The sequence below is a fragment of the Ceratotherium simum genome, chromosome 5 (genome assembly GCF_057802395.1).
Source record: "Ceratotherium simum simum isolate JZ-2026a chromosome 5, ASM5780239v1, whole genome shotgun sequence".
In the NCBI taxonomy this organism is placed as follows: Eukaryota; Metazoa; Chordata; class Mammalia; order Perissodactyla; family Rhinocerotidae; genus Ceratotherium; species Ceratotherium simum.
The window spans coordinates 86900707-87477422 of NC_141904.1; the positions used below are offsets into that span (position 1 = coordinate 86900707).

The window sequence follows — 576716 nt, forward strand, 5'->3', positions numbered from 1 at the left end:
CCCTGGTCCTCCCACCTGTCCCTGCGAGCTGGCCTGGTGGGGAGGCATTTTGCTAGTGTAGGTTGTGGAAATCTAGCTTAATATTTGTGTGTGTGTGTTGGGGTGGGGCTGGAGGAGCCGGGAGAATGATGCGATTGGTGTAGATTGTTGTTTAGGGAAACTAGAAAATCACAGTAATCTCGTGAAGCAAGGTGTTTTAGTGAAAACATGTCACGCAAGCCTAGTATTGATCTCCTGTTGCTGTGTTTAATAAATCCCGGGCTGCGTTTATATATTCATGCCTAGTATAGGTAGGTTTGCCCAGTGATGGGAGTGGAAATATTAGTCCTTTTTTACCCTCAATTTAACCGGCTTCTTTCTCTACCACGTTTCTAACTGCCACATTCTCCCTAACTCTGAAAGCTCACTGCTTGGTGCCAGTTTTGCCCAGTTGTGAGCATTTTCCCTGCGGTCCGTTGTATTCTGCTTCTATTTGGTCACTATCAGCAGTTAAGCTTCCCTGAGCTTGAACGTGGGGTGCAGCCTAAGACACTTGACCCCTCACCCCCACCCCTTGCCTGCTCCATGCCTCTCCGCACATGGTTCAGGGTTGTTCCTGAAAACCAGAATACAGGAACAGGCCCTGCGCCCAGCCTGGGTCTCCTAGGTCACAGGCGTGTCTGAGGACAGCACTGCGGTCTTTGCAGGGGACCCATGTTTCATTGTCTTCTTCCCAAAAATAACCGTCCTTACCTTAAAAAGATGAGGATTTATCTCTCTGCTTCCAGTATGATCTGCAGTAGGTTTTTATGGGATGTGTAATCAATGTAAACACACCATTTCTTGTTTGTTATTCACTTAACATTATTTCTAAAACAGAGCTTCTCAGTTATATTTAATTGCTGCCTGATAGTTCATCAAGCTGACACACACCGTTGTTAAACACCTCCTCAGTTGTTGGCTGTCTGAGCATTATTTCACTATTATGAGTGAAGTGGTTATAAGTATCTTTTTGTTTGGCTTAACCAACATTGATCTTTATCCGAGTACCTTCCCTTCCCCTGTTTAAACCATCCCCTTGGGCATTACTTTGAGAGGTGAGATCACTTGGTCAACGGAATGATCATTTTTATGGTTCTTGATAGGTCTTGCCAGGAGACCTGCCTTAATAAGGGCCCTGGGTGCCGCAGTAAATCTCCCTGGTGGAGAGTGCAGGTGGCTTGCATATGAACTCTGCTGCAGGACGAGCGGTGACCATGAGGTTCCAGGCTCGCGGAAACCTTACTTGGGAGCGGGCAGTTCAGCCTGATCAGATGCGCATGGCCCCACCTCTGCTTACTCTGAAATCCGCTTCTCTCTGTAGCTCTGCCCTTCTTTCTTCCTCTCATCTGCTGAGAGAATTCAAGCATCTGCCCAGGACATGCTTTATATACTGAATAGAGAGGACAATGTCTATTCGTTTTCCTAGTCCCATCTCCACTTCTTTCCTGCCTCGTGAGGGCTCATTCTCCTGCCTGTCCTAGCCTGAAGCTGTACTGCTCACAGATTGCAGTCACGCGGTTACATCTGGACTGCTCACTGTCCTTATCAAAGCGTTTCTGATTAAAACCAGACAGAGCCAGAAACTGGAGAAAATAGCGAAGAACGCCAGGACCAGATAACCTGAGGGAGCGAAGTTTAATTTTGTTTTCAAGTGTACAGCTGTGTATGTTCCTACCCAAAAATGTATTCTTGGATCTGTGCCAGTAAAGGGAAGGAGGGATGCCCTTTTCTCTTACATCTGTACCCGAATTTCCCCCTCAGCTTCGTTCTAGTCGAGTGCACTTGGTTTTCCCAAAGCCTGTTGAGAACTTTTCCCCTTTTCACCCCTCTTCTGCTTGTGCCCCACTGTGTAGCTCTGGCAGTCTGCTGTGTCTGTGCCTTTTAAGTACCTTTCCAGGTGCACCCAGGACTGGAAATCCCCTTTTACTGTGGGCAGAAATCAGGGTGCCCTGGGTGCAGCTCCCCTCTTTGGCTCATCCCTGTGGTAGCTGTACATCTCACACACTCCTCCCCACCACACTGCCGGCCCCTGGGAGGAGCACCCTAAATACAGACGCCGCCTTTGCAGTCCTTCGAGGCTCTGCTGTCACCTGCAAGATGAAGTCCAGGCTCAGCGTTTTACACACGCTCCCCTCCGCTGGCCCTGCACACCCCTCCACGCACACCCTTACCCCATCCACACTAGCGTGTGGCGTCATCTGGTTACCTGCAGTTCCCCAGACCTACCAAGCTGGTTAAAGCCTCCAGCCTGGACGAGCGCTGTGCCCGTCGCCTGGAATGCGCTTCCTTCCTTGTTCGCTAGTCAGCTTCCACCTCCGAGCAGTTTCTGTCTTTTCGGTTGTGCAGCCTCCTTTGACCACTTCAAATAGTTACTTTTCTACTTAACCTTCATTGAGCACTCACCTCTGTGCCAGGCGTGCCAACCCTTAGCACGCATCTTCTCACTCAACCCTCGTGGTCCTGGGAGGTGGGCACTAGTGTCCACACAGGGCCCTTGAGAACATCACGTGGACTGAGTGCCAGGCTCAAGGTCACGTAGCCTGAGCTCTTAGCCGCCCGGTGACACTGCCTTCTCTGGGCTTCCCTTCTTGTGGTCTTGTCGTTGTAGCCTTGTGTGAGTGCCTCTGCCTTTGTCTCTGTCCTGCCCCTAGCCTGGAGCAGAGGAGACGGGCAGCGGATTGTTGGATGGAGAAGGCGTTGGGGCTGTGCTCGTCTTTTACGTGCTGCATAAACTTCTTATCCAATCTTTTCATTTCTTTGTGGGAGCTGTTTCTTGAGACTTTGTTTACAGCCATCTGCGTGGGTGTTTTAGGCTAACTGTGGGAATTCAGTGCCACAAAATCTTTTTCAGTTTCTGGCCCATGGCAGCACTGTACGTAGTATTGTGAGTACTGTAAAAGGGAAGACAGACATGGTCCCGGCCCTCCATCTGCAGAGATGAGACTCACCACATGGGATGCAACTAGCAATTAAAGACAGTACATTTGTGTGTTTGTATTGAGTATGTGATTACATAACATGCAGATTCTTCAGCATGACGTACAAGGCCCTTCCCAATCTGACTGTAGACCCCTTTCCCAGCTTCACCCGCTCCTCTCCCAGAGGCCCCTAGACCCCAGCCATACTGACATGTTGTGCAGCTCTCTGAACTCACCATGCTCAAATGTCTCTGTTCCTTTGTACATCCTGTTCCTTTTGCCAAGAATGCCTTCTCCTTCCTGTCTGCCTGGCAACTTGGTACTCATCTTTTATGACAACCTTCAGTGCTGCTTCCTTTAGACCTTTTTCTTTGGGTTTTCATGGCCTTTGCACGTTTTTCTGTAGTGTGACCTCATCATATATACTAAAAGTTAATTTTGTAAGGCTGTTCTGCCTTTTCAGTGTTGAGCTACTCGTGGGCAAGGCCTTGTCTCTCAGTGATGGAAAATTGAATGAATGACAGGATAAAAACTGGATGAATGGCGAGGAGGGAGTGATGATGTTCCACCATGGCTGGCTGTCAGTCAGGAATCACACTGGAGCGCAAGACTAGACATCCGAATAAAGTGGCTTGAAGGGAGGAGGGTTCATTCGCTCACGTGACACAAGTGTGGAGGTAGGTGGCTAAGTGCTGGTGTGGGCGTGCCATGCATGGTGTCATCAGGAGCCAGGCTCTGTCACTCTGCTTGGCCACCTTCAGTGCGTGGGCTTCCTTCCGCAGGGTAACGCCACGGCTCCAAGTGACTGCTGGAGCACAGCCATCTCGCCTAGTCCAGACGGGAAGGCAGAGAAGGGCTGTGAGTAAAGGAAACGCTGCTTTTTCGCAGAGGCAGCCTCCTTTAGAAAGATTTCTCGGGGTCCCATCAGCTCCACCCTCGTCTCAGGCCAGAATGCAGCACATGGTCACCTCCCGCTGGATTTTGAAGAGAGAAATATATAGTAATAGATACAGGTTCTTTGTGCATTTAACTTAAAATGACATTTCTTAAAAAAAAAAACAGCTCTTAGATCTGAATAGACATTTCTCCAAAGAAGATATAAAGTGGCCAATAAGCACGTGGGAGGATGCTCAGCATCATTAGTCATTAGGGAAATGTAAATCAAAACCACACTGAGATACCACGTCACGCCTTCTAGGATGGCACTGGAATCAAAAAGACATAATAACGTGTTGACAAGGACATGGAGAAATTAGAAACCTCACGCGTTGCTGGTGGGAATGTAAAGTGGTTCAGCACTTTGGAAACCAGCCTGGCAGTTCCTCAAAATGTTAAACATTGAGTTACCATATGACCCAGCAATTCCTCTCCTAGATACATATCCAAGAGAAATGAAACACCTGTCCACACAAAAACTTGTACGTGAAATGTTCACAGAAGCACTGTTCATAATAGCCAAAAAGTGGAAACAAGCAAAATGTCCACCAAATAATTGATCAACAAAATGTGATACATCCATGTAATGGAATGTTATTCTGCTATAAAAATGAAGTACCGATACCTGCTATAACATGGATGCACCTCGAAAACATTATGCTAAGTGAAAGAAGCCAGTCAAAAAAAGCCACACATTATGTGATTCCATTTGTATGAAACGTCCAGAACAGGTGAATCTATAGAGACAGAAACCAGATGAGTGGTTGCCTAGGGGTGAGAGGGAGTGGAGAGTGACCGCTAATGGGTCTCTTTTTAGGGTGATGCAGATGTTCTAAAATTAGTGGTGTTGGTTGCACAACTTTGAATATACTAAAGATCACTGTACACTTTAGACAGGATTTAAAAGAATTATATGATATGTGAATATCTCAAAAAAGCTGTTCTAAAAATCACCTTTTATCTGTTTGTAAGACATATCTTCAAAATTAACTTCAAAAGAAAGAAACTAGGGGGCAGGCGGGTCGGGAAAATTTCTTCAAACCAGTTAACATGTCAAGGATTGAGCCCTGGCTTGTTAAGATCAGATTCTTCTGGCTGGTTGCCCAGACGGCCAAGATTCTGAGTGGTTTCTTTGTTCTGTAGACTTATCATCTCAAAAATGAACCTATTTTTTCGAGTCTCCATAGCTGAGGAATAGAGATGCCAGGGGGTCAGCAAACAGACATAGGAAGCCACTTGATCTGCAAACCAGCGGGCTGTCAGGAGGGCTTGCTCTGTGGGATTCTTGCTCCCTGGAGACTTGGTTGCTGATGGAGGGGCAGGGGCAGCTTGAAGGCTGTGGGGAGGTAGTGTCAGGTTTGGAAAAGCCTCTGTGCCAGGAGTCTGCAGACAGGTGACTCCTGACCAAGAGCTCTGTCTCTCTGAGAGCCTCTGAGCCCTCATCAGTGAAACCGGGGAGAGAAGAGCCTTCTCACCCCACGATGGTCACACTAGATCACGGCCATGAACCTGCTCTGTGAACGACGAGAGTGTGCATCAGGACGTCGTCCTGGAGCCTGGAATGGCTAACTTCAAGTGGCTCCAGAGGACGGACTTTTTATTTTTTTTATTTTTTTAATTTTTATTTATTTTTGTGAGGAGGACCAGCCCTGAGCTAACATCCAATGCCAATCCTCCTCTTTTTTGCTGAGGAAGACTGGCCCTGGGCTAACATCTATGCCCTTCTTCCTCTACTTTATATGGGATGCCGCCACAGCATGGCTTAACAAGCAGGCGACAGTGCACACCCAGGATCCGACCTGGCGAACCCTGGGCCGCCACAGTGGAGCACATGCACTGAACCGCTTGTGCCCTGACAGACGGGGTTTGAAAGGGAAAGAATGAGGACTGTCTGGCAGGAGAAGAGCCCTTGGATGTGGTGGGGAGTGGCTGTCAGGATGGAAGGTGGTAGAATTGATGGGTGGAAGGCTGTGGTAACAAGGATTGTCGAAGGCGCTGGCCAGCGGTCCTTCCTCTGCTCTCAGGGCTGACATTACGAGCAAGTGTGCGGGTTGGGGCCATTTAAGCCAGACAGCAGGGACAGCTGCTGACACGGCATGGAAATGCGAAGGTGGTCGGAGGGGCCCCCACCCCTCTGCTTGAAGCTTCCCTTAGATCCCTCTTTCCCATGTGTTCTGGATTCTTGAGAGTCTTTTATTTTTATTTTTTAAAGATTTTATTTATTTATTTTTTTCCCCCAAAGCCCCAGTAGGTAGTTGTATGTCATAGCTGCACATCCTTCTAGTTGCTGTATGTGGGACGCAGCCTCAGCATGGCCAGAGAAGCGGTGCGTCGGTGTGCGCCCGGGATCCGAACCCGGGCCGCCAGTAGTGGAGCGCGAGCACTCAACCGCTAAACCACAGGGCCAGCCCTTGAGTGTCTTTTACAGAGGCTTGTGTTCTCACAAAGCCCCTCAGGAGTTAAAAGAAATAAATCAGCATCGTTGTGTAGTGTAAGATCAGGAAGTGACCTTATGTTTCTGTAAATGTATTTTAAGATTTTATTTATTTATTTATTTTTCCCCCCAAAGCCCCAGTAGATAGCCGTATGTCATAGCCGTATGTCATAGCTGCACATCCTTCCAGCCGCTGTACGTGGGACACGGCCCCAGCACGGCCAGAGAAGCGGTGCGCCGGTGAGCACCCCGGACCCGAACCCGGGCCGCCAGCATCGGAGCACGCGCACTCAACCACTAAGCCACGGGGCCGGCCCTGTAAATGTATTTTAGATTGATACATTACTCAAGAGTGGCCTTAGGGGGTTCATTTTGATCAGATGACTGAAACTTTCAGATCCGATTACAAAACCCTGGAAGTCTATTTGCAGATTTTTCTAGCCATGTTTGTGTTCATCAAATCGTCCTTCACACTCCCTCCTCTCCTCAACCAGTGGTCTGTTTTTGGTATACATTAAGAAAGTAAGAACAAAGTACAATTGAGAAGTACATCAGGCTAAAACCACCATAGCTGACCCAGACACGAGTACGCTGATCTGCTAACCTCACAGCCACATATATCCACTTGGTGAGCACTCAGGGCCCTCAAGACATTGTGTTCAAGTGGGAAACTATATTCATTATAGTTTATTAATTTCAAGGTATGCATTTTTCCCCTTGTAACATCTCTGAAGTTGTGATACATCTTACAGTCAATGACACCTTACATTCATTTTCTTTCTTGCAAAATGGTGCATCTAACCACCAATTACATCAAATCTAAGATTTGATGAGATGTGGCAAATGATACTAGTCATTGAATTAAGGAAATTCATTCTCCTCATTCTTTCCTGTCTGCCCTTGGATATACATGTGGAATAATTCCACGCCCATCCTATCGCTGCAACCGGGAGCTTCCACATCACCTGCCTCTGGAGAGAGCCAATGAAACATCTTTTGTTTTTGAGGTTTTCATTAACAGACCACAAGCAGATCTCCCACCCACAGATCTCCAGCTGCGAAAGGTGTGGTGGAACCTTTCTCCCTTCCCATTCTCCCAGGCCCCCAGGGTCCCTCTGTAGGTACTCAGTTAGTGTGACTGTCCCTGGAACCGTTTCTGGAACCGGCTCATCCCCCAGCCCTTCCCAAAGCGACTCACTGATGTGAGTCTATCTGACGGTGTCACTGGGAAGAAAGAAGAGGAGGGGCATCCCTCTGCCCTACTGTGGGGAGAGTGACCAGTTACTTCCTTATCCTTCCTGGAGAGGACCTGCTGTTCTGTCCATCTCTAAGGCTTCACCTGAGGTGAGAACTTTCGCGCTCATTCACCTCTCAAGGTGCCCTGACTCTTTACAGCTGAAAGTCCCTCCTGTCGGACATGGACAGTGTTACCCAACAGTGTGCCTGCTCTAGCAACACGAGCGACATCAAGAGGAACCGAGAACTGGGCCAGCAGTACACAGCCATGGCCCCTGAGCTGCTGGCCCACCTCTCCAAACTGCTTGTCGTTTCCCGGAAGGCAGGTACTGCCGTGCCTAAGGGCCTGTCCAAACTGCTCATCATTTGCCGGAAGGCAGGCACTGCTGTGCCTAAGGGCATCAGAAACATCTCCAAGTTCACTTGGTAGGAGCTCATCACTGACCCTATGGTACCTACCCCATCCAACATCCCTGGCCTAGAGATCAGCAGTGGAGCCCCGGCCCCCGTGGTGCTTGTGGAGTAGACCCCCATGCCGGCCCCCGTCTGGTTGTCTCTACCCCTAGTACCACTGCTGCCGATGCTGCCCACATCCGCTAGGCCAGCCAAGTTCTCCACCCACTCCCCCACCCATGGCCATCTGGTGCCCTTTGCCCATGAGGCCTTGCACAAGCCCCAGCAGCAGTCCATCCACCTGCTGCCAGAGATTATGAACCTGAAGGTGACGGTCACTGAGAAGTCTATGTCTGGTAAGGCTGGCTTGCCAGATCCTTCTCCATTTTTGGGGGGGCCTAGAAGGGTCTGGCCTAGATAAATATGTGTGTGTCCACTGCACCCACCCCAGATAGGTATATAAGAATGCACTGGGAGTAGGTGGCAGCCATGAGTCTGCTGTAGAAATTGAACTCCTTCCCACAACTACTCCCAAGAATCATCCTCTCACCCCGCTCTGTTCTCCACTTTTTCCTCCCATCCCCCCACTTTGCTGAGCCCAGATTGGAAGGTTGGCTGTGGAGAACAGTGAGAGGTCAGAGGTACTGAAGGATAGAGTTTGTGGAAATGATGGTGGAGAGAGGCAGCACCCAGGAGGAGGGGGCGAGTTGGGAGGGCCAATCGGTGGGCAGCAAGAGAGAGCTCAGTAGGCTGGGACCTAGATCCGCATCAGTAATCCAGTCTTCTAGAAGCTACATTATTTTAAATACCAACAGCATCCGTACCCAGGCCTATGAGTAGGAAGAGAGCAGAGTAAGGGGGGTGGAGAGCAAAGTGCCACCTGACAGGTCTTGAGAGCTCGAGACCCTCCCATTAGGAGCCCCCTCACGCTTCCTTGCCCTAGGAGTAGATCTTCACTCCACCCTTATTTCCTGACCCATTTGCGGATGTCCTCTTCTGGAAGCATTAGCCTCACGCCTGCAGAAAAATGAGTTGCCTTCGATGATTTCTTTAGTAGGCGCCAACCCTCTGGACATCACGAGGTGCCTTGTGGATGAGATCAACGCCAAGGAGATGGCTCTCAGCTGTCTGATTGGCGCAGTCAGGAGAAGTGGCTATGGTGTTGGACAGATGGAGAAAGGTGGGTACCCAAGCTTCAGCCCTTACGTGAAAGTTCAAACAATAGCAACAAGAGTACAGTGGAAAGGTCAAATCCCCGGTTTAAACATTTGATGTTTCCAAGAGTTGAGGTAAAGGTAGAGCAACAGGAAGTCTCAAACACTGCAGGCGAGTGTGTCAATTGGTGCAGTTCCTGTGGAGAGCAGTTTGGTGGCATCAGTGAGGTGGGAGATGCTCTAGTGTCTTACAACCCAGGAGTTTCTCTCCTAGGTCATTCCCTAGAGCTGTGCTACTCAAACTATCTGTGGTGAAGGGCCAATCTGTAAAATTTCCAATCTGTTGGGAACCAACCCTTTTAAAAATATGATAAAGATGTCACAGCAATATCAAATTGCTAGAAAGTTTTCTAAGTGTTTATTCTCAAATTTTGTACTCACCTGGTCTGGCCTGGTGTGAATTCATACCAATCCACAGGCCACACTTGAGAGTCACACTGCCCTAGAGAAGCTCACACACATGTGAAAGAAGTTGTATCAGAATGTTTATTGCAGAATTGTTTGGAATAACAAAAAAAAAGTAAACAACCTAGATGTCCTAAACGGGAGAAAAATAAATAAATTATAGTCTAGACAATGGAACATAATGAAAAGTGAAAATGAATCAAACACTAAAGCACACATAACAATACAGAAAATCTCAAAAACATAGTGTTAAGCCAAAAAAAAAAAAAAACCAAGTTATAGAAAGATACATTTGTTATGATACTATTTAAAGTTTAAAAGAATGCAAAATAATAATATATTGCTTACGGGTACGTTATAGAAAGTGCAAGTGTAAAAACATGAAGGGGAATGATAGATGCAAAGCTGGAGGAAATAATCTCTGGAGGCGGGAGGAAATGGGATCTGGAAGACACCTATGAAATCTGTCCCCATTTAGCATCTCTCTCTGTCCACTGAATGTCAGGCTTCCCTTGATGGTCAGAGGTTAAAACATCTAATAATAATACACACATATAGTGCAACTAAATTGCATAGTAAAATTGCAAACCTTGGGAAAAAAATGTAGGATTTTATGAAGTTAGTGAAAGTGACATTGGAAAGCTGCTTGATTCCCGTGCGAAGCCACTGATGAGTGCTATGACGGGGCAGAATGAGGTACCCACTGACGAAGGGAAAGTCGTCTAGTGTAATGATTCCGTGGAGAAAGGATGATCTGTGTAGCAAAGGGTTAACAATAAAAATTGATAAAGCCCTTGGATATTTTTGCAAAAGGCCAACATGAAGGGACATGTGTCATTGCTATCACACAACCATTTAGGAAAAAGAAAATCACGTGGACTCAAAAAAAAATCCACAGATTTTTATTTCTTATAAGAATTAGCATGTGCTTACTGTATCAACAAATTTTGGTTAAATACAAGATAAAGGAGGTTATTTTTGATAAATTTTGGTTTACTTTTCTAAGATAAAATTCCAATCAAACATATCCCTCCCACTATTGACCATGAAATGGAGATCTCCGTTTTGAGGGAATTTACTCTGTGCTGGTTCTGTTCGGGATCAGCTAAACCGTGATAAGGCAGGTCTTCGGATCATTCGGTAATTTTTTATGCAGGTGGTTACCAGCGTACACGGAGTTTGGCACCTTGTGTTCCATATAGGGCTTCGAGCTCCACCTCACTTGTGGGGACAGCTGCTGGATGGTCTGTTGTATGGGGAGGAGAGTCCCCCGGGGAGATGTCCTGGTAGCCCTGGCCCAACCACCCACCCTCAGACCTGCCCATGGCGCTCTACCTGAACCTTATGTTTCCTTGCCTTGGAAAGGAAACGATGGTCACCTTTAGCAGTCCACCGCATAAGGGGTTTAAGCGTTCTTGCAGGATCACAAGCTTTCACCCGGGATGCAGTGGCTTCCACATCCCTTGCGCCTTGTGGTTAACCTAGTGGAGGAGAATTCGCAGAGCTGAGCTGAACTCTGGAGAGCTGTTGGGTGATTTCTGCATCCTGCTGCATCAGCAGAGTGCTGAGAAGGCCATCCCTCCATCACTCCCCAGGAAATCTCTCTCGCTTGTTGGCACTTGGTTCTGAGTTTGAAAAAAATATATAAATAACAAAATATAAATGAAGTAGTGATCCATTTCTTTTGGAAAAGCATTCGTCCTAGAAGGACTTGAATTAGATAGCTCTCTCAGGGCATTAAAAAGAAGATACAAACTCTGTCGATTTATTTTGCCTGAATTTTGCTTTTATGGACCATCTTATTGCATGAGGTAGACCAAAGCTGTAACTGAGTCTGGAGTATTTGTCCCTTAAAGCTGTAGCCAGAATATACCCCTTGCTAAAGGAATATTTTCATAGCAATAAGACTGCTTCCAGCCTTTTCTCCTGTCCTAATACCCACTAGTCCTGGCTTGTCATGAAAGAAAACTGGACTGCTCCTTCATTTTTAGTTGATGGCAACATCATTAAATAAAACATAACAACAACAACAAAATCTTGCCATCTTTGCATAATAGCTATTTTTCACTTTTACAGTTCACTTTTTCTGTCTATCTGTCTCTCTCTGTATTTTTAACAATACCACAATTTTTCTGTTTCTCAGTTTCCTTTACTTGACAGACACAAATGTTTTCCAACATGGCTATATACTTTTAATAATTGTCATTTTGAGTGGGTGTAGACTCCTTCTAATGTTCATGTTCCATAATTAACCAAATGCTTAGGTTTCCAGGGTTTTGTGTGTTTGTGTGTGTGAGGAGGACTAGCCCTGAGCTAATATCTGATGCCAATCCTCCCCTTTTTTCTTGAGGAAGACTGGCCCTGGGCTAACATCCATGCCCATCCTCCTCTACTTTATATGGGACGCCGCCACAGCATGGCTTAGCAAGCTGTGCGTCAGTGGGTGCCCGGGGTCCGAACCTGCGAACCCTGGGCCGCTGCAGCAGAGCGTGAGCACTTAACCACCGCGCCACTGGGCCGGCCCCCAAGATTATTTGTTGTTAGTATAATATGCATTATAGTCTGCAAGTTTATGTACATCACTTCTTATTTCTGTTGTATTGGTTATTAAGATTGATTTCCCAAGAGAGGGATTATTGAGGCAGAGAGTCTTAGTATGTGTATAGCTCTTCCTAAATATTGCTTTGTCGGTGGATTTACTCTACACCAGCTGGGTTGACTAATTTTGTTCCATCTTTACCAGCATTGCTATTGTTAGTTCTTTTCATTTCTGCTCAGTTAGAAGGTACTGAAAGTTGGTCTAATTCCAACTTTTGGATCACTAGCAAAGGTGATTGTTCACGTGTTTGCATCACGCAGTGTGCAGTCTCTGATTATAATCTTTGTCTACTTGTGAGGTCTGGTTTGCCATTTTCTTTATGAATTTGAATGAGCCATGTCAACGAATAAATTGCTTAACATTTCCTAACAATTTCATGCCTAACCAGTGAAATGACCATATTTGGGGGAACAATAAGCAAAGATTTGATGAAGTTTATATAAGAATGATTGAGATTTTCCACCAGTAACGGGGGTGCTAAATTTTAATTCTTACGTTGTCAGATATGAAATGATTCTACACAAGACAGTGTGATTCTGCAAGAGACTAAAATATTGTTGAAGAAGCATCTGATTCCTATGGCTGGGATAAGGGGAAATAGATGCCTGTAAATTTCCTTCTAGCTGGCCCAATGTTTGTTCTCTTGACCTAGCACAACAGTTATGTCTGCCTTTGCCCTTAGGGTGACATCGCTTTGTGTGCTTGCTTGCTGCTCCCTGCTCTGCTGTCATTTCACTCTTGAGAGATATTGGAGGGGGAGTGCTGTAGAGAGGAACCTTCAAGATTTCCCTTAATTACTCTGAGCCTGCTCATGCGTTAAAAAGTCTTTTTCTTCTAAGATCTGGTTGTTTCGTAACAACAGGGCACTTTAGAATATCTGGTTTACTATACTGCTAGAACAAAAAATCCATATTACATTTTTGGTTAAAAAAATAAAATTAAAAAATTGAAGGAAGAATCCCTCTCTCTTCCACTCCAGAGTTCCCCGTGGACATCTTAGCCATGGACGTGAACTCGCTTTACCACCTTACCTACAACTCCTCTACTCACTGTCTGACCTTTTCCCTCTTGACTGGAAGGGAAGTCAAGAAGAAAAAAGGTAACAGTGGTTTCCAGCAAGACCTCTTGACCCATCTCTGGGGGTGGAGATAGGGGTGGGCAGAGGGATAGAAGATTCCCTGAGTAGGTTGGTGGGATGGTTTGATTTGGTTTTCTGATAGGAAGGATATATAGCTGCCCTGGCTGGAGACTCAGCAGCTATTGACACAGATTTTTTCCCATAAAAGTTGATGCATCACAACCCAGTCATTCCATAGTGCAGTCTCATCGTTTGAATGTTTATGTTCTCCATTCCTGGTGATGTGGTTCCCCTCACCTGGGACAATACCCCTATTAAACCCACATTGCCCACCTCCTACAGTATCCCAAATACACCCTCTCTGCTCAGAGAGAGATCTGTGTTGCCCGTTCTCACATACCAAGTGGGGGAACCAGTATCTGAAGAGAGGTATTTGGACACCAAACCTAATAGCGTGTCCCACACTAGGCCAGTTCATGCAGGCAGAAAACAAAGACATACAAGGCATTCCTGTTCTATTGGGGAAGACATGCAACAGAGGGAAAGGCTTAAAGGAAAGAACAGGTGGCAGATGAGACCAGACAGTGTAGCAACAACCATGCAGCCAGAAGCTCAGGGGAGAGATAAATTGGAGCTGGAGAGGGCAGGGTAAGGCCTCATGGAACTCCCAGGGCCCTCTGGGCTATGATGGCAGAGTGGTGGAATGGGGTAGGTAGAGGAGGATTGCATTTGCAAAGAGGTGGTGGGAGGATCGACATAAGGCGGGAATGCTCAAAGACCGTCCAGCTGATTCCCACAGACACTGGAGCTAAGGCTGGAAGTTGAGAAGTTTGGATTTTATTCCTGCCCCTGCCCCTGATTGGCTGTGTGATTTGCCTTCCTCCAGGCCTCACCCTCTGTATCAAGCTGATCCTATATCCTTTCAGTCAGTGAACCAATGTTTATTGAGCAATAGCTAGTTGTCAGTCAGTGTCCTAAATGCTGGGGGCACACATGTGGACTCTAAGACAAAGAATGCCTTCCCTAATGGCGCTGACATCCTCAGCTTCCCGCATGGAGTAGATTCAACTGCCCCCTCTCGTCGCCCTGGTTCCTTTACATCTGTGATGTGTTTTCTCTCATTGTGTTTCAATAACCCACAGCATCATTTCTGGTATCCCACTTTATGTGCTTCTGGTTTTATCTCCCCTCTTGAGCTGGCCCTAAATGGACACAGTCCCTTTGAGGGAAAACAAAGTATCCTCAAGACACAGTGATTTCATGATTTTTCTTCCTAATGACCTTGAGGGTGATGCCTTGAGTGAGGTTGTTCCAAAGCAAAAGTTATATATGTCTGTTGGTCTCTGTGTCTATGTGGCTGTTTTCCTCTGCTACCCCACTAAGATGTAATTTGTTATGATGTTGCATCATTCTCACTAGGATGTATGTTCAATGATGCTGCATTTATTATAGGTTCTTCTTACGTTTCAGAATTATTCTCACACATGTGTGCTAGGACGGGTGGTTAACCTTCCCTAATAGTTTATAAGTAACTATATGTCCTGTCTTGCCCAGGAATGTCCAAGTTTATGCTTATCATCCTGACATAACTATTAATTATGCTCACTCTCACTCTAAGAACTTCCCCAGTTTGGACAATATATTGTAGAGTTGTTCTAGTTTTCAGTCACTTTGGGTTTGGGACCTCCACTATCTGTTCCATACACATGTGCTGTCACACCTCACCAGCTGGCCCCCTTTGCAGTTCTAGGGTAAGGCAGACTTGGAGCAGATAGGCTCCAGGAGGTGGGCCCACCATGAGGGTCCCCCATGAGGGGACAACAGCTATTTATGGAAAGTAGCCCAGTGTTACAGGAAGAGAACTGAGAAAAGTGTGGTTACTGGTTGGAACAAGAGGCTGTCACCCCTGAGGATGCAGGGCAGCCAGGGGCATGCCAGACATGGATGCTCAGGCTAGTAGATGTTTCAGGAGGTCAGCCAGCTGGTAGCTGGGCCTTAGGGTCAAGTCTCTCATCTATGGTGGCAGGAGGAGTGGGGGAAGGGATCGGCAACCACTCAGGTGGCACATAACAGAGATGGTATTCAAGCACAAGCCAGAAACCCCCAGGCTTGGCTGACAGTGGGAAGACTCCATTCTGAGGCCCTCAGGGCTCAGTTGGAGCCTAAGCAATGCCTCTGGCCTGAAGCCAGGTTTCATTCTTGAGACCAAGGTGAAGTTGAGCCTGCATCTATCGAGGGAGAGCATGTGGCTCCAGCTGGGTGGGCAGCAGAGGCTCAGAAGCAGGCAGGACCTGAATAGATGCCTTTGGAACTTCAGTCTTGGAGGATCACCTCCACGATTTTGTGTCACCAAATCCTCATGCCGCCTAACACTTGCCATGAGAGATAACTGTGAAAATAAGTGCGATAAACACAAAACATTGCCATCCACAGGTTTGAGCAGGCAGAAGCAAGAACCAGTGAACTTGAAGATAGGACAATGGAAGTTATTGAATCTGTAGAAGACAAAGAAAAGATTGAAAAAAGATGAGCAGGGCCTAAGGGACACCATCAAGGGGAATAACAGAGGCCTTGTGGGAGTCCCAGAAGGAGAAGAGCGAGGGAAAGGGACAGAGAATATGTGAAGAAATAATGGCTAAAAAATTCCCAAATTTGATGAAAGACATGAATATAAACATCAAAGAAGCTTAACAAACTCTAAGTAAGATGAGCTTAAAGAGACCCACACCAAGACACATTATAATCAAACTTTTAATAGACAAAAAGAGAATCTTGAAAGCAGCAAGAGAAAAGCAAATTATTACATACAAGGAATCCTCAGTAAGATTATCAGCAGATTTCTCCTCAGAAACTTTGGAGACCAGAAGGCACTGGGCTGACACACAGTCATGTGCTGCATAATGATGTTTTGGTCGATGACAGACCGCATATGTGATGGTGGTCCCATAAGATTAGTACCATATAGCCTAGGTGTGTGGTAGGCTGTACCATCTAGGTTTGTGTAAGTACACTCTATGATGTTTACACAACAACAAAATCGCCTAATGACGCATTTCTCAGAACTAACCCCGTTATTAAGCAAAGCATGACTGTATTCAAAGTGCTAAAAGAAAAAACTGTCAACCAAACATCCTATATCCAGCAAAACTATCCTTAAAAAGTGAGAGAGATATTAAAACATTCCCAGATAAACAACACCTGAGGATGTTCTTGACCACTAGACTTACCTTGCAAGAAATGCTCAAGGGTGTCCTGCACGGTGAAATGAAAGGACACTAGACAGTATCTCAAAGCCATAGGGAGAAATAAAGATCTCAATAAAAGTAAATACATGGGCAGTTATTAAAGCTGGTGCTATTGTAACAATGGTTTGTAACTGCACTTTTTGTTTTCTACATGATTTAAAAGACTAATACATTTAAAGAAAAGAATATTAGTGTAAAAGCTAGGATTATTGTAACTTTCATTTGTAACTCCAAATCTCGTTTTCTACATAATTTAAGAGACTAGTGCATTTAAAAGAATTATTAGTGTATGTTAGTGGGCACATAACACATGAAGATATAATTTTGTGACATCAACAACTGAAAAGAGTGGGAACAAAGCTGTAAAGGAGGAGAATTTTTGTATGTTATTGAAGTTAAGTTGGTAAAAATTCATATTAGAGTGTTATAACTTTAGGATGTTAAATGTAATTCCCATGGTAACCACAAAGAAAATAGCTATATACAAAGAAGAAAATGAGAAAGAAATTTAAACATTTCATGACAAAACATCAACTCAACACAAAGAAGACAGCAATGCAGGAAGTGAGGGACAAAAAGCTGTAAGGCATGTAGAAAACAAACAACACAATGACAGAAGTCCCTCCTTATCAGTAATTACTTTAAATGCAAATGGATTAAACTCTGCAATCAAAGACAGAAATTGGCAGAATGGATAAAAACACATTATCCAACTATATGCTGTGTACAAGAGATTCGCTTGAGGTCCAAACACATGAACAGGTTGAAAGTGAAAGGATGGAAAAAGATATTCCATGCAAACAGTAACCAAAAGAGGGCAGGTGTGGCTATGCTAATATCAGACAAAATGACTTTAAATCAAAAAAGGTTACAAGAGAAAAAGAAAGACATTATATATTAATTAAAGCTTCAATCCAGCAAGAAGATATAACAATTGCAAACATTTATGCACCTAATGACAGACCAGGAAAATATATGAAGCAAAAACTGACAGATTAAAGACAGAAATAGTTCTACAGTAATAGTTGGAAACTTCAATACCCACTCAAAATAATGGAAAAAACAACCGGAGAGAAAATAAATAAGGAAATAGAGTACTTAAGTAACAATAAACCCACTAGATCTAACAGACATATACAGAACACAAACAACGAAAACAGAATACACTTGAGAAGACTCAAGTGCACGTGGGACATTTTCCAGGATAGGCCATATGTTAGGCCACAAATTAAGTCTCAATAGATTAAAATACATAGATACCATACAAAGTATCTTCTCTGACCACAATGGGATGAAGTTAGAAGTCAATAACAGAAGAAAAACTGGAAAATTCATAAAATTGTGGAAACTAAATAACACATTTTTTTTTCAGTCATTTCATTGAGGTCATAATGGTTTATAACTGTGTAATTTCAGGTGTACATTATTATTTATCAGTTTCTGTATAGACTGATTCATGCTCACCACAAATAGTCTAATTTTTATCCATCACCATATATATGTGCCCCTTTACCCTTTTGCACACCCCCCAGGCCCCTTCCCCTCTGGTAACCACTCTTCTGTTCTCTTTATCCATGTGTTTGTTTATCTTCCATATATGAATGAAATCATGCAGTATTTGTCTTTCTTTGTCTGGCTTATTTTGCTTAACATCATACCCTCAAGCTCTATCTATGTTGTTGCAAATGGGATGAATTTGTCTTTTTTTATGGCTAAGTAGTATTCCCCATTGTGTATATATATACCACATCTTCTTTATCCATTCATCAGTTGCAGTGCACTTGGGTTGCTTCCATGTCTTGGCTATTGTGAATAATGTTGCAGTGAATGCAGGGGTGCAGAAATCTCTTTGAATTGTTGATTTCATGTTCTTTGGATAAATACCCAGTAGTCCGATAGCTGGATCATATGGTATTTCTATTTTTAATTTTTTGAGAAATCTCCATACTGTTTTCCATAATAGCTGCACCAGTTTGCATTCCCACCAGCAGTGTATGAGGGTTCCCTTTCCTCCACATTCTCTCCAATGTTTGTTATTTTTTGTCTTGGTTATTATAGGCATTATGACAGGTGTAAGATGATACCTTATTGTAGTTTTGATTTGCATTTCCCTAATAATTAGTGATGTTGAACATCTTTTCATGTACCTGTTAGGCATCTCGATATGTTCTTTGGAAAAAAATGTCTGTTCCTATCCTCTGCCCATTTTTTGTTTGAGTTGTTTGTTTTTTTGTTGTTGAGTTATATGAGTTCTTTATATATTTTGGAAATTAATCCCTTGTCAGATATATGATTTGCAAATATTTTCTACCACTTGATGGGTTGTCTCTCTGTTTTGTTCCTGGTTTCCTTTGGCTTGCAAAAGCTCTTTAGTCTGATATAGTCCCATTTATTTATTTTTTCTTTTGTTTCCCTTGCCTGAGTAAACATGGTATTTGAAAGGATGCTGCTAAGACCATTGTCAAAGAGTGTACTGCCTATATTTTCTTCTAAGAGTTTTATGGTTTCAGGTCTTACATTCAATTCTTTAATCCATTTGAGTTAATTTTTCTGTATGGTGTAAGATAATGGTCCACTTTCATTCTTTTGCATGTGGCTGTCCCAGTTTACCCATCACCATTTATTGAAGAGACTTTCTTTTTTCTATTGTATGTTCTTGGCTCCTGTGTTGAAGATTAACTGTCCATAGATGTGTGGTTTTATTTCTAGGCTTTCAATTCTGTTCCATTGATCTGTGTGTCTGTTTTTGTGCCAGTGCCATGCTGTTTTGATTAGTATAGCTTTGTAGTATATTTTGAAGTCAGGGGTTGTGATGCCTCCAAGCTTTGTTCTTTTTTCTCAGGATTGCTTTGACCATAATGGGGTCTTTTGTTGTTCCATATAAATTTTGGGATTCTTTCTTCTATTTCTGTTAAGAGTGTCATTGGGATTCTGATTGGGATTGCATTGAATCTGTAGATTGCTTTAGGTAGTATGGACATTTTAACTATGTTTATTCTTCCAATCCATGAGCATGGAATATCTTTCCATTTCTTTATATCTTCTTCAATTTCTTTCAATAATATCTTATTGTATAATTCATTGTATAGGTCTTTCACCTCCTTGGTTAAATTTATTCCTAGATATTTTATTCTTTTTGTTGCAATTGTAAATGGGATTGTATTCTTGAGTTCTCTGTTAGTTTGTAATTAGTGTAGAGAAATGCAACTGATTTTTGTAAGTTGATTTTGTACCCTACAACTTTGCTGTAGTTGTTGATTCTTTGTCATAGTTTTATGATGGATTCTTTGGGGTTTTCTTTTTTTTTTTTTCTTTTTTCTCCCCAAAGCCCCAGTACATAGTTGTGTATCATACTTGTAGAGTTGTAGCTCTTCTATGTGGGCTGCCACCTCAGCATGGCTTGATGAGTGGTGAGTAGGTCCGCGCCCAGGATCCAAACCAGCGAACCCTGGCCCACCGAAGCAGAATGCACGAACTTAACTGCTACGCCACTGGGCTGGCCCCTCTTTAGGGTTTTCTATATGTAGAATCATGTCATCTGCAATTAGCGAGTTTCACTTCTTCCTTTCCAATTTGATTATCTTTTATTTCTTTTTCTTGCCTAATTGCTCTAGCCAAAACCTCCAGTACTATGTTGAATAGGAGTGGTGAGAGTGGGCACCCTTGTCTTTTTCCTGTTCTCAGAGGGGTGGATTTTAGTTTTTCACCATTGAGTATGATGGTGGTTGTGGGTTTGTCATATATGGCCTTTATTATGTTGAGGTACTTTCCTTCTATACTCATTTTATTGAAAGTTTTTGCCATGAATGGATGTTGGATCTCGTCAGATGCTTTCTGTGCATCTATTGAGATGATCATGTGATTTTTATGTCTCATTTTGTTAATGTGGTGTATCACATTGATTGATTTGCAGTTGTTGAACCATTCCTCCATCCCTGGTGTAAATCCCACTTGATCATGGTGTATGATCCTTTTGATGTATTACTGTATTTGGTTTGCCAATATTTTGTTGAGGATTTTTGCATCTGTATTCGTCAGGGATGTTGGCCTGTAATTTTACTTCTTTGTGTTGTCCTTTCCTGATTTTGGTATTGGGGTAATGTTGGCCTCATAGAATGAGTAAGGAATCATTCCGTCTTCTTCAATTTTTTGGAATAGTTTGAGACGGATAGGTACTAAATCTTCTTTGAATGCCTGGTAGAATTCTCCAGAGAAGCCATCTGGGCCTGGACTTTTGTTTTTTGGGAGGTTTTTGATTACTGTTTCAATCTCTTGTCATTGGTCTATTCAGATTCTCTGTTTCTTGATTCAGTTTTGGGAGGTTATATGAGTCTAAGAATTTATCCATGTCTTCTAGGTTATCCAAATTGTTGGCATATAGTGTTTCATAGTGTTCTCTTATAATCCTTCATATTTCTGCAGTATCCATTGTAATTTCTCTTCTTTCATTTCTAATTTTATTTATTTGGGCCTTCTCTCTTTTTTTCTTAGTGAGTCTGGCTAAGAGTTTGTCAATTTTGTTTATCTTCTCAAATAACCAGCTCTTAGTTTCATTAATCCTTTCAACTGTGTTTTTAGTCTCTGTTTCATTTATTTCTGCTCTAATTTTTTTTTTTTTTTTTTTGGTGAGGAAGATTTGCCCTGAGCTAACATCTGTGCCAGTCTTCCTCTACTTTGTATGTGGGTCACCACCACAGCATGGCTGATGAGTAGTGTAGGTCCGTGCCTGGGATCTGAACCCACAAATCAAGGCCACCAAAGCAAAGCTTGCTGAACTTAATCACTACGCCACAGGGCCAGCCCCTGTGCTATAATTTTTATTATTCCCTCCTTCTCCTTGGGCTTTGTTTGTTCTTTTCCTTGTTCTGTTAGGTGTAGTTTAAGACCACTTATTTGAGATTTTTCTTGTTTGTTGAGGTGGGCCCGTATTGCTGTGAATTTTCCTCTTATAACTGCTTTTGCTGTACACCATAAGATTTTGTATGTTGTATTTTCATTTGTCTCCAGGTGTTTTTTAATTTCTCCTTTGATTTCTTCATTGATCCAATGGTTATTCAGTAGCATGTTATTTAGTCTCCACATATTTCTGGCTTTCCCAGCTTTTTTCTTGTAGTTGATTTCTAGTTTCATAGTATTATGGTCAGAAGAGATGCTTTATATCATCTCAGTCTTCTTAAATTTATGGAGGCTTGCTTTGTTTCACAACATATGGTCTGTCTTTGAGAATGTTCCTTGTGCACTTTGGATGGAATGATCTATATGTGTATCTATTAAGTCCATCTGATCAAGTGTTTCATTTAAATTCACTATTTCCTTGTTGATTTTCTGTCTGGATGATCTATCCCTTGATGTAAGTGGGGTGTTGAGATCCCCAACTATTATTGTGTTGCTGTTAATTTCTCCTTTAGGTCTGTTCATAGTTGGTTTATATACTTTGGTGCTCCTGTGCTGGGAGCATATATATATTCATAAGTGCATATATATATTTATAAGTGTTATGTCCTCTTGGTGGAAAGTCCCTTTTATCATTATATACTGCCCCTCTTTGTCTCTCATTGTCATTTCTATCTTGAAGTCTGCTTTGTCTGATATGAGTATGGCAACACCTACTTTCTTTTATTTGCAATTTGCTTGGAGTATCATCTTCCATCCTTTCACTCTAAGCCTATGTTTCTCTTTAGAGCTGAGATCTGTTTCTGGAGGCAGCATATTGTTGGGTTTTGTCTTTTAATCCATCCATCTACTCTATGTCTTTTGATTGGGGAATTCAATCCATTTACATTTAGAGTGATTATTGATATATGAGGGCTTAATACTGCCACTTTATCTCTTGTTTCGAGTTGTTCTATATTTCCATTGTTTTTCTTCCCTTGTATTTCTGACTGCCATTTCAGGTTGGTGGTTTTCTGTGATCGTTTTCTCTTTATTTATGAATTGTGGCTCTGCTCTGATTTCTTGTTTAGGGGTTACCGTGAGGTTTTTATAAGAGATCTTGTAGATGAGATAGTCCATTTATAATAGCCTCTTCTCTCCATTAGCCTAAGCAGGATCCATCCCTTTCCTCCTCCCCTTCTGAGTTATTGTTGTCACAAATTATTCTGTTTTGTGGTGTGAGTTTGTGACTAAATTCAAGTGTTTAGAATTGTTTTTGGTTCCTTCCTTCCCTTTATCTTTTATGTTATAGTTAAGTGTTTGCTAACCTGTTGTGATATAGAGCTGTAGTTTTCTGATTTTGTCTATTTACTCCTTGCTCAAAGCTTTGTAGACTTTTGCCTTTTTGTTTCAGATAGGAGAGATCCTTTATCATTTCTCGTAAGGGAGGTCTAGTGGCAATGAGCTCCCTCAGCTTTTGTTTATCTGAGAAAGCTTTTATTTCTCCATCGTAACTGAAGGATAGTTTCACTGGATGGAAGATTCTTGGCTGAAAGTTTCTGTCTTTCAGTATTTTGAATATATCATTCCATTCTCTCCTAGCCTGTAAGGTTTCTGCTGAGAGACCCACCGAAAACCTGAGGGGGGTTCCTTTGTAGATTATTGTCTTCTGCCTTGCTACCCTTAATATTTTTTCTTTGTCATTGATTTTTGACAGTTTTACTAATGTATGCCTTGGAGAAGATGTTTTTGCATTGATGTAATTAGGAGTTCTATTGGATTCATGTATTTTTAAGTCCAGTTCCTTGCCCAGGTTTGGGAAGTTCTCAGCTATAATCTCTTTGAACAAGCTCTCTGCTCCTTTCTCCCTCTCTTCTCCCTCTGGAATACCTATGATCCTTATGTTGCTTCTCCTAATTGAGTCAGATATTTTTCAAAAAATTCCTTCATTTAAAAAAAAACTTAGTTCTTTCTCCTCCTCCACCTGAAGCATTTCTATATTTCTATCCTCTAAATCACTAATTCAGTCCTCCATAGTGTAAGCTCTATTTTTTAAGGATTCTAGATTATTTATTATCTCATTAATTGTGTTCTTCATATCCAGAATACCTGTTTGGTATTTTTTTAATACTTTCAGTATCTTTGGTGAAGTATTCCTTCTTCTCATTAATTTTATTCCTCATTGAATAATTGAAAAGTCTTTGAACATTCATGTCTTTGAGTTCATTGAAATGTCTTTCTGAGTTTTCTTGTAACTCATTGAGTTTCTTTATGACAGCTATTTTGAATTCTCTGTCATTTAGATTGTAAACTTCTGTGACTTCAGGGTTGGTTTCTGGATACTTGTCATTTTCCTTCTGCTCTGAATTGTTCCTGTAGTTTTTCTTGGCGTTTGATGAACTAATCCTTTGCTGGCACATTTGTCGTAGTATCAGGTCAAAGGTTCCACCTGCTACCACTGGGGGGAAGCAGGAGCTGTCTTTCTGATCTCACCCCATCTGCTGGAAGTTGTGTGGGTATGGTGGGTGCTCCAGCAAGCTAGGATAGCGTTTGCACATGTGCTGGGCTGCCACCACCTCCACTTATAGTCACGCTGGCTGCTGTGCTTGGTGGGCGGGGCTTCTTCACAGAGTCTGATCCAGGGTCATGTGTTGGGGCCATGGTGGTATGGTGGGCCTTCCCACAGGCCAGGATATCATTTGTGCTTGTGCAAGACTGCCACACCTCTTCATACAGTTGCTCTGGGGTACATTCCCACTCGTGGGGCTGTGATGGCGTGGTGGGCACTCCCACTGTCTGGGAAAGTATTCACGTGTGCCCACAGGGCTGCTGCCACCTTTTCTTACAGCTGCACGGAGGCACATTCCCACTGGTGGTGCCGTGGTGGCATGGTGGGCGTTCCCACAGGCCAGGAAAGCACACGCGTGCATGCAGGGCTGCCACTGCATTTTCTTACAGTTGTGCTGAGGTGTGTTCCTACTGGTGAGGCTATGGCACCTCGATGTGTGTTCCTGTGGGCCAGGATAGCATTAACCTGCAGTCTTGTCTGTCCCCACCTCCTCAGAGTAGCTCTGGGCCCTGTGAGAGGACCCAGGACCTGGCTCACTGCTGCTGGGGAGGGGAAGGGGAGTGCTCGCCTATCTTCACTGCTTCCCAGTGACCCAGTCCATCCATCTTCAGATATATAGCTTCCTGGGTCTCTCAGGCATCCGGTTGTACTGTGTGAGTATCCTCTGTTGGTCAACAAATGTCCATGTAGTTGTAAATCAGAGGAGGAGAGACAAAGGGAAGAGCTCACTCCGCCATGTTGTTAACAAACAATAACACACTCTTAAACAACCAACAGATCAAAGAAGAAATCAAAAGGAGAGATAGAAAATACTTACAGTTGAATGAAAATGAAAACACAACATCAAAACTTATGGCATGCAGGGAAAGTGGTACTAAAGGAGAAATTTATAGTTATAAATGCTTACATTAAAAGTCAAGAGAGATCTCAAATAAACAGCCTGACTTTACAACTTAAGGGACTAGAAAAAGAAGAAGAAACTAAACCCAAAGCTATAAGGAGGGAAATAATAAAGATTAGAGCAGAGATAAATGACATAGAGAATAGACAAAACAATAGAGAAAATAAATGAAACCAAGAGTCAATTCTTCAAAAAGATCAGCACAATTGACAAACCTTTAGCTAGGTCAACTAAGAAAAAAAGAGAGAAGACTCAAATTATTAAAATGAATTGAAAGTGGGGATACTACTTCTGATTCTACAGAAATAAAAACGATTATAAGAGGGTACTGTGAACAGTTGTACACCTACACATTGGATAACCTACATGAAATGGACAGATTCCTAGAAACACAAAACCTACCAAGACTAAATCATAAAGAAATAGATATTTGAGTAGACCTATAAATAGTAGGGAGATTGAATCAGTAATCTAAAATTTCTCAGCAAAGGAAAGCCCTGGACCTGAATGAATTCCACCAAACATTTAAAGAAGAACTAGTGCCAGTCATTCTCAAACTTTTCCAAAAATTGAAGAGAGAACATTTCCCAACTCATTCCGTGAGGCCAGCATTATCCTGATACCAGAACTAGACAAATACACTACAAGAAAAGAAAACTACAGATCAATAGCCCTTATGAACATTGATGCAAAAATCCTCAACAAAATACTAGCAGACAGAATTCAGCAGCATATTAAAAGGATTATACACCATGACACTAAGTGGGGTTTATTCTTGAAATGCAAGGATGGTTCAACATACAAAACTCAGTCAATGTAATACAATAATAAACACTATAAAGGAAAAAAACCCACATGATCATCTCAATTGACACAGAAAAAGCATCTGACAATTCAAAACCCTTTCATGATAAAAACACTCAAGAAGCTAAAAATAGAAGGAAATTATCTTTACATAGTGAGTCATACATGAAAGCCCACAGTAAACATCATACTCAATGGTGAAAGACTGAAAGCTTTTCCTCTAAGATCAGGAACAAGGCAAAGATGCCTGCTTTCGCCATTTCTATTCAACATAATACCGGAAGTTCCTGCCAGAGAAATTAGATAAGAAAAGAATTAAATGCATCCAAATTGGAAAGGAAGAATTAAAATTATCTCTGTTTGCAGAAGATATGATCTTATATGTAGAACCTAACACCATATACAAAAAATAACTCAGAATGGATCAAGAACTTAAGTATAAGAACTAAAACAATAAAACTCTTAGGAGAAAACATAGGAGAAAAGCTTCATAACATTGGATTTGGCAGTGGTTTCTTGGATATGACACCAAAGGTACAGTCAACACAAAAAAAATAGACAAAAAATAGACTTCATGAAAATTTTAAAAATTTGTGCATCAAAAGACACTGTCCACAGAGTAGAAAGGCAGCCCACAAAATGGGAGAGAATATTTGCAAATCATATATCTGATAAAGGATTGATATCCAGAATATATAGAGAATTTCTAAAACTCAACAACAACAAAACAAACAACCTGATTCAAAAATGGTCAAAGGACTTGAATAGACACATCTCAAAGATTTACAAATGGCCAATAAGCACACAAAAGGATGCTAAACATGGCTAATCATTAGGGAAAGACAAATCAAAACTACAATGAGATACTACCTCACCCCCAGTAGGATGTATACTATCAAAAAAACAGAAAACAACACGAGTTGGAGGGGCTGTAGAGAAATTGGAACCCTTGTACACTGCTCGTGGGAAAGTAAAATGGTGCAGCCACTGTGGAATACTCTGTGGCAGTTCCTCAAAAAATTTAAAATGGAATTACCATAAGATCCAGCAATTCCACTTCTGGGTGTATACTCAAAAGAATTTAAAGCATAGTCACAAAGAGATATTTGCACACCCATGTTCATAGCAGCATTATTCACAATAGCTAAAATGTGGAAGCCATCCAAGTGTCCATCAATGGACGAATGGATCAAGAAAATGTGGTCTATACATACAATGGAATATTATTAGCCTTAAAAAGGAAGGGAATTCTGACGCACACTACAACATGGATGAAACTTGAGGACATTATTCTACATGAAATAGGCCAGTTAAAAAAAAGACAAATACTCTATGATTCTACTTAGAGTAGTCAAAATTCTAAAGACCAAAGGTAGAATAGTGGTTGCTGCCTGGGGATGGGGGGAGTGGAGAATGGAGAGTTATTGTTAAGGAGTACAGAGTTTTAATTTTACAAGCTGAAAAGAGTTATAGAGATGGATGGTGGTACTGGTTGCACAACAACGTGAGTGTATTTAATATCACTGAACTGTACACTTAAAAATGATTAATTTGGGGGCCGTCCTGGTGGTGTAGGGGGTAAGTTCGCATCCTCTGCTTCTGTGGCCTGGGGTTCACAGGTTTGGGTCCCAGGCACGGGCCTACATACTGCTCATCAAGCCATGCTGCGGTGGCATCCCGCATACAAAGTAGAGGAGGATGGGCACAGATGTTAGCTCAGGGCCAGTCTTCCTCACCAAAAAAAAAAAAAGATTAAGATGGTAAATTTTAGTTATGTATATTTTACCACAGTTATAAAAAAAAATTGCGGTCTAAGTCTCTGCCCTCTGCAGAAGGCCTGAGATTAGCCAACGTCAGAGAAGTGTTGAAGCCAATTGTTGAAGCCAATTGAGACTTTTTGTCTTTAATCAGAGGTATCAGAAAGGGAAGCACTTCAGCGTCCATGGCAGCCACATCTGTGCTCTGCCCACCTACAACTAGTCGGCCCTTGGGGAAACACAGCTGGATTCATCACTCTATACCGTCTATTCCTGGACACACGCTTAGTGATGTCTCTGTTTTATAAGTGACCTGCCAGGGATTCCTGTCCCTGGGAAGCACAAACAATTATTTTGAGTCTCAGGGGATGCTGCTCTCCTACTCTCCCCAGCCCCTCACCCCCAAGTGAAAACGACGTCTGGAGAAACCATTTTCTAAAACCCCTCCCTAACCTCTTCATCTCCAATTACAGGGAAATCAAAAACTTTAGAAGAGGTAACCACACCGTCCCTCCAACAAGGAGCTGGAACCTCGACCTCTGACAGCACTGAGTTCAGCGACCCCTGCCCCGAAGTCTGGAGGAAGCTGCAGGAATTGCGTGGCTATGCGTGAGCACCTCAGTGGGTGGGGGTGGATGGGAGAGGAGGGCACGGCCGCCAGTTGCCTGTGTGTGCATGAAGGGGAAATCACAGAAGTGTCTGAGCAGGAAGTGTCGGCTACCCAGTGCCCCCAATGACAGTGACAGGATGATCGCCGTCCCTTACACGCACGCATGTCCCCAGTCCTTTCCCACTCACAGTCCTTTTCAGTCCTCACTACAACCTTATGAGGAAGATGGGATTCATGCCCATTTTGCTGATGAGGAGACTGAGGCAACCCGAGAAGGAGGGTGAGGCATTGCCTGGGGTCCCACAGCTTGGTGGGCCTGACACCAGGTCCTCGATCTTTGCCTCCTCACCAGTGATACCCCTTTGCGGGGCTTTTTACAGTTTACAGCCTTTGTGCCCTGAATGTTTATTTCTTAACATAGTTTGTCAGATATTCTCCTACAAAAAGAGAAACACCTCTTAAAACAAACAAAAAACATTGGCATGGGTGATAAATGATGTTGATGATTTTGTGTGTTCCAAAGTCCTAGCAAGTTAGTATACATTTCTGTGAAGGCCCAGACTGTGGGCCATAAAGGATTGAAAACTTAGTCACATCTAAGCCATGTATGTCTTGGGCTCCCTGGGCCGTTGAGCATTTTTGCAGCCACAGAACATGGGGAGAGGGCAGCCACCCCATTTGCCCCTTACTGTGACATTCCGGAAGAAAGCTCTCTTTCCTTGTAACCTCAGGACTGGGGGCTGAGCAAAGCCTCCAGCCCCCCCAGGCCCTCTTTCTGCACACAGTCCCACTCCATAGGTCCTCACCCAGCACTAAAGGTGGAAATCGGGTGAGGACTGGTCTCAGAGGGGTCCCAGGGCCTTCCCACTGCTTCCTAAAAATACTACCTTTAAGGATGAGAGAGGATGGGCTGGGGACAGGTACTTTTGGGACAGGGAAATGAGATGGGAGTCTTGGGAGCAGAGGAGGGGCTGTAGAGCGCCTCCCTGGTGAGTGGGAGCCAAATGGCTAGAAGATATGTTGGTCGCCTTCCCTGCAGAGAAGCCTAAAGGGCCTCATGGAAAGAGAGGAATATCTCCTTCTGCAACTACAGGGCAAAATTACCCTCTCACCCAATGACGGCTCCGAAAGGAGACGTTCAAACCCTGAGCTCCCATCACTCTCACCCTCTTGGAGCTCAGGCTTCTGCTCCCACCCCTCACCAGTCTCCCTCCCACCAGCTGCACTTCAGCCAGCATTCACAGGAGTGGAGGTTACCCAAGAAGGCCAGGAAGTTGCATTACACCTTCTATGATAAGTCCTCCTTCATTTAGAATCCTTTTCTTTGGTGCCACCCTTTCTCCCCAGCAACTCAGCCCTAGAGAACTCCCAGGCTTGAAAAAGCCTCAGTATTTACTTTGGCTTTTCAATTGACTAGAAAAGCTTGGTGACGGGTCCTCCAGGGTATTAAGAGTTTGTCCAGGTCAGAGAAGGCTGCCTTTGGAGAATGTTGGGGTGGGAAGCAACTGATCGGGAAGTCACCTTGGACCCCTCTGTTCCTTGCAGGGGTCCTGTTGCCCACTCCCCAGCATGCTCGAGAGCTGGACCAGACTCCAGATGTCCCAACCCGTTTGGCAGCAAGGCTCTGAGGCCAGAGAGAGTGAAGCACTTATTCTACGTTCTGTAGTCTGAGTTGGACGAGATGTCCAAGAGGGAAGGACACTAAACCATTCATTCCTGTCGCTTTGTTGTAGGAATGGGTGGTGTGACTCATTCAGTGTCACAAAAGGAATTTGGTGGCAGAATTTGGGTTCAGGGCCACCTCACCTCCGTTTAGGGCCCCCTCTCTCTGGCGCCCTTTTACGCCTTTCAGGCTTGTTTCCTCCAGCAGAGAGCAGGATGGGGGGATGCAGGGGGCCTCATTTAATAATGAAACCACTGAGCACTGAGTGTTCCCTATCTTTGGGGGAGAGGGCAGTCTCTGAGCTGTCAAAGAGGCTGCCCAGCCAGGACTGCCCGGCAACAGCCCCTCTTACCTCATTTGGCTTCCTCGCCACTGAACTGGGAGTTCAGAACCGAAGCGCCTTGTCAAAGGAGTCCTCTTGTTTCTCTGGCTGTAAATGAATCCACTCATCACACTCTGCTCAGCCCCGCTTCCACAGAGCCTGTGATGTTGAACACAGCAAGCTCCTTCCAGGGCGGCTGCTGCTCGCTATGGGTCATGGGGCTCCCCCTCCCCCTTTTCTGACTCTTCACTGCATTGAATAGGATCGTCTCCCTGAGCTCCTTGTGAAGCTGTGTCTGAATTAGGTTGCTGTTGGCAGGACCAGAGAGGTGGTGGGCTGGTGTGTGATCTTTGTTCTCTCACCTGTCGCAGAATTCCGAGGTCCGCCTGGATGGGACCACCCCAAATCTGCAGGCCGTGCTGCCAGCATGATTGCTTCATACCCCGACAATGGCATACCCCACACCCTGGCAATTAATGCATTTCCTCTTTGGGAGTCCCAAGAGGCCTGGGTTCTAGGCCCAGTTCTTCTTGGTGACCCTGCACAAGTCTTCATCTCTGTGGGCCGCACTTCCTTCCATTGTAACATGAAGAAGCTGCACCCAGTGATCTTGAAGGAGAAATTCTGTCTTACTGTGTTCACGTGGCCAAAACACATGTGCAGCTATTGGATCCCTCTCGAGTAGAGAAAATGTTTGGAGGACACTTCCCTCACCTCATGGCTTCCACGGAACCCCAGGCTCAGCAGTGGATTCTGTTTTCACCGAGATTGCTGGGCAAAGCTCTCAGGTAGAAAGGGTGTATCTGCCCTTAGGATGCCAAAGAGCTCCGAGCCCTGATTGGTTTGCACTTGTCCACAACCATCCAGGATTCATTTCATCTGGGTTATCAGCATCTCCTGGATGTCTTCCCTCAATCGCTGATTCTCCCGTCAAACTTCCCTCAAAGCCTCTTTTCATATGAAGATACAAACTCATCACCTCGATAGCAAACCTTAATCACCGTGTGCCGGCACTGTTCCTTTAGGGATTTGTTGATCACTCAGAACCACTCTGTGAGGTAAGCATTTTTTTTAATATGGTAAAATGCAATTAACGTAAAATTTACCCATTTTAACGATTTTAAAGTGTACAGTTCAATGGCATTAAGTACGTTCACCGTGTTTTACAACTATCACCACTATCTAGTTCCAGGATTTTTTCATCTCCCCAAAAGGAAACCCCATACCTATTAATCAGTCACTCCTCATTTCTCCCACCCCTATAGTTCCTGGCAACTGCTAATCTGCTTTTTGCCTCTATGTATTCCAGATATATCATATAAATGGAATCATATAGTATATGGCCTTTTGTATCTGGCTTCTTTCACTTAGCATGTTTTCAAGTTTCATCCATGTTGTAGTATGCATCAAGACTTCATTCCTTTTTTTAAATTTGGGCTGAAATTCATATAACATAAAATCAATCCTTTTAATTTGTACAATTCAGTGACATTTAGTGCATTTACAATGTTGTGCAACCACCACCTCTATCAAGTTCCGAAGCCTTTTCATGATCACCCCAAGAAAAACCGTACATTCATTATGCAATCACTTCCTGTTTCCCTCTACCCTCAGCCCTGGCAACCACCAGTCTGCTTTCTGTCCCTATGGATTTGCCTATTCGGGACATCTCATGTAAGTGTCATCCCACAACATGTGGCCTTTTGTGTCTGGCTTCTTTCACTTAGCATAATTAGTTCTCAAGCTTCATACGTGTTGTAGCAGGTGTCAGTACTTCATTCCTTTTTGTGGCTGAATAATATTCTATTGTATGGATACGTATGCCACTTTTTTTTTTTATCCGTTCATTTGTTTGTGGACATTAGAGTTTCTACCAGTTGGCCATTGTGGATAATGCTGCTATGAACATTCTTGTAGAAGTTTTGGTTTGCACATCTGTTTTCAGTTCTTTTGGGTCTGTATACCTAGGAGTAGAATTACTGGGTCATACGGTAATTCTATGTTTAATTTTTGAGGAGCCTCCAAAATGTTTTCTGCGGTGGCCGCACCATTTTATATTCACACCAGCAATGTGTGAAGGTTCCAGTTTCTCCGCATCCTTGACTACACTTGATATTTTCCAATTTTTAATTCCAGCCATTTTAGTGGGTGTGAGGTAATATCTTGTTGTGGTTTTGACTTGCATTTCCCTAATAACTAATGATTTTGAGTATCTTCACATGCCTTCTTTGTATATCTTCTTTGTAGAAGTGTGTGTTCAAGTTTGCTCATTTATGATTGTCCTTTTCTTGTTGAGTTGTAAAAGTTCTTTATATATTGTGGATATATCAGATGTGTGACTTGCAAATATTTTTTTCTAGACAGTGGTGTGTCTTTTCACCCTCTTGGTAGCGTCCTTTGATGTACAAAAGTTTTTAATGTTGATGAAGTCCAATTTTTCTATTTTTTCTTTTGTTCCTTGTGCTTGGAGTTTCATAACTAAGAAACAATTGTTTACCCCTATGTTTCTTCTAAGAGTTTTGTAGTTATAGCTCTTACATTTAGGTCTTTGATCCATTTTGAGTTGATTTTTGCATATAGTGTGAGATAAGGGTCCAACTTAATTCTTTTGTATGTGACACCAATTGTCCCGGCACCGTTTGTTAGAGAGACTATTCTTTCCTCCATTGGACAGTCTTGGCACCCTTGTTGAAAATCAATTGACCATAGATGTCTGGGTTTAATTTTGGACTCACAGTTCTATTCCATTGATCTACCTGTCTATTATTGTGCTAGTACCACAAGTTTCAATTATTGTAGCTTTATTGTAGTAAGTGTTGAAATGACAAAGTGTGAGTCCTTCAACTATGTTCTTTTTTCAAGACTATTTTGGTTATTTGGGGTCCCTTGGAATTCCATATGAATTTTAGGATCAAGTTTTCCATTTCTTCAAAAAAGATCAATGGGATTTTGATAGGGATTGCACTGAAGCTGTAGGTCACTTTGGAGAGCATTACCATTAACAACATTAGGTCTTCCAATCCATGAATACCAACAACAGATTATCTGAGATGCTACATGAGCAACAATAATAAAAATACAATGAAGAAAGGGAAATGATGCCATTTACAATAGCATCAAAAAGGATAGAATACTTTGTAACAGAGGATGTGTAAGACTTGTACATTGAAAACTACAAAATATTATTGAAATAAATTAAAGAAGACTGAAGGGAATGGAAAGACATCCCATGTTTATGAGGGACAACTGATTTTTGTGTGTTGATCTTGTATCCTGCGGTTTTGCTTTATGTGTTTATAGGAATTTGTCCTTTTCCACTAGGTTATCTAACTTGTAGATGTACAATTGTTCATATAGTTCTCTAATGATCTTTTTCCATTTCTGTAAGGTCAGAAGTAACATCTCTGCTTTCATTTCTGATTTTAGGAATTTGAATCTTCCTTTTTTTGTCAGTCAGTCTAACTAAAAGGTTTGTCAATGTTGATCTTTTCAAAGAACCAACTTTCGGTTTTGTTGGTTGTCTCGATTGTCTTTCTATTCTCTATTTTGTTTTTTTATGCTCTGATCTTTACTATTTCCTTCCTTCTGCTAGCTTTAGCTTTAATTTGCTCTTCTTTTTATAATTCACTAAGGTAGAAGTTTGGGTTATTGATTTGAGATCTTTCTTTTAATATGGGTATTTATAGCTATAAATTTCTCTCTGAGTACTGCTTTCACTTTGTCCCATAGGTTTTGGTATGTTGGGTTTTTGTTTTCATTTATCTCAAAGTATTTTCTGATTTCCCTTATGATTTCTTCGTTAGCAATTGGTTGTTTTAAGAGTGTGCTGTTTAATTTCCACTTATTTGTGAATTGTCCAACTTTCCTCCTGCCAATGATTTCTAGTTTCTTTCTGTTTTCAAAAGATATTTTCTCTGTGGTTCCAATCTTTCAAAATTTATTAGACTTGTTTTGTGGCCTAAAATATTGTACATACCAGAGATTGATCCATGTGAACTTGAAAAGAATGTATATTCTGCTATTGTTGGGTGGGGTATTCTGTAGTTAGATCTAGTTGGTGTATAGTGTTGTTCATGTCCTCTGTTTCTTTATTGTTCTTTTGTTTAGTTATATCCTTTTTGAATGTGAGGTAGTGATGTCTCTGACTGTTATTGTAGAACTATTTCTTCCTTTAATTCTGTCAGTTTTTGATTTATATATTTTGGGGCTCTGTTGTTAGGTGTGTAGATGTCTATAATTGTTATATCTTCTTGAGGTATTGACTCTTTTGCCTCCTGTGAAAAAATTTTACTTAAAGTCTACTTTGTCTGATGTCAGTGTATCCACCTCTGCTCTCTTTTGGTTACTATTTGCATAGAATATCTTTTTCCCTCCTGTTACTTTCAACCTAATTGTATCCTTGGATCTAAAGTGACTCTCATGTAGACAGCATATAGTCAGATCATGTTTTGTTTGTTTGTTTGTTTTATTTTATTGTGGTTGTAATAGTTTATAACATTGTGACATTTCAGTTGTACATTATTATTTGTCAGTCATCATATATATTTGCCCCTTTACCTCTTATGCCCAACCCCAACCCCCTTCCCCTCTGGTAACCACTAATCTGTTCTCTTTGCCCATGAATTTGTTTATCTTCCACATATATGTGAAATCATATGGTGTTCATCTTTGTCTGTCTGGCTTATTTTGCTTAACATCATACCCTCAAGGTCCATCCATGTTGTTGTGAATGGGACAATTTTGTCATTTTTTATGGCTGAGTAGTATTCCGTTGTATATATATACCACATCTTCTTTATCCATTCATCGGTCACCGGACACTCGGGTTGCTTCCATGTCTGGGCTATTGTGAATAATGTTGCAGTGAACATAGGAGTGTGTAAGTCTCTTTGAATTGTTGATTTCCTGTTCTTTGGATAAATACCCAGTAGTGGGATAGCTGGGTGGTATGATACTTCTATTTTTAAGTTTTTGAGGAATCTCCATAGTGTTTTCCACAGTGGCTGCACCAGTTTGCATTCCCACAGTGTCCGTTTTCTCCACATCCTCCCCAACATTTGTTGTTTTTTGTCTTGGTAATTATAGGCATTATGACAGGTATAGGGTGATATCTCATTGTAGTTTTGATTTGCATTTCCCTGATGATCAGTGGTGTTAAACATCTTTTCATGTGCCTCTTGGCCATCCACATATCTTCTTTGGAAAAATGTCTGTTCATATCCTCTGCCCATTTTTTGATCGTGTTGTTTGTTTTTTTCTTGTTGAGTTGTATGAATTCTTTATATATTTTTGAGATTAATCCCTTGTCAGATATATGATTTGCAAATATTTTCTCCAAATTGCTGGGTTGTCTTTTCATTTTGATCCTGGTTTCCTTTGCCTTGCAGAAGCTCTTCAGGCTGATGAAGTCCCATTTGTTTATTTTTTCTTTGTTTCCCTTGCCCAAGTAGATATGGTATTTGAAAAGATCCTTCTAAGACTGATGTCAAAGAATGTACTGCCTGTATTTTCTTCTAGGAGTTTTATGGTTTCACATCTTACCTTCAAGTCTTTAATCCATTTTGAGTTAATTTTTGTGTATGGTGTAGGATAATGGTTCACTTTCATTCTTTTGCATGTGGCTGTCCAGTTTTCCAAACACCTTTATTGAAGACATTTTCCTTTCTCTATTGTATGTTCTTGGCTCCTTTGTTGAAGATTAACTGTCCATAGATGTGTGGTTTTATTTCTAGGCTTTCAATTCTGTTCCATTGATCTATGTGTCTGTTTTTGTGCCAGTACCGTGCTCTTTTGATTACTACAGCTTTGTAGTATATTTTGAATTCAGGGAGTGTGATACCTCCAACGTTGTTCTTTTTTCTCAGGATTGTTTTGGCTATATGCGATCTTTTGTTGTTCCATATGAATTTTGGGATTCTTTCTTCTATTTCTGTTAAGAGTATCATTGGGATTCTGATTGGGATTGCATTGAACCTGTAGATTGCTTTAGGTAGTATGGACATTTTAACTATGTTTATCCTTCCAATCCATGTGCCTGGAATATCTTTCCATTTCTTTATGTCATCACTGATTTCTTTCAATAATGTCTTAGAGGGCCGGCCCCATGGCTTAGCGGTTAAGTGCGTGCGCTCCGCTGCTGGCGGCCCGGGTTCGGATCCCGGGTGCGCACCGAGGCACCACTCCTCCAGCCATGCTGAGGCCGCGTCCCACATACAGCAACTAGAAGGATGTGCAGCTATGACAGACAACTATGTACTGGGGCTTTGGGGGAAAAATAAATAAATAAAATCTTAAAAAAAAAATAATAATGTCTTAGAGTTTTCATTTTATAGGTCTTTCACCTCCTTGGTTAAATTTATTCCTAGATATTTTATTCTTTTCGTTGTGGTTGTAAATGGATTGTATTCTTGAATTCTCTTTCTGTTAGTTCATTATTTGAGTGTAGAAATGCAACTGATTTTTGTAAGTTGATTTTGTACCCTCCAACTTTGCTGTAGTTGTTGATTCTTTCCAATAGCTTTCCAATGATTCTTTAGGGTTTTCTATATATAAAATCATGTTGTCTGCAAAGAGTGAGAGTTTCACTTCCTCCTTGCCAATTTGGATACCTTTTATTTCTTTTTCTTGCCTAATTGCTCTGGCCAAAACCTCTGGTACTATGTTGAATAAGAGTGGTGAGTGGGCATGCTTGTCTTGTTCCTGTTCTCAGAGGGATGGCTTTCAGCTTTTCCCCATTGAGTATGATGATGGCCATGGGTTTGTCATATATGGCTTTTATTATGTTGAGGTACTTTCCTTCTATACCCATTTTATTGAGAGTTTTTGTCGTAAATGGATATGGGATCTTGTCAAATCAAATGCTTTCTCTGCGTCTATTGACATGATCATGTGGTTTTTATTCCTCCTTTTGTTAATGTGGTGATCACATTGATTGATTTGCGGATGTTGAACCATCCCTCTGTCCCTGGTATAAATCCCACTTGATCATGATGTATGATCCTTTTGATGTATTGCTGTGTTCAGTTTGCCAATATTTTGTTAGGGATTTTTGCATCTACATTCATCAGCAATGTTGGACTGTAGTTTTCCTTCTTTGTGTGTATGGCTTTGGGATCATGGTGCTATTGGCCTTGTAAAATGTGTTAGGAAGTGTTCATCTTCCTCATTTTTTTTGAGTAGTTTGAGAAGGATAGGTACTAAATCTCCTTTGAATGTTTGCTAGAATTCTCCAAAGAAGCCATCTGGTCCTGGACTTTTATTTTTGGGGAGATTTTTGATTACTGTTTCAGTCTCTTTACTTGTGATTGGTCTATTCAGATTCTCTATTTCTTCTTGATTCAGTTTTGGGAGGTTGTATGAGTCTAAGAATTTATCCATTTCTTCTAGATTGTCCAATTTGTTGACATATAGTTTTTCATAGTATTCTCTTATAATCCTTTGTATTTCTGTGCTATCTGCTGTAATTTCTCCTCTTTCATTTCTAATTTTATTTATTTGAGCCTTCTCTCTTTTTTTCTTCATGAATCTGGCTAAGGGTTTGTCAATTTTGTTGATCTTCTCAAAGAACCAGCTCTTAGTTTCATTGATTCTTATTGCTTTTTTTTGGTTTCAATTTCATTTATTTATGCTCTAATTTTTATTATTTCTCTCCTTCTTCAGACTTTGGGCTTTGTTTGTTCTTTTCCTAGTTCTGTTAGGTGTAATTTAAGATTGCTTATTTGAGATTTTTCTGGTTTGTTAAGGTGGACCTGTATTGCTATGAATTTCCATCTTAGAACCACTTTTGCTGCATCCCATATGAGTTGGTGTGGTCTATTTTCATTTTTCGTTTGTCTCCAGATATTTTTTTATTTCTCCTTTAATTTAGTGAATGAGCCATTTGTTGTTCAATGGCGTGTTGTTTAGTCTCCACATGTTTGTCATTTTCCCAGCTTTTTTCTTGGAGTTGATTTCTTGTTTCATAGCATTATGGTTGGAAAACATGCTTGATATGATTTCAATCTTCTTAAATTCGTTGAGGCTTGCCTTGTTTCCCAACATATGGTGTATCTTTGAGAATGTTCCATGTGCACTTGAGAAGAATGTATTCTGCTGATTTTGGATGGAGTGTTCTATATATATCTAGTAAGTCCATCTGGTCTAGTTTTTCATTTAGTTCCATTATTTCATTGTTCACTTTCTGTCCAGTTGATTTATTCATTGATGAAAGTGGGGTGTTAAGGTCCCCTACTATTATTGTGTTGCTGTTAATGTCTCCTTTTAGGTCAATTAATAGTTGCTTTATGTACTTTGGTGCTCCTGTGTTAGGTGCATGTATATTTATAAGTGTTATGTCCTCTTAGTGGGGTATCCGTTTTATGATTATATACTGCCCCCCTTTCTCATTGCATTTTTTATCTTGAAATCTATTTTGTGTGATATAGGTATGGCAACACCTGCTTTCTTTTGTTTGCCATTAGTTTGGAGTATTGTCTTCCATCCCTTCACTCTAAGCCTGTGTTTGTCTTTAGAGCTGAGATGTGTTTCCTGGAGGCAGCATATTGTTGGGTCTTGTTTTTTAATCCTTCCAACCACTCTGTCTCTTTTGATTGTAGAATTCAATCCATTTACATTTAGAGTGATTATTGATAAGTGAGGGCTTAATGCTACCATTTTATCACTTGTTTTACTGTTGTTCTGTATTTCCCTTGTTTCTCGTCCCCTGTATTTCAGACTACCTGTTCAGTTTGGTGGGTCTCTGTGATGGTTTTATCAGTTTCCTCTTTATTTATCATTTGTGTCTTTGTTCTGATTTTTTGTTTAGTGGTTACTGTAAGGTTTGTGTAAAAGATCTTGTAGATGAGATAGTCCATTTTATGATAGCCTCTTATTCCTTTGGTCTAAGCAGGTTCTATCCCTTCCCTCTTCCCCATCTAAGTTGTTGTTGTCACAACTTATTCCATTTTGTGTTGTGAGTTTGTGGTTAAATGAAGTGATTTTATTTATTTTTCATGTTTTCCTTCTCTTTATCTTTAAAGTTATAATTAAGTGTTTGCTAATCTGTTCTGAAAGAGAGCTGCAATTTTCTGATTTTGTTTGCCTATTTATCTCCTTGCTCAATCATAAACCCTTTCTTTTTTTTTTTTTCAGGTATGAGGGCTTTCTTGAGCATTTCTTGTAGGGAGGTCTTATGGTGATGAACTCCCTCAGCTTTTGTTTATCTGGGAAAGTTTTTATTTCTCCATCATATCTGAAGGATATTTTTGCTGGGTAGAGTATTCTTGGCTAAAGGTTTTTGTCTTTCAGAATTTTGAATATATCATTCCACTCTCTCCTAGCCTGTAGGGTTTCTGCTGAGAAATCTGCTGAAAACCTCATAATGGTTCTTTTGTAGGTTATTTTCTTCTGCCTTGCTGCCCTTAATATTTTTTCTTTGTCATTGATTTTTGCCAGTTTTACTACTATATGCCTTGGAGAAGGTCTTTTTACATCTGTTAGCTTCTTTTAATTCCAGCTCCTGCCCCAGGTTTGGGAAGTTCTCAGCTATTATTTCCTTTTTTTTTTTTTTTTTTTTTTTTTTTTAAAGATTTTATTTATTCATTTTTCCCCCCAAAGCCCCAGCAGATAGTTGTATGTCATAGGTTCACATCCTTCTAGTTGCTGTACGTGGGACTCGGCCTCGCGCTGGACGGAGAAGTGGTGCCTTGGGGCGCGCCCGGGATCCAAACCCGGGCCGCCAGCATCAGAGCGTGCGCACTTAACCGCTAAGCCACGGAGCCGGCCCTCAGCTATTATTTCTTTGAACAAGCTCTCTGCTCCTTTCTCTCTCTGTTCTCCCTCTGCAATACCTATAATCCTTATGTTGCATTTCCTAGTTGTGTCGCATATTTCTTGGAGAACTTCTTCATTTCTTTTTAGTCTTATTTCTCTTTCCTCCTCTATCTGAAGCATTTCTATAGTTCTATCCTCTAAATTGATATTTCTGTTCTCCATAATATCAGCTCTGTTATTTAAGGACTCCAGATTTTTCTTTATCTCATTCATTATCTTTTTTTATCTCCAACATTTCTGATTGGTTTTTCTTTATAGTTTCAATCTCTTTTGTGAAGAATTCCCTTTGTTCATTAAGTTATTCCAGATTTCATTGAACTGTCTTTCTAAGTTCTGTTGTAACTCATTGAGTTTTTTTGTGATAGCTATTTTGAATTCTCTGTCATTTAAATTGTAAATTTCTGTGCCTTCAGGATTGATTTCTGGGTTTGTCTTTTTCCTTCTGGTCTGGAATATTAATATACCTCTTCACGCTATTTGATGGGGTGAATTTGTGACTTTGCATAGTGATAATATCTGGTTGCAGATTCCACCTGCCACCACTGGGGGAGGGGAGGAGCTGTGTCCAAGCCTGGGCCATTCCTTGGGACCACAGTGGTCCTGTGGGCTATCCCACTGAATGGGAAAGCAATCACACAGGGGCTCAGGGCTGCTGCTGCCTTCTCCCACAGTCCTACTGAGATGTGCTTCCCCATTCAGGGTTGTAATGGTACTGTGGGCATTTGAAGCACCAGGGAAATCATTGATTTGGGTATGCAGATCCGCTGTTGTCTCCTCCTAGGTCACACCAGCCGTTGTGCTTGATGGATGGGGTGTCCACACTGGGTCCGAGCCTGGGCCACTCCTTGGGGGCCATGGCAGCTCTGTGGGCTCTCCCACTGGACAGGAAAGTGATCACACAGGGGCTCAGGGCTACTGCTGCCTGCACCCACAGTCCTGCCAAGATGCGCTCCCCACTTCAGGGCCACAGCGTTACTATGGGTGTTCACAGCAGCTGGGAACTTATTCAGCTGGGTGTGCAGTACTGCCGCTATCTCCTCCTAGGTCACACCACCCATTGTGCTTGGTGGGTGGGGCCTCCCCACTGGGTCTGAGCCTGGGCCACTCCCTGGGGACCATGGTGGCACTGTGGGTTCTCCCATTGGACAGGAAAGCAATCACACAGGGGCTCAGAGCTGCTGTCACCTGTTCCTACAGTCATGCTGAGGCATGCTTCTACCCTCGAGGCCTCAGCAGTGCTATGAGTGCTCCAGCTGGGAGAGTGATTGCACGTGTGTCACAGGGCTGCTGGGGGGCCAGAGAGTGCTCACCTATCTCCATCACCTCCCTAGGGGTAGTCCATCCACCATCAGATGTATAGTTATGCAGTTCTCTCAGGCATCCTATTGTGGTGTGTGGGTATCCTCCATTGATCAATGAATGTCCATTTAGTTGTAGTTTGAAGGGGGAGAGATGAGAGGAACAGCTCACTCTGCCATGTTGCTGATGTCACTCTGTTTGTTTTTTGTGAAATCCGTCTGTCAGTCTCTGCCCTTTGATTGGAAAGTTTAATCCATTTGTATTTAAAGTGATTGCTGATATGGAAAGCTTTACTTCTGCCATTTTGCTATTTGTATTCTATGTGTCTATATCTTTTTTGTACCTCAATTTCTCCATTACTACTTTCTTTTGTGTTTAATTGATTTTTTGTAGCATGCCATTTTGATTCCCTTCTCATTCTCTTTTCTCCATATTTTTTAGTTATTTTCTTAGTGGCTACCTTGTATAGTGGGTTGAATAGTGTCTCCCCAAAATGTATATTCATCTGGAACCTCAGAATGTGACCATTTTTGGAAATAGTGTCTTTGCAGATATAATTATTAAGTTAAGATGTGGTCATATTGGATTAGGGTGGGCCCTAATCCAATGACTAGTGTCCTTATAAGAAAACTGAGACACACACAGAGGGAAGAAGGCTATGTGATGACTGAGGCAGAGACTATAATGATGCATATATAAACCAAGGCATGCCAAAGGTTTTTGGCAATGACCAGAAACTAGGAAGAGGCAAGGAAGGAGTCTTCCCTAGAGCCTCCAAGAGTATGGCCCTGTCAACACCTTGATTTCAGATTTGTAGCCTCCAGAACCACGAAAGAATAAATTTCTGCTGTTCAAGTCACCCAGTTTGTGGTACTTAGTTATGGCAGCCCCAAAAGACTGATACACTTGAGTATTACACTTGACAACAAACTAGTTTGAATTAATGCCAATTTAGCCTCAATAGTACACAAAACTCTACTCCTATATAGCGCCATTCCTCCTCCTTTATGTTGGTATTATCAGAAATAACATCTTTATATATACATTGTGTGCCATTAACATAGATATACAATTATTATTTTATGCATTTTTTTCAATTCATATAGGAAAAAAAGAGGAATTATAAACCAAAAATACAATAATAGTGGCTTTTATACTTATTTATATAGTTACCTTTACTGGTGTTCTTTTTTTAGTTTGTATAGCTTTGAATTGCTGTCTAGTGCCCTTTCATTTCAGCCTGAAGGACTCCCTTTATCATTTCTTGTAGAGCAGGTCTGCTAGTGGTGAACTTCCTCATCTTTTGTTTATGTGGAAAGTCTTAATTTCTCCATTTTTGAAGGATGGTTCTGCTCAATATAGAATTCTTGGTTAACAGCTTTTTTCTTTCAGCTCTTTACATATTTCATCCCAGTGTCCTCTGGTCTCCGTTGTTTCTGATGAGAAATTGGCCATTAATCTTATTAAGGATCCCTTGTACATGATGAATCTCTTTTCTCTTCCTGCTTTCAAGATTCTCTCTTTGTCTTTTGGCAGTTTGATAATAATGTGTCTCAGTGTGGCTTTCTTTGAATTTATCCTATTTGTAGTTTGTTGAGCTTCTTGAATGTGTAGATTCATGTCTTTCATAAAATTTGGGGAGTTTTCAGCCATTATTTCTTCAAATATTCTTTCTGCTCCCTTCTCTCTGTTCTCTCCTTCTGGGACTCTTCTTATACATATGTTGGTTTGCTTGATGGTCTCTCACAGGTCTCTTAGGCTCTGTTCATTTCTCTTCATTCTTTTTTCTTTCTGCTCCTCAGACTGGATAATTTCAATTGCTCTATCTTCAAGCTCACTGATTCTTTCTTCTACTGCTCTAATCTGATGCTAAACCCATCTAGTGAATTTTTCATTTCATTTATTATACTATTCAGTTCCAGAATTTCTATTTAGTTACTTTTTACAAATTCTATCTGTTAATTTCTTTTTAATCAGTTGGTAGGAAATAATTAAGCGTGTACACCCCAGTGCCACCACTGAAATTCTTCTGTCTGGGGTACTTCTGAAACTCCTGCACACAGGATGGTAGCTGCCCATACCATGTCCCTCTTAGTCAAGACGAATGCTTTTTGGGGCTTCCTTAGGAGGCAATGAGCAAGGATACATTGCCTGCTTTCCTAGATTAGTCAAAAGGGGAGGCAGCCTGACAGAATTAGAAATATCACTGGCCTCAGAGTTCAGATCCTGGCTCTGCCACTTCCCTGTGAGGAATATCATTTCTCTGCACCTTGTATTCCTCATCTGTAGGGTGACCAACTTATCCTGGTTTGCCTGAGACTTTCCTGGTTTTGGCATTGAAAGTCCTGCATCCCAGGAAACCTCAGATGCAGGGAAACCCTACTCATCTATGAGATGGAGATAATATTAATACTAAAGGATGGTTGTGAGGAACAGAAAGAAGATACAGGAAAGCACCCAGGGCATGGTTGGGTTCTATAGTCATTTAATTGTTACTTATGCAAAGTGCAGGGAGGGTCTTTGAAGACTGGGAATGATGCACCAAATAGCTAACACTTCGACATATAGACTTGCTTTCCATAGGGCACCTGAAAGCAGAACCTGGAGAATTTTCTGTTAGTTCTACTTGACCATTTCTGCCAGCTATCCCTCCGGAAAGATCACCATGTGTCAGATCCCTACATGCTGCAAAGGGAGAACCATCACCTACCTCTTTGATGACACACCCAACTTCTCCTTCCTGGCTCTGTTCAATGCTGAAAGCCAGGGCTAGGTTAACTACAACGTGAAGGACTGGTGAGTGGGTTGGGGGAATCTTTCCCCTGTGGAAGTATCTCTGGGGGTAACAAAGGGGGGCACTGAAGTGACAGTCTCTGGGAAAAGGAGAGGCCAACAGTGTCCAGAGGTCTAGGAAGGCAGTGAGGCAGGGGTGAGGCCAGGCCTGCAGGGATGTGGGTACTTTGAGGCCTGGCCCTCACTTCCTGGATCCATGTCATAGGCAATGAGAGGGGCAACTCCCCAAGTCCTGCTCCCAGAGCACTAAGATCTTAATTGTTGGCTGGACTCATGGAAGAATTCTTTGGTGGAGAAAAGTGTTTTATACCAGGAGAGAGTGAAGGAGAGGCCTTGGGCACCACTTCCGTGGGGTCTTTTAAGAGAAGCCCTTATTCTTGTCAACAAAAAGTTGATTTTTGTCTGGCCTTTCATAAGGTAATGTTCTCGGAAGGAATGACTTACTCGCATGTTACAGATGTTCTAGTTCCCATTTTTGTGCCTGAGATCTTATATGCTCAGGCTCCTGGGCACCAGGGCACACGATCCATTTCTTCCCCTGTTGGGTTTGGCCTGAGCCTCTGTCATCTCCCTCAGACCCGCCCTTCCTGACAGACTCCCTAGTAGTGTCACCAGGTGAAGGGGCCTCAGGCTATATTAGATGGAGGAAGTGAGGCTGCCTGCAGGACTTCATGGTTCCTCCAGCCTGGGACTGAGTCTCAAGGCCCTGCCTGCCTGTGGCCTGAGGTGAGGTGGGCTGCCTTCAGGGGCCTGGTGGCAGATCCTCACCTCTGTCTCTCTCCCAGCTGCCCATTTGTCTTGGTCTTGGATGCAGAAGGTGGGACCACCTACGACTACAAGGGCTGTGTAGTCCACAAGTGGAGCTAGACCTCCAAGACAGAGACTTTGCTCTCCCTGGAATATAAGGTATGGGTGGGCAGCACAGGTGGGGTGGCCTCAGCAGCCTTTCCCAGGCTGCCCAGCATTAAGAGCTGGAGAGCTGCCTGTGAGACAGGAGCCCTCCCCCCCGAGGAACTTGTGTTCTCACTTGGATGTTCCCAAGTTGGTGGGTGGTGGTGGTCCAGGGTTGACTGAAGTGAACTGTTCACCAGCCTACAGCAACTGTTGGCTGCTGTACTGACCTTTCTTGGTGATAGCCTTCCTATTTTATTATTATTATTACATTTTGATAGTTAAAATGTCCTTTCTTTTAGAAAGTAACTGTTATAGTAGTTGATAGTTTTATTTTTAACGTCTTTATGTGGCAATAAGAAAATTCTATGTTGGTCTGCCCAGTTTTTGTTTTTATAACTTTAATTATCTGTTAAATAAAAAAATCTGGGAGTCAAAGGTGGCTGATAGACACAAACCCTTTTCTCATTCATTTGGTTTTTCAGACAGCCATTCATCAAAGACTTATTAAATATTAAATCAATGTTGAATTACTAATATTAAATAGTAACTTAATACATTTAATTTACTAATAAAGTAATTAGGTGTGCTTGTCACTTTATCTAAGGCAGAGTTTCTCATCCTTGGCAATACTGACATTTGGAGATGGGTAATTCTTTGTTATAACTTTGCATTGTAGGATATTTAGCAGCATCCCACTAGATGCCAGTAGTACCCCCTCCCCCAGTTGTGACAACAAAAATATCTGCAGACATTGCCAAATGTCCTCTGGGGGCAAAATTGCCCCTGATTGAGAATCACCAATCTAGGGGATAGAAAGATAAGAAAGGCCCCTCAAGGGACTCAAAAGTCCCAGGGAGTAATAAGAATGTAGGGTAGAGAAAGATAAGGCCATGAAAGAGGTACAAGCTCATAGGGTTGGGGTTCAGAGAAAGATCACAGAACATAGAATCCACTTAAGGTGGCCTGAGATTAAGAGCCCCAAGCTAACGTCATGGACAGAAGCACTCTTGGAGTGCATGGTGGGGCTCAGGCACCCTACCCCTAGCCTCATGTCTCCTGCCCTTCTTGTTCATCCTCTACATTGGCCACTGGATTATCATTCTTATATCCCAGTTTCTATAGATCACACTTCTGCTCAGAACCATTCAATCCCTTAAACATGTCTTACCTTTCCTATCTCCTTGGCCTGAAATACGTCCCCTCCTCTCGCTGCCAATCCACATTTTCCCTCCTTCATAGCCCTGCTCAGATTTCCCCTCCTTCGTGGAACCCCAGCCCACATCCATTTCTCTCTTCTCACAGAGCCCACAGTCTGGGTTAGTTATTTGACAATTAGTCATGCAATGCAGAGATTCTCAGCTCTGGTCACATATCAGAATCACCTATGGGACTTTAAAAAAGTGCAGATCCTCAGGCTCAGCCCCAGAGAGATTCTGACTCAGTTGGTCTGTTATGAGTTTGAGCTTTCTGTAGTTTTCACAAAGATTTCTGATTCTTGGCTAGGTCCAAGACGCCCAATCAATCTAGGGGTGTGTTGAGTTGTCTTAATATAAAACTTTTTGTAGCTGTATGAAAAGTTTACAATCCAAGAATATTATGAATCGGTTGCAGGCAGGCATGATATGTTATGTGTCAGTGTGGCCAAGTGGACAAAGAACTGGGATGAGAGTCTGAGGAGCCAAGTACTTGTGCAAGCTTTGCTAGACTCTGGCGGTGCAGCTTTGTGAAAATGACTTTGAGTCTCATCAATGCAAGGTGGGTCACCAGACCTGCCCTCCTGCCTCCTGCTGCTTTGTGAAAACTAAATGAAATAATAGTGGTGAAGGTGCTTTGACATCACTCAAGTGTTTTAGTTCATTGTTCTGTTGCCTGGAGCTGCATACGTAAATGCACAGCAGGGGCTGGTGCAGCCAGGAGTGGCCTGGAAGACAAGGTGACCCTTGAGTTGGAACATCAGTGTGTGTGCATGTGATTCAGAGGTAGAGGGAGTAGCATCTCTAAAGGCTTGGAGTTGAGACTCAGTGTGTCTTCTTTACAAGTTCACAAGTGCTTCTTGTGAAGGAAGGGGAGCAGGAGGTGTACGTGTTCTGGGGAGGGGGTGAGAGGTGTTGGGTGTCAGGCTGAGGCGTTTGCATGTTGTCTTGGAGGCTGCAGTGGCCAGTTTGTTTTTACCCAGATATTTACCATTTCCAGTGTTTTTCCTTCCTCTCTGAAAATCAAAATTTCCCTCTGTATCATTTCTCTTCAGCCTGAAGAACTTCCTTTAGCATTTCTTGAAGTGCAGATCTGCTGGCAGCAAATTCTCTTGTTTCTTCCGTGTGAAAAATGTCTTTATGAAAGGATGCTTTTGCTGGATGTGGAATTCTGAGTTGACTGCTTTTCTGGGTTTTTTTTCTTCCAACATTTTAAAGATGTTGTTCCACTGTGTCTGTCTTCCATGGTGTATGATGAGGAGTCTGTAGTTATTCAAACCATTGTTTGTTTTCTTTAGCTGCTTTCAAGATTTTCTCTTTTCCTTGGTTTTCTAAGTTTGACTATGATGTGTCTGGGTGTGGTAGTCTTCATATTTATTCTGTTAGGGGTTTCCTGAGCTTCTTGAATCTTTAAATTCATGCCTTTTACCAAATTTGATAAGTCTTCTGCCATTATTTTAGAGATAAAAAAGTGCTCCAATTTCTGTCCTTTTCTCCTGAGACTCCAATTACATGCATTTAAAGGCTTTTAGTATTACCCCAAAGGTCCCTGAGGCTCTGTTCTTTTTTTTGTGTTCAAATGTTTTCTCTTCTCAGATAGGATAATTTCTGTGGATCTGTCTCCAAGTTCACTGACGTCATTCTGTCATCTCCATTCTGGTATTATGCTAATTCTGTGAAATTTTTTTATTTCAAATATATATTTTTAGTTCTAGAATTTCCATTTAGTTCTTTTTATATTTTCTGTTTCTCTGCTGAGGTTTCCTATTTTTTCATTCATTACAAGTATATTTTCCTTTGCCTCATCAAGTATGGTTAAATTAGCTGCTTTAAATTCCTTGTCTGATAATTTCAACATCTGGAACGTATCAGACGGGAATGGATATCTGTTGCCTTGAGAACGGCTCACACGTCACTGGTTCTTCACGTGTTGAGTAATTTTAGATTGCTGACAATGTGACTGTTATGTTGTGGAGTCTCTGAATTCTGATGTATTACTCTGAAGAGTGTTGATAGTTATGTTTTAACAGGCAATGAACTTGATTAGATTCACACCACAAACTTTGTCTCACCTGCAGTGGGCAGCAGCTCAAATCTCACTTCCATTTTTTTGTTTTCCCAGCTGTAAGCTGTCTTGAATTTGCCCTGCTCATGCATGGTTCAAGGATCAGGCAGAGATGTGGACAGTTTATACATAGAATTTGGAGCTCTATTTCTCTGGCTCTGTCCCTTCTGGAATTCTCTCCTTACTTTTCTGTAATTAGAGTTGCCCTAGGTTGTGTCCTTCAGTTCTTTGAGCTAGAAAGGTGGTGGTATTTTGCCCATGGCTATGGCCTGCATTCAGGCTAAAGCTGTAAAATGGAAACTCTTCCCATGCTGGTCCTGTCTTTTAAGTTTTGACTTTTCAAAATCTGCCTGCTTTGGTTTACTCTTCAGAGCCTTTGGGTTTTTTTTTTTTTTCAAGTTCTGTGGGAGGGTCAGCCTGTTAGGAGCTGACTCAGCTATGTTGGAAGCATAACTAGCTGGTTAGTTTTTAAGCTGGGGGCTGGCGTGCTTGGTCCAGCATTTGTGTGGAAGGTCAACTAGAGAGGGAAAGATCAGTGGATGGGCTAGTAGAAAGAATAGCTAGGGAGTTACTAGCCAGACCTCACATGATGAAGGGTGGTAACAATATTTTTTAAAGGAGCCTTTTCAGTAAAAGAATTCGATGGCATTCAGGCATGGGCTATAGCAGATAAATGAGAGGAGAAGGGAATTATAAATGACTCCTCAATGGAATGTGTGTCTGAATAGACATAGAGAAGTTTCTGAGAGGGTCGGAGATCAATGTGGTTTTACACATGCTGATTGGGCACAGTGGCCATATCTCTCTGGGCTGTTGTGACATAATCCTCACCTAGGATGAGAGATTGAGATGATGGATATATGTGACTGGGCTGGCTCATGAGCTCCCAAGAAGATGAGCAGTGACTGACTTTGTAGAGCACTGTTATTTTGGGCAGTGGGGAGGGGAAGAGAAACCACCCAGGGAGCAGGGATAATAAAAATAGCTGCACCATGCTAAGCCCTTGGCATGATTTATCCCATGAAATCTGCTCAACACCCTAGGAGAAGGATTCTATTCCTGTCCCCAGGCTCAGAGAAGCTAATTAACTTGCCTAAAATTGCCCAACTGATAAGTGGCAACACTGGGATTTGAACCCTGTCCAACTGCAGGACTTGAGCTCCCAACCTCTATACTACCCTCTCTAGAAGGAGAACTGGAGAGGGTAGGGTTTCTCTTAAGTGAGAGTGATCTACAAGTTGTGAAGATGTCAAAAAACTTGGCAAGAAGACAGTTATGGATCAGATGTTTTCAGGGTGCTGGAGGGGACAAGCTTCCAGACTGTAGAATGTAAGGAAGGGGCTCAGTGGTGAGGAAGCTGAGTGTTGATCTTTGGGCCAGCAAGTGGGGTAGTAGAAAGAAATGGAGAGAGCAGAATGGAGAGTGTCTTCTTAGTTCAGAGGAGTCCCGGGGTGCGTGTATGGCCAGGGATTTTGAAGACAGAAGGAAGAATGCCACGCAGCAGTGTAGGGCTGTAGACTCCTAGGCCCTTGAGTAGGGCCACTGTGCATAAATAACTCTCTACACACATGAACCACCCAGGGGCCTTATGTGTGAGTTGCTCTGCCACGTCCTGACAATATCTGCTCATGTTTGGTATGGGCCTTTATGGCTTCAAAGCCACTTCCATAGTATTGATCTCATTTGACCCTAATACTAGCCTTTCAACTATTTCATATTGAAGAACTTGAGCTTCAGAGAGTCTCAATGGCTTGCTAACAGGAGAAAGAACTGGGACTTACCCCTAGACCACACAGTTCTCAGTACAGAATGAGTTGCTACAAGGGCATCTCGCCATCTCCATGTTCCTATCTGGGGCTGCTACATAGGAAATCCCCACCCTTTTGAAGTGGTAACAAAAGGTGGCTCCTTTGGGCCCTCCTCAGAGGAAGAGTAGTGAAAGAGTAGTGACGATTTGGTGACTGTATGGGAGGAGACTGAACATGTGTGGCTTGGCCCCTGCTGCGTTCCCTTTTGCCATCTGCCCACCCATCTGCAGAGGGGTGTGTTCTGGAACCCCCTGCCATGTGGTCAGCTTCCCAAGGCAGTTCTGTGGCCTGTAGAGCAAGGCTCATAGTCAGACCTGGTGCCTGGGTGGACACATCATCTGATTCAGGGATAGTGTTGGCTTATGATCCAGGTTGCCTCTCCGTCCAGCTCTCCCAGAACTGAAGCTGATTCACCCGCCAGACTCCTGGATCTCTTTCACAGTTGGTTCCTAGCTTGGGTTGGAAAGGGATGGGGCAGGGGTAAGAAGGCATCAGTTACTTTTTTCTGCTAATCCCCCAAAGAGAGACTGGAATTCTTCTGTTTTCTCCATGAAAGCTAAATTCCAACATAAGAAGTGGAAAGCCAAGCCCCGAACCCAGAAAGGTTTTGTTCTTTGTGGTGGATCAGGAAGGGGTGGGTGAGACAATAGAAACAGGCGTCCGCTGATTACTGGTTTCTTCACCTGCAGGTGAATGAGCAAATGAAGCTAACGGTGCTGGGGCAGGATTCCATCATGGTTACCTTCACCTCCACGAAGGAAAGAGTTATACTAAGTGTGTCCGCCAACAACTGTCCCCACAGGATACCACATTATAAAAAGGTACAGCAGAGCAGATCAGGCACCCATGCCTGACCCCTGGGCATCTCAATGTGGGTTTCCACTCCACATCTCAATGCCTTTGCTCCTCTTACCTTCCCACCTCATGCAAGGCCCTGCCTCTTTCTCTGCCTAATGGATTCCTACTCATCATTCACTGTCTGACCTTAGCACCACCTTCTCTGTGAAACTTCTATCCATGAGTAGTCTTTCAGTTGTGCCAGAATCCAATGCAGACTGGCTTAAGCATGAAAAGAGTCTGTATTGGCTCAGTACACTGAAAAGTCTGTCAATAGGCAGCTTCCGGCATGACTGGATCCAGGCCCTCAAATGATTCCATCACATCTTCCCATCTCTTGGCTCTGCTTTGCTCTTTGTTGACTTTATTCTCGGGGAGTTTCTCTCCTTAGGCTGACAAGATGGTCATGAGCATCTCTGAGCACATTATTCTACCAGCTTTGGTTTCCCCAGGAGAAAGAGGGCTTCTCTTTCCTGAGTGTTACAGTAGAAGTGCCAACACCAACATCATTGACTCTGTTGGCTGCACCTGCTTGAAATGTTTCCTGTAGCTAGGAGAGTGTGTTGCTCTCACTGGTGAGGCTGAGTGTCATGTCCTTCCTGGAAGCGAGCAGGTACAATCAGCCCCAGGTGTACCAGCTGGGCAAAGGATGAGGCAGGAGTGTTTTCCCAAAGGAAAATCATAGTGCTGTCACCAGAAGAGGGAGAGATGATACTGGACAGAATAACTACCAATGGGTGTTGACGACCCTCCCACCACCCCCTTTCCCATCCTGGGTAGAGGCCACCTCTCCCTCTGCTCGGTGCTCCCAGCCATGACTCACCTCTGTTCTAGCACTAATTTACTTACAAGCCAGTCTTCTCCACCAAATTGGGAATTCCCTGTGATTCCTACTGATGTCTGTTGCCCCAGGCACACCACAAAGACTGCTTCTAATTAAGTCCTTACTAAATATTTGTTGGGCAGGTGAGAAAACTGTGGGGACTGGGAACTCAATTCTTCCGTTCACTGGATCCTACTGTATGCCTGGTCTCGACTCAGCATCATGGAGAGAGATGGAGAGGATGAAGGGGACACAGTCCCTGATCTTTGAGGAGTTTATAGTCTAGAAGAGAGCAGTTAACATACACCATGAAACTGGGGTGACCAAGGCCTCATGGATGGAGTAGGCCACTTGCACTGCACACAGGGTGCTTGGCTGGGATTGGCTCACTCTAGAAGGCTCCATGAAGTAGGAGCAGGGGGACCACACCTCCTAGTTTGCCCAGGGCCAGTTCTGGTGTATAGCTGTCAGCCTGGAGGAATTGTTAACAGCATCCCTTTTTGCTCTCAAAAGTGTCCCGGTTTTGATGATCAATTATATGGTCGTCCTGAGCAAGAGGCTCTCGTGCCGAGGGAGCATTTGCCGCCACATGCCACAGGTTCACAGACTCACAGAGCTCCCCTAAGGAGCAGTCAGCCCAACGTCCTCACTTTACAGAGGGACACGGGCGACAGGCATTTGTTAGGGATCCGAGTTATCTGAACAAGACCCAGAGAACACCTTTGTTTCTCCTGGAGGAAAGCATTGCACCTGTTTTTTCCACCACATTTTCATTTCAGCAGCATTTCAACTTCATTAATTCATTAACTAATTCAATAAACATGTATTAGCACCTGCAGTGTGCCAAGATGGCTGCTGGGGATGTAGAAATGAAAGAAGTCTCTCCCTGTAGTCTCTGAAGTACTCTCAGTCTCGTGGAAGGGGCAAAAGCATCAGCACCAGTTGTAATCCAGCTAGATTGGTGTGGTGCACCAGAGAGGGCACTGTGGGGGCTGCTGGGCTGCAGGGACAGAGAGTGTTTGTGAAAGGGGTCTCTTAGGAGCACCCAGGACACCCAGATGCCTGTGACGTCAGCCTGCACTCACTCATTACTTCAAAGAGCAAAATCATCCCAGGATTTTGAGCCCATCTGGGCTGAGCTGAATGATCACACTTCTTGATGAGTCCATCCTGTCCATTTGGTTCCATACTCTTGCTCTATAAGCCATTGTTAAGTGACTAAGTATGTAGGAGGTCACATGTCTATGTGTCTTAAAAACCTTTTTCAGACTGTGTAAAAAAATGTGTTTACTTTTCTTATCAAAGGCAATCAATATTAGAAAATTATTTGTTCCCATAAAATTGCAGTAATGCTGTATTTTCTTGGCAGCCTCTAATCTGTCATCGCTGAAGTTTGGAACACAGCTAAGAATCAGGACATAAGCAATTAAAGACCCTCGTGAACAGCCAAGAGAAACTGCTCTGAGTCCCTGTACCAAACCTGCCCTCTAGGCCTAGGAAAGCCCCTCAGTAATTCAAGTTTTATTTTTTCTTACCTAAACGCAACCTTAGCAAGCTAGAGCTAGAAGCGCAGAGCTGTGCTGTCCAGTGTGGTAGCCACAAGTCGCAAATGGCCATTGAGCACTTGTATTGTGACAAGTCGGAATGGAGAGGGCAGAAAGTGAAAATACATACTGCAGTTCAAAGACTCAGTAGAAAAGAGGATGTAAAATTTCCCATTAATCGTTTATTTTGATTCTATGTTGAAATAATCATATTTTGATATATTGGGTTAGATAAACGTTATTAGAATTAATTCCACCTTTTAAGGAGGTTGGTTTTTTTTTTTTAATTGATGTTTTAATGGTTTCTAACATTGTGAAATTTTGGGTTGTACATTTTTGTTTGTCCATCACCATATATATGACTCCCTTCACCCCTTGTGCCCACCCCCCACCCCCACTGCCCCTGGTAACCACAGTCCAGTTTTCTCTGTCCATGTGTTGGTTGATATTCCACATATGAGTGAGATCATACAGTGTTTGTCTTTCTCTTTCTGGCTTATTTCACTTAACATAATACGCTCCAGGCCCATCCATGTTGTTGCAAATGGGACGATTTTGTCTTTTTTTATGGCTGAGTAGTATTCCATTGTATATATATACCACATTTTCTTAATCCAATCGTCAGTCGAGGGACACTTAGGTTGCTTCCACTTCTTGGCTATGGTGAATAATGCTGCAATGAACATAGGGGTGCATAAGCCTCTTTGGATTGTTGATTTCAGGTTCATTGGATAGATTCCCAGTAGTGGGATAGCTGGATCATAGGGCATCTCTATTTTTAATTCTTTGAGGAATCTCCATACCGTTTTCCATAGAGGCTGCACCAATTTGCATTCCCACCAGCTGTATATGAGGGTTCCTGTTTCTCCACATCCTCTCCAACATTTGTTGTTTTTTGTCTTGGTGATTATAGCCATTCTAACGGGCGTGAGGTGGTATCTTAGTGTTGTTTTGATTTGCATTCCCCAAAGCCCCAGTAGATAGTTGTACATCATAGTTGCACATCCTTCTAGTTGCTGTATGTGGGACGCGGCCTCAGCATGGCCAGAGAAACGGCGCGTCGGTGCACGCCTGGGATCCGAACCCGGGCCGCCAGCAGCAGAGCGTGCGCACTTAACCGCTAAGCCACGGAGCCAGCCCTAAGGAGGTTTTTCATTGTGGCTGCAGGAACGTTTAAAACTATGAATGTAGCTTGCATTATATTTCTGCTGGACAGTGCGGGTCTAGAAGGTGGAGTCTCCATAAGGGGAGCTTCCAGAGGCAGTCTGACAGTGTGGTGGGTAGAGGTTGGAAAGTTATTTCTTTAAAAGGACATCATAACTCAAAAAGCATAACTGTCTTGGGGACATTTAGCATAGGGATAAACAGACCCATACTTTAAAACAGCTTCTGAACGCAATATTGCATTCTAGATGATAGTTGTTGATGTTGACCAAGAAGACTGGCCAAAAAACATCAAGGTCATAACCCCTTCTGTTTGAGAATGCAGGGAGGTGTAATGTATATTACAACTTTCTAACTAGATTAACAACAAATTAAGAAAGATCAGATTTATTGTAGGTAACAGGATTTCCGAAAGTTAGCTGCCAGGTTAAGCCTCTCAAGGCTCAGGGAATTGGCTCATTTTAGAGTCTTGGACCATGAGAGCTACAAGGAGCTCCCGAGAAAATTTGCTGAGTGTAGGGCCTGGCAGAGAGCCTAGGCTAGGAAGAGGCCACAGGGCCTTGGGCTAGTCTCTTTCCTTTCTGGGCCTCAGTTTCCCCATCCATAGAGTGATGTGTAAGGGCCCAACCCAGCTTTCACACGCTCCCCTCCTGGGACTTGCACAGTCTGCTTCACGTCATCCTGTGTTTGTGTTCAGGGCTGGTTATCACTCATGGCAGTCTAGGAAAGCTGAGGATGGCGGGTAGGGTGGCTTCCTCCCTCAAAGTCCCTGTCACTGGGAAGCTTGTTAAATGGCTTCCCCAGACACCCATCACCCTGGACGGAGCCACACATCAGAGCGACACGCAGAATGGCTGTCCCAGCTTTTATGGTCCTGCGGCCAGGCTCCTCGCTGTATATTTCTATCAAGGCAGCACTGTGGAAGGGAGGTGACACCTCAGTTTAAATGCTTTATTAGCTCAGAGTGCTGCCTCAAATCCTTTTTGGAAGCAGGTTGGGTACAAAATACAAATAAATAAATAAAATTAGCCCAGAAGCAGCAGCGGGGGCCAACAGTTGGAAGGTGGTTGAGGCTTCACGATTAACTGGGGCGTCCTTTACAGAAGTCCTGCCTGTGGGCCGGGAAGGACACGTGGCCACCTGCATTGTTGTTTAGAAAATCTGTCCACCATCCACCCCATTCTCTCTCCACCTGAGGCTTCAATTCCACAGAAGAAACATTTTTTCACCCCTCCTCTGTGTTAACTGGGAGATAGAGAAAGCATGGTTCCTGCCTTCAAGGGGCTAACCAAGTTTAGAGATAAAGTAAAAAATGACCAGGACCCAGGGCAGAAAGGACAGAAATGGGCCGACGCTCAAGTTTTAGCACACGCAGCGATGGGTGCTAGCTGGGGAAATGAGTGAGGGCTTCCTGGAGAAGTCAGACCTTGACTGCAGTTAACCCTGGGATCTGAGCCTGGTTCTACAGGACCATTGACATGCTCCAACAGAGGGAGGGGTTGAACTGCAGGAACTGCCGTCCCACAAGGAGCGCCAGAGCCAGAGTGCCCTTCAGAGTAACCCCAAATTGAGGCGGGAGGCCTGGGCCTTGTGCCCCACAGGGGTCACTCACTCTGTGTAACCTTGTCTGAGGGTGGTTTCTCAGCTGAGATTCTCTGGCAGCTGGAGGGATGAAGGCGATTCTGGAGGATGCGTACAGAGGGGGAGTGGCAGCAACGGCTCTGGAGAGGCCTTTGTCCGTCCAGTTATTCGTTCATGCAACAAGCATTTATTGAGCACCTTCTGAGGGCATGACAGGCCCTCAGACACAGAGGAGACCGAGACCCGGTCCCAGTCCTCTAGGAGCTTAGTCTAGCTGGGGAGACAGGCTCAAATGCCTGCATTTCGTTCATCAAGGACAAACTTCTGTCTTCAGGCTGTGTAGAGAGCATGATGGGGGTCCAAGGCAAGGAACAGCTCTGCCCAGCAGCATCAGGGAAGACCCCCAAGGAGGGGACGTTTGCGTCAGTTTGGGCCGGTGTGCAGGCATTCGCTGGGCTGAGGGGGGGGAGGTGTGTGCCAGGCGGAAGGGACAGCACAGCCTCCAAACTGGAGCAAGACCCGGTTGTCACTGGGCTGGGCAGACAGCCCCTGGCAGGGCAGGTGACCATGCCCTCCTTCCCCTTGGCATCTCCCCAGGTGAAGCACAGAATCAACAGAGGAAGGGTCTAGGCTGAGCCAGGCCGTGGTGGAGATCAAGTGGCGGTTTCAGAAGACAGTGTCTCTGTTCATAAATTCTCTCTTTCTGGCAGCGGGTAAAGGGACAGAAAGATGGGTGATGGCCTGGCCGATGGCTTCCCAAATCCTGGGTCTCCTACAAGTGGCCTCCAAGGACAGCTCTTGACCACCCCAGGGAGGTGGGCATGGCAGGATGATTTCCCCGTTGGTAGATGGGACGATGAGGCTCAGAGTGCTAAAGGGACTTGCTCGAGGCCACGCAGCTAATAACAGCGACCTTGACCAAGTTCCATGTCTGAGTGCTCTCCCGTGTGTCTTCAATGTCTCCATGTGATGGTCCTGTTTTCCTGGGCCTCTCATCATCTTTCATATCTCTCTCTGTCCCTCCCCCCACACCTAAGTCTCCTTTCAGCTCCGTCTCCCGTACTGTCCCATCAGCTGTTTGCAGCCCCCATTCCTCTCCTTGTTGTGGAAGATCTCAGCAGAAGAGAAAAAAGTAGCCACCTCACCAGGCTGTCTCTGTTAGGCCCACAGAGCACCCCCCGGGGCTCGTGTGGGTGGCCTCGGGACCCCCTCCTCCCCGCATATCTGGGCTTTCTTCCTCACTGCTGATGGGCCTGGAGACAAAGGATCATTGATCCCCACTCCATGCCACCCCCTGGCTGGGCATGGAGAGGCTGTGCTCCCCCCATGGCCTCCCTGGGGGTTTCTCCACATCCCTAGAAGACTTGGTTCAACTGTGCCCTTCTTCCCAGAAGCCTTCCCTGATTCCCCCAGCAGGAAGTGTCACACTCTCCTCTGGGCTCCCACAGCACTTTATATGTGCTCTAATTATAAATCTTACTACCTCGTGTGGTATTTCTTTGTTTGCCCATCCCCCCTGTACCCCCACTAGGAGTTCCCAGAGGCAGGAAACCCTGTTTTGGGTCATCTCTGTATGCCCAGCACCCAGCATTCAATAAATGTTTGGTAAGTGAATGAAGGAATAAGAGGTCCCTGGCCTCAGAAGTTTTCTAGTCTAGTAGGGAAAGCCAAACAAGAATATAAATAAATACAACAAAGAAAGTAGATGAAAATGGCTTAAATTTGGAGACAAAGGGAACAGCATTCTCAGGGAAAGGAACAGCATGGATGCATTGTGTACCCAGCCTCTACATTGAGTGCTATGGAGGACACAAAACTGAATGAAACACAGGCCTTTTGGGAGAGGAGGAATCTAAGCTGGGTCTTGAGGAATGAATAGAAATGAGATTGACTTGTTCTTACATTCAGGTAGCATTTACTGATCACTAACTGTACTAGGGTTGGAGCACTGTGCCAGATAACAGAGGGGAGGCAGCCTGGCAGGAAAATCTGAACAAGTCCAGGAGTGGAGAGGGAGATGAGCAGAAGGGGGGCCAATGTGCAGAGCCTCACAGCAAGGCAGGGAAGGCCAGGCCATGAGGTAGGGTGACAGCAGTGTCTTCTGTTAACAAGCCTGTTAACCATCGAATATAGTGTAAAGGGAAAGACAGAAATCAGCCGACCCAGGACAAAATCGGGGCCCTTTCTCAAGCAGGGCGCCAAGCTAAGTTTACCCTCAGAAGCCCTTTTATTAAAATCTTGTTCAACCCAACGCAAAGCCTCGGCTTTGAGGGAAGAGCCTGAGTCTGCTCTTGTGAGGCCCACTGAAAGGAAGACCAAGATTGAAGCCAAAGCCGCGGTCACACACAGGTGGGCTTGCCCCTTCATTTCTTCCAGCTTCCCCATGTCAGACTCTGTAATGGGGAGTAGACACCCAATGGTGACCAAAACAGCTGAGGCCTCTCCCTCTTGGAGCCGAAATTCTAGGGGTGGGGAAAGAGAGAAGAGAAACACACGAACAACTGAATCATTTTAGAGAGTGACGAGGGCTGGGAAAAAAATGCATTGGGGTAACGGGGTAGAGCAGAGGTTGGCAAACTGCAGCCAAGGGCTAAAATCTGGCCCCGCTGCCTGCCTTCTTTATGGGCAGGCTAAGGATGGTTTTTGCTTTTTTCAACATTTGGGGAGGAAAAAAATCAAAAGAAGAATTTTTCTTGACAATGTGAAATGATATGAAATTCAGATGTCAGGATCCATAAGTAAGGTTTTATTGGAACAGCCACACCCACTCATTTACATATTGTCTATGGCTGCTCTCCTGCTAGGATGGGAATGTCGAGTGGTTGTGACCAAGACCTTCTGGCCTGCAAAGATGAGAATATTCACTCTCTGGCCCTTTATAGGAAATGTTGACCAACCCCAGGGAGGGAGAGTGACTGGGAAGAGCAGTGGGATGTGCTGCATTAAGGGACGGGCCGGGGAAGCAGTTCTGAGGAGATGGCAGATTACTGGAGACCTGAAGCATGAGAAATAGGCAGCCGCAAAGACGGATGGGGAGGGAACACAGACAGAGGGCAGAGCAAGTACCAAGGCCCTGAAACAAGAACAAGTTCGGTACGTGTGAGGGAAAGTAAGACCGTGTGGCCAGAGCATCGTGAAGGGGGAGAAGGATGCACACTGAGGACAGGGAGGTAGTCAGGAGCCGGATCAAGTGGGCTTGTTAGTGTCACAGGAAGCCATTCCGTAACTGCAAGACAGGAAGTGACATCATCTGATTTATGGGGTTTTATTTTAAACTTTTTAAAATAGATAAAATATGTATCTTTTGTATTTTAACTTTAAATATATGTATAAAATACACACAGAAAAATGAACAAATCCTAAGTGGATAGCTCAATGGGTGGCACAAGGTGATATACCCGTATAGGGTATGGTGGTTATAGGTGTCATACCCTGTAACCAACTCAAGAAGTGGACCCTTACCAGCTCCTTAGGTGTGCCCTCTTGTCCCCTCCCCACCCCGCACCCCCGCCCCCTCCCCAAAGGGAAGATTTCTAATGTCATAGATGAGTTATTCTTTTTAACTTTATTTGAGTGGAACTATTCGGTGTGTATTCTTTGGTGCCCAGCTTCTCTTGCTCGACGTTATAGTTGTGAGATTTATCCATGGTGTTGCTTATAATAGCAGATTGCTCATTTTCATTGCTCTATGATAATCTATTGTATGAGTACACTAAAAATTGTACATTCTAACATTAAGGGATGTTTGGGTGTTTACAGTGTGGGTAATGAAAAACTGCGCTGCTGTTAGCAGATGTCTTCTTTCTGGTTGATGTAGGACTGGGTGTGGAACTGCTGTCATGGAGTGTGTGCACGTTCAGCTCCTAGTCGAGACTGTCCATTTTCCCACACAGTGGTGTCAAGTTCCACTCCCACCAGCAGTGCACATGGGTTCCAGTGGCTCCACATCCTCACCAGTGCTCGACATTGTCGGTCATTTGAATATAGCCATTCTATGACGACGAAATGGTGTTTCATTAGCATTTTCCTGGTGACTACGGAGGTTGAGCACCCTTTCAACTGTTCGTTGACCGTTTTGGATATGCTCTCTGGCAAAATGCCTGCTCAGTTCTCCTGTCCATTTTTCTTCTGTTTGTTTGCCTTTTCTTGATTTATATTCTGGAGTTCTTTATATATCGTGGATACAAGACTTTTGTCATTAACACATGTTGCAAATGATTCTCCCACTTCTTGTCTGGTGATGGTGTTTATTGATGAATAGAAGTTGTTAAATTTAATATCTTATTTTCAATCTTTTTCTTTATAATTAGCTTTTTCTATCCTGTTTAAGAACTTTCCTGTCTATGAATGTTTCAAACAACATGATGATGTTTCCCTAAGTTGCATTCTAGTAGTTTTTTTCACTTTTACATTTATAGCTATCCTCCACTTGGAAATGATTTCTGTGTACAAGGTGAAATAGGGGCCAAGTTTTATTTTTATGTATATATTTTATATATTTTTAAAATTTATACATATTTATTTATTTAATATTTTTATTAATTTATATTATTATGTATATATGTATGTAATATATGTATATTTGATCCAGTGTCACCTATTGAAAAGACTGTAATTTTCCCTCAGCTCTTTGGTGCAAATTCTGCCATAAATCAAGGGGCCCTATATTATTATTATTTGTGTGTGTGTGTGAGGAAGACTGGCTCTGAGCTAACATCCATTGCCAATCCTCCTCTTTTTGCTGAGGAAGATTAGCCCTGAGCTAACATCTGTGCCCATCTTCCTCTACTTTATATGTGGGATGCCTGCCACAGCATGGCTTGATAAGTGGTATGTAGGTCCATGCCCGGGATCTGAACCTGTGAACCCCGGGCTGCCAAAGCAGGGTGTACGAACTTAACCACTATGCCACTGGGCTGGCAAGGGGCCCTATATTATAAATCAAGGGTCTTTTATTTTCTGGACTCTCTATGTCGTGTCCTATTTGTCCAACCTTTTACCAACACAAAACTCTGTTAGTTATTATAGCTTTATCATAAGTGTTGATATACAGCAGAGTAAGTACTCAGACTTTGTTGTTCTAAATTGTTTTGCTGTTCTTGGCCCTTTACATTTCCATATAATTTTAGAATCATCCTGTCAATTTAAAAAAATGTCCTGAGATTTCAATTGGATTGTTAATGTCTTTGTGATATTGGAGTATTTCAATCCATGAACATGGTATGTCTTTTTATTTATTTATTTGTCTTCTATAATCTCTTTTATAATATTTTGTAGTTTTCAGCATAGAGGGTCTTGTTTGTCTTTCATTAGATTTATTATGGGGTATTTAATAGTTTTTGGTGCTATTATAAATATATTTTTAGTTTAATTTTCTATTTGTTGTTGGTATATAGAAAGGCAATTGATTTTACCTCAGTTTAAATTTATTTTTAATTTACTTACAGTAAATTTTACTCTCTTTTGTGTAAAAGTCTATGAGTTTTGACAAATGCATAAAGTTGTATAACCACCACCATAGTCAGGATACAGCTGTTTCATAACCTCTCCCCCCTCAAAAAAAGAAGTTCCCTCATGCTACCCCTTTGTAGTCAGTCTTCCCTCACCCTTAATCCCTAACAACCACTGACCTGTTCTTTGCAGCTATAGTTTTGCATTTTCCAGAATGTCATATAAATGGAATTATACTGTATAAAGCCTTTTGAGTCTTATATAGCTTCTTTAACTTAGCATAATGCGTGCAAGATTCATCTATGTTGTTGTTGCATGTATCAATACTTTATTTCTTTTTATTACCGAGTAGTCTGTTTCAGGGGGCCCCAACACCACCCCACATTCAGAGATTTACTAGTACTCACGGGATTTAGCATATAGTCAGACTCACAGGTAAAATTTATTACAGTGAAATGATACATGATAAGATCAGCAAGGGACAAAGACACAGGTAGAATCTGGAGAAACCCATATACAGATTTCGTTATACTCTCTCCTTGCTGTGAGGGGAAACATCAAGCATACTCCTTTCTCTAGCACTGAAAAATGCAGTAACATATGTGCAATGTTTCTGCCCAGGGATGCTCATTAGTGACTCAGAGCCCAAGGTTTTTGTTGGGTGCTAGTTACATAGGCACTCTCTGCCTAGCAAATATCAAAATTCCAGACTGCCAGAAGGAAAGCAGTTGTTCGGCATAAATCACATTGTTTACACAAACAGTCTAGGCATAGTGTAAAATATGGTTGAAGTGCCCAATTCCCAGACACCAGCCAAGGGCCAACCTTGTAAGCAGGTTCTTCTAAAGACAGCAGCCTCAGGCTTTCTATGTTAACTCTTTTCTGCACATATTATATGGCATAGATGGGCAAAATTTTATTTATCCATTCACCCATTGAAACAGATTTAGATTGTTTTCAGTTTTTGGTGATTATGAATAAAACCGATGTAAATACTCAAGAACAGGTTTTTATGTGAGCATACGTTTTCATTTCACTTGGGTAAATACTTATGAGTTGGATTGCTGGGTCATATGTAAATATGTTTTTAACTTTATGAGAAACTAAATGAGAAACTGCCAAACTGTCTTCCCAAGTGGCTGTACTATTATACATTCTCATCAGCAATATATGAGGGTCCCACTTGCTCTGAATCTTTGTTGGTACTTGGTATTGTCAGCTTTTCTTAAATTTTAGCCATTCTAATAGATGTGTAGTGATATCTTGTTATCATTCTGATTTGCGTGTCTCTAATAACTAATGATATTGTGCATCTTTTCACAGGCTTATTTACCATTCGTATATCTTCTTTGGTGAAGTGTCTGTTCAAATCTTTTGCACATTTTAAAATTGGATTATTTGTATTATTATTGTTGTTGTGATAGTTCTTTATTATGTGTATATGTCCTTTATCAGAAATGTGACTCAGGGCCAGCCCCGTGGCTTAGTGGTTAAGTGCACACGCTCTGCTACGGGTGGCCCGGGTTCGGATCCTGGGCACGCACCGACGCACCGCTTCTCTGGCCATGCTGAGGCTGCGTCCCACATACAGCAACTAGAAGGATGTGCAACTATGACATACAACTATCTACTGGGCCTTTGGGGAAAAAAAAGGAGGAGGATTGGCAATAGATGTTAGCTCAGAGCCGGTCTTCCTCAGCAAAAAGAGGAGGATTAGCATGGATGTTAGCTCAGGGCTGATCTTCCTCACAAAAAAAAAAAAAAAAGAAATGTGACTTAAATATTTTCTCCCAGTCTGTGGCTTGGTTTTTCATTTTATCAGTATTTTTTTGCAGAGCAAAATTTATTTTGATGCAGCCCAATTTACCATTTTTTTTTCTTTTCTGGATTGTGCTTTTGGTGTCACGTCTAAAAACTTTTTGCCTAATCCAGTGGTTCTCAACAAAAGGTGATTTTGATCCCCAGCGTACATTTGGCAATGTTTAAAGACATATTTTTTAATTGTCAAGACTGGGGAGGAGGTGCTACTTCTATCTAGTGGGTAGTGGTCAGAGAGGCCATTAAACATCCTACAATGCACAAACAAACCCCTATAAGAAAGGTTTATACAATTCAAAATGTCAGTAGTGCCGGTTGAGAAACCCTGGCCCAACCCAATGTCACAAAGGTTTTCTTCTAAAAGTTTTATAGTTGTATGGTTTGCATTTAGATCTATGATCCATTTTGATTTAATTTTTGTATAAGGTACAAAGTATGGGTTGAGGTTTATTTATTTATTTTGCGTATGGATATCCAGTTGTTCCAGCAGTATTTTTTGAAATGATATCCTTTTCTCCACTAAGTTGCCTTTGCACTTTTGTAAAAAGTCAATTGGACATATATGTGTGGTTCTCTTTCTGGACTCTGTTATGTTAATATGGTGAATTATATTGATTTCAAATGTTGAACCGGCCTTGCATTCCTGGGATAAACTCCACGTGGTCATAACGTATTATTCTTTTTCTCTGTTGCTGGATTCAATTTGCTAATATTTTGTTGTTATGAAAGTTATTGGTCTGTAGTCTTCTTATAGTGTTTTTGTCTGGATCATCAGGGTAATGTTGGCCTAAAAAATCAGTTGGGAAGTATTCTCTCCTCTTCTATTTTGTGTTGAATTTGTATGAATTTTTTCCTTAAATGTGTGGTAGAATTCACCAAAGAAACCATCTTACTGGGAGTTTCCTTTGGTGGAAAGCTTTTAAAAACCGACTTAATTACTTTAATAACTATAGGGCTATTCAGGTCATTTGTTTTTCTGAGTGAATTTTGGTAGTTTGTGTCTTTAAAGGAATTGACCCATTTCATCTAAATTGAATTTATATGCATAGAATTATTTGTAGTATTACCTTATCATCTTTTTAACATCTGTAGAGTCTTTAGTGATATCCTCTATTTTATTTCTGATATTGGCAATTTGTGTCTTCTCTTTTTTATCTTGGTCAGTCTGGCTACAGTTTTATTGATCTTTCAAAGAATCAGCTTTTGATTTCATTGGGTTTTTTTCTATTGTATTTTATATTTTCAATTTGATTGATTTCTATTCTTTATTTTTACCTTCCTTCTGCTTGTTTTAGGTTTAATTTGCTCTTTTTCTAGTTTCTTAAGTTGTAAGCTTAGATTATTGGTTTGAGGCCTTATTTTCTAATACATAAGTATTTAATTCTGTAAATTTTCCTCTAAGCACTACTCTTCCTGTGTCCCACAAATTTTGATATGTTAGATTTTCATTTTTACTCAGTTTAAAATATTTTCTAATTTTCCTTGTTTAATCTTTGAACCATGGGTTATTTAGAAGTCTGATGTTTAATTTACAAATATTTGAGGATTTTCCTGATTTCTTTCTGTTATTGATTTTTAGTTTATTTCTGGTATAGTCTGAGAACATACTTTGTATGATTTCTATTCCTTTAAATTTTGTAAGGTTTGTTCTATGACACCAGAATATGGGCTACCTTGGTGAATGCTACATATACACTTGAAAAGAATGTGTATTCTATTCTTGATGGGTGGAGTCTTCAACAAATGACAATGAGGTCAAGTTGGTTGATAGTGTTGTTAAGGTCTTCTACATCCTTGTTGATTTCCTGTCTTGTTCTGTTGATTACTGGGAGTGGAGTATTGATGTCTCCAAATATGGTTGTGGATTTGCCTATTTTACCTTCAAATTCTATCTTTTTTTTTTTTTTTGATTTATACATCTGGGAGCTATGTTGTTAGGTACAGCGCATTTGGCTCTTTTTTCGTTATGTAATGTTTCTCTTGATACCTGATAATTTTTCTTGTTTTGAAGTCTACTTTGTCTAATAATAATATACTCTACTTTGTCTAATAATCATAATATACTTCAGCTTTCTTTTGATTAGTGTTTGCTTGGTATAACTTTTCCATCCTTTTACTTTTAATCTATGTCATTATATTTAAGGTGAATTTCTTATAAACAGCATATAGTTAGGTATTGTATTGTTATCCAGTCTGACACTCTGTCTTTTAATTGGTATATTTAGACCATTTACATTTAATATAATTATTGATTTGATTGGATTAAGTCTACCATTTTATTATTTTTCTGTTTGTATCCTCTGCTTTTTTGTTCCTCTCTTTCCCCTTTCCTGCCTTCTTTTTTTTTTTATAATTTTTATTTATTTATTTTTCCCCCCAAAACCCCAGTAGATAGTTGTATGTCATAGCTGCACATCCTTCCAGTTGCTGTATATGGGACGCAGCCCCAGCATGGCCAGAGAAGTGGTGCGTCGGTGTGCGCCCGGGATCTGAACCCCGGGCCGCCAGCAGCGGAGCACACGCACTTAACTGCTAAGCCACGGGGCCGGCCCCACCTTCTTTTGGATTGTTTGAATTTTTTTTAGTATTCCATTTTAACTTATCTATTGGCTTTTTGGCTATATCTCCGTGTTTTTCTTTTAGTGTTTGCCTTAGGATTTACACTATACATCCCTTACCTCAAACAGTCTATTTAGGTTTAATATTTACCATCTCAAGGGAAATGTAGAAATCTTACAACTATGTATGTCTTTCTATTCTCCCCTCCCCTTTATATTATAGTTTGTCATATGTATTACATCTACATATATTGAAACCCCTCAACAATGTTATAATATTTGCTTCCAACAGTCATACATATTTTTTTCCCCCAAAGCCCCAGTAGATAGTTGTATGTCATAGCTGAACATCCTTCTAGTTGCTGTATGTGGGACGCGGCCTCAGCATGGCTGGACAAGCGGTGCATCAGTGCGCACCCGGGATCCGAACCCAGGCCGCCAGCAGCGGAGTGCGCACACTTAACCGCTAAACCACAGGGCCGGCCCAACAGTCATACATATTTTAAAGAACTTAAGAAAAAGTATATAGTCTTATATTTACTCAGTTACTTAGCATTTCTGTTGTCCTTTAATTCCTGAAGTTCTGTATTTTCCTCTGGGATCATTCCTCTTTGGCCTGAGGAATTTCTTTTAGTGCAGATCTGCTGGTGATAAATTCTCTTTGTTTTCCTTAAACTGAAGATGTCCTTATTTTGCCTTAATTCCTGGAGGATATTTTGGCTGGATATAGAATTCTGGTTTGACAGACTTTTTTCTTCTTTCAGTGCCTTAAAGACACTGTTCCCCTGTCTCATGACCTCCATGGTTTCTGATGATAAATCCCATCATTTGAATCATTGTTTTTCTATATATGTGGTGTCAGTTTTTTTCTGGCCCCTTTCAAGATTTTTTCTTTATCTTTGGATTCTAGCAGCTTAACTTTGGTGTATCTGGATGTGCTTTTATTTTATTTTATCCTATCGAGTTTGTGAGCCTCTTGGATTTGTAAATTCATGTATTTCACCAATATTTGGGAAGTTTTCAGTCAGTATTTCTTCAAAATAAAAATTTTTTTGCACGAACCTCTTTCCCTTCTACTTCACGGACTCCAGTAGCGTGAGTGTTTTTATATTGTCTCAACAGTTCACTGAGGCTCTGTTCATTCTTTGAAATCTGTTTTCTCTCTCTTCTTCAGATTGGATAAATACTATTGCTCCATCTTTGAGTTTGCTGACTCTTTCCTGAGTCTTCTCCATTCCCATTGGATGGGCTCATCCATGGAGCCCATCCAATGAATTTTTGTATTTCAGATATTGATATCAGTTCTAAAACTTCCATTTGATTCTTTTTTACATTTTACATAGAAGAGAGGTTCTATCTTTCCATTCATTTCATGGAGGATAGTTGTAACAGCTACCTTGAAGTCTTTAACAATTCCAACGTCTGGGCCATTTCAGGATTGGCATCTGTCTTTTGTCTTTGATAGATTATCCTGGTTAGGGTATGTCAAGCAATTTTGCTTTGCATCCTGAACATTTTGTATATTATGTTGTCAGACTCTAGATTGTTTTAAAATCCTCTGGAAAATGTTTATTTTGTTTGTTTTGGCAAGCAATCAACCTTGTTAGGTTCAGACTGCAAGTTCTGTCTTGCTTTCTGGGTGTAGAGTTCCAATATCTGTTCAATTTTCAAAGTCTTTACAATGCTGTTTAGGTCTGGCCCTTACATGCATACTCAGGGGTTACTCTTGAACTAGGGTAGTAGTTTAAATGGTAGTTAAGTTCTTAAAGCTTTTGCTGTGCTTTTCTGGGAATGTTCTATGTATGCACAACTTGGGTGTGAGCCCAGAACTTATGTCAGTTCAGACATGGAAATAGGGGATCCCTTTCTCCTGCCCTCTCCTCTGCAGGATTTCCCCATGCTCTCCAGCTCCCAGGAGCCTCACTTTCGGATGTTCTGAGTAAAAATCCAGCAATTACTCAGAGTTGTAGCTATTAGAACTCTCACATAGTTCTTTATAACTGGGCCTTTCCTTTGGGTGAAATGTCAAGAGAAGAAAGATTTTTAAAATATTAGGGCCTCCACCCACACTCTGCACACGAGGGGCCCCTTTTCCTGGTTCCTCTATCCAGAAGGACAAATTTTCCCTCAGAGTCTTTAGATGCCCTTGCCATTGCTGCTACTGTCACAGCAGTGCAATTGTGTTGTTGGAACTGGCCTTGTGGCAGAGCCAGGGGAGATAAAAAGAGGGAATAAAGAGAGAATTCTCTCCCCACTCACAGGATCACAGGGACCTCTTTTCCTAGTCCCTTGGCTAGAAAGGTCTTTCCTTGGAGTTTTTATTAACCACATCCACTGTCCAGTTCTCCAGATTCAGTTCACCCTCAAGTCCAAGCTGGGATATATAAGAAGAAAAAAAAAGGTAAGACCGGGAGACTCCTTACTACCATACTGATCTTCCCTCAAGGTTTTGACTTCTTGCTTCCTCCCCCCACAATCCACCAGCTATTGTTTACCTTTCAAAGTCATCAAGTAGTTTAAAAAATATTCTGTCCAGAGTTTTTAGTTGTAATCAGTGGGAGAGATAAACTGTAGTGTGCTTACTCCATCTTGGTCAAAACTGGAAGCCACAATTGAATTCTACATATTGACTTTTTACCCAATGATCTTGCTCAATTCATTTATTAATAGTTTTTCAGTAGATTATTTGAATTTCCTACATACACAGACTTGTTCTCTGCAAGATTAATTTCTTCTCTTCCAAATATTATACCTTTTTATTTCTTTTCTTGCCTAACTGCACTGGTTAGATCCTCCAAGGCAATGTTCAATAGAAGTGGTAATAATAGGCATTCTTGCCTCATTCTCATCTTAGAGGAAAAATTTTTAGTATTTTTCCCATTATGCTGTAGGTGTTTTATAGAGACCCTTTATTAGATTAAAGAAGTATCCTTTTAGTCCTAGTTTGCTGAGAGTTTCTATCATAAACAGATATGAAATTTTATCAAATACCTTTTCTGCATCTATTGAGATGATGATTTTTTTTTACTTTATTCTATTATTGTGGTGAATTTTATTGATTGGATTTCAAATGGCCAACCAATCTTATATTCCCAACATAAATCTAACTTGGTTTTAATATATTCCCTTTTTATATATTGTTTGATTTGGTTTGCTAATATTTTATCTAGGAGTTTGGTACTTGTGTGTATGAAAGAGACAGGCCAGTAATTTTTCCTTTTTTGTCATAAGGAAAGACTGGTAAGGCTGGCCTCTTAAAACAATCTGGGAAGTATTTTTTATTTTTCTGTTATGTGCTAGTGTTTGTGTACACGTAGGTTATTTCTTCCTTAAATATTTGGTGGAGTTTACCAGTGAAGCCATCTGCCCTGGAATTTTCTTTCAGTGGAAGTTTTAATTAAAACTTGTATTTTTAATACATAGAGGACTATTCAGATTTGCTATTTCTTTTTCTGTCTGTTTTGGTAAGTTGGATTTTTCTAGGAATTTACCCATTTCATCTAAATATTTAAATATATTGAAATAAAGTTTTTCAAAATGTCCTCTTGTGATATTTTAAATGACTGTAGAATGTATAGTGATATCTGCTTTTACATTAACTAATATTTATTTGTGCCTTCTATCTTTTTTCTCTATGCTTCCATTTTAGGATCATTTTTCTTCTGCCTGAAGAACTGCCTTTAGAATTCCTTTAGTATGTCTGCTGGCGCTTCCCCTCCACCCCCCTTAATGTTTCTTTATTTCACTTTCATTTTTGAGTGATCTTGTCTATGATGGGCAATTATTCTTTTTCAGCACTTTAAAGGTGTCTTTCTGCTGTTTTCTGGCTTCTGTCATTTTTATTTTGAAGTCAGCTCTCAGTCTTATTGTTGCTCCTCTGAAGGTAAAGTGTCTTTTTTCGCTGGCTTTTTTTTCTCTCCACCTTTAGTTAGTGGCCCTTCTTTAGTTCGCAGCTTTTCTGTGATGTCCCTAGATGTGATTCTCATTGTATTTATCCTGTTTGTAGCACTTCTTGATCTATGGCCTTCCTTGATTTTGGAAAATTCTCAGCCGTTATTTCATTAGATATTCACTCTCTCCTTCTCTCCCTCTCTGCCTTCCTCCTTTCTGCCTCTTCCTCTTCCTTTCCTGCTCCTCTCTGTCTGAGACTCCACGTATATCCAAGTTACACCTTTTCACTGAGTTCCATGCATCTTTTTTTTCTCTATTCTATATTTTCCATCCTTTTCTTTCCTTTGTACTTCAATCTAGGTATTTTCTACTGACCTGTCTTCCAATTTACTAATGCTCTTAAACTGTGTCTAATCTGCTTTAACTATGTCTGCTAATCTAAAACTTCATCTTGTCTCCTATTTTCTTGTACATATTAATCATGGCTACTTTAACATCTGTGTCAGATATCTCCACTATCTGTATCCCGGTGGATTTGCTTCTCATGGTTTTCAGTCAATTCTTGACTTGTTGTATACCTGACATTTTTTGTACGCCAGACATTGTGTATGAAAAAATGTAGAGATAATTTGAGGCTCTGGAGGATGTCATGCTCCTTCAGAGAGGATTTAACTTTGCTTTCATCTGTCAACTTGGCTAGGGCCAGATCACCCTCATCTAGATAGGGATTGAAGCTGTGTTTCGATCTTTGTGAGGGCTTGTCTATTTCTGTTTTACCTTTACTCTTCAGGTATAGCCTTCAGGTCCTCAACCAAAAGCCAGGATCGTTTATCAGGGCCATCTTCTTTGGTGGGCCCTGAACTCCCATTTTTCCCCCTGCAATGCATGAACATGTCAGGAGCTCTGCTCAGCTTCTCAGACTGTCATCCCCAGGTTTCACTTTCCAAGTCGATATTTGCCTTCAGGGGTAAAGCTGTCCTAAAGGTCACACTCATCTTTCTTGGTTTCTCTCTTCTTCCAGATCCTGATCCCAGAAATTCTCACTGACTTGTGAAATCTCTTAAGGCATTTTAACAGATTTTTGAAATATATGCTGTTGAACTTTTCTCATTTTTTTCAGGAGAGTTGGTCTAAAACACCCAGTCAGCCACTGTTGGAAGTGGAACATCTCTGATTGCTCTGTGGGAAAATGATTTTAGGGTGGAAAGAGTGGAATCAAAGTAGTTAGGAGACTATTTTAGTAATCCAGGTGACACTGATGATGTGCTGTCAAGGACAATAGCAGGGCAAAGGAGAAACTTAGACATAATTGTAATCCATTTTGGAAGTAGAGCTAACAAAACTGATAGATGTGGAGTAAGGAAATAAGAAGTATCACCGATGACTTTTAGGTTTTGGGTTTAAATAACTGAATGATGATGGTGTCATTAACTTGGATAGAAAAGAGTGAGGGAAAAGTAGGTTTATGAGGGGTTAGAATACATGTGCAAATTACAAATATACTCACTTCAGTATGCATTTGCCCCTGTGTGAACAGGGATCCTGGCCCAGATGGAGAGAACTCAGGAGTCATTCAGAGCCATTGTTAGGAATTCATAGGGCTGTTCAATGGGCCTCTGCATCCTTTTCTCCTTGATCCTAAAGCTCAGACTCCTCATGTCATAGAGGAGGTTATAGGAATTGACTAAGTTCACACGGCTCTGTAGGAGAAGTCTTTCTGGTCTAAGTAACTCAAACTCTTGAAACCTCAGTTTCCTCGTTTGCACAAACGTATCTGTAAATAAATTTCTAAAGATGACATTGTTAGGCCAAGTGTCACATGCCTTTGTAATTTTAAGAGATAGTGCCAATTTAATATCTGTAAAGATTATACCAATATACATTCTCATCAGTAGCATATATTCCCTTAGTATAGTCTTAATTTGTATTTATTTTATTATATGTGAAGTTGAGCGTCTTATAATATCTCTTTCAATTTTTTTATTGTGGTAAAATATGCACATAACATAAAATTTACCATCCTAACCATTTTTAACTGTAAAGTTTAGAGGTATTAAATACATACATAATGTTATGCAGCCATCACCACCATCCATCTCCACAACTTTTCATCTTGTAAAACTGAAACTCTGTACTCATTAAACAATAATTTTCTATTCCCCTTTTGCCCCAGCCCCTGTCAACTACCATTCTACTTTCTGTCTCTATGCTTTTGACTAGTCTATGTATCTCATATAAGTGGAATCATACAGTAGTTACCTTTTTGTGACTGACTTATTTCACTTATCATAATGTTCTCAAGGTTCATCCATGTTGTAGCATATTGCAGAAATTCTTTTCTTTTAAAGTCATACGTATATACCACATTTTGCTTATCCATTCGTCTGATGATGGACACTTGGGTTGTTTGTCCATTCATCATTGATGGACACTTCAGGTTTTAGCCATTGTAAATAATGCTACTATGAACATGGATGTACAAATATCTCTTTGATACCCTGCATTCAGTTCTTTTGGGTATATACCCATAGTGGAATTGCTGGATTATGTGGTAATTCTGTTTTTTTAATTTTTAAAGGAACCGCTATAACAGTTTTCCACAATGGCTACATTCCCACCAACAGTGCACAAGGGTTCCAGTTTCTTCATATCCTCACCAATACTTGGCTGTTTTCTGTTTTTTTGATAGTAGACATCCAATGGGTGTAAGGTGGTATCTCATTGTAGTTTTGATTTCCATTTCCCTGATGATTAGTGATATTGAGCATCTTTTCATGTGCTATTGGCCATCTGTATATCTTCTTTGGAGAAGTGTCTATTCAAGTCCTTTGCCCATTTTTGAATCAGGTTGTTTGCTATTGTGTTGTTGAGTTTTAGATGTTCTCTATATGTTCAGGATATTAATCCCTTATCAGATATATGATTTGCAAATATTTTCTCCCATTCTGTGGGTTGCTTTTTTACTTTGTTGGTAGTGTCTTTTGATGTAAAAAATTTTAAATCTTTCATGAAGTCCAATTTGTCTATTTTTTCTTTTGTTGCCTGAAATCACTGCCAAATTCAGCATCATGACACTTTTGTCCTGTTTTCTTGTAAGAATTCTATTGTTTTAAGTCTTACATTTAGGTCTTTGATACATTTTGAGTTAATTTTTATATATGGTGTTAGGTCAGTGTCCACTTCATTCTTTTGCATGTAGATATCCAGTTTTCCCAGCACCATTTGTTGAAAACACTGTCCTTTCCCCATTGAATGGTCTTGGAACCACTGTCAAAAATCATTTAGCCGTATGTGTGCGAGTTTATTTCTGGGGTCTCTATTCTATTCCATTGGTCTATATGTCTGTCATTATGCCAATATGACACCTTTTTGGTAACTGTAGTTTTGCAGTAAGTTTTGAAATCAGGAAGTGTGAGGCTTCCAGTTTTGTTCTTTTTCAAGATTGTTTGAAGATTGAGATTCCATATGAATTTTAGGATGAGTTTTGCTATTTCTGCAAAAAATGTCTGTGGGATTTTGATAGGGATTGCATTAAATCTGTAGATCACTTTGGGTAGTATTGACATTTTAACAATATTAAGTCTTCCAATCCATGACCGTGGAATATGTTTTCATTTATTTATGTCTTCTTTAATTTCTTTCAGCAATGTTTTGTAGTTTTTATTGTACAAGTCTTTTACCTCCTTGGTTAAGTTAATTCCTAAGTATTTTATTCTTTGTAGTACTATTATAAGTGAAATTATTTTCTTAATTTCCTTTTCGGTTTGTTCATTGCTATTGTATAGAAATATAACTGATTTTTGCATGTTAATCTTTTATCCTGAAATTTTGCTGAATTTATTAGCTCTAATAGTGTGTGTGTGTTCTTTAGGATTTGCCACACATAAATTATATAATCCATGAGTGGAAATAGTTTTATTTCTTCCTTTCCAATTCAGATGGCTTTTATTTCTTTTTCTTGCCTAATTGCTCTGGCTGGAACTTCCTGTACAGTGCTGAACAGAAATGGTGAAAGTGGACATCCTTTTCTTGTTCCTGATTACTAAGGGGTAAAGCTTTCAGTCTTTTACCATTGAATATGACTTAGCTGTGTTTCATAATTGCCCTTTATCATATTGAGGAAGTTCTCTTTTAATCCTAGTTTGTCGAGTGTTTTTATCATAAAACGGTGTTAGACTTTGTCAAATGCTTTTTCTCCATCGACTGAGATGATTGTGTGTCTTTTTTCCCTTTATTGTATTAATGTGATGTATTACACTGATTGCTTTTCATATGTTGAACCACTCTTACATTCCTTAGACAGACCCCTCTTACTGATAGTGGATAATCCTTTTAATATGCTGCTGGATTCAGTTTGCTAGTATTTCATTGAGAATTTTTACATCTATATTCATAAGGGTTATTGATCTATATTTTTCTTTTCTTATAGTATCTTTGTCTGGCTTTGGTATCAGAGTAATGCTGGCCTCATAGAATGAGTTAGGAAGTGTTCCCTCCTGTTCTTTTTTTCAGGTGAGTTTGAGAACAATTGGTATTAGTTCTTTAAGTGTTTGGTAGAATTCACAAGTAAAATTATCTGGTCCTGGCCTTTTCTTTGTTGGAGGGTATTTTGAATACTGATTCAATCTTTTTACTTGTTAGAGGCTTATTCAGATTTTGTATTTCCTCTTGAATCAGTTTTAGAGTTAGGGTTTTTCTAGGAATTTGTCCATTTCATTTAGATTATCTAATTTGTTGGTATACAGTTCACAATATCCTCTTATAATCCTTTTTAGTTCTGTAAGGCCAGTAGTAATGTCCCACTTTCATTTTTGGTTTTAGTACTTTGAGTCTTCTCTCTTTCTACTTAGTTGGTCTAGCCAAAGATTAGTTGATTTTGTTGGACTTTTTAGAGAACCAGCATTTGTTTCACTGTTTCTCTATATTGTTTTTGCATTCCCTATTTTCTTTATCTTGATTCTAATCATTATTATTTCCTTCCCTCTGCTAGCTTTGGGCTTAGTTTGCTTTTGTTTTTCTAATGTAAGCTCAGGTTAGGTTGGGTTATTGATTTCTTCTCTTTTAATGTAGGTGTTTACAGCCGTACACTTCTCTCTGAGTACTGCTCTCAGTGCATCCCATAAGTTTTGGTATGTTGTGTTTTTGTTTCATTCATGTCAAAATATTTTTAAATTTCCCTTGTGATTCCTTCTTTGATCCACTGGTTGTTTAAGAATGTGTTGCTTAATTTCCACATATTTGTGAATTTTCTAAATTTCCTTCTGTTATTGAGTTCTAATTTCATTCCATTGTGGATGGAGAAGACATTTTGTATGATTTCTTTTTAAATTTTTTGAGACTTATTTTGTGGCCAAATATATGGTCTATCTTGGAGAATGTTCCATGTGCACTTGAGAAGGATGTATTACACTGTAGTTGATTTAATTGGTCTATATATGTCTCTTAGGTCTATTTGGTTTATAGTTTTCTTCAAATTGTCTATTTCCTTGTTTCTCTTTTGTCTATTTGTCCTGTCCATTATTGAAAGCAAAGTCTTGAATCTCCAACTATTATTGTAGAATTGTCTATTTTTTCCTTCAATTCTCTCAGTTTTTGCCTCATTTATTTAGGGGTTCTGTTGATATGTACATACACGTTCATAATTGTTGTATTTCTAGAGGGAGTGACCCTTTTCTCAATATATGCTGCTTTGTCTCCTGTAATAATTCTTGTCTTAAAGTCGTATTTTTGTCTAATATTAATGTTGCCACCTCTGCTCCTTTTTGATTACCATTTGCTTGGATTGTTTGTTTCTATCCTTTCGCTTGCAACCTGGTTGTGCCTTTAATCTAAAATGAGCTTCCTGTGTAGAGTAAATAGTTGGATCGCTTTTTTTTCCATTCTGCCAATCTCTGGCTTTTGTTGAAGATATTAATGCATTTACAGTTAAAAGTAATTACCACAAAGGAAGGACTTACTTCTGCCATTTTGCTATTGGTTTTCTTTAAATCTTACATCGTTTTTATTCCTCATTTCCTTCTTTGTTGACTTTTGTGTTTGAGTTTTTTTTTAGTGTATGGTATGCTGTTACTTTTATGTGTCAGCTTGACTGGGCTAAGTGATGACTGGGCTAAGGGTAAAACATTTTTTCTGGGTGTGTATGTGAGGGTGTTTCTGGAAGAGATTAGCATTTGATCAATACACTGAGTAAAGAGATCCACACCCACCAATGTGGGCAGGCATCATCTAATCCATTGAGAGATTCATTGAATCATGAATTAAACAAAAAAGCAAAGGAAGGGCAAATTCCTTCTTTCACTTCTTGAGCTGGGAAGTCCATGTTTTCCTGCCTTCAGACAGTGGAGCTCCTGCTTCTTGGGCCTTTGGCCTTGGACTGAGAATTACACCATTGGCTCCCCTGCTCCTCACGCCTTCAGACTCAGAGTGAATTATACCACTGGCTTTCCTGGTTCTCCAGCTTGCAGACAGCAGATTGTGGGACTTCTTGTCCTCTGTAACTGCATGAACCAATTCCTATAATAAATTTCCTCATACATAGATAGATATGTAGATCGATAGACAGACAGACAGATATAGATATCTATCTATCTATATATGAGGAAATTTGTTATGGAAAGAAAGAAAGGAAGGAAGGAAAGAAGGAAGAAAGGAAAGAAGAAAAGAAATATATATATATATATATATATCTCATATTGGTTCTGTTTCTCTGGAGATCCCTGACTAATAAATGTGGTTTGGATTTCCTTCTCATTTCCTTTGCTGTATATTTTTATATGATTTTCTTAGTGGTTACTCTGGGGAGTACAACAACAGTGTAGTTTGAATTACTACTAACTTAGCTTCAATAGTATACAAAATCTCTGCTCCTATACACCTCCATCCCTCTCCCCTTTATATTCTTCTTGTCACAGATTACATGTGTATGCATTGTGTGCCCAATTAACATAGATTTATAATTGTTGTTTTATATATTTGTCTTTTAAATCATATAGGAAAAAATAGAGGAGTTTCACACTGAAACTGTAATAATATGGGTTTTATATTTACTTATGTAGTTACCTGTACCAGTGTTCTTTATGTCTTCATATAGTTTCAAATTACTGTCTAGTATTCTTCTATTTCAATCTAAGGGACTCTCTTTAGCATTTCGTTTTTTTTTTTTTAATAAGTTTATTTATTTTTCCCCCAAAGCCCCAGTGGATAGTTGTATGTCATAGCTGCACATCCTTCTAGTTGCTGTATGTGGGATGCGGCCCCAGCATGGCCAGAGAAGCGGTGCATCGGTGCGCGCCCGGGATCCGAACCCGGGCCGCCAGTAGCGGAGCGTGCGCACTTAACCACTAAGCCACGGGGCCCGTCCTCTTTAGCATTTCTTGTGGGGCAGGCCTAGTAACAAACTAGTGACAAACTCCCTCAGTTTTGTTAATCTATGATGTCTTAATTTCTCCTTCATTTTTGAAGGATAGTTTTGCTCGGTATAGAATTCTTGGCTGACAGGGGCTTTTTTTCTTTCAGCACTTTAAATATGTCATCCCACTGCCTTCTGGCCTCCATGATTTTTGGATGAGAAATTGGCAGTTAATCTTATTGAAGATCTCTTGTATGTGATGAGTCTCTTCTCTCTGGTTGCTTTCAAGATTCTCTCTTTGTCTTTGTCTCTCAATGATTTTATTATAATGTGTCTCAGTGTGGGTCTCTGCATTTATCCAAAATGGAGTTTGTTGAGCTTCTCGGATGTGTAGATTCATGTCTTTCATCACATTTGGAGAGTTTTTGGCAATTGTGTCATCGAATATTCTTTCTGCTCCTCTCTCTTCTCCCTCTGGAACTCTCATTATGTGTATGTTGTCCCACAGGTATCTTAGGCTCTATTAATTTTTCTTCATTCTTTTTTCTTTCCATTCCTCAGACTGGATAATCTCAGTTGGCCTGTCTTCAGGTTCATTGATTCTTTTTTGCGCCTGTTCAGATCTGCTGTTGAACTTTTCATTTCAGTTATTATACCTTTCAATTCTAGAGTTTCTGGTTGCTTCCCTTTTAGAATTTCTATCTCTTTATTGATATTCTCAATTTATGAGACTTTGTTCTCCAGGTTTCCTTTAGTTATGTGTCCATAGTTCTCTTAATACTTGGAGCGTATTTAATATAGTTGATTTAAAATCTTTGTCTAGTAAGTCCAATATCTTGGTTTCCTCAGGGACAGTTTCTATTAATTTCTTTTTTCCTGCGAATGAGCCATACTTTCTTGTTTCGTTGCCTGCCTTACCATTTTTTTGTTGAAAACTGAACATTTTGAATATTATAATGTGGTAACTCTGGAAATCAAATTCTCTCCTCTCCCCAGGGGTGGTGGTTGTTGCTTATTGCAGTTTGTGGTTATTTGTTTGTTGAGTGACTTTTCCAAACTATTTTTGTAAAGACTGTCTTCTTGGTCATGTGTGGTCACTGAAGTCTCTGTTTGGTTAGCTTAGTGGTCAGCTAGTGATTTGACAGAGACTTCCCCTGGAGCCAAAAGAAAAAATACTCTCCCATTCTTTGCGGATTGACTGTGTTGGGGTACTTCATCGGTGCTTTTAGCCAGGCTGTTTACAACTCTGCTTTAGCCTTTACTTCTCACTTGCACAGAGCCCAGAGGTCAGCCAGAGGTGAAAGCTTGGGGTGTTTTGAGGCCTTTTCTAACCACGGTTGCAATCCTGGGCATCCCTGTGCTGCTTTAGATTCCCTGGTATACATGGAAACTTTCAAAGCCTTTATTCCTCCATGTATTTTTTTCCATAGCCTCTTTCTTCCCACACATTTTTCTCTGCCTACTGCGTGCACTCTCTTTTATCCCTGCCACTTGGAGGTTGTGTCTGATATATTTGCCTTTAAATGCTTTTGATAAATGCTGCCCGGGAGGCTGCTACATCTCTAAAAAGGTTCCAAGGTGGGCCAAACAAAGGCAAGCCGCTTAGCCAGTCCCTCAGGGAACCTCCAGACAGGTCAAACCACACAGCCACAATTCCTTGAAGGCAAAGTCCAGATTGCTCTCTCTGGTACCAGCAAGCCACACCAGCAACATGGGCTGCCAGCCTGCTGGATGCTATTAAGCCGGTGAGTCGGGGATGGTAGGTAAGTAACTTAAAACACCACAACACATTCTTACCAAAATGTAGCGGTTTCTTTCTTCATGAAGCATTTCCCTGATTGTTGTTTTTAAATTAGTTTCCAGAGCTCTGATAAAGTTAATTCTGACAGTTTTTACCAGCTTAATTGTCAATTCAGTGAAGGGAAATAGCTTTGGAGTGCCCTATTCTGTCGTTTTTGACAACATCACTCCTATCTTTTTATAGTGAAAAAATCATTTCTATATAATTTTCTCTGAATTGTGTATTCACTTCCTTTCTCCATGTTTTATGAGTTACTAATTTTTTCTAATTCATTTAAAGTTCTTTACATAGTAGGGAAACTAGCCACTTGTCTGTGATAGCAGTTTCGTATATGTTTCCCAGTTTGTCATTTGTCTTTTGTCTTTGCTAGTGATGGTTTCAGTACTCAGGGTGTTTTGGTTTTTTCCTTTTGTGTAGTTGAATTCATCAGTCTTTTTCTATCATGACTTCTGGACTTTTGAATCATAATTAGGAAAGGCCTTCCCTGCTCCAACATTATTAAATGCTTCTCTCATATATTCTACTAGAACTTTTATGGCTTAATTTCTCCACGTTTAAATCCTTGATCTATTTTGGATTTATACTGGTGTAACTTATGCTTAATAGATCCAACCTTTTCCCCTCCAGATATGCAGGTTCTTGAACAAGAGATATTCTTTAGTTTGTTTAGCAAGTATTTATTAGTATCAAATAGCGTCTGAAAAATTATGAGTAGTAAATTACTTGCATTACTCTCGTTGGGATGACCTGGTTTCTAATCCTAGGCCTTGCCACTTAATTACTATATGAACTTGGGCAACCCGTTCGCCTTCTGTTTTCTGACCTGTAAACAGTGATAATAGTTTCTGCCCAGCCTATTATACAGGTTATTACAAAACTAACCAAGACAATCTCTATGCCAAGGGCTGTGGATGCTGTAAAATGCTAACCATGATGTCAGGCGGTAGGAATGATGAGAATAAAGTCATAGCAGCGCTTTATACTTGGATGGTGCTTATTCTCCTCTAAATACAGCAACCCTCACGGTCCTGCAGCAACCCAGTATAGTGTCTGACACATAGTAGGTGCTTGATTAGTGTTTGCTTGAGTAGTTATTGAGTCTCTATTGAATCTTTCCTATTTGACAAGGGTTAATGTTTACTCCACTGAGCAAAACACTCCAAACTCATGAACTCATGGAACTTACGTTCTAGTGGGAGAGAGAAGTACGATAGCCAAAATAAATAAGCAAAATCAATAGTATGTTAGATAGTGAGCAATGCTAAGGAGGAAAATAGGCAGGGAAGGGGAAGGAGTGTTGGAAGTAGAGGCACACAATTCTGAACAGGACGGTCAGAGAAAGTCTCACTGAGAAGGTGACATTTGCATAAAGATGTAAAGGAGGTGAGAAAGTGAGTTGTGTGGCTCTCTGAAAGAAGAGCCAAGCAGGCAGAAGGAACAGCGAGAGCAAAGGCCCTGAGGTTGGAGGATAAGCAGAGTCCAGAGTGGCTGAGGCCAGTGAGCAAATGTGAGGGTGCTGGAGAAGAAGAAGAGGCCAAGGGGATGAGGAAGGGGGCCAGATCATATACAGCCTTGAAGGGCATTGTAGGGCCCTTGGCTTTCATTCTCTGAAAGGTGGAAAGCCACTGGAAGGTCTGGAAGAGAGTAGTGACATGACGTAACTTGGGTTCTAGCAGGATCCCTCCGTCTGCTGTGGGGAGAACAGACTGAAGAGGGGCCAGAGGAGAAAGCAGAAGACCATTAGGAAGCACTGGGAGGCATCCAGGCAAGAAACGCTGGAGGCCTGGCCCATGTTAATAGGAGTAGAGGGCAGGAAAGTGGTCGGGGTCTGCATCTGTCTTGAAGGTAGAGTGGACAGGCTTGCTGGTAGACTGGATGGGAGGATGGGACACGAGGTGTAAGAGAAAGAGGAGTTCAGGATGACTCCGTAGCTTTTGTGGGATGGATGAACACGTCACTTGTTAATCTTGTTCTGTACCTGAGCAAGCCGAGGCCCAGAGAGGTGAGGGGACCCATCCAATGCGGTGCTGCAGGTCGGTGGTGAAGGCCAGGCTAGAACCACCTGGAGCCTGAGCTCTGCAGCAGCAGGGCCTTTGTCCGTCTAGAGCCGGGGGCTGGGGGGCTGGGGGCGGAGGTCTGCGCCCCGCCCACTGAGCGCCTGCCCTCTTGCCCCTCCTTGCAGAGGGAAGGCGGGAGAGGGAGAGGTGCACAGCCTCACCGTGTGGAAGGCCTCGCCCTCCAACTGCCCACTGCTGCTGCAGAAGCTCCTGCAAAAGCAAGACATCGGCCGCGGCTGCAGGTGCTTTGTAAAGCCACCCCAGGTGTGTGACCTGGAGCTGGCGCAGTTCCTCTCGGCGCCCCGTCACCCCACCCAGGTGCTGCTGTTCGGGACAGTGTTGGGCCAGAGCCCCACCAGCATGGCGGTGGAGCTGGACTAGCTGCTAAACACACTCCACAATCACCAGCAGCAGCGTCGTGGATCACCCTGCATCCAGGTTGGTCCAGGCTCCAGCTGAGCTGTCGCCGAGGTCTGGGGGTTGGGAGGCGGGCAGGGGAAGACCCCCACGGGGCCAGGACTGACTGCACAGCTGACTGAGAGGCTGCCCCTGGGCCTCAGCACAGCAGCCCTTCTTGCACTTCCTTCTCTCCTCCTGGCCTTTGCACACAATCCTCCGACTGTCTGCTCCCTCCCTCTTGTCTCTCTCCCGCTCACCCTCCTGTTCCAGGGTGAATGTCACCACGGCAAGGCGGGTGCCTTTTCTGAGCCTTGAGACAAGGTCAGGCACTGTCGTGTTCTCCCGGAGCACTCACGCACGGGGTGCTTCTTTACTGTGAGAGAATTCAGAACAGAGCCACGTCAGCACCGCATCCCCAGGGCTCAGGAACGTGTGCAGACAATGCCGGAGTACCTCCTGTGCACGCGTCCTGTGCAGGACCCCAGAGGGGCTCCCAGCCTGCTGGGGCAGTGACCACAGCGGGCCCCAAGGAGGGCCATGAGAGGACAGCTCTGGGCGTGCGGGAGCCGGGAACAGGGCCTGCCGCCTCCTGACGGTCAGGGATGGTTTCCCGGGCCGAGGGGGTTTTCGCAGGCAGGTGAGGGTTCCTGGCAGAGGGAGCGTCTTGTGCCAAGGTGGATGGGGGAAGAGGGCTGCTTTAGGTCCCGGTTCGTTGTGGTGGAAGTCCCAAGGGTTGGCCGGTCAGGGGAGCATGTGACCACCCCCACCTACTTGCTGCAGAGTTGTCCGTAAGTCTCATCATCATCCTGAGTTAGCAGCCATTCCTGGCAGGGTTAGCACAGTTCAAGGGGTGGCCCCACCCCCAGACCGGCTGGAGCAGAGAGCTTCATGTCCACGTGGTGCCTTCCTTCGAGCCCTCTTTGCCCTGGTGCCCTCTCGAATCCGTTGTCTCTGCCCTGTCTCCCTTTGGCCGCAGCCCCGAGTGCTAAGTGTTTGTGTATGCCCTGGGGACACCTTCTCCAGCCCTCCTGCCAGGAGAACCGCCTCCCTGACCCCTGCGGCCTACCCTCGGGCCTGCACTCCAGCCTGTGCCAGGAGCCTGGTGTTGGAACCCTTCTGGTCCGACACCAGGAGGCTAATTTTTACTAGTCTCGTACGTCAAAGCCACAGGTGTGTTCTGGAGTCCATTCCAATTCAGTCAGATTCAGTGAACACTTAGTGAGACCTGCTCTGGCCCATCTGTGTACAGACGGATGTCATCCCTGCCCATGGGGGAACTCAGGGTTGACTTTGGTGTAGCTGGCGGCTATTAACTGTCCTCTTATAATTGTTCTTAAGCAGAGAACGCACAGTGGTGCAGCCCAGCCATGAGCAGCGTGAATGGGGACAGGGCCTGGCCTGAGGTGGCTGAAGCTGATGGAGGAGTGGGCAGCGGGATTTGAGGGGTGCAGAGGTCAGACCTGGAGGGTGTCCGATTTCAGAGACTCTGGTTCCACCATTCCGGTGTCTTTGGTTAAGGCACAAACGTTCCCTCACTCCTCTTGCTCTGACAGCTAGAACACCGGGTGCAGGTCTGAGTTTCACGTCTTAAACTGAAAGGTCAGGCAGGACAGCTGGAGGCACCTGGAGTAAAAGGCAGATAAAACCAGAAAACATCACATCACACATTAGCCATATTAATGGACCCGTAGCATCTGGAAAAAGGAGGGGAAGGAGACCAGCTTTACTTTGGATTGACCAGGCCCCGCTTGGAGGTGTAGGTTCAATTCAGGTCCCGGCGCTGGATTTAATGACTGGGAGGTGTCCAGAGGGGCAGCCCTAGGGGAGTAAGGGGTGGAGGAATCCTGGAAACGGGTACACCAGGAACATGGTACACCTTCAAACCTCCGCAGGGCTTCTCCCAGGCAGCGGGAACAGTCAAGTCCTGCAGACCCCAGAGGGCCAGGCTAGCGGATGTCACATGCTGGGGGCAATCATCTCCATGACAGCCTTCAGCAGTAGAGGGCCCTAAATGGATCCAGGGCCATCTTCTGGGGATGGTCAGGGGAGGTGCGCACGCAGGGGCTGAATGCCCCGTTGGGGCAATGCAGGAGTTGGGAAGGGTGCTGTCCGGGGCTCCAGGACTCAGCGGGAACCGGGCCTGGCTGAGATGCGGGAATCTGAGTGCGTCCTCTTGGCAGGGGGTGATGGGCACGTCCTTCTCTGTTGGCAGTGCTGGCGTGACCCCTACCGCCTGCTGCGGTATGACCTGGACAGCCCCCTGCAGGAGGACCCGCCTCTGCTGGTGAAGAACAATGCTGTGGTGCAGGGCATGGTCCTGGTGAGTCGGGGTCCAGGAGGGGATTCGTCGCCGACTGCCTGCCACCCTGGTCGCCTGCAGCCCCTGCCCTTGTGGAATCACAGATGTGGGAGGGGGGAGGAGAGGGGGTCCATGGGATCCTCTCGCCGCCCAGGCGGAGGCCCAGAGTGCAGAAGGAGTGACCGAGAGGCAAGCAGCACATAGAGCCCGTGCGTCTCCCATCCCAGGAGATGAAAGGGACAGGTGACATTTAACCCGGAGGACCAAATTCTCTTCATCTGTTTGTTTTTAAATCACTTTTACTAAAAAGTGGAGCATAGAAACATGTATATTCATTGTAGAAAATTTGGAAAGTACAGTTTAGAAACTCGTTGCCTCGTGCTAGGATTCCTGTGTTCCCAGCGGGCCAGGTCCCCGCGGGCCCATGCCTCGTCTGTTCACGCAGCTCCCGGGAGCCCGGGGCTCACCCTGCTGGCGTTTTGCTGTCTGGCCTTTCCGTCTTTCTTCTGCCTTTGAGGTCCTGCTTTGTGAAGTATGATTTTGAACTGCCGTGTAGCAGCCTGTCGTGTCGTTTCTCTAGCTGTGCTCCTTTTGTCTGCTGTTGAGGTTATTTCCTATTTTGTTTTTTTTTTGTTTTGTTGCCATAACAAATAGCACTGTAATGGATGTCCCTGCACAGAAATCTTTGGACAGCTCTCAGCTTGTTGGAGACTGACACGTGGAGGGTGGGCTTCAGAGAGCAGTGGGACAAGCTCCCTGCCCTCACAGGGCTCCCATCCCGCAGGGCCAGCTGGTTGTTGATGCGGATGAGCGAGTTAGAGGCGGCTGGGGTCGGGGCCCTTGAGCAGGGAGACGCCCTCTGTCCTGTGGCCCTGGGAGGGCTTGGTGTGAAGTGGCATTTGAGCTGGTTGGGCTGGCAGGGCCAAGGCTGGGATGGGCAGTTGCCCTCTGACTTGGGGGACCTGGACGGGGGACAGGCTCAGCCACACCTCACTGGGCGACTAGGGGAGGGCAACGCCCCTTGCCCGTCCACGGAAGAAAGGCCTGGGTCCTGGCACAAGCTCTGAGAGCCCTGGCCTGTCCTGAGAGTCAGGGCTGACGTGCTGAGGGCCTCTGCCACTGTCTCCTTCCTGTGTGTCAGCAGATGTTTGCTGCGGGGAAGCTCCTTGTTCCTGGGGGCTTCCTTTGGCCCCGCTTAAGCAGGGAGAATCTGCTGAGCTGGATCGACCAGGCTCGACACAACTACGAGGGAGGCTGCTACCTGTGGGCGGACTACAAATTTAGGTAAAACAGAAACAGGCGGATGAGGGGCGGGCCCAGGGCAGGGTGGAGGGGAGGGAGGAGTGGGCCCTGGACGGTGGAGGCTGGCGAGGTGCCCACGCAGGTGGGGGTCAGGCAGGAGAGCTGGCGGTGAGGGGTGAACAGGCCGTGCTGTTGGCGTCTCTGGGAACTTGGGGAAGAGGCCCTCTTGGAGACAGGGACACAGGATCGTTTGCGAGGCACCGGGTTCTGTGGGGGAAATCATGAAGACGGGTTTGGGTGGGCCCCTAGCAAGACCCCTGCCGTTTGTCCCACCGCACCCACCCCATCCTCTGTGGATCCCAGTCCCGTTTCAACTTTGTTTCCCAGCAGGGCCACATAGACAAGGGTCGCTCATGGGGTGAGCTCAGTGCTGGCCCCAGCCTGCCTCTCGGCCTCTGAGCGCCGGCTTTTCAGCCAGGTGATGCCCATCAGCTGAGCGCCACCCGGGCCTGGCTTGGGTGAGCTGAGCAAAGGTAGTTCTCTCACTGGTCCAGGGACAGAGCCTGGGGTTTATGCCATTGCTGCAGGCTATGTTAGGAGATAGGAGCGGGTTCTAGAATGCCTGGGCAGTGGGGTGCAGTGAAAAACCTACTGGGTCAGGGGTCCCAGGATGAGGCTGGAGCTTCCACTCTGCTCCTTACGAGCCGGGTCACCGTGAACTCATCCATTTGCCTCCCTAATCCTCACTCTTCTCACCTTTAAAATGAGGGTAATAATGCCCGCCTCAAAGCATTGTTGCGAGATCTTTGAAAGCGTGTTTGCTGAAGTGTTTTATAAACTGTAAAGTGATGAGCAAATGCGTGTAAAAAGCAGTACCCGCCTGCAGCTGCGGCTTGCCTGTGATTGCGCCCCGACTGCACTGAGTGCGGGCAGCCCCCGCTCCCACCAGGCCCCTCAGCTTTCTAGGAGCCTTGACGCCAGCCTCTCCCCAGTGCACTGAGTTTGCACCTAGTCAGAATGTCTTCCTGACCCTCAGGAGGTCCGGGGGAAACCCACCCCTGGAGGAACCGTGGGGCTCATGCTGTGACCCCAGCACCCGGACACTTGCTCGAGAAGCAGGATCCAGAGGAAGTGGTGGACGTCAGGAAGGGCAGATACTGACAGGTGCAGGGCGAAGAGTCACTGAGACCTCAAGGCCTGAGACCCAAAGAGGGAGGGCTTGGAGGTCCTTGAAGACCAGTTCCTCGACAGTGCCAGGGAGAAGGGAAGATGAGGCAGTGGGGCTGCTCAGGTTTGAGTAAGAAACACACCAAAGACCAAAGGGCTGGGGAGGACACCATCAGGAAGGCCCTGATGATGTAGATCAGCAGAGGCCAAAGATGACAAGCAAAGGCATTTTCAGAGACACTCAGAAGGCTGGCCCACCACTTAGGGGTGTGGCAGATGGGGCGTGGAGGATGCCAAGAGCCAGTTACAAAAACTAGTTACAAAAGGACACAGCTCTTATTTGGCTTCCGCTGTCCTCAAAAGGAGGATGACCTTTAATGGGAAAGGGCAGCCTATACCTAAGATAGGCAAGGGGGCAGGAAAAAGGAGTCTGGCCACCTTTAGTAGCTCTGTGACCTGGGCAAACTGCTTACCCTCTCTGTGCCTCAGCAAGAATAAGCATAGTTTTCACTGGACTGGGTTCTGAGGATTGGTTGAGTCAATACACGTGAATTGCTGGCATCACTAACATTTACTGAGAGGTTACAAATTACAGTTGTCAGTGCTATTATTATTCTTACTAAAATGAGTTCTGGGCTCCTAATTTGTTATATCCAGCGGTTCTAAAAGGACTTAATAGTATGCTTACAACAGTTTTCAACAATTTTTGAGGAATGGTGGGAAAGAATGAGAAAACTATACAGACACATAGGTGGTTTAGGTTCTTGAAAGTGGAAAGGGGCAGATTCCTGAGACTGTAAGGACTCTTCCTAATTCTAGAATGTCCTATTAGCTTGACAGTTTGAAAACACTTAGGGAAGAAAGGGAATGGAATCTCGACAAGAAAGTGTTGCCACAACAACAGTGGTGTTGTCTGTACCTGTGCAACTAACTACCCAAGCTTGGTGGTGCAGAACAACACAGTCATTTATTGTTAGTGTCTTGATGGCCCAGAGGCTGACTGGGCTCAGCTCGGTGGCTCTTGCATGCTGTTGCCATCAGAAGTTAGGGCCTGGCATCATCTCAAAGGCTTGCTCCCTCACACGCCTGGTGGTCAGTGCAGGCTGTCAGCCAGAACACTTACACATGGCCGCTCCATGTGGTCTGGGCTTCCTCACAATATGGCGGTTCAGTTCCAAAAGAGAGTGTCCTGAGAGAGCTGGGTGGGAGCTGTGTTGCCTTTTATGACTTGGCCTCTGAAGTCCTGTAGCATTACGTTCACTGTGTGAGTCCCCGGGGCCAGCCCACATTCAAGGGGGGGGAATGAGACTCCACCTCTTGACGGGAGGACTCTTGAAGAATTTGTGGACATGTTTGAAAACCACCCACTGAGCCCAGTTCCTCTTCCAGCAGGGTGACTAGATCAGTAGTGAGAGACGTGCCTTAGGCCTAGAATATCCAGATTCCAGGAAGACACTGGGTGAAATCTCTTGTCCTCATGGACAAGGTGGATAGATGTGGCTCAGGTAGCAGCTTGCTCGGCCACACCCCGTGAGCAGTGATGAGCCTGAAGGGCAGACCTTGTGCTTGGCCTGGTCACTTCTTCCCTAAATATGCAGCTTGGCTGAGGACATGGGAGACTTGCCGAGCAGTTGTGCCCTAGACGGGGAGAGATGACCGAATCGAGGTTTGCAGCATGCTCAGCCGCCAAGAAGTGTTTGGGAGGAAGAAGAACAAACGTTCCCCTTGAGGTTTGGAAGGTTTACAGTCAGTGGGTGTGGATGTCGCAGCATAGTGGACTATTATGCTGAAAAGAGATCTCAGCAGTCAGAAGCGTCAGGGTGCGGATCAAGGTGTAGTGCCTGGATGCTAACGTTTCATCTCCGGGTCCTCTGTTACAAGAGGGACAGTGGCAGACAGCTTTGCATTCAGAGCTCTGGGAGGAGGGCCTCACCATCCCTTGGTGGGAATCATGTCTTGCTTAGCCAGAGCAGACTTTAAATCTGCTGGGTTTGTACAGCTGTAGTGGGAGGATTCAAGGTAGGCGGGTGGGAGGAGAAGAGACAGGTCAGCAGAGTAAACGCAGAGGCGGGGAGAGCCGGGAGCCAGATCCGGACAGGCTGCGCTGGTCACTGGGCTAGGGGCACTTCAGCCTTCTCTTTTCTAAGAGGAGCCAGGTGCAGGGACAGTCCTCAGTCTGGGCCTGGGGTCTGAGGCCATCGTGGAGAAGCAAGGGCTGTGAGCAGGAGGAGGAGCCAGGTCTCTCCTCAGCCAGCAAAGGCGCTCAGCTCCCCAGGGAGGCAGGGCTCCCTCCGGAGCCCCAGCCGAGACTGGGGTGGGCTCCTGCCTAGCGAGTAGGCTGGTTGTGACTGACAGAGCAGAAGGGAGGGGGCAGACCAGGCCAAGGACAACTGGGAGGAGACTGAGACCACTGTGTGGGCCCCAGGCTCACGCTGGCCTGAGGGGCTGGTGCTGCCTGGGGACAGCCCTGCCTGAGGGGCCGGCAGTGGGTGGGAAGGGGCTGCAGATCTCTCTGCGTGTGTGAAGCCGTGCCAGCCCAGAGGGCTGGGTGGCCTGTGTCACATGCCCTGGACATCCCACCTCCCTGCCTTTGTGTCGTGCACTTGTCCCGGGGCCCAGCACACAGGATGCCCTTGGGAAATGTCTGCTGGATGATGACTTGGCGCTGAGTGTACCCCAGGGAGGCAGAGGTCAGGCGAGAACGAGGAAGGGCTAATTGACAGAGTGCCCACTGATAACTGGCTGCCGTGGTTATCTGGCTGCCCCTCCGTGCCTCCAGTGACGGGGGCCTCCTCGCTCCAGGAGTGGCTCCTCTTTCACCCTAAACGTCATGCCACTCCTTCAGTTTTGGAGCGGTTGCTACATGCCCAGCTTCACACTCGGCACTGGAGATCTGGAGGCAAACAAGACCTCGACCTGCCTCACCTTTGCTGAACCAAGGACCTGGAAAGTGAGGTGGACAAGAGTGAAGGGCACTAATCATTAGAGAAATGCAAGGCAAAGCCACAGTGAGATACCACCTCCTACCCATTAGGATGGCTCTGTCAAAAGAACAAAACCAACCAATAAATAGCAAGTGTTGGAGAGGATGTGGAGACATTGGAACCTTGTGCACTGCTGGTGGGAATGTAAAAGGGTGCAGCTGCTGTGGAAAACAGTGTGGTGGTTCCTCAAAAAATTAAAACTGGAATTATCATATGGTCCAGGAATTCCACTTCTGGGTATTAAACCCAAAAGAATTGAAAGCAGGATCTCAAAGAAATATTTGTACACCCATGTTCATAGCTGCGTTCTTCACAACATCCAAGAAGTGGAAGCCATCCAAGTGTCCATCGGTGAATGAAGCGATAAAGAAAATCTGGTCTGTATACACAACAGAATATTATTCAGCTTCAAAAAGGAAGGAAATTCTAACATATACTGCAACATAGATGAACCTTGAGGACATTAAGCTAGTGAAATTAGCCGGTCACAAAAAGACAAATACTGTATGATCCCACTTACATGAGGTCCCTAGACAAGTCATAATTAGAGACAGAAAGTAGAATGGTGGTTACCAGGGTCTAGGGGGAAGGGAGAAGGGGGAGTTGTTGTTTCATGGGTACAGAGTTTCAGTTTTATAAGATGAAAAGAGTTATGGGGATATTGGTGATGGTTGCACAACAGTGTGAATGTATTTAATATCACTGAACTGTAGACTTAAAAACGCTTCAGATATCAAATTTCATGTTGTGTTTATTTTACCTTAAAAAAAAAAACCTTGCAGCAAATAACTTTTATTATTGGAGACCCTTTAAATGCATTCTCTGTAAAGTAAGGAACAAGACAAGGATACTACTGTCAACACCACGATCCACAATATATTGGAAATCCTTAACACTGTATGGAAAAAAACAGAAAAAAGAGTATTTTAGTTCAGGCTGCTATTACAAAATACAATGGACTGGGCGGCTTAAACAGCCGTTCTTTCTCACCGTCTGGAGCCTGGAAGTCCAAGGTCGGGGTGCCAACATGGTCGGGTTCTTGGTAAGGGCCCCTTCCTGGGCAGGGCTTCCTTGGTGTGTGCTTGCAGAGGGGCGTCTCCTGTCTCTCCCTCTTGTTGTAAGGGCACTAATGTCATCATGGCGGCTCCACCCTCGTGACCCCGTCTAGACCTAATTACCTCCCAAAGGCCTCTCCTCCAGACACCATTGCACTGGGGGCTAGGGCTCCAACAGATGAATTTGGGAGGGACCCAAACACATGAATGCTCAGTCCACAGCAAAGAGATAGAAGGCTGTGAAAAGAAATGACAAAATTGTCACTGTTTGCTGTGAATTAATCGTCTACCTAGAAAAACCAACCAAGAATCAGTAGGCAAACGATTAGAATTAATGTGGATTTGCCACGGTGCTGGACACACGAACACCGCATGGAGTCAGCTTCCCACGGTGAGAAGCGGTGGGCCAGGCTGCAGGCACACGACCCAGTGTGAGCGGAGGAGAAGCAGAAGGAGATCCGTACCAGTGGTGCCTGGAGGGGACGGAGGCTGGAGAAAGACAGAGTGCTGGCCCGAGAGAGGACGGGACCTCTGCTGAGAGCCCAGGAGGTCTCAGGAAGATGCAGATCAATCCGAGGCCCCCAGTTGCTGAGGCCCCTGACATCCCTCACCCAGAACCTGCAAGCATCTCCCCTTCAAAACACAATGCCTGCTTCTGCCTGTGCTCCTCCTCCCACCCAAGCCTTGAGACTGGGGGTGAGCTCCTTTGGTCTCCGGGCCTCCGCTTCCTCATCTTAAAGTGGGGTGTTCACAGTGACAACCTTCCAGGGCTGTGGGTGGATTAAGTACGATAATGGGGGGGAAAGACTTAGCTCATACTTGGAAACGTGGATGAGAGGAACTCTTTCTTAATAACCTGATTGAAGAGCCCCCACCCCAGTGCCAACCTCCCACAGTCCAGGGGGAGGCCTGCCTGCTGGCCGCCTCCCAGGCTCCAGCTCCCTCAAGGGTTAAGGAGCGTGGCTGCCTGCTGAGGAGCAGGACTCAAGGACCAGCCCCCACAGCAGCATCTGCCTATCTGTGAGCAGTCTCCTCCCGCCCCCCAGCTCAGGCCTTCAGCAATGAAAGCCCCTCTAGGCTGAAGCTCCTCCACTGGCTGCCTGGTAATGACTTTCCCTGAACAGCGAGATTGGGATGGGCCCTCCCCCGCCCCCTCCGCTCTCTCTCTTCCCAGGTCTAGGGGCTGCGGGGACCCTGGAGCTGTCAGCTCGCATGTGGGAGGGAGATTGGGTCTCTCCAGCCCCCAGCCCCGTGGGGCTGAAGGAAGGGGAAGTGGGGTGGGAGGGTGCTGGGAGGGTGTCCTGGAGCTGGGGGTGCTGACAGGTTGGGGAGCACCCAGTCGGTGTGCCCCAGGCCCTCTAGGTCTCAGAGGACCAACCCATCGTGCTGCGGGTCTGCAGATCATGACCCATTAGTGACTTATGAAATCCATTTAGTGGGTCATGATCTGCATTTTTAAAAAGAGAACTGGAGTAGAAAATAGCGTACATTGCATATAATAAAGCGACAAGCTTTATTTCGGTCACCGTGAGTGCAGTGGCTAAAAACAGAGACCGTGGAGCCCGCCCGCTGGGCCATGTGACCTCAGATACATTATTTAACCTCCTGTGCCTCGGATTCCTTCTCTGTCGGTGGGGAGAAGATTCACATAACGTGGATTATGTGAGGAACCAAGGAGTGACACAGCAGAGCTCAGGGAGCATGGAAGCGCCGTGAGTGCTGGCACTTTCTTTTTGTCCTCAGGGGTAAAACGTATTTCTTCCCCAGGAGAGTAGTCACAAGAGCTTGAAAGTCACTGGCTGCAGGATTGGCTGCAAGGCCTGCTTACAGCGAGATTTCAGGGTGCAGCCTTGGGCAGGGGGCTGTTCGTAGCAAATTAGAAGAGGGGCCTGAGAGGAAAAGCCCGAGTCCCCAGAGGCAGGTCTGCGTGTGCACAGCCCTCCACAGTTTACCCCGCCTGCTGGCCCCCTCACCCGACAGGTGGGCGGGTGGCTGCGGCTTTGGGATCACTGTGTCCGTTTCGCAGGTGAGTGGAGGCTCCAGGTGAAGCGCATTCTTCACGTGGTCACTGGTGGCTGCAGGCCTGACTGTGGACACTGAACTGTGCTGCCCCTCACACCCAACAGGGTCTCTGTTTTGGGGTTGGGGGATATGGAAGTGATAAAAATTCCCTTAATTTCCCAACAAACTGGCACCACAAGGGATAAAATAAACTTGAAAAAATCCCGTGGCCGCCCTCTCTTTTGCAGTTGCCCATCCTCTGGCACAGCGTCTGCAGAGAAGAAACCACCACAGGAAGGACTTGATTCCAATGTAGTTCCCCAAACGGCATTCCTGTGTCCCCCAAGCCCACCAGGAGCCCACCAGGAGCCCGCCAGGGACCCACATTTCAGCAGAGCACCAGACTTGACCAGGAGCAGTGATAGCTCGGAAACTCCACAGATGGGACCTCTGCTGTGGTCGGGATGGTGGGGCAGGGAGGAAGGGACCCTGACTGCGGCTGAGCTTGTCCCAGGACCCTCATGATGGCACTTGAACCTCTTGAGTGGCTGTAATGTACATCTGTTCATCTAATCCTCCACACAACTCTGTCATGCCCATTTTACAGGTGGGTAAGCTGAGGCTCAGAGGCAGAGGCAGCACTGGAATGCAGGCTCTAGAGCCTGTGGGTGTAAGAACTGGGCTCCACAGCCTCATGTACACAATTGATCCTCACTAGGATCCTGGGAGGTAGGTATTATAACCCCCTCCTGGTCATCCAGTCGACTGATTTTTAATGAGCAGCTGCTACATGCCAGGCCTTGGCAATTTAATGGTGAAAGGACAGGCGGAGCCTGACCCTCACTGAGTGTACGAATGAGGAAGTAATCATTTCTTGTCCTCCTCCTGTGGGTCAGGTGCTGCATTCACCTGTGTTAGCTGGTTTGATGCCCACCCCAATGCCTCCCACACTCGTAACCCCATTTTCAAATGGGAAGCTGCAGCTGGGAGTGGGACAAGGCCTGGCCCGTGACCCCACAGCCAGTCTGCAGTGGAGCAGGATCTGACCCAGGACTCCATGCCCTGGTGACTGTCCCGCTGCCCTCAAATCCCCCCTGAGCTACTGAAGCCCTGGCTCCTCCCTGCCCAGCTGAAGCACAGAAGAGCCCATCTCACACCCTCTGCCTCCAACCACAGCCTCCCTCTTCTCTCCCCATCATGGTGCCCTTCTTTCCACCCTTTAAGCATGCCACCTCAGGGCCTTTGCATGGCCATTTCCTCTGCCTGGAAGGCTCATTCCCTGGATCTCCATATGGTCAGCAACTTACTATTGGTCAGTCTCAGCTCCTCAGAGGGGTGCCTGCCCTCTCCATTCATGTCGTCCTCCACCTCCATGCCCAGGCCCTCGCCAGCACATCGCCTATTTTATTTTCCTCTTGGTGCCTATTACTACCTGGTGTTTGTTCAGTTGTATTGTCTGTCTCCCTAATGGAATGCAAGGTTCAGGGTTCAGGTTCTAGTTGTATCTCAACAAAGCAGAGTGACCTTGGGTAAGTCACTTCCTTTCTGTCAACCTTAGTTTCCTCATCTGTAAAATGGGGATACTGACACCTGTCTCAGCATATTGGCGAGGGTGCAATGTGACAATGGCATGATGCCCAGCACACAGTAGGTGCATATCACACAGTAGGTGGTGTAATAAAAGTGCACATGACCAGTAACCCCCTTAAGAAATGGCAAGGCAGCTGAATAGACATTTCTCCAAAGAAGAAATGTGAATGGCCACTAAACACATGAAAGATGCTTGATATCACTAGCCACTAGGGAAACACAAATGAAAACCATGAATACCACTCCACGCCCACTAGAGTGGCTATCATAAGAAAGACAGACAATAATGAGTGTTGGTGAGGATGTGGAGAGACTGGAACCTTCTTAGACTGCTGGTGGGACTGTAAAATGGTGCAGCCGTTTACCAGATGGTGTAAAACAGTCTGGCACTTCCTCAAACAGTTAAACATGGAGTCACCGTGTGACCCAGCAACTCCCCTCCTGGGTATGTACCCAAGAGAAGTGAAAACACATGTCCACGCAAACACTTGTTCAGGAATGTTCACAGTAGCATTATTCACAATAGTCAAAAGGTGAAAACAACTCAAATGTATACCAACTGATGAATGGATAAACAAAATGTGTTCTATCTATGCAATGGAATATTATTCAGCCATAAACAAGGAAGGAAGTACTTATGCATGCTATAACATGGATGGACTTTGAAGATATAAGTGAAAGAAGCCATCACAAAATCATACATACTGTATGATAGCATTTATATGAAATGGCAAATCTATAAAGACAGAAACCAGATTAGTGGTTGACTAGGGCTGGGAGGTGGGGAAGAGATGGAGAATGACTGCTCAGAAGTACAGGGTTTCTTTTTGTGGTGATGAAAATGTTCTAAAATTGATTGTGGCAATGGCGTACAACTCTGTGGTACTAACAACCGCTGAACTGGACAGTTTACAAGAGAGAATTGTAACTTATGTTACAAAAGTCACCCCATGAGGTAAGGTCTCTTGTTAGTACCATTTTACAGACAGCTGACTTGAGGCATAGAGAGATGAGTTCAGTGGCCCAAGATCACACAGTCAGTGGCAGGGCTGAGACTAGAAGCCAGGCAGTTGGCCCCAGAGCCCATGTTCTGAGCTACTTTTCTGTCTGACACCGAGACAAGTGTTAGAATTCCTGGAAGGTAAGCTCTTGTAGCCTCTGACAACCTGACAGGAAGAGCTGCGGTCTGTTAGACGGCTGCCTCATCAAGCCGTCCTTCCTCTGAGATCAGCCCGCTCACTCACCCCCGTTTGTCAGACGCGGACAGGCTCAGGGAGGCTCCAGCAACTTGGCCAGGGCCAGTTGACAGCGAGGCTTGGATGCAAGTTCTCCCGTCTGACAGGCGAACCTTTGCTCTTTCTGCTCCTTGCAGCTGCCTCCTGGAAAGTGCAGCAAGGGCTCATGGAACCTGGCACTTCCTTTACAGGTGGGGAAATTGAGGCTCAGAGCAGGCAAGTGCTTGCCCATGGCTAGGCAGCCCTTGGGCCTCAGCTTCCCCCAGTGGGCGGATACCCCCTCCAAGGTTCAGTGCTGCTTTACTGGGGGGTTGATGCTGTGATTCTAAACGTTTCACCCCCAACCAGACGTGTCTGCCCAAACAAGACTTATTAAAAAGAAAAGAGAGAGAGAGAGAGCGAAGTCAAGATGGCAGCGTAGGCAGACTCTGAACTCACCTCCTCCCGCGGACACAGCCAATTTACAACTACTCGTGGAAAAATTACCCCTGAGACAGAACTGAAAACTGGATAAGAGGAACTCCTGCAACAACGGACAATCCTAACTGGGGTGGAGGAGGCAGAGACTCCCTTCTGGAGAGGAAAAACGCCACCTTCACAAGCCGCAGCGCCTCACGGCCGCCCGGGAGCAGCCCACAGGTCCACAGCCTCCCTGGAGGCGCGGGGCCCTGAGCTGGGAGCACCCCCGCTGTGGGCATTTTGTGGACCCAGCACAATTGAGACGAGTGGCATAATATCTGACTTTGCCTGCTACTAAAATATTGGGGAGTACCCCCAGAAAAGCTGGTGCACAAAGAAATTAAAACCGGCTCTGAAAGGGCCCGCGTGCAAACGCACCTGGTTCAGAAAGTAACCTAAAATCACCAGAAAGAAAGGTGCACAGTGCTTTGGTGAAAAGAGACTCACCTAATAGGCCCTGAGTGCATCTCGGTGAGAGGTGAGACCTCTCCAGGGACTGAGACATTGGCGACAGCCATTGTTGTGGCCTGGTGTGAGCGTGCTGACACAGACGCCATTGGAGTTCTCCCTGAGGCCTTCTAGCCCAGGGTCTGCCCCACCCTCTAGAGCACCGATTTAATCCAGCTCAGCCAGGGCAGGCAGCCCACCCTAGAGACTAGCCCCACCCAACAACAAGCCCTCAGGCAACTTGTGGGCCTGCTAAGAGTGGTGACTGGATTCTCTGCAGCCTGGCAACTGAGCCAACTTCAGTGGGGCAGGGCATGCACAAGGAGCAGGTGGAGAGTGTGGGGCGGTGGTGGAGTGTGTGGGGCTCCTGCCGTTGAGAGACTGGGTCCGCATTGGGAGGTCAGGGCGCTCACATGGGGCAGGACTGTGTTGACTGTGTGTGTGGGCCTGTGGGTGGCAGGGCTTGTCAGCTGCAGAAGATTTGTGCTTCTCAAAGACCCACATAGGGGGTTTGCCCCACCTTCCAAAGCCTGAAACAATTGGGTGATCCCGTGCCTGAGGCCAGCCCCACCCAGCTGCAATCCTCAGAGAGCTGACAAGAGACCTAATAGGCTAGAGGCTTACAGCAATTGTAAGGCCCTGAGCCTAACAACCTGGCACGCTGGGGGCCTACTCACTTAAAAGAAATACTGCAACACAAATGTGGTATTAGAACTTGCAGCCAACTGTGCTGGGGCTCCCCACACCTGATAAAGAGACTGAAGGGCCCACAACAACTACAAGCAGCTGAGCATTACAACAGCTGGCCAGGAGCATAACTCGGCCTCCCTGGGCACCTACAGAGCAAAGAGGCCACAACAGAAGAACACACGTAGCCCACATAGGGGTCACCCCTGAAACGTTGAGAACTGAGGAAAGCACACTGCAGGTCTCCTAAGGCATCACTTACATAAGATCACCTATCCAAGAGCAGGAGACGTAGCTGACCTACCTAATACGTGGACACAAGCACAGGGAAAGAGGCAAAATGAGGAGGCAAAGGAATACGTTCCAAGTAAGGGAACAGGACAAAACCCCAGAAAAGGAACTAAGTGAAACAGAAATAAGCAACCTACCCGACAGAGAGTTCAAACTAAGAGTGTTAAGGATGCTCACTGATCTGGGGAGAAGAATAGATGAACTCAGTGAGAATGTCAACAAAGAAATGGAAGAGATAAAAAAGAACCAATCAGAAATGAAGAATACAATACTGGAAAATGAAAAATTCACTAGAGGGACTCAAAAGCAGAGTCGAGGATACAGAAGAACGGATCTGTGAGCTGGACAAAAGACTAGAAGAAATTACCCAAGCTGAACAGGTAAAAGAGAAAGGAATTAAAAAGAGTGAGGACAGTCTAAGGGACCTCTGGGACAACATCAAGCACGCTAACATCCGTGTTATAGGTGTCCTGAAAGGAGAAGAGCAAGACAAAGGGGCAGAGAATCTATTTCAAGAAATAATAGATGAAAACTTCCCTAACCTAAGAAAGGAAACAGACATCCAGGTACAGGAAGCACAGAGAGCCCCAAACAAGATAAACCCAAAGAGGCCCACACCAAGACACATCATAATCAAAATGTCCAGAATTAAAGAGAGAATCCTAAAAGCCGCAAGAGAAAGTCAAGTTACACACAAAGGAAACGCCATAAGACTATCAGCTGACTTCTCAGCAGAAACCTTACAGGCTAGAAGAGAGTGGCACGATATATTTAAAATGCCAAAAGGAAAAAATCTTACAGCCAAGGATACTCTACCCAGCAAGGTTATCATTCAAAATGGAAGGAGAGATCAAAAATTTCTGAGACAAGCAAAAATTAAAGGAGTTTGTCACCAAGAAACCAGTGCTACAAGAAATGTTAAAGGGACTGACTTAAGGGGAAAAGAGAAGACCACAAATAGGAAAAATTATCTATTTCCATGATAAGAGGGTAATGGATACAAATGCACAAAAAAGAGGTTAGATATGATATCAAAAACATAAAAGGAGGGAGGAGGGGAGTTAAACAGTAGAGTTTTCAGACACAGGTCAAACTAAAGAGACCATCAATTCTGTATAGAAGAAGAAAGGAACAGAGAAGGACTACTAAAACACTGAGAAAAAAGAAGTTAAAAAATGGCAGTAAGTACATACTTATCAAAAGCTACTTTAAATGTCAGTGGACTAAATGCTCCAATTAAAAGGCATAGGGTGGCTGATTGGATAAAAAAACAAGACCCGTATATATGCTGCATACAAGAGACACACTTCAGACCTAAAGACACTCAAACTGAAAGTGAAGGGATGGAAAAAGATACTCCACGCAAATGGCAATGAAAAGAAAGCTGGGGTAGCAGTACTCATATCAGACAAAATAGACTTTAAAACAAAAACTGTAAAAAGAGACAAGGGCATTACATAATGATCAAGGGAACAATCCAACAAGAGGATATAACACTTGTAAATATCTACGCACCCAATGTAGGTGCACCTAAATATATAAAGCAATTATTAACAGATATAAAAACAGAAATAGACAGTAACACAATAATAGTAGGGGACTTTAACACTCCACTTACACCAACAGATAGATCATCCAAACAGAAGATCAATAAGGAAACATTGGCCTTAAATGACACACTACAACAGATGGACTTAGTAGATATATACAGAGCATTCCATCCAAAAACCGAAGAATACACGTTCTTTTCAAATGCACATGGAACATTCTCCAGGATTGATCACATATTAGGCCACAAAACAAGTCTCCATAAATTTAAGAAGATTGAAATAATACCAAGCATCTTTTCTGACCACAATGGTATGAAACTAGAAATCAACTATAGGAAGAAAATCAGAAAAGCCACAAATACGTGGAGATTAAACAAAATGCTACTGAACAACAACTGGGTCAATGAAGAAATCAAAGAAGAAATCAAAAAATACCTGGAGACAAATGAAAATGAAAATACGACATGCCAGAATTTATGGGATACAGCAAAAGCGGTTCTAAGAGGAAAGTTTATAGCAATACAGGCCTATCTCAACAAACAAGAAAAATCTCAAATAAACAATCTAACAATGCACCTAAAGGAACTGGAAAAAGAAGAACAAACAAAGCCCAAAATCAGTAGAAGAAGGGAAATAATAAAAATCAGAGCAGAAATAAATGAAATAGAGACCAAAAAAACAATAGAAAAAATTAATAAAACCAAGAGCTGATTCTTTGAAAAGATAAAGAAAATTGACAAACCTTTAGCTAGATTCACCAAGAAAACAGAGAGAAGGCACAAATAAGTAAAATCAGAAATGAAAGAGGAGAAATTACAACAGACACCTCAGAAATATAAAAGATTATAAGAGAATACTATGAAATACGCCAACCAATTCGACAATCTGGAAGAAATGGATAAATTCTTAGAATCATACAACCTTCCAAAACTGGATCAAGAAGAAGTAGAGAATTTGATAGACCAATCACCAGTAAGGAGATCGAAACAGTAATTACAAACCTCCCCAAAAATAAAAGTCCAGGACCAGACGGCTTCCCTGGTGAATTCTACCAAACATTTAAAGAAGACTTTATACCTATCTTTCTCAAACTCTTCCAAAAAATCGAGCGGGGGGGGAAGCTCCCTAACTCATTCTACAAAGCCGACATTACCCTGATACCAAAACCAGACAAGGACAACACAAAAAAAGAAAATTACAGGCCAATATCACTGATGAACATCAATGCAAAAATCCTCAACAAAATACTAGCAAATCGCATACAACAATACATTAAAAAGATTATACACCATGATCATGTGGGATTTATTCCAGGTATGCAGGGACGGTTTAACATTCGCAAATCAATCAACGTAATACACCACATTAATAAAATGAAGAACAAAAATCACATGATTATCTCAATAGATGCAGAGAAAGCATTTGACAAGATACAGCATCCATTTATGATAAAAACTCTGAATAAAATGGGTATAGAAGGAAAGTGCCTCAACATAATAAAGGCCATATATGAGAAACCCACAGCTAATATCATCCTCAGTGGTGAAAAACTGAAAGCTATCCCTCTGAGAACAGGAACCAGACAAGGATGCCCACTGTCACCACTCCTATTTAACATAGTACTGGAAGTCCTAGCCAGAGCAATCAGGCAAGAGAAAGAAATAAAAGGGATCCAAATTGGAAAGGAAGAAGTGAAACTGTCACTATTTGCAGATGACATGATTTTATATATAGAAAACCCTAAAGAATCCACCAGAAAACTTTTAGAAGTAATAAACGGATATGGTAAAGTTGCAGGATACAAAGTCAACATACAAAAATCAGTTGCATTTCTGTACACTAACAACGAAGTAGCAGAAAGAGAAGAATACAATCCCATTTACAATTGCAACAAAAAGAATAAAATACCTAGGAATAAACTTAACCAAAGAGGTGAAAGATCTGTACACTGAAAACTATAAAACATTGCTGAAAGAAATTGAAGAAGACACAAAGAAATGGAAAGATATTCCGTGCTCTTGGATTGGAAGAATTAACATAGTTAAGATGTCCATACTTCCTAAAGCAATCTATAGATTCAATGCAATCCCTATCAAAGTTCCAACAACATTTTTCACAGAAATAGAACAAAGAATCCTAAAATTTATATGGAACAACAGAAGACCCTGAATAGCTAAAGGAATCCTGAGAAAAAAGAACAAAGCTGGAGGTATCACACTCCCTGATTTCAAAATATACTACAAAGCTATAGTAACCAAAACAGCATGGTACTGGCACAAAAACAGATACACAGATCAATGGAATAGAATCAAAAGCCCAGAAATAAACCCACACATCTATGGACAGCTAATCTTTGACAAAGGAGCCAAGAACATACAATGGAGAAAAGAAAGTCTCTTCAACAAATGGTGTTGGGAAAACTGGATAGCCACATGCAAAAAAATGAAAGTAGACCCTTACCTTACACCATACACAAAAATTAACTCCAAATGGATTAAAGACTTGAATGTAAGACCTGAAACTATGAAACTTCTAGAAGAAAACATAGGCAGTACGCTCTTTGACATCGGTCTTAGCAACATATTTTCAAGCACCATGTCTGACCGGGCAAGAGAAACAATAGCAAAAATAAAAAAACGGGACTACGTCAAACTAAAAAGCTTCTGCACAGCAAAGGAAACTATCAACAAAACAAAAAGACAACCTAACAATTGGGAGAAGATATTTGCAAACCATACATCTGATAAGGGCTTAATCTCCAAAATATATAAAGAACTCATGCATCTCAACAACAAAAAAACTACCAACCCAATTAAAAAATGGGCAAAGGACCTGAACAGACATTTCTCCAAAGAAGATATACAGATGGCCAACAGACACATGAAAAGATGTTCAAAATCATTAACTATCAGAGAAATGCAAATCAAAACTACAATGAGATATCACCTCATGCCCATCAGAATGGCTATAATTAACAAGACAGGAAACAACATGTGTTGGAGAGGATGTGGAGAGAAGGGAACTCTCATACACTGCTGGTGGGAGTGCAAACTGGTGCAGCCACTATGGAAAACAGTATGGAGATTCCTCAAAAAATCAAGGATAGAACTACCATATGATCCAGCTATTCCACTGCTGGGTATTTATCCAAAGAACTTGAAAACACCAATTTGTACAGGTACATGCACCCATGTGTTCATTGCAGCGTTATTCACAATAGCCAAGACTTGGAAGCAACCTAAGTGCCCATCAAGGGACGAATGGATAAAGAAGCTGTGGTATATATACACAATGGAATACTACTCAGCCATAAGAAACGATGAAATCCAGCCATTTGTGACAACATGGATGGACATTGAGGGTATAATGCAAAGTGAAATAAGTCAGAGGGAGAAGGTCAAATACCGTATGATTTCCTTCATTAAGTAGTAGATAATAACAACAATAAACAAACACATAGGGACAGAGATTGGATTGGTGGTTACCAGAGGGGAAGGGGGGAGGGAGGAGGGCGAAAGGGATAATTTGGCACGTGTGTGTGGTGATGGGCTGTAATTAGTATTTGGGTGGTGAACATGATGTAGTCTTTGCAGAAATAGAAGTATAATGATGTACACCTGAAATTTACACAATGTTATAAACCAGTGTTATTGCAATAAACAAAAAATTTAAAAATAAATAAATAAAAATAAATTAGTTTCAGAAAAAAAAAAGAGAGAAATGAAAACTTTCCTTGGTTTTCAGTCTGTGGGCGTCACAGGAAGAGCTGGTAACAATAAAGCAGGAGGCAACCGGCCACAGGGCAGTGGGTGAAGCCCCTAAGTGAGTTCTTCCCAGAGCAGATGGGCCGAAAGTCTTTTCTCAGTGCAGGAAGGAGGAAGGAAGAGAGTGTTCTTGGCATCCTTGGGCCAGCTGTCCTGAGCACGTACTCAGCTCTGGGACCTGGAGCAGGCATATTTAGAGACATTGCCTTCTTTAATCCTTATAATGTGTGCTGTTAGCTGTTAGCTCTCCCTGTCTCAGATGGGGAAACTGAGGCCAGGGGACATGTCTCAAGGCCAAAGCCAGAGACGTGCCCAGGTTGGCAGGAACCATGTCCCAGGGATGGCCAGGAAGATGGTGAGGAGGGCTGGGCCGAGGGGGAGACAGATGGAGCCTGCAGGGGCTTCTTGCAGGGGCATCACTGCTCCCTCCATTGGGGTGGTGTTTACTGACCTGAAATCGGGGGACTGAGCTGGGGGGGTCGAATAGGGATGCAGGGACTGTGACAGGAGGGCCTGGGGAGCCATCGCCACACCTGTCTTCTGTCTCTCTCCCCCACTCTGCAGGCTGCTCTGCCCCACTGGCGTCCTTTCCAGGCTGTCTCTTCCTCTCCACCTGCCCCCCATCTCTCTTGGAATGGGTGTGTAACTGTACAAATTCCAAAGAGGCTCTGCCTCAGCGTGGCTTTCTGCCTCGGTATCTCTCTGCTATCTCTCGCTCTCTCTCTCTCCGTGTCTCTCTCTCTCTCCCTCTCTTTGTCTCTCTGTCTCTCTCAGCATTTCCACTGCCTTTTTAGCTCCCTCCCTCCTGTGGTCCCCTTTTGGACAGAAATTCCTTCTAGACAAGCTACCCCCTCCCACCCCATGCCCATCCTCTCCTAAAAGCAGGAAGGTTTCTATGGATGGGGACAGCGGCCAGCTGGGCAGGGCCTGGGAAGACCACCCAGGCTTCCTCCTCCTCCTCTGGCACCAGCAGTGAGCTGGGTGCTGTCTTCAAGCCACAAGCTCAGCACAGGGAGTAGACCATGGCAGCTGTAGTTTTTCTCTGCCCAGTGGGTTTTCCCATCCCCCTTCTCCAGGTGACAAACTCTGACTTTCCCACCTGGCGGGAGGCCTGTGGCCCAGCCTGGCCAAGCATAGTTGTCTGTCTGCCTGGCAACAGTGACTTGTCCAGGGGGTAGCCAATCAGAGTCCTTCCCTGAAATGGACTTAGAGTTGCTGAGAGCAGTCACTCCTTTCTTTGGAGCTAAGCTGGGAGTTTCCTCATCTGTACAAATGAGGTTGAGGGCAGGGAAAGGGAGGAGTCTCGAGTGACTCCTCCTCCTCAAACCTGCAGAGTCTCATTGTGCTGCTTTTGCTGTTTTGTCAGAGGTCAGTTGATACTTTTGTGGGTCTATTTCTGGGCTCTATTCTGTTCCACGGATCTATGTGTCTATTCTGTCACCAATACCGCACTGCCTCGATTACTGTCGCTTTATGGTGAGTCTTGAAGTCGAGGAGTGTCAGTCCTCTGGCCTCGTTCTTCTGTCCTCTCCATTTTTCAGAGGTGGGAATTGAGACATCAAGAAGTTAAGTAACTTGCCCAAAGTTGCACAGTAAACAGCAGAGCCAGGATTTGAACTCAAGTCTTGAGTACAAAGCTTGTGCTTAGGACAGAGATTAAAACACAGAAAATGGGAAAAGAGAGGAGGGAGAAAGAGAAAAAAGGGAGAAGGAGAGGAGAATGTCAGAAAAACTAAAAGCAACAATTTTCCCCAGAAATACAAACATGGGTGTCTCCTGCTCCAGAGCCGTGAGGAGGTGGGGAGGGAGTCGGGGAGAGTGGCCAGGCAGAGGGGGAGCAGAGGGAGGGCACGCAGGTGGCGTGCACGGCTGGACAAAGGCTCGGAGGCAGGCAGTCCTGTGGAGCATTGGGTGCGAAGCTCAGGTCCCTGGAAGCGAGCCGTGGAAGACGTGGTGGAGAGTGGACTGCGGCCAAAGGGCCTCAAAAGCTGAAGCGGGGCTCCTGACTCCTGAGGACCCCGCTCCCCGCTCTCCACAGCGCAGGCTCCAGGGGGCTTGGGGCGGAGAGAGGAGGAGTGGGAGGAGCCGCAGCCCGGAATCGTGTCCCCTCCCTGGCGTCTAGGTGGCCTGTGCTGGGAGTCTCCCACTGGCACTGCGGTGTCCTCGGTTCTTGGAGCTGATGCTCCCCACCTATGTGCTCTGGCCCAGGCATTGGGGCCAGGAAGGTTCCGGGCCAGGGATACTTGGCCACAGTGTGGACTTGGGGGTCCAGCATCGCCCTGACCAGGAGAAGGGAGTAGGCCTCCCCCACAGCCCTCCTGGCCAGCCCCCTTCTATCATCCCTCCCGCCCCTGCCCTGGCCCAGACCCCCATCAGAGCTCCTCCGGGTGACCAGTCACCTGCTCTCTGCTTCCTCCTGGCCCCTTACAAGTGACCTTGTTGTGGCACAATCTGGCCCCGGCACTCCCTGCTCAAAACCCTTCCATGGCTTCCATTGCCTTTGCAAATACTGCTTCCCATATCTTGTTTCTCCCTGTGCCTTTACCTAGTTTATTTTTGCTTTGGGTTCAGGTCTCAGAGATCACCTCTTCCAGGAAGGCTTCTGCAAGCCTGGTGGGGTTCCATGTCTGTTCCGTGCTTCCACAGCCCCCCTCCTTCCATCTCTCATAGTCATTCATGCCTGTCTGCATCAGCCTCTCCCACAGACTCTGGGCTTCTCCAGGCAGGACCTGAGTCTCATCTTTCACTGATCCCCCTGCTCCTGCCAGGGGCTGGCACAGAGAGAGTCCTCAGGGAGTGTTTGTTGAATGACTATGTGACCAACCAAGTGAGTGTTGGAAGGAAGGGAGGCAGGCTGGGAGGGAGGGTGGGAGAGGGAGACTGCCACGGGGCCTTTGGCTTTGATCAGCCCTGACGTAGGAGCAGACCTGCATGCCCCAGAGAGGCCCCCAATATACCCAACAAAGCTCCCTCCTTCTCCCCTTGTCCCCACCTGAGCTCCAGTGCACTCACTCCCTGGCTCATCTCTCACCCTCTGCCTCAGTTTAGAAGCAGCACAAGGCCCCTTTCCAAAATAGTTCTCCCTCCTGGACTGCACTGTGCCTGAAATCCCTCAGGAGAGTCTCTCCCAACAAGAGGTCCCCGAAGGCTGGCACGACTTTGACTCAGGGCCAGGCGGTGTTCTGATCACCCCACGTGGCCCACGGCATTTAAACCTCCCGGAGGCGCTCCCATGGGACCATTTTAGAGGGGGTGTGCAGAGCGTCCAGGTGAGGAACTTGGTTATCTATGTGAGAAGTTTGGAATCAGGAGACATGGGTCCAGTCCTGCATCCGTGACAAATTTGCTTATGGACACAAGTGGGGTCAGTGGCCCCCTGCGGGCCCTGGAGCCACCGCGGCCCACTCCTGATGCGCACTGGACTGATGGGCGAGGACCCAAGGCCAGGCTGCTCTGCAGAGTGTCGAGTCCAGCCCAGAGGCCACCCAGCTCTCTGAGCACTTGAGGGCCGCTAGCCCCAAGCTGGACATGACAGGCTCCACTCTGACCCATGAGCCTGCGGCTGGAGCTGCTCATGGGGTGGTGCTGGGCTGGCCACGGCGATGGCAGCTAATGCCCCCAGGGCAGCAGGAGTCCCTCTCCCCACATGTCAATCATGTGTTCAACACATCAACGAATACGTGTTGGCCTCTAGCACGTGGCACCCGCCAGGCTACAGCAGTGAACACAACAGGCAAAACCCCTCTCTTTCCAGGGAGGGGAGAGACAGACACCAAACACTCAGTGTGTCCCACGGTGATGAGCGCTATGGGGAAGTAAAGCAGGGAGGGGCTCACGGAGGAGGTGACCTTTGAACAGAGGCCTAAAGGAGGTGAGGGATTAGCCATGTGGATGTCTGAAGGAAGAGCTTTGCAAGCAAAGGCCCTGGGTCAGGATTGCTTAGTGTTGAGAACACTCAGCAAGAGCTGGGTGAGGCCTGAGTAGAGGAGCTGAGGGACAGTTGGGGAGGAGGTGAGGACAGAGAAGTAACAGTTGGGAGGGGACACCTTGTGGACCACTGGAAGGGCTTTGGCTTTTACCCTGAGTGAGGTGGGAGCCATGGAGGATATGGCACAGAGGAGGGAGGGACCTGATTTGGTTTCAACAGGATCCCCCTGGCTGTCGGGGAAGAACAGTCTGTCTGCGGGCAAGGTGGAGGCAAGCAGAGTGTAGATATGTTTTGAAGATCAAACCATAGGATTTCCTGACAGATCAGATTGGGGGCGGGGGAGAAGAGAGGTGGCAGGCATGACTCCAGTGTTCTGGAAGGATGGGTGCTGTTCCCGAGTTGGGGAGGCCGCAAGAGGAGCTGGCTTGGGGAGGGACATTAGGAACTGGGCTGGTGTGTGTTAATTAGAGATGCCCACCAGGCATTCACGCAGAGGGGGCTGATGCCATCTTCTTCAGGTCCCAGTCTAGTGTGTCACCTCTGCAGGTGAAAGAGGAAGGGAGGGGCTTTCTGGGCAAGTGAGACACTGCAGGGGCTGCCAGCTGTAACGGAGGTACCAGAAAGGATCACACCTGCTGAGAGCTGGGGTGTGGCGGATCCTGGGGTTCCCCAACCTGAAATCCAGGATGTTCCCCCAAGCTGGCCTGGGGCTCGTGCAGGGAGGGCGGCCCGGGGTGACTCCCGGAGGGTGGCTGGAATTCTCACCTCGTTAGCACTTTCAAGGGACGCTTTTCAGCTGTGTCAGTAGCTGTAAGCAATTTGTTTCAGGTGGAAGCAGACAGAGCACAGAGTGAATGGGCTTCTCTCCATCCTCCCGTTGCATCGGGAGGAAAGTCTCAGGTGGATGCCACCCCATCTCTGACACCTCTGACACCTGCTGATTTCCCTTCTTCACCAAGGGGAGCAGGTCTCGAGCTCAGAGCCTCTGCAGCCAACAGTGTGGCTAGAATTGAGCAATGTAGCTTACGTCCAGTCTATTTACAGTACCCTTGTGTTTATGGCCAATCATGGCAGTGATCAGAAGTTTCTTTTAAATACATCTAAGTTGAAAATGTGAATGGATTTAATGAAAGATTTAGTAAATAAATGTGGCAAATGTCACGGGGGTGAGGCATAAATACCCACATTTGGGAAACACTCCCTTGATGAACATGTTTGTAGGGAGCTGGGGGGTGGCATGGGTCAGTCCTTTGGTTTGGGGTACTTGCTGTGTCTGTCCCCTCTCTGTGGTGTTTTGCTCCCTCTTCTTTCCTGTCCTCTCGTCTTTTCCTCCAGGAAGTAGGAATGGGTGAGATCCAGCCTTTGCCCCGCCCGCCCTGGCCAGGCTCTGGAACATTTAAGAACCTTTCTGTGGAGCTGAGTCCGCCTCCTTGTTGGCTCCCAGTCCCCTGGGGGGACATCTCCACACTGGCCGGGTCTGCCCACACTTGCACGGTCTGCATCACTGACCTCACACCTTCCACCTGGGGCCTGGGGCTTCGGAGCAGCACAAGTTTCGCTTTCTGTCTACCAGGGCTTTCCACGTTGTGGTTCCCCTGCTCTCTGTGCACCATCTTTTCTACACCTCTCCCTCTCTGCAGCCCTGGGAAGTGGGGACAGGCACTGAGAAGAGACCAGGCTGATGAGCCGCTGATCTAGGATGACCCAATGATAGTGGATGCTGGGCTGGGCCCCCGTGCTCCAGGAAAGAGCCCCCTGGGAAGGGGGAGCAGGGATGAGCAGAGGGAGGGGCCCTAGGACTGTGCCTCTTCCCAAATGCATGGGCTCAGCCATGTGGCCAGTGGCCGCCCTGCCACAGCCCAGCCTGTTAGGGACAAGACCAGGTCCCCCAGACATTGAGGATTTCCTCCTCCCTTGGTGGGGCTTAAATCTGACCTCCAAAGAGGGCAATACTAACACAAAACACTGCCATTTCTGACATATGGAAGATGGCTCCTCCTCAGAATCCCTGGATGATGATAATATAATTTTATCATATTTACCCTGTGCCAGGTGCTATTCTGAACACTTTACTGGTGTTAACTTGCTTGCTTCTAAACACCCTATGATGTAGGTGCTTTTATTATTCCCATTTTGAAGATGGGGACATTGAGGCACAGAGGTAAAAAGATTTGCATAAGGTCACACAGCAGGTCAGTGGCAGAGCCGGAAGTCAAGGCCAGAGAATTTGGTGTCACACTTGCCAGAAGCCACAGACCAGGACTGCGTGGGCAGAGGGGGCAAAGCTGTGGTCTCCGTTCCCTCTGGGACCTCCAAGGCTGCTGGTGCAGAAGGGCCAGCCCCTCCTCACTGGCCTGGGTCAAGGCCAGAGCCACAGAACCCTGGAAGGGCCCTTGGGCAGCTGCCTTCCACCTGGCACTCTTAGCCCTTGACAGCTTCCCTGGCAGGTGGGCATGCCACCTCTGCTTGCACACCCCCAGTGATGAGGGGTTCACGTCCTCCTGGCTGCCTGTGGCCTCCCTGCTCTGCTCTGCCTGAGAGAAACCTCCTCTTCCTCGTCTTGTGAACCCAATGCCCGGAGGGGTCTGGCTCTGCCCTGTGGCCTTCCAGACTTCCCTGCTCCCCCTGCTCTGGCACAGCGCCTGGGGCCCCTCTGACTCCTACAGACCCAGTAGGCTTTTCTGAACTCTGGAGACTATGACTGTGGCCCCAGGGGCTCTTCTAAGGGCAGTTTGGGGAATTAAAATGAAGACCGGGCTGCAGGCACCCATGTATAAGAGTGTGTGTCGGGGCTGGTGGGGAGGTGGTGGCTTCGGGGCTCTGCTTCCACCCAGCCCCCCACCTTTGCCCCCACAGTGAGGCCAGCCCAGTGCACTGTTTCCAGGGCCTGGCCCGTTTAAATTTAGCTGCAGGAAAAAGCAGTTTGTGCAGGCCTGGAACGCGGAGACAATCAGCAACAGGAAAAAGTCACCCGAGGGGAGTTTTCACTGAATTATGGAGGCGTTGTTCCTGCGCCCGAGGAGCCAGGGCTGCTGGTCCAGGCCTCACGGACCCAGCCCAGGCCTCTGGGGCCACACCCCGCCTGGAGCTGCGTCAGGAGGCACAGTGTGGCCGTCTGAAGGCCAAAAGAAAAGCAGAGGAAGAAAGATACTGGGAATTCCCTGTGTCCCAGCGATGCAAGAGCCTTTCTTGAAAATCAACAGCAAGAGAAAGGCTGCTGCCCGCCCAGGCGGGGGGCCTCGGGAGCAGGAGGAAGCCACAAGCGATATTTTCAGTGTGGTGTGATGCCGGTTGATTTTCCAAAACTTGAGGGCCTCATGCTGGGGGAGAGTTGAGGTTGGACCGGGGCTGACCGGGGGTGGGGCCGGGGCTCAGGATGGGCCAGGACGAGGACATAAACAGAGGCTGACCCGGTTGGAGTGCTCTGCCCCTCACAGCACTGGGAGGCACAGGGCGTCTCCTGTTGATCCAAAGGGCCTCCCGGACTTCACCTTGATGAGAGGACCGCAGATGAATACTGGGATCTCCTGCCCAGAAAGCCTGCTAGGTGGCTAGGCAGATTTTGCTTGCTCGCCTCTCCTGATGGAGGGCTCACTACCTGTTGGTCAGCCCATCACATTTCTGCACAGCTCAGACTGGGAGAAACAAGGATGATGCTTCTGGAGGGGACACAGTAGTGAGATCAAAATTTCTGTGCTCACGGAGCTGACATTCTAGTGAGGAGACACAGACAGTACACAAAGTTATAGCATGTTAGAAACAGCAAGCACTATGAGAAGATAAACCAGGGAAAGGAGGAGGAAGTGCTTGGGATACAGTCTAAAAATGGGGGTTAAAGAGAAAATCCCTTCTCACTCTCAGCCGGGACCCAGCTCCTTGGGCTGTCTCCTGAGCCCGTAGTCTTCCCCCTGGGCCCGTAGCCCATCTGCTCCCCATGTCCTGGGACAGCCCTGCTCTGTTCAAGGCTGAGCAGGGCCAGCTACTCACCGCAAAGGGGCTTCAGCCCCCTCCTCATTCTTCTCAGCAGCTCAGAGCTGAACGCCTTTCCCAGAAGTGGGCAGAGCATTTTAAACCCTCTATGAACGCACCTGAGGTCCCAATTGAGCTGTTCTAGCAGCTGTATCCCACTGTTAGCGCCTATTGAGCTCCTTGACCTCTGCAGCCCTGTGCCTACGACAAGCCCCGCCTCCTCCACCCACGGGCAGCGCCACCCAAGAGGGAGAATGTGCGTTTATTCCTGTTGTTTCCTCTTGTGGAATTCTGTCCTTGTGGCTTGCAGACGTCTTTTTGGCACAGAGGTGGACCACATACGAGACAGACAAAGAGTTGATATTAACATACAAAGAGTGCCTAAAAAGCTATAAGAAAAATACACAACAAAAATAAAGAAACTTGGGCAAAGAATATGATCAGGCGATTCACTGCAGAAATGCAAATGGCCAATAAACAAATGAAAAGATGCTCAACCTCTCAGGCAGTTGTGGAAATGCAAATTAAAAGAACAATGAGATGCCATTTTTCTCCCATCAGATTGGAAAAAACTAATAAATATTGATGACATCCAGTGCCAGCAAGGAGGGGGCAGTCAAGCAGCTTTGACACTGCTGGTGGGAGTGTGAGCTGCCACTATCGTTTGGGACAGTAATCTGCAGTTTCCATTAAAGTTTAAAATGCATATGCACTTTGATCCAGCAATTCCACTTGGGAGAATTTATCCTGCAAAACCGTATAGATACATAACCGTGATACATACAACGGTGTTGGTTGCAAAAAATAAAGAGTGTACTAAATGTTGATCCATAAGGCAGTGATTGAATGAATCCTGGGACATTCACTCTATAAAATCTTAGGTAGCTGAGAAAAATAATTAGATTGGCATGTATGTACATACATATGTATGGACCTGGAACCATGTTTATATTATTAGACAGAAAACAAGTTGCAAAATCAGGTATGTGGAATGATCACATTTTTGTAAATATGTTTGGAAGAGCAAAGAGTAAAGTGGAAAGAAATATTCACCAAACTGCTAGCATTGGTTACCCCAGGGCAAGAGAATCACTAGGAGCAAGAGGATTATATTTTTTATGTCACCTCTGTATTGTTTGACTTGCACAGTAAGTTTTATAGCTCTAATAATTTAGGTAGTAAATACTTTCTTAAAAGTCACTTGGAAGTGTTTCTTATGGAGACCTGCCCATCCTGTCAACCTCACAAAGGGCAGCAGTGTCGAAGGCTGTCCTCTCCCTGCCGAGCCGGGGGGTCCAGCTCACTGCAGACCCCCTTCCTGGGCCTTCCAAGGGGTATCTAAGTGTCCACTCCTCTTCTCACCCTCACACTAGCAGGAACCCCATCGCTCACTGAGCCGCATGGATTTTCCCTGCCTCATTTTCCCATATCTGCCTCTCCCATGCCTCATCTTACCTCTCCTGTCCTGTGAATGGTACTGGTTCCAGAAACCATGTGGAAGGGACTGGGCTGGGTTTCCTGATCTTGGTCAGAGATTTGGGGGTGCAGGACTAGGACCAGGACAACAGCCAGTTTCCATCTTGTCTGCCAGCTCTGAACAGTGGCAGAGGCTGCTATGCAGGAAGGGATTCTGAGGCGGTTTCCAGGCTCCACTGGCAAGAGTTCTGTGATTGATTAGCAGTGTCTGCTCTTGGCAGAGGACTGGTGAACCCGAGCACCAAAGTTACTTACCGGCCATGCTTGGTTTAGGCCAGCGATTCCCAGACTGAAACAGGCACAAAAATCACGGGGCATCTTATTCACATACAGATTCAGGTCCAGCAGGTCTGGGGCCTGGCCCAAGATTCTGCATTTCTAGCAAGCCCCCAGGAGATTCCAATGCTGCTGGTCCAAGGACCACCCTTTGAGGAGCAAAGGGCAAGGATCCTTGAGATCTCCGTTCACAGCCACCTTCGCTTCTCCCTCAACTTTCCACACACTTGCAAACAGAACTGATCAACCCCTCCCCACTGTCCAGCACTATGTGTACGCGTCACATCTTTGACTCTTGGAACAGCCCAGGTTATTATTATCTTCCTTGACAGATGAGGAACTGGAGGTCCAAGAAGGGAAAGAACTCATGCAGGGTCCTCCAGCCTCTGGCGGCAGAGGTGGGCCTGATGGCAGATCGATCACCAAGCTCCCTAAGCCCCAACCGTCTCCTTTCTGGAGCCAGAAGCTGCCAGACAGACCCTGCGGCTCCCCGAAAGCACTGCATTCAGTGCCATAAATAAGGCCTCGCCAGTCAGGTCCCTCCTCCTCCCTTGGCAGCATCTCACAGCAGGCTGGGTCTACGGCAGCCGCGGAGGGAAGGGGGGCTTGCCGACAGCGTGAGTTATGGGCTCCAGGAAACCCATTAGTCACCAAAGCGAGAGAAGTTAACTCGAGCTTATTAACTCTAAACGTTTATTATTCACATTGGTCACCGAGGCAGACAGCACCGCCACCCCACCCCCCGGAGCCAGCTGGCGCATTCTGATCACAGGATGGCGATGTGGGCTGGAGGAGCTCCTGCACCCAGAGTCCCCAGGAAACGCACGCAGGACACAGCCAGCTCAGCTGCCCCTTCCAAGACGCCAAGAAGGGTTTCTCATCCTGTCAGTGGCACTCATCCGCTCCCCACACATCTGCCAGCCCCTGTTCTGCCGGGTCCTAAGGCAGGAGCTGGGAAGCCCTCATGCACACTCCGACACCATGTCCATCATGAGGGCTGCCCGTGAGGCGAGGGAGGTGGGCAGCCTGGCGGTCAAGAGCGCAACCTCCCGACTGCCACTCAGCAGCCGGTGACCTTGCCTACAATCCCGTGACTTTTCAGAGATTCCGTTTTGTCATCTTTAAAGTGGGGCCATGTTCGTTCATTTGACAAATGATTGTTGAGCACCTGCAGTAAAGAACAGGAAAGCTCACTGTCCTCACGGAATTTATACTCTGGATGGAGACAGACATAAAGCAACTGAAGAAAATAAATGGAGTGATTTCAGATAGCGGCGAGTGCAAGGAGGAAAATAATCCCGAGTTTCGCGGACAAGAGCGCCCAGGGGCTTGGGGCGGTATTAGTGGCAGTGCCCAGGGACAGCCTCTCCAAGGAGGTGGCGTTTGAGCTGAGACCTGAATGATGGGAAGGAGCCAGAGAGAGATCAGGGCCAAGCGGAGTCCAGGAGAAGGGAGCAAACAGCAAGGACGAAGACTGCGGGTCAGGCAGAGTTTGGCAAGCAAGCATGGTGACCGGAAAGGAGGCCAGGGCGCTGCGAGTTAAGTGAGATGAGGGAGGAGAGAAACGGGGGCCAGCGGCTATTGTAAGGACTTCAGATTTTATTCTCAGTACAGTGGGGGGCCACTGGGTGGTGGTAGGTTAACAAGGTCATTAGGGACATAATCATACTTGACCTCCCTCCACAGCCATTATGAAGTGGAGTCGAGTCTGGGGGCCCCGCCCTGATCCCCGTTATAGGACAGTGCTCCTGTCCCCCAGCTGCAGTGATGTTTGGTGGTCACTGCTGACAGCTGCCCCTCTCTCCTGAGCATGGGCCCTGGCTTCCACCCTTCTCCAGCGTGGGCCCCTGCCCCTCAAACTCTGCGGGGCTCTTTGCGCTCCAGAGCCCCCCCGGGGGCCAGGCCGAGGCCTGTCTCCAGCAGGGACCACAGCTCTGCCTGGAGCTTTTCTCTTGCCCTCCTCACATCCCTCACCCCCGGCCGAGGGTGCTTCTTCAATAATTCACGTGCACCTAGATCCCTGACTCAGGCTCTGCTTCTGGGGGCCCTGACCCAAGACATAAGGACTAGATCAAATGTGACTACTAAGTCTGAACCCAAGGCCTGCCACACGGGGGTATCTTAAGGTGATCAACTTGTCCTGGTTTGCCCAAGATGTTCATGGTTTTCACACTGAAAGTCCTGTGTCCCAGAAAACTCCTCCGTCCTGGGTAAGCCAGGATGGTTGGCCACTGGTAACTGCTTGATAAGATTCATTCATTCATTCACTCATTCGTTTGTTCATTCATTCAGCAAACACCTCCTGATGTCTCCCTGTGCCAGGCTCTGTCAGTAGAACCAGGACAGGGTCCTGTCCTCACGGAGCTCAGAGTCCAGTTGCAGGAGGCAGGCCATATCATCAGATGCTTATCAGGCCTGCAAGTCAGGAGAGCAGTCCTGGGCTGGTGAGGCCGGGCTGCCTTTCAAGGAGGAGGAGTTGCTGCCCAGGGAATGGGGAGGGGTGTTCTGGGCAAAGCACCCACCCTGGCGAGCTGATAATCAGGAAAGCCCTGAGCTTCAGGTCTGCGAATGCAGAGAGATGCTATGAGAAGCAGATTCTGGGGTCCTACCAGCCATGCCTTCAGCTGCTCCAAGCCTCAGTTCCCCCATCTGGGAAGGCCCCTCCAGATCCAGCAGGAAGCCCAGAATGTCTGCAAAGGAAAGCTCTCTTTGGGAGGAGCCCTCTGAGGCCACCAAGGCCCATAGGCCTTCAGTCAAGATGGTTACAACAAGACAGGGAACCTCCTCTGAGCCAGCAGGCACCATGCTGGTCCCTGAAGTCCCCTGACAACTCAGAGTCTACAGGTCTATAGACCTATAAGTAGGTCTATTATCTCCATTTTACAGACAGGGAAACTGAGGCTTAAAGAGGAGTAATGACTTGCCCAAAGTCATGCAGCCAGGGAGTGGTGGAGCTGGGGTGGGGCCCCAGGGCTCTCAGGCTCCCCAGCCACTGAGCCACCTCATCAATTCAAGAAGATAAGGAAGGCATTGTTGCCTACATTTGATTCATTCCTTTATGCACTTCCCTTTTATCTGCTTTCTGACATAGAGTGGGGTGGATGAAAGCGCATGTTCCATAGCCAGCCTGCCTGCATTCAGAGCCCAGCTCCACTGGGCAGAAGCTGTGCACTGAAGGCAAATGACGTACCCTCTCTGTGCCCCGACTTCCTCATCTCTCAAAGAGGAGATCACAATAGCACCTCCCTTGAAGGGTTGTTGTGAAGATTAAACCAGTTAATATATGGAAAGCACTTAGAACAGAGCCTGGAACATCATCTCAGCTATTATTGCTTTTTTTATTACTATGACTTAGTACAGTGCATGTCATAATAATAAAACATTGGAAACAACCTAAGTGTTCAGCAATAGGGGAGTTATTAAGCCAACCATGATTTATTGATTTCAGTGGACACAATAGTAATTAAGACAGGTGATCTTGGCGCAAAGATAGACAAAGACTAAGGGAACAGGATAGAAAGTCCAGAACTAGACCAACGTGTGTAGAATCACCAGATTTATGGCAACGAGATGCTACAGTGGGAAAAGGATGACGTTTTGAATAAACGGAGCTGGTTCAGCTGGATATGCACTTGGGGGAGAAGAGTCTTGACCCCTACCTCACACCATACACCCATATGTGTTTCAGTGAACTCTAAGCAGCCATTCACCTTGACCAGAACGTTGGCTGTGTGTATGTTTACCCAGTCCTGCACTTTGCAAAAGGTGAACTTGGGATAATAAAGCACTTCAAATGTGTGCACAGACTCTGATGAGGAAGCCAAGGTGAATTTCAGTGGTGTCAATGGCTTCACATGAACGAAAATTTTGGTCGTGATAGTTGTCCTTTCAGTAAAACGAAGGACAGTCCTTTATTTTGAAGTTCAATCACACAACTCACCCATTCCAAGATAATCACAGGAGAAGGAAGATGAATTTTAGGCAACAAGTAGTCAATAAGAAAGTTCCGATTTCCTTTGGAGAAAAAGGAAAACATGTTTTGTTGTCCCCCGACAGTGAGATGGAAAAAAATAAAATAACCAAGGGAAAAGTCACCCCACGCTTTCCTCGCGGCCCGTGGGCCCCCACCACTGTGGCACCATGAGGAAGTCGAATGTTGAGCGAGCAAAACATGTTTTCCTTCGGCAGGACGTCTGTAGGAACTGTTGCAATCAATTATTGAAAAACACAAAAATAAAATAAAGTTCAGCCCGTGGTAAACACTACCACCCTCTCTGGGATCAGGAAAACAAAGGCCAGGGTTGGGGTCAGCATGGAACAGTGGGCAAGCACGCCAGGCAGGAGGCAGGGACCTGGACTTTGGTGAGGCCGTGTGAGGCGGGAGCCTTTCTGAGCCTCAGTTTACCCATCTGCAAATTCACAATTCTGCGTCCATCTCACAGACCTCGGGGTGAATGTGCCATTTCAGTCACTCGATAAATGTGTATTTAGCTCCTACTCCATGCCAGGCTGTGAGCTGGGGGCTGAACTCCCCGAGATGTCGCTTTCCTAGCACTGCTGTGCTCTAGGCCAGCTTCATGGGCGTGCGACCAGTGCTGTCACACAGGGACCCACACTAGGAGGGCCTCGTGCTTGGTTTAAATCCCCATGCTCTGCTGTCAGCATCTTGAAATTCTTAATTTTTGAACAAGAGGTACTGCCTTGTCATTTTGCACTGGGCCCCACAAATTATGGAGCTGGTCCTGGGTGTGAGGCAAGAACCAATGATGCTTTGTGACTGCTCACTAAGTGGGGTTGAAGTGAACAGGAGAGGAGAAGCCAGGGGTTACGAGTACTGTTCTACCACCTGCCCTACGTGTGCCCTGGCCACAGGAACCTGTAAAGCCCTCATAAGTGCTGCGGCTGCCACTGTTTCAGGGAAAATTATCTCTATTGTGGTTGGGAAGTTCTTGAGTTAAATGCAGTGGGAAAAATGCCAGCTTTGTGGTTACAACAGACCTGGGACCCCAACCTTCTGCTGCTGGCTGCCTGTGTCTCCCTGGGCAAGTCTCTCAGCCTCAGTTTCCTCGTCTGTACAATGGGTATAATAACGCCTGACATACAGAGTGCCTGTGAGGAGTAAACAGATACTGTTTAAAGTGCCACAGCTCTACCAGTTTGGGGAGACACAAGCCCACATCCGTAGGTGGGGGGTATCTGGATCTGCAGGGAGGTGTTCACAGCTAGAGGCAAATCCTTCTCTGGCTTTAAAATTAAAAATTTGACTAGACCCTGGGACACTCTCCCTGGAGAGCAAGGGCTGATGCTGCTACCTGTTCATAAGTGAAATGCAAACAAATTTTATTTATAAATAGTTAAAAATTAGTTAACCAAACTGTCAAGTCAGTGAGAAATGGCGTGTGCATCAGACCTCCACAAAACACAAGCAAATGTCTGCCTGTTAAAAGACATCAGATCCTAACCCATCGCCCACTTGGTGCCAGGTACTTCTTCATCAGTGACAGTAAGTAATAGTATCTAACAGTTATCAAGAAGTTACTGTGTGCCAGGCACTGGGCTGAGCGCTTCCGGGTCATTATCTTAGTTCATCTTCCTAATAGGCATGTGTGGAAGGTGCTGGAAATGCCCCATTTCACAGGTGAGGGCACACAGAAGGGAAAGGACTTGCCCGGGGCTCAGAGCTGGGAAGAGGTGGGACTGGGGCTCAAACCCCAGCGTGTCATCCACACCCTCTTCCCCTCCCCACACCCGCCATTCCCTACTCCCTGAACAGGAGAGGGTCAGGCTCCAGCCTGTGGCCCCCTGCCGGAAGGCGGCGTGGCGGCAGCTCCCATAGGGAACCATGCATGTTGACCACAGCCTCTTTTTAGAAGGAAGGAGGACAGTGGCCATGGGGCGATGGACCAGCGCCCAGAGCGCCAAGTGTTTTAATGGTGTTCCCGGGCTGGGCCTGATTCATTTCTCTAAGTGTCTGGGGTCCAGGTGGGGAGAGGCTCACCCCAGCAGCTGATGGTGCCCATGACAGGGGTCACATTGCCTCCCGGGTCCCTCTCTGCGCACAACTGCTGAGGTGCACACGTGCTTAGTAAGCTAATTAATATGGTCTTTTGAGAGCCCTTGTCTCCCTCACCCTCTGCCCTGGGGCTGACAAAGAAACACATCTCCATTCTGGGTCTCCATGGGGAAAATAAATCAGCAGTCAGGCATTGCGGCTCATCGAAATGCCTCTTTTTAAACCTCCGCCCTTCCTGGTGCCTCGGGGAAGGTGACATTGCCACCCTCATTCTGCAAAGCTATCCCACAAGGGAAGGATGGCCCTGAGAGGACGTGAGCTCTCTGTCACTGGGGGAGCTCAAGTGCAGGTGGCTGTCAGAGGTAGGAAGTTGGAATCCATCGCTCAGCAGGGCCTTCCGGGGCTGCCCCGGCTCCCGGCTCAGCTCGGGGGCAGGGTGTGGACACGCGCTGCCCCTTTGGACATTACTACACGCTCGGTGGATTACTAGCGGTCGGGTTCTTGTCTGATGACCCAGCTGGAACTTCGGTCCTTTGGCTGGAAAGGGGCCCCTGTCCCCCTCCCACCCCAGGCTCCTCTTGCCTTTTAATGGGGCCCCCAAAGCCTTAACCCCATGTTTCCCAAAACAAAGAATCTTGATCCCAGCCCCAGGGAATCTTAACTCATTGGACCTGGGACAAGGCTTTGGAATTCATATTTTAACCAGCCTAGAAGAGTCTTCAGATCGGGAGGTTTGAGTTCCCCTGTGTTAACCCAAAGATGTGTTAACCCACGGCCGGTGGCACTGACCTTGTCGAAACCTTGGAGGAGACTTTTCAGAAAGTCAGTCACCCTTTTTCCCTTCTCCATCCTGCACGAGGCCCCTTTCAGCTTGGTGGGAGGAGAGGTGAAAGGCACAGGCTCCCCATCATCAGTCCTGAGTCCCCTCAGCTCCGCCACTTCCCAGCCATGGGGTTTCGGGCACGAGACTTGACTTCTCTGAGCCTCAGTGTTCTCATCTGGAAAATGGGGATAATGCCACATCCCTCCCAGTGCAGTAGCCGCGAACACAGCTCTTGGGGGTTGTAACACAGTGAACAAACATCAGTGTGTTCATTGGTGAACAAACGTTAGTCCCTCTCTAGGGCAGATATTTAATCCTCGCTCCCCTCATCCACTAACTCCTCTTGAGAACTGCCTTCCTGGCAGAGAGACCACCAGTCCCTTCAAACTGAGGGGGTGAGCGGGAGTCTGGTGACAAGCCCCGGGAACGGGTGTCTCTGTCACTCTCCGTTCACTCGGTGCGGCAGATACTGCAGTGAGCTCTCACTGTGGGCCAGGCTCTGTTCCAGGTGCTGGGAGAGAGCAGCCGACAACGGAGACCCAGCCCTGCCCCTCAGAGCTGGCTTTCTAGGTGCAGACAGACAGCACACGGTAAACAGATAAACAGGAGGACCTCAGATATGGGTAAGTGCTGGTGCAGAGGAGACATGGGGTGATGAGATGGTGAGGGACTGGGGTGGGCGGTGGGCGGGGACACCTCTGTGAAGAGGTGACATCTGAGACCTGACTGATGAGGGGAGCTGGCCCAGCCATGTGAAAATTTCGGAAGGTGTTTTCCAGAGAGCAGTGGATGGCAGATGCAAAGTCCCTGGGGCTGGAGGGAGCTAGGCAGGGTCAGGGATGGAGGGGAAGGCCAATGTGGCTGGAGAGGAGGGAAAAGGCGGTAGGTGGTGGGGGCCGAGGGGGGCGGGGGCATACTGAGGTGGGAGTGCCGAGTCTTGGAGGCTGGGGCGAGGACAGGAGATGTTATTCCCAAAGCAGCTGTTGAGCAGCTGCTGCGTGTGACATGACGCTGGGAGCCGTGTCCATGGCCTCCTCACAGCAGCCCTTGGGCACCCAGAGAGAGAGGGAGGGAGGGGTGTGTCCTGGTGGGAGGTCACGGAAAAGGCTGGGCTCCTGAACGGCAGCTCACCAGGTCCTGCCCTGCCCCACCCCCCAAAACAACAACGAAGGGCTGCCTCTCCCCAGGACTCAGGCCTCTCCGGGATCACAGGGCAAGGTCCCCAGGAAACACACCGTTCCGAGTCCCGAGTCCCTGTCACGCTGCGCTGCATCCCGTCGGCAGCCACAGCCAGGGGCGCCTGCTTCACCACGTGGCTCTGCCTTGTTCTGAGAGTATAGCCGAAAGCTTGAGGACCAGCCTCCTTCGCCTTCTCCCCGCCTCGCCCACTCTGTTCCTGGGGTGGCCCAGCCCTTCCCCACCTCTGGGCCTTTCTCCTGCTGGCCCCTCTGCCTGAATGCTCCCCTCAGTGTGCTCGCCTCTTGGGGGCCGCCACGCTGCAGAGGCCTGTCTACTCCCTGCCCCATGCTTGCTCACAGCACCATCACTCTCTGAACGTCTCTCGTGTGCACTGATTCGTGGACTTCTTCCCTGCCCGCCTCCCCCAACCACGACACTCGCCCACGGGGCAGGACTGTTCGTCAGTGTCCTTGTCACTGCCATGTCCTTGGGGCCTGCTACAGCTCACACAACACCAGTGAGGATGTGCTGGATGAGTGAGCAACCTCATAGATGCTCACGACAGCCCCTGAGGCCAGTGCTCTAATCATTCCATTTCACAAGTAGAGAAACTGATGATGCGGAAGTTAAACCACACGGCTGGCAGGGAGCCAAGACTTTGATGGAGACAGCCCAGCTTTGGACCCCACACTTGTGCCCTGCTGCCCTGGACTGACTGTGTGCCACGCCTTCACCATCTGAGTCAACCTCAGCATTGTCATCCATACAATGGGTATAAAGTCCCAGCTCTGCCTTTCCCTAGGAACGGTGGTGAGACTTGGAGGACGTCGCTGAAGCCGACCCTGGTCACCTGTACAGTGCCACAGCCACAAGGGGTTAGTAAGAAGGGCTCTCAGCCAGGCCTGCCCTCGGAAGGGTTAACGTGGCCTCTTTGTCCCCTGGTTGCCATGGGGACAGTTCCTGTCCTTCAGGAAGCAGGGAGAGCAGTTTCCTGTTTTGAAGAAGGCTTGAGGGCTGTTTCCCTCCAATCAGCCTGCCCAAAGAGGGGCAGGAAGCCTAGGGCCGGGCCGCCCCTGCTGCTGGGTGTGTGGTGGAGCCAGGCCCACACCCAGCCAGCCAGGAGGGGCCGGTGTGGAAACGCGGCCTCAGGAAAAAGCCAAACTAGCCAGCAGAAGGAAAAAAAATGGCTGGCCGGAAGAGGGTGGTCACTTCCTCCACAGACCTTGGATCCCACCCAGTGGTGATAACTCTGAGCTGGCCCTGCCCAGCCCTAGACTCCCCTCCCTCAGAGCTCAGCCCTTCCTTGGGGAGCTGAAGGCCTGCTGGACAAAGGCCTTCGAGGCCCCTGCCTGCCTCTCTCACCTAAACGCACCCCACCCCGCACAGTGGACACGTCAGCCTAACTGGGCCACTGGCCGCCAGTTCCCACCCCAGTCCCTGCCTGGCATGCCCGTTCCTGCTCCCCTCTACTTGTGTGATTCCTTCAGGGTGCAGAGCAAAACCTGACTCCTGCTGGAAGCCTTCCCAGCATGCATTTGAGCCCCTACAACTGTGGGTCAGGAACATTAATGACTTCAGGCCTAATCTCTCTTGGGGCCCCTGCCCCAGCCTCCTCAGGTCATCCCACCTCCAGGCTCGTCCCTCCCACTCCCCTCCCACTTCAGCTACCACGCAGGTCTGACCATGTCACTCCCTCCCCCAGGAACACTCTGTGGCTCCCCATCACCTGTGGGGTCAAGTCCAAACTCTTCGGCCTGCCATTGGAATTGGAGAGCTTTCCCCACCCCCACCCTGTGCTGTGACCACATCACACTTCTCGCCTTGCCCCAACCCTGCCTTCCTCTTGCACCCGACAGGCACTTGCTCAGGCTGTTCCCCTGCCTGGAATGGCAACCCTACTCCTCCACCTGGAAAATGCCACCTGACCTTGAAAGCCCAGCCCAAATGTTACCTCCCTTCCTCCAGCCCCTCAGCTCAACTCAAGCACTTCTCGAAACCATACTGTGAGCTCTTCAAGGACAGGAAAGTGAGGAGAGACAGGAACCAGCCTTCCTTTAATCCTCACCACGACCCCAGAGAAAGGTCTCATTATTCCCATTTTACAGAGGGGGAAATTGAGGTGCAGAGAGGGGAAGTGTCTTGCCCAAGGCCACAGAGCCAGGCCCCCAGCTCCTCTCTCTCTCCACGCCTGGCCCGGTTGTGTGCAGTGGGGATGGAGACGCCTGAGCTGCCATTCCCCGCACCCATCTCTGGGGCCCAGGAAGGGAAGGGCGGCCTTGTGAAGACTCCATCCACCCGGCAGGTGTCTGGCTCAGATTTGCCTGCTCCTGGACCCAGGAAGGCAACTCAGTTACTCTCCAGGGGAAGACAAGGCCTGGACGCTGATGCTGTTGCAGCCCTGGCGCTGCGGGGTGAGCAGTCCAAGGCTGCGGGAACCTGCGGGTCAGCAGCCGCAGAGGCTGTGGGGCCAGGGTCACCTTCTTGCTAATAACATGCCCTTATCCCTGTAGACAACAGGTATCCTGCTCCTTGCGGAAAACGGGAAACCCAGGGGCGCTCTGCCAAAGGAGCGGGACGGGAGGGTGGCCGGCGTTGGGCCCCAGCTTCCTGGAAGAGCCCCAGCCCGGTGGGAAAGCAAACCTGATTGTCACGCCCTCTGGGCTGGGGCAGGAGCAGAACCCAGGCTGTCTCCCCAAGCTCCCGTGGGGTTCCCACATCGCCCCCTCTCACTCATCCCAGCATACGGTGGCTGCTCCATAACTGCTCTCTCCCGTCCCTCTCCTGCTCTGATTGGGGGGTCTGCGTGCCCCAGTTCCTGGTGTACTTTGTTTGTAAACCTTTCTTAAGCACCAGCTATGTACTAGACATTTAAATGATAATGATCGTTTATGGAGCACCTCCCGTGTCCCTCTTTCCCCTCCTGAATGCTTTAGATGACTTATCTCCTTTAATGAGCAGACATCATTATCACGTCCACTTGATGGGGGGCAGTGTGCTGAAGTGGGTAGAAAAGCCGGCCCCAGAGCCAGGGCGGGGTCCCCACTTCTTGCTAGCTGGGTATCCCTGGGTGAGTGCCTCAGCCTCTCTGTGCTGTGGTAGCCTCATCTGGAGTATGGGGGTAACAACAGTGCCTACTTCATAGGTTTGTTGAGAGGATTAAGTGAGTTAATAATATATGCAAAACACTTACTGAGTGCACAGAATAAACACTCAGCGAATACTTGCTGTTATATTTGCTAGTGGGGTAACTGAGGCTAGGACTTGCCCCCTGCCCCCCCCCCCGGGTCACACCCAGGTCCCTGCGGCTCCTGACCGCCGAGTTCTGCTGCCTTTCTGGTGGACTCGGCCACGCCGCCTTCACATGCTTGCAGAGCCAGGCGCTGTTTCCGGAGGACATGGCCCCATCCAGCTCCCACGCTGGCGCAGCTCTCTGCGAGGCTTCAGGCAGGAACAGGAGCTGGATTCCCGTGGTTTTGACCTAAGGTCACCTAAGCTGTGTGCAGGGAGGTAATGAGCCCCAGATGGTCTAAGGGTAACAAAAAGATGGGAGACATTTGCTCACTTGAGAACCTGATCGTTTATGCCACATTATGCCTGTGTATGAGAGCTGTGAGGGAGGGGGCTTCAGTGGGGAGGGGCCTGGGGGTCTTAAAGGGTCCAGTGAGGGGTGACTTTGATTTCACAGGGCCCCAGGGAAACTGTCGGCCCCACAGCAGGGATTTAAGACACCTGAGGGGAGTCAGGAGGTCTGTGTTCCCGCATCAGTGCTCTCATCAAACTGACGGGTGATTTGCCGTTGGGTGGCCTGCCTCCCCAGCTGGCCTGGGAGCACTAGACGGCACAGAGGGAGTCTGTTTACTCGGTACCTGGCCCAGTGCCTGGCACAGAGTAGGCACTCAGTGCATTTTTGGAGAAGGAAGGAAGGGAGAGAGGGAGGGAGGGAGGGAGGGAGGAAGGAAGGAAGGAAGGAAGGAAGGAAGGAAGGAAGGCAGGCAGGCAGGCAGGCCACCTAGGATGGTGGTCCTGATTCTGGCACTGTGACCTGGGACAAATGTGGTATAATGTGAACAGCACAGGCCTTGGGGACAGACAGACCTAGCTTTAGTCCCAGCACCACTGCTAGCTCTGAGTCTTGAGTAAGTCGCTCACCTCTCTGCCCTCGGTGTTCTCATCTGTAAAATGGAGACTAATAAAAATCACATTTTCACAAGAAGCACGTAAAGGGTTTAGCACCATGTGCTCTCAGTATCCGTTAGTATTATCAGTGTTATCACTGCCTGCTGTTACTGCCACAGCCTCCTCATCTGGCAATGCACTAGTCCCCCAAGTTCCTTTCACCCCAAGTTCCTCAGGCTCTGAGCCTCCCACCTGGCTGTTCCTTGGACATATCAGAACCACAGTGTTGGCCCCTTGACTGCCCCTTCCAAGGCTCCTGCAGACGTGGGCTGGCTCATCACTGTGAAGCTGGGAGCGGCTGGGCATTCTGACCATCCAAGGCAGAGGGAGAGAAGGAAGGGAGGAAAAGGAAGAGGGAGAGAGAAGGACGGCCTGCTCAGGGAGGCCAGGCTCCTGGGGGGATCTGCCTTAAAGGGGTCACACCCCACCCTGCCAGGCTCCTTCAGCAAAGCAGGGAGGGGCTCCTGCCCTCAAAAGGCAAAGCAAGAGCCTGCAGCCACTTGAGGAGAAGGTGCATGGTTTCAGCGGCCACATGATTCCAACTTGGGCCTGGATGGCAGGAGGTGTGGATTCCAGCACTGGCCATTCCCCTAAGTTCACTGTGTGATCCGAGGCCAGTTATCTTCCCCTCCAGGCCTCAGCGTCCCAAACTGTCAAGTGGGCATAACATCTACCCTGGGCAGCTCAGTTTGCTGAGAGGAACAACTAAGACAGTGAGAACGATTTGGAAAATGTGAAAATCTCGGCAGACTTTTTGCCCATCACAGAGAAAACAGTGTAGCCTGGTAGTTAAGAACTCAGACCATGTTCCCAGAGTGAATGGGGTGTGAGTCCTGGCTGGGCTGTAAGGGCAAGCCACTTGCCCTGTCTGGGCCTCAGTTTTCCCATGTGTGAAATGGGGAAATAATAATCCCTGTATAGGGTTCTTGGGAAGAGTACATGTGCAAAAGGCTTGATGATGGTCATTACCCCGACATGGTCGTGTTCTTTGTGGGTATTTTCAGCCATCCCCTGAGCTCAGTGAGTGGTTATGGCTCAGTTCCATAAGGACTAAGCAAGTCCAACCACCAGTATTAGCCCCGGGTGTTTGTAAAGCCTTATGGTCTTTCACATCCATTTTCTCTTATTAGGAAAAGCAAACAAAGGAATAAGCGTTTCAACTTCACAGCCCATCACTCCAGCAATGTGTGGTTTCAGCTAAACAAGTTCAGACCTGTGTCTCTTCCCAACTGTCATTGGTACTATGATCTTTTTAAGTAGACTTTGCTTAACCTCAAATCCCCAATTCAACAGTCGTGGAAACGGCTTAGCAAAGACTGAGGTCTCTTCCTGCCCTCCCTTCTTCTTTGTGCAGGCCCTACAGTGAAGGGTAACATTGCCCATTGATTGGATTATCTGAGCCTCCCTCTCCTGCTCTGCCCTGGGGTCCTAGGTTACTTGGGTTTTACTACTAATTCCCAGAAACAAGCTCAATTTTTAAAACATATATTCTTTTTGCAGCAAATACTGAAGTGATGTATCCACTCACTCATTTGTACCCATGTTCAAACAGACACCCCCAATCTCCTCTACCACCATCTCCATTCCCTCCACCACCTCCATCACCTGACTCACCTCCACCATCTCCATCCCCTCCATTACCTTGACCAACTGCACCTCCTCCATCACCTCACTCACCTCCACCATCTCCATTCCCTCACCACCTTGACCAACTGCACCCCTCCATCACCTGACTCACCTCCACCATCTCCATCCCCTCCACCACCTCCCCACCTTGACCAACTCCACCCCTCCATCACCTCACTCACCTCCACCATCTCCATCCCTCCATTACCTTGAACAACTCCACCACCTCCATCACCTCACTCACCTCCACCATCTCCATCCCCTCCATTACCTTGACCAACTACACCCCCTCCATCACCTCACTCACCTCCACCATCTCCATCCCCTCCACCACCTTGACCAACTCCACCCCTCCATCACCTCACTCACCATCTCCATCCCCTCCATTACCTTGAGCAACTCTGCCCCCTCCATCACCGCCTCCAAATGCATCTCCACCACATCTATCAATTCCACTACCTCCACCCCCCCCACCACCAACCACCCCACGCCTGCCATCTTCACCGTGACTTCCACAGCTGCTTCTCCCACCTCCTCCACCTCCACCACTTCTGTCCCCTCACCACCTCTGCCTCCTCCACCTCCTTCACCTCCAACACCACCTCTCCCACCTCCACCTCACCTCCACCATCAGCACCTCCATCACCATCTCTACCATCTCTGTGCAGGGACTCATACGGTTTAAGAGCCCAAGTAACACAGATTCTGCTGTAGAGTTTCTATTCCAGAGGCACAAGTATTTCTCCACAAAGGGCTTGAGGCTTAAAAACTCTGTGGTGGCTCAGAGAGGAAAAGGTCATTTGAAAGGATCAAATTCAATTCCCGATTTGGGGAAACTCAGATCCTTGCCTGAAAGTGTGCATGATCTAATTCTATACCATGGGCATTAAAATACAAAAACAAAACCAAACCTGTTAGGTGTATGAAAGTGTTTGGTGAGTGCAAAAACACTACACAAGATTTTTCATAATGACAAGAAGAAAAGAGTTTAACCTCCCAGAGCCTTTCCACATTACCTAACTGAAGTGCGTTCATTCCTATCTTCAGTATGTGTGCGTTGGACACGTTGTGTGTGCCAGGCACCAACTGGCTCACGTACCAATTCAAATCAGACCTTCATGCGTGTCATGTGTTTTTAGTGAGCACCTAATATGCACCAGGAGTTCTGGCCCCCAGATATCTGGAAACTACCAACCTTCCCATCATGTATCAATAAAGAGACAGAGGTCAGGGGATTACGTTCTCACCGCAGTGAGAAACCGGGGAAACTCTGAGGTCTTTTCTCTACTTCTGCATACTTTGGCAGCACATCTGGCCACAGAGAAATGGGATGGACTGTCTGGGGCAGTGTGTCTCCAACTGTGATGTGTATGCAGAGCACCTGGAGGCCTTGTGGAAATGCAGATTCTGGTTTAGCAGGGCTGGGGTGGGGCCTGAGGTTCTGCGTGTCTAAGAAGCACCCAGCGCTGCTGCTGCTCCATGGACCAGGCTTAGAGCAGGAAGGCGTTTCATCTGTGCAGTGAAGACATCTGGTTACCTGGACCACCGGGACCAAAGGCTGGACCAAAGGTCTCCGGGTTCAGGGAGACACAGCAAGGCTGTGAGGTGCGTTGTGTCCATGTGGAATTCTGCCTCCTCTCAAGGTCCCAGCACAGCTGGTCAAGGCACAAAAATTCTAGCCTCTGCCACCTTCAATCCCAGAAAACCAAAGTGATCCTGAACAATAGTCTGAACCTCTGTCCTGGGCCTTTATTCTTGTGGGCAACACATATTATTTGAAGACCTACTAAGTGCTGGGTTCTATGTTCAGATGCCAGGGCTGCAGTAGTGAGCACGGCAGACACAGCCTCTGCCCTGGAGCCATCACCCCGGGAAGGGGTCATTTCTGGGCCTCTCGTACCCACTTGATGGGACAGGAAGGGATGGTGGTGGTAGTGGGGGGGTATGTCCCATGGTCCTCCCCCAACTTCCACACAGCAGACACCTTGGCTAAACTGCCAAAGTGAATTGAGACATCCCCCCTCCCCGCTCTTCCCACAGAGTGCTGGAATTGCTGAAAGCCCACACCCTGGACCATAGTAGACTCACAACCAAACTGCTAAATGACCAAGCCACACCTTGAGATGGGTTCTGGAGATGCAGCAAAGGCAAGAACAGAGCCGGGAAGTCTGGTTCTAACACTTAGTTTACTCAGTTCCCTCAAATGTAAAATGGGAAGAATTTTGATACCAGCTTCATAGGATTGTGGTGGGGCTTAAACGGGTCAACATGCATGTACAGAGCTCAGCAGCGTGCCAGGCACACAATGGCGCTCCATAAATGTTAGCTGCCAGATATATGAAAGACATGATCCTTGCTCTCAGCTTCCAAAGACTGAGGGAAGGAAACCCCCATACGGCATTTTAAGCACCTGTCACCCTGGCCCTTCTGTACCTCCTACTGGGAGCTTCCACCCTCTGTGTCCCTGCCAAGCCAAACCCCTCACAGCCTCCTCCAACAGGCCATGCCCTTTCACACCTCTAAGTCTGCCCCAGCTATTCCCTCTCTCTGAAAGGCCTTTCTTTTGCTTGAACTCTCTCCACTTGGGGGCCACCTCTGAGTTCCCACAAGCTCCTATGCACTTCTGTCCCCATCCCAGCACTTGTCCGGGGAAGCAGAACTATCTGCCTATGTTTGGTGGCCAATCACACAAAGAGCTCAAGGGCAAAGGCTTGGTCTGAGTCATCCACGTCACCCAGCACCCGCCTGGTCCCAGGGAGGTGCTGGCCAGCCAGTGTGCGCTGAGCAAACAAAGAAAGGCTCCCTTCAACCGGGTCTCCCTTTCAGCGTCCCCTCCTCAGGGAGGCCTTCCTTGATCACCCATTCTCTAGTCAAGTGGTTCTCAAACTTTAGCTTGCATCAGCAAGACCTGAAGGGTTTGTTAAAGAGGGGATTTCTGAATCAGTAAGTCTTGGGAGGGTCCCGAGAATTTGCATTTCTAACAATTCTGATGCTGGTCGGCACACTTTGAGAGTCACTGCTCCCCCCCATTACCCTGGTTTACCTCCCTCAAGGCACTTATCACTCTCTGAAAGGATATTTATTGCTTATTTGTCTTGCGTCTCCACTGACGTTCTCCCATCTTAGCTCCACGAGGACAAGAATCCCGGGCTGTCTCAGTCCACGCTCAGCACAGAACTTGGCTGAAGAAATGCCCGGGCTCGAAATTAAAGAGATGGATGGTCTGCTCGGCGAAGGGACCGGGAAGTCCCCAGAAGCCCAACTCGCCGGCTTCCTCTCGCCCCCCCGCCGGGATCCTAGTCCCTTGAACCTCGCGCGGTTCCCCGGGACCTCAGGCCACGGCCCCTTTAAATGCGCGCGGGGACGCCTCGCCCCTCGGCTCCCTCGATCCCTGACAGAGCAGAAAGGGAAAAAAAAGCCTTCCTCTTCGGGAGCGGGAGGAAACGTCTAGGAGGGGGGAGACGCGGCGCCCAGAGCGCAGCGCGCCGGGTGCGGAGCCCGGAGCCGACACGACGCCGCGCGCGGCCCCGGCCGCCACGCCCCCCCCCCCCCGCCCCGCCCCGGAGCCCCGCGCCCTGCTCGCCCCGCGCTCCGCGCCCAATCCCGGGTGAACTCGGCGCTGCCGCTGCCCCGGCCGCCGCCCCCGCGCCCCGCGCCCGCGCCCTCCCCGCCCCTCCCGGCCCCGCCCAGCCGCGATCCTCCCGCCCTGCGCCCCCACTTGCCCTGCGCGCCGCGCGGAGGCCGGCGCGCGCCGGGGGGCGGGGCGGGCGCGGAAGGTGCGGGCCCCGCGGCGCGGCCATGGAGTGAGGCGGCGCGGACTCGCGCTCGGACCGACGGACGCACGCGCGGACCGACGGGCGGCCGGGCTCCGCGCGCTGGAAGATGAACAGAGCAGGTAGGAGGCTCCGCGCGCCCTCGGGCGTGGAGGGACGCGCTCCCAGTCGGGGCCCGCGGGGCGCCGGCAGCGAGCGGCCGAGGTTCCTCGACCCTCCCGCTCTGCTCCGCCTCGGCCGAGCTGCGGGCGAGTCCGGAGTCCCCTCGCCGGGGAGGCTGAGAATCACCGGGGCCCCTGTCCCGGACGCCCGCCTCAGGGACGCCCCGCCGGGCTCGGCGAGGCCGCACCCGGCCACGTCCGCCCTGTCCCACTCCCGCCGCGGACGCCAGAGTGAGGGTCCCCTCGCAGCCGAGAAAGACTCGCTCTTCGCAAAGGCGTCTTGGTCGTACCCCTAAATCCTCACTCCTGCTCCTCGGGGTCCCCGCCAGGCCCTCGCTGGCCCCTCCTGGCCCACGGGATCCGTCCGGAGCCCTTCCCCACCCAGGCGCTGTTCCTGGTCCCTCAGTACCCGGCGGCGCACCCTTAAGGGAATTCCTGTTTCCTTCTCTTTCCTAGACCCCGAGACTTGGAGCTCAGTCTCCAGATGAGCATTAAAAGGTCTAAATTACCCCCACCCCCCGCAGCGCCCCCCTCCCGCGCAGCGCGCTGGCCCGGGGTCCTCGTTGTGTCTCCCACAGGGGACCGAACGTCCAGGGGACGGTCCTCGCCGAGGCTGAGCTGCCTGCAGGCGTTCCCTCCCATCTCGCGTCTCTGCCCTGTGAAGCCCACGGCCAGTTCAGGGATTCCGGAAACCCAGGATGCGTTTGACAGTATATATTAGCGATTCCTCCAGAGGGGTGCCATTTAACAGATTGAGTAACTGAGTCTCAGAGATGGGCGGTGCCTGGAACCCAGTTCTCGGGATTCCTGACTCCATCCACGGGAAGCGCAGAAAGTTCCCTCAAAGAGGCGAGTTTGCAAGGCAGCAATGCCAGCTGACTTCGTTTGCCTGCCAAGGAGCAATCGTCACTCTTTCCTCTTCTCTTAGAATTTAGTAGAAGGCAGCCCTGTCCCCGACCAACACCCTTGTCGAAATACTCCAAACACACATACTCCAAAACACACATCCCTAAAGAAACAGGAAGCCACCATTTTGTTTCTTAGAACCATATCCTGCTGCCGTGTGTGTGTGTGTGTGTGTGTGTGTGTGTGTGTGTTGTGGGTTTTTTTCTTTTGTAAATCTTTTTAATGAAAAAAGTCATTGTCTTAGGAGTGAGGTGCAGACGGGAGACGTTTGGCTGGACTAATCTGACAAGGGAGACACTCAGGGACTTGGAAGCGTGGCAGCCACCTCCCTGCGTCCAGGCCCTGTTGTTGCTGGGCCTGTGGACACCTGGCCAGTGAGCGAGTGTGGGTCACAAAATGGGGGGGCGGGGTGGAGCAGGGGTGCCACTTTGTGGGAGTGGAAAAGGCTGGGGCAGGGTCCTGGTGCCCACCAGCTGCTCCTGGAGGAAGGAGGTCGCCTCCTGCCTGTTCTGGCACAGCCCGGACAGAGTCAGGCTAGCTTTTTCCCGGACTCCTAATAAAACGCGCTTTCAGACAATGGTGAGAGCGCTTCCAGTTTTCCCACGTTTCCCTGCATGAGGCTTGGGCAGGCCCTCCCTTCTGTTTGGATCTGGGGTATGGAGTGAGCCGGCATAAACCTAGAGACAGTTTGGTCCCAGGACGTCTTGGCAGTTGCCACTCTTGGGCTCAGCCATCCTGTAATTCACCTCCAGCATGAACCTGGTTACTCCCTCAGGTGATGGCGGTGATGGAAACTTCACAGAATGACGTCTGTGTGCCATGCTCTGAACGTCCTGATCATGTGTCACGGTAGTTCAGAGACTCCTTGGGACTGAATCTCAGAACCAGCACATAGTTATGTGACCTTGAGTGGGTTACTTAACCCCTCTGTGCCTCAGTTTCTTCATCTGAAAGATGAGCATCGTAAGATCTTTTTCCTTGGGTTCCCATGATTACATAAAGCTTGTAAGGTGCTTGGAGCAGTGTCTGTCACATTATAAGTGACCAGTAAATATGAGCTAATATTTATTGGGTACTTACTTACTATGAACCAGGTACTGCTTTTCAGTGTTTTACTTGTATCAATTCACTTTTCACAGTAACCTCATGAGGTGAGTACTCTTGCTGTTCCCATTTTATAGGTGGAAAAACTGAGCTGCAGGGATTTTATGGTCACTGGCTTACTGAGAAGCCAAGACAGGATTGAAACACAGACTGTTAGCCTGAGAGCCTGCTTTTTTATCCAGTGCCTGACACATAGCAGGTACACAGGAAGTGTTTGCCCATTGACTTAAGTGTCTTATGATGTCTGTTTCCCTTGAACTTCTCATCAGCCTTATGAAGAAAGGGGGTATTTCTTCCATTTCACCAAGCAAGAAACTGAGGCCCAGAGAGGCAAAGTGGCATGCCCAAGATCACCAGAGAGGCAAAGTGGCATGCCCAAGATCACGTAGCTGATGTGTGGCAGAGCTGGGATTGGAGCCCAGGTCTGTCTGAGCCTGGCCCATGCTCGTCCCACTCTGTCCCAGGCTGTCTTCCCAGTAACTGGCCTGTCGTGGGTCACTAGACTAGCTTAACAGCCGCCTAATTAGAAATCATCAGGCTTGGCTTGGACATTCCAGCAGGCACCCAGGCGTGAAAGTGAAATTAAGATGCAACAGGAAGGTGAAACTGGAAGAGAGTTACTCTTGGAACATATGGTTATGAGAGTTCCAGGGGGAGTATAGTGACTTGCAGTTGAAACAGACTCGGGACGAGATGGGGATAGCAGGGGACATCATAACACGAGCCGTGAGTTTAGTAGACTGTAGTCGGCCAGAGCAGAAGGCACTTTCTGACTGTTTGGTGCAGTCCCCTCACTCTACAGGTGGGGAAACAGGCTCAGAGAGGGGAAGGGACTTGCCCAAGGTCACACCTCCAGTTAGTAGCAGAGCCAGGAGTGGAGATCAGAGTTCCTGACTCCCAATCCAGTGCTCCTTCCAATACCCCTTCTAATTTAACCTCTACATAGCTGACGAGGGAGCAGCAGCATGAATCTGTGAGTGAGAGATATTTAGTTAAAATAGAGAGAGAAAATATAAATTGGTACCAGGGGGCTGGCTGGGGATGATTTCTATCACCAGAAGCTGTTAAAAATCTCTTCCTCCTGTCACTGTGGTTTCCCCACCCCCCAGTTGACTCTTGGCATCTTGGCTGGAACGGTGTTCTGCATTCGAGTCATCCTCAGGCACAGCAAATTGCCATGAGGTCCTGGGTGTTAGTAACTCAGGGTGGGGAGGGTGTGACTCCCAGGCTCTGTGATAACAGGAAGAGAGAAGGTTCATGCAGCAGCCAGAAGGAATCTGGAAGCAGCAGAGGGTCTGCCAGCTCCATCCATGCTGGGTTCTGGACCGTCAGAAAGTTAAGCTTAATCCAGAGGAGGAAATCCCAGCTCTGATTTATCCTGTAGTCCTCCATCCCTGCCATACTCTAAAGCTCAGCCAAACTGGACTCTTGGTCACACTCCCAAAGGGCTCACATCTAAATGCCTCTGGGCCTCTGCACGGTCTGTTCCCTCTGCCTGGAATACCCAACCTCTTTTTTTTTTGTGAGGAAGATTAGCCCTGAGCTAACATCCAATGCCAATCCCCTTCTTTTTGCTGAGGAAGATTTGCCCTGGGCTAACATCCGTTCCCATCTTTCTCTACTTTATATGTGGGACGCCTGCTGCAGCATGGCTTGAAAAGCGGTGTGTCGCCCCGGGATCTGAACCTATGAACCCCCGGGCCACCGAAGTAGAGTGCATGCACTTAACTGCTATGCCACCAGGCCGCCCCCTGCAACCTCTTTTTTGATTATGAAAATCTTCCCTGTCCGTCAACATGCACCCCGTTGCTCCCTCTTTCCTGGGTCTTCACTAGGCAGAATTGGTCTGAGACCCAAATAACCTTGTACTGAGGGCAAGGGCTCTATCCCATTTCTTTTTGTGAGGGAGGCAGGAAGGGAGCAGAGCTGGAGGCTCTCACACTCCCTTCATTTTCTGCCTTCCCTCCTCAGTCTTTTTTGCTGGCTCCTTCTCGTAACCTTGGCCCTGCTGTTTTCTCTGTCCACACTCATTCACTTGGTGATCTCACCAGGCTTATGCCTTAAATTCCATCTCTGGGATGGATGCCTCCAGCCAGCCCTCTCCTGGGAACCCAGACGGGTATATCCCAGGGCCCACTCCGCATCTCCACCCAGGTGTGTGAGAGGTAACTCAGATTCAGCACGTGCAAAGTGAGATTCTGGTTTTCCCTCCCCAGCACCCACAGCCTTCCCCCGTTCAGTTGGTGCCACTTCACTTTCCAGCTGCTCCTACTCGCAACTGTGGTGTTGTCCTTGACTTCTCTCTCTCACCCCATAGCCACTCTGTCAGCACATCCTGCCGGCTCTACCCTCGTGTTCGGAATCTGACTCCTTTTTACACTTTCACTGCTCCCGCCTGGTCCAAGCCTCCATCATCTGTTGCCTGGATTATTGCAAGAGCCTCCTCACTGGTCTCCCTGCTTCATCCTCACCACTTCTACTCCATCCTCACAGTTTCTGTTCCATCCTCAGTGCTTCTGTTCCATTGTATACTCTTTTGTTCTATCCTCAGTGCCTCTGTTCCATCCTCAGTGCTCCTGTTCCATCCTCAGTGCCTCTGTTCCATCCTCAGTGATTCTGTTCCATCCTCAGTGCCCCTGTTCCATCCTCAGTGCTCCTGTTCCATCCTCAATGCTTCTATTCCATCCTCAGCACTTCTGTTTAATCCTCACCACTTCTGTTTATTTCAGCACATTAGCCAGAGCATGTATGTCCTTCTGCTGCTCAAGGCCCTGCATGATCTACAACCTCCCCGTGACCCCTCTGACGTCATCGCCTGCTTCCCCGCTCCGTCGCTCCCTCCCTCCCTTCCAGCCACTCTGGCCTCCTTGAACACGCCAAGTGAGTCCTGGCTCCCTCACCTCTTTCAAGTCTTTGCTCTAATGTCCTCTCAGTGAGGCCTGTCCTGGTGACTCTATGCAAAATTGCAAAAACACCCAACTCCAGTCTTGTTCCATGGACTTATGATCATCTAACGTATAGTATGTAATGTACTTACTCTTCTTATTGCTTATCTCCCACCACTAGAATGTAGGGTCCACGAGGGACGGGGTCTTGGTTTTGTTTATTGATGTATCCAAAGAATCTAGATGAGTGCCTGGCACATAGTAGGTGCTCAATAAATCTCTCTTTAATGGACTTGGATTAAAGGAGGTTGGATGAGAGCAAATGAAAGCCAATCATTCACCTTGTGGTCAGGTCAGGCTGGACTCAGCCTTACGTAAGTTTCTCACCTAGCTGTCCTGGTCTCTCTGGCCTCAGCTTTCCTGCATTTTACCCTTCTCTGCCTCACCAGAAGCTGGGAGCCCTGAGTCTCCACTGTAGAAGAAATGCTCAGTGGCAAAAGGGTGAAGGCAGAGGTTCACGTGACTGGACCAGGAAGCAGGAAATCCACATTCTACCTGGGCCCTGCTCCAGACATGCTGAGTAGCCCCATGCCAGTCACCTGCCCTCTCTGTGCCTCAGTTTCCTCATCTTTCAATGAGGGGTCAGACAAGGCCTTTCTGATTCTGGCATCCTTTGTTGTCAGAGGGGATGCAGCTTCAGAGCTGGAAGCAGGGTGTGGACGCTGATTATCTTTCCTAGGGGCTTCTGTGGGGAAGGCATTTTCTTGCAGGATCATACCTCAGATGCCCACGGGAACCTTTGCCGAGACAGCCCCCACAGATCGATAGCTTGATTGGATGAAGGAGGGTGTGGGGCTGGGGGCGATGCAGCCAAGGTGACGGTCATTTTTCATGGCGCTCCTGTCCCTCTGTCAGGTCTCATGGCACCCATGCGAAATACCACCTGTTAAGGATGAGAAATGAGAGTCCCCACCCCCAAAGAAGAATTTTCCTGCCAATGCCTGACACCTGATACTGAAAGCTTGAGGCTACTATTACCTAATAGGTCAGTGTAGAGCAAGACTCATACCAGGGGAAGATGTCCGGTAGGCAAAGCCTGATTTTATTAGAACAATAACAGCTACTGTTTATTGAGTACTCCTATGTGAAGGCCTGCTACTAAGCACTTTAAATGTATTATATATCTTTTAATCTTCATAACCTCTTGAGAGTAGGTGTTACTGTTGTCCCATTTTACAGATGAGGAATCTGAAGCTCCGTTTCATAGATTTTAAGTGGCAAAGTCAGGATTTGAACCCAGATCAGCAAGGCTCACTCTTCTACTCCACACTGACAGGTAGCTGAAGATTAGCTGTTTAAGCTCCAAATATTTGTGGGGTGTGTGTTTGTTTGTTTTGCAGTTGACTGATTTGGACAGATACTTTTCTAAACTAGGACGTATTTGATTGCTTATGGAAACAAGGAGTTGGGAAGTCACTTATTCTCTCTTGAAGCCTCCAGGTTATCATCTAGATGTCAGTGGCCGGCCTGGTGTGGATGCAGATGAGTGTGGGTGTGGGTTGAGGGTTGATACAGTGAGTGCTTTAGCCTTTAGAATCTTGGCAGCTGTGCATCTTCTCGCCGGTTTGTGCCGTCGGCTTCCACATCTTAGAACTGGCAGTGTTCCCGCTCTCACTGCCTCCCCTCGGCCCCTTCTGAATAGCTGTGCACTGGGCAACCAGACAGCTAAGTTCATTAGATTTATGTGCAGAGTACAAGGAAAGAGGCTCTGAAATCAAGCCCTTTCGGGGACAGAGTACATGGCCTTTATAACCCTATATTATTGCTATTCCTATACTATTGCTATATTATTATTTCCTTTGGGGCTTCCCCAGCTGAATTTTACATAGTTCTGCCAGTTTAGGGGAGATGATATTGGCTTTAGCTTCAGACATATTGAAATTGAGGTGCCATTGGGCCAGTCCCGTGGAGATGGGTAAAATCAGTTAGAGCTGTGCTGGCCAGTCCTTTAGCCACCACCCACATGTGGCTCCTGAGCACTTGAAATGTGGCTACTCTGACTTGTGATGTGCTGTAAGTGTAAAATATACATTAGATTTTGAGGACTTAGTACAAAAAAGAATGTCCAATGTCTCACTAGTGAATTTTGTATGTTGATTACATGTTGGTCCAAACATAATTCATTCATTACATGCTGATATACGAAAAGATAATATTGGGGATATACAGAGTTGAAAGAATGTATCATTAAAATTAATTATACCTGTTTCCTTTTTGCTTTTTAATGTGGCTAGGAGAAAATTTAAAATTACATATGTAATGATAAATGTGGCTCACATATTTCTGTCAGACAACTAGGGTTGGATGCTGTGAGGATTTAACTGGGAGTCAGATGCGTGGGCAGGAGAGGAGTTTGCTGACAGACCTCCAGGACCTCTGCTCCATCTTCCTTCTGTCACAAGCCAGGCTGGCCTTCTGAGGCTGCGCTGTGTGAAACCCACCGTTCGTAGGGTAGGACTGGGAGATGAGACTGGGCTGAAGAGGAGACTGTACATCCTAATCTGTGGGCACTGGGGAGCCGGGCACTGCTTTTGAAGCAGAGACGTCAGGATGGAGTTGCAGTCCTGGGACTCTGCATTCCTCATGCTGCCTGCAGTGTGGCTGGGGGCTTGGAAACACAGGAAGGTGGTGTGGAAGCGAGGGCTGGCTTGGGGCAGGAGAGATGCTGAGCTTGGAGTGGGCAGCTACTCCCTTGAGCCTTCCACTTGTCCAGGTCCCTCCCATCCTGCAAAATTTAGCTGCAAGTTCACCTTCTCCAGGAGGTCTTCTCCAGCCGTGGCAACTCTCGCTTCTCTAACTCCTGTTGCATGTGTGGTTTGTACCACATCTTTTTTTTTTGAGGAAACTTGGCCCTGAGCCAGCATCTGTTGCCTATCTGCATCCTTTTTTCCCTTTTCCTCCCCAAAGTCCCAGTAGATAGTTGTATGTCATAGTTGTACATCCTTCTAGTTGCTGTATGTGGGATGCAGCCTCAGCATGGCTGGATAAGCGGTGCGTAGGTCCATGCCCGGGATCTGAACCAGCAAACCCCCAGCTGCCGAAGCAGAGTGCATGAACTTAACCTCTGTGCCACTGGGCCGGCCCCGTGTACCACATCTTTTATTCTGCCATGGTTAGTAGATCCTCAGCGTCCACAAGGGAAGAGACATTTTTCAAATATCCATGTTGAAAAATACTATATAATTTCTCCCGTGAGATTTGGACGCCTGTGAAATTTGGATGCAGGGCAGTTAGCTGGACACCAGTCTTGACGCATGTGGAACTCAGAGGGGACCCTCAGAAGAATCATATGTCTCTGTCACACACCTTTGGTGTATCATTCTTGAGGGAATAAGATGATGGCTATTCAGTCATAATATTCCAGGGGTCTGCAGTGCTCTCCTCCAGTTGCTCTGTTAGTCTGGTCTCCCTAACTCAACTGTGAGTGCTCAGCAGAGGTATTCTTCTCTTCTTGACCCTGGAAGGCCCTACCGTCTACAGTGCTGTGCATGTGGATAGTAGGGATCCAATGAATTAACTGTAGAATGAAGGTAAGCTGCATGAGGATAGCTGGGATGGCGACTGTGGAGGTCAGCATCGTCTCGTGAGTACCTGGCACGTGGAAAGCATTTACTCTGTCGTTGTTGAATGGAGGAGTGCAATGATTGGACACCCGTATCTGAGGCGTACAAGATGTCAGTCACTTGGGTTTTGTTAGCTGGACTGTGTATAGAACAAAAGTCTGTTCACTTTGTTTACAGAATGAATCTTTAGTGGAAGGTCAAAGGATTTTAAAGATGATGGTGGAGGGCAACTTAAGACAGAATGTAGTAGATTGTGTTCCTGTGGGTTGGGAAAGCATCTTCAGTGTTCTCTCAAAAATGGTAATCAGGAGACTCTGAATGGGAATAAAGGTAACTGTACTTTTTGTCGCCTTTTCTCTATTTTCATCCTTTAGATTCACCAAAACCACCAGTTGCTCCCAAGCCAAAGACTGCCAGTCCCCTCACGCCAGTGACGGCACCTAAATTTCCTTCGTCACCCTGGCCTGATAGTCTTCCTAGTCCCAACTCCATGTCTAGGGGACCGAAACTCCCCATTGCCCCTAAGCCCAGGCTGGCCACCCCCAACGAGTGGAGAGCCAGCATGTGCATGATCAACAGCTTGAACAAATGCAGCAATGGGAAGCTGCTCTGTGTAGACAGGGGGCTTTATGAAGAGCACCAGTCCAACCTGGAATGTTCCGAGTCTGAGGCAGACAAGGATTACATCGTGGTCCCCAGGGCTCCACCGAGAGAGGGCAAACCCAGGAATGGGGACCCCGTGGAGAATGCAGTCATGGTGCCTCTGGATGCCACTGGGGAAGAGGCCTGCCAGGAGGGAGGCGAGGAGTGTGACACAGAGAGGACGGGAGTGGCTGAGGACTTGGAGTGGAGCGGGTGACAAAGGCGTAGCCCCCACTCCTGAGAACGTGGAGGAGGAGGACTGTGCCCGTGACGCAGCGGCGGAGGAGCAGTTCACAATTGAAGAGGAAGGGAAGCTGGTGGAGGAACACACGTTCAGCCTGGAGGACAAGGGCCCTCGGGATGGAGAGGCAGTCTTTCTGAGTGATATCATCCTAACTCATGTCAGTTTAGAGGATCCAGCAGCTCCTGAGGAGGAGCCTGGGCCCCCTGGGACACCCAGGGAGGCAGAGGAGAATGGCGAGGAAGGCTGTGCCAGTGCAGAACCCGGGGTGCCAGATGCTCGTGTAGATGCCAGCAGGCCCGCCGAGGGGGACACTGAAGATGCCAGCGAGGATCCACCGGAGAATGAGGGATTGGCCCCGGGCATCTGGGAGGTGGAGATGGCCACAGACAGCCCTGAAATCTCTGAGGAGTGTGAGGACGCCACAGGCGGTGGTGACCAGAATGATCAGGATGAGCCACCTGAGCAAAATGAGGACACTGACCAGGAAGAAGTGGCAGCAGTCACCCAGGAGGCGGGAGAAGACCCTCCAGAGAGCGAAGACCCCGTGCAGGATGAACCTGCTGAGGAGAGCTGCCAGATCATTCCTTTTGAGAGTGACTGTACGGAGGACTTCGTGGCCTCACTCTCTACGAGTCCCTACGAGTTCTTCCCGACCGAGAGCACCTCCTTCTGTAGCGAAAGCTACTCTCCTTTTTCCGAGTCAGCAAGAGGCTTAGAGTCTGAGCAGGAAGCACAGTCGAGAGGACCTGTGGAGCAGGACCCTGTGGCTGGAACTTCATGTGGCCAGTGTGGCTCCCTGCAGGGTGGCACTGAGGAGGGCCCCGCTGTTCCTGATGCGGTCGTGCCAGAGGATGAGGATGCTGTGGATGATGCGCTCACCAACCCCTATGAGATGGGAGTTGGCCTGGCGTGTGGGGCTGACCCTGCAGAGGGAGGGGGACCTGAGACATGGGCTGCATCAGATGTCCTGGGTGATTCTGGCGTGATAGAAGAAATGGACTCTGATGCTGAGGGTGGCCTGGTCCCCGTCGACAGAAAGAACATCATCACGAGGGCCAGGCCCCACTCTGGGAAGGTGGCTGGTTGTGTTTCAGAAACTGACCTGGAAGAAACTGGACCAGAAGCTGGCTCATCAGCTGTTGGCATTGGAGGTGCCAAGGAGGTGAGAAAGATGGTTCTGTCATTGGAGGGGAAGCCACTGGAAGCCAGCAGGGCCTTGCCAGCAAAGCCCAGAGCCTTCACTTTATACCCTCGATCGTTCTCCGTGGAAGGCCGAGAGATTCCCATCTCCTTGTACCGGGAGCCGGAGGCATCTGGCTTAGATGACCATAGGATCAAAAGGAAAGATGACAACCTTTCTCTGCTGTGTATGATTGGCTCCTCTGGGAGTTTCTCCCAGAGGAACCGCCTTCTATCCAGTGGCACCTCGACACCGTCTTCCATGGTCGACATCCCACCCCCTTTTGACCTGGCCTGTGTCACCAAAAAGCCCATCACAAAGAGCTCTCCCTCGCTCCTGATCGAGAGCGAGCCCCCAGACAAGCACACCAAGAAGAAGAAATCTTCCTTCAAGCGGTTCCTGGCGCTGACGTTTAAGAAGAAGAGCGAGAGCAAAGTGCACGTGGATGTTGGTGTGTCTTCCAGGTCCTCCTCAGAGTCCAGCCACCATGGGCCTTCCAGGCTGCTGGAGATTGACCACAGGAGCCTCAGCAGCTCCCCTCAGCTTAAGGCTCGGACTGGCAAGCTCTGGGCTCCCGAGTCACCCTCCTCCCTCATCTTCTACAGGGATGGCAAGAGGAAGGGCATCCCCTTCAGCAGGACAGAGTCCAGAGTGGAGTCCTTTGAAGACTCCTCCCGGCCCCCCTTTCTGCCCTTGCCCCTGACCAAGCCAGGGTCCATCTCGTTTCCCAACGCCGACACTTCGGACTACGAGAACATTCCAGCCATGAACTCGGACTACGAAAACATCCAGATTCCGCCCCGGAGGCCAGCAAGGGCCGGGACATTTACGAAGCTGTTTGAAGATCAGAGCAGAGCCCTGTCCACAGCAAACGAAAACGATGGCTACGTGGACATGAGCAGCTTCAACGCCTTTGAGAGCAAACAGCAGAGTGCAGAGCAGGAAGCAGAAAGGTACTGTGACATTGTGTTTTCTTTGTTGTTTGGCGAGTGTAACTATCCAAGAGGCAAGCTTAGGTGTAGGGGGCAGAATGGACTTGCCTTTTTAGCCTCAAGCTCTATTTCTTTCTAGCTGTGTGACTTGGGGTGAGTGGCTTTACCTCTCTGAGCCTCAGTTACTGTGTCTGTGAAATGGGATTCATGCTACCTCCTGGCAGAGTTTGAGAAGATCAGAGTAATCTATGTGCAAAGTGTTGTCTAAAATGCCAGATACAGTACAAATGTGAGCATTTGTATTTCCATTGTTTGGGAGACATTTCTCATCTCCTAGGTAGATGGCTTTGCTACTCCCCTGTGGGGAGGTCACCAAGAGAGAAGGTTCTGGAATCTTGCCAAGCTAAGTATCTTTCACCATCAGGAAAATACCCTAAATTGAGATTGATACCTTTTTATTGTGTAAATGAACACTCTATTCAAGGGAACTAGAAAAGACTATTTAAATTGCTTAAAGAGCTAAAGGTGCCCTGAGCTAAATTTCTGAGTAGAAGTCTTTAAGAGGTTCGTCCAAGTGGATTTTTCTTTTCTTTTCTTCTTTGGACTCATGCAGCTTGGAAGTGAGAGTGAAACACTGGAATTATTGATGACAGTGGGATTTTCTGACCCCACCTTCCCAAGGCTGACTGAATGCCCTTCTTGATTATCCCAAGTGGATATTTGCCAAATCTTGCTGTTCCTTATACGTTGTGGATGCAACTTAACGGTGATGCAGTTCCACCTCAGCCGTTTACACTCTTTGGGGGCGCCTGGTCTGAATTGCTGAAAAGCCAAGATGGTGGAGATTGTAAAGGAAATCCTGATTCTTTCCCCTCGTGTGCAGTAACTTACCCGCCAGGCCTGCACAGCCTTGCTGCTGGGAATTCCTAGGGGGCCTGCAGTCATGAATAGATAAGAATGCTTTGCAGTTAGCATTATCTGTTGCCAGAGTGTAGACGCTCAAAGTGTTTGTGTAGTTTATTCTTCTGAGTTTTTTACGTGGTCCCCTGGCTCCATCTTCTCCTGACCGCAAGTCTGGGTAAGGCTAAAATCGGTTCTTTCTGGGATGAAAGGGTGTTTGCTGGAGCAAAGGTGAACACCAACACTGCCAGAGGGACCAAGTGTAATTTGGAGAATGTGGACGTGCAAACTCTAAGAGGGTGAGCGCAGCAGAGCCGACAAGTTCACTGCGTTAGTGGTGACGCAGCCCTAGCAAGTGCCTCTGAGCGCTAATGAAAATAGAGCCAAGCTTTGAAACCTTAAGATCTCCATGCTGGAAAGGACCTCAGAGGGCCCATGGTCAAACCGCCACCTCTAACAGGTCTCTCTCTTAACCCAGTCTGTACCTGAATTCCTCAAGCCACAGGGAACTCACCACCTCCCAGAGCTGCCTCCTCTGTAGCTAGGTACTCTGATTAAGTTCTTGCTGACTGAGGCAAAAGCTGTCTCCCTCTAACATCCCTACCCCACACGTGCTGGCTCACCCGCTCAAGCCCAGGGAGAGCTCATATCCTCTTTAGTATGACAGCCGTTCAGAAATTGGAACCTGCTTCTGTAGAATCACAGAAGTTTAGAGCTGGAAGGAAACTTCAGACAACATTTGGTCCTGTTACAGAGGAGGAAACTGAGGCAGAGAGAGGGAAAACGACTTGCCTAAGGTCTCTCAGCATTTAGTGGAGAAATAAGTGCCAGGACTCAGATTTCCTGACTCCTGGTTCAGGAATTTGCAGTGAATTATGCTAAGGGATGCCAGGTCTGGTTGTGCACTCTGTGCACTGCACAACTGCTTTTGGTCCATATATGGTGCCCCATGGGGTTATGCAGTGTGCAGGCTGCTTGGCCGTATGTAAGGCCCTGTTGTCTTGATCTGTATTTTGTCCAAAAAACAAAAACACTTCCTTAATAGCATGACAGGAAGGGAATAAAATACCTGAGACAATGCTAATGCTACCATGTCTTGACTGCCTGCTGTGTGCCAGGCAGTGGACTAGGTGCTTTCCCTGCATTATATCACATTTGCTGCCACAGCCTGGGGCCTTGGTTGAGTGTCCTGAACTGTCAGACTGCATTTCAGAAGCGCTGTTACTGATGCTCTTTCACCGAAGGCCAGGCCGACTGGGATAAATCTCCTGGGCAGGAATCACATCCTCTTGGACGTCAGTCAGTGAGCAAAGCTTTCTTCTGTTTTCCTGCATGAAAGAGATGGAAGCAGAGGGGGAGAAAAATCCCCACTTTGGGCTGGAACAGGTCTGGGCAAGGGAGGTTTCAGACACGTCAAGTTGAGGGGCATGAGGGCCTGCCATGGGGTGGGGGGCCCACTGCCTCTTTGCCTGGATGGGAGCTCGGAGAATCTAGTGGAGGGGTGCTGCTGATATGAGACGCGTGCCCGGGGGTGCTTCGGGTTGGACGGGACGGGACAAGAGGGTGGAGAGGCGGTTCCTTCCTCCCGCTACTTGTCCTGCCCCACATCTTGCTTCGGCGTGAGGATCAGAGGCAGAAGCCAAGATAAATATCAACAGTCCTGAGAGCACAGAGCAGTGCATCAGGAGACCCGTGGGTTCAAGCCCGCCCAGTCACTGAACTGCTGTGGGATCTTGGAAAAGCTGGGCCACATTGCTCATCTGTAAAATGTTAGGGTTGGAGCAGGTCTGTATTTTTCAACCATTCGCCTTTCTTGTACCAGCTTGATATTTCCGTTATATCACCTATATTATCACTCACTTATTATTTGTCTTTAAAGCAGTCTATCTTTTTTACTTAAAAAATGTTTAGAAGAGAAATTTTATGTCACTATTGGGAAATGGAAAACTATTATTTGCCATAAATAGAAAGCAACTGTACAAATAAGATACAAAGAGTAATAAAATAACAGGGGTAAAGTCTAGCTTGAGGTCATTACTTGCCAAGGCCGTGAGCTGGAGGCCTGGTCCCTTTGTTAAACAGGGAGAGGTGTTAAAGCCATCCTGGCACCACAGAGACTTTCTACTTGGCATAATCAGAAGGATTCAAAAAAACTGAAAAGGGAATAACTCTTGTGATGTGATTATTTAAGTCTGAGTCCTTTTTCCACTGAAAGTACCTCCCTTCAGCAAATGTGTAGAGTGTATAATAGAATTCAGAGACCCCCTAGAGACCCCTAAATCAGAGCAGCAGCACAGGGTCTGATGGATGATTACGTTTCTTTTATGCAGTTGCTTCCTTTGAGATTTGTATACACAGATAATAACATTTTAGGAGCTACAATAATATTCTTATTATCAATCTTCTATCTTATAATTATTATTGTATACGTTGTTACCTATGTACGTTTTTCCCATGGTATACCAAAAAAGGTTTTGTCATCCTTTAGTTTAAAGTGTATCCCGGGGCCGGCCCGGTGGCGCAAGCGCTTAAGTGCGCGCTCCGCTGCTGCGTGGCGGCCCGGGGTTTGCCGGTTCGGATCCCAGGCGCGTGCTGATGCACCGCTTGTCAGGCCATGCTGTGGCGGTATCCCATATAAAGTGGAGGAAGATGGGCACAGATGTTAGCCCAGGGCCAGTCTTCCTCAGCAAAAAAAGAGGAGGATTGGTAGATGTTAGCACAGGGCTGATCTCCTCAGAAAAAAAAAATAAATAAATAAAGTGTATCCATAAAACAGTCTTTTTTTCCTGACTGACCCTTGTGCAAAAAAAAAAAGGACTAGAGATCTAGCCCAGCGCTGTTACTTTTCAAATAGGATGTTTATGTCCTCATACTCTTGGTTGGAGAAACCTGGTCTTTAATTCTGAATATCCCCTGGCAACTCAGTGTGTTGGTTACGTACCAGGAGCTTAATAAATGTATGTTGATGACCAGGGGTTTCATGATTCCATGCAAACTGGTGATTTTGAGCTTCACCAGGGGGAAGAACTATCATTTATTAAGTGCCTGTCTTCAGCAACGCAGTGCCAAGTACTTTGTATACACTTATTAAATATCCATTTGATGCAAAGCACTGCACAAACTGGTTTGTCCTAAGTGTCTCATTTAAATCCCTGTAATTGTGTGTTTGTTTTTTGCATGATGATGATAATCACTCAGCACTGTCATCAGTACAGATCCCTGATGCCACCCTTCCCCCAGGTTTCATTATGAAAATATTCAAACTTACAGAAAAGTGGAAAGAGGTTTTTACAGTGCACGTCCATGTGCCCACCGTCTAGATTGTTCTCTTAACATATGGCTGCACTGGCTTTTCTCCTCTCTTTCTGCCCAGTGCTCTCTCCGTCCATTAATGCATGTTGTTTTTGATGCATTTGTGGTGGCTTTTTATGTTTACAGATGAGGACACTGCAGCCCAGGGAGGGCCTGTGAGAGCACCGTGGCTGAGCATGAAGGCTTTTGAGCTGAGCTGCCTGGGTTTCAGTCTACACTCCACCACTTACTATCTGTGTGACCTGAGACAAGTCATTTCCCTCTGTCTGCCTCAGTTTCTTTATCTGTAAAAGGGGATGATAATAGTACCTGCCTCATAATGTCATTAAGACTACATGAGTTGACACAGCACATAGTGAACTGATCAGTAAGCGTTAGCTGTTATTAAGTGACAAGGTCAAGGTCACCTAGTGGTGGATGCAGGATTTGAATTTGATCCCAGAGGTGGGTGGAGAATCTGGTCCCTTTCGCAGTGGGTTGTCTCTGTTTCTGTCTTTCTCTGTTAAGACAATTCCTCTGCGTGTGTTTGACGCAGGGTTCAGGACATCACATCTGTAAAACCTGGACCCGGAATTTGCGAGCTTCAGCTATGGGTGTAGGTGAGGGGATATGGACTGTCGTCTATCACACGGGTAGTAAATGGCCAAAACAAAAATTCGAACCCAAGTCTTTCTGACTCTCAATCCAGTGTTCTTTCCACTTCTACCCATTTTCCGTGGTTGAAAAATGCCACATCACTTGTGGTCTTCGTCCGACAGCTGGAGAGGGTCTCCCTTGCAGGAGACAGGCTGGTAGAGCCACCAGCAAATGTGGGCTTTGCTTGTTGGTCACGAGGGCTCGAGGAAGAGAGGAAGGGCGCTTTCCTTTCCTTTCTCATGGCTGGTGGGTTGTTGCTCTGTGGGCAGTCCACCAAGAAGACTGCAGGCTTTCCTGGAACTTGCTCACGAGGTGCTCAGATGTCCTTCCCTCCCCCAGGCCACAGTGGGGACCCTTGCCCTCCCGTGGCCAGCCGTGCCTGTGGAGCAACCCAGAGTTCTGGGTTTGGAGCAGGTCGTCTGCTTGGGATGGCACTGGTGATTAGGGGAGCTTCAGATGACTCAGCCCACCCACACGGCAGCTCGGGAGTGCCTGTGCCTTCCAGAGAGAGCTGTGGAAGGTCCGAGGGCCAGCGTTTCAGGACTCCCTCTCCCAGCCCGGGGTCCTTACAGAGCTGTATGTTGCTGGAATGCAGCTCGAATTATGTGCTTGCGAGTTTGTGGGTTAGCCACATTATACGGCATGCGGATGAGGATAAGGAGTGCCCAAGTCCAGGTAATGGAATATTTCGGCTAACTGATGATGCCCATTTGAGAAATGAGTAATTCTGAGGCGGGAACTGTGCTGAGTGAAGCATGGAAGGAGAGAGGTGGACCAGATGCTGTCGCTGGCCTCGGGGGGCTTACGGTCAGGGGTGGGAAGAGGACTTAGAGCCAAGTCCCTGAAACGCAAGATAGAAAATACTCAGGACCCAAAAGGAAGGAGTCCAGAGGAGGGTGGGAAGGCTTCATGGACACGGTGGCATTGGAGTGGACATTGAAGGAAAAGCAGGGTTTCGACATACGGAGGTAGGAGAAGCGTGTGAGAACGTGCCGAGAAACATGGGCCTGTGGTTTTCAGCACGTAGAGCTGCAGTGAAAATGATCTGATCTTGGTTGAGGAGGTGCCTTGTGTCTTTATTCTGGAAAACAGTTCACATCATCTGCAGACGTGGAGAGCACAGGGAGGAGATCAGGGTGAAAGGCTGAAGGACTCAACGCCGTCGCTTTCTGATTTCCAGCCCTCGCAGTAGAACGTTGCACCAGCTCAGCCTATTCACTCGCTCACTCTGCCAGCATTTGTTCAGCATCTACTAAACCAGCTACTCTTCCAGGTACTAGAAGGGTGAAGGTTCCTGCCCTCGAGGTGTTTTCAGTCTGGCTGGAGAGACAGACTAATGAGGTCATTAGAACCTCGTGTGATAAAGGCTGTGTCAGAGGTCCCGCCGGACAGCTCTGGGGAGCCTTCGCTGTCTGGGAGGCACTTGAGGGGGTATTGCCGGAGGAGCAGGAGTTCATGATGGAGACAGTCCAGGAGGAGCACGAGCCTGTGCACAAGGCTGGGGGTAAGAAAAGACCGTGAGGTGTTGAGCTCTGTGGACACGTCTGTGAGATGCAGTTGGGAAGGCAGCTTGGGCCTAGGCAGATGCCATGTGTATGGGCTTGATGAGTTAGCACAGTAGCCCTGGGCAGTGGGGAGACCAGGGCGGGCTTGATGAGTTAGTATGGTAGCCCTGGGCGGTGGGGAGACCAGGGCGGGCTTGATGAGTTAGTATGGTAGCCCTGGGCGGTGGGGAGACCAGGGCGGGCTTGATGAGTTAGTATGGTAGCCCTGGGCGGTGGGGAGACCAGGGCGGGCTTGATGAGTTAGTATGGTAGCCCTGGGCGGTGGGGAGACCAGGGCGGGCTTGATGAGTTAGTATGGTAGCCCTGGGCGGTGGGGAGACCAGGGTGGGTTTGCAGCAGGGGAGTGCCGTGATGGGGATGGGGCATTGGCACGGACAGTTGGTTAGCTAGCGGGGTGGGGAGGGGAGAGGATGGAGAGATGGGAAGCAGGGGGATTAGTCAGGAGGCCATTGCAGTGGTTCCCTCCAGAGAAAATGAAGACCAGGCAGGGCCGTGGCAGCGGGAAGAGGCGAGTGGAGTTGTCTCCAGCACGTACACAGCAACCCAGCTCTCCAGGGCTGATTAACTCCAGGGCTACCTTGGGTCTTCCTTTGCTTTTCTCATCTCTTTTTTATTTATCTGTTACAGTCTGTCTGGTCCCAAATAAAAGATTTGAGTTGGTTTCCCATTAAAGACACCAAGTCCTTAAGATAAAAGTTAAAGGACACAAGCCAAGCAGTCAGGTTGAGGAGGAAATTGTATGGCAGTGCAGACCAAGGGCAGACACTGCAGTGAAAGTTCTGAAATCCAGCACGAAGTCTAGCGTCAGGCCCTCCCTCCCCCTCCTGCTCCCCCAGCAGACCCCCAGCAGCCTTAGAATGCAGTCAAGATTTTGCTGAAGTGCTTCTCCGAGAGAGGGAAACCTGACTTATCTTTCGCAGCCGCAGGCAGTGCTGCAGCAGCAGATGTACGCGTCGTTGTAAAACGAAGGTGGTCTGCAGCCCAGCTCCAAATCTCCGGGGGGGCACATGGCAGAGTTGCAGCTAAGCCTCCTGCTGATGAATTCCATTGGTGCTGAGAGCTGCGTGGCTGGATTTTGGCACATCCCAGCCGTGGTATTCATCGGTATCTTTATATCTGCCTGTAAGCCGGGAGCCTTCCTCTTATTATGTTATTGACAAATGAACTCATGCAGAGCTTTCATTCACTGTAAGGACCTAAAAATGCCATAAAAATTATTATAATCTCAAAACCATCACATTCCTAATGCATGCGGCTGTGCATCTTGTTGAAATTGACTGATGAGAATGTTCAGTTTTTAGTTTTCTGACTTAAAATAAGACCATCTGCAGCTGTTTCTTTTAGCAATAATTTTTAGTTAAATGCAATAAAACTTACAGGGAAGGACCCTAATAAGAAAATCGTGTCAGGAACACTTATTGTAACATTTACTAGCGTGATATTGAGGCCCCCAACTATTTTTTTCCTTGCAGAGCTGTAATATAGATGAAATCCTCATTAAGTGTTAATCAAAATGTGGTGTTACCGTCATAACATGGGGGTTTCCCCCGTGGGAGGTGTGAGAACGCTTCTCACTAACAGGAGGGTCTCGGTGCCCGTGCTACGTGGTGAGGTGGCGGCAGCAGGTCTCCTGGACCAGCTGAGCCGGGGAGAGCGCGTCTTTGTTCCCCCATGCGCTTGGATGGCTGGTGCACTGGGGCCTCACTCTTCTCTCCCTGTGGGTTGGGGATGAGCATATCACACACAGGATGCAGCCAAAGAGAAAAGCCGTCCCTGTGTTTCGTGCCTTCCTTCAGTAAATGTGTATGACATCCCTGCTGTGCACTGGGTACTGCTCTGAGCCTCTCATGAGGTGGTGAGCAGACAGATAAAGAGTCCCCGCTCTGGCAGAGCTGGTATTCTACTGGAGGGAAAAACAACTAAGCAAACTAATAAGGAAAAGAGATAATCACAGATAGTGAGATCATTCTTTTGTGATGAGATTATCGTTTTGTGAAAAAGAAGAAAGAGAAATGTGATAGAAAGTGGCTGGTGGAAGGCACATTTTAGACCAGTTGTTCAGGGAAGGCTTCTCTGGGGAGGTGACATTTGAGTGAAACCTGAATGATGATCAGACGTCATCAGGGGGAAGGGCTTTCCAGGCAGAGGGAACAGCAGGGACCAAGGCCCTGCGGCTGGAGGCCCTTGTGGAGTTGGTGGAGAGGCCAGGAGGCCAGCATGGCTGGAGTACAGAACGCAGCGAGAGAGCGATGGGGTGGGGTGGGCAGAGGCCCTCGTGAAAGATTTGGCTTTTACTTTCATGAGACCTCTCGGGTGGGACGTGTTAGGGTCCAAAATGTTGGAATTATCTGAAATCTTCAGACCATTTCACAGGACTTGTATATGTAGGGTCAGGTCAGCAAATCGTTTGAAAATGCGGCAGAGAGTGTTTGCTGTTCCACGTGGCTCTGGGAGTGTAAAGAGAGGTGAAGTTAGGTCTGGGCTCTGCCCCTGGCTGGGTGATTTTTGAGCGTCTGGGACTCAGGTCTCTCTCCCACAGTGACTGCTCTGAACTGGCCTGGAACCAGCAGTTCCGAGTTCCCCATGTGAGTGCTCTTTACAGAAGATGGTGGTGGTCCAGGGAACCGGAAGGAGACTGGCCACACCAGAGGGAGGGTGGGAGGTGGTAAGGCCGGGGAGTTTCTTGAAAAGGAATGTGCTGCATTTGGACTTATACTCTCTATGTGAATTAGTCTGTGAGCCATAGGGAGCTACTGAAGGTTTTAGAGCAAGAGAGTGGCATAATCAGCTAGTGCTATAGCACAATTATTGTCAGCTGTGTGGGGTGGCATGGAGGAAGAGAAGCCACCACAGTAAGATGTCTAAATGTCAGGAGATCAAGGCCTGACAGTAGGACCTAACTTCTTCAGCCTCTGCGGTGTGATGGCCCCCCAGCCACAGCTGCTGCACAGTTGCTCAGAGCAGAATAAACCAGAGCTCTGGCTAGTCTGGAACTCCCCAGCCGAGAGTTTCTCAGGGTGGTTGATGGCGTGTAGAGGGCACAGATGACAGACCAGAGAAGCAGCATGAGAGGAAGAGAGAATGAGCTCAGGTCCCGGCTCTGCCCTTTACCGTGTCGTCTGAGCCTCAGTTTCCCCACCTGTGCAAGTGGTGCGATAGTCCCTTCATCACTGAGCTTTCATGAGGAGTCAGAGACAGTGTGTGTACAGGGCTCTGTCAGGGGTTAGTAAATAGCACTGCCTCAGCTGGGAGCTGAGGCAAACATCCGCTGCTGTGCACCGTAGCTGCATTGTGTGTTCGCCGTATGCCGGGCGCTGTCTTAGACCTTTATGTATATTAACTCAGTTAATCTGAAAAACCACCCCGCCGCATAGATACTGTTTTTTCTGTTTACCCTTAGCAGACGAGGAAACTAAAGTACCAAGAAGTTAAGTAAAGGGCCCAAGGTCACACACATAGTCAGCAGCAGAGCCAGAATTTTAAGCTGGGCAGTTTCCAGCACCTGTGCTCTCAACTGTGCTGTGAGGTTCTTTCTCAGTTTATGTGCATCACTTCATTTAATTTGCTGAATGTCCCTTTGGGAGTACTAATCCAGTTTTACTTTTTTAATAGAAGAGGAAACTGACGTTCAGAGTGGTGACATGACTTGTAAGCCAGTAAGTGATGGAGCTCGGACCGGAAGGAAGGTATCTCTAGGTATGAGTTCTTCCCTTTTTCTCGTTCATCCTCCTTTGAGAACTTCCTAACTGAAATTGACCCTCCAGGTGTTAAAGGTGAGGACACAAAATGGTGTAGGAATCTTCAGAATGGAAATGTCCTTATTAATGGCATTTGGAATGGACAGCTTGTGATGACTGTCTACTTGCTTAGGTCCACATGACCAGCGGATGATGTAAAAACTATATATAGAGAGAACAACACACACTATTGCAGTAACAATCAAAGAGATGATATTATGCAGGAGGTTAACGCTTCCGTAGATCGCCAGGCTAGGCTCAGGAAGGGCCCTTGGGTAGTTGATCATCCGTGCTCCCGATACTCCAGGTCAACAGGACAAAGAACTCATAATAATTTCTGAGTGATGAATTAATGCTTTTCATCTGGCTCCTTGACAATGCCCCGAGACTGTCCAGTCTCCAAGAGGTGAAGGCAGCCCCTTAGCCGTGTGTCAGGGATGCTGAGCGTGCAGCTGAAAATTGTGGTGTTTCCCCGTCTTAGAGAGGCCTGTGTCTCTGGCTGTTTTCCTGCAAGACGAATGTCTCTGCTGAGATTGTTTTTCGGGATGACGTGGCTGGTCTCTATGTAAACAGACCCATTATCTACGTGCAAGAGGTTGGTCTGGAGCCATGGATAGAGCCCAAGGGAAGTTTCTCCAGTTCAAGGCATGACCCAGGAACTTGAAATTTCAGGCTTGCTTGCATGATGTTAGTTAAGAAAACAAGACACACACACAAAATTCTGCCTTACAGAATCTGCTCAGAGACCTTAAGTTCTCCTGTACTCTGTTGTGACAAGACTTTCTCACACCGAGAGATGTGACAGCAGGGATGTCCTGTGAGGTTGTGAGCTCTCCATCATGGTCGGCAATTAAGCACAATACCAGAATCTCTCATGAGGCTGTTGTGACTTGCACAGGCTGGGAAATCTGAGCTCTTGGGGTTATTTCTGGCTGGGCAGAGTCCCAAGGAAGCAGGTGGGCTGCCGTAGGTGCTGCCCCAGCAGCCTGTGAAAGGTGTCCAGGCCCCAAGGCTGGAGAGGCCTCAGAAGACCATGGGAAGACTCAGCGTCAGCTCTGAGACCAGTTCCGGAAGGCGCCTCCTGATACAGGGGAACATGTTTTTCCTGCCTGATCCCACTGCATCTGACCCTCGGAAGTGCTGAAAAGCTGGAAGGCTCACCTGCTGAGAAGGCAGCGCCTGGAAAGGTAGTAGCCCCTGGCCTCTGGCCTGCCGTGGGAGAGGGTTGAAGTTCTTCTCCTGGAGTCAGGGGCCCGACCTTACTGAAGCAAACGGGAAGATTGGTCATTCGGTGCCCCTTGGGGCTCCAGCACACACTTAATCTCAGTGGTTTCCAGACTTTCTGTTGCAGCAGGATCCTTTTTCAAATGAGCTCTTACTCAAAACCCCAACATAGAAGGCAGGGGTTTGTTATTATGATTCTCTTTTATAAGTTCAGACTTTTAATACATCATAGGAAGTCAGTTAAGATTGTCATGAGGAATAGAAATTGGGAGTTGCGGATTTTGTGCTGTTCTTACAGCCTAATGAGGGGCAATGATTGTCCAAAGTGGTATATTATGGGGAGTGAGAGCATGTTTTTTAGAGCAGATGACTGAGTTCAAATCCCAGCCCTGCTGGTTATTAGCTCTGTGTCCTTGGGTAAATTACTTAACCTCTCTGTGTTTTAGCTGCCTCATCTGTAAAAACAGGGAAGATGGCACTACCTACCTCAAGAGGTTGTTGTGAGGTTTGAACGAGTTAACACTTGCAAAGGATGTAGCTGGAGCCTGGTGCAGTTTAAGTGCTCAATACACGTTAACTATTATTGTTAATACTGTAGCAGTGTCTGTGTCCATGAAATTCAAAACAGACATTTGTGAATCCTCTCCCACAGGAGCCTAGGGTTTCTGAGGAATGCGGTTTGAAAACCCCCACCTCATCTGATATAATCTGGCAGGCTTCTTTTACCAAGTGCTGTCTGTCAGCTGTACGTATTTATAAGTCTTTTTCACCAGTGAGTTAATCAGTGGTTTACAGAACACTGTGCCAGACACAGTAGTGGAGGTGGAGAAATGGTGGTTTCTGCCCATCTTTCAAAAACAGGCCTTTTGTTCTGTTGAGGGGGAGAAGGTGTGACAGGTTAAGAAGCAGTTTAGGGGTAGGTGACTGTTGGATCATAAACTCCTGGATTATAATAACCCTCTCACCGTCTATTTTATAAGAATGGAAATGACATTAAGGATGTGAATGGGGAAAAGATGCAACACTCAGCAGGTTCGGGTGTCTGCCAGTATTTTATATATGTGTATACTCTCTACTACTTTATATATTTTATCTCATTGATTATCAGTGCCATTTTACAGGTGAGAAAACTGGGGCTCCAAGAGATCCTGTTGCAGAGGAGGCGCATAGACAGGGTCTGAGAGCCTGGAGCACAGAGCCAGGACCCTCAGGGCGGGCGCAGGGAGGCAGGTGCCGGCTCCACTGAGCAGTGCTTGCTCCTGGCAGGAGCTGCCCCGCCTTAGGAGGCGGTGATTCATCTTTACTGTGGGTGTGTGCAAAGAGGCTGGGTGAACTCTGCCGAAGAGGCTGTCCTAGAGATTCTTTCTGTGGGCCAGAAAGCTGGACAAGAAAACCCAAAATGTCATGAAACCTGATGTGACATCCACATGCTGGTGCACTGCACTTTACAGTTTACAGAGTTTTCCATGCCTTTTAGCTCCATTGATTCTCCTAACAACCACCGTTTGGAGGAGTCAAGATACTGATTAAAAGCAAAATTTAGGCAAAGACAGACCTGAAGGAGGATAGGAGGTAGGTAGGCAGAGTTATTTTCTGTGTGGGCCTTGGGTAAGCCATTTTCCTGGAATGTTTCTCAGTTTACTCAACTGTAAAATGGGGCTAATAGATAGTGACAGGTATCTAATGGTTAAGAGTAACTCATGCCACGTGCCTGGTGCAGGGCCTAGCGTGAAGTAGGTTTTTAGTGAATGTGATTGTGGCTGTTATTGTGATCGTACCTAGTATGAAGAAGGGATCTGAGGAAGGGCAGGAGGAGAAGCGCCCTGTAGGACGGAGGGTTTGGACGAGACCAGGGAGGGGGTGATGAGAGCAGTGAAGGAACTGGGGTGAAGTGTCGTCCAGGATCACCTAGCCGGTGAGTGGCAGAGTTGGACTGTCTGCTGCGAAGCCGCGTGCCGGGTGTTCCGTGAGGAATGGAGGTGAGCGAAGCTGGGTCCCTGGGACTGACCCGGGACAGGGTGGGCCGGTCCTGGGCCCCACCTGGAGCTGCTCTGGGTGAAATGGAAGAAAGGAGGGTGACGTCATGCAGCTAGGGATTGTTCTGGGCCCGCACTCCCCTCCTGGAAGCTCCTTGTAAATGCTACATCTGGTTTCCAGGGAGGTCCCTGGTCCAAACCCAAGTTTCCTGGCCGGCGTGAGGGCCAGAGGTCAAGGCTGGGTTCAGAGGCGTGGAGTGAGTCAGTGGCTTAGCGGGGACCAGGGTTTAGGCAGCTGCTCAGCCTCTGGGATGAGGAGCCTCCCACCCCATCCTCCCATCCCCCTCAAACCCAGTCTCCGACTTCAGGAGGCCCTGAGGTCTCCATCCAAGGCCAGCAGCAGCACTATAGTGAAGAGACATTTGTGCGTCGCAGGATCTGCCCCGACTTTTGGTCTCTCCTTGACCCTCCCCTGTGCCCAGTGTTGGGGAGGGAGGTTTAAGGTACCACCGAGCCTGTCCGAGCTCCCTCACTTTACAGAGGAGGAAACTGCAGCCCAGAGAGGGGCCTTGGTTCCTCCTTTCTTCCTTCCACTAGATAAGCTGCCGCCCTCGTCACTGCCTATGGTGATCATGGAGAGGAGGCAGTGAGGGCAAAGGAGGAAGGGCATGACACCCTTCCTCCCATGGGGGAATTTCAGACACTGTATTAAATGCTTGGAAAAATATTCTGGAACAGAAGGGCTTCTTTGTGTTCCTCAGATCCCAGCAGGTAAGCACCACCTTGCTGACCTCCCCACCCCAGGGTTGACCACTTTCTCCTTGTTCATCTGTGTAGAACCTGCCCACCTGTGTTGTTTACGTAACCGTCTCTCTTCCCTCGCTGTGAGCCCCTCCAGGGCGTCACCTCCTACAACTGGTCCCTGTGTCCCCGGCGCTTGGCATAGGGCTGGGTAACCAGATGATGCTCCAAGTTTGCTAAAGTTTGTTAAATAAATGGATATGTTCTAAGGCTGAAGGCACTGTGTTCTCTCAGAGGGGCACACTGCACCCAGACAGGACTTTCTGCAGATTCTCTCCAGGCCTCGTCAGTGCTCTGGGTGATGAGACAACAGGAGAGACAAGGCAGGTTGACAGTTGGCCTGGGGACTCAGACATGAAATGCCTGATCGCACAGTTAGTTACTTAAATTCAACTGTGCTGAGTGCTCCGGAGAAGTGTAGGCAGTTCTAAGAGCTTCTGGCAGGTGCCCTGACCTATCTGTGGCTGGAGAAGACTTCTGAGCAAATGAGACTTGGGCTTAGCCCTGAAATATGATGAAGAATTAATTACCTTGATAGAGAGAGGGAGTTGATAGAGGGAGAGGGTCAGGAAGGACCCTGTGAGAAAGGTACAGTCCTCTTCCCATTTTACAGATGAGGAAACTGAGGCTCAGAGCGGGAATGTGGCTTGCCTAAGGCCACCCAGGTGTCAAGAGGAGAAGCAAGGGTTTGCGTGCAGGTCTGCCTGACTGCAGAGCCCATGCCCTTCTGCTGCCTCTGCCCTGGATGAGGCAGGAAGCCCAAGGCCGTGGTGACGTCGCAGCGTGCTGGGCCCAAGCCCTCACCTCCCGCAGGGAAGGCTGGACCCCACACACTCACTGTTCTACTCTCTCGCTGCACCCAGGGCTCACCCACTCCCAGCTCCGTCCGTTTCTCATTTGCCCTGCATCTTATGTCTCTTGGCATCACCTGTGTGACCCAGGCCTCTGTTTCCTCAGTACAATGAGGGGATCAGGCTCCTGACAGTCTGAGATTTTACTACATACAAGTCGGACCTTGGAAAACATTTCTGAGCATCCCGTCTGGAAAGACATACTCAAATCAATTTAAGGAGCGTTTACCAGACGTGTACCACGTGCCAGCCCCTGTAGGACGGGAGCTGGGGATCACAGGCACGGCTCAGAGTTAAGTCCTCAGAGGGAAGGCCGATCCCTAAACAGCTAGTGGATGTGATTGTAAGTACAATAGGAAAATGAACAGTATTCTGGCAGCACAGAAGGAGCAGCCAAGTGTGTTGAAGAAGAGGTTTCCTTGAGGAGTTTGCAGGGTTCAAGTTGGACATTTGTGCTGGGCTCAAAGGGGGAGTCAGACTTTGCCAGGTAAAGAAGTGTGGGAAGGGCATTCCAAACGGAAGGGACGGCGTGCGCAAAGACGTTGTAAAGGGCCTGGGGTCTACAGAGACTGAGGACGGGTGCAGGGAGGCTGATGGCTGGACCGGATGTGGCAGGGAGTGACTGAAGGTGAGATTTACAGCCTCCAGCCTGAGATTCTGAAGTGCAGAGGGCAGAGCAGAGGCTGAGAGCGCATGTCAGCAGAGGGGCCCAGCCCGAGGCTCTCCCTGCCTTGCAGCCTTCCTTGGACCACTGAAGACTGTCTGCTGGGCTTTCCAGCCTCACTCCCCATCCTCACAGTGGGAGAAAGGGAAGGTGTGGAGGTAACAATGTCTTTGGAGCTGGGGTCTTGCCTGCCTCCCACTTACCCCTGGAGAGGTGAGTCTTCAGCTCATGGGGGCTTCGTTCTCAAGTGGCTTCTATTCGAGAAGGCCCCGGTGACAGGCATAAATTAGTTTCCATTGAATAGACCAATTAGAGATAATTGCTGGAGGAAGAAAATGTGTTTATAATTTTATTTATTTATTTTTCCCCCCGAAGCCCCAGTAGATAGTTGTATGTCATAGCTGCACATCCTTCTAGTTGCTGTATGTGGGACGCAGCCTCAGCGTGGCCGGAGAAGCGGTGTGTCGGTGCGTGCCTGGGATCCGAACCCGGGCCGCCAGCAGCGGAGCGCACGCACTTAACCACTAAGCCACGGGGCCAGCCCAGAAAATGTGTTTAGATGACTTTGGCCCAAGGACTAGCCTCCTTTGATTGTGGCTTTTTGGAATGCTGGTCTCCCATCCGTATCTCTTTGACCTGAGGAGCGGCTGAGTTTTGTATAAATCAAGTCCAGCCCTGTGTGGACTCTCCTCCTCCCACAGAGATGGAGGCAGGCTGGGAACCACTCGCGGGCTCTCTGTGAATCAGTGTGTCAAAGTGATTGATTATGGTCATTCACAAAGGTGTCCACTGTGTTCCACAGTTTGGTTTTGGGCTTAGAGCCCTGAGTCTCCCTCTGAGAACAAGAACTGGCCTAGAACATGTGGGCTCTTTGGCTCTCTACCTCTTCCTGTGTGACCTTTCTGCTGTGTTCTGCTTTCTGGGCCTCAGTTTCCCCATTTGCAAAAATCAGGGAAGTGATTTCTGAGGGCTGTTCAGAGTCTGAGATGACATCTTGGTTTTCTGTTGCTGCCATAACAGTTTACCACACATTTATTGCCTTAAAACAACATCCATTTTTTGTCTCACAGTTGTGTAGGTCAGAAGACCAGTGGGCTGGGCTGGTGCTCTGCTTAGGGTCTCAAGGCCAAAGCTAAGGTGATGGGCTGGCCTGGGCTCTTCCTGGAGGCTGCGGGAGAGAACCCACTTCCAGGCACATTCAGGTTGTTGGCCAACTTCAGCTCCATGTAGGACTGAGGTCCCTGCTTCCCTGCTGGCTGTCTGCCGGGGACTGGTCTCTGCTCCTAGGGCTGCCTGCTCTCTTTCTCGTGCTTTCGTGTGGCCTTCTCCAGCAACAGTGGGTTGAGTCTCTCCCACACTTTGAATCTCTGACTCCAGCCACAGAAAGTTTTCTGTTTTAAGGACCTGTGTGATCAGATGGGCCCACCCAGATAATCCAGAATAATCTCCTTATTATAAAGTCTGTAATCTTAAATACATCTGCAAAGTCTCTTTTGCCATGTAATGCAAGATATCCATGGGTCCCAGGATTAGGGTGTGGGCATTTCTGAGGGCCATTATTCTGCCTATGACAGTCCACCCTCTGACCCCCAGAGATTCATGTTTGTCCCAAATGCAGAATTTACTCCATCCCAAGGTCCCTGAGGATCTCATCCCGTGACAGCATCAGCTTCCCGAATCTTATCTGAATCTCCTCAGCCCAGAAGTCCCAGATCTCATCATCTCAATCCTCTAGTTGAGTGTGGGTGAGGCTCTGGATTTCACCCATCCTGGGGCATCGCTCCTCTCCATCTGTGAACCTGGAAAACTAGAGGAACATGTTATCTGTTCCCAAAATACAATGATGGGACCAGTTATAGACATTCCAGTTCAAAGAGGGAGAAGATGGAAAATGGAGTCAGATGACGTTCCGGGGGCCTCATGCCCCTCTCCCAAAACTATGGGGAAAAATACAGCAGAGCCAGCTCCTCAGCCCCTGCATCATCTCTGCGAGCAGAGGCTGACTATATTCTGGCCTGGTCTTTGGGGTGTTGGGAGAATACATCTGCATATCTTTGTACCAGTTGGTTAGAAGCAATAGGGAATTTAGTTGAAATGTAGCAAAAAGAATTTAGGTAGGACTTAAGAGCGATGTTTGATATGAAAAGGGTTTGCCAGCGCCAGGAAAGGAAAAGCATGTGCTTCCAGCACCTCCCCTTCCCCTTCCTCAACACCAGGAAGTGGGGAATGCACAGATTTTCGCATTAGATCTGCCACTTTCTAGCTGAGTGGAATTAGGAAATATATTTCACCCATCTGAGCCTTAGTCTCCTCTGCTGTAAAGTGGAGCTGTTACTGTATACCTCATAGACTTGTCGTGAAGATCTAGTGAGGATAGTATGTGAAAAGTGTTTTGTAGACTTAAGAACTGTTTGCAAATGGTAGCCATAGTTATGGTCTGGGCCCTGTTGTACCCACCTGGGGTGGGGGGTCTCAGGTGGCCTGGCTGCCATGGCACCTTCTCCTCCTTCTTTGGACTGACCCCCAACCCCAAGCTAATCTGATGAGCTGTAGGTGTTTAGAGAACAAGAGGTACAGGGTCCTGTCTTGGGTGGCACAGTACAGAGTCATAGAGGTCACTGCAATGGCCAGAGTTCTAGCCATGAGGAGGAAATCATGCTGTTGAGATAGTCCAGGAGGGGGGAAATTTGGCCAGTCTGTTTTGGTTCAAAAACCAATTTTAAAATGTCTTATAAAAGGCAACATGCCCTCCGGAAATTTAGCTCTGGAGGGAAAAATCAAATCTTGCACCACTGAATGTCTGTCCTCCAGGCCCCCCAGATACTTATGTTTGTGCACACATGCAGGGAGACACACACACATCTCTCCCCCAAGCTTTTCCAAACGTAAACCGACTATATTGACTACTCCCCTCCTGACCTTGCTTTTGTCCCGTTAGACGTTGTTCCCTGAGGGCACAGAGATCTGCCCCCATACTTTTTCATGACTGCAAGGAGTTCCAATATCTAGTCACCTATGGATGGATATCCAGGTCATTTCCAGGCCTATGCTCCTCTGAAAATGCTGCAATTAATAACTTGATGTGCACATCTGCACACGTTTATGAATATATCTGAAGATTAAAAAACAGACAATCCCACCATGCTGACATAACTGCTGTTAGCATTGGGCAGCTTCTTGTTCTTGTCTGGTATGCGTGTATCTGGGGTGTGTTTAGCGGATGTAGTCGTGTTGTGCATAAAATCTCTTGCTTATTTTATGTAACTGTGTATTGTAAGTATTTGCCTATATTATGAAATAACTTACTAAATTAATAAAAGTGACTATGAGACAGTCTGTGCTGGGCTCTGCAGATGCAGCACTAGCAAGTGACTGCACAAATACTCCGTTTGAGTGGTTATGACCCAAATTAATGTGCTCATTCCCTCTCCCTGTGTGTTCAGGGTATTTGTAATATCTTGCTGCATTGCAAAGAATGCTCGGGTGAACATATTTGTAAGTAAAGGTTTTTCGGTGTTTGGGTTTATTTCCACAGGAGAGATGGCAGGAGGAAGGGGGTTGTGTTACCAAAATGCTCTCCGAAGAGGCTGCACCAGTGATTGCCTGGGCCCGCTCCGTGGGTCCCATCTAAGAGGGGAACTGTGGTTGGATCAAGGGGCGGAGAGGAACAAAGGTGAAGATTGTTAATAAAAGTAAAGACAGTGGGAGTTAACAGTGGACAAGTCTGCTGCGCGCGTGGTGGACGGCTGCCCCTGTTCGGGTGAGGGTGGTGTGCATGCGCTCCGGGAGCGCCAGGGCCTGCTGGGTTAAACGCTGCTCTGCCCTGGCTGGTATCAAAGTATGGAGGGCTGACAGGCGGAGACGGGGCAGCGTGAATAATTCAAGATTCTGAGACACAAAAAGGATTACTGGAGGGAGGAGGAGGATGAACCAGCTGAGTTAATGAGAAGATGTATTTTTTTAAGATAAGATTTCAGAAGAGATACAGGAAAAGTCAGACACCAAAGGGTATAACTGACAATTGTCCTTTCTCCCTCATCTAGAGAGGACACAGGTGGGGGTGGGTCCCACACGGGCTCTGTGGACCCGGGTGCCAAAGGAAGCAGTATCGCCTGGCAGTGCTGACCTTATGGATATGATTGAGGGGTACGTGCCCCTCAAACACCCCTCTCCTGCCTGCTTTCCACAGTTCCCAGTCACTTGAGAGTGCTTATTCCTGGGGGTTTAGAGGCCCCCCTTCCACCCCCGTCCTGCCCCAGCAGTGTGCCAGGTCCCAGACCCTGGCTCTCTGCAGTCCTTTTTCCCCAAAGAGGACTCAGGCGGTTGCTCAAATTGGGCATTTGGTCTCCATCGCTGCTTGGCGCAGCCCTTGGCCTGACAACTACATGGGGTGTGGTTTTTCCTGGAAAGGCGACCCGGCTTGGACAGCCGCAGCTCTCCGGGACCCAGGGAAATATAACTACACATCCCCAGGTTGAAAACAGCAAGTTATCCTCAAACCAACCAGCAGTGTTCCCAGCCAGGCCCTCTACCATTTTCCTACAGGGAGTCCCAGGAGAGCTTCTCCATCCACCTCAGACCTGGGGATCATGGCCATCCCTCTCCCCGTCAACCTGTGACCAGCTGCTCCTGGGGGCTGGGAACTTCTGAAAGCAGCCTCCTCCTCGCCACCAGAGCTCAGCATCGCAGGTCACAGAGGCCGGCCCACACAGAGCCCACCTGGCCACGAGGCTTTTGCAGCCTTGCTCCCTTTCCTCAACCCTGGCTCTTCTGGCAGGGCCCCAGAGCCTGCTGCAAGGCCTTGCACACTTCCCGGCAGGGCCCCAGAGCCCGCCGCGAGGCCTCGAACATTTGTTGGCACTTGTTTCTCCTAGCATCTCCCTGCTCCCCTTCTCATGCCTCCAGCGAAATTCCGTCTTGTCCCCTCACACACCCTGAGCTTTCCCACTTCCCTGCTGCCCTGTCACCCTTTCTGCAGGTTCATGTCCTTCCCAAGGGCACAGTTTGGCCTGTTTTAACTGCCACCTTCTCCTTGAAGCCTTCGTTGTATCTTTTGGCAATTAGTGGTATCTCTGATGTCATCTGAATTCTCCCAACAGTCTCTCTCTCCTCCTCGTCTCTTTCTCCTGCCTGCCCTGTTTGGGGCCGCATGCATGGGGGTGTGTTGTGTTGTAGTTTCTCCCCAGCCCACAGCTCCTAGTGAGCAGGCACTTCCCTCCTCCTCTCCTTTGGGGAAGGGCAGGAGTTTCCCTGGTCAGTACTGAGTGTGGCTGTGAAGACGGGTGCGTGGTGGGTGGACAGACAGATGGGTAGATAGTTGGACAGGAGGGTGGGTGTCAAACACTGGTCCCTTTGTCCCTGGTGTCATCCAAGACAGATGGCCCCAGCGAGACCTCTGGGCCATGCTTCCTCCCCACCATCTTCCTCCCCACTATTAAAATAGAAAACAGAATTGTATTTTTAAGAGTTGTATTTCTCAAATGAAGTCTTACGTTTCTTGTTCTTAATTTAAAAATCCTGAGAGTTGAATACTTGGTATTTCTTCAAGAACAAGAGAATCTAAATCGAGTTGCCTTTTCCTCATGTTTGACATTTTGCTTGATTTATTTTTTTTCTTTTTAGACTCTGGCTCTCCCTGAAAGGGAGGGTCCCCATCCGGAACTTAGCCAGTGCCTGGCACACAGCAGGGTCTCTAAATACTGAGCAGAGTTGCACTGTGCTCAGCCGCCCGGGAGCCCTTGGGGTCCTTGCACGTGGAGATCGTCCTCTCCGTGTGCTAGAAGTGAGTCTCTAGCTTGGAGGAGAGTGAGGCTGCTGTGCTGTGCTGGGTGTCCTCTCTGCTGTGGCCTTTTCCTTTTAGCCTCAGACTCTGGGGCTGGGCTCCCCCTTCCCTCTGTAGATGCTCTCTTGGGGGCTGACACTGAGTCAGACCAGGCTGCAGACAGCCATCCGCCCCAGGGTTCTACAGCAGGCATTGCAGGCAGAGTGCCATCTGGCTGCCATGCGGCTCTCCCTGATGTTGGGGGAGGGACTGGAGGGGTGGGATGTGCCCAGTCCACCCTGCCCCCGACTGCTGACGAGGTCCTAGCCAGCCCCTCCCCATCAGGGAATGGTTTCTGTGGACCAAGCCCCCGTCTGGTGGCTGGAGGGAACGCAGGACTTGTGGGGTCTACACCTGTGCGTGCCCAGAGAGCTTTTCTAACTTCCTTTGATCCTCTGGGCAACCCTGTGGTTGGAGGGAAGGATTCTCACCTGACAGATGGAGAAACTGAGGCTCAGAAAAGAGAAGTGGTTTGCCCAGGGTTGCACATCTAGGGGAGCTGGGCTTTGAACTTGTCTCCTGACCCTTTCAGCTACAGCATTTCTCAAACTTTAATATGCCTTTAAACAAACAAGCAAGCAAAAAGAACACCTGTTAAAAATGCGGGTTTCCAGGCCCTCCACCCAGAGATTCTGATCCACAGGGTTTGGGGGTGGCTCAGGAATCTGCATTGTGACAGACTGCCCCAGGTACTCGCGGTGTACCCTTAGATAAACACTCCCCTGCACCACATGGCTTCTCCTTCACTAGCTGTGTGGAGAAGTTGTCTGCCCTGGCCCAGGTCCATTCCAAAAGGAAGGCCACCTTGGGACCTGGCTGACACTCCTAGATTTATGTAAAGGAAGGAGTAGAGGAAGGGACTCCTCCAGGGACAGCCACCTGGACAGGTAGAGGAGGTTGCAGTGCCTGAGCAGCTTGCTTTTCAGTCAGCCAGACTTGGTTTAAAGTCCTGGCTGCATAGTTTAACAGCTGTGTGATTTGGAGTTAGTCGTTTCGTGTCTCTGCACCTCAGTTTTCTCATCTGTGAAATGGAGCTAATAATTCCTACCTCATAGACTTGTTGGGAGAACTAAATTAGACAATGTATATAAAGAGCTAACACAGTGTTGTGCTTGCATAAGAAAGAATCCCCAATTTGTCCTAAAGTAGGCCACGCAAAACCCTGTCTCCATGCTTTTGTCCTTGCTGTTTTTCCTTCCTGGAAAGTCTTTCCCTCATTTCTCCTCTCAACTAAATATTGCTGGTTTGGTTAGTTGCAGTAGCCTGTGACTGGCATCTCGTTACCCTCTCAGGTGTGCAAGGAGGTCCCCACCCTGGGGTTTTGGAGTAGCGGGGAAGGGCGGGTGTCTACCTCAGCTCAGGTTCTAACTTTTGTGCCTTCTGGAATTTGAGAGTTAACAGAAATTCTGCCTTAGCTCACTCAGAAAATGCCTAGAGCATCCAGTTTTTTCCCCCCTTTTCTGTCACTCATACATATCAACAAAATCCTCCTGATGCCCCCCACCTCACCCCAGTTTATTTCCATTGTAAGGGTTCTGAAGGCAGATGGGGACTCTCCTACTCCACCCTGTGGATTGATGTGGACTGCAGGAAAGGTTTCATCCAGCTGTAGTCTAAAGTCATCCTCAACTTGCTGCCTCATCAACCCATAACTTATTTTACTGTGAGATGTTTGAATTACAACTAATAAAGTTAGTCACTTTGGGATTGGAAGGGACTTTTGAGATGAGGATACCCCGCCCCTCACTGAATGCTTCAGTTCTCAAGAAGCCAGTGCTTGAGGACCTCCAGGGACGAGGTTCTCGCCTCTCCATGCAAGGCTGTGGCATCACTGCAGTTTTATCTGTTAGTTCCTCTTTCTGCTCTAAGAGATTTGGAAAGTTTCTCTGAACCAGGGAGTTGGGGAACAGGTGATGCAGGCAGGACGAATGTAGCAGGACTCCATTTATGAGGCTGGAACGTGAGCAAGTTTATCAAGACAGGGACCCAGACCTTGGAGCAGGGTTACAAGGTGGGCTTCATATCAGAAACAGCATAGTCAAGGTGGGCTCTGGGGCGGTGATCACCCCAGCATGCTCTGTCTTACAGACTTTACAGTTTGAAAACTGCCTTGAGTTACTATGTGTTTGGATCCCGCGGAGCAGAATGAAGTTCCCCACTTCCTCCCTGACTAGCGGCAGAAAGAATCCCAGAATCTGGAGGGGCTACGACTGAAGTTGGGGACCCAGTGGCCCAGGGCGTAGAGAGGAAGGATGAAGGGATGAGGAGCTGGGCTGCTTGGGGGCCGGGTTTGGGTCTGGGTGTAGAGACAGAAGTGAGGCCTCAACCCACCACGCCCTGTAGTTTATTTAGGTCAAGGCAACTTGCTCTTAGGAAAACTCTTCCATAGTTGATGACACTTCCAGCTTGTTTCACATAAGACTGTTCTGCTGAATCACTACCTAGGGGCGAACTCATCATTTTAATTGAACCTGGGTGCACAGTCTGATCTTCCTGTTGAAGAAAATGTTTTAACTGGTTTAGGGGCTTGGGGACTCCTCCATGGTGGGGGTGGGTGCTGAAAGGTGGGATTCGTGAGGAGGAGCCTGAGGGAAGAGGGTGCTGAGCCGTCCTGGGGTTCTGTTTTCCAGCTCACTGCCTCTTTTTCAGCACTTTTTTTCGGCCCAAGCCAGAACGGCCTGTGCCACGGTGGTTTTCGCAACCTTCCATTGTTGTGGTCTCCGTCCTGGCGTGCAGGGAGAAGGCTGTGCCAGCTGGCATTGCAGCTGAACTCTCAGAACCCGTATTTCAAAGCAGTTTCTCACAAAAAGAAAAAGCAGGCTTAGCTGCGCAGCTCGTAAATACTTCCAGATACTGAGCCACAGGCTCCAAAAACTGCTCACGAGCACCCCAGGGCCATGGGGGAGTTGCCTGACATGCCCACACTGGGTCGGGCATCGGGAACCACCGTCCAGGTCCTCTGAGGTCCATGCAGGCAAGAAAGAGCTATCGCCCAGCAAACGGGAGACTTCTCAGCCGTGGGGCTAGACTCTCGGACTCTCAGCCTCCATTTCTACTCTCTCGCTGGGCGACCCTGGGCAAGTCGCTCAGCCTCTCTGGGCCTCGTTTTCTCCTCTCTTAGTTGGAGCTGATGGTGCCTGCCTTACGGGTTTGTGGGGAGAATCAACTGAGGTAAAATGTGGGGAGGTGTTTGTAGACTGTAAGAGCTGTGCACATCTTAGCTGGGCCCCAGGGAAATCCTGTGCAGCCCCTTCTCAGAGTCGAAGCTGTTAAGTTTAGGGCACATCAAAGAAGGCTCAGCGTAGGGACTCCCTCCCTCAGGGGCAGCACATGTGGTCTCTCTCGAGGCCGGTCAGTTCCGGTCCTGACTCCCCCCTGCACGAGCCTCGGTTTTCTCATCTGCGAGGGGTATGGTAACGCCCCCTCATGCACCTGTCGCGAGGAGTGACTGAGAGATCGTGCAGGTGGGCGTGTGCCTGCGGTGGGTAAGCAGGAAGCTCTCAGTGTGGCCGTGGTGTTAACACTGTGCCAAGAAAGGCCTCCAGAGTGGGGGTTGCTGAAGGGGAGATTCTGCGATGATTTGTCTGGGAATGCCGGCCCCTACCTGGAACACTAACACGTCCACTTGCGTTCCTGCCTACTGTCTCGTTTGATCTTCAACAACCCACGAGGTAGGCAGAGCAGGGACTTCAGTTCCCATCCGACAGATGAGGAAACTGAGGCACAGAGGAGGGAACTGGCTTTGCCCAAGGTCATAGGGTAAGTTACTGGCAGAACAAGTCTCCTCACGCCCGGAACAGCCCTTCTAACTCTGAACTATTTTGAGGTTGGAAATCCAATGCCAGAATGCATCCCTGGTGGACTATGGCCTGGAGGCCTGGGTCCGTCCTGGCTGGAGCTTTCAGTAAACAGTTATGTTCCAGGCACTGTCCTAGGTGCTTTATACGTATATGTCAACTCATTACATCCCCACAAAAACCTGGGGAGACCGTACTATTACTCTCCCCATTTTACAGAGGAGAAAACTGAGGCACAGAAAACTTGCCCAGGTTGCGTTGCTGGTCAGTAGCAGAGAACCAGGCTTGGGAAGTTCAGGCGGGCTGGCTCCAGTCTGTGCTCCTCCCTGCTGTCCCGCTTCAGGGACTTGACATGCGGGAGTCAGCGTGGGAGATGCTGGGGTGCAGAGATGAGCGAGATGTGACATGTGACCCTGTGTTTTGCTGCAGAGCTGCTTTGCAGCCTGGGGCAGACTTCTTTCCTTCCCACCTCCTGAGCCTTACTTTGCCCTCCTTGGGCGTGGGGGCAGTGGACTGTCCAGCTCTAGCAAAGGGTGGCATTTCTCTGGGTCGCAGGGAAGGCCTGGGGTGTGGAGTGGTCAGCTCCAGCCCGGGCCAGCCATTGTGTGCTGGGCTGGCAGGCCGACCGGGTGTGGCCCCAGCGCTGCCAGGCCTCCCCCGGGGAGGAAGTGTCGGTGTTTACAGGAAATGCGGGACAAGGCCTGGGAGGTGGGTGGAGGAGGGGCAGCGGGCCACGGCAAGCCCTGAAGATGCGTCTGGGCAGCGGTGGCACTGACGGCGGGTGCCCCTCTTCCCACTCCAAGAACGAGACGAGGCCTTTTTTTTTGAAGGAAAAGTCCCACTTCCCAGGCGGCCCTGCCCCTCCACTCCCCTCTTCCCCGCAAGGCTGCCACACGCGGCAGGCCTCCAAGACCCCCGGCCCCCTGACCCCCTCCTCCCCAGGGAGGCTCCTGGGAGCTGTGGGAAGAGCACTGAGCTGGGTGACAGGAGATCTGACTCCAGTCCTTCCTCCTCTGGACCTCAGTTTCCCCACCTGTTAACTGGGTGACTTGCCGCAGCCCTAACAAACTTCCCTCACGCCCTCAGGGAGCCCACAGCCCAGCTGTGAGAAGCAACATGGGAAAAGAACAGGCCAGCACTGCTCAGCCTGTAAGCTGGGAGTACAGGCTGGCTTCACTTATGCCACAGAAATGTTCCACGGGAAGTGTGTGTAGATTGAAATTTTGTAAGACTGGGCCCTGTGTTGACTATCCTGGGAGTGCGGGTTATTTTTTAAAGCCGGAATAAGAATTGGGAAGGGAACTAACATTCGTTGAATCCATGCCAGGTGTCAGGCACTGTGTTAGTTGCTTTTACATACCCGGTTTCACTCTTTAAGAGATAAGGGTTCTGTTTGGGGATGGAAGACCTGAATTTAAGTCTTGGGTCTGCCACTTGCCAGCTGGGTCACCCTGAGTGAATCCCCCAGCTTCGCAGAGCCTTGGTTTTCTCGTCTATGAAGTGAGGGTACTGGTTTGTTGTTTCCCACACCCCCCTCTTCGTTCCACAGCCTTGCCTGAGCCCACACCTCGCCGTCCCCACCTGGGACCGTGGCCAGCTTTCTCTGGTCTCCCAACCTCCAGTGTGGCTCCCTCCCATTGCTGTTCACAAGTGGCCAGGGTGAACTCTCCAGGGAGCACGACCGATCGGGTCCTTCCCCTGGCTAGACCTTTCGCTGGCTCCCCATTGCCCTGGGATACACAGTCCAGGTGCCCTGGCCCTGCATTTGAGACCCCGGTCACCTCGCCGGCCACTTCTCCCAGCCCTCCTTATCTCATAGTGGATAATTATGGTCCCCCCCATGCCCCACATTTCGCCCCTCTGTACCTTTGCGTGAACTTCCCTGGAATGTTCTCCCCACCACCCTTTTGTCTTCTGCTTGACCTTCAGACTCGGCTCAGGTCTCACTCTGGGCCAGAGCCCTCCCATGATGCCCTCCCCACCACACACAGGTTTAGGGGTCCCTTTTCTGGGCTGCTTCCTCCTAGCACTCAGCACCCCGTCTCCTGTTTGTCTGCTTTCCCATTTGCTGTGAGCGCCTCAAGGGCAATAAGGGGTATCTCGTTCACCTCTGTGTCCCCAGAGCCAGGCACGGAGTGGACAGTCAACAAACGTGGGATGCGTCAGGTGAGACAGTGCAAACCACGGGCCCTCCATCCACCATGAACTGCTGTGCCCGTGCTGGGGAGGGCAGCCCTGAGTTTGGTACGTGCCACACCTGAGTGTGTTCTCAGACGTCCACAGGGACCTGGCTGGCGGTGCTTCCCCCGCGCATCGTTAAAACCAGCAGGCGTTCGTCGAGTACCTGCTATGTGCAGAGTCCTGTGCGAGCGCGGAGCTCACAGTTCAGTGAGGGGAGAGAACCCGTGGAAAGCCAAGGCCACAAGCACAGGCGGGGTGTCGGTGGACACACAGGCGTGTGGAGGGGCGCAGGGCCTCTGCAAGCAGGTGTGGTCGGGCAAGGGCAGATTCTGAAGCTTATGCAATGTGAGGGGTCTCTTTAAGAAAAAGAACATATAATTAAGAATATAAAGTAATCTGCAGAGCCTTGAAGGGGACCCATGCAGGTGTGGGGCCTGAAGCTGCATTAGCCTAAGCCTCATTAGCTTCATGGTAGACCTGCCTCAGTGGTCAGGGAAGGCTTCCTGGAGTAGGAGGTGAGGTTGGAACTGGGCCTGGAAAGGAGAATCCGTCAGCCAGGGTCGCTGGGTCCTGGACAGTGTGAGGGGGTCGGGTCAGCAGACACTTCCTGGGTGTCTGTTCTCGGCTGACAGTCCCTGCCCTCGGAAAGCAGGGTGGATTTACAGAATCTCAGAGGCCTTTGGAAAGGGCAGCGTTTCTGTGAGCCTCCTCCCTGTGTGGAGTGAAGGAGGCAGATGGAGTTCAACAAGAACTGAGCCCTGTGACGAGAGTGTGTGGTTGTGTGTCTGGGTCCAGGTGTGTCGTCCTTGCCTATGTCACCTCCGCTTCTGGGTCCGAGCCTTAGTGTGTTCGTCTCTGTCTGGCTCTGTGTGGTTGGTTCCCTCTGTGTCCCCCCATCCAGGCGTCCCACTCCAGCCACACGAGACCCCTGCGTCCATGTGTGTCAGAAAGGCCTGGGCCGTCCTGCCCTCGTGCCAGTTGCACGGTGGACGCTCCTGTGTGTCCCAGCACCTCTCGCACATTTTCACGTCTGTCTCCCTGGCACAGAGAGGGCAGCAGTGAACCCGGTGGATGAACGTGTCTAATGAGTGGGTCCAGCCGCAGGTGATCTGTGGGTGGTTCTGTCTGGGAGAAGTTGATGGGAGAGCGATAGCAGAGTGGACCTTGGGCAGGTTGTTTCACCTCACAGAGCCTGTTTCCTCAGAAGGAAAATGGAGATGATGACGGTGTTGGCCTCATTAAGTGGTTGAGAGGATCAGACAGCATAATCTGTGAGGTGTGCTCAGCTCAGTGCTCAGTGAACCTTAGCTGCTGCTGCTGGTAGAAGCGGTGTGGGTTACCAGTGAGGCTGGAGTCCTGTGTTCAGATCCCAGCTCTGCGCTTACCCTGTCTAGCCTGTTTCTCGATCTGTAAAATGGGCATGTTGCTACCTGCGGGAAACAGTGGTTGAGAAGAATGCATAAGGCATTCTTCTGGCACATAGTGGGCACCCAAAATCATTGGCTTCTGCTTCTACTATCGCCACTGCTGCTGCTGCTCCTATTATTCATGGCTGGCTGTGTCCATGTGGAAGGGAGGGGTGTGAAAAGGGGATCGTTTTTCAGACCACTACACATAGAAACCACAAACAACCCCTCTCATAGCTCCTGGCAGGTTCAGATGTGGTGTGTGGTTATAAGGTTATAGTGCTCTTCATGAATCTCCAGCCACCGCATCCTCTCCAGCTTCCCGAGATGGCAGCAGTGGCTCTCCGACCCCTCCCGCCTCCCCTATGGTCTGGCTCACTCTGAATCCCAGAGCAGAGATGACAGGAGAAAGATGTGTCCGTTTCCTTCTGCTTTGGGGTCTCAGGACTGACGGCCGTGGAGCCCATCTTGCAGGGGAGGAGACTGAGGCAACCCCAGCCACCAGTCTCAGCATCCACTGAACCTGTGGATGAACCACATCCAGGCCTTGGGGCGCCTCTCCCAACCCCCACCCCCAGTACATTAGAAGTAATATAAAATAATAGCCTAATTAGCAAAAAAGCTCATTTATCCATTAAGACTTGGCTACCGCAGCGTTCTCAGTGGTGGCAGCGCCTGCCGTGCCATTTCCACCAAAGTTGTGGAGCACCTGCTGTGTGCCGGGCCCTGGGCCATGTGTGCAGGGACAGAGAGAGGCCCTCACTGACAGGCTGATGGAAGTCAGATAAATGAGCTGGGGCAGGACACTTGTTCCACACATATTTGTTGAGCACCTACTGTGTGCTCATGGAGGACACAAATGCATAGCAAACCTCTGAGTCCCATCCTCAGTCCTGTGATTGATGGGGAGCTAATACGGGAGCGTAGATAACTGCAGTCACAAAATGTAGACCATGGTGGGAGCCCCTTCCAGCTGGAGAGATGGAGGCTTCCTGGAAGAGGTGGTGTGTGGGTAGACCTTGGGGGGCAAGTAGAGGGGTAGGCAGGCAGGAATTCTGGAACAGCCTTGGAAGAGGCACAGAGATGGGGAGGCACAGAGATGGGAAGGTACAGAGATGTGCATGGGCCAGTGAGTTGGTGGTTTGGCTGTATATGATGGTTGACAATGCCAGAGAGGTGGCAGGAATCACTAGGACAAAATTCCTCCGCTTCGCAAGGGGCCGCTTTGGATATAGCATCCCAGAACATCACAGAGGGAAGGGTCTTCCGAGTCCTCTAACTCTCTTATTTTATAGGTGAGGAAACTGAGGCCCAGAGAGAGGTAGGGGTCCACCTGGTGTCACACAGCAAGCTGGTGGCAGAGGTGGGACTAGAACCCAGGTCTGGAAGACCTTGAGGAGCTCTGCCTGATTCATTCAGCCCTGGCCTTGAGCTCAAACTGATTGTAGCAAATGAAACCGCCAGGCACTGTGCTGAGCAGTCCATCTGCCTCATTCCTGTACATCAGCTCATAAACTCATCTCATAAACAGATGAGGAAACTGAGGCAGGGAGGTTAAGCAACTGACCGAGGGTCATTGGGCTGCCAAGTAGCAGCTGGGTCCTGACCTCAGGAGGTGGAATTTCAACCCATGTCCCCTGTATCATTATCCTCTCCTGTGTTCCCAGACATGGCCAAAATGCTAGGGCCAGTGGTCAAAGCGAGGCCAGGCCCACATGCCAGCAGTGCGGCTACTGCCAAGGCCAGAAAAGCAGGACTCTTCCTCTGCAGCCTGCATCGGGCCCCCAGTTGCATAAGGCAGTTACTGTTTCCCGAAGTAGAACCTGAGGGACCACTACACTGGGTTTGGGGCTCTGGCTTACGATGTTTCGTATATGTTACCTCTTTATATTAGTCTATCATTTTGTGAGGATTCTGAAGATCTTCTAATAATAATTTTTTTTCCTTAGACCCCTGAACCTCAATTGGTCATCTGAAAAGAATGCCTTCCTACTTAGAATTATGTTTCTCTTTGGCTAGGAAAAGCAGTAGTGTTTGCTTGGGGTGGGAGGAAGCTGACCTGGAATCAAGGAAGACAGAGTTCCTTGGAATCCCCATAAAACCACTTCAAACCCACTAGGATGGCTAAAATAAAAAAGACAGACAATAATAAGTGCTGACAAGGGTGCGGGGAAATTGGAACCCTCAACACTGCCAGTGGGAATGTAAAATGATGCAGCACTATGGAAAACAGTCTGGCAGTTCCTCAAAATGTTAATCAAAAGAGTTACCCTATAACTCAGCAATTCCGTTCCTAGCTATATACCCAAGAGAAATGAAAACACATGTCCACACAAAGACTTGTACATGAATGTTCATAGTAGCGTTATTGATAATAGCCAAAAAGTGGAAACAAGCCATATGTTTATCAACAGGTGAATGGTTAAAATGTGATACAACCATGCAGTGGAATATTATTTGGCCATAAAAAGGAATGAAGTGCTGATACGTGCTATTACATGGATGAACCTTGACAACATGATGCTGAGTGAAAGAAGCCAGACACAAAAGGCCACATATTATATGATTCCATTTATATGAAATGTCTAGATTAGGCAAATCTTTAGAGACAGAAAGTAGATTAGTGGCTTCCAGGGATTGGGGGGAGGGAGGAACGTGACTGACTGCTAAAAGGTATGGAGTTTCTTTTTGGGTTGATGAAAATGTTCTAAAATTAGATGGTGGTGATGGTTGCACAACTCTGTGAATATACTAAAAAGCAATGAATTGCACACTTTAAAAGGATAAATTTTATGGTATGTGAATTATATCTCAAGCTGTTATAACAAGAAAACAAATCCCTGTAAAACCAATGACACTGTGTTTTAAGAGGAGGGGTGGGGTTGTCACAGGTCAGAGAGCAAGGATGTACTTCTGTTTTTACTTAGTGAAAGTGGAAATTGAGTTTTAGAGAAGCCTCTCCTTCCATCGTGTTTCTGGGAACCATTACGAACACTATCCCTTGGCTGACCCTGGGTGCGGGGTGTGTTCCCTCCAAGAGGGAACGAAGCAGAGCCTCACTCCAGAAGTGAGGAGGCTGCAGGCAGGCAGCTGCTCTCAGAGCCTGGCCCCCAGGCCACAGGATACGTGCAGTCTGGTCTCCACTCGCGGTTTCACATCTCTGGGTGTTTTGTTTCTCCGCCTCCATTTTACAGATGTGGAAACTGAGGCCCACCAGGGCGGTCACATAGCCCAGATCGTGCAGTGGGTTGGTGGTGAATCTGGGACTCCCAAGTCTCTGACCCCCATCCTCTTGGGCTCTTTCCACTCTATCAGATTGAAGGTTCTAGTTACAGTGCAGATGATATCTGTATCTTTGAAAACCTCAGTGTCCCTTTGAGAGTGGGGAGGCATCAGTTTTGAGTGACAAGGAAGTATCAGCAGGAGGTGCCACCTGGGGAAGGCCTGGAGGGATCCTTTGAGTGAACTCCGAAGGTGCCAGGGGATTGGGAGTATGGGAAGTAGGCAAAGGACAGGACTGAATGTCTGAGGGTTTGGAAATCTCTGATTTTGTACCCAGCCCTCCCCTCCATCCACTTCCAAGATCTTCCAACTGCTCTGCTAATTAGGATAGTCATATTCGCCGAAGCAGCCATCCTGCCTCCTCCATCTCAAACTTTCCAGCTCTCAGAGAGCTCCACCTTGAAGCCCCCTGCCCCTCCCCGCTGAGCTGGCAGGCTTCAGAAAGGCCCCAGCCTATCTCAGAGGAGCCAAAGGATGTCACATATGCAATCTGGCCTCCTTCACGCGCACCACACAGCAAGGATGGAGCTCAGGGACAGAGCGCCCGCTGAGAGGTTCCCCGTGGGGGAGGTGTTCCTTTTTTGTGAGTTACTGGGCCATTTTGGCTGTGCTCGGGGTTATGGCTCCCAGCGAGTGTCACATAGGACAGGATTTAATGGGCAGCGTTGGACAGCCCTGGGGACGAGTTACAGAGTGCTCATCCCCCCACGTGGACGCACGTGTCCTTTTACGACTCTCGGCTGCTGGCAAGGACTGTGCTCCTTTGGAGGGTCGTTTAAGGTAACGAGCTCTGGGCAGCTATAATTGATGTTCTCTTTAAAGCACAAGTCAACCCAGAGGGAGGACAGCTCCGTGGAGACTAGTCTGGGGCTTTAGAACTTGGCCTTTCTGCAGGCCTTTCTGGGCTGGCCAGAAAGGACCTACTGCATGCCAGGCAATGGCTGCTTTCACCATCGTGCTCTCATTTAGTCTCACAATGAACCTACATAGTCATCCCCGCTTTACAAATAAGAAACAGAGAGGTTGGGTGCCTGGCGTGAGGTCACACAGTGACTCTCTTCTGTCTGTTGCCAAAGTTCTAGGCCACTTGGTCTCCAGACTTACAGGGCTGACTGCCTGGCCCTTATGCCTGTCTTCCCTGGCATGTTTCATCACCCCTGATTTAAAGATTTTAAGATTGAAAAAAACAAAAACCTGAGGCATGGAAAAGTTGAGTAACTTGCTTGAAGTGGTAGAGCTGGGATTCACAACAGTCTGACTTCAGAGTCCACCCTCTTACCTAGCACTTTGCACTGTGCTTTCTTTGAGGCCAGAGAGAGTGCTTTAGTCATCTTTCTTCCTCCACGTGTTAGCTCCTTGAAGTAGGTGCTGATCCATATTTGTTGAATAGATGAGTGAGGGAATGGGTGGCTGGAAGGATGGATGATTGGATGGCTGGATAGCTGGGTGGGTAGATGGAAGGATGGGTGGGTGGATGGAGGCATGGATGGGTGAGGGGATGGGTAGTTGGATAGATGAATGGGTGGGTGGATGGAGGGAGTAGAGGAGGGAGGGAGAGATGGGTGGGTGAGTGGATGGATAGGTGAGTGGATGAAAGAGTATATAGATGGGTAGGTGGTTGGGTTAGATGGCTTTCTCATATGCAGCATATTGGTGTGTTCACAGAAGCTGTTTGGAGACACCACCTCACTTAGTTATGATTATAATGGGTGTCTTGACTAGAGAGGCCATAGAACAAAGACAATCACTGTTTGCTTACCACTGTATTACCAGTACCTACAGCACAGAGTCTGGAGCACAGAGGGCTCTTAATAGGTGGGTTTCTTTTTTTCTTTTGTGAGGAAGGTTAGCCCTGACCTAACATCTGTTGCCAATCCTCCTCTTTTTGCTGAGGAAGATTGGCCCTGGGCTAACATCTGTGCCCATCTTCCTCTACTTTATATGGGATGCTTGCCACAGCATGGCCTGATAAGCCATGCGTAGATCTGCGTCCAGGATCTGAACCTGCGAACCCTGGGCCACCAAAGCAGAGTGCATGACCTCAACCACCACGCCACTGGGCAGGCCCCTTAATAGGTATTTTTTGAATGACTGAAAAGCCAAGAGACAGGTAATAGATAGCCAAAAATATAGCCTTGTAGCCATCCTTAGACCGTCCTGTATGAAGGACCCATCTCAGAGGTTTATGTTGACAGACTGGGGAAATGGATGCAATGTGCAAGTGTTCCCAGTCTGTTTCCCCAGGGGAAGAAGTGGTCACTCACCCAGGACACAAGTTCTTCCAGGGCCTGTCAGAGCATTTGGGCAGAAGTTGTTAATAAAACATTTCTTGGAGGTCTTTCCTTCCCCTGTATTTGAAGATCAGCCTGGTAGCAAATATCAAGGATCTGTAGGGTCAGCTCTGTTGACACTTGTGGTCTTAGAATATTTTAATTTGCTAATGTAACTAATGACTTCTGTCTAGGATAAGGTCTGTCGCTACAGCTTTCGTTGAATCTGCAAAGGCACTGGATTATTCTTGCTCTTTTATGTTGTGAAAGCATGTTTTTAATGGCAATTTACCCCCATTTGTTGTGCTCGCAGCCACTAAATAGGACATTGAAATAAATGAGCCAGAAATATCATCAGAGCACCGGAACTCTTGTCTCCTGACTTCCATTTTAGTGATCTTTCCAGAAAACAGAAGTCGGAGGAAGAAGTAGATTAAAAAGAGCATGGGCCCCGTTTCTGGCCAAAGCTGAGGTTGTATTGAGGACAGACGGTTGGGGGGTCAGAGGTGACTGGGTTTATCTCTGGGACGTCTGGGCATCTCCGATGGTGAACAAGATCATTGGAGTCAACGTTATAGATTAGTTCAAACTATAGATTTTGAAGTGTTATGAGAATACACAGTGACTTCACAGGTATTATTCCTTAGGGGGTGACCATAGTAGGGAGCAGATGTTAAAAATGAGTTGCCTTATAGACAGCAATAGGTAAATAATAGACTATCTGTATGCAGGTAGGGCCGAGCTGGTGATGAAGAGAGCTAACATTTATCAAGTTATGATGTGTTGGGCACTGTTCTAAGTGTTGTGTGTTATTTAACTCATTGAATCCTCCCAACAGCTCAGTGAATTAGGTACCACTGAGACTGGGAGAGGTTAAATATGGCCAGTAAATGGCAGAGCCAGATCTGAACCCGGACAGTCTGACTCGGGAGTGTAAGCTCTAATCTCTGCACTTGGCCGCTTCTTGAAAATAAAATAATAGCACAACAACAAAACCAAAGCCCCCTTTTGCCCTTGCAACCTGAGACCTGGCTCCACTCGTCAGTGCACTGAGGGAACCTGACAGGGCTCTGTTTTCATGTCTCTGCAACGGGATCACGCATAGGGAGAGGCGTCTTCTCAGGCCATGGGTGTTGGCCCAGATTTGCCACGTGACCTTGAGCCAGCTGCTCCCCCTCTCTGGGGGTTTGGCTTCCATGAGCTCTCGCCCCAGTGTCACCCACGACTCTGGTCTGTGGAATCCCACCCTCTGCTTGGCTTGAAGCAGAGCCCCCGGTTCCGTGATGCCCGGCAGCATCTGATGCTGGGGAGACTTCCTGCGGCATCAGGGCCTGAGGACACCCAGCTTCCCACACCCCAGATCGAGCAGAGCCTTGCCGATGGCTGAGCCGTTGGGGCCACATCCCACCAGCGCTGGAATATCCGTGAACAGTTTAAGCAAAAGGGTGACACGAGGAGGTTGGGTTTCGAGAAGGTCCTTCTGGAGGCTGGGTGGAGAACAGATTGGAGGGCAGTCAGGAATGGGAGAGAAGAGGAAGGCAGCTGTTACGGATGTCCAGGCAAGAGATGGCTTGGACCACAGAGGCTGTGGTAGAGATGCGAGTGGAGTCGGGAGATATGTAAAGGTAGATTGGGGAAGGGTTTAATGCTTCAGTAGCGGCTGGCTATGCACGGAGATGCCCACGTTTCTGGCTTGCTGCCTGGGAGGATGGTGACGCCCTTCACCCAGTGGGAGGCTTGGCTGGGAATCCTTTCCTCCTTCACAGCACATTCTAGGAAAGGCCTGGCACATACTCCTTTTCCTTGGTGAGGAGGAGGAGTGGTCCAGGGGCACAGTTAACTGCTCCGTCCCTCAGCATTGCTGGTTATCCTGACAGCGGTAATGGGCTCCTTTTGGGGCCCGAGGTGGCCATTCCTCCTGGAGGGAGAACAGGCTCTGCTCCCTGTCTGCTGGACACATGGCTGCAAATTGATGCCAGTGGCTGTGGAAGGAGGGGAGCTGGAGCTCAGGGAGACTGATCCATGCAGTCACTTCCTTGAACATGGTTCTGAGCTCGCTGAGCATGTGTGGTGTTCCTGACCCTGAGGCTGGGGACAGCTCCGTAGAGGAGGGAACTGGTGGCCCCTAAGGGGTGGTGATGGGGAGTGAAGGAGGTGTAGGGTGGTCCTGGGAGGGGAGGCCCTAGCACGCCTTTGTCCACCTCGGTGGTATACGGCTCGTCACAGAATACGTCGTTTGCTCTCATAGTTTGAAAGAAAAGGCCAACAAGATAATTTTTGAAAAGGAAGAAGGAGGAGGTCTGACCAGAAGCGTAGCCAGTTGGAGAGTAGAGTGGATCTTGGCTCAGCCTGGGGTGTAGGGTCAAGGCTCAGCCTGGGTCAGGACTCAGTTTGTGCCTCTGCACACAGATTACACAGCTACAACCCGCCCGCACCCCCCATACATTATGTCAGGGAAGCCCAGGCAGGAACAGGCCCCACCATCACAGGCCACCTTGTCCCTGATCTCTCTGGCCTCAGGGCCCCCATGTGGACCAGGGGATGCCCATCCTGCTCTTGTTTCTTGGGCTCCCAGTGTTCTGGGGATAGATATCCAGGGTTCTGGCTCCTGCGATGGTTGAGAAGGAGCTCCAGGATGGATCCCTAGCTCAGATGTAACCTAAGGCTCAGTTTCCCCTCTCCTGATGTCCCCCTCCCCAGCCATGCTTCCCCCTCGCTGGACCAGGGCCTGAGGCAGGGGGTGCCCCCTGCCTGCGTAAGGCCTGGGCTAGGAGCCCCAGCCACTCCAGTAAGTGGATGCTCCCTTCTCTCCTCCCACCCATCCGTCCGTCCTTCCAGCGTCTCATCCTCGCATTCCCAAGGGCAGGAATAAGCATATAATAAGAATTTAGTAAGACCAGATGCCTGGATTTTGAGTATGAGAGAAGTTTTGTGAGAACTCATCTGGGACCACATTGCCAATGGCATGAGGGAGCCATTGAAGGTTTTTGAGTAGGAGAGGAGCATGGCCCAATCTCGATGGCAGAACAATGACTCTGTTGTGTGGAGGGGGAGGCTGGGAGCAGGGAGCAGAGCAAGGAAGCTGTTGTGATTGGGCCAGAGCCTCCTCTGTGGGGATGGTTTAGAAGTCAGAGAGAGGAGGCTGCTTCTGCTCCAGGTTAGTTTGTGTCACACGCCAAGCTCTTTGCTGCCTCAGTGCCTTTACACATGCTGCTTCTCTACCTGGAGCACTTCCCCATGCTGTCAAAAGGCTCCTTCTCCTCCTTCTGGTCTCAGCCTCAGAGAAATCCTCCATCACCTATCTAAACAGTTCCCCCTTGTTATTGTTTGTGAGGGCACCTCCTTCTCCTTCACTTATCACAATTTATGATCATGTATTAGTTGTTCCCTTTCTGAGGACAGGGACCATATCTGCTTTATTCACCAGTGTTTTGCCCACTGCCCAGCCCTGTGCCTGGCCTAAAACAGGGAGTCAATAAATATTTACTGAATGTGTGTATAAATTCTTTAATTAATTAATGGCAATGCCTGCATAATGGTCATAGTTACATAGATATAAGATTGTTATCACACCTTTCTAAGCATTGACCTCACAGCATCTGCCAAGAAACTGTGATAGGAATCATTATCCCCAAGTAGCCTAGGTGGAAACCGATACCCTGAGTTGTGTTTTGTCCGTGATGTAGCTGATGGCAAGGCTGGGACTAGGGGCTAGACTCTGTCTACCATATCATTGCATCCCTTCTTCAGGCCCAGAGGACACGGCCGCCTTGAGGACTACCCCTGCTGTCTGACCAGGGCAGTCCAGACTGCCAGACCAGTCAGATTGAACATCTCTTGTCCTCGTAGTAATTATTTGTACCTTCCTTCAGCATCACAGCCTGCTCATATCCAGCAGGGAGATGAGTCTGTCTTAGACAGCATGTGTAAAAGCACTGAGGTGGCAAAGAGCTTGGCATGGTTAGGGAACTAAAAGAAGGCCAGCATAGCTGGAGTGGGGGCAGGTAGGGAGGTTTGTGCCTGGGTCTCGTTCATTTCTGGGACCCCATGGAGGGCACAGAGCTTTGCACACAGAGCGCTCGTTAATGGCTCATGGCATGAATAGGACCCCTGGCCTGGTCACTTTGCCTGTGCTGGACAGGGAGCTCTAACCTTCTCTCTCCTCTACTCTGACCCCAGCGCCTACACAGAGCCCTACAAGGTCTGTCCCATCTCGGCGGCAGTCCCCAAAGAGGACCTCACCTCGGATGAAGAGCAGGGAAGCTCGGAGGAGGAGGACAGTGCTCCAAGAGACCCCAGCCTCACGCACAAGGTAGGGCACCCCATCCCAGGGGAGGGGCTGTGGGATGTGGGGGGTCAGAGATGTGACAGTGGAGAGAGCATGGTAAAGGGTCCACTCCGTCCCCTCTTGTGCGGAAGGACCTGTTTGCAAACCTCTGGCCCCAAGCTGGACACAGAGGCTCAGTGACAGAACAGCTGGGGCTGTGGCTTTGACGCACGGCAGACATGGGTCCTGCGTTGGGGATGCAAGGGTGACTGCTCCTCATGGTGTCCTCTTGGGTCTGAGGAAGTCCGGGGCCTCCCAGAGCCTTTGGGGATGAAGTGGAGTAGAGCTGCCTGATTTGAATCAAGACAGACCTGGATTCTAATGACCCTGGGCACCTGGGCCTCAGTTTCCTCATCTGTGAGGTGGGAATCGTGAGAGTGAGATGAGTTAAGGGATACGAGTGAGATGAGTTAACTGAAAACAGTTTTAGAATGAAACTTGGTTTCCCCATGCCCTGCAGTGATGCTCTGAGGGGGTGGGGCTGAGGGAAGGGCTGTTATCTGTGTGGAGGCGGGTGGTGAGTCAGGGCCCACGTCACAGTGGAGACCCAGACCTTCTCCCTGGGCACCAGGCAGTGGGGCACGGCGGTAATTATATACGCTCGCTGTTGGGTGCTCCTGGTGAGCCCACGCTTCACTTCCGTTCCCTGCCATGACCTCAGTCCTTCCACATGCCGCTTCTAGGAAACACGAGTTGTTTCCCTTTTGCAGGAACAGTCAGAGAGGTGAAGAACTTGCCCAGGGTGGCACGGCTGTTACTTGGTGTCACCTAGGAAATGTCGCGAGGTGAGAGGGCCAAGAACTGAGACCCCAGGGGGCACCACTGCTGCAGGGGAGACAGGCTAGGAAGGTTGAGACCAGCTTGAATGCTCCCCACCGCATCTCCCAGGCCCGTTCCTGTCTGCCGAGGAGCAGCTGCCTCCTACCTGACAGACCTCCTTCAGGCGCCTTGTCCTGTGTCCGTCTCCCCCTTGTCATCCTCTCCTTCGAGCCTAGGTTAGCGTGTCACACTGCTTCAAGACTCTTCATGTGGAAGCACTCAGCAGAAGTGCCTGGCACTTACCGAACATTTTATAAACCATCGTGTCTTTCATCGTGTTTTCAAACCCTTTAAAAATTCATTTGTTTCTCTGCACAGGGTTTCCACAGTTACCTGCCCAGGGCTGCGGGGATGCTGACAGGGCCTACTCACCAGGCTTCTCCTCTCCTTCTCCCTCTAGCTGCTGCTTCACCCCTGCTCAGCCCTCCCCCTTCCCTCCTCTCCCTGCTCCTCCCTCTCCAGATAGAGTGAGCTCTCTGCTGGCACTAAATGCTCCCACCTTTGTCATCTCTTATCCTCCTTACACCAACTTCAATACCATCATCCCTGTTTTACAGTCGAGGACACAGAGGTTCAGAGAGGTTAAGTAACTTGCCCAAAGCCACACTTCTGGTGATGGAAGGGGCTCCGTGTGTGTGTGTGTGTGTGTGTGTGTGTGTGTGTGTGTGTGTGTGTGTGTGTGTGTGTGTGTGTGTGTGTGTGTGTTCTCCACTGCAGTCCTGGTGGCCTCCTCTTACCTCTCCACTCCTCCCCGTCCCCCAGCGTGTGTGTGTGTGTGTGTGTGTGTGTGTGTGTGTGTGTGTGTGTGTGTGTGTTGTGTGTGTTGTGTGTCTGTGTGTGTGTGTGTTCTCCACTGCAGTCCTGGTGGCCTCCTCTTACCTCTCCACTCCTCCCCGTCCCCCAGCAAGGCACTCTTGACTCCTTGGAGGGGAGCTTTGAGCTACTGGTGCCTGTTGAGAGAGGGTTTTGGCTTTTCTGGGCATCACTGGGGTCATGGAGCCTGGGAGCAGAAAGAGAGAGTTGTCATCAGGGATTGGTCCCCACTCTGAAGCTGGGAATTGGGTCTGAGTACCAGGCCCAGAGGAGCTGAAGGGCTGACAGAGCGGGGGGCCTTGCTTGTGCAACTCGCTGTACCTCAGGGTCCCCCACTCCATGATGCTTTCCCACCATGACCGATGAGTTCCCTGTTAAACCTTTCTCTGGAACCACCTGCATCTCCTCCTCCAGCTGTCACCGCTGGCCAGTCACTTCCCATCATGGGACCTCAGCTTCCCCATCTCTAAAATGGGAGCATTAATAGCAACTGCTGGGCTGTGGGAGGGTTGAATGAGAACACAGATGCAAGAGTGCCAGCCACACAGTAGGGGCGTAGTAACTCTGTGGTTTCTGAGTCTGGGAGGCAGAGGGGCATGGGAGAACAGAGGGTCTGGCCTGCTCAGGACCAGTGTAAAGACAGGAAGTCCTAGGGCCCTGGACATTGGTGGTCATCTGGGTCAGCTTCCCAGTCTTCTGTCTCCAGGCCACTGCTTGGACGCCCCCAGGAATAAGGAGCTTGCAAGAGGCCAGGTAGTGTAGGGAATGAGAGGTTCAAACCCAGCTTTGCCACTTACTAGTTAGGTCGCTAGCAAACGGGCAATTTCTTAACCACTCTGTTCCTCAGTTTCCCCATCTGTACAATCAGGAAAACAATAGTAGTACCTGCTTCAGATTAGTTATGAGAGTAAATAAGTCTAAAGAGACTTAGAACAATGCCTGACGTACAGTGAAAGGGCACACAGAGGTCAGAGCTTTTGGTGGGACCGGGGTCCAGGACAGGGAAGCAACCTGCCCAAGGTCAAGTAGTAATAATGCCGGGGTCACGGAACTGAGGCAGCTCCTGCCTGGGACAGGCGCCCCCTATGTGTCCTGCTGGGGCCAGAGCTGGGCAGAGCCCGTGGCCAGCTGGGGTTGGGGACGGGAGCATCCTGTCATTCGAGAGCACAGTGGGAGAAGCGCGGCTCTAGACTCTTCACGGCAGGTCGGGTCACTCTCGGAGCCCAGCCTTCTCATCTGCTGATGGGACTGGGCGTCCCTGCCCTTCTCCCTCTCCTTTTTCTTTATGAGGCTTTCATGGTGTATCAAAGTGGAAATCACCTTCAAAAATGAACGTTTCATCTCACAAGGTGTGCTCTACCACGTTCTCCTCATAAAGTGTGAATCGTGACGGATGAGGGCCGCAGTCCCCTGGGGTCCTCCTTCCCAGTCCCTGTGCCCTCACGAGGGGGTGGGGTGCACAGTATGGTGTGTATCCTTCCAGGACTTTGTCCCTGTATTCACATACATATGTCATTCATTATGAGTGGAAATGATGGTATTGTTTGGGGAGTTGTTCTTTTTCCAGAAGTCAAACTGTGAGAAACCTGGGTGGCTTGGTTGGGTTCATTCACTGGTATCTTAGAGATTTTCCCACATTGGTACCTAGAGCTCTAAATTCATCTTTTTGGCCACCACGTGGCATTCTGGTTTACGGGTATGGTTTATTTTGCCATCACCTGCTGAGGGACATTTACCGAGTTTCGGATGTTTTTGCTCTGCCAGCAGCGTTGGCAGTGCGCTTGTTCACACACCTGCTTACACACACGACTTCCTCTAGGAGGGGCTTGGCGGACCCAAGAGCAGGCATGTTTTCAGTCTTCATACCTGCTGCTGGATTGACCCAAGAGGCTGTGCCAGCGCCCCTTTGCCAGCCCTCGGTATGGAGGAGCTCCCCAGGCCCTGGGCCTCAGTGCAGATGGAGGGGAGACTTCCAGAGTGAGCAGTCTTTCCTGGCTCCTTTTTGCCATAGAAGTTTTGGTGGGGCGGGAAGTGGGGAGAAGGAGCATTTACTTCTTATTCTTTTGTCTTCCGCTATCTCTGAAAATTCTGTTTCTCCAACCAGCAAAGCTGGCTCCTCTCTGTGCTCCCGTCCCATCACGAGGAAGTGGGAGCCAGATTGCCCGTCTCCATCCTTCTCAGAGGAGCAGACCTAGAGAAGGCGTGCGTGATGGGTACAACTGCCTCCCGGGCCTCAGGAGGCATGTTTGGGGCTGTGGTGGGGCACGCCCCTTCTTACAGTTGATATGGTTTATGTAAAAATACATAAACGGTAGTGAGCTCCACCCTTCCCAGATGTTTTGGGGTGATCAAGTCAGGAGGGGAGAGATTTTTGGAGCGGAAATGGAGGCTGAGCCCAGCTGGGCCACCCACGTGTCTGACCTCTCCCTCTCTCCCACTCGCAGACGCACAAAGGGTGTGGGTTGAAGGAAAGAGGGGGCAAAAAAGGAGGAGCGAGAAGGACTTGAAACAGACCTGGCTGTGAAAGAGGACATTCACGGCTGGCTGGCAGGTCACCCCTCCCAGACAATGAGCCCGATTTTCAGAGGAACGGGGACTTCTCAAGCTAGATACCAGCTCCCCCAAGACCAGCCCAGGAGGTGGCAGCCCCTCCCAGCTACCTCCTCCCTCACCTGAGTCCCGCTGTCACCGCGTGTCCTGGACGGGTCCACCCCTGAGCCCAGGCAGAAGTTCGCCCTGTCCTCTGGAACAGACCCGTCCTGCCATCATGCCCGCCCTGGCCCCCGCCACGCGGGTCATCTCCTCCCTGGCTGCACCCGAGGTCAGTTGGCCTGGCCTGGGCCTCCTTGCTGACCTCGTGCCCCCGGGCCTTATGCCTGTGGCCTCGCCCTGACCGTCTGCCTAGGTTATAGGGTCCACTTGAACCCTGGTTCTTTCTACTGGGCTAGTCCCCAGCCTGGGTGAAGTGTCACCACGTGCTGTCTGTGCCGGAGGCTTCTGGACCCACGTGTACAGTCCTGCACATTGCCCCTCCACGTGTGCTTACTCCTAGTCCCGGGGAGGCCGCTCTCAACCAGCATCAGCTTCCTCGGGCTGCCGCCCCGTCTCCTTCCCAGAAAACAGCCTCGCCTGCTGTGGACCATGCACTCCCTCCTGTCTGCATCTCCTCTCTCCCTCACTCAGTTCCTCCTCGTTCCTTCTCCGGCAACAGAAGTTTATTCATTTACTTACTAAGTACTCGGCACCTGCTCTATGCCAGACACCCCTCTAGGGGCTGAAGATCCAGCAGGTCAGACCGGGCGCCCCCGCCGTGGTGGAGTTTCCGATCCAGAGAAGGAGAGGAACCGTCAGCCAGGAAACTCAAAGGTGGCGTAGGGGGTGAAAGTGCCGTAAGCAGCGAACAAACAGACAAACCACGGTGTGGGGGACGGAGCCCAGGGGGGAGAGGGCGAGACAGACAGCGAGGCTGGAGAAGCGCTTTTTTCTTTTCAATTTTTAAAAATTGTGTTAAAATACATGTAACGTAAAATCCACCATCTTAATCGTTTTTAAGTGTACAGTTTAGTGGCATTAAGTACATTCACGTTGTTGCAGCCGTCCCCGCCATCCATCTCCAGAACTTTTTCACCTTCCCAAACTGAAACTCTGTCCTCATCAAACACAACTCCCCATTCCCCCTCCCCCAGCTCCTGGCACCCACCGTTCTACTTTCTGTCTCTATGATTTTGACTTCTCTAGGGACCTCAGATGAGTGGAATCATACAGTATCCGTCCTTTATTGATTGACATGTTCTCAAGGTTCACCCATGTTGTAGCATGTGTTGGAATTTCCTTCCTTTTTAAGGCTGAATAATATTCCATTGTATGGATAGACCACATTTTGTTTATCCACTCATCCATTGGGTTGTTTCCACCTCTTACTGTGAATAATGCTGCTACGAGCATGGGTGTACAGATGCTGCTTTCAATTCTTTGGGGTATATATCCAGAAGTGGAATTGCTAGATCTTTTGGTAGTTCTACTTTTAATTTTTTGAGGAACCACCATACCGTTTTCCAGAGTGGCTGAGCCATTTTATGTTCCCACCAACTATGCACAAGGGTTCTAATTTCTCAGGGAAGGCCTTTCTGATGAGGAGGAAACCCTTGAGCAGGTTGCTGAATACTGTGAGGGAGCAAGAGATGGGAAGGTCTAGGGATAGAGCATTCCAGGCAGAGAATAGCAGTGCAAAGGCATTAAGGTAGGAATGAGCTTTGAGAGCTGGAAGACTAGAAGGTCAGTTTGGCGGGAGCAAAGGAGGAGATGGGCAGGAGAGGTTCTGTGGGACTTCCCTCAGCCCACAAACATATGCGAGTCTTCCCCACTCTTCCGCCTCCCTCGCTGCTGTCACTCACTCTGCACAACCCTCCCTGGCCTCCGAGAGCTGGGCCCTCTCCACGCTGTCCACCTCAGCTCTGGTGGTCTTCCCGCCTTGGGAGCTCCCTCTGCCCTGGGGTTTGCTGGCTCCGTCCTCTCCTGGTTCTCTCCCTACTTCTCCGACCACCCCACTCTGCCTACGCCTCCACGTGAGGCGTTTATTCCCAAGGCCCGAGCTCCTCCAGCCCTGCCTCTCGTTTGTGTCCTCTGCTCGGGCAGCCCGCTCCAGGCCGGCAGCCAGCCCTTCTCAGATGGCATTCCCAGAGCTGACCTTCTGCCCGACCCCTCTCTGCAACCCCACACTCGCTCCAGCTTCCAGCTGCCCTTGTGGGCCCTTCTTGGGAGCCTCACAGACACCTCAAACTCGACCCGTCCTGAGCTAAACTTGTCATTTTCCCGTCCCTGGACTGCTTCTCCTCTGTCTGCCATTCTGGTTGTTGGCACCAGATATGAAAGATTTGGCATCCCGGGCATTTCATCTTCTATCTCCGTGTCTCAATCATGGATCAGATGAAGTTCCACAGACGCCTAGGCCTTTGGCCAGGCATCATGAAGGCTCCAAAAATGAGTTCTGTCTGCTCTTTAAACCCCTCTGGGGCCTTTGCACTTGCAGTTTCCTCCATCTGAAGCACTCACTCTTCCTGCTGTTTGCACAGCTGGCTACAGGTCTCAGTTAAATGTCACCTCCTCCAAGAGGCCTCCCTGCTCGCCCTGCAGGCCTGGGTTGCAGCATTCCTGTTGATTTCCTGCCTCACGCTCAGCTCCAGCTGTGGTTTTGTTCTTTCTTTTTCTGCTCGCTTGCGTACTGGATGCCTTTCCTTGTCGGAATAGCTCCGGGAGGGCATGGACCACACTTCTCCTCCTCACAGTTGTGTCCTCAACTGCCTGACACGTCAGATAGTATTCAGTAAACATCTCTGAATACACTGATACGTAAATGAATACAGTAGACCAGTTTCTGCATTTAAGTAAGAAAAACAAACTTAGGTGCATGACAGTTTAATAAAATGAAAACCTTTGTTTGGTCCTGTATAATTTTCTTTGCACAGCGAGGGGCAGAGCTGGGAGCTTGTCCCCGGCTCCCCAGTGACCGTGCAGAGGGTGCGGCAGTTCAGCATGGTCACACAAGCCCTGGTCCAGGGCAGCACAAGTGGGGAGAAGGAGGGGTACAGACCCTCAGAACCCAGAGGGGATGGGAGAGAATAGGGGCTTGGAGGTCCAGGAGGCGTCCTGGGCACCTACATGTCTCACACCCCTTGTTCAGGGTCCTGGAGGGCTTGGGGCTGTCAGGAGCCAACAGGCTGGATGTGGGGACAGTTAGGATGCCCTGGCCCGGAGAGAGCTTGTTCCATGGCTGATTTCCCTCTCTGCTAAGTCTCAGATGTGCCCCTGGCCGCAGTTGGGGATTTAGGCCACAAGGTCACACTCACCTTTGCGTTCTCCTTCTCAACTTCTTGGCCGTCACTCTCTGTACTGAGTCTACAGCTCTGCTGCTCGGAGCTCGACATGTGGACCAGCAGCACCCCAGGCCCCACCCCAAACTCACTGAATCAGAATCCTCGTGTTAACAAGATCCCCAGCTATTCATATGCTCACTGAAGTTTGAACTCTGATCTGTATATCTCAGCCGTCCAGTCTGTCTTGAGCAACCACAGTGCCCTCAGCTCTGGGGGATGCCAGAAAAAAAGCTAATTGGGTCTACGACCATGGGGAACTTACAGTCAAGTTGGAAAACCTACCCACATGATAGTCTCTAAACTTTACATTTATCCTTTAGGCAATTTTCTGAATGTTATATCTCACAATTTAAAAACAGACAGAAACTGCCTGAGTGATGAAACAGTTGTAGGACAACCCCAGTGTGCTCATCTGTGTGAGCTAAACCCCGAGCAGTGTAAGGGTCCCAAGTCTTAAGAGGCAGGGCAGTCATGGAGGCTTCCAGGAGGAGGTGAGGCCTGAGTGCTCCTTGAAGGAGAGTAGATGTAGTTAAGTAGAAAGGAGGAAGATATACAGGAGGCAAAAATGGACAACATGAAGGCTTGGAATCCAGCCATTGACTGGCTTCTTGAGGTCATGGCTGGTCCTTTCTCGAACTAATGTGAGATGGTGAAGACAGGAAGACCGTGTCTTGTATGAGCCATGTACTGGCCTTTTCCTGCTATCGAACAGTGAGGGCTTGCCAATCACAATCATGACTACTCTCTTAGGATTCTAGAAGAGGAAAGAACTGACCTGGGCATTTAGAGATCAGTTTGTTTTTTATTGCGGTAAGAGCAATTAACATGAGATCCACCCTCTTAATGTCCATCGAGGGGTGAATGGATAAACGAAATGTGGTCTATCCATACAATGGAATATTATTCAGCCTTGAAAAGGAAGGAAATCCTGTCACATGCAACAAAATGGATGAACCTGGAGGACATTGTGCTAAGTGAAGTAAGCCAGTCTTAGAAGGACAAATACTGCCTGATTCCACTTATATGAGGAATCTAGAATAAAACAGTGAGACTCATGGAAACAGAGAGTAGAATGGTGTTTGCCAGAGGCTGGAGGGAGAGGAAAATGGGGAGTTGCTATTCAATGGGTATAAAGTCTCAGTTATGCAAAAGATGGCTTGTCTTACAGGAAGGGAAACTTAAGCTCATAGAGAGGCCATCGCTCGCTCTGGGTTATTCACAGGTTGGAGACAAAGTCAGCAGCAGAAATCAGGTTTCCTGATGCTTCATTCGGGGCAGTCCAAGATAACATGCTGCTTCTACGCATGTGTTACAAACTGCATCCAGAACCAAAGATTCTTCCAGAAGTAAACGTCTTAAACTATCTGGGTCAAACCCAGACTCACAGCAGCCTATCTTCAGAAACCAGAATAAGGCAAGGTGTCAGTGTGAACTGGGAGCCGCCCAGTCCACGGGGAGCCAGGGGGGCCTCTGTTGGGTCCCACCTTCTTCCCCACCTTGTCCTAGCAGCCTTGCCTCTCCTTTGCTGTCCTCATCATTTCTCCACTACCTGTGGGGACACAGGTGACAGCTGGGATAAAAATGAGCCGTCTCCCCCTGAGCTCCTGTCTCTGAATTTTTTAGCAGCCGTTGAAGGCTGTGCTGAGTTCTGAGGGGAACAAGGATGTCCATAACAGTGGTGCCCAGAGGAACATCGGAGACGGCGCCCTCCAGAATCTGGTGCTGCCTGCGAGCCTGGCTTCCTGGGCACCTCCTTTCTCCTGATGTGACTTCAGAGCACTCTGTCAAGCCCCCTCCCTGGGGCCCTGAGAACAGAGAAGACTCAATTGGAATATTTCCCCCCGGGCTTGAAACAGCTGTGGAAGGCAGCCCCTTCCCTCTTTCTGGATGTGATTTATTTTTTTCCCCGATGGGCTGTGTGGCTGAGGAGGCTGACAGATATGGAGCATCAGGGTGCCTGCCTTGGTACTTTGCTCCACTCCAGGTTTAGCATGTGACTTAGAGACACTTACTGAGATTGTAGGGAAGTTCTGGACACAGGGACCTACTTGCCTGAGCCAAAAAGGCCTGGAAGTAGAGAAAAAACAAGGTGAACTTAAGGAGTAAAACTGAGTTCCACGGAGCATGGAGGAAGGCAGGAGAGGTGCCTGGAAAGGGTGCCTGGAAAGGCTGAGTTACAGGCAAAGAGTGGGACTAATTTTTGCCTCAGTTTCCTCATCTGTAAAATGGAGATAATTATAATAGTACCTACCTCATAGGTTGTTGGGAGGGTTCAGTGAGGTAATACTTGTAAAAAAACTTAGAGCCATACTTAAAATGTAAGAAGTGTTCGATAGATGCTAGCTGTTATATTACTAAGTAGGTACTGTTATTATCCCTGTTTTACAGATGGGGCCCAGAGAAGAGAAATAACTTGTCCAAGGGCACAGGTATAGGAAGGGGTGGAGCCCAGGATTTGAACCCTGGTCTTCTGACCCCAGAGCACAGGCTCTCAACATCATGCTGGATGACAAGTTCTTTCTGTAAGTGATGGGGAGCCACAGGAGCCCCTCAGGGCTGCCAGTGACGGCAGGAGGTGGCCACCATGACCTAGAATGGATAGGAGTAGGTGACAGACTGGAACTCTCGATGAGCTAAGAGACAAGTTCAGCTGAGGGGGGAGGAACACTGAGGACCTTAGGTCTAAGATGGGGACCAGAAAGCCCACCACTTCAGAGGCAGGGCAGTTCTGAGTGTGGGTGGGTGCAGCAGATGTGGATGTAGGAGAAAGTCATCTGAGAAGGAGTCTCAAGGAAGCGAGGGTTACACCATGGAGAGTGGAGTGCCCAGGTGACCACAGGTGGGGGGAACAGGTGTGAACTGGGGAGGGGGAACTGAGCCAAGCACCAAGACGTCAGGACATGGGGCTTGGCTAGGAGCCGGCAGAGAAGAGGGTGAAAAGAAAGAGGTGGCTGTTTAAAGGCAGAGCAAGTGTAGACCCAGGAGGCCCACAAGCAGGGAGAGAGGTGACAGAACGGGAGCTTTAGGGGTGATTTCTTTCTCTTCTGCAGGATAGGACATTGTGGAGAAAGGTTTGTGGTCCTGAGCATACTCAGGGCCATCCTGAGGGCCAGGCCATAAAGCCTGGGAGGTTCGTTAGCCTGCTTCTCATCATCATCATCGTCATCGTCATCGTCATTGTCATCATATACAGTGACAATGATGCCTCACTCCTCTATGGCTCTTCACTGAGAATGAAGAGCTTTTCCATCCACAATTCTGTGTGATCTTTTGTGTCAGCCTCTAAAACAGTGGTTCTCAAACCTTTTGGTCTCAGACCCCTCTACCTTCTTAAAAATGATTGAGGACCCCAAAGAGTTTTTCTTTCTATGAGTTATATCTTTCAGTATTTACCACGTGAGAAAGTAACGCTGAGAAAATTTTAAACCATTTATCTTTTAATTCTTTTAAAAATAACATGTTAAATTATATGTTAACATAACGAGCATTTTTTATGAAAAATAGCTGTTTTCAAAAAAATTTAGTGAGAAGAGTGACATTGGTTTGACATTTTTGCAAATATTGTTAATGTCTGGCTCCACAGAAGACAGCTGGCTTTTCCTAGCTGCACCTGCATTCCGTCTGTTGGGGAACTGTTGTTTTGGTCGACTTCAGTGAAAATCCAGGCTCACACAGATCTGTAGTTGGAAAAGGGAGGCACAGCCAGAGGTTCTCGGACCACACCTGGAAAACTGCTCTTTTAGAAGGAGGCTAAGTACTCCCGTTTTATAGCTGGGGAAACTGAGGCTCGGAGGCAGAGGACCAGGACTCCCAGCTCTTTCTGTGACTCTTTAACTGCGAGGTCTCTACAGCAGGACACCTCTGCGACCTGCCCTGGTCCCAGAACAGCCAGCGTGAACTGGCTAGTTTGCCTGGGACCTGGGGAGGAAGTGTGGGACTGGGTGGCCCTAGGGAATGGAGGCGATAAGCTGCTTCAGCCTTAGGCAGAGGAGCCAGCGGCCCGCCTGATGTCACACCCACAGCGTCAGCCTGAGAAATGTGATAGTGTAGCCCCGGCACCCCCAGCCCCCATGCTCCTGGGAGGAACCCTGTTCCCAGAAGTCTGTCCCTGGACACTGCCGTCAACCTCAGAGTTCATTTCCTGGTTAAACAAACATCTATATTAAATGGCCCCATTGGGCAAGGCCCAGAAGCAGCTTCTGAGGAGAGCCTCTGGCACGTGGCCTGCCAGGCCTCCTTGTCGGGCTGGTGAAGACACATCCATCATCGGCAGAGTCACTGAAGCAGGACGGCCCTGTGTGTCCCACCCGGAGTCTGCCCATCTGGCAGAAGGGGCTGGGAGGGACGTGCAGAGTGGCCCGTGCCCCGACCCCACCAGAAGTCTGTCCCTGACAGTTTGGAGATTGTAAACAATGGTAATGACGACAACTCCAAAAATTTGGGTGGGGCGTGACCACTCCCCTCTGTCATCTCATCAGCTCATCCTTGCAGGGTGGGAATATTGACCCCATCTTCCAGCTGAGGAAACGGAGGCATCTGAGGGGGGCTTGCCCACAGTCACATAGCACATGTGGCCTGGCTGGGATGTGGATCTGGGCATCCTGACTTCCAGATAGTTCTCTTTCCTGTGTAGCACGGTAGGCACTGCTCTAAGGGTCGGTAATCAGAGAGAGCTGAGGCCAGAGGACTAGCGCAGGCCCCTCCTGGAGCGCTAGACATCCGCTACCAGCTTTGCATTGTACATAAAGAATAGGCGTTTCCCAGTTTAAAGAACCCGCCATGTATAGTGAGCAGAGGTGCTGTTTACTGAGTACCGACTATGCACCAGGCAAGCTGCTGAGTGCTTGGAGGTTGGAGCCAGACTGCCTGGATTTGAATCTTGGCTCTGCCACTTACTAGCAGTGACTTTGGGCAAAGTGTAGGACTTATTTGTGCCTCAGTTTTCCTCATCTATAAATTGGAGATGATGATAGTGGTACCTACCTCATAGGTTGTTGGGAGGATTCAGTGAGGTAATATGTGTAAAAAGCTTAGAGCCATACTTAGCACATATGAAGTGTTCAATAAATGCTAGCTGTTATATAAAGTAGGTACTATTATTATTATCCCTATCCATGTTTTACAGATGGGGCTCGGAGAAGAAAAATCATTTCCCAAGGGCACGGGTATAGGCAGGGGTGGAGCCCAGGATTTGAAGCCAAGCTCTGCCCCAGAGCATGGGCTCTCAGCATTGTGCTGGATGACAAGTAGGATTGGCATCACAGGCCCTGGGAGACTGGAGATCATCTTGACTCTTGTCCTCATTTTATAAGGGAAGAACCTGAGCTTCAGATCTCCTGATTCCTGGTCTTTCTCTACAGAGTAGTTCTCTTCGTGGAAGCTTGAGGACAGGGTTTTCTTAGCAGTTGAAGCCTGTCCTGGCAGAATAAGTTCTCCATTGTGAGGGTTTTGTTCATGAGGCCTGTTCACGTGTGGGACTCTGTGGGCGCCCCTGCTTGGGAAGAGTGGGCTGCCCCTGTCCACACACCCTGGGCTGTCCCTGCAATGCAGAAGGCCGATGGTGAGTCACGATTCAGTGCCCATGGGAGGGCGGGACACCAGGTGGGACTGGAGGCCTCTGCAGGCCTCAAAATTTTCCCTCCTGCCTCAGGGATGCTGTGACAGCCCACCAGAGGTGGCAGTGAGACACAGGAGGGAGACTGACCATGGGCCCAAGTTCTGCCCTGTTAGGGTGGCCTTGGGGAGACTGAAATCTCCAAAAACACTGTGCTTCTTAGCCAACAAACTATTAGGGACAAGCTAGGGAAGGGAACTCATTTATTGAGCACCTACTGTGTGTCAGGCACTGTATCTCATTTCATTAGTTCAAATGTTTATTGAATATCTCTTGTGTGCAAGGATCATATTAGGTAGTGCAACCACTATAAAGAAAAGTTCAGAAGATGAAGGGTCAGAGCAGTGGTTCTCATCCGGGGGGTGAGATTTTTGCCCCTAGAGGACATTTGGCAATGTCTTGAGATGTTTTTGGATGTCACAGCTGGAGGTGGGGACTGCTCCTGTCATCCAGTGGATAGAAGCCATGGTTGCTGTTAACAGTCCTGCAACATGTAGGACAGCCCCTGCCACAAAAGCTGTCTGGCCCCAAATGTCAGTGGTGAGACCTCTAGCCCAGGTTGAGAAACCTGGGCTAGAGAATGACTCTGGGTGTTGTTAAGGTCGGGTGGTCACGGATGGCCACGCTTAGGATGTGGCTTTGGAGCGGAGACTGGAAAAGTCAGAAAGAAAGAATGAGAAGATCTGGGGAACAGCAGGTGCAAAGGCCCTAAGTCAGGAATGCATCGTCCAAAAGACCGGTGTGGGAGACCGGGGGTTGTTCTCCACCATATTGCAGATGAAAAAACTGAGGCTCAGAGGTAAGGGGTTGCCAACCATCATGCAGTGAAACAACAGAGGAGCCAGGGTTTGAGCTTGGATGTGATTGATTCCAGAGTCGGTTTGCTTTCCGCTGCCTCAGCTGCTCCTGTCAGAAGAGTGGCTCAGCGTTCATCCTGCAGCTGAGGCCTTTCCTCTGCCTGACCCTGTCAGTTATTTTTTGTTTTCATTCCATCCCTGGGCACTTGGTTCTGTTCCTGGCACCACTTCAATAACAAAAATAACAAGGATAATGACAGCCATTACTTCTGTAGTGCTTCCTGTGTGCCAGGCCCTGTTCCAAGTGTGAGAGAGATCTATCTGTCTGTCTGTATATCTATACCTGTATCTGTATATCTGTACACACACTCATTTAATTCTCACAACATGCATGCATATTAGATGCCATTATGCTATTGTGCCCGTTTTACAGATAAGGAAATTGAGGCCTGGAGAGGTTAAATGGCTTCTTCAACTAGTGAAAGGCAGAGGCAGGATTTGAGTCCAAACTGCCAAGTTCCAGAGTCCGTGCTCTTAACCACAACACCGTGCGGCTGCTCTCCTGGCAGATAGTGAGTTTCTAGTCACTAGGGTAGATCATTCCCTTGCCCAGTGGCTCCTCAAGTTTAGTAATACACAGCTTCAGTGCAGAAGGGAATTTGGAGCTCACTTTGTCCACACGGGGAAGCTGAGGCCTGGCCTCAAAAAGTGACGTGTGCAGGCCTGCACTGGGCGGCAGCAGTAGAGCTGGAACCAGAAGCCAGGTGCCCCACCGAGTGCCCTCTGCTCTGCTGGGGCCACTCTGCCCCCAGCCAGGCCTGCACATTCCCAGCATCCACCTCTGGTCTGTCAGGCTGCCCCATAGTGTCCTTGCTCTTCTGGATCCTAGCCACCAGCTGTGTCTGACATCCGGCAGGTTTGGGGCCACAAAGGAGGGGCCTGCTTGTGGCCGAAGGCCAAGGCATCTGCCTCAGCCCCCGCCCATCCTTCCTGTTTATAGACATAATCTCTGTTATTCCCGAATCTTATAGGTGCTGAAGTGGGGGCTCAGAAGGGTTAAATGGCTCACCTCCTGAGGTCAGCCAGGGAAGTTAGCGCTTCCAAAGTGGAAGGAACGTTCATTCATTCACTTGCTCATTCACTCTTTCTTTCAGTCAACAAAAGGGAACCTACCATATGCCAGGCACTGGTCATGCAGAGGTGAAATGTATGGTTCCTGCCCTCCAGGGGAGACATAACTGGTGTCCTAAAAGGGATGCCCAGAAAGGATACTAACCCAGCCAGTCCAGGGAGGGGATCAGGAAAGACTCCTTGGAGGAGGTGATGGATACTATGGCTAAGTCTTAAAGGATAACTGGGAGTCAGCCAGGGGAAAAAGGAGAAGGGGGAAAGGACACCGAGGGGACGGCATGTGCAAAGGCAGGCGGTAAGAGAGAGCTCCGTATGCACAGAGAACCGCAGGTTGTTCAGGATTGCTCGGGCTCTGGGTGGAGGCCACCACGACAGTGGCTGCTGACTGAGCACTCACTGTGTGTCAGGCACCGTGCTGGGCATCAGCTCAACAACCTTCTGAGTCAGATGCTGTTAATATCCATGTGTGCAGACGCGGACGCCCCGGTGCCGCGAGGTGGATCGTGCAGGTAGTGAGGGCCGGGGAGTGGGCGGAGAAGTTGGTGGAATTTTTCTCTGGCAGCGTGGAGGTCCCTCTGTAAACCTGGCACTGGTGGAGCTGGGGTCTCCCTTCTGCTGCCTCCATTGGTGCTGCCCCTCCTGATCGCTCTGTTTCCTCCTGCAGGTGGAAGGACAGTCCAGAGCCTATGTCATCGCACAGGAACTGCTGTCTTCAGAGAAAGCGTGAGTCCCCGGGCAGCTGCCTGTGGCCTTGAGCTTGTTAACAGAACGTCACCCCTCCCCGGCTTACACAGGATGGGAATTAAATGCAAACTCAGCTCTCTTTCCCTCCACAGATACGTGGAGATGCTCCAGCACTTACATGTGGTGAGTTAATCATTTTAATTGTCCAACGCTAATTGCCCTTTTACAAGGCTGAGATATAAGAGGCAGAAAAGCAATGAGGAGACAGAGGTGATTTCCATGGACAGAGCAGCAGGCAAGTGTTCACCGAGACTTTTCAGGGAAGCCTGTCTTCTGGTTCATGTGCTTCAGGGGCGAGTAGCACGAGATTCCCGTGGGTATGCCTCCCTGTCTGGTGGGGGGTGAATGGAGGACGTGCTGAGGTTTCTGGAAGGATGTTTGAGGTTTCCTCAGCCCTTTTGTTGAGGAAGGCAGAAGGAGGACAGATGTAGTTCTGGGTCATTGCTATGTGTGCAAGTTTAGGTGTGTGTGTGAGTGTGCATGTGGGTGCATGTGTGTGCACGTGTGTGTGTGCACATTATATATTTAGGTCCCTATAGAGTAGGTGGTGTGTTTGCACAGTGACACAGCAGTTGGGTGTCAGGAGGCTTTCTCAGTCACCCCAGCATTGGGGCAGTAACGCCTGAGGCGGTGAGGGAATCCTCTGGACTTCCAGAGGAAGGGAGACTTGGGGACTGCCTGTGTATCAGGCACTGCCACCCTTCACAGGCCACAAGGCTGCCTGGAAAATCTCCCTTTGCAGTCAGTTCGATTGAGTTCAACAAACATTTTTTGAACACTTGCTATGTGACAAGAGCTGGGAGTGGAAAGTCGGATCAGACAGGGCCCTTCCCCAGGAGCTCTCTGGCCAGCGAAGGAGAAAGATTAGTGAATGAACAATCTGGAGCACAGGGAGAGTGACTGACAACCTCAGGGAATCTAGGTGGGCTTCAGGCTAAGTCACAGGAGGGGTGAGGGAAGAGGATACAGCACAGACATGGGAAGTGAGAGGACATGGTAGGCTCAGGTACCTCAGGCCCCTCTGACAGCTCCCTATACCTCTGAGCTCTCTAAAGCATTTGCAGCTCTCTCAACCTCATAGTTTAACACTCATCCTACACTGCTTCATATGGTTCACCATGTCTTCCCGAGAACGTCAGAGCTGGGAATGTCCACCCTGGATATTTTGGTGGTGGTGATATGGATGCCCAGAGGGAGGGACTTGGCCGGTGTCACACAGTGGCTGAGGCGGGATGAACACCTGGGTCTCCTGACTCCCGGGGCACTGTGGTCGTGTGGTCATGTGTTAATCATGCACCCCCACTGCCTTTGGAGCTCCTCGGGTCAGGCACCTCTCTGGACACAGCAGAGCAACTGGCACCAAGCCAGGCCTTTTGCGGAATCCAGCTGAGATCCCTGTCGGTGACATCACCCTGGTGTCACGTTGTCATGTGAGTGGGGCACCCAGGTCCACAGCAGAAGGACAGAGCACTGCTCTGGTCTGCACTCCCGACCCTCGTTTTTGTCCTTCAGGAGGAAATGTACCACCCTACCCCCTAAAAGTTCTCTCTAGCAAGGGCAGGAAGAATCACTCTCCCATTTTTTTCTTCTCTCTCACTTGCTTCTGAGCTGGCAGTGTGACAGAGGGGCTGGGCTTTTTTGTTTTATGACTTTGTTAAGAGGGTTTTGACCGGGAGACTTCCATCTGTGTTTGTACTGCTTCCTGCCGGTTGGAAAGATGCTGAAGCCGCTGGTAATCCATAACAATATCCTGAGGAGAAAAAAAAAGAGCCCATAAAAATCACAACTCAGAAGCTAGTTGCGGGAAATTATGGTCTGGAGCTGCATTCATGACGTCAGTGTTTATGGGGATAGAAGTGGCAGAAATGCCCCATTGTGACTCCAAGTTCTAGCCAGGGACGGTAGCCTGAGGGAGACCTGTAGACTTGGGGGCATTCTCCACTGTCCACCTGGACCCATCTCTGATTACTAAGGTTGGCAGGTTCTCTCTCAGAATTTCTTCTTAGATTTGATGCTGTAGAAATCCCGAGGCTGCCCATTGAGGGGGAGGGCCAACCGTGCACTCTCAGCCTCCCAGCTGGGAAGGCCCCTGGCTCTATTACGCTGTTGTTGAGGGGGAGGGGGTGGCCTCGGGCCTCCTGTGTTTGGGAGTCACCTCAGTGCTTGTCAAATGGTAGATAGAGCTAACTCAGGGGTTACTAAAAGCTCTGGTCATCCAAAATTGAGTCCAAATGGTCAAGATCCTGTTTTTGTATAGCTGATTAACTAAGAATGGATTATATATGTTTTAAACATTTGTGAAAAAAGGCAAAGAAGAATATATGACTGAGACTGTATGTGGTCCACAAAACCTAAAATATTTATTATCTGTCCCTTTAGAGAAAGTTTGCTGACTTTTGGTGTAAAGACTCCCTTCCATCCTTCCAGGAACCCAGCCATAAACGCATTCATCCACCTACCGATCTATCTGTGTAATCAAACTCTCACCCACTCATCTATCCATGCACCGTATGGCACAACCATGCACCCATTCACACACACACCCCCGATCCATCCACTATTCAGATGTCCACCCATCCAGTCATTCATCAGACTCCCCACTCATTCATCAATTCATCCATCCATCCATCCATCCTTCTATCTAGTCATTCATCAAACTCCCCATCCACCCATCCGACTTACTCATTCCTTCTGGATGGAATGTCACAGGATGTTTATAGTGCCATAGGCACTGAGATAGGCCTTGGAGCCCCAAGATGAAAAGGGCCATTGAACAGGGCTCTCTTTTTTGTGGGGGGAGAAGGTGGAGGTGGGGAGGAGAAATAGATATGTGAACAGACAATTATGCTACTCTGTGGTAAGCATAATTTGCGCAAGTGTAGTTTTGTGCAAAATTTGCAGGAGCATGGGGGAGGGAGGGACTTGTTCCCTTTTGGGGTATTTAGGAAGGTTGGCAGAAGAGGTGTCACTGAGATGGACTTTGGAGGAGTCCGTCAGGCCAGGATGGTGATCAGGAGGACAGGCCAGGATGGTGATCAGGAGGACACACAAGGCAGGTGGTCAGCATGGAAGCTCTCACAGGCCTGAAGGTACATGACGTGTCTGGAGAATGGTGCACCATCACACATGGTGAGAACATGGATGAGTTTGGAAAGGCAGGTTGGAGGTGGAATCTGGGCTCAAGTGATGGGTTAGAAAACAAGGTTAGGACCAAATTGAGAAGTTCCCCAAATGCCAGGCTAAGGGGTTTATGCTTTTCCTTGTATGTAGTGAGTTGTTAGAGATCTTAAACAGATATGGCCCCTGGACACCTTCAGTCCTCTGTTTTCTCATTAGAAAAAAAATCCCTCTCCTAGCAGAAGCTGAAAATTCTGGGTCCTTCCTTTGGGCTAAGGCATTGAAGGCCTGTTCAGAAGCCAGTCTGCCGACTGGAAGAGGTAACTCTGGAAGTTATCGCTCTCTTCCACTCCAGGAGAAGCTCCCTCACCGAAGAGGCCCTCATGATCTGATGCCGTGTGCCTCTCCAGCATGGCCTCCTACCACTTTCTTCCTCACTCCCTCCATCCACACTGGCCTTCTTGCTGGTCCTCACATGCTGCAGACGCCTTCACACTGCATGGTTTTTGCACTTGCTCTTCCCTCTCCTGATGTCCTACCCCTGATCTTCTCATAGCCCGTTCTGCCTTCTCATCCTGTTCTCTGCTCAAGTGTCACCTTCTCTAAGAAGTGGTGCCCCAAAACTTAGTGGCATAAAACAACCGGGTTATTATGCTTGCAGATTCTCTGGGCCAGGAATTCGGACAGGGCATGGTGGGGAGAGCATGCCTCTGCTCCTCCGTATCTGGAGAAGACTTAAAGACTGGGGGCAACTTGATGGCCAGGGCCTGGAATCGCCCAGAGGTGTCTCCACTCACACGGCTGGTTGGTTGGTGCTGGCGTTGTCTGGGACCTCAGCTGGGCTATTGGCCACAACACTTGTTTGTGGCCTCCCCATGTGGTCTCTGCATGGGCAGGTTTGGGCTTCCTCACTGCGTGGTGGCTGGGCTCTAAGAGTGTGTGTCCCGAGAGAGAGCCAGGAGGAAGTGCGTGGCATTTTTATGATCTAGCCTGGAAGTCATGTAGTACCGCCTCCACCATACTCTGTTTGTTGAGACAGTCACAAAGGTCCACCCAAGTTCAAGGGGAGAGGACAGTCTCCACCATACAGTGGGAGGAGTGTCAAGCTCATATTGCATAAAGACCATGTGAGATAAGAGATACTGTTAAGGCCATTTTGGGAAAATACAATCTACTACAGAAGCCTTTCCTAATAATTCTGTCGGTTAAGATTTATGTTCGACTACTAGTAATAAAAACGCGGTTATGATGGCTTAAATAATTTAGAGGTGAGTCTCTCGTGTGAAATAAGTCCAGAGGTAAGAGATCCAGGTCAAGTTTGGCATCTCCACAACGTCTCAGGGACCAAGATTCTGTCTGTCTTTCTGCTACATCCATTTTGAAGGTTCCTCCTGAACACAGGATGACTGCTGCAGCTCTAGCTGTCACACTCATGTCGCAAGCAGGAAGAAGGAAAAACCAAGAGGTCGTGCTCCCAGCTGACTTAATCCCCTTGAAAAAGATTTTCTGAAAGCTTTTCTCAGCAGCTTCCACTTCCACCTCATTGGGAACTCCTAGGTGCGAGGGAAGCTGGGTCAATTGGCAGTCAGCTCAGTGGCTGTGCTTCTTGTGTGTTCGTGTGTGGGGCGCAGGCTGAAGGGGCAGCAGCTCCCAAGGGACGGCTCTTCCCATGGTGATGGCAGGAGAGCACGTAGAAACACCAGAGGGCTTCTAAGATTCAAGCTCACAGCTGGCACATCCTCACTTCTGCCCACATCCCATTGGCCAGAGCCAGGGGCATGGCCAGACCTCACTGAAGGCAAGGGACGAGGACGTGCCCTACCCCACGAAGAGGCCATGGCTAGGTGTGGGTGCAGGGAGGTGAAGGCCTGTGGCCTACTGCCTTTCTCCGCTCTCTTTCAGGATTCATTCTGTTTTCTTCACAGAAGCTCTCACCATCTCAGATTTTCTAACTCATGTGTCTGTTTACTTGTACGTTGTGTTTTTGTTTTCATTCAGTTCCAGATACTTTCTAATTCCCCTTGTGATTTCTTCTTTGACCCGTGGGTTATTTTAAATTATGTTAATTTCCAAATATTTGTGAATTTCCCAAATTTTCTTCAGCTGCTGATTTCTAATTAAATTCCATTGTGGTTGGAGAATGTATTTTGTATGGTTTTAATCCTTTTAAATTTATTGAGACTTGTTTTGTGGCCTGATGGATAGTATGTCCTGGAGAAGGTTCCACGTGTGCTTGAAGAGAATGTGTCTCCTGCTCCAGGTGGGTGGGTGTGCTGTGGAAGTCACTTAGACGCAGCTGGTTGATGGCGCTGTGGAGTCCTCTGCACCGTTGCTGGTTCTGTCTCGTCCTTCTGTCCCTTACTGAGAGTGGAGTGCTGAAGTCTCCAGCTGTGGTTTTTGAATTCTCTCTCTCTCCCTTCAGTCCTGTCCACTTTCCTTCTTACATTTGGAGGCCGTTTTTAGGGACTTGTTTCCTGTCCGTCTCCCTCACTGAACTCGGAGCCCCTTGAGGGCAGAGCTTGCCTGTCTGTTCGCAGTGGCTCGTGATGCCAGCACACCATCAGTGAGTGTCTGAGGAGGGAGTAATAGCGGAGCCAGTCCTTCCTGCAGTCCAACCACTTTCAGTCAGAAATATTTCCTGAGCACCCCCGTGTGCCGGGTACCGGGGACTTACAGAGGAACAACGAGGGGAGGTCCCTGCCCTCCGGGAACTGACGGTCTAGGAGGGAGACGGGCGTGAAAAGGGACAGTATTAATACAGTGGTGGCACCTGCCCTGGGCTTCTGGGGGTCTGAGAAGGATTACCAGAGGAAACGTCTAAGCTGAGACTTGAGAGACGGGGAGGAGTTAGCAGGTAGGGAGCAGGGAGAAGGGTTGCACCTGGCAAAGGGACCAGCATGTGTAAGGGCCCAGAGGCCACTTAGAGAATGGCATGCTGGGAACTGAAAGAAATCCAGCCTTCTGGAGCCTTGCGAGTGAGAAAGCAGCGAGAGCTGAGGCTGGCTTTGTGGGGGCAGGGCAGGGAGAGCCGGAGAGCCACGTTTGGGGTTTGGGTTTGATCCCCTGATGGTCCATGGGGAGGCTGTTGGGTGATTCCAGCAAGAGGTGACAATGGACCGGAGTGCTGCAGGCGGGTCTGAGGACTGTGTGCTTGGTGACAGACTGACTGTGGGGTGTGGGAGAGGCAGAGAGGGGTCCAGGCTGACCCCGGATTTCTGGCTTGCTGACTTGCTGAGACGGCAGGTGCTAGAAGGGATCAGGCTAGGCGTGGGGGGAGACGATGAGTTCAGGGCGGGTCTTGTTGAGTGTGAGGGGCTCGGGGAGGGACATCCTAGTGGGCAGCTGGGCACGGGGTGTGCACTGGAGGTGATCAAGTGTAGAGATGTTAACTGAAGCTCCAGGAGTGGCCCGGATTCCCTGAGGGAGCCTGTGGGTGAGGAGAGGGCTCTCAGGTGCCCTGGGGAGGAAGGAGGTGCCCTGGAGGGTGTGAGCCTGGGGACTGGCAGGTTTTTGTGAGGGGGCAAAGGGACTTAGGAGGGACACTGCAACTCCAGTGCAGAAAGGCAAATGAGAGGCTTCACTGGCCCCCCTGTGTGCAGGCTCCCATGGAGAGCACCCCTGCTTTGCTCAGGGGTAGTAACCACTGGAAAGGGTGGCAGGAGAGCCCCAGGACAGAGCCAGACTTCTCCAGCTGCTCAGAGAGAGAGGAGACTGGGTCAGAAGCCTGCCCTTATCACTGTGTAGGAGTTTAATTTAGCTGTGGCCTTGGCGCTGGTGTGAAGGGGATGAATGCAGGATCTAGAGGGACTCTGTGATTAGGGATTTATGACTTGATTTATCTGAATTGGTGTGCTGTCAGTTTGGCCCCCAGCCTTCTTTCCTCACCCAGCTAGCTCTTGCTTGTCATTATAGTGAGTGTCCAGTGTACCAGATGCTGTAGAAGAGGGGGTGGGAGTGGTAGTGAGCATTTGTTTAGTACCTATTGTATGCTTGGCAACTTACATATGTTATCTCATTTAATTGCATGTAGTTTGTGCTCAATAAATATTTCTCAGATAGTTGGATGGGTCCAAAATTGAGTCTCAGAGAAGGTGAGTGACTTACCCAAGATCACACAGCCAGTGAAGTAGGTCCAGAGCTGTCTGACTCCAGAGCCCTGAGAAGGGGAGGAGACAAAAAGATGGAGAACAGTCCAGTTAGATGGTAAGGAGCCCGAGGAGGGGGGAATCACTGTGAGTTGGAGGACTGAAGTCAGGGAAGGCTTCCTGGAAGAGAGGGTATTGAGATGGGCATTGATGGACAGAAAGTAGGAACAAGCCTTCCAGTGGGTAGGAACAGCAGGAACAAGTGCACAGAAGGGAGGGCCTGGGGGTGTGGAGTGTACAGGAAGTGGCTGAAGAGTTGGTCTTAAGGGAGAATGTGAATGCTGTGCCCCAGGTGTTTCAAATGGGAGGCATGGGAGTCTGGGCCCTGAGGATGCGAGCAGGGCAGGTACAGTGAAGGAGTGTGGGGGAAGGTTGGTCCGGTGAGTTGGGTGGGAGGGGGTGATGCTGAGGGACCAACAGCTTAACCCAGACCAAGCCCCGCAATGGCCTCATGCTGGGGAAGTTGGTGTGGAGCCGGGAGGATTCTGCATCCCTCAAGGGCAGGGGCATGGCTGTCTCATAGCTGTCCTTAGAGCCCCTCCCTGTAGATGACATTAAGAAATAATTTTAATTCGGTTGGGAGGACACTGTTTCTGATTTTAAGTCTTGGCTGGGCTCTTCCAGGGCTTTGATCTTCGGGGCGATCAGAGAGAGGCCGATTGTAGTTCAGCGTGAGGAAACGTGCTTGCTTTCCACCTGAACTGTCGGGGGCGAGCTCCCTGTGTTGGGAGGTACGACGGCAGTAGTTGTTGGGGAGAGCTCAGTAGAGAAGGTGCCTACCCCAAGCATGAGGCTTCCCTCTGTATTTTCCTACAGTCTAGGAAGAATTGCTATGTGACCCTGGAAAGTCTCTTCCTCCTAAATCCCTCACCCTGAGATGGCTGGTGGGCCTCAGACATTTTTAGCCCCGGAAGCTTGTCTTCAAATGGAATTTTACTCAGAACCTCAGTATGAAGAGTAGAGGAAAGGGGAAGGGCTTCGGTTCAAAGGTGGGTGGGAGCCGAAGTCCGTGCCCTGCCTCCACCCCTGTTAACCCTGGGTCTCCATGGAGCACAGTGTGAGAAGTGGTCATTTATTTATTTATTTATTTATTTATTTTTTTTTTTAAATGTTCTTTTTTTTTTTTTTTTTTTTTAGATTTTATTTATTCATTTTTTTCCCCCCAAAGCCCCAGCAGACAGTTGCATGTCATAGGTTCACATCCCTCTAGTTGCTGTACGTGGGACTCGCTCGCGTTGGACGGAGAAGTGGTGCCTCGGGGCGCGCCCGGGAGCCGAACCCGGGCCGCCAGCATCAGAGTGCACGCACTCAACCGCTAAGCCACGGAGCCGGCCCAGAAGTGGTCATTTAGAGCAGTAGTTCTCAAAGTGTGGTCCCCAAACCAGCAGCTTGTGTCGCCTGGGAACTGGTGAGAACTTGTGGGCGGATGCTTGGACCCCACCCCACAACTGCTAATTCAGACGCTCTGGGGGTGGGACCCAGCGTGTGTTTTAATGAACCCCTGGGCAATACTGATGGACAGTAACGTGCGTGACACCCACAGAGATGATCCGGTAAGGTCCCTTCAGCTCCAGCTCTCTGTGATTCCCTGGCCCCTAGAAGCCAGCATCCTCTGGGACACTGGTCCCCACCCCAGCTGTGGCTGTTGCACCCGTACCTGGGAGCTTTCAAAAATGTGGATGCTCAGGTCCCAGCCCCGGAGATTTGTATTTAGCTGTCTGGGGTGCAGTCTGTTGTTGTAAAGCTCGCCAGGTGATTCCAGTTTGCCCCTAAACCTGAGAACCTTAGGTGAAAGTAGCAAACGTTTCTTCAGCACAGTTGTGAACCAAGTTGGGTAAATCTGAGGGTGAGAACAAAAGTGAAGGAGACATAGTCTGCTCTCTGCTTGGGTGGAGGGAAGATAAGTATGCAGAGTAAGTAAATAGCCCGACAGTGCAATGTTTCATAAAGCCATTACTTTTCAGGCTGGGATACATGTAACCCTGCCCAGGTATGCAGTAGGTGCCCAGGGAATTCTTGAGGCCACAGGGTAAACACAGCACATTTTCTAAGAGCCTCCATTTTGCTTTAGATACATAATTTTAGATAAATTAAATCAGACATGCATATATTTTGGAGAATAATGTAAAATATGCATTAATTTTTAAGCTAAAATATGAGACTTCAGATACATTCTGAGATTTGGGTGACTCCCTTCAGGCTGTAACTCCAGATTTCTGGAGGCTGTAGAACACTTAAGAGTCCCTTAGACTGACTGCTGAAGTAATCCAGGAGGGCCTCATGATGGAGGTGGCATTTGAACCAGCTTTGCAAGATGAGCAAGATATGAATCGGATGCCAGAGGCACAGAACAAGGACACAGAAGCTGGAAAAGGGGATTCATATAAAGCAGCAGTTCTCAGAGTGTGGCCCCAGGACAGCAGCAGCATCACCACCTGGGAACTGGAAAGAAGTGACAGTTGTCCAACTCCACAGCTGACCTGCTGAATGGAAACTCTGTGGGCGGGGCCCAGCATTCTGGGTTTGAATGGGTCCAGCAAGGAATTCTGATGCACACTTGACTTGGAGAACCACTGGTATAATGAAATGAGCCGTCAGCTGCAGAGGCGGCCTGGACCAGCTCTGGAAGGGCCATGAACTCCAGGCCAAGGAGTTGAACCTGGCTGTGAAGGCAGGAGGGCCACGAAGGGTTTGGAGGAGAGTAAAACAGTGGGGAGCCTTTGCTTGTCCTCCCTCCCCCAGGAGCCTTGGAGAACTGTTTTCCTTTTTTAAAAATGTTTTGTAACTTACAGTTAAGTGCACAGATCTTAAGGGTAGGGCTCAAATTTTGACGTGTGTGTGTACACTTGCAATCACCCCCCAGAGAGAATATTTCCATCATCCCAGAAGATGCCTCTACGCCCTTCCCAAGTCAGTGTCATCCCCCACCAGAAGTTACCACTATTTTGCTTTCCATCACATTCGATTGGTTTAGCCTGTTCTTCAACCTCGTATGAATGGAATCATGAATTATGTATTCTTTTGTGTCTCCCTTCTTTAGCTCAATGTAATGTGTGCGAGTCATCCAGGTTTTCATGTGTATTAGTATTCCTTTGTATGCATATGCCACAGTTGGTATATCTGTGTTTCAGTTTGGGCTATTATAAAGCCCCTGTGAATCTCCTTATGTGTGTCTTTTAGGGACACATGCACTCATTTCTCCTCAGTATTCACCAGGGAGCGGAATTGTTGGGTCACAGGGTGAGCATAGATTTAGCTTCATTAGAAACTGCCAGACTGGTTGACAGAGCAGTTGAAGCAATATGCACACCCACACCCAGTGTGTGGGAGTGACACTCACTCCTCGTGCTGGCCAACATATTGGTATTGTCAGTCTTTAATCATGACCATTCTGGTGATTGTGTAGTGGTTTCTTGTTCTGGTTTTAATTTGCATTTCCCTGATGATTAATGAAATTGAGTATCTTTCCATCTGTTTATTGGCCATTTGGAAATCCTCATTTGAAAAGTATCTTTTGCTTATTTTTTAGTTGGGTTGTCTGTCTTTTCATTATTGGTTTGTAAGAGTTCTTTAAATACTCTAGACACAAGTCCATTTTCAGGTATGTGTATTGTGAATATTCTCCCAGTCTGTGGCTTCCCTATTCAATATTTTTTAAGAGCTTAATTGAGATATAAATCTCATACCTTAAAATTCAGGTATTTAAAGTGTAAAATTCAATGACTTTTAGTATATTCACAGAGTTGTACAGTCATCACCACAATCAATGTTAGCACCTCTCATCACTCCAAAAAGAAACCCCATACCCCATATCACTTCCCATCCCCCTCCCCTCAGCCCTAGGCATCCACCAGTCTAGTTCCATCTCTATAGATTTGCCTATTATGGACATTTCGTATAAACAGAATCATACAATTTGTGGTCTTTTGTCATTGGCTTCTTTCGCCTAGTGTAATGTTTTCAAGGTTGATCCATGTTGTATGTAGCATGGTTGTTGTATGTCAGTGCTTCATTCCTTTTCATGGCTGAATAATATTCCATTGTGTAGCTATACCACATTTTGTTTATCCATTCATTAGTTGATGGACATTTGGGTTCTTTGCACTTTTTGACTATTACAAAAATGCTGCTATGACATTCATGTGCAAATTCTTATGTGAATATATGTTTTCAGTTCTGTTGGATATTTACCTAGGAGTGCAATTGCTGGATCATATGGTAACTCTTTAACCTTTTGAGGAACTGCCAGACTGTTTTCCAAAGTGGCTGCACCATTTTACATTCCCACCATCATAATAAGAGGGTTCTAATTTCTCTACTTCCTTGCAGCATTTATTATTATCTGTCTTTTTTATTATAGCCATCCTAGTGGATGTGAAGTGCTATCTCATTGTGGTTTTGATTTGTATTTCCATAATGACTAATGATGTTGAGTATCTTTTCATGTGCTTCTTGGTCATTTATATATTTTCTTTGGAAAAATGTCTTTTCAAATCCTTTGCCGTTTTTTTAATGGGTTGTTTTTTTACTGTAGTTCTGTATACTAGTCTCATATCAGATCTGATTTGCAAATATTTTCTCCCATTCTGTAGGTTGTCTTTTCACTCTCTTGATAGTGTCCTTTGAAGCACAAAAGTTTTTAATTTTGATGAAGTCCAATTTATCTGTTTTTTCTTTTGTTCCTTGTGCTTTTGGTGTCATATCTAAGAAAGCTTTGCCTAGCCCCAAATCACAAAGATTTACTCCTATATTTTCTTTTAATAGTATTATAGTTTTAGCTCTTACATTTAAGTCTTTGACCCATTTTGAGTTAATTTTTGTGTGTGGTGTAAAGGAGTCCAGATTCATTCTTGTGCATGTGGATATCCAAACGTCCCAGTAGCATTTGTTGATAAGACTGTTTTTCCCATTGAAGTTTCCTGGCACCCTTGTTGAAAATCATTTGACCATAAATGCAAGGGTTTATTTCTGGATTTTCAATTCTTATCCATTGATCGGTATGTCTGTCTTTATGCCAGTACCACGTAGTCTCGATTCCTGTAGCTTATATAAGCTTTGACATCAGGAAGTGTGAGTCCTCCAACTTGATTCTTTTTCAAGGTTGCTTTGGCTATTCTGGGTCCCTTGCATTTCCATATGAATTTTAGGGTCAGCTTGTCAATTTCTATAAAAAAGACAACTGGGATTTCGATAGAAGTTGAGACGAATCTGTATATCAGCTTGGAGACTGTTGACCTCTTACCAGTATTATGTCGTGAACATGGGACATCTTTCCATTCACTTAGGTTTTCTTTAATTTCCTTCAACAATGTTTTGTTGTTCAGAGTACAGGTTGTATGCATCTTTTGTTAAATTTATTCCAAAGCATTTTATTCTTTTTTATTTTATTCACTTTTTAAATGATTTTTAACCTTTTATTTAAAAATAATTGCAATTTTACAGAAAAGTAACAAGATTAGGAGTAGTACATAGAACAACCAAATTCCCTTTATCCATATTCACCTTTTAACATGAAGTCCAATTTATTATTGTTTTCCTATATGGTTAGTACTTTTTGTCTCGTTTAAGGAGTCTTTGCCTGCCCCACAGAGAATTAATTTCAAGGTTCCCAGGTACCCTCCAGTTACGGACCGAGCCAAGTGAAGTCCCCTGGACAGCTCATGGCCTGCCAGGGTGTGTTTGGGATACAGGTGGATCATGGCTGAAGTTGGTGTGTGTTTGGCCACATGGGATCCCAGCAAGTCCACTTGACTTTCAGCAGCGACATCGGTGGTTTGACCAGTTGCAAGGAGGAAGACATTCTGGCCCCCCACCGACTGCCCAGCGCAGAGAGTAGAGATGCTCTGTCACCCAGAAAACTCAGGAGTGGGTTTGGAGGAGGGGAAAGGGGGCCAGGGGAGCAGGTCCCTGAATGTGAGGTCCTCGCTTCTGCTGCAGGCGAGCCCGGGGCGGGGTCCTGAGAGCCCGGTGAGTTCTGGGAGACTCGTCTGGGCTCCAGAGGCAGCGAGGCGGTTCCCACAGAGCCTGGGTGTCCACCAAGCTGCCCCAGGGTCTCTGAGCTTAGACAGAGAGCCAGGCCAGGCTTCCGGAGATCTGACTTCTAATCTCCCTCCTTGACCTGAGCAAGTCACTCCCTGCCTGGGCCATGTGTGAAATGAAGAATTGTACAGAGCAGTGGAGAGAGCTAGGACTTTGGTGTCAGGCCTACTTGCATCAAATCTTGCCATCTTAGTGGCCTTGGGCAAGTTACTTAATCCCTTTGGGCCTAATTCCCTTATTGGTAAAAAGGAAATAATAATAATGCCAAAGGGTTAGGGTTGTTTTGAGGATTAAAGGAGAAAATTAATCTAACGTGTTGAGCACACGATGGCTTGCATGGCGTGAGTGTTCAGTAGATGTCTGCTGTTGTTATTTGTTGAGCACCTTCCCTGGGCTGGGTGCTGGGGATACAGAGACGAGTAAAACTCAGTCTAGGGGAGAAAGAAGACACAGAAACAAATAATCCTAAAACACCATAGAAGGCAGTCTGCACAAAACCTGTGAAGAAGGTATTTGTATCCCCGTTTTGCAGATGGAGAAATTGAGGTCCGTGGAGATGAAGTGACTTGCCCCAGGTCACACACAGGCAACTGTCTACATAAATAAAGAGTCGTCTGTGTTCTCTAGGGCCCTATAAGGTTGGAGCAGGGATTCCACAAAGAGCTGGGGAAGTGATGTGGTGAGACGGTGAAGGCCTCAAGTGCCCAGGGGCCTTTGAGTTGGACCCTGCAGGCATTGGGGCATGTCAGTTCTTCCTCCTTATTGTCTCTAGTCCATCTGGTCTCTGTCGCCATGACCATCGTCGAGTCCTGGCTCTCCCCTCCTCTCTCGGATGACTGGAGCGGACTTCTCACTGGTCTCACTCCCATTCCAGCCATCTCCAGTTTGTTCTAAGAAAATGAACTTTCTAAGACAGACATTTGGTCACATTGCTCCCCTGCTTAGCACCTTCAGTGGTTCCCTATCACCGCAGGATGAAACCCAAGTCCCTTAAACAGCCTGCAGGGCCCTGTGGAATGGGTCCCCTGCCTGACCCTCCAGCGTCATCATGTTCCAATTCCATCTGCTTCTTGTCAGGATATATACACGCACGTGTGCACACACACACACATATACACTGCACCCAAACCATGCTGAACTCAGTTCCTCCTCCACCTCAGGGCCTTTGCATATGCTGTCCCCACTGCCTAGAAAACTCCCTCTCTTGTCTCAGTGTAGGCGTTGCCTCCCTCCCAGAGCTAAGCCAGGTCTTCCTGCTGTGGTCTGCCACAGTCCCTGTGCTTTTCCCCACCGTGACACTTACACTCCTATGTCAAAATCATCTTTTTACTCATCTCTTTTTCCCCCCAGATTGTAAACTCTTTGAGGGCAGAACTAAGTCTCTCCTGCTCCCAGTCTCTCCTCAGGGCTTGGTACAGAGCAGGCACTCAGAATATTTGTTGCCTGAAGCGGGGGATGAGGGCCGGGTACCGTCTTCCTCCTCCCGCCTTTGAGGTGGATGCTAGGCCCCCAGGTGCAGTGATGGGCCAGAACTGCTGCGACAGCGGAAGCCTCTCAGGGAGTGCGGGGTGGTGCCGCCGGCGCTCAGCGCCCCAGCCAGCGTGCAAGTTTGAAGAATGGATGGCTGTGGCGATTCCGATTATGCTCCAGTTTTTGAAATGAGGCATGTTGCTGGTGGCCATCCCGCCTGTTGGGACTGAGTCGATTTAGTGAGAATTAATTACAGATGAGCAGCCAGCTTGCAGAGCAGTTAATATCCACACTCCCTGGAGGGTGATGCAGATGCAGCCATTAGTCTCGTCTTTGCCTGTCTCTCCTCTGTCTCCCTCGCTCCCCCTTTCTGTGGGGCTCTGGGTCTAGACGGGCATCAGGGTGACTTGATTCTGGTCTTGACTCCCCCGTGACTCGCTCTCCTTTTCTGTTAAATAAGGGTCCTGCAGTCAGTCAGCAAGCATTATAAAACTTCTGTGTGCCACAGACTCTGCTGGACTTGAGAAACAGCAGGAAACAAAACAAAAGTAGTCCTGCTCTGAAGATGTCATGTCTAAAATATAGTCACAACTGCCATGGGAATAGCACTTTACAGTTTACAAACCAGTTTTAAACATCAGGATGAGCCTCTTAGCAGCCTTGTGGTACTGCTGTCCCCTTTTTACAGATGAGGAAACTAAGGCTCAGGTGACAGCTTGCCTCCAGTCGCTAGTCTTACGGTGTAGCAGAGCTGACGCGAGAGTGCGTTGAAAGTCCCCTGTCAACCAGCTGCCCCAGCAAGAGAGATTATTGTCCTTATCAGGATGTTTTCTTTCTCTCTCTGGGATGCCAGGGCTAAGAAGACCCCGCAGGGCTGGGGGCTGGCTCCTAAACATGGAGACTCACCGGAAAGAGTAGGAGAATCCTCCCACCCCAGGCCAGAGAGAAACCTCCGCATGAGGTTCAGAATGACGCCGTGTCCCAGAGCCAGCTGTGGGCGGAAAGAAGAACCATCCCTCCAGCTGCCCGCCCCACCTGGCTGCACTCACACCTGTAATTCACTTTCTCTACCCTCCAAAACGTGCTTTCAGGAAAGGCTCTGGTAGCCCAGGTTCCATGAGATTCGGTTTCTAATTCCAGCTGAAGCGTGTGGCCTGCACTTGAGGACACACGCCTCAGCGCAGAGAATCCGTTCATTAGTTCAAGATGCAGCCCCTGAGAGTTTCTGAGCTTAGTGAAGGGCTGGAGGTCTCTGTAGACCTTCCAGTTGTGCCAGACGGGGGCTGCTGAGGCTGGCCGCGGGGCTCCCGCTCGTCCTGTGGGCCCCTCCCCCATCCTCCGCATCCCGGCAGAGTAGGTTGCAGCCACAGGAGGTCAGCGCCAGGCAGGATGAGCTGTTCAGGAAGTGGGGACCTTTGTAACCTCCACATCTGCTGTCCTGTCTGACTGCGTGGGCGGCCTCTGTACAGATGTTCCGGGGGCAGGGCACGGGAGCCTCTCTCTCTTCTCTGCCTCTTGTGTTCTCTGTCTCCCTCTCTCCCGCCTTCTCCCCCACCCATCCCTTGATCGTTTTTCTTTTTCCCTCTTTCCCTCTCTCTGTCCCTGTCCCACCTCCCTGCCCTTTTTCCTATTCGTCTCCTGTCACCTCTGGCCCTCTCCCATCTCCTGTAGTCCTTTACTGGGAGAGAGAAGACCAGAAGGGCTTCCTGGAGGAAGGGCTGCCCATCCTCTCAGGCACTTTTCCCTTTCAGATCTCTATGTAAAGAGACCTTTCTAGCAGTGAAAACTGTTCAGCAATAGAATTAACTGTCTTGCCCAGTAATGAGTTCCCTGTCAGGGAGGCAATCAAAAAGGCAGAGTGATCATCCTTTCTGAATGTTGTAAAGGTGATTTGACCTTCCTGATTTGGGCTGGACCACACGACTTCTGATGTTTTCGATGTCCATTGCTCCACAGTTCCAGATAGTTTCAGGATATCCCAGTGTTTAAAACTATAGAGCTGGACCTCATACAAGAGCAGGTGTATTTGAAAATCAAATATTTTTGTTTAAAGAAAGAAGTCTTATGTTCTTTATAATTTTAATGTTTATTAAATTTGGTTTAATTTTTAAAGTAATTAATCATGATACAGAAATTTTAGAAAACAGAGATAAGAAAAAAAAATCCTTCCTAATTCCATACCCCCGACATAGCCACTATATTTACATTTAGTCCATTTCCTTTTAGCTTTCTCCTTTGTTCATTTCTTATGCACCTGTGTTAGGGTGGGAAAACAGTTTGTATCTCTTCTTGATTTCTTAGCACTACGACATGAATGTTTTTACACAGTCACTGTCTTCACCATGTCTAGGACTGCTTGCTGCACCATGGAGGGGCTGCCTGTGATTTCTTTAGACTTTGCTTTGAAACAACTCAGCACATGAACCTCTTCAAAGGGGGATACTTGTGTAAACCAAGAGCTTTGTATTTCCTCAGAGAAGGAATTCGCAGCTTCTCGCCCGTCTTGTAGGGGAAGGGCGTGCACCCAGATTCCCACAAGGCAGGGGAGGAGTGACATGCTTAAGCCCTACTCCGTGCCTGCCTTTGTGGGGGGCTCTTTGGGCATGGGTTACCTGTGATCACCAGGTGCGTGTTATCACCCGGGTTTTACAGGTAAGGATGCTGGGGTCTGCAGACACTGGCTTAAGGCCCCACGCTGTCTGTGTGTAGGCCAGGGCTCAAAAGCCGCAGACGAAACAGCCAGGGACGTGTTGTGCTCAGACCCAGCAACCTGTGGGTAATGGGCCTTTTGGAATTTCAGGATTTCCACGGAGCTGTCATGAGGGCCTTGGATGAGATGGACCAAGAGGGCCAGGACACGTTGGCCAGGGAAGAGCTGAGGCGCAGCCTGAGTGAGCTCCCAGCCATCCACGACCTTCACCAGGGGATCCTGGAGGAGCTGGGGGAGAGGCTGCTGCACTGGTGAGCTGTCCCCACACTCTTCCCCCACTTCTGTTGTGTTGGAGGATGGGGTGAGGGGTCCAAAACCCCACCACGTGAAATGGTGTCTCCATTTGACTGATGGGGAAGCCGAGACCCAGAGGTGTTAGGTCGTTTGCCCAAAATAAAACGAGCGTGGGAGGGTCGAGCTGGGATCCCCATCCAGGGACGTGACTCCAATACTCATGCTGTAACACTGTGCTGGTCACAAGGCTGAGTTCTCGCTGTCCTCTCCCCCTCCTTGGCTGCAGGGAGGGCCAGCAGAAGGTGGCTGATGTCTTCCTGGCCCGGGAGCAGGGGTTTGACCACCACGCTGCCCACATTCTGCAGTTCGACAGGTCCCTGAGTCTGCTCGGGGAGCACTGCCTCCATTCCCCCCGGCTGGCAGCTGCCGTCCGAGAATTTGAGGTGGGTCCTTTGGTCCTCGGAGAACTTGCTCTGAGGATGCAGGGGTCGGGGTGGGCATCAAATGGCTTAATGCAAATCAGTGGGGCTTCTAGGTGGGTCTGAGGCTGGGGGGCAGAGGGAAAGACCTAGCGGGGGAAGGAGAGCATGACCCAGCATGGGGGAAAACCCAGAATCCAGAACATCCGCTGTTGAGCGATTGATGACAACTCGGTGAGCCCCAGCCATGGGGAGGGTTTTAGTGGCCATTCTCCTGTCCCAGTAGAAAAGCGAGAAGCAAGCTGGGGCCCTAGTGATTGGAGTGACCAACAGGTGGCCACCAACTGGGGATCCAGTTGTTGGGCAGAAAAATGGGCAGCTTTTTTCTGTTACTAACACTAGGTGCAAAGCAGGGGCGGGGAGAGACGTATTACTGAGTGTAGCACAGACTGTGAGCCTGAAGGAATGAACTGTCACAGCGGGGTGGCACTAATCTGGGGGCCTTCCTGGAGGAGGGGAACCTGGTTTTGGAGATGGGGGAGAACCCCGCTTGGCCAGGAAGAGGTGTGGATGGGACAGCATGTGTGGGATGCCATGAGCCCGGTGCCCTAAGGCCGGGGTCTCTGATGGTGTTTTGTCCTTCCCTCTCTTGGGAGCAGCAGAGTCTGCAAGGAGGCAGCCAGAACGTGAAGCACCGGCTGCTGCGGGTGGTGCAGCGCCTCTTCCAGTACCAAGTGCTCCTCACAGGTGGGCCCCACGGGAGGTCAGGGTGCACGGAGGCGGAGCCGGGAGGGGAGGCACCTACGGAGGGGTGGGGGTGACAGTGGCAGGGCATGTGAACAACCTCCCCCCCTGACTGGAAGGGCTGGGGGAGGATTGCTCTCAGTTCCCGCCTCCTGCCTCTCCAGAGATGCCGGAGCCTGCCACCACCTTTCCTCCAGCTGAGCTCTGGACCCCCTGCTGCCACCTGGAAACCTCGTTCCAGGGGCTACCTCCTGTGTCTTCCTTCAGCCTCTGCCGTCCTAAAACAAAAACTCAATACCTTCCCCATTCTGCGTGGTTCTGCGTTTTCTTCCCGGCTCTGCAGGCATCTTCTCATTTCACTAAAGTTGCTCTTGTCACCAGAGCCCTCCTGGTGGCCAGATCAGTGCACATTTTTCTGCCTGGACCTGCTGGCCCTCTCTGTGGCTTTGCCACTGACTACTTCCTGCTTCTCGAAGCCCTTTCGTCCCAGGGCTTCTGTGATACACTCTCTCCTCACTTGCCTCCGACCTCTCTGACTGCTCCTCTTCGTCTCTGTTGACGGCCTCTCTTGCCTGCTATCCCATCAGTGTCAGCATTTCTCAGGGCTCAGTCCCAGGTCTGCTTTACTTCCCTGTCTACAAACTCTCCCCGGGCAATGTCTGCCCCTCCCCTCCTTCCACCTGCCAGAAACCCACACCTCTGTCCTGAGCTCCAGACCCTTGTACCCAGCTGCCTTCCAAATGGACAAAGACCCCCTGCCTGGAGAACTAATGTTCCAGTAGGGGAGACAGACACGCACACGTCAAGATATGCATGTAATTCCAGGTGGCGACCAAGTCTGTAAGAAAAATACATTAGGGCCAGGGGGCAGAGAATTCATTCATCTAATTCAAAAAATATTTATTGAGCATCGACTATGTACCAGGCCCTGTGCTAGATGGTGGAAACAGAGCAGTGATTCAACAGCCAAACTCTGACACCATGGAGCCTACAGTCTCACAAATAGGGACTAAAAATATCGTATGCAGGGGGCCAGCCCTGTGGCACAGTGGTTGAGTTTGATGTGCTCCACTTCGGCGGCCCGGGTTTGCAGGTTCGGGTCTCAGGCGTGGAGCTACACCACTCATCAGCCATGCTATGGCAGCAACACAAATACAAATAGAGGAAGATTGGAACGGATGTTAGCTCAGGACGAATCTTCCTCAGCAAAAAAAACAAAATATATATATATCTCATATGCAGCAATAAGAGCTCTGAAGATAAACAAAGCAGGTTTAAGGGATGGAGGGGAACAGGGCTCTCTGTATTAGATCCAGTGCTCAGAGAAGACCTCTCTAAGAAGGTGACACTGAATGGAGATCTCAGTGAAGGGAGGCGATGAGCCATAGGAAGATCTGGAAGAAGAGAGTGCCAGGTCGAGGGAATAGTGAGTGCAAAGGCCTTGGGGTAGGAACAAGCTTGACATGTTCAAGACACAGCAAGAATGCCAGCATTGCCAGGAGGAATGAGTGAGATGGAGAGGGGTAGCTGGGGAGTGGCCAGCCCATGTTGAGACTTGTGGGTACAAATGTGTTAAGGGTTAACATCATGCTCTCCTGGGTTGACAGTCACGTCTGTCTCCCCCAGTAGACTGTGTGCTTCTTGAAGGCAGGGTTTTGCTTCATCCATGTCTGTATCCTGAAGGCATAGCACAGTGCCAGGCACACAGCAGACACTTAGTAGACATTTGTTGAATGAGTGAGTGACCAGCAGTGGTGGCAGTGATGGTGGTCCTGGGGGTCTGTCTGATTTTGTGCTAGTGTGGTGGTGTGATGGGGCTAACAGAAAAGAGAGTGGACACCCCTTTCTTCCGGAACTTTTCTTCCATTTCTGGAGGGGAGGGGCTCACCAGGTCACACTGACTCCTGGCTCTTGTTCTGCCTGCAGACTATTTAAATAACCTTTGCCCGGACTCGACTGAGTATGATAACACACAAGGTAAGTCCACTGTGAACTAGAAGGAAGGGGATGCTTTCCTGTTTTGGCCTCTGTCCTGCAACTCTGGGCTCTACACCAGTTCCCAGACCCAGGACGTGGCCCTCTCCCCGCCCGCCAGCTGGGTGGGCAGTGGACATGAAGCCTCCAGGGCTTCTGAGATGATTCCTCCTCCCCCTTGACCATGGGGACTTCGTGGGATGGGCTGATGTTCAGTCAGAGGAGGAGAAGGGGGTGACCAGAATTTGGTGATAGGAGGCGGTGCTGGGTCTAAAAAACTCACCCCAGTCTCCCTGTCTCCTCCCAGTTCTGTGTGGCTGTCCCTGCATGTGACCTGCTGGGGCCGTCCCCATTTTAACATATTCAGTTCCCAGCCAGGGGAACTCAGGCACAGAGTGGTCAGATCACTGTGAAGGTCACTGCCTAAGTGACCTGGGATTGGGCCTGTGACCTGACCCACCCGTGGGAACAATTGTTGCCACCCACATACAAGGCCGTGCAGCTGCAGTGACCTCGGGGGGAGGGGCAGTGGACCGGGAAGAGGCGAGCACAGTGGCACTAGACTAGCCCTCCTCAGTTGGCCCAGCTCTCTGCTCTGCTTCCCTCAGGTGCACTCACCCTCATCTCCAAAGTCACAGACCGCGCCAATGACAGCATGGAGCAAGGGGTAAGTCTGGCCCCTGGGCCCCTTCCCTTGGGAGCAGGTCCCAGGAGCCCCTCCACCCTGCCCAGGTCTGCCTTGTGGTACTCCACTTCTGGGGGAGGCTGCAGGCAACCATCTGTCTCGTTGGACCTTGCAGAGAGCCTTGGGTTCTGGCCCTGACACTTGCTGTGTGGCCTGTTCTGTGTGTCCCTCTCTGGGCTTCTGGTTCACCATTCGAACAGTGAGGGGAGGCTACAGACTTCTCCAGACCTGATAAGTGATGCTCCAACTGTGGTCTGAGACAGTCTGCATCAGCACCTGGAGTCCTCTGTAAACTACAAATTCTTAGGCACACCTTAGATCTTCCCAGTCGGAGTTCCTGGGGGGAGGGTCCAGAGATATGTGTTTTTAACAAGCATCCCAGGTAAATGTTATGCCCACAAAAGTTTGAGAACCACTCATCCCTGAGAATACGTGAGCTCTAAGCACATGCCTGGTTCTGTGTGTGACTCTGTTTGTTAGACACTGATCAGAGGTTCACTGGGTTTCTGCCATGTTTGGCCAACTTCATCCCACCTCACAGCTCTATTCCATTGGTTACCATGGTTGCTTGTGTCCACGTATTTTTTGCTCCACTAAGCTGTAAATATGCTAGAGCTTTGTGTTGAGAATGATTCTGAGGCCGAGTCCTAGCTCAGTGGGAGAGTTCAGTGATCAAGTAGTGATGTCTTACACAGGCAGAGATGGGAGTGATGGTGGTATGTGTCTGAGCAGTTGCTCAGCTTTGCTGTGGCAGACACACTGAGCATCCTTATAGTGAGTCATACACAGGTAGAAGGGAGGGGGGAGGGAAATAACGTCTATTGGACACCTGCTGTGTGTCAGGTCTTGTGCTGGGGACTGGAGATACAGAGAGAAGACATGAATCCCAGTCCTTGAGGAAATCACAGCTTAGTGGAGCGGTAAATATGTGGACACAAAGAACCGTGATAAACATCACGAGAGAGAGAAAACGCGACAGGGTTCAGAGAAGGGGACGTCCCTTCCAGGTGGGGTTGTGAGAAGAGATGATATGGGAGGAGCCCCCACAGGGAGGACTTGTGCATGTGGCACGAGGGCAGAGGGAGAAGAGGTGCCAGGAAGAGGGCCTGGCCTGGGCAAAGGCATGGAGACGGGAAAGCGTAGGGCATGTTAGAGTTCAGAGGGTCACCCAGAGTAGCTGGGAGTGGGAACAGGGTAGGTGAGGGAGGACAAGAATCTGGGGAGAGAGGGCGGGGTGGCTGGTGGAGGGGGCGGGCTAAAGATGGAGGTCCAGCCCAGTTGGGTGTGAAAATCAGGGTGGGTCAGACATGTCGTTGTTATTGGTTCTCTCTCCTCCCTCTCTGCTGTCCATGAGCTCTTTTTCATTTTGGCATCTTACACATACAGTGAAATTTCCCTCAATGCAACCAAAAAACAGAGGTGCTCTGGAGTCCGGGGCCCCATCGTGACACAGCAGCAGATGGGCTGGGTTCTCCACACCTCCCTTTAGCCAGGGATGCCTCTGCTTCCTAAAAGAAAAACGAGGTCAAGAAAGGCTGTGTCTTCGCGCCTACGGGTGAGCTTGTGCGCACAGCTCCCTCTGTAGGAGGAACTGGAGTCACCAACAGCCAGATGCCCTCCTGGTCTTCTCCAAGGCCGAGGCTGGATGCTGTCCCGGGAAGCACAGGCTGGCCATGGTCTCTCCAGCTGCCTGTGGACAGCTGCACCGGGCCTGCTCTGGACTAGTGGCCCCCACCCCATGCTTGCTTGGATCCAGCTAGGACTCTGCCTGGGCCGTGGATGGGCGAGTTCAGGTAAAGCCGACCCTGAGGCAGAGCTCAGTGGCTGTGAGTGTCCCTGAAGGACGAGCTGGGCCTCCACCTCTCCCTCCCCATGGCCACCACCCAGCTCAGGCTTCACCTCCTCCTGACCCTGCCATTCCGTTCTCCATCTGGCAGCCAGAGTGATCCTATTAAAATATGTCCAATGGTGCCATTCCCCCTTTTTACACAGCCTTCCATGCCTCCGTATTGCCTTCAGTAGAATCTGGAAAGTACTTACTGTGAGGACTAGAGAAGGCTTCCTGGAGGCAGCAGTGTTCACTTGGGGTTTATGCTCGCATCACACCATTGCCACAACTCCTCACAAAGATAGCTAAGCGAGAGAGATGATTTCTAGGAAGAGCCAGATCCCACTAACCCACTGATTCAAAATGGTGCCCATATACCTACCCGACATCTGGTCTGAAACACCACCATTAAGCTCATTGGGATAAAGTACTGACAGCCAAGCCAAATGGTAAATCCATTGTCAGAGCAGCCTGTTAACAGAAAACTGTTAGGTGACCAGAGAAGCTTCATGAAGCGTGACTCTAAGAGCTGAGACCCAGGAACCCCTCCCTCCTGCTAGCCTCACATTTTGATGGAGGACAGGGAGTAAATGGGAGCAGTCCAGAAGACAGGATGGGAAAAGTCTGGAAACTGGGAAAAGTCATTCTCATCAACTTTTCGGGAAAGACTGTAGTAGATTCCCATGTAGCATCCTTACCCATCATGATAATAGCTGCCCCTGTTGAGTACTGGGCTGTGCCGGACGATCTCCTCTAATCCTCAAGGGAAGTAATATCAGCCCAGTTTTGCACGTAAGGAAACTGAGGCCTAGAGAGATGAGTGGTTTTACCCAAGATCACTCAGCTCTCAAGATGAGAGCCTGATTTGAACTCAAGCCTTCTTAAGCACCAGGCCAAAAACTTTTCTTATTTTTGATGACCTTGACAATTTTGAGGAATGCTGGCCAGGTATATTGTAGGATGGCCCTCTGTTGGAATTTTCTCATGATTAGACTGGGTTTATGATTGGGGGGGAAGAAGATCACAGAAGTGAAGTACCACATATGAAGGGTATGTACTAGCAACATGGTTTGTAACTGTTGATGTTGACCTTGATCACCTGGCTGAGGCAGTGCTTGTCAGGTTTCTCCACAGTAAAGTTGCACACACACTGTCCATACTCTGGAATAAAGTCACTATGCACAGCCCATACTTAAGGAGTGGGGAGTTATGCTCCCTCTCCTTGAGGGCAGAGTATCTACCTAAAGTATTTGGAATTCTGCATGGGAGATTTGTCTCTTCTCCCTCATTTATTAATGATTCACTTATTGTAAATAGATAAATCATTTATATCAAGATTCATGGATTGTTTTTATGCTTTGGGTTATAATCCCATACTGCTTTATTTATTTTATTTCTCAAATTGTTTCAGCGTTGGCCATTGGGAGCCCTTTTATTTGGCTCCTCTACCCCTTTCACATATCCTCATTAATACAGGTTTGGGTGTTTTTTATTTGTTTGTTTTTTGAACACTTCCTTACTTTCTGGCACTACAAGATGCTCCAGGCTTGTCTTGTATTTCCTGCCCCAGTCTTAGAATGTGATTTCTCCAAGGAGCCCTGGTTCCTTTAATTGGATAATGGTATCAGAAATCAAGATCTGGGTGCTAGGTATGCTCATTGCTACTGGGGTACCATTTCTTGTAGGTCATCTTAGCTGACAGAACAAAGAAATATATGTGTATATATTCATATCTATAAATTTTCTATACATAACCATCTGTATCTTTATTAAGCTAAACATGAGTTCTTATGTCTCCAGTTCTAATCATTACCACATGGATCATTCCAGCCTCTTCCCCTGGTTATCTGTAAATTTCTACTCCAACAGTGAGAAACCTGGCTCCCACCATCCATCATACATTTACTTAATTGGTCAATTTACCTTCATTTTTGAAAGATGTTTTTCCTGGGTATAGAAATCTGGGTTGACCAATTTTTTCTTTTAGTGCTTTCAAGATGCCACTTCACTGTCTTACATCATGCATAGTTTCTGATAAGAAATCTGCTGTAATGTTTGAGTCCCTTTTTTTCTTGCTGCCTTCAAGATCTTCTCTTTACATTTGACTTTTAGAAGTTTGACTATGATGTCTAAAAATGTGTGTTGCGGGGGGTGGTGTTTATCCTGTTGTGATTCTCAAGCTTCCTGGATCTGTGCTTTGTTGTCATTCATTAATTTTGGAAAATTCTCTTGGATGCTCTGTTCTTCCCTTCCTCCCCCACACTCTTTTTGTCTCTTTGTGTTTCCGTTTGGATAATCTCTATTTACCTATCTCCAAGTTCATGAATTCTTTCCTCAGCTGTGTTAAATTTGCTGCTAGGCCTGTCAGAAGAATTCTTCATTTCTGATATCATATATTTTATTTTTTAGCACTTCCATTTCACTCTCTCATATAGTTTCCATCTCTGCTGAAATTCCCCATCTGTTCATGCATGCTGTCCACCTTTTCCACTAGCTTCTTTAACATATTGATCATAGTTACTCTAAAGTCCCTGTCTGATGGTTCCAACATCTGTGTCACCTTTCATTCTGGATTTGTTGAATGCTTTATCTCTTGAAAATGAGTTGGGGTTTTTTCTTGTTTTTGTGTGTGTATGTTTCTCATAATGTTTGATTGAATGCCAGACATTATGTGTAGAAGAACTATAGAGACTGAGGGAAATAGTATCTACTCCCTCTTTTTCATCATGCCATTTGTGGGGGCAGGGTGGGAGATGAGTCAGTCCAGTCAGTAGTTGAGCTGGGTTTGGGCTTTGTTGTCACCATCGTCACCTTCAGTGCCCCCCAGTCTTCATGCTCCCCCAGAAGGGGGCTGCCATTACCTGTCTGTGCTGTTTGTGGGCCTGCAGTGCCAAAGAGTTTTTCCCGTATTTCTGCCCCACCCTCAGCTTTCAGCCATCCCTGCTCCACAGAAGGGATCTCTGTCCATGTTCTTGCCCCTTCTCGGAGGTGGACTCCTGTTTCCTGTTACTCAGTGCTAGGCTCATAAGTCTGAGCTCTCCTGGACAAGCCTCAGTCTTAAGCAGGGCCCAGGAGCCGGGATCTCTCAGCATTCCTGCCCCTCCCCACCCCACCCCTTACGTGGCAGCCAAACTCTGCCTTGTGTCTGTAGCAGGTCTTGGACAGGTTTGTGTTCTGTGTTGGTACACAGTCCTGGGCCTGAGGAGTTACACCTCCCCCTCTCCTGGGGGCAGACAGCTTCTGCTTCTGCCTTTCCCCAGAAGCAGTGGGTGGATCTTCGCCTGGACTCCAGGAGTGGGAGGGTTTCCTGGCCTCCCCCAGTAGCTGAAGATTTTTTTATGGGAGAGGCGCCTGAGGAAGGGGGCAGGGTTTTGTGCCAGGCACCCCCTCGACCAGTGGCAGTCTGAACACCTTCACCACGAAGGGGATGCTCTTTCTGGCCCCCTGCCCCACCCCCAGTCTTCCTTGTGAGCACCTGGCAGAAACTCGTGGAAGAAAGCTTGCAAGTGATGGCAGATGTCCCTTGTGTCTGGGGCTTCTTTATTGTAAGCCGTCCCACCAGCCCCCACTTGACCTTTAAGAATCCATTAACATTTTAGCTGCTTTCTTCCTACCCACCCCTGTGCCGACCACCTCTTCCTGTGTGTGTTGCCAAAGGTGCAACAGGTCCGTCTTGTATCTCTGTGGGGGGCTTGTCAGTCTTCGGGATTCAGTTCAGTTGGTTGCTGTGTGACCTCAGCTCTCCAGTAGGTATAAGGGGAGTTGTGATTTTGTAGATGATCTGGTGTTTTTTCTCACTGTTAGGGTAGGGGCATTGTTCTTTTGCAGCTTTCTACATCATAAGCAGAAATGGAATGACTATTATACATTTCTAATGTGTAGGCTTTTATGCTCAAAACTATGGACAGTGTAGAGGCCTTTTCAAAGCGATTTCTGTAGACGATTTTCACCTTAATAGGTGACCTTAGAACCTGACACTGTATACGATTCTGGGGGCACTTGACCCATGGGTTGGGTGCTTGTTATTTCTAGTATTATAGGATGCCGTGCAGAGGAGGGAGAGGCGTGTCACTTACCTATTGTGGGTAACCCAGTGAGGGCCCGACAAGGAGCTCCCAGGCACACTTACTTTACATCGAGGAGCGGGGACCTGTTTCCTCCCGAAGTGGTGCATTTTCTTGGTTACTCTCCCCTAGAGGCCCTACCCTGGGCTAGAAGTCCAGAGAGACATTCTGACCTTGGGAATCTGTCACCTCTGGGTTACTGAAGTCGGGGTGCTCCAGGCCTCATGGGGGATACAGGCTTAGAGTGGGAGTGGTGGCCCAGAGACAAACAGGGGTATCAGATGGCACAGTGAGGCCAAGTGACCATCCCCATGGCACGCAGAAAGAGGGTGGGCTCAGACCCCAGGCCCAGAGGGACTAGCCTGATTATGGGCAGTCCACACACTTGGCATCCTGCAGACCTAGGCTCAGGTCCCAGTCCTGCCACTGACAGAAGGTCGGATTTTGGGCAAGGCCTTTCTGGGCTCCATTTTCCTCCTCTGAAGCAGAAGAAATGCCACCCCTTACAGAGAAGATAGGACCCCTTGAAGGAGCCTTGACCGTCTCTCCCTCACCCTGCTCCTGCCCACAGGAAAACCTGCAGAAGCTGGTCCACATTGAGCACAGCGTTTGGGGCCAAGGGGATCTCCTCCAGCCAGGAAGGGTGAGTGCCCCCGTCGCCACAGGCAGGGGCAGAGGGCGGCCTGGTGGGCAGGAGGGTGAGGCTCTGATAAGCCCATTGTTCAGCTGGGCTGGCCCCAGACAGGCCTGGCTGCAGGTGCTGTTTACCCACGGAGGGAGGGAGGGCAGGGCGTGGGCTCCACTGGGCTCACAGGGCCCACGGGCTGCCTCCCTGGGGTTGTCTGCTCTCAGGACCTTTAAAGAAGCAATGTCAGTTGGGTTCAGTGTTCCCGTGGTTCTAACTCTGAGAAGAAAAGACACCAAGTATTTTTAGTCTAGTCCAGCATCACTGAGAAATCAGGAAAACCATCTCTCAAGAGCCCCAACAAAGCATCTTAAAAATAACATTTTTCAAGGGACAAATTTACCTACTTTTAAGCTTCCAAATGGGAACATAAAACTCAGGTCAAAAATAGTCAAAAATGTGTTCATTACCTGTTACAGTCCATGAAGGACAAGAGAGAAAGCAATGAGAGATTGTGCTCAGGAGATTTTACTCAAAATTGGCAGAGATGTCACTGGTCTGAGATTCTGTAAAATCACACTGTGTTTTGTCCAGAATTATCAGTTTGGTAAATATCTGTTAAACATCTGTTCGTGTCCTCCAGAATTAAGGGGGCTGTAGCAAGTGTTCACGGGTCTTCGGCTGTTTTAGCAAACCTTCAGAGGCTCTGTTCTGAAGGGACTGCTCATGGCAGCAAACCAGGGAGAGAGTCATTGTTTGGACCAGTCTGGCCAGAACAGTGTCTGGGCTTGGTGTAAGTCAAGGTGGAGCGCGCTCCTGAGAGGCCGAGATGCCTGTCTCCAGAGCTGCTCTGGCAAACACGGAGCATCTGTCTTAAGCTGGGAATTCACCCATGAGCTGCTCCCTGGTACTTTAGAGGCATCATAATTTAAGTTCCCCACTCAAAGGCCTCCCTCCACCCTTCTCTAGGACAGTAGGGGGCATCAGCCTGACCACTGAGGTCCGCTTCTCTCCCCACAGGAGTTTCTGAAGGAAGGGACCCTGATGAAAGTAACGGGGAAGAACAGACGCCCCCGGCACCTGTTTCTGGTAAGTACCTGGCCCCCAGACCAAGCCCCGGGACTGGCAAGTTCTGTGAAAGTGTCTGGGACCGGTATTCCAGGAGAGCTGGCAGGCGAGGGGGAGACTAGAGCAGAGCTGAATCTCTGTGATGAGGACCGTTCTGTACAGCTGAGCTTTCCAGAAGGCAGAAAGCTTCACCTTGGGAACCACAACTATCCCTCATTTACTGTTTGAATGACTTTCAATGGAACGTTGCCACGATTTCATTACCCATGTCCCCATCTTAAACATCCTAAAACTGGGAAGTTCTTAAACTGGGAATAACTGTTCAACCGCCTTACCTAATGCATGAGAAACCTGAGATCCAGTAAGGAGCGCTGACTGGGCCAGATCTCCTGGCAGGTTGGTGGCAGAGGCCCAGAAAGGATCCAGAGTTGTAGGCCCAGTCCAGCACTTTCTGCACTGTGCACAGAGTGGAATATAATATACATTTTTTTTTTTTTTTGCTGAGGAATATTCACCCTGAGATAATATCTGCTGCCAATCTTCTTGTTTTTGTACGTGAGCCACTGCCACAGCATGGCCACTGACAGACAAGTGGCGTAGGTCTGCACCCGGGACCAAACCTAGGCCATGCCGAACTTTACCACTAGGCCCCTGGGGCTGGCCCTACTGTACATTTTTGATGATTTACAGCCATAGTCTGGAATTCCAGGGCGTGTCCAAGCCTGTGGTGTAGTAACATCACTGTCAGTGGCTGGGGTGTAATAACGTCGCTGTTGGTGGCTGTGGTATAGTGACGTCACCGTCACACCTGGGGTGTAGTGATGTCACTGTCAGTGGCTGTGGTGTAGTAACGTCACTGTCAGGCCTGTGGTATAGTCACATTGCTGTCAGTGTCTGGGGTGTAGTAATGTCACCATCAGTGGCTGTGGTGTAGTAACGTCACTGTCAGGCCTGTGGTGTAGTGACGTCACCGTCAGGCTTGTGGTGTAGTGACGTCACCGTCGGTGGCTGTGGTCTAGTGACGTCACCGTCGGTGGGTGTGGTCTAGTGACGTCACCGTCGGTGGCTGTGGTCTAGTGATGTCACCGTCGGTGGCTGTGGTATAGTGACGTCACCGTCGGTGGCTGTAGTGTAGTAACATTGACGTCACTGGCCGTGGAGCTCCAAGCAGCTCTTTGCCCCCAATCCTGCGACCCCCGAGTTGTTTTGCCTTTTACATTCTCCTGTTTGCAGGGCATAATTTTTCCGTCTGCTCCTTCACTTCTTGTCACTCTCAGTCGTGGCTGCCCCAACAGCCTCCTTACGCTTTGTTAGAATTGCACGTGAAGTGGTAGTCACTAGGCTCTGAGCAGGTGTCCAAGAACTGTCTGTTTCAGACTTTTACCGAGTGTCTCCTGTGTGCTGGGCACTGGAAACAGGGGAGGAAGCCACACGCTCTACCTTCGATCTGAGCGTTGGTTGTAAATACCGAGTTGTGAGAGAGAGATGTGGATGGACTCTCAGGGGGCCGTGGAAGCAGAGAGAAGGATCAGGGTGAGTCGGGGAATCAGAAGATGACAACAGCAGCAGTGGCAGCTAACGTTTATTGAGTGTTTACTGGTGCTACACACTGGGCTAAGTTTTTTTTGTGTTTCCTGGAGAAAATGATACCAGAGTTACACCCGGAAGGAAGGATAGGAGTCTGTCAGATGGAGGAAGGAAGGATGTTTCAGGAGCAGGAACGGCATAAGCAAAGGATAGAGGTGTGAGAGGCACGGTGTTTGGAGGACCTCTGTGAGTCTCATGAAATCTTTGGCTGCGGGCGGGCCCTTCCACTTGTGAGTCGGGTCTATGCCGTGCCCCGAATAGACTCTGCCCATAGTGGGGCCACTTGAGGGCTGATATGGAAAGAGAGCTAATGTACTGAGAAATCCTGGGCCTGGCCAGAAAGTACGGGCTGTGGCTGCCTGTCGGGTTTGCTGAGCCTCCATGGCTTGTGTCCAGACGCCTTGGCCTGGCCTCAGTGGGTCACTCCACCCTGCATAGAGCACAAGGTGAACCAAGTTCAGAGTCTCTCCTCTCTCCTCACAGCCCACTGTTACCTCCCGTGAGAACCCTTCACCCTGGAAGGTTGGTGCCTTAGTGCAGGAGGAGATTTGGCTACAGGCAAGAGATTGATCCCCAGGGGGCACTTTGAAAGGGATCTGAGAGCCAAGCAGTGGATGGTTCAGATTTCAGTTCTCAAAAGGACCTTAAAGCCCCTCCAGATGCTTGAGTCCCTTTCTCTAGTTTTTTACTGTCTGCTGTAACATTCTTTCATTCTTCAGCAACTGACCTATCTCCCTCTGGGTGCCAGCGTCTGTACTGGATGTGGAGATGTGGCTCCTGCCCTGTCATGGATCTTGGAGTCCAGTGGGGGAAGCCGTCCCTTGTTTCATGTCAGTTAGAGTCTAAATATTTGCAGACTCTTTCTGTTGAGAAGATTGGATTTAGGGAGCCTTGGATTTAGGGACATCTATGTGGTAATGAACCAGACTGAGCTGGTTAGATCTGGATCCGACACTTGGCCTCTCCAAAACCTTAGACAACTCACAGACGTGTCCAAGCCGGGTTTCCACCAGGAAAGTGGAAATACTGGATGGTTTGGGGAATTAAACGAGGGGATTTAACATGCTCAGCACATAGAAGCAGCCTATTTGATGACAGTTTCCTCCCTTCCCTCTGAGAGTTGCCCCATGGGACACAGGTCCTCCCTCTGCCTAGAGCTACAAAGTTATCAGCTCCCTTTGCCCCAGCACAGCCATGCAGAGAGTTGGAACCCACAACTGGGTCCCCCGAGTCCTTTCTTCTCCAGGATGAAAATGGGAGGTCATCCCGGATGGCAATGGGAACACAGGCTTTGGGGACAGACAGACTGGATTCGTATCCCAGCTCTGACACTGGCTGTGAACCCCATGGCATGTGCCATCTGAGCCTCAGGGCCCTGCTCTTTGCAGTGGGGGTGGTAGTCCCTCCTGTAAATGAGGGGACGTGTACAGCGGCTGGAGCAGAGGGAGCTGCTTCTTGGTCCCCCAGCCGTTCCCCACCTGGCCACCTCCCCGGCCGTGCCCCGCTTGTCCCTGTGCCTCTCACAGGGACCTTGAATGCCAGGCAAAGACACAGCATCATGATCTTCCCCAGTCTGTCCTCACCCAGCCTCTTGCCTCATCTGTCCTCAACTCTTCTCCCCAGCACAGGGCTTTTTGAGAACTGCCCTTCTCTGCCCTGCAAACCCCTCCTCACCCTTCAAGCAGTGCTCAGATGTCACCTCTTGTGGAAGCCTCCCTCCTCCTCTACCTTTTTCCTGCCTTCTCCCCCTCCCTCCACTTGTCTTTCCCCCTTGCCCTCCCCACGCTCCCTCCAGCATGTAGTATGGCCCCTCATCGTAGCCTCTCGCTCTCAAGCATGATGATAAGCCTGGGTCTCTCCGATTCCACTGTGATTATTAGACCACAAGCTCCCCAGGGCCTGGACCTGGGTCCCCTCTCCTCTCTCTCTCTCCTCTCAGTACAGGGCCTTCCACTGAGCAGCTGTTAGTAAATAGCCACTGGAGGGATAGATGAGAGGAGGATGGACAAACCGGTTCCTGAGGCAGGGGCACCATGGCGAACACATTTAAGGATTTTTCTTCCTCATAAGGTGCCCGTTTCATAACATAATGTTAGCTGCAGAACAGAGTCTGGGCATCCACTCCCCACTGCGCTGGAGGTTCAGTGACGCTGTGGAGCGGTTCCTACCGTGGCTCCAAGCAGTGCAGGGGGCTGCCCACTGGAGGCTCATTATCGTAAGAAATTGCCCCATGCTCCTCCATGAAGAATTCCTCTTCCTTCCTCCACACCGGGGCTGTGAACACGCGCTGTGAAGGGGAGAGGAGAACCACGGGCAATTAGGAGGCAGCCTGGTCCTGAACTGCTCATAAAACCTCAGGGTGCTAACAGCAGTTGCCATGGCAGCAGGTGCTCGAAGGGCAGCCACAAAAAGGCTGGGACTGCTCTGGTGAGTGGCGCAGGTTGGTTCCCCAGGGTGGGCAGGCTCAGGAGCAAGGCTCTGTGCTGGGGTTTGGTCATTGTCCCCAGCTAGGGCCAGGCCCCACTGTGGCCACCCGCACCACCCCACACCTGAGCACACTAGAGGCACACTTATTTACTTACCACCCTGGCCCTGCTGCCTGTGAGCTTTGGGACCTTGGGCAGGTTGGCTAGCCTCTCTGTGCCTCACTGTCTCTGCGAGATGGGGCTGATGATGATAACGCCTGCCTGATGGGATTGTTGGGGGCCTGAATTGAGATCATTCCTGTCAGGGGCTTATTGGCACAGCGTGAGCGTCCGGTGGACCGCCGCCCTTGTCCTCATCAGCAGGGCAGAGCTGAAAGGGGCTTAGAAGGCTCCCCTCACCCAGGGTCAGCCTGCCGCCTATGCTTGTGAGTACAGGTCTGTTGGCACACAGTCTCACGCATTTGTTTATGGATTGTCTCGGGCTGCTTTGGGGCTACAACACCTCAGCTGAGTAGCTGCGACAGAGACCATACGGCCCACAAAGACTTAGTTTCTACTCTCTAGCCCGAAAACGTTTGCTGGCCTCTTGTCTTCTCCAACTCCAGTTAGAGACAGCGAGGCCCAGACAGAGCACAGCAGCTCAGCGTGCCAGGTCTCCCACCCTGCTCTAGCTGGGATGTTGGGGTCCCAAGAGGAGCTGGTGGCGGGAAAACTCATCCATTCTGTTCCCTCAGCCGACTCTGTCTGCTGACAGAGAGAGGAGGCGTTAACCCTGAGTTCTCGCTCTGTTTCAGACCCGCAGATGCCTTGTCCTGGTCAGTCCTCACAACACCCCTAGTTTTTGTTGGCTCCCATGCGTAGAGGGTTCACGCGTGAGAACCCTCACGCGAAAAGAGGGCCTTTTTCTCTCAGCATCCATATGAGGTAGGGGCAGAGATGGCCCCCACTTCACAGGTGAGGAAGCTGAGGCCTAGAGAGGGAAACAGCTTGTGCGTAGTCACACAGCTGCTGCAGAGCAGGGTCAGGATTGACAGCCCACTGTACCACCCAGGGTGCTGCGTCATCTTTTAAACTTGAAACGTTTTAGCCAAACAGAAACACCACGGAGGGAGACTTCCATAAGAGGTGACATTTGAGCACAGGAGGTGAAGTAACTTTCATTACGTTTCTTCCTATCTGCCCTGCATGGGGGCAGGGAGCTTCAGTTGTTCAGTCAACAAATATTAATTGAGCATCTACTATGTCACTGGAGGTATAGCTGTGAACAGGACCCACCACCTCCTTATCCTCAAGGAGCTTCCTTCCTCCCTGCCTCCTTCCCTCCCATCCTTAACTATACCTGATCAAGGCTTAATTTACGTAAACTGCATCAATCTTAGCGTACATGTCAGTGCGTGTTGACAGATGTATATCATCATGAACCACCACCTGGGTCAAGATACAGAACGTTTCCAGCCCCCCAGAAAGTTCTCCTGTGCCCTTAGCAGTCACTTTCCCCACCTCTGCCCCAGGCAACCACTGGCCTGATCACTACTGATTAGTTTTGCCTGTGTTAGAGCTTTGTCTAAAGGTTATTAAGCGGTGTGTCCTCCTCTGTGTCTGGCTTCTTTCACTCAGCGTGGTTTTAAGATTCATTCACGTCATCGTGTGTGTCATGGGTTCATTCCGTTTGGTTGCTGTGTGGTATTCCACAGTGTGGACGTACCGCAGTGTGTTTATCTGTACACCTGTTGACAGACATTTGGGTTCTTTCCACTTTTCGGCTCTTAGGAATAAAGCCTCTATGAATATTCCTCTGCTTGAGTTTTTGTGGGCATCTGCATTTATTCTTCTTGAGTGTCCACCTAAGAGTGGGATTGTGGGGAAGGGGTTCACGTTTGAGCCCAGAGTGGTTTTGCTCTCCTGTGGAGGTCCCTGGGGAATGCACAATGCTCTGCACCCAGTGCTCAGTGATCCTATAGGACAGAAGCCCAGCACAGCCTTCTGGGGCCGAGACACGTCTGACGGGTTTCCATCTCCCCAGATGAGCGATGTGCTCCTGTACACTTATCCCCAGAAGGATGGGAAGTACCGGCTAAAGAACACATTGGCGGTGGCCAGCATGAAGGTAAGTGCCTGGTGCTAGGCAGCCTGAGGTGGGCGGGTGGGGTGAGGGGAGACCCCTGGGGAGGAGGAGACAACATCCCTGCTTCTAGGAGCTCGCAGGAAGAGGGAGCCCCGAGGAAACAGGGTTACATTGTGGGTTACAGTGAGATTATACTGTAGGTAGTCCAGGGAGAAGGGAGGGTGAGGGTGGGCTTCCTGGAGGAGGGGAGCTGAGTCCCTTAGAGTGGATAATATTTGGACAGATGGGGAAGGGAGAGAGAGAAGGGCATCCTAGGTGGAGGAAAATGCGTGAGGAAAGGCTTGGAGGGAGGATCAAGTGAGTGAACGGTAATTTTTTTTTAATTGTGGTAAAACATACATAACATAAAATTTACCATTTTAACCATTTTTAGGTATACAATTCAGTGACATAAAGTACATTGACGTTGTTGTGCAACCGTCACCACTGTCCATCTCTAGAACTTTCTCATCTTCCCAAATTGAAACTCTGTCACTATTCAACACTTAATTCCTCTTTTTCCTCCCCCAGCCCCTGGCAACCACCATTCTACTTTCTGCCTCTATGACTTTGATTACTCTAGATATTTCATATAAGTGGAATCATACAGTATTTGTCCTTTTGTGACTGGCTTATTTCACTTAGCATAATGTCCTCAAGGTTATCCATGTTGTAGCATATGTCAGAATTTCCTTCCTTTTTAAGGGTGAATAATATTCCATTGTATGTATAGACCACATCTTGCTTATCCATTCTTCTGCTGATGGACACTTAGGTTGCTTCCATCTTTTGGCTATTGTGAATAATGCTACCGTGAACATGAGTGTACGGATATTTGTTCAAGTGACAAATATTTCCTAAACAAATGTAAGAGAGATGCTAGCCCAGCTGGACAGTCTCATGGGTGAGGCCAGAGAGACAGGAAGAGGGCTTGGTCGTGTGTGGCCTAGCTCAGTGTAACTTGATCTCCAATACAGGGGCAGTTGGGAACTGATAGGGACTCTCGAGGGCTTAATGAGCAGGAGGTTTCAGGAAATTAATTCTGGCAGAGCGTAGGGATGGGGTCGGAGAACGGAGAGGTAGGTTGTGTCATTTCTGAGGGCGGCAGAGGTAAGGATGGGGAGGAGAGCTGTAAGAGGCATTGTGGGGGCCTCTCTAGCTCCTGGGGGCTCTTTTACATGAGAAAGGGGAAGAAGGAAGCACCTTTCTCAGCAGGGCCATTTGTTCTCTTTTTGAACCACAGGTTCCAGAAGGCCATGAGAGAGAGGCCACTGAGCAGGCACTTATCCACACCACAGTACTCCTAAGGCTGGGCCCTGAGCAGGATGCTCCACGGCCTGCCGGGGTGGGGTGGGCAGGTGACCCAGGAACACAGAGTCAGAGTTGGCAGCCAGGCTCCCAACACACACACACACACACAAACACACACACAGCATCTGCCGTCACAGAAAGGTTTGCCCTTTACCGATGAGGAAACTCAGGCTCAGAGAGGGGCAGTGGCAGGATCAGGAGAAGAATCCAGTCTGTGGTTGCCTCTCCCTGTCCCCACCCTGAGGGGCCACTGTTGGTTTTCCAGGTCAGCCGCCCTGTGATGGAGAAAGTGCCCTATGCTCTAAAGATCGAGACTTCTGAGTCCTGCCTGATTCTGTCTGCAAGGTATGGGGAGGCGGGAAGGAGGGAGGGGCTGGAGGATAAAGGGGCAGGATTTTAAAGGCAGGAAAGTTTGGAATAACAAATACTGAATGTGTTGTCATTTTTATTTTGGTATCCTTCTTGATCAAAAGACTATTTTTCTTATCAATGTTTCTTAACCATTTTTGTTTCACAGACCACCTTGAGAATCTGATAAAACTATGGCTTCTCTCCCCAGAAAAAACATACATGCACATAAAATTTTACATGGAACTTCAGGGCTTTCTAGAGCCCGTTGTTTAAATATAACAATAACAGTATCTCGTGGTTGTAAAGCTCTGCTGATTATTGGGTCTTTACAGAAATATGAAAAGTCAAGGCGAGTAAAAAATGCTCAGTGCACTGTAGTTCATAGCGTGGTCTGCCTTTAGGCTTTCATGTCTGGAGAGTGTGAGAAAGCACCCATCATTCAGCTTTCCCCGTTGTGGACGGGCCTTTCTATCAGAAATGTCTGTGTTTTCTCCAGCCCACAGGCGGCCAGCGATCCCTCATCGCTGGCTTTAGGCAGCTGGCTTTAAGGGCTCAGAAACCAGGGAGGTATGGCTCCTGCGGGGGGCCGCTCTGGGCGCAGTGGGAGTGGGACAGGGTTCCCGAGGCTTGGGTGTCTTCCCTCTCAGCTAGCACATCCCTGGGGGGGCAGTGGTGCCCTTCTGTGGGGTGCTGGTTGAGGGCGTGAAAGAGGATGCTCGCGCACTGCTGCACACGTTCTCTCGTAGGTGCGTGTGCTCATTGGGCATTCATTAGCAGCTCCTCAGTGCCAGGTCCTGTGCTGAGGACACAAACAATTTAAATCCTAATTTGCTTCGGAGGAGCCCACATTATGGGTAGGAGAGTTATAAACTGGTTATAACGCAGAACATAACTGCTGTAATAATTGATAGTAGTGATGACAAGAGTAACGTGCACTGGGCACCTGCCGGGTGTCAAGCACCTCCCCTGACCCTCATCACCACCCTTGCAGGGGGGGCTTGCAGCCTCTCCCACGCACAGGGAGTTGAGGCCTAGAGAGAGGTCACGCAGCCATGTGAGGCAGAACTGTAGTTCAGACGCAGGACTGTGTGACCCAGAGCTCTTATCTACTACTGTCCGCTGCCTGAGGGGGTAGAAGAAGCCTTGGAAATTCCAAGGAGTGACCACCCCATCTGGGGGAGTAAGGGAAGCCTTCCTGGAGGAGGTGACGCCTGAGTGGGGTTCTGTGGCCTCTCCTCTGCTCATCTCTTGGTAAAGTTAGGGGCCTGAGGAGGCTCAGGGTATGGTTTCCATTTGCCCAACTTCTGTTTGCCAACCACCCTTGAGGTGAGGGTGGTGACAGATGGCCATCCCCCCCCTTCAGGTGGGGCTGCCCATCTCTCCTAGGCAAGGGCACTGCCCTTTGGCCAGTGGCTTTGAGGAGCCACTGTCACTGACCGGCCAGTCACCTTCCTGCTAGCCCAGATACTTCATGCTGTAGCTTCCAGGGGACAGTGGGACCCATACATCTCCTTTTAGGGACGTGGCATCTGGCTGCTCGCCACCCTCCCTCCCAGGCCAAACTGGTCCCTTGTCCCTCTTGCGGCCGTGGCCGAGGCTACACACTTAGTGCAGGGTGGGAGCGACACCTAGTGGGCTCTGTGAGGATTCCCCCGCCGCTCCAGGACAGCTCCCAGCCAGGTGTGGCTCTCGCTGCTCAGGAAACCCCACCAGGCACAGAGCGGGATTGGGGGAGTCGGCTTGTTGGATGAGTGAGTGTCTGGGAAGTTATGTGGGAAAATGAGGAGGAAGGTGGAGAGACTGGGACGTTGATCTTTGCCAGCTTCCATCCATCCCCTCCACCGCACAATGGTACTCAGCCATCTGCCCCTGCCAGGCCGACCCTCCTCAAGTGTGGGACCCTCTGAGCCTCCCGACACCCTTGCTTTTGCCATATCCTGTGTGTCATTTCATCCCCACAGCAGCCCTGGGAGTTAGAGGAATAGTGTCGATACGCCCACATTGCAGGTGAAGAAGCCTCCTGGCCGTCCTGCTAGTAGGTGGAGGTGCTGGGGTGCCAGCTTAGGCCCATCTGGCAGGCGACCCAGTGCTTGCTGGTGGGATTCAGACACTGAGAGAGGCTCAGGCATGGGGGAGGGCTGCAGGGGCAGCCGGGACTTGGTCCACCCTGAGAGGGTGGGAGGCAGAGCCCTAGAGCACGAGCATGCCTTGCTCACTCCGGCTCCTGCCCACAGCTCTTGTGCAGAGCGGGACGAGTGGCACGGCTGTCTGAGCAGAGCCCTCCCTGAGGACTATAAGGCCCAGGCTCTGGCTGCCTTCCACCACAGTGTGGAGGTGAGTGGGGGCCCTGGGACCCACCTGATACCACCCTCACAGCCCTGGGCTTCCCTGGGTTTCCTTGGGTAGGCCCTGCACACCCAGGAGGACTTGCAGCTCCTCCCATCAGGGCACTGGCTCCTCCTCCTCCCGCTACACTTGCTCACTGTGCAACCCAGACTGCGGCACCCACAGTTGGCTGTTTCTAACCCAAGAGTAGCATGCTGGAGGATGCAGGGGGGTGTAGTAGAATTAGAGTCCACCCCACCCCCCACACATGCACATCCCATACAGGAAAGAGGGTGCCCATCTAGCCAGTCTCCTGACGACACTGCTCACCCAATTCTGTTGCTCCAGATTCGGGAGAGGCTGGGGGTCAGCCTGGGGGAGAGGCCCCCCACCCTGGTGCCTGTCACCCATGTTATGATGTGCATGAACTGCGGCTGTGACTTCTCGCTCACCCTGAGGCGTCATCACTGCCATGCCTGTGGCAAGGTGAGTCACCCCGTCTGGGGGGGGTGTGTGCACGGGGGTGGCGTGGGGTGGGGATTCAGGGCTATCCAGCAGCCGCTGTGTGTCGGGCCCAGAGTGTGGTGTGTTCACACCAACCCTGTGAGGTAGGGATTGTTAATTCCCATTTTACTGATATCCTCAAACCAGAGCCCCAAGTCCCAGGCCCGTTCTGCAACACCACAGCTCTCAAAATTTTTTGAAAATTGTAGCATATGTGGTTACTGTCCTTGGAGAAAAAGTATTGTGTTGTGGTTAAGGGCGTGGGCTCATCAGAAAAACAGATAAACTTATAGTACGGTGACTAGAGTTAGTAATACTGTATTGCATATTCGAAAGTTGCTAAGGGAGTAGATCCTAAAAGTTCTCATCACAAGAAAAAAAATTGTAACTATGTGTGGTGATGGATGTTTACTAGAATTATCGTGGTGATCATTCTGCAATGTATACAAATATCAAATCATTATGTTGTACAACTGAAGCTAGTATAATGTATATTAATTATATCTCAATAAACAAAGAAAAACAGGCAAACACTTGCACAGAAACACAATGAGCTGTGCTCAGGACACAGGGTCCCTGGAGGAGGTGGGGTGGGTCGGCAGAGGGGAAAGGACGCTGGCCCTCTGCACGTGCTGAGAGGGTGAGAACTGCTCTGAGATGCATCCCCAACCGGGCCTGCAGATTGTGTGCCGGAACTGTTCAAGAAACAAGTACCCTCTGAAGTACCTCAAGGACCGGATGGCCAAGGTCTGCGACGGCTGCTACGGGGAGCTGAAGAAGAGGGGTGGGGACGTGCCAGGCCTGATGAGAGGTACGCTGGGGACCTCCCTCAGGTCCCCACGGGTCTTCCAGGTGGCCCGTGTGGCTTCTCCCTGGTCCGTACTTGGTGCCTGAAACCACGTTACTGGAGAGGCTCTGGACAAAACTAGCCCTCAAGGAGGAAATAGGAGTTTAAACTCACACCTGGGGCACTGTTTCCCAAAATGTTAGTTCTGTGGAAAATCGATAGGTGCTCCCAGAAGAAGGGTTCTGTGGGCAGCTGAGTTTGGGAAACACTGAGTGGGTGCTCTCTGTGAAGGGGACAGTAGACGGGGTGCTCACATTTACTTTGCCATGGCGGCCCTCTTTTCGAGTGTTCTGTAGGCCTGTGTTGTGTGGGACCTTTTTTGGAAAAGGATTGTGAGATGGATAGCAGAGCTGTTGCGGGTCAGGGAGGGGCTGAGGGGCCCTCTGATAAAGGAGCCTGGGGAAGCTGAGCTGGCCGTTGAGAGACTGTGCGCAGGGAGGGAGAGCAAGTGTATCCTGGGCCTAAAATCAAACAGTTCTCCCTGGGGCCTCCCGAGGCCACCAGAGAGGACAGCAGCCGCATGGAGACCGGGAGAAGAAGGGATAGCCAGCACCCGGGCCTTTGTGTCAGCAGAATGGTGTGTGGCTGTCTTTCTGGTCACACTGAACCCCCGTGGTGAGGCTGGTTCCCATCTCAGGAGGGACCCGGAGCTCTGAGTTTACAGGAATCAGCGTTCCCAAGACAAGATGCGTGCCTGTCCCGTGGACACTCACCTCCCTTCCCCCATGGCTATCTTGGTTACAGAGCGGCCGGTGAGCATGAGCTTCCCCCTGTCCTCCCCCCGCTTCTCGAGCAGTGCCTTCTCATCCGTCTTCCACAGCATCAACCCCTCGACCTTCAAGAAGCAGAAGAAAGTCCCTTCAGCCCTGACCGAGGTAAGGCAGGCGGGGCTGCCTGTGTGGGAGGTTCCCAGTCGTCCTCAGTGGACAGGGTCAGACCCGCTGCAGCCTGACCTGGCTTCAGCACAAAGAGAATCCCCACTGGGAGATATCCTGGCTGTGAGGACTGCCTCACCACTAACAAGGGCAGGGCCTGTCTCCTGGGCAGGCCCTAAATGGTTATAGATGGTCTAGGAGCCATCTTTCCCATCCTTCTCTCTGCCTCTCTCCTCCAACTCTTGATTTTTTCTCCTTTCTTTCTCTCCTGCCCCATAGCCTAGACCTAGTACCCAGAGATACCACACAGATCGCTGGGGCTTCTCCAACTAAAGCAGCCACAGTCCTGGCGGAGCTCTCCCACCACAGGCCTCTGAGCTAGACCGTTCTCTCACCCTGGGGGTCCCAAATGGGCTCAGGTGGCGAGCCTCCTAGAGGCCGTGGGACTTTTTGCAGGAAACTTCAGGATTGGCTAAACTCAGTTCCATCTTGCAAATATGACCAGATTATGTCTGTATTGTAATCACAACCACAAACAAATGTGTGCCCATGAATACACAAACTGTCAAAAAACAGTGTGATCAGCTGTTTCCACGTTTTCCATTAATATTCATTGGCAAGTAGCAGGCTTAGAAAAGTGTTAGGGGATGAAAAATTTAAATGGGTACAGTTCTATCTATTAATTTAATTCTTTTTGCATATTAAAAATCTTGAGAATAACACATGTACAGTAAAAAAAATTTCAAAACACAAAAGAATATACGATAAAAAGTGAGTTTTCGGGGCCGGCCTGGTGGCATAGCAGTTAAGTTCGCGCACTCTGCTTCGGCGGGCCAGGGTTCACTGTTTCGGATCCCGGGCGCAGACTGACACACGGCTTGTCAGGCCATGCTGTGGCGGCGTCCCACACAAAGTGGAGGAGATTGGGCACGGATGTTAGCCCAGGGCCAGTCTTCCTCACAAAAAGAAAAAGTGAGTTTCTCTCTCTCCCCGAGCTCCTTCAGTTCCACCTCCTGGAGGTGACCACCATCAAGTTCCTTATGGATCCTTCCAGAAATTTTAATACATATATACAATAAAGATGTACATTCATAAATCCTGTTTTTTTAATCCAAAAGATAACGTGCTATACTGAATCTTCGATACATTTTTTCCACTTAATTTCTCTTAGATATCATTTCACATTTGCTCATAGACATAAATCCCACACATTTTACATTGTATAGTTGTCCCATCATTTATTTAACTAGTCCCTTCCCACAGATTGAGAACAGACCTCCCTCTCGCTCCCCTCGTGGGGGTGGTCTACGTGAGTCGAGCTCATAGACCCTGAGTGTTCATGGGTGCAGAGTTTGAGAACCACTGCTCCTACCCTTCTAGAGTCCAGGCTTCTCTGATCCTGGTGCCATGTGGATCTGCCCCAGGCGACCCTTGGTAATTGTTGCCCAAAGTGACAACGTTTTTTTTGGTCCAGCAAAGACCGCACTCATTGGGATCAGCAGCAGCCCCAGGAGCAGTGTGCCCCAGTCTCCCGCCGCCCTCTCCCCTCCCCCGGGAGGCCCTACCTCAGCAGTAAGACCTGCTTCCCATGAGAAAGTCTGCAGAAATGCTGCCCCCGCCCCCAGCATGTCAGAAAGGGACATCGCAGAGGCAGTTTCCCCTGACATGTTCTGTCCACTCTGCCTGTCTCGCTCTGTGAGATGCTCCAGCAAGTCAGGCGTGGGCGTGGGGAGAGAAAGCCAGTGTCTGGTGTTAGGAGCCCTGGAACCTGTGTCAGGGTCAGGTTCCTTTCCTGGTACTTCTCAGAACATCCCAGGCTGCCAGTAGCTTCCTTTCCCTACAGTGAAGCTCATTGACCTTCGGAATATTTGCTGTGAGATTGAGTTCTTACCCTCTCTTCACCTAAGTAGGGAGTTGACCTTCAGTAGATCCCTCCATTCCTTTGGGCCTCAGTTTCCCCGTCTGTAAAATGAGAAAGTCAGATGAAATTAGTTTAAAACCTGGCCTTCTTGCTCTAATAGTAAGATGAATATTTATGGAGCACTTGCTGTGGGTCAGGTGCTGTCTTATGTCCCTTAATTCCAATTTTACCAGTAAGGAAACTGAGGCATAGAGGAGGTGAGTCAGGCGCTGACATTCCCCGTCTTGTAGCTGGTACAGCCTGGATTGGAGCCCTGGCCTGGTGTTACTGCAAGCCTGTGTTCTCAACCCCCGGCAGAAAGCCTAATCATCATGATAAAAGGAGTTAACACACACCAATTAGGCAGAAGATCATAAGCCCTTTTAGGTAACCAGTACAAAGAGGATCCCTCCTTAAATGTAAGAAAGACAATAAGCTTAAAAGTGTAAGAATCAATTTTAGAAGGAAGAACCTTTCCCCCAAATATCTGCAGTTTTGTAATTTGGGGGTTTGAGGGTTCGGGGGAGGGAGCGAAGACTCTGAAGCACCGCTAGGGGGCAGCACTCCTGAAGGCAGTTTTTGATGCTGTGTCTCTTGGGTCTGCTCCGTAAATCCTGTGTCTCTAACCATGTCCTCTTTTGCTACCTTCGTGGTGCAGGATGGATCCCAAGACCTCATCCAAGTCTCAGATTTCAAAGCAGCATAAACACTCTGCCAACCGGTTTAGAGTGTCGTTTGGCTCTGTCTGAACTGTGTCCACCAACTGGTGTCCTGACTGCTCTGCTTCCCTTCTGCCAGGTGGCCGCCTCAGGAGAGGGCTCCACCATCAGTGGCTATCTCAGCCGCTGTAAGAAGGGCAAGAGGCACTGGAAGAAGCTCTGGTTTGTCATCAAAGGCAAAGTGCTCTACACCTACATGACCAGTGAGGTAGTGGTGGTTCCTGCTCTCTCTCCTCTCTCCTGTGAGGTTAAGCTCGCGCCTCAGTGTCCATCTGCGCTGTGCACATCGTCACACCTGCAGGGCAGTGTGAGGCCGGGATGCTGGTTCCGGTTCCCGTGTCAGTCAAGTCTTTATTGAGCAGTGGTGTGTGCTAAGTGCTGCAATGGATATGCAATCGCGTGTCCGTTCCAAATCTAAGGAATTGACCATGTCTTTGTGGAGATAAGGCGGGACAGCATGCAGACCTGTGCAGCAGAGTGTTTGAATGTCACAGGCCCAGCATCCGGTACAGTCAGGCCCTCCATAACAGAAAGCACCCTTCTTCTCTCCACTCCAGTTGTTGGGGACAAAGTTCAGCAGCTTGGAGGAAGCTCCCAGGCCTTTTGTCTGTGCGTTTCTTTTATCAGGGAACTACATTGCCTCATGGTTCCTCTTCTACTAAGTAAAACTTAAGTTTGTATTTTTATAGGACATCTTACATTTATATCTTCTAAAATGTAGGAGAGAGGGCCTTGGAAATCAAGCCTGCTTCTGGAGTAGACAGGTGTGGGCTGCGGTTGTCCAGCAGGGGGCTGTCTGATCCTGATCCGGGCCGAACCTACAGGGCGATGGGAAAAATTTCCACGTCCAGGCCCCACCATGTAGTGGTTCCCACAGACTAAATCCACTTTGAAAACAGGGCTTAAATGTGTTCTGCCAGCTGCAGAGGGTGGGTGCTTCCCTCCGTGAGGATGTGCACACCAGCACAGGGCTGGCCCCTGTCCCCTGACCGCAGATGTGAATGTGCAAAAGATACTTCCTTCTTCGGGGCATAAAGCTTCCCTCACAAAAGATGAAAGACGTGCAGCGAGGACGGTTGCAATCTGCCCCTCCCTCAGGGATCCCAGAGGCCAGCAGGGACACAGGCAGACAGAGGGGCCCACTGTGGGCCTGTGTGACTTGGGTGCTGTGTGAGCCAAGCCTGCCCTAAGGGGCCCCTTATTTACATGTCCACAGATGGGGCTTTCTGCTCTAAGGAGAATTTTGATCTTTCCAGAACAAACTGAAATGTGGTGTAATACCCTTCTGTAGCCCATCTTCCTCACTAGGCAGCCCACAGGACACTTGCAGGGGTTCTCTAAAAGCTGGGCTCGTGGGGAACCCTGAGTAGGCAGTTAGTGGGACTTCCTCACAGTAGTACTTCTCAGAGTCTCTAACATACTAAGGCGTATGGTGGGTCTCTGAGGTGTGGAGATTTCCCAAGCTGGCCTGACTACAGGCCTTTCCTCGCAGAGCATCACATAGGACTGTTGCACAGGACACACTTTGGGAAGAAATGCTGGCTTCGAAAGATGAACGAAGGCTAGCGATAGTTAAATAACCACCAAAGAGAGGTGAATCCTGTCTGAGAACAGAAAACCCAAAGTCTCTAGGTTCTAACCAGCAACAGTTGTCATGGAAGCAACAGCATAGGTTAATTTTAAAAGATCAATATATTAGGGCCGGCCCGGTGGCGCAAGTGGTTAAGTGCGCGCACTCTGCTGTGGCGGCCCGGGGTTCACCAGTTTGGATCCCGGGCACGCACCGACGCACTGCTTGTCAAGCCATGCTGTGGCGGCGGCGCATATAAAGTGGAGGAAGATGGGCACGGATGTTAGCCCAGGGCCAGTCTTCCTCAGCAAAAAAAAAAAAAAAAAAAAAAAAGGATTGGCAGATGTTAGCACAGGGCTGATCTTCCTCACACACAAAAAAATCAGTATAAGTATGCTTCCAAAGTAGTTTCTTCCAGAGAGAGGAATTTGTGCAATTTCTCAATAAGCCTAATCCAATGATGGGACTAAGATTTCAAATTCCAGCAAAGACAAAAGTTTTGATAAAGTGGATAGCCAGTTTTCATCATCTGTACTGCCATGAACCCATCATGTACCCTGAGGTGAGCCAAAGATGATGCAACTTGCTATTCAGCAATAGTCTGGGAGAAAGTACCTGTCAGAAATATATAGGAATCTTTTTTTTCCCCAATATTTTATTATTTAGCTATTATATTTATTATTATAAACATTTTAAGGGGCTAACCCAGTGGCATAGTGGTTAAGTTCACATGCTCCACTTCTGGCGGCCCAGGGTTCACAGGTTTGGATCCTGGGCACGGACCTATGCACTGCTTATCAAGCCACCCTGTGGCAGATGTCCCACATATAAAGTAGAAGAAGATGGGCATGGATGTTAGCCCAGGGCCAATCTTCCTCAGCAAAAAAGAGGAGGATGGGCAACAGGTGTTAGCTCAGGGCTAATCTTCCTCACACACAAAAAAATTAAGCATAAGAAATATTGAAAGAATTTTACAGTGAACTGTCATATAGCCATCAACTAGATTATACAATTAACATTTCACTACCTTGATCGAGTATCTATCCCTCTCTCTATCCATCTTACTTTTTGATGCTTTTCAAAGCATACATCCCCCTAAGAGTTCAATATTTGTACATCTTTTTTCTTTTGAAGTACAATTTACATATAATGAAGTACACAAATCTTAAAGATACTATTTGATGAGTTTTGAGTAATGCATACACCTATAAATCCCCGCCTCACCCCTGTCCCCATGGGCGACACACTGTTCTGGTTTTTTTCCACCATAGATTAGTTTTGCCTCTTTGAGTTCTTCATATAAATGGAATCATGTGTGACCTCTTCCACTCAGTGTGATGTTTTTGAGATTCATCCATGTCATTGCATATAGCAATAGCTCATTCCTTTTTATGGCTGAGTAGTATTCCATTTTGTGATTACATCACAGTTTGTTCATCCATTCACCTGCTGAAGCATATCTGGGTTGTTTCTGGTTGTTGGTCATTATGAATAAAGCCACTTTAAACTTTTTCATACAGGTTTTTGTGTGATGATAGGTTCTTATTTCACTTGGGTAAATATCTAGCATTGGAATTTCTGGATCATAGAAAGGTATATGTTTGTTTTATAAGAAATTACCAGACTTTTCACAGAGTGGTGTTCCATTTTATACTCCCTCCAACAATTTATGTGAATTTGAGAGGTCTGGTTGCTCCACATGTTTGTCAACACTTGGTATTGTCAGTCTTTAATTTCAGCCATTCTGGTGAGGATGTAGTGGTATCTCAGTGTGGTTTTAATTTACATTTCCCTAGTGATTAATGATATTTTACATGTGCTTTGAGAAGTGTCTGTTCAGATCTATTGCCCATTTTTTTAAGTAGGTTGTTTGTCTCCTTTTTATTGAGTTACAGGAGTTCCTTATGTATCTTGGATACCAGTCTTTTGTCAGATAAATGTTTTGTGAATATTCTTTCCCAGTCTATGGCTTGCCTATTCATTTTCTAAATGAATGAATGAATCTTTTGGTGAACAGAAGTTTATAACTTTAATGAAGTCTAATTTATCAGTGTTTTCTTTTATGGCTGTTGCTTTCCATGTCCTAAGAAACTTTTGTCTACTTCAAGTCACAAAGTTATTCCTCTGTATTTCCTTCTGAAACTTTAATGTTTTAGCTTTTACATTTAGATATATCTCTAATTTTTGTGTGTGGTATGAGATAGGGATCAAAGTTCATTTTTTTCCATATGGATATCCAGTTGTTCCAGCCATTTGTTGAAAAGACTTTCCTTTCTCTCTTGGATTATTTTGGTGTCTTTGTTAAATATCAAGTGGCTTAATAAGTGTGGGTTGAAAACTTGGTTCTTTTTTGTTGTTGTTTTTGTTGAGGAAGATTCAACCTGAGCCAACATCTTTTGCCAGTCTTCCTTTTTTTTTGCTTGAGGAAGATTAGCCCTGAGCTAACATCTGTGCCAGTCTTCCTCTATTTTGTGTGTGGGTCGCCACTACAGCATGGCTGATGAGTGGTGTAGGTCCATGCCTGGGATCCAAACCCATGAACCCGGGCCACTAAAGCAGAGTGTGCCAAACTTAACCACTACTTGGTTCTTTTTAAAGATTGTTTTGGGTATTCTAGGTTTTTTATGTTTCCATATAAACTCGTCAGTTTCTACAAAAAAGCCTGCTGAGTTATGATCAAGATTATTGAATCTGTAGATCAATTTGGGGAGAATTAGCATCTTAACAATATTGAATCTTCCAATCTATGAATATGGTATAAATCTTCATTTAGTTCTTTAATTCTCTTTTAAAGTTTTCTAATTTTTAGTGTAGAGGTCTTACACTTCTGTTAACTTGATTCCTAAGTATTTTATTTTTTGGATGCTTTTGAATGGAGTTTATTTTATTTTCTAGTTTTTTGCTGCTAGTATATAGACATAAAAAACAACTGATTATCCTGGATCTTGCTAAATTCATTATTAGTTCTCATAGTCATTTTGTAATCAAATGTGTCCTTTGCAAGCACAGATAGTTTTATTTCTTCCTTTGTGATCTTCATTGTCTTTTTTTTCTTTTTCTTGCCTTAATGCAGTGGCTAGGACCTCCACTACAATGTTGAATTTAATTGGTGAGAGTGAGCACCCTCTTGCCTTGTTCCCAATCTTAGGGGCAAAGTATTTGGTATTTCACTATTAAGCATGATGTTAGCTGTGGGTATTTTATAGATGCCCTTTGTCAGATTAAGGAAGTTCCCTTCTACTCCTAGTTTGCTGACAGTTTTTATCGTGAATGGATGTTGAATTTTGTCAAATGCTTTTTCTGATCCAGCAATCTTTGAAAATTGATTCCCGTTCATATACGAACTCTACTGCCCTTCTTCCTCCTCCCACAACCATTCTAATGTGCTTAACTAATTATATCTTTGTTTATCTGTGTTTTTATCAAGTTGTTGTTTCTGAACATGTATTTTTACATAAATATATGTGTATAAAAATATCTTTATCCATATATAATTCTTTCTTTTTCCACTGAGCCCTATGATTTTAAGATCCATCTGTGCTCTCTGGGTACATCTCATTGAATCGTTAGCACCTTCGTAGCACAGACTCCCTGAGTGCTCCATATCGAGGCGCTGTGGGTGAGGGTATGTGGGAATGAGTACAGACTATGTTAGCAGAAGTAACTCTAGAAAACTAACTGAGTCAACTGACTGATTGAGTCAGTGGAAAGAACGTGGGGTTAGAAAGTGGTCATGAGTCCAAATTCTGTCTCTGCCCTTAATAAGCTGTGTGATCTTAGGGAGTTACTTACCTTCTCTGAGCTTCAGTTTCTTCTTAGAATGGAGGTGACACCTACTATGATTGTTGTTAAGATTAAACAAGATAATGTGAAGATGAAGATACCCAGATCCTAACAGGCTATCACAAATGTTAAGTTTCTTTCCCTCTTCATGACTGGTCTTGGCGGGAAGTGGGGATGAGGAGTATGTGGGTGATTATTCCACTGTTGTCAAAGCACGTCCCACACAGAAGGGCTCACTGTGCATCTTACATTGGAGGTATCCATGAATGCTAAACTGTCAACTGTACATAGTTTGTGTTTAATATCAGTTTTCCCTTCTGCCCTTCGCAGGACACAGTGGCCATGGAGAGTATGCCCCTGCTAGGTTTCACCATTGCCCCAGAAAAGGAAGAGGGCAGCAGTGAAGTAGGACCTGTTTTTCACCTTTACCACAAGAAGACCCTATTCTATAGCTTCAAAGCAGAGGATACCAATTCAGCTCAGAGGTACCAAAATAACTAGTTCTGTGTCTCCTTGCCTTTCTCTCAGAAGGAAACAAACTGTTACCCAGGGCTTGGTTTCTGTTCTTCTCCCGCCACCCTATCCCATCAGGTCCCTTTGGGCCTCAGCAGAACAGTGGAGCTACCGTTCCTGGTTGTGAGACAGTTTAAGATTGTTACAATGCGTTCATACAGGTGTGCGCTGATTCTGCAAACCTTTGCACTGTGTTCCAGGCGTTTTGCTAAATGCTAGCAAAACAGATGTGAATATGACATGATCCCTGACCTCAGGCTAATAGTAATCTGGTCCAGTCACTTATAGGTTCTGTGACCAGAGTCACAGGCAAAACCGTGACACCAAGTGTCCCCTTTCTTCTGTGTTACAGGTGGATTGAGGCCATGGAAGATGCAAGTGTGTTATAGCAGTTATCAAGCATGTGGACTCCGAATAAACTCTTAGGTTGATATGTGGACCCTTCCAGAAGCCAATTCGTGTCTCTATTCATCTGGACACATCTGGATTCAGCATGGGGCCTGATCTTTCTTGCTGTAACCCCCCCACACACACACACCTTCACAAGTGGAACTGTTCAGAGATATTTATGGACCCCTCCTTCTCTGTCTTCATGTTTTCCACCCCTCCCCCAAGCCCCTGGCATAAACTATCTCCTTATCCAGCAGCAAGTTAGAAGTTTAGTAACATGAAGACATGGAAACCAATAGAAAAGTACATTTTAGAAATGCAGGCTTTTTAGTAGAAACAAGCTTTTACAATTTTTACTCATGGTAAATATCACCTTTCATGTTGTTGATTTTGGTGCCTCAGGTGACACGAGAAACAACCAGTAAATAACAGCTACTCTCATTGAAAGCACTTTATTGTTTTACTGAGCTCCAACCTCCAACTTTATATTTGCCCAGTGATTTACTTAAGTAAGTAGCAGATGAAGTCCTGTGGACTAATTTGCCACGAATACTCAACAAGGGTGTACATACAATTGGTGTGTACAAACCTAGCTATGGCTTGCTGGTGCACAAGTGACACTCGGAGGGGAGGGTCCTCCTTACCGTGGAGGGCCGCACTGCACTGGATAGGAAGTCGAGGATTTTCTCCTCCACTTGATCCTGCGACCTGAATACTGACATGAATTCATAAAGGAAGGACTCCCTCCTTCCCACGGAGATCCTCAACACTACACCTGTGCTGGAAACTCGGCTGCTGGCAGATCCGGCCCCACCCTGGAGGTCACTGCAAACCCTCTGAAGCGACTGGTCTGCTTTAATTTATTGTGTGCCTTCCTGAGTTTACCCCACACAAGCTGACAGCATTATGTTTATGAGAACCTGTACTTATTTTTGACATGATAATCCTTCAGCTGTGTTACTGAAGCTTGAAAGACAGAAAACCAGATACAATCAGAAGGTGAATTCGTGGTTGTGACTTATGGCTCTGGACATAATGAGGGAGCATAGAAGTAGCGGCTTGAAGATACTCTCTGGACGCCTGGGGCTCAGTCACCTCCTACTGATGACTGCTGCTCGTTGTGCTGGATGGTTCTTTACATAAAGCAGAGGGGAGGGCGGGTGGGAATCCTTGTTACTCTCATCGAAATAAAAAACAATCGTATCATTTTCTGATATCCTTTCCCCATCCTCCTGATGCCCTGTCCCCTAAAAAAAGGCATTTGCTGACAAACCTTTTGTAAAAAGTACCATCTTAAGGAGTTACTTACATTAAATATTTTCAGGGGAATATTTTTTCTAGTTTGCAGTTCTTTTAGAATATTTGCATTAAACATTTACTTAATGATTCAAACTAAGTGATTAAAACTAAGTGATTAGATAAGTCTTTTTCTTAAGTTTTGAGGGCTTAATTCCAATGGACTCATTTTCATCATCAGGCATATTTAAGTGGGCTGCCTAGACCCTCTGAGCCTTTAAGAAGCAGGCACGATTCAGACCAGATAGGGTGGGTTCCCCACCCTGCCACAGGCCACTGCCCATGGCCAGTTTCTGAGCTTCAGGTAGAATTCTGTGTCTGGAAGTCATTTGAAGGCCTCTTTTACAGTACGGCATCCTATTTCTGACACTCTGTAAAGAAGAGGTAATAGGGCTTTTATTTGTCAGTAGCTAGCTAACTAATTAAAACACCTGGGCTTCAGATAAGACATACTGGATGGGTCATGTGCAACTCTGCAAGGACCCGCCTGGTTTACCTGGACCTCGTTTCTACCTGTCCTTCCCGCGGTTCTTTCTGTACTCATTTCAGCCGATTTCTACTGGCCAACTTTGCTCATTGTTCCTTCCCTGCCCTCCTCTTTGTCCAGCCTGTTTTACACGTCCATGTCACCCATCTATCCATGAGGCCTGCCCAGAGTAACCTGGATGAAGCTGCCCGACTGGCCTGAGGGCACTCCCTCCCACTGAGCCCAGAGGCTGGAGAAATGGCCAGCTTCACAGCCGTGGCCATGCCGCCCGAGGCCATCTGCTTTGCCCCCTGCTCCCCGGGCACGGAGCAGCCCCCTACTGCGTGCCTCCAGCCAAGGCTGTGTTTCCTGGAGGAAGCAGTGCTGTGCCAAGCTGTGGCTCAGAAATGAGAACAGTGGGGCCCTGGGCAAGGCACTCACTTCGGTAGCTCTGAGCCTTGGGGTCTTCTGTCACATGAAACTGTTCCAGCTTCCTAAAGAGTTCAGGAGTTCAAGTGCAAACTGAACGTTTGTGAAAGTGGACTGAAGACCATAAACCCGTGGGGAAGGGCACGGCGTTGTTATACAAAATCAAAATACAGTCATGGTCCCTGCTCTGTGACAATACAAAACGAAGACAATATGCAAAAAAAGACTTGCTTCTTATCCATGAAAATGGCAAGAGAGAGAAACCAGCCCTGAGGAGGGCCTGGCAGGGGTGGGCTGAACTCCTGTGGTCATCGGGGCTTTCCTCCCCTGTTTGTTTCAATGACCTCTCCCTGAGCTCTCCACATATGGGTAAGGAAAACACAGACCTTTGCAGGGATGGCCTCTGCCTGCTTGTCAGAATCAGTAAAATTTTATAAAACTTAGGGTTTTACTGAAAGCAGGTGGCACTTACTTTACATTGTGGTGGTTTCACACCTTCCCTGCAGACTGTTTTTTTCCAGCCTCAGTTGGTCTTGGTAAGTAGGACGAATTTTGTTCATTATTACTAACACAAAGCACACCAGAAACACAGTGGTGTCCAGGGATATTGATTGGGTTCCTGGGTCCTAACAATAATTCTTTTACATATCAAAAATACATTCTGAGGGGCCGGCTCCGTGGCTTAGCGGTTAAGTGCGCGCACTCTGATGCTGGCGGCCTGGGTTCGGATCCCGGGAGCGCCCCGAGGCACCACTTCTCCGTCCAACGTGAGGCCGAGTCCCACGTACAGCAACTAAAAAAGGATGTGAACCTATGACATACATCTGTCTGCTGGGGCTTTGGGGGGAAAAAAACTGAATAAATAAAATCTTTAAAAAAAAAAAAAACAAAACAAAACAAAAAACAAAAATACATTCTGAGTTCTGGTCAGGCTGACAGACCGACCACTCTCTCCCTTGGATGCAGCCTAGTCCTCTGTGCTGACGCCTGGGGTTGATCTTTGGGCAGGCACCACGTGTGCCCATGCCAAGGATCCCAACAGCCCTGCAACAGCTACCAAAGGGTAATGCGGTCAGAGTCCTTTCTTCATCTAGTCCAACCTTTCGTTTGATTGACAGTGTAAATGTCATTGCTGAATACTGAAGCCCTAAATGGGAACTGAGGCCACCTGGGCTAGGAGTGGTAGGGCCAGGCCGGAGCCCGACTGTTCTGCCATAGGGCCAAGTCAACATGCTGGAATACTATTCTGTTAATTGGTTCAGCCTGTGATCTGCAATTGCTATGATCAGGGAGGCTTCTGTGCTTCCATGCACTAATGGTTGAGAGGACAGATGTGTCCACACTAAGATGTCTGTTTTCATCAGCAAGTAAAAGGAAACCAACCTCACACTGGTTTAAACAATTAGGAAATTAACTCAACAAGAGGAGGTGCAAAAGCAGGGCACGTTCTGGGTCAGACAGTGTCTCCAAGAACCAAGCTCTTTGGGTTTCTCTGACCTGCTGTCCACTGTCAGCTTGATTCCAGGGCTGGTTCCCAAGAAGCTGATTGGTGACTGCCACCAATGGTTGGGGCTACAGGCTTGCCTGTTCACAGCCACCAAGGAGGGAAAGCTTGGCTTCCTGTAACTAGCTTTTTCTTAGAAGCACCCAGCAGGCCCTCCGCACTACTCTAGGACCACACTTACTTATGCCTGCCCTCTCCTGAGCTAGTCACTGGGAAGGAGATCACCATGACCAGCACAGATCAGTCAGCTGGGGGGTGGGGGGCGGATGGCTGCTGGGGATTCACCCACGATGTCCACCCTCTAGCCCACATCTCCTGGAAAGAAGACTATGGTTAGATTAGCGTAGTGTGAGGGCTATGCCTTGCCATGGATTTTGGAGACAATCAGTGATGGAATAACTTACTGTGCACTTACTTAGGCATGTTATGTGTGTTTGTTGAATCTTACTGTAAGTGGTATTGGGGAGGCAGGTTGATGTTATTGATCCCTAATCAGACACAATTGTTAAATCAGCAGCCAAAGAGCACTGGCCTCTCACGGGCTCCTAGAAGGCCTTTGTGTGATTATCAGCAACAAATAATAGCAAGGATCTCTGCACCAAGTGCTCCAAGCACCCTAACCCTGTCACTTCACTTAGTTCTCTCCAGGGCCTGTGGAGATGAGTTCTGTTATTATCTGCATTTTGCAAGTGAGAAAACCAGGGGTTAGAGCCATTAGGTAACTTGCCCATGGTCACACTCTTGCAACTGCTTCACCATAGTGTTTCCCTGGAATGTGTGTGAGCTGATACTGTGAGCAATTTTCTGACACGTGCAAGGTGAATTCCCTTCTAAAACTGACAGAAATCTCTGACTGCAGAGGACCAATCAGTAGGATCTTTTCCTCCAAACTCATAACAAACATGATGTTCAGTCAGCCTAAATTTTGCATTTCGTTATCCAAGCAAAATCATTCAATTTTATCACATAATACACAATCCATGCACACAAACCAACATTATTTCAATATACTAATTGTAACAATGAATACAGTTCTATTTTTCTGCAATCATATGCACAAGACTTACCTCAACTGCAGAAGGGGATCTGGATATTTAAAACCCAAAGGTACATGCTTTAAAAAAAAAGTTATTAGCATACGCTTCTAGTGTTATTCAATAACTGACACGTTAGGATGAACACTCAACTATGAGGGATTTTTAAGGTAAGTGACTTCAGGGATTCAGCACATTTTTCTCACATAAGAGAACAGATCATAATTTCTAAGATGGATTTATAAACAATAACCTAAAAATTGATCCATTACTTGCTCTTCTCGAGCCCTTTAAGAATTTGCATTATGTGGTGAAAAGACAAGCCTGAAGGTTATGGTTACCATGTGCTCTATGAGAGTTGACAAGGAGTCTCGTTTTGGGAAGGAAGCCATCATACCCTTGCCACACTAGTTCCAAGAGGAAGAGAGCACGTGTTTACAGAATCCCACTGTGTCCTGAGAGGGGTCGCATCCCCAAGGGAGGGGGACTACTTTCGAAATGAAATCAAACCAATGCAAGCAATACACAGCCTGGAGCCTGTCGGTTGTGTGAAGCCAGAGCAGTGTGTCTGGGGTGAGAGACCACAAATTTGCAACATGCTGCAACCAGAACCTCGGCTACTTTACCAGGGCTGCCCCCTTGGCAGCCTGACTGATGGTGGAGAGGAAGAGCCAGAGGGAGAGCTGGCCCTGGGGGCTACTGTGTAAGTTCAGACCCCAGGCTATAGCCAGAGACTGCCATCCCCAAGTCGAGTGCCCCCCATGCATGCTTGGCCTTGGACTCCTACCGTGGTCCATATCTCTCCTCCTAGGGTTCCCCTCTCGATAGGTGAGGGGAGGGGGCAGGGGCATCTAGTGTTTACAAAGTGCCTCAGGAGACTGCACAGGCAGATTGGGGATCTGGGGTTGGAGGGTCTGGGAAGGTTTCACAGAAGTGGTAGTTGAGCTGCACCTTGATTAAGAGTAAAAACTTAGTCCAGTCATGGGCAGTGACCTCAGCTTGTCACTAGAGTCTGGTAGAAGTGCCAATTTATAGGGTCTATCTGCAGTCTGTATTTAGATCTTTAGCTGAAGAAAAGTGAGACCTAAGAGTTCCTGAAATGATGTTATAGGTTATATTATGAGAGCTGGCACTGATATCATCAGACAATATTGCAGGACACCTTTTAGAATTTGATACTATGACAAACATTTTAAGGAGAAATATATGGCCAAGACAGATAGTGAATATTTGAGGGGAAAACCAGTCTAACTGAGCTAGACATAGGACTACCACAAAGGCGGTGCCAGCCGGTAAAATATCCCCTTCCACAGAAGTTTTCTCAGGAGAAGCTTAACAACCCTGATAACGTCCTGGTGATCATGGGCAAGATTCTGCAGAACAAGTTCTCTACATGGTCTCGGTCTCTTCCTTGTACAGATAATCTGATGATGTCTTATAGGAAATGGCATTCTGTGTTGACAGAGCAGAATGACAACAGCCCTCATTTTCTACTTTGTCTTTCAAGAGTGCCGTTATAATAGAGCCAGCGTGGGGTGGCAGCACTTCCACAAGAGCCAGAGAGAGGCTTGTACAAAATAAAACCGTATTAAGAAAGCCCAAAAAATAAAAGGAAGAAAGCCTTATCAACAAGTGCTAGCCTTAACATGGCAGAGTGTGTCCACTGTCCTTAAGGACTATTTCATGACATTTCTGTTTTAATCGTGTGTGTGTGTATACATGTGATATACTGATTGCTGATGTAAAATATATTAATACTTATAGATTATGGTCAAAAAAACTTTAAACCACTAGCTTAAGAGAATCAGGTAAGAAAAAAAATAAAGAGCACAAAGATGCAGTCAGACACATAATGAGCCAAAATAAAAGATTTTATTAAAGTCACATATTCAAATGTAATGACACGTTTCCAGTTTTAGTTTTTGAATGTTTCAAAAATATTGCAAGGAGAAAAAAGTACAAAATGCATGCTAAAGCTACACAAATTCTTTTGATCAGGAAATGGATACAGTAGCAATTAAGGGAAAACCCTATTATTTGTATATGTAAACTATAAATTTTAAAAATTCTCCGGGAGCTGAGAGTTGCAAATATTACAGAAGTTTAAAATAACAACATGTTTTATGCCAGGGGGTCCTAAAGCATGTTTTCAGCAGTGACTACTCCTCTGGTTTAGATAAAGATTCCCCACTCAAGTGTGAACTGCCCTAAATGAACTGCCCTAAACGACCTCAATGTCTCTTCAAAATTAGGATCTCACCTTCAAAAGTGTAATTCATGTTCTCTCCAAAGGTGGACTGAGAGGGAAAGTGCATCTAGAACGTTCAACAAGAACTGTTTCCAAAGATCTGCCTTGTGGTAAAGTGTAGGCAACAGGCCATATGTTCCTTAGAAGGCCTCTGAAGTAACAAGATATGAGCAGGAGATTAGGATTTAAAAGAACTGCCATCCCCAGTAAATCTGTGGCCCTTCAAATCCAGTGGCCTGTACTTAACCTTTAACACCACTACCCTAGAAGTCATGAATATGTAATGGAGCCACCCTGCTGTGAGCAGCATACATGAGATAATAAATTCCCTCTTGATTGCTACAGTAATTGGCTATGCCCCCAAGCATGAGACTTGATTATTCCAACATGTATAATTATGAAAGTTATTATAGGCATAAATTAGACAGCTCTTTTAAAAATACAGGTATAAAGAAATAGTGAATCTGAATAGACCAGTCACAGGTAAAGAGATTGAAACAGTAATCAAAAACCTCCCAAAAAATAAAAGTCCAGGACAAGATGGCTTTTCTGGAGAATTTTACCAAACATTCAAAGAAGATTTAATACCTATCCTTCTCAAACTATTCCAAAAAATAGAGGAAGATGGAACACTTCCTAACACATTCTATGAAGCCAAGATCACCCTGATACCAAAGCCAGACAAGGACAATGCAAAGAAGGAAAATTATAGGCCAATATCACTGATGAACATAGATGCAAAAATCCTCAACAAAATATTGGCAAACTGAATACAGTGTCCAGGAAGAGGGGGAATCCCCCTCCGCCCTTTCCCTTAAAGTTATTATGGCTGGCCAAATAATTAAAAGACAGGTTAGCAGGAGAAAATAATACCAAGCTTAATAACATGTATACATGGGAGAAACCAGGGAAACTGAGTTTGTCAACACAATAGCAGAGATTCTCATCTTAAATACTATCTTCAGCTAAAGACAAAGGAGGATGTTGGGGGTGGGTAGTGTGTTGGGATTTCAGAGGGGAAGAAGACAATTTACATGAAGAGGGAAATGTAGATGTTTGTCAGACAACTGCTTTTTTTTTTTTTTTGCGAGCAAGATCGGCCCTGAGCTAACATCTGCCAATCCTCCTCTTTTTGCTGAGGAAGACTGGCCCTGGGCTAACATCCATGCCCATCTTCCTCTACTTTATATGGGATGCTGCCACAGCATGGCTTGCCAAGCGGTGCATCAGTGCGAGCCCAGGATCTGAACCGGCGAACCCTGGACCGCCGCAGTGGAGCGCACGCACTTAACTGCTTGCACCAACGGGCCAGCCCTTGTCAGACAATTCTTTACAGGGCCACCTGTAAAGAATGTGGCCGGAGAGACAGAAATCACAGTAATCAAGAGTATGTAGATTTAAGTCTTTTCCTTCCATACTGATGAGAGTTTCCAGAGACAAGGCCATGCCCCACCCCCCTTCCCAGCACACAGAGGGAGATACCTTTACAAACAGAGATTTCCCTTATAAATGTAAATGTTTGTCTGCCAACTCCTTGTAGGGCCACCTAGAGAATGTGGCCTGGGAGAGACAGAATTTTTGATAAGAGGGGCTTGTTGGTGCCTTTCCTATTGTAACATCTATTTTGCATTATATTACAGCCATCATATGATAGTAACTCCCTCCTGGAACAGGTCTTCTATGTTAAATTCTTTAGGCAGTTTGGGGGAGGTCAAATGTCCATCAGAGAAAATAATCAAGGTAAAGAGATATATTTCACAGTGGCCAATTTTGATCTCCCACAACAGCAATACATGAAAAAGATCATACTCCATGATCAAGTGGGATTTATACCAGGGACAGAGGGATGGTTCAACATCGGCAAATCAGTCAATGTGATACACCACATTAACAAAATGAGAAATAAAAACCACATGATCATCTCAATAGATATAGAGAAAGCATTTTACAAGATCCAACATCCATTTATGATAAAAACTCTCAACAAAATGGATATAGAAAGAAAGTACCTCAGCAGAATAAAGGCCATATATGACAAACCCACAGCCAACATCATACTCAACAGGGAAAAACTGAAAGCCATTCCTCTGAGAACAGGGACAAGACAAGGGTGCCCACTCTCACCACTCTTTGACATAGTACTAGAAGTTCTTGCCAGAGCAATTAGGTAAGAAAAAGGAATAAAAGGAAAACAGATAGGCAACGAAGAAGTGAAACTCTCGCTGTTTGCAGATGACTTGAATTTATATATAGAAAATCCTAAAGAATCCATCAGAAAACTATTAGAAATAATCAACAACTACAGCAAAGTTGCAGGGTACAAAATCAACTTATAAAAATCAGTTGCATTTCTATACTCTAATAACGAACTAACAGAAAGAGAACTCAAGAAGACAATCCCATTTATAATCACAACAAAAAGAATAAAATATCTAGGAATAAATTTAACCAAGGAGGTGAAAGACCTATACAATAAAAACTATAAGACATTATTGAAAGAAATTGATTATGACATAAAGAAATGCAAAGACATCCCATGCACATGGATGGGAAAAATAAACATACTTAATATGTCCATACTACCTAAAGCAATCTACAGATTCAGTGCAATCCCAATCAGAATCCCAATGACATTCTTCACAGAAACAGAACAAAGAATCCTAAAATTCATATGGGGCAACAAAAGGCTCCAGATAGCTAAAGCAATCCTGAGAAAAAAGAACAAAGTTGCAGGCATCACAATCCCTCACTTCAAAATACACTGCAAAGCTATAATAATCCAAACAGCATGGTACTGGTTCAAAAACAGACACACAGATCAATGGAATAGAACTGAAAGCCCAGAAATAAAACCACACATCTACGGACAGCTAATTTTCAACCAAGGAGCTAAGAACATACAATGGAGAAAAGAAAGTCTCTTCAACAAATGGTTGGAAAATTGGACAATCACATGCAAAAGAATGAAAGTAGATTATTATCTTTTGCCATACACAAAAATTAACTCAAAATGGACCAACAACTTGAAGGTAAGACCTGAAACTATAAAACTCCTGGAAGAAAATATAGGCAGTATACTCTTTTTTTTTTTTTAATAATTTTATTTATTTATTTTTTCCCCCAAAGCCCCAGTAGATAGTTGTATGTCATAGCTGCACATCCTTCTAGTTGCTGTACGTGGGACGCGGCCTCAGCATGGCCAGAGAAGCGGTGCGTCGGTGCACGCCCAGGGTCCGAACCTGGGCCGCCAGTAGTGGAGTGCGCGCACTTAACCACTAAGCCACGGGGCCAGCCCAGCAGTATACTCTTTGACATCGGTCTTAGAGGGATCTTTTTGAATTCCATGCCTACACAGACAAGGGAAACAAAAGAAAAAATAAACAAGCGGGACTTCATCAGACTAAAGAGCTTCTGCAAGGCAAAGGAAACCAGGATCAAAATGAAAAGACAACCCGCCAGCTGGGAGAAAGTATTTGCAAAGCATATCTAACAAGGAGTTAATCTCCACAATATATAAAGAACTCACACAACTGAACAACAAAAAAACAACCTGATCAAAAATGGGCAGAGGATAGGAACAGATATTTTTCTAAGGAAGATATACAGATGGCCAATAGGCACATGAAAAGATGTTCAACATCACTAATCATCAGGGAAATGCAAATCAAAACAACACTAAGATATCACCTCACACCCGTCAGAATGGCTATAATCACCAAGACAAAAAACAACAAATGCTGGAGAGGTTGTGGAGAAAAGGGAAGCCTCATTCACTGCTGGTGGGAATGCAAACTGGTGCAGCCTCTATGGAAAACAGTATGGAGATTCCTCAAAAAATTAAAAATAGAAATACCTTATGATCCAGCTATCCCACTACTGGGTATTTATCCAAAGAACTTGAAATCAAGAATCCAAAGAGACTTATGCACCCCTCTGTTCATTGCATCATTATTCACTATAGCCAAGAAGTGGAAGCAACCCAAGTGTCTCTCGACTGATGAGTGGATAAAGAAGATGTGGTATATATACACAATGGAATACTACTCAGCCATAAAAAAGACAAAATCGTCCCATTTGCAATGACATGGATGGACCTGGAGGGTATTATGTTAAGTGAAATAAGCCAGACAGAGAAAGACAAGCACCATATGATGTCACTCCTATGTGGAAGATAAACTAACACACGGAAAGAGAGAACAGTTTGGTGGTTACCAGAGAGAAGGGGGTTAGGGGGTGGGCATAAGGGGTGAAGGGGCACATTTATATGGTGACTGACAAACAATAATATACAACTGAAATTTCAAAATGTTATAAACTAGTATGACATTAATAAAAAAAATACAGCTATAATACCACTCAGTGTGATCCCGAATCATATTTTATGGGGCAAGGTGAAAAAGGACCATTGGTTTTCACTATAGCAATTTTACTAATTTCTCTTAAATCTCAACCTTTCACCTACTCAACAAAGATCTTCCATTTTTACAATTACCAAGATATCACTCTCTCATCCTATGGGTCCATCCCTTGCTACACAGGAGGAGAAAAAGATCCCCTCCTGTCAAAAATAAGTGAAGAAAATGGCCTTTTAAATAACATTTTTAAAAAAGCTTTTCTTTTTCCTGATATGTCCCTTGGCATGTTAAGCTTTTTTTGTGAAAATTTTTAAGAGAAAAGTCTTTTTCCTCTTTATTCAGGAAAGGTGTAGGGATAAAACTTCTAATAAAGATACAACACAGTGTTTCTTGACAAGTTCTCTCTTTGGGGGAAAAATCACAATAGATAAAACATTTGCTAAATAGCACATTTCAAATTTTTAAATAAACAGTGCACTAAACATTCAGATTTTCTTATCTACATAATATAAGGTGTTCAATTCAAACGTCAGTCAAAAATTTTGGGCTTTGAGGTTCAGAAATCTTTGTGAATGCCTCAGTTTACCACTTAAAAAGTGCTTCTACATGCTTCCTTCCACACTTGCCCACCCTGGTAGGTGGTGCAGCCTCCACTAACCTTGGAGCAAACAGACTCGGGAGTTGGATCTGTTGTCAAAAGCCCCACACTAAGTTAATCGCAAATCTGGAATGTGGGGAGCCATTCAGGATGCTCTCCACTCTGCTACCACCACCTTCCTCAGCTGAAAGGTTATTAGTTTTCAGTTATTCTGGAAACTAACTCACTGATCGAAACTCTGATACACAATTGACTGATAAATATTGACTTTCCTAATATAGAAAAATGCCGATTGCCTAAGTCATAACCAAAACATCTATGAACAAATCAAATTTCATGTTGAAACCTAGAGCCTCAAGAAACATATTATATTTATTTCCAGGATTAATTAGCTGGATAGAAAGGTAAATATGATCGGGGTTGTGTTTCCTGGTGCTACAAATTTTCAGTTGACTCTGGTGCAATAGAAGAAAGTAAGTGGCTGAATGTTGCATATGTAAGCCTATGAGGATGCTAAGGGCCTTTGGAACACTGCAATACCCAGGCACTATTTTCACAGTGACACCAGGCTTGGCATAGTATTAAGCACTAGAGACACATGGTTATTTACTTCCAGGAGCTCACAATCTGAGATGTTAGGTACAAAGGCTCTAATTCTCCGTGGGAAAGTGGATAACAGTGAATGGATTGTGCCTGAGGCAGATTAGGAAAGAGTTCCTGAGGGTGACTTCCGAGTTGGGGCTTGACATAGAGGAGGGGTTTGCCTTACAGAGAAAGGGGGTTGGAGAGGCCCCTGGAGGCAGAGAGCAGAATGAGTAAGGTGTGTGAGAATGAGTAGGACACCATGCAGCACATTCAGGGATTGGGGTAGTTAAGAACCGCCAGAATCCAGGAAGTCACAAAAGCAGATGAGACAAGAAACAGACGCCCCTGTTTGGGGCCAGGTCATTCAGGGCCATTGCACTTATCCTATAGTTACTAGGAGGCTGTGGGAGCCTTTAGATGCTTTAGAAGAGATAGGTGACAAGAACAGATCTAAGTAGTAGAAAGACCACTCTGGTCTTCTATCTAAAGGCAAATTGAACACTTGTGAGGTAGAGTCCATTCTGTCAAAAACGGCCACCACAATAGATCCCCTCCTGCATGTTCTTCTTATGATGTGACTTTGACACCCCTCCCATTAAGTAGTGGAGTTATGTATTCCCTCCCCTAGAACCTGGACAGACCTTTGTGATGGCTCAGTGAGCAGCAAACAAGAAAGTAACTCTATGTAAAATGCCACTTTGTTCTAGTGATACTGGCTCTTGGGATGCATCTGCCATGCTATGAGGAAGCCCAGGCCACACGTGTCAGTGTTGACACTGCCAACCAGCATCAACCACTAGACACACAAAGAAGCCTTTCAGAGGACTTCAGCTACTATCTGACTTTGACCATGAGAAAACCCAAGAGAGAACCTATCTGAGCCCCCTAGAACTGCAAGATAATAATTTTTTAAAAAGTGATTGTTGGTTTCTAAGCCATTGGGCTTGTGATTAGTTATGCAGTGACAGATAACCAAGAAACATGCATTTCTTGACTCCCTCCCAAAACCTAAGGACAGTAAAGGAATAAAAAGATATAACCTAAAAGACAAAATCTGAGAGGAGGCAGAGGGTATGGAAACTGTCAATCCATTTTTGGAAGATATATCATGCATGGACAGTGGCAGCAGGCTTGGCAGAGGAGAAAGCTAACACCAAAGTGCCTGCAGGGAGGGACGCCAGTGAGGCACATGGGCCCCTGCCCCTAGAGAGGCTCAGAAGCTGGAGGCACAGGTGTCTGGGAGGGCCAGGGTGGGACTAAAGACAGGAAGATCAGTTGAGAGTCTCTGTAAGGAGTCATGAGAGCCTCAGATCCCCAACCCCACCCTATACAGACAAGTGACTGCCCTGCCCTTCCCCAGGCAGGAGACAGGAAGTTTTTCACTCCCAACACACACACACACACTTTGGATTCAACCTCTACACATGGACTCCTGTTTCCTGCCTGCCAAGTTCCCTCTCCACGACAGATGAAAATGTATGCTCAATATAAGGAATCAAAATTCTTACTGAGTTCAACAGTTTTTTTATTGGAAGACTACCACTGAGTGATGCCGTAATCTCAAGGTGACTGAAAAGACCCATTGTGAAGGCTTTTCAAATGGCCCCGCTCAGGAGCTTGGATTTCATCTGATTGGTCAGAGGTCCCAAACTAGTTCTGAGGCCCAGAACCATGCTTAAGAGATATTGCTTGGCCTGCGTAGTTCAAAAACCATTTGTAAATTGCCAACATTTTAAAGTCAAGAGATTTCACATTTACAATTCTGGATTTCTGGCTTCTCTTGAGAAATCCGAAGATACCTGGGCCGCATTCTGGTGCTGATGAGGCGCTGCCCGTTCAAGTGGGTAGTGAGCTCTCCAGGTAACACTACAAGCGTTTAACATACTAATGGTGTTTACATTAGCTTCCTAACCTCCTTCAGACTACTTGCTAGACTTCCCCCCTCCCCCTGCACTGCCTCCTCCTTAGGCATCTGAGTTTTCACTTCAGCCCTAAGCAATGCAGAACCATTAAAAAACTTTATAAACAGAAGAGGGCTAGAAATGGCTCCGTTTTAGACCCTTCCAGGCAGCAGCTTGAGGAAGGGAGGGAGAAAGGGAGGGAGGGAAAGGGCAGCTGATTGAGACTGGTTAGGAAGGTTAGGAAACCACAGCAGTGGGACAAGACAGGACCTAAATCAGAGAAGAGTGGGGGAAGGGCAAAATGTGAGGGTAGAACCAACAGGATTTGGTGTCCTTTAGACCCTCAGTCCTGACAGCGTACCGACAGTCACTGAAGGCTAGAAGCCTCAGGGTAGCATCCCATTTCTCCCCAAAGTGAAGGGTAGGATTCAAAGCAAAGCAAAGAAGGGTTTTCCAAGTAACCTTTGGCTTCTAGGCACATTTCTTGGCCTGTAGCCAACAGGCTGTGAGGTTGAAACAATCTTTTAAGAAACTCAAGGAATGCCACTATTTAACTTTTAGACTTCTCAAGTCAAAGGCCAGCAGTCCCAAGAGGCTTAGCTCTTGAGGTGGTGCTGGGCTAGTAAAAAAAACTCCAAAGCCTTAAGATTGAGAGTTTGTAACTAGGCGATATTTAAAAAAACAAAAAACGCCCTTCCAAGCAACTCATATTTTAAAACAGGGGACCAAGGGCAGGTGCATTTTTCTGAGAAAACAGTCTAATTTTCCATCATGCTCCAAGATATTTGAGCCAAGTACAACTTAGAAATAATACCTTTTCAAGGCCCAGGAATCCCCAGGTCAGAAGCTAAAGGGGCATGACTTGCAGTAAAAGCCATTCTGGAAAGGGCTCAGGAGCCTACTCTTACGGTGTTCCTGTACCACTAATCCACCAGGGCGGTCTTTCTCTTTTCTCTTCCTGGGAAGAACAAGGGACATTTTTATACAAGCTGAGACCTCTCCAAGTAGCCTCCGCCTGTGACAGAGCTTGACTTTGACAGAATCAAGGTAGGCAGAAGAGGTTTTCTTCCTCTCAAAGTTGTCAAGGACAGAAGAGAAGAAATAAGCAAAAATAACTATTAATAAATGTTCCACCACTTGCTGGCGACATGACTTGGAGAAGCCGTCTTCCCTCTATTTAAGGCCTCAGCCTCTTCAGCTGTAAAAACAAAATAACACCATCTACTTCACAAGGTTACTGTGAAGATTGAACAGGATAATGTGTAAGTGTAAGGAATGTGCAATCTGGTATTCAGTGATTACATCTGTTCAGATTCCACCTTCTTGAAAAATAAGGCTAATAACAATTACATGAGGTTTAAAAGTTTATTTTATAAACATGTCATAATTATATAGATGATATAACCAGAAGTTTCATAAAATGATTACTATCATGGTGATAAACAAAGCATAAGTGGGCCGGCCCCGTGGCTTAGCGGTTAAGTGCGTGCGCTCCGCTGCCGGCGGCCCGGGTTCGGATCCCGGGTGCGCACCGAGGCACCACTCCTCCAGCCATGCTGAGGCCGCGTCCCACATACAGCAACTAGAAGGATGTGCAGCTATGACAGACAACTATGTACTGGGGCTTTGGGGGAAAAATAAATAAATAAAATCTTTAAAAAAAAAAACAAAAAAAAAAAACAAAGCATAAGCTATTATAGAACAATTGATACAAAGATGTACATAAGTACTTATGAAGGTAATTATTAAGCCTTTCCAGTCTATTAAAATAAAAAGGGGGCCGGCCCCGTGGCTTAGCGGTTAAGTGGGCGCGCTCCACTGCTGGCGGCCCAGGTTCGGATCCTGGGCGCGCACCGATGCACCACTTCTCCGGCCATGCTGAGGCCGCGTCCCACATACAGCAGCTAGAAGGATGTGCAGCTATGACATACAACTATCTACTGCAACTATCTACTGGGGCTTTGGGGGAAAAATAAATAAAATAAAAAAAAAATTATAAAAAAAATAAAAAAAAATAAAAAGGAAAATCATTATTTATGCTATTATAAAAGCAGTACCCTTACAAGTAAAAAAATCTCTGATAATAGTAATTTGAAAAATTTAGCACATCTACAACTATTGTTTAATTAAAATTTCATTTTCATTGACTCAACATTTATCATTTAAATGCAAATTTAAGATAACCTTGGATGGCAAAAAACATGTTTACTCTGTGCTAGGTACAAAAGAAACTGCATGATATAGTTCCTGCTTTCAAGGAGCTCACAGCCAAGTCAATTAATAATTGATGACACACAGACTAGTTAAGGGTTATGGAAAAAAAAGACCTGCCCAGAGGACCACGGAGGGCAGAGGAGGGAACACCTGGGTCTCATCCACAGAGCACTGTGCAAGGAGCCAGAAGCCCCAGGCTCACATCCCAGCTCACAGAAGTCACCAAAACTTGTTTTCAGTGAGTTCATCTGTAAAAACAGGACGATGATATGAATATTGTTCACCATACGCTGTTGCTGGGAAAGCATTCATTCAATAAATGCCCACTTCATACCCACTCTGTACTGTGTTAAGGCCTGAGATAGAGAGGGACAAGGCACATCTCAATACAGGGCTCATAGTGTGGGTAGGTGCCAAGACGATGCACACATAAGGGCTGGGTACTGCCAGATATATCATCACTCCCATCAAGCCCCGGGTCCCTGTGAATGAATACTCTTCAGGCACGGTCAGAGTTTAAAAACAAAAAACAAAAAACAAAACTTCTAAACTGCATTTCAAAAGGTGAAACAAAAAGTTTTATCTTGGTTTTTCTGCCATGCATTTTTCGAATTTTTTGCCATGCAGGTTCAGGCCTGTAGTGTGCATCAGAATTATCTGTGATGCTCAGTAGAAGTACTGATACCAAAGCTTACTGCTTCTGAACCACCCGGGGCCTGGCAGTTCTGAAGTGCACTCCCAGTCAAGAACCCTTTATTTTAAAGGTTGATAAAACAAAAAGCACTGTTAATGCAAATGTGGATACTTCTTATTAATAGACAGTCAAATAAACAAAGTATGGCTAGTATAATACAACTTCAATATTTTTGGTGATTCTAAAATCCATCAAGTGTTACAAAGCTACTTAGAGTTCTCACTACAAAGACTTCTAGCAAAAACAAAATGGAAGCAAAAATGGCACTATGGCAGTGCTGACCTCAGCTTGCAGAAGACTGTTACCTGCTGATGTTGTTTGCAATGTGTGTGTAAGTGGGCATCTATTTTCAGGGGAAGAAAAGCCACTCAAGATTATGAACCCTTGCTACTAACTTTCAATATTAAACAACTAACCTTTAACTGAAAATTTACTGAATACTATTACACACATGACAAACTGATGCAGCATGATTTACAGCATAAACCTTAATCAAAAGGACTAGATCAGAGCCCTGGCTTCACTTATTGCACCTGTAGCATTGGGCAGGTTGCTTATCTGGGCCTCAGTTTCCGCACCTCAGTAAAATGGAAATAACAGTGCCTTGTTCACAGAGCTGCTAAGTATTAAATGAAGAAAATTAAGAAAACTATAAGCCATCATACAAACATTAATTATTGTTTAGTATTTATTTTAAAATCTAGTACAATTGTTTGTGAACCCCCCCCAAAACTCACTGATGTGTGAATTTTTATGCTATATCTAGATGTATTATTTAACACTAAAAACTTAATTTTTGAGCCAGCCCTGATGGCCTAGTGGTTAAAGTTCGGTGTGCTCTACTCCAGCGGCCTGGTTCGGTTCCCGGTTGTGGAACCACACCACCCACCTGTCAGTAGCCATGCCGTGGCAGGGGTTCACTTAGAAGAACTAGAAGGACTTACAACTAGAATATACAACTATGTACTGGGTCTCTGGGGAGGAAAAAAACTGCATGAAAAAAAGTAAAAAAGAAAAAATTTTATTTTTGAAAAAGAGTACACAATTGCAAAGCAATCCATGTGTACAAGGAGTTACCATCAAAATACTGGGTTACCTGAGGCACATCACTTGACATTTCTGGTTCTCACCCACCTCTCCTGTAAAATCTTCCTGCCAGAAGACGATTGGATCATGTCATCTATTGAGGCCCCTTCCAACTTCAGGATCTGTGGTTCACCACGACATTACAAATTTAACTCTCTTCTCCACTTATTTCCTTGCAAAGTAAGAACAGGGAAGAGGGGAAAATGGGTGCGTTTAAAGCATTTCCTATCAAATAGAAGTATAAGATTATGGACAAAATACTCAAAGTTGGGGTTATCCTGATGAAAGCCCCAGTGGCTACTGTTTAAGAAAGAAAGGTTAACCCATCCATCTTGGAGTCAGTATTTATTTGTAACAAACAACAAAAGTGCAGAAAAAAATCCATTAGCAGAGGATCTTCAGCCTACAAAGCATGATTATCAATACGAGTCTAGCCTCAACACTTCAGGGCTTCTAGGATAAGTGGTCCACACCTTCCAAAGCAAGTTAAAGCCATAACATAAAAAAGAGAACTATCTAAGGAAAACCCACAACCCAACATTCATCAGATCAAGAGAAGCAATTTTCTTTCTATATTTAAGCAATTTTGCCAAGAGCTGCTTTATATACACTTACGTATCACTGTTTACGAGTTCCAAACCGCGAAGGGGAGAGGCGTGGACTTCACAAGATTTGAATCATATGTTCACTAAAAGACCATACATGAGAGGTTTGACAGGGTTCCCACACTTTATCTGATACTGCCAGAAGCTGGGGCATCCTCGGACCTTTAAAACCTAAATAACAAACCATCGGAACGGAGCAGGGCACGAACAGTTTAACACCCACTCAACAAACTGCCGACCTACAGGCGCTCTGCTGCGGGACTGCTTCTTCAATCAACAAACGCAGGGGCTTCAGCCGGGCAGGAGGCCGGGGTGGAGGATGTCACGGCGAGAAGACAATCGCCACCCAGCCTCGAGAAGCTCGCGGCCCCCGCAAGAGGCGGCCTTGCACCCGAATAACGGTGTCCGGGGTTCCGGGGTTTTTAAAACGACCAACCAACCCTTTACCCCGCGCCATTTAAATTCCATTTCGCCTGACGGCGGTGCCGGCCGGCCCGGCGCACGGAGCGGACCCCAGAGCGCGGCCGCTCTCCGCCGCCGCCGCCGAGGGGCCGGACGGAGCAGCGGCGGCCGCGGCGTTCCGGTGAGCGCGCGCGCCTCAGCCAATCGCGTGCTCGCCCGCCCCCCGCGGCCGCGGCGAGGCCGGCGCTGGGTAGAGGAAGAAGAACATTCGCCCTCCTCCTACCAGCGCGGGCGGCGGCGGCGGCGGCGGCACCGGGGTCACGAACTCTGACCTTTCACTGACAAAAACAATAACAAACGCCCCCTTCCCCGCGACCCCGGCGGCGCCCCCAGGCCCGCCCCCGCCACCCCCGCCCCCACCTCGGCGTCTCGTCTCTCTCCCGCTGCCCCGTGAGCCCGCGGCCCGGGGCTCCCGCCATCTGCCAACGCCGGGAGCCCGGCCTCCCCGCGCCTTGCCCTCCGCGCCGGGGGCGCCCGCCGCAGACACGGGACCTGCTTCGAGGCCACTTTGGCGCCAAATCCTGAGGTAAAATTGAAAAAGGGCCGGGGCGGGCTCGGGCCGGCGGCGGAGGGGGCGGGCCTGGCGCGCGGACATGGAGGCGCCGCCGCGGCGGCTGAACCCGACCCTTTTACCTTTGCCACGGGGCGGCGGCGGCGGCGGCGCCGGACGCTTTGCATAGTGGGCCGGGCCGCTCCCCTCCTCGCCTCCCCGCCCCGGCCGGGCGAAGCGAGCGGGCTCCCCCTGACCGGCCCGGCCGGCGCAAGGGTGGGGGCGGAGGGGGAATGGCCGCGGCCCCGCCTCACAGTTGGCCCTCCGCCAGCGCCGCCATTTTGTTCTCGACGGAGATAGCTCCGGCTGGGCCGAGCTCCCCTCCTCTGTCTCAGCCTCCTCCTCCCCGCAGTCCCTGCTTCCCTCGCTCCCTGGCTCCTCGCCCCTTCGCTTCCCGAGTGCAGTTGGCGGCCGCCGCGGCCCAACCGCCGTTTTTTCTTAAGGGGAGGGTGGAGGAAAAGGAGGGAGGTGCGTACGGGGCCCGACCTCGTGAGCGACGGCTGGGTTGACCAATTGGTGCTCAGAGAGGATGGCCGGGGCCTGCGGCTCCGCCCCCCGAAGCTCTGCTGATTGGCTCGGGTGGGAGTGGGCGGTCCCCGCGGGGCGCGGGAGTCCTGGCGGGGTGGGAGCAGAGGCCGGGGCGGGGCCGGGGGCGGGGCGCGCGGGGGCGCGGCCGGAGTTAAGGTCTGGGGCGCTCGGACACCAGCTAGGGCCCGGGAGGCATCCTTCGGCCTGGAACGCGTTCAGAATGAATGCTATAAAACAATAGTAGTAAAGATGATGAAGCGTCTTGGATCCGCTGGCTCATGGAAAGGCTTTTCGGAATGTGGACCCCCTTCAGGGCTCCTGCCCGTCTTTTCGGCACGGCCGCGGGCGAATCCCCTTTCTGAGGCTGAATTTCGTAGACTGTAAAATGGAGAGAATGGGCGTTCTTCCCTGGACGGACCTTCTATCTCAGCATCGTTTGAGGGGCTCTACTCAGGAAATGGAGTCCAGGCTACTTTGTGAACCTCAAAGTAGTGTAACAATGATGTTATTGTTGAAAATGGGATGTAGAGCCAGGAGTGGAAAGCTTCAGGGTTTTGAGGGCTTGAAAGAACAGAGGTGAATCTGAGGTAACGCTCTTCTCATTAGTTGAATAAACACATATTTGCTTAGTTTGGGGCACTGGGGATACATCCAGAGAACCAGATAAGGCCCCTGCCCTCCTAGAATTGGAGGTGGAGGTGAATAGACAAATAGATGATTTCAGAGAGGTAAATTCCATGAAAGAAATGAGATGAAACTGGATGATGCGTTAAAGAAGGCCTGAGGAGACTAATTTAGATCGGATGGTCAGGGAAGGCCCCTGGGAGGAGGTGATTTTGAACGGGAGGAACCCAGGGAAGGAGTAGTGTTCTGAGAGAGAGAATCGCAAGTGTAAAGGCCCAGGAGGGAAAGCGTTTGGTGTGATTGAGAACAGGCCGGTTGTGGCATGAGAATGGTTGGAATTCGTTTGTGGTCCTTGCCGTTATCTCACTCTACCACCAGGCTAAAATCTGCGAAAAATGACAAAAGTAATGGAGCATAAATCTTCAATTTAATAATAAAGAGTCAAGGAAAGTATAGCCATCAAATGAACTGCTGATCAATACGTGACTTTGGGGGGAAAGCCTCAGAAAATCACGTTACTTCCAGATTGAAATCCTTTGTCAGCCCCTTACATCTGTCTTCAATTTACCAAGTATTTGCTGAGCCCCAGTAATACCCTAGGCACTAGGTGCTAGACTGGGAATACAAAGATGACTAAGACACTGATCAGTGTTCTCAAGTATGTGTCAATGTGGTTCTATGCACGTGTTCTGTTCTCTCCCTCTCCCCTCCCGCCCCATATATACATACGCACAGATCTCAGCTCAAGCATCACTTCCTCGGAAGCGGTCTGTGATGCCCACTGCCAGGCTAGATCAGATTCTTTTACTTTACACTGTGTTCTTTTCCTTTATGTGTTACTTCCTGCTCCAGCAACCTTCAACCACTGATGGTCAGGAGTCGAGGATATGTAATGCACCAGTTCCTTGCTCCCCAGGCAGGATAACTCATTTTCCAAAGTTCTCCCTGCAGGACTGAGCCGCAGTTGCCCACAGTGACAACTTGCTCAATAATGGACCATTTATTGTCTGTTTCCCCTACTCTGTGTCCCTTCCCCACTTCCCTACCAGTGTTTGCTGGGATCATCTTCTGAATAAACTATCTGCTTGCAAATCCTTGGCTTAGAATTGCTTCTGGGAGAATCCAAATGAAAACATAGAGGAAGTGTGTTTGCAGTGCCAGCAATAAAATGTCTGTTACAGTACTTGGATGAATTTGGGAAGTGGTCCCTCACAGATATGGCACTGCCCGGAGATGTAAATATGGATAAGATAACCCAGATGAATCCCTTTTTATCCACTTATATGTTGATTTATGGTTTTTTTTTTAAGACAAGAAAAAGATAATTTAATAATTAATCGAATTATAATTTAAATTATGTGAAAGTTAATGAGCTCATATGGAACTCATTAATAGATAAGTAGCCCAAATATAATCATGTCATTTAACTGAAAAAACAAAGCACCAATGTGATTTTCTTGAAATTAAAAATGCTAGTCTTTGTTTCTCTATCACAGGGGATCAGAGAACAGAGAAGAAGCCTTTAGTGGATTTGCAGAGAGTTGAGAGTTGAAAGTCTCTGTAGCCATTAAAAATTTTAATATAAATATTAAAATGTTAAATATTTTAATATTAAAATAAAATATTAAAATATTAATTTTAAATATTTATTTTTCCAAAGATAAATTGATTTCTGCAATGGAATTGTTGAAAGTCACCTTTTAATTGCTTTACCAAGGTTAAAAGCAGATTTTGCAAAGTATAGATCAAGTTTCCACTGGAAAGTCTGGTAAATGGAATATTTTTCTTGACTTATTTTATATAATACAGATTTTATAAGTAAAATGTTATGGTATTTTAAAAACAGTAACAGTCATACTTTTATTTAATTCTTTGTTTATTTTTGGATATTTCTGTTCTATCCTGTTCAAGGATTTTTTGGTATCACTTGTTCAATTCAACATTTTGGATTACTTGAACTAATTACTCAGGGTAACCAGAGAACTGATAGTTTAATGAAAAAGCTATATATTGTCTTACACCATTAAACTAGTTATTTATTACTTTCAATAGTTGTATTTATAGTGACCTTGATGTTTTGTTTTAATGAACATGCCTTTACAGAAAGAAGAAAAACCTTATGTGTAATAACCTCACTTTATGAGGACTTCTGAGAAGTTTTAACATTTGTCTCCATGCAGTCAACTGACAGTGCAGCACCTGTCTCCAGAACCTTGAGTAGGTAGCCTGTGTGAGGTTTATACATTCCCCACTTGTAAAAAGGGGAAGGGGAGCCAACACTGAGATTGCGGCCAAGGGTAGGGGCCACTTGTTGTCTGAATAGAGAACAAAGAAAACAAAGCAGGTGGTCCTCTGTAGAGCAGCCTCCCTTCAACTTTGGTACTGAACTACTGACCTCGTGTGTCTAGCTGCCTGAGTGTCTCCACATATTGAGGGCTCTCATTTGGGATTTTTATCTCTGAGTTCTCTTATCTATGTGCCATGTGCTCCTTTAGTCCCAAAGCACCTCCTAGAGCAGATACTAGTCCGCCTTAATCAATACCACGTGGGAGGAATCTGTGCCGGAATCCATCTTAGAGCTCATCAGGTCCAGCCTCACACCTGATGCAAAACTCCCCTGCCAGAGTTTAGTTTATCTCTTTTTACTTTATTGCTTGTTATAAGGAACTTAAATAATGGTGACTTTTTTCCTCCACGTATAACTATCATCTTTAACGTGATGGACACATTCATGCTCTTGTCACACATTGTAAAAGCTATGCTCTTATTTGTTGGAGTTTCACTTGCCTTCAACTATGCCTGGAGGCTGAAATTCTCTTTATAATTCCTTCCCATCCTGCCATTCCTTTCCCATATCCCTTGACACCTACTGCTGCTACCTGCTCCCCAGCCTCTCTTGAGGTGCCCTGAGCACTAGAGAGTTTTAAACAGCAGGAGCTCTATGCCAAGAGGCAGGACTGCCTGGGAACACACTCAGCTAGCATAGCTCACAGTGATGATAAGGGGGGTGTGGATAGAGAGGATGAAAGCCCAGATCAGGACATTTGCATAGGGCATTGTTAGGGGGACAATAAGAGCAGATTTATAACCCTGGTATCTGGGAGTCCTGGAGTAGAAGGATGGGAAGTGAATTGTTAAGGATGGGAAAGGAATAGGCTAGCTCAGATGCTCAACTGTCCTTTCTGATTTACCCCTAGACTCCAGGTAGCCTATAATGATGAAAGCCAACCTCAGGGATAAATTGTGATTTTTAGGGACAATAGAAATTATCTCCTCCACTGTAATAAGAGGCCTGAAGTCCCTTAATGGGAGATAAAACCTTTCATTCCGTCATTATTGACAGTAACCCAAAGATTCTAGTTCCTGGAAATGTTAACATGTTGATAGGGAGGAATTTCATTCCAAGTGTAAAAGAGGATATCATTTTCTCCTGTTTGGATTAGTGGGAGATGTGAGAGAGGTGCTGGGGCCTGGAAAATGGGGTGAATGCTATTGAAGAGTGAGGAGGAGAAATGAGAGGCTGGTGGGGCCAAACTCAAACTTGAAGGCTTCATGGCTTACTGGGAGCCACCTTATTTACTTTTATTGTTCATGTATTGATAGAAACTATGCAAAAAAAAAAAATCTTACCTGGCTGCCTGCACATACACCTTAAAAACTCCAATAACTGCCTGCCTCTGTGTGGAAAAGAGGTCTCCTCTGAGAAAGATACACAACTGAGATTGGATGGCTCTTAAGAAGTTACACAATGCCAGCAGGCTTCATGATGCATTTTCCCCAGTGGTATTTCTTGTACAGTGAATCTGATTATGTACTATTTGTAGAACATTTCAGAAATGTCATTTCTACCACCCTCATTCTCTTTCTCTTCCCCTCCCCCATTGCTTCTGCAATAATGTATCTTTTTACTAGGTCGATTAGGTGAATAAGCCTGGAGTTATTGAAAAGTCACTCTTTACCAAGGTTAAAAGCAAATATCGTAAAGTATATGTCAGCCCCTGGCTGAAAAGACTGGTAATTAGAATATGTTTGTTGACTTATTTAATACAGTGCAGGTTTTTAAAAATAAAAAATAAATTTACAATATATGTTTCTTTTCTGAAGAAGTAAAAGACAGTCAATTTTTAAAAATAGGAAAATTTTTAGATGAAGAAAAGATAGCATTGCATCAAAAGACATGTACAAGAGTGTTCATAGGAACATGAGTTGTAAGAGCTCCAAACTAGAAATGATCTAAATGTTCATCAGCTATAGAATGGATAAATAAATTATGGCGTGCTCCTACGTTGGCATTCTATACACCAATGAAAATGGGCTAACTACTCATGTTTATCACAAAAATAATGAGTGAAAGAAGCTAGACACACAAAAAATATATTACATACAGCTCAAAAATAAGCAAAACTAATCCATGATAATAGAAGTCAGGAGAGAAGAGAAGTAAATGACTATGAGGGATACAAGGGAGACTTTTGGGGTGCTGGTAATGTTCTGTTTTCTGATCTGTGTGGCATTTACATGTGTGTATTCACTTAGTGAAAATTCATTGAGCTGTTCCATTTATGATGTGTGCACTTTTATATTTGCATGTTGTACTTTGGTAAAAATTTTTTCTTAAAAAATACATGATAAAATTGTCCTATTTTGATCAATATGATTATTATGTAGGTAAAATTTTAAGGGAAAAGTGTGTTCAAGTTCCAAAAGAATTGTATTGTTACTATCTGGTGGGGCTAGGTCAGAAATTTCTGTGAGTAGTACTGAAACGTAAATGACATATTTAGGAATTAGTGGTTGTATAAATGAGCTATTAAATGATCTGGCGTATTGATGTGAATAATTTGTTTCCTCAGATAATTAAATTGTCTTTTGTCACTTTTTTCAATTCTCTCTTCTTGACTTCCTTTTTCTGCGAAATTATTTTGAAGGGCACTGTGGTATAGAGGTAGTGTTGTGATTTTAAAGTCAAAGAGGCCTGAGTTAGAACCCTAGGTCCACCTCTTACTAGCTGGATGACTTGAAACAAGTTGGTTAAACTTCTGAGTCTCAGTTTTTTCTGTCTATTTTGGCAGAGCTAAAACCTACTCAGAGGGTATGTTAAGGATTAAGTGATGCCTAGTTTGATATAAGGCACATCAACGCATTGTAGATGCTCAGGAAATCTATCCTGCTTTCTTTCCATCTATCTATCCCTGGTTCACACTAATAGGAATGAAGAGAGTCATGTCACCCTTACACTTGGGCCCTTGGTAAGGTGAAGAAAATCACCCACAGTGTACAATGATTTTTTTAGGGAAGGTCTCCACATGGAGGATTGTAGCACTGCTCTGGTAGCATAGGAACTGCATGTAGGTGAGAGCCACTTCTCTTCCTCATAATTCAACCCTCACCCCACCTCCCCAGCCCCAGCACGCACACACCATTGCTGCCACTTTCTTATAATCCAGCCTTGTAATGTGGAAGAAACAAGTTTCCTGTGGAGAGCAGGAAATCACCTGACCCAAAAGCTAAGTAATCTTTGAGTCTAAATAGTGGCAGGGTTTCTGATGACAGGCTGAACTTGACCTTAGAGGCATCTCCAGGAGCATCTTTTCTGTTGATGAACACTGAATCTGCCACTTGATTTCCATTTCCTGATTTCAAGTCTTGAGTTATATGTTTCTCATTTTTTTATTCTCTCTCAGGCTATCTAGATTCGTCAGTTTTTATTTTCCCATGAGTATAAAAAGATTTCTGTCAATTACAGCATAATAAAATTTACACTGAATACCTTGTACCTATCAAGAAGTTCTATACCTGGTAGTATTTTGCAAATAGTTATTAGGTATTGGTTTATTTTTAAATATTTGTGAGATTTATTCTAATTCAGCCCTTTCATTTTGCCCAGTTGTACAATTTAACAGAATGAATTACAAATGCTTTGTGAGCATATAATACATATATATAGTAAATTTTCACATGGATCTTATGTCAAGATGAGAGACCTATTGGTAATTATAATACCTATTTTACAGTTTGAATTATTGCTTTCAAATTTCTTTGAGAAAGTAAAAGTGGTACCATCTCCTTGTACCAATAGTAGCTACCATGTATTTCATGTCTACTGTGTGCCGGGCATAGTGTTAGGCCCTTTACATACATATTCAAGATCCTAATCATCACATTAACCTCATGTGGTTCGGTATCAGAGAGATCCACCTAGTGCCAGAGCCTCAGAACCCAATATATTTGTTTAGATGAGAAAATACCAAGACAGTAGATATTTTGAATGTTATATAATTATGGGCCACATAATACATAAATGTGAATGACATGAATCAGTTGATTATGAAGGGAAAGGCAGGCTCACCCATTCCTGTCAATGAAGACAGAGTTTCCTTGTCCCAGGGCTTGTTTATTGTTATTTCAGACACTGGCTCCTAAGCCTGCCTCTGTGGAGAGCATAGCTGGGCTGTCCTAGCGACTGACTCGGGATTCAGGTGTTTGCAGACGGAGCCCAGCTTTCACTGCAGTGGGATCTGTAGCCCTGCTTAACTAAAGAAACCCTGCTTACAAAGTTTGGTCAACTGTACACTTTTCATGAGCCTAGAAGAGTTGATTGAAAGTCACCATTGTTGTTACCTGCTTCTTGGTTGCTAAAAGAGTGATCTTGGTCTAGTTGTATTTGAAAGAATTTCAGTTATAAAACCTACTGCCACATAAGGCTAAGCAATAATAGTTTTACTTCCATCATTCTGTGGTCTGTATTACAGTTTTTATGTACTGTGCCCTGTTGTCATTCGTGTGCTATACAGGAAAACTTCACTAGTTCAGGTTAAGTTTAAGACTCTGCTTTCATCCCTGGTCTTTGTTGCCACCACTTTCTAACTGGCCTACCATGTACACTCTCTCCTTTTCTGTCATCTCCACACTGTTCCCCAAAGGATTTTTTTTGAAGATCTAGATGTGATCACTTCATTTCTCTGCCAAACCTCTGATAGTTTTCCATTGTTTACAGTGGCAGCCTTGCCTCTCTCTTCCCCTGACCTCTCCAACAATTCCCCACCATCTTGCCTGCTGTTCCTCAAATATGCCATTCTCCTTCATACCTGACGGGTTGTATGAGGTATCCTCTCTGCTTAGAACTCTCTCTCCATCCTCCTGCTCTTTGATTGCTAAATTTCCACTCTTCCTTCAAGACCCAATTTAAATAGCTCCTCTCCTATAAAACTGTCGTTGGCTCCCGCAGGCAGAGGGAGATGCTTCTTCCTTTGGACACTCATTGTAGCATTTACATTGCATAGCTATTATTGGTTTGCTTCTTAAGTTCTTCAAAGACAAGGACTTTCTTCTCCTCTTCCTCCTTTTTTTCTTCTTTTATTCTTATTGTTATTATTATTAATTCCCAGTAGTCAGTTCATTGCCTAGTTCACAGCAATTGCTTAAAAAGGATTGGTGGTCATTGAACTTAGTTTAAAACCACCATAGGACAATATTCTGTAGCAGGTTTTTGTTTGTTTTTTTTTTTTTTTTTTGGTGAGGAAGATTGGCCCTGAGTTAACATCTGTTGCCAATCTTCCTCTTTTTGTTTGAGGAAGATTGTTGCTGAGCTAACATCTGTGCCAGCCTTCCTCTATTTTGTATGTGGGACACTGCCACAGCATGGCTTGATGAGTGGTGTCTAGGTCCGCACCTGGGATCTGAACCCACGAACCCTGGGCCGCCAAAGCAGAGCACACGAACTTGACCACTATACCACCGGGCTGGCCCCTGTGGCTGTTTTTTTTTTTTTTTTTAGTTTTTTTGCAGTTTTTGTAGTCAAGATACTTGGTCTTATGGCTCTTCTGGCAACTAATCAGGTTCTTTTCAGGAAACATTATTGTGTATGTGGGCAGTCTTCCAGAGTTAGGGAGCTGAGTGGGTCAAACACCTGCCTTTGAAGACGTCAGGTTTCTATACCAAGAGTGGCTTTAGTGTTCTGTCCACAGTGCTTATTAATACAGTGCCTGGTGTATAGTAACCACTCAGTAAGTGTCAGTTACTATCAGTATTATGCTTAGCTCCACCAGCCAAGAAGGTTGTTTTTAAATGCTTTGTCTAGTTTGTAGTATCAAAACAATAGATTCTTTTTTTTAGATTTCACATGCAAAATTATATTGTGCTAGTGAATGTGGTTTTTCAAACTACATTTAGACACAACCCACTGTTCCCTGGAGCTTCTCATTCTAGGTGGACACTCCCTAATGACCACCATTGATCAAAGCTCTCTACCCTTCCTTCTCACTATGCCATCTTTCTGTCTCTAGGACTCCGTGTGGCTACAGTAGCAGTAAGAGAAACTTTCAGGTGAGAGTCTTACCAAACCCTGATATTATCTTGTTTTTTCTGGGGTGCACTTGAGTTAAATATTTTCCCTCACTTCCTGACATCACCTGAGGGTTTTGTTTTACTTACATCTTACATTGTGGTATCCTGGAAGAAGAGGTGTCTTGTCTTCCTTATTTATATATGAGGATAGGATATGGTTTGTGACTTATTTTCAAAAATGATGAAATGGAAAATATATTTTTGAAATTACCTGCTCACTTATCTGCTCTCACTGGATTTAAATCTTTATTGAATGCACTTTTTATAGTTTCTCTTTCAATTTCTCTCTCTCACTCTTATTCTCACTCTTTGTCTCTGCTTGTTTTTCCAGAAAGTGTACATTCCTCCTTGTTCATTTTTAAGCAGTTTCCAAAGCTGCACTTGATGATACGTGAAGCTGCTTTGGAGGCAGAAAACCAACAATGAGGTCAAGAATTGTAAGAATTCAGGTGCCGGCCTGGTGGCGCAAGCGGTTAAGTGTGCGCGCTCCGCTGCGGCGGCCTGGGGTTCGCTGGTTCGGATCCCGGGCGCGCACCGACGCACTGCTTGGCAAGCCATGCTGTGGCGGCGTCCCATATAAAGTGGAGGAAGATGGGCACAGATGTTAGCCCAGGGCCGTCTTCCTCAGCAAAAAAAGAGGAGGATTGGCGGATGTTAGCACAGGGCTGATCTCCTCACAAAAAAAAAAAGAAAAAAAAAAAAAAAGAATTGTAAGAATTCAAGTGTATAAAGAAAGGTTGCTGCTCTGGGTCTTGAGTATTTGAGATGGTCCAGGAAGTTGGTGTGGGAAAAAGAGCAAGGTGGGGAGCATTTGCCCTAACAGAGAGCAATACTTATTATAAAGCTGCAGTAATAAAATAATGGTAATAGCATAGCGAAAGATAAGGGGGAACTCTAGTGGAATAGCATCGAGAACCTGAAATTATAGCCATACATACAGGGAAGCCTGACATCTGGCAGAGGTGGCATTGCAAATTAGTGGGGAAAAGGATTGATTGCTCAAAAAAATGGTGCTGAAAAATTGATTATCCATACAGGAAGAAATTTAATTGGATCCTTACTCCTCATCAAACTCAAGAATCAATTTGCAGATGGATTGAGAACTTAAATATAAGGGACAAAACTCTTAAACATTTATGAGAAAATATATAAAATTATACTTATCACCCTGGGGTGGGACAGGATTTTCATAAATAAAGCGTAAAAGTGCAAACTGTAAAAGAAAATATTGATAAATTCAGCTTTATTAAATTTAAGAACTTCTGTTCATCAAAAGACACTATAAAGAAAGTAAACAGATAAGCCACAGAGTGGGAGAAGATATTTATAATTTATATAATCAACAAAGACTATCCAGAATATTTTAGCTTTTCTAAGCTATACAGGTTAACTACTACTTCTCTGTGACCTAATATCTATAGTCACCAGTCAATAGCAGTAGTATCTTGGGACCCCCAAGCCCTATCTGAGGTTGTTTGGTCCTGCAAATTTAGTGTTAAAGTGAATCATTACAGAAAGTTTTCTGAGTTCCTAAGTCTCTAGCAGGCAGTCATCTATAAAATCCACTTCAACTCAAAACTTGAAGGATCAAGCTACCTCTTTTAGGGAAACCCAATAGAAATATATCCTTTTCTAGTACTCTGTTATTTCTATACTACTCAATAATATTTCCCCAATGATATTTCTGTAAAATTCAAATTAATATATTTCTTTGCATCAAGCTGGAGTTAATAATAGCAATGGAAATGCTAATAACACCCAAAAGTGGTAAAATTAATAGTTGCAGCTGCATGTTTGGATTTTATTTCTTAATATATAATACTTATTGGTTATCTTTATCCATTTGATTTCTTACAGAGCTCTTATTTACCGTTTTGAGGAAAAAGAACTCGAGACTTGTCACATGCAATAATTATGTTTTTAATAGTGGTCAGTTGACTTTTCTGGTATATGTGAAGTGATGCTTTTTTCCTCCATTTCTATTAGTTAGAACCAAACTGTAACTAGGGAAAAAGACCAGAGTGTTTCTCTGTTTTTTCTTCTAGAAATAGAAAAGTAAATAAACAGAAGTTAAAAGTCTTGACTACTTATTAAAAGAATAAATAACTAGAAACACAACCTCCACAGTTTCAGACCTGATCCTTTATGTGAAGATGAATCACTGACACTGGTGACTTGGTATCATTCTAGCACTTGGTGCAGTACCTGCTCTCACAGGATTTTGACTCTGAGGCAGGGGCAAGTTCTTTTATATTTGTCAGTCACAGTTTCATGCTCCCATTTCTCTCTCATTATCATTTTGGCACTAAAATAATCTGAAGGGGAATTATGATAATAGGAGTGGCCATCTGATAGTAGATAGAATACTATACAAAGTTACCAGAGAGTGAAAAAGCTTCATAGAGATCAATGCTTATAGGTATAATACTTTAGGCAAAAATTATAGGAAAATATTTTGTAAAATTGCATTGTGAAATAGTCTAGTTTGTGATTGAGGAAGGGCCAAGCAAATGAACCGTGTATACATTTGTGTATATTACACACGTGGTACTACTATATAGTTCTTACATGTAAATGCTGGAAGTAAATTATACTAGAGCTTTGTTCTCCTATTAACCATGGGACTTGTGCAGTCAATAATGAAGTCTTTCTGATTTGTCCAGGAATTAGGTCCAAAATGAAATCCCTTTATCCTGAATTCTTTGTGGTAGAGTTATTGGAAAGGGTGTAGGGACCAGTCAGGGGAGCTATGTGTTATAACCTGAAGAGACCCGGGGTCTGTTTCATCAATAGTGCTTGCGCTCAAGTGATCCTGACCCAGGAGAACAGCATACTTTTTGGTCTTTAGATGATCTTCCTCAATTTTTACAAATGATGGCACTCTTTTTTCTGTTAACAGAGAGCTGAATTATCTGGTTTTCTAATTTAATAAGGACTTAAAAATATAAACTGATAAATTTACGGGTACCATGCTCTTAGCCCACTGTAGTAATTCAGTCTCCTTACTTTTCTTTCTTTCTTAGGGATAGCGTTTGCCTCTTAACCTATAAGTGAGGTGTGTTAGCACTTGGGCAGGGTTTTGCTTTTCACATGGCCACTAGTAACAGAAGTATAGTGATGATAGCAGTCTAGTGCTCTGTATCTAAAGTTGATCTCACACCTTTCTCAGATAGCCGCCTTCTTAGTCAGCATACTGTGACAGGAGCTATCCCGAAAAGGTGTGATTCCCACCTCTCTGAGAGGTGAACCAAGCTGTTACAACCCAAGAGACCTGATAATTAAAGTTCCAAATTCATCTTTGTCTGTGTTTACCAGGGGAAGTGTTGTTTCCAAATTGAAATGTTTCTACTAATTAATTTTGGTAACTGTAATTGGAGAGGCTGGTGCAGCACATCCACATATTCTTAGCCTGCTAGCTCTGTCTTCTATAGACCGCAAAATCTGCACAAGATAGTACCAAAGATGAATTTTGATTACAAAGATGAATTTTTCAAGTGGCCTAGTTTCTCCCCACCTGATAGAAGTTGCTGCATCTTTCCAAACAGGTTCTCTAATGATCTTGCTTCACCATGGCTACAAATATGGAGGGGCTGGTTCAGCACAGAATGGGGACCCAGCAGGTGGCTGAGGTGAGTGACAGGGGCTAGCACAGTAGCTGGCACCCTTGCTTTTGAAAGGAAAAGTACATCAGTGTGCTCTGTTGTTTCAAAACAGTCCCAGTGAAATCAGCATGTGATCCAAATCCAAAGCAGGAAGATGCCATGGAAGAAAAAATAAAAATGACAGGAACATTTATTCCTAATGTTTCTTTGCATGAGTAGGGTGGCCTAGCTGCATATAATAAGGTAACTTTAAAAAATTTCGCCTTGAACCAAAAACTAAAAGAATCTGGTGTTTATCAAACTTGTGAGTATAATTTTAACTCCAAGGCTCTTAGTTTCTTACACATTTGATACTTTGTTAATACTGTGGTATGGTGGAAAGCCCCGATTCTGTGCATTCTGCAGTCATTATTGACCATTTACCATGTACTGGGGATTTTGCTAAGTGCTGAGAAATATGGAGGTTGAATGAGCCATTGGTTCTTCCTTTAGCATTCTTGGAGCCTGGTTAAGGAGTAATTATAACACAGGGCGAGAAATATAACTCGGTGTGAGGAAGGTGATCCTGGAGGTGGGTCTTGAATGACAAGTAAGCATTTGTCAGACAAACCCAAGGAAGTGGGGTGGGGAACTCTGTGGCAGATGCTGGAGAGGGCATCCTAAATCAGAAACCTATGTAAAGACAGAACAGAGGTATGAAATAGTTTGGTATGTTGAGGCAACTTGAGGTGTAAAGGAGGGAAGGAGGGCAACTTGAGGTGTAAAGGAGGGAAGGAGGGCAGGATCTTTTCACTGGCCATATGCAAGGGCTTCAGTCCTCAGAACAACCTTTTCAGGTTGATATGATCATTATTCTCATTTTTTAGGTGAGGGAACCAAGGCTCAAAGACAGAAGTAATTGGCTAAGAGCATGCTGACCCAGTTCTGTTTCACTTCTTCCAAAGCTCCTCCAATAAACCATGCATCATACTGCAACCAGGAGCCATTAGAAGGACTCAGGTTTGCATTTTTGAACCAATACTCATATTTCTAGGGTGAAGATGCAAATTTACCAAAGAATGGACATTTAAAGGAAGGATTTAAAAAAAATAAAAAGTAAAAACTACACATATGCCAGTTTTAAATTAAAAATGGTGAGCAGATTTTTAGATCAACCATTAACTTTAAAGCAACAGTATAACTAACCAATCCTCTTCCTCCAGCAAATAATGATTAATATTAACTGAAGATGAAAACAGAGAGATTTCACAAATTTTTTAATGTTATATTTTTGAAAGGGCTATCAGAGCTGTGAAAGTATAAGGGTTAAAATGCTTGTGTTTATTTGTTGCTTTTGTTTATGATAGGAACAATTACCTTGAAAATCATTGTTGATTTTTAAAATATTTAGGGTTATTTTGCATTTAATACCATTTCCAATTGAGGCTAATTTTGAGACTAGTATATGGATCACTGTCCTAAGAGGTCATCATTAATTCCTTAGGGGAAGAGGTTAGTATAATAACCTATAGTACTAACCTATAGTAACTTATAGGTTAATATAAATTTTGTGTATGCATTCAGAAAATTTACTAGCTAAAATTTTCTGTCAGGTACCTTATTTTCTTCAGGAAATGGTATTTTGTGTATAAACTTAGTGTAACTATTGTTTCCTATGGCAAAAAGCGCATTTTTAGGAGACTTCCAACGTAATAGAAGGCATTCGTAATTTGGAGTACAAAAGCAATCTTCCTATTTAAAATATTCCCTAGATTTCCTTGCTGTTATTTAAGGGATAAGTGTGTGTGTGTGTTCTTTGAAAGTTCGAGCTTAATAACTTTAAATTACATATAATAACTATATATAATATTAGATGAGCTAAACAAGTAAGAGAGCCTACAGTGCATCATTTCAGTGCTAAATAGTAGTTGAGTGGGAATAAAGTATCTAAATTGAGGGGTTATTAACAGTCAGTTTTGAATAGTTGTTTATTCAATCAGCAGACAATGAAGGAGCATACCCCTTCCCTGCCCGTCGGCCAGAGAGGGCGCACAGGTGAATAATAGGACTGGGCATCTGCTCCCAAGAGGTCTCTGTCACTGGAGTCAAACGTGAGATGGGCCACACTAGGGTGATGAATAGGAAGGGACAGGCTCTGTGTAGTGGAAAGGAGACTCTATTGTAGTCGGACAGATTGGGGTTTAAATTCGGGCCCTGCCATTTGTTATCTGGGTGACTGCCTTGTGCCTCAGTTTCCTCATCTAGAACATGGGAGTAATAATAGTGTCTAGCTATCTCATGGGATTGTTGTGAGAAGTCATTGAAGTAAAATTGTGTAAAGAGCTTTAGTAGGGGCCATGCTTTTCCTCCATGAGTGAGATACACAACATTGTCAATCATGTAAATGATTTTCTCTCAGGTTCTGAAATCAGTCTTTTTCTCTAGACCAGATAAGTCACAAATACCAAGATAAAGTACAAAAATTGGATAATACAAAGTAACAACTTGATGTCCTATAATATGTTAAAATTTATTCAGTTATTCAGAAGGACAGTTTAACATAGTGGTCAAGAGTATAGACTCAGGAGCCAGATTCCCTGGATTTAAATTCTGGCCCTGCCACTTGCAAATTGTGTGACTTCTCTGTTTGTTTTTTTTTTTTTTTCAATTTTTTATTATGGTAAAATACACGTAAAATAAAATTTACCTCCTTAACCATTTTTAGGTGTACAGTTCAGTGGTTTTTAATAGATTCATAGTGTTATACAACCATCCCCACCATCCATCCCCATACCTTTTCATTTTGTAAAAATGAAACTCTATACCCATTATATAACAACTCCCCATTTCTCCTCCTAGCCCCTGGAAACCACAAGTCTACTTTCTGTCTCTGTGACTTTGATTACTCTAAGGTACCTCATGTAAGTGGAGTCATACAGTATTTGTCTTTTTGTGACTGGCTTATTTCACTTAGCATAATGTCCTCAGAGTTCATCCATGTTGTAGCATATTACAGAATTTCCTTCCTTTTTAAGGCTGAATAATATTCCATTGTATGTCTGTGCCACATTTTGCTTATCCATGCACCTGTCGATGGACACTTGGGTTGCGTCCACGTTTTAGCTATTGTGAATAATGCTGCTATGAACATGGGTGTACAAATATCTCTTCAAGACCCTGATGTCAATTCTTCCAGAAGTGAAATTGCTGGATCATGTGGTAATTCTATTTCCAGTCTTTTGAGGAACTACCATACTGTTTTCAACAGCAGCAATACCATTTTACATTCCCACCAACAGTGCACAAGTGTTCTAATCTCTCCATATCCTTGCCAGCACTTGTTCTTTTCTATTTTTTTGTAATTGATGTTTTAATGGTTTCTAACATTGTGGTATTTTTGGGTTGTACATTTTTGTTTGTCCATCACCATATATATGACTCGCTTCACCCCTTGTGCCCACCCCCCACCCCCACTGCCCTTGGTAACCACAGTCCAGTTTTCTCTGTCCATGTGTTGGTTTATATTCCACATATGAGTGAGATCATACAGTGTTTGTCTTTCTCTTTCTGCCTTATTTCACTTAACATAATATGCTCCAGGCCCATCCATGTTGTTGCAAATGGGACGATTTTGTCTTTTTTTATGGCTGAGTAGTATTTCATTGTATATATATACCACATTTTCCTAATCCAATCGTCAGTCGAGGGACACTTAGGTTGCTTCCACTTCTTGGCTATGGTGAATAATGCTGCAATGAACATAGGGGTGCATAAGCCTCTTTGGATTGTTGATTTCAGGTTCGTTGGATAGATTCCCAGTAGTGGGATGGCTGGATCATAGGGCATCTCTATTTTTAATTCTTTGAGGAATCTCCATACCGTTTTCCATAGAGGCTGCACCAATTTGCATTCCCACCAGCTGTGTATGAGGGTTCCTGTTTCTCCACATCCTCTCCAACATTTGTTGTTTTTTGTCTTGGTGATTATAGCCATTCTAACGGGTGTGAGGTGGTATCTTAGTGTTGTTTTGATTTGCATTTCCCTGATGATTAGTGATGTTGAGCATCTTTTCATGTGCCTATTGGCCATCTGTATATCTTCCTTGGAGAAGTGTCTGTTCATTTCCTCTGCCCATTTTTTGATCAGGTTGTTTGTTTTTTTGTTGTTCAGTTGTGTGAGTTCTTTATATATTATGGAGATCAACCCCTTGTCAGATGTATGTTTTGCAGATATTCTCTCCCAGCTGGTTGGTTGTCTGTTCATCTTGATTCTGGTTTCATTAGTCTTATAAAAGCTCTTTAATCTGATAAAGTCCCACTTGTTTATTTTTTCTTTAGTTTCCCTAGTCTGGGTAGGCATGTCATCCGAAAAGATTCCTTTAAAACCAATGTCAAATAGTGTGTTGCCTATATTTTCTTCTATGAGTTTTATAGTTTCAGGTCTCACCTTCAGGTCTCTGATCCATTTTGAGTTAATTTTTGTGAATGGCGATAGCACATGGTCCACTTTCATTCTTTTGCATGTGGCTGTCCAGTTTTCCCAACACCATTTATTGAAGAGACTTTCCTTTCTCCATTGCATGTTCTTAGCACCTTTGTTGAAAATTAGCTGTCCGTATATGTGTGGTTTTATTTCTGGGCTTTCAATTCTGTTCCATTGATCTGTGTGTCTGTTTTTGTACCAGTACCATGCTGTTTTGATTACTATTGCTTTGTAGTATGTTTTGAAGTCAGGGATTGTGATGCCTCCTGCTTTGTTCTTTTTTCTTAGGATTTCTTTAGCTCTTCGGGGTTTTTTGTTGCAACATATAAATTTTAGTATTCTTTTTTCTATTTCTGTGAAGAATGTCATTGGGATTCTGATTGGAATTGCATTGAATCTGTAGATTGCTTTAGGTAATATAGACATTTTAACTATGTTTATTCTTCCAATCCACGTGCATGGGATATCTTTCCATTTCTTTATGTCATCATGGATTTCTTTCAATAATGTCTTGTAGTTCTCATTGTGTAGGTCCTTCACCTCCTTGGTAAGATTTATTCCTAGGTATTTTATTCTTTTTGATGCAATTGTAAATGGTATTATCTTTTTGAGCTCTCTTTCTGTTAGTTCATTATTAGCATACAGAAATGCAACTGATTTTTGTAGATTGATTTTGTACCCTGCAACTTTGCTGTAGTTGTTGATTGTTTCTAATAGTTTTCCAACAGATTCTTTAGGGTTTTCTATATATACAATCATGTCATCTGCAAATAGTGAGAGTTTCACTTCTTCATTACCTATTTGGATTCCTTTTATTCCTTTTTCTTGCCTAATTGCTCTGGCCAAAACCTCCAGTACTATGTTGAACAGGAGTGGTGCGAGTGGGCAGCCCTGCCTCGTTTCTGTTCTCAGAGGAATGGCTTTCAGTCTTTCCCCGTTGAGTATGATGTTGGCTGTGGGTTTGTGATATATGGCCTTTATTATGTTGAGGTATTTTCCTTCTATTCCTATTTTATTGAGAGTTTTTATCATAAATGGATGTTGTATCTTGTCAAATGCCTTCTCTGCATCTATTGAGATGATCATGTGGTTTTTATTCTTTGTTTTGTTGATGTGATGTATCACGTTGATTGATTTGCGGATGTTGAACCATCCCTGCGTCCCTGGTATAAATCCCACTTGATCATGGTGTATGATCTTTTTAATGTATTGTTGTATTCGGTTTGCCAATATTTTGTTGAGGATTTTTGCATCAATGTTCATCAGCGATATTGGCCTGTAATTTTCTTTCTTTGTATTGTCTTTGTCTGGTTTTGGTATCAGGGTGATGTTGGCCTCGTGGAATGATTTAGGAAGTGTTCCATCTTCCTCTATTTTTTGGAATAGTTTGAGAAGGATGGGTATTAAATCTTCTTTGAATGTTTGGTAAAATTCACTGGAGAAGCCATCTGGTCCTGGACTTTTATTTTGGGGGAGGTTTTTGATTACTATTTCAATCTCTTTACTTGTTATTGGTCTATTCAGATTCTCCATTTCTTCTTGGTTCAATTTTGGGAGGTTGTATAAGTCTAAGAATTTATCCATTTCTTCTAGATTGTCCAATTTGTTGGCATATAATTTCTCATAGTATTCTCTTATAATGCTCTGTATTTCCGTGGTATCCGTTGTAATTTCTCCTCTTTCATTTCTTTTTTTTTTTTTTTTTTAAAGATTTTATTTATTCAGCTTTTTCCCCCCAAAGCCCCAGTAGATAGTTGTATGTCATAGGTTCACATCCTTCTAGTTGCTGTACGCGGGACTCGGCCTCGCGTTGGACGGAGAAGTGGTGCCTCCGGGCGCTCCCGGGATCCGAACCCGGGCCGCCAGCATCAGAGCGCGCGCACTTAACCACTAAGCCACAGAGCCGGCCCTCCTCTTTCATTTCTAATTTTATTTACTTGAGCCTTTTGTGTGACCTCTCTGTTTTTTTGACTTGTTTATGAAGAATTAGTATTAATTCTTCTTGAAATGTCTGGTAGAATTCAGCAATGGTGCCATCTGGGCTTGGGCTTCTCTTTGCAGGTAGGTTTTTGGTTACTAATTCAGTCTCTTTGCTTGTTATAGCTCTATTCATATTGTCTGTTTCTTCTTGAGTCAGTTTCAGTAGTTTGTGTCTTTTTCAAAAGTTGCTTATTTCATCTAAGTTATCTAGTTTGTTGGCATACAATCATTCCCAGTATTCCTTTATAATCCTTTTTATTTCTGTAAGGTTGGTAGCAATTTCTCCTCATTTATTTCTGATTCTAGTAATTTGAATCTTTCTTTTTCTTGGTCAGTCTAGCTAAAGGTTTGTCAATTTGTTGATCTTTTCAAAGAACCACTTTTTGGTTTCGTTGATGTGTTGATGTTTCTCTTTTGTTTTTGTATTTTTGTATTTTGTTAATTTTCACTCTAATCAAAACCACAATGAGATACCATTTCACGTCCACCAGAATGGCTAGAAGTAAAATGTCAGATAACAAGTCTTGGTGAGGATGTGGAGAAATTGGAAACCTCCTACATTGCTGGTGGTAATGTTAAATGGTGCAGCCACTTTGGAAAACAGTCTGGCACTTCCTCATAATTGACATAGAGTTAACATATGACCCAGCAATTCCATTCCTGGGTATATACCCAAAAGAAATAAAACCATATGTCCACACGAAAACATATGCATGAATGTTTATAGCAGTATTATTCAAAATAGCCAAAAGGTAGAAACAGCCAAATGTCTATCAACTGACAAATGTGGTATATCCATGCAATAGAATATTATTCAGCCATGAAAAGGAAGTAGTGACACATGCTACAGCATGGATGAACCTTGACAATGTTATACTAAGTGAAAGAAGCCAATCACAAACCACGTTATATTATTCCATTCATATGTAATGTCCAGAACAGAGAAATCTGTAGAGATAGAAAGTAGATTAGTGGTTGCTTAGGGGCTGGATATTGGGGGTGATACCTGAAGAGTACAGGGTTTCTTGTTGTAGTGATGAAATGTTCTAAAATTGACTGTGGTGATGGTTGCACACATCTGTGAGTATAATAAAAACCATTGAATTAGACACTTTAAATGGGTAGATTGTGTGGTAGGTGAATTATATCTCAATAAAACTGTTTTTGAAAAACAGTACATAATAGCAGCCAGATGCCACTTCCAAAATTAGGAAGTATTTCCGAAATGAACAAAAAGAAATGGAAAAAAAAAAAAAAAAGACAAAAACCGCAACTAAAGGGATTTGTGACCACTTCCACTCTTTAATTAGTATTGTATACTTTCCAAAACAGTAAAGAATGATTATATATACAATAATCTATGTGTTAAAAAAAAACCAGTATATACAGTTTGATTCCAATTCTGTAAGATATTTCTATCTAATACTTATCTATAGCTATGGGCCATATACTGTATAATACAGTGTGCCAGGTATTATGCTAAGCTCATCTCATTTAATACTTCCATTAACACTGCAAGGAAAGCATTATTATTTTCCCCACTTTAAATAAGAGGAAACTGAGAGGTAGAGAGATTATTTTGCCAGGTTCCAAACCCGCATCTGAGTGACTTCAGAGCCCAGGCTTTTATCCACTACACAACAAGTTCATTTTTTAAAATATCCTAAATGCTAATAGTATTTATTTATTTATTTATTGCTAAGGAAGATTGTCCCTCAGCTAACATCTGTGCCCATCTTCCTCCATTTTGTATGTGGGACACCACCACCACCATATGGCTTGTGAGCAGTGCATTGGTCCATGCCTGGGATTCGAACCTGCAGAACCCCGGGCCACCGAGGCGGAGCGTGTGAACTTAACCACTAGGCTACCGGGCTGGCCCTTCTAATAGTATCTTTAGTTTTCTGGATTATGGACAATTATCTTTACACCTTCATTTTCCAAATTTTAATTGTAACACTTTTGAAAAGTTAGTAACACCCTTTTTTTTTTTTTTTTTTGTGAGGAAGATTAGCCCTGAGCTGACATCCGATGCCAATCCTCCTCTTTTTGCTGAGGAAGACTGGCCCTGGGCTAACATCCGTGCCTGTCTTCCTCTACTTTATATGGGACACTGCCACAGCATGGCTTGACAAGCAGTGTGTCAGTGCGTGCCCAGGATCCAAACCCGGGTCGCCAGCAGAGCAGAGTGCGTGCACTTAACCACTACGCTGTGGGGCTGGCCCCTTTGCCCATTTTTTAAAGATTTTATTTTTATTTATTTTTTCCCCCCAAAGCCCCAGTAGATAGTTGTGTGTCATAGCTGCACATCCTTCTAGTTGCTGTATGTGGGACGCGGCCTCAGCATGGCCGGAGAAGCAGCGCGTCGGTGCGAGCCCGGGATCCGAACCCGGGTCGCCAGCAGTGGAGCGCGCTCACTTAACCACTAAGCCACGGGGCCGGCCCTGCCCATTTTTTAATTGGGTTGTTTTGTTGTTTTTGTTAAGATGTAAGAGTTCTTTATATATTCTGGATATTAAACCCTCATCAGATAAGTGATTTCCAAGTATTCTTTCCCATTCTGTGGGTTACTTTTTCACTCTCTTGATAGTGCTCTGATGCAAAAAAGTTTTTAGTTTTGATGAAGTCCAGTTTACCTATTTCCTCTTTTGTTGTCTGTGTCTTTGGTGTCATATCCATGAAATCATTGCCAAATCCAATGTCACACTTTTCTCCTGTTTTCTTCTAAGAGTTTTATAGTTTTAGCTCTTACATTTAGGTTTATGATCCATGTGTATATAGTGTAAGGTATGGGTCCAGCTTTATTCTTTTGCATATTCTTCTCTAGTTTCCCCAGCACCATTTGTTGAAAAGACTGTCCTTTCCCCATTGAATGGTCTTGGCGCCCTTTTCGAAAATCATTTGACGTATATTCAAGGATTTATTTCTGGCCTCTCTATTCTTTTTTTTTTTTTATGGTAAAAATTATATAACATAAAATTTGCCATCGTAACCATTTTTAAGTATACAGTTCGGTAGTGTTAAGTATACTCACGTGGTTGTGCAGTGGATCTCCACAACTTTTTTATTTTGTAAAACCAAAACCGTATCCATTAAACAACAACTCCCCATTTCCCCCTGCCTCTAGCCCCTGGCAACCAGCATTCTACTTTCTATGAATTTGACTACTTTTTATACCTCATATAAGTAGAATCATACAGAAATTATCTTTCTGTGACTGGCTTATTTCACTTAGCATAATATCCTCAAGGTTCTGAGCTCTCTGTTCTATTCTATTGGTCTATATGTCTGTCTTTATCCTACTACCACACAGATTTGACTACTGTAGCTTTGCAGTAAGTTTTGAAATCAGGAAGTGTGAGACATTCAGTTTGTTCTTACTTTTCAAGATTGTTTAGCTATTTGGGTCCCTTGAGATTCCATATGTAGGTTAGGATGAATTTTTCTATTTCTACAAAAAAAAACATTGTTGGGATTTTAATAAGGATTATACTGAATCTGTAGATGGCTTTGGGTAGTATTGACATCTTAAAAATATTAACTCTTCCAGGGGCTTGCCTGGTGGCGTAGTGGTTAGGTTCACACGCTCTGCTTCGGCAGCCCGGGGTTTGCAGGTTCGGATCTCAGGCACAGACCTACATATGGCTCATCAAGCCATGCTCTGGCAGCATCCCGTATACAAAACAGAGGAAGATTGGCACAAATGTTAGTTCAGGACCAATCTTCCTCAACCAAAAAATAAAAAATATGAAATCTTCCAAACCATGAACAGAGGATGTCTTTCCATTTTTTATGTCTCCTTTAATTTATTTCAGCAGTGTTTTGTAGTTCTTAGTGTACAGGTCTTCCACTTCCTTGGTTAAGTTTATTCCTAAGTATTTTATTCTTTTCGATACTATACTAAATGGAATTGTTTTCTTAATTTCCTTTTAGCATTGTTCAGTTTTAGTGTATAGAAATGCAGCTGATTTTTGTGTGTTGATTTTGTATCCTGCAACTTTGCTGAATTTGTTTTATTTGTTTTTATTAGTTCTAACAGTTGTTTTTTTGTGTGTATGGAATCTTTAGGATTTTCTATATGGAAGATCATGTCATCTGTGAATAGAGAGAATTTTACTTCTTCTTTTCCAATTTGGATGTCTTGTATTTATTTTTCTTGCCCAATTGCTCTCGCTACAACTTCCAGTATGGTATTGAGTACTAGTGGTGAAAGCAGACATCCTTGTCTTCCTAATCTTAGAGGAAAATTTTTCAGTCTTCCGTCACAGAATGTGATGTTAGTTATGAGTTTTTCATATTTGCTCTTTATTATGTTGAGATAGTTTCCTTCTGTTAGTTTGTTGAATATTTTTGTCATGAAAGGGTGTTGAATGTTGTCAAATGCTTTTTCTCCATCAGTTGAGATGATCTTGTGATTTTTTTTCTGTTTATTCTGTTAATGTAGTGTATTGTATGATTGATTTTTGTATGTTGAACCATCCTTGCATTCCAGGAATAAATCCCATTTGGTCGTGGAGTATAATCTTTTTTTAATATGCTGCTGGTATTAGTTTGCTAATGTTTTGTTGAGGAATTTTGCATCAGTATTCATAAGGGATATGGGTCTGTAGTTTTCTTTTCTTGTAGATCTTGCCTGACTCTGGTGTCAGGGGAATGCTGGCCTCATAGAATGAGTTTGGGAGTGTTTCTTCTTCTTCAGTTTTTTGGAAGAGTTTGAGAAGGATTGGTGTTAATTTTTCTTTAAATGTTTCATAGAATCCCCAGGGCTGGTCCAGGGCTTTTTTTTTCGGGATGGGGTGGGGTGATTGTTGATTACTAATTCAGTTGATTACTAATTCAATCTTCTTATTAGTTATAGGTCTATTTAGATTTTCTGTTTCTTCATGATTCAGTCTTGGTAAGTTTTGTGTTTCTAGGGATTTGTCCATTTCATCTAGGTCATCCAGTTTGTTGGCATATAATTGTTCATAGTACTCTCATGATCTTTTTATTTTCTGCAAAATCAGTAGTAATGTTTCCACTTTCATTTTTGGGATTAGACATTTTTTGACTTACCATTATGGATGAAGAAACTTTAGTTTTTGTTCAGGGCCTCACACACTCACATCTTTTCCCTTCCTTTTCCCAATAAAATTATATCCTCTTTCCATAAATTAATATTCTGTTACCTAATTATGACACTATCACAAATACTTTCTAGCGTCTCCAGTGTAGTTGTAAAACCCTCTACTATTTCATACAAGTACGTCAGAGGAATTTTCAGTTCCCTTTTTTCCTGGTGAAAACATTCCTTCTAAGGCCATCTGACCTCCTGCTTCAGTCCTTACTGATTGCTTTTTAAGCCTGCTGCACAGCTGTCATCCTTTACTTCTCTCTTGTTTTGGATTCTTTGTTGCCTTGAGTCCATGTTTTTCCCTTTTTTAAAAAAATGGAAAAAACTCCATTATGCTCTAGTAGCTTCCTAGGAAAGGGTACATCAGAGGTGAGTTGTTTTTAGATCTTACATGTCTTTACACCCACATGCTTGATAGTTTGGGGATAGAAAGCTAAGTTCAAAGTAATTTTCCCTCAGAGTTTCAAGGCATTGTTTTATTGTCTTCTAGCTTTCAAGAAGGCCATTCACATTCTTGATTCTTGCAGGTGACCTTCTCTGTCGTTCTCCCCGCCCCCTCCCCACCCCACCCCCCTTCTCTCTCTCTCTCTTTCTCTTTCATTCTTTCCTGCCTTTACCCGCCCCCCCCCTTGTTAAGATCTTTTCTTCATCCCTGTTTTTTCAGAAACTTCACAATAATGTCTCTTCATGTACTTATTTTTTCATACATTGTACTAGGCACTCGGAGGGTACTTTCAATCTAGAAACTAATGTCCTGATCTAGAAAATTGTTTTGTACTAGTTCTTTGATAATTTCTTCCCTCAATATTTTTCTAGTCTCTTTCCAGAACTCCTGATTAATTGGAGTTGGAGCTCTTGAACTAATCCTTCCATTTCCTCATCTTTCTCTCCTCTTTCCAACTCTGTCTGCTGCTTCTACTTTCAGGGAGATTTCCTGGCTTAGGTCTGTCTTCAGTACTTACCAGTTGCTTTGAGCATATTATTTAACATTGTTGTGCCAGTTTCTCCAGCTGTCAAATGGGGTTAATGAATTAATGCATATAAAGCATGGCACATAGCATGTAATACATTTTGGCAAATAGTAAACACCTAGCTCCTGCTGCTGTTGTTGTTTCTTCAACTTTGTTTTCATTTTTGGTATCTTATTTTTAATTTTAGGAATTTTTTTTTCTGTCTTTTATTGGACCTTGTTTTCTCTGTTTGTCTTTTATAGCAACTTTTTCTTTCATAATTGAAATTTTATTGGTTATTTTGAGGATCAGTACACAGACATTTCAATCTGTACACAATTCTTAACATATGTACTGAATATCTAAAAAGCCATGTAGTTGTGATTATTTCTAAACCGTTGTTCTAGCTTAAAATTTGGAAGCAAATTTTCCTTAAGAGGATATCAAGTACCAGTATCTTCAAATATTGATAAGCTGTTACATCATAAGACCCACTGATTCATAATTTGATATCACATACGTACTCAAATTTCAGTCTTTCATAGCACATTAACAAAGTTTCTAGGAAAACTGGAGTAGCACGACCCAAAGATGTTACAGGGTACACACAGTTCTGAGGGGAAGAGCCAAGATCAAGGAGCGTTTTTCTTTAGGAAACAATTCTGTTAACGACAATATGAGAATAGAAGTAATTTAAAATGTTCAAGGCGTATTAAATGCACGACTGTGACTCCAAATTGCCTTTTAGTATGCTTTGTATAACAGGCTATAAAAACTACCTGCCATCTATGGAATGTTAAGCTGACACCCAAGGTAATCAAAGCCTCCTTCATTCAATATCCCACTATTTTCTGGTTGTACCAAAAAAATAAACAACCAGCAAGTGATTTCATCTCTGAGAAAAAACCATTTACACTTTAATAATGGGATGAGGTGGGAGTCCCTCCTTTTTAAAAATGTTTCTAGAACTACTAAAAACACTTGTATTTACAAAATAGTTGATAAAAATATTTCTTTGGATTGTACAAGAACGGAGACAAGGACCACTGATAAGACTGAGTATATGATATTAATCAGACTTGGCTTCTTTCTCTCCGTTTTCTGCAGTTATACCTTCTTTAGTTTCTTGGTTAGCCCCTTTGGCCTGTTTTCCTTTTGCTCCCCTTTTCCTTTTTGTTTGCACTTTCTTGTCTGAAGAGTAACCCTTTCCTGCCGCCTTTTTTGGCTTCCTTTCCACTTTTGCAGGAGCAAGTTTAGCTGAAAACCTCTCGGATCTCTTGGGCTCCACTGCCTCTGCCGACCTTCCTTTGGGCATGGTGGGGGACCGGGGGCGGCGCCAGAGCCTTGGCGAAGCTGAGCCCCTGGGCTGTGCTCCTCCTGCGGCCCAAGCTGCAGTGACCTGCCTTGGGGGTAGGGGGGGAAACCGGATGGAACTGTATGGCAATTTTTTCTTGTCTCGTGGGTGCAGGAGCTTGTCCTATTTCTGTGTGAGGGTGTTAATTGCCGTTTTTTGCTCTTTTTAGTTTTCCTTTGCTTCTTACATAGTTGCTGTTTTATTCAAGTTCCTTTTAGCTCCTTTTTTCATATGGAAGCTTTCCTCAAATGGCTAATGATGCTTATTGTTGGTTCACATTTAAGAATGAAGCACTTAAAACTGAAACAAAAACAAACAAAAGTTTTTTTATACGTTAGTAAGGCTTTTCAACTAATGTTGATTTGATTTGATTTTTGGATAATTAGATAGGCACCCACACATTTTGTTTAGAGGGTGCCCCAGATGTCACTATCTATAAGTTTCTTTTCTGGGGCCATTCAGTTTTTCCAGGCAACAGTTCCTCAGTTTCCTGTTTGAAGGGTACATGCCTTGTTGCCAGTATTGTTGTGTTTTGTTTTGTTTTTTTGCTGAGGAAGATTTGCCCTGAGCTAACATCCATTGTCAATCCTCCTCTTTTTTGGCTTGAGGAAGATTTGCCCTGAAGTAACATCTGTGCCAGTCTTCCTCTATTTTGTATGTGAGTCACCACCACAGCATGACCACTGAGACAAGTGGTATAGGTTGACACCTGGGACCAAACCCAGGCCACCAAAGCTGAGCACACTGAACTTAACCACTAAACCACAGGGCCAGGCCCCATTGTGTATTTTAAAGCTGTGGCACAAGGAGGGCGGCAAAGGGGGAGTTGGAGGTTCACCTTTCAATACTTTCACTTATACTGAAGAATGGAGGCTCCCTCCTTTGCTGTGAAGATGTATTTGATGTCTCTGCGTCTGGGGCCTCTTTGGTTCAGCTTATCCACAGACTGTACTTCCTTTTTTCTGCAGTGGAATGAAGAGGTGGTGGTGATGCTGGTGAGTTGCCTGGCTGTATCACAGACGTTCAGCCAGTCCCCTGGTTTTCAGTCTGTTTCTCACCTCAGCTTTCTGGGGGACCTAGGGTTCTAGTACTGGGCCTTTCCAGGGTTCTGGGGTGGGAATTAGCTTGTTTCTCATTAGTATCCCCCTCTGTAGTCATTTAGAGTTCAGCTTAGTTCATTCTGCTGAGTCAGTTTCCACTCCACCATCTGCTTTCTAGCTTCCTAAAGTTTGTTAGAATTTGTGATCCACTGTCGTCTATCTCTTTGACTATTCTTTTTGTCCTTGTGGGTCTGTACATTTTTTTAATCCTTTACTCGTGCTTAAATGTGATTTGGTAAAGGAAAAGCTATAATAAATGCATGTGAGTGTTTGCTTTGTTTAGCTAGAAGTCAGGTAAAGTACTGCTAGTAAAGCAAATTGAAATTGTTCATTGATGGACTTCATGGTGCTCCAGAAATATCCCATCATTTATCCATTCAGTAAGTATTTAAGGAGTGCTTACTGTGTGCTAGGCATTTTTCTAGTTTTCAAGATAAAGATTCTGCTCACATGAAGCTTCTATTCTATTGGGAAACAGACAATAAACATCTAAACAAAAATAAAATGTCAAAAGAGCAATAAGTGCTATAAAGAAAAGTGAAGAGATAGAAAGTGACAGGAGTTAACTATCTAACTAAGCACATTCAGAGAATACTTTTCTTAGAGGGTGATATTTAAGTGGAGACCTGAGTGAAGTAAGAGAGTGATTCATGTCATTATCAGGGCCTGGGGTGCATTCCAGGCAGGGAAGAGGGGGCACATGCAGATATGATAAAGGAACAGCAAAGAGGTCTGTGTGGCAGGAGTGCAGGAAGTGAGGGAGAAAGTGGTAGCAGGTGAGTTCAGAGTGGTAGGTAGGGCAGATCTTGTTGGGTTTTATAGGCCAAGGTCAGGAATTTGCATGTTATTCTGTGTATGTTGGGGAGCCATTGGAGAGTTTGAGCAGAAGAATGATCCATCTTTGAAGGCTGAACCAGGAGCCTACTGATAGTGCAAACTGCTACACTCAGTTCCTGACCTGACAGACCATGCTCTCTTGCGTAATGGTGGGCATTTGGGAGGTGCTCCTTGTTTTTAAACCATTGCTACCCATCGTCTCTGCTGTGGAATTTAGCTACAAGGCCATGTCCCTACCACATTACCTGTGGCCAGCTTGGTCTACAGGCTGATTCAACCGAGCTATATCCCTTATGGACTGAATTGAGCTGATAAAATTTCTACTCTTAAGAATTGGAAAGCAAGCATTTCTTTTTTTTTTTTTAAGATTTATATGGAAGCACTTTTTTTTTTTTGAGGGTGATTGGCCCTGCGCTAACATCTGTTGCCAACCTTCCTCTTTTTCTTTTTTCTCCCCAAAGCCCTAGTAGATAGTTGTGTATCATAGTTGTAGAGTTGTAGCTCTTCTATATGGGACCGCGCCTCAGCATGGCTTGATGGGCGGTGAGTAGGTCCGCGCCCAGGATCCGAACCGGTGAACCCTGGGCTGCCAAAGCATTATGCACGAACTTAACCGCTACACCACTGGGCCGGCCCCGCACGCGTTTCTGCTGTTACACAAAATATGCATTTCTGAAAAGCCTTGTATTCTACACACTAAAAATAACATTTCTTATGGAAAAATAGCATTTGGGGTGGACCAGAGCACTAACAAAAGTAATAACAATCCTAATAAAAATGCTAGCATAGTTAAAAAGACATGTTAAATTCCTGATAATCAAACATTAGAGTAAATATAGGATTTTGTCTTAAAAACAAAGTGAAAGTGGCTTTATGGAAGAGGATATAAGGAAGAGTTAAAGATGCTGAGTTATTGCATAAATGCATAAAGGTTGGTAAGAACAATGCAATGAGCTTTTCCAAGACAGAGCACATGGCCAGAATGAGACAAGAGGAAGAACCTGGTGTGAAGAGCATTGTGCAGGACACTGAATTCCTGGTAGCTTGCGGTGCCAGTAGTACTTTGCATTCTGTGGCTGTTAAGTGGTGATACAAAGCATTGAGGAGTTGGGAGCAGTCACTTGTGAATCACTATGATTTCAGCTGTTATACTAACATTGATTTTCTGTTTACAGTTTTGTAGAATGAAATTCACATTACAGAAATAACCATGCAACAGAACATATTGTACTAACGATAATACCTGTTGAACCCTTACTATGTACCAGGTACTGCTAAGCTCTGTACATGTGTCATCTCATTTAATTTTAACATAAAACCTGTAAAGTGCTACTACTGCTTTTCATACTTAAGGAAGCTAAGGCACAGGAGAGGGTTACATAACATGTCTACTGTCACGTGGTCAGTAAAAGGTGGCATTGGACGCTGGAGTTATAAGATCATACAGGGTCAGGGCTTGAGTTGATGCCATGTATAAGCTCATATTATTGGGGAACATAGAAGCAAAAAAACTAGTCCTCAGAGGGAATCTGGAGAGTGACCAGACTCTCAGAACAAAGCACAGAGGAGTGAGCGTGGGGCCCCAGAAAGAGATGGAGAGAGAAACTGCCTGACAGCTCTCCACTTCCCATATAGCCTGATCATACATCCTGAGATTGGGTTCTGTGAGTATCCTTCCAACACATCTCCCCTTTTCATGTGAGCAAGTTTGAGTGTCATTTGTAACCAGACAATCGCTGACAACAGCACCCAAACCCTCCCAGTTCTAATATTTGATATGTATCTGGCATGTCACATTTCAGGAATATAAACTTCAATTTTCAATAAGTAGATTAATTTGACTTCTTTTCCCTATGAAATTGAATAAGTTACCTGTTGTGGTTCAAGCCCATGGCTCTCAAATATGCACACAGATTGGATTTGGGTGGGGAGGGTGCTGTGGAGATAGGGAAAAAGTCAGGAACAGAGGGAGAGGGCTTGAATTAGCTCCAGTGTTTTGTCTTTCTTAGTTTCTCTTGGACATGAAGGGTCAAGTGAAATCTATGCTGCAGCAACAATGCGTAACCATTGTCCTGAATTTTATAGAACCATTTCTTTGCTTTTCTCCATGACTTTACCACTTGTGTATATATTCCTAAATGATATATTATTTTTTCTGATTTTAAAGTTTAACTAAAAGTAATTCTTTTGTTACGCTCTTCTCTGACTTGCGTTTTTTGTTCAACATGTATTTTTGAGATTTGTCCATATTGGCTTATGAATCTACAGTTCATTCATTTTCTCTAGGTATAGTTATAATATTCCATTGTAGAATATACCATTATGTATGTATTCCACTGGTAGACATGTGGGTTGTTCATCTGTTCCTTTTTGGGGGGTGACAGGGTGAGGGTGATATTAGAAACAGTACTTCAGGAAACTTTATACATGTCTCTAGTCTATGTGTACAAGAGCCTCTTTAGGTTACATGGCTAATAGTGGGCTTGCTTGGTTGTACGGGATGCTCATGTTCAGCTATAATACGTAATACTAAGCTGTTTCCAAAATGATCATACCACTGTCCATTCCCATCAGCATTGGTTAGATGAAGATTACTGAGGTTCCATATTCTCAGTAATACATGGTAGGATCTAACTTATTTTTTTGCCGATCAGGTGGGTATGAAATTGTTGCTCGGTATGGTTTTCTTTTACATTTCTTCATTCATTAATGACATTGAGCATGCTTTTATATTTTTATAGGCTGCCTCATTTATGAAATTCTGTTCTTAACACTGTTTTTGTTTTGGTTTGTCTTTTCTCATTAATAGTAAGTGTTCTTTATATATGTGTGATGTTAATCCTTTGTTGCTTATATGCTTTGCAAAAATATTCTCAGTTTATGGCTTAGCTTTTCATTCTGTTTATGATATTTTATATTCATCAGTCTTTTCCTTTGTGGTTTATACTATCTCTATCTCATTTGAGAAGTTCATCCCTACCCCATGGTCACAATTGTTAAATTGTCTCCTGAAGTTTGAGTTTTGTTTTTTAGATTTAGGCCTTTGGGCCTCCTGGGATTGATGTTGAAGTATTATACGAGGTTTTATAATAAGGGTCAAGTTTCCCTCCCTTTATTCTTCGTCTTTAAGAGTGTTGTGAATATCCTTGGTCCTTTGGTCTTCAATGTAAATTTTTTAATTAACTTATAAGTTCTACACACACGAAACAAAAACCTGTTGGCTTTTGAAAATTGGAATTGCATTTACTCAATGAATCAGTTTAGAGAGAATTGACATCTTAATGGTATTGAGTCTTCCAATCCATGACCATGGCAAGTTTTTCCATTTATTTAGGTTTTCTTTAATTTTTTCTGCAAAGATAATGATGTATCTTTGATTTGATTTGCTTCCTAATATTTTGTGTTCTATGATACTATTTGTAAATATCGTATTAAAATTTTATTTTCCCGCTCTTGCTGGTATATAGAAATGCAAGTGATTTTGTTTATCGATTTTGTTTTATCCAGCAATCTTTCTCTTATTAATTCTAATAATTTCACTATATATTCATTTGGATTTTTATTTTTTCTTCCCAGTCCATATGTTTTCATCTTCCCTTATTGTCCTGGCTAGGATCTCCAGTATAGTGTTGAATAGAAGTGGTGATAGCAGGCAGCATTGCCTTGCTTTCGACAGTTCATTATTAGGTATGATGTTTGCTGTGAGCCTTTATTTTTGATCAGATTAAAGACATTCTCTTCTGTTCCTAGCTGAAAGAAAAGTTGTTATACTCAGCAGGTGTTGGGTTTATCACTTTTTTTGGCATCTCCTGAGATGATCATATGATTTTTCTATTTTGATCAGTTAATATAGTGAATTAGATTGATTTATAATGTTAAACCCATCTTGATTCTGGGGTTAATCTCAACTTAATCATGATTTACAAATACACATATTTTAGATTAGGTTTGCTAACATTTTGTTGAGGAATTTTCCATCTGTGTTCATGAGTAAGATTGACTTTTAATTTTTCTTATGTTTTGGTATCAAGGTTATGCTAGCCTCATAAAATGAATTGGGAGAAGGTTCCCTCCTTTTCTATCTTCTGTAATAATTTATATAAAATTGGAATTATTTGGTCCTTGAATGCTTGTAGAACTCACCAGTAAAACTGTTAGGGCTTGGAAGATTTTTACTGATTTAATTTCTTAAATGGTTAAAGGACTATTTGGATTTTTTATGTGTAATTGACTCAGTTTTGATAAGTTACACCTTTTTCTAAGAATGTGTGTTTTGTCTGAGTTTTCAAATTTATTGGCATAAAGTTCAGAATAATTTTGTTTTATATTTTTAATGTTTGAAGCATCTCTAGTTATAGCCTTCTTTCCTTACTAATATTATATTGTGTCATCTCTCTTTTTTCCCTTGATTGGTTTTACCAAGTTTTTACAACTTGTATGTGCTTGTTTGCCAGTGATATATCTAATGTTTGATGAAGTGTTTGTTCAAGTCTTTTGCCTATTTTTTTAATTGAATTGTTGCTTTCTTATTATTGAGTTTTGAGAGTTCTTTATATGTTCTAGATACATGTCCTTTATCCGATATATGGTTTTCAAATATTTTCTCCCAGTCTGCAGCTTATCTTTTCATTCTTGTAACAGTGTCTCTTGAAGAGAAGTTTTTTATTTTGATGGAGTCTAATTTGTCAGTTTTTTATTTTATGAATCATGCTTTTGATATCGTATCTAAAAATCTTTACCTAACCCAAGGTCACAAAGATTTTCTCTTGTGTTTTCTCTAGACGTTTTATAGCTCTAGGTTTTACAGTTATAATTATCTTTTTGTAATTTTTTAGCTTAATCACAATATAATCAGAAAATCTGGTCTGTATGATACCAGTTCTTTAAAACTTGTTTATTTTTAGTTTGATGTGTTACCTTCCAGACTTTTTTCCTAAGTATTTATGTTTATGTATATGTAACTATAGAAATATATAGGTTTTTAAATTTAACGCAAATGGAATCACACTAGATATGATGTTCTGCAGGTTGTTTTTTACTTTGTTTCAGATATAGCAATATATATAATTCTTTTTATTTTCATATAGTATTACAATAGATTAAAGCTGTTTATTTAGCCACTCCACTACAGAAGCACATTTAAGTTGTTTCCAGATTTTCTCAGACATAGGTAGTGCTGCAACGACATCTTTGTATATGATGCCTCCTTGGGCTCACATGTGGGTGTATTGCTCTAGACTAGAAGTAGAATTGCTGAATCAAAAGCTATCTGGGTCAAGTTTTATCTTCCAAAGTTTTGTTGTTTTAACAGTTTTTTAGCAATCACATAGCCTTTTGTGCAAGAATTTAGCAGGGCCATTGATTAGCTGTTAATTCAGCAAGCATTCATTGAATATGTACTGTGTGACCTTTCCTTCTAGGGGTTTTCATTTCCTTCAAATCCAGTGCCCCCTTTTTACTGCAGTATTTTTTATTGACTCTTTTACTATACCAAAGTAATATTTCATAGGAAATATAACCATTCATACACAAATAACTTCAAAAAATCAATATATTACAGTAACTAAATTCAGGAGAAATGGAAAGCAGTTTATTATAAAGTAATGTGTATTTCATGTAAATGCTCAGGCACAGCTATCATAGAAGATATAATGGAGAAATCAGAAATTTGCACATATGTAAATAAGCTGTGATTTAAGAGTAGTAAGAAGATGAAGCTATTTTGTAGATGAAATATAGACGGTGGACCTGGAATAAAATTAGTGTTAGAATAAGATTAGACTTAGTTGTAATATGGTAAGAGAAAAAAATTTACAAGAGGAATTGTCCAAATGGAGAAAATGAGGAAGTATGATGTCCTTTAGCTATACCTTATGTACAAGGATTGCATCAAAAATAATTTCCTCTGTAATGTCTTGGGACAGATTAGTCACAGTCTATCACAGAAAACATCTCCTTTCTTAAAATCTCACTGCATTTGAAGTGTATACCTTTAGTGCCTGCTACTTTAAAAAAACTTTGGAGACCATATCCTTTTATTGGTCACAGGAAATAGAGGATTAGAAATAAAACCATTTTTTCTACCAAAAAAAAAAGAAAAATTAAACATCTGCTATAGGAAGAAATAACATCTTACTTCGGATCATAGGTTTAGCGCTGTACTTGATTTCCTCAGGGAAATTGGAATAGGAATGCTCTATATTTATATAACGCATTGCACTTTATATTTATTGCATCTTTTTTTTTTTTTGGTGAGGAATATTAGCCCTGAGCTAACATCTGTTGCCAGTCTTCCTCTTTTTGGTGAGAAAGATTGGCCCTGAGCTAACATCTGTGCCCGTCTTCCTCTATTTTGTCTGTGGGATGCCACTACAGCATGGCTTGAGGAGCAGTGCGTTGGTCCATGCCTGGGATTCGAACCTGCGAACCCTGGGCTGCCAAAGCAGAGCTCGTGAACTTAACCGCTATGCCACTGGGCCAGCCCCTATTTATTGCCTCGTTTAATCCTTCCAGTATCCTGTGAGGAGAGAGGTATTAACCTCAGTTTTACAAATGAGTAAACAGAGGCTTAGAACAATTAAGGGACTTGTCCACTGCCACTCAGACAGAAGCTGGCATTCTATCTAAGTGTAATGTGTTTCCATGTAACTAACTGCCTACCAGGATGATTCAGTTTAGATTGTAGTTGCAGAAACATAGCCTAGTTTTGAAATATCATCAGTAGCAGTTCTTTAAATGGTAAAGAGACTGAGAATTATTTTTCACAGTAGAGTTTTATATCTCATCTTACAAAAAACATAGATTTCCTTATTCTTTCTTGGATGGGTAGAAGAGGAGTTTTTCTAAGTGACTATAAAAGTAATTCTGCAAAATTTGAAAAGGAGAAGAAAACCGTATTTCCACCATTCTAACATATCTATCACTATCATTTTATTACTTTTTCACCTCCCTATATCAAATAACAACCATTTCCACCTCTACCTCTGTCATTCTATGATGACAGAGGTAGCACAGCTGCTCCTTACTCTTATTTTTCTTCATAATGCTTATGACTAGCTAACAAACATATATACTTTTTTATTTATCACATAGAATGTAAATTCCAGGCGGGAACTTTGTTTCGTTCGCTGTTGTCTTTCTGGTGTCTGAATGCCTGGCACATAGTAAGCACATGATAGTAAGCTTTCTTTATTGAATAAATAAACCTATTCTTTTTTGATCTTTTTTTCACGTGCATGTCATCCAGTTGTAATCACAGTGTGCATACTTTGTCTCTTGTGATTTCACAGAATGTTAATTTCACAGACTAAATGTCATTATTCTCTCCACAGGATGCTACATAGCCTGCCTGACCATCTTTTTTCATAGCTTTATAATTTTGTATCAAGGGAGCATAACATAATTTACTAACGCATCTTCTAGTTTGGGATATTTAAGGTGCTTCTCACTTTTCTCTATTATAAAGTAACACTGATAAATTTATCCATGCTTTACCAGTCAAAGGGGCCTAATAGCAAATAACAACGGAAACCAACTGTTGCTGACAGAAATGGGATTTTTTTTTTTAATTGAGTTAAAATATATGTGAGGAAGGATGGATGGATAACTTGACAGAGTTACGAGGAGGACTGGAGAAGTAGCTTTGCAGTACTTTGCAGCTGCTACACCCAGTTCTAACCAAAGAGCCCGTCTAGTGAAGCTATGGCTGCACACCACACCACCACTGGGGCCAGACATGGAGCTCCTGCTGCCAGAGCAGGGTCTCAGGCTGATGCATCTGTCTGACCTCCTGCCCTCCTCCAAGGAAGGCCAGGCCTGCAAGTATCTGGCATTTTCTCCTTCTACAGTTGGAGGTGGGCTCTGTCTCATCTGGACCCCTGAGAGAGGGAATTCCTATATTCCCTAGAAGAAATTTAGGACCACACACTGATAAAGCCATTCTATTTTTAGAATAATTTATGTAAGGTAGATTCCCAGAAGTAGAATTACCAGGTCAGAGGGCATGAACAAATTTTTATGAGAGGAGCAGACCTGTTGACCTCAACAGTTAGGCCTCGGAGCTTTTTACTTCCTTGCATTAAACTTTCCTTTTACATGTCATTTATTGGCTGTGCTTAGTGAATAGAGTGTTGTTTGTTAGAACTTTAAATAGTTGTTGAGGTAGAGGGACTTTTGGTCTCCCTTTTAAAAAAGGAGAATCTTGTCTTTTTTTCCCTTGATTAAGTTTTCCCTTTTGGGTTGAGGTGTGCCGAGCTTTGTGCTCGAGTCTGAAAAATGGATGGCGTATTCCTTTCACTTAGATTGTTTTAAGTTACTAGACATACAAACTTGTAGAGTGGAGGGCCGGCCCTGTGGCTTAGCGGTTAAGTGCGTGCGCTCCGCTGCTGGTGGCCCAGGTTCGGATCCCGGGCGCGCAACGATGCACCTCTTGTTTGGCCATGCTGAGGCCGCGTCCCACATACAGCAACTGGAAGGATGTGCAGCTATGACATACGACTATCTACTGGGGCTTTGGGGGAAAAAAATAAATAAATAAAATTATTAAAAAAATATATATTAGCTTAATGTACTGTGAAATTGAAGATGCTGTATGCAGAATGTATTTCTGAGTTCTCCAAATCTTCCCTCCACTCCTTATAGTTTTAAAACTGTTTTGAGTTGGTTGGACTCCATGGTAACATTCTTGTGAGCTCTCAATTTAGGAAAGGTGGTCTTTAAGGGGAAGTGGAGTACATTTAGCAAAGGCAGCAATCTAGGTGAAGGGAGAACTTTGTAAAGCAAAGTACATCTTCCCTAAAAGCAATTAATCATTATTAGACAGACTGCTTCAGCAGCTGGTGAAACAGCAGGAAAGTGTCAATTTTGCTTCCTTAGTTACAGGGAGTGATAGTGTACTTGACCTTCAGCAGAGCAGGGTCATAGAAAGGGCATCTTTAAACAGCTCTGTCTGGTTGTGGTGAATGGGATTTGCACTGGCAGTTTGGAAAGCAAATGCCTGTAAGTTCCCCTGACCGTTTTGGTTGGACTCTCTGACCTGGGAGGTTGCTGAGGAAAAATGTAAATAAAGCTGCAGGGAGCCATTGGCGTGGTAAGTGTAAGTGCCCTGGCGAAAACAAGACTATGATATTGAAGCTTGTTCTCATTCTCTCTGTTTCTGGGGGAAGCTTCCTTGTAATGCAGTTTATTTCATAGGCACTTGTTTTTAGAGCAGTTGGTAAAATAGCAGTAGATTTAGACATCTATTATGTATTTGAAGGAATTCCATTTAGTGTCTATTGCTATACTTAGTGCCTAGCAAATTATTTCTTCATAGGAACTTGTATTTGAGTATGCTGGGTAAATTCGGGTGAGGCAAAAAGTGTTTGTTTATTGTTGTTTTCAGCAAGTTTATCTGCTTATGAACAGAGTGTGTATGAACCATGTTCTTAAACACTTCATTGTTTTACATAATTGTAGGTAGTGGTTGTTGACTTTGGAGCTCTGTTTTTGTGCCAAGAAATTTAGGGCTATAGTTTTATATTTTAAACATACTATCAACTGGAAAGTTAAAAAACTATTTAATCAATTCTGATATAAATGAAGCTGATTTGTAACGTTCAGGTTTGATTCCATTATTGACTTTAGTGTAAGGAAGAGCTGGACTTACTGGTCATCAAGAGAAGTAATGCTTTAGGAACATGGCACACTGGCAATATAAGGTTCTCATCCTTTGTGTGAGGTGAGGGGTGAGCACTAAGACCAGCAGCCTCCTATAGATTCTTCTCTCTATCATGCAGGTTGCAGCACAAAGATGGCTTAACTCTGCCCATTGACCCTTCACTACACTTACTATTTAATGGTCCTTTGAAATAAAAATAAAAGGAGGATGTGGTACATTTCAGTTCAGGCTGGATGTGTCTGCTTCCTGAAACCCTTTACCCCACTTAGGCATTTACATTGTTCATTATTTCACTGGGAATGTTAAGGAGAAGGCGGAAGTTCCTGGTTGAGATTTGTAACATATTAGGTTTGTATGATCTGTTTTTTTCACAGTGTGAACTTTGTTGCCATATTAATAATCCATGGGAATGTTACAGCCAAAACCCAGAATAAATTATAGATTTGGAAACTCTTAACATTTGCTCATTAGCTCAATGCTGTGGGCAGTCTCTTCAACCCTGATGTTCATCTTTTTAGCAAGTGACTGCGTGTAAACCACAGAAATTTTTCCTAAGAATTATTTCCTTAAAAAAAAAGGCTGGCAAGGCAGTGTTATCTTACGATGGAATAGAGAAGGTTCTCACTCTAAGGTGAAGATGTATGAACTTTCCCATCAGCCTCATAAACCCACGTGTGTCAGTGGAAGGCATTACTCCTTGGTTTTTATAATAAACTGCCAAGGCAGGTGTTGTGCAATACCTGCAGGATGTCTGCTTAGCAGACAGGCACAAGAGTGGAGTAAAACAAAGAAAGATCTAGGCAGAGTCCCAGATCAAGGACTGTAAAACAGACTTCTTTATTTTATTGAGGGCTTACCCTCATTTTTTATTTATTTATTTATTTATTTTTTTCCCCAAAGCCCCAGTAGACAGTTGTATGTCATAGTTGCACATCCTTCTAGTTGCTGTATGTGGGACGCGGCCTCAGCATGGCTGGAGAAGCAGTGCGTCGGTGCGCGCCTGGGATCCAAACCCGGGCCGCCAGCAGCGGAGCGCGCGCACTTAACCGCTAAGCCACAGGGCCGGCCCAAAGATTTTATTTATTTATTTTTCCCACTTGATCATGGTGTATGATCTTTTTAATGTATTGCTGTATTCAGTTTGCCAATCTTTTTTGAGGATTTTTACATCTATGTTCATCAGCGATATTGGCCTGTAACTTTCCTTCTTTGTGTTGTCCTTGTCTGGCTTTGGTATCAGGGTGATGTTGGCCTCGTAGAATGTGTTAGGAAGTGTTCCATCTTCCTCTATTTTTTAGAATAGTTTGAGAAGGATAGGTATTAAATCTTCTTTGAATGTTTGGTAAAATTCTCCAGAGAAGCCATCTGGTCCTGAACTTTTATTTTTGGGGAGGTTTTTGAATACTGTTTCAATCTCTTTACTTGTGATTGGTCTGTTCAGATCTTCTCTTTCTTCTAGATTCAGTTTTGGGAGGTTGTATGAGTCTAAGAATTTATCCATTTCCTCTAGATTGTCCAATTTGTTGGCATATAGTTTTTCGTAGTATTCTCTTATACTCCTTTGTTTTTCTATGGTTTTCATTGTAATTTCTCCTCTTTCATTTCTTGTTTTATGTATTTGAGCCTTCTGTCTTTTTTTTTGGTGAGTCTGGCTAAGAGTTTGTCAATTTTGTTTATCTTCTCAAAGAACCAGCTTTTGGTTTCATTGATCCTTTCTGCTGTTTTTCTGGTTTCAATTTCATTTATTTCTACTCTAATTTTTATTATTTCCCTCCTTCTGCTGACTTTCGGCTTTGTTTGTTCTTCCTTTTTTAATTCTGTTAGGTGTAGTTTAAGGCTGCTTATTTGGGGTTTTTATTGTTTGTTAAGATGGGCCTGTATTGCTGTGAGTTTCCCTCTCAGGACTGCTTTAGCTGCATCCCCTATGAATTAGTATGGTGTATTTTCATTTTCATTTGTCTGTAGATATTTTTTGATTTCTCCCTTAGTTTCTTCAGTGATCCATTGGTTGTTCAGTAGCATGTTATGTAGTCTCCAGATCTTTGTCACTTTCCCAGTTTTTTTCTTGTAGTTGATTTCCAGTTTCATAGCATTATGGTCAGAAAAGATGCTCGTTATGATTTCAATCTTCTTAAATTGATAGAGGCTTACCTTGTTTCCAAACATATGGTCTGTCCTTGAGAATGTTCCATGTGTGCTTGAGAAGAATGTGTAATCTGCTGTGTTTGAATGGAGTGCTCTCTATATATCTATTAAGTCCATCTGGTCCAGTTTTTCGTTTAAGTCCACTATTTCTTTGTTGACTTTCTGTCTGGATGATCTATTCATTGATGTAAGTGGGATGGTAAGATCTCCTACTATTATTGTGTTGTTAATATCTCCTTTTAGGTTTGTTAATAGTTGCTTTGTGTACTTTGATGCTCCTATGTTGGGTGCATATATATTTACAAGTGATATGTCTTTTTGGTGGAGTCTCCCTTTTATCATTATATATTCCCTCTCTCTGTCTCTCATTACCTGTTTTATCTTGAAGTCAATTTTGTCTGGTATAAGTATGGTAACACCTGCTTTCTTTGCCATTAGCTTGGAGTATTGTCTTCCATCCTTTCACTCTGAGTCTGTGTTTGTCTTTAGAGCTGAGATGTGTTTCCTGGAGGTAGCATATTATTGGGTCTTGTTTTTAAATCCATCCCACCACTCTGTCTTTTGATTGGAGAATTCTATCCATTTACATTTAGAGTGATAATTCATATATGAGGGCTTAATGTTGCTATTTTACTGCTCATTTTCCAGTTCTTTTGCATTTGCTTTGTTTCTTTTCCTGTGTGTTTCGGACTACCACTTCAGTTTGGTAGTTCTGTATGATGGTTTTTTTTTAGCTTTCTCTTTATTTATCTTGTGTGTCTCTGTTCTGTTTAGTGGTTACCATAAGGTTTGTATAACAACATGGATTTGATAGTTCGTTTTCTGATGGCCCCTTATTTCTTTAGACTAAGTCAATTCGATCCCTTTCCTCTTCCCCTTCCTAGTTATTATTGTCAGAATTTATTCCATCTTGTGTTGTGAGTTTTTGTTTAAAATGATGAGGTAATATTTATTTTTGGTGTTTTCCTTCCCTTAATGTTTGATGTTATAATTGTTAGCTAACCTATTCTGATAGAGAGCTGCCATTTTTCTGATTTTGTCTACCTATTTTTCTCCTTGTTCAAAGCTTTGTATCCCCTTTTGCTTTTTTTTTTTTTTTCCAGGCATGAGGGCCTTCTTCAGTATTTCTTGTAGTGGGGGTCTTGTAGCAATGAACTCCCTTAGACCTAGCCTGTAGACTTTCTGCTGAGAAATAGGCTGAGAGCCTGATTGGGATTCCCTTGTCCTTTTTTTTTTTTTTTTCTTTCTTTTTTTTTCTCGTCTTCCCGTCCTTAATATCTTTTTTTTGTCCTTGACTTTTGCGAGATTTACTACTATGTGCCTTGGAGAGGGTCTTTTTATGTTGATATGTTTAGGAGATTTGTTGACTTCATTCACTGGTATTTCCAGCTCGTTCCTCAGGTTTGGGAGGTTCTCAGCTATTACTTCTTTAAACAAGCTCTCTGCTCCTTTTCCCCTTTCTTCTCTCTCTGGAATACCTATAGTCCTTATGTTGCATTATCTTAATTGAGTTGGATATTTCTCAGAGAATTTCTTCATTTCTTTTTAGTCTTAGTTCTCTCTCATCTTCCATTTGGAGCATTTCTGCATTCCTATCCTCAGTAATGCTAATTCTTTCCTCTGTATTGTCAGCTCTGTTCTTTAAAAATTCCAGATCTTTCTTTATCTTCTCTATTGTGTTTTTCATCTCCAACATTTCTGATTGATTTTTCTTTATAGTTTTAATCTCTTTTGTGAAGAAGTTTCTGATTTCATTCAATTGCCTATCTGTGTTTTCTTGTAATTTGGTGAGTTTTTTTTATGATAGCTATTTTGAATTCTCTGTTGTTTAGATTATAAATTTCTGTGCCTTCAGGATTGAGCTCTGGCTGCTTTAATTTTCCTTCTGGTCTGAAGTTGAAATACATTTTTGCATACCGCTTGAGGGCATGGGCTTATTATTCCTCATTCTGAAAATATCTGGTAAGAGCTTCCACCTGCTGCCACTAGGTGTGGGTCAACAGCTGTGTTTTTTGAGCTCTCTGCGATCCGTGGGCGCTCTGGCCGACCGGTTATCCTTGGGCGCCAGGCTGGGGGAGACAGGCTCTTTCATTCACCTCCCCAATCCCAGGGGCTTCTCACGCTTTCCTCACTGTCTGCTCTCCTGGGGTCCTAGCTTGATGGAGGCACCCCTGTGACAGTTCAGTCCCCTCTGTATAGGAATTTCCCACAGGCTGTGATAGAGCTAGGAGAGTGACAGTTTTCCTGCAGAGGGCCGCCTCTCCCCCCTCTCTCTCTGAGAGCCATGCAGTCTTGGAGGGGAGGGGCTCTTTCTTTCGCCTGCCTGATCCCGAGTGCTTCTCACACTTCCCTCTGTGCTTTCCTTGGGTGCTAGCCTGATGAAATCACCCCCGTAACAGTTCAGTCCTCTTTGTATGGGAATTTCCCAAAAGCTGTGTGAAAGCGTGGAGAACGACGGTTTTCCCGCAGAGGGCCACCTTTCCTTCCTCTTTCTCTGAGAGCCTTGTAGTATCGGAGAGAAGGGGCTGTTACTTTCACCTGCCCGATCCTGTGGACTTCTCACGCTTCCCTTGCCATGTGCTCTCCTGGGGTGCTAGCTTGATGAAGGCACTCCCACAACAGTTCAGTCCCCTCCATATGGGACTTTCACACAGGCTGTGAGAGAAGTTGGAGAGCAACGGTTTTCCCGTGGGGGGCTGCTCCTCCCGCCATCCCCCCGAGAGCTGCGCAGACCTGGTCTCAGGGTTGCTGTCATTCAGGAAGGAGAGGAGTTGTCCTTACCTCCTTCCGCTTCCTCCGGGGGTTCCAGCACCTCCACCTTCAGATGTGTGGCTCTGTGGGTCTCAGACGTCTTTTGTGTTGTGTGTGAATGTCCTCTGTTGCTATATGAATGTCCTTCTTGTTGTATCTTGAGGTGAGAGTCTACGGGAAAAGCTCATTCCACCATGACGCTGATGTCACGCCAACATTTGTTATTTTTTGTCTTATAATTGTAGCCATTCTGATGTGTGTGAGGTAATATCTCATTGTAGTCTTGATTTGCATTTCCCTAATAATTAGTGATCTTGAACATCTTTGCATATGTCTGTTGGCCATCTGTATATCTTCTTGGGAAAAATGTCTGTTCATATCCTCTGCCCATTTTTTGATTGGGTTGTTTGTTTTTAGTTGTTGAGTTGTGTGAGTTCTTTGTATATTTTGGAAGTTAACCCCTTATCAGATATATGATTTGCAAATATTTTCTCCCAGTTGGTGGGTTGTCTTTTCGTTTTGTTCCTGGTTTCCTTTGCCTTGAAGGAGTTTTTTAGTCTGATGTCCCATTTGTTTATTTTTTCTTTTGTTTCCCTTGCCTGAGTAGACATGGTGTTTGAAAAGATGCGACTAAGACCGATGTCAAAGAGTGTACTGCCTATATTTTCTTCTAGGAGTTTCATGGTTTCAGGTCTTACATTCAAGTCTTTAATCCATTTTGAGTTAATTTTTATGTGTGGTTTAAGATAATGGTCTACTTTCATTCTTTTGCATGTAGCTGTCTGGTTTTACCAACACCGTTTATTGAAGAGACTTTCCTTTCTCCACTGTATGTTCTTGGCTCCTTTGTTGAAGATTAACTGTCCATAGATATGTGGTTTTATTTCTGGGCTTTCAATTCTGTTGCATTGATCTGTGTGTCTGTTTTTGTGCCAGGGCCATGCTGTTTTCATTATGGTAGCTTTGTAGTATATTTTGAAGTGAGGGATTGTGATGCCTCTAGCTTTGTTCTTTTTTCTCAGGATTTCTTTAGCTATTGGGGGTCTTATCTTGTCCCATATAAATTTTAGGATTCTTTGTTCTATTTCCCTGAAGAATCTCATTGGGATTCTGATGGGATTGCATTGAATCTGTAGATTGCTTTAGGTAGTATGGACATTTTAACTTTATTTTTCCAATCCATGAGCATGGAATATCTTTCCATTTCTTTACGTCATCTTTGATTTCTTTCAATAAAGTCTTATAGTCTTCATTGTATGTCTTTCACCTCCTTGGTTAAACATATACCTATATATTTTATTCTTTTCATTGTGATTTTAAATGGGATTGTATTCTTGAGTTCTCTTTCTGTTAGTTCGTTATTAGAGTATAGAAATACAACTGATTTCTGTAAGTTGATTTTTGTGCCCTGCAACTTTGCTGTAGTTGTTGATTATTTCTAATAGTTTTCTGATGGATTCTTTAGGGTTTTCTATATATACATGTTGTATGCAAACAGTGGGAGTTTCACTTTTTCTTTTCCGATTTGGTTACCTTCTATTTCTTTTTCTTCCCTAGTTGCTTTGGCCTAAACCTCCCATACTATGTTGAATAGGAGTGGCAAGAGTGGGCACTCTTGTCTTGTTCTTGTTCTCAGAGGGATGGCTTTCAGTTTTTCACCATTAAGTATGATGTTGGCTGTGGGTTTGTAATATATGGCCTTTATTATGTTGAGGTTCTTTCCTTCTATACCCATTTTATTGAGAGTTTTTATCATAAGTGGGTGTTGGATCTTGTCAAATGCTGTCTCCATGTCTATTGAGATAGACATATGATTTTTATTCCTCATTTTGTTAGTGTGGTGTATCACATTGATTGATTTGCAGGTGTTGAACCATCCCTGTGTCCCTGGTATAAATCCCACTTGATCATGGTAGATGATCTTTTATAGTTTTATTTATTTATTTTTTTCCCCCAAAGCCCCAGTAGATAGTTGTATGTCATAGCTGCACATCCTTCTAGTTGCTGTATGTAGGACGTGGCCTCAGCGTGGCCAGAGAAGCGGTGCATCGGTGCGCGCCCGGGATCCGAACCTGGGCCGCCAGCAGTGGAGCGCACGCACTTAACCGCTAAGCCATGGGGCTGGCCCGGTAGATGATCTTTTAAATGTATTGCTGTATTCAGTTTGCCAATATTTTGTTGAGGATTTCTGCATCTATATTCATCAGCGATATTGGCCTATAATTTTCCTTTTTTGTGTTGTCCTTGTCTGGTTTTGGGATCAGGGTGATGCTGGCCTCATAGAATGAGTTAGGAAACCTTCCATCTTCAATTTTTTGGAATAGTTTGAGAAGGATAGGTATTAAGTCTTTGGGTGTTTGGTGGAATTCTCCTGAGAAGCCATCTGGTCCTAGACTTTTGTTTTGGGGGGAGGTTTTTGATTACCATTTCAATCTCATGTGATTGGTCTATTCGGATTCTCTATTTCTTCTTGATTCAGTTTTGGGAGGTTGTATGAGTCTAAGAATTTATCCATTTCATCTAGGTTATCTAGTTTGTTGGCATATAGTTTTTCATAGTATTCTCTTATAATTTTCTATATTTCTGTGATATCCATTGTAATTTCTCTTCTTTCATTTCTAATTTTATTTATTGGAGCCTTCTCTCTTTTCTTCATAGTGAGTCTGGCTATGGGTTTGTCAATTTTGGTTATCTTCTTAAAGAACCAGCTCTTAGTTTCATTGATCCTTTCTACTATTTTTTTCTTTTGTTCTCGATTTCATTTATTTCTGCTCTAATTTTATTGTTTCCCTCCTTCTGCTGATTTTGGGCTGTCTGTTTTTCTTCTTCTTCTATTGTTAGGTGTAGTTTAAGATTACTTATTTGAGATTCTTCTTGTTTGTTGAAGCGGGCCTGTATTGCTATGAATTTCCCTCTTAGAACCACTTTTGCTGCATCCCATAAGAATTGGTCTGTTGTATTTTCATTTGTTTCCAGGTATTTTTTTATTTCTCCTTTGATTTCTTCATTGATCCAGTGGTTGTTCAGTAGCATGATGTTTAGTTTCCACATATTTGTGACTTTCCTGAGTTTTTTTCTTGTAGTTAGTTTCTAGTTTCATAGCATTGTGGTCAGAAAAGATGCTTAATATGATTTCAATTTTCTTAAATTTATTGAGGCTTGCCTTGTTTCCCAACATATGGTCTATCTTTGAGAATGTTCCATGTGCACTTCAGAAGAATGTGTATTCTGCCATGTTTGCATGGAATGTCCTATATATATCTATTAAGTCCATCTGGTCTGGTTTTCCATTTAATTCCACAATTTCCTTGTTGACTTTCTGTCTAGATGATCTATCCATTGATGTAAGTGGGATGTTGTGGCCCCCTACTATTACTGTGTTGCTGTTAGTTTCTCCCTTTAGGTCTGTTAATAGTTGGTTTATATGCTTTGGTGCTCCTATGTTAGGTACACCAAACATATATATTCATAAATGTTATGTCCTCTTGGTGGAATGTCTCTTTTATCTTATATACTGCCCCTCTTTGTCTCTCATTGCCTTTTTTATCTTGAAGTCTGCTTTGTCTGATATAAGTATGGCAACACCTGCTTTCTTTTGTTTGCCATTTGCTGAAGTATCACCTTCCATGCCTTTACCCTGAGCCAGTATTTGTCTTTAGAGCTGAGATGTGTTTCCTGGAGGCAGCATATTGTTGGGTCTTGTTTTTTAATCCATCCACCCACTTTCTGTCTTTTGATTGTAGAATTCAGTCCATTTACATTTAGAGTGATTATCGATATATGAGGGCTTAATACTGCCATTTTATCTCTTATTTTACAATTGCTCCATATTTCCCTTGTTTCTCTTCCTTTGTATTTCTGACTGCCGTTTCAGTTTGGTGGTTTTCTGTGATGGTCTTCTCCGTTTTCTTTTTATTTGTGATTTGTTTCTCTTCTCTGATTTTTTGTTTCGTGGTTATCATGAGGTTTGTATAAAAGATCTCGTAGATGAGATAGTTTATTTTCTGATAGTCTCTTATCTTCATTAGCCTAAGCAGGTTCCATCCTCTCCTCTTCCTTGTCTAAGCTATTGTTATCACAAATTGTTCTGCTTTGTGTTCTGAGTTTGTGATTAAAATGAAGTGTTTTGGGGCTGGCCCCAAACATAGTGGTTAAGTTCGTGCACTCCACTTTGGCGGCCTGGGGTTTGTAGGTTCGTATCCCTGGCACAGACCCGTGCACCACTTATCAGGCCATTCTGTGGCAGGCATCCTACATATAAAGTAGAGGAGGATGGGCACAGATATTAGCCCAGGGCCAATCTTCCTCAGCAAAAAGAGGAGGATTGGCAGTGGATGTTTGTTCAGGGCTAGTCTTCCTCACCAAAAAATTAAATAAAAATGAAGTGTTTATAGTTACTTTTGGTGCTTCCCTTTATCTTTTATGTTACAATTAAGTGTTAGCTAATCTCTTCTGATAGAGAGCTACAATTTTCTGATTTTGTCTATTTGTCTCCTTCCTCAAGGCTTTGTAGACCTTTGCCTTTTTGTTTCAGGTATGAGGGCATCCTTGATCATTTCCTGTAAGGGAGGTCTAGTGGCGATGAACTCCCTCAGCTTTTGTTTATCTGGGAAAGTTTTTATTTCTCCATCAAATCTCAGAGATAGTTTTGGTGGATAGAGTATTCTTGGCTGGAAGCTTTTGTCTTTCAGTATTTTGAATATATCATTCCAATCTCTCCTACCCTGTAAGATTTCTGCCGAGAAGTCTGCTGAAAGCCTGATAGGGGTTCCTTTCTAGATTATTCTCTTCTGCCTTGCTGCCCTTAATATTTTTTCTTTGTCATTGACTTTTGCCAGTTTTACTATTATATGCCTCGGAGAAGGTCTTTTAGCATTGATGTAATTAGGAGTTCTGTTGGCTTAATTTACTTGTAAGGCCAATTCCTTCCCCAGGTTTCAGGAGTTCGCAGCTATTATTTCTTTGAACAAGCTCTCTCTTCCTTTCTTCCTGTCTTCTCCCTCTGGAATATCTATAATCCTTATGTTGCAATTCCTAATTGAGTCAGATATTTCTCAAAGAATTTCTTCGTGTTTTTTAAGACTTAGTTCTCTCTTCTCCTCCACCTGATGCATTTCTGTATTTCTGTCCTTTAAATCCCTAATCCTGTGCTCCATAATATCAGCTCTATTTTTTAAGGTTTGTTGATCGTTTCTTTATCTCACTCATTGTGTTCTTCATCTGCAGAATTTCCGTTTGGTTTTATTTTTTTTTTTTAGAGTTTCAGTCTCTTTGGTGAAGTATTTCTTCTGCTCATTAATTTTATTCCTGAGTTCATTGAACTGTCTTTTTGAGTTTTCTTGTAACTTGTTGAGTTTCTTTATGACAACTATTTTGAATTCTCTGTCATTGAGATTGTTAATTTCTGTGACTTCAGGATTAGTTTCTGGAGACTTGTCCTTTTCCTTCTGGTCTGAAGTGTTACTGTAGTTTTTCACAGTGTTTGAGGAACTGATCCTTTGCTGAGGCATTTGTAGTAGTATCATGGTGCAGATTCTACCTGCCACCCCTGTTGGGGGGAGGTAGTTGTTGTGTTTTCAGAAGTTGTGTTTTCTGAACCCACCATGTCTGCTTGAAGTTGTGCTGGTAGGGCTTGTCTGCATTTGCCTTCTGGCCACAGCCACTTGGTGGGTCAGACATGCAGGTGCAGGCACTCTGATGTGGAACTGCTGCCTTGGCTGTGGACCTGCCAAGCTGGTGCGCTAGGCGGGAGGGAAAGGGCGCTTTCTTTTACACGCACCAGTCCACTCTGCGCTCACAGGCAGTTCACCTTGGCTGCTGCGCTTGGTGTGAGTGCCCAAGTGGTGGCTGAGCTGTGCCTACTTGGTGTGGAACATTCCTGTGGGCCAGGCTGCAACTCCGAAAGCTAAAAGTATTAGCATGCAGGCCTGCCTGCCCCCCTGCCTCTTCTTACAGTCGTGCCCAGCTGCTGTGTGATGATCTGCAGCCTAGATTGCTGCTGCTGGGTGTGGGAGTGATCTGCTCACCTCCTTCTACTGCCTCCCGGGGATCTGGTACCCCCAACTTCAGATGTATGGCTGCGTAGATCTCTCAGACGTCCTGTTGTGCTTTGTAGGGAATCCTCTGTTGGTCAGTGAATGTCCATTTGGTTGTAACTTAGTGGGGAGAGACTAAGGGAGAAACTCACACTGCCATGATACTGATGTCACTCTATTACTGTGGTTTTGATTAGCATTTCCTTAATGACTAATGATACTGAGAAATTTTCATGGGCTTATTGACAGTTGTTTATCTTTGGAGAAATGTCTGTTCAGCTCCTTTGCCCATTTTTAAATTGTTGTTTCATATTCTTCTTGAATTATAAGATTCTTTATAATATTCTCGATACAAGTTCCTTTCAGACATATGATTTGCAAATATTTTCTCTCATTCTTTGGGTTGCTTTTCACTTTCTTTATAGTGTCCTTTGAGGCTCCAAATTTTTAATTTTGACAAAGTACATTTTATCTATTTTGTTTGTTTATTGTGCTGTAAGTGTAATAGTTAAGAAATCATCACCTAATCCAAGGTCACCTAGGCTTCCACCTAGATTTCCTGGGTTTTGTATATGATGTGCGGTAGAATTTAATATCATTTTTTTATAATAAGAAAATAAAAAGAATTATCTGTGTGAGGAATGCCTCACTAGTACAGTTTATCATGTGCAACAAAGATAGTTAGACACTGTTTATAGCTGAGGCTTTAGAAAAATTTTTAGGAAGTTTGTGATAGTATTAATAGCTACTATGGGCTGAATGGAATTAATATATTATTCATTGACCCTCTCATGAATCCCATAAAGTAGTAACGATATGTCCATGTTGAATTTGAGGAAACTAAAGTTTAAAGGTTTAAGTTGCTTGTTCAAGGTGACAGTACATGTTTCAGAGCTCAGATCTGTCTGATTCCATAGCCTATGGATACTCAAATAATGTTGATTGTTGTAAAACTTCTTACAAGTAAAGTGAGTATCTAAATAAGAAAGTCAGTATATTATTCTATCAGTTAAGAATTCCAAATATCTGAAATTGGTAGAAGTAATTTGCAAAGTAATAAAAGAGTCAACCAAAATTCTAACTTTCATTATTGAAGAAGGATTTAATGAGTGTGCTCTGATAAAGTGACTGGCCCACCCTTTCTTCTTAATTACAAGTAAACAGAGCTAGCACAAATATGTACATGGATGTTGGGAGATGTATTCTGCAGGATTTGAGCCTCATCACACCTTCTTTAAAATGGTTTGTGCCTGTCCTGCCTGTCTCTCAGCTAAGAGAGAATTAATTTATATGAAGAATTTTGTAAACTAAACATCACCATGAAAATATTAGCTTATGTTATCTTTATTACAGTGAATTTTTTTGTTGGTAAAATTAATGCTTATGAAAGAAAAAATCTTTTCATAATTACCCCAGTACGTAGTCATGAATGCTTTATAAAATTGAGATATAATTCACTTACCATAAAATTCACTTCTCCCAATCTTGAATGAAGTTGGAGAACTAAGAAAGCAAAGAGTACAGAGCTCAAAATCCAAAAGGAACCTCACCAAACCAAAAGGAGGAAGCAACTCACAGAAGCAATGGGCACAAGGGGCTCAGTGCGGGTACCTCACTTGATTTTGGAGGTCACCTCCTTTGATTCCCACTTCTGACACCATATATGTTAGCTTGGAAAGCAAATTCGCCTTATTTTATCCTCAAAATGAGTTTAGTCAGGAATAGCAAAAAGAATTTCAATTTGAGATGTCCATACTATGATGAACCATAGGCAAATCCAGAAAGGAGAGGAGGGGAGCTTGCTTTTATAGATAAAAGGGGGGATTAGGGAAGGGCTATTCTAAACAAAAGTCCCTTGGGGGAAAGTAACAGTTCAGGGCAGCAATGACTTCTCATTGGTTAAGCCCTGGCATTTCTCATTGGCTGGGCTGTTGCCATGTCAGGAGAGAAATATTCCTTCAGTAGTAAAGTAGTTTTACTTCTTGTCAAAGATGCAACTGTTGGTCTCTTCCTGTTTGGGATAACTGATGATGTATGATGGAGCATGAGAGCTCCCTCTACAGGTCTTCCCAACTCCAATTTAGTTAAGATTTCTTTTATTAATATACCACATTTTGCTTATCCATTCATCTGTACATGGACATTTGGGTTTCTTCCACCTCTTGACTATTATAATGCTGCTGTGAACATGTGTGTACAAATATCTCTTCGAGGCACTGCTTTCACTTCTTTTGTGTATATACCCAGAAGTGTAATTGCTGGATCATATGGTAATTCTATGTTTAATTTTTTGTAGAACTGCCATCCTGTTTTCCACAACAGCTGTACCATTATACTTTCCCCCCAACAGTGCGCAAGGGTTCCAGTTTCTGCACATCTTAGCCAATGCTTGTTATTTTCTGTTTTTTTGATAGTAGCTATGCTAATGGGTGTGAGACAGTGTCATTGTGGTTTAGATTTTTATTTCCCTAATGATCAGTGGAAATAGGGAACAGCTTTTCATGTGCTTGTTGGCCGTTTGTATATCTTCTTTGGAGAAATGTCTATTCAAGTCCTTTGCCCCTTTTTTAATCAAGTTGGATTTTTTTATGTTGTTGAGTTTCAGGAGTTCTTCATGGTATTATTTATTTATTTGTTTGTTTATTTGTTTACTTGCTTACTGAGGAAGGGTGTCCCTGAGCTAACATCTGTGCCAATCTTGCTCTATTTTGTATATGGGACATCACCACAGCATGGCTTGATGAGCAGTGTGTAGGTCCACACCCGGGATCTGAACCCGCGAACACGCCAGCCCCTTTTAGTTGCCTTTTTACTCTGTTGATATTATCTTTCAATGTAGAAATTTTAAAAATTTTTATGAAGTCCAGTTTGTCTATTTTTTTCCTTTGTTGCCTGTGCCTTTGCTGTCATATCCGTGAAATTGTTGCTAAATCTAATGGTTTGATGCTTTTTGTTTTCTTCTAAGAGTCTTATGGTTTAGGTCTTATATTTAGGTCTTTGATCCATTTTGAGTTAATTATTGTATATGGTGTTAAGTAAGATGTTCAACTTCGTTCTTTTGCATGTAGATATCGAGTTTTCCCAGCACCATTTGTTGCAAAGTCTGTCCTTTCCCCACTGAATGGTCTTCACATCATTGTCAAAAATCATTTAACCATATATGTGAGGGTTTATTTCACTTTGGGTAGTATTGACATCTTAGCAATATTAACTCTTCCAATCCACGAACATTGAATGTGTTTCCATTTATTTATGTCTTTAATTTTTTTCAGCAGTGTTTTGTAGCTTTCATTGTATAATAGTTCCCCCTTATCTGTGGGGGATATGTTCCAAGACCTTCAGTGAATGCCTGAAACTGCAGACAGTAGCGAACTCTGTGTATACTATGTTTTTTCCTAATCATATATACCTGTGGTAAAGTTTAGTTTATAAATTGGGCACAGTAAGAGATTAACAACAATAGGTAATAATAAAATAGAACAATTATAACAATATCCTCTAATAAAAGTTACCATAGACCTTAGCAACCTCAGCATATGATTTTTTTTTCTTCCCTCATTTAGAACTTTTCACTTAAAGGAAGCACTTTATGGCTTCTCTTTGGCATATTTGAATTGCCAGCATCACTACTCTTGTGCTTTTGGGCTGTTAAGTAAAATAAAGGCTACTTGAGCACAAGTACCATGATACTGAGACAGTCAATCCGATAACCAAGATGGCTACTAAGTGACTAATGGGCAGGTAGTGTATATAGTGTGGATTTGCTGGACAAAGAGATGATTCCTCGTCCCGGGCAGGATGAAGCCAGATGGCTTGAGATTTCATCACACTACTCAGAATGGCACACAATTTAAAATTTGTGAATTGTTTATTTCTGGAATTTTCCATTTAATATTTTTAGACCACGGTTGATTGCAGGTAACTGCAACTATGGAAAACAAAACCACAGATAAGGGGAGACTACTGTACACATCTTTTACCTCCTTGGTTAAGTTAATTTCTAAGTATTTTATTCTTTTTGATGCTATTGTAAATGGAATTGTTTACCTAATTTCCTTTTCAGATAGTTCATTGTTCATATATAAAAATGCTGCTGAGTTTTGTGTGTTGACTTTGTATCCTGCTACTTTGCTGAATTCATTTATTCTAACAGTTTGTGTGTGTGTAATTTTTAGGATTTTCTATGTATATGATCATATCATCTGTAAAGATAATTTCACTTCTTCCCTTGCAAGTTGGATGCCTTTTCTTTCCTTTTATTGCCTAATTACTCTGATTAGAACTCCCAGTACTATGTTGAGTAGAAGTGGTGAGAGCAGACATCTTTGCCTTGTTCTTCATTTTAGAAGAAAAGCTTTCAGTCTTTCACCTTTGAGTATGATGTTCACTGTGGGTTTTTTATACCTGGCTTTTATTATGCAGAGGTAGTTTCCTTCTTTTCCTAGTTTGTTGAATTTTTTTATCATGAAAAGGTGTTGAGTTTTGTCAAATGCTTTTTCTCCAGCTATTGAGATAACGCATGTGGGTTTTTTCCTTCATTCTGTTAATGCGATGTATTACATTGATTTGAGTTTTTTATGTCGAACTATCCTTGCATTCCAGGAATAGATTCCATTTGGTGTCGTGGTGTATGATCCTTTTAATATGCTGCTGAATTCCGTTTGCTAGTATTTTGTTGAGGATTTTTGTGTCAAAGTTTATAAGAGATATTGGTGTGTAGTTTTCTTTTCTTGTAGTGTCTTTGTCTGACTTTGGTGTCAGGGTAATTCTGGCCTCATAAGAGTGAGGTAGGAAGTATTCCTTCCTGTTCAATTTTTTGGAAAAGTTTGAGAAGCCTTGGTATTAGTTCTTCTTTAAATGTTTGGTAGAAGTCACCAGTGAAGCCATCAGGTCCAGAGTTTTGTTTTTTTGTGTGTGGGGGAAGATTTTTGATTATTGATTTCATCTCCTTAGTAGTTACAAGTCTATTCATATTTTTTATTTCTTACTGATTTTGTCATGGTAGGTTTTGTGTTTCTAGGAATTTTTCCATTTCATCTAGGTTATCCAGTTTGTTGGCATACAGTTGTTTATAGCATTCTGTTATAATCCTTATATTTCTGTAGAATTGATAGTAATGTCCTCACTTTCATGTCTGATTTTAGTAATTTGAGTCTTCTCTTTTTTTTTTTTTTTCGTTAGTCCATCTAGCTAAAGTTTTGTCAGTTCTGTTGACCTTTGCCAAGAACCAACATTTGGTTTTGTTGATTTTCTCTCTGCTATAATTTTTATTATTTTTTCCTCCTGCTAGCTTTGGGTTTCATTTTTTTTTTTTCCAGTCCCTTATTTTATAAAGTTAGGGTGTTCATTTGAGATCTTTCTTGTTTTTTAATGTAAGTATTTGTAGCTCATAAATTTCCCTTTAACACTGCTTTTGCAGTGTCTCATAAGTTTTGGAATGTTGTGTTTTCATTTTCATTCGTCTCTAAGTTTTTTCTAATTTCTCTTGTGTGTTCCTCTTTGATCCATTGGTTAAGAGTATGTTTTTCAATTTCCTCAAATTTGTGAATTTTCCTGTTTCCTTCAGTTGATGATTTCTAACTTCATCCTGTTATGGTCGGAGGAGATAATTTGTTATCTATCTTTTAAGATCCGTTGAGACGTAATTTGTGGCCTAATATATGGTCTGTCCTGGAGAATGTTCCATGTGCACTTGAGAAGAATATATTTGTTGTTTCTGGGTAGAGTGTTCTGTGTAGATTGTTAGATCTAGTTGGTTTATTGTGTTGTTTAAGTTCTGTGTTTCCTTACATGTCTTCTGTCTGGTTGTTCTCTCCATTCTTGAGATTGGGCTAGTGAAGTCTCCAACTATTGTTGCAGAAATGTCTATTTATTCCTTCAGTTTTATCAGTTTTCGCTTCACATATTTTCCTGGTCTGTTATTAGGTGTGTAGATGTTTGTAATTGTCATATCTTCTTGCTGTGTTGAATATTTTGTTAATTTATAGTGTCCTTCTTTGTCTCTTGTAATCTTTTAAAATTTAAACTCTGTTTTGTTTGATATTAGTACAACCACCTCTGCTTTCTTTTGGTTGCTATTTGCATGGAATATCTCTTTCCTTTCTTTCATTTTCAGTCTATTTGTGTTTTTTGTTCTCAAGTGAGTCTCTTGTAGACAGCATATTGTTGAATCATGAGTTTCTATACATTTTGTCAATCTCTTTTTTGATTGAAGAGTTTCATCCATTTGTACTTAAATAATTACTGATAAAGAGGGACTTCTGTCATTTTGCTATTCTGTCATTTTGTATATGTCTTTTAGCTTTTTGTTTCTCATTTCCTGCATTTTTGTCTTCTTTTGTGTTTAGTTGATTTTTTTGTGGTGAAATGCTTAAAACCTCTCTTGTTTTTATGGTATATATTGTATAGCTATTTTCTTTGTGGTTTCGATGGGGATTATATTTAACATCCTGAAGTTACAACACTCTCGTTTACATTTATACCATCTTAACTTCAGTGACATGCAACAGCTTTCCTCCTTTACAGCTCCGTTCCCACCCTTTTTGGTTCTTGATGTCACAAAATTAAATCTTTATACATTTTGTGCTCCAAAACATAAATTAATCATTCTTTTAAAGGCATTAGTCTCCTAAATTATGTAGTAAACAAGATTTGGAGTTTCAAACCAGAGTAACAATAATACTAGCTTTCATACTAAAAAGTTTTTTGATTTTCTTTAAATCATGTAGAAAACAAAAAGTACAGTTACAAACCCTCATTACAATAATACTAGCTTTTATAATTGCTCATGTGTTTACATTTATTGAGATCTTTATTTCTCCAATAGGCTTTGAATTAGTGTCTAGTGTCTTTTCATTTCATTGTGCAGGACTCCCTTGAGCATTTCTTGCAGAACAGGTCCAGTGATCATGAACTCCCTCAGCTTTTGTTCATCTGGGAATGTCTTGATTTCTCCCTCACTTTTGAAGGACAGTTTTGCCAGGTATAGGATTCTTGGTTGACAGGTTTTTTTCCTTTGAGCACTTTGAATGCATTGGCGTACTGTCTTCTGGCATCCAAAGTTTCTGATGAGAACCCTTCAAGTAATCTAACTGAGGATCCTTTGTGTGTGATAATTTGCTTTTCTCTTGCTGTTTCAAGATTCTCTCTGTCTTTGTTTTTTGAAAGTTTGATTATAATTTGTCTTTGAATTCCTCTTACTTGGAGTTTGTTGAGCTTTTTGGGTATTTATATTCATGTCTGTCATCAAATTTGGGAAGTCTTAAGCCATTAGTTTTTCAAATATTCTCTCTGCCTGTTTTTCTCTCTCTTCTCCTTCAGACTCCCACAATGCATATGCTAGGCCACTTGTTGGTGTCCTACAGGCCCTTTAGGCTCTAGACACTTTTCTTCAATCTTTTTTTCTCTCTGTTCCTCAGAGTTGATAATTTCCATTGTTCTATTTTCAAGTTCATTGATTCTTCTGCTTGTTCAAATCTGCCTTTGAATCCCTCTAATGAATTTTTCATTTCAGTTATTGTACTTGTTAGCTCTAGAATTTCTTTTGTTTTCTTTGTAGGTTTTCTGTGTCTTTATGATATTTCCATTTTGTTCATATGCCATTTTTGACTTTTTCCACATCTTTCTTTATTGCTCTGAGTGTCTGTTAGACATTTGTTTTAAAAGTCTTTGTCTAGTAGATCTGACATCAGACATTTTTCAGGGATAGTTTTGTTGATTTATTTTATTTGAATGAGCCATACTTTCCTGTTTCTTTCAATGCCTTGTGATTTTTTGTTATTGTTGAAAACTGGACTTTTGAATCTAGTAATGTGATATTTCTGGAAGTCAGATTTCCCAAGATTTGCTGGGTTTTGTTGTTATTTTGTTTGTTTTTTATCTTGTAGGGTGTCTCTATGCCCAGGATCATTCTGACATGTAAACATAAGGTCTTCTAAGGTCTTTTCTAAACCTGTGCCTTTCCCTGGGCATTTATAGTCTCTTTCTAATTTTCCCTGCATATGCATTTGCTTTTGAACATCCCAGTCTTTAGTGTCTGGCTCCCAAAAGAGACAAAAGAGAATAATAGGGGGTGGAGAGAAACAATCCAGCCCTTTAAGTTCTCTGGAAGTCACTTCAGCCACACATGGAGGGGCATGCAACAATAGGTGGAAGTACAGTGACACTGGCTGCCCTCTTTGTCTTCACTTCTGCAGTCAGAAGCAGCAATCACCAGTTAGAGCACAGATCCCCAAGATTTGGAGGACAAGGGTCCTTTTTGCCCATGCTGGCTCCCACAAGCTGTGTGCAAGCTGCTCCAGGAACACGTGCACAGCTGCTTGCTTCAGGGTGGAGGTGGGCAATGGGTAGCTGCTACTCTGCTAACAGCTGAAGTTGACCGAAATTAATCACAATTCAATGTCCAAGCCTTCTTTTGGAAGTTGCAAGCCTTCAATAGATTCCAGAGTTCCAAAATAGTTACCTGAGACAGATTCCACCAATGGCGAGCAGATTCCTGGGGCTTCCTACTCCATAATCTTCCCAGAATTCTCTCTGAAGTTAATATTTTTCTACGTAGTATGAAGGAGGGGTCCAGTTTCATTCTCCTGCATGTTTTGTCCAGTTGTCCCATCACCATTTGTTAAAAAGACTATTCTTTCCTCATTGAATTGTCATGGCGCTTTTGTGGAAAATCATTTGACCCTATATGCGATGGTTTATTTCTGGCTTCTTTATTCTATTTTATTAGTCTATATGTCTGTTTTTATGCCAGTGCCACACTGTTTTGATTACTATAGCTTTGTAATAAATTTTGAAATCAGGAAGTGTGAGTCCTCCAACTCTGTTATTTTTCAAGATTGTTTTGGCTATTCTGGGTCCCTTGCATTTCCATGTGAATTTTATTTTATTTTATTTTTTTTTAAGATTTTATTTTTATTTATTTTTTCCCCCCAAAGCCCCAGTAGTTGCATGTCACAGCTGCACACATCCCTCCAGCTGCTGTATGTGGGACCCGGCCCCAGGATGGACGGAGAAGTGGTGCCTCGGCGCCCTCCCGGGACCCGAACCCGGGCCACCAGCGTCAGAGCGCGCGCACTTAACCACCAAGCCACGGGGCCGGCCTCCATGTGAATTTTAGGATCAGCTTGTCAATTTATGCATTAAAGGCAGCTGGAATTTTAATAGCAATTACTTTGAATCTGTAGATCAATTTGGGTAGTATTGACATGTTAGTAATGCTAATTCTTCTGATTCGTGAACACATCTTTACATTTATCTAAGTCGTCTTTAATTTCTTTCAATAATGTTTTGTGGTTTTCAGCGTACAAGTCTTACACTTATTTTGTTAAATTTATTACTAAGTATTTTCTTGTTTTTGGTGCTATAGTCAGTCAGATTCCTTAATTTCATTTTTCTGATTGCTCTTTGCTAATGTATAGAAATACAACTAATTTTTATATATTGATCTTGTATCTTGCAATCTTAGAACTCATTAACTAGCTCTATTAGTTTTTTTGTGGATTCTTTAGGATTTTCTGTATACAAGATCATGTCATCTGCAAAGAGAGATTGTTTTCCTCCTCCTTTTTCAAATCTGATGCTTTTATTTCTTTTTCTTGCCTAATTGCCCTGGCTAGAACCTCCAGTACAATGTCAAGTAGATGTGAAAGCGGACACCTTTGTCTTATTCCTGATCTTAGCGAGAAAGCTGTTAGTCTTTTACTATTAAGTATTATGTTAGCTGTGAATATTTTTGTGTGTATGTGTGTGAGGAAGATTAATGCTAACATCTGATGCCAATCCTCTTCTTTTTGCTGAGGAAGACTGGCCCTGGGCTAACATCCATGCTCATCATCCTCCACTTTATATGGGATGCCGCCACAGCACGGCTTGACAAGCAGTACATCAGTCCGCGCTCGGGATCCGAGCCTGTGAATCCCAGGCCGCTGCAGCAGAGTGCGTGAACTTAACCGCTATGCCACCGGGCTGGCCCTAGCTGTGAATATTTTATCGATACTTTTTATCAGGTTGAGAACTTTCCTTCTATTCCTATTTTTTTGAGTGTTTTAATCATGAAAAGATGTTGGATTTTGTTAAATGATTTTTCTGTGTCAGTTGAGATGATTGAAATGATGTGGCTTTTGTCCTCTATTCTTTTAATATAGTGTATTACATTGTTTGATTTATATGTTGAACCAAGTTTGCATTACTGGGATAAATCCCACTCTGGTCATGGTGTATAATCCTTTATATGCTTCTGGGTTTGGTTTGCTAGTGTTTTGTTGAAGATTGTTGCATCTGTACTCATAAGGAATATCTGTCTGTAGTTTTCTTTTCTTTTGATATCTTTGTCTGGTTTTGGTTTCAGGTAATAATGGTCTCATAGAATGAATTAGGATGTGTTCCCTTCTCTTCTATTTTTTGGAAGCATTGTAAAGCATTGGTTGATGATATACTTTTTTTTTTTTTAGAAATACGCTTTTATTTATTTATTCCCCCCCCCCCCCAAAGCCCCAGTAGATAGTTGTATGTCATAGCTGCACGTCCTTCTAGTTGCTGTATGTGGGACGCGGCCTCAGCATGGCTGGAGAAGCAGTGCGTCGGTGCGTGCCCAGGATCCGAACCCGGGCCTCCAGCAGCGGAGCGCATGCACTTAACCGCTAAGCCACAGGGCCGGCCCCCATGATATACTTTTATTCAAAGAAAAATAACATCTCCCCACTTCAGGTACCCAGGTGACATTCAGAACCTTGAACCTTGCCTTTGGTAGGTATTAACTAAATTATAGACCCTTCCTTTTTTTTGTGAGGAGATCAGCCCTGTGCTAACATCTGCCAATCCTCCTCTTTTTTCGCTGAGGAAGACTGGCCCTTGGCTAACATCCGTGCCCATCTTCCTCCACTTTATATAGGATGCCACCACAGCATGGCTTGCCAAGCGGTGTGTCGGTGCATGCCAAGGATCCACACCGGTGAACCCCGGGCCGCACACACTTAACCACTTGCACCACTGGGCCAGCCCCTATAGACCCTTCATTTACTGATGGACTTTTACCAGCCCCATCTCAGTGGGGCTGGGAGGTTGCCAGGACTCTTTCACAAGTACTAATCCCAGTAGTTTTCAGTGTAATGCTGGTTCTGTTTGCCATCCTCTACAATGTTGAGAGCCCTTCTTCTGGAAACTGTTATCTTAAAGGAATGTTTTACAGCTGGTTTTGGAGACAGTGAAAAAATTCAAAGATCATCGTTAAAAAGTTATTTTGGTAGCTTTTTATTTTATTAAAGTCGTGCAGAGCAGATTTGAAAATTCCTTCGTTTTTTTCTTGCATTTTTAATATTAGAAACAGCTATTTTAAAATTCTGTTTTCTAAGGGCCATCCTGTGGCAATATGTCATTGATTCTTTTGTCATTGAGGGTTCATACTCCAGAACTACACAACTTTATCACTCAAAGCCACAGTGAAAGCAAGAGGCATGGTCCTGAGGCCACCACTGGGCATCTCTCTGAACCCCCTTGTGATCCAGCCCGCTTCTCGCCCACAGGTACCACGTACACAGACCTCTCAGCCGGAATCTCCAGGGATGACCAGCCCCTCCCCGCGCATCCAGATAATCTCCACCGACTCTGCGGTAGCCTCACCTCAGCGCATTCAGGTACCTGCACCAGTCCCACTTGGTTCCAGTCACCTGCCCAAGTGCAGCCCTGCCTTTCCTGAATCCTTTCCAGACACAAACCTGCCTAAGAGTTTCACTAACAGTTGTGCTTCTTGGGCATCAAGTACAGTACAACTTCATTCCTTCATTAAAAAATAAAAGAAGAAAAAGCTGACATTTATTGAACTAACTTACTTTTAATGCAAAAGTCTAAATTGTTTCAAACTGTCAGGATGAAGTACATTTTATTACTTATGTGCTTCCAAATTGAGACGCAATATGTCCTAGTAGTTAAAAGTTTGGGCCCCCACTTACCCTACTTTGTAGCTTTTTTGACCTTGGAAAATTAACTTTTCAGTGCATCACTTTTTTCATTTTGAATATGTACACAATACTAGTACTTACCTCGTTAGGTTATTGTGAGGAATCAGTGGGATGTTGCTTGTAAAGTCCTTAAAACAGTGCCTGGCACATACCAATGTTCAGTATGTATTAATTATCTATATATAATAACTATTATTACTAGTATCGTTGTTACTGTTAACTAATTGATATTCACTTACGAGAAGTTTAGTCTTCCCCAGAGCTCTGAACCTGCCTCTGGCCCACTGAACAAAGGGAAGGTATGTGTATCAAAATCATGGTCAGCACTCTGGGAGGTAGGGATAATATATTGATGATACACAGATTAAAGATTCATAGTTATCTCAACAAGCTGAATCAAAAGGCCAAACCAAAAAACAAGAACAGAGATGAATGGCAAACTCATACATAACATGAGTTTGAGAGAATACCAGGGGTGGACAGGTATTTGAATGAAGAAGTAAAAGGATTGCTTTCATTTACTGTTTATTTCAAGCTCAGTGTAAGTGAACAGGGGCCAGCCCAGTGGTGCAAGTGGTTAAGTGCACGCGCTCCGCTGTGGTGGCCCGGGGTTCGCCGGTTCAGATCCCGGGCGCGCACCGATGCACTGCTTGTCGAGCCATGCTGTGGTGGCGTCTCATATAAAGTAGAGGAAGACGGGCACCGATGTTAGCCCAGGGCCAGTCTTCCTCAGAAAAAAAAGGAGGATTGGCATCAGATGTTAGCTCAGGGCTGATCTTCCTCACAAAAAAATAAAATAAAATAAGTGAACAGTATGATGTAGTAACCAGATAATTCTATAGTGTTTTCCCACTCTTAAAAGCGATTTTATGGACTAGCTATTATAAACTAACCATAGAAGAGTTCTAATAAGTAAAATGAAATAAGTTAAACATTGTATTTCCATGCTGTCTGTATTGTGTAATATTTTATCATAAATACAGAAGTTCATATACTTTTCATTATTTTAACTTCACACCAAGTAGGAAACACACATCTGAGTGTTTGGAAATTCAGAAGTAATGGGCCTGGCATTAATGAGGTTTTACCATTCCTCAGAATTAGGAACTTTATATAGCTAAATTACTTTTTGTCTTTTACTTTGTTCTTACTTGCTGATTATGACTTGAAAATGGGTCCTTTATAATTTTATGTAATAGTTATTAAGATCCTGCCTACATAACTCTTCTGACTCTGGGAAAGAAACTAACTGTGCATTTAACCATAGCTGTTACGTTTTCGTCTCAAAACCACCTGAGAGCAGATGAGAAAGTAGAAAGTTCCCTCAGGAGACTCTGTCAGTAGCTAGTGTATATATCAAAAGTGAGTGCACATTTCCCCCTGTATTGGTATAAGAATAATCTTTCTGTTTTGCTAAGGGCCATTCTAGCATCCCATTCCATAAATTGGGGCTATTCCCATGCCCTGGTGCTTGGCCCATGGTGACACTGCTGTCCTGGCTGGAATGCAGGAAGGTCCCGTGAGCAGAAGTCTTGTAGAATAGATCTTTGGTGTTGAGCTTTCAATCTCTAGGGGAGGAGGATAACCCTTGAGCATGAGTTTTATGTATAGTAAATATAGTTAAAAATCATTTCATTGTGAACTGTCAATAAAATTGGACATACCTAAGTGGAACTGAACTGACTGTATTTCAAGGTTTGCTTTTTTTTAAAGGAAAATTAAGGTTATAGGATGATTTCTGGGTTCTTGATGTTGGTGCTGATGGCCTCTATGAAGTTTTCGTTTCTAGCCCTGACTTTAGTGATGAATCTCCAATGCCCTGAGGCCTGGGAAGAGAATAAGTGCTATGATGTTTTCATGAATAACAATGCTTGGAATCCAAGTAGTGGCTTCTGTGATAAGGTTGGGAGGGAAAGATTATACAGTAAGGATGACAGGCTAGGCAACATTTAGGAGCTTGGCTTTGAATGGAACCAACTTAGGGTCAAATCTTGTCTCCACTCAGGTATGTGACCTTGGGGAAAGTTTCCAAAACCTCTATAGATGTAAAATGGCAACAATAATAGGACCTATTTAGGATTTTAAAAGGATTAAATGAGATAATGCCTATAAACCTATAGGAAGCAAATATCAATAAATGTTAGCAACTGAGTTATAATTTATTTTTTTTGAATTTTTTTAATGTTTTACTTTTATATAATTTCAACCTTATGGAAAATAGTGCATGAAAATCCTGTATACCCTTTACCTACATTCACTGATTGCTGTAACATTCTCAGTGTGTGTATGTGTATTTTTTCTGAATTGTTTCAGAATAAATTAGAGACATCACATGTCCTTGTCCTGGGTGCTTCAGTATGTGTTTCCTAAGAACAATGACATTTTCTTACATAATCACAATACAGTTTTCACAATCAGAAAATTTGATGTTGAAACATGCCATTATGTAATCCATAGTCTATATTCTATATTCTAAACTGTCATCACTTGTCCCAGTTAAGTTTTTTTTAGCTATTTTTCCCATTCCAGGATTTATGTTATTGTTTTTAATAATGATAATAATATAAGATGACAGCATAAGACCAACTTATCTAGTTATGCAGGCCAGTTGAGGGTGATCTGAAGCATAGACTTGTGTCCATCAGTATCTTGTCATCCTAATGGCCCCAAAAGGGCTTTGAGGCCAAGTGGGAAGGGTGGCAGTCCTCAGAGTTGGGGAGGAAGCCTTGTGGCTAGGGTTGAGAGCTGTTGTTTTTTGGGATACAGAGGTCTAGTGTGGGAACTGTGGGAGGAGATGGGGAAGATAAGAAAAACCATAGGAGAGCACCCACTTGTCTGAGAATGAGATTTAATTGAAGCCATCCAATCACAAAGTAACTTCTCAGTAAATCTCACAAGTTTTCATCATACGTAGTCTTTCTAGGCCAGAGGTTTTCAAATTGTGTTCTTTATTGCTTCCCAGATTACAAAAAACATTAGGTTCACATTTTATTTTTTATTTATTTATTTGATTTTTTGCTGAGGAAGATTCATCCTGAGCTAACATCCATTGCCAATCTTCCTTTTTTTTGTTTGGGGAAATTTGCCCTGAGCTAACAGCTGTGCCCATCTTCCTCTATTTTGTATGTGGGTTCCTGCCACAGCATGGCTGCTGACTAGTGGTGTAGGTCCACATGCGGGAACCAAACCTAGGCCACTGAAGCAGAGTGTGCTGAACTTAACCACTAGACCATGGGGCAAGCCCCTCAAATTTTATTTTTTAGTCTGCCTTTCAAAGAAATTAAGGTAGATTAAAAGAAAAACACACCTGAACATGTCATCTATCAAATTTGACACACTAGAGATCACCGGTACACTCACACGTACTGCTGTGTTCTTTCTGTTTGGGGCAAACCTTGGTATAAAGCTTCTCTTTCCCTCTCAGTGTATTTTAAGGACTTCCTGAGATATTCCTCCATACTTCCCATTTCAAATTTATGTTTTTCAGGAGAGCATCGTTTTACTCATTGTTTGACTTAAGGAAATGTTTAAATTTGAGCTTATAAAATACATTTATGTGACAAAATACTTCCTCTCTCTGCTTTACATGTTGAGGTTTCACATTTTACACGAAAGGACTTCTGCTGTTCATATATTTTTTAAAAGTTTGAAATCTTTATTATAGTCCCCAGGGGAAGACATCTTGAGCCCTTATAACACCCTCCCCTTCCCTACTTCTCTCTTCTACCAACTCTTTATTCCTGCACATCCCTTCTTTAAGCTGCCAGTGCCTGTTCTCTGCCCTATCCATGTCCACAACCATCTGATGTTTCCTTTCTCTCTCTGATGTTCTAGTGGCCCCTCTCAGGTACTCAACAACTCAGGTTGTTGCTTGTATTTATGTGCTGAAGGGGTGATAGGTGCACACCGTAACAAAATCACACCAAACAGGGTACAGAGTAAAAGATGAGTCTCCCTTCCTCCTTCTCCCCAAGTATCTCCCAAGAGGTAGCCACTGTTAACATATTGCTTATTTATTCTTTCAGAGACAGGCTCTGCATATACACCTACAAGCACACTTGTAAATACATACAGCATATTTTTACATGTGTGTCAACGTTCTGCTCACGCTGTTCTGTACCTTACTCTGTTTCTTAGCAACATCTTTTGGAGCTGGTTCTGTATAATATGAATAGAGCTGTCTCTCTCTCTTGAGTGGCTATTTGATATCCCATTTTGAGGATGCTGCAATGCATAACATTCTATCTCCTTAATTTAGCACATGTGAGAGTATTACTGTAGGATCGATTCCTCACAGTAGGATTATTGTGGGAAAGGGTGTGTCCACGTGTAATTTTTTTTTTGTTGAGGTATAGTTGACATATCATATTAGTTTCAGGTGCACAACATAATGATTCAGTATTTGTGTGTATTGCAGAATGATCACCACAATGTCTGGTTACCATTCATCACCATACGTAGTTATAAAATGTTTTTCTTGTGATGAGAACTTTAAAAGATCTACTCTCTTAGAAACTTTCAAATATGCAATACAGTAATATTAACTATAGTCACCATGTTGTATATTGCGTCCGCATGACTTATTTATAACTGAAAGTTTGTACCTTTTGTCTCCCTTCACCCATTTCACCCACCCTCCAACCCCTACTTCTGGCAACCACCAATCTCTGCTCTGTATCTATGGACTCATGTTTTTTAGATTCCATATATAAGTGAAATCATGTATTTGTCTTTGTCTCCCTCTGACTTATTTCACTTAGCATACTGCCCTCAAGGTCCATTCACGTTGTTGCAAAGGGCAGGATTTCCTTCTTTTTTAAGGCTGAATAATATTCCATTGTATATATATAACACATTTTCTTTATCATTTCATCCATTGGTAGACATGTAGGTTGTTTCTGTATCTTGGGTATTGTAAATAAAGCTGTAGTGAACGTTGGGTGCATGTATCTTTTCAAGTTAGTGTTTTCATTTCCTTTGGATAAATACCCACAAGTGGAATTGCTGGCTCATGTGGTAGTTCTTTTTTTTTTTTTTGAATTTTTTTATTTGACACTAAATTTTTTATAATACAATTTTTTTTTCCTGAGGAAGGTTCGCCTGAGCTAACATCTGTTGCCAATCTTCCTCTTTTTGCTTGAGGAAGATTCACCCTGAGCTAACATCTGTGCCAGCCTTCCTCTATGTTGTATGTGGGTTGCTGCCACAGTGTGGCTGCCGATGAGTGGTGTAGGTCCACACCTAGGAACCAAACAAAGGCCACCAAAGTGGAACATGCGAAACTTAACCACTAGGCCATGGGGCCAGCCCCTGGTAGCTCTATTTTTAATTTTTTTCCTCTGTTGTACATTATTGTTCGTCAGTCACCATATAAATGCATCCCTTCGCCCCTTCTGCCCGCCCCCCATCTACCCATCCCTGATAACCACCAAACAGTTCTCTCTGTCCATGTGTTAGTTTATCTTCCACTTATGAGTGAAATCACGCAGTGTTTGTCTTTCTCTTTCTGGCTTATTTCACTTAACATAATACCCTCCAGCTTCCTCCATGTTGTTGCAAATGGGACAATTTGTCTTTTGTTATGCCTGAATAGTATTCCATTATATATATATACCACATCTTCTTTATCCACTCATCAGTCGAGGGACACTTGGGTTGCTTCCATGTCTTGGCTATAGTAAATAATGCTGCAATAAACACAGGGCTGCAGAAGCCTCTTTGGATTGTTGGTTTCAGGTTCGTTGGGTAGATACCCAGTAGTGGGATAGCTGGATCATAAGGTATTTCTATTTTTAATTTTTTGAGGAATCTACATACTGTTTTCCATAGAGGCTGCACCAGTTTGCGTTCCCACCAGCAGTGAATGAGGGTTCCTATTTCTCCACAGCCTCTCCAGCATTTGTTGTTTTCTGTCTTGGTGATTATAGCCATTCTTACGGGCATAAGGTGATATCTTAGTGAAGTTTTGATTTGCATTTCCCTGATGATTAGTGATGTTGAACATCTTTTCATGTGCCTATTGGCCATCTGTATATCTTATTTGGGAAAGTGTCTGTTCCTATCCTCTGCCCATTTTTTGATCAGATTGTTTGGTTTTTTGCTGTTCAGTAGTGTGAGTTCTTTATGTATTATGGAGATTAATCCCTTGTCAGATATATGGTTTGCAAATATTTTTTCCCAGCTGGTGGGTTACTTATTCATTTTGACCCTGGTTTCATTTGCCTTGTAGAAGCTCTTTAATATGATGAAGTCCCACTTGTTTATTTTTTCTTTTGTTTCTCTTGTCCGAGTAGACATGGAATTCAAAAAAATCCCTTTATGACTGATGACAAATAGTGTACTACCTATATTTTCTTCTAGGAAGTTTATAATTTCAGGTCTCACCTTCAGGTCTTTGATCCATTTTGAGTTAATTTTTGTCTATGATGAAAGAGGATGGTCTACTTTCATTCTTTTGCAATTGGCTATCAGGTTTTCCCAGAACCATTTATTGAAGAGACTTTCCTTTCTCCATTGTATGTTCTTAGCTCCTTTGTCGAAGATTAGCTGCCCATAGATCTGAGGTTTAATTTCTGGGCTTTCAGTTCTGTTCCATTGATCTGTGTGTCTGTTTTTGTACCAGTACCATGTTGTTTTGATTACTATCGCTTTGTAGTGTTTTGAAGTCAGGGATTGTGATGCCTCCGGCTTTGTTCTTCTTTCTCAGGATTGCTTTAGCTATTCCGGGTCTTTTGTTGCCCCATATGAATTTTAGTATCCTTAGTTCTGTTTCCGTGAAGAATGTCATTGGGATTCTGATTGGGATTGCATTGAATCTGTAGATTGCTTTAGGTAGTATGGACATTTTAACTATATTTATTCTTCCAGTCCATGTGCCTGGAATATTTTTCCATTTCTTTATGTCATCATTGATTTCACTCAATAATGTCTTATAGTTTTCATTGTATAGGTCTTTCACTTCCTTGGTTAAGTTTATTCCTAGATATTTTATTGTTTTTGTTGTGATTGTAAATGGGATTGTCTTCTTGAGTTCTCTTTCTGTTAGTTCATTGTTGGTATATAGAAATGCAACTGATTTCTGTAAGTTGATTTTGTACCCTGCTACTTGGCTGTAGTTGTTGATTATTTCTAATGGTTTTCCAATGGATTCTTTAGAATTTCCTATATATGAGATCATATCATCTGCAAACAGTGAGAGTTTCACTTCTTCGTTGCCTATTTGGATTGCTTTTATTTCTTTTTCTTGCTTAATTGCTCTGGCCAGAACCTCCCGTACTATGTTAAATAAGAGTGGCGAGAGTGGGCGCTCTTATCTTTTTTCTCTTTTCAGAGGGATGGCTTTAGGTTTTTCCCCATTGAGTATGATGTTGGCTGTGGGTTTGTCATATGTGGCGTTTATTAAGTTGAGGTACTTTCTTTCTATACCCATTTTGTTGAGAGTTTTTATCATAAATGGATGTTGGATCTTGTCAAATGCTTTCTCTACATCTATTGAGATGATCATGTGGTTTTTATTCCTCATTTTGTTAATTTGGTGTATCACATTGATTGATTTGCGGATGTTGAACCATCCTTGTGTCCCTGGTATAAATCCCACTTGATCATGGTGTATGATCTTTTTAATGTATTGCTGTATTCGGTTTGCCAATATTTTGTTGAGGATTTTTGCATCTATGTTCATCAGGGATATTGGTCTGTAGTTTTCCTTCTTAGTATTGTCCTTGTCTGGCTTTGGTATCAGGGTGATGTTGGCCTCATAGAATGTGTTGCGAAGTGTTCCATCTTCCTCTATTTTTTGGAATAGTTTGAGAAGGATAGATCGTAAGTCTGCTTTGAATGTTTGGTAAAATTCTCCAAAGAAGCCCTCTGGTCCTGGACTTATTTTGGGGGAGGTTTTTGATTACTGTTTCAATCTCTTTACTTGTGATTGGTATATTCAGTTTCTCTCTTTCTTCTTGATTCAGTTTTGGGAGGTTGTATCAGTCTAAGAATTTATCTATTTGTTCTAGATTGTCCAATTTAAATTGTTAGCATAAAGTTTTTCATAGTATTCTCTTATAATCCTTTGTATTTCTGTGGTATCCATTGTAATTTCTCCTTATTAATTTCTAACTTTATTTATTTGAGCGTTCTCTTTTTTTCTTGGTGAGTCTGGCTAAGGGTTTGTCAGTTTTGTTTATCTTCTTGAAGAACCAGCTTTTGTTTCATTGATCCTTTCTACTGTTTTTTGTTTCAATTTCATTTATTTCTGCTTTTATTTTATTATTTTCCTCCTCCTGCTGACTTTGGGTTTTGTTTGTTCTTCTTTTTCTAATTCTTTTAGGCATAGTTTGAGGTTGCTTATTAGGCTTTTTCTTGTTTGTTAAGGTGAACCTCTATTGCTATGAGTTTCCCTCTCAGGACCACTTTTGCTGCATCCAATATGAGTTAATATGGTGTATTTTCATTTTCATTTGTCTCCAGATATGATTTGATTACTCCTTTAATTTCATCAGTGATCCATTGCTTGTTCAGTAGCATGTTGTTTAGTCTCCACATCTTTGTCACTTTCCTGGTTTTTTTCTTGTAGTTGATTTCTAGCTTCATGGCATTATGGTCAGAAAAGATGCTTGTTAGGATTTCAATCTTCTTAAATTTATATAAGCATGCCTTGTTTCCCAACATATGGTCTATTCTTGAGAATGTTCCATGCGATCTTGAGAAGAATGTGTAGTCTGCTGTGTTTGGATGGAGTGCTCTATATATATCCATTAAGTCCATCTCGTCAAGTTTTTTGTTTAAGTCCGTTACTTCCTTATTGACCTTTTGTCTGGGTAATCTATCCATTGATGAAAGTGGGGTGTTAAGATCCCCTACTATTATTGTGTTGTTGTTAATATCTCTTTTTAGGTTTGTTAATAGTTGCTTTGTGTACTTTGGTGCTCCTGTGTTGGGTGCATATATGTTTATAATTGATAGATCTTTTTGGTGGACTGTCCCTTTTATCATTATATGTTGCCCCTTTTCGTCTCTCATTACCTGTTTTATTTTGAAGTCAACTTTGATATAATTACGGCAACACCTGCTTTCTTTTGTTTGCCATTAGCTTGGAGTATTGTACTCATCCTTTCACTCTGAGCATGTGTTTGTCTTTAGAGCTGAGATGTGTTTCCTGGAGGCAGCATTTTGTTGGGTCTTTTTTTTTAATCCATCTCACCACTCTGTCTTTTGATTGGAGAGTGCAGTCCATTCACGTTGAGGGTAATTATTGATATATGAAGGCTTAATGTTGCTATTTTGTTGCTCATTTTCTGGTTCTTCTACATTTCTTTTGTTTCTCATCACGTGTTTCAGACTGCCAATTCAGTTTCTTAGTTCTGTATGGTGCTTCTCTTAGTTTTCTCTTTTTTATCATGTGTGGCTGTGTTCTGATTATTTGGTTAGTGATTACCATGAGGTTTGTATAACAAATCTTGTGGATGTGATAGTCCATTTTCTGATGGCCTCTTATTTCCTTAGACTAAGTCAATTCGATCCCTTTCCTCTTCCCCTTCTAAGTTATTATTGTCACAACTTATTCCATCTTGTGTTGTGCATTTGTGTTTAAAGTGATGAGGTTATATTTATTTTTGGTGTTTTCCTTCCCTTGATCTTTGATTTTATAATTAAGTGTTTGCTAATCTATTCTGATAGAGAGCTGCAATTTTTCTGGTTTTGTCTACCTAATTTTCTTTTTGTTGAAAACTTTGTATGCCCTTTCTCTGTTTTTTTCTCAGGCACAAGGGCCTTCAAGTGGGGATCTTGTGATGATGCACTCCCTTAGCTTTTATTTATCAGGGATAGTTATTATTTCTCCATCATATCTGAAGGATATTTTCACTGGATAGAGTATTCTTGGGTGAAAGTTTTTGTCTTTCAGAATTTTGAGCATATCGTTCCACTCTCTCCTAGCCTGTAAAGTTTCTGTCGAGAAATCAGCTTGGAGTCTGATAGGAATTCCTTTGTACGTTTTTTTTTTTTTTTTTTTTTTTTTTTTTTTGTCTAGCTGCCCTTAATATTTTTTCTTTGTTAACTTTTGCCAGTTTTACTACTATATGCTTTGGAGAGGGTCCTTTCACATTGATATATTTAGGAGATCTGTTGATTTCATTCACTGGTATTTCCAGCTCCTTCCTTAGGTTTGGGAAGTTCTCAGCTATTATTTCTTTGAACAAGTTCTCTGCTCCTTTTTCCCTCTCTTCTCCCTCTGGAATATCTTTAATCCTTATGTTGGATTTCCTAATTGAATCGGATATTTCTTGGAGATTTTCTTCATGTCTTTTTAGTCTTAGTTCTCTTTCCTCCTCCATGTGGAACATTTCTGCGTTGCTGTCCTCAATATTGGTAATTCTTTCCTCCACGTTGTCAGCTCTAATGCTTAAGGCTTCCAGATTTGTCTTTATCTCCTCTATTGTGTTTTTCATCTCTAAGATTTCTGATTGGTTTTTCTTTATAGTTTTCAATCTCTTTTGTGAAGAAACTCCTGATTTCATTGAATTCTCTATCTGTATTTTCTTGTATTTCATTGAGCTTTTTTATGATGACTATTTTGAATTCTCTGTCATTAAGCTTATACATTTCTGTGCTTTCAGGGTTGATTTCTGGCTGCTTGTCATTTTCCTTGTGGTCTGGAGATTTAATGTATTTTTGCATAGTGTATGTCGGCGTTGCCTTATTTTTCCTCATATTGAAAATATCTGGTCACAGTTTCCTCTTGCCGCCACTGGGTGGGGGTCCAGAGCTGTGTATTCTCTGTCCACCTCCATCTCCGGGAACTCTGGTTGGCCCACGGCTGAACTGAGGCCCGGCTGAGCTGAAGCACAGATGAGCAGAGGCTGCTGAGGCTTGAGCTGGACTTCAGAAACAGCTGCGACTGGAGCATGGCTAGACCAAAGCAGCTGAAGCTCAGGCGCTTGTGGGCCAAAGAAGCCGGAGCTGGAGCACGGCTGAGTGGAAGCAGTTGGAGCTGGAGTGTGGGAACAGCTGTAGCTGAAGCGCAGCTGGCCCGAAGAAGCTGGAGCTGGAGCGCAGCTGGGCTGAAGAAGCTGGAACTGGAGTGCAGCTGGGCCGAAGCAGCTGGAGCCGGGGCATGGTTGAGCCAAAGGGGCTGGGGGTGTGCGGTTGAGCTGATGCAGCAGGGGCTGGGGTGCAGTCAGGCCGGGGAAGCTTGGCCCTGGGTGTGTTCAGGCCCAAGCTACTGTGGCTGTGGAGCCAGAGCTGCTGTGGCCGGGCGCCAGGGAGCCAGAGCCGCTGGGGCCGGCGTGTGGGCATGTCAGAGCCGCTGGGACCCGGGCACTGGGGAGCCAGAGCTCCTGGGCCTATGCCACAGGGGGTCCCCTGCTGGCACTGGTGCCATGGCACATGGGTACCACTGCCACTGGTGCTGGGGCCAGAGCTAAGCTGAAGTGCCCCTGAGCTGAGGCTGCAGGGCTACTGTGCTGAAGCGCCAGGCAGGCAGGTGGAGAGGGGCACTTACTTTCTCCTCCCTGATCCCAGGGGTTTCTCACTTTGCTGTCGCTCTCTGCTCTCGCAATAGTTCCGCTCCCTCCATAGGAGAATTCACCACAGGCTGTGAGGGATCTTGGAGAGCGACGGTTTTCCCGAGGAGGGCTGCCTCTCCCCCCTCCCCTCTGATAGCTGCGTGGTCTCAGTTGCATGGTCTCAGTCCTTAGGGAAGGAAGAGAGCTCTTCTTACCTCCTTCCTCTTCCTCTGGGGGATTCTGTGACCTCCGCCCTCAGATGTACAGCTGCCTGCATGCCTCAGATGTCCCTTGTGTTGTGTGAATAACTTCTGTTGGAATATGAATGTTCTTTTTGTTGTGTCTTAGAAGGGGAGAGTTCAAGGGGGGAAGCTCACTACGCCATGATGCTGACGTCACCGATCCATTTTTAATTTTTTGAGGAACTTCCATAGTTGTCCATAGTGGCTGCACCAATTTGCATTCCCTCCAACAGTGCACAGGTGTTCCGTTTTCTCCATGTCCTCACTAACACTTGTTATTTCTTGTCTTTTTGACAGTAGCCATTTTAACTGGTGTTAGGTGATATCTTATTGTGGTTTTGATTTGCATTTCCCTGGTGATTAGTGATGTTGAGCACCTTTTCATGTACCTGTTGGCCATCAGTCTTCTTTGGAAAAATGTCAGTTCAGATCCTCTGCCCATTTTTTAATCAGATTGTTTGTTCTTTTGCTGTGAGGTGTATGAGTGTCTTTATGTATTTTGGATATTAACCCCTTATCAGATATATGATTTGCTAATATTTTCTCCCTTTTAGTAAGTTGCCTTTTCATTCTGTTGATGGTTTCCTTTGCTGTGCAGAAGCTTTTTAGTTTATGTCGTCTCACTTGTTTATTTTTGCTTTTGTTGCCTTTGCTTTTGGTGTCAAATCCAAAACATCATTGCCAAGACAGATGTCAAAAAGCTTACCGCCTTCTGTTTTCTTCTAGGAGTTTTGTTGTTTTAGGTCTTACATTCAAGTCTTTAATCCATTTTGAGTTAATTTTTGTGAGTGGTGTAAGATAGTGATCCAGTTTCATTCTTTTGCATGTGGCTGTCCAGTTTTCCCCACACCATTTATTGAAGAGACTATTCTTTCCCCATTGTATATTCTTGGCTCCTTTGTTGTAAATAAGTTGACTGTATATGCATGGGTTTTTTTCTGGGCTCTCTGTGCTGTTCCACTGATCTATGTGTCTGTTTTTATGCCAATAGCATAGTGTTTGGATTAGTATAGCTTTGTAATATAGTTTGAAATGAGAGAGTGTGATGTCTTCAGATTTGTTCTTTCTCAAGATTGCTTTGGCTATTTGGGATCTTTTGTGTTTTCATGCAAATTTTAGGATTGATTGTTCTACTTCTGTGAAAAATGCCATTAGGATTTTGAATTGAATCTGTGGATTGCTTTGAGTAATATGGACATTTTAACAATATTAATATATCCAGTCCATGAGAATGGGATAACTTCCCATTTATTTGCATCTTCTCCAGTTTCTTTCATTAATGTCTTATAGTTTTTAGTGTACAGGTCTTTCATCTCCTTGGTTAAATTTATTCCTAGGTATTTTATTCTTTTTGATGCACTTGTAAACAGGATTGTTTTCTTAATTTCTCTTTCTGATAGTTCATTATTAGTGCATAGAAATGCAACACATTTTTGTATATTGATTTTGTATTCTGCAAATGAACTAAATTCTTTTATTAGTTCTAATAGTTTTTTTGCTGGAGTCGTCAGGGTTTTCTATATATAATAGCATGCCATCTGCAAATAGTGACAATTTTACTTCTTCCTTTCCAATTTGGATACCTTTTATTTCTTTTTCTTTCCTAATTGCTCTGGCTAGGACTTCCAATACTGTATTGAATAAAAGTGGCAAGAGTAGGCATCCTTGTCTTGTTCCTTATCTTAGAGGAAAAGCTTTCAGCTTTTCACCGAGTCTGATGTTAGCTGTGTGTCTGTATGTAATTTTGACAGTAGTTGCCAGACTGCCTTCTAAAGAGGTTGTGCCAACTTATACTCCCACCAGCCCGATATGAGAGTGCCTGTTTACCCACACACTCAACTATATATTGTATTATATATACTTTTTCATCTTTTTCAGTTTGCTAAGTGAAATGGTATATCACTGCTGTGTAAATTTTGCATTTCTATTATTTATTCATATATAAGTATATAATAAAATTCTGTTTTTGACGATCCAAGCTGTTGCTCAAATTTTATAGAATTATAAATAATAAAGTACTTTTTCTCCCATACTTCCCCATATCCCTACCCCATTTACTTTTCAACCAATAAGCTTTTTGACAATTGTGTCTAATTTTGTTATGATTATCTTATATTAAATGTACTTTATGATCCAAGGGTAAATATGTATATTAAAATTTTAGGCTTTTCAAGCCTGGAATACCCTGAAATACCCCACATCAGTCAGTCAGCTGAGTATCTGTTTTGTAGGAGGATTAATATTCAGAAAACTTACAGGAAATAATTCTGGGCTAACTTTTATGGTATTGGCTATAGTTCTTTGCTTCACCTTCTCTGCCAGACTGCTAAATGTTGGAGTTCCTCAAGATTCCATTCTGGCCCCACTTACTCCTCTCTGTATTTTCTCTAGCTGAGTCCATGGCTTTAAATGTCATTCTATACCAGTGACTGCCAAGTGGATAGCTATGGTCCAGACCTCTGTTGTGAGCTCCATTTAGTTCAAAATATTTTACGGTTTTTCTTGAGACTTCTTCTTTGACCCATGTGTTATTCAGAAGTGTGTTGTTTGGGGCCGGCCCCGTGGCTTAGCAGTTAAGTGCGCATGCTCCACTGCTGGTGGCCCGGGTTCAGATCCCGGGCGCGCACCGACGCACCGCTTCTCCGGCCGTGCTGAGGCTGCGTCCCACATACAGCAACTAGAAGGATGTGCAGCTATGACATACAACTATCTCCTGGGGCTTTGGTGGAAAAATAAATAAATAAATAAAATTAAAAAAAAAAGTGTGTTGTTTAATTTCTAAATATTGGGATTTTTCTAGTTATCTTTCCATTATTGGTTTCTAGTTTAATTCCATCGTGGTCTGAGAACATACTTCATGATTCCTTTTTCTTTAAAGGTGTATTTTATGGCCCAGAATGTGATCTGTCTTTGTGAATGTTCCATGCAAGCTTGAGAAGAATATTTATTCTGCTGTTGTTAGATGGGTTATTTTATAAATGTCACTTATATCAAGTTGATTGATAGTGCTGTTCAAGTCAACTATATCCTTATTGATTTTCTGCCTGCTTGATCTATCAGTTGCTGACAGGGGAGCAATGACATCTCCAACTATAATCATTGATTTCTCTACTTCCCTTTGACAGTCCTATCAGTTTTTGCCTCACATATTTTGATGCTCTGTTGTTAGGCGCATACACGTTTAGGATTGTTACATCTTTTAGAGGAATTGACCTATTTATAATCATGTACTGGCCCTCTTTATGCCTGATATTTTTCTTCTTCTGAAGTCTACTTTACGTTTAAATTGATGTAGTTACTCTGGCTGTCTTTTGATTAGTGTTAGCGTGGTGTCACTCTCCATCCCTTTACTTTTAGTCTATCTGTGTCTGGGGTTTCCTGTAGACAATTTGTAGTTGAGACTTCTTTTTTTATCCAATGACAGTCTCTGCCTTTTAATTGGTATATATAGACCATTCACATTTAAAGTGATTATGGATATTCTTGGATTAATATCAACCATGTGTGTAACCGTTTTCTATTTGTTGTCAGAGGCTTCTTTTTCTGCCTTGTCTGGCTTTGACTGAGCAATTTATATGATCCCTTTTACCTTGTCTCTTAGTTTATTAAATATACTTCTTTACAAATATTTTTAGTCATTGCCGTAGGGTTTACAATATACATTTTTAAACTAATCTAAATCCACCTCCAAATGACAGTATTGTTTCATATGTAATGTAGGTACCTTATAACAGAATGTTCCCAACTCCTCTCTCCCATCCCTTGTCACGTTGTTGTTCATTTCACTTTTCTACATGCTATAATCACCCAGAACATTGTTACTATTATTAACTTAATTTAAACAATTATTTGTTAGGTCAATTATGAATAAGAAAAATAAAATTTAATTTTACGTTCACTTAATCCTTCTACGTTGCTCCTCTGTTCTTTATGTAGATCCAAGTTTCTGACCTGTATCATTTACTTTCTGCCTAAAGAAAACCTTTTAACATTTCTTACGTGGCAGGTCTGCTGGTGATGAATTTCCTTAGGTTGTGTTTGTCTGAGAAAGTCATTTTTCCGTGACTTATCGTTATTGGTTTTTGTAAATAAGTGGTTTCCAGTGAAATCCATATCACATAAAATTAACCATTTTAAAGTGAACAGTTCAGTGGAATTTAGTACATTGATAATGTTGTACAACCTCCACCTCTATCTAGTTCCAAAACATTTCCATCACTCCAGAGTAAAACCCCTTACCCATTAAGCAGTTTCTCCCTGTTCCTCCTTCCGCCAGTCCATGGCAACCATCACTCTGCACTCTGTCTCTATGGAGTTATCAGTTCTGCATATTTCATATAAATAGAATCATATAATATGTGACCTTTTGTGTCTGGCTGTTTTCACTTAGCATAATGTTTATCAATGTTTTAGCATATATCAGTACTTCATTTTTTTGTGTGTGTGAAATTTTTGTTGTACATTAGTGTTTATCAGTCACCATATAAGTGCATCCTTCCACCCCTTGTGCCCACCCCCCATCCCCCTAGCCCCTGGTAACCACCAAACAGATCTGTCTGTGCGTGTGTTGGTTTATCTTCCACATATGAGTGAAATCATGCCCTGTTTGTCTTGCTCTTTCTGGCTTATTTCACTTTACATAATACCCTCCAGGTCCATCCATGTTATTGCAAATGGGACAATTTTGTCTTTCTTTATGGCTGAGTAGTATTGCATGGTGTATATATACCACATCTTCTTTATCCGGTCATCAGTCGAGGGACACTTGGGTTGCTTCCATGTCTTGGCTATAGTGAATAATGCGATGAACATAGGGGTGCGTAAGCCTCTTTGGATTGTTGATTTCAGGTTCATTAGGTAGATACCTGGTAGTGGGATAGCTGGATCATAAGGTATTTCTATTTTTAATTTTTTGAGGAATCTCCATACTGTTTTCCACAGAGGCTGTACCAGTTTGCATTCCCACCAGCAGTAGATTGGGGTTCCCATTTCTCCCCTGCCTCTCCAGCATTTGTTGCTTTTTGTCTTGGTGATTATTGCCATTCTTACGGGTGTAAGGTAATATCTTCGTTTGGTTTTGATTTGCATTTCCCTGATGACTAGTGATGTTGAGCATCTTTTCATGTGCCTGTTGGCCATCTGTATATCTTCTTTGGAGAAGTGTCTGTTCATTTCCTCTGCCCAATTTTTGATTGAGTTGTTTGTTTTTTTGTTATTCAGTTGTGTGAGTTCTTTATATATTATGGAGATCAATCCCTTGTCAGATATACGGTTTGCAAATATTTTTTCCCAGCTGGTGGGTTCCCTATTCATTTTGATCCTGGTTTCATTTGCCTTGTAGAAGCTCTTTAATCTGATGAAGTCCCACTTGTTTATTTTTTCTTTTGTTTCCCTTGTCTGAGTAGACATGGAATTCAAGAAGATCCCTTTATGGCTGATGGTGAGTAGTGTACTACCTATGTTTTCCTCCAGGAGTTTTATAGTTTCAGGTCTCACCTTCAGGTCTTTGATCCATTTTGAGTTAATTTTTGTGTATGGTGAAAGAAGATGGTCTACTTTCATTCTTTTGCAAGTGGCTGTCCAGTTTTCCCAGCTCCATTTATTGAAGAGACTTTCCTCTCTCCACTGTATGTCCTGAACTTCTTTGTCAAAGACTAGCTGCCCATAGATATGAGGTTTTATTTCTGGACTTTCATTTCTGTTCCATTGATCTGTGTGTCTGTTTTTGTACCAGTACAATGCTGTTTTAATTACTATCGCTTTGTAGTATGTTTTAAAGTCAGAGATTGTGATGCCTCCAGCCTTGTTCTTCTTTTTCAGGATTGCTTTAGCTATATGGAGTCTTTTGTTGCCCCATCTGAATGTTAGTATTCTTTGTTCTATTTCTCTGAAGAACGTCCTTGGGATTCTGATTGAGATTGCATTGAATCTGTAGATTGCTTTAGGTAGTATGGACATTTTAACTATGTTTATTCTTCCAATCCAAGTGCATGGAATATTTTTCCATTTCTTTATGTCATCATTGATTTCGCTCAATAATGTCTTATAGTTTTCATTGTATAGGTCTTTCACTTCCTTGGTTAAATTTATTCCTAGATATTTTATTGTTTTTGTTGTGATTGTAAATGGGATTGTCTTCTTGAGTTCTCTTTCTGTTAGTTCATTGTTGGTATATAGAAATGGAACTGATTTCTGTAAGTTGATTTTGTACCCTGCCACTTGGCTGTAGTTGTTGATTATTTCTAATAGTTTTCCAATGGATTCTTTAGGGTTTTCTATATATAGGATCATGTCATCTGCAAACAGCAAGAGTTTCACTTCTTCGTTGCCTATTTGGATTGCTTTTATTCCTCTTTCTTGCCTAATTGCTCGGCCAGAACCTCCAGTACTGTGTTGAATAAGAGTGGCGAGAGTGGGCACCCTTGTCTTGTCTCTGTTTTCAGAGGGATGGCTTTCAGTTTTTTCCCATTGAGTATGATGTTGGCTGTGGGTTTGTCATATATGGCCTTTATTATGTTAAGGGACCTTCCTTCTATACCTATTTTGTTGAGAGTTTCTATCATAAATGGATGTTGGATCTTGTCAAAAGCCTTCTCTGCATCTATTGAGATGATCATATGGTTTTTATTCCTCATTTTGTTGATGTGGTGTATCACATTGATTGATTTGCGGATGTTGAACCATCCCTGTGTCCCTGATGTAAATCCCGCTTGATCATGGTGTATGATCTTTTTAATGTATTGCTGTATTCGGTTTGCCAATATTTTGTTGAGGATTTTTGCATCTATGTTCATCAGGAGTATTGGTCTGTAGTTTTCCTTCTTAGTATTGTCTTTGCCTGGCTTTGGTATCAGGGTGATGTTGGCCTTATAGAATGTGTTCGGAAGTGTTCCATTTTCCTCTATTTTTTGGAATAGTTTGAGAAGGATAGGTATTAAGTCTTCTTTGAATGTTTGGTAAAATCCTCCAGAGAAGTCATCTGGTCCTGGACTTTTACTTTTTGGGAGGTTTTTGATTACTGTTTCAATCTCTTTACTTGTAATTGGTCTATTCAGGTTCTCTATTTTTTCTTGATTCAGTTTTGGGAGGTTGTATAAGTCTAGGAATTTATCCATTTCTTCTAGATTGTCCAATTTGTTGGAAGATAGTTTTTCATATTATTCTCTTATAATCTTTTCTATTTCTATGGTATCTGTTGTAATTTCTCCTTTTTCACTTCTAATTTTATTTATTTGAGCCTTTTCTCTTTTTTTCTTGGTGAGTCTGGCTAAGAGTTTGTCAATTTTGTTTATCTTTTCAAAAAACCAGCTCTTTGTTTCATTCATCCTTTGTACTATTTTTTTAATTTCAATTTCATTTATTTCTGCTCTGATTTTTATTATTTCCCTCCTCCTGCTGACTTTAGGCATAGTTTGTTCCTCTTTTTCTAATTCTGTTAAGCATAGTTTGAGGTTGCTTATTTGGGCTTTTTCTTGTTTGTTAAGGTGGGCCAGTATTGCTATGAGTTTCCCTCTCAGGACCACTTTTGCTGCATCCTATATGAGTTGGTACGGTGTATTTTCATTTTCATTTGTCTCCAGGTATGCTTTGATTTCTACTTTAATTTCTTCAGGTTTAGTAGCATGTTGTTGAGTCTCCACAGCTTTGTCACTTTCCTGGTTTTTTCCTTGTAGTTGATTTCTAACTTCATGGCATTATGGTCTGAAAAGATGCTTGTTATGATTTCAATCTTCTTAAATTTATATAAGCGTGCCTTGTTTCCCAACATGTGGTCTATTCTTGAGAATGTTCCATGCGTGCTTGAGAAGAATGTGTAATCTGATGTGTTTGGATGGAGTGCTCTGTATATGTCTATTAAGTCCATCTCATCTGGTTTTTCATTTAGGTCCATTGTTTCCTTATTTATTTTCTGTCTGAATGATCTGTCCATTGATGAGAGTGTGGTGTTAAGATCCCCCACTATTATTGTGTTGTTGTTAATATCTCCTTTTAGGTTTGTTGATAGTTGCTTTATGTACCTTGGTGCTCCTGTATTGGGTGCATATATATTTAAAAGTGATAGGTCTTCTTGGTGGAGTGTCCCTTTTATCATTATATAATGCCCCTCTTTGTCTCTCTTTACCTGTTTTGTCTTGAAGTCAACTTTGATATAAGTATGGCAACACCTGCTTTCTTTTGTTTGCCATTAGCTTGGAGTATTGTCTTCCATCCTTTCACTCTGAGCCTGTGTTTGTCTTGAGAGCTGAGATGTGTTTCCTGGAGGCAACATATTGTTTGGTCTTGTTTTTTAATTCATCCCACTGCTCTGTGTCTTTTGATTGGAGAGTTCAGTCCGTTTACATTTAGGGTAATTATTGATATATGGGGGCTTGTTGTTATTTTATCACTCTTTTTCCGGTTCTTTTGAGTTTCTTTTGTTTCTCATCCCATATGTTTCGGTCTAACAATGCAGTTTGGTAGTTCTGTATGGGGGTTCTCTTAGTTTTCTCTTTCTTTATCGTGTGTGATTCTGTTCTGATTATTTGGTTAGTAGTTACCATGAGGTTTGTATAAAAAATCTTGTGGATGTGATAGTCCATTTTTTGATGGCTTCTTATTCCCTTAGACTAAGTCAGTTCGACCCCTTTCCTCTTCCCTTTCTATGTTAGTGTTGTCACATCTTATTCCTTCTGGTGTTGTGATTTTGTGTTTAACATGATGAGGTTATATTTATGCTTGGTGCTTACCTTCCCTTGATCTTTGGTTTTATAATTAAGTGCTTGCTAATCTATTTTGATAAAGGACTGCAATTTTTCTGGTTTTGACGACCTGTTTTCCTACTCATTCAAAACTTTGAATCCGCTTTCTCTTTTTTTCCTCAGGGATGAGGGCCTTCTTGAGCACCTCTTGTAGTGGGGGTCTTGTGGCAATTCACTCCCTTAGCTTTTGTTTATCTGGGATAGTTATTTCTCCATCATATCTGAAGGATATTTTTGCTAGATAGAGTATTCTTGGCTGAAAATTTCTGTCCTTTAGGATTTTGAATATATCTTTCCACTCTCTCCTAGCCTGTAAAGTTTCTGTCAAGGAATCGGCTGAGAGCCTTATAGGAAATCCTTTGTATGTTATTTTTTTTTGTCTAGCTGCCCTTAATATTTTTTCTTTGTCGTTGACTTTTGACAGCTTTACTACTATGTGCCTTGGAGAGGGTCTTTTTGTGTTGATATATTTAGGAGATCTGTTGATTTCATTCCCTCGTATTTCCAGCTCCTTCCCCAGATTTGGGAAGTTCTCACATATTATTTCTTTGAACAAGTTCTCTGCTCCTTTTTGCCTCTCTTCTCCCTCTGGAATACCTATAATCCTTATGTTGGATTTCCTAATTGAGTCAGATATTTCTCAGAGGGTTTCTTCATGTCTTTTTAGTCTTAGTTCTCTTTCCTCCTCCATCTGAAGCATGTCTGCATTGCTGTCCTCAATATTGCTAATTCGTTCCTCCATATTGTCAGCTCTGGTGCTTAAGGCTTCCAGATTTGTCTTTATCTCCTCTATTGTGTTTTTCATCTCTAAGATTTCTGATTGGTTTTTTTTTATAGTTTCAATCTCTTTTGTGAAGAAACTCCTGATTTCACTGAATTGTCTGTCTGTGTTTTCTTGTATCTCATTAAGCTTTTTTATGATGACTATTTTGAATTCTCTGTCGTTAAGGTTATACACTTCTCTTCTTTCTAGGTTGACTTCTGGGTGCTTGTCATTTTCCTTTTGGTCTGGTGATTTAATATATTTTTGCATGGTGCCTGTTGGTGTTCTCTTAGCTCTCCTCATAGTGAAAATATATGGTCGCAGTTTCCTCTTGCTGCCGCTGGGTGGGGGTCAAAGGCTGTGTATTCTGGCCCGCCTCAATCCGTGGGCACTCTTGTCAGCCCCTGGCTGATCTGCAGTGTTGCTGAGTGGAAGCTGCTGGGGGGTAAGTGTGGAAACAGCTGGAGCTGGAATGCAGCTAGGCCGAAGCAGCTGGGGCTCGGGTGCGGGTGGGTTGAAGCAGCTGCAGCTAAAGTGCCGCTGGGCCAAAGAAGCTGTAACTGGAGTGCACTGGGCCGAAGAAGGAGGAGCTGGGGCACTGCTGGGCTGAATAAGCTGGAACTGCAGTGCGCTGAGCCAAAGAAGGGAGAGCTGGAGTGCCACTGGGCCAAAGAAGCTGGAACTGGAGTGCGCTGGGTTGAAGAAGGAGAAGCTGGAGCTCCACTGGGCCAAAAAAGCTGGAACTGGAGTGTGCTGGGCTGAAAAACGAGGAACTGGAGCGCCCCTGGGCCAAAGAAGCTGGAACTGGATTGCCATGGGCTGAAGTTGCTGGCACCAAGTCAGCTGGAGCCTGCACACAGGCCAAGCCAAAGCAGCTCCTTCCACTTACTCTGGAGATTCTAGCACCTCAGTCCTTGTGTGTATGGCTGCCTGGGTGCCTCAGACATCCCTTGTGTTGTGTGAATAGCTTCTGTTGGCATATGAATGTCCTTTTTGTTGTGTCTTAGAGGGGGAGAGTTCAGTGGGGGAAGCTCACTCTGCCATGATGCTGATGTCACTCAGTACTTCATTTCTTTTTATGGCTGTATAATATTCTATGTATGTATGTATCACAATTTGTTTGTCCATTCATCCATTGACAGACTCTCCTTCACTTTTTGTTTTGTTTTGTTTTTTGTGAGGAAGATCAGCCCTGAGCTAACATCCATGCCAATCCTCCTCTTTTTTTGCTGAGGAAGACCAGCTCTGAGCTAACATCTATTGCCAATCCTCCTCCTTTTTTTTCCCCAAAGCCCCAGTAGATAGTTGTATGTCATAGTTGCACATCCTTCTAGTTGCTGTATGTGGGACGCAGCCTCAGCACAGCCAGAGAAGTGGTGCGTCGGTGCGCACCCGGGATCTGAACCCGGGTCGCCAGTAGCGGAGCGCATGCACTTAACCGCTAAGCCACGGGGCCGGCCCTCGCCTTCGCTTTCGAGGGATATTTTTGTCAAATATAGAATTCTAGTTTGGTGGTTTATTTCTTTCAACATTTGAAATATTTCACTCCAGTTTCTTCTGGCTTGCGTGGTTTATGATGAGAAATCTTCTGTAAATCTTATCCTTGTTTCTCTATGGGTAAGGTGGGTTTTTTCCCCCTCTGTCTTCCTTCAATATTTTCTCTTTGTGTTTGGTTTTCACACTCAAACTAGTATGTTAGGGAAGTATAATGAAAAGAAACAAAATCTTCTCCCAACGCAGAAAATCTTTCCACAAAGGTAGGAGAGACAGAAAACAGGTTTTCGTTTGTTTATTTGTTTTTATTGAATAAGCATTAAACCAGAATGTGATGTGCATCACAGGCAATCCTCTACGAGATTGCAAAGACATAAAGAGATCTCACTCTTTTATATAGCCAAGCAGGTATAACCCATTATATACATGTTTTCAAGATCCTAACTTTATCATTGAAATTGAGGAGACCACCTGTGTTAGCTAGTTGGCTTTATAGGGTGGTGGGCGGGGGTGGAACAAACTTCTTTTATCTTTATGATAGAAGGTAGTTTGCAAATGGGAGCATGGTGCCCACCAAGTTAGGCTCTTACTCTCCCGTAGGACTGGGAGGTCAAGAAAATCTCACTCTTGGAGTCTGCATTTCAGAAAGATGGCCCCCAGGTCCTTGAGAAAACATTCCTGAGTTGTGAGACTGGCAAGAAGCTTACCTAATCATTATAAAGATTTACATACTTATGAAAAGGACAGAGAAAGAAATTCTGAAAGAAAAGGGAAAGGGAGGAGAAGTCTCTTTCCTTATTTTCAACCAAGAGAATTAAAACTCTTAGCTTTAATTTCTATTTGGCCTTAGAAATAACATATGTATTTATCCTATTTGTATTTATCAGGTTTTATTTTGCTTGATGTTTTCTGAGCTGCATCTGTGGTTTTGTGTTTGTCATTAATTTTGGAAAGTTCTTGGCCATTATTACTTCAAATATTTCTTCATTCTCCTGGTATTCCTGTTTTACATACATTATATCTTTAAATTGTCCCGTAGTTCTTGGATATTCTGTTCTATTGAGTTTTTTCCTCTCATTCTTTTTCACTTTGCACTTCAGTAAGGAAGTTTCTATTGACCTATCTTCAAGGTCACTGATTCTTTCCTTGGTTGTGTCTGGTGTACTAATGAGCCCATCAAGGCATTCTTCATTTCTGTTACAGTGGTTTTGATTTCTAGCATTTCCTACTTTCTGAGAATTTCCATCTCTGCTTACATTTTCATCTATTTTTGAGTGTTGTCTACTTTTTCCTTTAGAGACCTTAACATATTAATCATTGTTATTTTACATTCCTTGTCTGATAATTTCAACATTTATCATGTGAGTCTGGTTCTGATGCTTGTTTTGTCTCTTCAGATTGTGTTTTTCTTGCCTTTTGGCATGCCTTGTAAATTTTTTGTTGAAGGCCAGACAATATCAGCTGTATTAGGTAATAGGAACTAAGGTAAATAAGCCTGTGGTATGAGGATTTATGTTAATCTGGCTAGGAGTTGAGCTGTTTTTGTTTTTGTTTTTGTTTTAATTTTATTTATTTATTTTTTTCCCCCAAAGCCCCAGTAGATAGTTGTATGTCATAGCTGCACATCCTTCTAGTTGCTGTATGTGGGACGTGGCCTCAGCATGGCCAGAGAAACGGTGCATCGCTGCGCGCCCGGGATCCGAACCCAGGCCACCAGCAGCAGAGCGCGCACACTTAACCGCCAAGCCATGGGGCCGGCCCGGAGTTGAGCTGTTTTTAATGTTTGCTGTAGCCGTAGGTGCCAGAGGCTTCAAAATCTACTAGTATCTTTGTTTTTTTGTCTCCTCTTAACTTTGGGCTTCCTTAGATATTCCTCCTCAGACAGTCAGTGTCTTGAAGCTCTTCCAGCTGTAACCCACTGTTATGCTGGAGCCCTGTTAGTGTGGTGGTAAGGTGTAGGGGAAGGGAAGCATTCTGTAGTGTTAAGATGAAATCTCAGTATTTTGGTGGGCCTGTGTCCTTGGGCTGTGACCTTCACAGGTGTTTCTTAATTACCCCTGCTGCCCCCTTACATGAGACAGGAAGGCTAGAGGGGCCTGGAGTTAATGAAATGCCCTTTTCCCAGTGGGATAAGACTCTGGTAAAGTCTTTGCCCCTGGGCAATAGGCCTTTGTTATGGAAAACACTCCTGAGTTTATTTTACAAAAATTACTCTTCCCCTTCCCCTGCCAGAGCCACCAGGGGGTCTTTCTCATCTCTTTACCATGAGAACCAAGTGGGGTTCCTGGAGCTGAAACTCTTGAAAGTATGAGGGGACCCCCTAAGACGATGACCCCCAGGAGTTTCTCATTCCCATGCTAGTCCGTACTAAGTCTCCAGCAATTCATCGTGCTTACCATTTGAGTGTCCTACTAGCTTGGCTCTTGCTCCAGATAAGCAGACTTTGTGAATTCACCTCTCTCCAGATTTCAGGATGGAGTTTGCTCTGCCCACTCAGTTTTCTGATGAGCCCAAGGAAAGTCATTAATTTTCAGTTTGTCTAGCTTTTTCTTGTAAGTATGGAGTGATGACTTCCAAGCTCTTTACATATTGAAGTTGAAACCAGAAGTATACTTTGAGCTCCAAACTCATCTATCTGGTAGTTTACTTGACATATCTACTTGGTCATCTCATACTTGGCAAGCCAAAAACAGACTTCTGAATTGCTGCCAACTCTTGCCCCTCCACCACCCAATTGCTCAGGCTAGAAACCTAAGAGTCATTCCTAACCCTTCATTCTCCAATCCTCACATCTCTACCCCGTGCACATGCTGTCCCTTCTCCCTCCAGCTCGTATCTACAGTGATCCTCTTCTTCCAGACCCACAGCCACCACCTTCAGCTCTCACCTGGGCTACTCCAGTGACAACAATAGTTCTTCAGCTTCCACTTTTTTTATTCTATATATTTTCCATCCAACATCCAGGAAGATCTGCTGAAAATGTAAAGCACTTCCCATGATTCCCTTGCTTAAAACCCTGAATGTATTTAGAAAACACTGTTTTATGTTATTCGGGAAGGAAAGCTGTATCAAATGTTTTATCTACCTAAACTTTGTAGGGATTGAGTTAGTGGGGCTAAGTAGAGAAGATGTTTGTTTGATCACTGCCTGTGAACAATACTAACACTATTTATATTAGTTAAAATTTATGTTTAAGTAAAATATTCATTTACCTATTTGCATAGGTCAAAAAATTTTAAACAGATTTCTTACCTTTTTTATTTTAATTTAATCATCATTGCTGTCATCCTTTGTTATGCTCTAATATACCCTGACCTGTCAATTTTATTTATGTAAATAAATATGTGTGTATGTATGTAGTATATGTGCATATATATATATATATAAATATATAAAAAATAGTGTAAGGTAGGCATAAAATGGTATAAGAAACCTGAAGACCTGGTTTTGAAGGGAAAAACCCCTGTGTGGCTCCCTTAGAGCCACTTACTTAGAATGAAATCCAAACTCCCAGCAGGGCCAGCTCACCTCCCTCTCTAGGCTCCTAGGTGACTATTCATTGTCCATGGGCCTAAGATCAGTCTTTTTTTTTTTTCTTTTTTGTGAGGAAGATCAGCCCTGAGCTAACATCCATGCTAATCCTCCTCTTTTTGCTGAGGAAGACTGGCTCTGAGCTAACATCTATTGCCAATCCTTCTCCTTTTTTTCCCCCCAAAGCCCCAGTAGATAGTTGTACGTCATAGTTACACGTCCTTCTAGTTACTCTATGTGGGACACGGCCTCAGCATGGCCGGAGAAGCGGTGCCTCGGTGTGTGCCCAGGATCTGAACCCGGGCCGCCAGTAGCGGAGCGTGCGCACTTAACCGCTAAGCCACTGGGCCGGCCCTGACCTCTCTTTCTAAAGTTAAGTGCCTGTGTTATTCTCTCTTACTCCAACTTGATCTTTTCCCTCATAACATGTATCATAAACTTAAATTGTTTACTGGTTGGTCTGTTTACTTGTTTTTTGTTGTTGTTTTTTTGGTGAGGAAGATTGGCCCTGAGCTAACATCTGTGCCCATCTTCCTCCACTTTGTATATGGGATGCTGCCACAGCATGTCTTGACGAGCAGTGCGTAGGTCCGCGCCCGGGATCCGACCCTGCAAACCCCAGACCGCCAAAGCGGAGTGCGCGAACTTAACCACTACGCCACCGGGCTGGCCCATGTTTACTTGCTTTTGCCAGTCTTTCCACTAAACTAAAAGCTTTGTAAGAGCAGGAGCCATCTCCATAATGCCTGTAATCTAGCAAAGCGCCTGGCACAGAGTAAGTATTTGAGGAATGAGTGAGTGAGCCGTAGTAGAAAGTCCTGATTTTCTCAGTGGGAGAGATTTGATGAGATGAAAGGGATAGAAGACTTCCCAAGTGAGGAGAGAAGTATGCAAGAGCTTAGAGGGAGGAAATACTTTTATCAAGGTCCTGTTATGTTCTGGGCAGTGTACCAGGTACTTTCACAGACATCATATCGTTTCACTTTCCTAGTAATCTTTTTTTATAGATATGTAAACAGAGGCTCAGAAAGCTCATATAACTGCTCCACGTTGACACAGTTGGGAAGCAGAAGAGCAGGCATTCCATTCACGGCGCTAGATGCAAAGCCCTGTCTCAGGATCACAAACGCAGGTGTTTACAGGACCAGGTGGCAGTGAGGAGGTGGGTAAGGTGGGGATTGGGGTGAACCAGAGAGCCCGTGCCTTATCTAAAGGGGCAGCCACACCCAGCCAGCCCATGCCATGGGGGAGTTCAGGCCCAGAATGGCCAGAGCTTCCAGTTTGTCAAGAGAACTGTAAATCTGATTTTTATAGGAAATAGGATTGTATTTTTAGATGTTGGCAACCAGTTTTTTGAAATTTTAAACTTTGGCAAATCAAAAGTTATCCATTGGCTGGTTTTTGCCTTCAGGCTGTCCATTTACAGACTCTTCTTTGCAACAGAAATGATGAGCCCAGCCTAGCTGGAGCAGAGAATGAGTAACACGGAGTGGAATGACAGTGTGCCAGGTCACATCCAGGTCTACCTTTTGAGAGAAGGCCTTGGGCTGCTAGAGTACTGTCAACCCTGCTGTAATGTGACATATGTGTTCCTAAAAATTCCCACACTATGCAGACTTGTGCAATGAAAACCACAGGGCTTATGGGAAAAAATGGGGTTAGTGGAACAAGATTCAAAAACTGTCAGTAACACATTAAAGAATGGGTGTGAATTTAATAAGAACTTCAGTTCTACATGTGTTAAATGGTTAGGAAGTGCTAATGACTATGGTAAATATGACATTTTACCTTGAAAGAAACCTGAAGCTTGCTTAGGGGGCGGGGTGGAGGATTGCAGCCCGTGAGTTATTGTGAGTGATGCACAGAGGGTGATCTGAGATCAGAGAGAAAGCTGTGACACCAAGTTCCCTGAGCTGGCTATTCCCACCCAGCTCGCTTCACCTGGGCGTCGTTCTCTGTGTTTACATAGTGTTTCTCGTGGAAGAAAGCATGTATAAACAAACACAAGATTTGCATTATCCTCAAATTATTCCCTAATATATCAATCGCATTGGAACAAATGCACTTTTTCAAAACAAGCATTATAGAGTGCTGACTGTGTAGCCGGGCTATAGAGGGCCTTAAAAGTCAACAGGGAAAACAAGACATCCCTTCTTATAATAGTACCCTCCCTCCAGTTTGTTATTGCTTGCAAGCAGGAAGTATGAATATTTGTTCCAAGTAAAGAAATTAAATAAAGTTTTCCTCCTGTATTAGTTTCCTATGGCTGCCCTAACAAATTACCACAAACTTGGTGGCTCAAAACAACAGAAACTTATTCTCTCATAGTTCTGGAGGCCAGAAACCTGAAATCAAGGTGTTGGGTGTTGGCAGGGCCATGCTGTCTCTTAAGGTTCTGGGGAAGCATCCTTCCTTGCCCCTTCCTAGCTTCTGTAGTTGTCAGCAATCCTTGGTATTCCTTGCTTGTGGCTGTGTCGCTCCAGTCTCTGCCTCGGTCATCACATGGCCTTATATGGCCTCTAGTCATTGGATTTAGGGCCCACCCTAATCCAGTATGGCCTCATCTTACCTTGATTACATCTGCAAAGGCCCTATTTCCAAATAAGGTCACATTCACAGGTCCTGGGGGTTAGGACTTACCCTCTTTTTGGGGAGAAACATTCTACCCACAAAACGCCTCCTCCACAGGAGACTTAAATGTTAATAAGTCTGGATACATCTTCTCAATTTGGTGTTTCCTCGGTCTCGTTTATCATTTATCGGGAGTCTACCTTATCGTGTTTGTTAGCAAGGTCTTTGTTTGCCTAATGGTCACCCTGGGGTTCCAATGGGGTATTTGGGGGAATTTTTTTTTTCTGCTTACCTTTTTAGTGTTTTTTATGGAAGTGATCTCTCTAAATGGAAAAGGCAAATGTCTTGGGAGGGAAAGATAGACAAAAAGAAATGTTTGTAAATAATTCATTGAACTTGTGTGAGCCTGAATCTTTGGGGAGGAAGAGAAAAGAATAATCTGGACTCTGGGATATGTTATATACAGCTACCAAGAGCAGCTGTTCCTGTCTAGACCCAGTCACTCCTACCTCCCACCCCGTGCCCTAGTCCCATACCTGCTGTGCCTCAACCAAGAGGACTGGGGAATAGCATAAAAGGAAGTGACATGCCAATTACTTTGTGTGCTCAGGTGCAGGACACATCATCTGTGAACACACCAAGGGCAAAGGACTTACTAGCCTTGCCTTGGTTGTAGTTGGTAATTGAAGACCCCTCTCAATCACATGACTATTTCATTTCTTAACGGGGAAAACAGTTTAGGAAGGAAATAAGAATTGATAGACATGAAAAGGAAGTCAAACATTTGACTCAGATCTCAAGGTTATGAGAGCCTTTCGAAGGCCATTTTGCTTATTACCGCCTAACTAAGGCAGGAGTCCCTTCAGTGGCAGCTGAAAGAAATGTAGATCGACTGGTCTGTCTGCAGTCTTTCAGCTGAGCTTTGGGTAGGAAAGTTTTTGAAAAGAGAATTCTTTTTACAAGGTTTTCTGTCTCAAGTTTTACTGTTCCAGGGGACTTGAGGTATGCCACAGATTGTAACAATGAAAGGCACTTCCTTTCCTTCTGTCTAAATCAGTTCTTCTTCAGCCTTAAAGATCTTGGCCCTTCGGTTGGAGATGATAATTTACTGGGATTCATGCCCAGCCATTAGCTAAGGATTTGTTCTTGTGTCTTCTGTCCCCAGTCTGCTGTTTTTTCTGGTCTTGCACTTGCTGCGCCCTCAGCCTGCAACACACTTTGCCACATCTTTGCATGGTTTCCTCTCTTGCTTCTTTCAGGTCTTTGCTCAATGTCACTCTCTCAGAGAGGTCTTTCTTCCTAAAGTTGCCCTCCTGCCTCCTTCCCCATGTTATGCTCTGTTCGTTTACCCTGCTTTTTAGTTTTCTCTTTGACACTTACTACTGACTGATATTCTATTATATCAGTGTTCATGGTCTCTTTCCCCCACTCGGTTAGTTCCATGCAGTAGGACCTTTGTTGTGCTCATGCCCCTATCCCTAGGACCAGAACAGTGCTGGACACATAGTAGGCACTCGGTAAACATGTGTTGTGTGTTAAGTGATTGAATCTTTTCTTGACTGTGTCCTTTTCTTTTAAGCCAACCGGCATTGTCTGGTTTTCCATATTGGATAGTTGGCAAATCTATTGTGTTAGACTGTGTGAGTTTGCTGTCTGAACCTTGGAATTCCATGTCACAAAGCAGCATCTATGAAGAAGTGGCACAGATACCACACCTGCCCCGAAATAGGCTGTAGGGAACTGAGTTTCCAGCCAGAGACGCAGCACATCTCCCCTTGCCCAAGGCCCAGCCACAACAGCCTTGAGAGTCCTGTTTGCATCAGAGGCCTCTGCTGGTGTCCTTAGGGAGAAGGTGGACAGTGCTTCAAGCTGGGTACTTGGCTTGGAAGAGAGGTGGGACGGGAACTAGAACAGCTTCAGAGAATTTCATGAGTTGGGAGTAAGAGATTGTAACTGTGATTCATGCCGTAAGGCAGGGACTCTAGGAAGAGGCAGGTTCCGACAGCTGTGGTTCCTGAGAGGTTGGAGCACCCACGGGAATCAGAGTCAGGACTTCTCCAGAGTCAGCACCCACTGCCTTCAATGCATTCTACAGTCTTTTATCACAGTCTTCTCTCCATGTGCCCAGCCCTGTGCTGGCCCTGGGGATACAGCCCTGAATAGGGTGTTATCTCTATCCTTAAAGACCTCAGAGTCAGGGAGTGGGAGTAGTTGAGTGTGTGTCAGCAAGGGACTCCCTGTATTCTGTCACCCCAGGCAAGATGATTTACAGGCCCTTCCCTTCAGAAATGGCCCTACTTCAAAGCAGTCACTCCCAGGTTTTTGAATTTTGTTGGTCAGTAGCATTTCAAAAAAGTTAGGGTTTGCCCACATTTTTTATTATACCAGGGCAAGCATATTATTTTTTTAAGTTAAACCTATCATCTATTATTTATTATTGTCTTCATTTTGTAAAAGAAAGGGCATTTTAATTCTAAAAATAGTAGGAAAGATGTCATCCTAGAATAAATTAGCATTATGAAAATTGGTTTCTGAAAAGCTCACTGTTGTGTTTTATTTTTCTCATTTCACCACGGACTGGTGAAACTGCATCTTGGACCAGCATTGACTCCAGGACGGCATTGGGCGGTCACCACTTTGAGCACCACCTGCAAGTGCACGGTCGTACAATGCTCCGTGAGAGCAGCCTCCATGTTGTGTCTTGTAGATTGTGACAGACCAGCAGACAGGACAGAAGATCCAGATAGTTACCGCAGTGGACGCCTCTGGATCCCCCAAGCAGCAGTTCATCCTGACCAGCCCAGATGGAGCTGGAACTGGGAAGGTGATCCTGGCTTCCCCGGAGACATCCAGTGCCAAGCAACTCATATTCACCACCTCGGACAACCTTGTCCCTGGCAGGATCCAGGTAAGGCCTGTTGACAGGCATTTGTTTTAGCACTTCTGCTACTGAACTTGTTCCTGACTCTCATCTCTGCCTTGGAGGTCAAATCTATCCCTGAAGGTCCTTTGGGGACCTGCAAACATGGCAGGTTGCTGCTTTGGCTAAAGTTAAAAACCAGCAAGTGAGGGCAGGGTCTGGAAGGCAGCTGACTGCAGTGCTCAGATGGGATGGAAGTTGAGCCAGAAAGAATCAGGGGCCCTTGGGCCGGCTCCGTGGCTTAGCGGTTAAGTGTGTGCGCTCTGATGCTGGCGGCCCGGGTTCGGATCCCGGGAGCGCCCCGAGGCACCACTTCTCCGTCCAACGTGAGGCCGAGTCCCACGTACAGCAACTAGAAGGATGTGAATCTATGACATACAACTATCTACTGGGGCTTTGGGGGGAAAAAACTGAATAAATAAAATCTTTAAAAAAAAAAAAAAAAAAAGAATCAGGGGCCCACAGGAGACTGGCATGGGCAAGCTGGCCTCCACTGAGGCCACTGGAGATTGTTCTTAACTAAGGCTGGTGGCAGCCTTTGGCCCATGATATTTTAGGGACATCACCTAGGGCTGACCACAACCAGATGAGGACCAACTTGTTTCTAATTCTTACCTTGGCCTTGTCCAGATGGTCAGGCCTGGTTCAGCTCTTCATACTGTCCTTACTTGCTCCTGTGAAGTGCTGCCTCTGGACCTCTCAGTTTTTGTCTCCATCTCTGCCCTGGTATCTCCCTACTCTGGCAGTGTGGGATGGGGTCGGGGACAGCTACAAGAAGAAGAGCAAGGGCTTGGAGGAAAGCAGCGTTATTGGGAAGCACTGAATTTCCAAGCCCAACACTTAGAGTAACAGAGACTCGAGGCCAGTGTCCCACGGTGGCCAAGCATGGAGCATGTTTAGTCAGGGTCATGTTGGAATCCATGTTTTTGTTTGTTTTTAATTTTTAATTTTTAAAACATTTGTGGTAAAATATAACATAAAACTTACCATCTTAATCTTTTTTAGGTGTCCAGTTCAGTGGCATTAAGTATAGTCACATTGTTATGCAACTACCACCACCTTCCATCCACAGAACTCTATTCATCTTCCCAAGCTGTCCCCATTAAACGCTAATTCTCCATTCCCCACCCCCAGTCCCTGGCAAGCACCATTCTACTTTCTGTCTCTGTGACTTTGACTTCTCTAGGTACCTCATATAAGTGGATCATATGGTATTTGTCCTTTTGTGACTGGCCTATTTCACTAAACATAATATCCTCAAGGTTCATCCGTGTTGTAGCCTGTGTCAATGTTTCCCTCCTTTTTAAGGCTGAATAATATTCCAGTGTATATATAAACCATACTTTGTTTATCCATTCATCTATTGTTTATCACTCATCTGTTGATGGACACTTGGGTTGCTTCTGCCTTTTGGCTACTGTGAATAATGCTGCTAAGAATCTGTGTGTTACGGGGGACTTTCTACTATGGAGAAAATTAAAGAAGGAAAGGATTTTTTTTTATTCTGACAGCTGGGTTCGGAACACCAGTATGTTCAGCTTTCAGCACTGTACTTTTGAGCCACCTCATAGTGCAGTTAGTCCATACTGCCTCATCTTTGCTTTCCCAGAGTTTATTCTGATCATCGGAAATCAGAATTCCTCCCTACTTACTTAGACTACTCCTTGTGAAAGGATGGCTGTTGATTTTGTTGCATGTTTTACAAAAGGCCATTCTACATAATGAGTTCTGTGTATATTCTCACCATACATAAATCAGTTTAAGGGTTATATTTGGTACATTATTTAATAATAGCTATTTTTTACTTTCTAGTATTGGTATCAGTTATTCTTCCAGGTGAGTAGTACTGTTTGTTGCCTAGAAAGTCACCTACAAATGAAGGAGAAATAGCAGGTTTTAGAGGTCACCTATCCTAGTCCTTCCATTCCAGCTGCCTTAATGAGAGACCTAGTTATTTAATTAATAAAGCTTGATTATTTCTCTGCCAAATACCTTTCTGTATACTTTCAAGCTGTTTCATGGCAATAGAGAGGCAGCCAGCAAGACATTCAGTATCTTCTTGTTGGAGGATCTCTGTGTGATTCCCCACATGGCCCCTGATCCTGGGTGGTTGTGGTAGCTAGATTAGGAGAGTAGATCAGTGAAAACCAGTGCCTGACCGTGGACAACCCCCCCCCCCTGCTGGAGGAACACAAACCAGATGAGCAGCAGGGCCATTCTGGGTATCACATTAAGTTGTTGGGTGGAATTTTCCCAGTTCTGCCCAGAGTTCTGCTTAGAAACCCAAGAATAGGAATTTACAGTTAAACATTACTTTGCTTAGCGATCTGGTTTTTAATCAGCACCCTGCTTGTTTCCTGATTCTTAGATTGTCACGGACTCTGCCTCTGTGGAGCGTTTGCTGGGGAAAGCCGATGTCCAGCGGCCCCAGGTGGTAGAGTATTGTGTGGTCTGTGGTGACAAAGCCTCTGGTAAGTAACCCTAGGTCATGCTGGCTATGCATCTTGGACCAACATCATGAACCAAATGGAGGGATAGGGGGGTTAGTGGAGAGAGGACATTTGCTGTAGGTTTATAGGTTTCAAAACATGAACTCCACTTTCCTTACTGGGATTGTTTTTGTTTGATATAAACAAGCAAACCAGATCGTCACATTAGTAGAATGAAAAGGAAAAGTCAAACTATTTCTGTGATTTGTAAATCTTAGTTGAGTGTCAAATATTTATGTGCTACTAAGAAAGTAATCGTTTCTTTAACCTAGTTGATATTTGCACCATGCTTTGCTATTTCACAAGATTTGCTGTCTGTTCCCCCTTCATCCAAACTGTAACTGTCTCTGTCAACCCAACTGCTGTAATGGGGAGGAGGGAGCACATGCGATCTGGCTGGAGTCCCAGGGTCAGGAAAGGCCCCCCAGAGGTAGTCACATCTGTAAGCCTTGGAGGTTGAGTGTGTGCATGTCGGGTAAAGCAAAAGGGCTTTCCAGCTGGTAGAGCCAGGGCCCAGCGAGTTTAATGTCCACACTTATGGTGTCTTTGGGCAAGAGTTCCATGGTTAGGATGTGGGTACAAGGAGACTGAAAAAGATGTCTGGCCCAAAAGTTCAGACTTTGGCCTCTAACACTGGGGAGCTGTAGAAGGTAAGTGTGGCAGGCAGGGAAGAATGGAGAAGTATTTGATAAAGGCACAGTTCTAGTGATGCTAGGGGCACAGGCCTGAGTTCTGTGATGGCTGTTGGTTCCACTTTATTCTGTGGTTACTAAATTCACAGGAACTTTGGGCACTTTTTGGTTCTGTTTGTTTTTTTTTTTTAAAAAGGAGGCTGGACCAAACCTCTTAGGAAGACAGCCTCCAGGCAAGCACCTACAGGTCAGAAGCTCCAGTCCGCCTCCCAGCTCATGACACCATTTGTTCTGCCGGGGTTCCCTGCCCCTGCTCCCACCCTTTGTCCTGGTAAACCCAGCCCATCCCACCCTTCTCTGAAGCCCTCATCTGCCCCAGTCGGCAGGAGTCGGTGTTGCTTCTGTCCTCATTGCCTTTTTGTGCAGACCTCTCTGGGCATTTGTTGCGTTCTCTTATAATTCATTCTTACAGGCTTGCCTTCCCCACCAGAATGTGCTCTTTGAGGTAGAGCAAGAACCATGTCTGACCCCTTCATCTCTATATACCCATCTTCTTGCTCAGCAAAAAGAGGCACTCTGCAAACTTCTAGACAAATGAACGAAGCATGAACATAACGAAGAGGCCACAGAATCTTCTTGGCTTCCCCATTTGTCAGTCCCCTTCTTAAAGGAACGGCCTGGTCACAGGCTGGCAGTGCCATTGTCTCCAGATAGTGGAGGTCACTCTTAGGGCTAGAGAGCCCAAGGAAATACCCCACAAGGAAGGAAAAATGATGCTGCATGGTAATTTTAGCACAACTATTTTTAAAGGCACAAAATTGAGACCCTTCAAGTGCACATGCTAGAGCTTAGGACAATGGGATGCTCTATAGCCGCTGTAAATAATGATCCTGTGAAATGTGTCCTCCCAGCAACGTAGCTAAGTCATTGCGTTACATAAGACCGAACCAGGAAAGCATATCCATGGTCAGTCCCACGGGGGAACAAATGAGATATAATGCATGTGGAAGCACTTTGTGAACTAGGAGGGGTAAACTCAGGCAGGGGGCTCTTTTTAATGTCATTGGTAGTTAGAAGTTAGAGACACTAAAGTAAACAAGATTAGAAAAACAGGCTGTGTTTAATTTAAAAATGTATTTCTAGGACTGTGTTTCCAAAAGGATCTGAATACCTAACCCAAGTGAGCCACATGGCAACCTTCCTTCACCTTGGGCCTATGCAGTCAGTCCCCATGCTTCTTCCTCTGACCATTCTGCTTCCCCCAGAGTAGGTCTAGGAACCAGGACATTACTCACTCAGAGGGAGTAACTGCAGGAGTGAGACCCTTTGTGCTAAAACATAGCACATGTGTTTGCTACCTGCCACTCTTGGCGGGACAGGGGTGCTGAGTAGTTTCACAGTCCTGGGTCTACAGAGCCAGGACCAGGTGTGCACAAGTGGATAGTACAGTTCAGCCATCATCTACGAGCTCCTACTGTATGGTAGGTCCTTTTTGTACTAAGAACATGACTAAGGTCCTGTCATTTATAAACTGAGCTTCAGTTTTTCTATCATGGCCTCTCTGGGCCACTTGAAAGGTTGTAGTGAAATTATGTGAAGGACCTGGGCGCCATGTGTAATACCCAGGCCTGTGATTGTCCCATGGCTACCAGCATCTGACACTGCACACCAGTCACTTGGATAGACTTGCCTTAAAAACAAGGCCTGTGACAGATCACCTCTTCTGTTGGCTCATGCACTCTTTCTCCTTTCAGGCCGTCATTATGGGGCTGTCAGTTGTGAAGGTTGCAAAGGTTTCTTCAAAAGGAGTGTAAGGAAAAATTTGACCTATAGCTGCCGGAGCAACCAAGACTGCATCATCAATAAACACCACCGGAACCGCTGTCAGTTTTGCCGGCTGAAAAAATGCTTAGAGATGGGCATGAAAATGGAATGTAAGTAAAAGTATTAAAAAACCACGTGAGTTAACAAGGAGGGAGAAAGTGAGCAAGAATCTATTAAATAAGGTTTCTGTACCTGGCTTTAAAATACTTTAAGAAAAAAATATCCACTCAGGCTTCATTTTGGTTTACCTTCTGGATCAGCTAGGTGATTCAGCGCCAGCACTGCTGGGTTAGTCAGTTCCCATGGTGCGTGTGGAGAGCTACTCTAGCTAAATGGGGAGGCAGCACAGTGGAGTGAACACAGCTTTGGAGTAAAGCTGATACCAAATCAAACTCCAGCTCTGCCACTTAGGAGCTCTGAGGCCTGGGGAGGACACGTAGCCTCTCTCAGCCTCACGGTCCTCGTCTATGAAGTAGAACTCCTTACCTTACTTCCTTCTTGGGTCTGGGGTTCATCCTTTCTTTCTTTTAAAAAGATCGTTATTTTCTTCAGTTGTTTCTAGCATCTGTACCTGGCCTGGATACACCATATTGCTGAAGGGAGAGGTTGCTAGGGTGATACAGAATTGACACCCATTAAACAGTTTGCAGAAGCCATGCAGGCTTGGGTTGGACATTAGCATGGTTCCTCTACAATGTGTAGCTTTGGACAAGCTCTCTATTCGGGACCCACTTTAAGATGGGTGTTTCTCATCCTGGAGAGTGAGGGCTCAGTGTGGGCCTCCCACAAGGCCATGCAAATGCTGTGCTGCAGTTTCTTAGCAGGCGGTGCCTACCATCTTGAGCTCTCTTTTCAGCCTTTAGATTTGGCGTGGCATTGTTTAGCTTTGAACCTTTCTGTCCTTTGGCTGAAAAGTCCACTGTGAAAATTGAGCTAGACATATCTAGTGCCAGAGCTTATCATCCCTACAGTAATGGACTTACTAAGGAGGACCCCTTACTGTACCATGAAAAATGTGGTTTTTATTCAAATCTTTCCTCTAAACATGAATATTTATCTTTGATTTAGCTGTACAAAGTGAACGGAAGCCTTTTGATGTGCAACGGGAGAAACCAAGTAATTGTGCTGCTTCAACTGAGAAAATTTATATCCGGAAGGACCTGAGAAGTCCTCTGATAGCCACTCCCACGTTTGTGGCAGATAAAGATGGAACAAGGTCAGTCCCTGTTTTGACAAAGGGCAACACCATGGTCAGCCTCCAGGGCTGATCAGAGGAGGCATGATGTTCCTGGGAAAGGGGGCTTCTGTAGCTCCCCGCCCACCTGTTACAGCCTTCAGCCTTGTCTTGCTTCATCCCACCCTTTTTGGAGCCGCTCCAGTCAACCTTTGGACAGGCCTGACGATGGCTGATTAGAGATGGGGTCAGCATTTCTCCTATCTCAGGGGCTCAGACTATGTCCTGCAGTTTAGGCATTATTCATACAGGAAAACAGTGTTCTGTAATTCAATATTGGGCCTTCTTTGCAGTATAGACAAAAGGCTTAAGTCCCAGGTGTGGTCTCAGATAGTGCCACAAGTTAATTTATGCACTGTTTTTAATGTAATCTATTGAACTTAATTTAAAAGGAACAGAAAGAGAGAAAACAAGAAATCAAAAATGTATCATAGAACTGGAGTTTGAGAATGCTTTGGTGATATTCTGAAAATCAAATTAGCTTTATTTGGCAGAGCGGCCATAGTGGGTGGTCAGTGTGGAAGCCCTGGGTGATGTACACCTGTGTGTCAGCCTGTAGCCCTGGCTTTGTGCACATCTTGTTGCAGAGAGAAGGGGAGTGTTCCGTTACTCGGTGGCTGAGTCTAGTTAGAGCTTTTCTATTACTCAGACAGCTTTGCAAATGTGGAAGGGACAGGGAAATGCAGCATGATCATACTGTATATCAAATGTTGGAAGCTACTCTGGGTTTCTTTATGTCTTAAATAGACAAACGGGTCTTCTTGATCCAGGGATGCTTGTGAACATCCAGCAGCCTTTGATACGTGAGGATGATACGGTTCTCCTGGCCACGGATTCCAAGGTGATGTTCTTTACCTGTGCCTTTTCCACCTTTATGTTGCAGTGCAGACTGCTTCTCTAAATGTGTGTACCCACCTTCTTCTTGGCCTTCAGAGACCATGTTGAAAGCATGGCCTTCTTCTTGTGATACAGCCACCTGTGATTTATTTTAGGGATGCTGATGGCTTTTCAGAAACTCGGGGCTGGCTGGTCATAGTCATTATAGCATGTCAGGGTCTAGAGTTCAGTTTGGCACAAGTTCTATAGTTCTCTATTAAGATTTTTCCGAGCCAGCCCTGATGGCTTAGTGGTTAAAGTTCCGCACTCTCCACTTTGGCAGCCCGGGTTCAGTTATCAGGCGCAGGACCATACCACTCATCTGTCAGTAGCCATGCTGTGGTAGTGGCTCACGTAGAAGAACTAGAATTTACAACTATACACAACTAGGTACTGGGGCTTGGGGGAGGGCAGAAAGGAAGAAAAAGGAGGAAGATGAGTAATGGATGTTAGTTTAGGGCAAATCTTCCCCTGCAAAAAAAAGATTTTTCCCCCAGTACACACATTGGCAAACTACTGGCATGCTGAGGAAATAGCTATTTATCCTAAGATGGCCTTTTGCAGAAGCCCTTAGTTCCTTTTTATTAGATGATCTGTGGGAGGAAGTTCAGCCAGGATTCTAACAATTTTAAAACTTTGCTAGAGCAAATCAGCCATAGGGAATTTAACTTGTTGTGGTCAGAGATGTTTGTCAATCCAAGAGAGAGGGACAACTGGCTAACTCCTCTGAAGATAACTAAGGAGGAGCGTTTTATCCAGGCAAGGGAATCCACTGTTCTTCTCATCTTGTTGTTCCTGATGTAACCCAAGTAATAATGATGAAGTAGCAGCAAGGCACAGCTGAGGTCCAGTTTTTCTTCTCTAAAAGGAGCCACTCAGTAACAGACCACTTGGCATTGCTCAGAGCCAGAGCAAGGCCTTCAGGCTTTTCCTTCTCATCTGTTCACATGCACATAGGTGTGCACACTTAGTACTTTAAGGGGCATTCTCTTTTGGGAAAGAAAAGGCAAAAGTTAGAGGCGTTGGCTAGCACAGAAAGCTGCCCTCCACCCCCTGGTCCTCATGCTGGGCTTTGAGCTTCCCGTCTGTGGGCAGTGATGATGTGTGTGACCTGGGAATCATACCTGGCTCACTGCTGTCACCCAGCAGACTTTCGGGACAGTGACTGTGTAGTGGGGTGGAGGGAAACCGTAAGCCTAAAAGTAAGGCATGAATAACCTTAAAACTCCTGATTTCTAAGGGATTTCACAGCAACTGTTCTGTTGTGCCGTCCATGCAGAGTCTGAGAATAAGAACCGAGACTCCAGAGTCAGCCAGACCTGGGTTCAGAGCCCAGCACTGTGTTCTTGGTAGCTGTGTGCCCTCTTTTCTACACCTCAGTTTCCTTCAGTACCCACCACACAGGAGTGTTGGGAAACTTGAGTAAGTTAATTTTATAAAGCACTTGGCATACAGTGAGCACTCAACAAATGTTAACTGTTAGGAGTTAGTTATGGTCACCAGCTAGAGGAAGAGGAACCAGCAGCTGCGCAGTGTTTAAGTAGTAGGTAAGAGGAAGAGCTGCAGAGTCAGACCCAGGCTCCACCCCATTCCCTGCTCTGTAAAATGGAAGTAACAGTCCCCACCCCAGAAGTTCATCACGGTTAACAGAACATATGGAAAGCACCTAAAGGGAGCTATTTTCAGAAGATGTTTTTTGAAATTTTAACTTGAAATAATTACACATTCAAAATAATTGACTTTGAACGAACACAAAGCTATTACAGAGACCTCGTGTACCTTCCCCAGTTTCTCCAGTGGCATCCCCTTGCAGACCTGTAGGACAGTATCAAAACCAGACACAACGTTGGTACAACATGTGGGTTCTGTTCTCTTTTTTTTTCCCCCACTCTTTTTCATTTTCCTTCAACATATCTTTCTATCATGATGACCTACATCTTTTAGCAGTTGCAAAATAGTCTATTATGTGGTTGTTCTGTGATTTATTAATCGTTTCTCTGTTTATGATCTTTTCTATTGATTCTAGTTTTTCACTTTTGTAATCAAGACACAACAGACATTTGTGTATACATATCTTGGCTTATTTGTTTGAATTTATCTCTGGCTTTTTTTTTTTTAATTGAGATATAATGCACATACCATAAAATTCACCCTTTTAGTGTACAACTCAGTGCTTTTTGTTATATTTGTAAGGTTGTGCAACCATCACCACTATTTAATTCCAGAACATTTTCGTCACCCCAAAAAGAAACCCTGAACCCATTCAGCAATCACTTCCCCTTACCCCCACTCCCAACCACTAATCTGCTTTTTTTTCCCCCTTCCCAAAGCCCCAGTACATACATGGTTGTATATCCTAGTTGTAGGTCCTTCTAGTTCTTCTATGTGAGTCGCCACCACAGCATGGCTACTGACAGACAAGTGGTATGGTTCTGTGACTGGGAACTGAACGCCGGGCCACCAAAGCAGAGCGTGCTGAACTTAAACACTAGGCCATCAAGGCTGGCTCTAATCTACTTTCTAACTATGGTTTTGTCAATTCTGGGTATCTCATATAAAATGAGTCATGCAGTGTGTTGCCTTTTGTGACTGGCTTCTTTCTCTTAGTGTAATGTTTTCAAGGTTCATCCTTGTGGCATGTATCAGTACTTCATTCCTTTTTATTGTTGAATATTATGCCATTGGATGGCTATACCACATTTTATTTATCCCTTCATCAGCGGATGAACATTTGGATTTCTACTTTTTGTCTATTATGAATAATGCTGCTATGAACATTTGTGTACAAGTTTTTTTGTGGATATATGTTTTAATTTCTCTTATGTATATACGTATACTGCTATCCCTGGTGGTCTAGTGGTTAACATTCAGTGCTCTCACCGCCACGGCCCAGGTTTGATTCCCAGTCAGGGGACCATACCACCCAACTGTCAGTTGTCATACTGTGACAGCTGCCTGTCACTGTGATGCTGAAAGCTATGCCACCAGTATTTCAAATACCAGCAGAGTCACCCATTATGGACAGGTTTTAGCAGAGCTTTCAGACTAAAAAGACTAGGAAGAAGGACCTGGCCACCCACTTCTGAAAAGTTGGCCATGAAAACCCTATCAGTAGCAGTGGAGCATTGTCTAATATAGTGCCAGAAGGTGAGAAGATGTGCAAAAAGACCAGGCAGGGTTCTGCTTGGCTGTACACAGGGTCGCTAGGAGTCGGAATCCACTCAACGGCACTAACAACAAAGGTATATACTTAGGAGTTGCTGGTCGTATGGTAACTCTATGTTTAAACTTTTGAGGAACTGCCAGACTGTTTTTCAAACTACACCATTTTACATTCCCACCAGCAGTGTATGAGGGTTCCAATTTCTCCACATCCCTGTCAGTACTTGTTATTATCTGTCTTATTTATATATTCATTTAACCATCCTAATAGGTGTGAAGTGATATCTCATTGGTAGTTTTAATTTGCATTTCCACTGATATTGAGCATCTTTTCATGAGCTTATTGGCCATTTGTATATCTTTAAAGAAACGTCTGTTTAGGGGCCGGCCGGGTGGTGCAAGCGGTTAAGTGCACGCGCTCCGCTGCGGTGGCCCGGGGTTTGCAGGTTTGGATCCTGGGTGCGCACCGATGCACCGCTTGTTAGGTCATGCTGTGGCGGCGTCCCATATCAAGTAGAGGAAGATGGGCACGGATGTTAGCCCAGGGCCAGTCCACCTCAGCAAAAAAAGAGGAGGCTTGACATCGGATGTTAGCTCAGGGCTGGTCTTCCTCACACACACACAAAAAATTAAATTAAAAAAAAGAAATGTCTGTTTAAATCCTTTGCCCATTTTTTAACTGGCTTGTCTTTTTATTATTGAAGAGTTCTTTAAATATAACCATTATCAAATATATGATTTGCAAATATTTTCTCCCATTCTGTGGGTTGTCTTTTGTGTGGGGGGAGTTGTCTTTCTACTTTCTTGATAATGTGTTTTGAAGCACAACAGTTTAAATTTCGGTGAAGTCCAGTTTATTTGTTTTTGTTCTGTTATCTTATGATGTGTAGTCATCTTATCACGTGTAGATTTGTGTAACTGCCACCATAATCAAGATGCAGAACTATTCCATCACCAAAAAGATCTTCATCATGCTTCCCCGTTGTAGTCATACCTCCCTAGAAGCTGTTTTTAAACGAACGTTATACCTTCATTGGCTTGAGAGTCATTTGGATGTGTGTGTTCATCTTGTTACTGTTTTTTGTCTAATAGGCTGAAACAAGCCAGGGAGCTCTGGGCACACTGGCAAATGTGGTAACCTCCCTTGCCAACCTAAGTGAATCCCTTAACAATGGTGATACTTCAGAAATGCAACCGGAGGACCAGTCTGCAAGTGAGATTACTCGGTATGAACCCATGAGGGCGGAGGCTCCCCTCCTGACGTGCCCATTCGGTTGCTGCATTGTAGTCGTGGATGGCAGCATTTTGACACCCACACTGTTTTTAATTAAGGATTATAAAGTTGTCACAGTGCCCCTGCATGTCAGTCTTTCTTTTAAAGTTTAACTATGAAAACATGGACCCACTTATATTACATGATATAAACAGTCAAAACTGCTTTTAATTCCAGTGAAAAAGGAAATTGAGTAACTCAGTGGAAGCAGGAGAAAACCCTTCAATGGACAGATGTTATATGTATTAGTCACTGTTTGTTGTGCCTGAATATTAATAGTTCATCCCCTTCCCCACTTCTATTTTACCTTGTTTTTCTTATGTATATTTTTTCCAAGTAGTGAGTTTAGAGCTTAAATGCATCGGGGTAGATCAGTATTAGCTGATAGATAGCATTAGCTGGTCCCAGACCCCTATATAACTGGCTGATGAGGATTTCTTCTCTGCAGCTTGGCTCTTGTGTTTGCTCCTTTCCCATAGGACTGGCCACTCCTGCCCATCTTGGCAGGCCTGGCAGGTGCATAGCCTGGGGCCACACGAGTGTGCTGGTCCTCGTGTCACTTGTGGTCTGAGCAAAATTAAGATCTAGATCCAACAGAAAGAGGATGAGATTTGAGTTAGGTGGAATTCTGGTTCCACCACTTAATAGGTGGGTGGTCTTGGAAAAGTTATTTAACATCTCTAAGCCTCAGCTTTCACACCTGTAAAATGGAGAAAATTGTACCCTGGAGAGTAGTATGAAAAGTAGAAATTACATGTGAAAATAAATAATATATAGCTTAGTGCCCAAGATGGTGTGTAGACAATACATAGACAACACTTTCATTGTTATCCCTTCTCTCAGCAGGTAGAATTTAATTACCTTTTCCCCCAGTGCATTGTTTTTCTAAATTATGTCTCAGCTAGAATTCTCTTCCCTCTAAAAGCTGTGGATTCACAACACTTGCTTGCTTCATTTTTGCTCACAGGGCATTTGATACCTTAGCTAAAGCACTTAATACCACAGACAGCTCCTCGCCTCCAAGCCTGGCAGATGGGATAGACACCAGTGGAGGAGGAGGCATCCACGTCATCAGCAGAGACCAGTCCACACCCATTATTGAGGTCGAAGGCCCCCTCCTTTCAGATACTCACGTAACATTTAAGGTGAGTGCATTCAGCCTAACTACATGCCCCCAGCCTCCCCAGCCTGCTGGGAGAGGGGCTCTGCACCAAAGCTGGTCTCAGTTTAAAAATCAAACCTTGGAGTGAGCTCTTTTTCATATTGTGACATTTGATTAGCGTCTTTTATTTCAGAACAGTAGCTCGCAGTACCATTTGGCTCTGAAGGTAACCCTGAAGCGGGTGTGGCCTGTCTTTGCCATGACGGGCTGACTTGGTGCTGACCAGGGAGGGCTGACAGCTGACTGCTCTGCCGTCTGCCTTCTGATGACGGCCTGACTCCAGCGTAGGCTCAGGCCTTTATCTGCTCCAACAAGCAGGCAGCCAACCCTTATTCCCAACCATTGGTCCTGACCAGTTGCCCTCTAGAGCCACAGAAAATAGATCTCAGATGTCTTTTTTTTTTTTTTTTTGTGAGGAAGATCAGCCCTGAGCTAACATCCCTGCTAATCCTCCTCGTTTTGCTGAGGAAGACCAGCTAACATCTATTGCCAGTCCTCCTCCTTTTTTTTTCCCCAAAGCCCCAGTAGATAGTTGTATGTCATAGTTGCACATCCTTCCAGTTGCTGTATATGGGATGCGGCCTCAGCATGGCCGGAGAAGCGGTGCGTCGGTGCGTGCCCGGGATCCGAACCCGGGCCGCCGGTAGCGGAGCGCGCGCACTTAACCGCTAAGCCATGGGGCCGGCCCCTCAGATGTCTTTAAAGAGTGCTGTAAGGTCCTCATAGGTCTTTCCCACACTCTCCTCCACTGGCCTCGCTTCTTCTACAGGACACTCCTGGGTTCCCTGAAGCCCTCTCAGTCTCCAGATCTCCAGACTGAGTCTTCCTGTCCCCCCAGGATTCTTCACTAGAGGGATCTGGCCAGTCACTTAGGGAGATTGGGTTCCTGCTCATAGTTGCCCAAGGGTGCCTAGGACACAGGTCACCAGTGGGATTCTAGCTTCAAAGGCATTAGAGTCCCTTCTAGACAGTGGAGCTCCTGGAGCCCAGACATGACATTCTGGTGGTGGGATATCATCCGCCTACCATCAGGGCTTCTGCTCAGCTCTCATTCACTTTTACCTTGAGGCCACCTGTCAAATGCCTGCTAGCCCATGAAGTTGACCCTTGTTCCTCGATTCAGTTTAGACTTTAACATATGGCTTAAAATGGAATTGCCTTAGAACAAATAATTTAATTGAGTCAAGAGTTGAAAAGTATGTCTTTGTATGGGTAAACTGGGAGGTCCCCATCATTGACCACATTTCAAGGGCCATCAGACCCTAGTTCACTGGGCAAGAAACCGTGGGGAGTTTGTGCCAGCCCCCTGCTTCAGAGGACACGTATTTCATAAGGATGGGCCTGCTCAGGAACTTCAACACCAGAGACAGTGACTCCAGCTGCCACAATTGTTGAAACGCAGCAGGGATTCATGTTGACGAACAAAGCCATCCCCTGTCCCTCTGTCATCTCCTGTGCTGTGTACCTCCTTTTTTCCAGCTCACGATGCCCAGCCCAATGCCAGAGTACCTCAACGTGCACTACATCTGTGAGTCTGCGTCCCGCCTGCTTTTCCTCTCCATGCACTGGGCCAGGTCAATCCCAGCCTTTCAGGCACTTGGGTGAGTGGCCTTTTTTTCTGCATTTCCTTGGGCAAGAGCCTTCCCCTCTCTAGAAATGGCCTGGAAGATCTCTGAGGGCCCTTCCAGTTTGTTTCCTGTGACCTGATTTTCTTATTAAATACAATCAGTAGACTTACTACTGTAAGGGGACCATGGTTGCCAATGCTACAGTATTCCTCAGTCCTTTGTCAAGCCTTCTGCATGTGCTGAGGACTTAGTGCTAGGAGGCAGGGATGGTGTGGAACAGAAGGCAGGTGTCGTCCTGATATCTTGAGACAAGTAGAGGGATGCTGCATCTGGGGGCTTCTAAGACAAGGACTTAACTGTTTTGCAATGCACCCACCATGCTATCCTGAGTATAAATGACCTAAGGCAGGGCTGAAAACTGACTTGGCTGGCCCCTTCCTCCTTGCTGCAGTTGCAGCTCCTCCCTTGCGAGGTTTGCAGGCCCTCAGTTCTCAAGCGTAGATGTAGGATATGTCTCCTCCCTTCAGAGTCCACACTCAGCTCTTAGTCCTTTGATCTCTGCGGCCTCTCATGACAGAGCCACACCAGGACTGCTGCGAATTTGAAAGGCTGTAGGAAATGACAGTTTAGTTGTGCCTATTAAAATTTCTCATTACTTAAGTCTAAAGAATGTTTTTTAAGAGAAAGATAGTTTATTCTCAGAGGGACTTTAGTTAAGAGATTCATAAATAATGGTGTTTTGGAGAATGATCCTGAATGAGCCCTTCAGCAAACACTTGCTGAATCCACTTGTTCTGGGACATGCTGGGGCTTGGAGAAGTGCCATCATGCACCCACACCCACCCTCACCTCTGTGTCCCCAGGCAGGACTGCAACACCAGCCTGGTGCGGGCCTGCTGGAATGAGCTCTTCACCCTCGGCTTGGCCCAGTGTGCCCAGGTCATGAGTCTCTCCACCATCCTGGCGGCCATTGTCAACCACCTGCAGAACAGTATCCAGGAAGGTAGGGCTGGGAACATGAGGGAGTATGTCTTGGTCTAGGCTGGCTTATTGCAAATTGGCCAGCCTCAGTGTCCCACAGCATCCGCAGGCTGAGGGAAATTTACCTGTTAAGTCACAGGACCTTGACCAGTCAGAACATTTAAATTTCTGCCTGACAGCCTTCTTTTCATGTAACGAATATGAAAGAGAAAAAAAGATAATTGAAAAAAGTTGCCACCATCTTGATACATAAGCATTTAGTGATGTTTTCAGAATAATCACAGCTTATATTTTCATCTTCATGACAGGTTACCCTTTCATGTGTAATATCTCACAAATCCTCACAACCCCATCAAGCAGAGACTATGATCTCAATGTTACATTTGGGGAAACTGACGTCCCGGTAAGGTCCCTGGCTTGCCCCAAATGAAACAGCAGGTAGAAGACCTGGGGCACCAGCCTGGCTCATGCCAACCCCTTAGTCTAGGACGCAGTTCCACCCAGCTCCTCATGAATGAACAAGTGACTCTCCTGATAAGATCTGTGGCAACCGTCTAACATTTGGTGGTCAAATCCCTGCCATGTCAGGTCCAGGAAATAGTGCAGTCTCTCCACATGCTGCATGTCCACACACACTGAAGACGCTATCTAGAAGGAGCATGCCCAGGATTCCAGACTAACACCAAAAATCTACACTTGCAGCTGAATTGGAATTGAGCTGCACTTTTAATTGGGCATTCCAGGTGTTTGATATCTAGGAATGTGTTACCTAGTCACACCTTTGTTTTCCCAGTTATTCTTTGGCATAGTTAAATAAAGATGATTTTTTAAACCCTATAACATTTTTTTGAATTTCAGTTAGATTTGTTCACAAATGAGTTTTAGTTTTCTTCATTTTTAACAGGGCATAATACTAATACCTTCAGCAAAATATTGTCATGAGGATTAAATCAGATAACACAGAATTGTTTTGACAGCTAAAAAATGCCAACATTTAAGGTTCAGATTGGCAAATATTTATTAAATGCTTGCAGAGACTTAGAAAAACTAACCATTGATAAGAATTGATGTATGGGTCTTACCCACAGAATAAAAAGAATTACCAGTCTGCACCTACAGGCCAAAGCTGCCGCCCAGGGTGGGAGCAGGAAGTATCACTGGTCCAGGGGTTCGTTATTGAGGCAGAATATATAATGGAGCAGAATTTGGGTACCTGTTGTCACTTCACCTTCAGCTGGAAAACGAGGCTCTTGACCATCTTGAGATAACTAGTTTTTCATTAAAAAGTGAAATTATTCTCTCATTTCTTTCAATCTGTGGTCCCTCGAAGCTTGTGTTACTGTTCTTATCAGCCTTTCTCAGAGGATCTGTGATATTGATTTCTAGATAAACTTTCTGGCGACCGGATAAAGCAAGTCATGGAGCACATCTGGAAGCTTCAAGAGTTCTGTAACAGTATGGCGAAGCTGGATATAGACGGCTATGAGTATGCATACCTTAAAGCTATAGTTCTCTTTAGCCCCGGTAAGATATGCGGTGGTGACTCATGACAGTTTTTCACCTTTGTCTACTGATATTTCTGAACGTGAACATGTTGGCAAGTCTTCGGCATTGTAGAGAGCCCTGCCAGATTGTATGTGACCAAATGTTCTTATAATAGGTGTGCTTTGCTAGCTAACATAAATACATAACATTCTTTTAAATCCTTACCTTTACAGTCTCAAAGAAATATGCTATAGTACCTCATGACTTTATTATACTGACTAGATTTAATCTGTATCCTAATTAGACAGTTGGCCAAACAAGACTGCAGCATGCAAAGAGTATACTACCATCCAGTGTCCTGTTTCTGTTTTGTTTTGCTCTTTGCCAATTTTTAGGTTATGTTAGCACATGTAATCCAGTACAGATGGGAACTACACAGATTTACCCACTATCTGTGTAGGGCAGTAGTAGCAGCTGCTGCAGGGCATGCCGAAAGGTGTGGTCACAGCAGATGAAGAAGAGGCAGCAGGACTTGGGTGGAAAGTAAAAGATGAGCAGGCCGCCTCACTCACTCCCCCTCAGCTGTTCTCTCGGAGCCTCCAGAGAGGTCGCTTGGGCTGACTGTTGTCCTGACCATTGTCCTTGACAGCTGGGGTTGGACACAGCCTTACTTCTCCCCTCGTCCCTAGCCCTCCGCTCATGAACAACAAAACAGCTAATAAAAATTGGAGAAATTAAGTGATTAAATATCAATAAAATAAATGATAATTTCTAATCTCATGTGACAGTTTTAAAATCTGTGTGTTTTCTCAAGTAGTAGGAAGCCAGGTGTCCAGAACCACTCAGGTGGGGCTGTGAGGCTGGTGTGACCACACAGGAGCCCAGCCCCATCCTTGGAACCTTCAGGCCTTGGCAGAGCACAGAGCAGAACAGTGTTTTAACAATAATATCCAAAGCAGATCAGCCCTCAGAGTTCAATCTGTTGTACTTGAGAAATTTGCCAGAAGTTTGACTAAAAATAAGTACTAAGAAGTCTGCAAGTGAGGCTTTCCAAATACAGAGGGCAATTTCGGGGGAATTTTCTCTTTTCAGATCATCCAGGTTTGACTAGCACAAGCCAGATTGAAAAATTCCAAGAAAAGGCACAGATGGAGCTGCAGGACTATGTTCAGAAAACCTACTCGGAGGACACCTACCGGTGAGGCACACAGGCACACGCTCTTGCTGGGGCAAGAAGCTGGATCTGTAGTTGCAAATATAAAGTATGTTAGCCTTCCCATTTCTAGCAGCCTAGTAGAGCCTCCGCTTGATCACACTTTAATTCTTGCATTTGATGGGTGGTAATGGAGTGTGGAAAGTGCTAGGTGGGAGGGTCAGGAATCCTGAGCCATTCCAGTGTTGCTGGGTAGACTGTGAGCAAGACCATGGGTTGCTCTACTTTAAGTCAAGGGGTTGGAGTAATGCTGTCTGATCTCCTCTGGGGCTGACATTGTGCATGAGGCGTGAGTTCTCATGGAGACTCCCCTTGTCCAGAATAGAAGCTCTGCCCCTCTGGTCTGCATCCACTGAAGAGGCAGGACTAGAGTACTTGACAGAAAAGTTTTCATTGACAGAAACCAAATCTGACCCCTATAAAGGAGGCAGATATATGGGTATAAATGAGCTTTTCTCATACTGGTTTGAACAGGAAAGTTGTTCTGAAGTAGGGCAGAGAGCCTGGCAGGCTGTCCAGCCAAGGAGTGGATGAGCTCTTTCCTCATGGCCGTTTCTGACCCAGTGGAAGCTACGTGAATTTCTGGGGTCCTGTCAAGCAAATTATTTAATATTTCCCTCCCCACCGTGTCCCCTCAGAGTAAACACTGGAGAGAAATTGACGGGGAAGATGCATGGCCCTGTTTTTCCCCAACTTGTGTCCCCTGTGCAGGCCTCAGCCTGCAGGTGCCCCGTGGAATGGAGATGCCCTAAGCCCACACCATTTCTCTGGTGTGACTGGGGAGCCTTTGGCTGGCCCTGCTGGCAGAGATCCTGCCTCTACTTTAGGCACACCTCTGTGGCCTAGATGCAGCTTTTGTCAAAGCAGAATCCGTTTTCTGCGGGAATCACTGAAGACCTCATGTGAATCTAGAGTAACTTTAGCCTCAGTACATACAGAATGGGACTGTCAAGTAATGTACCCACACCCAGAACTCACACATCGAGCCAGGCGTGTGTGCAAGCCTATCCCCTGAGGAGGCCATGCGCCTACTTCCACACAGTGCCTCTGGCCAGAAGAGGCTGGAAATGCCTCTCTGGAGGCTGCTGGCAGAGCCACAGCACACTAGAATCACCTTGACAACAGCAGCTCTCTGGCCTTCGAAAGTAGATGTTTGTGAAAAAATCCTGAGTCACTCCTGGTCCAGTCAGGGATCCCAGAGAAGAGGAGGGCAAGCCAGGTGATTTGGGGCCAAAAATGAAATTAGGGAGGCTTTCCTTCTTTTTTTTTTTTTTTTTAAAGTTATTTTTATTTATTTATTTATTTATTTATTGTGCTTGAGGAAGATTGTCCCTGATTGTCCCATCTGTGCCAGTCTTTCCTGTTCAAACCTGTATGTTTTGTATGTGGGATGCCGCCACAGCATGGCTTGATGAGCAGTGTGTAGATCCGCACCCGGGATGCAAACCTTTGAACCCCAGGCCGCTGAAGCGGAGCGTGTGAACTTAACCACTACGCCACTGGGCTGGCCTTCTTACAAAAGTCAAAGACAGTTCCCAAAGAAAAGGCCCTAGAATGGTTTACATCCTGTTTGCACATTTTTTCAGTCTCTCCCATCCTTATGCCTTTTCTCATACTGTTTGTTCTTTCTGAAATACCCTCCCATTCTTTGCATCTCTGCTGATAGAAACCTTAGCCAGCTTCTAAGGCACAGCTGACATGTTCCACACTCCAGGAAGTCCTCCCTGATTTACCCTTGCTGACTTCCTGAGACCCTTCAGCCTGTCAGCCCATCCAGCTCTGTGGTGGTGTCCCCTTATACCTCTGTGTGCCCTGCAAGACTCACAGGGGCTGGGCAAATGGATGATGGTGCTGGAATGCTACTTGCATAATATGAATATATTTTCCCTTTTCAAAAATAACATAATGTTAACTAGCAAAAAATTAGAACATTCTGGAAAGCAAACAGAAAACTTTTAACTCCATGTAAATACCACCATCCAGAGATACCTGTGAATGTTTTATGTATTTACTTCCAGAAATTTTTTGTGTATGTGTAATTGGAATCATAAAAGACAAAGTAAGGTTTTGTAACCTTTTTTTCATTTAATATTCAATGAACATACATATTCTTCATCATTTTCCATGGCTAAGGAGATGCTATAATTTCTTGAACATTTCACTCCTGATGAGAGTGTCAGTTGTTTCCAGACTGGGTTGATGCTGCAGTAGGCGTCCTTGCTCACACACTTTCTGCACTGGTGTAGAATGGCTGATCACACGGGATGTTTCAGATACAGTGTCCACTGGCCCACCAGGATAGGGTCCTGGTGTGCCCTCCCACCCAGGATCTTTTCAAAACGAAAACAATTTCATTACTTTATTTTTAATTATAATGTTAAACGAACACTGGAAATTAGGGCAATACAAAAAAAGTTTTAATAGGTAAAAGCACTCCAAATCCCAATACCCAGAGGCCAACCATTAGCATTCTGGTGAACATCCTTCCAAATACTTTACTTACACATGTACACACAAATAAATATACACAAGTGAGACTGTGCTGTATTTGCTGCTTCACAACCTCCTTTTAAGTTTTTATTCAGATGTATGTCATGGACTTCTTTCTGTCCTTATCAATGAATATAGATCTTTATCATCCTTTTTAATGAGTATGGAGTAATTTGTTATATGGAGATACCATACTTTATTTTAACCTATCCTCTATTGATTTCCAAATTTTTCTTTTTTTTCTTTTTGAGGATCAGCCCTGAGCTAACATCCGATGCTGATCCTCCTCTTTTTTTTTTTTTTTTGCCAAGGAAGACTGGCCCTGAGCTAACATCCATGCCCATCTTCCTCTACTTTATATGGGACACTGCCACAGCATGGCTTGACAAGCGGTGTGTCGGTGCGCACCCAGGGTCTAAACCTGCGAACCCTAGGCTGCCAAAGTGGAGCATGTGCACTTAACCACTTGCGCCACCTGGGCAGGCCCCCAAATTTTTCTTTTTGATGGAGGTGGGGAGAGTTGTTATAAACAATGAAGGGAACATATTTGTACATACATCTTTGCACTCACTTGTTTGATGTTTTTCACATGATAAATTTCTACAGGAGGAACTGTTGAAATCAGAAAAACAAGGGGTGTTTTTGGTTGGATCTGTTTGGTTGAATTCCGAGCAGTGCAGACAGGGCCCCTGGGAGCCTGTCCAGGGAAAAGTGTGAAGGGCAGGGAACCCCTCTTCTCTAACAACCCTCCTTCTTACAGATTGGCCCGGATTCTCGTCCGCCTGCCAGCACTCAGGCTGATGAGCTCCAACATAACAGAAGAACTTTTTTTTACTGGTCTCATTGGCAATGTTTCGATAGACAGCATAATCCCCTACATCCTCAAGATGGAGACAGCAGAATATAATGGCCAGATCACCGGAGCCAGTCTATAGTGCACACCACACACCTGTCAAGGAGCAAAAGGATCCTCCCAGGACCGCTCACATACAAAGAAAATAAAGTAGTGGTATTTTGGTATGTGCAAATATTTCCAGTATGTTAGCCATTTCCCACCTGGTTTCTTCTTATCTGTTAATCCTAGACAGTAACAACTAAAAGACTAGTAGGATCCTTTCCTGCCATAAGAAATGTTTTAATGCCTTTTGATGAAGCAGATTTTGGAACAATCTTTTAACTCAATTTGTATTTAGAAATTCTCAAAGGGCAAAAAACTAAAAGTTTTATAATGTCAGAGACTAGTATTAAAGAAAACTAAAAGAACCTAAGAGAACAGTATGTGTGTATATATATTAAAAATGTCCTTGGAATTAATAGCTACTAATTACCAGGGTAATAATATTAGCACTTTCTAAGCACTTCTTATCAATGCGTAATGTTAGCAACATCTTGCCTATGGGCAGCGCAAGTGTAAAACTGTGTATGTCTTGCCGAGATGCTATGATTTCTGTGAAAACGCACTAGGGTACAGGAGACAATCATTTATGTTTAAGAAAAGGCATCATTCCTAATTGTATGCACACTGGTGGTGTTGAGCTAAATTCCTCTGAATGAATGAAAACGTGGCCTATCTGTATCATGCAGTTAAGTGGGAGTGTGGTAGTACAATCCGTGGTGACCCAAACCAGAAGCTTTCTCAGCCATAGAGTTGATGCTTGTCAGGTTCCCTGACCTCTGGTCCTGGTCTGTGAGGGGCATCTGCAGGCTCCTCTAAACGTGGGGCTCTCTTCTGATGCCTGGTTCTCAGAATTGGATTGCAAGCAGTCAGACATCAACTGCCAATTCCTGCAGCAACTGAAAACATCCCCACACCACCTCTGCCACTCATGGCCCATGGAGCCTTCTGACCAAAAAATGCAAGGTGGGCATTTTGAACCCTTGACACTACTTCCTGAATAGAATTTGGGGCGGCTGCACATTGTTCAGATGGGGGAGTGTGAAGATTCCCTTCTCAGGGGTTTCCATTCCAAATGCCCCCTTGAGAAGGGCTTGTATTCCTGCAGTTCGGTCAGAACTGTGCAGTGAGGTGGAGTGGGACAGGCAGGATCTTGCTGCCGGGCCAGGGTTGTGGTAGTGAAGCTGAATGGAAGGTTTCTCTGTTGACCTTAAATATCGGGGTTTTTCAGAACGTCTCCAGACTCAGCTTCTCTGTTGGCTGAGCCTTTCAGTGGTACTAGCACACCGTGCACTTTGATTCCCCTAGGTGTGTGCCAGCAAACCACCCCTGGAGCATTTTAGATGATGGATGCAGAAGCAGGCTGCCTGCTCCTTAGAAAACAACCTTTAATTCCCAAAGTTGTCTTCTTTCTCCTTATAAGCTATAGCGACCATCATTTACGAGAACAGAATGCAGTTATAAGGAAGTTAAATCTAGAGAAGAGCACCCATAAATTCCCTGGATGTGAGTAAGCAGCAAGCATTTTTCCTGTTTGGGAAAAGTGGCACGTCCAACCCTGGGTCAGGCACTTTGTATTTTCTTTTTGGATAGCCCAGATTAAGAAAATACAGTGTAAGGTTAAATTTGCATCTGTTGAACCTTTTGATCAGATGATATCCAAAAATATCCAGTGCACTCCCCTGCCTCTCAGGCACTTCCTGGTCTGTCTTGGGCCCTCAGTCAAGGTGGTTGCCTCGGGTGCTATGCATGGGTGCCCGGCCAGCCGGCCACAGGCTTACAACAAAACAGGATGCTTTATTCTGAAGGAAGTGTTAGCATCATTTTATGAAAGTCACTAGTGGGAATTACATGGGGACAGTATCTCCAACTGCTAAATTCCTGTTTGGATTTACTTATATCATTTATAGTTCATGCCTTGGAAGCAAATTTTGGAGAATTCTGGGGGTGCCCATTATAAAATGATAGAAAAGATTTAATTTTGCCAGCTTAAATTTTTGGTTTTCTAACTTTGAAATGATTTAAATTTCAAAATTAAGACAAAAAACTGGCCAAGACAATGGAGTTAGGGCGAGTCTGTTTCATTTCTGCTTGTGAAGGATTTTAGCAGAGGGCATTGTGAAGCAGGTTTACGCATCTTACACAGTGAGTTGCCTATTTTTCTGTTCCTCTGATTTTTGAATGTAAGAATGTCTGGTGATCACGTAGCAGTTCCCTGGGAATACATGTTGTGTCACATCTTTCAGATCTGAGTTCTTGGTGTTGGTGAAAAGGTCCACACTGGCCAGCTCCCCTCATTTCCTGGGCAGGCCCTGCGAGTCCTGTGTCCATTAGGCTTTTAGACTCAAGTCACCTTAAGATATTGGGACAGCTTAGCCAAGACCTAGACTGAGGTCCTATGCCATGTGTTGGGAAGAGAAGGTAATAACCAGCAGGAAGACAGTGAACACTGAGATGAGGAAGTGCCACACTCCAGCAAGACAGCCCTGGAGAAAAATCAATTTAGCTTGGAAAGTTGCTGATTCTAACCTGGTCCTGCCTCGATTCCCTCTGCTGGTGATGGCTGATTCCAGTGGACCATTTTGGGCTTTGAACACACCTCATTAGTTTCCCAGATCCTCTTGACCTTACTTTGAAGTCGTCTTTTCCTTAAGGATCATCTCCACATAACCTGAATTCTCGCTGCCCCAAATCATTTCAAGCCTTTGACAGCAGGTCCATTCCATCTCTTGTCAAATTGGTTAGGAGAAGTAAGCCCAAAGTCAAGATTTATTTAAAGGGATCCCAAACAAATATTTGGGCTCAGCTTTCACAAGGCTTTTAACCCTTGTTAGTAGTTGGTGCAACTCTAGCTTTAGTGAAGTAAGGCCAGCCTTCTGCCCCCTGAATCCCTGAGTGAAATAAGCCAGTAGCAGGATTCTTTGCCATGTAGCCTATTCACATGCCCCTTCCACTGGCCTCACCATTCCTCCCTTAGTGAGGAGAGAGGTACACTGGCTAAGAGAGGGGGGACAGACACACACCATCACTTGTTGATGAAGTGGGCTCTTTTCCAGCAGTATTTCAGATAATGTTGGACAGTTAATGTTGAAATTTGTGGAGCTCATTACATATAATCATAAAACAGGACAGGAGCAGACTTAGAAACTAAGACCAAATTACTCAAGCAAATAATACTTTCCAAGTTATTCTTAGAAAGTACTTTTAAGGAAGTATGTTACCACCCTTCTAACTTGAGATTTGTGTGTGTGTTGGGGAGTTACAATATTTATTGTCTAACCTCTGCCATGAGGCTGTGGTTGGGATTCTTTTGTTGTTTGGGTTTTTATATTTAATTTCAGGTGTAGTCACTTGTTATAAGATGTACTATGTAATTGCCCTCAATTGTCAGTATTAAATATGGACTCTGTTCAGAGGCAGTTGCCACCAGCCATGGTGATAGCGATGGCCATGTCTACTCCGGCTCCCTAATATGGCAGCAACACCCTCACTAGAGCTGAGGCTTGTAGCCATGCTACATACTTACTTAGCTGTTGTGCTTGTTTGGCAGAGAGCTGCTACAGGGAGCCAAGAACTAGAAGGGCTCTAGCTGTATCTAGTGCTTTTACTCTGGGAAAAAACCCACATCCCAATCCTCTGGGGCAATTTCCAGCAGAGCAGTCCTGCTCCCAGCCTGCTGTCTGCCTGACAAGGAGCCCTTGGCTATGGATCCAAGTTCCAGGACCTGATCAGATTCAAGTCCAGAAGCTTGTTGCCCACTTTGCAGTGGAGATGGCCTTTGTGCAATGGGGCTGTAGATGACCATTCAACTCTTCTGTAAGCCCAGGTCATTAAGTGTCATCTTCTGACATCCACTTTTATCCCGGGAGGGCAGTGCCCTTTAGTCTCTAGAAAGGGCTGAACAGGCAGGGCAAATGCCCCACATGCTTCCTTCGTCCCACTTCCATTCTCTAGATTGTGCGGCTCTTCAAAAATGTCTTAACTTGGATGTAAATTTGTAAAGCCAACTCCTATCTCCTCAGTCAAGACAGAGTGGGTTTGGGTCTTTCTTTTGTACCCAGGGTTCTGGACCTCCTCACGTGTGCCTCCCACCAGCGTGCACTTCTGCATGTCCAGCCCTGGGGTCCCTTCAGCAGCATTGTGTGTGTACAGATTTATAGGCTTATATGACTGAATGAATGTACATGTGTTTATATATTCTATATATGTACAGTGTATATAGTGTGTGTGTACATAGATGTATATTATGTATACAGACGTGTAGCCATGTATCCAAACTTTCCTTATGTTTTAAAGAGAGTCTATGATAGAGTTGCTAAAGTAAACTGATGTAGATGTTCAAACATCCGTCAGCAGGATGGATTTGCTGAGATTTTAACTCCATTTTCCTTTGGGTGAGCCTGGCTGGGAAAGGCCTTGACGTCAGAATCTCCACTCAGCACCAGGGAAAGTTCCAGACACAAAAAAAGTCCAGGAAGCTGGAAGACAGTTTATCCTAATGTCCAAAACTAGGTGGCGATCCTTAACTTGGTTGTCACACACCTATATGGTATGGCTTAACTGGAAGGAACTTGGTAGGTAGAGCTGTCGGCCTTCCCAGATACTCGCTCTGTCACATGGTCCAGAGACGGGCATTGTGGTCAGAGATGCAGAATGGTCCACGTCATAGGGCCTGATTCCCAGTGTGGTGGCAGTTTCCCACGCTTGCTCTGGACTCAGTCAGCAAACAGTGGGCACTGCCCTGTGACTAAATAGCGATTCCCATCTCTCTAATGCTTGAAAAATAAGCATGAATGTTGATGGCTAACTTTTATTTCATATAAAAGTTACAAACCTTAAATTACTTCTCAAACTGCAGCATGTGAATAAAATCCACTGACTTAAAATCCTTTCTGTAAATAATGATTTAAAAATTTCAGATAAAAATTGCATTTTAATATGGGTATGTGTGCCCTTAAAGCTACAGATGCCAAATTTTCCTTGTCCAGGTCTATTCTGATGAATTCCGCCCCTTAATCAGGCTTTAAACAGACATGGCACTTGGGAGCCAGGGCCCAGCCCAGCAGTAGTTGCTCGCAGACCTGGTAAGCAGGGGCCTGCCAGGCAGGAAGATTGAGAGCTGGCTTGCTGAAAGAAATCACTGGATAACTGCAAAAACTCACATAATCCACGATTTTTTTTCTTTTTTAATAAGCTATTGAAATGTTTGAGAACACTTCATTGAGACCATAGTACTCAGTGCCTTCTGTGAGACAGTGGGTTATTTAGCCGTCAGCTTCCCCTATTTTTGATGTAAAGAAAACTCCTGCTACTTCTCTGGCTTCATCCAACAGTGATTGTTCAACCTTTCCCACGTCCTTGCCTGTCATGACAATCACACTATTAAAGATGACTTCCCAGTTAAAACACAAGTGGAAGCTTGACAGTCTCTAAATGAATCTTTACAATAAAAATTCTTCTTTGGGGCTACTTAACAGCAATCTAAGAATAATAAAACTGTGAGCTTAAAAAAAAGTATCTTGGGGGAGATGGGATATTTTTAATGCCCACCTATACTTTCAGTTGAGAAGCAAATAATTTTGGTGTCTCAGTATTTATACAAACAACACAGAAAAAAATGCTATAAAAAATGCTGAAAAAATGTTCAGCAATATTTAGCAATTGACTGTGATAAAGCTTAATATTTGGATAACTTTCGAAAGTAGTAGGCTTTACATTAAAAATAGCTCTTCCTTAGGAAAGTATACTCAGTTATTTCAATGACCAGAGCATTCATGGACCTGAATGCTGCTGCCACATGCAACTCAAGTGCTGGGATATTTTTCTACAGTCTCCATTCTCCCAATTATCTTGTAAACCAGTGTTCAGCTAGTTTTATAAATGAAAAGCTGCACATTTTTCATAGGACAAACCACAGTTCTTACCTGTAGTCAGGCCTCTGTGTTGGAATGTAGCTGCATTACCAGCCCTTTGAAAAGACATGTTAAAGGACAATTCAGGTGTTAGATCTTCTTGGGACCGTTTCTGTAACCTCTGCCCTTCACAATATAGAAAATATTATTTATGCCATTACATTTTAATTCCAGGTTTAAAACCTGTTGAAAGCTGTAGCTTGAAATCAGCTTTGTTTATGCGATGGCATTTAAAAATAGCATGTTCTTTTTAAACTGAATTTTATATCTAATCATCAATGTCTTCAGTCTTGAAGAATTTGCATTGTTGTGTTTGTATATAGAGTATTGCAGTGCATGAATTAGCTTTATGCATTTTATTAAATGCTATTTCAATGTGGCATTATTGTTGTGGCTTAATACTACTACCTAAATGAGGTTTATACTATTAAAAGTGAATTAAAGACTAATGTGCATCCTGCTCATCATTTCTTCTCATGATAGTAGTAACACCTGACCCCAGAGGCACTCAGAATGCTCTCACTGGAACCCCGAGCAGGCGGCGAGGAAGCAGCCTGGTAGTCAGAACCCTACAGCTCTCACCTCACCCCAGCCTCGGCCAGAAATGACTTAGCCCTTTATGGTCCATTTGATGGTCTCCTGGACTTGTAAATACCTTTAGTGGGAAAGGCGTGGCCTTTTCCAGTGGGGCCACTCCTTGTTGTGTAGGTCAAAAAGCCACATGGACGTTTCTGGAGCAGAGCACGGCCTGGGCTGCCAGACCACACTGACTGCCATCCTCACTCGGAGAGCCAGGTCTCAAACCAGCAGGCTCAGCCTGTGATGCTATTTGCTATCCAGGGTAAAAATGTGTTCAAGTTTCAAAAGTTGGAAAGAACTTGCTCATTATGTCATCTGACTTCTCATTTTACAGGTGAGGATTCTGAGGTCTAAAGTCAGATTCTTGGCAGAACCCACTGGCAGCCAAAGAGCTTTAAATGGCTCTGCCAGGTAGTGCTCAAAATGAAAAGAAAATTGGGCACTTCAGAGGAACAAAGTTAAAAACCATCTGGTGAACACTGCTTGTGCAAATAAAATTAAGAAACAGTGTGTCAATTACAAAATCTTCATAGCAATCTTCTCTACTAATTTTCTCCCATTTCTGTAAATTTTAAACCCACCTTCTATCACTATTAAAGTAGGAAATGGAAGAAAAAGGTTTGAAGAGAATAATGCCCCCCAGTGGTGTTTATTTCCAGGAATCGTTATCTGCTGCCTAAGAAATTGTCTATGCAGTGACAGCGGCGCTGTCCCATCAGGCACTGGACATTTATTCTCTCTCTAAAGAGGGGTCATTATTACCTTGGTTCAGGGGGGGGGTCCTCCTGTTTAGCAAACTTTTTGGGCCCCCTGTGGGCCATGGAGGGAAGGAATGCTTCCATAAGGCTTTCTGTCTCACTAGTTGTGAAAAAAAAAGACCAAAAGGAACAAACTCTTTCTGAAAAGTCCTGGCAGCTGGTGTGAAGGCCATGGCTGCAATCAGCTGGGTGAGGTTATTAGAAACACTGTAGGAACTGAAATCAGAACCCACAGGAAAGATTAGAATGGAGGATAGATTTCTCTTCCCACCCTCCAAAATGGTGATGGGGGAGAGGGCGCCAAGGTGTTGAATTTCAATCAGACACAACCCTAGCAAGCCTGCGATCATTCAAGGAGCACCTGCCCATTACACATTAGACCTACATGCCCACCTTCCCCTCCCAACCCCCATAAGCCATCACCCTGAATACAGGTCTAGTGCGAAATCACAGTAAACCATAACTTGAGCATCAAAATTCTCCCAATTTAATGGATTAATCTCCAACATTTATATAAAACATTCCAGTGTCACATCATTTCCCATGGCTAACTACCTTATGGGGCAGCAACTGCCTTTATTCCCATTGCACAGAGAGCTTTAGGCCTTGCTTGGCCAAGGCTCTACTCAGCAGAGGGACTCAGACTTTGACCCTGCTCTTCTAAGCCACACTGTCTTGCTGCATGCCATAAGACAAAGTCTCCTTGTCTGTGTTCCCATGGGTCTGTGGTCCAGCTGGTCCTTCACTTTTGACCAAGTAAACCCATTCTTATGGTGACCCTGGAGGGCTCTGGTGTCTCCTGAGGGCTGAAACTAGCATAACTAAAGTGACAGCAAAAGTGACAGCAATATCAGTGCCCTGTGAGGAAAGAAGTACTACGCAGACCTTCAGTAATCCCACACGCCCATTCAAAGCCTTAGTGAGTGAGGACTGAATGGGCAAGGGCAAACTGAGAGGCAGCCTCCAGCACCAGCCCTCAGGGCAGGGCCCCAAGTTTCAACCAGGCAGCACCTCCTTTCCTCCTTCATGGTCTGTAAACCTACCTGCTAATGGGCACGGGGCTGGGGCCGCAGGGCCGGCAGTGGCTGACTCACCAGTGGGCACATTCCTGATGGAGGCTGGTCTGTCTGCCAGCCACTGGGGCCTCCTGCATCTCTGGCACACCCACGACCAGGCCCCTCAGGAGGAAAGGGTCAGTGGGCTTTAATTTAAAAAGTGAGCACTGCACAAAACTTGCCCTGGGATTTCTGAAAAACACCCAAAGAACCTGAATGGAGGGGACGTCCATACAGACGGCCCCAGCCTGACCCAACCATGGCAGCTCCTAATTCTCCAGAGCAGGGTCTGGAAGAAGAGTCGAAGCCAATGGAGACCAGGAAAGGGCCGCAGGACCAAGACAGAGATGTCAACAGGCTGTGGCCTTACTCCTTCCCCCTCCCAAAGCCCTCTCCTCATGCAGGCCTTCCTCCTTGTGCCTATCAGACCGCATACACACCACACTGCTGGAGACTGAGAAGCATTTTATTGACCTGCTGGAGGAAGGATATTCATTCAGCAGCTCAACTGCAGATACTCCTTCCCCTCCCCCCACATGCTTTCACACAGGTGTGTGAAGGGGACCTTTTTATTGCAAAGAGATTTTCAGAGTCTCTCTAGGGACAAGACCAGGGCTTCCCTGTGGCCAAGGTAGCCCCAGCCTATAGTGGCCTGAGGCCTCAGTCCTGGGCACCGGTGTTGAGAGCTGCTTTGTACTTTCCCGTCATCTCCTTGGGTAAGGGCACCAGGCCCGGGCAGGGCACCTGCCCTTCCACCTCACAAATGCACTCCCGCAGGCAGTACTTCCGGGGGCCAAAGTGGGCTGGGTGAGAAAGCTGCTTTTTCTCCTGCTCCTCTTTCTTGAGGGTTTCTCTGCCAAAAAGCACAGACAGCAACAAGGCGTAGGCAACATTGCTCTGAGCCCCCAGCAAACGCAGGACTTCTCAGCCTACTGAACCCCACCATCAGCCAGGAGACCTGGATCTCCTATGCCTCCTAACCTGCTCCTCACTCCCAGAGCCTATCCCTCCCTCCCCACAGGCCTCCCAGAGGGACAGCAGGAAGGCCTTCTGCAATGTGAGCAGCATCAGGCTCTGGGGGAGAAGGTCACTTGAGAAGCACAGTTGCTACAGGCCCAAACAGGGTGGGCAGCCTTACGACAGCCAAGGGGCAGACAATCAGCACAAAGGGGCCTGAAAATGCATCAGTGTGCTTTCTCAAGACAGACTTTCTTGGCTTCCCTCCCTTTCCTCCTTTCATCCATGGAAGGAAAAAGGACATGTCAGCAGGTCCCGGGGTTAGACACCCAGCAGCTCCAAGCTAAAATTCCCAAGGAGAGAAGTGGTCACAGCCACCCAGGGCTGCATTTCAGCAGCATCTCAGCTTCCCATCGACCCCAGGAGACAGACAGGATCTTTATCCCCACTTCACAGCAAGGGAAGCACAGCTCACAGAGGCTCAGTGACTTACGGTCACATATCTGGTGGCAGCAAAGCCAGACGAAATGGACTCTATAGCCCACGCTCTCTGGATGGTGTCTGTGGCTCGACACCCCTCCCAGCGCAACCCTTTCTTCTCTCAAATTCTCTGGGCGAAGACGTTTGCTCCCCTCCAAGTCAACCCAGCAACTCACTCATTCTTCCCCAAGATTTTTTTGATGTGCTCCATGATCTCCTTATTGCTCTTGGTCTCCACATCCACGAGGACCTGCTCCCCAGAATCTGGAAACAAGAAGCAAAGGGGAGAAGAAAACCTGAGAACTCGGCAGCGTGCTCCTCAGCCTCAAATGGTGGTGATTTGGGATTTGATTTCAGTAGAGAAACATTTTAACGATTAAATAAATACGCTTGTTTACATAACGCATAATGCTACCCTTCCTTTTTTTCATATTTCTTTAGACATGAGCAGAAATAAATTTTAAGTGTGTACAAAAGCATACTATTTTAATGGAAAAAAATTCCATGTTCACGGATAGAAAGATTCAATATCGTTAAAATGGCAGTTCTCGCCAAACTGGTCTATAGATTAATGCAATCTCTATCAAAATGCTAGCAGGTGTTTTTGTAGAAACGCACAAGTTGAGCCTAAAACTCATGCAGAGGACCCAAAACAGCCAAAACAATTTTGAAAAACAAGAAAACGGGAGGATGTTCACTTTCTAATTTGCAATTTACTATAAGCTAATCAAGCTTATATATAGCTAATTACTCTAAGTAATCAAGACAGTGTGGTACCAGCATAAGAACCGACTACAGAGTAATGGAACAGAAGGGAGTCCAGAAATAAACTCATATTTATGGTCAATTGATTTTCAGCAAAGATGCCAAGATGATTCAATGAGGAAAAATAGTTTCTGCAAAAAATAGTGCTGGGACAACTGGATATCCATGTACAAATAAATAAATTTAGACCTTTACCACGCCAGCCCCGTGGCTTAGCGGTTAAGTGCACACGCTCCACTACTGGCGGCCCGGGTTCGGATCCCGGGCGCACACCAACGCACCGCTTCTCCCGCCGTGCTGAGGCCACGTCCCACATACAGCAACTAGAAGGATGCACAACTATGACATACAACTATCTACTGGGGCTTTGGGGAAAAAAAGGAGGAGGACTGGCAATAGATGTTAGCTCAGAGCCGGTCTTCCTCAGCAAAAAGACAAGGATTAGCACAGATGTTAGCTCAGGACTGATCCTCCTCACAAAAAAGAAAAAAAAAAAAAAAATTTAGACCTTTACCTCACAACATTAAAAAAAAAAGGAAGGGGAAAAATAAAGCTCACAATGGATCAGAGACCTAAATCTAAGAGCTAAAACTTTTATAAAACTTTTAGAAGAGAACACAGAAAATCTTCATATCCTGACCTAGGCAAAGATTTTAAGATATGACATCAAAAACATGATCCATAAAAGAAAAATTTGATAAATTCAAATTCATCAAAATTCAAGACTTTTGTGCTTCAAAAGACACCAAATGTCATAGACTGGAAGAAAATATTCATAATGCATATATCTGATAAAGGACTTGTACCCTGACTATATAAAGAGCTCTCACAATTCAATAAGACAAACAATGCAATGAAAAAATGCACAAAATATTTGAATAAACATTTAACAACCAAAGAAAGGCTAATAATAAGCACATGAAAAGATATTTAACATCACTAGTCATTAAGAAAATGCAAATTAAAACCACAATGAGATATTAGAGTGGCTAAAATTTTCTTAAATGGACAATACCAAGTGCTAGTGAGGATGCAGAGTAACTGGAACTTTCCTATATTACTGATAAAACGCAAAATATTACAGCCGCTTTAGGGGCCGGCCCCGTGGTGTAGCGGTTAAGTGCACGCGCTCAGCTGCTGGCGGCCTGGGTTCGGATCCCGGGTGCACACCGACACACTGCTTGTCAGGCCATGCTGTGGCGGCATCCCATATAAAGTGGAGGAGGATGGGCATGGATGTTAGCCCAGGGCTGATCTTCCTCACATACACACAAACACACTAAATAAATAAATAAATTTACAGCCACTTTAGCCAGTGAATTAAGACACTTTATGAAAAGGAAAGAAATAACAAGATTGGAAAGGAAGAAATAGAACTGTTTTTATTTGCAGATGGAATGACTGTGTAAGTGAATTTAGCAAGGTTGCAAGATACAAGGCCTATATGCAAAAATCAGCTGTACTTCTATAAAGTTGTCCAAACAACTGGAAAATGAAATTTTTTAAAATACCATTTACAACAGTCACAAAACATACTCAATATTGTTAAAATGCCCATTCTCCTCAAAATGATCTATCATATAATTCCAATCAAAATCCCAGCATGCTTTTTTCTAGAAACTGGCAAGCAGATTTTAAAGTTAATATGGAAATGCAGAGAACCTACAATAGCCAAAGTAATTTTGGGGGAAAAAAAAAAAAAGGAACAAAGTTGGATTTACACTACTTGATCTTAAGACTTAAGCTACAAAAACCAAGACAGTGTGGTATTAGCATAAGGACACATATAGAGATCAGTCAAAGAGGTAAAGAGTTCAGAAATATATGGTCAAGTGATTTTTTTTGTCTGTGGTAAAATACACATAACATAAAATTTACCATTTTAACTTTTTATTTATTTTTTGGACTGAGGTAGATTCACCCTGAGCTAACATTTGTGGCCAGTCTTCCTCTATTTTGTATGTGGGCTGCTGCCACAGCATGGCTGATGAGTGGTGTAGGTTTGCACCCAGGAACTGAACCTGGGCCACTGAGACGGAATACACCAAACTTAACCATTATGCCACTGGGCTGGCCCCCATTTTAACTATTTTAAGGTGTACAATTTGGTGGGGTTTAGTACACTCACAATGTTATGCAACTGTCACCACTATGTAGTTCCAGAATTTTGTCATCACCCCAAAGAGAAACCCCGTACTCATTAAGCAGTCACTTTCTATTCCCCACACTACCCCATCCCCAGCCTCTGACAACCACTTTCTGTCTCTAAAGGGACTTGCCTGTTCTGGACATTGCATATAAATGGAATTATACAATATGTGGCCTTTTGAATCTGCCTTCTATCACTAACACAATGTTTTCAAGGTTCATCCATGTTGTAGCATGTGTAAATACTGCATATCTTTTCATGGCTAATAGTCCACTGATTGGATACACTGAATTTTGTTTATCCATTCATGGCCAATTGATTTTTGACAAAGATGCCATGGAAATTTAATAAGGGAAAGAATAGTCTTTCAACAAATGGTGTGGTAACAACTGAATATCCCAAATCTAAAAAAACAAAAAAACGAAACTCGATCCCTATCCTCACTTAATACATAAATAATTCAAACTAGATCATAGACCTGAATGTAAACTCTAAAACTATAAAACTTCTAAAGGAAACATAGGAGAAAATCTTTGCAACCTTGAGGTAGACAGAGATTTCTTGGACAGGACACAAAAAGCATTAAACAAAAGAAAACAACTGATAAGCTGGAGTTCATCAAAATTAAAACCTCTGCTCTTCAAAAGACACCATTAAGAAAATGAAAAGCAAGCCACAGATTGAGAGAAAATACTCACAATACATATATCTGACAATGGAATTGAATCCAGAATATATACAGAACTCAGTAAGAAAACTCATTTTTTTTTTTAACGGACAAAAGATTCAACTAGACTCTTCACAAAAAAAATATATGCATGGCCAATAAGCACATGAAAAGACACTCACGGGGAAATGCAAATTAAAACTACAATAAGATATACACCCATTGGAAGGGCTAAAATTTACAAGACTTAATGTGGTGAGCAGAATAGATGTCCCCGTCCTAATCCCTCAGCACCTGTGACTATGTCACCTTATATGGCAAAAGGGGCTCTGCAGATGTGATTAAAGGACCTGGAGACAAGGAGCCAAGGATTCTCCTGGATAATCTAGTGGGCCCAATTTAATCACACAGTCCTTAAAATCAGAGAACCTATCAGGGCTGTGGTCAGAGGGACATGTGACTGCGGACAAATGGCCAGATATGCAATGGTGCTGTCTGAAGGTGGAGGAAGGGGCCACAAGACAACAGGAGCAGCCTCTAGGAGCTGGAAAAGGCACGGAAATGGATTCACCCACTGAGCCTCCAGAAAGGAAGGCTCTGCTGACACCTTGATTTTAGCCATGTTGGACTTCTAACATACAGAACTGTAAAATAAGAAATTTGTGTTGCTTTAAGCCACCAAGTTTGTGGTGATTTGTTACGGTAGCCACAGGAAACTAATACAGATAACAACACCAGTTTGGGTGAGGACGTAGAGCCATCAGGACTCTCCCCCCAACACTGACTGGAGGGTGAAACGGCACAAGCATTTTGGAAACCTGTTTGGCAGTTTTTAAGAACATGACATACCTATTCTATGACCCAGCAATCCCATCCTGCGGCCTACGCCCAGGAGAACTGAGTGCCTGTGTCCACAAAGAAGATTTGTGCAAGAAGGTACTGATGTGCACCTTATCTTAGTATCCAAAACTAGAAACAACCCTCAGCAGCCACGGAGGCCCACCACTCAAAGCTCCCCTCCAGCAAGGCCCTGCTGTGAGGAGGGGAGCAGCCAGCCAACAGCTGTCGTGTCTTTGGGATCCACCGCAGCACCAGAGCCAAGCTCAGGCTCTCCCTGGCCTAGGTCAAGACATGGCCATTTCTGCCCAACACAGCACAGCACTTTCCGCTGGGCTGCCCAGACTCTCTTGGAGCTGCATCACCATCTGAGGCACCACCTGTCCATGCCTCCTTCCCTCTCCCTCTCCTCTCCTTTCAGAGATGTCAGATCTGCTTTGTCATCTAAAGACTCCCTGCCTATCCCTCCTCCCTCTCCCCTTTACCTCCAAGAAATCTCATACTTCTAACGCTGTCTTGGCACCTAACAAAAACCCAAATGTTCATCAACAGGTGGATGGATTAATACACTGTGGAATATTCCTGTAATGGAATACTACTCAGCAATAAAAGTGCATAAACTACTGATACGCATAACATGGATGAGTCTCAAAAACATGATGAGTAAAAGCCAGATACAAAAGAATATATACTGTGAGATTCTATTTACATGAAGTTCTGAAACAAACAAAACTAACCTATGGTGAAATAAATCCTAACAGTGGTTGCCTCTGGTGGAAGCAGGAATTAGCTGGAAAGCAGCTCTAGGGAACTTTCTGGAGTACTAGAAATGTCCTATATCTTTACTGGGAAAGGACAAGTATGTAACAGTTGTCAGAACTCAATCAATGCACATTAGACCTTTGCATTTATTATGGGTAAATTATACCTCAATAAAGTTAATTTTTTTAAATGCAAACATAAAATAGATACACAAAATTGCCACACACCACCATCCTCTTCACCCCCTAACACCTTGCTCTCTTTTCCCTTTTTTTCATTGTACTTATCTTCTAAGGTACTATCCTATTAAATTTCTTGTTCATTCTGTCTCCTCTCTACAAGGGCAGAGATCTTTGTGGGTATGGCTCCCTGACACCCCCAGCACCTAGAACAGCGCCAGCTCCTAGCAGACACTCCGTACAGATCTGCTGATTGAATGAAAGAACAGCGTCATTTTGTTTCCTGAAGCATTCCCCTATCTACACTTCATTTGATTCTCATAACCACGTAAGGCAGATATTTTGCCTTCACTTGAGAAAGACAGCAATGGGAACATTACTTGCTCAGGGTCAGAATGACTGAGTAGAGTCAGTCATTAGTCATTAGCCAAAACATCTAGTCTTCCGACTTCCGAGCACTGAGCCCATTTAACTGAATAAACATGCACTTCAGCACCTCGAGGGAACAGGAAAGCATTGTGATCATGTCAGTGAACACAGTCCAGAGAGGACACACAGACACATACACTGTTCAAGAGAACGTGGCCAGCGCTAAGAGAGAGGGGCTTCGGGAGACGGCGGGGGGGCACTCTAAGGGAGCAGGGAAGGCTTCCTGGGAGAGTGGTGCCCAAGCTGAGTCTTGAAGGATTTAAAAAAAATTAAACAAGAAAAGTGGAAAGGGGATTTCCAGCAGAGGAAGCAGCATGAGCAAGGGCATCAAAGCACGGTGTGGCAAGGGAATCTGGAACAACTAGCCCATGCAGTGTGAGGCACGCAGGAGACGTGGGGGCAACAGGAGACGAGGCCGGGGGAAAAGGAGCCCAGATCTCAGCGGCCACTAGGCGCCACAGTCATGGGAGTGATGGCAGTTTCCAAGAGCTTGAATCTGAGATCACCCTGATGGCTGTGGGAGGAGGAACGGATGGGGGCAAGCCAGTCCCGGCCCACAGCAGAGAGGCCCCGCACTCACCTAGATAGAATCGCAGAAAGGGTGAGGGTGTCATGTTCCTGAACATCATGATCTGCAGCCAAGGGTTTTTGTACTGAATCTGGGGTATGTTGAAAAACACAAATTTCCTGCAAAAGGGAAGAAATTAAACCTGTGAACTAGAGTTTTTAACCTAAAATTTTGTGCACCTGTGTATTTTTCTATGGAGAAAGTCCAGAACTTTCATCAGATTCTCAGGGGACCCTGCTCCCAAAAAGGCTGAGAAAAGCAGCTCTCAGGAATCTGTTAGTGTCTTCTCCCAACAGAGCATCTTTGGGCTCCTGGTTTGTCATTTGAGGGAAAAGAAATCTGTATCCCTACCTCACATTGCACACTAACCTAGAACTCACCACAGCAGAAGCATAAATGTAAAAATGAAACTATGAAACGTCCGAGATCTTGATTTGTGTGGTGGTTACATGGGTGTATTCATTTGTAGAAGTTCATTGAGCTGTATACTTACAGGTATACACTTTATGTAGATTATACCACAATTTAAAAATAAATGAAATCATGAAAACAAACATGGGAAATATTTTTACAATCTAGGAGTGGGAAAACGTTTAAACTTAGAAGGTTTAAAATACAGATAAATATAGGGCCCGTCTGGTGGCATAGTGGTTAAGTTCATGCACTCCATTTTGGTGGCCCAGGGTTCGCAGGTTTGGATCCTGGGCGCAGACCTACACACTGCTTATCAAGCCATGCTGTGGCAGGCATCCCACATATAAAGTAGAGGAAGATGGGCACGAATGTTAGCCCAGGGCCAATCTTCCTCAGCAAAAAAAGGAGGATTGGCAATAGATGTTAGCTCAGGGCTAATCTTCCTCACCAAAAAAACAAAAAAACAAAAAAAAAATAGATAAATATGACTACATTAAAACACTTGCATGGCAAAATTTACCCAAAACAAAATCAACATTTGCCAAACCAAAAGGAAGATGTTCGCAAAACATAAAACAAAAGGCTAATTCCCCATATAGTTTTACACATCAATAAGATGTACATTCAACAACAAAAAGCAAAGGCCACCAACAGGCAGAAATCCAAATGGCCTATCATCACAGGGAGAGATTCTCAATAACTTCCCAACAAAGTCGTATAAATTAAAATGATTCTTTTTCACTTCTTAGATTGCTAAAGATTTTTTTTAAAGTTATTTATAAAAAGTTCACCCCCCCATGAAAAAAGACAGTACCATCAGTCACTCCAGAAGCCGTTCCTATGCCCATCTCAAATACAAATCCTCCCCCCACCACAAAGAATAACCACTGTCCTGACTTCTTTTTAACTTTTTTTTGAGATATAATTGACATATAACATATTAGTTTCAAGTGTACAGTATGACGATTCAATATTTGTATATATTGCAAAATGATCACCACAATAAGTCTCATTAACATCCATCACCTCACATAGTTACAAGTCTTTTCTTGTGTGGAGAACTTTTTTTTTTTTTTTGTGAGGAGGACTAGCCCTGAGCTAACATCCGATGCCAATCCTCATCTTTCTTGCTGAGGAAGACTGGCCCTGGGCTAACATCCGTGCCCATCTTCCTTGACTTTATATGGGACGCCGCCACAGCATGGCCTGACAAGCGGTGCATCAGTGAGCGCCCGGGATCTGAACCCGGGCTGCCAGCAGCAGAGCGTGCGCACTTAACCGCCATGCCACCGGGCCGGCCCCCCGTGAAGAACTTTCAAGATCTACTCTCTTAGTAACTTTCAAATCTACAACAAAGTATTACTAACTGTAGTCCCCATGCTGTACTGTCCTGACTTTTATATGCATTGTTACCTTCTTTTATTTGCAGTTTTATTCTCTAACTATGCATCCCTGAACACTACAGTTTGGTTGGGGTTTTTTGTAGAACATCTTTTAGGTCTCTAAATCTGTAGGTTTCCCCATCAGCTCTTTTTACCCCTTGCAATTTACTTGTTGAAGAAACTGGACCACCTGTCCTATTGAGTTTCCCAGAGTCAGGATTTTGCTGACTGCGACCTTATAACGTAGTTTATTTATCATTATCCCCCGCCCTCTGTACTTCCTGCAAATTGATAGTTGAACTAGAGGCTTTATCAGATTCAGATTTGATTTTGGGGAGGAAGACTCCTTTGTAGGTGCTGTTGTCTTCTTCATCAAGAAGCACATAGCATCCAGTGGCTCTTTTTATGTTGCTAGCAGCCATTGAGGCTCAACTCATCAGGGGTTGCAAAATGATATTTCAATTCTACCATCCCTTCTTCATTTATTGTTGAAATGCTTCTACAAAGAGAAACTTCCCCTCATCAGTTATTTGGCTACCCAGTGGTATATTCATGGGAAACATAAGATAAATCCTTGAGTCTGTCTGTTTACTTATTAGTTTTCAAAATAAAGAGCTGGTTCCCACGCATCCTCCCAAGATGAGCAAAAAAAAAAAAAATAAAACTGGGAAAGGGAAGGAGGCTGTGTGCTAGCTCCATTTCTGGCAGAACACTGGATCTTGAAATAGTGTTGCTAAAACCAAAGGAAAGATATTAATCTGAGGAGCAGGGTCTGACACAACTGTTCTTACTGGAAGTGCTGTACTCCATACTCCCCAATCACCTTGGCTCCTAACCCTTATCAGGACTCCCAGAATTCCATGAGCCCTCAAGATGTTTCCAATACATTATATTATGTTTGAGTTAGCAACAAAGAGTTCATGCTACTTCCCTTCGGTACACTTCATCTGATGCATCATCCAGAATGCACAGTAGGGAGAACTCTTACCAGAAGCAGATAAATTAGGGAAGGGAGCTATGTACATTACCAGAAACACCAGTGACTGGAAAAATCACTGCCTCATAATGCAACCAATTCTATGTTTGAATTTATCTAAATTTAAAAAATCTCTTTCCAATGTTATACTGAATCTTCTTCTCTGTCACATCTTAATCAATAAGAGATGATAAAACTGAAATAGGTCATTTGTGACTTATGAAAATAGATTTCACTGAACTTCTGAGATAGAAACCAAATTGCAAAGAGTTGGAGTGAGCGAGCAGTGTGGATCTGAGAGAAGTGAAGGTAGTTGGTGAAGTAGCAGAGAAATGACATGCTAGTCTGAGGTAGCGACCAATCTCATAGAATGTTTTAAAAGGCAACGGAAGCCAGTATATTTTTAGGTGAAGTAGGAGTTGATAGGGATAGGCTGAGGAGCAACAGCGGGGAAGAAAAGGATAAATGAGGAGTACAGATGGAGAAGAAAGCGCTGACATGCAGAAGGGACCTTGTTCAGGGGGGAAGACATGACAGATAAGATACAAGATAATCAAAGAGATCTGAGAAAACCATGTGAAATGTATTTGATTTAGTCAGGTGTTTCATAAATTCATGGGCTGTAGGTGATCCTGGAGACATTTAAAACAACCTCCTGATAAATGTATGCATTTCTTCCTCAAAGAAAGGAAAAGGAGTCAGATAATTTCTTCTTGAAACTTCTAGAGATAGGAAAATACTATCTCATGAGACATTACAGCTGTTTCTGAAGAGCTCAAAACTGTAAATGACTGTAGTCAATTGAGAAAAAAATCTCTTCTTATACCTTCCGTCTACCTATCCAAGTTTTATCCTCTAAGATAATAAAAATTCCAATCTCTTTTTCAAACATCCACTCCAAATACTTACTTGAGGATAATTATAATTTTTACTTTAATAGAGGAACTCATCCAAACATATCTTCTAAAATAAAGCCTTCCATATCACAATCTGTTATTGGAGACACATAATCTGTTCGTGTCATCTATTCTTTCCCATCTGATTGGAATAGCTTTAGTCTATCTCTCCCCTCCCCCTCTCCTCCTGCCCATCTGTTCCTCCCTCCCTCCTTTCCCCTCTGTCTCTTGCAATCTTTCTCCCCCTCTTGCCCTCTCCTTGTGTCTATATCTTTTCCAAGCTCCTCATTTCTTCACTTGACTCTTCATTTCTCTCTTCTTCATTCACGTGTACTCTGCCATGCTTATATTCTTAGGTGTACACGGATATCAATAACTGGCACATTTTTTGTCAGACATGTTGCTTTTGAACAATGTACATTACACGCCCATATTTTAGATCTCAGGACTTAGTGTCCTATATGATTGTGTTTTTCTACTTAGATTTGAATCTCAAGTTCATGGTGTCTCTGACCCATATGTTGTGCCATCCAAAGTCATGACCATGATTCCTGATACACTTTACAATACTTTCTACCAGGAACTGCTGAGACTTCCTTCTACTGATTTTCTTGATCCCTTGACAGACAAGATTCCTGCATTCTACCAATATGACAGATATATCAGACCCTTTTTCTCCTCCTCCTTTTAAGCCTAAATTCCTTGTCATGAAATCAATAAAACTCAAGTAAAATATATCTTTTTAAAAATCTTCACAAGAGTCGGCCCCGTGGCTTAGCGGTTAAGTGCGCGCGCTCCACTGCTGGCGGCCTGGGTTCGGATCCCGGGCGCGCACCGACGCACTGCTTCTCCGGCCATGCTGAGGCCGCGTCCCACATACAGCAACTAGAAGGATGTGCAACTATGACGTACAACAATCTACTGGGGCTTTGGAGGGAAAAAAATAAATAAATAAAATCTTTAAAAAAAAAAAAAAATCTTCACAAGAGTCATCTGGCCCTAGAGCAGAATCCATGTATTCTACACAAAACTATGTACGAGAAAGCCAAATCCTGATGCTCACTTTGTATTTAAAACTTTATCAAATCTTAACTTCACATGAAAACAAGAAATTAAAGCCCAACATTTATCCTCACAACTTTCTGGTCCTTATCAGGATTTCATAATCATATTTGATATTTTCTTTTTTATAACTTATTTTCTTGACCATAAAATTTGTTACTACATTGACTCATCCTACAAATTTGTATTGAGCATTTATCATATTCAAGTTACTATGCTAAACTGTATATATATGAAAAGACAAATTAGACATTATCATTATTCAAATGGAGTGCTCAATTTACTATACTGGATATGTAAGTCAATGATTACATTAGAAAATATTAAACTATGTATTTTTCAAAAATTGCAATTACTTTTAGTACACAGGATAAAGAAATTACTGATTTTTGTCTGAAGGCAGATGTCAGAAACAGCCTCAAGAAGATACATCATTTTAGTTGCGATCCCAGGAAGGGGAAGAATTTAGATTTTTGTAATATTAAAGATCTGCCATCTGGGAAGAAACCACATCTTTGAATTGGACAGGTCATGTTGATACACATCTACCTTCCATATCTTCAACAATGATTCTCCAACCATCACAAAAGACAGTATTTCACATCCTACACACATAAGCAAAGTGCCCTCACAATTCTTAACAACAATTCTGTTGTTCCTCCTTGGCCTGTACGGATCTGTTTCCTGAGACAGTTCAAATTTACCCTAAATGAAAAAATACTGAGGTTGGTCTAACACAAATATGGTAAAGCTTAGGCTTTGCTGTCAAATACCTGGTGTTAAATGCTGCATCACTACTAACTCGCTGACTAGCTGAGTGTCCTCTAACAGTTACACCATCTGAGTCTAATTTCCCATCTGTAACATAACAGTACCTACTTCATGTCTCCAGCAAGAACCATCTGGCACACCCTACAAAGACGTTGGAAGAAATGTTTTGAATGCCTTGCCTCCTTCTGTTCCAAGTTAAATTTAGGGTTTTCATGATCTAAAACACTACCTATTTTAATTATTTTCTGTTTACTCACTAAACTATCAGTTTGATGAGGGCAGAAAAGATAAACAATTTAAAGATAAAAAAAGTTATAGAAGGAAACATTTCCTTAAGAATATAAATTGATTTAACCTCGTTGTAGGTCAATTTGGAACTAGTGAAATTTTAAAAGCATAGATCTTGACTCAGTGATTTCACTTCTGCTTTTAGATATTTTCACGTTTGAATGCAAAGATGTGCAAGGTTTACTGCAGCATTATTTGTTACAGCAAAGGACAGCAACAACTTAAATGCCCCTCCATAGAGGACTGATTAAATAAATTACTACACAACTGTATGTCTGGATCCCTCTCCACCTGCTCACCATCTAGAATGGCTAACCTACAGGGACTAAGAGCTTCCTTGAGCCCTGGCTTCGTGTTGGGCTGGGCCAATAGGAAGCACAGGCAAAAGACTAGAAGTAAGGAGGCAGTCAAGGTATTTATGCCCCTGGCTGAATCCCAGCCCTGTGGGCTCCTGTCAGGTTCCAACAATCATTCTCCCTCACTTCTGCAAGCCTAGACCTGGGGTCTTGCACTGTTCCTTGTGGTTTCTTTTCCTCATCCTTGCCCACACCTTTGTAAACAGTTCCTTAATTAAAGGCTCCTCAAATGATCCAAATTTAAAGGCACCCTCTGCTTCCTGCTGCCACCCTGTCGCATATACCAGATGACAGAAAGGTGCAAGTAGTACATGGGTCTGAAACACTTCCCCAACAACCCAGGGGACGTTACTACTCTGTGCCTCAATGTTTACGGCAAGATGATTACGATGCAGGGCCACCACTCCAGATGGGAGCTTGTAGTCTATTTACAAGAAGATGAAATTGACAAATCAACAGAAAGCCTATGTGACCATTTACTTGGGGAGACTTCCATAATTGAGGATGAAACAAAACAAAAGCAGTTGAACTCTATCTGCAGCTGAAACAAAAGAAAAGCAATGACAATTATTAACTCCAGACAAAACGAAAAGCTTTGCAAAAACAAAAAGGAAAAATAATCACAGTACTGTGCTGGCCCCATGGCTTAGCGGTTAAGTGCGCGCTCCGCTACTGGCGGCCCGGGTTCGGATCCCGGGTGCGCACCGATGCACCGCTTCTCCGGCCATGCTGAGGCCGCGTCCCACATACAGCAACTAGAAGGATGTGCAGCTATGACATACAACTATCTACTGGGGCTTTGGGCAAAAAAAAAAAAGGAGGAGGATTGGCAATAGATGTTAGCTCAGAGCTGGTCTTCCTCAGCAAAAAGGACGAGGATTGGCAATGGATGTTAGCTCAGGGCTGATCTTCCTCACAAAAAAAATTTAAAAAAAATAATTATAATCACAGTACTTTATTTGGCTCAACTGTGTATAGTGTTTACAAAGTCATATTTATTTAAACATTGAATATTGTTCTATCCAAAATTCTGAAATGACTGTATTGGGAAAATGGGGGAGTGGGGGGTGGAGTACTATGCACATGTTGGGAGTAGGGAATGGCCATGGAGGATAAAAAGCCAAATGCTCATTTTCCATAGTGGCAAGTCAACAGGTAACACCTAAAGCTAAAAAAGTAAGAAGTAGCTCTTTAAGTATGGTATTTAACTATATGGAGGTAAAACTAATTAAACAGTTAGAGTTGAAAGTTGTTGCCTCTGGGGGAGGAAGTGGAGGTAGGGTACTACTAGAAGCCTCACAGACCACAATAGCACACAGGGCTGGAAGCTCAAGGGCTGAATTTACCTTCCTGGGCTTAGGACACCTGCTCAATTCCCACCCCACAGCAAAGTATCCCAACATCACAGACCTTCATACAAATAAACCAGGCCATATCCATGTAGGAATTTCCCACACCTAAAACTACTAGGACAAAAATTCAAAAGGGATTTTTAAATGGTTCTTGCTGAAGCATGGGAGGAAAGTTAATAACAGTAGGGAAACTTTAGTTGAGCACCTGCTGTATGTGAAAGACACTTAGCTAGGCACTCGAATCCTCACAGTGACCCTGGAAGGTAGGGTTTTATAATTAAGGAAACTGAGGTCAGAAAAGTTAAGTAAACTGCCCTAGGTCACACAACTAGTAAGTGAAAGAACTGGGGCTGTGATTAGTGTCTAGACTTCTTCCATAGGGTTCTGTCACTATCTAATTATCAAATTCACCTAGATCCGGAGGCTCAGGGCTGGACATATAGGAAGAATTCAATAAATGCTAGCAGCTGTTACCTCTCTCGTTGCATCTTAAAGGCAAGAGCACCTGGCAGAGGTAAACAGGGACTTAGCCCTCAGATACTGATAAGGCAGGTCCTCACACACTCAGCAGATACCCCAAGACTATGGCTAGCCCGGGGCTGTAGTACTGGCCACTGGCACTTGGAGGAAGGTCCGGGGGCGGGGGGAGGGGGGCAGGTGAAATGCTGAGGGCACATGAACAAGCAAAGGCCTGTGGGACTAGAAAAAGCAAGTCAGGCAGGCCCAAACCCAAGGGTACGAAATCACAAAGGGCATAGGTGGGACAGGCAAGGCCTTATCACTAGAAACAATGAAACACAGAATAGCTGTTTGGAATCCTATTTACCTAGAGGGTGTTGAAACACTTGAGCATGCAAGTACAGCGCCTACAGGCCTATTCTGATTGGCTGATGATTTAAAAAGATTTACAGAGATTTACATAAAAATCTGAATTTCTGGCTTCTTGAGAAATCAGAAGTGCTCCATAGAGCCCACATGGAGCTAAGATGGAACTGGGCAGGAAGGGCTCCTTGATACAGGGCACGTTTTCCAGTTCACCACAGGTCCATCCAGCTTGCCTCCCTCCTTTCCGGTACCTGCCTGGCCTCTGCCCTGTGACTCCTGGTGTGGATGGATGGATGCACAACGGGTTACAAAGGAGTACCTGGGTGCCCATTACACCCCTAACACCAAGTCTTCCAGGAAGCCCTCATCCCAGCTGACCCCATGCAAGCAGGTCCAAGTTCTTGGGTTCACCAGTGGAGAGCAAATGGTGAGGAGGTAGCTTCTGGCTGTCCTGAACAGCTGTGCAGTCAAGGCCCCTCACCAGGGAGGACTACCCTCCACAGGGAGTTGCTCTCCCTAGACTGTTTTGATCCATCCCACACACCCAACCCTGAAGTTTCTGAAAGACAGGACTTTTTTCTTAGCCACTGCTGAATTTCCAGCATACAGCATGTGGCCGAGCATGCAGTAGGCACTCAGTAATTTATACTTAACACCAGACAAGTCCAAAGCACTGCTGTTGCCTTAAGGTTCAATTCAAACCTTTCACTTACAAGCTTCCATTCAATGCGTCTCTTAACTCTGCCCCAGGCTGAAAAACATTATGGAGGTTGGGGAGTGGAGGTGGTGGAGAGGAGCCTGCCGCTACAGCTGACAGAATCACTTAATCATAATGGGGAGGAATCCCGCAAAAGAAGCACTTTCAGAGCTACCACTCACTAGCTGGCTGTGGCACCTTGGAGAAGCAAGTTACTTAACCCCTGTGCTGTTCCCTCATTCCCAGAGTGGGGATAACAACGGGGTTTCTGCAAAGATCAAATGAGATCACGCGCGAGAAGCGTTCAGAACCGTGCTGGACACATAAGAAGGGCTCAGTAAAGGCTAACACCTGCTACTCCTCTCACTGCATCCCCGTATGGGCCCTGAGGCATAGGTATCATGCCCGTTTGGAACAGTGAGGAGGAGCAACTCGCCCAACACCAGCAGGTGTAAGGGGGCCCCGAACCAGGTCTGTCGCCCCTGGGCCGGGCTCTAACCAGATCGCACCGCCCCTCCCACCGCTCGCCAGCCCGCGCAGGCGGTTAAGGAGGCTGCGGCACCCCGGTCGGCCTGGCCCGCCCGGGAGGGGGTGGGGGGCTTGTCCTCCGCGCCCCCACTTCAGTCACGACTGCAGCCGGCACGGCGTGGCTCTGCTGTCCTCTTCCCGCTGTAGGACCTGGAACAAGCTGCTCCTCAGTCTCATCTGTAAAATGGGGCAGTGGCACCAAGCTCAGGGGGGCAGCCTCACGACTAAGTGGGCGCCTAGCGCAGCTCCAGTCTCACCGTCACTAGCGCGTTACCACACAGGGCATGGTCTGCGAGGCCGGCGTGGGGGGCCTCGCAGAGCTCCGACTGACCTGGCACCCTCGCCCAGCTCTCCGTGTGTGTTGTAGTTCACCGTCATGACCTTCACTGAGTCCTTGAACACCACGTCCCCCTGGCCCAGGTACTGCAGGGTGCGGCGGATAGGGAAGCGGCCCTTCATGGGCATGGCGGCAGCGGGGGCGGGCAGGACCGCGGGCCAACCACCAAACAAAGACCAGAGCAGCCGCCGCCGCAGCCACCCCGTTCGGCGGAGCTAGCGCGGCTTCTCTCGGCCGTGGCTCTCCACTTCCCGCGCAGACTCACAGGAGACGCCTCCCGGTGGGCAGCGCACGCCGCGGGGCAGCCTGGGAGTTGTAGTCCTGACTGGCGGAGCTCGTTGCTTATGGGAGCGGGTATATACGCCTTCTTTTTGGAACATTCTCCTCTTGGAACGTTTAGGTTTTCACGCTCTGTGACTTCCACCTTCGCCACCAGGGAAAATATTTTCAAATAGACTCGAACTCAATCATTCTGACAACAAAATTACAGTAAGAATTAAATCAGTAGAGCTGAGTTTGGATACCAAGTCGGCTAACAACTTGCTATTCAACCTCAAATAAGTCAGTTTTTCTCTCTCAGCTTCTCCAGTTTCGAAATGAAGGGTTCAAACTGCGCAATTTTTAACATCAACTTAAAAAAAAAAACTGATTCGCAAATGGAAAAAGAAAAGTTTGGGATTTACCCCTTCCTGGTTCAGCCACTTAACAGCTCTGGACCTCACTTTTTTCATGAGCAAAACGTGGATGAGATGCATTTCTGAAGGACTCTTATTAATCTGAGAACGTTTTTATTTCTCCTCCACTTCTGAAGAATAATTTTGCCAGATACAGAACTCTAGATTGGTGGGGGATTTTCTTTCACCACTTTAAATTTTTCACTCCACTCTCTTTTTGCATGGTTTCTGACCAGTAGCCAGCTGTAATTCTTATACTTGTTTCTGTATAGGTAAGATACTTTTTTCTTCTGGCTTCTTCCAAGATTTTCTTATGCAGTTTGAATAAGATATATCTAGGTGCAGATTTTTGGTATTTATCCTGCTTGGTGTTTTCGGAGCTTCCTGGATCTGTGGTTTGGTGACTGTCGTTAATTTTGGAAAGTTCTTGGCCATTATTACTTCAAATATTTCTTCTTCATTCTCTTTTTTTCTCCTTCTGGTGAATATCCCAATTACATATATTTTACAGTTTTTGAAATTGTCCCATAGCTCTTGGATGTTTTTTTTTTTGCCCTTTGCACTTCAGTAGGCAAGTTTCTATCAACCTATCTCCAAGCTCATTGATTCTTTCCTCAGCTGTATCCAGTTTACTGACGAGCCCACCAAGGCATTCTTTGTTACAGTGTTTTTGATTTTTAGCATTTCTTTTTTGACTATTTCTTAGAGGTTCCTTATCTCTGCTTACATTACCCATCTGTTCTCAAATATTATTTAGTTTTACCATTAGACTCCTTAACATATTAATCAGTGTATTTAAATTTCCTGCCTGATAATTCCAACATTTGTGTCACATCTGAGTCTGGTTATATGCTTGCTTTGTCTCATCAGACTGTTTTTTTCCTTGCCTTTTAGCATGCTTATGATTTTTTTGTTGAAGGTCAGACAATATTCAGCTGTGTTGGATAATAGGAACTGAGGTAAAAAAGCCTCTAGTATGAGGATTTATGTTAATCTGGCTAGGAGTTGAGCTGTGTTACAAGTTTGCTGTAGCTGTAGGTGCCAGAGGCTTCAAATTCCTTTACTATCTTTGTTTTGTTCTCTTCTCCTGACTTTAAGCTTCCCTAGATACTACTTCTCAGAGAGTCTGTGTTTTGTAGCTCTCTCATCTGTAATCCACTATTATACTGGAGCCCTGTTAGTGGTGGTATGGTGTGGGAGAGAGGAAGCATTCTATAATCTTATGATGAAATTTCAGTATTGTAGTGGGCCTGTGTCCCTGGGCTGTGACTTTCACAAGTGTTTCTTAATCGCCTTCTGTGATATTGTCATATAATAAGAAATATATATTTGGTCTTTGTTCCCGGCTGTTGGCCAGAGCTCCTAAAACCCTTGTAATTTCCTTAATAAAATAGGAGCATCTTTTTTCATATCTTGTTTTTGTCCCCATTCCTGAAATAGCTCTGGATAAAGGTGAAAAGAGCATCCTTTATTATTCATAACAAGCCCCTTTCAACCACACCAGAGTTTATGTATGGGAATTAGGAGAGCTTTTGGAAAGCCCCTGGGGGGGGGGCGGGGGGGGAGGCTGGGGGGGTTGCCAGGGCAACCATGTGATTACAGGGTTGGAACTTTCAGCTCCACTCCCCCCAACCTCTGAGGAGGTGAGAGGGGTTGGAGGTTAATTACTAATAGCCAATGGTTTAATCAATCATGCCTACGTAATGAAGCCTCCATTAAAAAAACCCTACCTGAAGGGGTTGGGAGAGCTTCCGGGTTGGTGAGTACATCAAGGAGCTGGGAGAGTGATGTGCCCAGAGAGGGCATGGAAGCTCTGCCCCCCTTCCCCCATACCTTGCCCTATACATCTTTTCCGTCTGGCTGTTCCTAAATTGTATTCTTTCACAATAAACCAATAATCCAGTAAGTAAGCTGTTTTCCTGAGTTCTGTGAGCCGTTATAGCAAACTATCAATCCTGAGGAGGTTATGAGAACCCTCAATTTATAGCCAGTCAGTCAGAAGTACCAGAGGCCCACTCTTGTGACTGGCATCTGAAGAGGGGGCAGTCTTGTGGGATTGAGCCCTTAATGTGTGGGATCTGACGCTAACTCCAGGTAGATAGTGTCAGAATTGAACTGAATTATTGGACACAGCTGGTGTTGAAGAACTGGTTGGTGTGGGGAAAAAATCCACCCATTTAGTGCCACAAGTGAGAAGTGGAGTGTATAGAAAAACACGAGTTTTCTTTTATACCCCTCCCACACACACACACTTAGATGAGACAGGAAGGCTAAAGGGGGCTGGAGTAGGAGAAATGGCCTTCTCCCAGGTGACACTAGACTCTGGTAAGGTCTTTTCCCCTGGGAAATAGGCCTCTGTTACACAGAATGCTCTGAGTTTATTTTACAAAGATTACTCTTCCCCTTCCCCTGCCAGAGCCACCAGGGAATCTTTCTCAGCTCTGAGCTGTGAAAACCACGTGAGGTTCCTGGAGCTAAAACCCATGCAAGTGTAGGATCTTCCTTAGGCTGTGGCCCCCAGCAGTTGCTCACTCTCCTGCTAGTCCACACTCAGCTTCCAGGAATTCATCAAGCGTTCCTACCAGCTACGGCTCCAGTGGCTTCTGCTCCGGGTAAGCAGATCTCAGTTGTGATTCTCAGGAATCATCTCTCCAGATTTCAAGGTGGCACTTTGCCCTGCAAACTCAGTTCTCTGATGGGTTCAAGACAATTCATTGATTTTAAGTTTGTCCAGCTTTTTCTTGTTGTAAGGACAGAAGTGACAACTTCCAAACTCTTTGCAGGCCTGAGCTAAAACCAGAAGTCCTTTCTGAAGTCTTTTTTAATTTTTTATTTATTTATTTTTTTCCCCCAAAGCCCCAGTAGATAGTTGCATGTCATAGCTGCACATCCTTCTAGTTGCTGTATGTGGGACGCGGCCTCAGCATGGCCGGAGAAGCGGTGCGTCGGTGCACGCCTGGGATCCAGACCCGGGCCGCCAGCAGCGGAGCGTGCGCACTTAACCGCTAAGCCATGGGGCCAGCCCTGAAGTCTTTTTTAAAACTGTTCTAGGCTACTGAAGAGTTTTAGGCAGAAGAGCTTTTGATCTTGACGTCCACAGGAGGCGCTGCCTAAGGATGAAATATCCCATCCCATGTTAGAAACAAGTGTGTCCATATACGAAGCAGGCCAAGGCAGCGTGGGTTTTGGAGTCAGACAGATCTGGGCTGGAATCCCAGTGGTGTAACCCTAAGCCTGCTTAACCTCACACCACATGCATTTTTTCATCTGTAAACTGGGGTTGTTGGAAGGATTAAATGAGGTAATCCATGTATATATAATACTTGGCATTCTGTCTGGTCCATGCTGAGCACTAAATAGTACTATCTCCTCCTGGTTTACTAATCTACATAGGTCCTGGAGAAGTCTCAGTTTCAAAGGCCCAAGTGATGTCAATATCAGATACTCACTAAGCAGCTCCCAGCCTCTTCCCCCACTGTCCATTCCTGCCACCTCTGGGCCAGACATAATGCTTGAGCATTCCCACTGTGCCTGACCCAGATCAAACCTCCTTGCTACTTAGGGCAAAGTGAGTCAGGCAGACTGGGCTTTAAACCCTCATTCCACCACCCACTGGCTGTGTGACCCCAGCCAGGCTAACCTCTCTTATTCTGTTTCTTCAAGTCTCAGATGAATACCTAAGTAACTACACCTTACAGGTCTGCTGGTAGAGCTACATGAGGAATGTGTGAAAATGCAGCACAGTGCCTGGCACTAAGGGCAGCCATAAGGTTCCTCATCCTCTCTGGGCCTCAGTTTCTTCCAGTGTGAAATGGGCGTGACAGGATTGTAAAGGGCTTTACACTATGTTTGTGTAAAATGGTTCATTTAATCGAGACTGCAGGAATAACTGGGGATAAGAACAGAACAGGAACCCACATTTATCCTGTTAAGAGCCCAGTGACCTTGATTCTGTCTTGAAGGCCTTAACCAGACAGGTAAACACAGGAGCTAGAGCTTCTTCTGATACTCAGATAGCTTCTTCTGATACTCAGATGGTCATTAAGAAAGAAGGGGAGGGATGTTATCTGGTGATTCTCACTTGCAACATGCATGCACATACACACACACACACCCAACCACTAACATCTGTTATTTTATTTTTTTAAAAAGGTTCCAATACAAGGCCCCAGAGTAGTGCATGCAAATCAGTGACCCTCAAACTGTCCATCATTGTCAGATGACCAGCACAACCTGCTACCACAGTCTGTGACCTGGTAAAGAGACCAGCTTCTCACTTCGAGGCCCCTCACCTAACTATGCCAATGTTCAACCTACCACATGGCTCATGATGACTCAGGTACATTTTAGTATCTGAACAGCAAAGACACACTGAGCTGCAAGTATAACGAGTAAGTGTCCTAGTGTATTAAACAGGGAAAAATACAAACAAGGCATAAAAGGGAAAAGCCGACTTCATTTGATGCCTGAATCCCCAAAGTCTCTTCCATATATGATCTACAGCTAGGGAGATCAGCCAACACGGTAGCAAGAACATGCCCATTTTCTGAGGAGATAGAGTTGTTTGCCTTGAAGGACTGCAGGCAGGGTGAAATATTCACATGAGGTAAGAACTTGAAGTTGTGGTTGCAGTTCATAGGCCATCTTTTCCCTGATGTTAACCCATCTCTGTAAATCCAACTTTGTGCCTGTGTGAATTCTGGGAAATGGTACCGCTGAAGGGTAGAGAATTCTAACTCCTGTCATGTCTATGATTATAGGAGACTATAGCCATGGAATAATTCAATCACATCAAAGGGTTTTAGTTTGGTTTAGTATATTCAGTGATTTTTTTTTTAGTTTTAAAAAATGTTTCTTATATGTGTGGTTCTCAATGCTCTTAGTTCCTTCAGATTGCTACCTGTGGTTGATATCAGGGAAAGGGTATGTTTAGTAAACTAGTCTTAATTGAAACCACTAGCTAATTAAAAGAGATATATTCTCATAAGAAAAGTAATTATGATGGAAAGCAGCATTTAGCTTCTGGAACTATCTGCTTTTTGGTGCAGAGAGCTTCCTCCTCTTCAGTCAGAGAGAAATGACAGACTGAGCAGGTAGGAGCATGCACCATCCATGAAACCCTCCAGAATAACAGCATGAAGGGCATGGACCTCAAGGGAGAAAAGACACCTGTACCAGGCAACATTTTAGATGCTGGGGTGCCAACTTCCAAAAACCCCCCAAGACAATCAGCAAGGTTAGTAACTGGCTGACGTTAGTAGCCCACTCACATTCCTTTGTGAACAGAACCCAAATGTAAAGGGTCTTCCATATACCCTCCACCCACTCCCCATTCTCACGCCCCTATACAGGCCCTTTTCATTCAGCCCAAAGATCCAGCGGGTGATAAAGAAATGTGAATAGTGTCAACACAAATATAGATTATTTTTACAACACAATGTTTTTCAGACATTCCCAAGATCAAGATGCATCTTCCCAGAACGGAACACAATGAATTTTGGCTCTCACACCAGGAACCAATGTGAGTATGACCCAGAGTTAGTTAAGGGGTATAAAGTGACTAGTGGCCAGTTATTGTTCATTAATTAACAAGCATAATTGCAGGAACTCTATCCAAAGCTGAGCACACTTGGGTATCATGTCAGACATCAGTTAAGGGTTATGTTCCTGTAAACCAAAGCACCAGAGCTAAATTAACAATTTCCCTTTTTGCCCTTAATTGGGGAAGAGTTCAAGTACTGCAGTGCTATCAGAATAATCCTGGGTTGTGCCTCTTCAAACATTTCAGTTTCTTAACACTAAACCTTGGTAAGAAAATATCTCACCAGTGCCCCTGTCCTGACAGGATGAACCAAAAAGGAAGAAGGCTGATCAACTGGCCTTGGCAATTATTTTATCTTCTGACTCAGGGAAGCGTCCACTCTGACAATGTTCCATAAAAGGTTCCTGATCACCAATTCCTAAATTATAAACTGGGCCCTTTGAAAAAGCTCAGGTTAGAGTAATTTTCCAAAACTCTAGAGGGAGGTTTCTCTGGGGACAGACAATTGTTCCAGCAGTCATTCAGTTCCAAAGAGCAACATTTGTGTAGAGACTCTTCTCCCAAATAATACCTAACCTCTATCAACCAAAAAGTTAACCACTCCTATTTTCTAAAAACCTCATGATCAGACTCAGAGATACCCCTGCACTGGGAGTTTAACTTCCTGAAAGAGATAAACAAGAACTTAAACTGAGAGGGCAACAGACCCTGGCGAAACCTCATCCCTGTCACCCACTCTTAAAAAAAAGAGGTACTGGGCTCTCCTGGGTCTAAACTACTGCCTTCATAGCAATACCTCCCCGTTCCATTGCACAGGAGGGATGTGCCCAGCAGGGCAGAGCAAGTCCCAGGTGAAAGGAACCCATAGCCTAATGGGGACAGACTTCTGCCAGAGCAGAGCAAAGTTTAAAGGAATCCATCTCGTCTGTCCTGGCTAAAGGAAGGGCCCTGCATACAGCTGCCCTACAATACTGCAAAATGACCAAAGACTATGCAGGAGCAAATGGACCCACAAGGTGCATGGCAGCCACTTCTGCCCTGGGTCCAAAAGAACAGCATTTAGTTATATCTTGGTAGTGAAATTTAAAGTCCCTTCTAAAGGGAAAATCCAATTACAAAAAAAAAATACAGGAAAAACAGCAAATGAATGCTGATTCTTCCTGTTCTACTTCCCATTTTATTATTCAACTGTAGTGGAAAAACCCCCAATTGCACAGCACAGAATAGCAGATTCCCTCACCTAACCTGTGTGCATCTTGATTCTCATCCTTCCTCCTTCCCCATCAATCCCACCAACCCTCTCTTCTGCTCCACTGCCTCCTGCCAGGCCCTGGGCCCAAAGGTGCCCTGCCCACCCCCTGGTCAGTCAGTGCCCCCCTTCTGTTTGGCCAGGGTGCGCTTCAGCTCCCTTAGGTTCTCTGTCAGCACCTCCACCTCATCCAGGCGGCCGCACTGCTTGGCATCAAAGATGTACGCCTTGATGTTATCGATCTGCTGGAGGAGGAGCTCCTCCTCTATGGGCTCCTCGCTCTCCGGCCCACTGTCACTGTCCATCTCGAAGGGGTTGGTACAGGTGGCTTCCTCGAAGGGGTTGCCAGGAACAGGAGGGCTTGAGGGCCTCTGGTGGGGATGCTCATCTTCCTCTTCGAAGGGGTTGGGTGCTGGGCTATCTGGGTTAGTGAAGGGATTGCCCACTGCCTCCTCTTCCTCAAAAGGATTGTACTCTTTGAGGATGTGGGCTGAAGGGCCAAAGGAAGGCTCTGCAGCAAGAGGGCTGGTAGTGCCCTCTGCTGTGGGGCTGGAGAGGTCTTCCTCATCAAAGAGATTTAGGGAGGGCACCTCATTTTGCTGTGACATGGTGCTCTGGGGGAAGAATTCCTGGCCAAGGGCTTGGGGCCCAGACCACACGCTGATGGGCTCAAGAGCTGAGCTGGGTGAAGGGGACTTGGGAGCTGCACTACTCTGAGCTGGGGAAGAGCCTAGATCCAAAACATGAGCAAAGTGGGTGCGAGGCTCTCTGCCGGGCTCCAGATGAAAAGATCTGATTTCTCGGAAGTCCAGGGACCGAGTCCGTGTGTGCAGGGATGCCGCCTGGAACTGCTCCCTTTCTCGTTCCCACTCACGTTCACGGAGCATCTGCAGCTGTTCTCGCTGCAGATCCTCCTCCTCAGCCTGCTTCCGGGACATCTCGATGGCCTTCTCTGTCTGCTGCTGGTCATACTCATCTTGCAATTGCCGCAGGTTCTCCTGCAGTGTGCGCACTTCATCTGTCCGGCCCGCAGCCTTGGCCTGCCTGATAAATGATGTGATGTTGTGGATCTGCTGGAGGAGGGGGTCTGAGTCTTCACCCTGCCCCTGACTTCCTGACAGCGGGAGCCAGCCCTCAGCCTTTCTCAAGGGGGCAGGGCCCCCTCGAAGGGACACTACCTCCCCATTGGCTGCACGAGATGCCAGGTCACTCCGCCTTTCCTCAAGCCTTCGCTGGGCTTCCAGGGCAGCCTGGGGAGACACCAAAGCCAAAGAGGAGAAACAAAGTCACCAGGCCAACAGTGGCCACTTCATCAGCTGCCCTCTGTGGTCCTGCTCTCCCTGTGCCGGTGAGGCTCCAATTGCCCACCTCAGGACTAAGACAGCCAACTGCTAAAATCAAGTTATAGGGGGCCAGCCTGGTGGTGCAAGCGGTTAAGTGGGCGCGTCCCACTGTGGCGGCCCGGGGTTCACCGGTTCGGATCCCGGGCACGCACCAATGCGCCGCTTGGCAAGCCATGCTGTGGCGGCATCCCATATAAAGTGGAAGAAGATGAGGCACGGATGTTAGCCCAAGGCCAGTCTTCCTCAGCAAAAAAAGAGGAGGATTGGCAGATGTTAGCACAGGGCTGATCTTCCTCACAAAAAAATAAATAAATAAATAAATAAAATCAAGTTGTGCATTTTTTTTTTCCAAGAGGAGAGAAGGAACAACTCTGATTTTCAAAAATAAAATGACAAGCCAGCCCTGATAGCCTAGTGGTTAAAGTTCTGAGCCCTCCACTTTGGCAGCCCTGATTCGATTCCCAGGTACTGACCACTCGTCTGTCAGTAGCCATGCTGTGGCAGCGGCTCACACAGAAGAACTAGAAGGACCTACAACTAGAATATACAACCATGTACTGGGGCTTTGGGAGGAAAAAAAAGGAGAGGAAGATTGGCAATAGATGTTAGCTCAGGGCGAATCTTTCTCAGCAAATTCATTAATTAATTAATAATAATAAGTTAAGGGATAAGATTTTCTCAATCTTAGATTCACTGACTGTATACTTGTCTTATACCTCTGAGGTCTATTACCAGTCATCTTCACTAGAATCTCACACTATTAAATACACATTATTTTCTGTTTAATATTGCATATTCCAAAGTGTTCTACAAAGAACTCCCTAGAGTCTGGGTCCTTTGCAACTTGTACTAGACTGGACAGGAGAAAATCAGCAGAACCTCTGAAAGAAAAATTGGACCTGGGGAGAAAAACAAACAATTGTCCTGATGTTGACAGATGAGAGTGAAGCCAAAACAGAAGAAAAATGCAAATCAGAGAGCCTGAAAGGTTCTGATTTCCTACAACCTCACTGGACCTCTTATGAGCCTGTGGAGGCCCCTGTGCTCAAGAGAGCCACAAGGAAGAAGCCAGCCACCAGCATCCCTGTGCTTCACTCACCTGTCTCTCTAGGATCCTCTTCCTCTCCATCTCCTGCTTCCTCTTCTTTTTCAGTTCTTCAAACTGTTCTTTGGTTGGCAGTGACATCAAACCAAGCAACTTTTCCTGTAGGAAGTCACAGACAATTTCACACTTAAACTCTTCCAGGAAAAACATGAACCTTAAAAGCCCTATGGTGAGAGTCCGCTTAAGCTAAGCCACTCCACCCTCGGGCAGTCACATTAATTAACAGTAATAAGGGGCCGGCCCTGTGGCTTGGTGGTTAAGGGCGCGCGCTGCAATGCTGGTGGCCCGGGTTCGGATCCCGGGTGTGCATCGAGGCACCACTTCTCCGTCCATCCTGAGGCCGAGTCCCACATGCAGCAACTAGAAGGATGTGCAGCTATGACATACAACTATCTACTGGGGCTTTGGGGGGAAAAAATAAAATAAATAAAATCTTTAAAAAAAAAAAACAAAAAAACAAACAAACAAACAAACAAAAAACAGTAATAGGGAAGAACCTAACCCTTAAATCGGGCCAGAGAGTCAAGTTCCAAATGGGCTGCCTTTTACTTATGAATGATCAACACCAGATATCCTAGTTATTCACCTTCTCAACGAGGCCTTTCCCTGCCCACTCTATCTAAATTGGTGAGCCTCCATCTGAACCCCCCTTTTCTCTGCTTTACATTTCTCCACAGCATGTTTCACCATCTTATAAGATATGTATTTTGGTTTTTCCTGTCTATGCCCCTTTAGAATATAAGCTTTATTAGAACAGGAATGTTTGTCTTTTTGCTCATAGCAGTACATCCAGCACCTAGAACACTGCCTGGTACACAGTAGACCTTGCCAAATGACTGTGGAATAGTCACTAACCAAAAGGAGAAAGAGCCTAATTCTCTGCAATATGGTGTTGGGAAACTAACCCAGTAGGACTCTATCTATCAGATCTCTTTGTCAGGGAGCCCCAAAGGTGGTTAACTGCGACTCTCAAAAGGGGCTTTCTGAGGTAGAAACAACTCAGATCTAACCACCTAGGTTAGTCTGCCCTTGAACAATCAGCTGTTTAGTCCCAACCAATGGCCCAGGAATAGTCCCTTAGGAGCTTATCCCCAAAGAAGAAATGCTATGTACAAGTATGTCTATCAGGCAGTACTCATAACAGCAAAAAATGAGAATCTATCAAATGCCCAATGAAAGGGGAAAAAAGTGCTTATGATATAAAATTCAGTGATAAAAAGAGAAGACATAAATTTGAAAATATGCACTAATTATAACTACAAATGCAAATGGAAAAAAAAAGAAAATATACCAGAATGATGCATGATTGTACTGGGGACACAGGAATAAAGTAGTTCTCCTTTTCTTTGAAATCCAGGTTTTTCTCTAAATATGGCACAATGCATTTATAATCTTAAAAAATAATAAATGTACAAATAGAAAATAAGCCATTGGCACGGTTTGCCTTCTAAGCAGTAGAAGAGCAGGGTAGTAAGCGTGATGTTTATGCCACCCCACAATGGCTTTACCTGCACAAAAAGTGTAGCTGAGTATCTGATCATCCTCTGCAGCCGCAAGGTGTTTGGATGTGGTGGAGGGTCCTGGTTCAAGCCTAAGGTTAAGATCTTCTTACTGAATTGGAACAAACACATCACTGTAACGGGAGCTGCCAGACTCAGAAACAAGGCTAAGAAGTCTCCAAGCTGCCAGGCTTGCGTGCCGGGAAGATTTGTGGAGGAGACAGGTTAGAGACTCCACTGAAGTGTCCTTGAAGGCAAAGCCCGTTTCTTACCCTTTGGCTGTACCCAAGGCCCTAACACAGCACAGAATGCATGACAAACACTCAGCCATTGAGGGACCAACCACACATGGAGGGCCAGCTTCATGGATGATTGACCTGTGCAGCCACACAGGGTCTGGTGCTTAGAAGGGCCCTGTGCTTGGTCTAATATTCTGCTGTTACTATCTTAAAATTCTTAATAATTTTGAACAAAGGACTTGCATTTTCATTTTGTACCAGGCCCTGCAAATTATGTAGCCAGTCCTGCATATACAGATGGACTAGGATTCCTCATTTCAGTTCTCTGAGTCACTGTACTTCCTACACCTCAGAGGGCTGATTTAACCCCAATGGCCAGCCCACGGTTAAAAAGCAGCTGTTGACTTGAAGAAAGAATCTAGGTTGCTATCTTGGCTCTACCACTTTTGCTAGCTATGGTGCATTTTCTCACCTATAAAATGGGGATGTTAATCCCCAGCTCACAGGGTAACTTTGGTAGAATAAATGAGCTACTCTATGTGGAGATATCCAGTGGCTGGCATACAGCTGGTGTTAATAATCGGTTCCTATTCCTTTAATAATAATGAACATTAGAAATCCTTAACCAGAAGTTACTGAGATGAGCTGAGTGCCAGATCTGGCTCTTTCCTCAGCCTCCTCCTCACACATACCCACTGTCACCAGGACTCTTGGTAAGCTCACGTCTGCTAGCCGCCCACAACCTCATTAAAACAGCACCTCCTCCACTCAAGGCAGCAGGTAGGACATCACCTGAGAAACCTTACCTTAAAGCATCTATTAGCTCATATACTTTCTGCACTTCCACTCGGAGGTCACTAGCATGTTCCAGACTGTAGGTTGTCTCCCCGGCACTAAGGAGAAATCACAGAGATGTCTGATCTAAGTTTCATTGTGCTGACTGGAGACTATAGTACACAAGAACTCTAAAGGTTTAAGGCCTCACAAAGGGAGACACAGTTGGTTCTCTCAAAGTGGCATTTCAGACTCTTGTATATAATGCAGTGCTCATTCCTTTTCAAAATATAAGTGCTAATCAGCTGGAAGCCACTTTTCAATTTGCAGAGACCATAGGGACAGGTTCACACCTAGGCCTCTAAGGACACACTCTTAAGTTTATTGCCAAAATAAATGCAACAGAATCTGCTTTGGCCTACTTTCCCTAAACAATCTCACTATGTATAGTAAGATGTATGAAGCGGCTTACTAAATGAGTTGGTTACACCACAGCAGAGCAAAAAGCACTTGGCTTTTCTCACTCAAATACTACCCATGGAGAAAAGGAACAACTGGAAAGACCAAGGAATCCCCAACGGCAAGCGAATTCCAACATGGCATCAGATCAATTGCCCCACACTCCTGAGTCTCATAAACAACCACTCCCTATGTGAGAAAAGCACTTTGACTCCAAATCAAAAAGGGAGAAGAGGTTTTCAGGAGTGACGTCAGTGTCATGGCAGAGTGAGCTTTCCCATAAACTCTTCCCCCGGTAAGATACAACAAAAGGAACAGTCACATACCAACAACAGACTCCTAGACAGCAAAAAGGAAGATCGGAAAGATCCACACTGCCGCACATCTGAGAGTGGAACGTGCTGGGTCCCCGGAGGAAGTGGTGAGAGGTAAGGAGAACTGCTCTCCCTCCCCATCAGATCAGTGATCCCGGTCCGCAAGGCTCCCAGAGAGGGGGGAGGGGTAGCCCTCTGAGGGGAAACCGTAGCTCTTCGGGCTCTCTCAGCCAGCGGGAAACTCCCACACAGACGACTCAGAACTGCTCCAGGGATACCATCAACATCTGAGCACCCCAGGAGAGTGGATAACGAGGGGCAAGTGAGAAGCCCCCCATGCCAGGGACCCAGCGGGCAAAAGAGAGAGCCCCTCCGCCCCCACAAGCCAGACACTGCAGCTCAGCTGACCAGACCAGACCAAGTGGCCAGCCGATCACAGCGAGCAGCTGGGGCAGAGCGCAGGGGGCTCAGATTACACAGCCCTTAACCCCCACACAGTGTCGGTGGGTGGAAATTGCAACCAGGTATTTCCAGGATGAGGAAAAACAAAGCAAACACAGGAACCACAATGCAAAGGTACATGAAATCACCAGACCAGAAGGAAAATGACAAGCACCCAGAAACCAACCCTGAAGACACAGAAATCCATAACCTAAATGACAAAGATTTCAAAATAGCTATCATAAAAAAACTCAACGAAATACAAGATAACACAAACAATTCAATGAGATTAGGAGTTTCTTCACAAAAGACATTGAAATCATAAAGAAAAACCAGTCAGTACTGATGGAGATGAAGAACACAATGGAGGAGATAAAGGAGAATCTGGAATCTTTAAAGAACACAGCTGACAATATGGAGGAAAGAATTAGCATTTTAGAGGATAGGAATACAGATATGCTCCAGATGGAAGAGGAGAGAGAACTAAGACTAAAAAGAAATGAAGAAAGTCTCCGAGAAACATCTGACTCTATTAGGAAATGTAACATAAGAATTATAGGTATTCCTGAGGGAGAAGAGAGGGAAAGAGGAACAAAGAGCCTATTCAAGGAAATAATAGCTGAGAATTTCCCAAATCTGGGGAAGGAGCAGGAAATACCAGTAAGTGAAGCCAATAAGTACCCTAAATACGTCAAGAGGCAAAGGCCGACTCCACAACATGTAGTGTTCTTTGTCAATGACAAAGAAACAATATTAAGGGCAGCAAGACAAAAACAAAAAATGACGTACAAAGGAACTCCCATCAGACTCTCAGCGGATTTCTCAACAGAAACTTTACAGGCTAGGAGAGACTGGAATGATATATTCAAAATACTGAAAGACAAAAACTTTCAGCCAAGAATACTCTAGCCAGCAAAAATATCCTTCAAATGTGATGGAGAAATATTAACTTTCCCAGATAAACAAAAGCTAAGGGGGTTCATGGCCACGAGATCCCCACTACAAGAAATACTCAAGAAGGCCCTCAGGCCTGAAAAAAAGAGAAGAAAAGGAATACAAAGCTTGGAGCAAGGAGAAAAATAGGTAGACAAAATCAGAAAAATAGTAGATCTTTACCGGAATAAGTTAGCAACCACTTGAATACCAAAATCAAAGATGAAAGGAAGGAATTCACCAAAAATAAATATAACCTCATCACTGTAAACACACACCCACAACACAAGATAGAATAAGGTATAATAAGAACGACTTAGAAGGGGAAGAAGAAAGTGATTGAATTGACTTAGTATAAGCAAATAAGAAGCCATCAGATAATGGACTATCTCATACACAAGATTTTTTATACAAACCTCAAGGTAACCACTAAACAAATAATCAAAACAAAATCACATATGATAAATAAAGAGAAAACTAGAAGAGTCATAAGACAGAACAACCAAACTGAATTGGCAGTCCGAAACAAATGGGACAAGAATCAAAGGAAATGCAAAAGAACTGGAAAATAAGTGACAAAACAGCAACATTAAGCCCTCATATATCAATAATTACCCTAAATGTAAATGGATTGAACTCTCCAATCAAAAGATACTGAGTGGCAGGATGGATTAAAAAGCAAAACCCAACAATATGCTGCCTCCAGGAAACACATCTCAGCTCTAAAGAAAAGCACAGGCTCAGAGTGAAAGGATGGGAGACAATACTCCAAGCTAATGGCAAACAAAAGAAAGCAGGTGTTGCCATACTGATATCAGACAAAATAGACTTTAAGATAAAACAGGCTAAGAGAGACAAAGAAGGGAAATATATAATGACAAAAGGGACACTCCACCAAGAAGACATATCACTTATAAATATATATGCACCCAACATAGGAGCACCAAAGTACATAAAGCAACATTAACAAACCTAAAAGGAGACATTAACAACAACACAGTAATAGTAGGGGATCTTAATACCCCACTTACATCAATGGATAGATCATCCAGACAAAAAGTCAGTAAAGAAATAGTGGACTTAAATGAAAAACTGGACGAGATGGACCTAGTAGACATATACGGAGCACTCCATCCAAAAACAGCTGACTACACATTCTTCTCAAGCACGCATGGAACATTCTCAAGGACAGACCATATGTTGGGAAACAAAGCAAGCCTCAATAAATTTAAGAAGACTGAAATCATAACAAGCATCTTTTCAGACCATAATGCTATGAAACTGGAAATGAACCATGAAAAAAAAACTGGGAAAGTGACAAAACTGTGGAGATTAAACAACATGCTACTGAACAACCAATGGATAACTGATGAAATTAAAGAAGAAATCAAAAACTATCTGGAAACAAATGAAAATGAAAATATGCCATACCAAATCATATGGGATGCAGCAAAAGCGGTCCTGAGAGGGAAACTCATAGCGATACAAGCCCACCTTAACAAACAAGAAAAAGCCCAAATAAGCAACCTTAAATTACACCTAACAGAACTAGAAAAAGAAGAACAAACAAAGCCCAAAGTCGGCAGAAGGAGAGAAATAATAAAAATCAGAGCAGAAATAAATGAAATTGAGACCAAAAAAGTAGAAAGGATTAATGAAACCAAGAGTTGGTTCTTTGAGAAGATAAAAACAAAATTGACAAACCTTTAGCCAGACTTACTAAGAAAAAAAGAGAAAAGGCTCAAGTAAATAAAATTAGAAATGAAAGAGGAGAAATTACAATGGATACCACGGAAATACAAAGGATTATAAGAGAATACTATGAGAAATTATATGCCAACAAATTGGACAATCTAGAAGAAATGGATAAATTCTTAGACTCATACAACCTCCCAAAACTGAACCAAGAAGAAATGGAGACTCTGAATAGACCAATCACAAGTAAAGAGATTGAAATAGTATAATCAAAAACCTCCCAAAAAATAAAAGTCTAGGACCAGATGGCTTCTCCGGTGAATTTTACCAAACATTCAAAGAAGATTTAATACCCATCCTTCTCAAACTATTCCAAAAAATAGAGGACGATGGAACACTTCCTAAATCATTCTAGGAGGCCAACATCACCCTGATACCAAAGCCAGACAAAGACAATACAAAGAAGGAAAATTACAGGCCAATATCGCTGATGAACATAGATGCAAAACTTCTCAACAAAATATTGGCAAACTGAATACAGCAATACATTAAAAAGATCATACACCATGATCAAGTGGAATTTATACCAGGGATGCCGGGATGGTTCAACATCCGCAAATCAATCAACAAAGCAAAGAATAAAAACCACATGGTTATCTCAATAGATGCAGAGAAGGCATTTGACAAGATACAACATCCATTTATGATAAAAACTCTCAACAAAATGGGTATAGAAGGAAAGTACCTCAGCATAATAAAGGCTATTTATGACAAACCCACAGCCAACATCATACTCAATGGGGAAAGACTGAAAGCCATTACTCTGAAAACAGGAACGAGGCAGGGCTGCCCACTCTCACCACTCTTATTCAACATAGTACCGGAGGTTTTGGCCAGAGCAATTAGGCAAGAAAATGGAATAAAAGGAATCCAAATAGGCAACGAAGAAGTGAAACTCTCACTATTTGCAGATGACATGATTTTATATATAGAAAACCCTAAAGAATCCATTGGAGAACTATTAGAAATAATCAATAACTACAGCAAAGTCGCAGGGTACAAAATGAATCTACAAAAATCAGTTGCATTTCTGTATGCTAATAACGAACTAACAGAAAGAGAGCTCAAAACATAATACCATTTACAATGGCATCAAAAAGAATAAAATATCTAAGAATAAATCTTACCAAAGAGGTAAAAGACCTATACAATGAAAACTACGAGACATTATTGAAAGAAATCGATGATGACATAAAGGAATGGAAAGACATCCCATGCACATGGATTGGAAGAATAAACATAGTTAAAATGTCTATATTACCTAAAGCAATCTACAGATTCAATGCAATCCCAATCAGAATCCCAATGACATTCTTCACAGAAATAGAAAAAAGAATACTAAAATTCATATGGGGCAACAAAAGACCCCGCATAGCTAAAGCAATCCTAAGAAAAAAGAACAAAGCAGGAGGCATCACAATCCCTGACTTCAAAACATACTACAACGCAATAGTAATCAAAACAGCATGGTACTGGTACAAAAACAGACACACAGATCAATGGAACAGAATTGAAAGCCCAGAAATAAAACCTCATATCTATGGGCAGCTAGTCTTTGACAAAGGAGCTCAGGACATACAGTGGAGAGAGGAATGTCTTTTCAATAAATGGAGCTGGGAAAACTGGACAGCCACATGCAAAAGAATGAAAGTAGACCATCTTCTTTCACCATACACAAAAATTAACTCAAAATGGATCAAAGACCTGAAGGTGAGACCTGAAACTATAAAACTCATAGAAGAAAATATAGGCAACACACTATTTGACATTGGTCATAAAGGAATCTTTTCGGATGACATGCCTACCCAGACTAGGGAAACTAAAGAAAAAATAAGCAAGTGGGACTTTATCAGATTAAAGATCTTCTACAAGACAAATGAAACCAGAATCAAGATGAACAGACAACCCACTAGCTGGGAAAAAATATTTGCAAAACATATATCTGACAAGGGGTTAATCTCCATTATATATAAAGAACTCACACAACTGAACAACAAAAAAACAAACAACCCGATCAAAAAATGGGCAGAGGACAGGAACAGACACTTCCCCAAAGAAGATATACAGATGGCCAATAGGCATATGAAAAGATGTTCAACATCACTAATCATCAGGGAAATGCAAATCAAAACAACACTAAGATATCACCTCACACCCGTCAGAATGGCTATAATCACCAAGACAAAAAACAACAAGTGTTGGAGAGGATGTGGAGAAACAGGAACCCTCACACACAGCTGGTGGGAATGCAAACTGGTTCAGCCTCTACAGAAAACGGTATGGAGATTCCTCAAAGAATTAAAAATAGAGATGCCCTATGATCCAGCTATCCGACTACTGGGAATCTATCCAACGAACCTGAAATCAACAATCCAAAGAGGCTTATGCACCCCTATGTTCATTGCAGCATTATTCACTAGAGCCAAGAAGTGGAAGCAACCTAAGTGTCCCTCGACTGATGATCAAGAAGATGTGGTATATATATACAATAGAATACTACTCAGCCATAAAAAAAACACAAAATAGTCCCATTTGCAACAACATGAATGGGCCTGGAGGGTATTATGTTAAGTGAAATAAGGCAGAAAGAGAAAGACAAACACTGTATGATCTCACTCATATGTGGAATATAAACTAACACATGGACAGAGAAAACTATATTGTGGTTACCAGGGGCCCATAATGGGGATAGGGGGTGGGCACAAGGTGTGAAGGGATACATATATATATATGGTGATGGACAAACAAAAATGTACAACCCAAAATTTCACAATGTTGTAAACTATTAAAACATCTGTTAAAAAAAAAAAAAAAAAAAAAAGAGGAGAGAGGGAGTAACTCTGCCCAGGGTAGAGCAGCGGACATCAGGGAAGGCCAGAGGTGGCTTAACTGCAGGTTCAGGGAAACAACAGCAGTTATTATGTGATCTCAGAATTGTTCATTTACAAGTCTGTCACCCCCACCAGACTGCTGAATTCCAAGTGCAGTGATTATGGCTTTTCATTTTTATATCCTCAGTAACTGCATGTGGGCCAAACTTAATCAACGTTCACTGAGAAGAGAAACATTTCTGGGCCGGCCCCGTGGCTTGGCGGTTAAGTGCGCGCGCTCCGCTGCTGGCGGCCCGGGTTCGGATCCGGGGCGCACACCGACGCACCGCTTCTCCGGCCATGCTGAGGCCACGTCCCACATATAGCAGCTGGAGGGTTGTGCAGCTATGACATACAACTATCTGCTGGGGCTTTGGGGGGAAAAATAAATAAATAAAATCTTTAAAAAAAAAAAAAAAAAAAGAAACATTTCTGAAGATCTCACAGCTATTAATCCAGCCTCAGCAATGGCCACTCAACTCCCTTTCTGAGGGAGCAGCAATTTAAGTTAAATAAGCAGAAAGGATTGCTGTGTTCACCTATTTTGCCATCTATAAAACAGTTCTAGCTGGAAAAATATTGGTGTCAGCTGTAATCTAAGGATTCAGTAAGGTTGTTTCATTATCTCTCACTGCACAGTTTGCAAAAAGAACATTGGACTAGAATGGAGATTTGGGCCTTGTCTTGGTATCTCCAAGTCATGTGGGAAACAACAAGGTTAGCCCAAATCTGAAATCACTTCTCCTGGTCTCAATCATGTCAACCAATTGTATTTCCCTCAGAGCATCTATCACATCTGGAGTTATCTTGTTCATTATTTGTTCACTTGGTTATGGTCTGTGCTCCCATGAAATTGAAGCCCCCTGAGAGGCAGACACTGTCTTCACTGTACATTACTACAGCCCCAGCACCTAGAATAGTGCTTGGCATGTAACTAGTGCTTGACAAATATCCGTTAAATGAATGAGTGAGGGAGTGAAATGTGCTTAGAGCCCTTTAGAACTGGTCTTTGAAGGAGCAGGAGTTAGACATCTGGAAATGTGCTCAGCAATAATAGCTCCCCAGCTGGCTAGGGAAGTCCATTAACCCACAATTGTGTCTGAGGCACAAAGCAAAAAAACAACAGGACTCAGGGACAGGAGCCGCTTGGGTAACAATGTCATGAGGAAAACGTGGAGTGTCAACTCAAATTGCCAAGAACACAGCTCTCCTTGCTGGTGTCCAGGTAGAAGGCAGTCCTGCTCTAATTTCAAACCAATGGGCAGGGGTGGGAGGAGGGAGTGCTGATTCCAGTAAGTTCCAGGGAGGAAAGGAGCATGAGACAGGTACGTGCTCCAAGCCAAGGACTCCTCATTTTGGGGAGGTATATATCGGAATCACCTGGGGTGCTTCTTCCAACTTACTCACAGAGAGGGCAATATGTTCCACTGATTGAAATTATTGCTCAGTGAACTGCAGGTAGAAGAAAATGTGTCTTTTCCTGTTGTTCTTCAGAACCAGTGCTTTAGGCTAAGGAATAGACTAAGGCTAGACTGGGGTCTAGGAGGTGCAAATATAAGGCAGGAGGGGCCCTAGGGCAGTGGTGGCTGAGAGGGATTGAGAAACAGGGTTTCCTCCTCTTCCTTTGTCTGCCGCCAGGGGCTGCAGACATCTAGCTGTTAGAACTGGGGGAGATGGAGCAGGGTCTGTAATGGCTTCCACACCTCTTTTCTATTCCCTTTCCACCTCTTTTTCTCTTTTTCCCTGTTGTCTGGGAAACACTGGAGGAAGGAACAGGGAATGGAAGAAGAGGCCCAAAGCAACAGTAGAGGCAGGGAGAGATGCAGGGGAACGGGTGTTTTGCCACAAACCAACTGGGGTTCACCATTCATATTTTCTAAGTCAGACATTTACAGGCTCAAAAGTCAGGAGACTCCTTAAGGACTGCACAAACAAGCAAGCTCATTTTCTTTGCATATAAGACTTACAATGGAAATCGTGAAGGAAAAGCCAAGCTTACACCCTTTGTTTTTTGGTACCACTATAAAATACTGCCACAGTAAATGTCCAAATAAAAATATAGGGTTGTTCTAAACAAGGCACATCTAATTCTACATGCATCACTATAAAGGTAGCAGGTGGGCAACACAGGCCTAAGACAAACACAGACGATCCTCAAATTGAGAATACTGGATACCATAATTAATTTTTTTCTGCAGGTTGGGAAAAGACTGCTGGGATCTGATTCTAGTAGTAGTACCTCAAATTCTAGCTCACATCACTAACCTTACCTTCAGAAGGAGCAATGCTCTTAAGAAAGGGTAAGCAAATTTTTTTCTGTAAAGGGCCAGACAATAAATATTTTCAGCTTTGCAGGCCAGATAGTCTCTGTTGCCAACTATTCAACTCTGCCACTGTAGTGCAAAAGGAGCTACAGACAGTAACCAAACAAATGGGCATGGCTGTGCTCCAATAAAATTTTATGTATAAAAACAAGCAGCAATAATAAGTGTTAGTGAGGATGTGAAGAAATTGAAACCTTCATACATTGCTGGTGGGAATGTAAAGTGGTACAGTCATTTTGAAAAACAGTCTGTCAATTCCTCAAAAAGTTAAACATAGAGTTATCATATGACCCAGGAACCCCAGTTCTAGGTCTACACCCAAGAGAAATAAAAATAAATGTCCACAAAACAACTTGTACATGAATATTCACAGAAGCATTGTTTATAATAGCCAAAAGTAGAAAACCCAAACGTTTATCAACAGACTAATGGATAAACAAAACGTGGTCTATCCATACAATGCATTCATTCAGAAGGATACATGCTACAACATGGATGAATCTTGGAAACACTACATTATGTGAAAGAAGCCAGACACAAAAGATCATTTATGATTCCATTTATACAAAATGTCCAAAATAGGCAAATCCATCAACAGAAAGTAGACTAGTGGTTGCTAAGGAGAGGGGGAATGAGCAGTGACTGCTAATGGGTATGAAGTTTTTTATTAGAATGATGAAAATGTTTTAGAATTAAGACAGTGGCGATGGTTGTACCACGTTGTGAATATATCAAAAACCACTTTAAAAGGGTGAATTTTATGGTGTGTGAATTACATGTTAATTTAAAAAAAGAAACAGATGGCAGCCTATATTTGGCCCACGGGCTGAAGTTTGCCAGCCCTGCTCTAAGCCCTGATACCTCAATGCCACCCTGAAGCAGCATCTACCCAGGCATGACTATGAGGCACACTGCCCTTGCTCGCCTCCAGATACAGTCGGTCATAGAAGAAAAAGCATGGCCATAGTTAAGATTTCATTTTCAGCTACTAAAGAACTGACCTAAAATGCCAGACAACAGTCACCACTGAATTAGAAAAACAGAAAGGAAGAGCTTACTTTAATGATGCTGCCATCCTGATGTATTCAGGAGCTTTTTGGTCAACTTTCTCCATGCAAAGTCGTAATTTCTAAGTATAAAAAAGAAGAGGTGAGTGGTTCTCTCAAGATGAAGAAAAGCCTACCCAGAAGTTATGCCACATCAACAGAGACATATTTAAAATGTGCAGTTTTCTAAAATGAAAAAATGCAGAGCGTGGTGTTTTGTTTTGTTTTTTTACTGTTATCAATTTCCTGATTTACAGACCTACTTTACAAGCAGAACATGGTACAGGAAAAAAAGAAAATGAGAGTGGAACTTCTGACTGGATGTTTCTGAGAGGAGCAAGGCCTTTCAGGACACAAGCCAATGATTTTACCAAGGCAGAGAAAAGGAATTAGCTGCTACATTCTTTCTCTGCCAGATGATACAAGACACCAGCACAAGGCGTTGCCAGTGCTTACTTCAAAAAAGGAAGGAAAAACACAGTGGCTCTTTACAAAAACCAGTTATCAGGTCATGGACTCCACATAAAGGATGAATAATGGCTACATGTGCAGCTCCGCACATGGTATAATTAACACCATTTCTAGTAGCCTGAGTATTTTAATGGTGATTCCAGAAACACACCCATTATGACCTACAGAACTGCTAACAGTGACCATTCAGTGATCAGACAAAAATACACTCTTCCTCTGTTCAGAGTGTTGCATGAACTGTGTCCTCTGCCCGGGCTGATCTCCTCCTCCCCATCTCCTACCGCCTCCCTGCCCCACCCCAACCTGGCTAATCCTTCTCAGCTTGCAGGAGCCCAGGCAGTCTCACTCCCAGTCTGACTCCAAATCCCACGTTCTTGCACTGTACTACGTTCCTCTCAAACTGTATGTCTACTAAAGATGTTCTGGGGTCACTGGTGGTAACGAGAGCTGAGGCATTTGAATGGACTTAAAAGGGGAAGCTCTAAGACTGTGGGCAGTTTCTCAAACTTGTAAAGCCTGAAACTCCCAAATGAGTTTCCCAGGACTCTTCTGGCCCACTGTTCACTAGCAGCTCTGGCTTCTGCCCTCTCCCACAGAACCTGTTCACACTGCATGGCAAGCATCCTTCCTCCTCTTGCCCCTGGGCCACCAAAGCCTCCAACCTCCTGCTTTCAAGTGGGCAAGGAAGGGTGAAGAAACAAGTTTGTTGCAACACGCCCAGGATGACTCTGTGACTCACACAGGGCCCTGGCTAGGAAATCATACTATGGCCCTTTAGCAGAAACTAAAAATGATTCAAACAAACAACTTCCCAAAGCATTCTCCAAAATGTGCAGGCATGTAATGAACAGCCAAATCTTCCTCACAAATCAGACCCAAGACTATACATAAGGAGTCACCTCGTAGAGCTTCACAATGTCAGGGGTGTGTTCCTTCTCGTCGATCTGCTGCTCTCTCTTGAGCAACGTGTCCTTGCAGTGTGTACAGCAGCGGATCCGGTCGTCATCCTTCTCGTCCAGGACGGAGCTCACACTGCTCATGCTGCTGATGCTGCCCCGGCGGGAGCCATGAACGCTGTTGGGTGACTGGCTGGGGCTGGTGTGGGTGCTCAAGGAATCCTTGCTGGCACTGGTGAGCTTGTCTGTAAAACACAACATAAGACAGGCAGCAGCGAGCCCACAGCCTCCAATCACCCACCACCTATGACAGCAGGGGAGTAAGAGCTGATGGGGGGTAAGAGCAGGTGCTGATGGGGGTAAAAGCAGGCTCTGCCTATGAGCAAGAAGCATCCACACCTCTGCCTTCCTGTGGTCAGGCTCTGCAATGGGATGGACTACCACCACCAGCCAGGAAAGAGCCAGACAGCCTAGGATGGTCTGTCTTTGAGGCTCTGAGGCCCACCACTAACCTGGCCTTACCACCTACACCCCTCCTCCACTTGCTGTGCCTCAGATACAATCCACGTTCTCCCTGGTCTGTCCAGACAGCCTTCCCCCACACCCAAACACCTGACTGCTACCCCTTCCAAAGCTCAGCTCAAATGGCACGTCCTCTAGGGAGCCCTCCCCTATTCCGTGATCTGCCCTTCCGATCAGTTCCTACTGCACTGCCCCTCTTAGAGCACTTTCCACTTTTCTCCCTGTATAACAGTTCTATGTACACCCCAGAGCTGCCCTAGGAATCTGTGACTCTTCAAGGGTAGAAGCTGTGTCTTATGTATACTTGCACCCCTACATATCCAACAGGGCCACCCCCTAGCAGCTGTCCAGTAAATCTTGATTAATTAGTCCAAGAGAAGAAAAGTGAACAGTGTCCCAAAAACATAGCTTCTGAAGTCCCAAGTGAGAGAGAGAGTCCGTCTCGGGGAGAAAGGGAAAGGCAAAGCATCAGGGTGATGAGTGCCCAGTGATGTCAGAGCTAGACAGAGGAAGCATCTGCTTCTGCTCCATGTTGTCCAGATGCCCTGTAGCGAACAGTATGTGTAGAGTGAGCAGAACTCTCCAGGGTTGCAAAACCAACCCAAATATCCCAGAATTGGCCAAAAGCCCATGAGATCATCTTTAGCAACTTTTAACCAGCTGAGATTCAAAGTTCCGGACCATCTGGTTCCACCTACTCTGTAGCCTCATTCCCATAATTCACAAACATGTCCTCCACACTCCCCCAACTGGTCTATTTGCTCAACTACTAACCTTCCCTAGGGCCTTTCCACATTCCACGCCTTTGCTCCTGCTCTTCACTCTACCCAGGATGCCCTCCTGCCCTATCTCTGCAATCCTAGTCATCTTTCAAGTTTCTTCTTGAACGTCACCTCTCAACCCTGAGCATCCATGCTCTCCCTCTAGCCCAGTCTCCACAGCACACAGTACCTCTTCACATTATGACATTACTGTCTGTTCTGTATGACAGTGAGCCATCTGTGACTTTCATCTCAAAGCAAAGGACTGCTCATTTCTGCTCATTTTTCAATACCATTTCCTACAGTCTCCTCTCAAAGCCTCACTTGCCACTTCCAAGCAGAGCTGACAAAGATTTGGTCAGCTCTCCTGGGTGTCTGACACAACTTCTCTCATTGTACATATCTCTTTATAAAGCAATCATTTGTTTCCTAGACTGTATCCCCTATTAGTTGCTGGAACCCTTGGGAGGATGAACACTGCCTTATAGAGCAGAGGTGGGCAAACAACGACCTGCCAGCCAAGTCCAGCCTGTTTTTATATGGCCCTCAAGCTAAGTATGGTTTTTACATTTTTAAAAGGTTGTTTTTAAAAAAAGAAGCAGAAATGTCACAGAGATCATATTCAAATCACAAAGCATAAAATATTTACTATCTAATCCTTTATGGAAAAAGTTTGCCAACCCCTGTTACAGACCATTGTATCCCTGGAGCCTAGCACAGTGCCTAGCCTGTAGTGGGCTTCATGGAATCAACAAGTGAATGAATGAAGATCCCACAGGCCATTAATTTAAACTAAAAGGTTCAAAAAATCACCCAGTGGTGATTAGCAAACAAGCTAATCTCAAGAGGAGATCAGGGTCCAGGGCCCTGCCTCCACATTACCTACTTGCCAAGGGAAGACTAATGAGCTCCATACACTTCTTGCACATAATAGACCCACAGAGACGGCAGTGGTGGCGGCGGTTACGGATGTTGAACTTATTCCCACAGTCTGGACAGAAAGGGACATCCTGGTCATTGACCCAAGGCACCACGGACTTTTCTATTGCTTTGGGAAGAACAAAACAAAAACCAAACAAAAAAGCAAGTCATTTAAAAAAGAGATTTGGTCAGGGAGAAAGATAAACAGAATGAATGTGAGTAAAGTTCTAGAGTTACCTCGGATCTTAGCAGACTCAGTATTCGTTCTGTCAAATGCAGTGAGCTGACAAGGAGAAAACAGTGCCAAAGGGAATTAATCAGGTGAGGTATACACTTTTCACAGGCAAGAGGCATCAAATGGGAATCAGCACATCTGCATTTCTCAAGTCTCATCTGTCATCCCTCGCCCCACAAAGTCACAAAAGCAACGTCACATGGGATACAGTATTAGCTTTGCATCTAGAACGCACCTCCCTTCCCATGACCCACTTTCAATCTCTTTATTGTAGTTACCCATTTAAGCAATAACAAGGGATAGGCAAGGATGCAGTGAGGGTGGCTAGGGAAAGCATTGGGGAACTCCTGATTCCCCACCATCCTCTGGACCATGAAACTGGCCATGTATTTCTGCCCTATAAAATACACATCAAGAACTGTACCTGTGGTTGCTACCATGCCCACCACACAATCCAGCTTGTACACAAGTATTTCTAGGGTCAAAGTAAAACAGAGTGATCATGGTATTGAAGACGCACTCCCGTACCACAGGACAAGAAAGCCCAATAAACATGTTCCCACACTGCATGCTGGCCCCGGCTGAGTACTCCTCACAGACCTAGTCCCTAGCTTTTCTGTTTGCCATCAAATGCTATCACAGACTATGCCCCATTGTGTGATTGCCTGGGACACACAAAAAAGGAAAGAATCTGAAGGCAGAAAGGCTTTCCAGCAGCCAAGTGGGCTTCATAGGAAGGAAAGGGAAGCTGGATATGTGGCAAGTCTGTTGACCTGGGCCATTCCTTTCAGTAAAACCAGCCCAGGTTAGAACTGTCCACCATGTCCTCTGCATCTTTCCAGGTGGGGTGTTTCTCTGCCAGCATCAGATATATATGACATATATAACACAAGCTGCAGAAATCTAATTTTTTCCTCCCCAAAAATTTATACTTGCAGAAAAGTGTTTTAAAACAACAAAATTTACCTTCTCTAACCTGATTATTAATTTATTGACTTCAACAACATAGTGGTCAATTCTGGCAGCTCGGTGTTTTTTGAAGTCAGAAAGATGGCTTCTCACAGCACCTAGAAGGAGACAAGGTGGGGAGATAAATGACTTGTCAGTTCTCTGAGGGAGCCTCTCTTTCTTACTGCTTATCCTCAATGAATTTCTTTTTTTTTTTTGTTTTTTTTTTTTGTGTGAGGAGATCAGCCCTGTGCTAACATCCGCCAATCCTCCTCTTTTTTTTTTTTGCTGAGGAAGATGGCCCTGGGCTAACATCTGTGCCCATCTTCCTCCACTTTATATGGGACACCGCCACAGCATGGCTTGCCAAGCAGTGCGTCGGTGCGCGCCCGGGATCCGAACCAGCGAACCCCGGGCCGCCGCAGCGGAGCGCGCGCACTTAACCGCTTGCGCCACCGGGCCGGCCCCTATCCTCAATGAATTTCAAAACCAAGTAAAAAATCTAGAATTTTAGAGCCTTACTAAGAATTCAAAAAATAGGAAAGCAAATGGAAGGAATTTTGCTAAAATGTTAACTACAGTGACTTTGGAGGCCACAAAGTGCAATATGAGAGACCTCAGAGTACAGTGGATAAGAGCTTAGACTCTGGAGCCGACCTGTGCTCAAGTTTCAATTCTGCCACACACTGTGTGACCTTGGGAAAGTTCCTTAACCTCTGTAACTTGGGAGTACTCATCTACAAAATGCGGATAACAATGGTACCTACTCCACAGGGTTGTTATGAGGATTAAATAAGTTAAAATTTATAAAGTGCCTGGCACATGAATTTTTGTTAAATATAAAGGGCAGTAACATTATGGGCAATTTTTTTAATCTTTCATATTTTTCTATACTTTCCAAAGTCAGTACAATACGGTTATTCATCAGAATAAAAACAATCCTTCTCAAAATAACCAAAATATGTAAACGCTAATCGATGCCCTTGGGGGAGCTAGTTAAACTGACACCTTCCTCAGTCCAGCAACCAAGACCCAGGACAAACCTCTCACACAAATGGAAACAAATGGCCTGTTATCTCAGGGTATCTGAAATATCCCCTGCTCAACCTCACCTCTTTCAGAAAACCAACCCTCCCCTCTCCAGCTCCCAGCACTCAGTTCACTTCCTCCCAAAGATGGCCTGTTCATTTATACACTGTACCATATCTGAGTTTCTCACATGCTACACTCTTAACCATCCATGCCTCTTTTCTTCCCTAACCATACTCTAACAATCTAATTAAATTTTAGTTTTGAATTCTTAGGGGTGACCATAAATATTAAATTCTAAAATTTTCCGTTCACTTGACCTTCTGCAATTTGTGACTTCCTTCAGTTGTTGAGACAGGCAAGTAAATCAGAAAATCACCCTGATAATTTAACACTGGCAATCATGAAATAAGCTATCAAAAAGCTAATAAGAATTCACACGCCTGAAATTTCTCCTTATGTTTCTAATTGGCTTGAATATGTAACTCATAATTATATGCATACAGTAGTATTTTTAAAGCCATTTTCTCCTCCTATGATGAAAATCTTTCCCCTCTCCAATATGGTAGCCACTAGCCACATGTGCAGATGAGCACTTGAAATGTGGGTAGTGCATGGTTGAGGAAGTGACTTTTAATTGATTTAAATTTAAATAGCCACATATAGTTTGTGGCTATCATACTGGACAGTGCAGTTCTAGGACTTTCCTCATCCAAAAAGATCCATTCCATAGTGGCACTGTAAGAATATCATAGATGACTCTGAGTACATATTGCTTCTCTTCTCAGAACCTGCTTCCTCCTCTATAAATGGGAATGAGCATCACTACCCATTCTACCTCGCAAGGCTTTTGTGAAAAGTGAACAAGATAATGAATATGAAAGTGTAATATGAAGTGTAATAAAACACTACAAAGGAATCATTATTTACTCATTACATGGACAGAAAATACTATATTACATTAATGATGGTTATCATTCAACAGTTAAAGGACACGTAAGATTAGCTAGTTCAACTCTGTGTGGCATGACTTTTTGGTGATGGCTTTATTGAGATATTACTCACATACATAGAGTCCACCATTTAAAGTGTACAGATTCAATAGTTTTTAGTATAGTCACAGAGTTGTGCAACCATGACCAAAATAAATTTTAGAACATATTCAACATCCTAAAAAGACGATTATTTTGAAAGTAAGTAAATGATACCATAATTATGTGTTTCAGAAAATTAAGTTGCACAAATCAGTGCCTCTCCGTAGGCAGGTAATGCCCTACATGAGAGGAGACAGCCCAGTAAATGAAGTCCATGCCTGGGCAGATGTCAGAGACCTGGATTCCTACTCTAGTTCTGCAGTTTCCCAGCTGTCTGACCATGAGCAGGTCCCCATGGAGTGCCATGAGGATTAAATGAGAGCACACAGGTAAAGCATTTAATGCAGTGCACAGCACAAAGCAGATGCTCAGTCCATTGTCTCCCCTACTAGGGCATAAGGTCCATGAGAAGCTTAGAGCATTCTTATTTACTGATGCCTCCTCAGCCAACTTTTAAAACATTACCTAGAACATAGAGATGCTCAATAAACATTTGCTGAATGAATGAACAGAATTTCTTACCAAGCTCCTGGGGTTCCCACATGTAAGGATCAACCCCTCCATAGCTGAAAGACTCATATCCTTGGGTCCCTGATTCTGCTCGGTCATCTCCTTCTCGTTTCAACAGCCTGTTCTTTGCTTTCTTAGCCTTCTGGACAAGACCTTGAAAAATGGAACAAACACCATAAATGAATCTATGAAGAACACACCATGAAGACTTGAGGGAAATCTTAAAACACAGAGTTGATGAAATAATTATGCTTTGTTTAAAAATGGTCAAGAAATTTTTGGATCCCAAATAAAATGCAATAATAAACACACAATCACTGTATTATAAATACTACAGAGCAATCCTTTCACTAGTCAGTATTAGCAGTAAGCTGGTTTATGTGGCCAATATATGGCTAAATTACTGCTCGTTGCCAAATTTAAGTGCCCAAATAAAAGTATTAAAATCAAATTCAATGAGGGGACCAGAGTGATGGAAATGTTTTTTCCTGTATCTTACCCGGGGAGGTGTTTACACGGGTATATACATTTTTCAAAACTCACTGAATTGTACAATTGAAAACTTATGTGTAAACTATATCTCAATTAAAATAAAGGTTTTTTTTTTTAAATCAAATTCTACAGTACTAATTTATTTACCCTAGGGACTCATGAGTAAACACTTCTCATTTACCTCCAGGATGGATTCAGCCAAACCGACATCCCTGGGCTGGCGTTCCCCATAAGGCTTAACTGTACATTGAGTTCTTCCCCCACTCACTTACTGAAGGCAAGTGTGAGAACATTGACAAAAAGCTTCAAGAAACAGATATAACACATAAAACATAACACAAAGGGAACTAGATTTGGTAAGCAGAGAAAATGAATGTTTTCTGAATTGATTCCTTGTATGTACCAGACACAAATCAAAGTGCTTTCAAAAATATTATGCCAGTTAACGCTCACAACATTATGAGCAGGTGGCATCCCTACTTACAAAAGAGGACATGACATCAAAGAGGGAGAGAAACTTGCTTCACCCAAGATCACATAGCTTATATGCAGCAGGGCTGGAAGTGGAAACCTCACCCGTCTGAAACGAGAGCCCCAGCTCTCCCCAGCCAGCACTGATTCGAAAACTATGCCTCTGCAAAACAGGGGTTCCGCCACCTGCGTTGAGGTGAGAGGACCTGCTATTAAAATGGAACAACAGTCAACTGGTGGGAAAAAAAAGAATTCTCAATTCTAAGTTGCTCTCATTAATGTCCTTAGATCTTGGGTGACTGCTATCCCTTTCTGCCACTAGAATCTAGTAGAAAATATCAGATTTAATACAAAATAATATAATTTCTTTTACATTTAATAGATCAATACTTCATATGGAGTTCCCATGATTTTGAAGTGCTCTGTCACTTGGATAACATTAAAAACATTCCCATAGCTTCTCAAAACTCTAGGTAAATGCAGATATGGAGGGGCTGGCAGGGAGGGGGTGAAATTCATAAGGTTATAGACACATCTTTGTTAGTCAGTCAAGCTAATAAGTAAATTCCTTGATTATCAGTCACTCTGGAATGGCTTTCTCCAACTGGAAAAATAAGTCCACCAGAACTAAAGGACACCCTCTAAAATGCATTGAAGTAGTCTTTCTTAACAACAAAGGATAGGAAACTGCCTGATGCAAACAAAGGGTCTAGCAGACAGATAACTGAAGTTAGCAAACACCAATTCATTTTTGCAAACAAAAAGACTAAACCGTGTCAAGTTAAACAGGCAGTCCATGCCATTTAACCATTTTAGGAGGCATAAAAAAACTACCTGGCAACCTTCCCAGGGTGGGTGTAGCCCTTCAAGAAGGGGCCAGTTAAGAACAATCCCATATGTTTTTAAAAACACAAAGCAGAAGCTACAGTTAGTTTTCAACGGCCTTTTCTCATACTTACTGTACATGTGCAAAACCAAAGCTGAACGAGGGCTGGGGCCCAAATTCATCGACCGCTTTTTGGTAATGACAAGTTTACATTTTCTTTTTTAAACTACGTCTAAAATCTGATACCAAGGTTTGCTCTTTTGGCTTTAACATTTCACTTGCCTAAACCAGCAATGTCACGAGATTTCTTTTTTTTATTGCTTCCTCTCTGCATTTTATTTATTATTTTTTTATTGAGGTAACATTGGCTTATAACACTATATGTAAAATTTCTAAGAATCAAAAGACCAAATGAAGAGGTGATCTGTTTTTTAAAGGACTTTTCAAAAATCTTTGATGTCAATCTTTAAAACTTTACTCTCCTGCTTCAGAAACACAGAAAACTACAACACAAGCAAGAATTCCTTTCCAGGGCCGGCCCTGTGGCTTGGTGGTTAAGTGTGCGTGCTGCAATGCTGGTGGCCCGGGTTCGGATCCCGGGTGCGCATCGAGGCACCACTTCTCCGTTCATCCTGAGGCCGCGTCCCACATACAGCAACTAGAAGGATGTGCAGCTACGACATACAACTATCTACTGGGGCTTTGGGGGGAAAAAAATAAAAACAAATAAAATCTTAAAAAAAAAAAAGAATTCCTTTCCAACTAAAGAAATGATCGTTAGTAGTACTAAAGGAATGCTTAACTCAATCTCTTAGTTCTTCTAAGGTAGAGATAGGGGAAAAAAACCAAAGAATCCTTTCAAGTTTCTTTCACAGGAACAAAATTTCCACTCTCGTATTCTTGAAATAGATTCCCATATCTATTGTTCCATAATCTTAAATATTTTTCCTCTAATAAAAAGGTCATCACAGGAATCTGAGGACATTCTCTAACTCTCTACCCACTGGCATCAAAGTTTTAGTGATATCATGGCATATGACTCAGTTCAGCTGACACTGAGACTAGACACTCCCTGAAAATCATGGAGATCCTTCAGTTGTCCAAGGAAACTTAGATAATCAGTTTTCTTGTTTTCCAGCTGCACTGCACACTATGACTGGAATACAGGGCCTCATATCATCAGTGATGCCATGTAGAAAGAGCAGCACTAGACTTAGAGGTGATAGAAGACCTGCGGTCAAGGCCTAGTTCTGCCAATTCCTGTGTGACTTTGGATAAGTCACTCAACATCTCTGAACCTCACTTTTTCTCTGTAAAATGAGACCAAGCACCTTCCTGCGGGATCGCTGAGAGTCAGATGAAATAATAATGTATGTGAGAGAACCTGGAAAACTATAAAGCACAAATTTTCTTTTTTGCCTCCTAATAGTTATGGCTCTGCTCTAGCCTCTACAGCCAGAAGCCACCTTATCTATCACAGCCCTCAGGATTTTGAAAATGTTTGACTTTGTCATGTTTTTGGACAGAAGTTATAAATGTTAATCATTTCAACAACTCTTTATCTGAACTGAAAAGTGAGACATGGAGTGAAACTATCTGGTTACAAGATGCATGTGATTTGCATGTGTGGAGGCCAAAGTCCACTTAGGAATACATGATCATTCCTTTCTCTCCCAGCCAACAGAGAACTGTGAATACAGCATCCAGACCTTTTTAATCTCACTGCCTTCAGAAATGCTACAAGGGGCTGGCCCCGTGGCTTAGCAGTTAAGTGCGCGCGCTCTGCTACTGGCAGCCCGGGTTCAGATCCCGGGCGCACACCGACACACTGCTTCTCCGGCCATGCTGAGGCCGCGTCCCACATACAGCAACTAGAAGGATGTGCAACTATGACATACAACATCTACTGGGGCTTCGGGGGGGGAAAAAAAAAGGAGGAGGATTGGCAATAGATGTTAGCTCAGAGCCGGTCTTCCTCAGCAAAAAGAGGAGGATTAGCATGGATGTTAGCTCAGGGCTGATCTTCCTCACAAAAAAAATTAAAAAATAAATAAATAAATAAAAGAAATGCTATGAGAAGCCAGTTAGCTGAATCACCAGGAAAGTGAGTTTCAGAGCAGCGGCATCGTACTTAGGAGTTAGAATCTGAAGTCCAGGAAATGAACAGTATGTATAGTCAAATTACTCCGAAAAGTTCTTTCTGCAATCCTCCAGACCTGAGCCCTTGGAAGGTCAAAAACCAAGTTTTAACTTTTTGGGTTGTTTCTCTTTGCTTTTCACCTATGACCTTCCTTTTCCTGGGCGGCAGACGACACGGTATATAGTTAAAGAAGGAAGGATGGCAGGAAGGCCTGAATTTGTGACAGGTAAGTGGGTGCACAATGTGCCTCCACTTTCAGAGCAAAGGAAAGGAATTCCACTCCAAAACCCTCTTAGGCTGGCAGTTGATAATTCAAACAGTTTAGCAAGAGACAGCAGAGCACAGTAATTACATTTACAAGGTTCAAAGCCAGGCTCTGCCTCACTGTGTGACTTCAGGCAACTTATCTAATCTCTCTGTGTCTGGTACCCGTATCAGTAAAATGGGGCTCACAGTCACAGTTATTGTGGGGATGAAATGAAGTTAATACATGGCAAGACTGTTAACAATGCCTGACACATGGTAAGCATTAGATATGTTCGCTACTATTATTACTTATTAGTGTTATCATGTTCTGTGGCAACACGGAAACTGATGAAAACTATCCCATGAGTTAAAGCTCCCATTGACAGAATGGGATAAGCAAAATATCCTCGCCTCTTACTTTTAATTTGCCCTTTGACATCACGGTCTTCCCCGGAGTGCTCTTCCTCATAATGTGACTGAAGCTGATAGAAAGACTGCAGGTCCTTTAGGCACAAAGGGCAGAGGAAGCCCTCCCTCACTTCCCCTGGGTCATCCAGAGAAGCCATGGCAGTGTCCCTCTCAACCCCTGTAAGGCAGGGGCCTCATGCCAAGAGTCAGCTTGATTCCTCCACAAGGGACCAGGGCTCCTGCAGCATTAGCTTAACCAAGCAGCACACAGATAATGGGGAAGTGGCATCATGGCCCTGGATGAGGTTTCCTCTCTGGAGTAGAAGTCCTGAGAAAGGAAAGAAGAAGGGAAGAAAAAGCCAATTCAGGCAAATTAGCAGCAGTTGAGAATTTCCTTTGTTCTTTTCACATTTCAACAAGGGTACTTAATTGTTCAGTGCAAGTTAAGAACACAAACTGATTTCTCAAATCCTTAGACCAAAACACAAAACCTTCTAAGATATGAGAACATCACTGGACAATGGCAACTCAATGAAGTGGGAAGCACAGATTCTTGAAGACAAGAAAAGAAAATTCAACTTCAACAGCAAACACAACACCAAGGCAATTCTCTAACATTCATTCCAAATGGTCCAACTTCATAATTTGTATGCCACTTTAGCCACTGGGGAAATGTCTGAAGTACTTATCAACAAGCAGAAGTTTTTATTTGACCCTCTTTACCTTGATCATTTATTCAACCACATATATTGAGCTCTCGCAGATGTGTCAAAAATGCACCAACGAAAAAGAGATAGAGTCTGCCCTAAAAAACAAACAAAACCAAAAAAACAAAAATCCCAACCTCAGTCTAAGGAGGAGCATTAGAAACCTAGTGGTCAAAAAGAAAAATCAGGGGGTCAGCCCAGTGGCATAGTGGTTAAGTTCAGCACGCTCTGCTTTGGCGGCCCTGGGTTCACAAGTTCGGATCCCTGGCACAGACCTACACCACTCATCACCATGCTGGGGCAGAGACCCACAGACAAAATAGAGGAAGACTGGCACAGACGCTGGTTAGCTCAGAGCCAATCTTCCTCAAGCAAAAAGAGGAAGACTGGCAACAGATGTTAGTTCAGGGCCAATCTTCCTCACAAAAAAAAAAAAGAAGAAGAACAAGAAAAATCGGGGGCTGGCCCCACGGCCTAGTGGTTAAGTTCGGTGCGCTCCACTTCGGCGGCCTGGGTTCAGTTCCCGGGCACGGACCTACACCACTCGTTGGTGGCCATGCTGTGGTGGCAACCCACATACAAAATAGAGGAAGACTGGCAACAGATGTTAGCTCAGAGTGAATCTTCCTCAAGCAAAAAGAGGAAGATTGGTGAGACATGTTAACTCAAGGTGAATCTTCCTCAGTCAAAAAAAAAAAAAGGCATGGGGTCAGTATTTTGTGTCTTGTTTGTAGAGCACTTTCTCTCCAATGAACTTACTAGATTGTATAAGTGACAGTTTAAATAAGCGACAGTTGAGTAGCAAGCCTAATGTTCTCACTGCTTCAAAAATAAGAGGATTTGGTGCTTAAACAATTCAAGGCTTAATGAGTTACACTGTCAGTTTTAATAGGCCATGGCAAAGTCACTTCCAATGTCATCTCAGAAAGACTCCCAGACATAAGGAGAATCCACAGAAAACCATTCCACAAAAGCAGAGAAATTTCTCCCCAAGAACCGAGGCCACAAACCACAGTAGAGAGTGAAGAGGAAATGTATGACCTCAGCTTCGAATGGACCCGCCTGGAGGGCCACTGAGGAGGGACCGCCTGGTCCTCAAAGCTGAGGGATGGCAGTGACCCAGAAAATGCACAAATGAAACACCAGGTCCCTGTTCTTTTCTTCTAGCTAAGAAACCCAAGGGCTATATACATGCAGATCTCAGCCCCTCTTCCAGATCACTGAAACAGCAGCTCCAGTTCCCTCCCCAGCCAGGGGTTCATCTGATGCCCTGACTCTGACAGCCCCCTTCCTTCCCATGCACTGGCCCCTAACAACCACAAATCAAACACACACACACCCTTCGCGTCTCAACCGAACCTCACTGCCTCAAGGAAATGCCTCTTAGGAGAGGCATTCTCCCGTGGGACACACCTTGCTCTTCTCCTTCACAACACTTATCTCAATTTATAACCACAAGTACACGAAGTGACTAAATACATCAGACTGTAAGCTCTGTGAGGGCAGAGACTATGTCTGTTTTCGCCAGCACCACCTCTCCAGAGTCTAGCACAGCGCCTGGCACAGACCACGAAGAAACAAAATAAAGCTCCATGAATGAAAGAATGCACGAACTCTAAAATCATATAACCAAATACACACCACAAACCAAAGAAATCTACCACAAACCAACCAGCCAGACCCCACAACCATAGCATATGCAAGCCCCTCACACCCTAAACAACGTAAATAAATAAATAAAATCTACATATCCTGCAAGTATACGTCCAGCACGAGCGCTCCCCGGCCACATGCCGCAAAGACTGCGTATCCCACAGCCCACTCATCCCCGCCTCACCACCGCACACAACCACCCTCCACAGAACTCAACACGATTGTGCACACGTCGCATAACCACACAACATGAAAGACCCACAGAGCAGACATGACAACTCCACACACTGCACAGGTGACACGCAAAACACTACAAACAACTCCACACAAACTCAGAACCCAAATGCCTCAACCTCACACAGCCAGAGACCCAAACACAACACTCGGGAGACAACCGCCTCCTTCCTCAGCCTCATAACCCAACACAACTGTACACGCCCCGCATAACCACACAACCAAATAGAGCCCAATCATCGCAAGCACACACAGGCGAAACGCACAGCCCGAAAGCCACATCTCCCACCACGCACGTCACACCCACCACAACCTCACACAACCCACCCCCGCGCGGCCCGCCCGTCTCCGTTCGGCGCTCCTGCCCCTCAGGCCCAGCCCAGCCCTCTGTACCCGGTCGGGCTTCCGCGGGCACGCAGGCCTGTCCAGCCCTCCGGCCCGGGCTCTAGGCCTCCACGGTCCTTCACACAGCCGCCGCCGCCATCTCCATGGCTGCTCGGCGCTCGGCAGGCGCGCCTGCGGCGGCGCCGAAACCGGAAAGGAGGCTGACAGACGCCCGTCGAGCGCCGAGTCTTCGAGGGCGAGAAAGGGGCGGGGACGGATGCAAACGGCGCAGGGCGGCCGGCGGCTTCTACGCAGGCGCTGTAAGAAGCGCGCGCGCGGTGGGGGGGGGGGGGGTCGCTGGTTAATTTGCGGGCTTGTTGACGTCCTAGGTACTTACAGGCAACACGTTAAAACCAGCCTCTTGCTCTCCGCCGCATTGTACGGATGCGATGACTGAAGCCTGCGGTTCTTTAGCTCTGGACCGAGGTGAGCCGTGAATGAGGCGGCGGAGGAGTCTTTATCGCCCCCTACCCCACCCCCAACTGCAGTTCTGCATTAATTCGGGTCAATTAAAGTTCCTGAGAGCTAGAGATTAAAGTAATATTCAGGAGACTTGGAGAATGTAAAAAGATCCACGTGAGAGTGGGGACTTGGAATGAGAGGGAGCATCCATCCAGAGGGTGTACAGCGTGGTCAAATCTGTGGCATTAAAAATAAAACTACCATATGATCCAGCAATTCCACTTTTGGGTATTTATTTATTTATTTTTTTAAAGATTTTATTTATTTTTTCCCCCCAAAGCCCCAGTAGATAGTTGTATGTCATAGCTGCACATCCTTCTAGTTGCTGTATGTGGGACTCGGCCTCAGGATGGACGGAGAAGTGGTGCCTCGATGCGCACCCGGGATCCGAACCCGGGCCACCAGCATTGCAGCGCGCGCACTTAACCGCCAAGCCACAGGGCCGGCCCCACTTTTGGGTATTTAAATGAAGAAAAAAACACTAACTCAAAAAGATATTTGTACCCCCATGTTCTCTGCAGTGTTATTTACAATAGCCAAGATAGGGAAACAACCTAAGTGTCCATTGATGGATGAATGGATAAAGAAATAATATTCACACACACACACACACACACACACACACACACACACACACACACACACATATATAATTTAGCCACAAAAAAGGACATCTTGCATTTGCAGCAACATGGATGGACCTTGAGGGCCTTATGCTAAGTGATATGTCAGACAGGGAAAGACAGATGTCGTATAATCTCACTTATATGTGGAATCTAAAACACACACACACAGAAAACCAAGCTCATAGATATAGAGAACAGATTGGTGGTTGCTGGAGGCAAGTGGTGGGAAGTGGCTGAAATGGGTGAAGGGGGTCAACAGGCCCAAACTTCTAGTTATAAAATAAATGTCACGGGGATGTAATGTACAGCATGGTGACTATAGTTAATAATACCGTATTGCACACTTGAAAGTTGCTGACAGAGTAGATCTTAAAATTTCTCTTAAAAAGAAAAAAATTTGTAATTTGTATGATGACGTTAACTAGACTTATTGTGGTGATCATTTTGTAATATATACAAATATCAAATCATTATTTTGTATATCTGAAACTAATATAATGTTATATGTACATTATGCCTCAAAAAAAAAAAAAAAGGGTGATCAGTCAGCACCTACTCCATGCCCTGCGCTGTGCTGAGTACCACAGGGTGTATAGAGACAAAACCTCATCCCAGTTCTGGGGAGCTGTTTGCTTTGTGCCCTGCACAAGTGCTGGCCTTCAGCAATGGCCTGGGCTCCAGAAAAAGAGCTGCAGAGCATGATGGAAAGATCCTGAGCTTTGGGGTCAGAAAGCAGCCTTGGTTCATGTTCCAGCAGTGTTGCTTGACCCTTTCGACTCCTGGTATCACCATTTGTAAAATTGGGATGAAAATAATAGTCTCCATCTCATAGGGTTGTAAGGACTGAGTGAGGTGATAGTGAGGGGGCATCCCTAACACTGGCTCCGCCTGTGGACAGGAGCACTGATTCCGCACCTAGTGCTGGGCCTCCATCACCTTCCGTTTAAGACCTGGGGCTCCCAGTGTGGAGAGCATTGAGTTTTTGGAAGGCAATCGCCAGTGAAAGGGCGGTGAGCTAAGGGTCAAGAGACCTGGGTTCTAGCTCTGCCTGCACCTTACTTTGTGACTTTGAACAGATCCCTTCCCCTCTCTTGGCCTCAGTTTTCCCATCTGTACAGGTAAAATAGTTTCCAAAGATTTGCAAGCTCTTTTATTTTTTCAACTTGGTCGCCCCCCCTTTTTTTTTTAAACTTGACAGGGTTGGCAGGAGTGGACAGTGACTCCTCTTTGTGTGCTGGCACAGACAAGGAAGAGACTTGCCAACCTGTCAGAAGCAAAGCAACAGACCCAGTTCTGTCTCTCTGTCCCCGGCCTCTGCCTTGTCTTGCGGTAGCCAGGACTTGGAGAGTGAAAACACCTTATTGAATGTCTGGGGCCATAAGTCCCAGAACTGGCCGTGCTTACAGGCAGGACTATCTTTGGGGTCAGGCGATGAGCCTTTTATTAAACCATCATGATTTTGCCTGTCATTTACAAAAGCCAGTGTCACATTCACCATTTCATTTGCTCAAAAAAGCAGTGGCAATGTGGCCTGCAGCTTGTGAATTAATTCTGAAAATCATGATGGATCAGCCACTGCTGTTCTATTGATATTTTTAAGGGATGATGGTGGCAAAGACCTTCCTGTATGCTTTACAGTTTATCAAAAGCACTTATATTGCTTAAATCCTTTGGGAAACTCTATTACTATTTGCATTTTAATAATAATAATAATGATTAATATTAACTGAGTGATTCACATGTGCCAGTCACTGTTCTATGTGCTTTACATGTCTTAGCTTATTTAATTCTCGTACAACCCTATGTGGTACAAACTAATATCATTCCCATTTTATAAGTGAGGAATCTGAGGCACAGAGAGGTTAGGTGACTTGTCCAAGGTCACACAGCTGGTAAGTGCTGAACCCAGAGTCATCTTGCCTTGAGACTTTCACCACTCCCAATTTTCCTTCCTCTGTGAACGTCTGATCTCTGAGCCTTCCTGCATCTCTCAGCATTTTCCAGGCACCAACTGTGTACCAGGCATAGAGATAGAGGGTGTAAGGAGAATAAAGCAGGATGGTCTCAGTCTTGGAGGAGGGCTCAGCTGGCAGGGGACACAGATGCTTATAAGCCAAATAGTTAAAAAAGAGAGAAGTGTGCACATATGTGCAGAAGCTCTGGCATCAAAGGGGAGGCAGAATCCCCTGTGGGAATTCAAGGAAGGTTTCCCAGAGGTGGCAACACATGAGCAGAGCCCTCAGGTAGAAATGATCAGGAAGAGCCTTCCAGGCCGGGGGAACAGCATATGCAAAGACATGGTCATGCAGAAGAACATGCATCCTTTGAGAAACTTAGAAAAGTTCATTCATACTCCTCCTTGTTCCCAACACTGTAGGGAGCTGCTTCTAATGGTAGAACCTCAGAGAACTGGCTCTCTTCCCCTTTTGCCTTCCCCGTTAGAGTTCTCTCTCTCTCCCTGTCTTTCTATCCCTCTCTCTTTGTCTCTCTCTTTCTGGCCCCTTATTGTCTAAGTTCATCCCAAGCAGCACGAGATGTCTCGGCATCACATTAAAATCCCTGAGCAGGAAACGGAAATCACGATGTGGGTAAGCCTACGTCAGGGGAAGGTGTGCGGCACATCATGTAACTGCCCAAAGATCCAGCTTCCCTCCAGGCTGGCCCAGGCCCCCGTCTGCCAGACCTCTGCCAACTGCCGCCTGTGGTTGTGAGCAGACGGGTTGAGGGGGTAGAGGCTGGCACACCCCATCTACTGGCACAGGGAAATGAGAGTAATGATGGAGGGACTGGCAGGGTAGCAGGAGAGCAGGGCCTGGTCTGGAGAGTTGGCAGAGGGTGTACCAGACTGGGCAGTGTCCTGGGGAAGCAGGTGGCAGCTGCTCAGGGTCAGGAAGGAAGAAAGCAGAGAACAGAGGAAAGAAGAGAGGGAAAGAGGAGAGGAAGGGTAAGAAAGAGAGGGAAGCACGTAGGAAAAGAGGGAGAAAAGAAAGATAAGAAAAAAGTTATGAGGTAGCAAAACATCATGATTATAAGCACAAACTTCAGAGCCAGTCAACCCGGGTTTGAGTCCTAGCCCTGTAGCTGTGTGATCCCAGGCAAGTCACTTAAGTTTCCTCATCTGTAAAATGGGATAATAATAGTACCTACCTCCTAGGTTGGAGGATTAAATAGGTTAATATTTAGAAAGTGCTGGAACAGTGCCTGGCACATAGGAAGGACTATGTAAATGTTTGTTAAATAAAGAAAAAGGAAGGGAGGTGTCATTCAAATGCCTTGGCAGTTGTGTCAGTCTCATAGGAGGTATGAGGAGCCCACTTGGTGTCATGGAAATATCTCTGAGAGTCATGGCCCTGCTGGGTGGGAACTCAGAATAGAATCAAATAGTAACTACATTCACTGCATCCAAGGGGGGCTGGAGGGGGCAGGGAGTGGTAGCCTCAACAGACCTGAAAAGTAGAAAATATGGAATTGACTTGGGGGGATGTGAGCACCAAGGCCACCTGATTTGCAGGTCGTGGGCTGGCATCTCTTTTGACAAAACAGGGCCACTACCAGCCCATAGGGGCCTTTGTGAATGGGAAAGAGGCCCCCCACCCTCCAATGGATGCAGCCCTGTGCCAGGACTCAAGCTCTGCACTTGGCAAGTGGGGCACAGACTGGATTTCTGCTCCCATCAACCCCTTGGCTGTGCTATACACAGCCCACACGATGGTCCCAGGGCCAGGGATGAGGATGAAGGCTCAGCCTGGTCCTCAGGTCGTGAGAAAAATCACACTGGTGTTCTGCAGTTTCACATCTCATTGCTTTGACTGAAATCTCTGGAGATATGCACGCTCAGCCAGTTGAGAATTTAACCCCAATTCCAACTCAGATTCGAAATAATCCATGTAAATGTGATGTTTTAACTATTTGAGGCATTTAAGAATGTTTGGAGTGTAAAGCATCCAACACATTAGACTTAGGACTCCAGTTTAAAATGTGTAACTCAGCAATCGACTTAGGGTCACGATTTTAAGTTCATTCAACAAACTATGTATTGAGCATCTGCCTACCTGGGTCCCTGAGATAAACCAAACAGACAGCAGTTCTTGCCCTCAAGGAGCTGATATTCTGGTGGAGAGACACAGACACTAAACAATATATATACTAAATAAGTACATTATATAGTATGTTAGAGAGGGATAAGTGCTATAGAAAAAAGAAAAAATAGGGTAAAGAGGATGGGGAGTGGTAGGTCGCAGTATTTAGTAGGGTGGTCAGAGTAGGCCTCACTGAGAAGGCACCATCTGAACAAAGACCTGAAGGCAGTGAGAAAGGAGCCATGTGGATCTCTTGGGGAAGAACATTCCATGCAGAGGGAACAGCCAGTGCAAAGTCCTCAAGGCAGGGGTGTGCCTGGCAGTTTGAAGAAAAAGTGATGAGGCCAACACCAATGTTCGTAGATAGCAGCATCATTCACAATAGCCAAAAGGTAGGAACAACCCAAGTATCCATTGATGGATGAATGGATAGACAATATGTGGCATATCCATACAATGCAATATTATTCAGCCATAAAAAGGAATGAAATTTTGATATATGCTACAACATGGATGGACTTTTTTCATTATGCTTGGTGAAATAAGCCAGACACAGAAGGACAAATGTGTGATTCCACAAACTGTGTGATTCCACTTATGTGGGGTACCTGGAATAGGCAAGTTCATAGAGACAGAAAGTGGAATAGAGGTTAGCAGGGGCTGGGGGGAGGGGAGGAGGAGGAGCTGGTGTTGAATGGGTGCAGAGTTTTTGTTGGGGATGATGAAAAAGATTGGGGTATAGACAGTGGTGCTGGTTACACAATATTAGAATTGAATGTTGTGAATGTATTTAATGCCACTGAATTGTACACTTAAGAATGGTTAAAATGATACACATTATGTTTGTATATTTTATCACAATAGAAAAAGTCATGAGGCCAATATGGCTGGAACAGATGGAAAAAGAGAGAGCTAGAGGTTGGGCTGGCCCCGTGGCTTAGCGGTTAAGTGCGTGCACTCCGCTACTGGTGGCCTGGGTTCGGATCCCGGGCGCACACCAACGCACCGCTTCTCCAGCCATGCTGAGGCCACGTCCCACATACAGCAACTAGAAGGATGTGCAACTATGACATACAACTACCTACTGGGGCTTTGGGGGGAAAAAAAAAGGAGGAAGATTGGCAGTAGATGTTAGCTCAGAGCCAGTCTTCCTCAGCAAAAAAAGAAAAAGAAAAAAAAAAGGAGGATTAGCATGGATGTTATCAGGGCTGATCTTCCTCACAAAAAAAAAAACAAAAAAAAGAAAAAAAAAAGAGAGAGAGTTAGAGGAAATTAGGTCTGAGAGCTCCAGGGGAGAGGGCAGGTCATGGCTATTGTAGGGACTTGGGCCTTCACTGTGAGTGAGGTGGGGGCCCCAGGAGGGTTGGGAGGAGGGGAGGGACCGGATCTGACCTCTGGCTTCTGTGTAGAGAAGAGATGCAGAGAGCAAAAATGCCAAGTGTGCTTTGTACATAGTAAACCCTCAATAAATATCAGTTGAAAGGATGCATGTTGAGTCTCTGGAAAGAAACATAAATTCTAACGGTCATTGCACCTGGGAAGGGGGGCTGGCATAGGAGGGCGACCTCCTTTTCACAGTATAGACTGTTTTTGCGGGCTATGTACGCAAGGTGAGCAGAGGGCTGTGAGGAGCCGAGTCAGCCACCAGGGGGCGCCATCTGGCCACGCAAGAACCGTAGCGACAACCCAGGTTTTCAAAGCCAATGTGGTTCTGCTGGTTCATGCCCTACGCCTTCCGAGGCTCCCTCTTGCTGTCCAGCAGAGGTGGGTGAGCACCCCAGCTGCCTGGGCTGGGAGAGTCAGTTCCCCCCTACCAAGCTCCTTCACTGCTGAATTTGAGCTCCCGTTCTCTTGCAGGGGCTCCACTGAGCAGCCCCTGACAGTCTGGAGCTCGGGTGGCATGACACTCAGCCATGTTCTGGACTGGCCTTGTGCCTTCGACAGGGTTCATGGATTCTTTTCTCTCGGGAACCCCACTCCCAAACCTGCTCTTTCCACAGCCCTTCCATTGGAGTCAACAGCACCTCCATTCAGCCACGTGCTCCAGCCAGCAATCTTGAGGTCATCTTTGACCCCCCTCTTTCTCTCACACCTCACTTCTAATCCATCAGTGAGTCCTGCTGGCTGTTGCTTTGAAATGGATCTAGAATATGCCCACTTCTCCCCTCCTTGCTGCTGCCCACCGTCTCTCACCTGGGTGACTGCAGTAGCGTCCTCCCTGCTCTCCCTGCCTCTGCTCTCAGCCCACCCCACTCCTACAGCCTTTGCTTCCCATGCAGACAGAGGTCCAATTGGACCAAAGTCAGGCAACGGCCCTCCTCTGCTCAGCACCCCCGTCCCCCATCCGTGGCTCCCACCAAAGTCTTCACAATGGCCCACAGGGCCCTGCATGACCTGGCCCCCAGCACCCTCAGACTCATCTCCAGCCTCCCCCACCCCCTGTATGCAGGCATCATGGCCTCCTTGCTCCTGCTCTCACAGGAGGAGGATGCGCCACCTCCCGGCATCTGCACTTGCTGGTCCTGTGCCTGGAACACTCTTCTCCCAGATTCCTAAGTGCCTCTCCCCCTCACTTCCTTCAGGCCTCTGCACGAACATCACCTCATCCTGACCACACTGTCCAAGTAGCACATCCCAGAGCACAGCTGGGACCAGGTAAGGCAAGTGAGACTCCCAGGGTACAAAATTTAAGGGGCGCTGACTGTCAGGCCCATGTAAGCAGTGGCCTGCTTTTTGCACTCTGGGAGCCTCACTTGCTTCACCCTTTTCCTGGCTGTTCACTAGCACTCCCACCCCCTTTTCCCTCTGTGCCCAAGCCCTGCATTAGTCTTCTTCCTCACTTACGAATATGTGCCCGTGTGTACTGATTGCCTCCCTCCCACTGGGGTGCCAGCTGCATGACGTTGGGAACTTTGTCTCATTTGCTGCTGTATCCCTGGCCTCAAACTGTGCTGGCGCTTAACAGGCCCTCAATAAACATGTGTTGAAGAGACATGAGTCTCTCTCAGCCTCCATTTCCCTGTCTGTAAAAGGGAGATGATAATAGTCATACCTCACAGAGTTGTGGTGAGGATTGAGATGGTGCATCTGACATACGTCACGTGGCTTCTGATGGACAGTAGGCACGAAATAAAGGTCAGCTGTTGTCATTATTCCTTTGAAGCCATGGATCCTATATTGGGAACGTAATGCTAGTTGCTGTAACAAACCAATCCCCAAATTTCGGTGCCATAACATAACATGTAATGGCCAATGCAGGTGTTCCTGGTCAGTGGGCTGGTGTGGGGAGGAGAAGGCGGAGGAGACCTCTCTCCACACAGTCATTCATTCCCTGGGGGTTCACAGAACAATAAATCCAACAGAGAGTTTCAGTGCATGGCCTCCAAAGTCAGCCCAGAGTTGATGTCCAGCCAGGAGATGGAAGAACAGAGAACGGAGGAAGTACACCTACTTCTCAACCACATGACCTGGAAGCAGTTCACATCACTTTCCGGCACCTTCATTGGCAAAAACCAATCACATGGCCCCTTCCAGATGCAGGGAGGATTGGCAACTGTAGTCCCTGGCTGGGCAGCTACATCCCAGCAACAGCTCCACGCCGTGGAAGAGAAGCGCATGTCTCCAGTGCGCAGCTGGCCGTCTCTGCCTCAGATCATTTCTCAGATGAGGCCTACACTCCACAAAAGCCTCAGGCTGAGCCTCTGCCAGCCTGTCAAGTCACCAGCTTTAGCAGGCTGGTGTGAGAAGGGGATACTGTGTGTACACCAGCCCAGGGGGATGACCCACTGATTGAAAAAGATAGCAGTCGAAATCTCATGGCCTCAGCTTCTCTCTGGTCTGTCTCTCTCTCTCTGGATCATGAAGACACAACTTGTCCCAGCCTGTCTTTAGTGGGCAGCAATTCCTGTCTTCTGCCCAGCACCCTCTTGCCCAATAGATCAGACAACTCAGCATGGCTAACCACAGTGAACTTGTGAGGAGCAGAAGACCCCAAAAGTGATGAACAAAATGGAGAAGAGTCTGGGAGAGGCCAAGGCTTTCCCTACACATTTAGGGCTCCTTTCCCACTGACTTTCTGAGTAGCTGAAAGTCACTCAGCAGTCACTGAGTAGCTGACTCTCCCCTACTCCTCACCTTTTTCTCCTTTTTACATCATCATCATCATCATCACTGTTGCAGTGGACATCTGTTGCTCTCTCTTGGCTGCCATACAACCCCCTTTCTTTCTTTCTTTCTTTTTTTTTTTTTGGTGAGGAAGATTAGCCCTGAGCTAATACCTGTTGCCAATCTTCCTCTTTTCGCTTGAAGAAGAGTGGCCCTGAGCTAACATCTGTGCCTATCTTCCTCTATTTTGTATGTGGATCACCACCACAGCATGGCTTAATGAGTGGTGTAGGTCCACACCCAGGATCTGAACCCATGAACCCGGGCCGCCGAAGCGGAATGTGCAAACTTAACCACTGCATTACTGGGCCAGCCCTGTTATAACTTCTTTTCTACCAATAACATCTCCATTTCCTTGGGGAACCACACTCCTCTCAGTCTATGTGGTTCAGGTAATTTCCTTAACCCTGTGCTAAAGAATTTGCCATTGAATCCAGAATTTTCATGTGAGATTTAAAGCTCAGCTGGGCCCTGCCTTTGAGCAGCTTCCCACACTCCCACTGGCCTCCCCTCTCAGCAGAGCCTCCTTCCTTCTCTAAAGGCCCTGTGTCCACTCCTGGCAAGCCCCTCAAAATCACTGGTGCCCAGGGCATCTTCTGGGAAAAGAGAGATCTCCTCTGGCCAGGTTCTGGGCCACATGGACTGAGAGTCAGGAGGCTTGTTTGGGGAGAGAGTTCCCTTGTTACAGAAGGTGTACCAGTTAGCTATTGCCATATAACAGACACCCCTAAACTCAGTGGCTTAAAACAAACACCCCTAAACCCAGTGATATAAGCGTTTATTTTTGCTTACAAGTCAACAGATCAGCTGGGCAGTACTTCTGGTCTTGGTTGGGCCCTCTTGTACATCTGAGATCAGCTGCAAACCAGGTATGCAGCTCTGCTTAACTTAGCAGGGCTCTCTCACATATCTGAGAGTTGACTGGTCTAGAATGGCCTTGGCTGGAACAAATGAGTTCTCCTCCATGTGGTCTCTCATCTTCCAGCAGGCCAGCTCAGGCTTGTTCAGAAACAGAAAGCAAGCAGAGGCGTGCAAGGTCTCTTGAGGCCTAAGCTCAGAACTGTCACACTGTCACTTCTGCTACCAAAGCAATTCACAAGACCAGCCTAGATCCAAGGATGGAGAAATAGACCCACTTCTTTCTAGGAGGAACCACAAAGGGGTAGGTATCAGTTTGCAGACTGCCATAACAAAGTACCACAGACTAGGTCACTTAAATAACAGAAATGGATTTCCTCACAGTCTGGAGGCTGGAAGTTCAAGATCAAGGTGTCTGCAGGGTCAGTTTCTTCTGAGGCCTCTCTCCTTGGCATGCAGATGGCCGTCTTCTCCCTGTGTCCTCACATCGTCTTCCCTCTGTGTGTGTCGGTGTCCTAATCTCCTCTTATCATAAAGACACTATATTGGGTTAGGGCCCAACCTAATGACCTCAGTTTAACTTAACTACCTCTCTAGAGACCCTATCTTCAAATATAGTCACATTTGGAGGTCCTGGGGGTTAGTACTGCAACATATGAATTTGGGGGGAACATCACTCAGCCCATAACAGATAGAGACTGTGGCCATTTCTGTGCTGAATCTACCACAGACACCTAGCTACGTCCTGAGTAAGATCATGACCCTGCAAGGTGAGTGTTAGTCACCAGTTCGGCTCACATCAGGGAGCTGAGGCTCCGAGAGGTAAGTGCCTAGTGGAGCTAGCACAGAAGCCTCTGTCCTCCTGACTGCAAGGCTCTCTCACATTCTCTTTTCCCCGTTCTGGGTGTGTACCAGGGCAGGCCCCAGGCTGGACACGGCATCTGGAAAACCACTTGTTCCTCTTGAGCAAGCTGGTATGAGGAACAGGTCAGGAGCCAACCACGTGGTGCCTCCAGGGCCCCCCTGTCACTGGGCCATTCCCCACGGCAGAGCAAACACAGAGAACACCCCCGTCTCCCTTCCCTTGCCCTGAAAACACACTGCTTATTTCTTGGAACTGGTAACCCTGAATTTGGGACCCCAGGCACACTTCTCAGAGCCTCCTGCAGAGTGCCATTCCTGGTGTGCTCCAGACACAGGTTTAAAGCACTGAATAGTGTCTTTCTCACATCCATGTCAGACTGCTTTTCACCAGAGCAGAAGCTGTGCTCTTTTCCTGCCTCCTCACCTTTGCCAAGTGCCATTCCCTCTGCCTGAAGTGCCCTTCTCTTTTCTCCTATTTATTCTGAGACTGGCTAACTCCTATTCAACCTTTAGGACCCATTTCAAGGGTCTGCCCTCCCTGACCCCTCCCTGACCCCTCCCAGACAGAGGCCGCACTTCCTCTTTTGTGAGTCCCCAAATACATATACATGTTTCCTGGGTCTGTCACCCCACCGAGCTGTGAACTTCTTAAAGGAAGGAGCCCTGTCTTAGTCATGTATCAGCCACGTCTTAGCTGTGAGGACTTGAGCAAATTATTTAACCTCTCTGTGTATGTTTCCTCACCTGTAAACTGGGGATAATAAGGACCCTCCTCATAGGATTGTGTGAGGATGAAATGAGTTAATACGTGCAAGCACTAGAACAGGACCTGGCACAAAGCAAGTGCTCAATATATGTGAGCTGGTATTGTTACTGTTATCCCCCCATGCCCTGTATAGGACCTGGCCCAGGAATTGATAAATTGAGTGAATAAATTGATAAATTATGAATGACCTTCAACTTCATGAGCAGAAGACCAATGTATGGGGATGGGTAAGACTTTAGCTGGGAGAAAAATAAGAATATCACCAAGTGCATTAAGCATTTTAATTAGAGCCTCCTCCACACCTCCGTGCTGTCTGGCTGCTGCCTTCCGCTCCTATTTTTGTTTGGCCTAGGTGGCACTTTGAGGATCAGAATCTGGGGCCTCATCTCCTGCCTGTGTCCTGAGCCCATGCACCAGACCTAGTGGCCTCCCACGTGCCTTCCAGCCTCCTGCTTTAAATAGCCTCCTCTTGCTAACTGTTAATATGATGCCTGGCGCAGAGATTATGTAAGCTTCCCAACTTCTCCCCCACTTAGCTAAGACCCTGAGTCCCTCAGGAAATCCCACCAGTGGGAGCATGGGGCTCCTTCTGCCAGCAGGGGGCGCCCAACATTTTTCTGCTGAGAGGCTCAAAGGAGCTCTAGGAACCACTCACCTGTCCCTGGTGGGACTTAAAGAATTCGGTTGCTGGTCCCACATCCTCAGGTTGATGTGGAACGCGGCCTGGACATCGGGATTTGTAAAGGTCTCCATATGATCCTGATATTCAGCCGAGATTGAGAATCAGCCCCAGAGCCTCTGCCTTCCTCTACCGCCTGCCAGGTGGGCTCTTTCTAGGCGCTAAGCAGGGGTCTCACTTTCTTGATCCACCTTTAATAGGCAGCAGCATTTCCAAACTTCTGAGTTGTCCCTGTGCCTCCTGTACCATTTCACCCTATCTATAACTTCATATTATTTACCTTGAACACAACTCACTTTTAAAATTTAACCCCATAAGCAGATGTGGAATTATGGATTGGATGAACTAATCTGTTTTCTTTAATACACAGTTAAATAAATGCTAAACTGTTCAAACTTAAATCCATGCACCATTCAAAATCATTCTGTGAAGAGCCAGGGTACACTCACCACATCTGGGAGGCAGTAGAGAGGGCCCCCCCGGGGGTTTATGGAGTCAGAGAATAGGGGCTGCCTTCCAGGGTTGCACATAAAGGGAGACGAGGGCTATCTCCCAAGTCAAGGACAGCATGTATTTGCTGAAAATGCTTAGAATGTCTCTAGGGAACACACAAGAAACTAGCGAAAGTAGCTACCTCTGGATCGTCCGGATCTTTTTTTCACTTTTAAAAATAAATCGTTTTTTAAAAGGGAAAGAGGGCTGGCCTGGTGGCGCAAGTGGTTAAGTGTGCGTGCTCCGCTGCGGCGGCCCGGGGTTCGCCGGTTCGGATCCCAGTCGCGCACAGACGCACTGCTTGGCAAGCCATGCTGTGGCAGCGTCCCATATAAAGTGGAGGAAGACGGGCACGGGTGTTAGCCCAGGGCCAGTCTTCCTCAGCAAAAAAAGAGGAGGATTGGCAGATGTTAGCACAGGGCTGGTCTCCTCACCAAAAAAAAAAAAAAAAAGGGAAAGAATGGGTTAACAGGGGAACTGTCTGAGATGGAGACACCAGTGTCAGAGCTCTAACTTTGGCTGAGAATGTCCAGCCCTGTCCAGGCAAGCGAGGCACATAACTGGGATGGGAGACCCCAGTGTTCTGGTCACCAGAAACCCGCTGCCCTCTGTGTGGGACACTTAACGCTTCCTCAGGCCTCAGCCAGGACAGGCCCGGCAAGCAACCTTTCTCTGAGTTCCAGCCCAGCAAGTGCTTTCTGAAGATGCGTTGGCTCTCCATCCCATCCCTAGGTGCTGGAGCCTGCGACAAAGCCAGGCTGAGCATGCCAGGGCAAGCGGGAGGCCAACAAGGCTCCAGTCCTGAGTTGCTGGAGGAGGCATCCTGGGGGTGACTCTGCAGCAAAGTCACAGGGCCTGGAGGCCCAGAGAGCCGAGCAAGGACCCACAAGGACATCATGGGGCAGTCACGCAACAGCAAGTCTCAGCTCAGAGAGAGCAATTGCTTTCTTCCTGGCAGAGCTGTGCTGGTTAGGAAGGCTGTTCCTGAGGGAGTGAGGTCCCCCATCCCAGGAGGTGTGCAAGCATGGCCTGAGGAAACACGTGTCAGGGAGGTCAGGGAGAATTTTCCTACCCTCCCTGACCTTTAAGGCTCTTTGAATGCTGAGCTTCTGTGATTCCAACTCCCTGACATGAGCCCTGCCTCCTCCTCTTTTGCTCAGAGGCCATATGTGAGGGAAAGTGGGAGGTGCCCCCCTGCCTCCATGCCAATCTCCTCGCCTCCCAAAGAAGAAGCTAGGTGGGGCAGGAACACTGCAGCGGGATGATCAGGGAGGTCTTCAGGGCCGTCCAGCATCAAAGACCATGGTTTGGCATTGATGTTAAGACCTTGGCCTTGCAAAGTACCTTCAGGAACACAGGAGATGGTGGGGGCCCTTGCTGCCTCCAAGACAGTGCCTCCCAGAGTGATGTGGGACCTCGGGTGGTATAGTGGCCTCCTGCTCAGGCCTCCTGCACAATTTGGGCCTCCAAGATATAAAAACTACAATAAATTTAGTTCAAAATATATTTAAAATTTTTTAGTTTTGTGATAGGTAATAACAATCATATGGTACAAATTCAAAAGGTAGGCAGGTCATTTAGTGAAAAGTGAGTCTCCCTTCCATCCTTCCTCTTGTAGGGCAACCGCCAATCCTTGGTGTTCTCCCAGAAATAGTCTGCAGACATGCAAACACACACACACCTCTCTCATGAAATGTGTTTTGAGCGCCTACTAAGTGTAGGGTCCGGGGGTAGGGGTGAGGGAGCACAGACTAGGGAGTTAGGTAGGCCAAGGTTCACACATCAGCTGGTAATACTTGGCTGTGCTGACCTGCTAAGAGCAGACGTTTACCTCCTGGGGACCAGACACTGTTCTGTGATCTTTCTATATGTTCTCTCATTTAATTCTCACCATGTGCTAGTTGGGGTCCTTGAGGAAGCAGACACCAGTATGAGATTAGACATGAAAGAGATTTATTGGGGAAAATACCTGTGAAGGAAAATGGGGAAGGAGCTAGAATGAGGTCACCAGATTTAGCAAACAAAAATATAGGACATCTGGTTAAATTTGAATGCCTGATAAACAATGAATAATTTTTCAGTATAAGTAGGTCCTATGCAATATGTCCCATGCATATTTATATTAAAAAATTATTTGTTGTTTACCTGACATTCAAATTTAACTGAGCATCCTATACTTTATCTGCAGGCAACTGAGCGAGTCCCCAGAGTACGATGCCGGTCTGACCCCTGGGGAAAGGAGAGGAAAAGAAGGAAGGTGGATAGTGTGATAGGCTGATAATGACCCCCCAAAATGCCTACAATCCAATCCTCAGAACCTGTGAATGTTACCTCACATGACAAAAGAGACTTTGCAGATGTGAAGGATCTTGAGACGGGAGATTAGCCTGGATTTTCCAGGTGGACCCTAAATGTAATAACAAGGGTCCTTACAAAAGGGATGACAGAAAGTTGAAGGAGGAAGTAGACGATGTGACCACGAGGCCCATGGGGTGTCCTGTCTCACAGGAAGGGGCCTGTTGTGCTCAGTTGCTGGCTGGCAGCAGCACTTGGGTACACGGTCTCCATGCGAATGCTGTGCTTCTTCCTTCACAGCATGGCAGCTGAGCCAGTCAAGGACACTCCCCATCCTTGCAAACCCCAGAGGCGCATTTTCATGGCTGCCATCCACCACAACCCTGTTATTCTCATTCTACCACAAAGAAACCAATGCACAGAGAGGTTGAGAAACTTGCCAAGGTCACACAGCCTTTAAGTGATGTTGCTGGGATTCGAACCTAAGTAGTCTGACTCGAGTCCACACAACTTAACCATGATTCTAGAATGATTCCTTCACATGTCTTTGAGTAAAAGCTGCCTCAAGCCACTTTTGGAATCGAGTAGAGTGTATATTAGAAACAGGTTAATTTTGAAAAATATCATAGACTCATAATATCTGGTGTTGGAAATGGTGTAGGGAAATGAGTACTCTCAAATCTCATGAGTCACCGTGGGAGGACAAATTGAGTAAAGACTTTTGTAGAGAAATTGGCAGTATTTACAAAAATTTTAACTGTCCATACCCTTTGTCCTAGTAATTTCACTTCTAGGTGTTCTATCCCACAGAAACTTTCATGTCTGCACAAAGACAGAAGCAAGATTGCTCATTCTGGCATGTTTGTAATGGGGAAGCATTGAAAATAACCTAAATACCCATCAACAGGGGAGTGTGAAAGTGAATATGATGCATCCATACCTCCACGATTGCAGTGATTAAAAACTAGGGGAGATCTCTGATGAGCAACAGAGGAGAGAGCCATGTCATGTTGTGGTATTAAAAGAGTCTTAGCACAATGAGGAGAGTGGAAGGACAACACATTTATGTAAAACAATAGGAAACAAGATGTGAGAGTGTGTGTGCACATGAATGTATACAAATATGCAAATCTGGAGGTAACTACTGTTAGAATTTGTGTTTACTTCCAGAGACTCAACATACATCCTTTCAACTGGTACTTACCAGGGGTTTACTATATGCTGAGAACATTTGGCATTTTTCCCTCTGCATCTCCTCTCAACACAGAAGCTAGAGGTCAGATCCTGTCTCTCCTCTACTGCAACACTTCCAGGAGGTCACAGCAGGCAGAGGGCGTGTCCCTGCTGGGATCAGCAGTCACAGGCCCTGGAAGTGCAGGACCCTCTCCCTTGGCTTACCAGCCTCATGCCCAGAGCTTCTGGTTTCTTCCTTGTGTTAATCATGACTTTTATGGCCTGTATTTCTGATGCTTTGACATGTGGGGCCTTCTTGACCCTGGAGAGATTGCCCTTCCCAGGATAGCCAATTCCTAGAGATAGTAAAGGACTTGCCTGGGAGAGTTCCTTTCATATGCAAACTAACCAATCTAGAGCCCACATTCCCACCACCTTCTTTATCTACCAGGCTTTTATACCTTGGGCCACTATCCACCTGCCCTCATCACCCAGAACCAGGTACCGGACAACTAGAGACAGCCCCATGCCCCAGAGCCACTGAAATTACTCACACTAGCCAATCCTAAGCCTGCTTACTCTGCCTTCCTGTTCCTTCCTGCAGAAACCACAATAAAGTCTCCCGCCCACATTTCCTCCCCTCCCTCTGCCTCCTGACCATCCAGGTGCTTCCCTGTGTGGCCCTGTGTGGCATGCCCCTTCCTCTGAAAACTGTGAGTAACAAACTGTCTTTTCAATGGCGTTGTCTCCTGATCTGTTGGCCTTACTGAACCTCAAATTTTCCATTAGTACATTCTATTTTTTTTTTTTTTTTAAAGATTTTATTTATTTATTTTTTCCCCCCAAAGCCCCAGTAGATAGTTGTATGTCACAGCTGCACATCCTTCTAGTTGCTGTATGTGGGACGCGGCCTCAGCATGGCCGGAGAAGCAGCGCGTCGGTGGGAGCCCGGGATCCGAACTCGGGCCGCCAGCAGTACATTCTATTTTTAACCAGCCCTACAAGATACTTTGCAGACACTTCGCATAAACAAATGAAGAATAAATGAACTGTGTACCCTTTTACAATATCTTCAACAAGTTTAATATTTTAATATATACTAGAGTTCCTTTTCCCCATAAAGTTGCAGGCTCCATAAGAGTGGAGGGCATATCAGAAATTACACGGACAAGACCAGACCCCTGGGAAGTCCTAGATATCTGTCTCCTGAGACTGAGGGCTCAGGCCAAGGCTTGACTGAGTCCCAGCCTCTGCCCTCACACTGTGACTGGAATTTGGTTGGTTTTTCAAATTCAGCTATTAAACTTGTCAGTTTAGCAGGGAACTTGTCGGTTCCAAACTCATCTTTCTAGCAATAATCAAGTTACACCACACGTGAGATGGCCTGTTCCAGGAGTTATTTAATGAGAATCCGCAGATATTAGCAGGGAAAGAGTCAGCCCAGCCTATTTCAGAAGAAGGTGCATCTCTGGGAGAGTGTGGGGGGTGCACGGTGTGGGAGGACAGAACGAGAGGACGCCCTGGGAGATACCAGCTCCAGACTTGTCTACTCGGGGGCATCGACCCTCATGCGTGAGATTTCCAGAGAAGTGCCCGGAGAGGGGAGTGGGCTGGAGCTGAGCTTGGCTGTCACCCCATGGGAAGAAGGGCTGAAAGTTTCAGACAGCTGTGGCCCTGGGAGCAGCCTGACCCAAGGGAACCCCGCAGACAGTCCCCCCCAAGCCTGCTGTCCTGGTCAGGATCAGGTTCAGCCGCTGTAACAAAGGGCCCCCACAGGAGGGTGGCCAAGAGAAGGTGGCCTCGCCCCCATGCTCAGTCTGGAGGCAGATGGTCCGGGGCCGGCCCGGCAGGGCTGCTCCAGGAGGCTCCTCTCCCTGCTGCCCTGTCACCCCAGGGCAGTTGCCCTCATCCACGTGGGTCAGGACAGAGCTCCAGCCTCAGAGCTCGTGCTCCCAGCAGCAGGACAGAGGGAGAAGCAGAAGGAGGGGCCTGCTGCTCTCTCCTAGGAAATATCCCAGAAGCCGCACAAATTGCTCCCTTCCTGGCCTGGAGGGAGAGCTCAGTTACACTCCCAGCCGGGCTGCAGAGGAGGCTGGGAGCTCTGTAGCCTTGGGTGGCCACATGCCCAGCTAAAAGTCAGCTGTTTGGCTGCTCTGAGAAGTGGAGACTGCTACTGGGAGCCGCCTGGACCTCTCTGCCACACCCCTTTTAATGTTCCCTCCCTCCACCCGACCACTCCCTGCCCTGAGTTCATGTTTTATGAAAAATGGTCCGTCAGACAAACTGCATTAAGCAATTCATAATTCAGGAACCAGCTGAAAATCATGGGCCGGTGGTTGCTTCTCATTAGATTTGCTGGCAAATCGCTGGTGGGACTCCATTACCAACTCTGAGGGTCTCTCCCTCCCAGAGCGCACCGTGCACGAGCAGCCGGAAGCGTCTTCCCCAATGGAAGTGGATCATGTCACTCCCCTGCTGCTGGATCCCCTGCTCCTTAGAACCAAACACAAAGCCCTTCCTGTGGAACTGAGCGTGGACTAACGAGGGAGATCACAGGCAGCCGCTGGCCCAGCCAGCCAAGGGCCAAAGCTCACAGAAGAGGAGGAGAAAGTCTCGTTAGCAGAACGTTCTATTACCGGAGCTGACTGCTTTCCAGGCCGTGAGCTGGAGGATATTTAAGTTTGGAGACACAGAGCAAAATGCACCAGTGGGAAGTGGTCCTAGCAACAAGGGGTGCTGGTCCAACCCCCACTCCCCAGCCTCGCTCCCCACCTCTGTCTTGTATGTGCCTAACCCTCCAGCTTCCTTCTGTCTGGAATGCCTCTTCTCCATTTCTTGTGGTTAGAGCCATGCATCTAGCCCCGCTAGATGCCACCTCCTTCAAGGTGCTGTCCCAATACCACCAGCAGTGGGTGAGCGTGTGCTGTGCTGTGAATGTCCTTCCTTTCTACCTGTGAACAGGTGACTGCACTACAGTTAGGTTCCTGTCTTGTCTCCCAGCTGGACCGTGCTCTTCGGCCGGGATCTATGTCTGATTCATCTCGGGGAGCCCGATGGAGTTTGGCCAAGTGCCCGGCATGAGGGCTTCCCAGAGAATAACCTCATGGGCAGAGTGTCTGTGGGAGACTGAACAATTCAGTGTGAGTAAAGTGCAAGGAAGGGGTGGTAGTGAAAAGGTCTGCAGGGGGACAGGTCACAGAGGGTCCCGAAAGCCCACTAAGGAACTGGGACTTGCCCTGAAGGGAATGAGAGCCATGCACAGATTTCAAGGAGAGAGACCCTGGTTGACCACACATCGGGCTGTTCAGTGTCAAGAAAACCAAAACGGGGGACGTGAAGGGGGAGTGACAAGACTCCCAGCCCGTCCCCAGCCCTCTTCTTATTTCCCCTGGCCCTGCTCTCAGAGGGAGAAGGAAAATCTTCTCTCACTGGCCAGACGCTGGGACCGACCCTGGGCAGTCTCGTCATCACGTTGAAAGACTCTGCACACACTGCAACCCAGCCTCACGAGAAGCAGCCAGGGGCCTCCTGGACATTCCCTGGGCTTCTTAGGAGCCCATGCGGAAGCTCCCTGATAGAGGAACCCTCCCTCTGGACCCCCCAGGATGTCTGGTTGCCCCTGGAGCTCCCCCGGAACCTTGAGCTGGCTGAACAGCCCAGACCTTGGTCAGGACTCTTAGAGGGACTGCTCTGTGCCACTGTTATAAACAGGAGAAATCCTCACAGTGGAAAGGCCCAACACCTGCACTGTAGTCAGAAAACTCAGCTGCACTTGTAAGCGACCCTGAAGCTGCTCTGGGGGCCCAAACCCATGACACTTCTCTGAGGCCCCACACAAGCTGGCTCACAGGACTTGGTTATGCTATCACGGACCTCTTGGTTGTAGTTAATCAAGGCCACAGGATCAGAAGTCTCCCTTGGTCCTTCTGAAAATGTTAGGTAATGTCAGTACCCAGTTTCTGCCTTTCTGCCCTGCAATATGGCTCACAGCCTTTTCCCTTCAGAACCACGTTCGTTGCTGTTGAGAGTTAGCATCATAATTCTAAGTCACTTTCCCATTCAGTTGTTCTAACTCCAAGTACTACATCACTACACGCTTCTCACACTGAACCACGCACAGCCCCATCCTGTGCAGGGAGGATGCAAAACAGCGTCTCTGTGACACATCTTTCTGGAGCTTCAAGTTTATTACAAGAATTGGGAAACCAAGTACTTTACAAGAACCATCCTTCTTCCCCACAAACATGAAAGAAGAGACAGAGAGGACAGGGGAGGGATGAAGTGCCCGCGGAAGAAGAGTCCGGTCTGGCAGACCTGCAGCTAGGGAGGCCTCTCCTTGTGTCCCCCAGGCGCCTCCAGGCTGTCCTCTAAGTTCACCAAGTGTTCTGGATACGATGCTTCTGAAGGCCACGGAGGTGCCAGGTACTGTTGTGATTTGAATCCCGGGAAGAGAACGCTGCAGCAGTTTTCACCCCTCCGCCGTCCGGTGGACCAAATCCTCTCGCCCGGACGTCCGTGCACAGACGGCCTGGACTCCTTGCCCTGCTCCCACTCACAGCTGAATGCCTCCAGCCTCTGGTCAACCTCTCACGCCACGCTGCCAGGATCCCGGAGCTCAGCATCTTGCTCTCCACCGCAACTGCAGGAGGGCGGCTTGACCTCCCCACAGTCTGTGATCTGAACCCTGCCAGAGATCACAGCGGCTTCACTCTGTTGCGTTTGCCATGCTTCTTGCCGGGCAGGCAAAAACAGAACCGACTTAGCAAGTTTAGGAATCTCCCCGCAGACCCCCGTCGGCCCTGGCTGGGGCCAGAGGGAGAGGACAGGGTCGCCCCATCAGGCTGCCCAGCGTTGGCGGAGTCTCCACTGCCGCACCCACCGTGGGGGCACTTGGTTTTCCCTGGGGCTCCACCACAGTTGCCGGGGCCGTGGGTGGAGGGGAAGGCCCCAGGGCCACGCTGCGGGGCTGGGCTGGGGGTGGCGGTCCTCGACTCCAGGCTGGGGAGGGGACTGGCAGGCTCTGTGGCCTTCAGCCCTGACTCCTGCTTCTCTTCAGGCCGCTCATCTGCCTGGCGGAACCAGGTGGGCAGCACCCACGCACTCTTACTGCCGGTTCCAGTGGGCGCAGAGACCTCTGGCTGCACCTCCAGGATCTGGAGAGAACGCCGGGTGTTGGGGACAGGTGGGGGGCGGGACCTTACAGTGATGAACTCCTCCAGGGGTTTCTGAGACCTTAATATTAGGTACGTGCCCATTACCTCATCAAACTGCCTTCTTCTTAATGAACGTTGGATCCCGCCCCACTCGAAGCCCATGTTCATCATTTCCTCTATCACCCAGGGGTCCCTGTAATCACAAGGAAGCTCCCTGTAAGGCCTGAGTTCCTCCTGGCCCATGTTGACCCACGGGTCATTCATGAGATCTTCTAAAGTTATTCTCTTCTCTTCACCCCCAGTGAAGGTCATCATTCTGCGCAGGAGTTGAACACAGTCAGGTGTGAAGGCTAGATGAGGGAACTGGATTCGCCCTCTCAGTACCTGTCTCGTCAGTGTACCCACGTCTTCTCCTGGGAAAGGCAGGCAACCTGTGAGCATAACGTAGAGCACGACACCGAGGCTCCAGACGTCGACTGGGGGGCCATGGTACTTTCGGCGCAGCAAGATTTCTGGGGCACTATAAGAGATGGTACTGCAGAAGGACCCCAGCTTGCGGCCCAGGAACACAGTGCTCAGACCGAAGTCTGCGAGTTTCACGTTCAGGTCCTCATCCAGAAGAATGTTCTCCGGCTTCAGGTCCCGGTGGACGATGCCTTTTTGGTGGCAGTAGTGGACGGCAGAAACCAACTGCCAGAACATCACGCGGGCCTCTTCCTCTGTCATGTAGCCATTGCGGTGGGTTTCTATATAACCATCCAGGTCTCCTCCAGGAACGTACTCCATAACGAGGAGTAACAACTCCTTCGTGTCAATCACCTCAAACAACTGAACAATATTCGGATGATTCACAGCCTTCAGAATCTGCACTTCACGGCAAAGTTTCTTGATTCTGGAGGGGGTCTGTTGCTTCTTTTCAATGACTTTAACAGCCACCTCTGTCCTGGTAGGGATGTGGTGGGCTAACCACACCGTGCCGAAGCCCCCCTCACCCACCGTCTCAATGAACTCATAGTTGTTAATATGGGGCAGCACGTCAACAGCAGCGGTGGCCGCACGGTCCGGAAGCATGGTGACCTGCTAACTACACTGACAACACTAACAACGCTAACTATGCTAACAAACAAAACTATCGTATGCTAACTAATACTAACTAATGATACTAACAATGCCACCTATGCTTACTATGCTAACAAATAATACTAACTATACTAAATATGCTAACTATACCAAATATGCTGACTATACTAAATATGCTAACTATACCAAATATGCTAACTATACTAACTGTACCAACGGTACTCACTATACTAACTGTACTAACAATAAAGAAAACAAGCTAACCACAGTCCAAGCACTACAGGTCACCACCAACGTGCTTCCTCCGCTATGAGGACCAAAAACCTAGGCCCAGCCAGACACTTATATAGGGATTTGTAAATTCCATCACAGTGGCTCCTTACAAGGTCAGAGCAAGAAATGGGCCAGTCATGGCAGGGGATGACCCACAGTGGTTTTCTCAGTGTCTGGTCTCAAGACCCCTTTACCCTTAAATAAAAAGCCCCTTGGGGTCCTTTTTCTTATGTGGGACATTAGAGAGTGATATTTACTTTATTAGAAATGAAAATCTGTAGGATGCTTCAGTGGCATTTTCATTTCTAAATTAAAAAACTAATAGTTTTTGGCTTTTAAAGACCTCATACTGTCTATACTTAAAATATTCAATTCCTTTTCCTTAAACTCTGATTAGTCTCAAAATGATCCTACATCTGATACTATAATACTATAGGAAAGCGTTCTGCTGCATAAGACTTGAGAAGGGACATCATCAGCATTTATAAAGCTGAGAGGAAGAGAGCTTTTGTCGTCTCTTCCCCAGGAAGATCATGAGCAGATTTCTCATCAGAAACCTTGGAGGCCAGATGGCACGGGGTGATGTATTCAAAGTGCTGAAGGAAAAAAGAATCCAAACGAGAATCCTGTATCTGGCAAAACTGTCCTTCAAAAATGAGGGAGAAATTAAGACATTCCCGTATAAACCAAAGCCGAGAGAGTTCTTGCCACTAGACCTGCCCTCCCATGACGGGAGTCCTTCAGGTTGAAACGAAAGGACAGGGGACAGTAACTCAACGCCTTAGGAAGAAATGAAGCTCTCTGGGCAAAGCAGGCACGTGAGCGATTACAGAAGCGAGGGCTACTGGAACTTTGGTGTGTAGCTCCCCTTTCTGTTTTCTACGTTAAGAGACTAAAGTATGAAAAACCCAATTGTTACTGTATGTTTTTGGACACATGATGCCTAAAGACGTAATTTTGTGACATTAATAATGGAAGTGGGGTGGAGTCAGAGCTCTATAGGAGCCGAGTTTCTGTAGGTTACTGAAGTTAAGCTGGTGTGAATGGACACTAGAGTGCTGCAATTTTAGGATGTTAAGTGTAATCCCAATGTAACCACAAAGAAAAAAGCTATGGAATATACACAAAAGAAAATGAGAAGGTAATTGAAATGTTCACTACCCAAAGTCAACTAAACGTAAGAGAAGGCAGTCATGCAAGAATGACAAAAAAAGCTATAAGGCATATAGAACACAAACAGCAAAATGACAGAGGTAAGTCCCTCCTTGTCAGAAATTACTTTAAATGTAAATGAATTCAACTCTCCAATCAGAAGACAGATTGGCAGAACCGATAGAAAAACATTCTCCAACTATTTGCTGTCTACAAGAGACTTACTTTAGACCCAACGACACAAAAAAGTTGAGCACAAAAGAGTGGAAAAAGATAGTCCACGCAAATAGTAACCAAACGAGAGCTGGGGTTCCTATATTAATATGAGGCGAAATAGACTTTAAATCAAAAGTTTACAGGAGACAAAGGGCATCATATATTAATAAGAGGTTCAATACAGCAGGAAGATATAAGCTACAATGACTGATTGCAAACTTTAGATGTCACAGACTAAAAATCCACCGCACGCAACACATAGAACCCCCTCGAATTTGCACAGGCGACTCATGAAGAAATATGAAAGACAGTCATGCCTGCAGAGGACTCTTAAAACTTCACCCCCAAGGCCACGTGGATGCTCCCCTCCCCCACCTAAAACCCCAAATAAAAACCCTTGTGTATAGCTTTTCAGAGATTTCGGGATTACAGTGTTGACTACCCGTTCTCCTTGCTCAGCACTTTGCAATACAATTCCTATTTTCTTCCACTACGCCCCGAGTCAGAGGTTGGCTTGCTGTGCAATGGGTGGGCGAACCCACTTCTGGTTGGTTAATGGTTTCACTTGTGGAAAATAAATACATCTGATCTTGCAAATGGCTCACCTCAGGGAAAAGAGTGCACACGAATTCACAAACAGGCTTCTCTGGTAAAAACAGTTCCCTGCTGCCCCGGGAGGCTGAAACAGCCAATCAGAAAGGTGGCAGCTAGGATCACTTGTGTCTAAAGAAAAATAACCTCAGCAAGCAGGGACCCCGGGGTAGGGGGTGGGGCACAGGAGGGACTCTCAGGTTTCATTTCCTTCACATTTAGCAAAGACCACCAGCTCGTGGCGTCCATCAATACCTTAGTGCGCCAAGCTAATGAAATCCACACATCACCTTTATGAGTCATAAAATGCAGCCCCTCTGCCCACTAATTTCAGGAGGGTTTGCTGCGGAAGGGGGGACAGGGGAAGTTTCTCCTGCAGGGTGAGCGGTCCACTTTTCTCTTTTCTTCTCGGCTTTGCTGTGCTCCCGCCCTGTGTCTGACCATCTGGGGTCGTGCTGGCTTAGGGCAAGAGCCGGCCAATACGCGCTTCAAGGACAAGGAGCTACATAGCCTAGGAGGTGACGCCCAACACAAAAGGGGGCGGGTTTCCTGCAGCACGTGGCCGAGAGAAGACGAGGTCTGCGTGGTCAGCAGCGGCCAGGTGGGGGGAGATGGGGGGAGAGCGGTCAAATGGCACACAGCTGCCGTGAGGGAGGATAAGTAAGTCCAGAGATCTAAGGTGCAGCACGATGAGTAGAGTTAATGCAGCTTCATATACTGGAAATTTGCTAAGAGGAGATCTCAGGTGCTTGCACCACGGGAAAAAAAAGACAACTATGTGAAGAGACGGACATGTTAATTAGCTTTATTGTAGCAACCATTTCACTACAGATCTATATATCAAAACATGTTGTATGCCTTAAATATCCATGATTTGTATTAAAAACACCCCACAAAAGATGAGGTCTGTGATATGAATGGCCAGTAGCTGTACCTGGACTTCCTCAATGACAGGAATGACACTCCTGCCAGGCTCAGGCCCAACCTTTGAAAGGACTGGCAACTTGTGCTTTCTCACTCTTAGAAACCAGCCACCACGCTGTGAGGAAGGCCACGGAGCCACGGGCAGGAGGACCAAGGCCCCGGCCATGAGCCCAGCTGAGCTCCCAGCTGTCAGCCAGCACCAACGTGCCAGCCATTGTGAGCAAGGCCTCAGCTGATGTCACACAGGGCAGAGAGGAGCTGTCCCCTCTGGGCCCTGCCCAAACTGAAATCTTGAGTAAATAAGTGATGATTCTCGTTCTAAACCACTAAGTTTAGGGGTGGTTTCTTACACAACGACCAATAACTAAGACACCACCTCACCCCTTGGTCCATGCACGCTCCGGTTCTTCAAATTCCCCTCACCCCGTTACAGACTGAATGGTGTGGCCCCCCAAATTCATATGTTGAAGCCCTAACGCCCAGGGTGGCTGTGTCTGGAGACAGGGCCTGTGAGGAGGTGCTACAGGCAAAATGAGGCCATAAGGGTGGGGCCCCGACTTGGCAGGACTAGTGCCCTCACAAGAGGAAGAGACACGAGCGCTCTCTCTCCCCCATGTGAGGATGAGGGGAGAAGGCGCCACCAGGAAGAGGGGTCCCACCAGGAGCCCACCCTGCCAGACGCTGACCTGGGACTTGCAGCCTCCAGAACTGTGGGAAAAGGAACTTCTGCTGCTCATGCTGCCCAGTCTCTGGCACTTTCTTGTGGCAGCTGAGCTGGCGGGTCACCCCCGCCTCAAAGCCTCTGCACACACTCCTCCTGCCTGGAACACTCCACGTGGTTAACGTCTGACCATTGGTCACTCTCAGCAACCGTGTCTCTGACGCAGGGGGCGTCTCTGACCGCCCTCCACACACCCGGCCAGGCCTCCCTCCCTGTTCATCCCTTTCCTGGCAGCCTGCCTCGTCCACGGCACAGGCCAGTCTGCAGCTGAGATGCCTGGGGGGACGCTGCCCCCCCTGAGCTCAGCACAGGACCTGGCACACACACGTGCTCCCCTGTAGAAGGGACAGCAGCACTGCTCAGGAAGGTCAGGGCACCTTCTGAGCCAGAAGCTCCTTCTTGTAAACGCCAGGGAAGTGGGGGACACAGCCCGGGGCGGTGCGCTCCCGGAGCCCCAAGCTGTAATGGGGAAGGGGAGAATGGATGAATGTGGCCCATCCACACAAGCAACACTAAACAGCCACGGGAATGCACACGACCTGACCGCACCCAGCAGCCGATTGAGTCGCCCAGGCAGCCAGTCCCCAAAGTGGGCACACATCACAATCCACATGAACGAAGATAAACGGGCGAAACACAACGCCTCAGCCAAGAGGTGCCCACCGGGGAGTGAGACAGGGAGGCTGAGCAAGGACATGACCGTCACAAAAGTCAGGGCACCAGGCACCCCAGGGAGAGGGGCTGTTGACAGGAGGGACACGAGTGCTTCTGGGCTGCTAGAAATGTCCCACTTACTGACTTGGGTGGTGAATACAGATGTCTATGCCACGTGAATCTTTAAACTGTATACACACACACAGGTACATATGTATGCATATATATTTTGTGTGTGTCTTCTGTGTGAACGTCACAATTTTAAAATGGAAAAAATGAGCAATTATTCAACAAAGTGATGGATTATTATTTTGAAAAGGGGGAGAGAGCCCCCACTTTGCTCCTTGAACACCCAGGCCCGTTGTCCCAGGGGGACCACCCAGCATCCCCTGGCAGCGCCCAGTCTGCCCTGCGCTCTCTCCAGCAGCAAATAAGACCCAGAGCAGGTAGTTCCCAGCAATGTGTGTTCCAGCTGCCTGAATGTAAACCCCTTGTTCTAGAAGGACAGTGGACTCCCTGTCCAGCAATTCCAAGTGGGCATCGGTGCCCGCCACCCTGCCCCCTGCACTGGCAAGTGACGGAATACCGGAATGGCCGGCAGAAACTTGTGCTGTCCCCTTCCCCAGGGGACAGGGACAAGGTGCAGACAGCCCTCTGTCAGCTGGACAACTCTCCAAGGCCATCCTCAGGAAGCCTGAAGGAAAGCAAGCCACGGGCGGTGAGGAAGGGCAGCCCGGGAGCAGCGGGAAAGGGTGCTCGTTCCTTGTTTTGTTTCCCATTTCATCACTGCCGTGCGGAAGGAAAGCAGGCCGGGGTGCTTCTGCATATGCGTGTGTGTGCACGCGCGTGTGTGTACCTCACTCTCCATCTCCATCTCCATCTCTCCCCCTGGGAAGCCAGCTGCCCTGCCTGTGAGCGGCCCCGTGGAGAGGCTCACATGGAGAGGACCTGATGCCTCCTGCCACCAGCCACACACGTGAGCTGACAGGTAGATTTCCCAGTCCCTATGACGATGCGGCCCCAGCCGACGTCCTGATCGTGACCTCATGAGATCCCTGAGTCAGAACCACCCAGCCACCCTGCTCCTGGGCTCCTGACCCCCAGAGACCAACACAATAAATGTTACCTGCTGTGGGCTGCCAAGGGTGGGGGTCGTTTGGTACCCAGCAATACACAGACTCCTCTTCAAAGCCTGTCCACCATCACCCGCGTGACAGCCTTCCCTCAGGGACACCTGACGCCGTCTTACTGATGTCTGTTTGCTGTCTGTCTCTTCCTCGTTAAGAGGAAACCCACAGGAGAACAAGGGATTCGTTAGGTTCACTGTAGGGTCCCCAGTGCCAAGACAACATGGAGGCTCCTTGTTAAAAGGCTGAGGTGCAGCAATGCAGCAAACCGGGAGCCCCCTCATTCTGAGGTGTCCCGTGTCTAAGAGGCCACAACACGCGAGGGAACAAGCACAGACCCTGAGTCAGAACTTCCCAGACCCAGCCCAAGCCCCAGGCCCAAGCGACCTCGGAAGTCACTCAACCTGTAGGAGCCTCGGTTTCGTCGTCTGTGGATTGGGAATGATAGTAACCATTAGCCCCCAAGAATGCTGTAAGGAGACAAGATACAGGCCTGGCACAGAGTAGTTGATGGTAAAGCTGCTTCTCTCACCACCTGCTTGAAGGTGTAATATGAGAACGTGAGCTCCCTGCCGGGAGGCTGCTGGGCGACTGCTCAAGGGCAGACCTACAGAGTGAGGAGGGCAGCTGACATCTGTAGGAGATGATGCATCCCCAGGCCCGGAGCCAGCGTCCTCGTGCACCAAGCAGAACAGGCTCCAGGGGAATGTCTGTTGGGTGAACCCATGACAAAGCTGATTCCAACCTCACACACTAACAGCAACACACAGCAGAGCCCCACTTACACCAGGCATGGCATATTCAGAGAATGCCCTTGAATCCCAGGGAATATCGTCGCCGGTCCCAGGGCAGAAGGAGCCCTGACTGATGTGGGGAGAAGAGGAGGAGAGGAGCCTGGCAGAACCTTGGGGTGGACGACACCTGTGTGTACACATGGTCCTGGTGGCAGCAGGTGTGGGGCATCGGGCAGCTGAGAGTGTCCCGGGGCCCTCTGGTTTGCTGCCCACAAGGGTGAGAACCAGGAACAGGATGACTTTCCAGACTGCAGTGAACAGATGCGAGATCACAGAAGCAGCCTCACACCTGTGAACTCACGGCCCAGGGGACCGTGCCCACCAGGTCTTCAGAGCCAGGACGAGGCTTTACACGTGTGCACGCTCAGGCCATGGGCGCCTCAGCTTGTGCGGTGCCAGATGCAGACGCAGAGAGGAGGATTCTGGAGCAACGAGTTTATCTGGGAGGTGAAGGCAGGAGGGTCGGAAGCGAGAGAAGGAAGAGAAGGCATCTAGTAACGGCTACTATCAAGCTGCCCACCACTGAGGGGGCCCCCACTCTGGACACCCACCCCTGTGGGCAACAGGAGCTCGGCCCACCAGGGAGCCCTGGCAGCCGGGCAGAGCATGCCCCTCAGAGCTCTTCCACCCGAGGGGTGCGGCTGAAGGCGCTCCTGGGGGACAGCAAGTCTCCACACTTCAGCCTGTCACACAGGCCGAGGAGCCTCCAGCAGTAACGAGAGTCCCCAGGCGGAGGAGTGCTGGCAGCTGGCAGTCAGGCCAGTGCGCACTGAGGAGGCGAGGGCGAGGGGCTCTGACAGCCAGTGCTCCCTGGACTAAGAGAGAGCCTCCTGATATCCTTATCATATAACCCAGTGGATAACTGAGCCTTCATGTGGCCTCTGGAAGGTCAACGGGACAAGTGATCATTTTTGTCATTCATTTCACTTCTCTGCTGGACCCTGCAGGCTGACTCATTCAACATGTGTGCCAACCCCCTCCTTCGATGCTTGGCTGCATGTGAGTCTCTGGAAAAACTGAAATCCACATTTCCCTGACTCCTTCGCAGCCAGGGTTCTGCCAGTGGCCTCAGCTCCTCTGGACAGACGCCTGCCCGAGGTTTGAAAGGTGGAAGTGAGCGACCCAAGGTGGTGGAGGATGGGGCCCCTGGCTGGCAGGGAACAGAGGGGTCTGGTTCTCCCACAGCAGTGTGCTCCAGTGTCTGGGCCTGAGCATCACAGGCAGGGGGGTTTCCATGGCAACAGTCTGGGGAGGTTAGTGACTGTCAAGGTGACCGTTACTGTAGTCCCTGGCCATGGGGCATCCAAGCTTGGTCCCCTGGTAGTCCTCGAATCTCAGTCCTAACACCCGTGAATGAATTCCCCTCTGCTCAAACCAGAAAGAGTGGATTCTGTCGTCTGCAACTAATCACTGCGACTGGCACAAATTCAGATTCTGCAATCACCTCTGTTGTTTGCCTTGTGTGAAAAAAATACAGGCAAGCTTAAGAAAAACGAGTAAAAATCATCTGTAATCCCACCACCTGGAGGTAATCACTGTAATATTTGTGCATGTTTACTTCTGGGCTTTGTATTCTATCCATTTGTTTATACAGTCAAAACGACAGTTTGTATCATTCTATGCCAGCTTTGCTCACTTAACATGGATTGTAGAAGTGTCCCAGCTGCCTGGTCGAGGACTCCAGCAGCTTTCTAGACCAAGTCAGTTTCCTCTCCACCCACTCTTACTCTTTTCAAACCACATTATCGAGGTGTAATTGACATACAAAAGCTGTACATATTTAACATATACAAATTGATGACTTGGGAGATAAGTATACATCTGTGAAACTATCACCACAATCCATGCCATAAACATATCGATCACCCCCAAAAGTTTCCTCCACCCTTTTCATTTATTATCCTGTGTGTGTGTGTGTGTGTGTGAGAGAGATAAGAATACTTAACATAAGATTTACCCTCTGAGCAAAGTTTTAAGTACACAACCCAGCATTATTAACTAGAGGCACTCTGCTGTACAGTAGATCTCTAGGACTTACTCATCTTGAGTAACTAAGACTCTGTACCCTTTGGCTAATCTCTCTCCATTTACCCTTTCCTCAGCCCCTGGCACCCACCATTCTACTCTCTTCTATGAGTTTGACTATTTTAGATTCCTCATGTAAGTAGTATTATGTAGTACTTGTCCTTCTATGTCTGGCTTATTTCATTTAGCATAACGTCCTCCAGATTCATCCAAGTTGTTGCAAATGGCAATATTTCCTTCTTTTTCAAGGCAAAATAATATTCCATTGTGTGTGTATACCACATTTCCTTTATCCACTCATCAGTGGATATACATTTAGGTTGCTTCTATGGCTTGACTCTTGTGACTAATGCTGCAATGAACATGGGAGTGTAAATATCTCTTTGAGATCTTGATTTCAATTCCAGTGGGTATAAACCCAGAAGTGGGATTGCTGGATCATTCGGTAGCTCTATTTTTTATTTTTTGTCTGGTCTTGGTATCAGAGTAATGCTGGCCTCACAAATGAGTTCAAAAGTGTTCCTTTTATTTTTTTGAAGAGTTTAAGAAGGATGGGTGTTAGTTCTTCTTTAAATGTTTGGTAGAATTCACCTACGAAGACATCTGGTCCTGGGCACACATTTTATGTTATTGATGTCACAATTCACATCTTTTATACTGTGCGTCCGTTAATAGATTTTTGTAGTTATAGTTATTCTTAATACTTTTGTCTTTTAACTTTTTTTTTTGAGGAAGATTGGCCCTGCACTAACATCTGTTGCCAATCTTCCTCTTTTTTTTTTTTTTTTCCACTCCCCAAAGCCCCAGTACATAGTTGTGTATCATAGTTGTAGAGTTGTAGCTCTTCTATGTGGGATGCCGCCCCAGCATGGCTTGATGAGCGGTGAGCAGGTCCGCGCCCAGGATCGGAACCAGCAAACCCTGGGCCACCGACGTGGAATGAATACGTGAACTTAACCACTACGCCACCAGGCCAGCCCCCAAGTCTTTTAACTTTTATACCAGGGTTAAAAGTGATTTATGCACCACCATTACATTGTTTTGTGTTTGTCTATATATTTACCTTTACCAGTAAGATTTAGACTTTCACCTGCTTTTGTGCTGCTGTTTAGTATCCTTTCATTTCAACTTGAAGCACTTCTCGTGAGGCAGGTCTAGTGGTGACAAACCCCCTCAGCTGTTGTTTCTCTGGGGAAGTCTCTCTGTCTCTCCTTTGCTGGGTATAGTATCCTTGGTTGGCAGGTTTTTTCTTTCAGCACCTTAAGTATATCACCCTACTCTCTCCTGACCTTCAAGGTTTCTCTTGGAAAACATGCTGATCATCTTACGGGGTTCCCTTGTATGTGATCACTCACTCTTCTCATGCTGTTTTCAAAATGCTCTCTTTGTCTTTGACTTTTGACAATTTAATTAACGTGTCTTGGTGTGGACCCTTTTTAAGTTCAACTTCTTTGGGGTCTTTTGGGCTTCATGAACCTCAATGTCCATTTCTCTCCTCATATTTGCAAAGTTTTCAGCTATTATTTCTTTAAGTATGCTTTGTGCCCCGTTCTCTTTCTCTTCTCCTTCTGGAACATCCATTACGTCATGCTGGTTTTCTTCATGGTGTCCCCTAAGTCTTACAGTCTTTCTTCATTCTTTTTTCCTTTTGCTCCTCTGACCAGATAATTTCAAGTAACCTGTCCTTGATTTCACTGATTCCTTCTTCTGCCTGTTCAAGTCTGATGCTGAAGCTCTCTACTGAATTTTTCAGTTCAGTCATTGTGTTCTTTAGCTCCAGAAGGTGTCTGTTCAGTTGTCTGTCTGTGTCCTCTGGTAGCTCACTGAGCTTCTTGAAGATGACTGTTTTGAATCTCCTGTCAGGCAACATGTAGATCTCCATTTCTTTGGGGTCAGTTACTAGAGCTTTATTTTGTTGCTTTGGTGGTGTCACGTTTCCCTGATTCTTTGTGATCCTTGTAGCCTGGGTTGGTGTCTGCACATCTGAAGAAGTAGTGACTTCTTTCAGTCCTTATGGACTGGTGTCAGGAGGGAAAGACCTTCACCAGACAGCCTGGTTAGAGATTCTGGGGATCTCTCAAAGCTTTTCTACAGACGCGCTCACTCCACTCCTCTCACTCCCTCTGGGGGGTGGGGTAGTCTTGGGATTGTGTGCCTTCTCCCGATCCCACAGAGCTGTCAGGTGCTGAGAGCTGCTTGTTCCTTCTCCCTAGGTCAGCGCCCTGATATGCTGGGGCACTGGGTGCAAGCTTCATTTCCCTCCCTCCCAAAGGGTATGTCTTAGGATTTGATGCCTGCTCCCTATCCCACAGAGCCAAGACAAGTGCCAAGAGTCACCCATCCCTTTTCCCTAGGGCAGTGCACTGAGATGCCAGGACAATGGGTACAAGTTCCACTTCTGTCCCTCCCTCCTGAAGGAATAGTCTCAGGGCTGTGGCCTTCTCCCAATCCTGCAGAGTCAAGTTGGTTGCTGAGATCCTTGCTGGCTGCTGTGATGCATGTGCCATCTGTGGGAGTGTGCGGGGCACCATCTGTGGGGCACTGTGGTTTTGGGGGCGCAGAAGCTGGTTGCTATGAGTCTCTGTACTTTTCTTTGTTCTTAGCTGCTCCCGGACGATCCAGCCACGCTGATTCCCTCAGTGTTCTGGGTGCATCAAGACAAGCAGGTCTTTTGGACATCACCCCAAAAGGCTGGAGAGCCAAGCTCTCACTTGCTCTCTCTCCTGTGAAAGAAGTAGGCTGGGGGAGCTCTCTCGGCTCTGAGTTTTGTCAGCCTGGGGGAGGGCTGATGTGAGCCAAGTGAAACTCTCTTCCCATCCTTGTCAGTGCCACCAGTCTTGGATTCTGAGGTCCGCTGGGGTGCTAGAACCTCCCACCCGGACGCTAGAGCTCTCACAAAGGTATTTTTGTCTGTAGATGGTTGTCAGATCATTATTTCCATGGGGGCTGAGGGCTGGGACCGCCTATTCTGCCGTCTTCCTGACATCACACCCCCTCTCCAGCCACTCTTGTAACACTCTGCCCTCAGAAAACAAAACCCAACGTCCGCCCACAGCCCACGGGGCCCGAGGGCTCTGGCCCTGCTCACCTCTCCAGCTCCCTCACCCTCCAACCTCCCCCTGGCTTATCCTGCGCCAGTCACACATCTTCCATCACATCCCTCCTGCAGCTGAGCTCCCTGACTCCGGCACCTTGCTAACTTCTGTTCCTTCTGCCTGGAAGATCTTCTCCTGGCTGTTCATTTTACTGGCTCCCTCTCATCTATGGGATCTCACTTTAAATGCCAGCTCCTAGGACGGGCTCTCCCCGTACCCCCTACCTGAACAGCCCTCCCCAACCCACTCATGATCCTCTCCCACATGATCCTATCCTTCCTTCTGCATACTTGTCACAGTCTGAAATCATCTCAGTTGTCCACTTGCTTATTATCTGTTTTCCCCAGGAGAATGTCAGCTCCAAGAGGCAGGCGGTGTCTGTCTTGTTTACAACTATATTCCCTGACCATCCCCTGCAAAGTTCTTTCAAAATGACCCTTTAAATTGTAACATAACAGTCGATCTATAATGTGCCATACTTGAATTCACCCTTTACTATCTGTGAATGTGTTGTAGTTTCTGATTATAAGTAATACTGCAATGAACATCTTTGTGCATAACCTTCTTTGTCCCTGCCTCTGATCTCATTAAGTAATCATCTCAGAAGTAGAAATACCAGATCAAAGAGCATGAATATTTTTAAGGCTCCTTCATACACGCTGCCACACTGCATTCCAGAAAGTCTGGACTCAAGACCTAACATTAAGTCCTACCATTCCTGAATGTGAGAGCTAAGAGACGAGTCTTTTAGACTAGTGGTGCACATGAATCATCAGGGGTCTGATTAAAATTCAGATTTTGATGCAGGAGGTCTGGAGTGGAGCTCAAGTCGCTCATTTCTAACCAGCTCCCAGGAGAATTCCTCCAGAGGCCTCCATCCTGATGCATTCTTGCCTGCTCCTTCCTATCCGTCTCTGGGCTCCGTAGTGACACAGGCCCTGGGCACCTGTGCCTCTGCCCGGCCCCCAGCCTGCCAGGCCGGCAGGAAACCCTGCGCTTGTTTCTACTCTGCGTGTCTTGGGCCCTGTCTCCATTTGGCTGTCAGTTCCAGGCTCCGTAACCCCTGATGCAGTATGTGGCTCTTATGTGTTTTGAGTTGGGTTTTCCGCCAGTTGTAGGGTGAACTTATCCCTTCAGATCCCAGGATGCTCCACTGCCCTGGGTGGGGTAGTGGACATCTGTGGCTGTTTTTCCTGCCTGCCCTCTCCCTCTGTCTTCTCATCTTATGCCAACAGTACCTCTTTTTCCTTTTGGAGACCCCCTTCAGCCTTTCCTAGTCCATGTGGTTCGGGGGAAGTTAAGTGTCTATATACCAGAATCAAAAGGTAAGCATATGACCTAGACCTGGCCGATCAGCGCACTTCATCTCCTTTGATCCAGTAACCAGTCTGAGGATGGACAGTGACCTGGGCGCAGCAAACCTGTGCTAGGACTTGCAACAGAACTCCTATAAATGAGACGCTCTCTCCCCTCTGAGAGGCTGCCAGGGCCGCTACATGCAGCAAACTGACCCAAGAGTGAGGCCAGCATGGAAATCAGAGCTAAGGTAACTCCTGATGACATAATTTGAGCCCCTGGGTCAAGCCAGACCTGGCACTGACCTGATTTGGATGGGGATGGGGCACAGAGGAGGAAGGACCAAAGCCACTGAAGCAAAGCACTAGCTTCGGCACTGATGCTTGTGTGCGGTTGTGTTCAACACAAACTAAGGAGGGAAGAGGATCCAGAAAGAGGAACCCCAAGAGTGTCCATGGACACACATGCATGTGGGCACACACACAGTCCAGGCCAGGCCAGCACAGGTCACGCGGGGGGCTTGCAGCCCACAAAGGGGAGTGCTGGTCCCGTCAAATAGGAGGTTTGACCACGTTATTGGCATCCTTGCATGATACATAATTAGCTTTGAAACAAGAATAAAAGTGAGAGACACATTAGGCAGCTATTAAGTAGCTTAATGGGTGCGTGAGTCAAAACAGCATTTCAATGTGGCACAGCGGCCTATTGGGAGTCTTTAAAAAGCCTCGTGCCATCATCTCGGCCATCCATCTCTGCCATTCATCTCTCCCAAGGTACAGATCTTCAGTGTTGTTATTATTACGCGTGTACAGGGCCTTCAAATGCACCATCTCCTGGGATCCATGGGAGGAGAGGTGGCCGGGTCAAGGTCACACAGCCTGTCAGCCAAGGGCAGACACGTGGATGAAGGTTTTCTTACTAAAACCCTGGCAGCAGCAGAGGCAGGTGTCCTGGGAAGCGACGGAAGCTGAAAGCACAGGGCTCCTCACGTGTGCGAGCCCCTTAGATCCCACACGTAACTCTGGGTCCTTTTTTTACAAAGCTCCGCCCAAAAACCCATGTAATGCTAAGCTTCAGGCCCGCCCCACAAGGTGTGGATCAGCCGCAAGCCCCCACCGCACGGGAGGCCCTTTCCCACTTCCTTCTCCCTCACCTTCCTCTGAGAACCTACACCCAAGGGCGTCCTCATAAACTGGAAACAGGTGCTCACAGGCCTCTGCTCCCAGAGGCTCTGGCTCCTCCTCATTCGCAGTTTCTTCCCTGTTACTGATGATTTAGACACTTGTTATGCAAACGACATCTACAGAGACCCATTCTGTGAAGTGCTTACATGCCACTTTTAAGGTCATCTTCATCTTAAAAATAAAACCAAATCCTCCTGCTTCCCCCCCCCGGCTGGTGCTTGGGGGCCCCAGCCTGCAGAAAGAGAGCGGCTCCACGAGAACCCAGCCATCCGCCTGGTGGCCCACAGCAGCCTCCTTCATCTCTGGGCCTCCTGTGGACCCCTGACCCCACCTTCTAACCTGTCAGGGCTGAGGAGGGCTGGCAGTCACAGTTGCAGGCTCCGTTGCTTGGCCCTGACTCAGTTTCCACCCAGATGTCCCCCCCCCACCCCTCAGGCCTTCCCAGACTTTCAAGGGCCTCCCAGTCACCAGACTAGAGGGATGCACCTGCCCTTCCCACCCCAGGGCAGAGGAGCCCCCAAAGCTGGCAGCACTAGATAAGGGGGGGGCTGCCCCTGGGGGGACGTGGGGGGCTCCTGCCCTGCCCAGAACCACATGGGGGCTTCTCACCTTCCTGCCTGGAACAGGTGACTCAGCATCCCTACCTCTCGGGATTAGAGGACCCCCGTTTCTCTCGGAGTACGTGACAGATGTTACTGATTTTGCAGAGCTGCTTGAAAAGTGATGGTGATAGTGATAATAATATAAGAATAGTTATTATTTTATGATTATCGCGACTAACATTTACTCAGCAATGACTACCAACCAGGCCCCATTCTAATTGCTTTACAAGTATTAACTCATTCTATCCTCACTACAGCCTAGTAGGAAGGTAGTACCTTTATTTAATTTAACTTTTCCACTTTCTGGGGCTTCTTTGTTTTAATTGCAAAAGGAATACATGCTCGTTGGAGCAAATCAAACAGTAGAGAGATGTGTAAAGAGCAAGTTCACAGTCTCCCTGTGCCTGCCGCTCTCTCCTCTCCATCCCTGCTCCATTTCCGCTCTCCTGGAGCAACCAAGAAGACTGGTTTCATTCCTATCATCTGTACTCATGCCAACACATGCAAGCACACATCGGAAGGCTCTCTAAGTCTTATCCTCCCCATTTTGTGAATAAGGAAAATGCAGCACAGAGAGGTTAAGTGACTTGCCCAAGGTCACACAGCAGGCAAACGGAGGAGCTAGCGCTTCCCTGACTCCCAAGTTGACCAGCAAAACCTGTGGCCTTATCCACTAGTCTATGCTGCCCCCACAGTCATATCAGCTGTGAACAGAAGGAGCACTAATAATCATAAAAATAGAAAACAGCAGTGCACACTGAGCACGAGCGTGGTAGCGTTTCAGGTGCATTACTCACGTTCGTCTGAACTTCTCCAACGCCTTGTGAGTTGGTCCTGGTATTTGCACAGCCTCTCCCCAACTTCGCAGATGAGAGAACTGAGGCGTCATGAGGGGAAGCCACTAGTCCAGGCTACACAGCTATAAGCAGTGACAGTCCCAGATTCAGACTCAAGCCCTCTGACTACAAAGTCAGCCCAGGAAGGAGGGTGGGTGGGAAAAGACAGGGTTTGGTCCTGAGTCAATGGGCAGGATGGCCACTGTCCCCATCTTAAACTCCCAGGGACATCTTACAGTGCTTCAAACCGGCCACCTCAGGGCCTTTGCACAGGTGGGTCCTCCCCAACTCTCACCTCTCGCTTGGCCTGGGTACTGCGTGCTCCTCCTTCAGCTCTCAGCTTACTCAGCGATGAGCCCCTGGGTGAGTTTCAGCCCTTGCCGCTGTATTCCTGAAGCCCAGAGGGGCATCTGCTGCGCAGCAGACTCGGCATAAACACGTGTTCAGTGAATAATGTGTTCCCGCAGTGGGAAGGCTGGGCCGGGCTAAGGGGACAGCATGTGGGAAGGAAGAGGGGAAAGTGTGCGCTGGAGGAGGGCACATGGTCCAACAGGCCTGGACCCTGGGAAGACAGTGGGGAGTGGTGGGGAGTGTGGCAGGGCAGGAGGCAAGGCCCACCAGAATGAACGTCACTGGAAGGCAGCCGGGAACCAGGAAGGACTACAAGCGTTTGTTGTCTGAGTCCAGAGCCGGACCTCGCAATTCCAAACAGCAGCAGATGCCTCGAAAGCAGAACCCAACCCCTCTATGGACGAGGCAGCTTCCTGCCACCCCAAGTCCGCTGATTCATCACTGCACGTCTGCCGGGGCCGCCTGGGCAGGGCTGATCCTCACTCTGGCGCTAGTGCTGGGTGCAGACACACACCTGACTTGGGACAGGAGTTCCAGAACCCACCTTCCCCTCCCTGCTGTGCGACATTAGGCAAATCCCACCCTCTCTGGGCCTCGAGTTACCTATCTGTAAAACGAGGGTATTAAAAACCAGAGAAGGGGCCAGCCCAGTGGCAAAGTGGTTAAGTTCTTGAGCTCCACTTCGGTGGCCCAGGGTTCGCAAGTTCGGAGCCCGGGTGTGGACCTGCACATGGCTTATCAAGCCATGCTGTGGTGGCATCCCACATAGAAAGTGGAGGAAGATGGGCATATATGTTGGCCCAAGGCCAATCTTCCTCAGCAAAAGGAGGAGGATTGGCAACAGATGTTAGGTCAGGGCTAATTTTCCTCACCAAAAAAAAAAAAAAAAATTATATTATTTTCTAATCCACAGAGACACTCTAGCCAACTGATAGCCAAGTGCTGCCAACAGGAGTCTTGTTTAATGAACAGATGCTCTCGCCATCCATCCAGCCATCTAGCCATCCACCCATCCATCCATCCATTGTACCATGTACAAAAGTGTGTGCTGGAACCTCACACCCATTGGGATGGCTACCATCAAAAACAGAAAATAACAAATGTTGGTGAGGATGAAGAGAAACTAGAACCCTTGTGAACTGTTGGTGGGAATGTAAACTGGTGCAGCCCCTGCAGAAAACAGTATGGCAGTTCCTCAAAAAACTAAAAATAGAATTACTATATGATCCAGCAATCCCACTTCTGGGTATAAACACAAAAGAATTGAAAGCAGGGTCTCAAAGAGATATTTGCACATCCATGTTCATAGCAGAATTATTCACAATAGCTGAAAGGTAGAAACAACCCAAGTGTCCATCAACATTTTTTCCCTCGTGATGAATGGATAAAGAAAATGTTGTCTATACATACAGTGAAATATTATTATTCAGCCTTCAGAAGGAAGGAAATTCTGACACACGCCACAACATGGATGAACTTTGAGGACATTATACTAAGTGAAAAAAGCCAGTCACAAAAGTGCTTCCACTTATACGGGGCCCTTAGAATAGCCAAATTCATAGAGACAGAAAGTGGTAGTTACCAGGGGCTAGGAGAGGGGAATGGGGAGTTAGTGTTTAATGGGGACAGAGTTTCAGTTTGGGAAGATGAAAAAGTTCTGGAGATGGATGGTGGTGAGGGTTGCACCACAGTGTGAATGTACTTAATGCCACTAACTGTACACGTAAAAATGGTTAAGATGGTAAATTTTATATTTATATAAATAAAATTTATATAAAAACAAATAAATTTATGCAAAGTAAATAAATTTACTTTATATAAGCAAATTTACATAAAAAACAATCTATGCTGGATACTTACTGTGAGGGGTAGAAAGAGCCATAGAATAACAGTAATGACCACTTATGACCGTGCTCACGGGTCCAGACTCCACTCTGAGCACTTCATATGAAACACCTCATTTATCCCCCACAGCACCCTGTAAGGTATGTACTCTAATTATGCCCATTTTACAGATGCCTTCCCTGCCCAGTTTTGCGTCCGGGAGGTTGACTTCCACAGACCAAGTCAGCCAGGCTCCCCTGCGCTCTTAGCTGACTCTTTCAGCCAATGGGAGGCCCAGCAGGAGACGGGAAGGACAGAGGAGAGAGGCCAGGGTAGGTATCCTCTGCTCCCTTCCTGCTGGCCTGGAGCTGTGCTCCTCTCCCTCTGCACACAGGCCCGTCAGGCGGCCCTCTCTTGGAGCTACAGTGCTTGTGGGTTCCACCAACACCACACTCGCACACACACGCCTGCACCCGCACACACACCCACACACACCCGCACACCCACGCACACATGCACACGAACACGCACACATGCGTACACTCGCACAGTGCACACACACGTGCACACACACACCTGCATGCACACGTACACATACCCATACATGCGCACACACGGCCCTGCAGGCCAGGGCAGTAACTGCTCCCCACTGTCGCTTGTCCCTGGGTGTGGCAGCAGCCCTGTTGGTTTCCTCTGCGTCACTCACACCTCCAAAATCATCCCTCTGTCAAACCTCCCCACGAGTGTGCCTCAGTTTCCCCAGCACCCCCATACACCATCTCTCTGCCCACGTGCACAGGACAAACTCCTAGTTGGGGCACCCACAGACTGCAGAGTCCTGATGCTATCCCAGCGATGCCTGCACTCCAGGCCTGCCGTGGGGCACAGTGCCTGGGACACAGTAAGCACGCAGGAGTGTAAGCGTCGGCCGTCAGAGAACAAACCAACCTCACTTGCCGTGCAAACTAGTAGGATGCACAGACGCGGTCTGGCAGGCTTCAAACCAAGTTAGGGAACCCACTCGCTGGCAAATGAAAAGTGAGTGAAAAAGGGTTCTGAGTAAACTGACAGGCAGCCCCTGTGCATTAGCTGGCGACGACTGACCTGAGTCACACGACCCCAAGTCTAAGAATTAGTTCCTCCTTCTTTCGTCCTTCCTTCCTCCCGCATTTACTCAGCACTCTCCACGGCCGAGACCTGAACAGAGAGGGACTCAGGCGGGTGTCTGGGCATCCCCCCGCCCCTGCGCTTGGCCTTCCTGCCCTCGTCCCCCGGCCCGTGCCCAGGCCACGCTGACGGTGGAACTGGGCTCCCCTCAGCAGCCCCAGCTCCACCTCCCCCTGCCCATCTGTGAAACCCCTGCCAGGGTGGGCGTTGTCCAGTCTTCAGAAGTGAGGAGCCAGGCATTTTCCACTGTGATAGGCTGCAGTGATAAGTCCCTGCTGGTCAGGGAACATGACAAACCCAAATAAAGCTCCCGGGGAGCCGCAGGGTGTGGGTGCAGCCTCCAGCATCTCCTACGGCCTCCGGGTGTGACTGTGATACAGAAAACCCTCCGCAAGCAGCTCTGGCGTCACAGCCATTACAGGACGCGGCAGAGCCACCGCGTCAGAAAGGAATTAGGAATTACAGTGAGCAGCTCTGCCCACCAACCGCACTGGAATTCCAGGCTGGGAAAGACGAAGAACCAGCAACTGAGTCACAGCTGTAACCACGGCAGGACCCACAGCGGACTGGCACAATTTGGAAAGCCCTTTTACAACTCTTGTTGTGTCTCGGCCTCCCACAGTCCTACGAGGCAGCCGCTATTCTTACCCTTGGGGTACAGGTGAGGAAACTGAGGCGTGGAGAGCTGAGGTCACTCACCTGGACTTAAGCTAGTGAGGGATGGCTGACGCTGAGCTTCAGTTTTCTGATCTCCAGGATGGGGACAGTGATGCTTGGCTCTCAGGAGCTCAGTGAGGACCGAGGGGGATAATTGGACCTGAAAACCCCTCAGCACCGTGTGCGGTGCTCAGCAGGGGCTCGGCTCAGCAGAGGCAGCTCCCTGTCCCTTTTCCTGCTCTTTTGTGCTGCACAATCTCCCATTTCCGCCCGTCGCAAGTGTTCTGCAGAATGTTTTCCTGCTCTTACTGGCCACTGCCCCGGGGGGGAGCAGGCCAGCATGGGTTTCTCATTCATGTCCTGAACAATTGTTGCCTTAAGATTTAAGGCAACGTATCTTCAGTCTCAAAATTGGACTCCCCGCAAAACACCAGGGACCACTCTGTGCCACAAGTTCACCTCCAGGTGGGACACACCAGACCAGTTCGGCCATTCTGCCTGTCCCAGAACGACCGGACTGGATGATAAACTCACCTGCCCCAGACCCCAAGACTATGAAACTGCTGCCACACAGCTTACACACGCCCGATACTCATACAGGAGGTGCTCCCTGGCCACCCCATCCATCCATCCGTCCATCCATCCACCCGTCCATCCATCCACCTGTCCATCCATCCATCCATCCATCCATCCACCCATCTACCCATCCACCCATCCATCCATCCACCCATCCCTCCATCCACCCACCCATCCCTCCATCCCTCCATCCATCCCTCCATCCCTCCACCCATCCACCCACCCACCCACCTATCCACCCACCCATCCATCCATCCACCCACCCATCCATCCATCCACCCACCCATCCCTCCATCCCTCCACCCATCCCTCCATCCCTCCACCCACCCATCCACCCATCCATCCCTCCATGCACCCACCCATCCCTCCATCCCTCCACCCATCCCTCCATCCCTCCACCCATCCCTCCATCCCTCCACCCACTCATCCACCCATCCACCCACCCATCCATCCATCTATCCACCCATCTATCCACCCACCCATCCACCCACTCATCCACCCATCCATCCACCCACCCACCCATCCATCCACCCAGCCAGCCAGCCAGCCAGCCAGCCAGCAGCCTCTGTGCCAAGCCTGTGGGGACCCAGCAGTGAACAAGATGGAGAAGATTCCCCACCTTGTGAAGCTGACAGGCTCGTGGAGAACAACGACCAGGCACAACATCAATGTGCTGATGTCAAGGAGTGCCCAGAGAAGGACAGGAAGGCGATGCGATGGGTGAGGTGGGGGCGTTGTACATGACAGGTGGAAGATGAGGACATTCGCACGTTCCCACTCCATCCCATCCCTCCTCCCCTCTCCTCCCCGATTTTTGTGAGCTCATTATTTTTACATCGGCTAGGTTTTACAACTCACATTCTGTTCATACTGCCTTTCCCATTCGTTCTGTAGGGAAATGGACTAAATGCTCACCACCAGTCCTTTATCACAGCTTTTCCTTCCCTGGGTTCTTCATTCTGATTCACCTGCAAACTGAGCACACTCCACTTGTTCGTCCATCTCTGAGAAAGCCTGCCTGTTGCGTGTGTCATTCTCTGGGGACACGCCCCTCAGGACCTTGTGCACTGTCCTCCATTACTCTCAGCATTGAACTGGCAGCGGGGAGGCCAGCTGATGTTTCTGCCCTCGCAGGTGACGCCCCGTTCCACCTAGACCTGGAGAACTCCTCCTTTCATCTGAACTTGGATAAGTCTTGGCACTGGGGCTTTTGACCAAGTGTTTCTAGGGCACAGTGGGCTTGTCTGACCTGCTGGAGTGGTTCTCTCCTCGCTTGTGCAGTAAGCACATCACGGGTATGTCTTCCCTCGGTCGTTAGCTCCCCTCCTGCAGGACTGTCGCCTGTGCTCATGAGCATGGTCGCTGTTTTCTTCTGTACTGGCCGCTTCTCCTCTAATTGCTTTTCTCTCTTCTCTCTCTTTTTCCAGCTGCATTCACTCTGGTTATCTTAAGTCTTCCCTCTTTGACATTTTCTCCATTTCCATTTCTCTATCTTCCCTTCCTTGCTGTTCCTAATTTATTTCTTTGCTCCTTAATAATCCTGCTTTGATCTTCAATTTTTTCCTTAGTTCTTCAATCTCCCTTTTCATCTCATCCTGATTTTTTTTTAATCTTCTAATTTTTGAGCTCTTCGACTGCAATTCTTACTAAGTTGCTTTATAGCATTAAGTAATTATAAGAAAATTTCATTATGTTATTTCTTTTTTTCTAGGTGGGATTCTTTTTTCCTAACATCATATTACAAAAGTTTTCAACACAGAGAGGAATTGAAAACTAGTGTTAGGTTGAACCATATGAAATTGCTGATATGTGACTATTTTTGACCTGTAAAGACAGCAATTTCAACCTAATACTATCAACGTTCAGTTAAATACTTATTTATACACTTTTTTTTGCTAAAAAATGTTACTTTCTTTTTTAAATAACGGATTGAGATACTTCACTGCTACAGATTTCAGCACAAATCTCCTCAGATGGACATTGTCCTCTAAAACCACGATTCTTGGCTGGGTGATTTATCTGTTTCTTCTTCCTTCTGTCTTTCCCTTTTTCCACCTTTCTGGCTTTACTTTATCCTCGGGGGTGTTTGCACAGCATATGTCATCTCTCACATGCTTGGGCAGCTCTGTGCAGACGAGCTGCTTGCTCAGATGTGGTAGGCACGGGTCCTCGGCTCTCTCTCCACGGATCTGCTGTTCCCTTCTCATCACAGCGTAAGGGCTGAGGGTCTGGGGGTCTCACCTCTCGTTCCCAAGCCTGGAAGACTGCCAGCAGGAGGCACAGAGCTCAGGGAGTCTGTGTGCAGTCCTTGTCAGGACACCTAAACTTGGCTTGGTTTGCAACAAGGAGTGGGAACCAAATGCCCAAGTCATACTCCAGCCCTGTGCAGCAATCCTGAGTCATCCTGGAACACAGACCTGGAACAGGCACAGAGATGGAGGCCTTCCATGGATGGCATCATCTGGAATGCCATCAAGGCATTCCAGAACTTTTTGCACTTTACATAAGTGATTCCTTCTGCCTGGATCCTACTTCCCCTTTCACCCTCCTCTTAGCCTGCCTAACCTCTTTCTATCCTTCAGGGCTTAGCTGAGATATCACCTCCTCCAGGAAGCCATGCATGATCCCCTCCAAACTGTGTTAGAGATCCTCCTCTATATGCTCACCATCTTAAAGGCTTTTCCCCATCACCATTCTCATTGCCCGAGATGTCACTGATGAATTATGGCCTATCTTCTCCTGTTAGGCTGTGGGTGTCCCAACATCAGGGACTGGGTCTTCTTCACCACACTCCTGTGCCTGGCACAGTGCTGACACATATGTCATGTGTCGCTAAATGACAGGGACATGTTCTGAGAAAAGCGTCGTTGGGCAATTTCATCATTGTGCGAACATCACAGAGTGTACTTACACAAACCTAGATGGTACAGCCTGCTACACACCTCGGCTGTATGGTACTAATCTTATGGGACCACTGTCACAAAGGCGGTCTGTCATTGACCAAAACGTTGTTATGTGGGGCATGACTGTACTGCAAAATGTGTTTTGAAGTAAATGCAAAAGCAGGTGGTGTCAAAAGAAACCTGTATCATCGATAATTATATAAAGACATACACTGAATTATAGTAAAATTAAGAAACTGTGTTCACCACAACACCAAAGAGTGCAAAGACAAACCACAGAGTGGGAGAAGATTCTCACCATAAATCTCGCAGGGGACGCGCATCCATAACGTACGTCTTTTAGAAGCTCCTACAGCTCAATAACAAAAAGACAGGCAACCCAATAAAAAATGAGCAAAAGACTTGATCACACATTCTCAAGGAAGAGATTCTCATGGAAACCTGTGACAAGATGCTCAGCATCCTCAGCTCACCGGGAAAAAGCAAATGAAAACCACAATGAGATTCCACTGCACAGCCATCAGAGAGGCCAAATTAACAAGGCCGACAAGACCAAATGCTGTTGAGACTGTGGAACCACAGAAACTCTCACTCCTTGTGGGTGGGAGCGCAAAAAGCTGTTTGAAAAATTGTTTCCATGAAGCCTTTTGTAACCCAGCAGATACACACCCATGCGTCCTCCAAAAGACACAGAGCACTGAACGGCAGTGACCATAAACCAGCCACAACTGTGCACAAAAACACGTGCCTCTCACATAACGTTGAGTGAAAGCAGCCAGACTCAGAGGACCGTGTGCTGCAGGATTCCATTCAGACAAAGCACAAAACCTCACAAACCGATCTACGAGGATGCAAGTCAAGACAGTGGTTGGGGGTGGGGAGCTAACAGCGGGAAGGGGGCACGAGGGATCATCCTGCGGCAGTGGAGACATGGTCAATCTTCATCTCCGGGCAGGCACACAGGTGTATACGGATGTGAAAATTCAACGAGTGTGCAACTAAGATGTCTGCCCTTTATGTAAGGTATGCCTTAATTAAAAGTTTTAAGGGCCGGCCCGGTGGCGCAAGCAGTCAAGTGCGTGTGCTCTGCTGCGGCAGCCCGGGGATCGGCAGTTCGGATTCCAGGCGCACACTGATGCACCGCTTGTTAAGCCATGCTGTGGCGGGGTCCCATATAAAGCAGAGGAGGATGGGCACGGATGTTAGCCCCGGGCCAGTCTTCCTCAGCAAAAAAGAGGAGGATTGGCATCAGATGTTAGCTCAGGGCTGGTCTTCCTCACACACACACAAAAAACTTTCAAAATCACAGGCAAAAAAAAATACTTTTGTGTGCATTATGTAATAAAACGAAACCAGGGTTAGACACAGGATTCAGGATGGTGGTCCCCTGGGGACGGGGCTGGGATGGGGAGAAGCACACCGGAAGCTGCGACTCACTGATGATATTCTCAATATCCCCGCCGTTTGTCCACAAACCTCCCCGCGACAGGAGGCGCTCTCTGACCCCCAGATCTACATCAATCTGCCACCCAGTCACGTTCTTCACAGCACACATCGTCCTCCGCTCTTTTTTTTCACTTCCCTGCTGCTGACTCCGTTGCTCTCTCCACTGGGAGTCCCCCCAGCCTGACACACAGTAGGTGCTCAATAAATACATCGTGAATGAAGGAATAAATCACTGAATATTTACCTTAAGCACTTCTTTCTCTGACTCACTAAATAGTTTACCAAATAACGCAACTTTAAAATTCAGATTTTAAAAGTATATAGTAGCTTGGAACCTAGTGGAGTCTGGGTGGGTGGGTGGCCAGACAGACATAAGGGAAAAATAAAGAGTGACTAGCTGCTGCATATCAACCAGGTTTGCAGCAGTTGCGTGAGGCTTAACTGAATGCGCCAGGCTCGAGATTAAGGTGGGGGACAAATCCTTCCCGGTCTGAGAGACTCGGTAACTTCCCCGGAACCCACCCTCCGGGCTTCCCACTGCTGCGGGGAAAAGGGCACACAGGGCCTCTCAGGGTCTCCCCGCAGTTCCCAGAACTCTCCTCAGACCCTCACCTCACTGTTCACCCTTCCATGCTGTTCCCTCCGCTCATCCCTTGTCCGCCTAGTGAACTCCTATTCACCCGCAACAACCCAGGCTCAGGAACCTATTCTGGGATGCCTTCTTTCATTTCCCCCAGCCCAAGCCCCTCAGACACACCTCTGCCTAAGTCCCCACCCCTGCTTTCTTGCACGGATTCATTTACATGTCCACCTCCCTGGTCAGCTCATGCCTGACCCACAGCCAGGCCTGGCTGGATGGCCCTGAGTGAGGGGACAAATGAACAGTCCCCAAAGTGAAGCCCGCGGCTAGGTTTTCCCCACAGTCAGCCAGCGTGCTGATTCCGGCCCAGCCCCGCCCTCTCTCGGCTCCACCTGCCTCTCCCCCGGGCTGCCGGCACAGACCCCAGCCCGGCTTTCCTCTTCCTCACGTCCACCTCTTGCGGGAGGAGCCAGCAGGACTGCCCTCCGAGCCCTCACTGCCCTGCCCACGGGGGTGGGGGGGTGACGGGGGCCGGCCCAGGAAGCAAAGGCCACCTCTTAAGTCAGGCAGGGCGGCCTGATCAGGCTCACAGTGGGGTCAGAGTCGACCAGAAGGCAGTGGGTGGTCAAAAATCGTAGCCAGACCCAGGTCCTCTGGAAACCGTGTGAATCACCCATCAACAGCAGCTTCCGAGGATGAAGTGCGTCACCCTGCGCGTTACCCCCGATCCGGCTGCCTGGTGTCTCCAGTGCCACCGCCAGCTGAGAGGCGGCTGCTGTCTCTGGCTGAACCCAGACGGAACAACCACTTGCTTTCAGGAGCCAGAGCGCCTCATCAGACACCGGACCCACACCCGGCAGGAGAGACACTCGCAGCACGAGGGATCTGGAACCTAAAGATGCCCTTCCGACTCTGGGCAAGCACATGCTAGGAGAAACGGAAGGCAAATGGCGTCCACGATTCAGGTTGTTCTGTCTCTCACTGTCTCTCTGCATCCCTTCCTCCTTCCCTTTTTTGCTCTCCCTCCCTCCCTCCCCTTTTCTCCAATATGGTTAAGTTAGCACACGTTGAACATGACTGTTCTGCAATCCCCTGTAACGTATTACTTCCCGAGTCTAGTCAAGTGGCCAGTCGATATTTGCTGACCAGCTGCGGAATCATTCCCCGAGGGCTCCGAGTAGGGGCCAGCCTCCTCACTCGGGCTGGGCTGGGGCCCCCCCAAGACCAGTTCAGTTTGGGTGTTTCCAGCGGGCAGTAGCTCTGGCAGCCTGGGCCACCCTGACGCCCTCCCTGCCCGTCCCTGCGTCTGGGCTTGGGCCCTGCTGCAGCTCACTCCTATCTCCGCGCCCTCAGGAACCACACAGAAGGGTCTCCAGGGGGCCTGAGCTGTGGATTTCTAAATCCAGCAGCCTGGTGGGGGGGCCTTTCCAAGTCCACAGCCCCCTCCTCCTAACAGTCCGTGGAGGATGGGCCTGTTCTGGACGCTGCTGTGTTTGCTCCATCAGGAATTCTCGTTCCTGACACCCAGTACTAGAGCCACTTCCCTCTCCCACTCGCTAGGGCCACGGCTCCCATCCTCCTCCCATCCCCGAGCATCCGAGTACAGCAGGGACATCACCCAGGCTTCTCTTGATGTCCTGCAGAGGAAGCTCACGGAGCAATGTCATGTGCTCGCTGAGTGACCTTGAGCAGGTTGCTTCACCCTCTAGCCTCGGACGCCCAGTCCTGGGTGGGAGGCAGCACAGCCTGGCCGGTGAATCTCGACCTCGGTTGGGTTTCGAATCCTGGCTCCATCAAATGCCAGGGATGCGACTTGGGTGGAGCGGCTTTACCGTCCCAGTCCTCAGTTTCCCCATGAATAAAATGGGGGTTTTAATAACATCCCCCAGCTGGGGGATCCAATGAAGTGCCCTGCGTGTCAAGTGCCTAGCACACAGTAGGTCCTCAACAAAGAGCAGCTGCCCCTATCCCTGGGTGACCTGCAAGGACCTCAGCTCTGCCCCAGTCTAGTTGCCCACACATGCTGGTGGGCAGTGTCACACAAAGCTGGCAGGGTTTGCACATCCCTGCACTGCCCCAAGAAGACGGGGAACCCCAATCTCCAAGCCTCCCACCTGACCCTGCAGAGGCTGCAGGCTGCCAGGCCACCTGCTCCTTCCCTGGGATGACTGTGCTCAGCCTTAGGGAGCGGGAGGCTGACTCATGCCAGCGGAGATTAACCCCGGAGACCCAGCAACTACAGCAGATGACCCAACTGATACAGGTCAAGCCAGGCCCCTGGAAACCGCAGGCTGACCAGGGCCTGCCGGCAACCCGGGCACCTCTGCTCTGACCTTTCCTAACAACGGAAGGGCTCAGTAGCAGATCTCTGAGGGGCAGAGTGGGCACTTGAGGATCCTCGGGAACCACATGGGTGTGTTCTCTATCCTGATGGGTACATTCCCAGGAGGAGAATGTGAGGAGGCAGGCCCCAAGGCCCCTTGAACAAATGCCGCCCCTGTGGAGGGCACCGCCTGCTGTGGACTGAAAGGACGAGTGCCTGGTTCATGACTCTGGGAGGTTTGGTGGGAGGGGACCAGGCCATGAATCTATAAACTCAGTGGAACAGACACCAGACATATCCCTTCTGGTAGGATTCACTCAACATTACCACCCTGTCCGCAGTACCCATGGGGATGGTCTGAGGCTGGACACTGGGGACAAAGAGACAACAAGAGTCCCCTAGAATGCAGGGACCTTGTGTGCTCTGTTCCCTGTTGTAGCCTCAATGTCTAGCACAGTGCCTGGCACGTAGTAGGTATGCAGTGGAGGTTTGTTGAACGACTGAGTGATCTCCACCCTCAGGAGCTCACAGTTTGCGGACGAGACAGAAGAGCAGGAGAGCAGTGCACCTCCCACTGATCACCGCATGCTGGAAAAGCACAGCCCAGAGAGTGAGGACCCAGCCCTGCTTTCACGCCTGCGGCAATGGGGCCTCCGGACCCACCGGACAGCACTGACGAGGGACAGTCTTCCCAGCAGGGAGCTCTTCATCCTTTTGTTCCTGAACCCACGATTTCTATAATATGTGTTCCCTAAAACTTCCTGAGTTAGGAGGGGAGGGAGGACACATCCCTGCCAGAGCTCCCGTCTCTGCTCTCTGGCCCCGCAGACCCACCTGCTCCCTGCCCCAGGTCAGCTTACAAAGGCCCGACTGGGGTCTGGGGCCCCTCAGGTGTCCATCCTCCACTCCCTCTCGGGGACAGGGTCTTCAGCCATCTCACCCGACGTGTCCCTCTCCCAGGCAGGAGCCCGCAGAGCCGGTGGGGGGTCCTTGGCTCCCCACTGGCCCAGGGGAAGGTCTGAGCCCCACGGCACAGGGCCGGGCTGGCTCCCAGTGCTCTGCCACCGCCCCGCCCTGCTCAGCAGCCACGCTCAACTCAAACGGAGCTGCCCGTCCTCCAGGCCATCGCCCATGAACTTCCCTCCTCCCTCCTGGAGTGCCCTCCCTCACCGCCACAGCCTCGCAGCCACGATCTCTCTGCTCCACTGCGTGTTCCCAGGTCCCCTCGCTCTGGCCTGAGCACCAACCACGCCCCACACGACCCCGGGCTTATCCGAGTGCCTGTGAGCTTCCAGCAGGCATGCACGCTTAACCTCTCTGAGAGGCCCTGGGCTGCGGCTGAGAGCACTGGCTGGGGAATCAGGCAGTTCAGAACCTGAATGCCGCCTCTGCCACGTCTGTGCGGTGTGCCCTCAGGGACAGGTTCCTTAACCTCTCTGAGCCTCAGTTTTCTCGTCTGTAAAGTGGAGATAAGTGTACCTTCTTGCCAACATTGTTGTAAAGATTCAACGAGGTAATATAAGTCAAACTCCTGCAACAGAGCCCTGCACAGGGAGGTTTTGAAAAAGAATGGCTATTAATAGGAATAACGATAACAATACTCCATACGCATCTGGTGAATTTCAGTGAATGCAGGTGAATCTCGCAGCCTAGGAGAGACCTTGGGGCAGCAGGTCAGGCAAAACAGTTTCTGGGGTGAAACGGCCAGCAAGCTGGAGAGACAAGCCTGGTGCCCGTGTGTTCTATACAGATCCGTTCTAGATGGATCCTAGTCAGTGTGTATGGGACGCAGAGGCAGTGAGGAGCCCTGTCCATCAGTCCTGTCTGTCAGCCCGTCGGAGGTGGACACAGGATTTATACAGACAGCCCCCACCCCAGCAGCTCCACCCTAGAACTCTGCTCCTGGTCCAAGGCTCTGCATGGGTCAGCCAGTGGTCATGGACCCTCTTGACCAGGGCCTCCAGGATGGTGGGGGCGGCAGCTCCCAGCTGGCTCCCGGCTTCCGGGACCCTTTGCCTCCAATAGGTCCCATTGGCTGAGTGGGTTCCGCAGGCCCGGTCTAACCCAGTCCCCTGGGGGCCACGGCCCGCTCCCTAGGGAGGTCTAGGTGGTACTACGAGCTTTGGGGGCTGGTGAGAGGAGAGAGACCACAGAGTGCGGGGAAGATGCTCAGGCTGAAGCCCAAAGGCTTCCAAACACTGGGCCACCCTCAAATGTGCTTCCATTCCCAAACCACAGGACAACCAAGCGTTCTCAAGCTACGAGGCGTCTGAAGCGACCGAGGACATTCAGTCCCCTCTGCCCCCATCACTCAGGACACCAGTTCTCAGAGGCCGTGTGGCCCACACACCATCCGGGCTCCTGGGACATCTTCAGGTGGAGCCTGCACAGATGAACCTTTATTTGTATTTATTTTCACATGTTTCAGGAAAATATGCAGCAGGCATGTTATACCCATGATTTCCCAGTCATGCTTGCTTAGGCAAAGCTCAGCGCTGTCGATGTAAAGGACACTTTTACAAGAATCAGCACACGCAGCTATGCCCCTGTGACCAGGCTGCCCTCCTCCCTAGTCCCACTGCCCCTACGGACCCTTGCAGCCCCTTCCCCACTCCCTCCCACAAAAGCCTGGCCTCCATCTCTCTGGAACACCTGCCCATTCTCACCTGCTCCTGAGCCTCTGCACCTGCCCCTCCCTCTGGCAGGGGACCCTTCTGGCCCTGCACCGGAGACCTCCAGAGGTCAACACTCAAGGGTCACCTCGGCTGTGAGGCCCTCACACCCCTGGCCAGGAATTCTTCCTTCTTCTTTTCAGCCTCCTTATGCTGGGACGGGTAGGGAAATGCCAACCCAGAGCTGGGAGCCCCACCTGCTGCCCACTGCCCTGCACCTCGATGGGCAGGCCTGTCCCTCATCCGCCCACTGCCCCGCACCTCGATGGGCAGGCCCGTCCCTCATCCGCCCACTGCCCTGCACCTTGATGGGCAGGCCTGTCCCTCATCCGCCCACTGCCCCGCACCTCGATGGGCAGGCACGTCCTTCCTCCACCCACTGCCCCGCACCTCGATGGGCAGGCCCGTCCCTCATCCGCCCACTGCCCCGCACCTCGATGGGCAGGCCCGTCCCTCATCCGCCCACTGCCCTGCACCTTGATGGGCAGGCCTGTCCCTCATCCGCCCACTGCCCCGCACCTCGATGGGCAGGCACGTCCTTCCTCCACCCACTGCCCCGCACCTCGATGGGCAGGCCCGTCCCTCATCCGCCCACTGCCCTGCACCTCGATGGGCAGGCCCGTCCCTCATCCGCCCACTGCCCCGCACCTCATGGGCAGGCACGTCCTTCCTCCACCCACTGCCCCGCACCTCGATGGGCAGGCCCGTCCCTCATCCGCCCACTGCCCTGCACCTCGATGGGCAGGCCTGTCCCTCATCCATTCTGTGCACAGGCCTGGCACAGAATAGGGTCAGTAAGTGATTGTAGCAGGTCTGCAGACAGGAGGGGGGAAGAGAGAAGGAAACCTTCTCCCACAATTGATGAACCAAAAAGTAAAACAAATGCCAAAGATGTCACATTTTACAGCCTTAGTCCTAACTGGAAATCAAAAGAGGAAGGTCTCTGCCAGACCGTACACACACACACACACACACACACACACACACAAGCACACGTGTGCACACCCCCCCACACACACACAGCGAGGCTAGACTGCAAATCCAATGCCTTCTGTAATGACGCAAAATGCACCTCCGAGGTGCAGGTGTGTTTCACAGGGGACATCCTCCAACAGGCTCCCTCCCAGGGACACGGGGCACCCTGTTGGTCACCAGGCCCAGCCACCATGTGTCCACCCCACCTTTCTCCCCCAGCAGAGCAGGTGTGTGTGTGCTCACCTGAGACAGCTCTGGCTAGGCCGAGCACGTGCCAGCCCCCACACATCACCAGTGCTGTCCGGGGATCCAAGTGTCCAAGTCTCTCTGTCCACCATGGGGACAGTCCATGGAGTCCACACAGGCCTCTCCTCCAGCTTCCACCTTGACACACTGGGGCAGGGATGGGGCCGCGCCTGGCCTGCCTGAGGTGCTGGGAAGAGCACAGCCCAGGCCTGGGGCATCTCCACGTGCCCCCCGATGGTTCCGCTGCACAGGGTCGTCCCTGCACGGGGCACCAGGCAGAAGCTGGTAGACTGCACACTCCCTCCACCAAGCTCTCAACAATCTTGCTTCACATACAGGGAAACCGATGCCCCAGGACAGCAGAGAACAGGACTGTAGGCTGCAGACACATAGGTCAGAGGCCATCCACAGCTGTGTCCTCAGATCCACAGAGCCAGCTCCAGCAAACCCAGCCAGTGTTTACTGCCCCGAATACGTCAGTAATCCCACTGATCGATCCGTCAGCAAATCTGTCAAGGTGATGGAGGTCACAGTGACCCTCCTATTTTACTTGCCCCACCCCATAGCTGTGTGCTCTAACCCAGACACAGAAGGCCTTTCAAGAAAGCCACAGAATGTCAAGTCCCACAGGGCTGGGAAGGATTGAAAAGTTCTATCTCAATAAGATGTTTTAAAAAATCATCCATCCAACCCCCAACAAAGTCAGGAATCTCCCTTACAGCATTCCTGAGAGGTGGCCGTGAGGGGCTTCTTGAATACCTCTAGGGATGAGCAGCTCACCCTCGTGCTTTTTTCTTTAGAGTTTCATTGAGGATTAATTCACATCCACTCAATCCATCCATTTAAAGAGTACAAGTCAATGGTATTTAGTTTATTCAGAGTTGTGCAACCATCACCACAACTTTAGAACATTTCCATCACCTCAAAAAGAAACCCTCTATTCCCCACCCTGCCCCCACCCCACCCCTTGTCAACACCAGTCTGCTTTCTGTCTCTATAGATTGGGCTCTGCTGAACATTCCACATGCACGAACCACACGTGGACTTCTGTGCCTGGCTTCCTTCACTTCGCCTCATGTTGTCAAGCTCCATCCATGTGGTAGCACGTGTCAGCACCGCATTCCTTTTTATGGCCAAATAATAGTCCATCGTACGGATAGACCATTTTTGTCTGTCCGGTCATCCATCACTCATCACGGACATCTGGGCTGTTTCATGCTTTGGCATTTATGAATAATACTGCTATGAACATTTGTGAACAGGTTTGCACGTAGATGTATGTCTTCACTTCTCTAGGGTACTTATCTAGGAGTGTAACTGCTGGGCGTATGGTGACTGTAGGTTTAACTGTCTGAGCAACTGCCAGACTGTCTTCCCCAGCAGCTGCACCATTTCACATTCCCACCGGCAATGTACCGGGTTCCAATTTCTCCACATCCTCCTCCACACTTGTTATTGTCTGTCTTTTTATTACGGCCATCCTAGTGGGTGTGAAGTGGCATCTCATTGTGGTTTTGACCTGCATTTCCCTGATGACTAACGACCTCAAGCGTCTTCTCACGCTTCTTGGCCATTTGAATATCTGGTTTGGAGAAACGTCTGGTCAAGCCTTTTGCCCATTTTTTAAAATGGGTTGCTTGTTTTTTTCATTGTTGCTTTGCTCACTTTTTAGTTGGGCTGTCTTTTTATTATTGAGTTGTATGAGTTATTTATATATTCCACATAGAAGTCCCTTATGAGATATGTGATTTGCACATATTTTCTTCCATTCTGTGTGTTGTCTTTTCACTTTCTTGGAAGTGTTCTTTGAAGCACAAGTGTTTTTTATTTTGATGGAGTTCAATTTAATTTATCTATTTTTTCTTTAGTTGCTCGTGATTTTGGTGCCATATCTAAGAATCCTTTGCCAAATCCAAGGTCACAAAGATCTACCCCTACATTTTCTTGTAAGAGTTTTATCACTTTGAGCTCTTACATTTAGGCCTCTGATCCCTTTTGGGTTAATTTTTGTTTATGGTGTGAAGGAAGAGTCCAAATTCAGTCTTTTGCATGTGGATATCCCACTATCCCAGCACCATTTGTTGAAAAAACTGTTTTTTCTCCCACTGAACAATCTCGGCACCTGGTGGAAAATAGTCGACCATAGACTATGGATTTACTTCTGGGCTCTCAGTTCTATTCCATTGATCTCTATGTCCATCCATGTGCCAGGACCACGTAGTCTAGATCACCGCGGCTTTGGAGTAAGTTCTGACATCGGGAAGCGGGAGTCCTCCTGCCTTGTCTCTTTCTCAGCACTGCTGGCTGTCCTGGGCTCCTTGCAACTCCCCGTGAACTATACAGTGAGCATGGTCCCTCGTCCTTGATCAACATGAACCTGATGGAGGATTTTATCCAGGGGTCTTTCAAACTTTATGTCCTTCACTTTAAGTCAAGTCTTCAGCCATAAAAGATCATATTAAACCTGATTGAATCCAATCAACCAGCACATTTAGTAATTATTACCAGACTATAAACTAGAGAGACACTGCCTTGTGAACCTGCCAGGTGTGACGGGGTCCCCAGGCGTGGGACTGGGAATGCAAAGATGAGAAAGATGCTGCCAGTGGCTGGATAGAGAATAAATGAATGCCTGGGCATCTCAGGAGTGGCCACCACTTGCCCAGTCACCCAAACCCGGGACCAGCATCATCACGGGCTCCAGCTCTCCCGGTCGGTCACCAAGCTCCATCGAATCTACGTCCCCAAAATTTCCTGTAGGATCATCCCCTCCTCCCTCCACAGCCCAGACCCCAACATCTCGTCCCTGCGCTTCCTCCCTGCGCAATGTCCTCCTCTCCCGCCATGTCCACCCTCTAGCTACACCGTCATCCCCACGGCCTGTGGGGAAGAGCCAGGCCCCCCACCAGGCGGTTTCACCCCTCCTGGCCTTTGCTATGCAGCTCCCTTTCTCCCATGTCCCTCTCCCTGCCCCCAAAGAGTCCCAAAGCCCTGATCTGACAAACCTCTCTCTCAGAGATCTTTTCTTCAAATTTTCCTATTTTGTATTTTCCCCCTCACTTTACTACGTATCTTGAAAGTCTTCCTTCCCATCCACTTCATTAAACAAATACTTAGGGAGCGCCTGATATTAAGTCAGGAGCAGCAAGCACCGGGGACACAGAGGTGAAAGGGCATCTGCCGCCAGGGTGGAAAGACAGTGACAAGTAGAGACAGGATCCCAGGAGGGGAATTGCTGGACACAGAGCAGCCCCCCGTGTGACCTCGGGAGGTAACGCCGAGCCGTTTCCGCAGTGGCCGGAGCGGTTCGTGCTGCCCTGGCAGCGCGGGCGTGTTCCCACCGCTCCACACCCTCGGCCACATTCGGGGCTGTTAACCAACGGCCTTTGGTTTCTATGTCCTCGATTACAAGTGAGGTCAAGGCCCTTTTGGGTTGTTTATTAGCCATCTGGACATTCATTTGGCAAAGCACTACCCTCCCGGGCCCCAGGTGAGACTGAGCCCCTCAGGTGAGACAGCCCCACGTTGCGCTGTGAGCCGCTAAGTCTACACCAACCTCCCTCAGAGTACCCGCGACGCCGTGTCGCACTCGGCTCTCTGCCGCTCACGTCGCACTTGCCCAGGAGCCGTTCAGGGGCCATTCCTCACCTCTTGCCCCGCAGGCCAGCACGGGGGGCGCTCAGCAGGACGGCCGCGAACTTCAGCTGTGACTTTTGGCCATGACCCTCATGGCCCGTTTGGGGAACTGGACTCCTCATCAGCCCTCCCTTCTCTGAGGAACAAGCGAGAAACGCACTCTGATGGCCCCCACTGCAGCTTGGGCAGAGCACGGGGCCTCGCCACGCCAGCCGGGCGCAGCTGTGCAGGAATTCTGCCAGAAGCCTGCCCCACGAGGAAGAGGCACAGCGGGGGACCCATTCTGGCAAGGGGGCGCACAGTGGCAGGGCTGATGGCAGGAGCTGGAGTCCAGCGGGGCAGGGTCCCCAGGAGCCGACCTGTGGTCTCATTTGGAGCCGTTCCTGACTGCAGCTGGATTCCCCCAGCTGGCGTGAAGCACTCAACAACCTTTAACAACTTACTTCTCTGCTCACACTCACAAGATTCTGTCGTTGGCAACTGAGCTCTGAGACTGACCCAGGGTGTGAATACGCACTGGCTGAATGACTGAGAGAGTGAGTGAAGGAATGAGTGAATGCGTACCTCACTATGTGGTGAGCCTCGGTGCTGGCACAGGGCAGGCCCTAGGCCGGGCTCAAGGACCGGCAGAATGAATGAGCGAGCGCCCACTGGACACGTGGAGCTGCTAACGTGGGGTAGGCTCGCAAGGGCTGGGGAGGCGGGCTGCAGGGGGCACTCAGCTCCTCACCTGCCATCTGGCAGTGGGATGCCTCACCCGTCACCTCCCCGGGCCGGCAGAGCAGGCAGCATGGCCTTCATGACTGAGAGACAGTCCTAAAGAGAGGCTCCCACAGCGCAGAAGACAGGGACATGGAGAAAGACGAGACAGAGCCCCCAGCCTGGACAACGAAAGAGATTCCGAAATAACCCAGCGGCCAAGGTGCAGAACACGACTTGCGGATCTGCCCGGAGGACAGGGCGTGCCTCTGCTGGCTGCCCCATGCGATCCGGTGGGTTGGACACACCAATGAAATGAGCAAGATTAATCAGCTCAGGACCAAAATAAGCCCCTGGGGCCTGAGCTCAGGCACACACACACACACACACACACACACACACACACGGTGACAACAACCCACTGGGCAGCTTCATGATAATCGTGAAGATTACCCTCAGGCTCCCTTGGAAGAGCCTTGGAAGAGCAAAGAACAGCAGCTGCAAGATTTTTATTTTAAAAAATATTTGAAGCCTGATTGGCTTCCGCGTCGTAAGGAGCAGGCAGAGCACCCTGTACCTGTGAGGGCATTAACAAACGCCTCTCTGAAGCTGGGGCAGCGGGAGGCAAAGCTACACAGAGAATAGAAAGCCGAGATATTATAACATATTCTCAGCACAGATAAGTGGACGTGTCAGCAGAGCGTGGAGAAGGTAGAGACACGGCCACTGTGGCTCGCCCCGTCAGGCTGGGTGGTGCTCGGCGCGGGCAGATTCTTTCAATTGCCTCCACAACTCCGTGAGGCTCAGAACTCAAAGGGCCCCTGGACGGCCGACATCACACAGCTGCCGAGTGGCCGGGAGGTGAACCCGTTTCTACCAAGGCTTCACCAGGTTTCCCAAAAACATCTCGTGATTTCTAGCCTCGGGCACTCGAGGCAGGGCCTGCTTGCAGGGCTCACCAACAAGCGTCCCCAAGACTCCAGAATAAACCGGTCCCCCAGCCCAAATTGCTGTTCTCAGTTCTCATAGCCAAAGCCTGTTTTCCTAACAATTCACAAATGTCCCCAATGCTGGGCCCAGGGGCCTGTGCCTTGCCGTGGTGGAGCCATACCCCTGGAGCTGGGCCACCTTCAGAGCTCCGTCCAATACCCACCGGAAAAACATTTAGGTGGGCATTCCTCTGGACACTCTAGGAATCTACCCAAAGCACATAATCACTGCACAAAGATGCAAAGAATACTGGCAGTGACCAGCTGCTCAACAGCAGGGCAGTAAATATGTAATAACATCATCCATGTGGTATGGGAACCAGCAGCCGCTGAAAATGCAGCAGCAGAACAGTCTTTCCTAAGCGGGAGTGTCACACATCAAGAGCCCACGTGACCTCCATGAGAAACACAAGGTCAAACGTGTTCAGGACGTGCTACCCAACAGGGGTCACTGGCGTGAGCTACATGAAGGGGCTACCACAGAGGTGCAGGCAGGGTTAGGGGAACCAGCCGCAGATGCTGAAGCTCCCAGGGCTGGCAAAGGCCGGGAGCTGCTAACCCCCCAGTCCTAAGGGAGAGAGGAGGGAGCGTTTATGGAACCTGGAAGGTCTGCAAGGGGAGAGCCATCAACAGGAGCAGAGGGACACAGCCACTGCCCACCCTGGCTCAGCAGGGAGGGGGCTGGAGGATCCTGCGCACTGATCTCATGACCGTGCCTCCCACAGGGGAGCCCAACAGGAAGCAGGAGGGTGCGGGAGTGGGTGATAGAGGGCGTCCTTCCTGTGCACAGAGCACGGTGGAGAGGAGAGCGGGTCCAGGGGGACAGATACACATATCCAACACCCTAGACACCCCAGATTCTTCCTTATGAAGAATCGAAATGCACCTTCATTAGCACATTACATGAACACGTTTAACTTTGCTTGTACCTACCCTGTCCCAAAGTTATCGTCCTTTTCTCCTGGTGACTTTGGGTCACGCTGACCTAGAATAATTAGCCAAGGAGGACAGAGTACACCATTAAGTAGGTGAAACAAACTACTAACTTCACTGATGATCTGAAATCGTATAGTGAGAGTACCTGCACAAGAGTGTCTGGCTCCGAGGCCACACTCGTAACCATGCCCTAGGGTTGGCCATGGGAAGGACCCTATGAGGTCAACCCCGCAGAAAGGCTCGAGCAAACAGACCAACGAAGATGGTGAGAGAGGAGGGGGTGTTTCTGCCTCTCCGTGCTGTCCCAGGCCCCGAGGGCAGAGGCCAGACCTTCCCAACCTGGTCAAGGTGGAGTCCTCTCAGGGGCAATGCCCAGAGGGTCCTGCCTGCCTGGCAGTGGCCCCTGGGGGGTACATGTGGCCCAGGCTTGCCTGCTCCCTGGCCTGTCTGCCTGGCCCACTGCCCCTCTGCAGGGCCCTCTGCCTCAACCAGAAGGATGTCGTAGTTCCCGCAGCAGGCCCAAGACCCTGCAGGAGGAGCCAGAGAAAGGACAAAGGAAGGACAGACTCAGGACCCAGACTGCCTCCTTCACACCTCACAGCATCCCTGGGAGGCTCGTGAGGAACCTTCTAGGCAAGGCCACGTGGACGTCCCACCCTTATAAGAGGCAGAGCTGGCATTCCCACCCCTGGCAGCCCACCCCGGCCGCCTGGCAGCCCATTCTCCATGCAAAGCTGGGTCCAGGGACCCCACAAGCTCACAAAATTTGGGCTCCCAGGGCCTCTGGGAACAGATGGCCTGAACGTGCGGTGGCGTCCCCAGCCCTGAGTGGCCCGCGATGCTCAGTCGGCGCAGCACGCGGCTCAGCGACTGAATTGAAGGGGCAGCCTCCTCCGCACGGAGCTGTGGCCCCAGCATCTGCCACAAGACGGGGACTTTCCGCCTGCAGTGAGCGATCCAGAGAACGAGGGTCAGTGCCCACGGGGACCAGATTCATAAAGGACTCCAGGACCAGGCAGCCACCGGATCTCGAAATTCAGTGTGTTCCAGAGATGAGTGCGTTTCCTCAGCCAGGCCCAGGCCCACCGGGAGACAGGAGCCCCAGGAGCAGAGGGGCAGAAGGGAGAGGGAGCAGCCTGCCCCGCCCTCCACCCCTGCAACCCCAGAGGAGTCTCTTTCTTTCTTATGGTGGTAAAAGATGCCTAACGTGAAATTCACCATTTTTAAGTGGACACTTCAGTGGTATTAAGTACATTCACATTGTTGTGCAACTGTCACCACCCTCCATCCAACTTTCTCATCTTCCAGAACTGAAATTCTGTCCCCATTAAACACTAACTCTCCATTCTCCTCCCCCAGCCCCTGGCAACCCCTCATTCTACTTCCCTTCTCTACGAATCTGACTACTCTAAGAACCTCATGTAAGTGGAATCATACAACATGTGTCTTTTTGTGACTGGCTTATTTCACTTAGTATAATATCTTCAAGGTTCATCCATGGTGCAGCAGGTGTCAGAATTTCCTTCCTTTTTAGGGCTGAATAACATTTCACTGTACAGATAGACCACATTTTGTTTATCCATCAGTCCATCAATGGACACTTGGGTTGCTTCCACCTTTTGGCTACTGTGAATAATGCTGCTATAAACAAAAATGTACAAATATCTGTTCGAGTCCCTGCTTTCCATTATTTTGGGTGTATGTCCAGAAGTGGAGTTGCTGGGTCATATGGTAATTCTATATTTAACTTTTTGAGGACCTGCCACACTGTTTCGCACAGTGGCTGCACCATTTTGCATTCCCACCAGCAGTGCCCCAGGGTTCCAATTTCTCCACATCCTCGCCCACGGGAGAAGAGTTTCTCGAAGGGGACTCTGGGGAATGAGCTCTGCATCGGGCCATGTGAAAGCATCCCAAGGTCAGACAGGTGTGGGAACTGGTGAGCAGATGTCTTTCCCACAGGACCCCTCAGCACTGTTAATATACCCATGAGCTCAGGGACAATGCAAGCGGGGCTGCTCCCAACTTTGCATTCTTCAGAACCACCGAGGAAGCCGCGCCCTGAAAGGGTGGCCCAGGGACTGGCCGGTCCCCGGTTATGGGACCACAGCAGGCGGAGGACAAACCCAGGGTCAGCGTTCAGAAACGTTCGCAGCCACTGCATTGCTCTGACACCCAATACAGGATTTTATTTTTTTTTTAAGATTTTATTTATTTTTATTTTTTCCCCCCAAAGCCCCAGTAGATAGTTGTATGTCATAGCTGCACATCCTTCTAGTTGCTGTATGTGGGACGCGGCCTCAGCATGGCCGGAGAAGCGGTGTGTCGGTGCGCACCCGGGATCCGAACCCGGGCCGCCAGCAGCGGAGCGCGCGCATTTAACCGCTAAGCCACAGGGCCGGCCCCCAACACAGGATTTTGCTTTTACCAAAGCATCAATCGTGATGGACTGGAAATAAACAAAACCGGGTCTTTTATCTGAGAGACGAACCTTGAGAATGACCCTTCCAGAAGACTCCGTTACAGAGACGTGGGTCCTGGGAGGTATAACCCTTCAGACCCCTTGGTTTCCCTTGTAAATGCCTGCGGTGCGCTGGGCTACTTGGCTCTCTGTACTTTGTGAATAATCCCCAGAATGTTATCTCTTAACGGAAAAATTGATGCTTCTTTGCATAATTAGCCTCTTCTGGGTTAGAGATGCAGGGAGAAATCATAGAAGGACGAAGCTCAGGTTTAGAAGGGACTCTAAAGGCTCAAATCCTCCTGCGACGATGAAAACCCTCCAGATTGTGGCCAAGTGGCCGCCCAGTCTCTGCTTCCCCACCCTGCCAGGAAGGGGAGCTCACCACCCGCCGGGGCAGCTTCCTCCATCCCTGCTAAGTGAAACAGCTTCCCACACACTAAGCAGAGCCCTCCCCGTGCACAGGGACTGCTTGTGGCTGAAGTCCCCGGGGCTGGCACACCTGCTGTGTCAGAGGGAAGCTGGGAATGGAAGGGAGAGGCAGGTGAGCCCAGCCCTCCCCCAGGAAGGATGTGGAAAGCGGCCTCCCACCGTGCCTGCCCTGCCTTTCCCCGCCTGTCACTGCCAGATCTGAGAATCCAAGCTTCTGCCTACAAGAGATATGCTTGGGACACCAAGGAGGCCGTCTGTGGAGGAAGTCAAAACAAAGGCATTAGAGGGAAGAGGAAAAGCTTATTAATTACAAACCACAATAAGGTCTCCTGCCCACATTTCCCCCCCTCCCTTTGCATCCTGATCATCTTGGTGCTTCCCCATGTGGCCCTACATGGCATGGTGTGCCCGCTCTTCTTGGGAACTGTGAGTAAAAAGTGTCTTTTCAATGGCAGTTGTCTCTCCATCTGTTGGCCTCACCATACCTGAATAATAATGAAATCTACATTTGAAAACACTCCCCCACTTCCATACTAGATACACCACCCCTCAGTGTGCGGGATGTGGAGACCTAGGAGTCCAGATTCCTCCTCGCATGCAGTCCATCCAGGCCACGCCAGCAGCCTGAGAGGATTATCATGAAGCCAGGGCCAGGTGGTAACTCCCTTTCGTCGCCTCCCTGGCTCCCTTCCTCATCCTCATTGCAACGCCCAGGGCCAGCCACCTGCAGAGTGTGAACTGTAGCTCCCCCTGCTGGGGGATGCTGGAGTGGGCAGTTATAAAAGGAGACTAAGATTTTCTCTGCATCTCAGGCTCTACATACTACAAGAATTTTTTAATGATATTGTATTAATTTATTACTTGAGTAAATTTAAAATATTAAACATGATGATAGGCTTGTGGGAAAAAAAGAAAGAAAGAGGCATACTAAGTCAACACCTGTGTGTTTTGGCAGCAGGGGTAGGGGGCTGGCGAATGCTGTCTTGCTGGCTCGGCATTGCTGTGGAAGCTTTGCTCTAACAGAAGCCCAGCCTGGCGCCAGGGAAAGGGGCCTCTTCCTCAGACCTGGTGGCATTTAGCGCCTTTGACGCCAACATCTCCTCCAGGGCTCTCAGCTCCTGATGGCTTCCTCCTCCTCCCCAGTGGTCTTCAGGAGCCTTTCATCGAAGGACAAATATGGGGCTCGTTTGTCTCTGCCTCGTGCCTTGCCCCCACACATCATGAATCTCCGGGAGCTAGATGCTTCCTGCAACAGCTGCATCCTCAGAAAAGCAACACTCAAGGGACTTTCCAGGAAGTGAGCCCCCAATTATACAATTAGTTCACCTGGGTTCAAATATTGCATCTGTCGAGTAATTACTGTGTGACCTTAGGCAAACTGCTTAATCTCTCCGAGCCTGTTTCCTCAGATATAAAATGGGAATAAAATAGTATTTATCTTGTAAGATTGTTGGGTGTTTGAATATATCTGAGACACTTATAATCCTCTGAGTAAATGTTCATTTTCAATCATCAAATTTTGTTATTATTAATCTCCCCACTCACTCATTTCCTAAACTAACACTGAGTGCCTACTGTGTGCCTGGCCTTTTGCTAGTTTCCAGAGCTATAAAACAGACATTAAACTACTGGTTCTTTATATGTCACAGGCTGGTTTGCAGCCAGTGACAGCAAGAAAGTGTTGGGTTAGACACCAAGAAGAACTTCCTAGTATGAAAAGTTGGCAGATTCCAGATGTGGAGGGAGGAAAATTGATGGAAATGACTCTTCTAAGGAGAGGAGAACCTGGTTAAGAAAACATCCGGGCTGCTGAGATCTTCACAGCTTCCTGAACCACACTGGTGGGGTGCTGCGCAAGAGAAGAGGAGAAAGGAAGTATTTTTCCAGACAACATTTAATGTGTCTGAGAGGAGCCACATGAAATTTACAGCATTTTCCTGAAGAGGCAGAAGACCAGTAGTTCGAGTCTCAAGCCCAGCAGGTCCCAGCCTGCCATGATTGGGATGGAAGGGAGGCTGATGAGAAATAAATGCGACAGGTGCTGAAATTTCTTCTTTGCCAATAAAAGAAAGTTAGGTGGAGTGTCTCCAGGAGGTGGGAGAAGGGGATGTGATGGGGAAAATTCTCGTCTGTAACAGCCCCGTCAGCTGAGGCACCCCAGGGAGCCAACCGCTCAGCCCCAGGCTGTCCCTTTTGCAGCAGGTGCCAGAGTTGGGACCACATGGCAGCTGATGTGAGGCACTTCCAAAGCAGAAATCGAGCACAGCTTCAGAGGACTAGATTAGACCGGTGGTCCTCCAGCTTGAGCTGCAGAATTCCCTGGAGGGCTTTTTACAACGCAGATCACTGGGCCCCACTCCCAGAGTTTCTGATTCAGTAGGTCTGAGGGTGGGGGCCGAGATTTTACATTTCTCACAAGTTTCCAGACGATGCTGAACCACACTTTGAGATGCACTACTCTAGAGGAACCCCAGGATTTTGGGGCTGGGTCCATCCAGCTCTGGCTGGTGGGATCCCAGAGGAGTTGTCTAATGCAATGTGGGGAAAAAGTCACAGAAGGCTTCCTGGAGGAGGAGGTGCCTGAGTTGACTCTGAAGCTGGGATTTTCCACATCAAAAAGAGAAGCAGGAAGAATTCCAGGCAAAGAAGCAGTACTGTGTGGGCTAAGAAGAGAAATAGTTTGCTCTGTACAGTGTGACTGGATGGGATGGGTGGTGGGATCTAGGATAGAAGCAATGGGCAGTGTCTATTTCACAAGGGGCCTTGAATGGCAGGCTAAGGAACTCCACCTTTGTCCCGAGGGCTGGGGAGCGTTGCTGACGATCTCAGCAGGAGAGTGACATGATCAGAGCTGACTTCTGAAACTATTTCTCTGCAAGGTAGGGAAGTGGGTGTTCAGGTATGACTATTTATCCCCTCCTTGCAGTTGAGAGTAGAATTTGCCTAACACCATGGCTTGAAAGTGGCAGAGCCAGGATCCACCTTCGTTCGCCTGACACCAAGTGTGTGCTTCTGCCCATCACCCTGCAAGGTCCTGATCCTGCTCTGCCCCCAGCTCACAGGGGCCTCCTGTTCTGATCCAGCCTCTCTTGGCCACTAAGAGGACCAACGAGTAAAGAACTAGTTTATTATAAACACAGCTTTAATGCTGGTGCTGTGGCAGCTTAGAAAGAGAACTGGGGCCTGGGGCTGGGGAATCATGTGGGTTGGGCGGAACAGTGCAGCCCAGGGGGCCAAAGCCACCCTTTGCGGTGAAAATGATGTCCTTAGAAGTGCGATGTTCCTGAGTCATCAGGCCCAGACACAAAGAGGCTGCAGCCCCAGCCCATCCCGCTGTCAGAGCTGCCACTTCCTTCCGCTCTAATGAGGGGTGTTCTCTGCAGAGGCAGAGGAGACAGCAGCCCCACTTGCTGGCTCTGCTCTCAGCAGGCGCTAGTGAGGCATTTGGAGAGGCCTGAGGTCACAGGGACCCAGGGCCCTGGGGGAGGGATGATAAAGGGGCGCTCATCATGGCAAGATCGGGCAGCGGGCACCCTGACCCCACAGAGGAGGCAATTACACGGTACTCTCTTAGCCGACTTTACAAAGGCAAGATGTGCACATTTATCATGATATCCCCACCCCAGGCGGCAGACTCACTGCTGCTTCTACTCCCAAACCAGTGGTTTTTGACCTTCCTGGAAGACCCCTGCGAGAATTTGACGAAAGCTCAAAACCCTTCCCCTCAAAAAATTAGATACAAACTAATAAAGTAATAATCCCAAGAGCTGGCATTTATGAATAAATTACTACGCGTCAGGCACTGAGTTAAATGGTTTACATGCCTCATTTCGTTTAATCTTCACGATGCCCTAGGTTTTGCCATCTCCACTTTGCCCGTGGAGGACTGAGACGCAGAGAGGTTGTTAGCTGTTGGAGGCCACACAGCCAGTTAGCAGCTGAGCTCAGACTCAGACCCAGGTCTGTTGGACTCCAAAGCCTGGCTTTTAACCAGCTCACTCTACCACACAAATATCTATACACAAGCGTAACTTTAGGGGCAATTTTGGGACGTGACAAACCCACAAAGGACCTGAGAAGCATCCTTCCTGAGTGCTAGGGACATAATCCCCCCAAGCCCCACCAGGATCTCACAGCTCTTGGGGCACAGACATACTCCCTGGGGGTCGGTGGTGTGAAAGTGGAGCTGGAAGCATAAGGAGGGTCATCCAACCCAACCAGGGGCGTTGGGAAGGACTTTCCAGAGGCAATCATGTCATTCAGTCACAGGGTACTAAATGATGAGTGGGCAAGGGCATTCCTGGCCGACAGAATGGTGGGGTCAAAGACGTAGAGGCAGGAAACAGTGCAGCATGTTTGGGGACAGTGAACAGCTAAGGAGAGTGACAGCAAAGGGTGGGGAGCATGAGAGCTGAGAGGTGGCAGAGGACGAGGCTGAAATGTCAGGTACTATAGCAGTTAGGATGCTTTTGGCCCAAATAACAGAAACCCCAACTAGAAGTGGTTTAAACAATGAGTCAATTTTATTATCCCGCATAACAAGATGTCCAGAGGTGGGGGGGCTCCAGGGTTGGTTAATTCTGCCTGGCTCAATGACATTGTCAAGGACTCAGATGTATCCATCTTTCTGCTTTGCCATTCCCACTGGGTTGACTTCTATCTCAGGCTTGTGCCCTTATGGTCACAAAATGGCTGCCAGAGTTCCAAATATCACTTGAGAACATTATGACATTAAGCAGAAGAAGTTTTTCCCATGGTGCCTCTGTTTTGTCAGCAAGGAAACCTTTCCCGAAGGCCCCATCTTTCCCACAATGACATCCCATATTTCAGTGAGTGACACAAACACCGCTAAACAAATCACTGGCAAGAGAATGAAATTTCCATGATGGGCTTTGGGTGATTCCAAAGGACTTTCCACAGAGCCCTTTATACCCATAAAAATCCACCTCTTCTGAGATGCATGGCTGCTTAATACCTGAAGAAAACCAGGAAGAAATGGGAGAAATGTCTGTTGAGAAGGCAACTAACAGTGTCTGCCACAGGTTCTGAACGTGAAAAACTTTTATTGTGAAGAAAATGAGGAGTCACCAGGGGTTTTAAGCAGAGAAATATAATGAAGTCTGTGTTTTTAAAAGATCACCCTGGTGGCCAAAAAGAAGGATATTCAGAAGTCAGGAGAAGCGATGAGGAAAAAGAAACAGCAATAGACCAGGTAAGGGAGGAGACGAGCTGCCCCAGATTTAGGGCCAGGCAGTAGGATGGAGAGGAAAAGATGCATTTCTAAGATGTTTGGCAGTCATATTTTTAATTTGCAAGTTTTTTCTTGTTCCCTGACTGATCCATTTCTATATCATCTTGTACTAGTTTTACAGATGCTGTATTTTATCTTCTCTCTCTGAGAATACTAGTTAGAAGGTATTTTCTTTTTTTCTTCTTTGTTTCTTTTAACATCACTTTCTGTTTTCAGAATTCTCTCTCTTTCTTCTGGGGTCATTTTTTTTTTCTGTTTCTTTACCTTAGTCTCTTGTTTAGATTGCAAGTTTTCCTGAAATGTTTAGATCATCCTTGATTGTTCATTCACACCATGTGTGACCGATCAGCCATCTTCAATCAGAAATCTCCTGAGATATTTAAATTATAGAATCAACAGGAGTTACTGGGTTAGAGGGAAGCACAGACACCCAAACTCTGAAGAGAGAAGTAACCAAGCTGTCTTTAAAACTGAGCTTGAGAGTTAGTAACACTGATCTGAGCCCTGTACCTGGCCCTCTCCACAGAGCCCATTAGATAGAAGACCTCACACACACTGCAAGACCTTGTGAGCCACATGAAGAGAGGCGGCCTGTTCTTGTTGACTGGACCTCTGGGAACTGCTTCCTCAGAAACTGTGTCTACACAGTGGTAGAATCTCTTAGGAGTTAAGCACAGGGTGTCAGGAAGACTGGAGTCATAAGTTGTCCATGGGTTGCTTGCCTGACCTTGGGCAAGTTACTTAATGGTTTTGAGCCTCATTTTCCCCATCTGTAAAATGGGATAACTGTAGTAGTACCTATATTGCAAAGCTTTTTGTGAGAATGAGATGAGACAATGCATGTGATGTGCCTGGCATGGGCATTGTAGGTGATCAGTAAGTGTAAGCTGTTACTATTACTGTGGTTAATATTAAGGCACTGCTCTCTCCTCAGAGAAGAAGCCCCAGGGAGAAGGAAGTCAGGCTCTCTGTCTGACTCTCATTTCCAGCTGGGGCTATGAGAGGAGCAGGAAGGACACGAGGAGGAGAGGTCGCCCTGGGCTTGGGTTTGAGAGGCTTGCATAGGTGCAGGAGTGGGTGCTGTGGGGAAAGAGGAGGGCTCTGCAGAGAAGCAATGCAAAGTGAGAGCAGAAGAGGCTGCTGGGAAGGTAAGACAGAGGCAGAATTTAAATCTCAAACAGAAATTAGATTCTGGAACTCTGTCACATAATCTGTAGTGTGGTTTTGAAGTCATAGAGAGCTGGGTTTTAATCCTGGCTTAGGAACTCACTAGCTGGGTGATCCTAGGCAAATATCTTCCTTTCTCTGAACCTTGGTATCCTCTTTTGTAAAATGGGAATAATAGCAATTCTTACCTGATAAAACCATTGTGGGGATTACATGTGACAACATATGTAAAGTTCTTAGTTCAGTGAGCAGCAAATAGTGAGTGCTCAGTAAATGTAGCTGTTATAATCAGCAGCATCATCATTTTTCCTTGATATTAATGGGCATAAGGAGGTTATTAATGTCTCCCATGATTCTACAAAGACTGGCCTCTGTCTTCAGTATGGTACTATTATTACGACTGCTACTAAGGCTATGTCCATCCGGGCCCTGACAGGGAACAGCTGCCCACTGCAAGGGGTACCTGAAGAAATCTTAATGAGGGGATTTTTTCTCATGGGGAGGGCAGGTTAAGAGAAGCACCCGAGATAGCACAGCACCCAGAGAAGAGCAACAGTGGGGAGCCGTTACCGCCCCAGGAGTTGAACGGGCGAGGGAGAGGGCTGGAGCTGTCGGGGAGGGCTGCCCATAGCTGTGGCCGTGGAGGAATGAGGCCCAAACTACGGCAGGGGAGGAGGGGAGCAGAAGCACCCCAACCTTCCTCTCCTCCCTCCCTTTGACCTCCTGAACAACACCAGAACCTGGGAGAAGAGGTGACAGGGAAACTATACTAGACGGGTTGGAAATCCTCCCCAACGTACCTCTCTGACCTGGGCAGTGACCTGGGGAAGTGGTTGGCAGGAGGCAGGGAGAGAAAGGAATGAGTATTCCTCGCTCGAGAACGTGCTAAAAGAGTGTGACATTTATAGATTGTGCTAAAATTTGTTGTGTTATATTTGAAAGAAACACAAATGACTTGAGGAAAAAAACAAATTTATTGGCTCATGTAACTGAAAAGGCCCACGGTATAAGATATGGGTGGACCTAGGTGCTTAGAGTGACCAGACGTCTGTCTCTCTCTCTCCATCGCTTGACTGTCTTCTGGTTGGCTTCACTCTCAACCAGGTTTTTTCCCTGCACTGGCAAGATGGCCTCCAGCAGCTCCAGGTTAACATCCTACCAGTTGAGCAACCTGTGAGGAGAAAGAGAGCTTCTTGCCAAAAATTCCAGCAGCAGTCCCGGAGCTAACTCTCATTGGCCTGGCGTGGCCCACCCTGAGCCAATCACTGTGGTGGAATTGGGGAGGTGGGGGCCTGGGTCCCCCTCAGAGCCGGGGAGTAAGGAACCCCCCTCCCGCCTGTGTGATCCAGGCAAAGCACTGCATCTCTCTGTGCAGAAATGTCCTTATGAGGAATTTAGGATGATGCCATCAAAACAAGTGAACTCTTAGCTCAGTGCAGGTGCCCCCTTCCCTGGTAAGTGTAAGCAATGCTGCCCTGAGGTAGGCTGTAGGGCTGTGGCTAAGAGCACAGACACCAGATCCAAGAGGCCTGGGTTGGTGGCTGGGCTTTTCCCCATCCCAGCTGTGTGGCCTCGGGCAAGAGACTTAACCTCTCCATGCCTCAGTTTCCTCATGCAGATAAATCTAATAGTTACCTCCTGGGTGTGAAGATTAAATAAGTCAAAATACGTAAAGCACTGAGAACAGTGCCTAGGTGTGCTAAGTATCAGCTCTTCTTGTGATAGGGTGTATCTGTGCTTCTCAATCTTGTTGATCTCAGGACCCCTTGATGCTCTTAAAAATTACTGAGGACCCCTAAAGACTTTTTGAATATGTGGATTATATCTACTGTTATTTCCCATAGTAGAAATTAAAATGTAATAAATCCGCTGTGTGTTATAAAACATTTTTATGGAAAATATAGTTTCCAAAATAAAAAGCAATTTAATGAGAAGCGTGGCATTGGTTTGCATTTTTACAAATTTTTTAAATGTCTGATTTAAAAGAAAACAACTGGATTCTCTTCTCTGCTTCTGCATTTAATCAACAGATTAAATTTTGGTTGAAGTATATGAAGAAAACCTGGCCCCACACAGACACGTAGTTAGGAAAGTGAAGGCCTCGTAGATCCCCTGAAAGGGTCTCAGGACCCCAGGGGTCGTCAGAGCACCATCGAGAAGTGCTGGAATGTGTGAAGCCTGAGAGATGGCGTTCCATAGCCGCTGGCTCAACTTGGAAGCAGACTGTGGATGTAAATTTCAGATGTGTGGGCCAATCACCTCCCCTCTCTGTGCCTCAGTTTCCTCCTAGAGAGGGCTGAGTGACTGCTTCCTGTGGAGTGGTTAGAGCAGTGCTTGGCACACAGTGAGTGCTCACTACACACTGACTGTTATGGTTATTAGCTCAGAGGTGCCACTAGGAGGGGCTCCCTTTTCTTCCTAGGCCAGGCAGCCCCTCGGAGATAATGTTCCACCTCCCAAGAGTGGCCTGGGGTTCTGTGCTCCCCAGGGCTGCCCTGAGACCCTGTGTTCCTCCCAAGGGAGACCGGGCTGAGCCCAGCGTGTGCCCTGTGCCATCTCTCTGGCCACAGGCCCAAAGCAGCCATGCCCACGGGTGCAGCCAGCCTCTGGCACGTCGGACGGGGTGTACGGGAAGCGCTCCTCTGGCAGCTGGTGATTAGGAAGTCACTCTCCGTAATGGACAAGGCCTAATCAGTCTGCCGACAATCACCAGGCCCAGAACGTGGCCGCGATTCAGGAAAGATGATCCCCGAAGACTAGAGCCACTTAAATCCTGGCATTGACCACAGGTCCCCTTGGTAACCCATAACTCTCAGCACAATTTAGCAGCTAAACTAATTGATGTTCTCCAAGGCAGTCAGCTCGTACCCAGGCAGTCGAAATGTGCTCTAATTGCCAACATCCTTCAGGTAAGAAGCCCTACATGTTCTCATGCCACCCAAGAGGCCCGAGCAGGAACTGAGTCTCTCAGCAAACCAGTCCTCTGAGTGCATTTAATTAACCAAAATGAGGGTCACAGAAAGAATTAATTAAAGAACATATTAGAGGAAGTCATGATACTGGGATGTTGCACAGCAAAACAGGACAGGCGGCTTCATTGAATTTGTGAGAGGCAGCTCCTTGAAGAAATGTTCACTAGCTTTTCGAAGCTGCCTGAGCGAGGAACAGCAGGAGTAGAGGAAAGACTGGTGGACCTGGAGTCTTACAGAACTGGGTGATCCCAGTAGCGCCATCCACGGAAGACATGTGGCCTTGGGCAAGTCGCTTCACCTCTCTGAGCGAGGCATTTCTCACCTGTAAAGTAGGGGTGGAAATAGTGGGTGGAAAGTGCCTTGCACAGGGCCCTGCACACAGTAGGCTCTTGGTGGCACAGTGTGGAGGTGAACGCTGGCAGCTGCAGTGGGCCATTTGGTGTCCTACCCCCTAGGAAGTGTTTTAAACAGTAGAGTAACTGGGTGATGTTACAATGGGTTTTGATGGAAGCTCTCAGCTCTGTGGCCATCTTTGGGGCCAGCTTCACAGGTTTGTGGTAACTGCACAGTGCCCTACAACATTTGGGTTTGCCCCACCACTTCCCTCTCAGGCTAGGGAATCAGGCAGACCTGGTCTCAAGGCCCAGCTCCACCTTCCTTCATGTGGTTTTCACTCATACATCCCACAGACGTTGAATGCCAGGGAAGCTGTTTCCTCTGTTGCCAGTCAGGAAGGTGGGAAATGAGGAGCCACCACTGGGATTATTGAGTTCAAGAACTCACTACTTGGACTACTATTCAGCAATAAAAAGGAACAAACTACTAAAACATGCTACATCATGGATGAACTTCAAAAACATACTAATTGGCAGAAGCCAGGCATAAGAGACAACGTATTATATGGTTCTTTTTGTATACAATGTCTAGAAAAGGCAAATTGATAGAGAGAAAGTAGATTAGTGGTTGCCTGGGGCTGCGGGTGGGGAGAGATTAATTGTGTACAGGCATAAGGATCTTATTGGGGGTCTGAAAATGTTCTAAAACTGATTTATGGTAACGTGACAGCTATACCACCAGGTAAATTTACAAAAAATCATTGAGTTGTATACCTGCAATGGGTAAATTTTATGATGTGTAAAATATACCCCCAATTAAGTTGTTTAAAAAGAAAAGAAAAAAAAAGAAACACTCCTGCAGCTGTGAAGCTGGCCAGAGAGCTGCCATCAGCAACTGCTTCTAGATGCTGCAAAAGCTGGAGTGTGGACACTGGAAAGCTGCTGCAGAAACACCACACACCACTACCACCTTGCTTTCCAGCAGGAATAGTCAAAGCAGCCTTCTAAATCTCACACAAGAGCATCCACGTGGAGAACCTACTGTGCAGCCCAAACTCGAGCTGCAAGGGAGCCTGGGAAACATCATCTTTGCTTTGCAACCTCCACAACACAGGAAGGCCCCCTAGAAGGTATCATAGGGAATATGAGGAGTAGGAGGAAAGAGGGCTCTAGGCAGAGGGAATAGGAGGAACAAAGGCCCTGAGGTGTGTTCAGGAAACAAAAAGGAAGCCAACTGGACGGGCCATGGTAAGGAGTTTGGATTTTATTCCAGGTGAAATGGAAGCCACTGATAAGTCTTAAGCAGGGTGGTTGCCATGATCAGATTGTACTTCAAGAAGGCCCCTCTGGCTGTGTGTGGAGAATGGGTTTGGGGGACAAGAGTGGAAGCCAGAGGCCAGCAAGGAGGCCACTGCAGTCTCAAGGTGAGGGATGATGGTGGCCAGGATCAGGGTGGTGGCAGAGAAGCTGGAAGTGGGTGGGTTTGAGACATGTCTAGGAGGTAAAATCTACAGGACGCGGCAAAAACTGGATGTGGGTGATAGAGGAGGCATAGAGACAACTCCCAAATTTCAGACTCATGAGCTTAGAAAAGCACCTTACTTCTCTCTTGGCTTCCTTTTCTCTGAACTGGGGGTAACTGGGATGGGTAATTAATTCATTCAACAGATATTTACAAATCACCTACCATGTGCCTGGCAGTGGAAGTAAAAGTGCTTTTCCCAATGTCTGGCCCCAGAGAAAGAGCTCAGGAAAGTTTTTGTTTTTCCTTTATCTTTCAAAGCTCAACTCCAGTGCCCCTTCCCTCAGGAAGGCTTCCCTGATTCCACCCCAAACCACACTGCTCTCATGCACTTCTAAGCGGTGGCAATCAGAGTCCCTGTGTGGGGGCTGGACTGAACCAGGGAGGGGGGAGGACCCGATAAAGCACAAGGCCTGGATGAGGCACAGTCCCTTCAAGGGCTAGAAGATAGGGGAAGAGAGGAAAGAGAGGGTCCAAAACACCTCAGATTTCAAATGTTAGCAACCCCAAGAACACGTTATTTCTTCCCACTGGGACTTTGTTAATGCTCTTTCCTTCCATCTGAAAATCTTTCCTCTTATTTATCCTTTGACTCAGCTTGGATGTTTCCTCCTGCAGGAAGCCCACTTTGCCCAACCAGACCGAGTTGCTCCTGTATCTGTGTGCTCCCTGCGTGCTTTGCTCTCCGCAATCAACACCTCGCACACTAAGCAGCCGCCATCTATTTGCTCGTCTGTCTCCCCGCTAGATGGGGAGCCCCTTAAGGTCAGGGAGCCCCAGGAAGTCAGTCTGGCGAACTAAGATAGAAGCAACCTGAAGCTTTCAACATCCAGTCAACAGATAGTTATTGAGCACCTGCCTCGTGTCAGGCCCTGGTCTAGGCGCCTCGATGAAGGCAGACACAGACGAGGAGGAAGAGATGGGAAGGATTCAGTGGAGGGAGAACAAAGGGGGATGCCTCTATGTTAGTCAGAACTGGCTAAGTTTTGCTGTGGTAACAAATGAACCCTCAAATCTCAGTGACTTCATACAACACAAGTTTATTTCTTGCACATGAGAAGTCTGTTGTGGGTAAGCAGTGTTTAACTTCCATCTGGTGACGCAGGGCCCGGAATCCCTTCTTCACGTGCTCTGCCGTCTCAACACGTGGTTTCCCAGGCTTCTGTGGCAGGAAGAAAGGGGTGAAGGAGGCTCCTGGCCTCTAACTGCCTCAGCCCAGGAGTGACACCCTTCTGCTCAGAGCCCATTGGCCAGGACTAGTCACATGACTCCACCCTCACTGCCACTGCATCCTAGGCTGAGCGAGAGGCATGTGTGCAAGAGGGGCAAGAAGAGGGGTATTTGAGGAGTGGCAAGTAGACTGTTTTACGGATAGAGCCCCAATGCCTGGCACAGACTTACGATAAAGCCCCAGGGGCTGATTTTGGTTTTTTCACTTTCGTTTTTGTTTTTTGTGAACAAGAGGGTCTGCAAGTCTCAGTTTTGAGTCTCTCTAGTCCTAGAGCACTAGAGCTAACGATGCCTTTTATCAAGGGTCCACTCGGTGCCAGGCACTGTGCTAGGAGCTGTACGCATGGCTCCATCTCATTTAATCTTTAGAACAACTCTGAGGGACGTGTAGAGATTACTGTCTCCATATTATAGATGAGAAGACTGAGGCTCAAATCATTTGTCCAGGACCGAAGCCAATACCCAGACCCTTTCTATCATGGTGCATTGGTACAATCACTCACAGGGGCAGAGGGAAAACTTTAAATGTCTGGGAGGGTGGGCTTCTCACTCTTCAAATGGTCCCATATCTGAGGAGGTAAGAACACCCCCCAGACCAATCAAGTTTGGAAGCAGAAGAGAGTAGGGTGCACCCTACAGCAAGTGCTTCACTTATCCACACTCAACTGCAACTCAACTTTCCTCAACTGCAAGTGGACATAACAGCCCAGCCTCCCGGGACAGTCACGGGATTCATTGAGAAAGTGTCTGTAAGTGCTAAGCCCCAAGGAAGTCCTGTGTAAGTGGTCCACGTTACCTCTGTTAGGGTGCTTACCTTCAGAGGGGGTCTGTGAGCAGAGGGAATATTGCAAGGGCCCCAAGTGCCCTGATGGCTGCAGTGGGGTGTTTAAGAGCTTCCAGAAGGCAGCTCGGTGGGATGGAAAGCCAAGCTTAGAGGGAAGGGCAGCTCTACACGCTTCACGCACTTCAAGGCAAGACCCTAGTCTCTGTGTTGGTTCCATCTGAAAATGAAGCAAGTCCGAAAATGCATCAAATGCTCAATTTTTCAGAGGGCTTTTGTGAGTGTTAATGGAGATGATGGGCTGAATGCATCTCATAAACCCAAGTCTTCCTCTGTCATTGCCCCCCTCCCGAACTGTGAGCTCCCTGAGGAGAGGAGCTGGGTCTCAGACACCCTTCTAGCCCCCTCCCCACCCAAGAGGGTGACCAAAAGCTCTTTGCAGAAAAGCTGAATAGCCCATCCATCCACCAAACAGGGGCTGGTCTAACTAATTCAGAGTCTAAGGCCTGAGGATATTTTGGAATTTAAGTCAGAGGTGGCAAGCTGGCAATGAGTGGGCCAAATCCAGCCTCAGACAAGTTACTTAACCTTTCTGTACCTTGGTTTCCTCATTAGTGAAATGGGCAGAATAATGGTAACACCTGGGATTGCTGTGAGGATTAAAAGAATTAATATATGTAAGGTGCTTAGGACAGTGCCTGACACATAACATGTACTGTGTATATGTTGTTGTTGTTATTATTATTATTATTTGATTCACACGATATTAAAGTTTTTGGATTTAAGCGTCTTCAGATGTCCTATTCATTTTACCCTAATCCCCACCACTCCCTCTTGTCCTGCACCCAGCCTGCTCCCTGCCCAGCCCCAAAAGGCCCCGGTTTGAGTCCCCAACCACAGCCTGGTCTTTTATCCTCATTGTGCCTGCTAGATGACACAGACTATTGATTCCTGCCACTGCACCACGATGATGACAAGCCTGAGCCAGACCAGCCCTCTCAGCAAATCAGGGAAACTCAAGGCAAGGTCCTGAGCTGGCCTCTCAGACCCATGGCTCCACCTCAGCCAGCTGTGTGTCTTCCCGCAAGCCCTTCCTGTTTCCCCAGGTGTCAAATGGGCTCCAGAACCCCCGTCCACCTCCCAAGCTTGCTCTGAGATGGGGACAGTGGAGAGGGCTTTTCATCCCCCAAGGTCCCTGATTCCCTTTTCAGCAGAGTTGGGGACCTCTGTTCCTATCCCCTCTCGATGCTGAAAAGAGAAATCCCACACCAACTGACACAGAACTGCAGCCACAGAGCTCCAAGATTACCTAGATGCATGTTTTATTATCATTAGGATGATGATCATTGACGAGGGGAAGGTGCCTAGAGGGTTACAGACAAGCCATGACTTCCAGGGCAACGTTTACATATTCCTACACGCATTTATTCCCACAACCACCACACAGCACAGCACCACAGGGGGTCTCCAGCTACACTGCTTCCCCTAAGCAGAACACAGCTGTGGGTCAGTGCTCTGCCCAGCTGCAAAAGGATGCCCAAGAAGGGGACGTCCTGGATCCTGAGGGTGAATCCTGACACACGGGGCAGGGGATGGAAGCAGGACTCGGCCATCACAGCTGCAATCCCACTCCACCCTCACTGGCTGCTGGCCCCAGAGGCCCCCAGCCCCCTCTCTGGAGATTCCTTAGAAGACACAGAAGGGTCCTTGTAGCCATGGCTAAGGAAGGGGAGCAGGCCTGCGGGGGTGACAGGAGAGAGACTCTGGGATCTGCTCCCTTGCCAGCGGTGCAAGGTGGAGTAATATGCATGTGTGTATACAAGGGGCTCAGGTTTATGGTCAGGGATCTAAGGAGGAGGGAAAGAGGAGGGTCACAAAGGGATAGGGCACAGAGGGCTCAAGATATCCTTAGACCCCAAACTCGACTTTACAGGAAACCGGGCTCACTCCTCCAGGGGCTCCCTGGCCCAGGCCGCCCGCCGCCCGGGGTGCTGCCGCTTCTCCTCGGCCCCCTGGCCCCTGCTCAGGTCATCCAGGAGCCCCAGCAGGAGGCGGGCTTGACCACAGGCTGGCCGGGGCCCACATGGGCCTGCCAGGGCCCTCTTGCCCGGATGCTGGCGTTTCTCAGGCATCAGCTCTCCCTCCTCCCCTTCTTCCTCCTCCTCTTCCCAACTCCTTTGGGCCTGGGGATCCACCAGCCGTCTGCCCGGGTGCTGTCTCTTGGTGAAAGTGTACCCAAGCCAGGAGGAGCGCCGGCCAGGGTGCTGCCGCTTCTGCTGGGTTACATCAGCTGACCAGGCAGCCGCATCCTCCCGCCGGCCGGGGTGCTGCCGCTTGTGGGGTCCCACAGCCCCTCCTTCTTCCTCCTCCTCTTCAGCTCCCTCCTCTGTCTCCTCCTCCCTTTTGCCTGGATGCTGACGCTTGGAGAGCCAGTCAGGTTGAAAGATCTGGGACTCTGGGGAAGGAGAGAGGCCGGTGAGGGACCCCCTGACCCCTGAGTGCCCACTCCAGCCTTCCTCTCAGTCAAGGCAGATTCCCGCACACTCAACCAAAGTCATGGCCTTGCACCTGACTCACAGACACACACACTCACACAATCCCAGCTCTGCCACTCCCTAGCTGTGTGACCACAAGCAACTCATTCAACCTCTCTGAGCCTCATTTTTCTTCTGTGCAAAACAGGAGTAATAACAGTACCTATCTATGGGGCTGTTAGGAAGATCCTTTTAAATAGTGTGATACAGTGTTTGAAGTGCTTAGAACAGTGCCTGGCATATACCTGCCTACTAAGTAAAAACTAAAACTGTCAGCACAAAGAGACTCTCTCCCCCGCACAGAATCTTCCCCACTGAAGGTCTGCTCTCTGGGACATATTCCTAGGACTGAGATGGAATAGGAATCTGATCCCGGGAAATGATCAGCTCACGACCCTGCGAGAGTGTGGCCAATGAGAGTTTCTGAGCTTCTGAAAGGCAAGCGGCTGGATGACCAAGTGGCTCACTCCTTCTCGGCGTCGGTTTCCCCCAGCCCTCTCCGCCGCCGCCTCTCGCCCCGGCAGCCGCGGACAGCCCGCCCCTCACCTGACGCGCGCTCGCGCTGGTCCCCTCGCAGCCGCTGGAGCTCCTCCCGGAGGAGGAGTAGGCGCTCCGCCTGGCGCAGGAGGTCGTCCAGGCCCGGGTGCTCGGCGGCCATCGCCGCCTCCTGCTGGGCCACCTCGGGCTGTGTGCGGTCGCCGGAGACACTGGTCAGAGTCAGGGTCAAAGCAATGGCGAGCAGCAACCAAGGGCTCGGCATCGCGGCGTCTGGGGTCGGAAGGACAGAGAGAAAGCATAAACGCGCCGCGCCTCGCACCCCTCCCCCTCCCCCTCTGCTGTCCCAGCGGGTCCGGAGGCCGGGGTGACGAGCCGTTCAAACACCCTCCCGGGACCAGGGTCACCTGCCACCTTAGGCTGGGGGCGCAGGCGGCGGGAGGATTTGCCTCTGGCTCTGGCGTCCTCAGCCAAAGAGACGCTTGGAGTGCCTGTCCGCGCCGGGTTCTGCCTGCGCGAGCCAAGAGCCCGTGGGAAGCCCATTGCCACTGCCACTCTCCAGTGTTATCAGGGGCTGACTCGCCAGGAGCGTAACCACCAAGGCTGCAGCGCCGGCCCGACGGCCAGGATGCTGACTGCTGCGACGCAGGCTAAGATTCCCCCCAAGGTTCCCAGGGCAACATTCTTCTTCCAACACTCCTCCAACTCTCTTACTCCAACGCCAACGTTCTGATTCCAACTCTAAGACTCTATTTCTAATGCTAAGATTCTATGGCTAAGCTAGGAATCTAATTCTAACGCTAAAATCCTAATTTCAACGTTAATTCCAACGTTAACATCTATTTCTAGAGCTGAGACTGAGATTCTAAGGCTAAGACTCGATTCTGACGCGAAAATTCTGTTTCTAACGTCCGGATTCGGATTCTAACTCCCAGGCTCTCACGCCGACGCCCTGCCTGCCTGGTTCTGCCCCACGTCCCGGCGCGGACCTAACGCTGCCGTCCAGGCAGAGGAGGGATGCGAACCTCCCGTCCGAAGCTCGGCGCCGCGCGCTCCAGACGCCGGGACGCGAGCGCGCAGGAGTGAAAGGCACCAGCGCGCCCGCGCCCTGAGACCCGGGGGTGCGAGCGCAGCGCCCCACCTGTGCGCGGATGCCGCGCTCCGGGAGGCTCTCGGGGCACGAAAGCCGCGGCTTCCCCAGGGCGCACCCGAGGGCGGGCCGACAGGGCCCCCTTCCCTGGGCTCCCGGACGCCGCCTGAGGGGGAGAGGGGACCGAAGAGGTTACCTGTCCGGCGCGAGCTCCGCGGGACCGGTCTGGGATTCGGGGGCTCTGAGTCGGGAGCTTTGAGGTCTGGAGTCGGCGGGTCAGGAGTCCAGGAGCGCTCGCAGGACCCGGGGCGCCGGCTGCCGGTCCTCGCCGGGGCCGCCGCTTATATCCGCACGAGGCGGCGGCGCGGGTGAGGTCACCGCGGAGGGTCGCGGCCGCCGGGAAGGGGCGCTGACGGCAGTCGGCCCCGTGGGTACCCCGCCCGCCAGCTCCGCCGGAAATCTGGGGCGGGGGCGGGAGGGGCGGCGAGGGGGCGGGAGCCGCAGCTTGGGGTGCTGGGCAGCGTCGCTTCTGCACCCAGCTCAGAAGGTCTGTTGTCTAAGAGATCACTCGTGTAGGGAACGGAGAGAGACAGAGAGATACTGAGAGAATCACGCGATTAAAACGAGACACATAGGAAAGAACAGGAGACAGGGAGACAACGACCGGGAGACGCACACAGGGAGAGACGGAGAGATACAGAGCAGACACACATAAAAGGAGACACCACAGAGATGGAGAGACAAAGCGAGTCCAAACAGAGAGAGAGGGAGAAAGGAGGGGGAGAGAAAGAGAGAAAGTAGGGGCCAAGTGGGACCCGGGCTCTGATCTTGACTGTCACCTCTGGCAAATGCCTCTTCCTCTCTGGGCCTCAATTTTTTCATCTGTACGATGGGAGAAGGGGAGAGTTTTCAGAATTTCAAAACTGGTGGCCTGTGGGCTACCACCAGTTCACGGATGGTTTTGTTTGACTCCCACAATGTTCTGAAAAAACCTGAATAACCAACATTTAAAAACCAGGAAAATTTGGACTTATGGCTTCACTTGAAAATCTTTTGAAAAATGGTGGACCTGCATTTCCTCCTGACAACAGCCAACTGGAGCTGAGCCTGGCTGCCCCTGGTCACCACACTCTCCACCACTCCCTACTGCCTCCCAGTGTGTTGCTCCAGTCACTGAGGAGGGGCATTAGAGTTTGCGGCCCCTAGACCAGAAGTCTGTTGGGGTCCACTCACCTGGGCAAAGGAAGGGAGAGGAGGGGATGCAGGGAGGAACAAATCATAGATGCCAAGAGCTTGTCCCCCAATCAGTCCCAAAGTCACACAATGCATTGGAAGAGAACACTGCCACATCTAGTCCTGGGCCAGCTCCATCCTGAAGCATTTAAGGGCACCCACTGTGTGCCAGGCTCCTTGGTCAGTCCTAGAGACACAGACAGGCCCACTTAGAGGGAACTGCATTTTAGGCAGAGGGAACAATATCAGTGAAGGCTTCTCCTACCTCTGGACAGTCCCAACATTGTTCTGCCTCTTCATACACTATTTCTCCAGCCTAAAACTTAACTGAGTACCTGTTGTATGCCCCAGGCCATGCTAGTGGTCTGGCAAGGGTTTAATTATTACCCCTTCCCTTGGCAGAGTACCCAACTTTCCTGGCATGTCCACCATCTCTGCATCCTCGCATCACCCAGTGAGATAAATAAGATAGAGACAAGTCTCACTTTACAGATTGGAACACAGAGGCCTGGGGAGACAGAGTGACTTTGAAGGTTAGAGGTGGAAGGGAACTTTCAGATCACCAGCTCAAGAGTCCTATCCTCATTTTTAAATGAAGAAACTGAGGTCTGGAGAGATGGCCTGATTGCCTCCCCAACTCCTGGGCACATTTTGTGCCCCCAGGGTCAGAGGGTTGGCTTGGGACTGATTGTAAACCTGATACCCCAGGCTTCATCTCCCAGCCAGACTCCAAGATTTGAAGAATTGCCATCCTAGCTAAGCATTAAGTCGCACAGACCTGTTATCTTTCATATACAATGGTGGAGGTGTAAATCAATACAACCTCTTTGGATAACAACCTGAAAATTTAGCACATATGTACCTTCCACAAGATAATTTCATTTCTCAGAATTTATCCTACAGATACCCACACCTGTGCATGAGGATGTATACACAGCTATTCAGTGCAGCATGGTTTATAGAAGCCAGAATTGGAAACAGCCTGGATGTCTGTCCACCAGGAGGGATCTTCTTAAATCCACAAGGGCCCATCCAAAACTACGGAGTAGTATTCTGCCTTTAAAAGAATGAGGCAGTTCCATATGAACTGATGTGGAATAAGCTCCAGGATGTATTGTTAAGTGAAAAAAGCAAAACCGAGAACAGTGTGTATGTCACGCATATCTGTTTGATGGCATGGGAGATGGACTGTTATGCTCTCATGCAGAGACTCTCTCCATTGGGATGCACGGAGCACAGTGCAGAAGGGGAGCTGGGGAAGGGGAGGGTGGAGGCAGGGTGGGGGGCTTGCTTTTCACTGTCAGCACTTAGGGCTGTTTGAATTTTTTCTCTGTGCAGCATTACCTATCCACAAACAAACAACGCCAAAAAACAAAACAACAACAACCACATCTTGTCTGAGTCTGAGGCTTGAAAGGAGTAATGAGTGTGGATGGATGGAAAAGCTGCTGCCTGGAGGCTGAGATGGCTGCCACATCTGCCCCTGGTGAGCCCATTTGATGTGTTTCCATAATCAGGGATCTGAGTTGCCTGTTAGGAGAGTTCCTGGACTGCTGGGGAGGGGGAAAGAGTTCTCTTGTAGCCCAAGGGGCCAGAGGGCATGGTACAGGCATCAGAGGTGTCCTCAGCAAGCCAACTTGCTTGCCCCCTCCCTCATCCCTTCCTTCCTGCTTCACTGGGCACTATTCACTGAACCCCTAGTGGTACCAGAACCTGTTCTAGACCTTGGGCACTGTATTAACCATTTGTTTCTGGCACTTTGACCTCTGGGGTCTTGCTGACCCTGGAGAGACTGCCTCCCCAAGGGTTAGCCAATTCCTAGAGATAGTAAAGGTCTCACCTGGGAGGACCTTTCACATGCGAGCTAACCAATCCAGAGCCCACACCCCCCCACACTCTGGGCCACTATCCCTCTGCCCTAATCACCCAGGGCCAGGTTCAACTAGGGACAGCCTCTATGCCCCAGAGCCCACTGGAATTATTCAAACTAGCCAATCCTAACTACCCTTACTACCCCACCTCATCTGTTCCTTCCTGCAGAAACTGCAATAAAGGCTCTTGCCCACTTTTCCCCAATTCTCTGCTCCTTCTGCCTCCTGATGGACCCTGGTGCTTCCCTGTGTGGCCCTGCATGGTGTGGTTTGCCTCTCCTCTTAGGAACTGTGAGTAACAAACCATCTTCCCAATGGCAGTCATCTCCTGATCGGTTGGCCTCACCATATCTGAATAATAATAAAACCTACATTTTAAAACAGGAACCTGGGGGCCGGCCCAGTGGCACAAGTGGTTAAGTGCACACACTCTGCTCCGGTGGCCCAGGGTTCGCAGGTTCGGATCCCGGGTGCGCACCGATGCACCGCTTGTCAAGCCATGCTGTGGCGGCATCCCATATAAAGTAGAGGAAGATGGGCATGGATGTTAGCTCAGGGCCGATCTTCCTCAGGAAAAAGAGGAGGATTGGCAATGGATGTTAGCTCAGGGCTTATCTTCCTCACACACACACACAAAAACAGGAACCCAGTAGGGCAACCCAGTCAAGATCCTGCTCTCTCTCTCATGGAGCTGAGAGTCCAGTCACTACATTGCATATATTTTTCTAGCTTGCCTTTTTTTAAATTCTCTGACAATAAAAATGTGCTTGATTCTCAAGACTGTAGTTACTTATCAGATTAATACAGCTATGCTCTTGAAAATGAACAATAGGGTAATTTAATGGTGAGTTTATGCACTATTTCTAACTCCCATTGCCCACCCCCTGCAACACACACACACACATCCATCTCCCTGCAGGAAGTCTGTGGAGCCTGATTGCCCAAACTCTGCCTCCCCTGAGTTCCCCTATCCTTCTCTCTCAAAGCCCCTCTGCTCCCTGTTCAGAGAGGTCCCTCAGCTATTTTAGGGTCTTTATCAACCCTGAGCTGCAGAAGGGCCTGAAGCAGCCCCACCCAGCTTACTTTTTAATTTATTTCATGGTGGTTTTTCTAAATTAAACTTTTTATTTTGAGATAATTGTAGATGCACATGCAATTGTAAGAAATAACACAAAGAGATCACCCCTTCACCCAGCTTCCTGTAACGGTAACATCTTGTAAAACTATAGTACAAAATCGCAACCTGGGTAGTGACATTGATACAACCCACCGATCTTACTCGCATTTCCCCACTTGTACTTGTATTCATTAGTGTGTGTCTGTTTGTGTGTGTGTGTGTGTGCGCGCAGTTAATTCTATGCAAGTTTATCACGTGTAGTTTCATGTATCCACCACATGGTGGCTTTTTAATTACAGAAAATAGTACCTTTTGTATACTCAATTCTTTCCTTTATATTCTGCTTTTGCTGTCAAAATAATGGTCTTCTCTTCCCCAAGATCATAAAAATTATCTCAGAGATTCCAAGAAGAAGAGACCATTTAATGTCTGCCCTTTCTCCGTATAAACTTGCTCCAGAAATCTCCCTAATCCAGAATCCCCCTTACTCATTCCGTTAGAGATTTTTGACCCAGTTGAGCAATAACTTTGTTGATGCTGAATCCGTTGGAAACTCTTCAGTTCTCATTTCAATCACTGATTTATTTCTTTATTCAACAAGTATTTCCAGTATATGCACAGGTGTCAAGCATGATTCTAGGCTTGGGGCACACAATGGGTGTGGGGGGGTGGGGAAGGGGGGTGTACACAATAAGAGAAAGGTGGGAAGGAGTCAGATCTCTATGGGGTTTGTTTGCTGTGGAGAGGAAAGGAGTTTGGATTTTATTCTCAAGGTAATGGGAAAATAGAGAGTTTGAGCAGGGGAGAGACATGATGTGACTTATTCTTTCAGACCAGCCCTCTGGCTGCTTGGTGAATTATGAAGTACAGAGGGCAAGAGGGAAATAGCAAAGCCAGTGAGGCGCCTCCACAAAACTCTTGCTCCTTTGTGAAACTCGCCTGCCTCTCACCCTGCTCTGTTCACCCTCTCGTCTCGGGCTCTCCTTCTGCTCTGCCTGCGTCTAGGTGTGTGTGCTCCACTGGGCTCAGCCTGTGTCTGCCCTCACCCCTTGCACCTCCCCAGGCCTCCTTGTCCCCTTCACTGCACCTGGCCACGTGCTGGTGCCTCACAAGTCAGCTTCTCCACAGAAAACTAGACAGTCATCCAAAAGAAAGAGCCCCCGTCCCCCTTACCAGCTGCAAGGGAGAGAAAACACAACCCAAGCTGGCTTAAGCAAGATAAAAGAGAGATGTATGGGTGCATATAACCAGCAACATAAAGACTTAGGACTAGCTTCAGGTATGGAAGAATCCAGAGGCTCAAATGGTGTCACTAAGAGTCTGTCCTTTTCTCCTTTTGTTATCTCTACTTTCCTCTAGATGGCTTCATTCTCAGGCTTACTGTCCTCAAAGGTGGAGAAGTGGCCATAGGCATCCCCAGGATCACATTTCCCCAGCTGAGTTACCCTAAGAGCAAGAGAGTCCTTCTCTTTCCCGGAAGTCCCAGGGTCAGTTCTCAATGGCCCAGCCTTGGTCACGCGACCATCACTATTCAGACTAGCCAACCCTGGGGCTCGGGGGTGGAGTCAGTCCCATCTGAACAGTATGGACTGAGGGGGTTCTCCAAAGACATATTGGGGTTCACCTAGTAAAAGAAGAGCAGCTGAGTAATTAAACAACACAGGTCTCCTCCATCCCCATTGCGTGGATGAAGAAACCAAGACTCAGAGAGAGGAAAGGCCTGCCTGAGTCCCTCAGGGAATTAGCAACACCCACGGTCTTTCCTCCACACTGCCTGGGTCAGGGTTTCCTCCAAAGGAACTGGAAATGACCAAACTCTGGCTGGCAAACTGGGTTCTGCCTTCCACTCCACGTCCCATCCCCACCCCCAGGATGTATCTGGTCTTGTCGGCAGTGCATTGGCATTAAGAGAATATCATCTTTTCTGGAGACTTTGGGGATCCCTGCCCTCAAATAACATTAAGCCCCCAATAAATGACTCTCTGATGGATGGATTTCAGACACCATGATGGGAAGAGCATCCTCCTGGCAGCTGCTACTTTGATTCCACTTAGGCCACCCTTGGTCACTGCCCAGCTGCCGGCAAAGGAGAGCTCAGTCCACTCCCTCCAGGACCCTTCAATCCCATACACATTTCTTGAGCCCTTGGTCCATGTAGGCAATGTGATAGGTGCCAAGGGATGCAGGGGAGTGTAAACTTTACATGGCTCCCTGCTGCTTGTAGGGTCAAATCCTTAGCCTGGCATTGAAGGCTCTTTGTAATTTGGGCACAATCTAGGCTCCTCTCCTGCCAGCTCTCCTCTTAGGCCATGCCCAGGTCTCCCCAACATCGACCAACAAAACCCATTCTACAAACACAGCGTGCAATTTCACACTTCCGTGTTTTTGCCCCTCTCCTTACCTCCTGCCACCTGCAGGCTCCTGACTCATTCTTTGGGGCCTACTGCAAAATGCCCATTCGTTCATCCGTTTATTCGTTCCTTTAATAAACATTCCCTGAGCAGGTTGTGTGTTGAGTTTTAGAGGTCACTGAGAGAATCCAGACAGGAACACTGTTCTGAAGATGTTAGCAGTCTGGGAGGGGAGAAGGACGTGTCTATATAAATTGCGTTACCCTGTACCATGTGCTCAAAAGCCCTGAGGTGGAGCCATAGATCCAGCCTGTGGGGTCAGGGATGGCATGCTGGACAAGTCTTGGAGTTACCGTGGATGAAAGGGCATGCCAGAAGGCTTTTTCTGACCACTCTGGCTGAAATAGCTGCCCATCACACTCTCTCGTCCATCCCAGCCTTTATCACTAAGTGCAATTAGATATTTATTTTCTTATTCCTTATTTATTATCTGCCTTCCACACCAGAACCTCAGCTTTATGAGGACAGCTTCTTGTTCCGTGCTGTTTATCCGGTTCCTGGCACGTAGCTGGCACTCAGTAAAGATTTGTTGAATGAATGACTACATGAATGAATGCATTCAGCCCAGAGCAAGGAAGCACAGCTGCCTGGCCCTATCTTATGAGCCGGGAGGGCACAAGGGCAGCCTCCCTCCATCATCTCTGGACACACACGAGAGAGTCAGGATGTTTACCAGAAGGAGGAACAGACAGTGTGGAGAACAGTCTTGGAGGTGCACAAGGAGACACCCAAAGGCCAGAGCAATCATAGAAAACTTCCTAGAGGCAAAGGGACGGAAGCCTGGCCCTGAAGGATGGGGAAAGTCAGGACAAGCAGAATTGGAAGCAGATGAGCCCACACTGTTCAAGGACCTGCTTCCTCTCTCCTTCCTGAGCAGAGATGCCTCATCCGCTGCCTCCCCTCCCCAGAGCAGCGTGGTCCAGAGATGGATGATGTCAATGGACTGCTGAGGCTGTCCACTCACTGTGAGAAGCCAGGCAGAGTCTGCCCCTGTCTGGGCTCAAGGCCAGGCCAAGCTTCTACACTCACAGTCTAGGCTGACAAGCAGAAGCCGTGAGCCCACACCAACCCAGACCCTGTGCCCCCTATGGGGCCTTACATTCGTGCTGAGAGGCCAATTGCAGGTCTGTGTGGTCCAGACTCTTTCCAAAGAGCAATTTTCTGCCCAGCTGCAGCTTGCTGAGTGGAGCTAATGCTCAGGGAGGGCACCAGGAGCTGCAGGGATGCCACCAACGCACAGGGCTGGCATGGAGTTGGATACACGGGAGCAATTTCTGGAGAGTGCTGTCTGATGCATTTAACACGTGCGTGTATGTGTTTGTGCACAGTCTCTGCATCTGCACATGCACCTTGTGCGTATGTGTATACACATGCATGGTCCATGTCTGTATAGTGTGCACACATCCATGCACACCTATGCCTTGTGTGTATGTGTGTACACGTGCACATGTGTGGGTCTGTATCGGTATGGTGTGCATGTCTGCATGTGTGTTTGTGCCCAAGTATACAGGTCAGTGTGTACATGTGTGGCACCCGTATCTGTGGCTTAGTTTGGGGCAGGGTCTAGTGGTCATCCTAGGGTCTGGTTGATCACTGGTGACCCCATCTGGTGAGGGAACATGGCTCTAAATCTAATGTTCTACCCATGGGTAGGACATCCTCACTGCCTCCTTCAAAATTTACCTGTTTACTCTTCCATTCTCTGCTCTCTGCTAGTCTGGGAAATTAACATGTGTTAATGTAGCAGAAGGAATCTCTTTGAGGACAGAGTGTGTGTTCATCTCTCGCAGAGCTTAGCACACAGTGGGTGCTGAGGAGAAGGTGAATACTGGAGAGGGACAACAGATAAGGACTGGTGTGAGGAACCAACTCCTGGATGCTCTGAATACGTTTTCTCTTTTAATTCACACAGCCCTATAAGGTCAAAATTACTATGCTTGTTTAAAGAAACCAAGGCTCAGAGAGGTGAAGTGACTTGTTCAATGTCACAGAGCCAAGAAATAGAGGAACTTGGATTTGAACTCAGGTCTGTGTTATTCCAAAGCTTTTTCCATTCTACCCCACTGGAAGGGAATATATTCAGGTGAAAATAGCTAATGTGTTAGGATTGTGATGAATATGGGGAATATTTTTTTCCTTTTGCAAAATTCTCTTTGATGTTTTGGTTGCATCTTCTCACTAAATTAAAGGAACTTTGATTTTTAATAGAAAGTGTGTTGAAGGAATAAATACCTGAAGCCACCTTTCAACTCAGAATCTGATGTCTCAAAGCCCATAACAGAGAAAGAGTGAGACATTGACTTTTAGAATATCATAAAGCTTATCTTTGGATCATTTTGAGAGGATATGTGCTAATTCTGATGACGACAGAAGTGCTTTGGGTGGGCCGGGGTGGGGTGGGCAATAGGCGGCTTGCCGCCTGTGAGCCACAGTCGCTGGCTGATCAGACACCTCGTCATCCATCAGGCCCACCAGAGATAATAGGCCCCACCCTGCTATCATTTCTCTTATTACAGGAGAAAAATGAAAACCAACTCTAAATCACCTTGGCTGTTTAGGTATATTTATCTTGCTGTCAGCCACAAGCGGTCTCTATCCCAATGTTCCAGGCTAATTAAAGCTTGTCCTCAGAATACGTGGAGACTGCACCCTGAATATTGCAAGTCGAGGGGCAGGTATTAATCTGCTACTAACACTGGGCCATGAGTCAGGGTGACAACAGATGGAAGAGGAGGGGCCCAGTGAGTGCTGACAGAGCCCTTCAGTTTGGCCCAGTGACATGCCCACTGTCCCTCCTGAGAGTCCAAGTGTTCCTTGTCGTTGCCCCATGAGAACCCACTTGTGAGTCTGGAGTGGATGCCATTGTGCTTTGGCCACCTGTGTCCATCCTTTGACTTGCAGTAAGCAGAAGGACCCCTCTATCCTTCTGGGGAATTGCCTTATCCCCAGTGCAGCCTTGATGGGATACCAGCCACACTGCCCCACCTCCCTGTGCAAGGGGTCGGCATGTGGCCCAAGAGTGGCCTTTGGGACCTACTCTCTCTTGGGACTCAGACTCTTGGGTAGAGAAATGCCAGAGTTACTAGGGGGACATTAGTGCAATAATAGTGGCAGCACTGGGACAAGATGGTTGATAAGTCCTGCTGCCTGGACTCGTGCAAGGCCCTCCTTTTGGCCTCTTTGGTCTTCTTGCTGAGCAATAAACCTAAACTCCCTTTTCAACTAAGTCAGCCAGAATTGGGTTCCGTTGTTTGTAATCCTGACTGATAAAGCTTCCTCCTCTATACTGGAATCCCGCGAGATCCTGGCTATGATTTCAGGAAAGAGAGATGGAGGGAGGGAAGGAGTTGGAAGAAGAAGGCTGAGAACTGGGAAGGGGAAGGAAATACAGTTGGGTCAAATGGATATCAAAGACAACAAGAAAACAAGAATCCCACGTAAGGGCCCAAAGTTTCCAGAAGTGTTCTCTACACGATCACAAATAATTCTCACAAGAAACTTGAAAGAAAGTCTTCTTATTCCCAGTTGTATATGCAGCTATTAGTTTTGTCTGGTCAGCCTCCAGTCCCCTTTCCTCTTATGACAGGACCTGGGGTTTACAAAGGAGAACCACCCTCCCCTGCCCTCAGGCCTGTTGGTTTGTGTGGGGCTGGCACCACCTTGAGACTTATGTCACCAAGGCCTGGCCAGTCAGGGTGTGAATCTCCCCTGCTATAGGGATGGGTTCAAGGACAGAGGTGTGGCCAAGGCAGGCCAATGAGACTCAAACTTGAGACTGTTACTGAAATTATATGGGAAGAGGTGTTCTTTTCATGCTGGGGTTGTGGCATGTAAGCCCAAAACCACTGTGGCCATTTTTGTCATCTCCTGGGAAGATTCTGCTTGTGAACGTTGCTACCACAAAGCTAGTTGAACCAGCAAGTGGAAAGTAACTGGTATTTCATGACATTGTTTGAACATATCGCTGGATGGAGCTGATAAGTTCCTTTTTTGTTTAAGTCACTTTGGGCTGTCCTTTCTGTCACTTGCAACCTAATGACTAACAGATGAAACTCAAACAAGTGAAAGGATCCCAGGGCTAGGCCATGGCTCATCCCACACCAGGGCAGGGAAGAGGGGCCACATGACACCAGAGCAAATCCCCCTGCCTTAGCCTCTGCCTCAAACTCTGAAGGCCTATGTTCCAGTACCAGCATGGCCACTAATTCACTGGGGAGCCTTAGGTACATTACCTAACATCTCTAGGGCTCAATTTTCCTGCTGTAAAATGAGGATGATAATAATGCTTAAACATTAACAATAATAAAAAAAATTTCAGACAACTAATTGGTTACTATATGCTTGTCATTATGCAAAGTATTTTCTATGCATTATTACATTAAATCCTTATAAAAATTGAATGATGTAAGTATTATGTTTATCCCCACTTTACAGATGAGAAAGCTGAGACCCAAAAGCTTAGGCAAGTTGCCAAAGGTCATCAGATGGAAGACCAAGTTTTTGACTCTTAACCACCATGTTACAATCTCTCAGACGTTGAAAATGTAGCTGGCCAGGAGGGTGCAGGGGGCAGGGAGATTTGTCCTGCTTTCTGACTTAACCAGCCCCACCCACTTTTTGAACTATTCTGTACCTTACAGGGGGAGCTCCAATTCCTCCTGAGACGTGTCCCTATGAGGAAGTGACCCAAAGTCTCACAAGTCTCTGAGAGGACAAAGCAAGGTCAAGGCCATTCACAAGGTCAGGGTCATGGGACTCAGCCTGGCCCTGTGGACAGCATCTGACCTGGACTTTCAAAAGATGGATTACTTCCCCTTGTCTCATCCATCTGTGGCCAAAAGGAGACCAGAACCTTATAAGGATAATAATGTGTTAGTTGATTGAGTGAATGAATGAATGAATGAACAAGTGAGTCAAGGAGTGAATAAGTGAATGATTAAATCTATGAGTGAGTGAGTGAGATAGAACTGAACTAGTTCCTTACCCTGTGGAGCTCCCAGGGCAGCTGGGAGACAAGACAAAAACAACATAAACCACTAGAGAACAATTATGTGCCGAGACACACAGCATCAATGGTGTGTCATGTGGGAAGATGTCTCTATGGACTGAAGATGTGTAGTCAAACTTGAATTGGGACTGATCGGGATGCTGAAGAATGGGCCATGTTAGGAAAGCTGGAAAAGAGGGAGTAGGGCACTCAGGAGGGGACACCATGTGCAGGTGGAGGAGGAAAGTGGTCCAAGTATGGGAGACTCATTCCCTCCCTGCAGACCCACCCAGCCCTCACCATTACTGATGCCTCTATTAACACTTAGCCAGGAGTCACTTGTAGGCATAGATCTAGGGCATGGATTCTGGGGGGAGAAATTGCAGGGAAGGGCTGCTCTAACTCTGGCCCACAACTGAGGTGGAGAGGTGAGCCAGAGCCATCCATCACAAGCATCCTGTGTCTGGCCATGCCAAAGGTCGAGTCTGGGCTCATCTCCAGGGCTACTCTGAGGGCCCAATTGGCTGCAGCAAATAGATTTTCCTTTATTGGTTTTGGGATGAGAGAGCTATTCAGGACAGTCATGAATGATGCTCAGGTAAGCAAGAGCCTCTGAGGAGGGGAGCAGGGCCACAGAAAGGACTCTGAAATCTCACAGACCTTGTTTCCACTGCTAAGCCCACCACTACCTTGCTATGTGACTGTGAGCAAGTAACGTCATCTCTCTGAGCCTCAGGTTCCTCATCTGTCCCACAGGGGTAGTAAAACATACCTCACAGGGGTGTTGTGAGGAAATGTGGAATTAGTCTGGCATCATGCTTGCCTGGAACAGAGTAGGTACTTGGTAAATGACATTTATTTTTAACTTTTCCCTAATGGGCACTTTCGTCCTCAGAAACAAATATAGTTAATTTTTTTTTAATTTAAAACAACAAAAGTGTGTCTGCTTATGGTCTGGGGAGAAAGAGTATGTTGGTCACAGTCCTGCCAGGAAATAGATGGCATCCTCAAATTGGATAGTTTGAGAATAATTTAATAAAAGGATTCTTGATAAAAGTATGGGCAGAGTGCACAAGGGATAATGCAGTACCCAGGGCAGGTGAGAGGAGACCTGTTAGCACCTCTCAGCCTAGAGGGGCGAGAGGCGGCGGCAGTTTCCAGAACCCAAAGAAAGAGGAGGCTGAGTGGAGAGGGTCTTGACAGGAGCTGTAACCTTCAGTTGAGGGACCCCACAGAGAGGGCGACAGGAGATTAGATACCACATCTTCTTTCTTCTTCCACCCTCTGATCTCCCCTGGGACTCACCATTGGCCAAACCCAACAGAAAACCAGGGGTCAAGGGAGCCATTGATAAAGGCTGGCTTCCCAGGCATGGAGCAGGGTGGGGAAGGTAGGAGAGGGGATCTGGAGGGTCAGATAGAGAGATCTGGCACAAAGGGTTTCTGAATGCCCTGTTGATAATAAACTTGAAGAGCTCTCCCTGTAAACATGCTCTTAAGCCCCCCTCTTCCACAGCCTAGGCCCAGCCAATTGCAATTAGAGCCAATGTTCCAGAAGGCAGAGAGAGGAATGCAGTGATAAGAATGATCTGATGAAGGATGAGTGTGGTCTCGTCAGGGACGCAGCCTGAGGGTGAGTACCGGACATTGGGGCACTGCCTGCTCTGAGTGGACGGGCGTGGCCGGATGTCGGGTGGCAACACTGAGGATGCACTTCACACCGAAGGCGCCCCATGATTGATGAGCCACTTGAGTCCAACAGGTGGGGAAATTAAAAGAAATTTAAAAATAAAGTTTAATAAATTCTGGCTGGAGTCATGCAGAGAAAGAAGCCCTCCCCGTACTGTTACCGACAGTCATTTGTCAGTTTGTATGCAGAGAAATCACAAATGGATTCACTGCAGCTGTCAGGATGATGGGGGCTTGGGTTTCAAGCCCCCCTTACAAAGCTGTGACACTTCCACTGTGGGCATGGGATGGAGGGCTGAACACTGAGCTACCTTGGCCAGGTCATAGCCGCCAGGCTGGTCCCTGCCGGACAGAGGCCAGCGTTGCTGTCTCCTAAGATGAGATGGAATGGGTAGTGGGGTGGGGTGCGGGGAAGATGCTGAAGATGTCACACATTCAGCACACATAAATGTACACACATGGAGACTAATATAGGGGCTCAGACACACAAGGACACACAGAGACATGAAGACAGACACACAGTAACACTCAACAGGGACACATAGACACAGAGTCGCAGACACCAGAGACCCAGACACACACAAGTACCCACACAGGGACACATACAAGGACATCAAAGACATATAGACACACACAGGGACACACACAGGGATACAGAGACACAAGACAGACATACAAAGGATACACATGAACTTACAGAGTCACAGATACAGAGATACATTCAGAGACACACACAGGGCTGTGAGGACTGAATGGGACAATGACGTCAAGAGCCAAGTAAGGGATTTAATGGGCAGGGCACCCAATGTCTGTTGGTTCCCTAAAACCAAAAAGGAAGGAAAGTCCATTAACAATGTAATGGACTATATTTTAAACAAAAAAAAAAAATGTCCAGTGGTCCAAAAGGGACGATTCCAGGACAGGCACTTATTGGATTACAGCCCATTAAGCAAGAGTCAAGCCCAAAGTGGGGCCACACTTACAACTTACTGGCCCCACCCTCCAATCCTCTGTCGCCAGGCCCAGAATTCAGAGTCTTTTGTGGTGAAGCCCCTCCACCCCACCCCACCTCGTCTCCACTGCTCCTCTTCCCAATATCTCAGCTCCAGTCTACAGTTTCCCCACCTCCCCAGACACGCCATGTTGTTCCTGCCACCAGGCCTGTACCTGGGCCATCCCTTCCATTGAGGGTGCCTGCCTTCTCCCTCTGCCTCTTCAAATCATATCCCTCCTTCCCTCGCTTGAGTCCTACTTGTCTAGGAAGCCCTTCCTGACACCAGTGACCTCTCTCTGTCCTGCTTTATAAAGTTATGAGTTTTCGGGGCTGGCCCCGTGGCTTAGCAGTTAAGTGCGTGCGCTCTGCTACTGGCGACCCAGGTTCGGATCCCGGGCGCGCACTGACACACCGCTTCTCTGGCCATGCTGAGGCCGCGTCCCACATACAGCAACTAGTAGGATGTGCAACTGTGACATACAACTATCTACCGGGGCTTTGGAGGGAAAAAAAAAAAGGAGGAGGATTGGCACTAGATGTTAGCTCAGAGCTGGTCTTCCTCAGCAAAAAAAGGAGGATTAGCATGGATGTTAGCTCAGGGCTGATCTTCCTCACACAAAAAAAATTAAATAAATAAATAAAAATTATGAGTTTTCCTTTCCTTCCTTCACACCTGAGGCTCAGACAAGTGAAGTGACTTGCTCAGGGTCACACATTTCAAAAGTGGTAGAGCTGGGATTTGAACTCAGGTCTATCTGAATCCAAAGTCCAGTCTCTTTCTGCTGTACTCTCTAAGGCCCTAGAGATCAGGGGTTACATTTCATGCACGTTTAAATAGTTTCCAGCACTTCATTATTATAAGCAATGCCCCAGCGAACATCTTCACATTTTAGATTATGTCTTTAGCATGAATTCTCAGGAGCGAAATTAATGGTCAAGGTGTGTCTTAGTCTGTTTGGGCGGCTATAATAAAATATCACAGACTGGGTGGCTTATAAACAACAGAAATTTACTTCACACAGTTCAGGAGGCTGGAAGTCTGAGATCATGGTGCCAGCCTAGTTGGATGAGGGTGCTCTTCCAGATTGCAGATTTCTCATTGTGTCCTCACATGGCAGAAGGGACAAGGGAGCTCTGTGGGTCTCTTTTTTTTTTTTTTTATAATTTTATTTATTTATTTTTCCCCCAAAGCCCCAGTAGATAGTTGTATGTCATAGCTGCACATCCTTCTAGTTGCTGTATGTGGGACGCGGCCTCAGCATGGCCGGAGAAGCCGTGCGTCAGTGTGTGCCCGGGATCCGAACCCAGGCCGCCAGCAGCGGAGCGCGCGCACCTAACTGCTAAGCCACGGGGCCAGCCCTCTGTGGGTCTCTTTTATAAGAGCACTAACGCCATTCATGAGGGCTCCACACTCATGACCTAATCACCTCACAGGGGCCCCACCTTGTAATACCATCACATTGGACATTAGGATTTCAAAATAGGAATTTGGAGGAGACACATTCAGACCGTAGCAAGTGTATGAATGTTCATTCATCCAGCAGATATTTCTCATCACTTCCACCGCTACCACTCTGGTCTATCATCACTCACCTGGATGTCTGCAGAGGCCTCTTAACTGGACACAATACCTCCCCACTTCCTCCTGTGGTATATTCAGCATTGGTCCCAATCCTTCATCCCTTCCTGCAGCCAGACCCTTGTCAAGGCTTCGTCATGGATGGAATGGATTTCTCTGCCCCTTAACTTTGGCCTTGGTCACTGACTTGCTTTGGCAAATGGAATAGAGCAGAAATGGGCCAGTTCCAAGCCTGGGACTTGCCCTCTTGTGCCTCTGCCTTTGCCATGAGAACATGCCTCGATTCACCACTGCTCCTGGGAGAGGAATAAGAGACATGTGGAGCAGAGTCACCCCAACTGATCTGCAGACTTGTGAGAATGATCATTGTTTTCAGCCACTGAGTTTGGGGTGCTTTGTTATGCAGCATTATTGTGTCAATAGCTGACAGATATACCCCCTCTAATCCATTCTTACCGTACTACCAGAGTTGTCTTTTCAATCTTTTCTTTTATAGTTTGTACTTTGTGTGCTATAACTTTTTACCATTAATCTGCCTACCTACACCAAAGTCTTGCCACATGCCCCAGGACCCCAGGAATGAACTGATGAGAGTACAGGAAGCAGAGGTGGCTGATCAGAACACAGTATTCCCAAATCTCTTCCAAGTTTGTTAGGGTTGACCAAGGCCAAGGTGGCCAACACAGAGGATGTGGTAGAAGCCTGAAACCCTCAGTGGAAGGGGAAGAGGAAGAGCCAGTCCCTAGCATGAGCCAGATCTCAATTCACCCTCCCAAATATCTCATGATGGGCCTTACCATCCCCATTCCACCCAGGAGGGAACAGAGGCTCAGAGAGGTGAAATGATTTGCCCAGGGTTGCAAGGTGAGGATGTCGCAGTAGTGGGATTGGAACTCTGGCAGGTCTGTTGCCAAAGTAGCTCCTGCCCTGCATTCTTGGCCGGCCTGACCCTAGGTTGTCAGCTGGGACCTTTCCCCATGACCACCCCCTCTGCTTCTGGTCGGCCCACAGATATGGCTACTTACTGGCTGTGTGACCTCAGGCAAGTGACGTCACCTCCCTGGGCCACTAGATTGTAAACTCTGTGAGGACAAGGACTTCCTGTTGTTTATTGCTCTATCCCTTTATCTGAAACAGAGTTTGGTACTTCATCAGTGCTCAATGAATGAATGAATAGGTCTGTTTGCCTATCTCCCCATCAGAATCACAGTGTTTCTTCCCTTGAGCACCGGACAAGACAATGCTTGAATCTGGAGGCTATTTTGATAAACCTTGAGTGTGGGAAGCTCTGGGAGTCCGACTGGACTGATTCTAACCTAACTGCAACCCAGGAAAAGTGACTTATTTGCTCCTGAGTTTCTCCTCTATCAAACTGACCTTATTATAGGGCCTACCACAGGGATTTGGGGGGATTGGTTGAGATATATACGTAAAGCGCCTGGTTGTCACACAGTTGGCACTCAATGAATGCGTCGTTGCTACCTGGACTAATGGTAAATGCTTAGGCTAAATGACCAGCAGAAGAGGTGAGTGGCCAGAAGACTCAAAACCCACTGGAGGGGAAGGCCCAGGTGTCCATCCAGGCCCTGCCCTGTCAAAGGGGGCAGTCTGAGCAGCCAGGTCTCCAGTTTCGGGGAAGATGGGGGTGGGGGGGATGAGATGAGAAGCAGATTTCTGGTTGTTTCTTTCCTGTCCTGAATTAGGTACCTGCTGAGCTGTCCTTGGAGAGGAAGGGGGTGCAGGTGGCAGGCACTTATAATGAGCAGACACCTCCTTCAAGCAGGGCTGGCCATCGATCACCTCGCTCCAGCAGCAAAGGAGAAGGGAGGGAGAGTACGTGTGTCCCCAGGAGCTGCATGCAAGCTTCCAGGCATCAGCATGACCCTGGAGTGGAGATAGAGAGGTGGCAGGAGAGATGGTAGGGCACTCCACCACCTGTGCTCAGCCATGAGGGAGGGTGGGGTAGCACACAAGGAGTGCCAGGTGAGTTCCAGGTACTTCACATCCTTGATCTCCTTTAATCCTTACAACTGATGGGGTTCAGGGCAGGCCGCCCCAAGATGTGCCACTCTGGTATGCAGATTATTTCAAGCTGATGACAATCAAGGCTCAGAAGACTCAGGAAGAATATTTGACCTTCCTCCAAATTGCCTAAAAGAGTTTGAGATAGAAAGGCCTGTCCCAGGAAGGAGCTATTACCATAGATAATTCTAGGTGTGGTAGGCAGGAAGGCATCTAGCGAGGGCCATTTTATCAAAAGATCTCTTTTGGGTCCCATTGTCTACCAAATATTGACTCTTTTCATCTTCTTGTAAATTGCCTTCTCCCTCTTTGAAGTCTCAGAACTCTGTCTTCCTCTCCTCAGTCCGGAAAGATATATTTACCTCATTTTGCCTGTCTTTGGAATTCTTCATGCTTATGTGAATTCCCTGTGTACATGTATTAATTAAACTAGGATTTTCTCCTGCTAACCTGCCTTATGTCATTTTAATTATTTGATCAGCCATAAGAACCAGAAGGGGAAAAGGTTGGAGAGGGGGAGAATTCGCCCTCTTCCCCGACACAACCATCTCACAAGGGGGGGATTCTTACCCCTATCCAGATTGAAGCTCAGGGAGGGAAAGTGACTTACCCAAGGTCACACAGCTGGCATAAAGGATATGACTTCCAGTCTAAAAACCAAGTATGCAAAAATTGTGACTTTCTAGATTGGAACTTCATTTCTGTCTCAAGCTCCCTTTCTGCCGGGAAATGGAAACTTAATCTTGGTCATTTCAGAATCTTCCTGCCCCTACTATTCAATCCCAGGAGTCCTCATTTGTGCTGGTTTTCTATTGTTGCACAAGGAATCATCCCAAAACTTAGTGCTTAAAACAGTAACAATCTTTGAGGCCAGGCTGGTTGTGTAGGCATAGGCAGTCATGAAAGTCAGCCGCGGGCCCAAGCCTGCAGGCTGGGGCTGGTGGAGGGCCCCACCCGCCAAGCCGTGGCTGGTGTGTCAGCACAGAGCCACGAAGGAAAGGAAGGCAGACTGGAGAGGGGCTCTTTGCACAGGTCTACTTTGACCCCTCACTGCCACCCCAGCCCTCCCAGGGCGGGCACTTCCCACTCTAGGACCCTGGGAAAATGAAGCAGGCAGGCACTTTGCTGAGCTACCTTCCAGCTTCCACGACCCTGCCCTTCTGGCAGGGTGGGAGTTCTCGGTGCCTTCTCGGGATGGCTGAGTCAATTGGAGGCTTTGCCAGGAGGCAGTGGAGTGCGTAATAACTCTCATAGTTTCATTAGAAGCACTGTGTTTAATTTAGATAACTTGGCTGCCGGCAAAGGAGAAAACTGCAGCCCTGGGGGTTGGCGAGAAGCGTGGCTGTTCCGGTTTCCAACCGTGTCCCACCATCTGGGCTCGATACACCCCCTGCCCATCACCACCTCCTCCCACTCCCTGGCACTTTCTGCAGACTAGGGGTCCTTAAACTCCCTGAGATTCTGACTCGGTAGGTCCGGGGTGGGGCCCCAGGTCATTCTGATGCAGGTGGCCCAGGAGCATGCTCAAGAAGCCCTGCTGAAGTGGTAGGTTAGGGTGAGGTCACAAAAGACCTTGAATGTCACTGAAAGAAGTTCAAACAACTCTAGTCTACTTGTTTTGTACTGGCTGGATGCGGGGGCAAGACTTAATATGAAAGGAGTTTGAAACCAGAGCTGACCAGCCCCAGGGTTTTTCTTGGCAAAACACGTTTGTTCTTCCAACAAATGTTCATCAAGACCTGTTCAGGGCCAGACCTTGTTCTGAGGACCCTGAAGTGCAAAAAACTACTCTAGTCTGTGCTACTCTGGGGCGGGGGGGGGGGGGTGCTGGGGACAGACATGAGAATAGGAGCCCAAACTGTGACAGAGGGCAGCTCGCAGTGCTGCCACAGCCCAGGGAATGCAAGGATCAACTCTGCTCCCCAGAGGTGGGGACTTTTGGGCTGGGTCTTGAGGAATGAATAGAAGTTCACCAGGGGAAGCCAGCAGGAGGGTGAGGATGGGGTGGACTTTCTCCTTTTCCCACAGGGTCTGGTTTATCCCAGTATGGTGGCCCTTCTCATGCCCCTGCCTCACAGAGGCCCATGGTGGCCCAGGTGACCCTGGTTTCTCCTGGCTGCCTGCGCTCACCATCTCTATGCACCCCACACACACACACAACCAAAGGCCTGCTGCCTTGACTCACCGGGCAGAGTGAGAACGGCAGGGTGGCAGCCTTCCTCATCGTCACACAATTAAGGGTTCCAGCTACTGCAGAGCCCTGTGAAGGGACTTCTTTTCTTCTTTGGGATTTACAATTTTTTTCGTCTCTGGGTCTATTATTCTCACATTTAATTAATGTTCCACTTGACTAATAAGATATAACAGAAGCAGCTGGGATCGCCCAGAGGCTGGGGGCTGGGATAATTGCATATCTCGGGAAGGAGGGGCAGAGCCTTCAGTGGCGAGCAGCCTTGGGGTGAGGGAGGTTCTACATGGACTGAGGCTAAGCTACACGGCTTGGGAAAAACCCAGCGGGGTGAGCTCCATCCCGCTGCAACTTTGCCCTGGCTGTCCCCCTTTTGGGGCTGCTTTCCCTCCTCTTCAAAGTCCCACCATCTCCTCCCACCTCCCAAGACAGCTGGGGCAGTGGTTCTGGAAATTGAGCAGGGGTCAGAGACACCCGGGGTGTGTGTGTAAAAGTGCGGGCTCCTGGCCCCTCTCCAGGAAGCTGGTGAGTGGAGGCTCAGGAATCTGCATTTCAGCGTGGCTGGTCCAAGTTTTCTGATACAGGCTGAACTTGGGTAAACTTGGAGAAATCGTGATTTGGGCAATGAACTCCATTCTTCTCTTTTGTAAAAGGGGAATAATCATAGTACCACCCCAAAGCACCATAATAAGGATCAGGATCGGGCCTGGCCACTGTAAGCACTCAGTAAATGTTAACTGCCAAGGTCATTGTCACTGGTTCTGCAGGGAGGGTGTCCGTCTGTCCCCAGTGCCCAGAGTGTTTGGCTCCAAGTGGGTGATCAGTAAGCGTTTGGAGAGCTGTCCTCCTCTGGCAGCTGCAGGAGGCAGAGGGGGAGGGCGAGGAGCTGAAAGTGATTCCTGCACCCTCCCATACTGTTTGAACGTTTTAACTTGAACACATATTACTTTTATAATTTTTAAAACTTGTTTAATTTTGTATTAATTTGTTAAATGACTAAAATAACCTTCTTGAGGCTTTGCATAGAGAACGTGTTCTCTTCATAAGGCTTTTTAATTAGGAGCAGAGAGTACAGAAACTAATTCCATGCAGCCCGTGCATGCCGTGCGCCAGCATCCCCTGGGAGTTCCTTTAAATGCGGGTTACCAGGCCCCGTCCTAGGCCTCCTGAATCAGAATTTCTGGGCCTGGCACTGGCCTTGCTAACAAGCTCCCCAGCCATGGTGTTGCAGGTGGTCTGTGCCCACTGGAGGAACCCTGTAGAGCTGGAAGCAGGTATCTGACACCCTGAGGGCACAGACATGGCAGCCTCTCCTTCTTTTGTACCCGCCCCAGCCCCAACCCCAGTCTAGGCAAGTGGGAGCTCGGAAAAGACTCATTGATTGGTTAAAAGTGCACTGAGGCCCAGAGAGGGGCAGTGACCTCCCTGAAGCCACACAGCAAGTGAGTGGGAGACAGCAGAGGGGAGTGGTTAAGAGCCTAGGCTTGGAGACAGACATGCCCTTGTTAAAAAAACAAAACAGCTGTTTCCTTGATCAGCTGTGTGGCCTTGGGCAAGTGCCTTTATCTCCCATAGCCCAATTGGCACATTTATAAAATGGGGCTATTCATCCCTATCTCAGAGAGTTGGCAGGAAATAAAGCAGTTACGGAAAGGTGCTTAGCACCACTCCTGGCTCTCCTAACTCACAATACTTGGAAGCTGTTATTATTATCAATGCCCTTATCACTGGGAGGCTGCACACACGGCAGGGGCTGTACTCCCAGGGCCCTGGAGCGACTGGCTCACTTATTATCTGAGGGAACTTGGACAAGTCACTTCATTTCTCTGGGTCTCGGTTGCCCCATCTGTAAAATGGGGACAAGGATGATAACCATAATACCCACCTCTCAGGGCTGTTGTGAGTTGATACTTGTAAAGCTCTTAGGACAGCACCTCGCCCGGAGGGAGACCTAAGTGAGTGTTGCTGTTATCATCAGCGGCCTGGACTAGAAGCTGGCTGCACCCCGGGGATGAAGCGTGCCTGCTTGCTTCGCTCTTCGTCCCAACCCCTCTGGAAGTCTCGATAAAAGCTGTCTCCATAATGAATGTACCTCTCAGCCAAGCACGGCTGTGACCACACGGCTCTGACGAACGAGGCCTTGGCGGCGGCACCAACATCCATGCAATTAAGCAGCTCGACGGCGCCGGGGAGGTGGATGACAGCAACCTGCATTGATTTCCTGGAGCAAGCACAGCCTGGCCAGACCGGGCCTCTGCAGAGAGAGGAGACAGGGTGCAGGGCCAGAGCCAGGGGGAGGGGCTGGGGCTGAAACCTCCCAGGCCAGGGTGTCCTGGGGTCCTGGTCTAAGAAGTGCCCCTCCTCCAGAATGGCCACATATGTGCCCATGTTTCTTGATAATGTCAGTGTGACACAGGAGCTGACATTTAGTAAGAATCTAGAGAGCATCATTTAATGTTCAACCACAGGTATAACGATGAACCATTTTATACACAAGGAAACTGAGGCTCAGAGAGGCAGAGGTATTGGCCCAAGGTCACTGGGATTCAAGCCCAAGTCTGTCTGATTCCAAAATCTTTCTCTTCACCACCACCATATTGCCTCCCATTTAATACTTGGGTAAGTTCCTTGCTGGGCCTCAGTTTCCCCGTCTGTGAAATGGTCATGGAGGACTGGATTGGATGGCCTTGAAGGGCTCATTCTGCATTTTTCTTTGTGGTGAATTACTCTTCTGGGGGTTTTTTGGAGTCAGCTGGGAAGCAGGAGTAGGGGCTGATCTGTGAGCTGAGAATGAACCCTGCTACTTCTCAGAGAGTCTGTCATGCCCACCGTGGCCCAAGGAGTAATAATAATAAGCTAACAGGGCCGGCCAGGTGGCACAAGCGGTTAAGTGCGCACACTCCGCTGCGGCGGCCCGGGGTTCGCTGGTTCGGATCCCGGGTGCACACCGACGCACTGCTTGTCAGGCCATGCTGTGGCGGCGTCCCATATAAAGTGGGGGAAGATGGGCACGGATGTTAGCCCAGGGCCAGTCTTCCTTAGCAAAAAAAATAAAAGAGGAGGATTGGCAGATGTTAGCACAGGGCTGATCTTCCTCACACACAAAAAATAATAAGCTAACATTTCCAAAGCACTTACTATGTTAGGCACTGTTCTAAAACTATGAGTTATTTTAATCCTCACCTCTCCCTAATGTAGGCACTCTACAACTTCTATTTTCCAAATGAGGAAACTGAGGCATAGAGCGGTTGAGCAACTTGCCTGTCTAGATGCTGTGGGCGCCCCCCCTCAGGTCCCCTTTACTGGCCGGTGCACCCATCCCCCGCTGCTGTGAGTGTTGGCTGCCCTCTTCTGACAATTGTCCTTGGCCAATGGGAGCACCTCACGCCAAAAGCCCCTCAGGGGACAACCCTCAGCCATGACTGTCTGAAGCAGACGTACAAAAGGCTGGGCCATTGCCACAAGGAATCTGTTATGGGTTGAACTGTGTCCCCCCAAAAAGATATGTTGAAGTGCTGAGCCCCAGCATCTCAGAATGCAACTTTATTTGGAAATAGAGTCACTGCAGATGTAATCAGTTAAGGTGACATCATACTGGAATAGGGTGCACCCTTAATCCAATATGACTTCTGATAAGAAGGGGAGAAGAGACACTGAGACTGACACAGGCAGATGGCCATGTGACAACAGAGGCAGACATTGGAGTGATGCTTCTGCAAGCCAAGGAGTGCGAAGGATTGCTGGCCGTCACTAGAAGAGGCAAGAAGGACACCCCCCTCACACACAGAGGTGTTAGAGGGAACATGACCCTGCCAACATCCACTTTCAGACTTCCGGCCTCCGGAACCGTGCGACAGTCAACTTCTGTTGCTTAAGCTGCCCAGTTTGTGGTGCTTCGTGACGGCTGCCCTGAGGAACTGACACAGAGCCCTTGGGCAGTGACTGCCGGCATGGGGCCGCCTTGCCACAGGGTGGGACAGCCCCACGGTGTTATTCACGCTTCGGAGTGCCCCCCACGCAGTATTAGGCTGACGCTAAACTGCTGTCAGACCAACATCTTTGCCCAGCTCCCCCGTCCCATCCTGTTTCCCAGTCCCTCACAGATTCCTCCTGAGAGCTCAGCCTCTGTAAATCATGTGCACAAGAATCCCCAACCCAGGCTCCAATTCTAGGAATTTGACATGGCTCAAGGTCACCCAGATGGCAAGTGACAGATTTGGGATTTGAACCCAGGCAGTCCAGCTCTAGAGCCAAAGCTTTTGAGAACCGCAATGCTCTGCCTCTAAAATGAGTGGGATGAGATGGCTGGTGGCATACCCCCCCACCCCGCCCTGTGACCCCAGCCTTGAGAGGTGCCCACGCCTGGCACCCCCCTGCCCCTAGAAAGGGACCCTGGTTCTCCTTGGGAGGACGCCTCCCCCATGCTGAGTTCTTGCACTTGCTGAGGCCTGACTCTACTTCCTGGTTCCTGAGGTGGGCATACAACCCAGGGCTGGCCAATCAGAACACTCCATCCCCCTACATGCACACAGTGATTCGCTCAGGAAGGGCACATGACCCAAGTCCATCCAATGAGGTTCGACCTCAGGACTACTGTTGAACTGTTGGGAACAACTTTTTTTCCTCCCTCTGAGGTTGCAGAGTTGGCAGAAGCAATCCTGGAGATGCTGGTGGCCTTCATGCCACTGACAGGAAGGCTTGAGAGGTAGAGAGTCAGGGATGCTGGTGCTGCCCAGAGTGGCCATTTTGAAGTTTAGGTCACCAGACTCCTCTGCCTTCCTTCAGCGGCTCCCCATTTTACCCAGAGTAAGAAGCAGAGTCCTTACCAGGCCCACAAGAGCCCACACATCCAGCCCATCACTCTGCCCTCCACTCCCCCTGCTCCCCCTCACTCCCTTTTCTCCAGCACACCACCTCCTGCTCCCATCTCGGCACCACTGGATCTGCTGTTTTCTCCACCCAGACACTCTCAAGAGAGCTCCATGGTTCACTCCAGCCTCAGCTTGGATGTCACGGCCCTAAAGAGGCCTTCCTGGGCCACCCAAACCAAAATAGCAGCCCCCATCACTCACTCTCCCCTTATCTGACTTTATTTTTCCTCATAGCACGTATCACTACTGATGCTGCTTATTGCCATGGACAAGACATCTTGGTCCTAGCTCTATTGTTATCTTCATCCTTGATAAGAAGCATGCATTGAGCACCTACTGGATACAAGCCCTACTGATGGCTAGAGATAGAATCAGAGTCAGAATACTTGTGTCCTTGGATTACTTTCACAACTCTGTGTGCATGTCTAGCACCCCACTGGAGTACACAGCAGGGGCTCAATACATGCTCTTCACGGGACCTGAGGCTCCACGTTGCTGTAGTTAGCTGACTTCCTTCCTCTTCAGAAGTTCTTGAGTCTTGGCCACTTCTCTTCACTCTCTGCTTCCTTAAATGTTACAGAAGACACAGACACTGCCAGAGAAGTGGGTCATGTGAGTTCTGGAAACTGACAGTCCTGGATTCGATTTCTAACTCCTCTCTTTGTTGGCTGTGGTAAAGGAGTCTGTCTGTTTTACTCATCTATTGCTGAGTAACAAATCACCTAAAACTTCCTGGCTTAACAAAAATAGTCATTTTATTATTGTCTCCTGGGAGTTGACTGGGCTTCATGAGGTGAGTCTTCCTTGAGGTCTCTCACGTAGCTGCAATCTGAAGGCCTGAGTTGTTCCAAAGGCTCCCTGGCCCCCAGGCTCATACACCTGGTGGTTGTTGTTGGCTGTTGCCTGGGACCTCAGCTGGAGCTGTCGGCTGGAAAACCTCCACGTGTCCTCTGCATGTGGCTTGAGCTTCCTCACAGCATGGCAGCTGAGTCTCAAGGACGAGCATCCCCAGAGAACCAGGTGGAAGCCATGTCACCTTCTATGACCTAGTCTTGGAAGTCACGTAGCATCCCTTGTGCTGCAGTCACATGTTCACCCAGATTCAAGGGGAGAAAACACAGACCTTCCCTCTCAGCAGGAGGGCTGTCTACGTCACGTTGCAGGAAGAGCACGTGAAACGGGAGGTGTGGCCTTGGAAAATGCAGCCTGCCGCAAGGACTTTAGGGGCTGAGCAGTGAACAGAAATGGAGGAGAAACGTGGGAAGCTATCTGGTATTTTTTTTAATGTGAGGGGTAGTGAGGTCTCTGGCCCCACTGGAAATGTGTGCCCCCTTCTAGAAACATTCAGATTCAGATTAGGGAAGCCACAGTGTCCACCAAAGAAAACAAGTCTATGGCTGGCCTTAGCTGAAGGGCCATGAGTTTACAACTCCTGCCCAAGGAACTCACTGTAGGGAAGGGAATTCTCACCTCCTGAGCAACTTCTGTGTGCCAGGGACTGTGCTGGGCCCTTCACACATGCCCCAGTGATTGTGACGCCCATTTCACAGCTCAGGAAGCTGAGGCACCGAACGGTGACAGGCCTTGACCAGAATCCCAGAGTTAGGAAGTGTTGAAGCCAGGCTTCTGCCCTGGTAGGTCTTCCCCTGAAGGATCCACTTTCCTGGGCTATGAAATGGAAGGATAGATGGTGTCAACTGTAAAGCGCTGTGCACACATTGGGTGTGATTTGACTCCAAGATTTGGGGAGAAGCATTGAGATGGCCAGGAGTTTTTTTGAGGATGAAGAGGCAAAAAAGCAGACATGGGGCTGCAGGGTGAGGTGAAGGGGGGAGCCCCTCCCTGCTACCCCAAGAGAAGCTTTGGAAAGTCATAACCAGAGGCGGGTAGGACTAGTGGGTAAGGAGTCTGGCTCAACAGGATATGAGCAAGAGGGGGCGGCTCCTGAGGAAATGAAAAAACCCGGAGATGGAGCTGATTGCAGGGAAATGAAGGGGTGATGCCGGGATCAATGGAGAAGCAACAGTCGTGGGTGAAGTGACAGCGACCAAGGATTGAGAGTGCCTGGGCGTGGGCGGGCCTGTCCAAGGCCGTGGGGAGGGATGCTGATGCCTCTGTGCTCCTCAAGCGTCTCTCGCAGAGAGTAAGGCTGGGTTCCTGCCCCATTTCTCTGTCAGCTCCTCCGCGTGAACACCACTGTCTCCCACCACGAGGCCATCGTCAGCCTCCTCACTGGCCTCCTGTCTCCTCCGTCCCCAACACTCCGTTCTCTACACGGCGGCCAGAGTGGCCTTCTGAAGGGTAAAGCAGATCCTGTCACTCTGCTGAAAACCCTCCAGCGGTTTCCAGTTGCTCTTAGAATAACATGCAGACTCCCATCACCCTGTTCTAATCATCTGCGTGGCCTTCCACCAGCTGGTGTCTTCTCGTTCGCTCACCTGTTTGGGGTTATTGTCTGTCCCTCTTGCCGGGCTCCAGGGCCAGGTTGGCTGGGTCACAGCTGTGACCCCTGGCGTGTAGTCGGTTCTCAAATTGCTGACTGCTCCTCTTCTATCTGTCTGTCTCTGAAAAGGCAACTTTATCCTAACAGTTGCTCACACAAAACACTTTGGGGTCATTTTTAACTCCTCTCTTTCTCTCACACCCCACAACCAATCCAGCAGCAAATCCTATTGGCTCATCCTTCAAAACACATTCAGAATCCCACTCTTTTCCCCACCATCACCCGGGTGCAGCCACCCTCCCCTCTCACCCAGTCAACTGCAGCAGCCTCCCCACCAGTCTCCCTGCCTCCACCCTTGCCCCCTGTGATCTATTTTCTACCCGCTGCCAGCTGCTTCTTTTCAAACCAAAGTCTGATCGTGTCCCTCCACTTCTTGGAATCCTGCAGTGGCTCCTCGTTTCAGGGAGAGTAAAAGCCAAAGTCCTTATGGTGGCCCACAAGGCCCGGCACCACCTCCTCTGTCTCCTCTACTCCTCTGACCTGCCCTCCTACTGCTCTCCCCTTCCCTTAGGGCCATGAGGACTATTGTTGTTCCTTGAAAACACAATCTCATTTCTGTCTCAGGAACTTTGCACTTGCTGTCCCCTCTGCATGGAATGCTCATACCCAGATCTCCGCTTGGCTCACTCCTCACCTCCTTCAGGTCTCTGCTCAAATGTTTCTCCCCTGACCATCCTGTATGGAATATCACACATGCACACACACATGCACACACATGTGCACACACACCTACCAGCTGACCTTACCTTACCCTGCTCCATTTTTCTTCACAGCATTTAATCATCACTGGACACATTATGTATTTAGTTGTCTCTCTGTTTTTATCCATCTTTCCCACCAGATTATAAACTCTAGGAAGGCGAGAACTTTATCTCTTTTGCTCATTGCTATGCACTCAGCTTCTGTCCCAGCATCTGGCACGTGGTAGATGCCACTAACTAGTTATTAAATGAAGGAGCTCAGGCTGCAGCTGTCTGGGTAAGGGACATCGGAGGTCTGGCTGGGATGGAGGCTATAGACATGGCTTAAAAAAATTCATACATTCACATTTAATAAGCAAAATAAACATACAACAGAAATAAATCCCATGCCCCACTCCTTCCTGCCACATAATTTCTGACTGACCATCCCTCAGTGAGGACCTGCTATAGAGACTCCTCTTCTTGTCTTCCCAGCACCCATTGTCCCATCTTCTGAGAGGACCACCTTGCTTTTCTTTTGGAAACCACCTCCTCCCCCAGAATCAGTCCAGGGGGTTTGGGTGGACAGATCCACCCCACACACCAGAGGTTGCCTGCGACTCAGACCACGTCAATCAGAGTTGCAGCAACTCGGTTCTGGGTGGGCACATGACACAGTCCAGGCCTATCAGAGTAAGCCCCAGGATGTCTGGTGGAATTATTGTACATGAGGTTCTCTCCTTGACTGGTGGTTGCGAGGCTGTTTTAGGGGGTCTGCCTGGAGCTACTGGTAGCCATCTTTCCACCAAAAGAAGGAAGCTTTCCTGAGAATGGAGACAGAGGCAGACGCACAAGGGCATCATTTGAGTCCCTGGAAGCAGCTGTGCCTGAAGGCTTCTCCCGGACTTTTTAGTTATATGAGAGAGCAACTTTTTTTTTTTTTACAGTCCATTTGGGGGGGGGGGTTGTCACTTGTATCTATGAATCATGACGAAAACAATGGCTTGAGGTGTTTCAGAATTTCCATCATTGTCATACTGCCTCAAACCAGGCTACACCCTCTGTGCAAGCTCATTCCTCCCTCCATCCATGTCTTTGCTCAAGCCATGCCTCCCTCCTAGAGGGCCCTTCTCCTTTACTATCCAAATCCTGCCTATCTTTAAGGGCTGCCTCAAAAGTCTCCTTTTCCTGAAGCCTGCTCTGATCATACGTACTACAACCTCTCCCCATCTGGCCTCCCCTCCTTGTTAGACACTGGGTCAGGCACAGTCCTGGCTCTCCTGTCCTCCATCTCCTTTCAGCTTCCTGTCCCTCCTCAGCTCCAGGCACCCGGCCGCCCACTGCGCCCTCCGGGTCCTAGCAGAGGAAGTTCCTGGACCTGGAAGACTCAGGTCAACTTTGCAGCTCTGCTTCCCCCTCATGGTAAAAATCAGAATTGCACTTAAACTTGTGGTCCTCCTTGAAGTCAGGCTCCTGGAAGGGGCAAACACCCAGTCTAGCCTGGGGTTGCCGCATTGGGCGTCCTATATTTTTATTTGCTAAATCTGGCAATCCTAACCCCACCTCCTGGGATTCTTTCATAGAAGCTTAGATTTTTGAGATGGGCCTATGGAGTTACATAGGCTGAGCCCCGGAGCTGACAAGAGACCTCTAAAGGGGGCGGCCGTGACGTAGCCCAGCCCGTCACAGCCAGGAGGGAAGAAGGACTCATTTCTCAAGAGTCCAGAAATCTTGGTTTTAGGTGAAATTTCCCGATTTCTAGAGGTTGGCAACTAATTCAAAGTTCATATATCTCTACGTGGGTCAAACATAATATATCAGGGGGCCAGATTCGTCAGGTATGCGACAGCCAGCTTTTGATCTCTGGGGCTAACTCTCCCATTTTACAGACCAAAAAATGAGGCCCGGAGAGGGGAATGCGGCTGCTCCTTCACAAGGCCGGTAAGTGGAATTTTAGGGCCAAACGGCAGGTCTGTGGGACACCAACACAGTGCTTGAGACTTACACACCCCTTAAGAGCTGCTTCAGTTTCCTTTTCCTCCAGAGCAAATTCCCGCTCCTCTGCCCCCACCCGCAAACCAGCCCCTCCCTCTCTCTAGAATTAGTCCTTCACCTCAGTTGGCCCCTCACTATCCTCTTCCTGCACCTCCTTCCCTCCACGGGCTCCTTCTCTCAGTCCCACAGCAGACTCAGGTCTCCCCAGTCCTAAAATCAGCCCCCCCGAAGCACCTCCCCTACTCACAGTTTTTAACAATGAGCCCAACAATCCTGTTTGTGCGTTTAGTTTAGTGGCAGGGAGAAGTCACTATAATTGTGGAGACCCAGACTGCTGCAGGGGCACAGAAGAAGGAGGGGGGAATCAGGGAAGGCTTTCTGGAGGAGGGGATATCTGCACCTAGTGTTAAGGAAAGAACAGGAGTTTTCTAGATAAAGAGAGGTATAGGGGATGATGTGGGGAAGATAGAGGAGAAACAAGGGCAAAGTCTATGTGAGCAGTGAGGTATTTGTGTTGGGGGGTGTTATGGGTTGAATGGTGTCCCCCCAAAATTCATATGTTGTGGTCCTAACCCCCAGTACCTCAGAATGTGACCTGATTTGGAAATAGGGCCATTGCAGATATAATTAGTTCAGATGAGGTCATACTGGCGTAGGCTGGGCTGCTAATCTGATATGACTGGTGTCGTTATAAAGAGGGGAAATTTGAACACAGAGACACACACACAGGGAGAAGGCCATGTGAAGAGGAAGCAGAGACTGGAGTGATGCTTCTACACACCAAGGAATGCCAAAGATTGCCAGCAAACCACCAGAAGCTAGGAGAGAGGCCTGGAACAGATCCTTCCCTCATGGCCCTCTGAAGGAACCAACCCTGCCAACAGCTTGATCTTGGACGTCTGGCCTCCAGAACTGTGAGAGAATAAATTTCTGTTAAGCCATTTGGTTTGTGGAACTTTGTTGCAGCAGCTCTAGCTGCCTGATGGACTGAATGGCCAAGTTTGAATGTAGAATTACTTGGACTCCCCAAAGTTCTGCACCAGAACACAGTGGTGTGGGGAGAGTCAGCCCCTGGCTTGTCTCCCACCCCCTTCTCTTCCATCAGCTCCATCCTATACTGCTAAGGGCCTCACATGCTCACACATGAACACCCCAACCCGCAGCCCCCCATTGGCCACCCCTCAGATTAAGGTACACACACCAGAGGCACGATCTGCCCTCAGGAGCGTGACTTGGGGAAGCAGCCTGCACAGGCCCTGGAAATGGGCTCTGGGACGTTGGGACAGAATTCTCAGGTCCTGAATACCTGTGGCCTGGACTGGAAGGAGATGGGGTACGTGCACCAGGAGGGCACATCCCCTTGGCCCTGCAAACTCCCTGCCCTGTGGGGTGAGGAGCGCCTGGAGAAGGTTCTAGAGGGGAGCACTCTAAAGCACAGGTGGCAAGTCTAAGAGCAGGACGGGAGGAAGCCATCAGGTTATAACGGCCAGAGGGCAATTGAGGCTGGAGAGGTGAGCAGAATCTCCAGTCACAGCGAGCCTTGACGGTGAAGATGAAGTATGCGTAAAATCAAATCACTGACAACGCCAAGTGTTGGCGAGAATGTGAAACCCCTGGAACCCTCATTCACTGCTGGAGAGAGTGCAAAATGCAAAATACAGCCACTTTTACTCTGCCGTTTTTCACGAAAAGTAAGCCTACACTTACCACATGACCCAGAAATTCTACTCCAGGTAGACTGCCCACAGAAATGACGACTTAGGGCCACCAAAGGCTTGCACGCCAAAGTTTGTGTCAGGCTCCTTCGGAGTTACCAAAGCTGGAAACAGCCCAGTATCCATCACCAAGTGAACGAATAAACAAATTGTGATCAACTCATACGATGGTACATCCACACAATAAAAGGAATAAAGCACCGACACATGCAACTGCGTGGATGAACCTCAAAATCATTACACTGAGCAAAAGAAGCCAGACAAAGAACTACATATTGTATGATCGCATTCATGTGAAATTCCAGAAGGAGCCTAACTAATTTACATGTCAGAGTAGTGTTGGGGTAAAGGACAGTATTGACTGAGAAGGGACACGAGGGAACCCTCCGGGAAGCTGGAAATGTTATATAGCCTGATGTGGGTGGGGGTGCAAGGCTAGATACATTTGTAAAATCCACCATGCTATATACTTACGATTTTTGCACTTGGCTGTATAAATAAATACATATATATCAATTTAAATTTTTAAAAATAGATTTAAAAAATAATCAAGTGTATGGACTTTATCATGAGAGCATGATTTATGCTTCTATGAGAGTGCTCTGCCCCAGGGGTAGGTTAAGACCTCTCCAGGCCCTGACAAGATTGTGTGAACTCCCCCACCCCATTGCACCTTAAAGTAGAGCCACTAAGTCAGGAACAGGGCAAGCGGAGGGGCCAGGTTGGAAAGGGACTGACTGAGGAGACAGGATGTGGGGGTGTATGAGAGAAGAGGGCTGGGGGCCCTATCGTGGAGAAGAGGAGCTCAGAAGGATGTGGTGGAGAGGAGGGGAGGGTGAATTCAGGGTGGAATCTGGGGATTCTGAAAGTATGGGAGGCCATCCAAGTGGAGGCGCCCAGGAGGCCCCTGGATACATGGGTCTGAAGCCCAGGAGAGGAGTCGGGGATGGGGAGAGGGATCTGGGCATCGTGCGCTCATCAGATGTTACAAATGGGCAGCCCATGGGCCAGGTATCTTTTGGTCTGCACAATGGTTTAAAAAACTAAATTAGTTCCCAGCACTTAAAAAAGTGGGGAATTTCACTTAAAAAGTCCAGATTTCTAGCTTCCCTTGAATAATCAGACAATTGGGCAATACTGGGATGCTTTCCCATGTGACAAAAACCACTGGAGATGATTAACCAAGACTTGAGCTCTCCAGTAAATCCCAGTTCCCACCACTCTCTGTTGCCTCACATCTTGCCCACTTCAATCTGTAGGCACTCATTCATGCATTCATTCATTCAACAAATCGTTATTGAATGTCTACTGTGTGCCAGTGAACTAAACAGGCAGGGATGATGATCCTTGCCGTCATAAAGCTTACATTACATGGAAGGAGACAAGACAATAAGCAAATAAGTAAAATATGCCATGTAGCAGATGGCAGCAAGAGAAAAATAAAGGGGGATTGGGGTTGCCAGGGTGGAGAGAAGCTCACAGGTGTGAATAAGGGGGAGAGAGAAGGCCTCATGGAAGAAGGGACATTGAGCAAAGGAGCTGAGCCAGCACACTGTGTGGATATTGGGAGAGATTCCCAGGCAGAGGAACAACCAGGCCCTGGGCGAGAGTGTGCCTCACAACTTAGGGGAGCAGTGAGGAAGCCAGAGTGGAGAGGGGAATGAGGGAGGGGAGGGTGTGAGGAGGTGACTGTGGGCCAGATCACATGGGGCCTTCAGGGCCGCAGTAGGGACCTTGGCTTTTACTCCTTGGGAGAGGTGGACACAGGAGGTTCTGAGCGGAGGCCGGAGGTGACCTGACTTAGGGTTTCATGGATCCCTCTGGTACTCCGTGGAGAGTAGACTCTAGGGTAAAGTGGGGGGAAAGGGAGTGTGGAAGCAGGGAGACCAGCGAGGGGTCTTTTTTTCCCCTTGCTCTTTTTTTTTTAAATTGTAGTGAAATATACATAACATGAAATTTACCATTGTAACCGTTTTTAAATGTACAGTCAGTGGCATTAAGTACATTCACAATTTTGCGTAGTCATCATCACTATTTCCAGAACTTTCACCATCCCAAACAAAAACTCTGTACCCATTAAGCAATAACTCCTGCCCCTAGTCCCTGGTAACCTCTAATCTGCTTTCTGTCTCTATGAATTTGCCTACTCTAGATATTTCATATTAATGGAATCATACAATATTTGTCTTTTTGTATTGGGCGTATTTCACTCAAATATAGTGTTTTCAAGGTTCATCCATGCTGTTGCATGGATGAGCCCTTCATTCCTTTTTATGGCTGAGTAATATTCCGTTGTATGGCTATATCACATTTTGTTCATTCATTCATCTGTTGATGGACATTTGGGTTGTATCTGTCTTTTGACTATTGTGGTGACACTGCTATGAACTCTGATGTAAGTGCCTGCTTAATTCTCTGCTTTCAATTCTTTCATGTATATACCCAGAGGTGGAATTGCTGGATCATATGGTAATGCCATATTTAACATTTTGAGAAATTGCCAAACTGTTTTCCACAGTGGCTGTACCGTTTTACCTTCCCACCAGAAATGTATGAGGGTTCCTATTTCCGCACATCCTCCCCAACACTTTTTTTTTGATAGTAGCCATCCTAGTGGGTGTGGAGTTGTAGTTCCTTGTGGTTTTGATTTGTATTTCCCTAATGACTAATGATGGTGAGCATCTTCTCATGTGCTTGTTGGCCATCTATATATCTTCTTTGGAGAAATGTCTAGGGAGGACTCTTTTCCAGTTGAGAGATGATGTTGGCCCAGATCAAAGTAAGAACAGGAAAGGTAGTGTGAAGTGGTCAGGTTCTAGATATCTTTTGAAGATGGAGCAGACAGGGTTTGCTCGTGGACTAGACATGGGGCATGGAAGAAAGAGAGAAGTCAAGGACTTCTCCAGGGTGACTCCGGTGTTTTTGGCCTGAGCAGTTACTGAGATGGGGAAGGCTTCAGGGGAAGCAGGCTTAAAGGGAGGGAGAGGAGTTTGGTTAGATACTGAGAACTCTGGAACCTGAGAATTGAAGCCCTGGGAGGAATTTAATGCTTTAAGAAAGTGGGCAGAGGGAGAAGAAGAGAGGTTTCCTATCTTTTACCATCAAGTTGTTTGTCAGAATCCTCTACGTCAGGGCTTCACTTTCTCAAGTCCTCATCAACTGGGGTCCTCTGCAATCCCATTCCTAGTTTCAGATCTGAGGGGTGGGGACTGTTCCCAAGGTTGCAGATCCATCTGCAGCCAGTAAGTGGCATTGTAGTTCCAGAAATAACCAGAACCCTGATGGCTGGGTGAATTGTAAACCCAGGACCAAGAATTGGAGTTTTCAAGTAACTGACTTGTGTAATAGTGCAGTTCTAGAATCTTAGCACCAGCGGATTCGGAAATTCAAGACAGTAAACACCACACCTGAGCTTTGCGAATGGGAGGTCCCAGTGGGTAGCTGGTTCCAAGAGATATTTACCTCTGTGGCATGTAGGTGAGTTCATTCGTCGTCAGTCAGTTAATAGTTATTTATTGAGCGCTTACTGCGTGTCCCGTGCCATGAGCTGCGTTAGATGCTGTGGATTCAGGTGTCACCAGAACAGACTAAGTTCCTGGCTCAGAGGAGTTTGAGGTGGAAACGTCAACAAACAAATAAAAGAATAAGATAATTACAGACTGTGTTATCAAGGATATAAACAGGATTATGTGATGGAGAATAATGAAGGGACACAACTATGTGAGGAGGGGAGGGTTGGGTGGAGGCCTGCGGGATGAGAACAGGGCTGCCAGCCCTCCAGGTGGAACCCAGCAACCCTTTCCAGATAAGGTGGGGATTGAGAGGGGATGCTGTCAGTTTCCGTGGTCACACAGCTAACCACTCCCAGGATCACTATTTGAAATGAGGTCTGTCTGAAGCTGAACGGGGCTTACTACTGGCTATTGGGAGGATTGGTGAGGTAATATTTGCAAAGCCCTCAGCATTGTGTCTGGTTCTAAAACATGGGAGCTACCCTATTATTCTGCAAATAGGAGTGGGATTTTAAAAGCAACCTCCAGAACACACCAGCCTTTCCTGCCTCACAGCCTTTGCAATGAGGCCAACGGGAAAAGTTTAATGGTGCCAATAAGACATGCTCTACCTACATTGCCAAGATAGCAAACTTGGGGGCTTCCTTGACTCTGAGGGGAAGATGAGGCCACAGCCGGGAGACCAGTGCCCGGGAAGCCCTGCCCTGCCCCCCAGGAATGTGAGTGCGGGGCGGGGAGCAGGAGGCCAGGGGCCCTTAAGACCCAGTACAGGCGCTGGCACCAGGCAGGTGAATTTCGGATGTGTGACCTAATATTCCCTGCATGAGGGCACCTGCCCTATGCATCCCAGAGGAGAACCAGGGCTTTCTCTCCAAGCTGTGATTGACCACTTGCTTGCCTCTCCAGACCTGCAGATACCCTCTCCGCTTACACTCACGCACATATACACACTCATACATGTACATATTCAGACTCGTGCACTCACACGCATATGCTTATACATGTGCTCATACCTTACACAATCAAACATTTATATCCACATACACACTCGCACTCATTCACTCACCCATCTGTAGTCACACACACTCAAACATACATACTCATACATCCACAGTTATACGTGCACACTCATACATTTAAATGCACACTCAATAAGGCACACAGTCACACACATACACTCAAACATATATACTTAAATCTGCTCACACACATATACACTCAAGCATTTACACACATTCCCACTCTCATATACCCACATTCATTCATACACAGACTCAAACATTCACATATGCTGATACATTTGTGCACGCTGATTAAAACACATTTAATTAACACACACTCATGCACTAATACATACACTCAAATATTCACACACACTTCACACACATTCATACAACAATTCCACTCACACTTCCACATATGTACACACACCCACACTGCATTCCCTCACATACAGATATTTCACACAGTCGTACATGCACATAAACATTCATACACACATTCACACATTCCTGCAAACATGCTGACTTACACACATAGCCGTAATGCTTATACACAAACATTCACACATGCTCATACTCAAACTCATATTTACACATACTCACAAACCTACGCTCACACACTCAAACATTTACTTACTCACGTATACTTACACATTCACATATTTACACACATGTTTACAAACATTCATGCTCATACACTCAAAGATTTATATGGTCACGTATTCGCTCATAAATCAGGGAGATGTCCCCAACTGTCTAACCAATCAGTAGCATCCAAATGGCATCTCCTTTATGTTCATTTCTGTGCCAGCTGTGTCATGGGGTTAGTGTGCTGATCAAATGACGAGAAACTATTCAAGAAAGGGCTCTGGACTCTGCCAGGCTCCGTACCCGCTGCATCTCCCCTGGAACAGTGTTCTCCTCAGGAAGCAGGCCCCTCACTGCCTGTCTCGGGGGCCCTGAGAAAAATCCTGGGCTCAGAGGTCATGGAGCAGGGGCCAGACCTACTGGGAATAGCCAACATGGTCATGGATCCCAGCCAAGGGCCAGGCAAGTGGTCTGTTAGGTAGGAAGAGACAGGAGGGAGAAAAGCACAACCAGAATATAGTCGGGAATCTTGGGACCACACTCCATGAAATCATTGTTTACTGCCCACCCCCCACCCCCAAGTGTTACAACTTTGTACAAATAAATTTATATTTTTAGAGGGCTTATTTTTTGGTCAGAGACCACAAGTCTGATGGCCACAGACCATGTCAATCTACAGACTCTTTTGTTTGAGCTGCACATTTTTATATTTTGAATGTCAAAGTCTTTGAGGGAGGAGAGAGCACTTCCAGAATGGTGGAGTAAGGACCTCTGAAAATCCAGTCCTCCATAAGACCAATGAAAACATTGGCAAAAATAATCAAATTAATTTTTCAGTACCCTAGAAATTAACCAAAGGCTTACAACAATCCAAGGAACTTTTATTCAAAAAAATAAAAGACTGAATTTCAGTAAGAACTGCAAGCTTTGTGGAATTTTATCTTATCCTCTCCCATTCCCCTCTTCCCAGCTCTCCAATAGCCGTGAGAACTGGCAGTTTTGCAACCATGATAGCTATGAAAACCAGCAACTTAGCAGCCGCTGGATGGAGAAGAAGGGTTGGAGCTCCCTAAAAAGCCCAGTCCCCAGCGAGTTGTCATTGTTTGAACTGTCTGGAAGTTCCTTGGAAATCTCCACTCCCAGAGCGTGTCTTTATTTGACCTGACTCAGAGTTCAGTCAATGTGAACAAACAGCCTTTTCTCTGGGGGCATTTTTCAAAAACAATCAGCAACAATAGTTTAACACCAAAGCTGCCTCAGGCAGTGATAACAGATAGGACAAACTAGAAGCTGACAAAGATTTAAAAGAAAAGCTGAGGACTAAGATGTCTGGGGGCTGGCCTGGTGGCATAGTGGTTAAGTTCATGCACTCCACTTGAGCGGCCCGGGGTTTGTAGGTTCAGATCCCGGGTGTGGACCTACACACTGCTCATCAAGCCATGCTGTGGCACTGTCCCATATACAAAGTAGAGGAAGATTGGCACAGATGTTAGTTCAGGGACAATCTTTCTCAAGCAAAAAGAGGAAGATTGTCAATGGATATTAGCTCAGGACCAATCTTCCTCACACACACACATAAAAAGATATCCATCCATAGAGGGCTTTGAAAAGCTTTACCATATTCTTGAGGATCTAGTAGACCACACACATGTACAGAGCTGTACACTTGTCCAGGAAATGCTTGAGAAGGCCCTAATCTCTCACTTCTGGCTAATCTTGAGGCTTTGCTTAAGCAGAAAGTGAAGGCTAAGGTAGTGTTGTAAACTGTCTGATGGAACATTTAAAGCATACCCAAACACACACAGAGCCTCTCATCAAAGGCTCACAGACTTATGATTCAAAGTATTTAAAGAAATCTCTGTCCGGGGCCAGCTCCATGGCATAGTGGTTAAGTTCAGCGTACTCTGCTTTGGCTTTGCAGGTTCCGATCCTAGGCTTGGACCCACACCACTCATCAGCCACGCTGTGGCGGCGACACACGTACAAAATAGAGGAAGATGGGCACAGATGTTAGCTCAGGGCTAATCTTCCTCACGAAAATAAAAAAGAAAGAAAAGAAAAAGAAAGAAATGTCTGTCTGGTCATTAGCTGACTATTAAGCTAACTAAGCTGACACTTTAGTGGCCACACGTGGCAAAGAATACAGATTTTACAAAATTCGTTCAGGAAAGTCATTAAAAAAACAAACAACAGAGCAACAACAACAATGAATATCAACAACAAGCCCTGAGGTGGGGGAAAATCTGATTTCTAGAATTGCCACACCATATTATTTAAAATATCAAATTTTCAACAAAATTATAAGACACACAAAGAAACCGGTAGCATGACTCATCCATAGGAGACAACAGAAATTGTCCTTGAGGAAGGCCAGACCTTGGACTTATTAGACAAAGGCTTTAAGTCAGCTGTTTTATTTATTTATTTATTTATTTATTTATTTATTTATTTATTTATTGTGAGGAAGATCAGCCCTGAGCTAACATCTGCGCCAATCCTCCTCTTTTTGCTGAGGAAGACTGGCCCTGGGCTAATATCTGTGCCCATCTTCCTCCACCTTATACGGGATGCCGCCACAGCATAGCTTGACAAGCAGTGCCCCGGTGTGTGCCCGGGATCCGAACCCGGGCCACCAGTGCACGGAGTGCACGGCGCACTTAACCGCTACACCACCAGGCCGGCCCATAAGTCAGCTATTTTAAATATACTCAAAGAACTAAAGGTAACTATGTCAAAATAAGTGAAGGCAAGTATGAAGGTAATGTTTCATCAAACAGAGAATACCAATAAAGAGATAAAACTTATCAAAACAAACAAACAAAAAGAACCAAGTAGAAATTCTGAAATTGAAAAGTACAATGACTAAAATGAAAAATTCACCAGAGGGGCTTAGCAGTAGACTTAAGCTGGCAGAAGAAAGAATTACCTAATGTGAAGATAGGTCAAATGAGATTATCTAATCTGAGGAACATAAGGAAAAAAGAATGAAGAAAAATGAGCAGCATCTCAGAGACCTATGGGACACCATCAAATACATCAAAATACATGTAATGGGAGTCCCATAAAGAGAGGAGAGGAGAGACAGAAGGAGGAAAAAGGAATATTTGAAGACAATAACAAAAAATTTCCCAAATTTAATGAAAAACAGTAAATCTACACAACCAAGAAGCTCAACAAACTCCAAGAGATAAACTCAAAGTAGGATAAACTCAAGGAGATTCATACATAGACCCGTCATAATCAAACTTTTGAAAGACAAAGAGAGAATCTTAAAAGCAGCAAAAGAGACGACACTTATCACATACAAGGACTCCTCAATAAGCTTAACAGCTGATTTCTCATCAGAAACCATGGAGGCCAGAAGGCAATGGGGTGGCATGCTCAAAGTGTTGAAAGAAAAAGACTGTCAGCTAAACTATCCTTCAAAAATGAAGTACATTTGGGGCTGGCCCGGTGGCGCAAGCGGTTAAGTGCGCGCGCTCCGCTGCGGCGGCCTGGGGTTTGCCGGTTCGGATCCCGGCACGCACCAACGCACCGCTTGTCAGGCCATGCTGTGGCGGCGTCCCATATAAAGTAGAGGAAGATGGGCACAGATGTTAGCCCAGGGCCAGTCTTCCTCAGCAAAAAAGAGGAGGATTGGCATTGGATGTTAGCTCAGGGCTGGTCCTCCTCACAAAAAAAAAAAAAAAAAAAAATGAAGTACTTCAAGTAGATACTTATATGCTACTGTTCATTGCAGCATTATTCACGATAGCCAAATGGTGAAACAATGCAAATGTCCATCAATAATTGAATGGGTAAACAAAATGTGATATATACATACAATAGAATATTATTCAGCCATAAAAAGGATTGAAGTACTGATACATGATACAACATGGGTGAACCTTGAAATCATTAGGCTAAGTTAAATAAGGCAGATACCAAAGGACAAACATAGTGTGATTCCACTAATATGAGGTACCTAGAATAGGCAAATTCATAAAGACAGAAAGTAGTCTACAGGTCATGAGATGCTGGGAGGAGGGGATAACGGAGAGTTATTGCTTAATGGGTACAGATTTTTTTAGGGATGGTAAAAAGTTATGGAAATAGTGGCGATGGGTGCACAATACTCAGAATATAATTAATGCCACTGAATTGTACACTTAAAAACAGTTAAATGGCAAACTTTATGTTATATATATTTCACCACAATAAAAATATTTTGAAAGAAAAAAGAAGAGGAAGGTGAAGGAGAAGTTAAGACACTCTCAGATGAAGCAAAACTGTGAGAATTCATTGCAAGCAGACCTGCTCTACAAGAAATCTAAAGGGAGTCCCTCAGGCTGAAATGAAAGGATACTAGAGAGTAACTCAAATCCACATGAAGAAATAAAGAGCACCAATAAATGTAATTACATAGGTAAATATAGAAGTCAGCATAATGTATTATAATGTATTTTTTTGTTTGTAACTCTTTTCTTCTAATTTAAAAGACAATTGCATAACACAACAATTATAAGACTGTATTGATGGGCTTATAATATTTGAAGATGTAATTCGTATGACAATAACAGGACAAAGAAGGGGAGGGAACAGAGCTATATAGGAGCAAAATTTTTGTATACTATTGAAATTAAGTTGATATTAATCAGAACTAGATTGTTACAAGTTGTTAATTTTAGTCCCCAGAGCAACCACTAAGAAAATAACTCCAAAAAATATATAATAAGAAAAACTAATAAGAGAATTAGAATGGTACACTAGAAAACATTTATTTGACACAAAAGAAGGCATAATGCGAGAATAGAGGGGGAAAAAGACATAAGACACGTGGCGGGGCTGGCCCCCTGGCATAGAGGTTGAGTCTGGTGTGCTCCACTTCAGCAGCCCAGGTTCACAGTTTCAGATCTCAGAAGCGGCCCTCATCACTCATCAAGCCATGCTGTGGCAGTGACCCACATACAAAATAGAGGAAGATTGGCACAGATGTTAGCTCAGAGAGAATCTTCCTCACCAAAAAAAAAAAAAGACATAAGATATGTTGAAAACAAATAGCAAAATGGCAAATATAAATCATGCCTTCTGGTAATTACATTAAATATAAAAGAATTAAAAACTCTAACCAAAAGGCAGAGATTGGCAGAATGAATGGAAAAAACATGATCCAACTATATACCATCTATAAGAGACAAATTATACAAATAGATTGAAAGTAAAAGGGTGAAAAAAGATATACTATGCAAACAATAACCAAAAGAGAGCTGGAGTAGCTATACACGTATTAGACAAAATATATTTTAAGACAAAAATTATCACTAGAGACAAAGAAGGACATTTTATAATGATAAAAGCTTTAATCCAGTAAGAAGACATAACAATTATTACAAATATGCACGTAACAACAAAGCCCAAAATACATGAAGCAAAGTCTTTGGTGGGGGAAGATTGAGCACAAGCTTCTCTATTTTCACTCAACTCCCTATCTAGGATTGCCAGGTAAAATACAGGGCATCCAGTTAAATTTCAGATAAACCACAAGTTTATCTGTATTTTATATAAATACATCCAATGCAGTATTTGGGACATACTTATACTAGAAATTTATTTGTTGTTTACCTGAAATTCACATTTAACAGGGCATCCTGTATTTTAATTTGCTATATCTTACAACGTTACCCCTATCACATTTATATTTTTTGCCCAGCCCCTGAAGATGTTTGAGTTTGCAACCACTGAGGACACATTCTTAAGCAAAAGGACTAGAACTCACTTCCCTATACAATTCAAAGCTGGTTGAATTTAGAATTTAGACTCATTTGTCCACCAGGGAAAGCAGCTCCTAAATCTGCTGATTCTTGTTTTAATGACAAAGGTTTTCCTTCCTTCCTCCCTCCCTCCCTGTCTTCTTTCTTTTCTTTCTTCCTTCTTCCTCCCTCCCTTCCTTCAACAAGTATTTCTTGAACACCAACCATGTGCAGAGTCTTGTGCACAGGGAGTGAGACAGTGGAATATAAAGCACATCTTCTTCCCTTCTGGAGCCTAAAACTTGCACCCACAGAGACATAAATCTAGAACTATGCACCAGAACCACCTGGGAGCTTTTTAAAGCTACAGATCCCTTTCCCACCTTAATCTCTTTGTAAATCAGACTCTAGATGTTTGTCCCAGGAATCTGGATTCTTAACAGGCTCCAAGGTGAATCCCTAGAACCCACTAGGCCCTGGGGGCACATCAGAAGACTCTAATCTAGGTCAGCCTCTCACCTAGTTTGAGAATCTCCTCTGGACTGTCCTGAAAGGCTGTCCCCTAGCTCCTGCTTGCATGTCTCCAGGGACACCTCTACCTAGAGAGGCCTAACCACAAGAAAGTGCTCCCCCACTGCACCTAGAACCTAATGCTAGGCCACCAGAGCTGGTGCACCATGGCTGCCCAGTCTTCCTTCCACCAAGTGGTGTCCCTTTTCCCGGCCAAACACCTGCATTCCTTCAGTTCTTTCTGCAGTTTTCCTCAGGGCAGACTGTCCAGGTCCCTCTCTCTTGAGCTTGGGGAGAAAGACAAACAAGGGGGACAGGCCCCTCATTATATTAGCAAGCAAGGACGTTGGCCCCATGGCTGGCATGTGGTTATCCTAGGGGAGTACTGGGTACACAGGTCAGCAATCCCAGCCCACCCCAGAACCTGATCATGCCCCTGGCTCCCTATTCAATCATCTGACCTTTATTAGTCACCCACTCTGGGGGGATCCAGCGGTGGCCAAGACAGACTCAGCCCTCCTTGCCTTATGCAAGGCCCCACGGAAGGGATGAGATGGAGCAGCTTGGCATCAGTTGATAGGGGAGGGGCTGGACCCTGCTTGTGAGTTTTAGAAGAATTTACCCCAGGCTTTGGGGGTAGGGAGACAGTTTTAAGGTGTCAGACCATCTTTCACCATGTTCTATGCTGCCCTTTCCCCCTTATTTCTGTTCTCCCTCCCCTACCCTTGCCCTTCCTATTCTTTCTTTGTTACACAAGGCAGCTTCTCAGACCTTCTCTGGCCTTAACATGGGAGCTGGGGATGGTGGTGTGGGGAAGTAGTTAGACGGTGGAGTGGGAAAGGGGAGGGCACCGGAATGAGAGAGTCCAGAGCCCCCAGCATCTACCCCCAAGTCAACTCTCCAGTCTGCTCCCCGTCCAGACACACACAGAGCTCTTCCCTCCAATAATTCAGTGTCATAAAATCTTCTCCAACTCTTTGCACATGTAATTGTGTGTGTGAAACAAGGTGTTAAATTGCAACTTCCTATTTAGTCACCGAGACAAAATAGATAAGACATTTCAAACCAAAATGCAAATGTTCAAAGGAAATAAATGAAAACCCATTATAAGACCCTAAAATGTCTCACCTGCATTGAAGATCTAATGATCTAGTTACTGGAGAGTAAAAACATTTGTGGGGTGAACTTCTTGGGAGAAAGCAGGACTTTGACTCTCCCCACCCTCAGCCCCACCCCACTCAGAGCGAGAGCTGAGGGTGCCCCTACCTGACACCAGGTGAGGGGCCCCAATAGGACTGTTTGGAAGCTAAATGTGGGCTCCCTGCAGGATGGAGGACGCTGGACCTGGCTTCTGATTCCCACTTTAGAAATCTAAAGGCTGGGAGAAGGGAGCCTCAGAGAGGTGGCTGAACAGGAAGGAGGCCTCACTCCCCGAGGTTGTCCGGGGAATGAGCAAACATATGAGGATTTCCCGCAGATCAGCTGTGGGCCCCTCAGGAGGGCAGGCCTGGTCATGCCCCAGAGGACACCTGGAGGAGCGATGCGATACCACAGAGAGTCGGTGTGATTTGTGCCCAGGCTGTGGGAAGGGAAGAATGAAAACAGGAGCTGAGGAGAGTCACCAGTAGGAGGTAAATGTCCACATCGAAAAGGTAAGATGGAATGTTCTCAAGGGTCTCCGGAATCTATGAAAGCACTTCCTGATGTTACTGGTACATAGGTTCTTGTTGTCTCCCAGGATGGAAATCAAGAGAGACAACAAACAGGAGTAGGAAAGTAAAAGTTGATTAGCTTGTGCACAAGGCAGCCGGTGCAGAAAGGAAAGGGGCAGGTGACCGGCTCGTTAGGGAGCAGGATTGTGGGGCTTTTATTAGGCAAAGGCTGGGGAGTAGTGTCTTGTCATGGCAGGTAGAGGTGGGGTTGTGCTTGTGCCTGTGCTGTCTCGTAGCATGCTACTACACGGGACGCATGTATCATTAGCATGCTAGGTCTCCACCCCGGGTGTGATTTTTACTATGGTGATGGGGCTAGGGTCACCTTCAGCGGACTCCTGGTGTTAGGGTGCACGCGTAAGCCCGGGACAGTCCAGAAGCTGGGGATTGTGGATCTTGGTGGCCTCTATCTGATTCTCTTAGCTTGCCCACTGGTTAGGGCAGTGATAAGGGCTAAGCTTATCTTGTTAGACCAGGGGCCTCGCAGACGGCCCTGTCTCGTTAGGCTGGTTCCTGTCTCACTGAGAGTGATCAGCTTTACACATAGGTCAGGACAAAACCGTCCTGTAGCAGTATCAATCAAGTAAGGACTTTCCTGCTCCCCGACATCTCCTCCCTCCCTCCCCTCTCCTGCCTTAGCAGGGTGGAGGAGGGGGCTTTAAGATGGGGGAAGAGAAAGGAAGATCTACCCACACTCTAGTAGAGGGAGCAGCCATCTGTAACTGTTCAAAAGATTGGAAGCTGTGGCTGCTTCCCAGACTGGACGTTCTAACTTCTGGACTGAGACTGTGTTTAAGAACCTAAAATGAATATATAGAGCTGTTTGTTCAATCTGGTGTATTTGTCAGGGTTCTCCAGAGAAGCAGAACCAATAGGGTACATATATATATGTGTATATATATATATATATATATATATACACATATATAGAGAGAGAGAGAGACTATAAGGTATTGGCTCATGCAATTATGGAGGCTGGCAAGTCTAACATCTGCAAGCTGGGCTGGCAGACTGAGCCCCAGGAGAGCCAATGTTCCAGTTTCAGTCCAAAGGCTGGCTTCTGTAGAACCAGAAAGGGCTGATGTTGCAGATAAATTCCAAGGTCCATCTGCTGGAGAATTCTCTCTTGCTCAGGGGCGGCTGGTCTTTTTGTTCTGGTCAGGCCTTCAACTGACTGGGTGAGGCCCACCACATTATGGAGGGCAATCTTCTTTACTCAAAGTCCACGGATTTAAATGGTAATCTCACCTAAAAACACTTTCACAGGAACACCCAGAACAGTGTTTGACCAAATATCTGGGCACCCCATGGCCCAGCCAAGTTGACACATAAAATGAACCATCACACCTGGGAATGATGGGAAAGCCCTGAGTGTGTCCAAGTTTCCACCCAGGGACAGAGGTAGAGCTTCCTCCACTGAATACATGTTAGAGAGATAATGGCAGACAAAATAAACTTTTGTGACTGTTCTCCGAGAGTATATTGCTCAGTCATTACAGCTGTTACTTGTGTTTTCAGCAAGGAATGGAAGGGAAAAGCTGTTCTCAGTAGGAGCCCATCTCTTTGGTGGCACTAGAGTTACTCTTTGGGCAAAGACTACTGTTTTTTTGGGGAAAGCACTTATTTAAGATAAAGTAAAAGCCTTCTTCTGGAAGGAAGACACCTTGGCCCCAGAGGAACCAAATATTAATTGCTGTGTTCTGTGGGAGCAAGGAGAAAGCATCTTTGAAGAGATTGCGGGGCTGCCCCTTGGGTTTGCTTGCTCTGGCTGGGGCATGACTCTGCAAAGACAACAAGGGTTTCCAATGGCAAGGCCTCAGCCTAAAATGAGAGGCAAAGGGCTAAGAGGAGACTCAGCAGCCAGAGGGGGCCTCCAGGGCAGGGACATGGCCAGCGCAGAGATATCTGCTGACTGGGTTTCAGTTTTCCTTTCACTCCCTCAGGCTTTCAGCAAAATTGTGTAAGGACTTCAGCCTGGGCTCAGATTACTTGGAGGAATTTGAGGAGGAGCAGTGTGAGAAGGGCCCAGAGCCACTGGCAGGGCAGCCTGGAGCGGCAGGTCAGAGGCAACTGATGAGTGGGGTGGATGAACAGTTCGTCTATTAATAATTACTCTGGGACCACAGGCTCCCACTGTGCGTGGGTGACCTTAGTGATCATGGGGGGCTGGAGGGACTACTTCAAAGGGCTGGCACCTGGTGTCCTGCACCCTGAGGGGTGTCAGACTTTGGAGAAGCAGCATAGCCTGGAGGTTAATAGTTTGTTCTCCGGAGCAAGACTGCCTGGGTTTGAGTCCCGACTCTGCTTCTTATGGCCTCTGGCAGGTTAATCTCTCTCTCTCTGACCTCAACTTGCTCATCTGTGAAAGTGAGGCTGTTGGAGGATTAGAGTCAATATTAGAAGGTGCTGAGAGCAGAGGCTGGAACGAAAATGTTTAAGTCCGTCAGTGGCGCCGAGTTAGGATGGGTTTGGGCAGTGTGGCCAGGTGACAGAGGCTTTTGTAAGTCAAAGTGGGGAGCCATCCAAGCCCCTGAGCAAAGGGGGCCGTAAGCAGAGGTGTGAGTTTGTGAGGGCAGATGGGAGATCTCCAGTCCCAAATGAAACATTTGCAGGAGTGAGGGGCCCTCCTGATGTCCCTCAGACCCCTTCGTGGGTCTTGACCTTGCTCCTATCCGCTGAGAGAAGGAGCAAAAATAAAGCAAAAGCTGTTTAGCTTTTTCTCAAAGTCTTTCCTTCCTTTTGGTGGAAATGTCAGGCCACGCAGAGGTCGTTCCATTTTTATTTTTCTCTAATCAGCTTCCAGCTCAGGGGCAGGAGCACAGAGGCCTAAAAATACCGTGGCCGCCAGGTTGGATCACTTCAGGCCCTGGCCAGCCGGGCTGCCTGCGTCTCTGCTCAGCACTCTTCCCTGGGTGTCACTCACTGGCAGCTGTCGGGCACCCCCATCCCCCTCCGAGACTAGGGGTGGGATTTGGAGGGACAGATCCTAAAATCTGGGGCTCAGAGGTGGGGGTCCCCTAAGAGGGGGTGAGACCCAGCCGTGGCTCAGGATCCAGGGACAGACAGTCTCTCCGAGGTCATCTTGACCAGCACTCCCCTTTCTACACATGGGAACACTGAGTCCCCGAAAGGGGAGGCTTTGTGGTTTTCTGAGCTAAAATGCCAGCCCCTCCCCCTTCTGCCCAACCCTGTTCAGAGCCCTTATCTGGCAGAAAAGCTTCAACTGATCCCCAGAAGAAAAGCCCTGGGCTGGGAGTCCAAAGTCCTGGCTCCAGTCCAGGAGCGGCGGGCCGGTCAGTTCCCTCGGCCCTCCGTCCTCTCATCTGTAAAATGAGGGGTGCGGCCTGCAGGGTTCTGCGAAGATGTGAGGGAGGGGACGGGAAAGCTGGGGGTGGAAGGAGTCCCCTGAGAACCATCCCCACTTCCCCTGCAGCTCCTCTGCTCTCATCCACTTTTCTATTCTAGGGACCATTATATGGTTTTGTCTGGAAAAGAATTCTGCTATGAAAAGCGAGAGAGGTTTCAAGGCTGTGGGGGCTTCTGGCCCCCGTGTCTGTGATAAGCTTTGGCTGCCACCACCTCCCAAACTACACTCTATGATCCACCCGCTGGAAACGGCTTGCAGTTCGCCCCGGCCTATCCCACCCCCAGGCTTTTGCACATGATCCCTGCTTTCCTCTACCTCCTTCACCTGGTCACCTGGCAAACTTCTGCTCATCCTTTAAGCCACAGCTCAGGTACCATCTCCTCCCAGAAGCCTTCCAGACCTGCCCCAGACCTGCCTAAATGTGTCCTCAGGGCTGCCCTGGATTCCAAGCTATCCCCTATCACAGCACTTAGTACCTTTGTAATTGCCTGTACACTCATCTGTCTGTCATCAGAGAAGACCTGACTTTAAATCCCAGTTCTGCCACTCTCCAGCTGTGTGACCCTGGGCAAGGAACCTAACCTCTCTGTGCTTCAGTTTCCACATCTCTAAAATAGTATAAACAAACATAAAATGCTTGCTATGTACCAGTCCCTGTCTTATGTGTTTTATTCATTTAATCCACACAACATCCCTATGAGATTGGTACAAGAACCATTTATTTTATTTCTTTTAACAAATGAGAAAACTGAGACACAGAGAGGTTAAATAACTTGCCCAAGGTCATACAGCTTGTAACTGGCGAGGCCAGTATTCAAACTATGCAGTCCAACTGAAGAGAGACTCTACTACCTCTCAGAAGTTGTGAGGGTGTTATGAGTAAATGCATGTAAAGTTGCTTGGCAAATAGTAAGTACTCAATAAATGCTCATTATCTATGTTTCCCAGAGTCCCGTTCTCTGTCAGTCTATGCTTGGGGATTTAAAATAAGAACAGGGTATATTTTTATAGTTTTTTTCTTATCATGTTCTCCCATTTCTTTTCTTTTTTTGTGAGGAAGATCAGCCCTGAGCTAATATCTGATGCCAATCCTCTCCTTTTTGCCAAGGAAGATTGGCCTTGGGCTAACATCCGTGCCCATCTTCCTCTACTTTATATGGGACGCCGCCACAGCATGGCTTGACAAGCGGTGTGTCGGTGCACACCTGAGATCCGAACCTGCGAACCCCAGGCCACTGCAGCGGAGCGCGCACACTTAACTGCTGCGCCACCAGGCTGGCCCGTGTTCTCCCCTTTCATAGGATCATTACGTGTCAGAGCTGGATAGGATATATGAAATAACAAATAATAATCATAATAACTAGTACTTATTGAATACTTATTATGTATCATTGTGCTAATGTATTTTTTCAAATAGATTTTATGTTTTAGGGCAGTATTAGGTTCACAGCAAAATGGAGCAGAAGTTAGAGAGTTCCCATATATCCCCTGCCCTCCTCCACAGCCTCCCCACTATCAACATACCTCACCAGAGTGATACATTTGTTACAATCCATCAACCTACATTGACACATTGGTAGCACCCCAAAGTCCATAGTTCACCTTAGGGTTCATTCTTGGGCTTGTACAATCTATAGGTTTCCACAAATGTATAATGACATGTATCCACCATTATAGTGTAATATAAAGTATTTTCACTGCCCTAAAAATCCCCTGTGCTCTACAGATTCATTCCTTCCTCCCCGCAACCCCCAGCAACCACTGATCCTTTTACTGTCTCCATAGTTTGGCCTTTTTTAAAACGTCATATAGTTGGAATCATACAATATGTAGCCTTTTCAGATCGGCTTCTTTCACTCAGCAATATGCATTTAAGCTTCCTCCATGTCTTTACATGGCTTGATAGCTCATTTCTTTTTAGCACTGAGTAATATTCCATTGTTTGGATGGACCACAGCTTATTTATCCATTCTCCTACTGAAGGACATCTTGGTTGCTTTCAAGACTTGGTAATTATGAATAAAGCTGCTCTAAATATCCGTGTACAGGTTATTTCATGGACATAAATTTTCAACATATATATACACACATATATATAAGAAATATATACACAAATTTCTCAGCTCTATCTGTTAAAAAGGCCTAAAAGCAATGATATTGCAGTAGCAATGAGCACACCTAGCACCTAGATCTTGGTTTCTCTGTTTCATTGCCCACTAAGCAGAACCTGGACTCTTTGGTGAAATGGCTAATTCCAGGGCTGGAGCAGGGAAGATACAAAATGAATCTGTGCCATTAAGTAAAAAAAAAAAAAAAAAAAAAAAAAAGGATTACAAAAATGGTAGGGATATATCCAAAAGATACAAGATTAAATTTGGTAATATCTCAGCTATGACACTAAAAGCACAGGCAACCAAAGAAAAACAGATAAATTGGACTTCATCAAAATTAAAAACTTTTGTGCATCAAAGGACACTATCAACAGAGGGGAAGGCAATCCACAGAATGGGAGACAATATTTGCAAATCATATATCTGACAAAGGATTAATATCCAGAATATAGAAAGAACACCTACAATCCAGTTAAAAAGATGGGTAAAGCACTTGAATAGACATTTGTCCAAAGAAGATATATAGATGACAAATAAGCACATGAAAAGATGCTTAACATCATTAGTCATTAGGGAAATGTAACTTCACATCCATTAGGATGGCTATTACAAGAAAAAAAGAGGGCCGGCCCCGTGGCTTAGCGGTTAAGTGCGTGCTCTCCGCTGCCGGCGGCCCGGGTTCGGATCCCGGGTGCGCACCGAGGCACCGCTCCTCCGGCCATGCTGAGGCCGCGTCCCACATACAGCAACTGGAAGGATGTGCAGCTATGGCAGACAACTATGTACTGGGGCTTTGGGGGAAAAATAAACAAAACCTTTAAAAAAAAAAAAAAAAGAAAAAAAGAAAAGAAGTGTTAGCAAGGATATGGAGCAATTGGAACCCCTGAGTATTGCTGATGGGAATGTAAAATGGTACAGCTGTTGTGGAAAACAATATGGCAGTTCCTCAAAATTTATGCCTAGAATTACCATATGATCCAGCAATTCCACTTCTGGGTATACCCAAAAGAACTGAAAGCAAGATCTCAGAGATGTTTGTACACCCACATTCATAGCAGCATTATTCACAATAGCCAAAAGGTGGAAGTAACCCGTGTCCATCAAAGGATAAATGGATAAGCAAAATGTTGTATATACACACAATGGAATATTATTCAGCCTTGAAAAGAAAGAAAATTCTGACACATGCTGCAACACGGATGAAACTTGATGACATTATGTTAAGTGAAACAAGCTAGTCACAAAAACACAAATACTGTATGATTCCATTTACATGAGGTACCTAAAGTAATTAAAATCATAGAGACAGAAAGCAGAATGGTGGTTGCCAGGGGTGAGGGGCAGGCGATGGAGAGTTATTGTTTAAAGGGTGCAGAGTTTCAGTTTGGGAAGATGGAAAAGTTCTGGAGATGGATGGTGGTGATGGCTGCACAACAATTTGAATGTACTTAATGCCACTGAACTATACACTTAAAAATGATTAAGATGGTAAATTTTATGTTATGTATACTTTACCACAATAAAAAATAGACAGTTATAGATTATAATCCATTGAATAAAATTGAAGTCAACGAGTCCATACTGACAATAAATAGAAAATAAGTAAATGGGGGAGACGGGAGGGCTCTTCCTTTTTTTTTGGTTTATTGTGGTAACATTGGTTTATAACGTATAAATTTCAGGTGTACATCATTATACTTCTATTTCTGCATGGATTACATCATGTTACCATGTTCACCACCCAAATACTAATTACAATCCATCACCACACACATGTGCCTAATTATCCCTTTCACCCTCCTCCCTCCCCCCTTCCACTCTGGTAACCACCAATCCAATCTCTGTCTCTATGTGTTTGTTTGTTGTTTTTATCTACTACTTAATGAGTGAGATCACACGGTATTTGACCTTCTCCCTCTGACTTATTTCACTTTGCATAATACCCTCAATGTCCATCCATGTGGTCACAAATGGCTGGATTTCATCGTTTCTTATGGCTGAGTAGTATTCCATTGTGTATAAATACCACATCTTCTTTATCCATTCTTCCCTTGATGGGCACTTAGGTTGCTTCCAAGTCTTGGCTATTGTGAATAACGCTGCAATGGACAGAGGGGTGCATGTATCTTTACGCATTGGTGTTTTCACGTTCTTTGGATGATTACCCAGCAGTGGAATAGCTGGATCATATGGTAGTTCTATCCTTAATTTTTTGAGGAATCTCCATACT

General features: G+C 46.3%; 6 protein-coding genes, 1 long non-coding RNA gene and 1 pseudogene across 12 annotated transcripts; 3 read left to right on the top strand and 5 right to left on the bottom strand.

The window, feature by feature from the left end:
• Positions 1 to 6198: 6198 nt before the first annotated feature.
• On the top strand, positions 6199 to 84725 carry FAM194C (family with sequence similarity 149 member C). The gene is given in 14 exon segments (XM_087431556.1): positions 6199 to 7871; positions 7926 to 8294; positions 8993 to 9118; positions 13136 to 13255; positions 27856 to 27991; positions 29032 to 29304; positions 43730 to 43882; positions 44665 to 44785; positions 50529 to 50679; positions 56397 to 56501; positions 57873 to 58137; positions 80838 to 81150; positions 83324 to 83431; positions 84555 to 84725. Coding segments are annotated over 14 exon segments (2529 nt in total). The 5' UTR covers positions 6199 to 7726; the 3' UTR covers positions 84699 to 84725.
• Positions 84726 to 129101: 44376 nt separating this feature from the next.
• FGD5 (FYVE, RhoGEF and PH domain containing 5) lies at positions 129102 to 246815 on the top strand. Its single transcript, XM_004442430.3, is given in 22 exon segments — positions 129102 to 129243; positions 138175 to 138646; positions 138648 to 140819; positions 179401 to 179533; positions 195260 to 195318; positions 195432 to 195462; positions 212911 to 213071; positions 213341 to 213497; positions 214133 to 214220; positions 216144 to 216194; positions 216800 to 216858; positions 223340 to 223411; positions 224414 to 224482; positions 230498 to 230581; positions 232155 to 232234; positions 234475 to 234574; positions 234914 to 235051; positions 235751 to 235880; positions 236661 to 236791; positions 239490 to 239618; positions 245094 to 245248; positions 245629 to 246815. Coding segments are annotated over 22 exon segments (4521 nt in total). The 5' UTR covers positions 129102 to 129230; the 3' UTR covers positions 245666 to 246815.
• Positions 246816 to 252258: 5443 nt separating this feature from the next.
• On the bottom strand, positions 252259 to 265435 carry LOC147917146 (uncharacterized). Of its 2 annotated transcripts, XR_015552320.1 has the most exons (4): positions 264692 to 265352; positions 264125 to 264248; positions 260897 to 261040; positions 252259 to 255990 (listed from the first exon to the last, which is right to left on the bottom strand). It is a non-coding gene; the product is annotated as an uncharacterized LOC147917146 (long non-coding RNA). The 2 variants fall into 2 exon arrangements; XR_015552319.1 differs by having other exon boundaries at positions 264125 to 265435.
• A 17-nt stretch (positions 265436 to 265452) lies between these two features.
• NR2C2 (nuclear receptor subfamily 2 group C member 2) lies at positions 265453 to 386581 on the top strand. 4 transcript variants are annotated; one of them, XM_087431557.1, is made up of 16 exons: positions 265453 to 265669; positions 275131 to 275170; positions 278737 to 278820; positions 326700 to 326810; positions 358679 to 358879; positions 361260 to 361362; positions 363767 to 363946; positions 364905 to 365052; positions 365818 to 365911; positions 370201 to 370334; positions 371349 to 371526; positions 373023 to 373144; positions 373975 to 374114; positions 375479 to 375616; positions 376670 to 376775; positions 380041 to 386581. In XM_087431557.1, exons 3-16 carry the CDS (start codon positions 278761 to 278763, stop codon positions 380213 to 380215), a joined length of 1890 nt encoding a protein of 629 aa, XP_087287683.1. In that variant the 5' UTR covers positions 265453 to 265669; positions 275131 to 275170; positions 278737 to 278760; the 3' UTR covers positions 380216 to 386581. The 4 variants fall into 4 exon arrangements, with proteins under 4 accessions (XP_087287683.1, XP_014652259.1, XP_004442489.1 ...); XM_014796773.2 differs by lacking the exon at positions 275131 to 275170; XM_004442432.3 differs by lacking the exons at positions 275131 to 275170; positions 278737 to 278820 and having other exon boundaries at positions 380041 to 386579.
• A 2346-nt stretch (positions 386582 to 388927) lies between these two features.
• Positions 388928 to 406384, bottom strand: MRPS25 (mitochondrial ribosomal protein S25). Its single transcript, XM_004442429.3, has 4 exons — positions 406151 to 406384; positions 396285 to 396391; positions 390093 to 390180; positions 388928 to 389332 (listed from the first exon to the last, which is right to left on the bottom strand). The coding sequence occupies exons 1-4, from the start codon at positions 406282 to 406284 to the stop codon at positions 389140 to 389142; spliced, it is 522 nt and encodes a 173-aa protein (XP_004442486.1). The 5' UTR covers positions 406285 to 406384; the 3' UTR covers positions 388928 to 389139.
• A 4568-nt stretch (positions 406385 to 410952) lies between these two features.
• Positions 410953 to 443805, bottom strand: RBSN (rabenosyn, RAB effector). The gene is made up of 12 exons (XM_004442427.3): positions 443681 to 443805; positions 440704 to 441021; positions 436123 to 436263; positions 433496 to 433596; positions 432532 to 432577; positions 432260 to 432421; positions 430094 to 430335; positions 428736 to 428806; positions 418614 to 418700; positions 417578 to 417680; positions 416064 to 416168; positions 410953 to 414871 (listed from the first exon to the last, which is right to left on the bottom strand). The coding sequence occupies exons 2-12, from the start codon at positions 440849 to 440851 to the stop codon at positions 413735 to 413737; spliced, it is 2343 nt and encodes a 780-aa protein (XP_004442484.1). The 5' UTR covers positions 440852 to 441021; positions 443681 to 443805; the 3' UTR covers positions 410953 to 413734.
• A 21018-nt stretch (positions 443806 to 464823) lies between these two features.
• Positions 464824 to 466353, bottom strand: LOC101401894 (serine/threonine-protein kinase MARK2 pseudogene; annotated as a pseudogene).
• A 54928-nt stretch (positions 466354 to 521281) lies between these two features.
• Positions 521282 to 524431, bottom strand: TRH (thyrotropin releasing hormone). 2 transcript variants are annotated; one of them, XM_087431753.1, is made up of 3 exons: positions 524299 to 524431; positions 523064 to 523285; positions 521282 to 522438 (listed from the first exon to the last, which is right to left on the bottom strand). In XM_087431753.1, the coding sequence occupies exons 2-3, from the start codon at positions 523275 to 523277 to the stop codon at positions 521927 to 521929; spliced, it is 726 nt and encodes a 241-aa protein (XP_087287879.1). In that variant the 5' UTR covers positions 523278 to 523285; positions 524299 to 524431; the 3' UTR covers positions 521282 to 521926. The 2 variants fall into 2 exon arrangements, with proteins under 2 accessions (XP_087287879.1, XP_087287878.1); XM_087431752.1 differs by lacking the exon at positions 524299 to 524431 and adding an exon at positions 523427 to 523492.
• Positions 524432 to 576716: the final 52285 nt, after the last annotated feature.

Excerpts from the sequence above, each read along its gene's own strand:
- NR2C2 (XM_087431557.1), top strand. The coding sequence starts at position 278,761 with ATGGCTACAAATATGGAGGGGCTGGTTCAGCACAGAATGGGGACCCAG. Across the intron at positions 365,053-365,817 it reads GCAGATAAAGATGGAACAAG|ACAAACGGGTCTTCTTGATC; the intron begins GTCAGTCCCTGT and ends TGTCTTAAATAG. Across the intron at positions 376,776-380,040 it reads TACTCGGAGGACACCTACCG|ATTGGCCCGGATTCTCGTCC; the intron begins GTGAGGCACACA and ends TCCTTCTTACAG.
- MRPS25 (XM_004442429.3), bottom strand. The coding sequence starts at position 406,284 with ATGCCCATGAAGGGCCGCTTCCCTATCCGCCGCACCCTGCAGTACCTG. Across the intron at positions 396,392-406,150 it reads GAGCTGGGCGAGGGTGCCAG|GAAATTTGTGTTTTTCAACA; the intron begins GTCAGTCGGAGC and ends TCCCTTTTGCAG. Across the intron at positions 389,333-390,092 it reads AAAATCTTGGGGAAGAATGA|AGAAACCCTCAAGAAAGAGG; the intron begins GTGAGTTGCTGG and ends GCTTTTTGGCAG.
- RBSN (XM_004442427.3), bottom strand. The coding sequence starts at position 440,851 with ATGGCTTCTCTGGATGACCCAGGGGAAGTGAGGGAGGGCTTCCTCTGC. Across the intron at positions 432,578-433,495 it reads TAATAATCAGGTTAGAGAAG|CTCACTGCATTTGACAGAAC; the intron begins GTAAATTTTGTT and ends TCTCCTTGTCAG. Across the intron at positions 416,169-417,577 it reads CAGCTACACTTTTTGTGCAG|GAAAAGTTGCTTGGTTTGAT; the intron begins GTAAAGCCATTG and ends GACTTCCTACAG.
- TRH (XM_087431753.1), bottom strand. The coding sequence starts at position 523,277 with ATGCCGAGCCCTTGGTTGCTGCTCGCCATTGCTTTGACCCTGACTCTG. Across the intron at positions 522,439-523,063 it reads CCAGCGCGAGCGCGCGTCAG|AGTCCCAGATCTTTCAACCT; the intron begins GTGAGGGGCGGG and ends CTCCTTCCCCAG.